The following is a 559,922-nucleotide window of genomic DNA, read 5'->3' on the forward strand; positions in this document are numbered from 1 at the left end:
CAGAGCTCGTAGCCTTTGTGTCCTTGTTTATCACCTTGTGTCTCTTCACCTACACCCTCCCTTCTCCTTAACTGGTTCCGTTTGTTTTTTCTTCCTCTTGTTTGCTTCCAGCTATTATTCAACTGCCTCTGCTTTCCCCACCTGGCTCCTCCTTCCCATTATCCTTCTCAGTCCACCTAACCCTTATATCACCTCTCTGCTATACTGGCTATCTTCCCTCTCCACTTCAGACCTGATGCAGGGTTTCAACTCAACATGTTGACAGTTCCTCTCCCCACAGATGCTGTTGTACCAGCTGAGTTCCTCCATCAGATTTTGCACTAAAATATTCAACCTTTTATTGTGATAGATGTCACTCAAAACAATGAATAAAAGAAAATTAGCACATATACTACATCAAGATGATTGCAAATTATTTTCTATTCTGTACAGATTAATGTAGATGAAGTTGTATGTACATCAGATGACTGCTTAATCTTTTATACTCATGTTAAGGTTATGTATCTTCTCTTATGTAACCTTTTGAGCCGCCTTGGGAATGATTAATATTGGCTGACCTTGACAACTGAGAAGAGTGAAGTTAAAAAGAACCCTGGTATTATCAGTAAGACCAACTTGAGTACCAGTTTGGTGAGATTCACTGCTCAAAACTAAATGGAACATAACAGATGCAGGGATATTCACATGACTTGAGTGTGCTACATTATTATCCGAGCAGAGACACTAGAGAAAAATTTTAAAAATTTATAGGCCATATATTGTATATATCCAACTGTATAGAATTCTTGAAAGATATAAAATAATTAAGATTTACATATATAGGCACCACCCAGGTTACAAATGCCCAACTGATGGGCATTTATTTATAAATAAGCTTCATAAATGGTTGGTGGTGGAGATGGGTCAGACTGTTTATATGTAATCTCCCTATGATAATCTGACACTATGGTCTTTTAAGAATATACTGTAGGTTGCCATTGCACCACGGAGGCCACTTATGAGTGTTGCTTTGGAAATTGACTTCTATTGATACTTGTACAACGGAATCTATTAATATAGCATGGACTAGTACTTTAATCTCATCAAAACCAGCTATTTAGTGTGTAATATTGCAGTTATGTACTGTTATAACAAGGCAACAGAAGACAAATAAAAGTTCTTGTTAATTGGACCTTACTAACACCATTCAATTACAATACTGTGGAGCAACACACACAAAATGCTGGTGGAATGCAGCAGGCCAGGCAGCATCTATAGGAAGAAGTACAGTCGACGTTTCGTGCCGAGATCCTTCATCAGGACTAATGATCTGTCGACTGTACTTCCTATAGATGCTGCCTGGCCTGCTGCATTCCACCAGCATTTTGTGGTGTTGCATGAATTTCCAGCATCTGCAGATTTCTTCATGTTTGCAACAATACTGTGGAGGTATGGTTACTGTATCATATCATTGTGTATTTCTCACTTGTAGATTAAAGCAACTTATGGATATCTTAAAAATGGAACCCATTTGTAAAATGATTGTAGTTTTGTTTCTAGAGCTGAAAAGACTAATATTAAAGATCAAGAATTTGTGGTGGAAGAAAAGGAAGGGTTGGTTTTGGAAAATGACTACCTTAGTCCAGCAGTGACTATCAGTAAATTGGTAAGGCCTTTTATCTCTTCTCTCCCATCTTCCCCTACAGGTTATTCTCTTTTCACAATACCCACATGTGCTGTTATATGCCGTACCTCAGCTTTCACCAGAATATAGTCTTGTGGTTGAGTATATCCATTTCTTTACCATTTCAATCAAGCCAGAGGACCAACATTAGTTGATTAGGATGGATATGCTGAGAGAAGAACCATTTGTACCTAAAGTGAGCAAATTTGCCAGTTGCAACACAGAACTTCATACATGCTGGAAGCAAATTTAGCATGTTCTGGGTTTTTTTGTGATATTCATAAATAACTTGGATGAAATATAGATGGATATTAGTAAATTTGTGGCTGATCAAAGAATCGGTGGATTATGGATAATGAGGAAAGTTGTCAAAGGATATAGCAGGATATAGGGGATTAGGACAGAGAAATAGCAGATGGAGTTTAATTTGGTCAAGTGTGAGATGTTGCACTTCAGAAAATCATACAGTAAATGGTAGAATCCTTAAGAGCATTGATGTACAGAGGGATCTTGGGGTGCAAGTCCATATTTCCCTGAAAATAAAAACACAAGTAGATGGGTTGATAAAGAAGGCATCCAACATACTTGCCTTTGAAAATTTGGGTGTTAAGTATAAAAGTGAGGAAGCTTTATAAATCTTTGGGCAGACCACATATGAAGTATTGTGTATGGTTCTGGTCACTGCATTACAGAGATGTAAAGGCTTGGGAGAGGGTACACAAGAGGTTCATCAAAATGTTGCTGGTTGAGAGAGTATTAGCTATTGGGAAAGATTGGACGAACAATTTTTTTTTTGGAGCATTGGAGGCTGAGGGGCCTTTGGAACCTCATAAAAGTATAAATAATAAGAGGCATAGATAATGGTCAGTTTTCCCAGGGAAGAATTGTTAAATACCAAAAGGCATAGTTTAAGATGGGGGGGGGGGGGGAGTTCAGAGGAAATCTCTGGGGCAAGGATTTTTTATATGTTGGCAGCTGCCTAGAGCTGCCATGAGGAGTAGTGGAGGCAGATATGACAAAAACTTTTAAGAGGCATTAGAAAGGTGCATTACATACACAGAATGGAGGGATGTGGACCACATGCAGGCTGATGAGGTGAATAGGATTGGCACAAACATCTGGGTTCGAAGGAGATACTTCTGTGCTGTGCTACTGTATGATCCCATGATCCTATGATACAACAAATTCACAGGGCTCAGTGAATCCGCAGCTGATTGATGAAATCAAATCTCTAGTCATGAATAGTGGAGGACAATTAAACAGATAATGGGGACGTCCTCATGCTCAATGAAGTGAAGGCCCAGCTTGAGTCGCAAAGATAAGGCTGCAGCATTTGCTGTTTAGTTCAAAAAGCAGTATGAAGTGGAGGATCCATCTCACTACATTCTGAGAAGACTATAGAATCCAGTCATTTGCCAATTTGATTTACTCTGTAGATCCAAGAAATGTGTGAGAACACTGGGTACAAGAAATACATGAGAGCTTACAAACTTATGGCTATCGTATTGAAGCTTGAGATCCTGGACTAACTGAACCATTTGCCAAGAAATGTATTTCAATGAAGTTACAACACTGGAGTCCACCCAACAACAAGAAATGACTATGTCAAACTAAAAAAAGTCTATTTACGTATTCTTGATATTCAGTGACACTACCTTTGCCCATCGCTGGATTAAAAATTTGGTCAAGAGCATAAATATTGTAGCTGGAGGAGCATGTCAGAAACCTGGTGTTAGTTACCTCATCTCTTTACTCCCCAAAGTTTTTATACTATTAACAATTTTAAGATATGTGCATTTCCAACAGTACTAAACGAGGTTTACAGTTTCCAAGCTGACTGGTTTGCTTGATTGCCCACTAATACTGTGAAAGTAGTTTTCTTTGTTTGCTGTCTGTTTGTAGATTTATTAGGTGTATAATTGTCCATTACTCGTATCTTGTGCTTGGGTAATTTGTTCATTATCCAGACTTTCCAAGATGCAACTTAGAAAGCATCTCAATAAGTAATCATGATCAATTATTCTTCAAAATGAGATGCTTTGGTGGAAAATATGTTGGTAAGAGAACCATGAATGAAACAAAATAAACTTATATAACCTTTAAATTGCTACACTTCAACTGGGGATTAGAGGCAAATATTAGATTAATTGATTTTAATATATTAGTATTAAGGACAAACGTGCCTTTGCTCTGTCCACATTTCCAACTGGTCCGTACCCTGCTGAGTCTTTTGACAGTCTTCCTCTAGCCACAACTCTGCCAATTATTGTGTCATCTGCCAATATACTAATCTAAGTGTCACTTTATCATCAGAAGTGAGATTAGCTCAAGAACGTTCATAATTTTCTTTCATGTTACTGTTTTTTTTTGTTTATTCAGGTGAATCAAAGAACAAGTACAGGGCCTGAGGTAATGGAGGAGAGTCTGGTAAGTCCTTGCATAGCCAGCAAACAATTTCATCTAGTGTCTGACCAAATGTAAAGTGAACAAAAATATCAATGGCACTTTGGTGTTTAAATTGGGGAGAATTCACTCGTAAAATTGATTTATGCTTTCCAACCAATCTAAATTAATAATTTTGAAGAATGCATTGAAACAAAGTAAAGGAATTGAGAAAATTTTATTTAGCAACCTAAAATAAATAGAGTCAAAGAATTAATAAGATCTGAAATGAATTTTCATAGATTATTGTTGAGATCAAAATAATATAAGTCATACAAAGGTATTTTGGATAATGCTGAAAAATTAATTTCAATAGATGTGCAAAAGCATGGTGAGGGAAAAAAGGCCATCTGGTCCATCACGGCTCTCCCAAGCTCCAGTTTACTAAATTAAAATGTTGTTTTCTGATTCATTTAATTTATAATTTGCTGATAATGTTTTAAAATATTAACATGCTTTATATGAAATTAATTTACAGGAAGGAAGGAAATGTCCTCCATTCAGAATATTTTGATACGAACAAAGATGTTGGTCATGATTTTCTTTGCTGATTGTTATGATTGATTTCTACACATTATATAAATTTTTATTTTTTATTTTTATTTTATTTTTTGCTAATGTTAAAATCCAATGAAATCCTGTACAGTGTGTAAGCCTTTTCATTTAGAAAGCTTGTGCAAGAACAAATCAAAGCAGGTCACTTATACCTGCTGTCTTTCAGTAAAATGATGGCTGATCTTCTGTTTCATCATTACTTTTCTGTGCTAACTCCGTAATCTCTTGATTCTTGTAGTATCTAAAAATCTTTTGATGTTTTTCTTGAATATGCTCAGCCTCCATGGTCGTCTTGATTTAAAAAAAAGTCTGAATGAAACATTCCTTTTGGGTATGTCACGTACATGCAACCCTGTAAAAGTACCAGCAACAATAGAACACACCTGGAGTCTGGTTTTGCTGTTAACAAAACACTATTTTATTAGTAACTACCTCATATAGTAAATTAAACCAGGTAAATCAGGAGTTAATGGTGTTATGCATATATAGGTGTAAAAATAAAGTCCCCAAACTTCTTCAAGCTTAGGTGGTAAATGATACAGTCTTATGATGGTATGTAAGAAAAGTTCAGTTCAAATGCACAGGTTAATTAATGCGAGATGTTTGTAATCCAAGGGCAAGTGTTGTTAGAAGGCAATATCGTCGATATTCCACAGATTACACGACAGCAATACAAAATAACAATAGCAGTAGGTTTTATCTCCAAAGTTGTTCCACTCCACACACGAAATATCACCAACAGTGATCTTCAACGCATATCCTTTCAGCACACCCAAATTCAGCTACGGGGCATTCCAAAGTGGTGGCCACAGGATACTCAAGCAGAATCCACGAATGGATTATCACCAACAGTAGCTTATTACAAAGGGGACCATCTTCAGCGAAACCACCACCCAGCTAAGGATCGACACACCAGTAGATTCCACAAGGTTACTCCAATCTCACACTTATCCAGTTCCACAGCATACGAAATAACTCCAACAGTGATTTGCCACAGGGGTGCCTTTCTTCAGTGAACTACCACACCCAGACAGAAGAGTAAACACACATATGGTATTCACAAAGGTTTTCCCCTCACCAGAGAACCCACTCCTGTGGATTAACTATGTGACAATCACACTTCCGTAGTCGATGGAAACAAACTCGCCCTCATGGGCTACTTAGAGAGAGAGTCCTTTATCAATACTCAGGATTGTGTGTGTGTCCTTGTATGTTCAAAACAAGCTGCAGTGAAACCATAACATCGATCGTCCATCAAATAAATAAATCTTTCTCTCTCTCTCTCTCTCTCTCTCTCTCTCTCTCTCTCTCTCTCTCTCTCTCACTCACACACACACACGCTACACCATTATCTGGATTTTATACATTTAACGATACTAATGTATTGAAATCATATTAGTCACAGAATTTGGAAGACTAGCACTTGATAACTGAGAGCTCAATAGCTGAGCTTCATTAAAGTTGATTATAGCAATGAATTTGGATCTTGGAGCAGATCTGTAGACAATAGATATGTTGGCACACAGGAAGGGTTGGGAAATTATGGAACATTGTAAGTTTAAAAAAGGTGCTTTATTGAAATAGTGGACTATTTATCAAATAAGAGTATTCAGATATATTCTGTAATTTCAATGTCTTTAGAAAAATAGACAATAGTTAAGGAAATCAAAAAAAGTCAGTAGTAGCATAATTGTTATTTAAAGGAATGACTCAATTTCTATACATTTTCAAAGTACTTAATGGAGTTTTCATTCTGTGTAATGCCAGGGTTAACATTTCTACCTCTGTGCTGTGAGGTATTTTTATTTCAGCAGTTTTCTGCAATCACAGTGTGCCTTGTTAGTAAACTTAAAGGCTAGTGTTTTGGCTTCAGCTAAAGCCATTTGCCCAACTTGGGAATGTTGTATCAGCCAACTGGGTTTGTCTTTATAATGTGTTGTAACATCTTGCCCAGTGGGATACGATGGAAGATTCAAGAGAACTGGGTAGGATCAGATTTCTGGAGGATAGTAATCTGATTTGGGGTCTTTTTGTGAGGAGATAGGGAGAACAGCACAAGGGAAGACACTTGAAAGATCCCACCCAAAGGGGAGAACCTATTGGAAGGAGTGCTTTGTGCAGACGAGTGGTTTCAAGGAGGAAGTGCCAATAGTTCTAAGTTAGCCAGTTTGTTTCTGACATTCTTTGAGGGAAATTTGATCTGTGGTTGGTGATGGGTATTCAGTGCTGTGAATAAAGTGACACACCCACACTACAGAAACAAGCTCCAATATTTAAGTGCCCATTTAGACTGGTTTAGCTGTAATGGGCCCCTTTGTTTTACTTTTCTTTTTCTGTTAACTGCTTGTTAAAGTTGAAAGATTGGTAAATATACCTCTGTAATTTTGTGCCGGTGTGTGAACTGTTATTTCCTGGCAAACAATAATTTTGCATGCAACAGTATTTATACAGCATTCACTACAATTAATGTTACCTCTTCGGAACATCACAAAGTTCCTGTTGGTTGAACCCAAATCATACTGACCCTAGACATTTGTTGCTTATGGAAGGTGGCCTTTTCACAGCTGAGTCACGTGGCTGTTAGCAGAGTTAGCTCATGAGCCAATATTGTTATGAGCACCGGAGAGAGGCTTACGTCTGTTCCTTTGAGGAAAAAATGCTGTTTACCTGAGTGTTGAGTATTTGGAATCTCATAACTAATGAGCACACAGTTAAATGTGTTTTTAAAGATTGTTCCACAGTAGCCAATGGAGTTAACCTGGACATTGGTTTTTCACAGGTAGCAGCAATCTATTGCCATTGGCAATATCCTGGATGTCAAATAGCAAAATCCTCATCTTTGATAACAGAGTATCCCCTGTCCACACTTTGGTAAATCAGACCATCAGACTGTGCTCCATCTTCAATTTCAACAAGTTAAAACGTGTGGATCCCATACAGAAGGTTATGCATTGCTTATCTGAGGAAGTAGACAAGCTTCTGCACAACTGCTTTTAGATGTATACTGGTGTATGTTCAACGACTCAGTGGTTAATGGAAGTGAGTATGTCATAGCTATTACAGACTTCACCAGCAAGTGGGTGAAGGGTAAAGAGATCATTCAGGGTGTTTCCCAACTGGAAACCAAGAGATTCACTTTCTAATGAAATCCAATGACATTCAAATAGGTGATCCTGATCTAATCAGGACATCAAGATGTGATCTTCCTAAAGCTATCAGGGATGTCACAAAATAATACCAATTCAAAATAGACTCTTCAGACTTGCATGCTATTACGGGCTACCAAACAATGTCAGCCAGCATTGCTAACAACAGTGCATCTCTCCACAATGAACACAATGCATTTTATGCATATTTTGAACCACCCCTGCAGCATCCAACACACCTGTACCCACAGACAGCATTGCAGACATCAAATGCATCTTCCTGAGAGTGATGGCACAGAAAAGTTCTGACCCAGATGGAGTAACAGGCATGTCCTCAGGTCATGCATGGATCAGCTGGCAGGAGTATTCGCAGACATTTTTAATCATCCCACTCAAATCCGAGGTTCCTACCTGCTTTGATACCAAAGACTTGATGACTGGAGCCTGGTGCCTCTTACAACCACTACCTTGAAAATGTAATACTACAACTCAATTTATATAATATAAATTATGAAATCCACCTTTGATAACGTAATTGCAAACAAACTCATCTAAAGACTCCTTCACCCAGGATTCAGCATCTCCTGCAACTAAATCCTTGACTTTCTAACCCATGAGCCATAGTAAGCATATGCTGCAATGGCTCTGCCATGATTATCCTTAACATCGGTGTCCTGAAGGACTGCATCCTCAGCCCTTCCTTTACTCCCTATACACTCACAACTATTGTATGTAGTGGGATTGTGCTCTGACTCAAGTTATAAGTTTGCAGATGGCATCATTGTGGTGGGGTGGATCTCAAATAGTAACGAGACAGAATACAGGAAGCAGATAGTCTAGTGGCATGGTATCAAGACAACAATTTTTCTCCCAATGTCAGCAAAACAAAAGAAATGGGCATTGACTTTAGAAAGCAGAGCAAAGTGCACATCCCTCTCTGCTTCAATAGTGTGGAGGTGGGGATGGTTAAGTACTTCAAGTTCCAAGGTGTAAGTATCACCAATCGCTCGTCCTGGTCCAACTTCATAGAAGCTAAAGCCAAGGAAGTGCTCTAGCACCACTCCTTCCACAGAAGACTAAGGAAATTCAATGTGTCCCCATTGACCCTCACCAAGTTTTTGTAAATGTGCTGTAGAAAGCATCCTATTGGAATGCATCACAGCTTGATATGGCTACTGTTTTGCCCAAAACCACAAGAAATTGCAGAGATTTGTGAGTACAGCTCAGTCTTTCACAAAAAAGCAACTTCCCCTTCATTAATTTGGTCTACGCTTGCTGCTGCCTCAAGAATGCAGCCAGCATAATCAAGGACTTCTTGTGCCCCAGTCATTCTCTCCCTACTTCCATCATGGTATAGATACAGAAGCTAGCAAACTACCATATTCAAGGACAGTCTCTATCCCACTGTTATAAGACTTGAATGGACCACTTGAATGATAAAGATGAACACTTAGTCTTGCAATTTCCCTTGTCCTGGCCTTTGCACTTTATTGTCTACCTACAGTGTCCTTCCTCTGTAATTGCAACACTATATTCTGCATTCAGTTATTGTTTTTCCCTTTGCACTTCCATAATGTACTTCTGTTTTGAAATGATCTGTATGGATGGCATGCAAAACAAAACTTTTCACTGTATCTCAGTTCAGGTGACAATAATAATCAAATTACCAGTTAAGGCCTTCTCAGGAACTTTACATATTTGCTTATGACTTGGAGGCCATTTGGTCCATTGATGGAACACTGGCTTATAGAGCAATTCCACATTCCCCCTAATTCTCCCTATGATTTACTCCCTACATTTCTATTAACTACCCCCAAATTCCACCACTTAGCTACATACAGGGGTAGTTTATAGTGGCCAGTTAACCTACCACCTGAAAGCATTGGGATGCAAGAAGAAACCAGAGCACTCAAGGGAGCCCACATAGTCACAGGGAGAACTTCAAACCGCACACAGATGGGACTTGAGGTCAGGCTTGAACTCATTTTACCAGGGTTGTGAGGCAGGAGCTCTGCTGGCTGTCCAATTCTGTCAATGCAAGTTAGTCACAAGGATGGGTCCAAGCCCAGAGGGAGTGATGACAGTGCAGTTTGACTGGCACTAAGTGACTAGTACTGGTCCCTGGAGAATTACTTTGCCTGCACTTAGATAGCATGACTTGATTTTACTGAATTAGCAATTACTGGTGCATATAGCCTTTGCCGGGTCTTTACTTGATGGTCTGGAAGTATTCAGACAGGGAAAGTAATGTGCCAGACAATCCTAAACATATATCTACAGCATTCTATCATCATCATCCAGATCCTCTGACATGTGGTGCAAGAAACAAGCTGTTGGATCATGGTTTCTTTGCGGGCTTTGCTATTGCTTGTATGGTGGGTAGTTGGGGATTAATGCTTTCGCTGGAGCAAGTGGGGGGAGAGAGACGTGTTGATGCTTTTGCTGCTGCTTGTACAAGGGAGGGGAAGGTGGGCTTTGGAGATCCAACGGTTTCTGCCATTCTTTTTTTGGGGTTTTTTTCTGTTTCAAGGATTTCAGGTTGTATACTGTACACATTCTTTGATATTAAACTGAAGTATGAAAAAAAAATCAACGGGTCAGCCATCGTCTGTGCAGGCATCAGGACGATCGACATTTTGGGTTGAAATCATGCTTCGGTCCTTTGTCTCCACATATGCTATTTGACCTGGTAACTTCTAGCAGGTTTTTTTTGCACCAGAGTCCAGCACTTATAATCTCTTACATTTCCTCTGATGAATTACCTCAATAAGTGAGGGACTTGCATATTAACATCTGTAGCCCAGTGTCTTAACTGCAACCAACTTGTGCCAGTTTTGTTCTTTGGGGAAAAATAAAGTTAACATTTTATCGTCTTCTAATCTAGCTAGTTCACAAAGACCATCTCTGACCTACTCCACTAAACATCAAATGCAAACGTCTCAATGACAATAGCGCTTCCTGCAGTGCTGAAAATATGTTTCTACCTTTTCCATAATCTTTGTTTGACAGAGAATAGACCAAGTAAGTCTCATTTCTTCATCTATCTGACTGTATCCTTAATTATATCGTTTCTTCTGTCCTTATAATTTCATGGATTTGCTTGTGTATTCACATAGTAGCAAAAATAAACTTTCCTTTGCTAAATTTTCTTTTTAAAATGCATGCCAAAGTCATAATCATCATTATGAGCTGTGTCATATGACGTAGATGATCATGGTCTCATGTCCATGATGGTTCTTGGCAAATTTTTCCATGGAAGTGGTTTGCCCTTGCCTTCTTCTAGGTAGTGTCTTTACAAGACAGGTGTCCCCAACCATTATTAATACTCTCCAGAAATTGTTTGCCTGGCGTCAGTGGTCACATAACCAGGACTTCGTTATGCACCAAATGCTCATATGACCTTCCACCAGTGGCTTCACATGACCCTGATCAAGGGGCTAAGCAGGTGCTGCACCTTGCCTGAGGGTAACCTGCAGGCTATAGGAGGGAAGACTGCCTTACACCTCCTTTGGTAGAGATGTATCTCCACCCTGTTACCCAAGAGTTCATGCCAAAGTACTGCTCTTTAAAATAGTCTAATAGAAAATTTTCTAATTATTTTTATGCAGCAGATTGTATGGATATAGTTCTATTTCACTATATGGGCTGAAACAATTACATCCAAAAAATATAAATATTGGAAAAGTTTTAAAAGCTATAACATAAATACTTCAATTATCTGATAATCTTTTAAAGGAACTAATAAAAGTAGAATGATCCAAATGCATGGTTGAGTGTCTGTACAAGATACCGCACAGAGAGGAAGGATTACTAAATATGTTGGTCATGTCGTTCAAGAATTCTGAAGCAGAACAATTAGTAAAGTTGTAAAACATTGTGACTATGAAGTTCTATCTTGAGGAACTCTCATACTTTATTTCTAGGATGGTTTAAAGCTTGGGCTGAGCTGTATTGCATAATTAAATTAAAACCCACTAGTTAAGATAAAGTTAATTAGGTGACGTACCAGAGTTTATCATCTTATCATGCCAATTAGAATTTGGTTGTAATAAAGACAAAATTAGAAAGACACATCTGGCACATTCTGCTGTAAATAGAATTAATTATTTTATACATAGAAAATAAAGGCTGACTGGGGGGAGAAAAACCTCTTACACAAAATTAGAATTCATATTACACTACTTAATATTCTTGTGTTTATCCTAGTCCAGTGTAATGATCAAAATAATTTTGTATAAGTGTTAAGTGCAACTGGCCAAAATATCATGTTACAGAGAAAAAAAAATTTTTCAGGTGGATCAAGCAAACAAAAAGACAGATGTAGCTGAAAAACCTGAACATCTTGAACAGGTAAATACAATGCAGTAATAAATAAGCAATCGTATCTGTTGCTTTGTTTCATTCTGTTTATGAAGATTTGGCTTTTCTTTAATTGTGTTAATTATTTAATTTTCTTTAATTATACCCTTTGTGTATTATGAAAAGTCTGCAATTCCCCAAAGTAAAGTAAAATGTAGGCTATATAATTGATTTTAAAAATAGAATCAGAATCAGGTTTATTATCACTGGTATGTGTCATGAAATTTAACAGCAGCAACAGCAGTTCAATGCAATACATAATATAGAAGGGAAAATAAATGAATAAATTACAGTGTATATCTATTGAATAGATTTTAAATCATGGAAAAATAGAAATAATATATATTAAAAAGTGAGGTAGTGTTCACGGGTTCAAAGTCCATTTAGGAATCCCATGACAGAGGGGAAGAAGCTGTTCCTTTATCGTTCAGTGTGCGCCTTCAGGCTTCTGTACAGCATACCTGATGGTAACAATGAGAAAAGGGCATGCCCTGGGTGCTGGGGGTCCTTAAGTTTCTTCACCTCAAAGGTTTGTTCAGGACTATAACCCAGTATATGTGGTGATGGTGAAGAAAGAAGAAACAGAAAACTGCGATTTAATATTTTGGTTTCATGAGCAAGACAGCAGGCAAGAGATAAAAATAGTCTTTAAAATTATGAAGTGTAATAAATCTGAGTTTGCTGATAATACAAATCTTGATTCCTGAATGCGTGGTGTGGAGAATTCAGAAAGATTAAGATATGTGGATGGGCAAAGGAAATGGGTGAGGATGTTGGCTATTGAATATAATGTCATCATCCCCTCTAATAGAAAATATAGAAAGGCAAAGTATTTTTCAAATGCTGCAAGATTGAAAGGTTTTTAGGATGGTGGTGAATTTTGATAGCTCGGGTTGAAGAGTTCGACATTCGCCAAGCTTGGCAGTTAGTTTGCAGGCATTCCATCACTAGTCAATGATTCAATGCACATTTATTATCAAAGAAAGCATAAATTATACACTTTGAAATTTGTCTGCTTATATGCAACTACAAATCAAGAAATGCAAATAGCCCAATTTTAAAAAAAGACGAGAAACCACTGCTCGGAGAAAGAGAAAGGAAAAAACACACATTGTGCAAACAATAGAAGCAAACCAACAGCATCCCGAACCATGCTGAGTCCCAGATCTGCTTCTGGAGATGGCCCAAGCCAAGCCTCAGTTCCCAGTTTGTACACCAGCCCGCAGGAAGGAACAGCAGCGGGCTCAGTTCACACCGTGGGGAAAGGTATGAACATTCACAGGAGAGCAAGCAAAATCTGCCTGACCCTCACCTCCGTATCCGACACTGGGACTTCCAGTCTGTCTGGGCCGACATTTAAATTGTCCAAGCACCGGGTAGTGGCAAGTTCTAGGACCCAAGTTCTGGTGCCCTAATATGCCCACCTCAAGCCAATCTCGATCTCACCAAATCAGCTCGGTGCTTGGAGTAATCCAACCTCGTATCTGGGTTAGGTGGACAAACATTGAAACTCTTCCACATCAACTCCTCTCCAAATTGCCTATTTCCAGCAGCGATACCACCAAGTCCGCCTGCGACCCCCAACTTGAACAGGAATACATTATGCCGCGAAATGTCCCTGCACTCCAGCTCATTCCCCGAACCAGCTTCACCTCCGCCTGCCTCCTCACTGTCTGTGGTGATAGTTCACCGCAATTTGCTTCATGAAAGAAGTCATAAGTAATGTTTTTAGTAGATTCTCTTTCCTTATGATTTACCAGTAAGCTATTGCACATTTTTGATAGTGCTATCTTAAAATGGAAAAATCAGTCAAGGTGACATCCTAGGTGTGCATTATTCCCAGAGAGAAACACCAACAACAACTGCGCACTGAGGATGTGACCTCGAATGGTGATGAAATATCTGCAAACTAACTGCCAAGCTTGAAAGGTGTTATTTAAAAAGACCTGAGTAACCTGCATGAATCAGTGAAAATTACATTTCCAGGTACAGCAAGCAATTAGGAAAGTGTACAGTTTACTAGCCTTTGTTACAAGAGGATTTGAGTAAAGGAGAGCTTGGCTGCATTGATTTGAAGATGACATCTGATCCTAGAGTGCTTAGAATTAGGTTCACTGTCACAACATAAGACTGTCACAACTTACAGCATAGAAACAGGCCCCTTGACCCACTTTGTCCATGTGTTGCCCAGTTAGTCTGATCTGCACATGATTGGCCCATAAATTCTAAACCTCTCTAATCCAGGTCTGAAGCCTATGCTATTCACAAAGTGCCTGAAGAACTCAGCAGGTCAGGTTCTGGATACCTATGGAGGAGAATAAAAGGTTGATGTTTCAAGCCAGGGCACTTCATTAGGTCTCATCCCAAAACCTCAGCTGTTTATTCCCCTCCATAGGTGCTGCCTGACCTGCTGAGTTCGTCCAGCATGTTGTGTGTTGCTCTGAACTCCCAACATTTGCAAAATCTCTTGTGTTTATGATTTGCCTATCCTCTGCAAGTAGGACTAAAATGAAAAGAAAAAAATCATTCAGGTGAGCTGCGGAGACTCTGTCATTGTCTACTGTGAAAATGGACCTCAGTAGATTTCTGGATATTAAAAGACATGGGAAATCACATAAGCAGGAAAATAATGAGGAATGGCATTCTTTCTCTTTCAGTTTGGAGGCATGGAGTCACTCAAATATTCTTTCACTAAATCAAAAAGAAAGGTAACTGTTCATCTTACAGCTTCACTTTTGTACCTTTCAGAAGAATTGCCTTTTTTATTTATTTGTTCATGGGATAGGGAATGCTAGGCATGCAGTATCATCATTGCTCCTGAACTGGTGATGAAGTTAAAAGTTAGTCATATTGGTGGTCTGTATTCTTATATAGGCTTGACTAAACAAGGACAGCAGATTTTCTCCTCTGAAGGATATCAGTGAAACAGGTTGGTTTTTAGCAGCATTGTACTGAGGCCAGCAGTTTTTAAGATATTCAAAATACATTTAATTGCCTGAATTTAAATTCCAGGGCTGCCATAATAGGATTTAAACTCACTCCTCAGATCAGCACAGTGGACATAGTATAACTGCCTCACAGCTCCAGCTACCCATGTTCGATTCTATTCTCCTCTGTGTGTGTGGAATTTGCACATCTCCCTGTGACCACATGTGTTTCTATTTGGTGCTCCCACTTCGTCCCACATCCCAAAGATGTGCTGATTGGTAAAATAGTTGGCCACTGTAAATTACATTTGGTGTAGGTGGATGACAGGAAAATCAAGGGAATGTTAATAACCATGTGTGAGAGAAAGGGTTACTGGAAACTAAGGAATGGGATTGCTCTCTACGAGCCAACAAAGGAGGTCTTTTGGTTCATCAGAACTGTGGTAAGGAAAGTCTGGGAATCAGTGTTCTAGAATTCTAACTGCTGGTCCAATAACCTCAGCACTGCACAATTGTACTTCATCTTTTAACTTCAAATTAAACAGTATTGACTGATCAGAGTCAGACTTACTATCACTGGCATGCGTCATGAAATTTGTTGTTTTATGGCATCTTTACAGTACAAGACATTTAAAAATTGCCATAACAAAAAATAAAATAAGTAGTGCAAAAGAGTAACAGTGAGGTAGTGATCATGAGTTCATGGACCGTTCAGAAATCTGAGGGCAGAGGGAAAGAAGCTACTCCTAAAATGTTGAGTGTACATCTTCAAGCTCCTGTACCTCCTCCCTGTTGATTATTATATAAAGAGGGCATGTCTTGGATGGCGAAGGTCCTTAATGATTGATGCTGCCTTTTGAAGATGCCCTCAATAGTGGAGAGGCTTGTACTGACTGAATCTACAACCCTCTAAAGCTTTTTACAATCTTGTGCATTGGAGCTTCCATACCAAGTGGTGATAAAACAACCCAGAGTGCTCTCCACAGTAGGTCTGTAGAAATTTCATACCAAATCTCCTCAAACTGCTAATGAAGTATAGCCATTGACATGCCTTCTTCACGATTGCATCAATATGCTGGGCCCAGCATAGATCCTCTTGAGATGCTGATTCCCAGGAACTTGAAGCTGCTCATCCTTTCCAATTCTGACCCTCAATAAGGACTGCAGTTTGTTCTCCTGACTTCACTTTTGTGAAGTGTTTGGAGTTTGTTTCCCTGAAGAATGGGTTGAACTGAATAGCTGTTTGCAGGGTGGATGAGAGCAATAGCATAAGGTTTCCTACCTGCTATCACAGGAGTACTAACAATGGCAGGTAGTTTTGTACTAATGCTATAAGTTGTTTTGTACCTTAAAGCTTAAACCAAAAGTTGTGTTACGGTGTTTGCTCACTCCAATAAATCTAACACAAGCCTATGTTATTCTTTTGGGCTTAAATTGCAAAATCTTAGCAGATAATGTAAAAAAAATTGTAACTATTTTATAACTGAAGTTCTTCACATAGCCATATTGCGCAGAAGACAAAACTAGTGAACGATGAGGCTGAGGTAACTATATGAAAATACAATATAACCATGCCAAATGCAGTTAATTAAAATTTTAATAGGTGCATCTTATTAACATGTTTACAAACAAGATGACCAATCATTTCCATGTATACTCTCTGTATTTATAATTGCTTGTTTTAAAAACTCTCCATATTGTGTTGCTAGAAGAAAGAAAATCATTGGTTATCTGAAATACTTAATTTATTTTGTCTTCTGAAAGGAGTAGCTGAATTTCTGAGCTTTCTTCTGATTTTCTCCATTTATGTGTGTTTATATTTCCTTTTTTATATGTTTTAACTTTTCTTCATATGTGGTATAGGTTATATTTATATTCATCCATTCAAAATGAACTACCCTTTTGTTTTATTACAGACAGACTGCAAGAGCCAACAATCTAAATTTACTCTAGGACACTATCAGGTAAGCTTTATAAGATAGTATTTTGCACTAGGAGATATGGTATTGGTTTTGGGCTACTGTTGTCACATGTACTGAGGTACAATGAGAAGCATTTGCTTTGTGTGTCACCCAGGCAGATCGTGCCATTCACAATTACATTGAGGTAGTAAAAAGAAAACAGAATGACTTTTACGCTCGGTTTGACTGACCAAATATGGAGGAACCTGCACAAACTCCTACACCCCCGTAACCCTGTGATACCGGTATCTGAGGTCGAAGTGAGTACATCCATCATGAAGGTGAAACCACAGAAAACATCTGGCCCGGACAGCGTACCTGGCTGAGTACTGAAGACTGGGGTTGATCAACTGGCAGAAGTGTTTACTGACATCTTTAAACACTTGCTTTGGCAGTCTGAGCTACCCACCTGCTTCAAGTAGGCTTCAGTCATACCAGTGCCCAAAAGAACATGGCTAATCTGCCTAAATGACTATTGTCCAGTTGCACTTCTATCCCAGTGATGAAGGGCTTTCAGAGGTTGGTCATGAAGCATATCAACTCCTAACTGAGGAGTGACCTGAATCTGTTCCAATTTGCCTACCGTCACAATTGTTCAACAACAGATGCCATTTCATTGGCTCTTCACTCAGCTCTGGAACATCTGGACAGTGAAGACGCATATATCAAGATGTTTTGAATTCCTTGGTGATGTCATATCAGAGGATCTGTTCTGGATCCAGCATGTAAGTGCCATTACAAAGAAGGCACACAGTGCCTCTACCTTCTTAGAAGTTTGCAAAGGTTCAGCATGGCAAACTCTTGACAAACTTCTGTAGATGTGTAGTGAAGAGTATATTGACTGGTTGCATCACAGCCTGGCATGGAAACACCGATGCCCAAGGACAGAAAAGCCTACAAGATTAATGGTTGCTTATTGGCATTCTTCAGTACTTGAGTGTAAAGGAGAGGGAGAAGGAATTGATTGATACTCTGGATCCAATGCAACTTTTAGAAAACACAATGAGCATAAAACATACATAAATATAAAAGCAGTCCTATAAAAGTACTCTATATATGAATATATATAAATATATACATAATAATACAGTAATAATAAAAGTAACCACATATGGTTCCATTAACATCTTGTATACCGGAGGGGGCATTCGTGAGGTAACATTATGATGGACCTGGTGCTGGAGAGTTAGGGTTTGATTCTGCTGCTGAAGTTTTCTGTTTCTTGTCATAAATGGCCTTGTAGCGGCTGAGGTCCTCAGTAACTGCATGGTAAACTTTGGTGAACCTCTCTGTATTAGGATCTTGTTCCTCTAACTTTGCCATCCCTGCTTCAATGAGACAAAAGGCTTCAACTAACTCCGTTTGTTACAAACTTTTTCAGTTCCGGCGTTCCTAGGTCCCAGTCTTCTTCTTCCTCAAATGCTTTCATCTGCTACTCTAGTTCCATAAGGTCTTCATTGGTCAGTTCTTCCGCATGGGAGTCAAGTAACTCTACGACATCATTTTCACTGGTGCCTAACTGCAGTTCATTACCAATATCAACCACAGCTTGCCTGGCTTTGGTGACGTCATCAACTTTAAATCCCTGTAAAACATGCGCGAATTGGGGGCTCAATTTGTTCCACACTCCTTTCATATTTGACTGCTTCACTTCATCTCAAGAATCAGCAATATTTTTGATGGCATCATAGATGTTATAATCCCTCCAGAACTCGCTTAAGCTCATTACATCATCTTGGGTAGCCCTGACTGCTTGTGAGAAGGTCCGCCGCAAATAATAGGCCTTAAAGGAGGCTATGACTCCCTGATTCATTGGCTGCAGTAGCGATGTGGTGCTGGGGGCTAAAAATACAACCTTTACATTGGGGTAAAGGTCATCTAAAGTGTTTGGATGTCCGGGTGCGTTGTCAAGCACAAGGAGAATCTTGAAAGGAATTTTCTTGGCCAAGCAATAACATTCAACAGCAGGAACAAGATGATTCAAGAACCAATCTTCAAAGATGGCAATTGTAACCAAGCCTTTGAATTTGCCTTCCAAATAACGGGAAGAGATGCCTTAATGATACAGCGAAATGCCCTCGGATTTAGGGAGTGACACACAAGCAAAGGCTTGAGCTTGAAATCCCTTGATGTGTTTCCCCCAAGCAATAATGTTAGCCTATCCTTCAATGCCTTATGCCCTGGTGCACTTTTTCCCTCTTTTGAAAGTAGGTCCTTTCAGGCATATTTTTCCAAATTAAGCCAGGCTCGTCTACGTTACATATTTGTTCTGGCAAATAACCTCCCTCAATAATTTTTTTAAACATTTCAGGAAAATCACTCGCAGCACTTACATCAGCACTCGCTGCTTCACCTTGCACTTTAATATTATGTAAATTTGCCCTCACTTTGAAACGATTGAACCAACCCCTACTCACAACAAATTCTTCATCACAATCACCTTCACTGCTGTATGTGCAGCTTTTAAATCATTGAAAAGGCTTCGAACCTTTCCTTGCAGTAAAGTAAGGCTAATAGGAATATTACGCTGATTTTGATCATCTAACCAAATTATCAATAGCCTTTCCATTTCAATAATCAAACCACTGCATTGCTTAGTAATAATTGTAGCTTTCATTGGGCCAAGGCCTTTCACATGCTCAATTATTCTCACTTTATCTTTTAAGATTGTTCCAATCGTTGAGTGACTGTAGCCTAACGTTTTTCCATTGACCAATGGTGTTTCACCTCTTTCCAATCACTTTATTATTTCCACCTTATTTTCAATCGTGATCTTTTTCCTTTTCTTTGATCCATCACCAGCACTTACATCAGATTTACGCTTCAGAGACATGGTAAACGAGAAAAATTTAAGCCAAATACAAAGTTACACACTCAACACAGTGTAAACGGCAACGTGATCTGACTTAAAATGGCAGATGGCGTTCTCCTTCCTCGAGCTGCTGAAGCCGCGCAATGTTTTCATGAGCGTCACAACGTAGTGCGTGTGTTCGTTATTACAAGCAATTGTATTTAACTTGAATTTTCAATATACACACATGCACATATACATATACACAAGATTAGCTCGCATATAGACTGATTACATATGCATCAAGTTATGCTAGGTGCAGGAGTATCTGAACGTAAGATGACTAGCAGGAAATGATCAGGTGACAAATTGACTCTTAGCAAGTGGAACTCTTTCTAGGTAGCAGCAGGGCTTATGAAACCTTGGGTGAAGGCCTGAATTAATGGGTGGAGGTGTTGATCAGCCTGACATCATGGGGAAGTAACTGTTTTTGAGTGTAGTGGTTCTTGCGTGGGTGCTCCATAGCCTCTTCCCTGATGAGAATGGGATGAACAGTCCATAAGCAGGGTTGGTTCAAAGGTACAATTTAATGTCAGAGAAATGTATACAATATACATCCTGAAATGTTTTTTCTTCACAACCATCCACAAAAAAACAGGAGTGCCCAAGTATGAACGACAGTTAAATGTTAGAACCCCAAAGTTCTCCCTCCAGCTCCCCTTCCTCCCTCACGTAAACGGCAGAGAGCATCAATCCCCCTCCCCGCACTGGCAAAAGTGTGAGCCAAGCCATAGCAAAAACACAGACTTGCGGTTACCCCAAAGACTGCATTGTTCACCCAATAAATCAACATGCTGCAGGCTCTCTCTCCTAATAAGGGAGAGAGATGACTCCATTTTCCAGTGAGCGGGGAGACCTAACAAACAACTCGTTGGTTTATGATGTTAAACGTCTATTACATCGCTTCTTTTGAGCTCTGTGCCTGAAGATGGCAAAGATCCCAGGTCCCTAAGCACACAGCAAATGTTCCGACTCCCCCAATGACACTATGCCTCCTGTGGCAACGCTGACCGTTGATCCACCCGTCTTCAGGACCTCGAGATCCCAGGCTTCTGAATCTGTGCCGAAATCTGAAGCTGAGACTTCAGCATGCCAAATAGCGGCTGATTGTGCAACCCCAAGAGTGGGTCCCATTCCCGCAAAGAACCATAGTCAGTGTGTAACTCCAGGTCAGGGTCTTCAAAAGAACCCTGAAAGGCAAAAATAGAAAAATGGAAATAGGACTGTTTCCAAAGGTTCAAGCATAGGAGTCGCCATTGGGCACCATAAGTCGGTGGGATCTTTCATGATATTGCTGGCCTTGATCCAACACCTTTCTATATATGTATTCTTGATAGCAAGTAGGCTGGTGCCAGTGACACTCTGGGCAGTTTTAACAACCTGTTGTAAATCCCTCTTGTCTGCCACAGTGCAGTTTCCATACCACACAGTGATGTAGTATGTTAGGATGCTCTCAACTGCACATCTGTAGAAGGTTATAAGTATTGATGTGGTTAGTTCAGCTCTCTACAGCCTCCTCGGAAAGTAAAGGTGTTAGTGAGCTTTCTTGACTGTGAAGAATGTGTTCTGGGACCATGAGATGTCTGAGATATGTTCTCCCAGGAATCTAAAACTGCTTGCAGTTTCTACAGTACCAACAATGTGAAGAGGGGTGTCAGTGGGATGGGTTTTCCTGAAGTAGATAACTATTTCCTTTGTCTTGTTGGCGTTTGAGAAAGAGGTCATCTGTCTGGTACCAGACCTTGAGCTTTTCCACTTCCTCTCTGTAGGCCATCTCATCATTGTCATGTCAAAGTTCTATATAACATTATTGTTAAAGTACAAATTTGTCACCATATACAACTAAATCGATACACTTTATTGATCCCAGAGGAAATGACAGTGTCACAGTAGCATTACATGCCCACAGATATACAAATATTAGAAGAGAAGTAAGAAAGAATAAAAACACTGAGAATCTGTAGAATAATAACCTTAAAGAATCAATGAAAGACGGCACCAACTTGGGATGTAAATGACAACAAACTGTGTAAGTACAAAAAGAAAGAAAGAGTAATAATAAATAAATAAACAATAAATACTGAGAACATGAGATGAACAGCTGTCCGTATCCCAACTCTGCCACAAGCAACTGCAGAAACTCTTTTGGAGCAGTTCTGAGCCCCAGCAGGACCCAGGGGGGCTGATCATGCCAATACTCGTCCGTCAAGGAAGCTCTCAGAGCAGCCTTATGTGAGCGGTTTCACCGCTCCTTAAGTGTAATGTAATCTAATGCCAAGATTCTGGGTCATCACGGCCCAGAAGTCTGAAAAGAATTGGGGACCGCAGTCAGAGAAGGTATCAGATGGGGTGCCAAACCAGATGCTGTTGAATGCCCAAGCCATATCTGAGGCTGTTATTGATGCTAGTGGGACAACCTCTGGGCACCTGGTGGTACGGTCCACCATAGTAAGGTGTGTGAAACTGCAGGAGGGAGGGAAGAAGACCAGCAAGGTCCACATTGACGTGATCAAACTCACTCAGGGACCTCAAAAGGTGCCAATGGCGCCTGAACATGATGGTTAATTTTTGTCTGCTGGTACTTCACACAGGCTGCAGTCCAATCACACATGCCAAGCAAACTTCAGTGTAACCAGTTTCTGTGATACTCCGGGGCCAGATGCAAGAGGCCATATATGGAGTCAAAATTCCAGCTCCAGTTTGCACACACGAGGGGGCAAGGGCGACCAGTTGAGACATCACATAGGAGAGAAACCCCAGCTTCCCTGAATTTAATGTCAGCCAACTTCAGGCCCATGATTTTTGTTCAGTAAGCCTGGATCACTGGGTCAGTAAATTGGTCGATTGCCATGCCAACACAGTCAACCTGTGTTGCCATGCCCACACAGTCATGGCCTCGAGGGCTGGCCATGAGAGGCAATCAGTCACAGCATTAATTTTCCCCTTGATATATTGTATATCAGTTGTAAACTATGTAGAGCAGGTGACTTTGCTTCCATGCAAACCAAGGGTCTGATATTTTGGCCATGGCATGCATGAGGGGTTTGTGAAATGATGGCCCTGTAGAAGAAAGCAAAAATGGTGGACAGCTAGATAGAGACCTAGATGCTTCAGGTCAAACATGCTGTACACCCTATCCTCGTTATATGCAGGGGATACATTCCTCACGGTTGACACATAATGTGAATAATTATTTAAATGGAGAAAATAGGGATGCGTTCCAGAGGGCTTCCTAAATATGTTTTATCTGTAATTTATTCACATTTTCATACCAATACAACACAAAAGCAATACCACAAGGCAACATTCCTACTATATTTTATCAATTTAAAGTAATATTCAATATAATAAATCATAAAAAGTTAACGTACTAGGGCATACAGCACTCACCAACAGCGGCAGGTGTGTTTGCTCCGGGAGGTGAGTGGTGGTTGTGTTGTCGGGCAGCTTTACATGGATAAGGTGGATGGTTGTGGGTCGTCAGGATCATCAAGCACAGCAAGGGGTGAAGGAAGACTCACAGAACTCTTAGAACTGTCGGCAGCAGGAGATGACACTGGTTTGAAGAAAGTGGTGAGGGTTGTTTGCCTGGCAGCATTTTTTGTTTTTCAGCATAAATTTGCTTGTAGGGAAGAGGGGTTGACAGCGGGGAAGGACTGAAATGCTGACTCCGTTCTAAACTTGGGTCCAAGTCCATCGCCATTTGTGCCAAATGTTCCGACTTCCACCATTTCCTCACCGTTGGTAAACTCCCGGGGTTTTCAAAATCACCTGTTTGCAGCATCTGTGAGATAGTTGCAGTAAAACAAAAATACGCCCTGAATGTGGATTGCACCTTGGTTGAGTGGTTGAAACAGCGATGTTGTGTTAGGCGGCAGGAAACGCACTGTTAGGTTAGGATGAATACTGTCCAAATGTTTAGGATGGGCTGGCACTTTGTCAAGCAACAAAAGAACTTTAAAGGCAAATTTCTGTTCCTGGCAGTAGTGTCCCAGAGCAGTGTTATTTTCACCTGATGCCGCACTGTTTATAATTTCCAACTTTTTTTCAAGTGCTATGGTGTTTCTCTGCCACTTGACTGATGGCCCAGGACACGACATCGGACGCTTAGGAGGCATAGTTAAATATTTCAAGCACAAAATCACTGCTCCGTAGGTAAAACCAACAAAAGTTTAAGAGCACAAGATCGCACATCCACACCTTGCCAAAACCAATGCGAGACTGGCGGGAGTAAGATTGTGAGGCGCGCACACCTGACTTGTATTGGTGGGAAAGCGGTGCTTCTCATCCCAGCAGTGAAACTGTGAGGCGTGTGCACGTGACTTGTATTGACTGGAAAGAAGTGCTCCTCGCATAACTGAATTTTGGACACACATAAGGAGACATAGGTAGAAATAGGTTCCTCGCATAACTGTGAATCTGCATTGTCTGAAGACGCATATAATGAGGGAAGGGTGTACTTCCTTTCAGGGGAACAGAGCTGCTGGCTGAAGAAGACGAGCAGCTGCCATGTGCTTCCAACCAATTGTTCATAGCACCCACAGCACAGTCTAATGTGCCAGTAGTAATGGCTATGGGTGCAATGGGGAGCAGGTCTACTAGTAGGGTCATGTAGGAAGAGCTCCTTTAGTATCATCAAATGCCTTGGTCATGTTCACTGACCAGTCAAGTACTTGATTAGGGGTATTGCCTTTAAGTGCACTATACAGGAGGGAGCGTAAGTTCAGCAGTGCGCAGAGTGAAGTGGTGATAGAAATTTACCATACCTGAAAACACCTGTAGTTTTTTTTTGTAGCGTGGGGCAGTGGGAAATCCATAATAGAGGCGACTTTTGATGGAAGGGGTTTCACACTTCCTGCAGAGATGCAATAGCTGAGAAAATCAATGATTGACAACTCAGACTGGCATTTAGTAGGGTTAATAATCAACCCATGTTGGTTTAAGTGCTCAAAGTGTACAGAGATGAGATACATTCAGATTTGCCTTTGAGGTAGGCAAAAAGAAAATCTTAAGTCTTTTAATACAGAGTCCATCAGGCATTGGAAAGTCTGTGCTGCATTTTTTCAGTTTAAATGGCTCATGCTGCAACTCAAAAAGGCCAAACCATTTTGGGAATGTCCTCCAAGCACCAAGGTACCTTACGATTGCCCCTAACTTGATCAACTTTGGGAAAAAAAATTAACGTTGTGGCTAAACATGCCAAAAAGTCTTGAATGTGTGGGGCCGGGAGATGTTCTTCCAGTCGGCAGCCATATAGAGTAGTCAGTCGCAGAGAATGAGCGCTCTATTCTATTTTCTATCTCCACACTCTTTCTTCCCCCCTTCTCTCATACCAACCTGTTAGACTTTTTGCTTTTCCACCTGCCTGTGACCACACTTGCTTTGCAATGACTTCAAGGAGTACTAAGCCCGGGAAAAAAGACAACTTGGCAGCTGGCCTGACTGGAGGCCATCTCCACGCTACTAGACCAACATCGTGCAATGTTAGTGGCCGAATTCAAATCTTCTTTCAGCCTGCTGGAAGCGAAAATTGACCAAATACAATCCAAAGTGGAGGACCATGGCCAACGCTTACCTTCTCTCGAGTTCACCATGAACAATCTGAGCCAGCGTGTCAGTGAACTGGAAACTACCTGCTCCTGCTTACGTGAAAACAATATCAAGTTAACGGCTAAAGTTACTGACTTGAAAGGCCAGAGCAGACGGTAGAACCTATGCATCCTGGGCCTGCCAAAATCTATCAAAGGCAGGTGTCCTACTGAATTTTTTTTCCAGTCTGTTTTGTGAGATCTTCGGGAAGGAGACCCCGCAGCAGATTGATAGAGCCCACTGTCCACGAGCAGCCAAACCAGCCCCAGAATAGAGACCACGTCTGGTTATTCTTTGTCTCCACCACTGCAAGATTAAAGATTTCCTGGTCAGAGAGGGAAGCTAGAATACTGCGGCCAACAGATTCAGGTTGTGGAAGACTACTCTCCTGAAGTTTTGAGCCTACAAGCTGAGTACAGAGAAAGTAACAATGGAGCTGTACAGCTAAGGACTCAGGCCTTCCCTACTACATTCTGCGCGGCTCTGCTTCACACTTTCCAGTGGTGATGAGAAGCGGCTCGGTTGACGAAGCACGGAACTACATCAATAGCCTCCCCACTGCATGGAACTCTTCATAAAATACTTTTTATTCCATACCCTCTGCAGGCAACATTAGTAGTGCCTGGATAGCGAGGTCTGGTCTGACTTGGCCTGGTTAGCTGCTGACTACTATGAAGGGTGGAATAATATTCACTCAAACTGCTCTCTCTCTCTCTCTCTCTCTCTCTCTCTCTCGAGTATTTCCTTTTATCTCCAATTCAATGAACTCTACAACCTTACATGGGAAGAGCACTGGATAAAGTCTGCTTATTTTTTATTATTATTTTTTCACTTTTTTCAAATATAAGTTTATATTTGTGTTTTATGGTTCATTTTTCAGAGTCATGTTTAACAAACCTTGAGGAAATTGTTTACCTCTCATTAAGCACAATGTCAGTTTAGGAGTGTTAAACGCTTACCGTTTCCTTTAAATAACAATAACGGAGTTGCAGATGATGCTACGAGTGATAGGAAGTTGTACTGTTGGGTGACTCTTGTTCTTAAGAGCTTGCTGCTATGTTCTTTGGCAGTTGTCTTGTGGGTTGGGGGGTAGGGGAGGATAGTCTAATGCCAACACTGTTTTAAGAACCCTTAAAAGTCCTTGCTATACAGGATTTATTTCTGCTCTGCTTCTCTTTGTTTTACACTTTTGCCCTAGAGCTGATACCCGAAATCTTGATACCACTTCTGCCTATCAATCTGTATCTTTTTTAAAGGAGAATGGTTAGTCCGTTAAATTTTGTGAGCTGGAATGTCAAGGGGCTGAACCACCCTGTTAAAAGAAGGAAGGTGTTCTCGCATCTCAAACAGTATAATATAGCAATTGCATTTCTACGAGAAACATACATTTGCAGTTCTGATAATTCTGGTCTTTATGTCACGATGGGTGGGGCAGCACTTCCACTCCACTTTTCAGGCTAAAGCCAGGGGAGTCTCAATTCTCATTAACCAAAACATTCCCTTTGAACTCCACAACACAATATCAGACTCAAACAGCCTTTTTGTCATTGTCTCAGGGAAATTATATAATACATTGGTAGTGCTGGCTAACATATATGCTCCTAACGCGGACGATGTGGACTTCATTGAACGTTTTTTTTTCTGAGCTGCCTGATCTGAGTTCACACTCTCTCATACTTCAACTGTTGGTTAGATCCAGTGCTGGAGCGATCGTCTCCTATTCCCAGAGTACTAAGCAAATCTGCCTCATTAATTCAGTCCTTCCTTTCCAACTATGGTATCTCCGATGTATGGTGTTTTCTCCATCCAAATAAGAGAGAATATTCTTTCTTCTCACATGTTCATCACACCTTTACTAGAATTGATTATTTTTTAATCAATAATCAACTGATTCCTTCGGTCTGTTCCTGTGTTTATCAGAGCTTAGTGATATCAGACCATGCCCCAGTTGTCTTGTCCATAACTCTTCCTGGCCTTCCACAAATAAAAAAGCATTGGGGTTTCAATTCGACCTTACTGTCAGATAATGACTTTGTAAAATATATGGAGGACCAGATAATCTTTTTCCTTAACACCAATATGTCACCTGAAACCTCAAGCCTGGTTGTTTGGGACGTTATGAAAGCATACCTCGGGTCAAATAATCTCCTACTCTGCGAATATGAAAATAAAGACCCATAAAGAATGACTAGATCTGGCCAATCAAATTAAATAAATGGACCAACAATATGCTCAATTTAAAATTCCGGAGCTGTACAAAAAGCAAATGGAACTCCAAACCAAATTTGATCTTATTTCCACTCACCCAATTGAACGCCAGCTTTTGAAGAACAAGAGCCAGGAATTGAAGCAGGGGGCAGAGATTCAGATTTCAGGATCATTGCGACCTCCTTTGGGACAGGCATGACCTGTACCAAATGGACGTGTTGCACTTGAATCCAAGGGGGACCAATATCCTGGCTACAAAGTTTGCAAAGGCTATTGGAGAGAGTTTAAACTAGAATTGCTGGGGGGGAGGGGGAATGGGAACCAAACTAAAGAGATGGAGGAAGTTGGCTCACAAATAGAGAAAGCTTGTAGACAAGTGCGCGAGGGAAGATAGGCAGGTGATAGAGAAGGGATGCGCTTAGACCGATGGTGTGAGATGTGTCTATTTTAATGCAAGAAGTATTATGAACGAAGCGAATGAGCTCAGAGCATGGATCAGTACTTGGAGCTGTGATGTTGTGGCCATTACAAAGACTTGGATGGTTCGAGGGCAGGAATGGTAACTTAGAGTGCCAAGCTTTAGATGTTTTAGAAAGGACAGGGAGGGAGGCAAAAGAGGTGAAGTGTGGCACTGCTGATCAAAGATACTGTCACAGCTGCAGAAAAGGAGGAAATCATGGAGGGATTGTCTACTGAGTCTCTGTCGGTGGAAGTTAGGAACAGGAAGGGGTGAGTAACTCTACTGGGTGTTTTTTATAGACTTCCCAATAGTAACAGGGACATCAAGGAGCAGAAAGGGAGACAGATTCTGGAAAGGAGTAATAATAACAGGTGGGAGATTTTAATTTCCCAAATATTGATTGGCATCTCCCTAGAGCAAAGGGTTTAGGTGGGGTGGAGTTTGTTAGGTGTGTTCAGGAAGGATTCTTGACACAATATGTAGATAAGCCTACAAGAGGAGAGGCTGTACTAGATCTGGTATTGGGAAATGAACCTGGTCAGGTGTCAGATCTTTCAGTGGGAGAGCAGTTTGGAGATAGTGATCACAATTTTATCTCCTTTACCATAGCATTGGAGAGGGATAGGAACATACAAGTTAGGAAAGTGTTTAATTGGCATAAGGGGAAATTTGAGGCTATCAGGCAGGAATTTGGAAGCATAAATTGGGAACAGATGTTCTCAGGGAAATGTATGCCAGAAATTTGCCAAATGTTCAGGGGATATTTGCGTGGAGTTCTGCATAGGTACATTCCAATGAGACCAGGAGAGGATGGTAGAGTACGGGAACTGTGGTGTACAAAGGCTGTTGTAAGTCTAGTCAAGAAGAAAAGAAAAGCTTACAAAAGGTTCAAAAAACTAGGTAATGATAGAGATCTAGAAGATTATAAGGCTAGCAGGAAGGAGCTTAATAATGAAATTAGGAGAGCCAGAAAGGGCCATGAGAAGGTCTTGATGGGCATGATTAAGGAAAACGCCAAGCCATTCTACAAGTATGTGAAGAGCAAGAGGGCAAGATGTGATAGAGTAGAACCAATCAAATGTGACAGAGGAAAAGTGCGTATGGAACTGGAGGAGATAGCAGAGGTCCTTAAAGAGTACTTTGCTTCAGTATTCACTATGGAAAAGGATCTTGGCAATTGTAGGGATGACTTACAGTGGACTGAAAAGCTTGAGCATATAGATATTAAGAAAGAGGATGTGCTGGAGCTTTTGGAAAGTGTCAAGTTGGATAAGTCACCAAGACTGAACGAGCTGTACCCCAGGCTACTGTGGGAGGGAGAGAGGAGATTGCTGAGCCTCTGGTGATGATCTTTGCATCATCAATGGGGATCAAAGAGGTTCTGGAGGATTGGAGGGTTGCGGATTGTTCACTTGTTCAAGAAATGGAGTAGAGCTAACCCAGGAAATTATAAACCAATGAGACTTACTTCAGTGGTTGGTAAGTTGATGGAGAAGATCCTGAGAGGCAGGATTTATGAACATTTGGAGAGCCATAATATGATTAGGAATAGTCAGCATGGCTGTATGAAAGGCAGGTTGTGCCGTACAAGCCTGATTGAATTTTTTGAGGATGTGACTAAACATATTGATGAAGGTAGAGCAGTAGATGTAGTGTGTATGGATTTCAGCAAGGCATTTGATAAGGTACCCTATGCAAGGCTTATTGAGAAAGTAAGGAGGCATGGTTTCCAAGGGGACATTGCTTTGTGGGTTCAGAATTGGCTTGCCCACAGAAGGCAAAGAGTGGTTGTAGACAGGTCATATTCTGCATAGAGGTCAGTGACCAGTGAAGTGCCTCAGGAATCTGTTCTGGGACCCCTTCGCTTCGTGATCTTTATAAATGACGTGGATGAGGAAATGGAGGGATGGGTTAGTAACTTTGCTGATGATACAAAGGTTGGGGTATGTGGATAGCATGGAGGGCTGTCAGAGGTTACAGTGGGACATTGATAGGGTACAAAACTGGGCTGAAAAATGACAGATGGAGTTCAACCCAGAAAAGGTGTGGTTCATTTTGGTAGATCAAATATGCTGGCAGAATATAGTATTAATAGTGATGCACCATCAATAACTCACTCTGAGACATAAAGGCAAGATATCGGCTTTTATTGACTGGAAGAAGGAACAAGCAGTGAGTGACCATCATACTACATCCTGGAGACTGAGAGGCCGGGCTCAGGCCTTGATCACCTTTATACAGGGGTCTGTGGGAGGAGCCACAGGAGCAGTCAGCAGGGGGCGTGTCCAGACAGGTATATGTAGTTCACAACAAATAGTAAAACTCTTGGCAGTGTGGAGAATCAGAGGGATCTTGGGGTCTGAGGCCATAGGACACTCAAACCTGCTGCGCAGATTGACTCTGTGGTTAAGAAGCCATATGGTGCATTGGCCTTCATTAATCATGGGATTGAGTTTAGGAGCCGAGAAGTAATGTTGCAGCAATATAGGACACTGGTTAGACCCCACTTGGAGTACTGTGCTCAGTTCTGGTCACTTCACTATAGGAAGGATGTGGAAACCATAGAAAGTGTGCAGAGGAGATTTACAAGGATGTTGCCTGGATTGGGGAGCATGCATTATGAGAATAGGTTGAGTGAACTTGACCTTTTCTCCTTGGAGTGACGGAGGATGAGAGGTGACCTGATAGACGTGTATAAAATGATGAGAGGCATCAGTTGTGTGGATAGTCAGAGGCTTTTCCCCAGGGCTGAAATGGCTAACACAAGAATTTTAATGTGCTTGGAAGTAGGTACAGAGGAAATGTCAGGGGTAAGTTTTTCATGCAGAGAGTGGTGAGTACATGGAATGGGCTGCTGGCGACCGTGGTGGAGACAGATACGATAGGGTCTTTTAAGAGATTCCTGGATAAGTACATGGAGCTTAGAAAAATAGAGGGCTGTGCGTAACCCAAGGTAATTTCTAAAGTAAGGACATGTTTGGCACAGCATTGTGGGCCAAAGGACCTGTATTATGCTGTAGATTTTCTATGTTTCTAAAAATAATTGGACTCTGGCAAGGTGCCAGAGGACTGGAAAATTGCAAATGTCACTTCATCTTTAAGAAAGGAGGAAGGCAGCAGAAAGGAAATTATAAACTAGTTCACCTGACTTCAGTGGCAGGGAAGATGTTGGAGTCCACTGTTAAGGATGAGATTATGGACTACTTAGTGACACAGGACAAGATAGGACCGTCAGCATGGTTTCCTTAAGGAAAAGTCTTGCCTGACAAACTTGTTGGTCTGCTTGGAGGAGATTACTCATATGATAGATAAAGGGGATGTTGTATATTTGGACTTCCAGAAGGCCTTTGACATGGCACCAAACTGGCTGCTTACCAAGTTAAGAGCCCATGGAGAGTTACTAACATGGTTAGAGCATTGCTTGATTGGTAGGAGACAGTGAGTGGGAATATAAGGATCCTCTCACAAAGCTATGTTGACTATCCCAAATTAGACTATGCTTCTCCAAGTGCTCATAAATCCCACCTCTAAGAATTCTCTCCAAGGCTTGCCTACCACTGACACAAGACTCATTGATTCTTTCCTGAACAAAAGAATAACATCTGTCCTCCTCCTATCCTCTGGACTAATCCTGAGCCCAGTGAGGATGCAAAGATCATTGTTAAAGGCACAGCTGTTTCTTCCCTTGCTTCCTATAGTTACCTGGGTATATCATATATGATTTATCTATCCTAATGTTTTTCAAAAGTTTCAGTTCATCTGATTTCTTAATGTCCATAGGAGCAGAATTAGGCCATTTGGCCTATTGAGTGTGCTCTGCCATTCAATCATGGCTGATCCTTTCATCCCCTCCTCAACCCCATTCCTCAGCCTTCTCTCTGTAACCTTTGATGCTGTGTCCAATCAATCTCTGCCTTAAATACACCAAACTATCTGGCCTCCACAGCGTTGTTCTTAATCATGCCCATCAAGACTTTCTCATGGCCCCTTCTGGCTCTCCTAATTTCATAAATTCCATAAATTCACCATTCTCTGACTAAATAATTTCACCGCATCTTTGTTTTAAATGGAGCCCCTCTATCCTAAGACTGTGCCCTCTTGTCCTAGGCTCCCCCACCATAGGAAACATCCTTTCCACATCTACTCTATCTAGGCCTTTCAACATTTGGAAAGTTTCAATGAAATCCCCCCTCCCCCATCCTTCTAAATTCCTGCATGGAATGAGCTGCCAGCACAAGTGCTGCATGTTAGCTTGATTTCAACGTTTGAGAGAATTTTGCATGGGTACATGGATGATAGGGGTATGGTCCTGGTTGGAGTAGGCAGTTTAAATGGTTTCAGCATGGATAGATGGCCCAAAGGGTCCGTTTCTGCTGTACTTCTCTATGACTCGATCCCCTGGATGAAGACCAATATACCATTCACCTTCTTAAAGATTCTATCAACTTACGCAGCAACTTTGAAGGATCTATGGATGTGTACCCAAGATCCTTCTGTTCCTCCACACTAAGAATGCTGCCACTTACCCTGTATTCTGCCCTTAAGTTCAACCTTCCAAAGTGAATCACTTCATACTTTTCCATATTGAATCACATCTGTCATTTCTTAGCACAGCTCTGCATTCTATCAATGTCCTGTTCTAACCTGCAACCTTCTACACTATTCAGAACTCCACCAACCTTGTCATCTGCAAATTTACTGAATTACCCTTCCACTTCTTTATCCAAGTCATTTATAAAAATTACAAAGATCAGGGATCCCAGAACAAATCTCTGAGGAACACCACTGGTCACTGACCTCCAAACAGAATATACTCCATCTACTACCGCCTTCTGCCTTATGTGGGCAAACCAATTCTGAATCTACACAACACGAGTGAATCTGCAGATGCTGGAAATAAATAAAAAACACAAAATGCTGGCAGAACTCAGCAGGCCAGACAGCATCTATGGGAGGAGGTAGTGAATTTACACATCCAGGTTTCCCTGGATCCATGTCTTCCGACCTTCTGAATGAATCTACCATGGGGAACCTTGTCAAACACATTCCTAAGATCCTTACACACCAATCCATGGCTCTGCCTTCATCTGTTTCATTACTTTCTCAAAAAATTAAAACTGGCTCGTAAAGCAAGGATCCTTCATTTTGTTGACATTGGAGGAAAGGTTGCCTTGACACTATGCCACTTGACTCTTGGGATTCAATATCCACTATAAAAATGCAGAACTGATTTTTTTTAACTCCTAGAGGTTTCATAACTCTAATACACAGTTCCTGCAACCCCCTTCTTAATTTTTAAGTCAATTTATGCTAGTGACAGGAAATTTAGATTACCATTAGTGTTACAGTAAGGAAAGCTGGTTAGAAAATGTTACTCCAGGTTTTTTTATATTTGTAACACAAATTTTTACTTGCATTGGTTAATCCTCAAACTCCTATTTACAGACACTCCTGTGCCTGTCATCACTTTATGAGCATCTAGTCAATCTATGCATATAAGCTATCTTATGTATTTATATTAGTTTTTTAAATTCTTGTGTTCTTCATTTTGTTGTGGTTTTGTGCTGCATCAGATCCAGAGTAACAATTATTTCATTCTCCTTTACACACTCTGAATATAAGATGGGATCTGGTCTGGGTTATGATCATTTATTTTAAGGAAAGGTTTACTTGAATACACGAGTTCAGTGGAAAGAGATCACTGAAGATGACACTTATTTGAAGGGCTGAGGTTGATGACTTGAGAAACAAGTGGAATTTGAGGATTTAAAAGGAAACCCAAGGTAAGTAATAACAAGGTAGGACAGCCATTATCAGAAAGCACAGTAATGGGTGGAATCAAATCAATTTTTCAATGTTTTCATCTGTAGTTTCAGCAGGCTGCATGTTGTCTAAGTAAGACCTGGGCCAGCATACTTGTATGTGCAAACTGATAATCTAGTGTTTTGAAGCAACTTATATCATGTACCCCACTGTTTGCAGTTGTTTTCACAAACACCTGAAGTTCAAGTTTGTTGTCATTCAACCATACACATGTATAACAGCAAAATGGAATAATGTTCCTCCGGTCCAAGGTACACAACACAGTACATATAACTCATACACATAACACCAAGTTTACTATAAACCAGCAAAGCTCAGGGCAGTGAAATTTATTCACTTTTTTTTTATCAATGTCTTTTTGATGTGAGGAGAGAAGGGAATCTCCTCCCTGGTGACCCCCTCCCCTTTCCTTTTCTCTTGTGGTCCACTCTCTTCTCTAATCAGATTCCTTCAGCCCTTTCCTTTTCCACTTATTACCTCCCAGTTTCTCACTTCCTCTCCCTCCCCTCACCTAACTTCACCCATCACTTTCCGTCTTGTACTCCTTCCTTTTCCCCCACCTTATTGTGGCTGCGTCTCCCTTCCTTTCCGGTCCTAATGAAGGGTCTCAGCCAAAAACATCAATGCTTTATTGCTTTCCCTGGAAGCTGCTTGACCTGCTGTGTTCCTCCAGCATTTTTTGTGTGTTACAACAAATGAATGTAATTCTGAACCTCTTTCGATTAGGCATTGGATGTGGACTTTAATTATTGTGCGGAGCTGTTTGATGAAATTGATGATGATGATGATGACAGTGCTAACCTGTAAGTACTGTAATTTCATGTACAATGTATAAATAAGTAAGCAAGATTTAAAAGTATCATTGACCATATACCAGCCAAGAAGATATCTAGTTACTGGGTTATTACAGGACAATGCTGTTCATTGTAGTTTCTTTGAAAGATGTAGATGAATAGCTATGTACAAATCATTTACATAATAATCACCTTATGTAGATGAATGTAAATAGCTACATCTACATAACTATTTGATTATTAGGGCAAAATGAGGAAAAGAATATATATAAAAAATACATTCTGTAGATGCTGGAATAGTGGATTATAGAGTAACAAATGTAAACCCTCTATTTTAAAAAGCAAGTAAAGGAAAAAGAGGAAACTGCAGACTTGTAATTTAAGGTCATTGGTAAGGCAAATGCTGGAATTTATAATGAAAGATAAAATAACCGAACATCTCGAAGAATAATATGGATTTGTAAAGGGAGACTCATGCCTGAATAATTTGTTGGAATTCTTTGAATATGTGATTAGTAGCATAGAACAATGTGCTACAAAGGGTGAGAAAGGAGCCCTTTCTTCCCGAGGGACAGGTGCTCTGTCTGGCTGCAGCTCATGTGAGGAAGACTCTAACCAGGGTCAACTCACATAAAGCTGTGGGACCTGATAACATAGCTGGTCAGGTGCTGAGGGACTGTGGAGCCCAGTTAACTGAGGCTCTAACAGACATCTTCACTGTCCCCTCAAGGCTTCAAGATGGCCACCATCATCCCAGTGCCCAAGAGGTGACAGTAACTGACTGAACAACTACAGGTTTCCCCTGCTAGTTGAAGGTAGAGCGTTCCTATGAAACGGTTCGTAAGCCGGAATGTCGTAAAGTGAAGAAGCAGTTACCATTTATTTATATGGGAAAAATTTGTGAGTGTTCACAGACCCAAAATAAAACCTTCCAAATCATGTCAAATGACACATAAAACCTAAAATAATAGCAATATATAGTAAAAGCAGGAATTATCTGATAAATACACAGCCTATATAAAGTAGGAATACTTTTCTGCAATCATTGCATCACTGTCCACCACAGTGAATATCTCATGCAAGCGCTCACAGCAGAAAGACTCGGCAGCACTCACGGCAAAAACACCGGACGCCAGCACTCGAGGCAAAAACACTCAACGCAAGTGCTCTCGGCAGCACTCTTTCCATTAACCTTTAAGCTATGAAGCTGCCAAATTACACCAAATAACACATAAAAATACACAACCTATATAAAGTAGAAATAATGTATGTACAGTGTAGTTTCACTTACTGGAATCGGGAAGACAGCAAGCACACTGTGTTAGGCTGAGTTGTCAGAGGTTGGCGTGGTGGGAGACTGGGGTGTCATCTCATCGTCTGTTTCCATCAGGGCAGGCAGGTCATCATCTATGCCTGCCTCAATGACAAAGGTTGAGGTTCGTCATCTGCTGTGGCTGATGTGGAAGGATTGAAAAACAACAGTATGCTTGACTGCTTAGCCTTGCGCATTTTTCTATCAAAGAGTTCTTTGTAAGCACGCAAACCATCCTGCAAATATGCCCTAAACCTACGTTCCCTTTCAAAATTAAAGTCATATTTTTCTGCAATTATTGCAGTGCTGTCAATCGCAGCGAAAATCTCACGCAATTGCTTCATGTTCAGTTCCTGGACGACTTCACTTTCGGGCCATTTGTTACTGTGTTTGGTTTCAATTGTTATCCTTTCCTCTTCATCATCTTTTGGTCATGGGATGCCAAAACTGCTTCAACATCATCTTTGTCAACTTCCACAACCCAGCCTCCTTAGCCAAACACACTATGTCCTTATTTCGTTCTCCACGACTGAAACACTTAATTATGTCTAGTTTTACGCTAAGTGTAGCACCCTTATGCATTCTTTTAGGCTTTTCCGATACCTTAGAACTCATCTTGCTAACAGATGCACAGAATAAATTGACATAAAGCACAGGTGCTCACAGGCATGTGTTTAAGCAATGCTGGCTAGATTGCAGTTCCAGGGGAGGAGCTTGGCTGCTCGGGGTGCACGCTGCTTTTTTTCGTAACAGTGAAAACACCTTCTGTTAGTGAAAACAGGTAACTAATATAAGTCTTTTGTAACAGCAATGTCATAAAACAAACGTTTAAGAAACGGGGGACACCTGTACTGTCCAATGGCACTGACCTCAACAATAAAGTGCTTTGAGTGACTAGTTACAGATGGCATTAAATCATAAGAACATAAGAAATAGGAGCAGGAGTAGGCCATCCTGCCCATCGAGCCTGCCCTGCCATTCAATAAAGTCATGGCTGATCTGTTTGTAAACTCAGCTCATTCCACCTGCCTCTTCCCCATAACCCTTAATTCCCTTACTATGTAAAAATCTATCTGTTTCTTAAATATATTTAGTGAAGAAGCCTCAACTGCTTCCCTGGGCACAGAATTCCACAGATTCACCACTCTCTGGGAAAAACGGTTTCTCCTCATCTCCGTCCTAAATCTTCTCCCTGATTCTTGAGGCAATGTCTCCTAGTTCTAGACTCACCTACCAATGGAAACAACTTTCCTACTTCTATCTTATCTAGCCCTTTCAAAATTTTGTTGTTCTTCTGAACTCCAGAGAGTATAGTCCCAGGTGACTCAATCGCTCCTCATAGGTTAACCCCCTCATCCCTGGAATCAACCTGGTCTGCGAGGCTCGGTCCGACGGAGCTTTCATTGTGTGCTGCGTCTGTGAGGCTGAGTTGGGCGGCGCCATGGAAGTCTATAGCGGGGGTACTCCCTTCTGCCGCCGGCGTGGGATGGCGAGTCTGTCGGGACCCTGGGGACTTATGGAAACTGTGGTGATTTCTTTTGAACTTACAGTCCTTTAACATCTTTGGACTATTTTAACTGTGGCAATGGTCTGTTTTTTTATCAATTATGCTATTGTTTGCACTGTTGTAACTATATGTTGTAATCATGTCATTTTGTGCAGGTCTTGTAGCTTTAGTTTTTGGTCTTGTTTTTATCGGGTGAATTTGGAGCTCCTTTCCGGGGAACGCGCTAAGACGGTAACGCGATATTAATACACAGCAGCTTCTCCTGACTCTGGATTGGGGATTGCCAAACGTTATGTGGATTTTCTGGTGTAGTCTGTTTTGTCATGCTTTTGTGATATCATTGTGGAGGAACGTTGTCTCATTTTTTAACTGCATTGCATTTGTGGTTTTTAAATGATAGTAAACTGAATCCGAATCTGAACCTGCACCTCCTCTGCACCGCCTCCAAAGCCAGTATATCCTTCTTCAAGTATGGACACCAGAACCGCACACAGTACTCCAGGTGCAGCCTTACCTGTACCCTATATAGTTGCAGCATGAGCTCCCTGCTCTTGAATTCAATCCCTCTAGCAATGAAGGCCAACATTCCATCTTCCTGCCACATTGGATCCTTTCCATTTCACTTATTGCTCAACTCAGTCCACTGATGATGCCATAGACTATGCACTCCACCTCAGTCCTGTCTCTCCTGGAAGATGGTACCTCATGTGTCAGGATGCTGTTTTTTGACTTCAGCTTGGCATTTAATATGATCATCCCTCAGAAACTGGTGAGTAAGCAGTCTTTGTTGGATCTCAACACCTCTCTCTGTAACTGGATCCTGGATTTCTTGACAGAAAACCCAGTCAGTCTGTGTTGGCAGAAACATTCTAGCTCCATCATACTGAGCACCATAGCTCTCCAGCGCTGTGTGCTCAGCCTGCTGCTGACACATGACTGCATTGCTAGATCCAGTTCAAACTGAATCATCAAGTTCACTGAAGACACAACAGCAGTTGGCCTCATCAACAACAAGTCAATGATTAGAAAGTAAGTAGAGCAGCTGGTAGAATGGTGCAAACGCAGTTTGAGTCTCAACATGGAGAAAACCAAAGAGGTGTTTGTAGAGTTTAGGAAAGTGCAAGCTGACCACTCCTCACTGTACTTACATGACTCCTTTGTGGAGAGGGTTAGAAGCACATAGTGTCCGCAAGTATACATAACAGACATTCTCATCTGTGTTCTTAGCTCCCTGCTCCTCTCACTATATATCTACGACTGTGTGACTAAGCACACTCCAGTGCCTTATTTAAGTTTGCTGACAACACCACTGCCATTAGCAGAATCAAAGGTGGTGACAAATCAGCATATAGGAGGGAGATTGAAAATCTGACTGACTGGTGCCACAACAACAATGTCTTCCTCAATATCAGCAAGACCAAGGAGTTGATTATTAACTTGAGGAGGAAGCCAGAGATCCATGAGCCAGTCCTCACTGAGGGATTAGAGGAGGAGAGGGTCAGAAACTTTAAATTCCTCAGTGTTATCATTTCAGAGGACCTATCCTGGGCCCAGCAAGTAAATGTAATTTATGAAGAAAGCGCGGCTTTCCTTGAAGTTTCAGCCTCTAATACTTCAGCAAACTTGTATAGATGTGTGATGGAGAGTATATTGTTTGGCTGCATCAAAAGCCGATATGAAAACACCAATGCCCTTGAAACAAAAAGTAATGGATACAGCCCAGTCCATCATGGGTAAAGCCCTCCTCACCATTGTGTACATCTACACACAGCTTTGTCGCAGGAAAGCAGTATCCAATTTCAGGGACCCCCACCACCCACGTCATACTTTTTTTTATCACTGCTACAATCAGAAAGAAGGTACAGGAGCCTCAGGACTCTCACCACCAGGTTCAGAAACAGTTACTACCCCCCAACCATCAGGCTCTTAAACCAATGGAGTGAACTTCACTTGCCCCATCACTGAACTGTTCCCAGTACTGGTGGATTCACTTTTGAGGACTCTTCATCTCATGTTCTCAATTTTATTGCTTTTTTTTTGTATTTACATAGTTTGTTGTTGTTTACCAATTGGTTGTCTGCTCTTTTGGATGCAGTCTTTGATTTATTGATTCTATTATGGTTATTGGTTACTAATTATGCCTGCAAGTAAATGAATCTCACGGTTGTATTGGTGACATATATGTGCTTTGGTAATAAATTTGCTTTGAACTTTGAACCTCTGGTCAAAAAAGCACAGCAACATCTCCACTTCCTGAGAAGCTTGAGGCAAGTGCTGCTTCTACCCCCATTTTAATGAGTTTTTACATGAGCACCATCAAAAGAGTCCTGACTAGCTACATCACTGTCTGGTACAGGAATTGCAAGACATCTGACTGCAAGTCCCTACAAAGGATTGCAAAGACTGCTGAGAAGATCATTGGAGTCTTTCTTCCACCCACTGGAGATAATTATAAGGAATGCTGCATACACAGGGCCCTTAGCATTGTCAACGATCCTTCCCATCCATCCAACAATCTCTTTGACCTCCTACCATCAGACAGGAGGTACCATAGAGTTAGGACAAGAACTGTTAGGATGGGAAACAACTTCTTTCCCCAGGCCATTGGATTTAGGGATGGTGGGTTTGCTGCGTGAGGTTTAAGTCGACTGAGATTCTAATTTCCAGGGTTGGGAAGTATGACCAGAGATCATGACAGGCTGGATATGGGAAGGGTATTTCCCCTGATGGAGGAGTTTGGGACCAGTGGACATGTTTGAGAATGGGATAGGCTGGACTAGTCTGAGATGAAAAGTTCTTCACTTAGAGGCTTGTGAACTTTGGAATTCTCTACACTCAAGAATCTGTTGTTTGAATGATAGTTTTTGAGCATTAAGGTAATCAAGGGATGTGGTGATAGTGCAGGAAACTAGTGCAGTGTTAGTAGATGAGCCAAGGATGAATGAAAGCAGAGCACCTGTCCCACTCCTACTCCTATTTCTTACACTCCTCTGATATTTAAAAAAAAAGAAAATGTCTTAAATTAAGAATTCTTGTATGTTAATTAAATGGTAGCTTCTGAATTGTTCCCTCCAGCCCCTTTGTACCAACATCCTTAGAGAAAGGTCATAAGAACTGACTGAAGTATTTGTATTTTAATGTGTGCTTTTTTTTTGCACAATTTTGTTTGTTCTTAGGGAGACAAGATCAATGCTATGCCTACCATTCTTATGTTTGAGAAGGAGAAATAAGCATGAGAAAGAACAGGTGAGCAAGGCAAACAATTATTTTTGTAAAATTATCTTATTTTCAATTTAAAAAAAGCTAGTCCATCTTTTAACTAACATAAAATATAACAAAATTGACTTGATTTTAGGATATGATTTGTATAGGTCTGAGGAATATTTATGATGAACTATTAAACATTACAATCCCACTGGAAGATACTGAACAGAACTTGGGCTTCAGGGTAGAGTTAGGTAGGGAATAAGGAGTTGATAAATTTATGAAAGCTTCTGACTCCTTTCTCACTGAAAAGGGATCTGTTTTAATCTGGACTAGAATCTACATTGTATAAAATGGGAAATTGTTATTTTGTTTGTTGAGTTAACATGTTGAATATAAAGACAGAGCAAATAGGGAGCGATAAATATGCATTGTACATAAATATACAAGCTTTCCACTGACTGAAGATCATACTTTTGAAAGTTGTTTAATCTCTGCTGTCAACTGGAATTTTAACTGAATTGCTATAATGGCCATATGCAGATTACTCTACATCACTAAGGAAATTCAACGGAGCTCTAGCCAATATTTGTTATGGTCATACATGTGACACATTCAGTACTTCAGATGCACATATTAACTTACATTATCCCCTGTGCATTATTCCTTTTGGACCATTTTGGAGGAAATTTGTACCAACTTGTCCCAGGAGCAACCATAATTTGGTACTCATAGAAACACAGAAAACCTGCAGCACAATACAGGCCCTTCGGCCCACAAAGTTGTGCCGAACATGTCCTACCCTAGAAATTACTAGGCTTACCCATAGCCCTCTATTTTTCTAAGCTCCGTGTACCTATCTAGAAGTCTATTAAAAGACCCTATTGTATCCGCCTCCACCAGTATTGCTGGCAGCCCATTCCATGCCCTCACCACTCTCTGAGTAAAAAAAATTACCCCTGACATCTCCTCTGTACCTTCTCCCAAGTACCTTAAACCTATGTCCTCTTGCGGCAACCATTTCAGCCCTGAGAAAAAGCCTCTGACTATCCACACGATCAATGCCTCTCATCATCTTGTACTCCTCTATCAGGTCACCTCTCATCCTCCATTGCTCCAAGGAGAAAGGGCCAAGTTCACTCAACCTGTTTTCATAAGGCATGCTCCCCAATCCAAGCAACATCCTTGTAAATCTCCTTTGCACCCTTTCTATGGCTTCCACATCCTTCCTGTAGTGAGGCGACCAGAAGTGAGCACAGTACTCCAAGTGGGGTCTGACCAGGGTCCTATATAGCTGCAACATTACCTCTCTGCTCCTAAATTCAATTCCACAATTGATGAAGTCCAATACACCATATGCCTTCTTAACCACTACTTTGAGCATCCTGTGGACTCAGACCCCAAGATCCCTCTGATCCTCTACACCGCCAAGAGTCTTACCATTGATACTATATTCTGCCATCATCTACCACTTCTCAGCCCAGTTTTGCATCCTATCAATGTCCCACTGTAAACTCTGACAGCCCTCCACACTATCCACAACACCTCCAACCTTAGTGTCATCAACAGACTTACTAACCCATCCCTGCACTTCCTCATCCAGGTCATTTATAAAAATCACGAAGAGTAAGGGTCCCAGAACAGATCCCTGAGGCACTCCACTGGTGACTGAGCTCCATGAAGAATATGACCCGTCTACAACCACTCTTTGCCTTCTGTGGGCAAGCCATTTCTGGATCCACAAAGCAATGTCCCCTTGGATCCCATGCCTCCTTACCTTATCAATAAGCCTTGCATGTGATACCTTATCAAATGCCTTGCTGAAATCCATACACACTACATCTACTGCTTTACCTTCATCAATATGTTTAGTCACATCCTCAAAAAATTCAATCAGGCTTGTACGGCACGACCTGCTTTTCACACAGCCATGCTGACTATTCCTAATCATATTAGGGCTCTCCAAATGTTCATAAATCCTGCCTCTCAGGATCTTTTCCATCAACTTACCAACCACTGAAGTAAGTCTCGTTGGTCTATAATTTTTTGGGTTAGCTTTACTCCCTTACTTGAATAAAGGAACAACATTCGCAACCTTCTAATCCTCCGGAACCTCTCCCGTCCCCATTGATGATGCAAAGATCATCGCCAGAGGCTCAGCAATCTCCTCCCTCACCTCCCACAGTAGCCTGGGGTACATCTCATCCGGGCTCAGCGACTTATCCAACTTGATGCTTTCCAAAATCTCCAGCGCATCCTCTTTCTTAATATCGTCATGCTCAAGCTTTTCAGTCTGCTGCGTCGACACTACTATCACCAAGATCCTTTTCCATAATGAATACTGAAGCAAAGTATTCATTAAGTACCTCTGCTATTTCCTCTGGTTCCATATACACTTTCCCACTGTCACACTTAATAGGTCCTATTCCTTCATGTCTTATCCTCCTGCTCTTCACATACTTGAAGAATGCCTTGGGGTTTTCCTTAATCCTACCCACCAAGGCCTTCTCATGGCCCCTTCTGGCTCTCCTAATTTCCTTCTTAAGCTCCTTCCTGTTAGCCTTATAATCTTCTGGATCTCCTAGGATAACTAGGTGTTTAAAGCAATGGACTGCAACTGTGATGAGGTAAGACTCATATATTTTTATCTTTATGGCCCTTACACTTCATGGTTATGAACTTCATGGCCCAGCAGCCTCTTTCTGATGTTCCAGTTGAAGGTCAGCAGCCCTCCAGTCTCCCCCTCCAACCAGCTAAAGCTATGATTATCTCTGGTTCATTTTCCTACTCATCACTTCAGTCAGCTTGTAGATCCTCCAATTCTTTGGTCCTCAACGGAAACCTTCATTTCCAATATATTCATCATTCTTCTCATCTCTCTCTCTCTCTCTCTCACTTACACAATCTTATTCTAGACCTTAATCAGATCTTCAGCTACCGACTGTGACTCTTCCCCAGCATGGTCTTGTGACACATTTTTGGCTTCAGAATAAGAAGGTAATACCTGTTCATTACCCTCATCACTATTAAAATTTTCCATGGTAAGCCCACAGCCTAGCTACTACTATGACTATCTAGCTATCTGCGTGGTGCTCACTACAGTTACTAGATTTTTCATGATGGATAGAATGCTTGTCAATGTGTGCACATTAAGCTCCACTTCTAGGTGAAAATCTATAATTTAATTTACCAGCACTTACTGAAGCAAAGTCATTAGTAAAATGCATAACCATCTTACAATTCACCCCTTTATTTTCTACTGTACGGTTTTAAACTGGGATACAGAAGCTTAGGGACATTTATGGAATCAATGAAGACTTGCTTTTAAGCATGTAACAAATACAGCTTAAATATCAAGTGATGCAGGAAGTGGTCTTTGCTCGTGTTTTGGTGTAGCAGGACAAGCAGCTCTACTACGTTGCAAATTGTAGAACTCTTTCTAGTCAAATTCTGCAAATACATAGAGATTTCAAATGCACGCAAATATTTTTAAAGTTAATCTTGTTTTGGCATGTTGTATCATTTGTTGGTAAGTACAGTGTCTAAAAAGTATTCACCCCACCCCTTGGAAGTTTTCATGTTTTATTCTTTTACAACATTGGTGCATTTAATTTGGCCTTTTTGGCACTGATCATTGGTGCATTTAATTTGGCCTTTTTGGCACTGATCAGCAGAAAACACTCTTTTGTGTCAAAGTGAAGACAAATTTCTACATATTAGTCTAAAGTTATCATAATTGTTACACACAAAATAATTAATTGCATAATTACTCACCCTTTCAAGTCAGTATTTATTAGATGCACCTTTGGCAGCAATTACAACCTTGAGTCTGTGTGGATAGGTCTCTATCAGCCTTGCACACCTGGACACTGCGATTTTTTTTTTCCCCATTCTTCTTTACAAGACTGCTTAAGTTCTCTCAGATTACCTGGGGACTTTTTCAAGTCCAGCCACAAATTCTCAGATGGATTTGAGATCTGGACTCTGACTTGGCCCTCAAGGACATTAACTTTGTTTTTTTTAAGCCATTCCTACATAGCTTTGGCTTTATGCTTGGGGTCATTGTCTTGCTGGAAAACAAACCTTCTCCCAGGTCACAGTTCTCTTGCAGACTGCATCAGCTTTTCCTCCAGGATTTCCCTGTATTTTGCCACATTCAATTTACCCTCTACCTTCACAAGCCTTTGAGGGCCTGCTGCACTGAAGCATGCCCACAACATGATGCAGCCACCACCATGCTTCACAGTATGGATGGTGTGTTTTTTGATGATGTGCTGTGTTTGGCTTCCACCAAACATAGTGTTTAGTCTGATGGCCAAAAAGCTCAATTTTGGTTCAATCAGACCATTGAACCTTCTTGCAACTGACTTCAGAGCCTCCCACATGCCTTCTGCCAAACTCTAGCCAAGATTTCATGTGAGTGTTTTTTAATAGTGACTTTCTCTTTGCCACTTTCCCATAAAGCTACAACTGGTGAAGCACCTGGGCAACAGTTGTTGTATGCACAGTCTCTCGCATCTGAAGCTTGTAACTTAGCCAATGTTGTCATATGACTCTTGGTGGACTCCCTCACTAGACCCCATCCTGCACAGTCACTCAGTTTTGAGAACGGCCTGCTGTAGGCAGATTTACAGCTGTGCCATATTCTTTCCATTTCTTGGGATATTCAGTGACTTGGAAATTTTCTTGTATCCATTTCCTGACTCGTGCTTTTCAATAACCTTTTTGTGGAATTGCTTAGGGTGTTCTTCTGTCTTCATGGTGTAGTTATTGCCAGGATACTGACTCATCAGCAGTTAGACTTTCAAATACGGGTTTATTTTTACTGTACTTAATTGAAACACCTTGACTGCACACGTTATCACAAGTGAACTAATGATGTGACTTAAAACCAAATGGATATACCAGTGATGATTTGGTGTGTCATATTAAAGGTGATGAATACAGTCAAGTATTTTGTGTTTTATATTTGTGATTAATTTAGGTCACTTTGTATAGATCTCTTTTCATATTGACACAAAAGTTTTTCTGTTGATCAGTGTCAACAGGAGTTAGACCCACTGTGATTCAAAGTTGTAAAACAATAAAACATGAAAACCTCCGGGGAGAGGGGTGACTACTTTTTATGGGCACTGTACCATCAAATTTATCACTCCATTCTGATGCTCAAACTGTGTGGTACACAGTCAAGATTAAATAACCATATATTAGTGCCCAGTTAGGACACACAATATCACGGAGCCCAAACATCAAATATTTCATCTCAAATGAATCTGTTGATATCTCATGTATTAAAAACAATGTTAAACATCTTTTAATTTAACTTAAGGATTCATTTTAGATTGAGAGAATTTGGAATTTCCAGCTAATGTGTAGCACAGTATAGTAAAACTAATAATCCAATATAGAACTATTTGAAAATCCCACTGGGTTAGGACAGTACAGTAAAGAGAGGAGGGGAACTGGGCACTTCCTTTCACTTTGTGCTCAGTTTTCTACTCTCTTTACTCTCTGGCTCTTTGATTTCCTCACAAGCTTTCACTCTCCAGAGCCCCCAGTTCCTACACTCCCTTTCCACTATACTCCCTTGAAATTAACTTGGTTTCTTCTCTCATTGCCTTAAAACTTTAGAGACCCTGTTTTCCCATGCTCCTTTTAAACATACTAGGCTCACTGAAAAAAATTATTATTCTATTTTGTAACATATTAAAAAAATGCAGTGAATGTTAATACAATCCATGAATAGTTACCATGGAAGTCCCAAACTAGCTGGATTATGGTGGTGTATGCTTTTAGTGTATGACGTGACAAGTAAGTTATGATGTCTGAGTTTACCTTTAACAAATTCAGAAATTGCTTTTTGTTTTTCAACAGGATCCTGAATTCTTTGAGAGATAACTACTTGCCTGTAGAGATCTGTTAAGATGAAGCTATTGATCTGTTTTATAATGTAGTGTTCCATAAAATATGCTGTAAATTGTTTGCTTGTTGATAAATTTTGCTGCTGTGTTATAAGTTTTAGAATAAATTTAATTAAAAAAACATTTCCATAATACTGTTGTATCATTTCTTGTTTCCTCTCAGTTTGTGTTGATAACTAGCTTGTTTTCATAGGGTTTATGTTCCTACAAAATAGGGAAAACATCATGCTGACATTTGCACCAGATTAACTGACAGATATGCCTATAGCTGACCAATTCTAGAGCATGGTTAACCTTTTGCACAGCGTAGTGTGAGTCACAGGACTTCTGCAGTGCCAATCTGATTCCTTATGAGAGATACAAGACAAAATTTGCAAAAAGTCTAGTTCCATTTCAAATGGGTAGAAGAGTGTTGTGTTAGATGGCTGAAAAACTGAGTTGCAAGGGAAGGAACATTTATCCACCACCCTCTTGAGCAGAGAATACCAGAGATTCATCACCCTCTGTAAGAAGAAAATTCTGTTTACCTGTTTTAAATGACTGACCCCTTGTAGTTATACCCCATTGTTCAACACTGTATCACTTCTGGAAACATCCTAATATTTATACCATCAATCCCCCTTCAAATCTTACATCTTTGAATAAAATCACACATTCTTCTAAACTCCCAAAAAATACAGGCACAACCTATTTAGTCTGTCTTAATAGGATAATATTCTCATTCATGGTGAAAGATAAATCTCCTTTTGTACTGCCTTTAATGTTATATCTTCATTTCGACAAGGGAATTTAAACTACTTACAGTATTCCAGGTGAGGCAACACCCTCCCTATTTTTAAACTCCAACCTCTTTGTAGTGAAAGCCAAAATATGTTTGTCTTAACTACTTGTAGGACCTACCTGCTAGCTTTTTATAAATCATTTACTAGGACACCTAGTCCCTCTCTCACTCTTCATTCATTTGCAAACTCGCTCCATTGAGATAATTTGCCTTTTGATTTCATTTATTGAAGTACATAACCGTACATTTCCCCACATTAAACAACTTCTGCTCACTCATTTAATCTGTATCCCTTTGTAGAATCAATGTATCGTCATATTTTCATTTCAGCCTCAAAGGTAGAAACTTTATCTATTGTTGTCCTCCAGATCATTAATAGAAATAGTGAACAATTGTGAGCCAAGAGTTGCTCCTTGCAGTACTCAACTAGTTATCTCCTTTCAGTCTAAAAATGACCTATTTATTCTAAATCTATGAGACAACCAGTTTCAATTCATTCCAACACATTCCATCTGATACCATGGGTTTTTAATTTGTATACCAATCTCTTATGTGGTATCTTGTCAAACGCCATTTGGAAATAAATACAATCTTCATTATGTGCTGTGTTGTATGACGTAAGTGATCATGGTCTGAAACCATGATTGCTCTTCGCAAATTCTACAGAAGTGGTTTGTCATTGCCTCCTTCTGGGCAGTGTCTTTACAAGACAAGTGACCCAGCCATTATCAATACTCTTCAGAGACTGGTTGTAGGACTTGTGATATGCACCAACTGCACCCATGGCTTCACATGATCCTGATTGGGTTGGGGGGGGTTCTAAGTGGGAGGTATACTTTGCCCAAGGGTGACCTGCAGGCTAGTGGAGGGAAGGAGCTCCTTACATTTTCTTTGGTATAGACGTATCTCCACACCGACACCCATTACACTGCATTTAGATTTCATTCTATCAGGTCTCCATGTCGCACCCTCAAAGGATTACAACAAATTTGTCAAAAGTGATAGACCTTTCATAAAGCCATGTTGACAAGGTTTAATTATACTAATTTTTCTTAAATAATTAGCTGTTTATTTGGTCTAACTCTTGCCAATAATAGCTGTTAAACTATCTGATCTGTGGTGCCCTGGCCTGTCACAGTATGACTGTCAATTTCTCTCTCATTATCCTACACCACTGCTCTGGTTTCCTCCTGTTTTATTAAAGCTTCCATTCCTGGAGTTCCATTTCCTCCAATTTAGTTCAAAGTCCTAAGTACATCTCTAGTTGTGCAATTCACCAAATATGGGACCCAACACTGTTCAAGTGAAGCCCATTCCAAAGTAATCCCAGTTCTCTTTCCCCACTCATTGTGCCAGCTTCCTAAATTCACACTGAGTTTTGATCCACACATTTGCCCCTCTGATCCTATTTATCCTTTGCTAATTTGCACATGGCTCAGCCAATAAGCTGGGAATTATCACGTTTGTCATTATGCTTTTCAGTTTTGCCCAATCTGCTCATAATCCTTCACCAGAACGTCCTTCCTGTTCCTAGTATGTTGATTGGCAGCACACTGCTGTAGTGTTTAGTGCAATCACTTTACAATGCCAGCATCACAGAACAGGGTTTGATTCCTGCTGCTGTCTGGAAGGAGTTTGTACATTTTCTCTGTGCCCGCATGGGATTCCTCCTATGTTCCAAAGACGTGTAGCTAGAGTTAGTAAATTGTGGATATTGGAAGCAAGGTGTCACTTTCAGGCTGCTCCCAACAAAATCATATCCAAATTGATTTAACTCAAATGATGCATTTCTCTGTTATGATGTACATGTGACAAATAAAGCTAATCTTTAAATCTTTAGTTCCTACACGGACTATGACCACTAGATCCTTCCCCCTTGCATTGCAAGTTTTTCTCCAGCCCACAGGGCTGGATAACCTTAGGGATATGGTTAACCCTAAGAAGGTATCTCAGCCTTTGAATAGGCAGATTACTTGACCAATTAATCTGCCAATCATTTATTGGTTTGTGGAGCCTCTGGAGAAAATCCATGTAGTCACGGGGATAATATGCAAACTCCACCAGACAACGGGATTGAACCCAGACTGCTGCATCTCCATGGTAATCATAACACTCTTCAGCACCTTCCCAACAGCCCACACTGTGAGAAGGAGGCAGAAGGGGTTCAGGAGAATAAAGGTAGACTAAATAAAGAGGCAGGTTCATGTAAAATAGATAATGAACGTAGAGAAAACATCAAACGCAGCGTTGCAGGTGAAAGCGGTGGAGTGCGCATGCCCAGGAACCTGTCGCGCGTTGCCAGGCGACGGCGCGATGCGCGGCGGAGAACCCAAGCTGTCGCCGGCTGATCCGCGCCATCCTCGGTAAGTTCAGCTAAGCGTGGTGGCCTTTCTTCACAAGCTGTCTGTTGTATTTTCTGTGCACTCATACCCCTTCGGAGGTTAAGCGTTTTCTATTTCCTTTAAAAACCTTTAAGGACCAAATAAGTTAACTTTTGACCGGGAGGACATCCCTGCATATTGTTCATATTTTATTTTCTCCCTTCTTTGCCATTGATCTATATAGTCCTACAGCTGAATGATCTTTCCTCTCAGTTTCTGCTTCAGTTACAGTTCTCCTTCTTGAGTGAGGAAGTGCTACTCCCTCAGGAGGTGTAACATAAAGCTGCCCTGTCTGCCTTGTTGAGGAGTCATTAAAGATCCACTGGTAACCTTATGAAAAATTAGCAGAGACATTCTTTCTGGTGAATTTGGCAATATTTGTCTCCCTACCAACACCTCTAAGAGAGATCGTTTAGATCGATTAACGCAATAGAAAGGAAGGACGTTAGCCTGGAGGATGAGGAATCGATATGGGTAGAGCTGTATAACACTAAGGGGTAGAAAACGCTGGTGGGAGTTGTGTACAGGCCAACTAACAGTAGTAGTGAGGTTGGGGATGGCATTAAACAGGAAATTAGAAATGCATGCAATAAAGGAACAGTAGTTATAATGGGTGACTTCAATCTACATATAGATTGGGTGAACCAAATTGGTAAGGGTGCTGAGGAAGAGGATTTCTTGGAATGTATGCGGGATGGTTTTCTGAACCAACGTTGAGGAACCAACTAGAGAGCAGGCCATTCTATTTTGGGTATTGAGCAATGAGGAAGAGTTAGTTAGCAATCTTGTCATTCGAGGCCCCTTAGGTAAGAGTGACCATAATATGATGGAATTCTTCATTAAGGTGGAGAGTGACATAATTAATTCAGAAACAAAGGTTCTGAACTTAAAGAAGGGTAACTTTGAAGGTATGAGATGTGAATTAGCTAAGATAGACTGGCAAATGATACTTAAAGGGTTGACGGTGGATATGCAATGGCAAGCATTTAAAGATCGCATGGATGAACTACAATTGTTCATCCCAGTTTGGCAAAAGAATAAACCAGGGAAGGTAGTGCACCCCTGGCTGACAAGGGAAATTAGGGATAGTATCAAGTCTAAAGAAGAAACATATAAATTAGCAAAAAAAAGCAGCACACCTGAGAACTGGGAGAAATTCAGAGACCAGCAGAGGAGGACAAAGGGCTTAATTAGGAAAGGGAAAAAAGATTATGAGAGAAAGCTGGCAGGGAACATAAAAACTGACTGCAAAAGCTTTTATAGATACGTGAAAAGAAAAAGATTGGTCAAGACAAATGTAGGTCCTTTACAGTCAGATATAGGTGACTTGATCATGGGGAACAAAGACATGGCAGACCAGTTGAATAACTACTTTGATTCTGTCTTCACTAAGGAGGACATAAATAATCTTATGGAAATAGTAAGGGACCGAGAGTCTAGTGAGATGGAGGAACTGAGGGAAATACATGTTAGTAGGGAAGTGGTGTTCGGTAAATTGAAGGGATTAAAGGCAGATAAATCCCCAGGGACAGGTGGTCTGCATCCCAGAGTGCTTAAGGAAGTAGCCCAAGAAATAATGGATGCATTAGTGATAACTTTTCAAAACTCCTTCGATTCTGGATTAGTTCCTGAGGATTGGAAGGTGGCTAATGTAACCCCACTTTTTAAAAAAGGAGGGAGAGAGAAACCGGGGAATTATAGACCGGTTAGTCTGACATCGGTGGTGGGGAAAATGCTAGAGTCGGTTATCAAAGATGTGATAACAGCACATTTGGAAGGAGGTGAAATCATCAGACAAAGTCAGCATGGATTTGTGAAAGGAAAGTCATGTCTGACGAATCTTATAGAATTTTTTGAAGATGTAACTAGTAGAGAGGATGGGGAGAGCCAGTGGATGTGGTATATTTAGATTTTCAAAAGGCTTTTGACAAGGTCTCACACAGGGGATTAGTGCGCAAACTTAAAGCACATGGTATTGGGGGTATGGTATTGATGTGGATAGAGAATTGATTGGCAGACAGGAAGCAAAGAGTGGGAGTAAACGGGATCTTTTCAGAATGGCAGGCAGTGACTAGTGGGGTACTGCAAGGCTCAGTGCTGGGACCCCAGTCGTTTACAATATATATTAATGATTTAGATGAGGGAATTAAATGCAGCATCTCCAAGTTTGCAGATGACACGAAGCTGGGCGGCGGTGTTAGCTGTGAGGAGGATGCTAAGAGGATGCAGGGTGACTTAGATAGGTTAGGTGAGTGGGCAAATTCATGCCAGATGCAATTTAATGGGGATAAATGTGAGGTTATCCACTTTGGTTGCAAGAACAGGAAAACAAATTATTATCTGAATGGTGGCCGATTAGGAAAAGGGGAGATGCAACGAGACCTGAGTGTCATTGTACACCAGTCATTGAAGGTGGGCATGCAGGTACAGCAGGCGGTGAAAAAGGCAAATGGTATGTTGGCATTCATAGCAAAAGGATTTGAGTACAGGAGCAGGGAGGTTCTACTGCAGTTGTACAAGGTCTTGATGAGACTGCACCTAGAATATTGTGTGCAATTTTGGTCCCCTAATCTGAGGAAAGACATTCTTGTCATAGAGGGAGTACAGAGAAGGTTCACCAGATTGATTCCTGGGATGGCAGGACTTTCATATGAAGAAAGACTGGATCGACTAGGCTTATACTCACTGGAATTTAGAAGATTGAAGGGAGATCTTATTGAATAGTATAAAATTCTAAAGGGATTGGACAGGCTAGATGCAAGAAGATTGTTTCCGATGTTGGGGAGGTCCAGAACGAGGGGTCACAGTTTAAGGATAAAGGGGAAGCCTTTTAGGACTGAGATGAGGAAAAACTTGTTCACACAGAGAGTGGTGAATCTGTGGAATTTGCCACAGGAAACAGTTGAGGTTGGTTCATTGGCTATATTTAAGAGGAAGTTAGATATGGCCCTTGTGGCTAAAGGGATCAGGGGATATGGAGAGAAAGCAGGTACAGAGTTTTGAGTTGGATGATCAGCCATTATCATACTGAATGGCGGTGCAGGCTCAAAGGGCCGAATGGCCTACTCCTGCACCTATTTTCTATGTTTCTATATCATTATGGCTTTGCCAGAACCCAGGTGTTTGCAAGTTTGGTTACCATTTTTTCTGCATAACATAGGGAAAACACTCCAAAATTGCAGGTACAGTAGCTGAGAAGAGGTAGAATGTTGAGATGGAAGGCACTATATAAAAAAGGAGTCTCTTTTGTACTTGGAGTAATTACTCATAGATTATTCTTTTATTACTCTTGTTCTGGACCTCTCAGCTAATTATTGTTAATTCAACAATCTTTATATTTCAATTCTGCTTTATCAATTTTGAAGCTTTTTTGTTTTCATGCATTTGAGAATGTAGCAGTCTGGTTTTACTGCATGCATTCTCATTTCTACAATGCTGCTTACATATCAGAAGATCCTGACCAATCACCCATTTGAAAATATCCTGTGACATCATAAGGACATTATGACATTACACTGTCACTACAGGCAGATTCTGGCCAATCATGTTTCAGTGCCAAATAAAGTCCAAGATATTTATCAAGTGATTAGTTGAGCTACTGATTGATAGGTATGTGGCAGGTCACAAGAGACAATACCAACACTGTGATTTCATGAAATAGTTTCAAATAGCTCCTTTTATTATGAATGACACAATATAGAAATAAGCCCACACAATGTTTTATTAAGAATTAAATTTAGGTAAGTTTTATGTTTATTCAGTTAGGATTATGTACATCTGTGAATGCATAATTGTTTTTCCATTTTGTCACAGAAACTTATTTAGGTCCCTTTTAAATGATTTACTTGTCAACAAGTGCAGAAGATTGCCAATGGTTACAGCAAGAAATAGATCAGTTGCAGATAGGTGTTGCACTTTGGGAGATCAAATGTAAAATGACTGTACATACTTAATGGTTGTGATGGTATTGGATTTGCTGACTGTAAAGTTCCAAACTCAAATGAAGACCCTAAGCCCTACCTGCTATAAATAGCCAGAAGTACCCTTACTAAAGGGAGGTTATACTGTAAGTACCTAATCTGCAAAAACTGGTTCACTTTCCTGTTTATTCTCCATAGTGAGCTCAGCTTCCAATACCCACTATTTGAGTGATGCATTTCATACTCCCTACCAAGGAGAGAATGCTTCCAGCTAACAAAGTAGTTTAAAACACATTTAAAACTCTCAGAGATTTCTATCTTATAAAAGACTTCCAAATTACAGACCATTTTTAAAACACAAAGGAGTTCCAAAACACAGGGTACAATTTATATAAGCTAAAAAACATGCCAATGACTCAGGTAAATGAGGCATCTGTCACAGAAATCGACGGCAAAATTATGGACCTTAGTTCACCTCGTGTTTCTTTCATGTTTCCTGATGATCCTTACCCCATTCCTAATAAGCCTGAACTGCTCTCTTCATTTATACAGTTTCTATGCCACTTGAGTGATTTCACACGCGCATGATATTTCCTATCCAAAAGCTTTTTGCAGATGTAGTTCTGGGATGGGTAGTGGCAGATGGAGTTCAACCCAGATAAGGGTGAGGTACTTCCTTTTGGTAGGTCAAATACTGTAAAATGGCAGAATATAGTATTAATAGTAAGACTCTTGACAGTGTGGAGGGTCAGAGGGATCTTGGGGTCCAAGTCCATTGGACAGTCAAAGCTAGTGCGCAGGTTGTCTCTGTGGTTAAGAATGCGTATGGTAGATTGGCATTCATCAATTGTGGGATTGAGTTTAGGAGCCAAGAGGTAATGTTGCAGTTGTATAGGACCCTGGTCAGACCCCGCTTGGAGTACTGTGCTCAGTTCTGGTCAGCTTACTATAGGAAGGATCTGGAAACCATAGAAAAGGTGCAGAGGAGATTTACAAGGATGTTGCCTGGATTGGAGAGCATGCCTTATGAGAATAGGTTGAGTGAACTTGGCCTTTTCTCCTTGGAGCGACGGAGGATGAGAGGTGACCTGATGGAGGTGTATAAGATAATGAGAGGCATTGTTTGTGTGGATAGTCAGAGGGTTTTTCTCAGGGCTGAAATGGCTAGCACAAAAGGGCACAGTTTTAAGGTGCTTGGAAGTAAGAACAAAGGAGATGTCAGGGGTAAGTTTTTTTACACAGTGTGATGAGTACGTGCAACGGGCTGCTGGCAACGGTGGTGGAGGTGAATATGATAGGGTCTTTAAGAGGTTCCTGGACAGGTACATGGAGCTTAGAAAAATAGAGGGCTATGGGTAACCCTGGGTAATTTCTAAGGTAAGGATATGTTTGGCACAGCTTTGTGGGCTGAAGGGCCTCTAGTGTGCTGTAGGTTTTCTATGTTTCCACGTTTTATATTTCTGTCAATTATTGTTATTGACAATTTTTGTTATTGATGTGTTTGCCTGCATCTGATCTGGAGCTTCCTTGAACTAAGCAACTTAGCCAGCTTTGTGTTTTGAAATTAAATAACCCATTATTTATACTACACCTCTTCAACAATAAGACAGATGCTCTGAACCAATACCCTGTTTTCTCTAGACAGAGCTAGATTCAAAGCTGCACTTCCAACTTCAAACTGATTACTGCTTTCCATTTACATCACCACTGTCTGTAAGGAGTTTGTATGTTCTCCCCATGATTGCAGGTGGGTTTCCTCTGGGTGCTCTGGTTTCCTCCCACCATCCAAAGACATACCAATTGGTAGGTTAATTGGTCATCATAAATTGTCCCATGATTAGGCTAGAGTTAAATTGGAGGTTGCTTGACAATGCAGCTAAAGGTCCAGAAGGGCCTATTCCATGCTGTATCTCAATAAGTAAATAAAATAAATAAATATTTTAAGAACTGAAGACTGGCTTCCATATACAACCAGAAGCCAAACAAAGAATATTAGTTGGATGTTTAATTTACAAGTGGCAGCTGCTCTGTTTAGAAGGCTAAGCTTGGCAAAAAATAAGAGGTCCCCCGCCCCAGGAAATGAATATCCATCATATGGCAGGACTCTTAACAGTACTGATATACAGACAGCTCCCTGAAAGCTGGCTTCACAGGTTGATAGGGTGATAAAGAAGCCGTTTAGCGTGCTTGCGTTTATTAGTTGTGCCATTGAGTCAATGGAGTCAAGAAGTTGTGTTGCAGCCTTATAAAACTAGTTTGAATACATCTGGAGTATTTCGGTTAATTCTGGTCAGCCCAGTATAAGAAAGATGTTGAGATTTAGCAAAATGTGGCTGGATTCAGGTGCATGTGCTAAAAGGAGAGGAAAGACAAAGTTGGATTTTCTCTGGAGGGTCAGAGGCTGATGTGAGATCTAATAGCAGTTTATAAGATTATAAGAGGCATAGATAGAGAAGAAAGTAATTATTTCCTCAGGGTTAAAATAGCTGGAGGGCATGCATTTAAGGTGAGAGGGGTTAAGTTCAAGGGAGGTGTGCAGTGCAAATTTTTTTACACAGAACGGTGGGTGCTGGAGGAATGCATTGCCAGAGGCAAATACAACAGAGGCATTTGAATTGAATTGACCTTAATTCTTACATCCTTCACATACATAAGGAATAAAAATCTTTATGTTACGTCTCTGTCTAAATGTGCAATCATAGTAACATAATAATTTATAATAAGTAGAACAGTCAATATATCATAGAATATACATTCAAATCAATGTGAGTTAATCAGTCTGATGGCCTGGTGGAAGAAGCTGTCCCGGAGCCTGTTGGTCCTGGCTTTTTTGCTGCAGTATCGTTTCCCGGATGGTAGCAGCTGGAATAGATTGTGGTTGGGGTGACTGAGGTCCCCAATGGCCATTTTTACACACCTGAATGTCCTGAATAGTGGGAAGTTCACAACTACAAATGCGCTAGGCTATTCACACCACTCTCTGCAGAGTCCTGTGATTAAGGGAGGTATAGTTCCCACACCAGGCAGTGATGCAGCCAGTCAGGATACCCTCAATTGTGCCCCTGTAGAAAGTTATTAGGATTTTGGGGCCCATACCAAACTTCCTCGACTGTCTGAGGTGAAAGAGGCGCTGTTGTGTCTTTTTCACTACACAGCTGGTGTGTACAGACCACATGAGGTCCTCAATGATATGAATGTCGAGGAACTTAAAGCTCTCAACCCTGGATCCATTGGCATTTAAAAGGCTCTTCAATAGGCACATAAATGTGTAAAGAATGGTGGGATATGCCCATTGCGTAGACAGAAGGAATTAATTTAATGAGGGTTTAATTACCAGTTTAGTTTAACACAACATCATAGGCCAAGGGTTTGTTCCTGTTTTGTACTGTTCTATGTTCTATGTCTCCACAGACATATGGGAAATATCAGGTCATATTTCCTCATCTTACTTGCGTACCCAATGCATTATAGCGTGCTTCTGGATCAAATTCCTTTTGCCACTTTTTTGCTATTGAAATCACTTTTATTTACTGTTACAGCACAGAAGGAGGTTGTTCAGCTTATACGATCAATGCTACCACCTAGCAGAGCAATCCCATTAGTCCAGCTCTAATTAATCTACCAATACATCTTTGAAAACTGGGAGGAAACCAGCGCAAATTTATGCTGCCACAGGCAAAGTGCACAAATACTTCAGGTTAAAAATCAGGATTGAACCCGCATCACTGGAGCTGTGATCCAGTAGCATTAAAGGATGCATGACTGTGCCACAGACTAGTTCTGTATTATTTGCAAAATTCTTATTTTAGGCTCCTTACATTTAAATGATTTGTATATTTTGCAAAAAAAAGCAAGAGACCTGAAAAACATCATTACCTTTCACTTTCTACTACTGGTGACATTTTGAACTTAGCTTGCTACTTTTCCTTTCTTTCTTCTGATCGGTCTGGCATCTGACCCTGTGAAAAACCTTACTAAAATTCAAAATAAATTTATTATCAAAGAATGTATATGTCACCATGTACAACCCTGAGATTCATTTTCTTGCAGGCATTCACAGTAAATACAAGAAACTTTATAGAATCAATGAAAGATCTCATCCAACAGGATGGGCAAACAATGTGCAAAAGACAACAAACTGTGCAAATACAAAAGGAAAGAAAAAATAAGTAACAATAATAATAGATGAGCAATAAATATCAAGAACATGAGATGAAGAGCTCTTGAAAGGGAGTTTCATAGGTAGTTGGAACAGTTCAGTGATGAGATGAGTGAAGTTATCCCCTCTGATTCAAGAGACTGATGGCTGAGGGGTAATAGCTGTTTCTGAACATGATTGTGTGGGTCCTGTACCTTCTACCTGATGGCAATAGTAAAAAGAGAGTGTGGCCTGGATGGTGGGGGACCTTGATAATGGATGTTGCTTCCCTGTGACAGCACTCCATGTAGATGTGCTCAATGATGGTGAGGGTGTTATCTGTGATGGACGAGACAGTATCCACTACTATCTGGTCTCATCAATCCTTCTTTCTTATACCCTCTTAAAGTTCAAATCAAATTAATTGGATATAACTTTGCCTTAACAAATATGTGCTCTCACTCTCCTTAATCAATCTTAATTCATAATTCACACTGCTCTAAGAATCTGTTTTCATTAATTTGGCTACTGGTGATTTAAGTTGACAGACCTGAAATTACAGTCTTATTCGTTTCTCCTTTGTAAAGAATTGATTTTAAGCACTCTGGCACCCTGACATGATTGAAAACTGATGGTCAGAGCCTCCTCTCTTACTTTTCATAACATAATAACCTATGGTGAAGATTCATTCATACCACCCTCCCTATAACATTTAGAAGTTCCTGAGTCTGCATTATTATCATGCAATGTTTCAGGCTTTACCTTATGTCTGCATCATCTCTTTGAGAAGAGCAATCTGAAGTTTCATCTTTCACTTCCATACATAGTTTATAATTTTGATCCTTTATAAAACCTATTCTTTGATTTCTTCTTCCTCTGCATATATATCTTATTCATTGATTTACTTACCAATGTTCTCTTCATATACTCACTTTGCCTTTCTAATTTCCTTGTAATTTCATTCCTTTACGCTCTCTGCTGTATTGAGCTTTTACTCTTATACATAAACTCTCTAATGTTCAGGTGACTCCAGATTTAGGAATCTCTACCCTTTTTCTTAATGGAAACGTACTTGCTTTGAGCACTCCTTGAGACCCTTTTGCTGCTCTGGTGCCAGTCTATTCTTGCCAGTTATTTCCAGCCCATTTCATTGGGGCAGTACGGTAGTGCAGTGGTACCAGCTTTATGGTACCAGCCACCTGGGTTCAATTCACACCGCTGCCTGTAAGGAGTTTATACACTCTCTCCATGACCACCTGGGTTTCCTCTGGTTGCTCCAGTTTCCTCCCCTAGTCCAAAAACATACCGGTTGGTAGGTTAATTGGTCATTGTAAAAGGATTAAATTAGGGGATTACTAGGTGGCGTGGCTCAAAAGGCCAGAATTATATGTTCCATAATTATAGGAAATATGTTGAAGCTTCAGAGAGGGTGCAGAATTTTACCGGAATGCTGCCTGGATTAGAAAACACGAGTTATAAGGATGTGGTAAACTATGTGTATACCTGTCTGGACACGCCCCTCTGCTAAGTGCTCCTATGGCTCCTCCCACAGACCCCTGTATAAAAGCAATTGGAGGCACTGCTCCTCCCTCAGTCTCCAAGATGTTGTGGTCACGTTTGCAGCTAATAAAAGCCTATCATTTGCCTCCTGTCTCCGAGAGTTATTGATGGTGCATCAGAGGATAGGATGAATGAACTTAGGGCTTTTCTCTTTGGAAAGAAAGAAGATGACAGGTGACTTGATAGAGGTGTACAAGATGATAAGAGGCATAGATAAGAGTATATTAGCATCTCTTTTGGCTAATATGAGGTGACATTAAATTTAAAGCGTTTGGAGGAAAGAATTGGGAGATGTCAGAGGTAGAAATTTTACACAGAAAATGGTAGGTGAGTGGAGCAGACTGCCAGGAGACATTTAAAAAGAGTTAGATAGACACATGGATAAATGAAAAATGCATGGCTATGTGGGAGGGAAGAGTTCAATTAATCAGAGTAGGTTAACAGGTCAGCACAATGTCTTGGGCTGAAAGGCCTGTACTGTGCTGTTCTATGTTCAAATATTTCTTCCTTTCTTTAAGAAATAACTGTATCAAATGTCCATGCACCTATTGGTTCCCATTACTTGACTATTTGCTTTCTTCTACCCTCCGCAATGGTGTATTGTGTTTTCTTTGTGCCTTCCAAATTCTACAAGTATTCCGACTCCTAAGTGAAACGGCCCGGTTTCCTTGGCTGTGTAAGTCTAGGGAAGACAATCTCCAGCCTCGCCAAATGTGTGAGATTGGGGTGTGAGCCCACCCCAAATCCCCTGTTTATGTGGATGCTGTGTAATTTGTTACCGTTACAAAGAAGTGCCACAAAATAACAGACAGTACACCGCATACAATTAAAAGATTTAGCTTTATAATTCTTAGTTTGACTAAAGAAAACAGTAAAGAAAACAACAAAAAAAGAAAAGGGTCTATTTTAATGAAACAGTCTAACGTGCACATGTGTGAGCTCACAGTTTCCCCGCGTCACTGATCCTTAATTGATCTCACCCTGGGCTTTGTCGAATCACGATCCCGCTCCAGGTCAAATCCTATGCCCTCTTTTCTCCGGCATATTCTCTCTTCATCCCTCTCCAACCAAAAAAAACCCCAAGCCCAACCTTAGTGTCCCTCACCAGAGAAACCTCCCCTTCAATTCAACCATCCTAATTGGATGGCAGACATTTCTCCTCAACTCGTATCTTCAACAATAACCCAAACATAAGCTGAAAACAAGCAGTTCTCACAGGACAGTTGATGCACCATCAATAACTCACACTGAGACGTAAGGCGAGATATCGGCTTTTATTGACTTGAAGAAGGAACCAGGAGTGAGTGTCCATCATACCATGCCCTGGAGACTGAGGCGGAGCATCAGGCCTCAGATCGCCTTTTTACAGGGGCCTGTGGGAGGAGCCACAGGAGCAGTCAGCAGGGGGCGTGTCCAGACAGGCACATAGTTCACCGCAACAGTGCAAAATGAAATACATACAGCAGAACAGTAAAAATATGAACCAGGGCATTACATAAGCAACACCTGCAAATAATGGCACTTTCTTAACAAGGAGCTCTGCAAATACAGCCACAATCTGGCAGGCTGCTGCAAATACTGGCACACTGCAGTACCATTGCAAATATTCTGCCACTTCAAGGACCTCCTGCAAGTATTGCTAAATTCCAAGGGAACCCTTGCAGCTATTGGCACTTCTGACATCCATGTAATTACTGAAACTTTCTGGATATAACCGACATTCCACAGGGATCCTGCTAATACTGACTATCTCCAAGGGTGGCGTAGTTATTGTTATAGAGCCTATGACAGTCCAGTTGTTAAAGCATCTTACCACAACTGTTAAGTTATATGTAATTGTGTATTAAATTATTGCACTGGGCAACATGACATTTGAACTACAAAATGAAAATTCTGCAAATGCTCAGCAAATTATACATCATCTACAAACCTTAGGGACTCGTGAATTTATTGACACAATCTAATGGACACCCCCGCCCCACCCACAATTATGAGAACATTCTGAGGACTGCTGGAAAATATTGGCACTCTCCAGGCTAGCTATTATTTTAACTATTAGCACACTCTGAGGGGGCTCCATTCATTCATCCAAAAAAATGGAATATATCTTTGAAATGCAAATACATACATGCCAGCCATCTGAAGTGAAAACAGAATGCTACGGATACTCAGTAGGTCAGATACTCTGTTCTCTGTCAAATGGGAAACAGAACTAGCAACTCAGAGACCAGTGGAGAGAGGAACATTAATCCTGTTTTTCTCTCCACAAATTATGTCTGGTGTATATGACATTCTGTATAGAAGAGATCCAGAATGTTAGTGTACAGTAACAGGGATAACCGGTTTGAATACGGAATGGTACAGTAGTGTAAAGACCAGAATAATCTCAGGTTTTCAGAACCAGAACTCACTCATTTCCACCCGTACCCCCTTCATTTCCCATTTATAACGACAGAAGCTAAGGGTCTAGCTGGACAAGTTCTGCAAACAAAAGTACAATAAGTTAAAATGCTATGTGACCTTTCTCCTAGAGCCATGGACAAGTTGCAACGATTTCTTACCTCTGTGGATGAGACCTTATGCAAATATGTTGTATGTCAACACCCGCCGTGCTGGGAAACTATGAGACGGTTAGAGCGCGGGTTTCCACGCATCAGCTTGCAATCTGAACCCAAACTCCCTCTGGAAAGTGAAGGTAAAGGTGTAAGATGGTGAGGCTGAGAATTCTCACCATAATTGGAGGATTCTCTCCCACCACAGATTTTGGCTATTGTGCAACAATATTTGAGCTTAATTTAGATCAAAAATGTAGTCAGTCACACAAGGTTACCGAGTTAACAAGCAGAGGATATTAACATCTGTGGCAAAAAGTGTTACTGGATTGAATTTGGTTGGAAGGGAATTACTATCAATAAAGGTGCAGTAACAGGAAGATAAATTCTACAAAGGAGACTGAGCAGGACTTGACCTGTCAGTGTTCCAAAGTGTGTATAGCAACGTAGGTCAGGATTGAACATGGGTTGCTGGAGCTAAAGGGCATTGTTTCTACTGGCTGTACCACTGTGTCCCATGGGTTTTCATAACTTCTTTTGGTAGATAGTCATGGTTTATTTTATTGTATGAATTTCTTTAACATTCCTTTATAGGATGTTGCTGGAAAAGCTGAAACTTATTGACTGCCTTCTATAAGCCACCTTCCTAAACTCCTGCAGTGTCCGCTGAATATCCTCCCCATGTGTTGCTGGATTTTACGTAAGAAGCAAAATATTTCTTAGCACAGTTTGTGACTTGGAGAGAAACTTACAGAAGATGTGTTATCATACTCCTCGTGTATCTGTGCTCTGTGGGTTTCACATGTAATTACAAGATCGATGACCATGTGGCTAAGATGAATTAGCTAAAGAGGATGTGTCTTGCTTTTTGTTTTGTAAACAGAGCATATTTGAATGATTTTCATAATGTCACGCTGGAGCCAGTATTGTAACTGTACTAGAACAGCTCGGCTTGAGAAGTAGATGGTCATGGAGATTATGAGTTCAGCATTTCAACTAGTATATGTGAGAGGCCTTTTGCCTTGGCAGTGTTTTATGATCTTAGTTGTTGTATGGGTGGACGTATGAAAAACTTAAGATAAAGTTGGGATTGCTTCCCAGAGACATGACTCACCCCCAGCACTCTAGTCTAAGGGCTTCACCATCCATTGTTTGGACCCTGACAGCCACATCAGGTATAGGCAGAGGGGGTGGCATTTACTTCACGAATAATTCATTGTGTTGCACAGTCATGGCAGTTCTGACACAGCCCTGCAACCCCCCCACCACCATCCCCCTGATCTAAAACATCTGGCAGTCAAGTGTCATCTATTCTATCTGCCAAGGGAGTTCTTCACCGTCATCCTGATAATAGTAGGCGTTCCACCCTGACAGATTTCAAGCTGGCACTGGGGGAGCTGAGCAAGTCTCGAGACAGTGAACCCTAACACCTTCCTGATCGTTGCAGGGGACTTCAACCAAGCCAGCTTGAAGAAGTCACTGACAATGTGTCACCTGAAGAACCATAAGAGCCAAAACACTTGATCACTGTTACACCTTCATCAAGAACACTTACTGTGCCATCCTGCACCTGCACTTTAGCAAGTTCGGTCATTGGCTGTACTTCTGCTCCAGAGACTGAGGACTGCAGCATCAGTGTCGCAACCACAAAATTAAGGGAAGCGGAGGAGCACTTCCAGGAGACTTTTGAATTGGGAGATTGGACTATAGTCATGGATTCATCTTTGAATTTAAGTGAATATGCTGTAGTCATCACCAACTTCAAAAAGACCTACACAGATGAGTATGTGTCTTCAAGAACATACTGAGATTTCTCAAACCAGAAGCCCTGGATGAACCAGGAGATTTGCAGTCTGCAGAAGGCTAGGTCCATGACTTTCAAGACCAGCAATTCAGAATCCTACAGGAAGTTCAGTTACAACTTACAGCAGGCCATCGCAAAGACAAAAAGAGACACAATTGGATGCTCAACAGCTGTGGCAGGGTTCGCATGTGACTTTTTTCCTATAAGGCAAAACCTAACACCATAATTGTTAGTGATGCTTTACTCCCTGATGAGTTCAACGCCTTTTATGCATGCTTTGAAAGGGAAAATGACACTACACCTGCGTAAATCCTCACATCATCCAGTGACTCTGTGATCTCTGTCTCAGAGACCAATTTTAGAATATCCTACAAGAGGGTGAACCACTGCAAAGCATCAGGCCCAACGGTATATCTGGTCCTTCATCCCTCACTGCTGTGTTCTGAAGTTCCCACCTGCTTCAAAATGGAGCTATCATATGGGTGTCCAAGATGACTAGGGTGAGCTGCTTCAACAACTATCACCAGGTAGCACTCACATCTACTGGAATGAAGTGCTTTGGGAGGTTGATCATGGCTAGAATTAACTTCTGCCAGAGCAAGGACCTGGACCCACTATGATTCACCTACTGCTGCAACAGATCAACAGCGGATAAAATCTCATTGGCTCCCTACTGGGCTTTGGAACACTTAGAAAATAATAAAACATATGTCATGCTGCTGTTTATCAATATAGCTCGGTGTTCAATACCATTATCTTTCTCAGGATTTATTACCAAGCTTTTAAACCTGGGCCTCTGTGCCCCCCTCTGCAGCTGGGACCTTCCTCATCAGGAGACCACAGTCAGAATGGACTGGTGATAACATATTCTTTTCGCTGAATGTCAATACGGACACATCTCAAGGGTGTATGCTTAGCCCACTGCTCTACTCTCTCTACGTTCATGACAGCGTGGCTAAGCACAGCTCAAAGTCATCTATAAATTGACCAATGATACCATCGTCATTGATAAGATCTCAGATTGTGATGAGGAGCTGTACAAGAGTGAGATAGATCGGCTAGTTGAATGTTGCCTCAACAACAACCTTCTATTTTGTGTCAGTAAGACCAAGGAATTGATTGTGGATTTCAGAAAGATAAGTCAGGAGAAAACACACTAGTCCTCATTAGGGTGGAAAGGGAGCAGCTTTAGATTCCTCGGTGTCAACATCCCGGCGGATTTGTCCCAGGCTCAATTGAGAAAAAGGCACACCAGTGACTATACTTCATTAGGTGTCTGAGATTTCTATAAATATATAGTGAAGAAAATTCTGATTGGTCACTTCAGTCTGGTTTGGAGGCTCTAACATGCAGGATTGCAAGAGGCTGCAGAGGGTTGGAGATTCAGCCAATCCATCACAGGCATAACCTTAATCAACTTTGAGGACATCTTCAAGAGGAGGCATCCATTATTAAGGACCCTCAACATCTGGGACATGCCCTCTTCTCATTGCTACTACCATCAAGATCAAAGCACAGGAGCCTAAAGAACCACAATCAACAATTCTTTCCCTCTGTCTTCAGGATTCTGACCATCCATAACCCCGTGAACACTATGCTATTGTTCCTTTTTTTCAGTATTTCTTTATTTACTCTGTAATTTATAGTAATTTCATGCCATTGCACTGTACTGCTGTCACAAAACAATCAATTTCACATCACATAAGACATTGATAATAATATTGATTCGAGATAATCTAAATGGCATCTCTAGCTAAGGTTTGTAATCCTTCAAACACTTGTTACAAACTCTTCAGCATTCTCTTTGGGATTCAACTGCTGGCTCTGGTATTGTTGAGAATGTGAGTGTTCTTCAAACCTCCTTCCTCCATTAGCTATTGATAAACCGGCCATGTTCACAAACAGATGTAGCTAGAGTGAAGAATTTGATTTGATCCATTGAGTATGAGATCACTTAGCCCCGTCTCTTCTCTGTTTAGTATATGTGTAATCCTGTATTATAGATTTCACTAGATACTCCTAGCACTTCACCAGGCAAGCTTTTCTTCATTCAACTGAAGTTGATCCTTTGGCCTGTTAAAAAAGAATTCATGGTAATATGTCACATAATTAGTTTGCAAACTGTGGGACATGATTCAGCTGTTAGTGTTAAACTCAAACATCTTAAGGTTATCTGATATTGAGCTGTTTAATCTATTCCAAAACTTCCTCATTTAGCAACACAATGGGTAATATGCTGGAGATCCTCAGCAGGTTAGTCATCTTCATTGAAAGGGAAACAGAGATGATGACATGCTGTCAAAGAAGGCTGTGAACAGTATCATTAGTGTGAGTTTTGTCTCTGCAAGGGCTGTTTGCTGGTTATTTCCAGCAGTAAATTTTTGGGACTCTGAGTAGCATTCTGAACATGCAATCGAGACATTGATCTTTCTCATTAAATCACTGAGCTGTACAGCACAGAAATAGGCCCTTCAGCTCACCATGTGCAGATGTCTCAGATGCTGTAGATCATCTTGTGAGGAGTTAGGAAGATAGTTAGAAATTGTTTCCACTAGCAGGAGAAGTGTTAACCAGAGAATACAGATTTAAGGGATTTGGCAAAGTAATCAGAATAGAGATGAAAAGTTTTTTAAAAGTTATGGAGTTTTGTTCCAGAATATACAATGCAAAGTGGTGGTGGAAGAAGGTTCATTCGTAACTACCAAAAAAGAAGTGGATAAGTACCCGGCAAGGAAAAATACCTGGGCTGTGGAGAAAGTGAAGAAGTAAGATTATTTAGAGGTCTCCTTCACAGACCCACTGCTAATACTCTTTCATCATATCAGCAGTCACAGTAGGCCAATGGCTTCTTTTGATGTATAGTTTTCTATCAGAGAAGGTTGGAACAGAAGTTGGGTTCCGAAAACACTCATGTCAGTGATTGCCTATCTGTAGCTGCTGTTTTAATTTACAGGTGATCTACCACTGCTGCATATACTGGACCTCCCACAGTGGAGTGCAGATCAAGGTATTGATGTATCAATAGTACCCTTAACTTCAAGGAAAACACCTGCAAGCTCACAGTCATATAAGTTATCTCCCCATCCAGATAACCTACAATCTGCCAGTTTGCTGGGGACCAGCAGGGAAAGCAGGTGAGTCTTGAAAAAGCTTTGAATGGAATTTCACCAGCCACCCACTGAAATTGAATTTGAACAGTAATTATATCTGAGATTCAAATAATTTCAAATCTCTTTTTGATATCTTGAAATTTAAACAACTTTGAGAGGGCAGTTAAATTCCAAGTGCCAGCCCTTCTTTTATAAAATGATACATTTTTCCATCTTACCCTTTTGTTCTCCGTTTCAATGAATGTATGTGTCTTACTCTACCAAACTGTGCTAACAGGTGCCGTAATTCCACACTTCCATTCATCCCACTGATGAATGCATATCCAACAACTCCTTCCACTGCAGTGATTAATCTCTATAAACTATATCAACCAGTACCGTTATGATGCATGCTTGTTACATACTTTCCACTCATGTTGATGAATGCCCTAATGCTGTCTCTCAACTTAACTGTGGCTGTGCATGCTTGTATCCACTACATGACTCAGTATGTTTATGAATGTATTAGTCCTGCCTTCTACTCACTGCCATCATGGATGCCTTCATTCCAACTCTCGATGTACTGTGTAATGGATGTCTTTATACTATCCACTCAATGACGTGATTAGTGCCTGTATCTTTCTGCTTGCTTCAATGCAGTGATACTGACCTTTACATCTTCGTGGCACTAACTTTTGTCTTATGTATTTCACACAATCACACATGTGAAATATCACAAACACAAGAGATTCTGCAAAAGCTGTAAATCTTGAGAAACACACACAAAATGCTGGAGTAACTCAGGCAGTGTCTGTGGAGGGCAATAAACAGTCGACATTTCAAGCCAAGATCCGTCAATAGGACTTCTGTCTGGAGTCACACAAGAACACAGTCATATGATCATGTAGGAACACCTCTCCAAATCATGCACCATCCATGAAAATACATATAAATGTTCTTCACTGGATGTGAACTCCCCCAGCAGCACTCTGGGGTGCCTACCTTACGCAGAGTGTAGCAGTTTAAAAAGGTAACTCCATGCAAATAAGGATGGTCTGTGAAAGCTGATTATGCCATCAACATCCATAACCCAAAAATGAATGATAAAACAGAAACATACATTCATGCTGCTTTCCTCACCTAAACTATCTCACATGATTAAATGGTCTTCAAGATTTGTAGCAATCTTGCACATACACATGCAGTCTCATGTTTACATATAATCTTGCATATGTGCAAATATATAATCTTTGTACAGTGACTTCCCTTGTCAAATGACCACTTTTATCCAATGATAGAAATGCATTTATAATGCTATCCATCAAGACTCAGGAAATTGGGAATTATCAGTTTAGGACCTAAGGAGAAGTAATAAATCTGGTTTAGGATTCCTAGAAAAATTAGTATCTATATCCCAGTGCCATCAGTAGGTGAAAACTAACCAGAAGCTTTACAATGAGCATATCTAATTTCACTTTGTATTATTTTTTGCTTTAATAGTTTAGGTTCAGTTAAGTCTCAGTTTTATATGTACTTTGTTTCTATGAAATCAATGTCAGATCTCTGTTGTTGCAGTTTGGATTTTATGCAGTTTACCAGAAGTTGCTCTTGTTCTCCTTTAACAAGGGACAGACTTGTCGATCTCAGAAAGGTCAGTGTGAAGAGATTTATTGTGAGGACTGGAGTATCATAGGAGGAAAATAACATGGGGGTTGACATGTTCACCTGTAAATGAGATTGTCACTGCTAATTTCAGTTGGACATGCTGCTGACTTCTTACATGCCTTCCCAATACCAGCTGGAGATTAAATATGCTGTTAACGTCTTGCTGTTTGTTATATAATATTTTCAACCATCTGCAGTATTATATAACAAATAAATTAGAATCTTCAAAGATCTTTAAGAGCACAATTTCTTATTGCCCTGTCAATTTTTTCTCTTGCATTTCTATATTGTTATGTTTATGTTTGAGGAACCATGATCAGAAGAATTGGTCCTGCATTCTCTGCATATCAACAGTGGTTTCACTGAAAAAAATGTATTTGATTTATTATGAAGCCCCTGATAGGACAGGTATAAGGTCATGAAGATGTGAACCATGTTGCTGTGTTTTCTGTATTGCTTCCTCATTCTGTAGGCAAGATTCATGCTATGTCTCTGTGCAGCCACAGTGGGGCAATGTGTACAAGCTGCTGGTCATCTGTTTTGCGCTTTTAGACCAGGCATGGGCAAACTACGGCCCGGGGGCCATATGCGGCCCGTTAAGCTTTTTAATCCGGCCCGCAGAACTTGATGAAATTATATTAATAAACCTTGTTAACGTTTTTTCTCCACAATTCTGGCGTTTTCCCAATAGATGACGCACTCTATATACATTGACCTTTGTTGAGGTGCAGCGTATTACTCCACATTTGCACTTTACTCTTTGTTCGGCTCGACCTATTTGTGTGAACAGGCGTTCAGCGTCATGAACATCAACAAAGCCAGCCACAGATCCAAGTTAACTGACCAACACCTCAGATCCATCCTGAGAATCGCCACAACAAAACTAAATCCAGACTTTGATGCGCTGGCTAAAAAGGGAGACCAACAACACTGTTCCCACTGAAACTAAAAATAAGTTTCTTCATTGTGTTATGTAAAAAATGCATTTGAAAATATTTTTTTCAATAAGCCTTAAATGTTACATGTCATTTCTGTTAAGTGATGGACATGAGTAGTGCGCAGGTGCACGTATGTTCTCAAAATAAAAAATGCGCTCCAGATCAAATAACGCGCTCCGCATACTGGCGCGCTGTCACTGTTCTGTCCTTGTGCTGGTCGTTGTTGAGTTTTGGCACAGGGGACAATTGAATAAGAAGGAGCAGGACAAGTAGACCTGCATCTCCTACCGTTTTTGAAATAAAGACAGTCAGGAGGAGAGTGATGATGATAATATCTTGAAGGATAACAGAATTTTCAGTGCTTTAAAATAACAACTGTTACTATTAAAAAAAGCTGTATTTTATTCATTTAATTTTCAGTGTTTTAAAAGTCATTTCAATAAATAGCTAAATACCATGGGACTTCAAAGACAGATACTTTGTTGTAATGCAGTTGTTCATTTTCAATTGAAATTAAAGCACATGTTTTCTCCATATCCCATGATATTTTATTTTCTCTTATGAGGTGTATTACCAAAACGCTTCGTCCATTTGCTCCTGGTCCGACCCCCCTGTCAAATTTTAGAACCCTTTGTGGCCCACAAGTCAAAAAGTTTGCCCACCCCTGTTTTAGACTTTTCACTATTTCCTTTAGTAAGATTTTTTTAAAGTTCTTTGCCTTCATCTGAGATCAACAGGTAAAAGCATTATTTGCTTGTTTACTGCAATGTGAAGGATCTGGATTTCTATAGTGCAGTTCATGACCTAAAGCATTTCATAATAAATTAAATTAATTTTTTCCAATGAAATCATTATTGAAATACAGAGAATGTAGCACCAATGTTTCCATAGCATGATCCCACAAACAGAAAACTGCATAATAGCCAGGTGATTTATGGCTGACCTGCATAATAATTCATTATTTCTCCTTAAAGAGTTATTTCAAAGCTTGAAATCTATCTTCAGCTATATATCTCCCATCTACCTCCTGTTAACAGATTGATCAGCATCTTGCCAAAAATTATATTGTCACAAACCCATGTCTGTCTTGATACAATGCAGATCAATGCAGCTGTAGAACCAGATCCATATTTGAAAGAATCACAATTAAAATACCATATGTAGCAAAATGTGATGCATTAATATATACACTAATAAGCAAAGGATGTTTGTGGAATCTGCAGTTAAAATTGTGTTAAAATCAACTTTTTAAAAAGAAAAAGAGAGTTTATCAGAGTTCTTTGTTTGTAGTTCTGCAAATGGAGCTAGTTCCGTGTATTTACCTCTCACTGAACATTTCATGTCTGCCAATACATTTTGTAAAAAATTCTTGACAGAAAGGCATGCAACAGAACCTAAGAGAGTGTGCTTCTTTTTAAAGAAAGCTTCCATTTCTGTCGCATATTTCACAACCTCAGGATGCTCCGAGAATACTTTTTAAGCAAGAGAAATACTTAAGAAAGTGTCTACTATAGCAAAACCAGCAGCCAATTTACACTCAGCAGTTTCCCACAAAATGTGATAAATTGATCTGTCTTATTGATGTGGATTAGTATGTACAGTGTTTATATGAACTGGGAAAGACAGAATAATGCTAATCCATCTGTGTTCTTCCTATCTGATACACCTGGTGCTGGATGCGCAGTATCCATCCAGTTCATTCTCAGCCAGGCTGTCAACTAAACAAGGGAAGAAGATAAATAATTAGTATCAGGCATTTTATTAGAGAAGTTTATGTTGCCTGTGTAAAAGTAAGAGCAGATCCCATTAATAGTGTTCTCTCTGTTTGCAGGTTGAGGTGATGGAGCTGAATCAACAGACTTCATCCTGTGACCAGTACTTGGGGAAGAATATTTTTATCTGGGTTCCAAATCTTCAGAACAAGAGGAAATGGCAGAAGGAACATGCATATTCGTAAGAAGGAAGAGCAAGTTTGTTTTCTTTAGACTGGACAGCAAGCTGGCATAGAGAAGCCACTGTGAAATTGTCAAGTGGTTGCCCATTGTAAGCAGTAATCAGCATAGTGAGGTGGAATAAATCTGAGCTACAATGATTAAATTAAGGCAGGATGTAGAGAACAACCTTGTACTGCCTTGCTTACAGAATATTATTGTGAGACCTAAGTGTGGTATTTTAAGGATTTGTTAAAGAGAGAAATTATTTATTCTGGTGGGGAAATCTAGAAAATGGGAACATTACTTTAAAGTTAGAGACAGGTCCTAAGAAACTGATATAAGATAGGACTTTTAAAAAAAGACATTTGGAATTGTCTCCCCTATACATTTCAGAAGCTGAGATTTTCATTGGCTAATGCATCAAGGCTATGGAATCAAGACAAGGAAATGGGGTTAAGACATGGACTTTCTTTATGCATTTGAAGGGCTGGACAAGTTGAAGGAGTTGAATGGGACCTCTGTGCCTTTGATCTTGAGACTTAAGAATTTTTTCCCAAAAACTTGAAAATGTCCCTATTTTACATGATGAAATCATTTGTAGTCAAATAATATTGTTAATGCCCAGGGGTCACTGAGTGAGAATCCACTGAATTTGGATTTTTTTTTTAAATAAAAACATCTGGATCCTGATCCTTTTATCCAGTGTTGAACAAGCACAATATCATTGCAAGTCAATGGTTAATTGTATATCTTTTTGTATTTAAGAACACATCTAATATTTCAAGCCTGCATTGCTTACTCTTATTTTCTTCACACTTTCTAACTAAATTAAGATTAAACTTCTCTGATAGTCTGCTAATCAATAATAAAGTTGCCATCATGCAAATTTTGAATTCAAGAGCCTTGAGGTAATGTTGCAGGTAGAAGGAGATGAGTTATACAGCTCTCATTACATGCACGTGCAGTTCAACTCTTTGAGTGATTATGTAGAAAGTTTGAAGTTAATAACTCTTCAGCTGAGTCACCTGGGTACCCTCACTCACGTAGACAAAGACAGCACAGTGGTGTAGTTAGTAGACCTGCTGCTTCAGAGCTCCAATAACCCAGTTCAGTCCTGATCTCCGTTCCTACGTTTGCAATGTGTACATTCTCCTTGTGTCCACGTAGATTTTGCATGGGTGCTCCAGTTGCCTCCCACACCTCAAAAGTGTGTTGATTGGTATTTTAATTGGCTACTGTAAATTGTTCCTAGTCTGTAGATAAGTGGCAATATTGGGTATGGAAAATAGGATTCAGGGAAAATTAGTGGAAAACAGGATTACTCTGCAATACACTATATATAACTGGGTGGAAATGGCCTGCTTTTATGTCATAAGGAAATAAATATATATATTCCTTTTGTTCCCTTCATTCATCCCTCTGTGCAAAGTAACTAGGGTTGACTTCCCATTTTTCCTGATGAAGAATAATCAACCCAAAATAGTAACTCTGTTTCTGTCTGCATGCAAGCTGAGTGACTGACTGGTTGTGTTTTGGTTTTCAAGCATCTATAGTTTTTTGTTTCTCATTTTTAATTGTGAAATGTGAGCATATAAGCTGTGATATAACCAAGAAAATCAGCACTCCTTGGAACCATTTTAAACAGATCTAAGGGTACAGATATTTATTTCAGTTTTTTCCTTGCTTCAAATAGCATCGTAACTCCACAGTCTGTGTCTGTCAAAGAAATCAGCTTCCAGGGTCAGCCGTATGATGAGCTTGTTGGACTATCAGTGGAACAGAAACAAAGACAAAAGGTATGAGTATTTCCCAACATAGACTCACTGCTGTTTTCAGTTAAAATTTGCATTTTTGTCATTGCATAACTGCTTCTTACTTTAAAAAAATACATTTATGTAGCTACTTCCAGACACACAATGTTGCCGTGCTTTGTGGTCAATAATGTATCTTTATGCTTGACAAACTGTAAAGAAGCATGCAACTTATTTCCTCACAGCAAAGTTCCACACGTATTGATGTAAAGGCCAGACAATCTCGTTCAGTGAAGTTGATTGAGGGTTTAAATAAGGGAGAACACTGACCCTTTTCTATCCACGTAAGAAGACAAGTGACATCTTGGATATCTGACCAAAAATATTTCACTGTCACCCCACCCTATGAATCTCTGCATCCAACACATCTTCTGCCATCTTCAACAGGATCCTACCACCAAATACATCTTTACCCAATATCCACCCCCCCCCCACACTCTCTGCTTTCTGCAGCAATTGCTCCCTCCATGATTCCTTTGTCTACTGATCCCTCCCCACTGATCTCCCTCTTGGCATTTATATCCTGATGCAGCCTCCTCTGCATTGGTGATACCCAATGTAAATTGGGGGACCGCTGTGTTGAGCACCTCCGCTTCATTCACCAAAAGTGGAATTTCCCAGTGGCCAACCATTTTAATTCCTTTCCCCATTTCCATTCTGACAAGTCAGTCCTTGTCCTCCTCTTTTGCCACAATGAGGCCACTCTCAGGGTAGAGGAGCAACATCTCATATTTCGTCTAGCTAGCCTCAACCTGATGGCATGAGTATCAATTTCTCCTTCTGCTAATTTTTTCCCTCCCACTTCCCTCTGCTCCTATTTCCCACTATGGTCTCTCACCTTTTCTCCTCACCTGCCTATCACCTCCCATTGGTACCACTCTTTCTTCCCTTTTTCCCATGGTCCACTCTCCTCTCCTATCAGATTCCTGAAGGAAAGTCTCAGCCCAAAATGTCAATGTTTATTCATTTCCAAACATGCTACCTGACCTGCTGAGTTCTCCACCATTTTGTATGTGTTGTCACCAAAGTTACCTCCAATTTTTTTTTTGTCCACTGCGCAGACCAATTACAGTTCTAAGCAGAAAATGTTCACATGGCTTGAAAAATGCATGGCACTTTTGTAATATGCATACTATGAATATTTAGACTGAACATTGAAAACTTACACACTTTTGATTTTATCTTTTAATTGAAGGGTATCATTTCCAGCTGCATCCAATTCCAGCTGAGTATCAAAAAAGGCAATGAGCATAGGAGCATTTTGGTTACTGTGTGGTCACACATGCACGTAGCTCAAAGGGAACAGTGGTTGACACTGTCATTGTGGCTTTCCATTAGAACTGCATTGAAATGTTATCATGGTTTATGTAGCCCTTTACAAGAAGGAATCTTATATTTACATCCTGCTGACTCAGCAACAGGAGAATTGCCACTGAGTGTCACACTGGATATTTTTTTTAATCATTGCGTTGATACTAGAAAGAACTTGCATTTTCATTTTGGTTTCTGACAGAACAATCAAATACTTATATACTAGCCCCACCAGAATAGCTCCAAATAGAACTTAATTTTTCCAAAACTACTTGTTATCATTTTCCTTCCATGCATGGTATACCTACCAACCTTCATGTCTCACATTAATCATTATATTTGGCCTATAATGTTATTTATTGAATGTCTGCATTGATTCAGCTTCCACTGTGTCTCATGGTACAACACTGCACAAACCAATAACCTTTCATGTGAAAATAAATCCTCTAATCTTCCTAAAATTGCCTGAATAGCTTTCTTAGCAAGAGTTATAGAACAGACATCATCATTGTTATGCTCCTCAGAATAAGAAGGCGAAAAAGAAGACAGCAAATGAATGGCATCCATACACTTACCTTGCCAGGAATCAGCAGAGACTTAAGGGATGGAAGGATACGCTGCACTCATTGAATAAAGAGCACAGAAATGAATTACCAGAAATTATGGAGGGGTTCCTGACTCAACCGTACAACAGGTAATGAGGGTCAGATAATCCTGGATTATGATTTACACTGAAGGAATGAATTTGGAGTAAATTAAAGTCTTCTTTAGCCAGTGAATGGTGAACCTTTGGAATTCTTTGCCACAAGCATCTGTGGAAGCTAAGTCTTTATGTATCTTTAAGGCAGGGTTTGATAGATACTTGATTGGTCAGGGCATGAAGGGATTCAGAGAGAAGGCAGGAGATTGGGGCTGAGAGGAAAATTGGATCAGCCATGATTAAATGGTGGAGCAGACTCAGTGGGTCAAATGGCCTAATTCTGCTCCTATATCTTGAGGTTTTAAAAGATTACCCACTTTCATTGGTGTTACCCAGTGACAGTGAAATATTACCCAGATTGAAATATTTCCCAGAGCAGATTGAAAAAAGGTAGGTAGAACATAGAAAAATAATATAAACAATATTCATAGATAATGATTTAAAGCAGCAATATTAGATATTTAAAATGTTGTTCAACAGATCAGGAAAAGTGTTCAGCCTGAGAAAGAGAACAGGACATTAAATAAACGTATAAAATGCAAGAAATTTCTACATAAAATATCTGTTATCGACCTAGTAAAAAATAAGAGAGGGTAATCAATTCCAACAATCAAATATTAATTCTATTTTTCCTCTTGATATCCATTAACACCCTTCTCACTGTCCCAGTTCTAGAACCCAGCAACACTAGAGGCAATTTACATCAACCAATTCACCTACCTTTCAGCACATCTTTGGCATGTAGCATAAACTGGAACATCCAGGAAACACTTGCAGTTGAAGGGATAACCTGTATACTCCATAGAGCACCCAAGATCAGGATCAAATCTAGGTCATATGACGTTTAGTCATGAAAGGAAGGGATTACAGGGTAAAGGGTGGCTATTCTGATTGGCAAGTTTCATATGGATTGGTTCAAGGACTGATATTCACAATTGACATTAAACACTGAAATATTAAATCAAAAAATTTAAAGGAGGGGATAATTCATATTGAGAAGTACTACAAAATAATTACAAGATATACTTCTAAACTTGCAATCCAAGCATAAGTATGGCAACAATAGCACTTGTAATCAGAACAAAATGTAATGAGCCAACTAAATTTTTGCATGGACACCTTAGATAAAGTGGAATTTGATTGATTTGAAGATACTTGAGGCTTGACAGTTATTTCTTTTCTTGCTGTTAACCACCTTTGTAACAATAATTTTTTTGTGTCTTTCCTCAATAGTGACCATGTAACAGAACAAATTCTAACACAGCAGTATTGCTCTACCAAGAGCCAATCTTTGTTTAATCACTATGAGGACCAAGGTGCTAGAAAAATTCCAGCTCACGTTATGCTTATCCCTGTCAGTAAGAAAATTACCCTGCACCATTTCAATGAGAAGCAGAAACAAGCTCAGTCAACTTTGCATTCCAGAGGTTCACATAGAATGGATGCACAGGTAAAACAAGGACAAATAATGATTTAGATCTTATTGTTCACAAATGTCAAAGGATTGGATGTTGAGTGAGAAGGGGAGGGTGGAAAGATGAGATCCAGATGTGTACGTTATCTCTCCCTTGAAAGTTGAAAAGATTCTAAGTAAGTTACAGTACTTTGCAAAAGTTTTAAATGCCCTAGATTTTTTATATAAATTTTGTTTTAGATGTTTTTATTTGTCTTCTGCGTCTTCGGCCTGGATAGGGTCCCGATTGTGTGGAAAGCAGCATGTGTGGTCCCAGTACCTAAGAAGGGCTGACCAAAAGTCTTCAATGCCCTGACCGCACACATGAAGACCCTAGAGCGGCTATTCCTGGCTCACCTCCAACCCCCGGTCAGGTCACCCCTAGATCTGCAATTTGCCTACCAAGTGCACATTGGAGTCGACGATGCTGTCATCTATCTGCTGACCAGAGCCTACTCCCATTTGGATAAGCAGGGCAGAGCTGTGAGGATCATGTTTTTTGATTTCTCAAGTGCCTTCAATACCATACAGCCCTCATTGCTGGGGGGGAAGTTCCATTCAATGCAGGTTGGCACATCCATTGTATCCTGAATAATAGTCTACCTGACTGGCAGACTACTGTTTGTGCGGCTTCAGAGCTGTGTGTCAGACATGGCTATATGCAGTACTCGGGCCCCACATTGGACTGTATTGGCTCCCTTCCTGTTTACCCTGTATACTCCGGACTTTAGATACAACACTGACTCATGTCATCTGCAGAAATTCTCAGCTGACTCAGCAATAGTTGGGTGTATAATGGGAGGACAGGAGGACGAATACAGGGATGTATTTGTCAAATGGTGCAAGCTGAATCATCTGCAGCTCAACATTAGTAAGAGGAGGAGATAATGATGGACTTTAGGAAGACCAAGCCTGCACTGATCCCTGTTACTATTGATGGTGAAGACCTATAAGTACCTGGGGGTGCACCTGGATAACAGCCTTGAGTGGAGCACCAACACAGAGGCTGTGTACAAGAATGGCTAGAGTCACCTCTATTTTCTGAGGAGACTGAGGTCCTTTGGAGTATGCAGGCCTCTCCCTCACTTGTTCTACCAGTTGGTTGTCACCAGTACAATCTTCTATGCATGGTGTGCAAGGGCAATGGCATCAAAACAGGTCATGCCAATAGGCTCAATAAACTGATTAGAAATGCTGACTCTGCTATAGGAGTCAACTGGACACACTGGAGACTGTGGTGGAGCAAAGCACCCTATGGAAAATCCTGGCAATTTTGGACAATGTTTTTCACCCTCTGCATGCCACCTTGGCTGAACAGAGGAGCACTTTTAGTAATAGACTAAGACAACTGGGCTGCTCCAAAGAGTGCTATATGAGGTCATTCTTACCCTCAACCATTAGGCTCTATAATAGACAGCCCATAGCTGGGGAAGTGATGACCCACGCCTGTTAGACTGCTATTAATCTCCATTTACCAGAGTTATGTTTAGTTCTGTTTACCACACCCTGCCATCGCGGACACCCTGTGCAATACGACCATCGTTTCTTATCTGGACGGTGTGAATGTGCATCCATTACTGTATAATATTACAGTAATAGTTGTACTACCATCCAAGTGTAAACGTGGAAATCTTGTAGATCTTGTAATCTTTGACTTGTAAATCTTGTACATCTTATTTTTAAGGTAACTTTTTTTTATTCTTTCTTCTACTATTTGTATATCTATGCACTTGTAATGCTGCTGAGACAGTGTAATTTCCTTTGGAGTCAATAAATGTATCTATCTATTAATGTGTCAGTAGAAAAGAGCAAATTTTAGATTTCAAAACATAATTTTCCAAAAATGTTAATGTTACAGAGAATGTTTTTGTATTTCATTAAAGAAAGTAATATATTAAGTAATAGACTATTTTTCAAATAAAAACTTGATTACCTTGTAGGTATATAGCCAAGTGCATAATTAAACAAAGATAACAAACGAATTGCTAATAATCAACTACATTATGAGTTGAATGAACTAAAGCTGCTTAACTGAAACAAAAACAGGTGTACAAGAAATCAATCTGGGTGAAGGACAGCCAAACTAACAAGTGAGGGTGTGGCAGATGTAACAGTTTAACCATAAAATCATTAATTCTTACACCATGGCAAGAGTGAGTATAGCACGGGGGTCGGCAACCCGCGGCTCCGGAGCCACATGTGGCTCTTTTACGTCTGTGCTGCGGCTCCCTGTTGCTTTGGGAAATAATTGGTTGTGGCGACCCTTTTCCTGGCACATCCGAACCGACTCACAATTAGATAGCCTACGGGGGTTTGCGAGCACAGAGCTTTGGAGCCTCTGCGCCATGGGGGGGCAGGTTGAGGGAGGCTTAAAAGTGAGGCTGAAGATTTCGAATAAAGTTTTTTCCTTCGACTGCAGTTACCGACTCCGTGTCGTAATTTTAGCACTGCGTGTAGCACACCGCTACATGGTCAGTATTTAATTAAAATGTATTTTATGTTAGTTTGTTAGTTTTTGAAATGTAAATCTAAATTTGAAGATTATGGTGATCTTGTACAATCTAAATAAGACGTTGTGGCGACCCATTTCCTGACACATCCGAACCGGCTCACAATTAGCCAGCGTTCAGGCTAAGGGGGATAGCCTACGGGGGTTTGTGAGTACGTGTCTTTTGCAGCATCCGCGGGGGGGCGGGTTGAGGGGGGCTTAAAAGCAAGGCTGTTTAGTTCGAATAAAGCTATCTTTGACTGCAGTTTATTGACTGCGTGTAGCACACCGCTACAACGTGTTTTTATCGCTGGCTGTCCAGAGGGGAGGTGCTGAAACGCTTTGTCGCGTGTCTGGAAGAAGTGAAAACTTTCCTGGGCAGCAAAGGGCTCACCTTTCCTGAGCTGGAACAGCCAGAATGGCTGGAAAAGCTACACTTCATGGTAGACATGACAGCGCACCTGAACACGCTGAACACATCTCTTCAACGGGGTAAGGACGTACAGCCCTGCACATGTTGGAGGATGTTTTGGCATTCGAGCGCAAGTTGACGTTGCTTGCCAGAGATTTACAGAAAGGCACAATGTCTCACTTCCCCAATTTGAGAGAGTTCAAACAAGGTCATGACATGATAAATTCGGAGTATTTACATTCTGCAATCATCGCAATGCAAACATCGTTTGGGAAACGCTTCTGTGAGTTCAGAGAGGAAAAAAACACATTATCCTTCCCGGTCACTCCCCTAAGCATCGATCCATCCCTACTGAATACGACTGCATTGTCAGGTGTGAGTCAACCTGAACAAGTATGATAAATATTTTAATTGCCTATTATTTTACGTATATTCATATGTTTTCATTGTTCAGTGAAATAGTCCTTTTATTTTTCAGGTTGACAGCTGGCTGACGTTATTTTTGGTTTGCTGCTGGCGGCAAATTTAAGTTTGGCGTTTTTCATAAATACAAGAAGGACTCAAATAGACATTGAGTATTTTACTTAAAAGTAACCTTCAGCCCAACGTCTTTTTTTCGGAGTTCAAAATGTTTTTGTTGCATGCAGAAATGTAATTTCATTTTCTCTGCAGGAGTTCATCAATTTCATAAATGCAACACATTATAGTTTGTTTATACATAGCATAAAGGCAAAACAAAACGTTGTATGCAGTGTTATTTCATTTTAAATGTCAAACGGGTTTTGCGGCTCCCAGTGTTTTCTTTTCTGTGGGAAACGGGTCCAAGTGGCTCTTTCAGTGGTAAAGGTTGCTGACCCCTGGTATAGCAGCAAGATTGTCATCCTGCATCAGCAAGCCAAACAAATTTCACAGCAGACAGGAGTTTCAAGATGTGCTATTCAAGTTATTCTGAAGAAGCATAAAGAAACAGGCAAGGTTGAGGACTGGAACAGTGGTCAGCCATGTAAACTGAGTGCAGCAGATGAGAGATACATCTAACTGACATCCAGCACTGCTATCAGCTCTGATCTCACAAAAACCACTGGAACTCAAATATACCACTCTACAGTGTGACGAGATCTGAAGGATTATTCAATGTGAACTGTTCCTTTAAAAAGAGAGAGAGTGTGTGTGCTAATTCAGCGAGAGAGAGAGAGAGAAATGAACAGTCTGTGAGTTGCCTTGGAAACGGCAAAGCAAAGCTATATGATAGACAGTTGGTGTTCAGCAGTTGTGGAATATATACAAGGTCAACTGGCTTTGTAATCAGACACACCAAAGACACTGACGAAATTGACACTGGTTGAGCTTTGTGTGCCCATGACAAAGAGTGGGGTTTTTGCTCACAGTGTGGACAAAGGGGAAAGCTATCAGTGTGTTTAACCCTTGTCTGGGTTGATAGCTTACTGTGTGTAAACGGCACTCTCTTTTGTGTGGTCACAGTTGGTGACTTTAATAAGTTTTGGGAGCAAGAGGATGACATGGAAGATTCAATGGCATTGGCACTGGGAAGACAAATCCTCCCCTCTCTCTCCCCCTCTCCCCAATATCCAGAACTGAACTGACTTCATACCTATACCATCGTAAGACTATTATTTCACCACCTAAGCTTGAAGAAGTGTGGGAACTTAATTTACTCACATGCATGTACTCTACAAACCTGTTTGCCTTATCTTGTTTTATATTATTTTATTACGTAGTTACTAATAAAATAGTGTCTATAACAGAAGACTCAGACTCCAGGTGTGTCTATTTTTGCTGGTCCTTTTTAACCTGTTATGGAGTACGTAACAACAGTCTGGAGAATTCTTGTCAGAAGTGGTCTTCATGAAAGAGTTGCTGCCACAGAACCATTACTCTGAAATGGAAGCAAAGCCAAGAGACTCACCTAAACACAAAATCACAGGCAGGTGCTTTGGACTGACCAGCCAAAATTCAATTTTTTTGGCTCCAACAGGAGGCAGTTTATCCATAAAAGAACTGTAGGGCACTATGTGGATGAGTGAAGCATAGTGGGGGTTCCCTGCTGGTTTGGGGCTGCATTTCTGCAAATGAAGTTGGTGATCTGGTCAGAATTAATGGAACCCTCAATGCTGAGACGTACCAGCAGATTCCCTTCCACCACACACAATACCATCGGGGAGACCTCTGATCAATCCTAGCTTTATTCTGTAGAGGACAATGACCCCAAACACACAGCCAAGGTCATAAAGAACTATCTTCAGCGAAAAGGAGAACAAGGAGTTCTGCAACATATAGTGTGGCCTCCGAAGTGCCCTGATCTCATCATCGAGGCTGTCTGGGATTACTCGGAGACACAGAGGCAAGAGAGACAGCCAAAGCCTGCAGAAGAATGGGCAAGTTCTCCAAGATGCTTGGAACAAACTACCAGCTGATTTTCTTATAAAATAGCACAACAGTGTACCTAAGAGAATAGAAGCAGTTTGAAAGGCAAAGAATGGTCAACATAAATATTGATTTTACTTGGTTTTTTACTATTTACTGCTCTTTATAGTGATTTTTTTGATATTTAGAAATGTTTAAATTCATTATTTTTGAAATTATCTTCATTTTACAGGCACAAACAGGAGAAAATTTGCAAATACTGGAAATCCAAGCAACACGTACAAAATGCTGGAGAAACTCAGCAGGCCAGGCAGCATCAATGGAAAACAGTAGTTGACATTTTGGGCCGATACCCTTCCAATGTCGACTGTATTCTTTTCCGTAGATGCTGCCTAGCCTGCTGAGTTTCTCCAGCATTGTGAGTGTGTTGCTTCACTTTTTTTTTGCATGTGCCTAATATTTCTGCACAGTACTGTATGTATCTCCTGTAATTATCCAGTCACTCGTATAGTAATGCCTTGGTCTAGCCCCCATCCACTACGAATGTTACTTGATATAATATCTACAAGGAAGTAGGAGAGTGGATATAGGTCACCAGGTGCTCCTCAATGTAAGTATTAAGATGGGCCATTCCAGACTTTTCCTGTGGAACCCAACAAAGCCTGTCCGTGCACAGGCTGCTACTGTGGTCCCTATTCTCCAGTGGGCTTGGTCACTTACTAACTGCAGCCTGCTAAAAGAGCTTGAGAGTGTCTTTCAGGATCGGAAGTTGCTGGGTGCCTCTTACTAAATTTGATGGCACAAAATTGGTGGAGTTGTACATCGTAACATATGTTGTCAAAAGATACTACAAATATAGTTTAGTTGTAAACTTGGACAGAGAAATGGCAGGTGGAATTTAATGTGGTTAAGTATGAGGTGATATGTTGTGGAGGCCAAACGAGTGGAAAAGTCCACAATAAATTGCAAAATTCTTCAGTGCTAAAGATTACACAAAGCAAGGTACAACAGAATCTGGAATTTTGATATAAAGCAGACAATGCTGAAAGTACACAAATCAGGTTCCAGCATCTGCAATATCTTGATTTTGGTGCACTGTATGGTGTGTTGTCTTGGTATGGTAACCACTTTGACCTTTGCTACATTGCTTAATGTCTCCACTCTTTCTTTTAGCATTTGAAAGTCAGAAGTTTGGACATCAATCACCTGAAGATCCAAACATACTTTGATAACAATCTTTCTGTCATCAAAGAGAACACCGATTCAGATCCAGGTTATTCATTTATTTGGTTATTTTCTCACGGGAATTTGAAAGAAATTGTGCCCCAATATGATTACAAGGAAGTCCTATTGGTCACCGTGCCCTACCTAACTGCTCCACTGCCTGTACCTGTTTCCTTTTCAGTATGAATTCAATTCTATTTTCTCATTACTTCTCAATCCATTTCTCATCACACTTTCAGACTATACTGAATATTCCTGATCACAATTGTAAATAAAGAGAGGAAATATTAATGGTTCTGAAAAGTAACTGAACATTTTCCACATTGGTTCACCAGTTGCTGAACCTTCATAATAACTGGTTATGTGCAATTTTGGGTAACACTGTTAATTAAAGTTAACAAGGGGAAAAAAAAGTGGATACAGGGGAGGTTTAACCAGAATTGAGAGAGCTACTTGTAAGGGACAGAGAATATTTTATTCTAAAAGCTAAGGAAATTAAGGGAAGGTTTAATGGATATGTTTAAAATTTGAATGGGGGTTGGAATAATCTGGAAATAGAGTAACTGTGCCCATAAGCAAGAGAATTAGAACATGAAGACTACAGCACAGGAACAAGCCCTTCAACCCACAATATTATGCTGGACTAAATAAATTAGTAATCAACTGGCTAACTGAATTAATCTCTTCTGCCTGCACAATGTCCATATCCTTTCGTTTCCCTCACATTAATGTGCCTATCAAAACTTCCCTTTAAAGTATTTAATGTATCTGCCTCTACCACCATCCCAGCAGCGCGTTTCAGGCATCCACCACTCTGTGTGTTTAAAAAAAAAACTTGCACCTCACATCTATGAAATCACCCCCTCTGACTTTAAACACATGACTTATGGTATTAGGTATGTCAACCCTTGGAAAAAGATATTGTCTATCAATGCCTCCCACAATCTTACAAACCTTTATCAGATCTCCCTCCAGCCTCTGCCACTCCAGAGAAAACAACCCAAGTTTAGCCAACCTCTCATTATAGTGTATGCCCTCTAATCCAGGCAACATCCTGGGAAATCTCTTCTGCACCATCTCCAAAGTCTCAATGCCCTTCCTATAATGGGGAGACCAGAACTGTATGCAATGCTCCAACTGTATGCAGTCTAACCAGAATTTTATAAGCTGCAACATAACTTCCTGACATTGAACTTAATGCTTCGATTAATAAAGGCAAGCATACCACATGCCTTCTTAACCACCCCATAAACATGGGTAGCCACGTTCAGGGAGCTATGGCCTTGGACCCCAAGATTCTCTGCTTATCTTGCCCTTAACAGTGTACTGTCTCTTTACATTTGGTCTACCGAGGTGCAACACTTCACATTTAGCCGGGCTAAGCTTCATGTGCCATTTCTCTGCCCATATTTGCAGTTGATCCATATCCCATTGTATTCTTTGCCAGTGTTCTGCCCTATCCACAACACCACCAATCTTCATATCATTGAATTTGCAGCCAAATTCACAGATTAGTGGCAATTAACAGAAGAACCAAGGGAAAAGTTGTTTTACATAGCTGGTTGTAAGATCTGGATCGCGTTGTCTGTACTATGTGATAGAAGTTTATTTATTAGTAACCTACACAATTTAAACATGAAAAGTAAGTGTTTGTAAGACAGTGAAACAAGTGGCACTTGAATAATAGCCACCATCCTAAACTGTGATGGAGTATGATTTAGTGACTGCATATTTTGAACCATGCTTACAGGACTCAATAGGCTAACTCTAACATTCAGAAACAGTGTAAACCATTCAAAAGCAATTGAAAGTCAATAAACACGAGATTCTGAAGATGCTGGAAATCCAGCACAGAATGCTGGAGGAACTCAGCAGGTCAGGCAGCATCTTTGAAAATAAATAAAACAGTCGATGTTTCAGGCCAAGGTACTTCACCAAGACTGGAAACAAAAGAGGAAGATGGGAGGTGGGGAAGAAGATCAAGCTAGAAGATGATAGGTGAAGCCAGTTGGGTAGGAGAGGAGGGATGAAGTAAGAAACTGGGAGATGATAGGTGGTAAAAGTAAAGGGAAGGAAATGAAAGAATCTGATGGGAGAGGAGAGTGGACCATGTGAGAAAGAGGAGGAGGGCACAAGGGGACATGATAGGCAGGTGAAGAGAAGAGTTAAGAGGGGACAGAGGGGAAATAAGAAAGGGGGAGGGGGGAAATTACCTACTGTTGGAGAAATGGATGTTTATGCCATCAGGTTGGAGGCTACCTAGACATTATAAGATGTTGCTCCTCCAATCTGAGAATAGCTTCATCATGGCAGAAGAGGAGGTCATGGACCAACATGATGGAATAGGAATGGGGACTGGGATTGAAATGGCTGGACATCAGGAAATCCTGATTTTCTCAGGTGGAGCAAAGGTGCTCAACAAGGCACTCCCTCAATCTACCTAGGGTCTCAGCAATTTAGAGGACACTGGATACACTAGATGACCCTCACCTGGAAGCACTGTTTGGGGCCCTGAATAGAGATTAGGGAGGAGGTGAAAGGGCAGGTGTAGCTTTTATTGCCACTTACTGAGGTAAGTACAAGGAGGGGGATTAGTGAGGATGGATGAATGGACAAGAATCATGGAGGGAGGGAAAGCAGAGAGGTGGGGGTGGTAAAGATGTGTAGGGTGATAGGCTCCCATTGAAGATTGTGGAATTTGTGGCAAATGGTGTGTTGGATGCAGAGGCTCATGGGCATCGTAGGTGAGGACAAGAGGAATTCTATCCCTGTTAAGGCAGTGGGAAGATGGGGTGAGTGCAGAGGTCCAGCGAACAGAGGAGATGTGTGTGAGGACAGTATTGATAGTGGAAGAGAGAAAATCCCATTCTTTGAAAAAGAAGGACTTCTATGATGTACTGGAAAGGAAAGCCTCATTCTAGGTACAGATGTGGAGGCTAAGGAACTGATAAAGGGGAAATAGCATCTTTATAGGAGACAGGGTGGGATGAAGTATGGTCAAGGCAATTGTGGGAATCAGTAAGTTTATAAATGATATTGGTAGACAGTTTGATCCAGAGAGATTGAGAAAGGGGAAGGAGGTGTCAGATATGGACCAAGTGAATTTAAGGGCACGGTGGAAGTTGGAGTCAAAGTTGATGAAATCAATTAAACCAGTTGTTTTAAAGTCTTAGAAATTGAAAAGAACTAAAACAATAATAAAAAAATAATATTTAAATAAACAGTTCCAGCAACCTGGGTTTAATCTCGGAGTCAGGTAGTGTGGTTTCCTCCAGGTGTTGTGCTTATTGCCAAAGGAGTACAGCACAGTAATTATCACTGTCAGTTGCACCTAGTATGAAGGTGAGTATTGGAATCTGGGTTGGCTAATGGGAACGTGGGGAGAATTAAATTGGATCAATGTGATTAGCGTAAATGGGTTCTTGATTTGATGGGGAAAAGAGTGTTGTTCATTTCAATGCTGTAAGAATTTATTTTATGTCAGTTATAATCTCCTGCAAGTATGTTTCAAAGGAATACCTGTGTAAGATAAAGATATAGACTTGACAGGACTTTAAATTTTGTGTTTATCTGCAGATTATAGGCACCCACCTTCTCCTGTCCTCTCAACAAATGGTGTTGATCCTATTGATACACTGGTAAGTCAACTGCTTCTAGTTTCTCGAAATCCAGTCCCTGATCAAGGGCTCCAAACTCCAATCCCATATCCAAGGGATGGGTTCAAAATTCCATTCCAACTATTTAGAGCTTTGATGACAAAGCTCCTTCACAAAACATACTGGGCAATTTCTACTCACCTTATAAGGGCCACAAGAGATGCGTTCACAGGAAGGCATGTTCTCTGGTATTTTCTGGTAATCTGCACAGAAAGTCTATTCATGGTGTTGTCCATACTTCAGCAGGTAAATATATGGTGCTAATTAAAATCCAGATATTGCTCATTCCATTTGGGAATAATAATACCTGTCAGATCGCCAGGAAGTGGTAAGAATGGGCTCCTTCACTTCCACCTCTCTGATCCTCAACACAGAAACCCCTTAGGGTGTGTCCTTTACTCTCTGTATACCCATGACTGTGTTGCCACCCACAGCTTCAATCTGCTAATTAAATTTGCTGACAATATTACATTGATTGGCCTAACTCAACTATACAAGGCACCCTCAGAGAGGAAGTCAAGAGAACAATCTCTCCCTCACTGTCACAAAAACAAAGGAGCCAGTTGTGGACTACAGGAATAATGGAGACAGGCTAACCCCTATTGATATAAATGGATCTGAGTTCCTTGGCATACACATCATGGAGAATCTCACATGGTCTGTACATACTGGCAGTGTGGTGAAAGAAGCACAGTAGAACCTCTTTCACCTCAGACAGTTGAAGCAATTTGGCATAAGTCCCCAAATCCTAGGTCCTTTTCTACAGGGGCACAATTGAGAGCATCCTGACTAGCTGCATCACTGCCTGGTATGGGAACTGTAATTCCTTCAACCGCAGTACTCTGCAGAGATTGGAGCGGACAGCCCAGCACATCTGTGGATGTGAACTTCCCACTATTCAGGACATTTACAGAGACAAGTGCATAAAAAGAGCCAGAAGGATCATTGGGACCCGAGTCACCCCAATCACAAATGGTTCCAGCTGCTACCATCTAGAAAACAGTATTGAAGCCTTAAAGCCAGGACCAACAGGCTCTGGGACAGCTTCTTCCTCCAGGCCATCAGACTAATTAATTCATGTTGATACAATTGTATTTCTATGTTATATTGACTGTCCTGTTATACATACTATTTATTACAGATTACTATTAACTGCACATTGCACATTTAGAGGGAGATGTAACGTAAAGATTTTTACTGCTCATGTATGTGAAGGATGTAAGAAATAAATTCAATTCAATTTAATTAATTCAATAATTAGAAAATAATTTTTAAAAACACTTCATTGATCATGTGATGTCCATATACTATCATATATATATATATATATAGACATGTTAAATTTTCTATATTTTGTAATAGTTGAAAATCAGGTTGTGCAAGCATTTTTAACCATTATGTACAAGTGTTTCATGAGAGAATTAAAAAATCCCCCTTCTCAAGTCAAGTCAAGTCAAGTCAACTTTTATTGTCATTTCGACCATGACTGCTGGTACAGTGCATAGTAAAAATGAGACAACATTTTTCAGGACCATGGTTTACATGACACAGTACAAAAAACTAGATTGAATTACGTAATAAAAAAAACACAGAGAAAGCTATACTAGACTACAGACCTACACTGGACTGCATAAAGTGCACAAAAACAGTGCAGACATTACAATAAATAATAAACAGGACAGTAGGGCAAGGAATCAGTCCAGGCTTCAGGTATTGAGGAGTCTGATAGCTTGAGGGAAGAAACTGTTATATAGTCTGCTCGTGAGAGCCTGAATGCTTCGGAGCCTTTTCCCAGACGACAGAAGGGAGAAGAGATTGTATGAGAGGTGCATGGGGTCCTTCATAATGCTGTTTCCTTTGCGGATGCAGCGTGTAGTGTAAATGTCCGTGATGGCGGGAAGAGACACCCTGATGATCTTCTCAGCTGACCTCACTATCCGCTGCAGGGTCTTGTGATCTGAGATGGTGCAATTTCCGAACCAGGCAGTGATGCAGCTGCTCAGGATGCTCTCAATACAACCCCTGTAGAATGTGATGAGGATGGGGGGTGGGAGATGGACTTTCCTCAGCCTTCGCAAAAAGTAGAGACGCAGCTGGGCTTTCTTTGCTATGGAGCCGGTGTTGAGGGACCAGGTGAGATTCTCCGTCAGGTGAACACCAAGAAATTTGGTGCTCTTTACAATCTCTACCGAGGAGCCATCGATGTTCAGCGGGGAGTGGTCACTCTGTGCCCTCCTGAAGTCAACAACCATCTCTTTTGTTTTCAAAGGCAACACGAGTGAATCTGCCTCGGCCCAAAACGTCATCACTACCTCCTCCCATAGATGCTATTTGGCCTGCTGAGTTCTGCCAGCATTTTGTGTTTTTATCTCTTTTGTTCACATTAAGAGACAGGTTGTTGGCTCTGCACTAGTCTGTTAGCCGCTGCACCTCCTCTCTGTAAGCTGACTCGTCATTCTTGCTGATGAGACCCACCACGGTCGTGTCATCGGCGAACTTGATGATGTGGTTCGAGCTGTGTGTTGCAGCACAGTCATGGGTCAGCAGAGTGAACAGCAGTGGACTGAGCACGCCACCCTGGGGAGCCCCCGTGCTCAGTGTGATGGTCTTGGAGATGCTGCTCCCGATCCAAACTGACTGAGGTCTCCCAGTCAGGAAGCCTAGGATCCAGTTGCAGAGGAAGGTGTTCAGGCCCAATAGGCTCAGCTTTCCAATCAGCTTCTGAGGGATGATTGCGTTGAATGCTGAACTAAAGTCTATGAACAGCATCCAAATGTATGTGTCTTTTTTGTCCAGGTGGGTTAGGGCCAGGTGGAGGGTGATGGCAATGGTGTCATCTGTTGAGCAGTTGGGATGGTACACAAACTGCAGGGGGTCCAGTAAGGGGGATAGCAGGATCTTGATATGCCTCATAACAAGCCTCTCGAAACACTTCATGATGATGGATGTAAGTGCAATGGGATGGTAGTCATTTAGGCAGGACACTGAAGACTTCTTCGACACGGGGATGATGGTGGTGGCCTTGAAGCACATTGGAATGGTGGCGCTGCTCAGGGAGATGTTGAAGATGTCAGTGAGAACATCTGCTAGCTGGTCTGCACATCCTCTGAGCACACTACCAGGAATGTTGTCTGGTCCAGCAGCCTTCTGTGGATTGACCCTGCACAGGGTTCTTCTCACGTCAGCCATGGAGAGACACAGCACCTGGTCGAATAAATAATTACTCTTAGCTCCAGATTATCCTAAAGGAGAAATATTCACCGTGTCCAGATCATTTAAGATCTTACACTCTTCTAAACTCTTGTAATGCAAGCTAGGATGTCCACCTTCCCCTTGTGAGACAACCCATCCATTCCTGTATTAGTTCAGTAATCTTGATGTGCATTGTGGTAAAGACGGTATGATGTCTCCTTTAATCACATTGTTCTTGACCTGAGGGTGCTTAGTTCTGATTCTGGAAACCTGGAATTGAAGCTTCCTCATTTTAAAATATTGATAAAGAAATTTCTTTCCAGCATATACTCCTGTTGCAACATCTCAAGGGAAAAGTAAAACAGAGTTGTTGCTACCAAGTCCTGCTGAATGGTCTCAACAATTGTACTCTTTTCCATAGATGCTGCCTGGCCAGCTGAGTTCCTCCAGCATTTTGTATGTGTTGCTTGGAGTTCCAGCATCTGCAGATTTTCTCTTGTTTATGGATACAAATGACTGGGTATTGGTCTCCACTTTGAAAAGAAAAGTATCTGGGCCTCCAATGAGGATGGCTAAAGGAGCAGAAAACTTCAAGCAGCCCCACATAATGCATTATTTTTCCACATGTTTTAGTTCTATAAAGCTATTTCTGAGATGTGCATATTAACACTAACAATCTTTTTCTTTATCTTTAGGAATACAGCAATGAGCCAGCTGAGGTTGGCACTGAACTAAGGAATTATTCAGTCCAGTACATTAGATTGGGTATTGCATCCTGACTACATTAGTACATCATCAATTTGCAAGTTGTTTATTTCATTTCAGAATACGAAAAGAGATACCCATTCAATTATTATGGTTAACAAGTTCTTAATGGCTGAACCTGGATCACAAGAAACAGGGAGCTCAAGTTTAACCACTTCTGTGTATTCACAGGAGAACAATATCTTGACAATCCCTACAGGTAAAGTGGTGTGTTTCATTACTGTATTGTATTCTAATAAATGTTCTATGGACTTTTTAAAGAAATGTAAGTATCTTGACTGCAAGAAGTAAACTTCTGAAGTACTATAGGAAGTAGGAAATAGTGAGCAGGCCAACTACTCTTTATTGTAGAGTGAAAAGTAAGGTGCAATATTTAGAGTTGATATTAGATCTACAGCATTTTTGTTTCCTTTTCTGATTCACCATCTCTTCTTAGAATTGACCATGAATAAATGTTGTGTAAATGTGTCCCTTAACACTTATTTGTCTCTTTTACCCTGTTCACCTTCATCACTATGTTTTTTTCGAATTTATTTTGTTAAATCTTCTCATGATTGTAATATACTTCCACATCCACATCTTTTTTCACAGCAACTCCAGCTCTCAACCGTCCAGGCAGAATTTCAAAATATATATAGAGTAGGTGCTCCCAATCTTTATTATGCCATGGACCAATACCATTAAACAAAGGGTTTGTGGATCCCAGGTTGGGAACACCTGACAGAGAGTAATTCCAACATAAAGCTATTTAAACATTAATCCTATCGCTTCCTCTGAATATATACTAGCAGACTTGCTGAGCATTTTCATTTTCTGTTTTTTAGTTTTCGATATTTTTAAGGGTAGCATTTTTGACTATTGGAATATTCCAGAGGCTTTTCTCCTTGGTTTACTGCATCAATGCCTGAGTTAATCTTTACTTCTTGGATTCTTCAGAACATTCATAGAGAGGGTTAGTTAAAAAACACATATTCCAAAGAGCCTAGACTTACATTTCATAGAAATAGATACTGTATAGTTCTTACCATTATAATTCAGATGATAATCAAAAAATGTTTCATGTGTAAGGAATAATATCTAAAAGAGCAAATTAATGGCTTGGTTCTTTAAGTGGTAAATTTCAGTGATTTTTCACCTGTGCTCCTGCACAGATAATGTTTAACGCTGTTTTATTTTCACCCTGAAGCCGAGGTACAAAATACAAAGTGGACTAAAATGGGAACTTCAACAACGGAACAGGCAGGCTTCAAGGACCAGCATAGCAGTCCTGCTGACAATCAGAAGGAGCAGCAGGATCTCATCACTGCCACTGAAATTACACCTCCAATTGAGGGACAAGAAGGTTCGGAGGACCAGAGGGCCATTTCTATTGACAAGCAGGATCAACAGCAGGATCTCAGCACTGCCACTGAAGTCAGACCTTCATTTGTGGAAAAGGCAGGTTCTGAGGATCAGAGTACCATTCCCTTTGACAAAATGGATCAACAGCAGGATCTCAGCACTGCCACTGAAGTCAGACCTTCATTTGTGGAAAAGGCAGGTTCTGAGGATCAGAGTACCACTCCCATTGACAAAATGGATCAACAGCAGGATCTCAGCATTGCCACTGAAGTGAAACCTCAAATAATGAAACAAATGGGCTCTGAGATCAAGAATAAATTTCTAATTGCCAAAGAGAATGAACTGCAAGATCTCAGCACTGTCACTGATGTAGGACCTCCGACAGTGGAGCAGGGAAACTTTGAGAACCAAAACAGCTTCCCAACTGTTGAAAGAAATGAATTGCAAGAAACTAAATGGGTAGACACAGAGGATCAGAACACAGTAATAACTGATCTCAGTCCTGCCACAGAAATGCAGATTCCAATAATAGATCAAGGGATTAATGACCAGAATGACCTTCCAGTTACAGAAAGAAATGAACAGCATGATTTGGGAGTTGCCACTGAAAGCACAGTTTTGATCTGAGGACAGAGGAATGATGAGAGATCTGAAGATCCTCAGGATGCTGTTATAGTTGCTGAAAGTGTTGATGGCAGCTCCCATTGAAATATTATCTTCACATATCGTAAACATGGATCAGAGGGAGACTGAAATTTAATATTGTCAATAGAAGGAGAATTATCAACACAAGCTGATTCTTTCTTCACTTTCATACTTAAAAATTTACAGAACAGATAGATTTTGTTTTCAAATGAGACACCATGATTTAGGAACATCAACCTTTACAATGAATTGTGCTGATCAAGCTGGAGGGTGTTGATGTGGTTGTTTTACAATCCATTTTCTGCTTCAGGTACTCCAAGCCCAGAGACAATTCAGTCAAACATCGGTCTGCACAGTTGCACTGTAACTGGAATTCAGCACCAGATCAGCACTCCTACTAGATCAGAGGAATAATGTACTGTGAATGACCATGCTTCCTGAAGCAATCAATTTACTGTCCATTACATTACAAACTTTCCCCTCTACTAGCTGTTGGTTTACTGAAATGTGTTCATTTTTATCCCTTCTTTGGCTGTGTTCACTAAATGCAGTAAAATATTATAAAAAGTAATTTTTGTTATTTTAACATTTTCCTTGCTATTTTCTATTTTGCTTTTCTTTCCTCAGTTACTTCTATATTTTAGTGACGTAAGAAATAGAAACAAAATAATTTGGCCCCTTGTGCCTGGGTGGACATTGATTAAGATTTCAGCTGATGTTCAGCTGACTGTGTACAGTCTTTCCTAACATAGTTCTGTGTTCCTTGATTTTCTTAATGTCTTAAAAAATCTTGATCTCTGCTACATTTAGTGACTGTACCTTTTGGGTGGGGAATTCTAAAGATTCCCTACCCCCGAGTCAAATAATTTCTCTTAGTCCTGAATATCCAACTTATTAGAGTCCATGATTAGTTCTAGACACTCTCCAGCCAGCAAACAAAATCACTATGCATCTATTTTGTCAAGCCCCATAGGGCTTTATACTTTCACACTCAGTTATAATCCTAGAGAATGTTGGAGTACTCTCAAAGGGCTAGGGAGACTCTTCCTGCTCCTATTTCTCACATTTATAATAAACCATGAAACGTGGCTGCACTCCCTTTATCTTATCTTGGTGGAGAGAGAGGACCTGCACACAATTTGCAAATGCAATCTGACCTGGCCCCAATGTAACTGCAGCATGACAACTTTAGTATTCAAATTCTCTTGCAATAAAGCCCACCATACCATTTCATTTCCTACTACTTACTTAAATAATTTTAATTTTAAATTTATTTCATGTTAATTTTAAATAATTTGTGTACAAGAACACCAATGAATACCAACACCTTTCAATGTCCCATCAGTTAAAAATATTTAATTGAATTTATTTATTTAACTCATACTTCCATCCCACAACTTGAGGAAGTAAAAATTTTTGTGTTATGACTCCATTGCAATGTGAATTTATAAGTCTAATGACTTGTAGAAAGAGGCTGTCCTGTAGCCTATTCAGATTCAGATTCAGTGTATTGTCATTTAGAAACCACAAATGCAATGCAGTTAAAAAATGAAACAATGTTCCTCCAGAATGATATCACAAAAGCATATGACAGAACAGACTACACTAGAAAATCCACATAACGTTTGGCAATCCCCAATCCAGAGTCCGGAGAGGCTGCTGGTCCTGGTTTTAATACTGCGTCACTGTTTGTCAGACAGAAACAGCAGAAACAGTTTATGGCTAGGGTGACTGGTGTTCCTGATGATCTTCCAGGCCTTCTTTCTGCACCTGCTGTTGTAAATGTCCTCAATGGAGGGAAGTTCACGTTGACAGATGTGCTGGGCTGTCTGTACCACTCTCTGCAGTGCCCAGCGATTAAGGTTATAGTTCCTGTACCAGGTGGTGATACAGCCAGTCAAGATGCTCTTAATGGTGCCTCTGTAGAAGTCTTGAAGATTTGGGGGCTCTTGCCAAACTTCTTCAGTTGCCTGAGGTGGAAGAGATGCTATTGTGCTTTTTTGCCAGATGGCCAGTGTGTACAGTCTTTCTACATTTTGTTAGTACAATGTCTTTCTATATTTTATTTTGCCAGAGAGGATAATATCATACTTTACAAGAATTTATCTCCCCAAAGGGCTCTGTATCCAGTGATAACCCACTAGCACAATCTCAATGATCTGTCTCTATGTTTCAATTCTGCTCTCTGTCCATTAACCAATGTTAAGACCACTATGGTGTGGTACACTCAATGATATGCTCTTCTTTTAAAATAACTTTGTGGCATATTTTCAACAGCTTTTTGAATGTTCAGATACAAAACATCCATTGTTTGGCCCTTATCTTGTTAATCCTAACCTTAAAAAATGGATTTGTCAAATATGATTTCTCTATCATAAATCCTTGTTGAATATGGCCAATCCCATTATTCAGTGTTTAAGTATGAAAATAGATCCCAGCATTTCCCCACGACTGATTTCAGTGGAATTGGTTTATACTTTCCTGTTCCCTTTTATATTTAGTGGGGATATATTCTAAACTTTTTGAGAACCATTCTAGAATCTATGCAATTTTAGAAGGTGACAACAGTACTTCAATGGGCTTTATAGTGAGATGTTTAAAATATGATGCAGGTTGTTGGGTCCCCGGGGTTAATACCTTTCAGTTCCATTAATTATAATTGCTTACTAATACTATGATTTCCTCTTTCACCATAGACCTGTAGTTCTTTGCTTTTTTTAAGGATTGTCTTTTTTCATAAATGCAGGTACAACATATTTATTTATTCCCATTTCCTTAGTCTCCAATAAAATATAATTGTCTCCTGTCTTGGTCTGTAAGGGATCTTTTCCTTTTTAATCTGTCTTACAGGTTATATTTCATCAGGATGAATCACTTTCAGACTAAGGCTACATTGGTTACCACCAATGATCCTCATGAAATGTGCTTGTAATTGCAGGGATTCCTATGGACTGTACCACACTTGGCTTCAGATCCCCATTATTCTAATGTAAAAGAAATTTTCTGATAACATTCTTGAATTTCCATCATTCACCTGAACCATCCCAACCCCATTACCTCTGGAAGAAGCCTTTCATAATTGGCACACATCTGTATTTTCAAACTCTCAGCTGACTAAACTTTGGACCTCCATTCATTTTATCTTCTGTATCTATCAAACCCCTTAACTCATTCAGACACTCCAGTTCCACAGCAACCAACTTTTCAAGGGCATGTAAACCTTAATCATCACAGCTACTTTTTATCCAAATATAACTGCCCACCACTGATGCGTTCAAATGCCCTAATTTCCTCACTAATGCTACTTTACAACTTATTCCTTTATTCGTGGCCTAATACGCCCTTTTCATTACACTCCATCAAGGCGTTCTGTTTGGTTGAAAACCCCAAATAATCGGAAGATGATGAATCCCCTTGTTTCTTTAAAACTCTTCCCGTGAAACTTCGTGGCTCTCGGTATCCGTGAAGCTAGGCAACGAGGCAAGGCGGGAGTCTAACATGTGACCCAGAGACAGCCAATCGCATGGTTTGTTAGCGGGGTTGGAGGTGAAAGAATCGGATGCTGCGCTGGAGTGAGTGGCGAAGGTGAGTGCATGGTGAGGGCGGGTCGGTGCCGTGTTTTCACTGTGGCGAAGAGTGTGTGGTACCACAGCTTAACAGTCGGGTTGGTGCCTGCGGAGATTTTTGGTCGTGTGTGACCGTTCCAGAATTGCTTGTTGCCCGTTCCCCGCCATCGGGGAAGAGAGTGGGTGAGCCGTTCTTCCGTGGGCCCGGTCAAGCCACAGTCACAGACAGAAAAAGGCCTGATCTGCTGGTATCCCCTTTCAGGGCAACTAGAGCGGGGTATAGATACAGACTTGGGACCTAGCTGCTTAAAACTGAAATAGAGGGTAAACTCACTTGGGATTGTAGTGAATGAATCGGAAAGTCTTCGTCGCAGGGCTCTGGGAACTCGGTCGTTGAGTTGCTTCAATTCATGCAAAAGATCTCCGTAAAGTGAGGGGATCAAGGGAAACACAAGAAACTGCTGGAATCGGGGGTAGCAAAGAAAAACATGGAGGATCTCGGCGGGTCAGGCAGCAGCTTTAAATGGAAATGGACAGTCCATTTTGCGGGTCGCGACCCTCTATTTTTCAGTCCAAAATACTATTTGCCTTAAATAACGCAGAAAATGCTGGAAACACTCATTCAGGTAGCATTTGTGGAAAGGAAGCTGGTGTCTTCTAGATCACCTGCTTACATTGGCTTTTTGTTTACAAAGGTTTCTTCCCCCAAACCATTAGACTCTTCCATTCCCAGTCTAGTCTGACACCAACTTAAACACACACACTCAACTGAACACCACTTCACTCCCTTTGCAATTTTGCTCATTTCTTTCTCAATTCCTGCTAAAACATTGTTTACATTTACATCATTTATTATTATATTGTAATTTGCCCTTTATTGTGCCTGTTGTCTTGTTTATTAATTATTGTACTGTTTTGCACACTTTATGTAGTCCCATGTAGGTCTGAAGTCTAATGTAATTTTGTGTTGTTTCACGTAGTTTAGTTTTGTGGTGTTTCATGTAGCACCATGGTCCTGGAGGAACGTTGTTTCATTTTTACTGTGTACTTTACCAGCAGTTATGGTTGAAATGGCAATAAAAGAGACCTGACGATCTAAATCCCATTGAACATCATTACACAGCTCATCATTTTAAAAAAACTCTACTTTTGTGTTTCAACATTTCCCTAATGACAACCCTACCTAGTTGTGTAACATTTACAAATGAAGAAATGAGGTTTGCTCCTGTTAGTTGGATTGTCTATGTAGATCATGAATAACTGGGACACAAACACCATTTCCCTGCAATACCCAACTAGTCGTTACAACCCAATAAAGTTTGCTTTTACATTTTGTTTTCTGTGATGACCAACTCTCAGGAGTATATTGTATCCAATTCCAGGTGCTGTAATATTGTCAATCAGCCTCCCATGCAGGACCTTAAAAAAAGGTCCTAAAAATATCCTAATACACAACATCTAATAATTTCCAATTATCTATTTTAGAAGTCATATCCTTTAAGAACCTCAGATAAATTTTCTATTCATAAATTCATGCCATCTGTTCAGTAATTCTTTTTCAATAGTTTCTGTTATTATGTTCTTTATTTATGGATTCCAGTTTGTTCTCTGCTACCAATGTTAGGCTCAGGAGTCAGAAGAATAATTTTACCTTTTACCATATTATATTCCATCTGTCTTACTACTGCTCTTTCATTCTTACTATCTACTTGAAACCTCTTTGCATCCTTATCAGCACTCACATTCCTGCTTTGTTTTGTGTCATTAGCAAACTTGTTTGAAGCACTTTATTTTGAGACTGTGAAAGACTTGACATCAGGGTATAGCTTTATAGTATAAGTTTTCTTCATGAGCTACATAATATAAAATCCAAGAGTTAATGAGGTCTTGATATGAAATAATTTTCCCTGCATGCAGTTCAGTCTTCATTTATTAGTAGAATATTTTAACTGCAGATTGATTACAGTGCAGATAGATGCTGTTAGATATAAGTAAGTAGAACTATGAAGAAAACCTTAAAAGTTTCTTTCCCTCTTGGATCAACTTGCATTGTAGTTGAAGAAACTAAATGTAAGAATAACTATAAGGATATTTTGATAAAAATTATTTGCACATGGACTTGAAAAAGCATGGAGTTACCTTACAAAGTTTCTGGCTAAGGCAAAAACTAAATCAGCAATGAAGATTAGCTTGAATAGTGAATGATGGGAACAAAGTTTTTTAAATGTTGGTGCATCTCTTTGTGTAAATGCAGAGACAAAGTGGCTGCATCAACTGGCCTTTTTTCCCAGTTTTTTTTATTCCCCTTCATGTTTTTAAGATACCCTATATAATTTTGGGTTAGTCGTATATTTTTGAAGCACATAGGTAGATCCTACAAACAAACATGGAATAAATCACTGATTAGAAATATTAAATGAGAGATAAATATTGGCCAGTGATCTTTCAAACATCCCCTACCTGTTGCATTGATCTTTCTTTGAGATCTAACAGGCAAAGGGAGTATTTGTTTTAAAGTCTAAGAGAAAGCCTTTCTGGTAATGCCATACTTCTATTTTGCAGTAAAGCTGCTAACCTACCCAAAGACATGGTTCAGTAGATTAATAAGGTGCCTGCTGACTGATGATGTAGGCTTGCTTTGGATTTTCAGAGGTAGACACCAAATTAACTGAAACAAGGCAGCAAGGAGTATGTTTTCCATTATGCCTTAACATAAAGAAGTGTGAATAGCAGAAACTCATGGTCTTACATCAAAACAATTTCTTAAATTCCTAAACAAGAAAATTATAGATGCTGGAAATACACCACATTTGGTGGTTTTCCCACTATGGATTCCTCTCTGTGGAACATGCACAATTTATTTGTGTGGGAGCTAGACCTTATGTTATCAGTTAAATTAGGAGAAGACACCAAAATGTAAGTGTGCTGAAACTCAAAAGCTACACATAATGAAACCTGAAGTATGTATGCAAATATTAACAGGACAGATAGGATCTGTGGAGAATGAAATATGTTAACATTGTAGTGATGTGCTACACACAGCGCTGAAATAACGACACGCAGTCGGTAAGTCATTTCGAGACTAGTTTATTCAAACTTCATGGCACTGGCATTTAAATCCCTAGCACCCGCCAGGCGGAAATTATGTCTGTGCATTACCAAAGTCTTTTGGGAGGTCTGCCTCTGCGCCACAGTGCCTGAACCTCGACCGGCTGTGCCAAGTCCACATGGGCTGGTTTGAGTCGGTCCACTGTGAAAACCTCCTCTCTCTCCCCCCCAATGTCCAGAACGTACGTGGACCCGTTGTTGTTGATCACCTTGAATGGCCCCTCATACGGCCGCTGTAGCTGTGCTCTGTGTCTGCCCCTTCATACAAACACAAACTTACAGTTCTGCAGGTCTTTGGGTACATTGGTCGGGGTCCGTTCGTACTGTGAAGTTGGTACGGGGGCCAGGTTGCCGAGCCTTTCACGTAGCCTGCCCAGGACTGCTGCGGGTTCTTCCTCTTGCCCCCTTGGGGCTGGTATGAACTCTCCTGGGACGGCCAGGGGCGCGCCGTACACCAACTCGGCTGACGAGGCGTGCAGATCCTCTTTGGGCGCTGTACGAATTCCAAGCAGGACCCAGGGAAGCTCGTCCACCCAGTTAGGTCCTCTCAGGCGGGCCATGAGAGCTGACTTCAAGTGATGGTGGAAGCGTTCCACCAGTCCGTTCAACTGTGGGTGTTAGGCAGTTGTGTGGTGCAGCTGCGTTCCCAACAAGCTGGCCACAGCCGACCACAGGCTGGAGGTGAACTGGGCGCCTCTGTTGGAGATGATGTAGGCAGGTACCCCGAAACGTGCTACCCAGGTTGCACGTTAAGTGCTCGGGCTTAGGATCCAGCAGATGTGTCGGTGAGCAGGACTGCCTCTGGCCACCTCGTGAACCGGTCTACCATAGTTAGGAGGTACCGTGCTCCTCGGGACACTGGTAAGGGGCCCGCGATATCCACATGAATGTGGTCGAACCTCCAGTGGGTGTGTTCGAACTGCTGTGGCGGGGCTTTAGTGCGCCGCTGCACCTTGGCTGTCTGGCACTGCGCACAAGTTCTGGCCCATTCACTGACCTGCTTGCGAAGTCCGTGCCACGCAAACTTGCTGGAGACCAGCCAAACAGTTGTCCTGATAGATAGGTGCGCCAAACTGTGTATGGAGTCGAAAATTTGCCACCTCCAGGCTGCCGGGACGATAGGGCGAGGTTGGCTGGTGGTCACGTCGCACAGGAGGGTCCTCTCACCTGGGCCTACGAGAAAGTCCTGCAGCTGCAAACCGGAGACTGCGGTCCTGTAGCTGGGCATCTCGTCGTCTGCTTGCTGCGCCTCCGCCAGTGCTGCATAGTCCACCCCCAGGGACAGGGCCTGGACAGCTGGTCTGGAGAGTGCGTCTGCCACGACGTTGTCCTTTCCCGAGACAAGCTGGATGTCCGTCGTGTCCTCGGAGATGTAGGACAGATGTCGCTGCTGGCGAGCCGACCAGAGGTGGGACACCTTCGTGAACACGAAGGTCAACGGTTTGTGGTCCGTGTCGGATGCGTCCACCGTGAGGGCGGTTGGAACATCCATTCTGGGGTGCACCAGCATCACAGCATCTGCCAAGGCTTCCTTGGCTTTAACGAAAGCGACCGTGGCCTCCTGGTCCCAAGTAATGTCCTTGCCTTTACCCGACATTCAGGGTGTACAAAGGGCACATGATACGGGCTGCTGAGGGGAGGAAACGGTGGTAGAAGTTCACCGTACCAATGAACTTCTGCAGGCCTTTGACTGTGTTGGGCCGGGCAAAGTGGCGGATCGCGTCTACCTTGGCGGACAGAGGTGTTGCCCCGCCTTTGGTATTCCTGTGGCCCAGTAAGTCGATGGTATCGAGACCGAACTGGCATTTGGCCGGGTTTATCATGAGGCCGAAATCACTCAGGCGGGAGTAGAGCTGGCGGAGGTGGGACAGATGCTCCTGACGACCATTGCTGGCTCTAAGGATGTCGTCCAAATAGATGAACGCGAAGTCCAGGTCGCATCCCACTGCATCCATTAGCCGCTGGAACGTCTGTGCGTCATTCAGAGGAACTCCAAACAGGCCGAATGGGGTGATGAGTGCTTTTTTGGGGATGTCTTCAGGGTACATCGGGATTTGATGGTATCCCCGGACGAGGTCTACTTTGGAAAAGGTTCTTGCCCCATGCAGGTTTGCTGCAAGGTCCTGTATGTGCGGCAAGGGGTAGCGGTCTGGAGTGGTCGCCTTGTTCAGTCTGCAGTAGTCCCGGCATGGTCTCCAACCCCCAGCTGCTTTGGGCACCATGTGCAGGGGAGAGGCCCATGGGCTGTCGGACCTCCGTACAATCCCCAATTCCTCCATCCTCTTGAACTCCTCCTTCGCCAGGCGGAGCTTTTCTGGGGGGAGCCTTTGTGCGCGGGCATGGAGGGGTGGTCCCTGGGTCGGAATGTGGTGCTGTACCCCATGTCTGGACATGGCTGCCATGAACTGCGGTGCCAGAATCGATGGAAAGTCCACCAGGATTCTGGTGAATTCGTTGTCCGACAGCGTGATGGAGTCCAGGTGTGGGGCCGGCAACTTGGCTTCACCCAGGGAGAATGTCTGGAAAGTCTTGGCATGTACCAGTCTTTTCCCTTGCAAGTCGACCAGCAGGCTGTGAGCTCACAAGAAGTCCGCCCCCAGGAGTGGTTGGGTCACTGCGGCCAGTGTGAAGTCCCACGTGAACCGGCTGGCGCCGAACTGCAACTGCACTGTGCGGGTGCCGTAGGTCCATATCATGCTGCGGTAGGTCCATATCGTGCTGCCGTTTGCAGCCCTCAAGGTGGGTCCTGGCTTCCTGTTGCGGGTGTCGTACCCCGTCGGGGGCAAGACGCTGATCTCCACTCCGGTGTCGACCAAGAAGTGGCGTCCCGACTGTGTGTCCCGAACATACAAGAGGTTGTCCTAGTGGCCAGCCGCCATAGTCATTAGTGGCAGCTGGCCCTGGCCCTTACAGGGCGGGCGACAACGGTGGGCTTTTGTGCCCCACCGCTGGTGGTAGGAACATCATTGTTCACTGGCCTCCTCACTCCTGCCTCTGTGTTGTGTGCGCCCCCCTGCCGGACCTGGTCTGGTCTGCTGTTGGGCGCGTGGCCTGGTAATCTGACGGACGGATGCCATGCTCTCCCTCTTGGCTTTCCACAGCATGTCTGCCCGGGCCGCCACCTTCCGGGAGTTGCTGAAATCTGCCAGCAGCAGATGTATGTCCTCGGGCAGTCGCTCTAGGAACGCTTGCTCGAACGTGAGGCAAGGCTTGTGTCCGTCAGCCAGGGACAGCATCTCGTTCATCAATGCTGACGGCATTCTGTCTTCCAAACCATCCAGGTGAAGCAGGCGGGCACCTGGCTCACGCCATTAGAGGCCAAAGGTCCCAATGAGCAGCGCCTTAAATGCTTCATATTTGCCTTCTTCCGGGGGGGGGGGGGGGGCGACTGTATGAAATCCGCAACCTAGGCGGCTGTCTCCTGGTCAAGGGTGCTTACCAAGTGGTAGTAATGTGTGGCATCAGAGGATATCTGCGGAATCTGGAACTGGGCTTCTACTTGGCTAAACCACATGCGTGGTCGCAGCGTCCAGAAAGTCGGCAGTTTTAGCGAAACTGAGTGAACAGATGAAGAGTCGGTCATCTTTAGTCCAAATCCCGTTTGGACCGTCGGGGTCACCAATGTAGCGATGTGCTACACACAGCGCTGAAATAACGACACACAGTCGGTAAGTCGTTTCGAGACTAGTTTATTCAAACTTCGCGGTGCTGGCATTTAAATCCCTAGCGCCTGCCCTCTCCGGGCGGAAATGACATCAGAGGTGCATTACCAAAGTCTCCCCCCGCACGCTGGCTATTTGTGAGCCAGTTCGCCTGCGCAGAAAGTGGGTCGCCACAACATTTCAGATCAATGTCTCTTCATTAGAACTGGATAAAGTGAGTAAAAATCATCTGCGTCAAAATCTCTGTGGATAAATATGTGCCTTCAGTAACATACTGGATATAACCAAAGCAAAAGCCATGGATGAACCAGGTGATTCATAATCTGCTGAGTGTTAGATCTGTGCAATTCAAAACTGGTGATCCAGAACTATAAAGAAGTTCAGATCCGACCTATGGAAGCCTGTCTTAGAGCAACAAAACAATTCTGTTTGCAGCCAGAGACAGAATCAGGTGCATGTCAGCGTTAGTGGGGTTTGCAGGCCATGATTTCCTGCAAAACAAAGCCTAACATTGTGAATGGCAGTGATGCTTCAGTCCCAAATAAGCTCAACACCTTTTATGCATGCTTTGAAAGGAAGTATAAGACTACATCTTTGAGAATCCCTGTGGTCTCTGTCTTGAAGGCTGACATCGGAACATCTTTCAGGAGAGTGAACCCTCGCAAAGTGTCAGGCCTTGATGGTGTACCCGATAGGGCTCTGAAAACACGCACCAACCAACTGGTGGGAGTGTTCAAGGACATCTTCAATCCCTCACTGCTGCAATTGGAAGTTCCTACCTGCTTTGAAAGGGTGAGGTAGATGGTTGAGTGGTGCCACTGCAACAAGCTTGCATTCAATGTCATTAAGACCAGGGAATTGATTGTGGACTTAAGGGAGGGTAAGCTGAGGGAACATATACCAGTCCAGCATTTCTGAGAGATTTTCATGGGCTGAACATAATTGATGCAGTTACAAAGAAGGCATGACAGTGGCAATATTTCATTAAAGTTTAGGAGAATTGGTATGTCACCAAAGACACTCGCAAATTTCTACAGATGTATTGTGGAGAGCATTCTAACTGATTTCATCACTGTCTGGGATGGCAGGGTCACTGCACAGGATCGGAAGAGATTTGCCAACTCAGCCAGCTCCATCATGGGTACTAGTCACCCCAGCGTCCAGGATACCTTCAAAAGGTAGCTTTGGCAGTCAAGGTGAAGGATAATCCAAAGAGCTTCTACAGGTATATTAAGAGCAAAAGGATAGTAAGGGATAAAATTGGTCCTCTTGAAGATCAGAGTGGTCGGCTATGTATGGAACCAAAAGAAGTGGGGTAGATCTTAAATGGGTTTGTTGCATCTGTATTTACTAAGGAAACTGGCATGGAGTCAATGGAAATAAAGCAAAAAAGTAGTAAGGACCTGACAGGGTATTCCCTCGGACCTTGAAGGAGACTAGTGTTGAAATTGCAGGGACCCTGGCAGATATATTTAAAATGTTGGTATCTATGGGTGAGGTACCAGAGAATTGGAGGATAGCTCATGTTGTTCCATTGTTTTAAAAAGGCGCTAAGAGTAATCCGGGAAATTATAGGCCAGTAAGTTTGCGTCAGTAGTAGGTAAGTTATTGGAACGAGTACTAAGAGATAGGATCTACAAGTATTTAGATAGACATGGACTTAGTATGGCGAGTCAGCACTGCTTTGTGCGTGGTAGGTCGTGTTTAACAAATCTATTAGAGTTTTTTGAGGAGGTTACAAGGAAGGTGGAAGAAGGGAAGGCAGTGGATGTTGTCTACATGGACTTTAGTAAGACCTTTGACAAGGTCCCGCATGGGAGGTTAGTTAGAAGATTCAGTCGCTAGGTATACATGGAGAGGTAGTAAATTGGATTAGACAATGGCTCAATGGGAGAAGTCAGAGTGGTCGTGGAGGATTGCTACTCTGAGTGGAGGCCTGTGACTAGTGGTGTGCCACAGGGATCAGTGCTGGGTCCATTGTTATTTGTCATCTGTATCAATGATCTGGATGATAATGTGGTAAATTGGATCAGCAAATTTGCTGATGATACAAAGATTGGAGGTGTAGTGGATAGTGAGGAAGGTTTTCAAAGCTTGCAAAGGGATCTGGACCAGCTGAAAAAATGGGCTGAAAAATGGCAGGTGGAGTTTAATACAGACAAGTATGAGGTATTGCACGTTGGAAGGAAAAACCAAGGTAGAACATACAAGGTAAATTGTAGGGCACTGAGGAGTGCAATACAGATACAAAATTCCCTAAAAGTGGCGTCACAAGTAGATAGGGTAGTAAAGAAAGCTTTTGGTACATTGGCCCTTATAAATCAAAGTATTGAGTAGAAGAGTTGGATTGTTATGGTGAGGTTGTATAAGGCATTGGTGATGCCGAATTTGGAGTATTGCATGCAGTTTTGGTCACCGAATTACAGGAAGGATCTTACTAAGGTTGAAAGAGTGCAGAGAAGGTTTACAAGGATGTTGCCGGGACTTGAGAAACTGAGTTACAGAGAAAGGTTGAATAGGTTCGGACTTTATTCCCTGGAATGTAGAAGAATGAGGGGAGACTTGATAGAGGTGTATAAAATTATGATGGGTATAGATAGAGTGAATGCAAGCAGGCTTTTTCTACTGAGGCTGGGGGAGAAAAAAAAGAGAAGATATGGGTTAAGGGTGAAGGGGGAAATGTTTAAAGGGAACATCGGGGGGGGGCTTCTTTACACAGAGAGTGGTGGGTGTGGAATGAGCTGCCAGTTGAAGTGGTAAATGCAGGCTCACTTGGTACATGGATGAGAGGTGTATGGAGGGATATGGGCCAGGTGCAGGTCAGTGGGACTAGGCAGAAAAATGGTTCGGCACAGCCAAGAAGGGCCAAGAGGCCTGTTTCTATGCTGTAATGTTCTGTGGTTCTGAAAGGTGTCATCTGTCATTAAGGAACCCCCTCACCCAGAATGTGCCCTCTTCTCATTACTATCTTTAAGGGGGAGGTGCTGGAGCCTGAAGACACACACTCAGCATTTCAGGAACAATGTCTTCCCTTCTGCCATCAGATTTCTAAATGGACAATGAATCTATGAACACCACTTCAGTATTTTTTTTTTGTCAAAGTAAAGTTTGAAGTAAATTTATTATTGAAGTGTACACATACATCACCATATACAAGCTTGAGATTCATTTTCTTAAATTTATAATAGAATCAATGAAAGACTGCACCAACTTGGGCTTTCAGCGATTGCGCAAAAGACAACAAAATATCCAGATACAGAAAGGAAGAATAATTAATTAATTAATAATCAATCAATCAATCAATCAATCAAGAACATGAGATGAATAGTCCTTGAAAGTGAGTCGATAGGTTGTAGGAACATTTCAGTGAGGGGGCAAGTGAAGTTACCCCTTTTGGTTCAGGAGCCTGATGAATGAGAAGTAATAACTATACCAGAACCTGATGGTGTGAGTCCTGAAACTCCTGTACCAACTTCCTGATAGCAGCGGTGAGAAGAGAGCATGACCTGGGTGCTGGGCGTCCCTGATGACAGATGCTGTTTTCCTGCGACAGTAAGTGTGGTGTGGGCTTTACCATGATGGACTGGGCTGTATCCACAACTATTTGAAGGATTTTCTATTCCACACCAGGCTGTGATTCAGCCAGTCAATATACTTTCTACTACACATCTATAGAAGTTTGTCAAAGTTTTAGAAGTCATGCCGAATCTTCACAAACTCCCAAGGAAGTAGAGGTACTGTCGTGCTTTTCTCGTAATCGCTTTTGCATGCTGGGTCCAGGATAGGTTCTCCAGAGTGATAACACAGAGGAATTTAAAGTTGCTGACCCTCTCTACCTCCGATCCTCTGACGAGGACTGGCTCATGGACCTCTGGTTTCCTCCTAAAGTCAATAATCAGCTCCTTGGTCTTGCTGACATTGAGAAAGAGGTTGTTATGGCACCACTCAATCTCCCTTTTTAATATTGATTCATTGCTATCTTTGATTTGGCCTATGACAGTGGTGCCCTCTCTTCTTGCATTCCTTTTGTAAGTTTTTTATATATATATTATAATATATTTATAATATTATAATATTTAGTTTTTGTTACTATGTATTTCAATGTACTACTGCCACACAACAAATCTCACACCATATGCCGGTGATATTAAGCTTGATTCTGATTCTGAGTACAGTGTGTTTTCAATTCCTCCCTGCACTGATTGAAGTGGTAACTGCCTTTTTCTCTCTCCACAAGCACTGCTTCACCTGTGATTTCCAAAACTTCCTGTTTTTCTTTTTAAAGACATTGTCCTTAGTGGAAAAACATTGACTAAAAGGCTAAAAAAAAGTATCACCAATCAATAATGCTTCAGTACTGACAATATTTATCCAAAATAATAGGTCTTGGTCAGTGGTTGTACATATGGAGATTTGAGAGGAATGCTTCAATTATTGGACTGTCACATCCTTAAAAATCTGAATTGCTTTCTTTAAAATCCAAAATACTGCTGTACCCAAGTTGGGCAGGGCTTGTGAAGAAAAAAGGAAAATTAGTTATAGAACCTCAAAGCACGGAAGCAGGTCCTTCTGCTTACCATGTCCATGTTAACCATCAAGTACCCTTATATAGGGCCTTGTAAAAATATTCGGCCCTTATCCTTTGTTCACATAAATGTGTATTACAACTCAGGATTTTGATCAATTTAACTGAGAAGTTTTATTTGTGAATCAAAATGCTCCTTTTTTTTCCCTCAGTAGAGCCCAAAAAATGGGGAAAATTGTAAAGCATGAAAAACTAAAAATTCAAAAACTGAAACGTCAGCAGTTCAAAAGAATATTCATCCCCCTTTGTTCAGTACTTAGTTGTACTACCTCTTGAAGCTATTACAGCCAGTAGTCTTTTTTGGATAAATACCCATTAGCTTTGCACAACATGACGGAGCAAGATTTGCCCTTTCCTCCTTGCAAAATTGTTTAAACTGTGCCAGGTTAGTTGGGGACGGGTGTTGGACATCAATCTTGAGGTCTTGCCGAAGATGCTCGATTGGATTAAGGACTCTTGACTGGGCCATTCAAGGACATCAATTTTCTTTATTTGAAGCCATGTCATGGTTACTCTGGCAGTATGCTTTGGGCCACTGTCCTGTTGAAGGGTGATCTTCCTCCCAAGTTTAAGCTTTCTGACAGGCTAGCAGGCTTTTATCCAGAATCTCTCTGTATTTAGTAGCATTCATTTTCCAACCAATCCTGACCAGATTTCCAATCCCTGCTGCTGAAAAGCATCCCCACAGCATGATGCTATCTTCACCATACTTTACAGTAGGGAATGGGTTTACCTGGCTGATGCGCAGTATTAGATTTATGCCACTTGAAACGCTTAGTATTGAAGTCAAGAAGTTCCACTTTAGTCTCATTCGGCCACAAGACCTTCTTCCATATCTTTACAGTATCTTGTAAATGACGAGGGAAGGATATGCTTTCTTTAGCCAGGGCTTCTTCCTTGCCACTCTTCCATAAATAGCCATATTGTGCAAGGCCTTAGAGATTGTAGACCCATGAACTTCATCTCCAGTTATAGCCACTGACTTACGTAGCTCACTCTGACTGGTGGTGTCACAATCGTCTCTTACGATTGCCCACGACTAGGTTAAGAGAAGTGGCCTAACCTAGGCAGTGTGGCTATGGTTTCATATTTTTTCCCACTTTTTCATGATGGACTGCACTGAGCCTTGAGATAGGTTCAGTGCCTTTGAGATGGTCTTGTACCCTTCCCCAGGTCTGTGCATCTCTATTAACATTTCCAGGACTTGTTTTGAATGCTCTTTTGTCTCCATTTTGGTTTATCTGTTGAAAATTTACCATACTGTTGGAACTTACAGAGAGGGGGGTATTTATTTTTATGAATTAATTGAAAACAGGTGATTCTCCAATTTTCTACATTAAAAGATTGGGTGAGTAGGTAAGGTAATACAATACCTTACAGAACCTGAGGAAAGTTAGCATAGTAATTACAAAGCAGATGAATATTTTTTCAGCTTCATAATTTTGTATTTTTTTATTTTTAGTAAATTGTTGACAGGTTTTGGAATTTTTCTTTTGATTTGACGTGATGCATAGTATTTTGTAGATTAGCTCAAAAAATCCTAAATTTAGAAAATGAGAGCAAATTGTGAGAATAGTTGTGGGGGCTAAATACTTTCTCAAGACACTATATACCAGGTTTTCTCAACCTTTTTGCCCTGTAAGAACCCTTGAAATAATTTTCAGGTCTTAGGGAATCCCTGCATAAAAATTATTATATCTAGAATTCACGGTACACTAGCTTGATCAGTAAGTTGTAGATATAATAGTTCAAAAATAATTGTCAGTACTGTTTTGAATAGAGAATGAATTTGTAGCCAACCTTTCTTGAAAAAGAAAACAGATAATTAAGCTTGGTTTACCTTTTTTGAAATTACTTTTTCTTTCTCTTTCATAAATTTTAAGAACACATAAGGTAAACATAATAAATTTCTCAATTCTGGGTGAATTTGAAATAAGGACAAATGGATTTCACCTTCAACTGAAATGAGGTGATTTCTGTCCTTGCCGTTGATGCTTGTTAAACAAGAAAAAGCTTGCTTACACATGTAAAAGTTGAAAACAGTAGCAAAATGTTCATTGCTTTCCTTTCATGGAAATTCAGAACTTGCTCAGAGGCAGGTCAGTAAATCTCATCTTGAGTGCATGATCAGAGTGCAGCTCACAAAGTTCTTCCTCTTTTCTCAAAGTAAAGTTCTCAGGCTGAGTAGAAGATTCAGAAAAAGGGTCCCTCACCCAGTCATGCACTTGTGTTAAAAGGGAGGGTAAATACTGTACAATTTTGTTCTGCTGTTCTTCCAGGTGGTTTTCAGTAAGACTCGAGGCTTTCTGATATCCTTCCTCACTCTCAAGCCCAAGCAGCAGTAGAAACCTTTCAAGATGTCTGTCCTCTTGCAACATGATTTTTCCAAAGATTCAGTTTCCTTTTAATTCCAGGAATCTCGTCACTTCAAGTCAAAATATTTTCAACAGGGCCTTGCAGAGACTTGTTCAACTGGTTCATATGATGAAAAATATCTGTTAAGTAGGCCAGTTTTTGTAGCCATTTCTCATCTTCAAAGCACTTAGCAAAATCTGGCCTGCTATTTTCTAGAAAGTAATTCTGCAATTCACCTTTCAGCTCAAACACCCTGTTGGAACTCTTCTTCTGTTAAGCCACTGGATTTCTGTATGTAGCAGGAGATTAGTGTGCTCTTTGTCCAAGTTTTCACACAGTTTTTTAAACATTCTCAGGTGAACTGGTCTTAAAACTACTACATTCATTACTTCCTGAATTTTTTTTTACTGACTGTGACTTTATTTTCAAAAGCTTTAATCTGTTTGTTTTGAGATTCCAATAGTCATTTGAGATACAGTAATCAGCACTTGTACATGCCATATGGCAGTGATTTGTAGTTACCATAGATTCTGGGACTACAGAGTGCACCTGATTAAAAGCCACACGCTCTAATTTTAGAAAGAAAATCAATTTTGTACTTGTACAAGCCGCACAGGATTTTAAGCCGCAGGTGTCCCACGTTGTAATATGAGATATTTACACAGAAAGATATTACACATGAGGATTTTTTAACTTTTAATTAAATCCGTATGGTAACATAAACAAATACATATTGCAAATGCTTTTTTTCATACAGTGCCTGTAACACAGCTACTTTTAAATATACATACGTATCGGTAACACACAAATTACGTTGCGTATACTTTTTTACTGAACAGTGCACGAACAACATTCCAATATCTCCTAACAACTGGTAAAAAATATATATATACTGCAGCCTACCAGGAAAAGTTATTGATCGCCTTCTTCATCTTCCTCCTGCGCACTAAAACCATCAAAGTCCTCTTCTTCAGTGTCCGAATTGAATAAAACCTCAGGATCTCGTCATTCACCAGTCTCTTCATTGTCGCTCTCACTTGAGCGCACGCGGTCATCTTCGTCACGCAGCACTCCAGCCTTTCGAAACCCGCTGGTGATGGTGGATGTTGTGACACGGCTCCACACATTTAGGATCCACTGGCAGACTTGAGTTAAAGATGCTCTTCGCATGCGTCCTGTTTTGGTAAAGGATTTCTCGCCGCTCGTCATCCAAGCCTCCCACTCAACGCGCAGCGCCACTTTAAATGCCCGGTTCACGCTGATGTCCAGTGGCTGCAAATACTTCGTGGTCCCCCCAGGAATCACAGCTGGAATTGAGTTTGTACACTTGATGGCAGCTTTCACTGAACTTTCATTGTCAGCCGCTTAAAAAATCACCATCGGTGGAAGCTTTAGTCCGGATGCTGTGCAGCTCAGAACACAAGTAAAATGCGTTCTCTCATGGCCACTTGTTTTCAGTGTGATGGACGAGTCACCTTTTTTATTAACAGTCCGAGTGAGAGGCAGGTCAAACGTCAAAGGTACTTCATCCATATTTATGATATCATCTGGCCCGATGGAATTCTCCGCTATCTTGAGTGAATGTGCGGAAGTTAGCAAGTTTTTCCTCGTGGTCGGGAGGGAGCTGCTGACACAGAGTCGTGCGTACCCTGACGTATCCTTTTCGTCTCATAAATCTAAAACACCACGATGGCCCACCTCTAAAATCTTCGATTTTCATTTTGGTGGCGATTGCTTCAGCCTTCAGTCTGATCTGCACAGTGGAAACACCGCGGCCGCCTGCTCTCTGTGTGTTAACCCAGTCTTCACGAAAGTTTTCAAGTTCGGGCCATCTGCTATAATTACCTCTGAAAGCTTTTGTCGTCTTTTTGCATTGACTCAGTTCTTCATGCTGGCATCTCCACCGTCTCACCATCGATTCATTTATGCCAAGATTATGTGCAGCAGCTCGATTTCCTTCTTCAACCGCCAGATTGATTGCCTTTAACTTAAAAGCTGCATCATATGCTTTTCTTCGAGTGTTTTCCATGTTGATGAGGGTGAGTACAAATGACTGATTTACAATAATTTAATTGTGAAAGTGCGCTTGATTTATCGTACAATTTCATTGGACCTCTGTGAACTACTCATCAATTTTATTGGTCTACTGTTACGAGGCAAAATGTTTTTGGCGGCATGAAAAAAAAACATGCATTAGCCACACCGTAGTATAGGCCGCAGTGTTGCCGCAGTGTTCAAAGCGTGGGAAAAAAGTAGCAGCTTATAGTCTGGAATTTACAGTAGGTGTTCTGTCAATTCCACTGGAGTCATTGCTGCATTAGTATGTTGTCTGCCACAGACTAGGCACAATGGAATCGGACAACTTGGATCACCAGCCCATGGAAAATACATAGCTTTCATTTTAAAGATATGGAACCAGTTGATTACTTTAGTCCTGCTCACTGCTTTTGTCCCCAGGACCCAGAAGACTGGTGGAATTCTGGGACAACAGGAGGCATTGGGTCTCTGTTCTGGCCCTGTGTCTTTCAGTCACAAAGGATGGTCAGTCATTGGTGAAGGTGCGCACCCAGCCTGGTGGCACTCTGCCTCAGGATCACCCCCCCCCCCCAAGATTGAATGCACTGGCAATGCTCTTTCTCTGATGGGGACACCACCTGCAGGAGGGCACAAGGCTCCCAGCAGATAGCATCAGCTGCACATGCTTTGAGGGAACTGCCTCGCTTTTACTGAGAGCTATTGAGGGTTTGGGGTCTAATCTCATCCAGATAGGGTGCTCTAGCTTCAAGGTGGACTGGTCCCCATCCTATCACAGTGGGTATCAAGAGGGCTTGGGGAAGTGGAGGGGTTCCAGCTGCACCACCACCACCTGATGGGCCAGAAGTTCTCGTAAGACCCAGGCCTCGAGACACCACACAGGAGAGGGTCCCACACAATGTGAGCCGTCTCGCCGAGATGCCCACCGTGCCCTTCTGTGATGTTCTGAATTGTTCCTTGTGCAGGCTGCTCCTGTACACCTTTCACTTCCTTGCCTTTGTCTGCCGACCAGTCTCGCCTTTGCGATCTGTTTTGCCATCTGGCAGTGGGGAGCTTTTCCCTGTACATTGGGGACCTGGGGTGTAATGCAATACCATGCAACAGGTTTTTAAGCAGGTTCACTGACATCCTGTCCATTCTGTGGCCAGGAGGAGTCAACATACCGTTCTTATATGGAGTGTGAGATATTGCAGCCTCTGTTTTGAGTATCTGAAGGGGCTGCTACTCAGGTTTTGTTTGCACATCAGCACAGCACTCCTTACATATGGGCACTCAGTATGGAAGGGAGTGGGTTGTGAGGAGAATCTACTGGTGGGCTTGCTCCTAGGCCTGGCCAAGAAAGCCATTCACAGATCTAGGCGGTGGAAAGTTGAGGGCTCTGCCAGGGCCGACTGCCTGCCCCTCATCTGAGTATACATTGGTGCCTGGCTGTCCTTAGAGAGGGAGCATTTGTTCATAATGGGTACAGTGGGGGATTTCCAGGAGTGGTTCCCCCCCCCCCAGGGAATTGACTTTTTTAAATGGTAGTAATCATATTTTTTTTAATTTATCTACTGTCTTGTGAGTACTTAAAGTTTGTACTTTGTGTATTTGTTGTGTAAATGAACTTTTATGTGTCTTTTCATACACTAGTACAGTGAATGACTCAGAAGATTCTTCATCATTAATCTTATCAGAATTGTCCATAGGCCTGGGCCTAGAATCCTTCTCTTCAAAAATCGCAACACTGGCCCGTCTTTAGAATGAAAATTTCTCTCCAGTTTTCTTTTTCACCAGTAGAATTTGTTCGCTCCCATAAGTCAGTCGGCAGCGCGCAAGGGGAAGTTGGAGAGGTAATTCGGGAAGGAGAGGCTAACGCTACAGCCCTCACCAGTTATGAACGGCCTCCCCTATCTCGCATTAAAAACTGAGAACGAACTCAAGCAAATAAACACGGTGCTACTGCTCACTGCCATACTGGACAGAGAGACATCTAACAAGATTGTTAACGGGTCTGCTCCAATCACTGCCCATCACTGTGAGTGCTAGTATCACACATTGCGCAAAGTTCAAACAGTTTTTTTTCAAATCATGATCTCTTGTGGAGCCCTAGGGTTCCATGAGACCCGGTTGAGAAACTCTGTGGCATACTAACTGTTTTCTCACACAACTCATAGGCTTCCAAGTGTTCATCTAAATGCCTAGATGTTGCGGAACTGCCTGTCTGGTGCACTCCAGCTTTGCATTGATATAAGAAAAAGTTAACAGTGTTGCAAATTGTAAGCAATGCAGAGGTAGGGAAAAGGAGCAGAAAGGGTACAAATGAAAGAGAGGATCTGATGAGGCAGAAGGTGGGGGAGATTACTTGTCAAAAGGGATGATGTCAGGCAACAGGAGATGGAAATAGGATGTAAAGAATTTTTCTTAAATGTCTAGGGGAGGTGCAAATGGAAATACCAGTATCAAAATTTCAGATTTCCAGCCACTGGGATTTTTTGCTTTTTGCATTAACAATGAGCTCAATAGGTCTGAATTGAGATTGTTGAACCAGTAAATATCTAAGTGAATGGGGAGATGCTGTTCCTCAAGCATGCATTTAACTATATTATTTCTGTATTTGTGATACAGGGAAGAGACATGGCTGAGAGACCAGAAGACCTGAACCTGCCAAATGCTGTTATTACCAGAATTATAAAAGAGGCGGTGAGCAGTAATACTTTGTCACTGTTCAGGGAAGGATCTGTAATGCTTTAACTTGGTAAAGCCAATGAACATTATTTCCTTACAATTGAACTACTGCTGTTCTAATGCAGCAAACATCTGATAGGTGTATAATAGTTATTTTTATACTATGTTGGCGCATAATTTTAGTATGTATTTGCTTAAAAACAGGTAAAATGTGGTTTTGTCATGTTTTTTATGTTGTGAAAATGTTAAGGTGCAATTAGACAGTGTAGTAATAAGACAACAAGAAATATTAAAACTCATTTGTGAGATGAAAAAGGACTCTAGTCATTTATGGAGTGTTTATTGGCTTAATCGTCAAACAGCAGAAGTTTGAGTGCTGGCTATTTCTACAAACTGCAAAGCATGATGCAGTCTGGTGCAGCAAAGAGTTTACTGAGAATTTTGCTGCCATTGCATTTGGTTTGAGACAAGTCAGTAACGTTATTTGAACTGATCATGGTCAGCCATTCCTATTTTGGCATCACCCAGTCTGGCTTTTTAAATGTATTTTCTGAGCATTCGTCTGACTCTTTAAATGTATTTTCTGAGCATTCATCATTTGCTGCATTAATGCAGCAAAGCATCTTTCGATACGAAAGTTTGTTTTCAGTTACAATGCAGTAAAGGCAGGGTTTCAGTAAAGAAACAGCTTTAAAATATTTCATTGTGGAGGAAAGCTATGCAAATATTGCAATGTTACCAATTTTTAAAATATCACTTTTTTGTTGCACAGAAAAGCGGCACTGTCATTAAAAACAAAAAACATTAAGGATATGGAAATAATGTTTAAATGTCACTAGAGAAATTGGAAGTGATGGACAAAGACTTCATGATTTCAAATGCACCCAGCACCTAACTTGCCCTGGTGACAACAGTTCATAAATCTGTGAAGTACACAGGGAGTGAATATGAATATATTTGGTTCACTACTTTAATATGTATCATAATTTCAGATTTATGCTCTAGTGGGAGTGATTGTCAGTGTTGTAATGTGAACCAGAGAGGTGCTGCAACTACTGAATACAGAAGTGTTTTATTCAACAAAATGAGACCCTCTCGGAGGAAGAAGCCAGTTTGACTCAATATTACATGACATTTTACATGCTAAACATCAAAGATTGCAGCAGGACAATTCTGTAATTACAATATATCTACAGTACTTCCTTTGAATTACATATAGTTTTCACACTACCTCCTTCGCACCCAAAGTGAATGTTTATGAGCATTGTCTGGTTTTCAATTAACTGGTGTCCACAACTCCAGGAAACTATTGTCCAGGGCTGCATTTTAAATTTAATTTACGATCCATGTTCAGATCTAAAGATTTGTTGCTACAGTTAACATTTGCTATATACTGTAATTCCAGAATACGCCCTAACAGTCAGGTCAGTAGGACTTCAGAGTTTGCATGTATATGTTTGAATTACACAATTTATAAGTTTATGGAAAGTGATTGAACCCATTTGGATTTTTATGTTTACTGACTTTCTGTATAATTAATATTGTTCCTTAGATATTTGTGTGATGTAGGAAGTGGGAAATGTTCAGTTCCTTGAGTCTTGGACAAGATGAAAAAGAAAGTGAATGGTTCTAGTAACAGAAACAATACTTTGAGAATTGTTTGCAGTTAGCAGTGATCATAAGCAGAACAATGTGCAGCCAAGTTGGATAGTCACTGAGAGGAACCATGTTATACTGAATTTCCATATGCTATTAAATAAGAAATTAGTTAATGGAGCAGGATAATATGTAATTAGTGAAAACGTTGCTTGCCTCATATTTAAAATAAAATCAACTTCCTAACAATCAAATAACAGCTGATGAAGATGATTATTACATACCGGTTATCTGGCTTTTTTGATGTCTTTCTAACTATGGTTGTGCTGTCTTTACGACAGTTATTTAGTTTATAATATTTTCGCTTAGTAATTCATTCAATAGTATTTTCTAGTTAGAATTAGGAGTGTTTAAAGTATATTCATTGCATGTAAAATATATCGGCATGCGATGACGTCACATCCGGTTTCGCCGCGTCTTGTGGGAAAACACCGGTTTGAAATTAGCGCGAGGGTGGGGGCTTTCCACGAGGCTCACCTGAGCACAAGCAGTTTTGCAGGCATGAGAAATCACAGTGAGAGCAACGCTGTAAGTTAATAGATAATCGATATATTGAACTAAGATGTTAATGCTGATCCTGTTAGAGGTAACGACGGTAGATAATGTTTATGCTTTCGTTAGTTAAAGAGTCGCGGATAGTTTGCATGGAAGTGTATTTAAAGTAGTGAATGGAGCAGGTAAACTCTCCCTGTATACTGCACCTTAGTGTAATGTAGTTATAGTCACCTTTGCAAGTATTTACACTTGAAATGTGATATTAAGGAAGGAACAAATACTGTATCAATCTTGTATTGTTTTATCAACAGTTTTCACCATATGTTAATGTGAAGAGTGAACAGTAAATGGTTAATCTTACTGCGATCTGGTTCTTATTAACTGTGGTTTATCCGGACGTTAAATTCGGCGTTTCGTTACACCCGAAGGAGAACGTTACAATGGTGTTGAATTGGTTCTATTTCTCTCTGTTCTAGAAACATGTGATTGCATTAATCTGTTTTCTTCCCTTTAGCTTCCAGATGGGGTGAATGTATCAAAAGAAGCCCGCAGTGCAATATCCCGAGCAGCTAGTGTTTTTGTTCTCTATGCAACCTCCTGGTAAGAAACTCCACTTGGAAGCAAAGCCTATTGCCTTGAAGCTCTGTAACTCTACTACAGGCAGTCCCTGGGTTATGTACAAGTTCCTTTCCTGAGTCCTTCTTTAAGTCGGATTTGTACGTAAGTCGGAACAAGTGCATCCGGTATTATTTAGCATCAGTTAGTCAAACGTTTGTCTTAGTATGTAGTATGTATTTTACCTTTCTATGCATATAAAGCACTTAAGAAACGTATGTATTCCAATAATTAAACCACTGCGTTGCTTAGTAATAATTGTAGCTTTCATCAGGGCAGGGCCTTTCACATGCTCCATTATTCTCACTTTATCTGTTATCCTTTAAAATTGTTCCAATCGTTGACCGACTGTAGCCTAACGCTTTTTCAATGACTGATAGCATTTCACCTCTTTCCAAACGCTTATTTCCACTTTATTTTCAATCATGATCGCTTCCCGTCAATGCAACAGAAACACTGCGGGTGGCGGGTCCCGAGCTCCGCCAGCTCCTGAGGTCTGTTGGGTCCTAAGGACTACCGCACTGAGACAGACTAAATGGGACAAGTGGGGGCTGTGCTGGGTTTGGGTATTTGATCCTCCACAATATTCCACGTGGAAATTTAAACTGGAGGTGTTGGTGTTTTTTTTACGAGGTCAAGTTGCAAGCTCGACATCAACCCAGAACGGGAGCGGTCTGTCACTAGATTGAACTCGGAAACCTCCGTTCTCGAGCCTGGCGCTGATCTCACTGTGCCTCCAGCCGACTGGAAAGTTGGGGGTGGGGTCAGGGTGAATCTTACTAAGAAAAATTTAAGCCACATGCAAAGTTAAACACTCAATAGTGTCAATGGCAACAACTTAAAATGGCGGAGGACGTTCTCCTTCCTCAGTTCGTAAGTACGAGTTGTCTGTAAGTCGGACATTCGTAACTCGGGGACCACCAGTATTTAATTTCCTTTAGTTCAAGAATTGCTAAAGTGACAGTCTTATCCTGTTGTGTTCTGAATCTTGTGCTCAAGGAAATGAAAGAAGCCAAGAAAGGGAATTTGCATTATTATCATTTTTGTGATCTCAAGGCATCCAAACCACTATCAACATCAAAAACTCATGGTTGAAAAAAAATTAGAGTATTAAACCTTTTTGACTTGAGTCTTCCTGTTTAGTCTTGCTCAGTGAGTAATTTTGTCATGGTAGAGCTGGACTTACTAGAAATTATATAGAGATTACTTAGACATTTCACATAAACTCCAACAATTAGACAGATTTCATGCCTTTAATTCTATTCATTTCTCATTTTTGAACTGGTGCTGCCAGGCATTCAGATGCATAATCAAAACAGAAAGTGATGGAACTGTTCAACAGGTCCAACAACATTTGTGAGGAGAGAAACAGAATCTGTCTTTCAATTCAGTGACCTTTCATGAAGCCATTATTTAGGTGAAGGATTTGTTACGAACCCCGTAACTGGGTCACTTACCAGCAAAGATAGAGAGGCCCGTTGAAGTCTGATGGTACTATTTTTAAAAGTCTTTATTTATAAAGGGGCACAAAAATAAGATAAATACAGACATTCAGATAAAATACGTCGTCAATACTCAATCGAAAAACGCGGGAATAATAATAATCATCAATTAAGCAATAGCTCTTTCGTTTGTCTACGGGATATTGTATTGTCCGATGGAAAGATAAAAGTCACTGTCCTTTCAAGCTGCAGCTTTTTGAGTTTAAGAGAGACGGTTTTAAACTTGCCCGGGACTTTTATGAGGCCAATCCGTTGCGTCGGGGGAGTTGGTTCCCCGTTGTTAGTTCCAAGTCGTTTTCCGTGGTACCAGCCACCAGCCCCCAGGCAAGGGAACCGTACGCACGTGGCTTCCTTCAAATGGCTTCCCGCTATTACGAGATCGCTAGCGTTTCTTCTGGTGCGTCTGAAAGGGGTTGTTCCCCCAGACCCTCTTTTATACTTCCTCACGGGGTCTCAGATGTCAATCAGGTTGGGATGATGCAATCCCTCTCTCAACCAGCCCACTTTGCCCGAGGGCTTGCACATAGCATAGTCCCCAATCCACAAACGTTGTCTCCAGGAGACAATGGCCAGGTCTCTCTCCCTCATTTCCTGGGTCCTCTGACCCAACCCAATAATGCTCTTGCGATTCTCACAAAGGAGGAGGCTCCCCCGCACCCTTCGGCCCCTCAGAGCTGTGGTGCATTCATAACAGATTAAAGTACAAGCATTTATTGTACGATTTTTTTTAAAACAGTTAAGTTTCTTCAATCCTTACTAAAGAATTTTTTTGCTAAGTCGAGAGCTGTCTCTATATTAGTGTGTAGGGTGTATTAAAATAATGTGTGTCTTCACAGTGCAAATAATTTTGCAATGAAGAGCAAGAGGAAAACGTTGAGTGCCTCTGATGTGCTTGCAGCGATGGAAGAGATGGAGTTTGATCGCTTCATTACCCCACTGAAAGATGCATTGGAAGGTGAGAAGTTGTGATCAGACTACTTAATTTATTAAGTTGCATTAGTTTTTCATACAAAGCCAAAGACAAGACCATTCTATATGTGTAAGTAAATATAGATATGTCACATTTTAAACATACTGTGGTTTAGTTTCCTAACACAAAAAATGTTTGAAGTGAATTGGAAAGTTTATATTGTTTAGTCATTTAGAAATGCCAAATCTGGTGCCCCTACAATCATGTTTGTTTGCCTTTCAATCCAAGTTTGAACACTTCTTTATTTCATAGCCTACATTTTCACTAAAGTTTTGTGTATCTGATGGGTAGCACAGTAGTTAGTGCAATTCTTTACAGCTCCAGCAACCACTGATTGGGGTTTGATTTCCAACCCTGTCCGTAAGAAGGTTGTATGTTCTCCCACAACCACATAGATTCCCCTCTGGGTGCTCTGGTTTCCTCTCATTTTCCAAAAACATGTGGTTAGGATTAGTGAGTTGTGGTTGTGATAAATGTTGGCGCCAAAAGCAACAACCCTCGGACTGTTGTTTGTTGACGTAAAAGGTGCGTTTCACTCTGCTTTGATATGTATATAATAAATAGAGTTAATCTTTTTTTAATGATTAGAGTGTAACAATGTGTTATTTCAGGTACTAAGATCAAAATGGGGTGCCATAGTAGCATAGTGGTTAGGACACGCTATTACAGCTCAAGGCGTTTAGAGTTTGGAGTTCAATTCTGGCATCCTCTGTAAGGAATTACTGTGTTCTCCCCATGTGTTCTCTGGAAAGAATTCTTAAGGATAGGATCTATGAGCATTTGGAGAAGTACAGTCTACTCATGGATAGTCAACATGGTTTTGTGAAGGGAAAATCATGCCTCACAAGCCTGATTGAGTTTTTTGAAGAGGTAACAAAATAATTGATGAGGGTAGGGCAGTGGATGTGGTCTACATGGACTTCAGCAAAGCATTTGACAAGGTCCCTCATGAGAGACTCATACAGAAAGTCATGAGGCATGGGATAAGTGGAACCTTGACTGTTTGGATAAAAAATTGGCTTAAAGGAAGAAAGTAGAGGGAAGTTGTGGAAGGAAAGTTTTCTGCCTGGAGGTCGGTGACTAGTGGAGTGCTGCAGGGATCTGTTCTGGGACCCCTGTTATTTGTGATTTTCATAAATGACCTGAATGTAGAGGCGGAAGGATGGGTGAGTAAGTTTGCACGAAGATTGGAGGAGTTGTGGATGGAACTGTAGGTTATCGAAGGTCACAAGAGGATATAGACAGGCTGCAGAGTTGGGCAGAAAAATGGCAGATGGAGTTCAATCCAGACAAGTGTGAGGTGATGCATTTTGGAAGGACAAACCAGAAGACAGAGTGTGGATGAACAAAGGGACCTTGGGGTTCAAATCCATACATCCTTCAAGGTCGCTGCGCAGGTTGATAGAGTAGTTAAGAAGGCCCATGGGATGCTAGGCTTCATTAACGGGGGTTGAGTTCAAGAGTAGAGAGGTCATGTTACAACTCTACAAATCTCTAGTGAGACTGCACTTAGAGTATTGTGTTCAATTCTGGTCACCTCACTATAGGAAGCATATGGAAGCTATGGAGAGGGTGCAGAGAAGATTTACCAGGATGTTGCCTGGTTTGGAGAACAAGACATATGAAGCAAGGTTAGCAGAGCTGGGACTTTTCTCTTTGGAGCGTAGAAGAATGAGAGGGGACTTGATAGAGGTCTGCAAGATTATGAGAGGCATAGATAGGGTGGATAGTCAGTACCTGTTTCCCAGGGCACCAATAGCAAGCACCAGAGGGCATATGTACAAAATTAAGGGAGGGAAGTTTAGGGGAGATTTCAGGGGTAGGTTTTTTACACAGTGGGTTGTGAGTGCCTGGAATGACTTGCCAGGGATGGTGGTGGAGGCTAAAACATTAGGGGTATTTAAGAGCCTCTTGGACAGGCACATGGATGAAAAAAAATGGAGGGTTATAGGGAAGTGTGGGTTTAGTACTTTTTTTAAGGATTACATGGGTTGGCACAACATGGAGGGCTGAAGGGCCTATACTGTGCTGTAGTGTTCTATGACCACATGGGATTCCTTCAGGTGCTCTGGTTCTATCCCACAGTCCAAAAACATATCAGTTTGTAGGTTAGTTGGTAATTTGAGTAGACTAGTGTTAAATAGGTGAGCTGCTGGGCAACGCAGCTCATTGGGCCAGAAAGGTTTGTTCTGCTAATTGCTCGTCATTTCAGAAATTCAATTGTGATGAGGGGAGGAAATCCCGTCACTGACATGGTGAATTTTTGTGTGTTGTGGTCAGGAATTTAGCCCACATTGGCTCATAAATAGGATCGAGATCTACATGTTTGCGAAAAACCACACTTATAGGAATTCTCTTGCATGTTGCCCTAGTGTCTACCCTTGAAGACTGAGAAGGGCACAAATTCGACTGGACATCTAATGATGTCTTCTCGTATGGTGACGGAATATATACATGTTAATTGCCAAGACTGGAGTACAACTCAACCCAACAAGGTTTTCACACCTATAAAACAAAATGTCTGGATATAGAGTTTATCTAACCTGTTGCTTGTATGGAGTTATAAAACAATGTCTAAACTTTAATGGCATTGGAAGATGTGGAAGCAAAATGGGAAAATTAGAGCAGTGCCTAGAGATTAAACTTGGTAATCTTGAGCCTAAGCACATGCTCAAATATGCATCTTGCATCTGTTACGAACCCTGTAACTGGGTCACTTACCAGCAAAGATAGAGAGGTCTGTTGAAGTCTGATGATACTATTTTTAACAGTATTTATTAGTAAAAATACACAAAAATAATATCAATGCAAATATACAGATAATATACGTCGTCAATACTAAATCTAAAAGTGTGGGTATAATAATAATCAATAAGAAATAAGCTCTATCGTTGTCTAGGGGATAATGTATTGTCCGATGGAAATATAAAGTTCACTCAGTTCATGCAGGCTGCAGCCTTTGGGGACCGCTGGGTTGCAATGGTTAGAGAGAGAGATTTGGGAGAAAAACTTGCCGATTTCTCTTATGATTTCGATCCGTCGGAGTCTCGTTGGTGTGGCCGTTCACTTGTGGCCTCTCCTTTAGCTAAGCGGTTCTTCCGTGATGAGCCCGCCATCCTGGCAAGGGAGGACGCACACAAGCCCTCACCGGCGTTCGCTATAAAACGCTGTCACTGGATTTCCAGCGTTTCTCCTGGTGCGTCTGAAGGGGTTGTTCCCCAGACCCTCTTTTATCCTTACTCACAGGGTCTCAGATGTCAGTCAGGTTGGGATGATGCAATTCCTCAGCCAGCCCACTCTGGTCATCCCCTGAAGGGCTTCAATGAATAATACAGTACTCAATACACAATAGGCATTATCAATGGTTCCGTTTTCGCTGAGGCCAGGACACATTCCAAACCTTGTGGATTCTGCGTGTCTCTCTCTCATTTCCTGGGTCCCAAGCCCGAATTAATAGCGATCTTGCGATTCTCAAAAAGGAGGGGGGCGACTTTGTACCCTTCGGCCCCTCAGAGTTGCGGCACACTCGTAACACATCATTGCAATTTTTTTTTGAGCCAGCACCAGATATAGTTTTCCAAGGCATTAAAACATATAGCTTTTAGTGTGAGAACAAATTTTGGAAGGAAGACTATTTCCAGTAAGTTGTTAGAAAAGTCATTAAGTATCAGTGATAAAAATCAGATGCCTTTTATTGTTACATGGTATGTTTTTAAGAATTTCACAAATGTCCTTTTCCTGATATATATGACTGCATTTTCTTTAAACCTGTTTTCTTTGTCTTACCGGCTTTTACAATTACTAAAAACATTCTGGATAATTTCTGTTGCTGTACGTCAGCTTTGTTTGTAGTTAACTTGCATTTAAAATATAATATGCTTCTGTTCTGTTTCTAATTCATTTTTCATATTTGTACCATGCTCAATTAATTGCTTTCCTTCTTCACTGAGGCTTGACTAATCCAGTTTCTGTGAATTGCTGATGCCTGGGCAAAGTTTACTAATGAAGGGTACAAGAGACTGCAGATGTTGGAATCAGGAGCAACAAACAATCTAATGGAAGAACTCTGCAACCTGAGCATCATATGTGAAGGATTGGGAGAGGATTTGCATCGGGACATGGTTTCAATCCACAATATTGAGTTCTTCCCACATACACAGCTGCTTAAACCCTTAGATCCTCCAACAGATTTTGTTTCCAAAGGTTTCTGGTACTTGAAATCTAAAATGATCCTTTTCCTCTCCCCACAGCTTACAAGCGAGAGCAGAGAGGAAAGAAAGAAGCTTCAGAACAGAAGAAGAAGGACAAGAAGCCTGAGAATGAGGAACATGACAAGAGTAAAGAAGATGAGAATGAGGAAGATACAGAAGAGTTAAAAATGGTGGAAGATGATGAGCAAAAAGAAGTTGAAAATGAGGAAGAGGATGTTGAAAACTGAGGGACTTGCCAATGCCTACACGTGACTGAAATAGCAATGACATATTTGGAAATTGGCAGTGATCAAGAGGATTATTGCAATGCATTTCTACAGCTCTGTTTAAGGGCTTTATACATTTGGTTGGTACCACTGAAGGAGAGTTAGTGGGTCAACTTTCTCTGTTTTTGTACAGTTGGATGAAATTGAAATCTTTTCTATTTAGTTAATCATTTGAGTTTTTTTTTGTAAAACTTAATGTTTGAATAATACATTCTCAAGTATACCTTTTTTTGCACTCTTGTTAATAAAATGGTAATAGGAACCTGGAATTGACTATACTAATTTACAAAGTGGCACCTGTATAGAGTAATTATTGGTTTATATATGGTGGAGCAATTGTCGTTTGTGTGTGTGTAATTACATGGGAGCTTTTGGAAGAGGATTTGTGGTTGCTGATTATTAGCCCAAGCTACATTAATTGGTCAACAAATCCCACGCTGCTTCTGCAACTGGTCACTATACAATTGATGGTAAAGGCTGATATTGTGCAGTACATAGACCATAAGGAGACCCTGTGCCAGAAAGCACACAAAATGCTGGAGGAACTCAGCAAGCCAGATAGCATCTATGGAAAAGAGTAAATAGTCGATATTTTGGGCTGAGACCCTTCATCAAGAGTGGAAAAGGAGGGGAGAAATCAGAGTAATAAAGTGGGAAATGGGAAGAAGTGCAAGGTGGCAGTTGATAGGTGAAATCAGAAGAGAGGGAGGGTTGAAGTAACGAGCTGGGGTTGATTGATGAATGAGATAAAGGGCTGGAGAAGAGAGAATCTGATGGAAGACAGAAGACCATGGAAGAAAGGAAAGGGGGAGGAACACCAGAGGGAGGTGAGCGAGAGAAACAGGAAAGGGGAATGAAGAGGGGCGCAATTACCGGAAGTTATCACCTTTTCAACAAGAATTCAGTGAAATCCTCTCACTGCTCCACCCCTCCACCAGTGACATCTGCTGTCCTCTGGCTTCTAACTTCCAGTAATTGCACCCCCCCCCCCCACCTTTCGTCCATGATCTTCTGACCTATCAGAGTTGCTTTTCTTCAACCCGTGATCTCTTTCACCAATCAACTTCCCAGCCCTTTGCTTTACCTCCTGCCCCCTTGTACTTCCTTCTCCACTTCCCGTTCAGTTCTGATGAAGGGTCTCGTCTGAAACCTTGACTGTTTAAATAATTCTTTCCATGGATACTGCCTGACCTGCTGAGTTCCTCCAGCATTTGGTGCACATTGCTTTGCATTTCCAGCCCAAGATTTTCTCATGCTAGAAAGAACTGCAAGGTTCCTCGAAAGCAGATCAGCAGTGGCAGCTTTGAGATTCAATGATGTAGTGGATGATACTCCAAGTAGCTGAACAACTTACATTGTGAATTGGATCATCTGCCAAGTGCAGTGCGGCTACTAAACAAGGGATAATGTAAAGGCCACAGAATCAATAGTGGACACCCTGCCATAATCTTTTTTAAAAAATGACTGCTGCCTTGAGTACTGTGTAGAGTTTCAGAGTGGAATCCATCATAGCTATAACTCATCTGGGTTAATAGCATTATCAGTTGATATTGGGAAGCCTGGAATCTTGAATTTGTGCACTCATTTAGCCCAGGGTTGTCTTGCAAAGGAGAATGAGACACATTTTACAGAGTCTAAAACTCTGATGCAACAGTACATCAACTGGTATATTGTAGATATTTGGGTGACAGTATGGCACATACCTCAGCTGCAGAGGTTCCAGTTCAGTTTGACCTTCAGTGCTGTCATGTGGCTTTTGTACTCTTTGCCAGTGATTATATATTTCCTCCAGTCACTCTAGTTTCCACTGTTACGAATCCGGTAACTGGAGAACTTACCAGCAAAGAGAGGTCCGTTGAAGTCTGATGTCACTATTTTCAAACGTTTTATTTATAAAGGGACACAAAAGTAGGGTTAATACATACATTCAGATAGTGCACATCGTCAACACTCAATCTAAAGCGTGGGTATAGTAATAATCATTAAGAAGTGAGCTCTGCTGTTGTCTAGGGGTTAATAGATTGTTGGAAATATAAAAGTCGCTCAGAAAGTCTGCAGGCCTCAGCCCTTTGAAAATCGCTGGGTTTCACGTGGGGCGACCGAGAGAGAGAGATTGGGGGAGAAGAGAAAGAACTTGCCGAGTCTTGATGGATCTTCCGTGAAATCGGGGGAGCGTTGGTTCCCTCTCCCCGATGTTAGTTAAAAGCGGTTTTCTGTGATTCCAGCCACAAATTCCAATCCCGGAATCTGCACGTGGCTTCCTTCAGAATGGCTTCCCGCTACTGCGGGAACACTCTCTCGTGTCTTCTTGGTGCGTCTGAGGGGGCCGTCCCCCTGAGACTGTCCTTTATACTTCCTCACGGGATCGCAGGAGTCAATCAGGTTGGGATGATGCAACCTCTCTCTCAACCAGCCCACCTTACCCGAGGGCTTTTCACGTGGTCTCCATGAGACAATAGTCACTGTCGTCTTATTCTGTATCCCGGGTGGGACGTGCAATTTGGCACGTTTCTCTCTCTCTCTCACTTCCTGGGTCTACTGACCCCCCCCCCCCCAACGGGTGCTCTTGCGATTCTCACAAAGGAGGGGGCTGGAATCATACCACCACCCACATTACAAAGCTGTAAATGGTCACTGTAAATTGTACCTAGTTTGGGTAGGGAGTTGATGTGAGGAACAAAGGGTTACAAGGAAAAACAGTTGGTAGTAAGAGCAGCACACACTAAATGCTGGAGGAACTCAGCAGGCCAGGCAACGTCTTTGGAAAACAGTAGTCAATGTTTCGGGCGGAAACCCTTCAGCAGAATGTCGACTGTACTCATTTCCATGGATGCTGCCTGGCCCGCTGAGTTCCTCCAGCATTTTGTGTGTTTCTCGGATTTCCAGCATCCGCCGATTTTCTCGTTTATGAGTGGGGAATAAGATTACTTTGTGCTAAGAGATTTGATGAGCTGAAAAGGGCAAATAGGATAAAACCTCTGACCTAAACAGACAATGCAAGGATCTGACATTATCTTAACATCCACTTCTGGCCCTTTCTATTGACAAAGCTGTGCAGCCTCCCAACCACCACCACTCCAAATCAGTAAATTGGAGTGCCTCCTGTAGGCTTGCAGCTATTCTTTAATCTTTGCTGCCTGATGCCAGACAACAGAGACATTATAGTGTTGAGCTCAGTTTCCCATGGTCAAATCCTACATACAGTGGATTCCCCACAGCTTGCATGGGGCACATCTAGAGAAATAATTGTAGGTGATTTACAGTTGAGACATGCTCAGGAACTTCAACTGAGAAGCTTAACACTACTGGGAATCAGTAGCAATCAAGCACACTAATGGTTCTTGGCTTTTGAAGGGGCCCGGAATCCACATCATGTTTGTACACAGCAGTCCTTGGTGAACAAATCTTCAGCGGGCAGCCTTGTGCGAGTGAAGAGGTAGTGAGATGACACTATGGTTGCAAACTTGTGAAAATCTGTGTGGCATGATGGTTGGTGAGGACTTTTGAATATCTCAACACTAGCCGACAATTTATAATTAAGTGAAGCTGATGCATGGCAGCTGAGCCAAGTGAATGCACAGGCAGCTTGCGAGAGATCTGGAGCATTTCAGTGGTCCAGATGACCAGATCTAGAGTCCTTCATCTGCAGCAGCTTGAGCATTATGTTTCAGTCACAGTGGCGCATCTTTGAGGTAGTGAACATTTGGGGAAAGTTGGTCACAGAGCTGCTTAAACACCACTAGACAAAAAGCTTCTGCATATAACCACCATGTATAGATGAAAGCTACGACAGTCATCTTCTAAGCTGATCTCGATCACTGACTATTTTCCCTTATATATTGTTCACATCTCAACAGAGTGCAACACAAGACGGCAGTAATGCTTAGGTGATTAATTAGATGGCATAGTTGCATTTGCGACCTACAGATGCTCCTGCTGCAAGGACATCAATAAACAGCTAAGGAAGCCAGAAAAGCCAAAGGACATAGTGCCAATGACATAGGGTAAGAGAGGTAAGCATTAAGCATTGCTTAGCAAGCTAGGAAAGGTCAAAAAGCAAAACCTCAAAGGTTGTAACCTTGGCATTATTTCCAGTGCATATGCTACTAAAAACTAAAGAGCAGATATTCTCAAAGAGCATTTTTTTTGCAGCATTTGAGACCTGTGTAAAATGAACAGGCTGAGACCTACTTTCTTAGAAAAGTTTGCAACAGGAGAGGATTTAAACTTTCAGGGAGCTGTACACCAAAAAAAGTATCAAGTGAAATAAATAGAAGCAAGTCAAATAAGCAAATGGGATTAAAGTACTGAACAATTCTAAAACGAGCAAGTTATAAAACCTGAATGCTGGCAAAATAGCAAATAAATTAACAGCACATGAAAGAACATGCATGACAACAGACTGAGCAAAGCGGAGAGCTAAATTTCAGGTTACTCCACATTGGACAGGTAGAGAAGGAAAAGGGGTGGTTTAGAAAAAGAGATCTGTGCAGTGGTGAGGAATAATCCTGCTGTGACAGATTAGGATTCATTTGGCCTGAGCAAGGGCAGAAAATATTAATTATAATCTTACAGGCTAACAAATAGATGTAATGTTGGGCACAGCAAGAATTAAGAAATTTAGATGTGTAACACACTAATTATGAGACAATCTACATTTAGATTTTTTTTAATCAGCCTAATTGTAGAATTCATGGATTGTATGAGATACAATTCCAGATCAAATTGTTGAGGGATCTATTAGGTGAAAGGATATTTTGGATCCTTATTTTACATAGCAACCTGTGTTTAATTCTGCCATTGTCTGTAAGGAGTTTGTATGTTTCCCCTTGACCACATGGATTTCCTCTGGTTTCCTCCCACATTCCAAAGACAGACAAGCTAACTGGGACAAGCTATCAGCCTTCATGGAAGACAAAGCCTGTTACGCATAAAGGTTCAAGAGTCATGCCAGTATGAGGAATTGAAAGTAACCTATTAATAATACTGGAGTAATTGGCAACTTGAAAGCTGATGGATCCCAAGGAATGATTACCTACATTTCACAATTTGAAAAGATGTTCTGGTTATCTTCCTAGGCAGTGCTGGTTCTGTAAGTGTTAACTTCTTCACTGTAGCCCGAAATCTGTAACGAAGGCTGTATTTACAGAGCACCTGGCAAAGAACAGTATTAAGCAGCCTTTCATTGAGTCTGTGTTTCTTGTATTTACTGTGAATGCCTGAAAGAAAATGAATCTCAGGATTGTATATACTTCGATAAAAATTTACATTGAACTTTCAATATGCATTCATTTAGAGCCAGTCATTTTGATTAAACTGCTAGGATATCACTAGAATAGATAAGGAAGTTCCAGTTGATATGGTGCCCTTGGATTTGCAAAAAGATTTTCAATGAAATCCAGGGACTGTACTCAAGCATTCTAGAAAAATTTCATTGAAATGCAAAATTCTTGAAGGATAAGAGTAGTGGGGGGACATTCTCACAGATGCAGATACAATCATAAAGGTAGTGCACTAGCATCTCTACTTAGGAGATTCAGCTGGTCATTGAAGACCGACAAATGTCTACAGACAGAAAGAACTCTGACTTGTTTCACTTCTGGTATGGAAATTCCAAAGTACAAAAACACAAAAGGCTACAAGGTAGTAGACTTGGCTGGTTCCATTACAGGTGCAGCTTCCCCACCAAGGACATTCACAAGAGGTAATGCCTTAGAAATGTGGCATCTGTCACCCATTGTCACACTGCCCCCCTCAATGCTGCCACCAGGAGCTGGAAGACTTGGACCTCAGTGTTCAACAAAAGCTTCTTTCCCACTGCCACCAGTTTCTTAAACAGTCCTGAAAAGATTTAACTTTACTTCAGACTGTTTATTTCCTCCAACTTGCACTGGTGCCATTAGTATATTTGCATTTGAGTGTTATTTATGTTTGACCATGTGACATGCTGCTGCAAAAAGCTTATTTCCATAGTATTTATACCCTGGGTATTTACACCCATGATAACAATAAACTGACGAGTTTAGAATTTAGTCAAAACAAGTTAAATTTCTACACCCAGGGCTAACAACAAATGTAATAGTCTATATACTGGAATAGACTCCAGAGGAATAAAGACAATTGAAATTAGAAACTTTATCTCAAAAGATTTTATTTCACTTTGCTGGGAAACTGATACCTTGCACTTTCTCTTCATTCCTGTTGAAAATAAAACAAAATTTGTAAGCAACCTGGTACAGTATTCACCAAAAATCAATTCAGCACAAGGTAATTAAACTTACAGTAGGACATTCAATATTGCCTTCATTGATGTCGTCAATGACACTGTGAGGATGTTTGCCATCAATGTTGCAACCGATAGACTGAGCAGTTCCAAGGATTTCCTTCACAGTTCCTGAAGTAATTCAAAAACAACCTTCAACATTACTGCAGACACTTACAAGAGAAGAGCAGACGTCAGACACCATTCTGCACTGCAAACTGTACCCACCTGAAAGGTCTCTCGCTAGAGAACGATGCCTCATCTGCCGGGCAATATTAACCACCTCATCAAAGGTGATGCTGCCAGTGTGTTTAACTAGAAAAAAAAGTGTAGTTAAAAATCAGTAAGTAATATGGAGCCTCTTCACAATCTGTTAACAGTCACCAGCAGAAACAAATTTCAAAGCTTAACCAACAGACTGCCTAGATCTCCGGTTAAGAATTTGCAGCTCCATCTTACATCATTTGCTTAAGTTAAAGTCAGTGGTTACTTCTTCACTGTTAACCAGCAAATGTTTATGCAAGGTGCAACACACTGCCCTAATCCCCATGCACAACCCAGCCTGAATGGGCCACGGTAACTATTTCCCACAGCCAAAGAGCCACCGCTTAGCAATACATTCAGACAACTGAGGAAAAGGATGTGAAAACCAAGGCCTCAGTCCTACAGGCATTAGTGAAAGTGATCCCTGCCCCCTTTATACTGCTGAGAGTTAAATTACCTTGAATAGGCAATTCAAAGCAAATTAAGATACCTGAACAGTGAGATCTCATTTGCTTCCTTTGGGTAGACCATGTCATTCACACATTCAACAACATTGAAACTATTCTGAGCTCTCATACAGGAAGAAATAACCAGGCATTGATTAAATGATTCAAGAATGTGTTCAGATTCCTTGAGGAAATGCACCATCCTCACCAATACGTGAATCACTCAAAGCAGAGAAGATGCATTCACAATGGTAGTGAAACAGAGGCCATACATTGGAACTCATATACGTGCGATGTAAGGAGCTCCCATCACAAACTGCCCACCTGCCCAATAAAGAACCACATGTTCTATCTATGGGCTTGAATGAAGCAAACAGCACACTAATACCACCATTTAGAGCATAAGCAGGGAGCTCCATGACCAATGGTCTTGCACAGCACTAACAGTAAGTATCTTGAGGAAATCCACATGGCCAAGCTTTCTCCCCCCCGCAAATTGAAATCAAAACATCCATTTTTTCACTGGAAACTTTTACTTTCACACTGCATCGGAACTTACTATTCTTTTGCTTCTTTCTGTCCCTGGGTGGTTCCTTCAGAGCTTTGATGATCAGGGCGGAAGCCGATGGGACAACCTGAATCTTTAAATGAAACACAGCCATCAATACCAGATACAACAGTGAAAGCGACATACCATTTTTAAAAATCAGCTCCAACAATCCATTCATTTCCCAGAAGTATTTAAAACCCCAGAAAAGCCACTCCGAGAATGAACAAGAGATTTCAGTAACACTGCAAACCTCCAGCTGCTTCCAGAATTGAAGGGAACAGTGGTTAGAAATGCAGAAAACTCATCCCACTTCAGTTGATACCAGCAACAGAAAAGCTTAACTTATTGCTCAGGGCACATTACCCAGGAGGGAAAGCACAAGTGGGTTCCACCAGTAAAACATCTTACTTTTTACTTAGCTACATCACAAAACAGGCCCAATAAGCCACTCTGCCCAGGAACCCACCTATTTCTAACCACAAGAGAAGTTACAATGACCGATTAATCTACTAACCAGTGCATCTTTGAGGAAACCCACCCACAAGCGAAGAACGAACAAACTTCTTACAGCATAGAAATGAACTCCACCCCCTGAGCTGTAAGTGTCGTGCAAACCATCATGCTACCACAGCATTTTATTGAGAAGTATGTTCCTGAAAAGGGTGCTCTCCAAAGAACTTGGACAAGAGACCAGGCTTGACAGCACTCTTAACAGTAACTAAACAGTTAATCTTACCACTGCATGCGGAGCAATCTATCTAGGCAAATGCAGTGACTCCCTGTGGGGATTGTATTGGACAAGTTGGATGAGCTGCAGCTGCTCAGCATTAAGATTAAGGGGTATCAGGCTGCTTCCTGGGCAGAATAGGTCTAAACTACGGCTGGGACTGGTAGCAGATGCTGCATGTGTTGACAGATTCTAGCCTCTATTCCTAACCCCTACTGCTTGGTCATTCTTCTGTGTAATAGCCACCAGTGAGCTTGCCAGGATAGAAAAATCTCCACAAGGAAACAGCATTCAGCCAAAGTGGTAGACAGCAATTTCCATCAGTGGCCATTAAAGAAATGAGGTTGAAGAGTGGAGATGACTGAGAATTAAATATCAGGTAATATGGAAAGATAGGCAGGAAGGTAAGGGAGGTGGGGTAGCAGTTGTAATTAAGGACAAGATCAGAGCAATATTGAGATTAAGATCTTAATATTAAGATCTAAGGAGCAGCAATTGAATCAATGTGCACAGAGAAAGAGAAAAATTCACTGGGATGTGCCTAAACATTTAGGCACATTACAATGCCAATAATCCAATAAATACCTGCTGCATACAATAATGGAATAACAGTTGTCATGAGGGACTTTAACTCGCACATTGATCAAGGCAATCAAATCGGCCAAGGCACACTTCAGAACTTCATAAAATAAACCTGATAGTGTGCTTCCAGACCAAGTTACTGAATCTACAAGGGTAAATGCTATCTTAGATCTGATCCTGTGCAATGAGAGGTAAAATTCTTGTAGTTGGAAAGAATGATCATAGTATGATTGAATTTTCTTATATAATAGAGGGTTCAATAGTTTAATCCAAAACCAGTCTATACTGCCCAAAAGAAACTACAATGGGATGAGGGAGGATTTGACTAGTGTAGACTTGGAACACAGACTATACGGTGTTCTATAATGGACTATAATGGAAAACAAGGACAAGTGGAGGGGGAGCCAACCTTGGATAACTAAAGTAATAAAGGAAGGCATCAAACTAAAACACTATGCACACAAAGTACAGGGAAAAGGCAGGTAGGTAAACGGAGTCCGTAGCCAGATCAGCATGATCTTACTAAATGGAGCACATGTTGCCACTGCCCAAGAATGACTTATACAGATGAGGGTGCATCCCTGAGCACATTTTTCACCAACACCAGCTCCCAGGGGCAGGTTCTGCCCAATGCTTCAATGGTTCACTCTACAGAAATCTCTGCAGTGTTTTATTGCAGTAGGAGCACCAGTGCAGGGCTGCAGTGTGATTTAGATTACCTTCATGGCAGTGCATTCATCCAGTGAATGTACATGAAGTGCAAGGCCACATGGATTTTGACTCAAGACCAAGAGGGCAATGACCAACAAGTTCACTGCACAGAATCATTAATGGAGTACCCATGTACACAAAATACTTAAGTGTCTAGTTGCCACTGGACCATTGGGTTATGATGGCAGTAATCAGGACACATTTAGTACAACAAATAACCATCTTTCTCAGTGGAATATTCTACAAGAACCATCACCCATTTATCAACATGGCACTGTCTGCCCCAGTAATGTGGGACAATTTAAAAAGCATATTTGTAAAATATCTTTTTACAAATTCATATCTTTAAAAGGCATGAACCTAATATGTTCTACCTCCAGCAAAACAGAAAACCCACAAGGCAAGGACAGAAAAAGAATGGCACAATCTACATGGAGCCAACTTGGAGGTCTAAAAACAGCTTTCCCCAATAATATTACACACCTGGTGCTTTCCTCTCTCCACCCATATGGCCTGATTTTGTAGCAGAAAAGACCAACTTGGGTAGACAGCAATAGGAAATACCACATTAGTAACCACACCCTACTCTCACTCTGTTGTTCTGTACCTCTAACATTTGTGATCCAAGAGACTACTGTAGTTTTATCTGCAGTTAATGAACTAAAATTACAGCACTCTTACAAAACTAAATAAGCTTGAGTGCAGACACCTCAGCTCCTTACCTGTGCCTGTCGGTTCTGGATGGTCAGCTGGATTGTGATACGAAGGCCTTTCCAGTCACCTGTAGCCTTGGCAATGTCATCACCCACTTTCTTGGGAGACTATATGGGAGCAGAAGGAGCAAATATTTTTTTTAAATTGAGGGAGTCTTGAACCACATAGAATTGTATAAAAGCCATACTGAAAGGGAAGAGGTGTGGAGACTCACCAGACCCAATGGACCAATCTTAGGAGCCAAAGCAGAAGTTGCACCAACTTCACCACCCGTACATCTGAGGTACACTATGGAGACAAAAGACAGACATGTTTTACAAAACAATATAACCACTGCAATTCATCTGCTATTCAGATTGTCTGTTTTGCTGCATTTTGCAGATGGAGGGGTTTAGGGTAACATGTTTGCTGGGCCATCCAAGGGACTGATTCTAAGCAGCAGTCCATTATACTGCAATGAGATATCAGTTCTCTCATTTAAATGGAACTGTGCCATGCTCCCACAGCCATAAATTAACCAAGGGCCAGAAGGCAGAAGCAGCCCACAAGGGCTGTAATCAATTTTTTATAAGAAAAAGAAAGCCCTTAACCCCAAATGGAGTCATCAGGACACCGTTGTGACAGTGGTTTTTTTAGCAGGCTCTCGTTTTTACGAGGCCGAGTTGCTAGCTCAACCCCCAACCCAGCTTTCCACAGATGTAAAGCGTGCAAGGGAGCCAGCTGGATTTGAACTCAGGACCCTTCGCTCCAAAGTCCAGCGCTGATGCCACTACGCCACCAGCCAGCTAATCCTTGTGAGAACCAACTAAATATTTGCCTTCCTACTTACATTTTGTAAATTGGCATGCAACTTTGCCAGGACAGGTGCTTCTGAGCACCAACTCCTTTCAGTCTGCGCCATTTAAAAAAAATGCTTCAATCCTTTTCCCAATACAGTATTGACAGATTATGGAAGAACTAGATTCTCAGCACCTATCCATACAGCAACCCATTAAGCATAGAATCGCAACCCAAATATGAGCCACACGTTCTTTTTGCCCTGTCTGTTAATCAATGGACAGCACGGGATCATTGCAGTTAAGCAACACGTTACAGCACTGGCTCTAAAATTAATCAGGGTTCAACTCCTGCAGCTGTCTTCAAGGAGTTTCTACATTCTCCCCTTGACTGCATGGGTCCCCCCCTCATACAGGTTCGTGTGAGTAAGCTGCGGCTATGTCGTGTTGATGCCAGCAACAAGGTGACATTTGCAGGCTGCCTCCAGCACAGCTAATGGACGTGCTGGTCACTGATGCAAGCTAATCTCTTTAATCCATGTGGATTCGTGCCCAACACCACATTTATTGTGTGCATCTTCCCCTCTGCCATCAGATTTCTGAATGAGCATTGAACCCATGAACACTACCTCACTACTTCTTTTACTTCTATTTTTGTATTACTTGTTTAATTTAGCTACTTTATATAACTACTGTAATTCACAATTTTTCTATTATGCATTGTCCCTGCTGCAACAAGAACAAGTTTCTTGACACCTGTGGTGATATTAAACCTGATTCTTATCTAATCGTTGGAAGAAGTTCAAATACAAATCAACTAGTTCTGAGTTGCCACAACACATACAATATTTCTTATCACTTATTGCTTATGCCTTTTTATCTACTTTATCTAAAATCCTATTATCTTATAACTAACCTTATATAATTATAATGACTAGTGAGTTCTCCCTTCAGCTGCAAACGGTCGCTGACGGCATACGTCAAATGGAATTAGATACAGAACACCAGGACCTGCCCCAGTGACACTTTCTAAACCAAGATACAGTGCAACTTGAAAGAAAAATTAGCAAGACATTACAACTTGTACCAATGTCCTGATGCAAAGTCTTGACCAGGTATGGTGACCTCCACCACAGACGTTGCTGGTTGCCTGTTACAATGGGTACTGTTCTCACACGACCATTAGGCTGTTTCGGCGCTTGTCATTGCTTCTATTGTTGGGTTTATTGTTAACACAATGTTTACCGATTATCATGATATTCATGTAAGCCAGGAATTTCATTGTATCGTGGCATATAAACTAATCTAAACACCACTCTCATGAGATGGCCCTCCATTATTTCACTGAAAGTGACCCTTGAGAGAAATGATTAAAGACGGTACTTAAGGAGTCCATTTAGAATGTGCTGACACAGAAAGAGCGTGCAAAGCAACTTGCAGGGCAACGTATAAACCAATTTGCAAAATGAGGATGAAACAATAGCTTGCTGATTAAAGAAGCGATACGGGTAACGGGAAGACATGCTTAACGGTTGAACAATAACGGTCAAAATGCGCTGAGGCTGATAAGTGGGCCAAAGGGTAATCACATTTGTAATTTTGTAATGAGATTAAGGAAGAATGTCTGCACCTCACATGGGTGCAACTCACAAAGTCGTAAACAAGTAGGGTATAAAAAAACTGTGCAAAGTGTAATTCGGCACTCAATCTAGCAGGAGCTGGTTGGGTCCGACTCTGCAGACTCGAAAAATAAAGTTTACCGTTCTGCAAATTGCTGAGACTCAGTGTGTTTCTGACAACGTGGGGGATCGTCCGGGATTTGAACCCGGGACCTCTCGTTGTCAGAAACACACTGAGTCTCAGCAATTTGCAGAACGGTAAACTTTATTTTTCGAGTCTGCAGAGTCGGACCCAACCAGCTCCTGCTAGATTGAGTGCCGAATTACACTTTGCACAGTTTTTTTATACCCTACTTGTTTACGACTTTGTGAGTTGCACCCATGTGAGGTGCAGACATTCTTCCTTAATCTCATTACAAAATTACAAATGTGATTACCCTTTGGCCCACTTATCAGCCTCAGCGCATTTTGACCGTTATTGTTCAACCGTTAAGCATGTCTTCCCGTTACCCGTATCGCTTCTTTAATCAGCAAGCTATTGTTTCATCCTCATTTTGCAAATTGGTTTATACGTTGCCCTGCAAGTTGCTTTGCACGCTCTTTCTGTGTCAGCACATTCTAAATGGACTCCTTAAGTACCGTCTTTAATTTAATCATTTCTCTCAACCCTTAAACCTCGCAGTAACGCCAGGATGTGTGAAAAGACATGAACGACACTTCATGTGGGCTAAATTGACCAAACACGAGAAAATCTGCAAATGCTGGAAATCCAAGCCACAGACAAAATGTTGGAGGAACTCAACAGGCCAGACAGCGTCTATCGAAAAAGAGTGAACAGTCAACATATCGGGCCGAGACCCTTCTTCAGAAGCGGCTCTGAATAGAGATTTCTGGCCATCAGGGGAATTCCGGGCACAGAAAACACAGTGAGGGGGACATAACTGCAAAGCAGGCTCTTCTTCCAAATAATAAGGATCCCTTGTGGCGATACCGGGCGGCCGTTCACCCGCTTCCTTCTTCGGGTGGACCACTATCAGACATCGGTCATGCACACGCATCCCGGGTACGGGACAGTCAGTCGTGAGAAGTCTGACCGGGTACGGACCACTAGCAGTCACGGGCAAACCGGCTTCACGACTCCCGCACCCGTCCGGACACGTGCCCAGGAAACACGCCGGCGGCCCAGGGCCCGGCGGGGCCTAAACTCCCCAGGCCTAGCCGCCGCCTCCCTCAAACCAGACTCACCGATCTTAACTTCGTTGGGGTCAAATTTAGGAGGCATCGCGCTGGCTTTGACCTACAGAGGCGCACGGTTTAGGTGTCGGATGAACCCGGGTTCGGGACGACCGAAAATTAGTTGCACCGTCACCGACGCGAAAGCGAAGAGGAAACTGTAATCTCGCGCTTGAATTTATACAGGGGTCAAATCCCGCGATGTTTTCGAATGGCCCCACATCCGCGCCATTTTTGGTGAGGCAGAGAAGGTCGCAGCCGCCGGCCAACTTGCAGGAAGTTGTCGCAAAATATCAGAGTCCACTTCGCAATGATCTTGTCTTGCTCGATAGTGTGAAAGGGGCAAAGGGACGGAGGGTGGTGCGAATATGGGCTGTCGGAATAAATGGCTGAGGCAGGTACATTAACAGCGTTTTAAAAACTTGGGGGGAAAGTGCTAGAGGAATTTAGCAGGTCAGGCAGCATCTATGGAGAGAAATAAATATAGATCATTCATCAGGACAGAAAGACACTTCATTGACTGTCCAGGCTATCATCTAGAGCCTCAAACAGAAAAGTTTGTTATCCATTTCCCTCCATTGACGCTACCTGACCCGCTGAATCCTCCAGTTCGCTCTTTTTTCGTCTGTTGCTCCAGTCTTCCATCTTTCCTTACGTGGTGAAGTTCGAAGTACTGTAAATTTATTATCAAAGTACAAACGTCTCACCGTATACAACCCGAGATTCATTGTTTTGCGGACATCACAATAGGTACAAAGTAATACAATAGAATCAATGAAAAATTACACACAAAGTCAATCGAACAACCAATATGCAAAAGAGAACAAACTTCAAATACAAATAAAATAATAAAGAATATTGTGAACATGAGTTGTTGAGTCCATAGGCTGGAGTAAGTGAAGTAATCCCCTCTGGTTCAAGAGCCTAATGCCTGAGAGGTAATACCAGTTTCTGAACTTGAGGCTCCTGTACCACCTTCTTGATGGCAGCATGGCCTGAATGGTGGCAGCCCCTGATGACAGGGTCAAGAGTATGTTTCATTTTATTGCTAAATAGTTTTGGCTCAACATTTAAAAGGCACACAAGGGTGCTTTCCCTAATTAGCTGAAGCATAGGATGTAAAAACATGTGGGTCATCACAGCTTGGGGATGGTATAGAACAACTGGTTGTATGTGAGCAGAAGGAATTGGGACCTGTGACCGTTTAGGTCATTGAATCGGCAAGGCCTACTGTTCGGGGTCCTGTCAGTGTTTGGCGATAGGCTAGTCCTGAGGTCAATTCCAAAGATCAAAGTTCAATCAGAAGTCGAGGCCTGGAACAAATCCCGGGAAGTCGGCTGGGGAAGTTGGAGGCACAATGTCTGCGAGTCCAAGTCCGCTGGAGGCTGAAGACATCCTGTCCTGAGTTTGCAAGGCTGTGTATGTGTGTGGTTGGTGGGAGGGGGGGAGGAATGGGACTTGTTTTGCTGCTGTTGCTTTGACACTTGATACAATCTGCTTTGATCTGTGTTCAGTGTTGTTCTGCTGAGCATTGTGGGCATATTATGTTGGCTCTGGAATGTATGGCAAGCCCTCACCCCCGTCTCCCCCCTCCCCCACAGCACATCCTTAGGCATGTTGGTTGTGAATGCAAATAACATTTTTCACTGTATGTTTCCATGTACATGTAATAAATATGTCTGAATCTTGAATCTTAAAAGTTGTGATTTCCACTGGAATTCACAAGAGTGCAGAAGTGATTTGAAAGGATACTGTCAGGTCTGGAAGTTTATAGTTATAAATAAAGTATAACCTATGTCTATTTTGTTTGGAAGGGAGAGAGGGGACATACGTTGATGAGGAAAAGAGATTCTGCAGATGTTGGAAATCCAGACACACAACGCTGGAGCAACTCAGCAGGCCAGGCAGCGTCTGTGAAGAGGGATAAACATTTGACGTTTCCAGCCAAGACACTTCATCAATACTTATAGCAGTGAAACCTTGTAACTTGGACCACACTAACAAATATAAACCATATCTGAATTGTGATAAGAGCTCTGAATCTGGTGCTCTGCAGATAAGGACTAAGTTGGGTAGTTCTTTTTTGACGTGATGAGCCAGATGGCCTCCTGCTTTGTAAATGTTCTATGATTCTATGCTCCTGCGATTTTCTGGTTGCAGTTGGCAGATAAGGATCGCGGTGTCTCAGATTGTCTTGCGTAACATAAGAAGGGAAATGCCTTGAAAGACTCAGCAGCTAATAACGCAGCATCTGTGGAGAGTATTTCCAACAATTGTTTTAGATTCCCAGTGTCCACAGCAGGGGCTCCTAACCTTTTTAATGCCATGGACTAATTCCATTAAAGCGAGGGAGGTGTGCAGCCGTCACGCCGCGAGTCTGGGAGGTCCCCGCTGCACCTCCCTCTCCGCCCGCCGGAGGACCAGGCCGCTCTTGTCCGCCGGAGGACCGGGCCGCTTGTCGGCACTGGAGGAGCTGCGGGAGACGGAAGGCGGAGCCGAGGCGTTGCAGTGGCGAGAAGCGCCCAGGGCCCGGAGATGATGCTCTTCTCCGGGAGAAAGAAGCAGAATGAAGAGGCGCGGAAACGCCTGGAGTATCAGATGTGCCTGGTGAGCAAAGCAGCGGGGCCCGAGGGCTCGGGCTCCCCACTTTCCACATCAGACTACCCGCCTGATCCCTCCCTGGGAAGTTTTCTCCGGGGGTTCCCCGGTTCCCTGACGCTTAATCATTAAATCTCTCGAATCTCCTCCCTGACAACAACCTGTGAACATTCTTCCTTTCTCTAGCAAGGGAAGCCTTCCATCAAAACAAAACCAAGCGCCGGCTTTAAAACGCTGTGAATTACGTCTGATCGAGATAGTGGCCGCCGCAGGCGCTTCCTGTCTACTTTCTGAATCGGGCTGCAAATTCAAATCCATCCGTGTCAGCTAAACTCATCTGCCAGTCGCCTTCTGTGGTGCCGTGGTTACAAATTACTCCCTGTAACTTAAGCCTGACTGCTAGAGTAATACAGCGTTTACCGGTTCAGCCATGAACTGGTAATTCTTTCTTGAATATTCAGCTTCTCCGCCTTTGACAGTGCTCAAGCCGTGTGCAGGATTTCTCACTGTTTGCCTGATTGGTGATAATTATAACATTGTCCAATCTTGCAGCGACACTGTACAGAATGTATAGAATAGCTGTTTTCTTCCATCAGGGTGGAGTGATGCTGAGATACATCCTAGGATGCACTGGGATGTATCATCAGTGATATAACCTGGGGTCATCGGGTGTTTTCAGGTTCAGTCTCGCCCAGGCGACCCAGCCAGGGTTGACCAGGTCCTGGCTTGTGTCCCGGCAGCCTCTGTGATGGTTCTGATGGCTCATTGCCACCTCGCCCACCCCTGTAATGCCAAGGAGGGAGTAGATTCTGCCCAGCCAGCAAAACCTCTACGCCCCGCCTTGCATCGTGCCCTCCACCGCAGTCTCTGGCACTGCTCTTCCTGGTGAAGTGATTGAGGCATCACAGTGTATTCCAGGCACCCACCTACCTACCTCTGACATCTCCCCTCAACAAATGCTTCATCAAGGTTTGAGGAACAATCTTCGTGCTGTGTGCTAGCATTCGTGTTGTCTGCAACATGGGCAAAATTTGAATATGCTCTAGATATAACACTTTTCTTCCCCCATCCACAGGCCCGAGAAGCTGGTGCAGATGACATCCTGGACATCTCAAAGTGCGAGCTATCTGAGGTAAGCTGTCACCTTAATCAGCCCTTGTGGATGAAACTGCTGGTTCCATTAGTCAACTAGGCACTGACCCAGTGATTTAGGATTCTGTTCAAGAGACAAGAGGTAACGTTACAGCTATATAGGACCCTGGTCAGACTCCACTTGGAGTACTGTGCTTAGTTCTGATCACCTCACTACAGGAAGGATGTGGAGACTATAGAAAAGGTGCAGAGGAGATTTACAAAGATCTTGTAAATCTTGTAAATCATCGGGGAGCATGTCTTATGAGAATGTGTTGAGTGAACTCGGCCTTTTCTCCTTGGAGCAACAGAGGATGAGAGGTGACCTTACAGAGGGGTACAAGATGACGAGAGGCATTGATCGTATGGATAGTCAGAGGCTTTTTCCCAGCGCTGAAATGGCTAGCATGAGAAGGTGCTTCGAAGTAGATACAGAGGAGATGTTGGGATTAAGTTTTTTATGCAGAGAGTGGTGAGTGCATGGAATAGGCTACTGGTGACAGTGGTGGAGGCGAAATGATAGGGTCTTTTAAGAGACTCCTGGATAGGTACATGGAGTTTAGAAAAATAGAGGGCTATGGGTAACCCTAGGTAATTTCTAAAGTAAGTACATGTTCAGCACAGCTTTGTGGGCCGAAGGGCCTGTATTGTGCTGCAGGCTTCCTATGTTTCTACGACCCTCTGCGTTGGTGGAGTTGCATTAACACACAGTCTACTCAATTCTCTAGGAAAACTTGCCTTTCAGCGGTTTCACCCATTAGTCTTACCACACATAGTGCTCCTGCAAAGAGCAGTTTACTTGATTATGAGGTTACTTGAAGATGAGTTTTGTTGAGACAATTTTCCTGCGCTTTGTTGAGTAGTGACATGGAATCCTTTCCGTTCACCTGGGAGAGCAGAAAGTAACAACTTAAGATCTTAACTGCTTTGAAAGATGGCATCTCTTGCCTCTACTTGCAGTAACACCATACATTGAGTGTCAGCGTGAGTCGCAGAGTGAGAGCTGACCCGTAGCTTCCTGATTCAGAGGTAGGAAGTGGAGTCAGGATTGCTACCATTGAGCACTGAGGCATATTGAGTGAGTAGTCTCCTTCAGAACAGACTTTCAAGTGTAGGTCCACTTGAAAGGAAGCTGAGATGTAGCAGTTGCAGCTGAACAGAGATTTGGCATGTATTGTAATGGATGAGATGAGATGATGAGCCGGATATAGACATTACGAGTTATCTGTAGCAGCCGGGTAACAGTACTCTAGATATAGATCTAACAAAGAATCTGTAGGACTCTTCCTTTCTCTTGAGCTCTTTTTCCATCCCTCCTGCAGACCACTGTAAGTTTGGAGTAAAATATGAAGATGAGGCAGACTTTCATCGTTGGGGTGGCCCGGTAAAGCACAACACTTTACAGTACAGGCGACCAGCGTTCAATTCCCACCGCCACTTGTAGGGAGTCACAACCTGCAAATGCTGGAAATCCGAGCAATACGTCGAAGGGTTTCGGGCCAAAAAGTCGACTGTACTCTTTTCCGCAGATGCTGCCTGGCCTGCTGAGCTCCCCCAGCATTTTGTGTGTGTTGCTGCCTGCAAGGAGTTTGTACGTTCTCCCCATGACCGCCTGGCTTTCCTCTGGGTGTTTCAGTCTCCTCCCACAGTCCAAAGACCTACCGGTTGGTAGGTTAATTGTTCATTGTAAATTGTCCCCTGACTAGGCTGCGATTAAATTGGGGGACGGCTGGGTGACACTGCTCGAAGGGCCAGAAGGGCCTATTTTGCACAGTATTTCAATAAATAAATGAGATGTTGGTAAAGGTAGTTTTCTTGTTCTAATCAGCTGCCTGGAGCTTGAATCTACAGTCAAAGCACAATCTTCAGCTGCAGGCACTGGCTGGCCAACAGCAGAATGAATTGCGGCTGATTTGCATGGTCTGATCAGTGCATGATACATTTTTAATGTTACTTGAATGGGATTTTGCAGTGATACTATTTGTTTTTCAATGTTGTGTTACCAGATTCCAGCCAGCGTCTTTTCCATGTGCAGAGTCCTGCAGAAGAAGGTAAGAGTTTATACATGTACTCACTCTCTTCTACCTGATGTCTGAGAGTGTCCTGCTCCCCTCCCCCCCCCCCCCCCCCCCACCCCTGGTACCTGCTCTCCATGTCTCCTACCGTATGCAAGGTCTCCCTCTCCTCTTCACTTCATGCCTTTTTGTTTTTGCATATTTCCTTCTTCCTTCTACTCCAGCGTCAAAAATGATATACCCATTTCTATAACATATTGGCTATAGCCTTTGTTGAGTGGCCGTTGTTATGAATCCCGTAACTGGGTGACTTACCAGCAAAGATAGAGACGTCCGTTGAAGTCTGATGATACTATTTTAACAGTATTTATTAGTAAAAATACACAAAAATAATATCAATGCAAATATACAGATAATATACGTCGTCAATACTAAACCTAAAAGTGCGGGTATAATAATAATAATCAATAAGAAACAAGCTCTATCGTTGTCTAGGGGATAATGTATTGTCCGATGGAAATATAAAGTTCACTGCAGTTCACACAAGCTGCCGTCTTTTTGGTTGTCACTGTGTTGCAATTGTTGGAGAGAGAGAGAGAGAGAGAAAGAGAATGGGAACATTTACCGCTATGGGTTTTGCCAACCTTCCTTTATGATTTCGATCCATCAGGTGTCTCGTTGTCGTGGCCGTTCTATTGTGACCTCTCCTTTAGCTAAACCGTTCTTCCGTGGTACAGGAGCAGGGAGGTTCTACTGCAGTTGTACAAGGCCTTGGTGAGACCGCACCTAGAATATTGTGTGCGGTTTTGGTCCCCTAATCTGAGGAAAGACATTCTTGCCATAGAGGGAGTACAGAAAAGTTTCACCAGATTGATTCCTGAGATGGCAGGACTTTCATATGAAAAAAGACTGGATCAACTAGGCTTATACTCACTGGAATTTAGAAGATTGAGGGGGCGATCTTATTGAAATGTATAAAATTCTAAAGGGATTGGACAGGCTAGACGCAGGAAGATTGTTTCGGATGTTGGGGAAGTCCAGAACAAGGGGTCACAGTTTAAGGATAAAGAGGAAGCCTTTTAGGACTGAGATGAGGAAAAACTTCTTCACACAGAGAGTGGTGAATCTGTGGAATTCTCTGCCACAGGAAACAGTTGAGGCCGGTTCATTGGCTATATTTAAGAGGAAGTTAGATGTGGCCCTTGTGGCTAAAGGGATCAGGGGGTATGGAGAGAAAACAGGTACAGGGTTCTGAGTTGGATGATCAGCCATGATCATACTGAATGGCGGTGCAGGCTCAAAGGGCCGAATGGCCTACTCCTGCACCTATTTTCTATGTTTCTATGATTCTGTTATGGTTATTATTCTATAGATTTATTAGGTGAGCCCACAAGAAACTGAATCTCAGGGTCGTATGTAGTGATATATATGTACTTTGATAATAAAAGTTAAACTTCTGCCACAACGACTGTTTGGGCTGTTGCAAATGTTTGTGATGGGGACATACAAGCTTTGCTTGTCTTACTCACATTCAGTGAAGACCACTGGGAGTCAATTGAAGTTGTGGGCAGATTATCATCTTGAAACATCTTGTTAGCTGCTGCTCTTTATCTATGTGCCTCGTGGCAGGGGATCACTGCTGCGGTACAATGATTAGAACCATGCTGAGTGTTGCGATTGTAGAAGTATGGAAGATGGATTCAGCAGCGGGTTCTCTGAAAGCTTTAGACCAAATGGACTGAAGCCCATCTTGGGGCCAAAGTGGCAAATAATCTGATTCAGCTCAGGCAGAAAAACAGAATAAACGACTAGATACCTTTACCAGACTGCAGTCTAGGAAATAGGAAGGGGGAGGTGGAGCAAGGACTGATACCCGGACATCAGCGGAAGTCACTGCTGCTGGTTTTCTGGCTTTATGTTGTCGATAGTGTCGATGGGACGGCACAATCGTGTAGTGGTTAGCGTGATGCTGTTGCAGTGTGGACTATAACATCAGGATTCAATCCCACCCCCCCCCCACCCCCGCTGTCTGTAAAGAGTCTGTACATTCTCCTCATGGCCAAGTGGGTTTCCTCCCAGATTCCAAAGATGTACAGTTTGGATTTGTGAGTCGTGGATAAGCTGTGTTCTCACTAGAAACGTGGCAACAGTTGCGGGCTTCCAGCAAAATCCTCGCTGATATTGATTTGATACAAAACAATGCATTTCACTGTTTGCTTCGATGTATGTGTGACAAGTAACGCACATCTTTTATCTTTTTGATGGAAAAATACAGAACCAAAAGAGTGAAGTGTGACGCAGCTGGTATCGGAGGGGATTGGTTGTGTAATCGATCATGAAAAAGGTTGCAGGGTAACAGAGGGACCGTGCTGCATTTGTCACAGGCACATTAGTTACTTAAATAAACACAAAGTACACTGCAGATGCTGTGGTCAAATTAAGATGTACAAAAAAGCTGGATGAACTCAGCAGATCGGGCAGCATCCGTTGAAAGGAGCAAAAGGGCAGTTGGAAGCAAAGGAAAGGTGACATTTGTCTTTGGATTTGCCCTGTAGTTGGGATCAGTTTGACATATCAATGCAGGGCTCAATACTCCTTGATGAGCTCTACCAATGAGCTGTGAAAGTAGTTTTTTTTCCCCGTCATCCTAATTTAATTCAGCTCTTTGGGCTTGATGAGGTGGAGAAAAGCGTATGTCAAGGGGAACATCCAGGTGAGGGAAAGTAATGGATTTGTTGCCGAACTTGGCGTCAGTTGTGAAAGTAAAGGTGATAATTGCAAATATGAACCTGGCAGTTGTATGGCCAAAGGTGTGATTTTAAAAAAGATGCAATTGTGGGTGATTTGCAGCTTATTTTCTCAGTGAGAGAGACAAAAGGAAGAGGAGTTTCAGGAGAAAGAAGTAAGTTAGTATAAAATACGAAAACACTTTTGTAATTGACTTGATAAATGTTACAAGGCTGTGTGGGACGGCAAGCTAAAGGGGGTAATGTTGAATATTAGGAGGAGAGTGTATGTGGAGGGAGAGGTTAAGGAAGAGTTGAGGGGAGTGCAGTCAACTTGAAGAAGAGATGGAGGTTAAAATCAGCAAAGGTGGAAATCTGCCTCTTGCAGAGGAGGAAAAAAGAAAACTTGGTGCCCATGTTGCCGGACAAGTTAAAGATGGCAGATCTTCTTTCCTAAAGGACATTGTAAAAACCTGTGTGGTTCACCAACCAGCCAGTGGTTTTAAAGTCGCCACGTCACAGCTTCCTTACAGCACAGCAGAATACCAGCTGTCCCTTCAACAAACCAATCAAGTGCTGGTCCAATTCCATTCTGGAAATTTTAGTGCTGTTTCTATTACCTCCTATAGGAAGTGAGTGATGGAGGGTAACTTTAAAATGTTCTAAATTAATTTATTAATTCATTGGATTTAAGTATCCTAATCATGAATGTAGAATTTGAGCTGTTTTTGTCGTGGTTTCTCGTGCCCCACAAATGACCAGGAGACGCAGAAGATTCTTCAAGAAGGGTTAAACTTTAATTTGCAAATCAAAGCTGAGACAGTCATTGAGCTAGTCGCTGATTGCCCACCGATCCTTGGACATAACATGTTTTATAGCAATCTCCTGGTTTAGTTGTATTAGCATATCCAATCGGTCTACAGTTGCGTATCACAAGTACATCCGCCACTATTGTTTCTACCTATTGACTTAATCATGTTCTAATCTACATCTCTTAGCTACCTCTCTCATTAACACACCATTGTCTCCTACATCCTTAGGATTTCATTCTCTAGCAAATAGCAAGTTGCAACTTTTATACTCCAATATTTTCTGTAAGTCATCAGTGTGGGCTAGTCATCTATTCTGTTACTATTTCCCATTGGCATTGCGATGAATTATGCCTGGAAAAAAAAAGTGTATTGAAAGTACGGTGACTCTGAGGGGCAGCGTGAAGTGGAGAATTGCTCAGTTCTTGTACCTGTGGTCCCCACAGTAAGTGGCTTTGCTGTGTACTGTGTTATTCAATGTTGTGTCTTGTCAGCTCTTACTTGTGCACATGTTATCCTCCCCACTGCTGATTTTAAGTTACTTTCATCAGTTACTGCTCTAACCCATGACCTGTACCCCTGGCTTTTGCTTGTATCAAGCTCAGCATAGACAGCACGTTTCAGCTCAGCATTTACTCTCTGAGCCCGTGTACTAAGTGCACTGAAACCGTGTAATATCCCTCATTCAGCAATTTGATTTCTCACCAGTTTTTTTACCTTCTGTCCTGAAGCCTCAGGATTTGTGCCATGGATGGTATTCTCCCATCGGTACCTTGCCCGAGTGGCCAGTATTCATGGTTTCAGCCCAAAACGTTGATTGTGCTTTTTTCCATAGATGCTGCCTGGCCTGCTGAGTTCCTGAAGCATTCTGTGTGGGTTGGCCAATATTCATATTTGTGAAGTAATACTGGAGTGTTAACCAGTTCTTTGGTTTAGGGATTACCACAAGCTAGAATGAGATGGGACACAAGATGTTCTATTCCCGGCGAGTTGTACAGCTGACCACACAAATTAAGAGGTTGCTTGTCCCTTCGAGCTTCCTGTATATAGTAAGATCATGCTCAGTCTGATGTGATCTCAACGTAAATAGAGGGGAGATTACTAGTATAAAGGAGTGGGGCAAGAGTTGGTGATAGGTTCATCCAGGTGAGGAGGTTTGATTAGCATGTGGTATAAACTGGGGGGAGACAAGTGTGAAAGTAATTTGAATCCACACCAGGGCTTGTTGATCTTGTTACTCTGTCTCTTGAGAGTCCTAAATTTATCCAAGGTAAACAAACACCCTACAACCTGTTTTTTTTAATAAACACCTGCCTTTGTTAAAATCTCATTTAACTGTACTGGGTTGATCCTCTACCCTTCTGATCAGATGTAATACAGGAATTCTCTACCTCAGAGAGTTGTGGAGACTAGGTAACTGGAGGTAACTAAAGAGGGGGGATATATTTTTTGAAAGATCAGAGGTTTGAAGGTGAAGAGTGACTCACAGAAGAGGCAGGTTTGCCCAAGAGCTGAGGAATGGGGCAGATCAACTGGGACCATGCTGAATGGGATGTTGTGGACCACTCCTGATTTACCATGTCCTTGTGTAAGCAGAAAGAGATGTCCAATTTTCATACTAATGGCTGAATTGCTACTTTGCAAAGACTGTAACTGTCAGTACCTCTGTGGTTTGAGTCATGATTATCAGATCTAGAACCTTCCAGTCGCGCCGGAGAACACTGCATGAGTTAGTGTTTTCCGTAGTAGCTTCTTGATACCATTTCACCTCGTCTGTCAGCAGAATAATTAGCAAGTTTATTTAACAAGAAGGTGCAGCTTGCCTGAAAGCCTTGCTGCTCTCTCTGTTTTTCAGGTTTTAATCATCCACTCTAATCACTTGGCAACGCTACAGCCCAAGTCGTGTAACGTCCAGGATTTGTCATTGCTGAAGGTAAATGCTGAAGGCCACGGCCGCGTAAGATTGCTCCTGGATTATATTCATTCTAACGCCCTTGTGAAGGCTTTAGGCCTCACAAAATGTGAGATGAGAGATCTTTGATTTTCTGTTTATATTTCCCTTCTCTTATTCTTTTTTTGCCTCTTCACATGCCAAGTGCATGGTTTGCTTCCCCCGCTTTCTCTTGTGACTGGGAGAATGTGCGTGCTTTGCTTCCCTCTCCTTCCTGTGTGACTGGGAAAATATGTGGCTGCTAATATTGGCAATATGCGTTTGTGGAACTGGTACATTAAATATGTGTGTGCTATTCCCTCTACAATAATGTGGAAGAGAGAGTCAGCATTTATTTTTCAGTGGGATGGTGGAGGGGTGGGTTTGCTGTAAGGTTAGAGTTTAATGCCCATGATACCCCTGAGGTGGACTGTTGGATAGTTACAATGCTGCTGGCAAAGAGATCCTTGATTTTAACATGACAATGCAGAAGGAATTGGAATATGTTTCAAAGTCAACACAGTGTGGGATTAGGAAGGGAACTTGCAGATAGTTTTGTTCCCATTTATCTGCTGCTCTTTTCCTTCTAGGTGGGAGAAGATGTGGGTTTGAAGCCTTGGCGAGTTGCTGCAGCGCACTTTGTAGCTGGAACGTGCTGCAGCCAGCAAGCCCAATCACCAACAGCACAAAGGTACCAGGCAGGGAATCAGGGAAATACCATTTAAGGAATAAGGGTGCAATACTGTATAGGGCATTCAGGGCGGGTGCCAGTCAAGCAACCTGCCTTCTCCTTGTCCATGCTGAACCTCTTGAGTGCTGTTGGTGTTGTACTCATCCTGACCAGTGGACTGTACTCCATTACACTCTTGACTTGTACCATGCAGAATGTGTGAAGGGTTCTTGGAAGCAAGAGATTCGTTTTGATTTTGATTCCTGCACAGAAGATACAAGAGCTTTTCTTGAGTGGTGAGGTTACACTTCTTAATTTTTCTCCCTGCTGCCAGGCCATCAATTGTCAAGAAACTTGTGTAGTCAGTTACCCAAGTTGAGTTTCAGACTACCTTCCAAATTGCTTCCCCATTATCGCTGTCATGATATTGAGTTTGGGAGATTCGGTTATAGTGTGTTCTTTTTCTAAAAGGATGTTTATTGTTGGGCGTTTGTGTGACATAGGTTGTCAGTTCCATTGACTGCATGGACTATAAGTGATTGATTCTGTCTTTAACCTCTGTATTTTTCTTAATTTCACACCTGCCTTCTCTTGCCATCAAGAGAAACTGCAGCAGAGTCATGGGAACAGGGCATCTCTAATTTCCCTTCCCAAGCTACGTGAAGTTCTGACATTGACATGTATTGCCATTCCTTCAATAACACTAGATTACATTCCTGGAACTCTCAAACAAAATCTTTTGGACTTGCTGGGATCACCTGGCTTCAAAAGGCCAATAATCTTCTCATGGGCAATAAATTCCTCTGTAGAGACTCTTTTACTTCAAGAAAATAACTACGGTTTGTTACTTTCAGTTCAGAAACACTGCTTCCTTTACTTTGTGGCACCTTAAAGGTTGTGGCTATTTTGCTAAATGTTATTGTTGGAGTGAATCAAATTGTGTGTGCTGGGGAACAAGGAGTTATCATTCATTGAACGATAGCACACTATGTTATGTGTACAGTATTCAGTGTTGAGTTGAGGTATCTTTTGGGATTTTTTGCTCTTTCTTGTTCTCAGATTCTCGATCTCCATGACAACCGACTCACCTCACTTCCCGAGGAGATGGGTCAACTCTCATCCCTACAGGTAGAAATCAAGTTCTTTAAAGTTTTTTTCCCCAAGTATGAGACAACTTTTAAGATATTGACAGACAAGATTTAGATTTTTTTTTCAAAACTCGGGAAAGTAATCACTAGAAAATTGCCTGCCTGTTACAATATGAATGCACTCCCATTACAAGTTGCTGGCCAAGTTTTGAACCAATTTTGTTTCTACTCCTCTATCTACTCTATCTGTAATTGCTTCTGTGAAGTTCACCATATAGAATCAGAAACAGGTTAATATCACCAGCAAATGTGAAATTTGCTGTCAATGCAATAAATAGAAATAAAGCAAAAAAAAACAATTACAGTAAGTGTGTGTGTTTATGTATGTAAATACATTAAATACATTTAACATATTAAAATAGTTAAATAAGTAGTGCAAAAATAAAAAAGGTAGTGAGGTAGCGTTCATGGGTTCAATGCCCATTCAGAAATCAGATGGCAGAGGAGAAGAAGCTGTTCCTGAATTGCTGAGTGTGTGCCTTCAGGCTCCTGTACTCCATCCTAATGGCAGCAATGAGAATATGACATGTCCTGGGTGGTGGGGGTTCCTAATGATGGATGCTGCCTTCTTGAGGCATCACTTCTTGAAGATGTCCTGGATACTGAGTTGGCTCTGTGAAAGAATTATGCCGTCTGATGTATAATTTTATCCATTCCCACTTTGAAAGACATTACCAATCTGTTTTCAGTTTAATCAGGCTGAGAGCACCACAGCACTATTGCAACAACTATTATCAGAAAATGTTCCCCTCGTCTCACCTCTGGCTCTTTTGCCAATTACCTTTAATCTGATTTTTGTAGTAAAGTAGAGAAACTTAAAGGAGATTATTGGAATAAAATAATTAATTCTTCCAGCATGTCATGAGTAATTGTTCCCCTTGATTGTAGAGTTGCTGATCGTTTGCTTGGCCTTCTGTGCCCTGCATCCACTAAACGTTTATAATATTTTAGGTGCTCAACTTGGAACAGAACCACTTGAAATCTCTTCCCAACTCGCTCACAACCTTGGCCCAGCTTCAGACACTAAACCTGAAAGGTAACTGAGCCTGTGTTTGAGGTGTACACTCTGGTGAGGCAGTGAGATTCACTCCTGAGTGCCTGAACTGGAAGTCCACTCTCTCCATGGCACTGTTCTCGAAGCACTTTGGTAATCCAGTTGGGTATGGAAGTGAATGGTATTTGGAGTTTGAGTTGAGGGGCCTATGAATTAATGATGTGGAGTTCCCAGAGGTGGGAAAGCACGCAGTTCGGTTGTCCTCATTACAGTGGTTAACAGGATGGTGGGAAGAGTATAGAAGTACAACTGGGTAACAGAATCGGGGCACTTTCATTGCCCTCCCTCTGGCAAGGTACCAGGCTGCAGCGTTCGACGATACCTGGCTTGGTACCTGCCTCTTGCTTGCTAGCAAGGACAACGACAGTGAGATGATGAGGAGGGACAGGCTGAAAGTTTGAGGCTTTGTCACCAATTTGTCTTCGAGCTTCGGTTGTTCTTCTGTGTCTACTTCAGATACAATATGTGTAGCAGCTATGGGAGTATCCGCTTTGGCCCAGCATAGCTGGGAGTGAGTGATGGACACAACCACCCCCACGTCTAACGACAGACAACTGCCAGTTCCTCTGACTGCAGAGTGAAGGCCCTGTGGATGCAGTTGATTCTATAGAGTCATGGAGCACGATAGCACAGAACTGCCCCTCTAGCTTAACTCACCCATACCAACCAAGATGCCCGTCTAAGCTCGGCCCATTTGGCCCAAGTCTTTCAAAGCCTTTTCTATCCACATACTTGTCCAAGTATACCTGTTTCCCTATGGCCACAGACTTGCACTGCCAGAGTTGCAGCCAGGTAGAAGTTGTGCTGAGTTAAGCGGGTAAAGATTTTATTCCACTGGCAGCCAAGGCCCTTGAGAGTTGTCATGTAGTTTCAGAGTCAGTTGATAAAGAGTTGGAATTGAAAGTATACAGATTGGTTAGCAAGGGGTGGGCTAATTGGGAAAGGAGGTATGAGGTGTACCTGTTAAGATGGGATGGGTCAATGGAAAGTGGGAGTTACTGTCCCCTTCACTAGATGGGGTAATTACAAGGTGGATTGATTGAGAACATGTATCTCAGCTTGGGTTGGTGTAGGTGGTTTGAAGGCTGACTCTGGTTTGGGATGGGGGATGCCCAGATTCAAGCAGGGCCAGCCCCATTGTAAACACCCCATTTATTTTAACCTCACTGGCTTCAGGGAACCGGATCCGAAAGTTGCCTGAGACACTGAGTGGATTGAAGAGCCTGCGCACACTCGACATCAGTCAGAATCAAATCCATTTTCTCCCACAAGACTTGGCGTACATCAGGACACTTGAGGTAATCCTAGTGGCCCGTCTTTTGTCTTTTAATTTGCGCAGCGTTTTCTGTACTTGACCAAAATGTAAACACTCGTTTATGGAACAGAAAAGACTGATGCCTTTTCTGAGAAGAGTGCAAACACAGGAGAAACATTAGCTGCTCAGCCGTCACATCAATGCCAAGAATGACATTTAAGCAGTTCCATTTATCGAGTTGTTTCCTCTAACATGCTAAATCTCAGCAGGACACTTACCAGTGCTGACAGGATTCATTCTAACAGAAGGTTAGCACATGTATTGTAACCGATGTGCCATAATTTATTATAAGAAATTATTAGTGGGGTTTGGGATGGTGTGCAGTATTTACAATCAGTGTAACAGCTAGTGTGCAGTTTAGAACGGTGGTGTATTTTTGGACCTGATTCCCGTAGTTACATATTTCTCACATGGGAAGAAAGAATGGTATTGGATGTACATAGTTTTACAGAATCTTGACATATTGTGAAAAGATCTAGACAAGCAAATATTTCTGTTCTGTAATTTCTTTGTAATACAGAAACTGAGGTGGCTAATTTTACCCACAATAGCATTCACAAATAATTATGCATATTTAGCCAGATAAAGCTTTAAAGACATTAGTTGCGAGGCAAATATTGGCCAGGACACCAGAATGCACACTCGGGCCTGTTTTAATACTATGGACATGCTACGTTGGTGCCAAAATGTGTGGCAACACTTTCGGGTTGCCCTCAGCACATCCTTCGGTATGCTGGTTGTTAACACAAATGGTGCCTTTCACTGTATACTCTGTGTACATATGATAAATAAATCTGAATGGGTGTTGCACCTTCTCCAAATCATTTGCTGGGCTACCTCATCCATTTTGTTATAGTTACTGAGGTCAGTTTAGATCCCTCATTTCTTTTATTAAAAAAATACCGTTAGAGACCTTCTTATATTGATAAGCAGTGTGAATGTCATTCACGCCGCGATTCTGTTGAAATATCTGCTTTGGATGTTGAGACACTTGAGTTTCCCACACCTTCTGATTCTCAAGCTATAACTTGTAATCACTGACACAACTGTATCAGCAGCTTCCAGATACGAGATTGCAGCTGAGAAACGTCAGACCAGAGAAATCTAATCGTTGCCAATCCGATTGGCTATGCACATGGTTGCTGCTCCTACATGAGCTTGCTTGATGCAATCTGTAACCGATTCCCAGGCAAGAGTTGCTCTGTTACAAACATCCCTTTCCTCCTGGGCTAGCTTTCAGTTTGTTGTTCATCGATCCAGATAGAAACGATGTGAACCTTTGGATCAGATCCCAGCTCACACCGAGGTATCATTGGCTACGGATTGGACCTGAACCCCCAGTTAAGTTCTCTGCAGAAATATCGTGTGTTACTGTCTGTAACATGGAAGCAGGCTCGCGAATTTGGTGAGCGAGACAGAAGATATGGACTATGAATAAGCATACTTATCATTTATTTACAAACAGTAAAAGATTCTACCGAACATCTAATTCCCAGAGTTACACACAGTACAAGACTAGATATTCAACAAGCAGGTATTTGGCTAAGAGTGCACATGGTCTCCCTTAAGCCTGGAGTACACTTACCCCAGTAGTTCTTCAGCTCTGGTTGCGACCTCAGTGTGAAGTGAGCTCCGGGGATGAACGAAAAGAGGCCAAGCCTCCTGCACGTGCTGTTCTTCCACCCCTGAAGAGCCTGAAAGTGGACACCAGTGCAGTGGCACACAATGGGAAAGACCTGTGCATCCTTCAAATGGGCCAACTGATGACCGGCAAGGCAGAAGCGGCTTTTGACCGACAAGTAAACTAAACCCCTGCATGACATTGTCACAGTTCACTTTCTTCCTTGTACTGTTGAGGATTCTGTTTCCCTCTTTCCCCACCCCACGTTAAATGGTGTTCCTTTCTCTCTTCCCCCACCTCTCACCATCTGGATCGTCCAATAGTCTCTCAGTCTGGATGTGGAAGACATGACCTACCCTCCAGCCAGTGTGTGCAGCAATGGAACAGAAGCCATCAAACAGTTTCTGTGCAAAGGTAAGGTTGTCAGAAACAGTAACTGGCAAATTCTCGTCAGATGAGCATTTTCTTTCCTCCTTCAGTTTACGCTGCCCGGTAGATATCAGTGCAGAATCAGACCATTCGGCCCATTGAGTCTGCTCTGTCATTCGATCGTGGCCAATTTATTATCTCTTTCAACCCCATTCTCCTACCTTCTGCCCGAAGCCTTTGTCACCCCCACTGATCAAGAACCTGTCAACCTCCACTCTAAATATACCCAGTGACTTGACCTACACAGCCATCTGTGGCAATGAATTTCACAGATTCGCCACCCTCTGACTAAAGAAATTCCTCATCTGTTCAAAAGGGAGGTCTTTGTATGCTGAGGCTATGCCCTCTGACGCTAGATTCCCCCACTGTAGAAACATCCTCTCAACATCCACTCTACCTAGGCCTTTCAATATTCAATAGGAGGAGATTGTCCCTCATTCTTCTAAATTCCAGCATGTGCAGGCCCAGAGGTATCAAATGCATCTCATGCAGAGGATCATTCTCGTGAACATCCTCTGGACCTCTCCAATGCCAGCACATCTTAGATAAGGGGCTTTGTATCGTCGGCAAACTTGGCCACAAAGCCATCAATTTCATCATACGGATTGGTGACATTTAACGTGTAAAGAAGAGGTCCCAACACTGACCCCTGTGGAGCACCACTCATAACAGCCAACCAGAAAAGACCCCCTTTATTCCCATTCTGTCTCCTGCCGGTCAGCCAATCTTCTGTCAGGGTTAGTATATTTCCTGAAGTACCATAGGCTCTTATCTTGTTTAGCAGCATTATGTGTGGCATCTGGTCAAAGGCCTTCTGGAAATCCAAGTAAACAACATCCTCAGGCTCTCCTTTGTCTGATCTACCTGTTACTTGCTCAAAGAATTCCAGCAAATTTGTCAGGCAAGATTTCCCCTTAAGGACACCTTACTGACTTTGCCATATTTTATCATGGGATTGGCATGATATTTCGTTCAAGAAGTAGACCAGTAGCCTGACAGCAGAGAGATAGTAACGGGGTACTTGGAAATTCATAATATGATTGGGATTATTCCCAATCTATCTGCTTGGATCTTTGGAAGGATGGTGGAGTTTGATAAAAATGTACATATTCACGTTGACTATGATTGAACCAAAATAAACAGGTTGGTGAATGCAGCATATTTGAATTTTCCAAAGGCATTCAGTAATGAGTCACATAGAAAGTTATTAGCAGAATGGGTTTCTTGAGATTGGGAGCAATTTCTCAAGAGCTGTAAACAAAGAATAGTGGGTTGTTTTTCAGGCTTGCAGATGACTGCTTGGGTCATAGTTAATGTGCAAGTTTTCCAGTAATGGTTGAGGTAAAAATTTGGCAAAGAGGCTGCAGAGAGAAATAGAGTTAAGAATGTAGATGATGAGTTCAGGCCTTGGAAATGGGTGAGAGGTAAACAGAATGGGGAATGGAAAAAGGAGTGGTGGTCAGGAGGGAGTCGAAATTAGCAGAAGTTAGAGAAATCAGTGCTCATGCCATCGGGTTAGAGGCTACCCAGATGGAATATGAAGCGTTGCTCCTCCACCCTGAGAGTGACAGCAGAATCAGACTCAGAATCGGGTTTAATCACCGGCATACGTCATAGAATTTGTAGAGTCTGTAGCAGCAGTACATTGCAATACATAATCATAGTGGGGAAAAAACTGAACTTGTATACAATGCCTATAAGAAGTATTCAAGACCCCCTTGCAAGTTTTCATGTTTTATTGTTATGCCACATTGAATCACAGTGGACTTAATTTGGCTCTTTTGACACTGATCAACAGAAAAAAAACTGTTCTGTGTTAAAGTGAAAAATTTCTACAAATTGGTGTAAATTTATTACAGTTATTAAGTACAAAATAATTGATTGCATAATTACTAACTCCCTTCAAGTTGGTATTTAGTACCTTTGCCAGCAGTTACAGCCTTCATTTTATGTGGATAGGTCTCTATCAGCTTTGCACACCTGAACACTGCAATTTTTCTTCTCAGAACTGCTCAAGCTCTGTTAGATTGCATGGAGGTCATGAGTGACAGCCCTTTTCAAGACCAGCCACCAGTTCTCAGTTGGATTGAGGTCTGGACTCTGACTTGGCCACTCCATTGTTGTTTTAAGCCATTCCTGTGTAGCTTGGGGTCATTGCCTTGCTGAAAATCAAATCTTCTCCCAAGTCGTAGTTCTCTTACAGACTGCATTAGGTTTTCTTTTAGGAGTTCCCCATATTTTGCTGCATTCATTGTACCCTCTACCTTCACAAGCCTTCCAGGGCCTGCTGCAGTGAGCATCCACACAGTGTGATGCAGCCCAACCGTGCTTCACAGTGGGATGGTGTGTTTTTGATGATGTGCGGTGTTGGGCTAATGCCAAACACTGTGTTTAGTCTGATGGCAAAAAAAGCTCAATTTTGCTTTCATCAGACTATAAAACCTTCTTTCGGCTGACTTCAGAGTTTCCCACATGCTTCTGACAAACTGTAGCCGAGATTTCATGCGAGTTTTTTTCAGACAGTGACTTTCTCTTTGCCACTCTCCCATAAAGCTACGACTGATGATGCACCTGGGCAACAGTTGTTGTATGTACAGTCTCTCCCATCTCAGCCACTGAAGCTTGTAACTTTGCCAGTGTTGTCATATGACTCTTGGTGGCCTCCCTCACTAGACCCCATCCTGCACAGTCACTCAGTTTTGAGATGGCCTACTCTAGACAAATTTATAGCTGTGCTGTACTCTTTCCATTTCCTGATGATTTCTAGGGATATTCAATGACTTGGAAATTTTCTTGTATCCATCTCTTGATTTGTACTTTTCAATAACCTTTACACGGAATTGCTTGGAGTGTTCTTCTGTCTTCATGGTGCAGTTTTTGCCAGGTTACTGACTCACCAGCAGTTGGACCTTCCAGATACAGGTGTATTTTACCACAATCAATTGAAACTCCTTGACTGCACACAGGTGATCTTCGTTTAACCAATTATGTGACTTCTAAGACCAAGTGGCTGCACCAGCATGATTTGGTGTGAAATATTAAAGGGGATGTATACTTATGCAATCAATTATTTTGTTTTATATTTGTAATTTATATAATAGTTAAATTAGTTGATCAAAAATAGAAATAAGAAAGTAGTGACGTGGTGTTCATGGCTTTAATGTTCATTCAGAACTTGGATGACAGAGTGGAAAAAGCTTTTCCTGAATCATTGAGTGTGTGCCTTCATGCTTCCGTACCTCCTCCCTGATGGTAGCCATGACAACAAAGCATAACCTGGGTGATGGAGGTCCTTGATGATGGTGCTGCCTTTTTGAGGCATCACTCCTTGGAGGTGCCTTGGATACTACGGAGGCCAGTGCCCATGATGGAGCTGACTAAGTTCTGAACCCTCTGCAGCTTGCTTCGATCCCGTGCAGCCGCCCCCTCCCCATTACAGACAGTGATGCAGCCAGTTAGAGTGCTGTCCACGGTACATTTGTAGACATTTCCAAGTGTTTTGTGGTGATGTAGCAAAAATTCTCAAACTCCTTATGAAATATCGCTGCTGTCGTGCTTTCTTTGTAGCTGCATCGATAGGTTCAGTCCAGGTTAGATCCTCAGAGATGCTGACAGCCAGGAACTTGAATTTGCTTGGAAGAGAAATGGAGAGGTATGTCGGTATGGGAATGGGAAGTCGAATTGAAATGGATAGCCATCGGAAGATCCTGCCTTTTGTGATGAACAGAGTTAGGTGCTCAACAAAGCAGTCCCCAATTCTGCGTCAGGTATCACCAATGTAGAAGAGATCACATCAGGTAGGACTGATATCCCTTGACAGATTCTCAGGCGAAGTGTCACCTCACCTGGAAGGACTGTTTGGGACCCCGAATGATGGGGAGAGAGGAGATGTAGTGGCAGGGTAGCTCTTGTCACATGTGTAGGCATAAGTGTGAGAAGGGGGATCTGTGTAGGGGGCAAGTGGACAAGAGAGTCATGGAGAGAGTGATCCCTATGGAAGGTGGAGAGGGGATGGAGGGAAAGATGTCCATAGTGGTAGGATCTTTTTGAAGTTGCAGAGAATTATGGGCAGGACACTTGTGAGGTGGTAGGTAAGGGCAAGGGGGAGCCCTTTCACTGTGAGGCCGGGGTGAGGGCAGTTATGCAGGAAATGGAGTAGGTGAGCCTGAGGGCAGCGTCAATGATGCTGAAAGGAAAGGCTAGTTTTCTGAAACCAAGAACAGTTTAGATGTTCTAAAATAGAAAGCCTCATCCTAAGGATAGATGTGGCAGAGACAGAGGAACTGAGAAAAGGGAATAGCATTTTTACAAATGACAGGGTGGGAAGAAGTATAGTCAAGATAACTGAGAATCAAACAACACACATAAAATGCTGGTGGAACACAGCAGGCCAGGCAGCATCTATAAGAAGAAGCACTGTCGACGTTCCGGGCTGAGACTCTTCGTCAGGACTAGTGAGAGTCAGTAAGTTTGTAAAAGATGTCAGTGTAAAGTCTGTGTCCAGAGATGGAGTCAGAAAGGGGAGAGGTATCAGAAATGGAACAAGTGAATTTAAGGGCAGGGTGGAAGTTGGAGGCAAACTTGATGAAGTTGATGAGCTCATCATGAGTTCAGGAGGCAGCACCGACGCAGTCATCGATGTTGCGCCAAGAGAATTGGTGAGCATTCCCGGTGTAGCCTTGGAACATGGACTGTACCACGTAACTGACTTTGTCAGTGGTTTAGCTGAAAGACTGAAGTTTGTACTTCCAAGTCTGATGATTTTAAAGCAGGCAGAGTGTGGGAAAGAATGTAGGGAAGTGGCAAGGGAATGTGGACATCTACATGAGTGCTTGAGGATATGGAGTAGTTCATGTCTTCTCATGTAGGCTGTTCAGCCCATTGGATCTGTGCCAGGTTTAGCATTTCCACTGATCCTATTTCCACTTAAATATTCCCACGTGGTAACAGGAAAAACCGAGGGGTGATGGAACAGTGCTGAACGCGCTGCTGAGGTAGATCAGCTGTGATAATGAACGGCCGGGCAGACTCAAAGGTCAGACAGTTCTGAAAGACTTCACTAATCTTTCCACCCTGCTCTATCGATTTGCCCTTTAATTTTAACTGTCTGTGTATTCTGCCCCTCACCCCTGTTGATCAGCCCTAATCTATCATATATTTATACACCTGGTCCCTTAGAAAACCTTCCAATAAATTACACACTACCGATGTCAGATTTACTGGCCTGTAATCTCCCAGTTTATTCTCACAGCCTTTCGTAAATAATGGAACATTAGCTAACCTCCAGTCCTCCGGTACCTCACTTGGCTAAAGGCATTTTAAATACCTCTACTGAAGCAATTTTTGCACTAGCTTCCCTCAAGGTCCAAAGGAAAATCTTTTCAGGCCCTGGGGATTTATCCATCTTAATTTTCCTGAAGACAGCAAGTACCTCCTCCCTGTGTAATCCATGACCTCGATCTAAATGTTATTTGTTCTTTCTTCATAAAATCGCCCATTCAGTCCCAACCCACCCTCTCCCATGAATCCTGCTGGAATGGTTCTTGACAGAAGTCTTAGGGTATACTGTCTTGCTCTTTCCCCTCAGTGTATGACATACTCACATGTGTAAGAAATTAAAAGGATCTATAGAGAGATGTCTAGATTAAACCCCAGGTCTAAACTGGCCAGGATATGTGCTGGGATAAGTTGGTTTTCTCTGCTTCCTTTCTAGAACTCGGGATTGAGTACGTTCCTCCGTCTCAGTACCTGCTTCCAGTGCTTGAGAGTGATGGGCATGTGCTGGACAGTGACAGCGTTGACGGCACGTTCCAACAACAGGTGATGGAGGCAGAGAAGTGGCAGGTAAGGGGTGCAGGAATTGTGGCTTCAGGTTGTAGATTCAGCTCAGTAAGTTCTCTCATTATCATTGTTGCAACCGGACAGAGTACAACCATATATCCTCCGTTAGCTGATACGGTTAGTCCAGATCTATCACGTTCCCGGATGAAGAGTGTGCGTGTGAATACACGGATGTATCCAGCCTGATCTGGCTCTGAACATTACAGGTTAAACTGGATTATTAGAGCAAAGGTGTGATCTGTGAGCAGAGGACTACTGTCCTCAGGAAAGCAGATCACAGGTAGGTGGATAGAGAAGACAATAATTCCAACTGTGACCCTTCTGCTCAGATTTAACTTGATGTGATATTCGAGATTTGCTATATGTTAAACCTTTGCAAAATCTCATCTTGAATGCTTCCCTATTGGTGTTTGCATAGTTCTGGTGGTTACTCTTATAGTTCTATGCTGCATTGTCTCTGATCTTTTCCCCCATCTCAATAATTGAGGTGAACTCTCTATAGTTTGGTTACAGTTTCCTCTACAGTCTGTGCCATGTCTTATTACATGAATCATCTGTTACTACTCAGTAGTGGTTATTGTGCTCGAACATTGTACACCGTAGCTCCTGGGAATCTTTCACCTTCATCCTGTGACATCCAATGTGAGTGGATGAATTAGGAATTGGCCACTCAATCTCTGCAGCATGCAACATCATTTTAAATTGCTACGGCTCATCTGACTGTAACCTCCACATTATTCCTGGCCTTTCTTTCAGAGACACCATTTCTACCAGTCCACGAGGAGGAGAGTTCCAAAGCTTCACAACTCTCTGTGAGGGGTGGAGGAAGAAATCATCCCCATGTCAGCCTTTAGTTTTAAAAGGGTTAACTTACAGACTTAACCATTTAAAAGTAAAGACACGCTCGATGTTCTTGAAGACACACACTCTCAATGTTTTAGGAACAGTTTCTTCCCCTCCACCATCAGATTTCTGAACGGGCGATGAACCCGTGAACACATCCTCAGTATTTTTTCTTCTCCTTTTGCACTAATTTATTTTTATATACATTTTTTATTATAATTTATAGTATATTTTATGTATTGCACTGTGTTGCTGCTCCAAATCAACAAATGTCTTGACATATGTCAGTGATAGTTAGCCTGTCTCTGATTCTGATTTGGAGGAACCAGCCTCTCCACGTCCTCACTATCAAGGAAGCTCGGGAGTCGGTATTCTGCAATCATGCACTCTCTCTCTCTTCTAAACTTCAGTGAATGCAACCTAGCCAGTCCTTGTAAGACAGTACATCCTTTCCAGATATTAATCTAGTAAGCCTTCTCTGAATAGTTCACAACATCCCTAAATAAGGAGACTTAATACTGCTCACGGAACCAGAGGCAGAGCCCTATCGGTGCCCTACATAGCATTTCTGGGCTCTGCAAGTTCTCACCTTTTAGATACTGCATTGCTTTATTTTACATGTCAAAATACACAGTTTCATATTTTTCCATATTTTATATATGTACTCACCAAACCTATCCCCTGTTGTGGTTTCATAATGTCCTCTTCACAGTTGACTTTTCTAACTTTGTGTCATTAGCTAACTTTGCATCTTTATGTTTTGTTCAGATTTTATACAAGTCATTTATGAATTGTAAAAAGCTGAGCTCCCAGCAACACCAAACATATCACACATTGCATTGTGCCAACCAGAAAGACCCATTTATGTTTGCAGTGTTTCCTGTTAGCCAGCCAGTCTCTTGTCCATGCCAGTATGTTAATTCCTGTACAGAAGCTTTTATTTTCTGCAATAACCCATTGATGTAACTTATCAAATACCTTCTGTAAATTGAAGCACAGCTACCAGTTCTGCTTTATCCACATCCCATTACTTTTACAAAGTTCTTCAATAAACTGGTCAAACATTATTTTCACTTCATAAAATCCCATGGACATTGGCCAGTTACCTCAATTTTGTTTTGGAAGTGCCTTACTTGTAACATCTTTGATAATAGGTTCTAACATTTTTGCTATGACAATGAGGTTTCCACCCTCATTCATTCTCCCTTTTTGAATAATTACATTGTTCTTATCCAATATTACAGCACCTTCCCAGATTCTAGTAAATTTGGACAAATAATAGTAGAACATCATTTATTTCGCCTGCCATTCATTTCTTATATAAACCCTAGGACGATATCCACCACGACCACAGCTCCCAACAATTCACTCAGTACCACTTCTCTAGGGATATCCTTATGGAATTCACACAAAACGCTGGAGGAACTCAGCAGGCCAGGCAGCTTCTGTGGAAAAGAGGGAACAGTCGACATGAGGTCCTGATGAAGGGTCTCGGCCCAAAACATCAAGTATTTACTCTTTTCCATAAATGATGCCTGGCCTGCTGAGTTCCTCCAGCGTTTTGTGTGAATTCCATAAGGATATCCCTAGAGAAGTGGTACTGAGCGAATGAATCTTAGGTGTGCTGCTTTGGATTTCCAGAGTCTGCAGATCTTGTCATGTTTATCCTTTTGAAGAGACCAGAATTGCAGCCGACACCTATCCAGTCATTCTTAATTGTTTGTCTAATTTCCCTTTATGCTCACATTTGATGGAGATGAATTCAATGTACTTTTCCAATGCGTTCTATAACCTCTGAGTTGTTTCCTTTGATGCCTTTAGTACCATCAGAAGGTTTGATCAATTAACAATGGGGTTCTTAATCCAATTCACTAAAAATTAGAAAGATTTTGTGCTAATACTGAGCTTGGGAGTACTCCACTTTGTCCTGTGTCCCATCTGATAGACCAATATATGGATGTCCTCAGTCCTTCATCAGAGCTATGGTTTACTGCTGTGTTCTTTAGCTTCAGCCATAACTTAAAACAACCTACCACATATTGATATTTATCGCAGTCTACTTGGGATATCACTTACTCAAACTGCGACCGGTTTATAGAATGTACAGGCTGTAAAAGAATCCATGTTATCTGGTGTTAATACATTTCTTCTGTATATATCTTAATTGTATTTCGAAGTTTTTATTTAAATAGGTGGAAAAAGAGAATGATTCAGCCGATCCTTATGCTTTTCATTGTATGTAGGCAGCAAGATGGGTTATTTGCAACAGAAAGAGAAGACACACAGGACTGTTTTTATCTGAACTGTTGAGGACTTGAGAGAGTCTGGGCGTGTCCATCCCTGCATCAGATCTCTCAGCTGTTTCAGGCCAGAGCTAAACTGTTTGATTGACTGGGTAGATGGATCAAATATTATTCCCTGAGCAGTCTTCTGGTCCTGTGGGCTCAGGTTAGAACTTGAGATCCAATTACCTCCACCTCTGGCTCTCTGAAGCTGGACAGAACGTTTGATCCTGAGGAAGAAAAAGAAGGAAAGATAATTTAATAACAAGAAATCTGAGCCCAGCGATTAATGTTTTAGTGTCCAATGCTTCTGCCACATACATAATTCATTGCTGTTAAATCAATGAGTCTATATATGACTTCCATCAGAACCGTGAGCACTGCTGCATCTTATAAACTAAACCAGAACTAAGGGTCACAAGTATAAGATAGTCATTGAAAGAAAAAGAAACGAGGAGAATCTTTACCAAAAGAACAGTTATATGTGGAACTTGGTACCATTGGAATTGTTGAAGTAAATGTTGTAGTTGCATCCGGGGAGGTGCTAGTAGTTTCATTAAAGACTTTTAAAGGTTCCCACATTGCACACAATGTCAGTAAGATGAAAGAGTAAGACAAGAGAACTGAGGGATCAGAAGTGGAGAGAGAGAGCAATTTCAAGTTCCTGGATGTCAGGATCTCTGAGGATCTAACCTGGTCCCAACATATTGATGCAGCTATAAAGAAGGCAAGACAGCAGCTGTACTTCATTAGGAGTTTGGTTTCATTAGAGATTTGGTTTGTCAACTGAAACACACAAACTTCTATAGGTATACCGTGGAGAGCATTGTTACAGGCTGCATCACTGTCTGGTATGGGGGCGGGGGGGGGAGGCTTCTGCACAGAACAGAAAGCAGCGACAGAATATTGTAAAATTAGTCAGCTCCATCTTGGGTTTTGGCCTCCGTAATATCCAAGACCTTTTTAAGAAGCAGTGCCTCAGAAAGGTGATGTCCATTATTTAGGAACCCCCATCACCCAGGGAATGCCCTCTTGTCATTGTTACCATCAGAAAGGGGCTACAGATGCCTAAAGGCACACACTCAACTATTCAGGAACAGCTTCTTCCCCTCTGCCTAACGATTCCTAAATGGACATTGAATCATGAACACTACCTCACTTTTTAAAAAATATGTATTATTTTTGGTTTTGCAATGTTTTAATCTATTCAATATACATAAATAGATTTACTGTAATTTATTTATTTTTTTCTTTCTATATTATCATGAATTGATTTGTACTGCTGCTGCGAGGTTAACAAATTCCAGGACACATGCCGGTGATAATAAACCTGATTCTGATTCTAAAGCTCTGGTATCCTAAAGAACTGAGCCATTAAGCAGATTCCACTTGCATCCGCGGATTTTTGGACAGTGGGGAAGAGTTGACAGAAGAGGGCTGGAGTGGCTCTATCCTGTCCTTCGTAATTGAAAGCAAATTGGGTAAAATGCATGAGGGAGAAAGAAATCACCAACACGAGAGATTCTGCAATCAAAGTTCAAAGTAAAATTTATTATCAAAGTACGTACATGCCCCACGTACAACCCTGAGATTGTTTTACCTGCGGGCATACTTAGCAAACCAATCTACAGAACAGACACTGTAAACAGGATCTGTAAACATCAGAAACTGTAAACAAACTGCAAATGCAGATATGAATAAATAATAAGCATGAATAACAACATAATAGAGTCCTTAAATGAGTGTAGTTATCCCCTTTTGTTCAAGAGCCTGATGATTGAGGGGTAGTAACTGTTCTTGAACCTGGTGGTGTGAGTCCTGAGGCTCTTGTACCTTCTACCTGATGACAGCAGCGAGAAAATAACATAGTCTGGGTGGTGAGGATCTTTAATGATGGATGCTGCTTTTCTATGGCAATATTTCATGTAGATGTGCTCAAAGGTTGGGAGGGTTTTACCCATGATGTACTGGGCTGAATCCACTACGTTTTGTAGGATTTTCTGCTGAAAGGCATCGGTGTTCCCATACCAAGCTGTTATGCAGACAGTCTGTAAACTTTCCACCACACACCTATAGAAATTTACCAAGGTTTTTGATGACATACTAAATCTCCGTAGACTCCTGAGCAAGTAGAGGTGCTGTCGTGCTTTCTTTGCAGTTACATTTATATGATGAATATAGTGACACCCAGGAATTTAAAGATACTGACCCTCTCCACCTCTGATCGTCCGACGATTATTGGCCCTTGGACCTCTGATTTCCCTCTCCTGAAGTCTTCTATCAGTTCCTTGGTATTATTGACGTGAGTGAGAGGTTGTTGTTATTACACTACTCAGCTATGTTTTCGCCCTCCCCCGTATGCTGATTCATCACCACCTTTGATACAATCCACAACAGTGGTGTCATCAGCAAACTTGCATATGGTGTTGGAGCTGTACTTGGCCACAGTCATAGGTGGAAAGCGAGTGGAGCAGGGTCTAAGTACATATCCCTGTGGTGCTCTTATGCTGATTGAGAATATGGGGGAGATGTTTTTGCCAATCTGAACTAACTGGGGTCTATAAGTGATGAAATCCAGGATCCAATTGCACAAGGGAGTATTGAGGCCCAGGTCTTGGAGTTTACTGATTAGTTTTGAGGGGATGATGGTATTAAATGCTGAGCTGTAATTGACAAGGAGCGTCCTGATGTATGCATCTTGCCTGTCAGGATGTTCCAGGGCTGTGTGAAGAGCCAATGAGATGGCATCTGCTGTAAACCTGTTGCTTTGTTAAGCAAATTGGAGTAGATCCAAGTCACCAGTCAGACAGGAGTTGATGCGCTCGCAAATCCAGTGCAAGACACAAAATGCCAGAGGAACTCAGCAAGTCAGGCAGCATCGATGGAGTGGAATAAACAAATGGCATTTCAAGCCGAGAGCATTCATCAGGACTGAAAAGGAAGGGGGCAGAAGCATGAATAAGATGGGAGGAGGGGTGATAGGTGAAATCAGATGGGGGGAGGGAGGATGCAGTTAGGTGGGAAAGGTAAAGGGCTGAAGGAAAAGGAATCTGATAGGAGAGGACAGCGGACCATGGAAGAGAGGGATGGAGGAGGAGCACCGGGGGGGAACTGATGTGTAGGTGAGGAGAAGAGTAAGGAGGGATCAGAATAAGGAATTGTAAAAGAGAGAGGGGGGGTAGAAATTAGCAGTTTAGACAAATCGATGTTTATACCATCGGGTTGGAGGCTACTCAGACAGAATATGCGGTGTTGCCTCTCCAACCTGAGTGTGGCCTCATCGTGGCAGTAGACAAAGCCATAGACCCACCTGTCGGAATGCGAATGACAAGTCACTGGGAAATCCTGTTTTCTGTGGTGAATGGAGTGAAGATCCCCAACAAATTGCAGTCGGATCTAACCGATGCAGAGGAGGCCATGCCAGTTACAGTAGATGACTCTGACAGGCTCGCAGGTGAAGTGCATGTCACCTAGAAGTGTTTGAGGCCTGAGATGTAGTGAAGCAGGAGGTGTAAGGGTTGGTGTAGTGCTTTTCACATTTCAGCCTGTATTGGAACATGAAAGCAGATACGTGTACAGCTGGGCGAATGATATGTTTCTCTCTGTAGTATCTGTATTTAGAGTGGTTGGAAGTTCCTCTTTCTCTTCTGCATTTTCATATTGTTGTAATTGCACTGGGTATTTCAGAAAAGTATCAATTACTGTTAAAAATACCAGCTGAAGTCTGATGTGAAGAGACTCTTGAGGGATAATGGCATATTGACCAATTCTTTTGGATTGTCAAAAGGATTAGGTCAGAATGCCAGTACCCCTCAGTTAAGTCCCGACCAAAGCCATGCTGATGAACAACTTCATGAACTCCATTCCCCTCCTTCAACATAATTGCAGAGGGGAAGGCCATTTAGCCCATCTGATTCATGCTAGCTCCCAGTAGAGCAATCCCATTGGTTCTAATCCCCTTCCCAACATTTCCCTATATCATTTGCTTATTTGTACCTTTGATATTTGGTGCCATTAACCTGTACTTGGAATAATTCACCTTATAAGTTTAATACCTTTGGGATATGGCAGGAAACCAGTGCAGTAGAGGAAATGGACGTGATCATGGAGAGGGAAATGCAGACAGTGACTGTAAGACATAGGAGCAGAATTGAGCCATTCAGCCCATCAAGTCTGATCTGCCATTCCATCATGGCTGATTTATTATCCTTGTCTTCTCTCCATAACCTTTGACATCCATACTAATAAAGGACCTATCAGCCACACCTTTAAATGTACTCAATGACTTGGCCTCCACAGCCACCTGTGGCAATCAGTTCTGCAGATTCACCACCCTCTGACTAAAGAAATTCCTCTTCTCTGTTCTAAAGGGATGTCCCTTTATTCTGAGGCTCTGCCCTCTGGTCCTATGCTCCCCTACTATAAGAAACATCCCCTCCACATCCACTCTGTCTAGGCCTTTCAGTATTTGATAGTTTTCAATGAGATCCCCGCTCATTCTTCTAAACTCTGATGAGTACAGGCCCAAAGCCATGAAACGCTCCTCATACATTAACCCTTTCATTCTTGGAATCATTCTCCTGAACCTCCTCTGGACCCTCTCCAATGCCAGCACATCTTTCCTAAGATAAGGGGCACAAAACTGTCACAATACTCCAGATGAGGCCTTACCAGTGCCTTATAAAGCTTCGGCATCACATTCTTGCTCTTACATTCTAGTCCCCTTAAAATGAAAGCTAGCATTGCATTTGCTGCCTTTACCACCTGTAAATTATTGATTAGGAAATCCTGCGCAAGGAGTCCCCAGTCCCTTAGAACCTCTGATTTCTGAATTTTCTCCCCGTTTAGAAAATAGTCTACGCCGTTATTCCTTCTGCCAAAGTGTATGACCAGACACTTTCCTACACCCGCTACATTGCTGACACTGAGGCAACAGCATGAACTGTTGCACAACTGCTGTTCTCAGCAGGTAGGCTGTTCCTCCCTCCGTAGATGCTGCCTGACCACTGAGTTCATGACAATATTTTTCAGATTTTTCTTCTTAGTTCTTTAGTGTTTTGATAGCCATCGTTTCTTACTGTTAAATCAGTTGGTGTTGTACTATTCTAAAAGTGTCGGTTTTTTCCACCCAAACGTTCATCCCCTTTTCTTGGTGTCACGTACTTAAACAAGAATGACACCCAGCAGTTGTCCATTGTTGCACTCGCGCCACTTCCCTTCAATTCCCTGCTATCGAAAGCTTTACCAAGCTACAACTTGAAGATACTGAGCGACTGGGATGTCACTGATGTATTCAGACAAATGCTTGACGTGGCCAGTTTATGGCACTACATTTACAAGACTTTTGTTTCTTTACAGAGCAAGTTCATGGACTATGAAAAGAGAAAGGTAAGAAACTGTGCTTTGTCTGTTATTTTAATGGAACTATTTAATAATTGATTTAAATTTTGAGGACCATTTTGTTGACTCCCACACACTCTGTCTCATTATACAGAAAGTTAATTGTCCAACCCCACCTCCTCAATCACCCATTTGTAAAGAATTCCTACAGACAGAATCCTTACCTGTTCTCCATCCTAATGGAGAAAATCCATTCTCACTCTCGGAATGTGTTAAATCTTGTAACCTGAGTTATAATCTCTAAATTAGTACCATGAATAATCATCTGTGATACTGGTTTTTTTGTTAATTTTTTAAATAAGTTTCTACAATGTGACAAAACAAAAAAAAACAGTTTAAAAAAGGTTTATACAATGCAAAACAAACCTATCAAATGTACAGTTCATAACAATTAAGAAAAAGGCACCTATAGTAGAATCAACCCCGCCCTCCCACTACCCAACTCCAAGCCAACCTTACAATATATAAAAAAGTTCATCAGAATTTTTATCACCACATAGCTGTATTTATAAAAAGGTATATTGCCAACTGCCTGAGATATAATATGTTCACACATTAAAAAAAACCGTAAATCTTAACCGAAAGAAGCTGGAAGTAAGGGGTTTAAATGCAGAAGTAAAAAGGGAGGGTTGCACCCTTAATCTAAACGGGAATTATGAAAATATTCAAGAAAAGGTCCCCACAACTTTTGGAACTTTATGTCCAAATTAAGAAGTGAATAATGAATCTTTTCAAGGTCTAAGCAGGACATAATATCTGTGAGCTATTGAGCATGAGTGGGTGGGGCAGCATCTCTCCACCCAAGAAGGACTGCACGTCTGGCCAAAAGAGAGGCAGAAGATGGTGTACGATGCTTAGTCGGAGTCAAATGTACACGTTTGTATGTCAACTTCTCCCGAAATACCAAAAAGAGCAATCAGAAGGTTAGGTTCCAAATAGCAATTAAGTATATGAGATAAAATTTAAAAAACATCTCTCCAGAATTTCTCCAAGCTAGGACAAGCCCAATACATATGAGTAAGAGAGGCCTTGCCCGCTTTACACTTATCGCAACAGGGACTAATATCAGGATAGAACCGCGATAATTTAGTTTTAGACATATGAGCCCTGTGTACCACCTTGAACTGTAAAAGGCAGTGGCAAGCACATAGAGAAGTTTAATTAACTGACTTAAGAATTGAATCCCAAACCTCATCAGACAAAGAATAATTTAAATCATGATTCTGAGCAGTTTCAATTTTGTCAAAGGGGGCTCACCTCAACATCATTAACATATCTCGAATAGTAGAAATTAAACCTTTACCCAATGGATTCATATGAAGAAACGAATCCACAACATTTTTATTGGGTACCTCAGGAAAGTTTGGTATTAAAGGGTTGATAAAATGTCTAATTTGGAGATCTCTAAAGAAATGAGTGTTAGGTAGACCAAACTTTACAGACAATTGTTCAAAAGATGCCAAGCACTTTTCTATGAAAAGATCTTCAAAGCATCTGATGCCCTTTCTCTGGCAGTCCAGAAATGTTAAATCCTGCATAAAAGGCTGAAAAAGATGATTATGTAGAATAGGACTAGAGACAGAAAAACCGTTATATTTTCTGAACTGAGCCCATACTCTCAGAGTGTGTCTGACAACTGGATTAACAATTGATTTAGGCAAATGGCAAGGAAGTGCAGATCCAAGAATTGCAGAGACGGAGAGATTCTTGTTAGAGTTCAGCTCCATCACCACCCATATTGGGCAGTCAGACTGACTATAAAAGTAAGACCAAAAGATAAGACAACGTATGATGACCGTCCAGTAATATAAATGAAAATTGGGCAAGGCCATACCCCCTACCCTTTTTGGTCTTTGAAGGTGAGCATCTGTGATATTGTTAACGGTTGTCTTCTGGAAAGCCCACTTTTACTTGAATCAAATATATGGTAAAACAGTTGCTTTGGAACTTATTGCAGTTGTCAAAATGTGACAATGTACTGAAAGTGATTTTCACCATCCTTGTGTAATTCCTTCTCTGGTGACTTACATAAGTGTTCCCTATAATTTCTCTGAGGACTTCCCAGGATCTCACTACTAATCAGAAACTAAGCAAGCCACAGATTTGACTTAAACACTTGGCAATTTTTCAATGTGGAGGAGATACTTGGATAATATGCTCTGAATAAAGAGCAGGCTAATAGTCTTCCTCAGTCCTGCTGCAGTCCTGAAATGTCATCCATCCCCCTGCACTGATGGTGCTCAAACATCAGGTGTTGCTCTGGATTCCAACATCGGCAGTCTCTGTGTCTCTGCCAACTGACTGTTGTTCTGTTCAAATTTCCGGTTGCTTTTACAACATTTACCCCCTGTCTGGTTGGCAGGAGCAAAAGCAGCAGGAAAAACTGGCGTTCGAGAGGAGGCTGAATGAGGAGCAGCGGGAGAGGACGCAGCTTATCTTGCAGAACAGCAGCCACAAGGAGCAAGTCCTGAAGTCGGTGAAACAGGTAGGCAAGAGCAGGCAGGGAAACAGCAGGAGTGGAAGGGTGGTAACGGGGACTTGGTAATGTGAAGAATCGCTAGTCTTCTGCTTCCATGACCTTGCAGCTACAACGTGCCTCAGTGCCACATAACTCCCTTTCACAGCAAACTCTTGGTTCGCAGGAGGATATGGACCTCACTCTCCAGACTCCTCCAGCGGTATCAGGGTAAAGGTGTTCTCTGACAGAGACAATTCTTTGAAGAGCAAGTTGCTGATTCTCAATTTGTAATCTGTGCCATCTGGGTAACTGAATCTCATCACTGTGTGCATGTGTCAGCTAAAATTAGTGCTGAGTATAGGAACTGTTTGAGCAATCGTTGCTGGCAGATCCGCTTGTGTGAGGTTAGGAATTCACAAATGAACCTGTCGGGAGAATTGGGTATTGATGGTGTAACTGAGTATTTGATTTTTACAGTGGTAGAGACATTTGGGTTGTTCAGCAAAAAAAAACAGCCTTTGACCTACTCTGTCAACGCTGACTATCAGCTCATCCGTGCTGATCAACTTTACCGGAGTTGGTCTGCAGCCTTCTGCTTTGGCAATTGAAGTGCTTGTTGAGAGGCTTCTTAAATATTGTGAGCGAACCTGCCTCCACCATCCCCTAGGCGGAGCATTCTGTACTCCAGCCACCCTCTGGGTGAGAACAACCCCTTTTTCCTCTGAACTAGTTTGCATTAAAACTGTGCCCCTTGGTTATGGATGTCACTGCCATGGGGAAATTTTTGCTTCTGTCTCTCCTATCAATTGTGGATCAGTAATCGCTGTCCTGGGATTCTCTGTGTTCTTCGTCCACACACCGTTGTGCCTGATTCTTCCACAGGAGCAGGGGAAGCTGGAACAGGGTCTCCGAGACCAGCAACGCTACGTGGAGGAGGAGCGGCAGCGACTGCAGGCGGAGCTGAAACGCGGGGAGGACGGAGCGATGAGCCTGATCTGTAACCTGCTGGAGGGCAGCGAGAGGTGAGAGGGTAGGGGGAAGCATAGAGGGGAGGCCAGACGTGCAAGAAAGGAACATTCAGTGATGTCTGGCCAGGATTATGAGGACTGACAGGAGTAGTAGTAGTAGAGCTAATAGGACTCGATGTTTCAATCCCTATGATAAAGTCGGCACTCTGGATGTTGGCAGTAGGCTTGGAGTGGTGACGAGGAGGGTAGCAACTTGTAGGCTAACAAAGGTATCCCTCTCCATGAATAGTTAAGCACGGGCTGATGTGTTAACGAAAGTGCCAGGCTTGAGGTGATGAATAACCACTTAGAAACACTCATTAATTTCCAACATTTTGCTCTCTAACAATTCTAATTTTGCCTTGAAGTGCCTGCCTGACTGTGATTGAGGTTCAGCCTCTAGGGTGACGTGTACCTCTCCAGAAAGGTTACTCACACGTTGCAGCGACACAGACCGCAGTAGCTGTGATTGGTCCACTTGGAAGCATCGCATTTCCTCCTACATATTTCCGGTTGCTTCTTCTCCGCCATGTCTGTAGGCTGTGCGTACACCGATGTGAAATAGATGAACCAAATCGTCAAATCTACCAGCCAACATTCGAAAATGTTTGAAATGCATTTCCTCGTCCATATCTCTCACGAAGAAACTCAACACAGTGGCATAGAAACCCCACCGCCAACTAGCATTTTGGCGCACACCAAAGCATGCTCGCTACAGCGTAGAGAGACGCAGAAGTGAAAATCAGGGTTATGGCATAGGCTGTGGTGTAGCCCGTACACACAAGTATAAATCAGCCTTTAGTGACCCTGGAAGTACTGGATTCTCATAAAATCATATCTGATTCACTAATGTGTATCAAAAAACACACCTGCTCTCCTTTTCTGTCTGTTCTATATGTCATCCCAATGTCATTGAAGTGTAGAATTTTTGCACTGGCGATATTGTGAGAGACAATTTGAGCTCCAAATCTAAGGAAAGATGTGCTGGCCTTGGAGAGGTCCCAGAGAGGTCAGGCGAATGATTCTGGCAATGAAGGGCTTCATGTATCAAGAGGGTTTAATAGTTTTGGGGCTGTACTTGCTGGAGTTTAGAACAGGGTTTCCTAACTATTTTTATGCCATGAACTCCCCCATCATTAACCAAGGGACCCATGGACCCCTTTGTCTAGAAGGAAAAGTGTGAAACCTACCAAATACTGAAATTCCTGGATAGATTGGATGTGAAGAAGCTGGTTGCATTGTTGGCAGAGTCTAAGATATGAGGGCACGGCTTTAGAATGAAAGGATATTCCTGAGATGAGGGGGAATGTCCCCAGCCAGAGGGTGGTGAATCTGGAATTTGTTGCCACAGTAAACTGAGGAGGCCAAGCTCCTGGGTGCATTTGAAACAGAGATTGATCGATTCATGATTGTTAAAAGGTTATTGGGGAAAGGAGGGAGAATGAGAATTGGCTATGGTTGAAAGGTAGGGCAGACTTGATGGACCAAATGGATTAATTCTGCTCCTATATCTTTTGTCCTTATGGACTACCCCTTGAAATAATGAGCAAGTCATTGGCACATCCCAACAACAAGTAATAAACTAAGGTCCCTGGAGTTGGATTTTAACCCATTGGCTTCCAGGTGGGAGCGATCCCTGTGTGCAGTGCTGACAGAATCCAAGTTCTCTTCTCCATGTGTCTGGCTGAACTGGCAATCTCAAAAATGCACTGCTGATTAAAGAGGGCAGTACCACTTCCAGCTGGGCAGACCCCTAAACTCCAGGTGAAATTTATCAGAACTGTTGTCCTTGTATAAGTTTTCATTTATATTCTGAAATTAAAGAATAATTTTGTGGGCAGTGCAGAAAGGGGGTTGGGCATGTGTATGTACCTGGTCTCTCCTTTTGTGTATGTTCCAGTTATAATAAGTAATGTTTTTTTCTTAATTTTTTTTAGAAGAAAACAGAACTCAATGCTGATAGAGTCGCTGGAAAAAGAGAGGTGAGAACCAGGGTGTGAATTCTGAAGCCAAGAGACAGGAATCCCCAAGAAGCTGTAAAGATCTCCAGGGCTGCTATAAGTTTACAAACAGTGGCAGGAAGTTGCAACAAAGAGATGGTGATGAATTAATAATGTCCAAATCGTTGAACTCTGTTCCTTTTTGCATGGCTTATTACCCGAAAAGAAAATTTGGACTTGAGAGACCTGAGGTTATTCTGTTGTGGTTCGGAAGTCTGAAAGGAAACTTTTGAAATATTAAATACCCTGGGCTTTGATAGTAGTTAAAAGCTATTCATATTGTGGAGATGGTGGGGAGGCAGAAACTTAAAATCAGCAGAATGAAAATAGATTTAGAGGAATCGCTCTTTTCCTGTGTTGTTATAGCGTGGAATAGTTAACCATTGTGAACTGTTGGGATAAGGTGCACCTCTCCACTAAAATGTACAGTGAATCAAAAAACTACAAGAGCGGCTGATTGAACCTAGTTTATTGCTCAAACAAAGAAATAATACTCATAGCACAATGTGACCGGCCTCCCACACTGTAATCATTTTTGTGTTCTAAATTTAATGTTCTTGCAATCTTATGACTTTGTAACCGTTATAGATTAAGAACTAGGTCAGTGTATAACTGCATGGATCACTCTCACCTCCAGAACAAAGTCCCAAATGCTCCCAAACTTTTGGCCACTGAATTTCACCATGAAATGTGATTCATCCTAACATCCACACAAGTATTTAAGATAAGAACATCAAGAAAAATGTCTTCATTTAATGCTCGCTCCATGACACTTTGTTAGTAATTGTACCTCTGTGTTCATCCAGCTCCCTGCTTTCCCTGATCCCATTTGTTACTCGTAGCTTGTCCCACGCACCCCTGAGGATGCTAATCTGACTCGGTGATGTCCTTGTGTGCAGTAGCTGTTGGTGTTCTGTGTTGGCCAGTTGGAATTGCCTGCCCCAGTCTGTTTTGCTCTCTCCTCTCCCCAACTTGTTCTATATTGTTAGTTATTTTGTTTCCCGTCAATAAAGCAATAAAATGGCAGATGTTACTGGGAGAACTGAAGGATTTTCCATTCAGCATTGTGCATCCCCACTCCCTGTAGTATTGTAAATGTTGCCTCCTGTCTGCCCCCTGTAGGGTGAGAATGGAACAGCTTATGGCTATAACGCAAGAGGAGAATGAGAGACTGCGAAAGAAAGAGGTGGCAGGTAAGCACTTCAACCTCTTGTGCAGAGATTTCTTCAGTTATTTGGGATTCTAGCAATGTGTGTCAATATATATTAAAATTATTTTGCTGATCTGGCTTTCTCCACTGCACAGAACACAGTAAGGGAGGGGAGCTGCCAGCTCCCAAAAGGGTTGCTTATCCATAAGTCAAGCTTGTAGTTTTGAGTCCCATTCCTGAACTTTGAGGACATAAGCTACAGGGAACCTCCAATGCTGTATAGAGTGTGAAGTTGGCAATTCAGCCTCACAGTGACACACACAATCTCCCAGAACGGGAGGTTTTTTCCCCCAACTTCACTTCACTCCAAAACCCCACTAAGTCAAAATGTACCCATTGTCTAATGTCTCTAAAACATAATTGTGCTATTTACCTCACTTTGATCACTGGGACCTTGCTGATCATAAACTACCTGTTGTAGTTTCTTTGTTGTACCAGTGACTGCTGTTCGAACTGAGACGCGTGCTGTAAATCCTCAGCAGGTCAGGCAATATCAGTGAGGGAAAAACAAAGGTAACACTTTGGATTCACCATCTTTGACTAGAAATTCCTACTTTTGGTTTGAATATTCCATTGGCTATAAAGTCTTTCAAAGTAAAAAGGAAGATCTGCTTTTGTTTACTCATTATCACAAGCTGGGAATGTCACAAAATATTTCAGAAAGGTTTGAAGTTTTTCCTCGTAGTGTAATTATTTAGTTTAATGTCTCATCTGGAGGCCAGCATCTTCAGGACAATACGACACTTCCTCGTTCTTGCACTAAAGTGTTAGCTTGGATTGAATTGTGCAAACCCACCCACTGACTCAGGAGGTGAAGAGAGGTGCATGCAAGTTAAATCTCAAGCATGGCACAGAGTATCCTGAAGTAATAGAAGATTTACATAAATGCTACGTTAAGGACCTGTGTTCCCTAGGATGCTGCAATAGGTGTTTACTAGTCACAGCGAAGTTCCAGGCACAGAGGCTAGAGTTGTTGTAAGTTTCATCATCATCATCATCTTCTTCGTGGCCCTTGAGCTCCCAGTGGAACATAGGCCATGATGACCTCCCATCTCCATTGTCCAAAGTCGATGGTCTGGTTGGAGTTCATCAATGTCTCTGTAATCCATTGTATCCACTGTACAGGGGATTGGCCTACACAGCTTCACCACAGCCCTGTTGGCTGGACTTGCCCTTTTCCACGTTTCACAACGGGGACATGGGGTTGGACTTTGTGAGGCAAACTTCATCTTCAGATAGTTCTAAAATGGGGTCACAATGATATCTCTTTTGGTGAAACTGGAGTCTTTTGGGAAACGCTGCTGTTCTGTGGAGCAGAGAAGCCTGACAGTGACGTACCATGACTGGCTGTGTTAGCTCAGTATGGGACGTCCCAAAAATGAGAGGAAATAAATCAATGCATTACAGTTGCCCTTGTCTTGAATACTCAGCTCAAGGTGTCTGTCTCTTGCCCTCTCTATGTACTTCTGTGTTGTATTTTGGCTGATCTCCTTACAGCAAATATCTATCCTGATCTGTGCACCCATCTGCTATGTGCCCTTCAGCCAGTTACTCTTGTTTCTAGTCCCCCCCTCTACAAGTCCAACACCCCAGATCTTCAACTATCTAAGGACACTGCATTCCATTAATAAGCAACTCTCCAGCCCCAGGGCAACTTGCAGCAGCCGTTTACCCCACACATTTTTGGGATGGGGAAGAAATGGAGCGCCAGTCACAGGGAGAACATGCAAACTCCACACGGGCAGCACCAGAGGAACCCAGGTTCTCTGGAGCTGTGAGATAATGGCTCCCACAGTGGCACAGATTAATAACTGTAGTGTGAAGTGCACTGGAATACTTTAGCAAGGTAGAAATGCCTTCTCTCTCTTCTTCATTTTTTTAGCTGCTATGCAGGAGATGCTGTCGGAAAGCACCCTGAACAAAATTCTGCAGACGGTCTATGAGACGAAGAGACAACAGCTGGTAGATGAAGCCAGCACCAGGTACAAATAACCCAGCGGTAGCATTACGCTGAACCTCTTGGGTTGCTTTTAAGCGACTGCTGAAATGTTTGCAGATTGATTGGGTGATGGAATGGTGGAGCAGACTCGATGGGCCAAATGGCCTAACTCTGCTGCTGTGTCTTATGGGTTAGATTGATGTGGAGCCCTGTCACCCCTGTACTGATGTCGGAGGCCAGTGCTGCCTCACCAAAGATTGCAAACCATCCACAAAGAATGAACCATCGTTAGTGTTGCAGCCCCTGGTGCCAATCTGACCACCACAAGGAGAAACTGTGGGAACCCAGAATAAGGAAGCAATGAGGTGAGATGTTGAGAAAGAAATTAGAACATTTTATTGGAGAGACCTTTGTGAGGTAAGAATGAAAAACAGATATGGACCCAGGAGAGGAAAGTAAAACTGAAGTACATTTGGTACAGATCCACCCCAGTATAATTATCAGTCCTTAGTAAATATCGTGGTTTCATCCCTTATACCCCTATCTCAATTAACTCCAAACTTGACACTGACTTCTTCTGCCACCTCCGATTCTTCGTCCATTTCTTTGGTCAGTTGCCTTCTTTCCAAACCCAAACCACAGTGACCCTCCAGTACTCCTGATCTACCTGGAACCCTCCCCAAGGCACTAACCCTCTCTAGGTATATTCATTGCTGAATGTGGATGTGATTTAAATGCTATCTTTTCTGCTCCCCTTTCACACTCCACTCTACCCCACTCTGACCTTACATCGCTCCATTCACTCAGAGCCAACCCCAATATCAGCAGCAAACACACTGCCAAGGGTGGGCTATGCTGAGATCTGGTGAACTAACCTTTATCTCGCAGAAGCCAGACATCAGTTCTGGGTGGCTTCCTCCCTATGGATCATGATTCCGCCTTCAAACGTCAAGCCACGATCTCCCAGACAGTTATGGACCTCATTTTCTCAAAGTGAGACCTTGCCTCCTCAGCTTTCAGCCTCTTTATATCCCAGCCCCAAACAGCACTTCTATCCCCTGTCTAAAACCCACAAGATTTACTGTCCTGGCAGACTTATTGCTCTGGCCTGCTCTTGTCTCACTGATGGTATCTCTTCCTACCTTGACTCTATCCTTTCTCCTCTGATCCAGTTCCTACCCACCTGTATCTGTGATTCCTCTGATGCCCTCCACCATACAGCCTGTTTCCAAATCCCTGATCTCTCCAGGTTCATCCCTATCCTGGACATCCATCCTCTTTACACCCCCACCCCTTGTAATATGGGACTACGTGCTTTCTGCATCTTCCTTGAACAGAGGCTCAACCAGTTCTCTGTACCGCCACACTCACCAGCCCGACTGAATTTCTGCTTCAACTGCTCACTTAGTCTGGATCACGAAGGCAGCTGTGGGCCCAAGCCTCCCCCACTGCCTCAGTGAGGCCCAGTGCAGGGGTGAGGGAACAACACCTCATCTTCTCTCTGGGCAGGTTGCGGCCTGAAGGATTCAACATTGAATTCTACAACTCTAGTTCATTTGGTTTCTTGGCCTGTATCAGGTGTCCACGTGGGTTTGTTTTCTCTTTCCCTGTTTTTTTTCTTCATTTCCTCTGAATGTGGAGGCTCTGACTGCCAGGCAAGTCGCTCTGCTCTTTGTTCTGCTGTGCCTACATTTTCAAGGGCCTGAATGAGCACTTCCCCAATTCACAGCCACATTCGTTAATCTTGTCCATGTGCCAGTGCACCAGGTTCCTCAGGATTCCAGGGTTGAGGATGCGCCAGCATTCCTTACTTGGTCATCCTGTAATTCCGGGCTAGGGGGCGGAGAGGGTGGAGATGTGGTACCCATAGGGGTAGAGTCAAATATTAGTGCTGGGCACCAGGATGATGGACTAATGAGGTGAAAGGCACAAAGAATGGATTGGGAGATGTGGGAATTGAGAATGGATGAGTCGTGGAGGGGAGTATGTTTTATGGGAGTCAAGATGCATACAAGAGGGAGAGGAAGTAGCGGAAAATGAGGGTAGACTAGGAGGAGGGAAGTAAAGTGGATAAGGATCTGTGAAATACAAATACTGTTGTAGTCCAGGGTAAAATTGTGGAGGTTTTTAGTGAGAGGGATGTTGGTAAATGTGGGTTAGATATAACTGAATGACAACAGTGAGCCTTGTGCAAATGGAGTGGCATTCCCATACTAAAGCAGCAGGCTGAGGAAATGGAGCAAGGTAAACCTACTCTTGGCTTAATCCTTAAGCTGCATGAGTGTGGTAGAAAATCTACAACTCGGGCCGATTAGTTACTTGACATGGCAGTGTCAGACAGTAGCTTGTGAAAGATGGAAGTGTCCAAGTGTGTTCTCGGCTTCTGTTTTGCAGCCTGGCTCAAATGGATGGGAGACTTCAGCAAATCCAGGCCTTTCAGCAGCTGGATCAGCACAAGACCATTGGGCAGATTCTTGGTGAGGTATGTTCAGTCTGCTCTGTGTCTTACTGAGCTGTGGTTGCCACCAGGTTGAATAGGACTGAGGAGGCATATGAAGCTTTGAACGGAAATATTTTTACAAAGAATTGTATTTGTAAATGCCGAAGCATTTTGAAAGGATAACAGCTGCATTAATAAAGGATACATGGCAGGCATTTTATGCACAATTGTGTCCTTTAAGCAGAAATGGTAAATAATCTGTTTTAGATGCACAAGAAACTGCAGGTGCTGAAAACATTGACTTACATGATGTAGTGTTTGTTGTCTTGTGGCAACAGTGCGATGCGAAGGCATAAGGATTGCCATAAGTTACAAAACTAAATTTGTGCAAAAAGGAAATATAAGGAGCTACGGTTCATGGATTCATGGACCATTCAGAAATTTGGTGGTGGAGGAAAATAAGCTGTTCCTGAATCATTAAGTGGGGGTCTTCAATTGCCCGCACCTTTTGTCCTTGGATGCCGCCTTTTTGAGGCCTCTGGTGGTGGGGGGGGGGGGGGGGGGTTGTGTCTGTGATGCAGCTGGTGAGTCTACAAGCCTCTGCAAGCTTGTGATCCCTGCATTGGAGCCTTTATACTAACCTGCAATGCAAGCAGTCTGAAAACTCTCCACCGGACATCTATAGACATTTGGTCTCATTCCGAATCTCCTCAAACTCCTGACAACGCAGAGCCACCGGTGTGTCTCCCTCATGATTGCATCAACGTGTTGGCCACCAAACAGACCCACTGGGATGTTGATACCCAGGGACTTGAAACTGTTCACCCTTCCCATGGCTGACCCCCTCAGTGAGGGACGGGGTGTGTTCTCCTGACTTCCCATTCCTGAAGTCCACAATCAGTTCCTTGGTCCTGCTGACACTGAGGGCAAGCTTATTGTCGCAATACCACTCCACCAGCCGATCTATCTCAGTCCTGTACGCTGCCTCATCTATGAGGAAGGACACGACCCACAACCTTCTGACAAGCTGCATCTTAATAAAGTATTCACAGGCATACTGGAGGGGTTACTGTTGCACTCAGTACCTCCGAGCATGAGAAGAGGGGAAACTGGAACAACACAGTGTTGGGTGTAGGTTGGGAGCAGATATTTATAGACATCCACGAATCCAGTGAATGACATTGCAGTTCTTGTGCCGAAAATTCTCTGCTCTTGTGTGCTTACAGGCTGAAATGCAGAAGATGGCATTTGAAGCACTGCAGGTGAAGAAGGACAGTGAGCACACACGAATCAGAGACCAGGTGAGTGTGGTCCAGTGGGCAGGGTGCCATGTAGAATGCTGTCTTCCTGTCCCAGGTACTGGCTGTGGAAGGGTGGTGGACCCAGCGAGTATTCAGTCTCTGAGCACAGTGCATCGCGCTGTGTGAACCAGCAATCCCAGGCACACTCAGCCAGTGACACGACAGTGGGTACCGAACACACCCACTGATTCTGTAGTTCTTGTAATTCAAAATGTGTATTTCTTTTCTCTTTTTTCATGCTCTTCTTTGTTCTTTTGTGAACTATATATATTTTTTATTTCTCTGACTTTATATATTTTATTCCTCTTCCTGACAATCATGTTTCCTCTCCTTGTTGGAAAAAGCTTGCAGGTGGGAAGTTTAATACAGGTTTGCAGCCTGGGTAACGAGTTTGGGCGGTGGGGTTACTACAGATCTCCCATCCTGAAATAAGAGGTTCCCTGCAGTGCCCGATCTATAGTTCCATCCCATACACTGAGTGGAAAATGTCAGATGTTTAATTTTGCCATCTCCATGCTTCACCTCTTGAACTTGCTGCCTGCAACGTTGCACTGCTCCAACTGGATCATAATGTTCGAAAGGTTCATGCACAGGAGTATTAGCAGGCGAGAGCAGTGTTTGAACATTGTTGGTGTAAGATGTGTGGTCCTGCAGGCTTTGTATCTCAGATCCTGTGACTGATTAATGTTAAGCTATGCCCACGTACCGTACAATCTATGTGGTGCCTTGTGTCACTCTGCCAGTACACACCCTATTAAATACACATCAGAAACTCCATTGTTTTCTTCCAGTGGTCAGGGAGACAAATCCACAACTCAAAAAGTTTACACGCTGACAGTGCAGGACCCCTTCTGTACACCCTTGCTATTATGTCAGATCTGTGAAGTGAGGCTTCAACTTGTAATGCTCTTGACTTCTGTTTGTAAGAAATCTCCTGTGATTCCTGGAAGGGGGTGGGAAAGGGAGGGTAAATGGTAGAAGTGGCAGGGTAAGTACATCTGAATCTGGTTATGGTTAAGGTGGTTTTTCAACCAGTTTCATCAACTGCACAGTTCTGATTTGAGATGATCACTTGTGATTGGTAGGGTCAATGTGTATAGTAGATAAATGCTGTGAATTTTCCTAATTTTTAAACTTAATTTAGCAAGGTCTACTTATTTAAGTTATCTTTAATTTGAAGCAAATGTCCCAACGCAGATCACAGAAAGGCAAGGAGAAGGAAGTGGAATATCAGAGGCGAGTGACCAGAGTCTGAAGAAAGGGGAGGCAGCATGCACGTAGATTCACGGGTAATGGGGGCAGGAATGTCCAGAGTGAGGGGAGCAGAGATTGTGTGTCAGGGAAGGGAGGAGAATGGATTGTGGTTATAATGGGGGAGAGGCGAGGCCAAAGTACACAAGATGAATATTTTAAATTTGTTTGAGAGTTTGCATCCGCAACAGAGTTTCAGAGGAGGTGAAGCTTGTGGAGTGGGGCAGAAATGAGAGCTCAGCAGCAGGACTTTGTTGTATGCTGGCCCAGAGGTACCAGCAGGGTGACTGAGGTGAGCGTCACAGAGGTGAGAATCAATGAAAGCAGAGGCAGAACTGGATAATGTTCCAAAATGTGAGAAGTGTCTGAGTTTGGAATATAAAAACAAGGATGAAATGCTGAAACTTTATAAGGCACTGGTCAGACCACACCTGAAGTATTGTGAGCAGTTTTGGGCCCCGTATCTAAGAAAGAATGTACTGGCATTGGAGAGGGTGCAGAGGAGGCTCACAAGAATTGAAAGGTCTCTACTCACAGGAGTTTAGAAGAGCTGGATATTATTGGAACTTACGACTATTGAAAGGCCTAGAGTGGATGTGGAGAGGATGTTTCCAATAGTGGGAAGGTGTAGGACCAGAGGACACAGAGTGGATGTGGAGAGGATGTTTCCAATAGTGGGAAGGTGTAGGACCAGAGAACACAGATAGAGCGGATGTGGAGAGGATGTTTCCAATAGTGGGAAGGTGTAGGACCAGAGGACACAGATAGAGTGGATGTGGAGAGGATGTTTCCAATAGTGGGAAGGTGTAGGACCAGAGGACACAGATAGAGTGGATGTGGAGAGGATGTTTCCAGTAGTGGGAAGGTGTAGGACCAGAGGACACAGAGTGGATGTGGAGAGGATGTTTCCAATAGTGGGAATGTGTTGGACCAGAGGACACAGATAGAGCGGATGTGGAGAGGATATTTCCAATAGTGGGAAGGTGTAGGACCAGAGGACACAGATAGAGTGGATGTGGAGAGGATGTTTCCAATAGTGGGAAGGTGTAGGACCAGAGGACACAGATAGAGCGGATGTGGAGAGGATGTTTCCAATAGTGGGAAGGTGTAGGACCAGAGGACACAGAGTGGATGTGGAGAGGATGTTTCCAATAGTGGGAATGTGTTGGACCAGAGGACACAGATAGAGCGGATGTGGAGAGGATATTTCCAATAGTGGGAAGGTGTAGGACCAGAGGACACAGATAGAGTGGATGTGGAGAGGATGTTTCCAATAGTGGGAAGGTGTAGGACCAGAGGACACAGATAGAGTGGATGTGGAGAGGATGTTTCCAGTAGTGGGAAGGTGTAGGACCAGAGGACACAGCCTCAGGGTAGGACATCCCTTTAGAACAGACACTCGGAAGAATTTCAGTAGCTGGGGGTGCTGAATCTGAGAATTCTTTGCCACGTTTAAAGCGGAGGTTAATAGCATCAAAGGCTACAGTGGGAATGGCGGGAGAATGGGGTTGAGTTGGAAATATCTGAATTGAGTTGAATTCAGAATATCAGCCATGATGAAATGGCAGAGCAAACTCGTTGGGCCAGATGGTTTACTTGTACTCATATCTTGTGGTCTGAACGTTTTCCATTCACACCAATGCTAACAATGGTTTGGGATTGCTCAGACTGAGGCATCCCACGTCTCTAATCCTGGTTTGACCCTGATTAGTCCCCTTCTCCAGAAGGCTGTAATTGGGGTTGGAGCAGACTAGATGGGCCAAATGGCTTCATCCTGCTCCTGTGTCTTATGGTCTTAACCGTCTGTACCTGACTTGCCCTGTGGAGCACAACTGGAAATCCACGACCACTTTGCTGCATCTCCGCAACACCAGCCACTTCCTTCATCCCATGCAGAAGTTACTTCTTGTCATTGTTGAGCCCTCTAGCGTGCTGCTGGTGGCTTGTGAACCAACCTCTCACCATCCACCTGTGTCTAATCAACCCATTCTATTGTTTGTTTTGAATCATTCAGATCAAATTGATTGAGAATGAGTTAATGCAGCTGACACATCTCGAGTTAGACAGAAGAGAGAGTGACTTGGAGAACCTTCAGGTAGGGTGGAAATCTCACAAACACCACAGTTTGTGGATGATCTGAATCCTGTGTAAAGCAACTCTAGAGCTGCGTTAGTGCATCTTTCATAACGTCTTGAACCTTTGGACAGTGATTCTTCCCACTCTGTCCAGTGACTTCAGCCGACAGCCTATGTACTTTCATAGAAAGGAGTGCACAGTACCTCCCTCCCGTGCCATTCACCCTCACTCCACATTTCACCCATCACCCTCACCTTTTACCCAGATCTTCATCTTGGCTTTTGTTTTCAACTGTTGATGAACCCTTGCTTTTGATTAATGTATTACTAACCCAAGTCTGCACCCACCCTGTGCCTCTGACCTGTGCTGTCACCCAGCCACAAGGGCAATCTCTGCTTCTCTCTCGGCCTCTATCTAAACCTTCTCCTCCACAGGAGTCGCTGATCCAAGTGCTCCAGCCTCTTGGTCTGTTTGCTCCAAAGTGTTCCTCCACCTTCGCATGTCCACTGTCATTACTGATGTACAAAAATCCCGTTCAACGGGTCTGTGAGGTGGGTAAATACAGAAGCTCACCCCTCTCTGCTTGTTGTTGCTTCTGTCACATGCAGGAAAACCTGGTGAGCGAACGGCAGGCGCTGACTGACCTCCTGCAGCAGCTTCTGAAGGAAAAGAAGTTGCGGGAGAAGGAGCTGGGGGACCTGCTGGTACGTGTGTCTGGGAGTGGTAATGGTGGGACTTGTACAACTCTACAGGAGCACTGGTGTGTTTCTGGTTATCACTGGGGATTCAGCACAGGGCACTGCGTTACTGGTTGTGGCCAGCTGCATTACCTGAACTTTATCACTGGTATTTCACCGTCCAGCTCCTCCCGATTCCATCGGCCCATTTCCCCCCTCCAATCACCTGCTGCACCCATCTCATCCCTGTCCCTTTCTTAATACCAACGACCTCCCGTCCTCATACACAGTCCTGACATGGGGTCTTGACCCGAACTGTCGACAACTGGCCCCCCACCCTCAGTCTCAACATGTTCACTGCTAGCATCTCTTGACCTGATGCTTATTAACTTGCCTTACGGCCTAACTTCAGGCGTTGGATCCCATGGAGTGCAGCGGGCTGGGAAATTTGATGAAGGTTATGGGAGCTGATGGAGTGGATTCTGTGGTGGCGGTGGGGATGGATTTCTGCACTTTGTTTCTCTTTCAGGTGGAGATGCAGAAGAAACACGAGACCAGTCAGGAGAATTACTGGCTTATTCAGTACCAGCGCCTGATGGACAAGAAGCCCCTGTCCCTTCGAGCACAGGTGAGAATCTGCTGATTACACGGTTGCAGATGCAGGACAGTGGCAGTTGCTTGTCTTGTCCGCCTGCCCTTTACAACCGGTGACCACATTTAAACCTCACTCTTGTTCATGTTCTAAAAGCCAGTATGGGTGGTGGAAAGAACTTTTCGAGATGGGAAGCAGTTTCTCCTGGTCTTGTACTGGGTTGGCTGTTCTGTTCCATCAACTGAATCAGACCCAAACTGGTGGTTTGTCATTGGGAGCAGGGTCTGGGCCTCAGGTCATGTGAAAACCTGGAGATCAGTCTGCTCCAACACTGACTAGCTTGTTGAGTTGGATGTTGCAGCCCTTCACTTCTCAGTCCCATTTTAAGACAACGAAGGAGGCCATTCAACACATTCTAGCCCTCCCATCAATCTCGTGCTCCAGTTTTTTCCCTCTGCCCATCGGTATCTCGACTCTCCTGCACCCATTGACACAAAGCCGGTTAATCAGCCACACAGCCCGTCTTTGGGACGTGGGAGAGAACAGGAGCACCCGGGGAAACCCATGCAGTCACTGGGAGAGCGTGCAAACTCCACGCCAACAGCAGCAGCAGTGCTCAGGAATTGCTGAAGCAGTGACTGTTGATTTGTAAAGGTGCTGTGTGGGATGGAGCCTGGCTTTTTTCAGGAGGGACGGTGGTTCAGTGGTTAGAGGGGGTCTCGTGGTGACCTGGAGCGCAATGCCTGAGGAGGTGGTTGAGGTGGAGACCCGCACCACACTTAAGAAGTGTTGTGATTCTGGATGAGATCTTGGATCACGAAAGCCTGAAGTGCTGGTAATTTGGATTAGTGTAGAGTGAATTTGGGCATTTCATGGCCAGCATAGATACGATGGGCCAAAGAGCCTGTTCCCGTGCTGGATTATGGCCCGATTCGGGCATGGTTGGAAACAGGTATGCTGAAACAAAGCAGGCAATACTCTGAAGCAGTCTGACACAAACTGTGCAAGTTTGGAGCAAGCGTGAATCTAAGTTGGGAATGCTGGGTCAGGAGATTCAAAGCATGTTGTCCCAGCTACTCTGAGAAGTATTTCTCCATTGACGACCTCAGCTACCCCACAACCACATCCAACACAATCCTCGGCATTTTGTTTGTAGTTTCCCCCAACCACTTTGTAGTCAGATTGATAACCTTTAACGTGTGACCCTGTGCAGGAGGAGGGTGTGGAGAAAGCACTGGTGGACCTGTTGACCGAACTCTCAGCAGATCATTACTTGCCCCTGTTTGCCCACCATCGGATCACCCTGAAGATGCTGCGTTACATGACGGCGGAGGACCTACAGCAGGTACCGTGGCTAGTAATGAACGGGCAACACCCTGTGGTTTGACAGTATGGGGCTGTGGGAGGTGACCAATCCCTCAACTCATTGGGAGATGGTGGTGAGGAGGGATACCCTTCCCCCAGTCCAAAGTAATGAGGTAGGGAAATGATGGTGAGTGGCCATGCTGGGATGATGTGTGAACGAGCTCTTCCATAATCATTGGGAGGTGGTAAATTGGTTGATAACAGATCTGTATCATTGAGACAATGAGTGAGGATTACGGAGTAAAACCCTTGCCATTTATGTATGGTGGTAGCAGATCTGTTCCGTGGGGAGACTGTAAGTCACCTGGTACTAGAATACCTCAAAATTCGTCTAGTGTCACGGGAGCGCCACATGCAGATGGTCCACCCCCTGAGAAAGGAAAGCCTCTGCCCAACAGACAGCCAACCCCATGTGGTGCTGGACTTCACTGTGGCTGTAGAACATTACTGTGAGTGTGTAGGTGGAGTGCTAAGACCAAGGTGTTCTCTGTCTACAGGTTGGAGTCAAAGAGAGCAGGCTACAGCGTGCCATCCTCGGACGTGTGCAGGAGCTCTTGCCTGCAGAAGGTAGCCACACTTCAGTCTCTCCCCCGTTTCCCTCGAGCACAATGTTTTACAAACAGCAGTGGCTGCTCAGTAAACACCCCGAAGGCCCGCGACTAATGCTGCATGTTGCTCAATAGATAAAACCCAACCTTGTGCGAAACAGCTTTTCCGTGGAATTTACAATGCTAACAGCTGACTGTTTACTGGTCTGACTACATTCTAGTGCAGGGCTGGGCAAACTTTTTGACTTGTGGGCCACAAAGGGTTCTAAAATTTGACAGGGGGGCCGGACCAGGAGCAGATAGTAATACACCACATAAGAGAAAATAAAATATCATGGGATATGTAGAAAACATGTGCTTTAATTTCAATTGAAAATGAACAAATGCATTACAACAAAATATCTGTCTTTGAAGTCCCATGGTATTTAGCTATTTATTGAAATGACTTTTAAAACACTGAAAACTAAATGAATAAAATACAGCTTTTTTTAATAGTAACAGTTATTATTTTAAAGCACTGAAAATTCTGTTATCCTTCAAGATATTATCATCATCACTCTCCTCCTGACTCTCTTTATTTCAAAAACGGTAGGAGATGCAGGTCTACTTGTCCTGCTCCTTCTTATTCAATTGTCCCCTGTGCCAAAACTCAACAACGACCAGCACAAAGACAGAACAGTGACAGCGCGCCAGTATGCGGAGTGCGTTATTTGATCTGGAGCGCATTTTTTATTTTGAGAACGTACGTATACCTGCGCACTACTCATGTCCATCACTTAACGGAAATGACATCTAACATGTAAGGCTTATTGAAAAAAAATATTTTCAAATGCATTTTTTACATTACACAACGAAGAAACTTATTTTTAATTTCAGTGGGAACAGTGTTGTTGGTCTCCCTTTTTAGCCAGCGCATCAAAGTCTGGATTTAGTTTTGTTGTAGCGATTCTCAGGATGGATCTGAGGTGTTGGTCAGTTAACTTGGATCTGTGGCTGGCTTTGTTGATGTTCATGACGCTGAACGCCTGTTCACACAAATAGGTCGAGCCGAACAAAGAGTAAAGCGCAAATGTGGAGTAATACGCTGCACCTCAACAAAGGTCAATGTGTAGCGGTGTGCTACATGCAGCGCTAAAATTACGACACGGAGTCGGTAACTGCAGTCGAAGAAAAAAACTTTATTCGAAATCCCCAGCCTCACTTTTAAGCCTCCCTCAATCTGCCCCATGTGGCACAGAGGCTCCAAAGCTCTGTGCTCGCAAATCCCCGCAGGCCGGAACGCTGGCTAATTGTGAGCCGGTTCGGATGTGCCAGGAAATGGGTCGCCACAAACGTATATAGAGTGCTTCATCTACTGGGAAAGCGTCAGAATTGCGGGGGAAAAAACATTAACAAGGTTTATTAATATTTCATCAAGTTCTGCGGGCCGGATTATATGGCCCGCGGGCCGTAGTTTGCCCATCCCTGTTCTAGTGTGTGAACAATTCCTTGGCATTATTTTTAAAGAATTTATTGAGCCAGAGGGTGGTGAATCTGTGGCCAGGTCATTAGGAGCATTCAAAGTTGATGATAGGTTCTTGATCAGTAAGGTCATGAAAGGTTATGGGGGGAAGTGGGGGTTAATAAACCAGCCACGATGGGATTCTAGAGCAGACTCAATGGGCCGAATATGGAGCAGTTTGATGTATGACACAGTTAGATGAATATTTGAGAGTTCGGGGAATTGGAGACTACGTAGGGTTGATAGAATCCTGGGATAGTTTGGTCACGGCCACACTGATCGGTGGGGCAGGGATGAGGGACAGGTGACCTATTCCTCGCTCCTGTTTCCATGTCTTCTGATGATGGACGTGTGGTGTTTCACTAAGGGGTGTAGGCAGGGAATGCCGTCTACGTTGCCGACCTTCGGCAGACAGAATGGGTGCCATTGGTTGCCTTTCATGAAATAAAGATCCTCGCCTGATTACTCGTGTAATTTGATTTTGTAGATTGGAGATCTCCACCTGTCCCAGCAAAGAATATTGCTGATGATTTGGGTGAGAGACAAGCCAGTGCTCCTGTAGAGGATGAAGCAGGACCTTCTAGTCCAGTAGAACCCAGCGCACCAGTCTCTGAACAAGTGTTGACTCAGTCAGAATGTGTCGTCTGCATGGAGCGCGAGGTAAGCTCACCAACAAATCACGAAAAGAAGCCTGGATCCCTGGATCCACTGTGGTAAACGATCATGTATTACTGCATTGGATGTCTATGTGTTAGTCGCTTTCCTTAAAAAGTCCAAGGCATTTTGCTGAGGAAAATTAAAGGCAGACAGCTTTGCTGTTACTCTACCTTGAAATAGTGTGAACCCATCATAAGAGTCAATGAATGGAAAAGGGGTCCTGTTGCCTGTTGCTCAGCCAAGATCTCCGACGAGAACTGGGTTTAAAAACAGAGTCAGGTGCTTGTACCTACTCAGATAATGCCATTGCACAAACAGTGATATAGTCATCACCCTTTTAACTCCTATGCTGCGCAGAATCAAAGCTGTCAGAATTGTGTTTGATATAGTTTAATATTTGTCACAATGAAACCATTGTGTAACTCCAATGTTTGTCTGGTGTCACCAGCGCTAAACACTTCCAAACCAGACGGCAAAAGTGTGATGAATAAATATACTTTGAGCTGCTACCTTTAAAACTCCAAACTTTACACTTGTATATTTAATATGCAGCCTGTATAACCATGATTGAGGGACTTACTCAAGAGAAAGCTGGTTACCAAGAAGAGGTAGTGGAGAATAGAAAGAGGATAAACAGGCAGGATTAGCACTGATGGTGCAAAGGTGGTACTAATCCACATGGTGTTAAGGGTCTAGTAACCTCAGCCATTTATATTTTCATTCAGATTTTGAGAATTCTTTTCCTTTTATTGACTCCATATTGTTAAAAACCATTCTGCATCAAAGTGCAAAGATTGTAGACTTTGTCACTCAGTGCCCGTAACTAAAGATTTAAGGTCCTGTAATAATGTTGTTAAGTGTGGAGTTCTATAATGGATAGAGTAACAATGTATTTCTTTGCAATGTTGTGAGGAAATGTGTCTTGGACTTGCTGGAGCTGCTGTCATTGCATCTATCTGATGCACTTTTAGATGGTAGGGTTTGTTGGCTTAGAAAGCGCAGCTGGAGCCACCCTTCGCTACAACCCATTTCTCCGAGACCGCTCAAGCCCAGGAGCAAGTGTGGACTCCACATTCAGCAGTTCTGTAGAGAAGTGGCCATTTAGTGAAGTGTCCAAACTGAAACTTAAGCAAGAGATGCCCCCATACTTGGGTGGGTGAAGGACTGATAGCCTCTCTCCGTGTTCCAGAGTCAGATGATCTTCCTGATGTGTGGCCACGTTTGCTGCTGCCACATGTGCGGGATGGAGCTGCACACTTGCCCTCTCTGCCGGAAGGAAATCAAACAAAAGATTCGCATGTATCGTACATCTTGAGTGGCATTTTGTTCCTATTCAACGTTTGTGTGCTCACAGGTAGGTTTAGCATAAAGCAGCCTGCAAATCTGGATTAACTAACCTCCCTGCAGTTTCAGGTTTGTGCGGAACTGCAGCAGGGGACCTGCACAGTTGTGGTATCATCTCCCCCAGCACACCTCCAGCTTTCGCCCTATCACCACCCCTGGGGTACAACTTCCACCTCTTCAAAACCCAGCCAAGGATGCAAACATTCTCTCCATATCCTCCACCAGTCCCCTAATACACCCCCTAATCTCCCAGTGCCCTCTCCATAACCAACACCAAGGGCATTCACCCATGTTCTTTTACTTCCCCAAAACCCACGGACCACTCTAGGTTTTTCTCTGATGCAAACTGAAGTGCCATCACTGTTCTTGCGGAGAGGTGAATACACATCCAATTTAAAAAGGGTTGAGGATATTTTGTCCTGTGGGCTATTGTAATATTTATTTGAAAAGGGTGATCAGTTTAGCCTATAATGGTGACTGCATGTCAGGCAGTCTGTATAACCTGCAATAAGTTGGAATGACTTCAATATTAGAAATAAAAGTCCGGTCCATTAGTATCGATTGCACACATTTCCAACTGCCTCATTAGCCAAAATCATGAGAACTTATTTGCAACTGTTAAAACACGATTTGAAAGCAAGTCAACACTTGATTAACCTAAAATCTGTATCCTTGGATTATTCTCCTGATTTTCCCCTTCAATTATATTCCTCTTAATGACTCCTGACCACGTCCCTCCGTGGTTCTCAACAATGAAAATATGAGTAGGGTTGTGGGATCCTGGCTGTAGCGACAGCTGACTGACCTTGTTCTGAGATGAGCTGCTGTCAGGGATTGTTTGCTTTTGATACTTTTATCAGTTATTAACTGTGTGTCATTGTCCCACAGATCTGCCACCACCTCCTGTCGGTGCCTTACACCTCCCCTTTACCCCCACCCCAAAGATGTTTACTTTCAGTAAAACTGTGGCATAAACTCCTCCTAGACTGGCTTGATGTCTTCCTGGATGGACGATCTACACCTGCTCAGGCCTCCATTGTAATGGCAAGGATGTGAGTTGGCCAACGTTGAGCTCGCATGGATTTGTGCTGTAGTAACTTGCTTTCTCAATAAGTGGTTGCATAGACAGAGAAAATGGAATAGAAAACTAAAACACGACTTCTCCTGCTGCCGCACACTGCCGAAAGATGTGCGTGGAGCTACTTGGAATGAAACTGGGAGCTGGTGTAACGGATCTGCTGTGAAGCCACATTGGCTCCGTCACTCTGAACCGCGTCTCCTGTGCTGATTAACCTCATCCAAATGATCCATGAAGCAGTTTGAAATATTACATCTACAAAGGCATTTGCATAGAGTGGGTAAGGTCAGGCAGGTGTAATTTTCCTCCTGACCTGTAATGCAACAACATATAGACTACAGACAGTAAACTTATTTTAAAAAAAACATTTATCCAGCTAAAACATTTAATTGTGCAACAGATTGAAAGCTAGTTTTTCTCTTGTTTATTGATGTGAAGAGCCACAATTGTACCACGTTCTTTCACTGTTGAATGTGCTAGGCAAATTTAATCTCCTGATGCTTGGACTGATAAGCATCAGGTGCAAAACTAGACTTCTCCCCTCATTTCCTATCCCTGAATCACTTGCTGGAGACAGGCTCTCTCAACCGATTATCCTCCTTGTCCACAGCTAGTAATGGATAAGTAAATAACTGCTGAAACAGAATTGCCTGGTGCTGCTGTTCCCCGTCCCATTGGTGGTGTTTTGTTGTTTGTGTAGTCTTATTTGACAGCATATTTTGGTTACTTTTCTCAGAACATCTTTCTTTAGTTTTTACAAACTTCAGAATTAACACCCAATTGTCTCAAGATATATTTATCTGTCCTCACTACTGTTCCACAGTCCTGCCTTTCCCCACCCAAACTCCAGTTGTGCTCTGAGATCTAATTCTTATCTCTCCGTGAAAGGAAAAGTATATGCAAGTCTTCCTTTCCCACTTTCTGTCCTGTTTCAGGCTTTAGAGGGGTTTTACAACCCAGTGCCTCCACTGCTCCTTGTGCCTTCAATGATATCCTGTGTCAAAAGCTATCAAAATGCATGTTACATGATGTAAGGTTTATCTCAAAGGAAGGTGAAGACCAAAACAGTGGGTATATTTAAGGCAGAACTTGATAGTTGGTAAAGGGGTTAAGGGTTATGGGGAGAAGGTTGGAGAATGGGGGGGGGGGGGGAATCAGCTATGATTGAGTGGTGGTGTAGTGAATGGCCTGATCTGCTCCTTTATCCTATGAATGTAAAGCATGTTTTTAAAGTAGATATTTAATTTATTGTCATATGCAGAATATTTGCACTTGTATGGCTGTATGCTATGAATTCCAATCCTACAATTATACATATTGAAAAATTATACTGTTCCAATAAAGGACAAATTCTGCTTGTGTGATTTGCTTTGATTTTGACATAGCCTGGGATCGTCCTCAGAACAGAGGGTACTCTTGCTGATCATTCAGATTTGCTGGAAACGCTTCACACCAATCACAATGGAGTATTTTTATTAACTGCCCCGTTAGAGGACCTCAGCTGTAACTGGGAGAACAACAAGAATGAGGAGTAGGAGCACTGTGTATATTAAAGGCAGAGTCAGAGTTGAGAGGTAATGAGAATTTATTTATTGATTGATACACAGCACGGAGCAGGCCCTTCAACATGCACTGCCCAGCAACCCCTGATTTAACCCCAGCCTAATTACCGGGCAACCTACAATGACAAATTAACCTACTAACCAGTATGTCTGTACCGTGGGAGTAAACTGGAGCACCCAGTGGAAACCCACGTGGTCATGGGGCGAATGAACAAACTCCTTACAGACAGCAGTAGGAATTAAACCCGGGTCACTTGTAACCACAACGCGACGGGTGTAAGTTACAGGACAAGATCGATCTTCTGGATGATGGAGGGAGGGTCTAAGTAGCCTCTTCCTGTTCTACTATGTCTGTTTTCAGAGCTATTTCAGCAAACCCAGCATCCAACACTGATAATAGATTATATCAGCCAGGAAACTGCCTCTGCAGATAAACTAGAGGATTAGGTGGTACCTTCCTGAAGAACAAGACAGGCAGTCACCCTCCATAATTACAACTGAAAAAAACAATGACTGAGAACGAGTTCAATTTAAATATGAGCCAAGTTTTATACACATCACTCTGAATTGAGCCTGCATCTGCCTCCACTTTAACAAATCATTCCCAGATTTCCCAGAGGTAGCACAGCTCCCACAGCAAGTATGCACTGCCTGGATCTTGAAGCAACAACTCTGCCCGTCAAGTCAGATCCAACAACCCAGCAAAGCTCAGGCATCACAAGGCAAGGAAAATCAAATCTCATCCACAATCGTGTCTTCATAACCATCTGCTGGGACTGTATCAGCTGGCAAAGAATGTCATCGTTTACAAATGTCTCAACATTCAATATTGTTCAAAATATTAAAAATCAACAAATTTAAAATCACATCCATTGCATTAAATAATTTTCCATTGTTTGTTATTTTAATTAAAAAGTCTAAGGCTAATTGAAGCTTGCCTCTAAAAGCCATTGGTGCATGGAGTTGTTGAACCTGTTGTGGACCCTATGTCGAGTCCAATGTGTGGTCAGTCAGTCCCAGTAACCCTCCATGAGGAAGTTCAGGGTTTCTGCATTCACACCACTTGTGCACTTAGCTTCCTGGCACTAACCAAGGGAAGTACTCGCATTTCTCAAGATAATCTAAGCCAGTGAGTTCACAATTATACAGTACTTGAAAAAGATACTAATCACGTTGGCAAGTCCCCTATGGCAAGGGGTAATAGAAATCCAGAGTTCAAGTAACAAGAGGCTACGGGAAAGAGAATCAGAACAACAGATGTGCTTCAGCTGACAGAAGCAGCGGACTGTCTTGTTCATCCTAATCCATGAATCAACTATTAATTGGTCTCATTAGTTGCCAAAATCAAGGTTAGAATTCAGCTCTCAGCCTGCTAACCACTGTACCCCTGTTAACTATGGCAGTGTTTTGTATCAATTAAACCAGCAGGAAAAGAGGAAGAACCATTTTAATTTGACTTGTGGCTTCAATATGGTGGTGTCATGCTCCTGCCTGAAGAAGTGACAATGGGCACCAAGGAGCTAGTGAATCCAACACTATCAGTACAGGACTTTTTCTCTAGACTGGATAGCCAAGTGTGTAGCTGCCCTCTTACAGAGCAAACAACTAACTGAACTGATACTACTGGGGGCAAACAGGAGAAGAAGAAGAAAACATAGTTCAAGTCATTTCAGTTGGTGGAGTTGTGGCAGAACTAAAAATCTTTTCTCCTGAGCAGTAAGGCCTCAAAACAAATGATTTTAGACAATGTCTTCCTGTCACAAACATGTTGAAGCATCCTTCTTTATTTAATCATGGCTGTGCTCCTTTTATGGAGCTGCTAACCAGTTACTTTTAAATGGAAAGCAACCCGTTAATGGAAAGAGCAATTTAACATTGACTTCTGGGAATGAAGGCTTCCAAACGGAAACCCCGAGCATGCGAGGAACAGTCATGAAAATGGAAGAGCTGGGCCAAGCAACTAAGGTTAAGGCACAGGGATCATTTTATTGTGAATGAAGGCTGAATTCTACCCAACACACAGGACAAGGATGGTGTTCCTCTCACTGTCACTCAAACAATTCGACATGATGAAAATCAAGGGAAAAATATTCACAAGCTAACTGATGGACACAGTGATAGTTGGATTCAAGCTGCCTAAGAACAATACTGTCACAGCGATAAAGATCGACTGAGATCTGGCAAGGATTAGAAATAAAATCAAAGTCATATACTGTTCAGGAACACTACCAATTTTGATCAGAGTTAGTGCACTTTCATCCACAGGTTCATTCAGTGCTGACTAGGGACACAGCTTCACACCAGGAGGCTGTGACCAGCAGGTTACAAAAAATGAAGACTCTTGGAATGTGAAGTTCCATCAGAATAAGCACTGTAGAAGCAAGGTTTTCCAGAAAGGTGTTGGATTCACCTTGAAGTCCTTTCAAACCACTTCTCCTCAGTAACTCTACTGCAGCATCAAAACACAATCTCATCCCAGCCAGTCAAAGTCATCTTCATCTTCATCATCCCCAAACAGTGGTGCTGGTGGTGGCCGACCCTTCATACTCTGAGAAGGAAAAACAATGCTAAATCACACGGTATTCAGTATTCAAATGCACCAAACAAGCTTCTGGGGAATAAAAAGGGTTTCAATTATAATTTTTCTAACGGGTCCGGTATTTTATACTTGGGAATACGTTGCTCACTGGCCAACACAAACCAAAATAGTAACCCTCACCATCTTCTTAAGAAAGGGTCGAGGGGTTAGTTCCTCACTATGGCCAAGATTCATCTACTGTACTGTACAAGTCTTAGGGACAGATACAGTACCCCAACCCCGGAAGTTTTCATGTTGTATTGTTTTGCAACATTGAATCATTGTGGTTTTAACTTGGCTTTTTCTGACACAGATAACAGAAAAAGACTTTCATGACAAAATGAAAACATCCCTACAAAGTAATCTAAATTAATTACAGATATAAAACACAAAATAATTGATTGGTTAAGTTTTCACCCCCTTCAAGTCAGTGTTTAGTAGATGCACCTTTGGCAGCAATTACTGCCTTGATTCTGTGTGGATAGGTCTCTATCAGCTTTACACATTTGGACACTGCAATTATTCCTCATTCTTCTTTACAAAACTGCACACACTGTCAAATGGTGTGGGGATCATGAGTGAACAGCCCTTTTCAAGTCCAGCCACAAATTCTCAACCGGATTGATGTACATCCTTTTGCACAATACTGTACAAAATCTAAGAGGATGAGCCACAGGCTTCTGTTGTCCCAGGTCTTCAAAGATTAGTGGGTTTCAATCTGTTGATATATTTACCTGGTGCTACTAACCAGCCATGTAACAGAAGCCGCTCTTTGGGCTGTCCTCTCCCCAGCGTGTGGGACAAGACCAGAAGAACCCTTCATTGAGGATGGGCAGGAGGCAGGGGTCAATACCGGCCACATCAGCTAATGCATAAAGGGTTTACTCTTCTAGATACCGTACCCATTCTTACAAAACTAGGTTTTGTGCATCTCTAAACCCACCTGAATGTAAAAGATATGCTGGGCTCTTGTAGAGCCAAACAGTTCCCACTCTTCAGGGATTGAAACACTCACACCACTTCATATCGTGCACATCAACATTATTTAGGGCTCTCGCCTCATTTCACTGTTCCAGTAGTCAGCACCTCACTTACCACTTCCTCCTCATCATCCTCCTCCTCTTCCTCCTTCCTGGCCAAGAGTTTCGCTGTCTTTCCCAATTTGGGAGCGGCCGAGTTAAACAAGCCCTCATCGTCGTCATCACTGAAAAGGCTAAATGGTAAAAGTCACAGAAGGTCAGTGGTTTCTTTTGACAGCCCAAGTCAATGTCTCTGAAGATAGGTTTTTATTTCTGGAGGGATCTAGCACTGGACCAACACCCAACGAGTTACTCCTTATATCAGGGCCGGACAGTGATGTACCCAATTAACAGAAGAGTGCAGAGGGAAGGTGGCAGCATCAGGCAATGTATTATCTTTGATGACTTTCTTGTCCCTGAACCTTTAAAGACAATCGCAAACCAACAAAAAATAATACTGATAATTATTTAACTAATGCAAAATTAAGTCTAGTCTTTAGAACGACTCAGGACAGTACAAGTGGTTTACAGCTAATAAAACTCTTCAAAGTTGTCATGGATCTGATTTGTACCCAGAAAGAGAGAGATCATTTGCTTCAGTGATGCTAAATGAGAGATAAACGTTGTGCACCAAACTAAGGGTAGCTCTCCTGATCTTTTACAAATACAGAGCCGAAAGGTAGAAAGTTATTGAAATAGGGAGTTACAGAATATGAGTTGAGCTGTACTTCCCAATACTAATATTGTGCTTCCGTTTATCATTAGGCTTTGGGAAAATCCACGTGGCCTGGAACTGCAGTGTAACAGTGATCGACACACATTGTTAATTGCTCACTAACAAGATGTGAAGTGCTGTCTCATCGATAGAGCAGGTGACAGGTCAGTGGTACTCTGGCGTTAAGACAAAAGGCAGCAGGCCTCAGAATAAGAATGGTATAACATCCTTTCCCACTGTGCAACAATCCCTTGGTTGGGAGGGCTGCTGTCTGCACATTCCCTCCCCTTCTCAACCCAGAACCAGTTGAGATTTCCTTTAGTATTTGGGAAGCGGCACCTGTAATGGAAAAGAAGGCCATTCTGACAAGGCAGGAGTGTCAGTGAGGAAGGACGTATGCAATCCTTAAGGTCAGAAGGGTCTTTAGGTGAAAGAAGTTACTCAAATGATCACTTCTAAGAATATCCCGACATCTTTTCAAAGCAATTAGTCAGATCCCTTTAATAAAGTTAACTACAGAGGAATGGAATTTAATTAAACTATGGCTGACACAAGAGACTGCAGATGCTGGAACCTGAAGCAACACAATGTTGGAGGAACTCAGCAGGTAGAACAGCAGTAGGAGGAAAGAAATTAAGTTCTCGTTCATTTTATCACCATGTACATACACAACTAACAAAACAATGTTCCCAGGGCCACGGTACACCCACAATACATTTATCACACAGCACATTAAACTAAATATTACCACGAAAAAGTTCATAAACTATAATTCAGAATGCTTGAGAAATGTGCAGCGTAGGATCACAGTAAACAGCTCGCTATCCTAGTGACGAGATCTCGATGGTGGCAGGTATTCATTAGTCTCACAGCCTGGGGGAGAAAGCTGTTACCCAGTCTGGCAGTCCTAATCCTGATATTCCTGTACCTCCTTTCTGATGGCAATAGGCCAAAGAGATAGTGGGATGGATGGTAGGGATCCAAAACAATGTCCTGGGCCCTTCGTACGTAACACTCCCAGTATAGGTCATAAATAGGGGGAGGGAGACACCAGTGATCCTCTTGGTGGTTTTTACTGTCCTCTGCAGGCTCTTGTAATCTGACGCCTTGCACTTCCGTATCACACAACGATGCAGGCAGACAGGGCACTGGGAAAAAGGGAGCAGGGAGCCTTGCATGCGTCAGTCTCCTCAGAAAGTGGAGACACTGCTGAGGTCTTCTTGACTGATGAGGTGTTGAGAGTCCAGGTTAGATCGTCTGTTATGTGTACATCAAGGAACTTCGTGCTCTTCAGTCTTGCCACAACAGAGCCATTGATGTGCAATGGAAAGTGGTCGACCTGCACCTTCCTGAAGTCCACGATCATCTCTTTAGTCTTGTCCACACTGAAACTCAAATAGTTGTTCTCACACCATTGACAACTATCTCTACATGCTCTCTGTATACTGACTCACCATTGTTGATTCTCAAGCCAGCCACTGTAGCATCATCAGCCAACTTGATGATGCGATTTGAGCTGAATCTGGCAGCGCAGTCATGAGTCTGCAGCGAAGTGAGCACACTACCCTGAGGGGTACCAGTGTTCTGTGAGATGAGGCTTAAGAATTTACTGCAAGCTTGGACTGAATGGGGTGTTTCCATCAAGAAGTCCAAGATCCAATTACAGAGAGGTTATGGAGTCCCAACAAGGACAGTTTAGCCACCAGCCTCTGAGGGATGACTGTGTTATACACAGATATGAAGTCGATGAACAACTGGCCTATGAGACAGGTTGGCCCAGATGGAGTGGAGGCCCAAGGCTATAGCATCAGTGGACTGGTTTGAGTTAAGGGGAAATGGGAAGAGTCCAATGTAGCTGGAAGGTGAGATTTTGTATGATCCATTATCCACAAGCACTCCATTAATTGTTGAAGTCTGTGCCACTGGGCCCTTATCATTCAGGCCAGTGACCATCGCTCTTCTGGGCACCAGAATGATGGTTTCTGCCTTGAAACTGGCAGGGACAGTGGATTGTGGCAAAGAGGTGGTAAAGATGTTAAAACCTCTGTTAACTGGGCCACACATTCCCCCAGTTTTTGCCCTTTGCATCGGTTTAGCCTGGCTAGGATCCTCCTCAGCTCGGCTGCGGAGAGGGAGAGGGGGCTTTCCTCTATATCACATCAGTCATTGTGTCAAATCATGCAGAGAAGGCTTTCAGCCCTTCAGGAAGGGAGGCGTCGCTGTCTTTGACACGCAGGGTGGACTTGCAATGTGTTATGGTTTGTATACCTTGCCACATGCAGCACGTATCCCTGGTATCACAAAGGTGTCTGCATTTTCTGGGAGCCCTCTCACTTTGTCCTCCGATGACACGGGAGGGTGTGGCTCTTGCTGACCTTAGAGTCGTCTTATCTCCCGATCTGAAAGCAGCCTTCTGATCCTAAAGCAGTGGATGAACCTTTGCAGCCAGACATGGTTTCTGGTTTGTCCTGGTAATAGTTCGGTTGAAACCGTTCATCAAGAACCTGCTCGTCAGTTCCATACTCCTTAAACACACCATTAAAAATCCATTTTAAATGAACATTGCTGGAATGCTTTGCCAAAGACTGTGGTGGAGGCCAAGTCTGTGGGTATATCTAAGGCAAAAATTGAGAGTTTCCTGATCAGTCAGGGCATCAAAGGATATGAGAAGAAGGCGGGTGTATGGAGTTGAGTGGGATTCAGGATGGATTGGTGAAGCAGACGATGGGCTGAATGGCCTAATTTGCTCCTATGTCTTATGTTCTTATAGCATAAGACAGTTCTATAACTGAATCTGATTCCATTATTATTGGAGACAGTGAATTGTGTAAAAATTAATTTCCAACCCCCCCCCCCCATCCCCCGTAGTTGGCTTCCCAGTTATTCTAAAAGAGTATAGACTCAGTGTAAAAATAAACAAACTTGATAGAGGACAACATAAAACACCAAGCATTTTACACATCCTGTCTTGAATGCTAAGCAAGATGGGAAGCAAACCTGGAACAGTGAACAATCAGAGGCAAAACAGCTCAAACTTTTAAACCAATTTAATAAAAAAAATCTCTTCCTCACTGGCAATCAACACTGGCACATCTTAAGGATGTGTGCTTAGCACTCTGCTCTACTCTCTCTACACCCATGACTGTGTGGCTATGCACTGCTTAAACACCATCTACAGATATGCCGATGACACGACTATGGTTGGCAGTATGTCAGATGGTGATGAGGGGGTGTACTGGAGTGAGATAGATCAGCTGGTTGAGTGGAGTCACAACAACCACTCAAGGGCATCAAGACCAAGGAACTGATTGAGGACTTCATGAAAGGGAAGTCAAGTGAACACACACCAGCCATCATTGAGGGATCAGAGTGGAATGGGTTTGCAGTTTAAAGTTCCTGGGTATCAACTTATCTATCCTGGGCCCAATATACTGATGCACTTACAAAGAAGGCATGGCAGCAGCTATATTTCATTAGGAGTTTGAGGAGACTTGGTATATTGCTAAAGACTCTTGCAGATTACCATCTAATGTGAAGGGGGCCACTGCACAGGACTGGAAAAGGGTGCAGAAAGTTGTAGACTCAGCCAGCTCCATCATGGGCACTCGCCTCCCCAACATTCAGGACATCTTCAAAAGGCAATGCCTCAGAAAGACAGCATCAACATTAAGGTCTCCCATCACTCAGGACATGCCCCCTTCTCATTTCTACCATCGAGTAGTAGGTACAAGAGTCTGAAGGCACATACAATGTTTCTAGAACAGCTTCTTCCCCTCTGCCTTCAGATTTCTGAATGGACCAATAACCCATGTACACTACCTCAATATTTTTCCTTCTTTTTGCACTACTTATTTAATTTAATTTTTAAAATGCATTTCTTATTGCCATTTATAGTTTGAAAAATTATGCATAGTAATTTAATGTTGCCACAAAACAAATTTCATGACATAAGCCAATGCTATTAAAAATGCTGGAGGAACTCAGCAGAGCAGACAGCATCTATGGAAAAGAGTAAACAGCTGACATTTTGGGCCAAGACCCTTCTTCAGGACTGGAGGGTCTGTCCAGTCCTGATGAAGGGCCTCACCCCGAAAAGACAACTGTTTACACTTTTCTATAGATGCTACCTGGCCTGCTGAGTTCCTCCAGTATTTTGTGAGTGTTGCTTTGAATTTCCAGCATATACAGACTTCCTTGTGTTTGCACCAGTGATAGTAAAACTGATTCTGAGAGATCTCTTTACTGTAAATACTGATTACTCTTCAAAGACATGTAATGTGCTGTAACCACTCAACTACACTGCCAATATTTCATTCTCACTTGAACAAGTTGAACAGAATTCCATGTGATCCATTTCCCTTCCTGTGATCATAGCCCATAGACTTGCCTTTTGTCACAGAGACAGTAACGGCAAGTGGACATTCAGCTCTTCAAACCAATGCCAATTCTCTGTAAGAGCAATGCAGCCAGCCCCATTGCTTCTGCTCTTTCTCCACAGTGTAATTTAGTTTGCTTCTTTTTCCAGTGATCAAATGCCTTTCTAAAAAATTTGATTACATAAGCCTGTACTGCCATGTCAGGCAATGCATTCCAAATGCTAAACACTCATGTGTAAAATTTTTTTCATGCTATCTTTGCTTCCCACCCCCCAACTCTTTTCAACTGATATCCACCACCACCAGCTTGTCTATATAAGACAATCGTACACTGTTTCTGAGCAGCTCCCTACTCATGATCGAAAGATAGCCCCAGCTTCTTCTTCCAATGTCTTCAACAACCCTTCCAGAGTGCAACAACCATAACAACCAGTTATGGTTAAATAAATGTTTTTATAAAAGTTCATCATAACCATCTTGTTCTTTTATTTGGTCTGTTCTAGGCAGCAGTTTTAAAAATTGGTTTCTCCATCTGTCCTTCACCGTCAGACTCATGCAGCCCAGTTTCCAATCCAGCACTCCATTTCCAATTGTATTATCCATCCTCACTCTGCCAAGCAAACATTCATCAGCCCACACTTCCGTATTAAATTTCAATTCGAATCCCTCTGTCATTCCAATAACTAATCTACATCCTCAAATATTATCACCACCTACAGCTCCTGAGTTACCAAAAACTTAAGTTGCCCATTACATTCATCAACCCTGTTACATCATCAAAAACCCGACTATTAATTAAACTCAATTTCCTCTTTTTTATGATAGCTTCCATTAATTAGCTTATAAAAATTTGTGGCTATGAATGTCCTGGACTATTTTTCTTAAAAAAACTTCCATATCAACCCACAATTCCTTTTACAGTTCTTTCAGCCTGGTACTCACTTAAACCAACAGACTAACTAACATTGGCCATAAACCCCCTTAAATACTATTTACCTGGAAGAGTTCGCTGAGGAAACAGATTTAGCTTCTGGGCCTGCTTTCACAGTACTGGAGCCATGTTCTGTTACATGCTCCGAGGAAGCCTGGCTTGGTTGAAATGCCGAACCTTTTGGTATTTCAGGGCTCCCTTTGTTCCCATTAAATGCTGGGGGGGTCCCCAAAGGCTGAGCTACTTTCTGAATTTCAGGGATGGTACCATCGTGTGCCTGAGGTTTCTCTTCCTGTCTTTCACCAGCTGTTGACTTGACTGAAAGAGAATCCCTCGCCAGTTCACCGTCCTGCACTTCACCCATCAGATCACATTTCTTCTCTGGTGTCCTTTCACACTCTTTGACCATGGCATCTTGATGAGATATTTTGCTGTCAGGGAGATCTTCCGGGTCAGGTACAGGTGTTATCACTTGCACCCCACCACCTTCACCCATCGATTTCTCCAAGTGCCTTGTGTCTTTCACCAGATCCTCTCCTGTAGAGGGAATCTGTGGAAGAGGTGGAATATTTGCAGCATGGGTTAGAGGTATTTTTGGCTCCTCCAACTCTGAGGCTTTTGAATCCTGGGCTTGATCTTCCTCACACTCGACAGTCCCAGGATGGAGGCTGGATGATAAAGTCACCTCATTTAATTGATCCGTTTCTGCTGCTGTGGGACCTTCTTCATGCATTGTTCCGCTCTCTCTTTCAGAAATCCTAGTCTCTATGTTAACATTTTGGTTCTCAACTGCAGAATCCACCTTTTCTTCAGTTTCGCTCTCAGATTCTTCATCCTCATTGTCACTTCTTGTCTGGGGTTGGTATTGGACCAAGAGCTCGAGGGTAACAGCCTGATGGGGAAGAGTAAGAGAGAAAGGTCTGTAAAACTAACACCATGGTAGCTCAGGTCCCCTTGGAGACCCAAGAGATATTACGTGCTATGGAAAGGATCCAACCAAGTTTTAGAGTCCTGACCAGCTGAATTATTATGTACAATGCTTTAGAGATGAGACTTGAGCACAATAATCTTGGGTTGAATTCCTTGCCAACCCACAATCTAGACTCCTGAAAAATAACCATATGTGTGCAAGAGTGAAGGACTAAAGGGCCCAGAGTTGTTGATTTCAGTCCAATAACCCGCACATTTCTACAGGCTGATGAAGTTAGCAAAAGGTTGAACTGAGTGCCTGAATAGCCAGCTGGCATTGTCACACCACCTAGTTAAGTCATTTGATGATTTGTGGGCCACTCCCAGAACAAGTCATACTTTTCTCTTGGAGAGGTATGGTATTCATTAATTCAGAATGCTGCAGGTCACTTCACTTATGAGGACAGATAAAAGATCTCTTTAAATTGGTGGGTATGTACAGCACCCTTTCTGATTACCAAAGGAATAAGAACAAAGCTGTCAAAAACACCAAACTAAATGCCAAAGATTTGAAAGAGCGGGCAGAAGCACGAATCATATCAGGGTTCATAATGTGGTATGTTGCCAAACCAACACATCACAGCAAATTCCTAATATGCGTAAATGTAAATGCTGAATAAAGCTAATTCTTGGATGAACATCAATGAGAAAAGGAATTTCGATGGCCTCAGATTTTTCAGCTCTAAGTGTAGGGTAAAGGCCAACACACAATTGAATTGAGTTTCCAGTCCCCGTGTTGCAAATTTAAATTTTAAAAATACAGTTGTTCAGAAGATTCCAGGACTTCTGTTCCTCTATAAGTTTATTATTGATTACTCTGCTTGAGGATTAATTCCCTAACATAATATGATAGGGTTGAACTTGCACCATCTCATTAATTGAAAGTTCTGTTTAGATGGAGTATTGTTAGTTGGGTAACACCACTGTCAATTATGTACAGCAATGACCATCATCAATTTTCTATAGGTAACTAACATGCAACCACTTCTACACTCTGTATTTTACTGGAGAAATTAGTTTGCTGTTTTTGGGAGAAATTAGTTTCTTCCATAAATTCTGCTTTCTCCCCTTCTTGCTTTGAGACTTATCAGATAATCTACCTCACCAAATGTGACAGTACCGTCAACTCAATGTATTTGTCCATTCCCTTAACCACGTTACACCTCGACAACCCCCTTCAGAGTGCAGAGCACGTTTCTAGTGTCTCTTTGGTAACTTGATGCCTGACATGGTATATCAACTTGGGGTGTCAACAGTGTACTTGTACAATAACTGACAGTTTATTGTCAGGGTCAATTTGTTTGTCAGTAAAGATTAGAGCAATCCTGTCCCAAGGTATGCTTTGACTAATTTGGAGTTCCACTTCAGGTGGAGAATTTCTTATCTCGGAAGTTGTGAATCCTGGAATTTTTCTGCCCAGTGAGTGGTATAGCTTGATGGACTGAAAATATTAAGTTTTGAAATTGTCTGTGTGGTTGGCATGCAGGTATAAACCCCTGCACTGGATCTTGCATCACTGAAGAATAAACCAAGCTCCAAATCAACCTTTGCCATAGGTGACAACAGTGACTCTCCGCCTGGGTCATATGAGAATTGATGTATCAGCTCTGTGTATGTAATAGTTTCTTCCCCCACGCTATCAGGCTCCTCAATACCCAGAGCCTGGACTAACACCTTACTGCCCTATTGTCTTGTTTATTCTTTATTGTAATGCCTGTACTGTTTTGTGCACTTTATGCAGCCCTGGGTAGATCTGTAGTCTAGTTTTTTTCTGTGTTTTTTTTACATAGTTCAGTCTAGTTGTTGTACTGTGTCATGTAACACCATGGTCCTGAAAAAACGTCATCTCATTTTTACTATGTACTGTACCAGCAGTTATGGTTGAAATGACAATAAAAGTGACTTGACTTGACTTGACTATAACATTTACTTTGTAAAACAAGGGGAAAGATTACATCAAACATACTGAGAGCTGTGCTGAGTCACTGGTGTCAAGCACACAAACCAAGCCTGAGCAGTTGCTACCAGCCATTTGAAGTCCATACCTTGATGGTGTTCATGATGATGCCAAGAACTGATCTTCCACTGTACATTTCTTCAAGGTCAAACTCTCTTCGCACTGACTGAAACACACCATTCATGATTTTCTTCACCTATGAGAAAAATGTGGTCATCGTTTACACAGGCACCGAGCTCAATGTTGCAAGACAACGAAGGAATCGGCAAGATGGTGGTATTTCCCTTAATCCTGCTGAACGTCACCATTAAGCATTCTCAAGCTATAGCTTTAGCAAACTACATAATTATATGCTTTTCTAACAGTCGTAAAAACTAAATAGTAAAGGGATACACACAGCAAACATCCCAGGATCAGCTTTAAAGTAATGAATCCATGGTGACCATTGCACTCAGAATATTAGGTCTCAGCAAGGCAGAAATTTGAATCACTTTGGAGAATCCATGAGATATTCTTCTTTAAACTCTGGATCACCAGGCAACAAACAGAAGAGTGGACCACCACAAGCAGTCCTTTGTCATCAAGTGCTCTAAATCTTTGTGGTAGTATGTCACGCATTTTGATCTTGGATGACTTTCAAGTGGTTGGCAACAAAACAGCATTTGCAATTTGGCTAGAATTGTTTCATAGGAAGGCAACAAACAAAATTAAAATACCATTCAAAAGGTCTAACAAAATTTAGTAAAAACCTGATCTGCACCTCAGATGTGTTTAAAAACATGAAAACATAACACGCTGCTAGTTCACTTTCCATACCTCATCCTGGATGTTGCCTGTATGCGGTGTTTCACTCGCCGCAGGGGTTTGCCGTTGAAGCTCCTGAATGCGCTCTTCGCACTGTTCCTTCATTGCAACAGCTCTGCTCTCCAACAACGAGTACTATCAAATACAGAAACAGCACTCAACAACACGTGTGCAAAAGTAGCTCTGCCACAACAATTCTTACAGCTTCAGGGGAAACTAGTACCAAGCTGTCACTTAGACAGGAAACCAGATCCAAGGACACAAGAGATCCTGCAGATGCTGGAAACCTTGAGCAACACACAAAAACAGTCAACGTTCATAGAAGAAACAATCCACATTTTGGACTGAGACCCTTTATCAGGACTACCAGAATTTTAATCCCTTTTATCAGACAAACGGCTTTTCAGCTGATCGCAATCTTAGACTTATTGCTATAATGTTAGTCAATTGACTTGGCTGTATGACCTCAGTATCAGCTCATTGGAAATCAAGACTGCTGCTTCATTGCCTAAATTGGTTATGTTATTGCAAAGCAATTCTTTGTACGGTTAGGATAACTGATGAGATGTTCTGTCCCTTGCATTGTTTGTTTCCCTATGAGCACACGTCTCACAACACTTAAATAGGAGAGGCAAGAAGAGGAGGGACTATGGAAAATAACGAGAGAGATAGAATCCATTTCTGCTCTGTGTGCTTATTATAGTATGATTACTGCTGGCAAATGTGCTGTATACAGTCTGACAGGATTTGAAAGGATTTAAAGTGGTCACCCAGTCGCATCCATGAATCAAAAGAAAAACTGACATACTGTAACAGTGTCTTAACATAGTCATAGACTAAAGTAATTCATAAGATCATTAAGCAAATTTTTACACCAAGACAGACAATGAGATATTAGGCTAGTTGAAGTCAAAATTGATTAAAATGAAAGCTTTTAAAGTGAGTCCTAAAGAAGAGGAAGAGGTGTGAGCAGGAAATGCCAGGCCACGGGGTCCAGTCAGCATGGCCACAAATTCAAGGGAAGCTACCAATGCAACAATGAAAAATTGGGGAAATGCAATTGATTAGAAATGGAGGAGGACAAAGCTGAAGGAGTTACAGGTGCAAAATCAAGGAGTGATTTAAAATGTTTGGTACGATTTACTGCACTGGGAGCCAGTACAAGACAGTGAGCACTATGGTTTTATATATTGGTACTTGGTAAGGAAGCAGAAATGTTTGAATTCCAGCTTATTCAGAATGGATTGGTATAGTCAAACCTAAAAATGTAAGTAATGTAGGTTTGAGCAGAGGTGAATTGATAGAGGAGGGAAATCAATGTAGTGATGCTCAATTGTAAAATCAACACTACAGGTTACAAAAAAACTCTTCTCTGGCTTTCAGCCGGGCTCAGGTATAAACTTTAATCAATGTTTTGATGGCAAACTCTGCTATCTTTATCAGGGATGATGCCTGGACATGTTCTAGGCCGGTGGTATATATACCCCTGTCATCTACCCCTCTTGATTGGATTTGGAGGTTGGTACTGACTCAGTTCAGGTGAGAGGATGAGTATCATGCATCAGGTGACTCAGTCACAGGCCTTTCACCAACTACTCTCAGGAAGTTTGACATCCAGGACAAAGCATCCCAATTGATTGACACCCATCAACTTCTCTGAAACTGGACACCATCTACCATCACTGCACAGTGGTCACGGTACGTACTATCTACATGAAATGTAGTTATTTGGGGAAACTAGTTCTACAGCACCACCCAAACTGCAAACTCTACCAGAAATGAGAAAAGAAGGAGGTTTGCAGAACCACCTCCTGCAGGTTCCCCTGCAAATCACATACAACTTGGACACATATAGACCGGTATTTTGTCATCTGGGTCTAAAACTAGACATTGCTGCTCGACAGTGCAGTGGATACACACCTACTACAAAAACACAGTAGCAGCTCAGTGATGTGGCCCATCACATCTACTCATGGGCAATTATGAAGGGGCAAAGATACTGGGCTTACTGGCAAAATGCAGAACCTGAAAATGATTATTTAAACAAAAAATTAAGAGCCCAGGTTGAAAATGAGGATTCACAAATCCTTAAAAAGTTCCAAGTTCAAAGGTAGCATATGATTCGCTTTCAGGAAAAAAAAAATGCAATACAACAGAATTTATGAAAGACAAAGACTGTCAAACAACCAATGTGCAAAAGACAACAAACTGTGCAAATAAAAAAAAATACTGAGAATGTAAGTTGGAAAGAGCCCTTGAAAGTGTGTCCGTAGGTTGCAGAATCAGCTCAGAGTTGTGGTGATTGAAGTTACCCATGCCAATTCAGGAACCTGATGGTTGAAGGGTAATAACTGTTCCTGAACCTGGTGGCATGGAATGAAAGGCTTCTGTACGTCCTGTTAAACAGTAGCAGTGGTGTGGGCCTTCAATGGTGTTAGTAACAGACCATATAGCCCAGGAAATCTCTCCCCATTGAACAGGATCACAGATGATCTGTAATCTAGCTCCATACACTTTAACATTAGCTCTAAACAGGCTGATTTATTTTCAGAGAACCTATCAAATGACAGCACAATCTTGAACCCCAAAGCTCCAATGTATCCACCAACCCACAATTCGCCATATTGCACTGATTTAGAAGTCACCAAATCATAATTCTTTCCCTTATCCAAATATCACACTATTGCATTTGCAGTTCAGAGAATGAAGAGCTCAGCAATGAGGTATTCAACTGTTAGAAAGTTGCGGGTTCTAACTCCCATTTGAAGTACTCATCACCGATAATTCATGCAGTATTAGCTCAGTCTTTCAAGTAGTACACTACGACTTTCTTTATGGGTTAAATAGCAGCCATCTCAGGAAGTATATATTAAAAAATCCAATTGTATAACAGTATTTTCCTCTTTACATCCATCTAACATTCATTCCTCAATCACTAAAAACTATTATTCGAAAAACTGTTAGCGGCATCTTGTTTCAACAAGTTGACTATCAGGCTCCTGCATTACTACAGCATGCACACTGCAGAAGGTTCTCTATCATCCAGTAAATACTGGAAGACGCCCCAAGTTTGGAAAAGCTGCAATGCAAATATATAAATATATTTTAACCCCCTGTACCCCACAGACAACTTCACCACTGCAGCCACCTCCCTTTTCTTTCCCCTTCCCTAAATGGGGCTGTACAAAGCTGATGCACAGCTGACCAGACTGAAGTTTCAAAACTGGAAGAAGCTTGCTTGGTGGAAACATCATTACCCGCTCCTTCAGGGCCTGTAGCTCGTCTGCCTGTTCCTGGAGAGACAAGAGCTTCGCTTCCTCTGCAGTACGAGACTCCTTCCACGATGCCACCTGGATATTGGGAGAAAGAGTCACAAATGTGAGAACGCAGCAGCACTTCAGATGTACAATGATACCCATCACTCCTTCTGCCACCAACTTTATCACATTTACAGACAGAAGCTGGTCATCTGACTCAACTTGGTTGTATCATTGCTCATATGCCAGATGTGCTTCCTGAATCCATTAACCGAATCCTTCCATTCTTTATTCCTTACACGTTTATGTAACTTTTCATTAAATTGTGCTATTCATAAATTCATGGTGAAGATCAGGGGTTCCCAAACTGGTGTCCATGGACCATTTGCATTATAGCTTTCCTCAATGGCATAAAAAAGGTTGGAAACCCCTGGTGCCGATTAATAAAAGAAAGTCAGAAGAGTTTCTGAACAAAAAGAATGATGGGAACGCAGACAATGCAATACTTGTGGAAGTTAGTCTTACAGGTGACCTGACACAGAGGAGGACTGGTGATCGTTTCCTCACTGAGGAGTACTTCCAGCATTCTCTTTCAGTAAGGATTGTTCTTCCCCCACCCCTCCTGTTCCCATTCAACTCCCTTTGTCAGATCAGCTCTGATTAAAAAGTAACATCCACCCTCTCACAGAGGGGACTAACGGCACCTCTTTTCCTGGATTCTCCTGGCCTCCAGCCTCTCTCAAACATTCCCTTCACCTATCCACTTCTCCGCAACTTGAAACACTTTTCTCACTTTTCTCATTCTGATGGTAGGTAATGAACTGGAATTAATAAGTTGCTCCCTCCACAAATACTGTTGGGGATGTCCCTGTCCTCCACCCCCCCCCCCCCCCCCCCAGTGACTTGAAATTCCTACCGGCAAGAATGAACATTTTATTGTTACTTCAGGTTTCTATCATTTAGTTCTCTTCCCTTTTAAAAAAAACTTGAGTAAGCACTTGGTGTACAGGAGCTGGAAAGTAAGATTAGTGTCTTCAGCCATAGTGGACATAATGGACCAAGTGTTCTTCTGTACCGTAACACTATGATAAACTGCGTGATCCTACAGGATACTAACACTTGATGATTAAGATTTACAATTTCAGTAAAGAATTAAGAAATAAGTAGACTAGCATGGCACATTATACAAAAAGATAAGATTCCATAAGTTTGCATTTAGGTAGAGATGAGCAAAGGTAAATACTTTCAGTCAGAGATTGAAGGAACTGTACCAAGCACAAGAAAGCAGCCCAGGCATTAAACAAATATTTTACAACTGTCATCAGGGTAGAAGATGCAAGGCATCCCAGAATAGGGCGGCACAGTAATGTAGTGGCTAGCACAATGCTTTACAGTAACAATGACCTGGGTTCAATTCCCTATAAAGAGTTTGCTCCAGTTTCCCCCTACAGTCCAAAGGCGTATCAGTTGGTAGGTTAATTGGTCATTGTAAATTATCCTGTGATTAGGCTAGGATTAAATCAGGGGATTGTTGGGTGGTGTGGCTCAAGGGCCACTGTATCCCAATGAAAACTTGAGAATAACAGCACAAAGCCAGGTTTACAAGCGAAAGGGAGAACCATAAAGAAATAATTATTGAATGACACTCAAAGTAATCTATTCCTCTGGGTCTGATAATTACCCACAACCATTCCTGTGAGGGGGGAGAGTGCAGAGAGGAGGTGAGAAAACAGGTGGTAGAATGTTCAAGCAGAATGAATGGTGGAGAACTGAGAACTCTCCTGCTCCCATTTGTTAGGTTAAAGCAGAATAGTTGTACTGAATGGTGGAGCACTCTCCTGCTCCTATTTCTTAGGTTGTACTAATAGAATCATTACAGAAACATAGATCAGGAATAATGTATCTTTCCATTTGCTTTGGACCTAAAGTTTATGAACATCCTGCAAAAACAAGTTAACAAAAAATTAACGCCCACAGGAAAAAAATACTGAATGGTAAAAGGCTCATTTAAATGGAACTGAAATTGCTCAGGATAAACTACACACTTAAATGGGTTTTGCATATTTGCTAATCAATTTGTCCAATCACTAAAGAGCAGAGCTAATATGTAACAAAAATATATAGCAAGAGACAGGCGATTGAGAGATTCTGAAATAAGGACAGTAAATTCAATGAAATCGTACCTTTGCCTCCAGCTGTGAAATCTTAAGTTGCTGGGAATCCCGCTGTTCACAGACTTCTCGATACTGCTGGTCGTGCTGCTCCTTGGCTGATGCAAGCATCCGGTCACACTTGGCTTGCCACTGGGATTCCAGCTCTGCATGCATCACTGAGATCTGGAGGAAGAGAAAGGAATGCACCTCAGCAAATTCTACTTCAAATCCTAGTGAGGATTATCAAATACGCTTGAATAAAATTCTTCAAAGGAAATAGATCTGCATTGATGTCCCATGACATCTGCATTCTGGTATTAACATATACAACGTAAAAATGAAGATGTTGCAATTTATTTGTCTATGGCATCAAGATAACTGGCCGCATCATTTAGTCCTGCAAAGATCAGGAACGGTACTGAATTAAGCTCTATGTTGTAGTATCAATCTCTTCACCTGCTCTGCTGCAGCCTGGTCAGTTGATGTCCGGGTCTTCCTCAGCAGTGATCGTACATTTTCCAGCTCCTCCTCGTATGATTTCCGGATTTCATCCATCTCTTTCTCAGCTCGCTGCCGATCTGTAATTGCTTTTTTCTTCCTTTCTGCTAAATTCTGACCATAGAAGACTCAGTGACTACAAGGTCTTACAATAGCTACAGAGATCATTTCTTTCCATTTAATCACATCCTTGCAGGACCTTCTCCCTCGACACAAATGCCCCCATCCCCCCAATTACAGTTGCAAGAAAAAGTTTGTGAACCCTTTGCAATTACCTGGTTTTCCACATTACTCATAAAATATAGTCTGATCTTCATCTAAGCCACAATAATAGACAAATACAATATGCCTAAGCTAACAACACACAAACAATTGTACTTCTCGTCAATACTGAGTACACCATTTAAACAATCACAGTCTAGGTTCAAAAAAGTATATGACTCTCTGGGGTAATACATTCAACAAAACTATTTGGAGTCAGGTGTTCTGATCAATGAGATGCGATTGGAGGTGTGGGTTGTAAAGGTGGCCTGCCCTATATATTAAAAAAAACACAAAGTCAGGTTACTGACAGAGCCTGCTCTTCTCAAGAAAGATCTGTTTATATGCACCATGTCGCGATCAAAACAACTTTCAGAGGACCCTAGAATTGTAGAGATGCATGAAGTTGGAAAAGGCTACAAAAGTACTTCTAAAGACCTGACTGTTCATCAGTCCACAGTAAGAGAAATTGTCTACCAATGGAAGAAATTCAATGCTGTTGATACTCTCTCTTGGAGAGGGCATTCTGCAAAGATCACACCAAAAGCACAACATCCAATGCTGAAGAAGGAGATAAAGAACCCAAGGGTAACAGCAAAAGACCTGCGGAAATCTCTAGAACTTGCTAAAGTCTCTGTTCTTGTGCCCACTATAAGAAAAACACTGAACAAGGGTGGTGTTCATGGAAGGACACCACGGAGGAAACCACTGACCTCCAAACAAAAAACTACTGCATGTCTGGATATCCCATAATGCTCTGGGACAGAGCAGACAAAGACTAAGAGATACAGGAACAGAATTAGGCCATTTAGCCCTTTGAGTCTGCTCCACCATTTCATCACGGTTGATTCTGAATTCCACTCAACCCCATACACCTGCTTTCTCACCATATCCTTTGATGCCCTGACTGTACAGCAAACTATCAACATCTGCTTTAAATATACCCACGGACTTGGCCTCCACCGCAGACTGTGGCAGAGCATTCCACAGACTCTGGCTATAAAAATTCCTCCTTAGCTCTGTTCTAAAAGGTCACCCCTCAATTTTGAGGCTGTGCTCTCTAGTTCCGGATACCCCCACCATAGGAAACATCCTATCTAGTCCTTTCAACGTTTGGTAGGTTTCAATGAGATTCAACTCCCCACTCCCCGCTGCCCTGCATTCTTCTAAATTCCAGCGAGTACAGGCTGTCAAACTCTCCTCATATGTTAACCCCCTTCATTCCTGAAATCATCCTCATGAACCTCCTCTGGACTCTCTCCAATGACAACACATCCTTTCTGAGATATGGGGCCCAAAACTGTTGACAATACTCCAAGTGCAGCCTGTTTAGTGTCTTATAAAGCCTCCGCATTATCTCCTTGTATTTATATTCTATTCCCCTTGAAATAAATACCAACATTGTATTTGTCTTCTTTACCACCGACTCGACCTGTAAATTAACCTTCTGGGAGTCTAGCACAAGGATTTCTAAATCCTTCTGCACCTCTTATGTTTGAACCTTCTCCTCATTAACAGTCCACACTATTGTTCCTTTCACTAAAATGCATTATTGTGAATTTCCCAACACACTTCCCAGATCTGCTGCAATTGCATTGCTTCATCAGCACTACCTACCCCTCTACCTACCTTCATATCATTTGCAAACTCTGCCACAAAGCCTTCAATTCCATTATACAAATCAATGACAAACAATGCGAAAAGTACTGGTCCCAAAACTGACCCCTGAGGAACACCACTAGTCACTGGCAGCCAACCAGAAAAGTATCTCTCCTGTAATGCCACAGGATTTTATCTTAAGCAGCCTCATGTGTGGCACCTTATCAAATGCCTTTTGAAAATCCAAGTAAATGACATCCACTGCCTCTCTTTTGTCCACCTTGCTTGTTATTTCCTCGAAGAACTAACATATTTGTCAGGCAAGACTTCCCTTTACAGAAACCATGCTGACTGACTTATTTTATCATTCATCTCCAAGTATCCCAAACCCTCATCCTTAATTATAGACTTCAACACTTTCCCAACCACTGAGATTAGGCTAATTGGACTATAATTTCCTTTCTTTTGCCTTCCTCCAGCGTGGAGACGCGTTTGCAAACTTCCAGTCCTCCGGGACCATGCCAGGATCAAGTGATTCTTGAAAGATCATGACCAATGGATCCGGTATCTCTTCAGCAACCTCTCTCAGGACTCTGGGATGTAGTTCTTCTTTCCAGGTGACTGACCCACCTTACGACCTTTGAGTTTGCCTTGCATTTTTTCCTTTGCAATAACAATGGCACTCACTCCTGCTCCCTGACACTCACAGACCTCCGGCACTCTGCTAGTGTCTCCCACAGTGAAGAAAGATGCAAAGTACCCTCTAAGTTCATCTGCCATTTCTTTGTCCCCCATTACTATCTCACCAATGTCATCTTCCAGTGGTCCAATATCAACTCTCATCTCTCTTTTACTCTTTATATAACTGAAAAAACTTTTAGCATCCTGCTTCATATTATTGGCTTTTTTTGCCCTCATATTTCATCTTTTCCCTTCTTATAGCTTTTTTAGTTGCCTTTTGTTGGATTTTAAAACCTTCCCAATCATTCAACTTCCCACTCACTTTTGCTACCCTACATGCCCTTTCCTTGACTTTTATGCAGTCTTTAACTTCCGTTGTCAGCCATGGATGCCTTCTCCTGCCATTTGAGAACTACTTCTGTGGGACATATCCATCCTGGGCTTTGTTAACTATTTGCAGAAACTTCAGCGATCTCTGCTCTGCCGTCATCCCCACCAGTATCCTCCTCCGAACCATCTGGGCAAACTCCTCTCTCATGCCTCTATAATTCCCTTTATTCCACTGTAATACTGATACGTGTGATTTATGCTTGTCCCTCTCAATTTGCTGTATCAGTTCAATCATATTATGATCTCTGCTTCCCAAAGGTTGAACTTTATGGCAAAAATGCACCATTATATTTGGAGGGAAAATGGCACTACACACCAACACCAAAATCTCCTCCTAACTGTGAAGTACGGTTAAAGGAGCATCATGGTTTGCAGCTGCTTTGTTGCCTCGGGGCCTGAACAGCTTGTAATCATGGGGGGAACAATTAATTCAAAATTAATTAAAAATTCAAAAATTGAATCTCAAGGTCTATTACCTGAAGCTTAATAAAAGTTGGATGATGCAACAAGACAATGATTCGAAACACAAGAGTAAATCAACAGAATGGTTTAAAAAGAAGAAAGCATGTGTTTTGCAATGGCCAAGTTAGAGTCCAGACCTTAACCCAATTGAGATGCTATGACATGACCTGAAGAGGGCTGTACATGCAAGGAATCCTAGAAATATTGAGGAACTGAAACAGTTTTGTATGGAGAAATAGTCTGAAGTTCCTCATTGTTGTTCTACAGGTCTGATCAGCAGCTACAGGGAACATTAGGTCTCTAGGTTATTGCTGATAAAGGAGGTTTTACCTGTTATTAAAGGCAAGGGTTCACATACTTTTTCCAGTTTGGACTGTGACTGATAAAATAATGTGTTCAAGAAAAGTACAATTGTTTGTGTGCTATTAGTTTAGGCAGATTATGTTTGACTATTATTGGGACTTATATGAAAATCAGTCCACATTTATCAGTAATTAAAACCAGCTAATTGCAAAGGGTTCACAAACTACTGCAGCTGGATTTACTTCCTGGTATTGAAATTCTTGCAAAATAAATTTAAAAGGGAGAAAATAATCCTCTTGCCGTTCTTTACGTAGTTCAGTCTAGTTTTTGTACTGTGTCATGTAACACCATGGTCCTGAAAAACGCTGTCTCATTTTTACTATGTACTGTACATAGCAGTTATGGTCAAAATGACAATAAAAGTGACTTGACTTGATTAGAGCATACATCAAACGTAAAATATCACAGCTCATGGAAGAATCAGGTAGTATTTGTTGAGGGAGAAACAGAGGCTGTTTCAGGTAAATGACCTTTTAAAAGAAAGATCATCATCTCTGATGAAAGGTCATTGGATTGAAAGGTCAACTCTGTTTCTCTTCACAAATAATATTTGACCCACTGAGTACTTCCAGCATTTCTTAATCATGTTTGTTTGTCCTTACTGGCTTTGGAAAGTTGAACTAAACATACAGATCATGCAGATTGCTCATGTGCTTTTTTGACTCTTTTCCTATACCCCTGCACAAATACAATTCTACGCAAAAGTCTTAGGCACATATACATAGCTCAGGCACCTAAGACCCTTTGCACAGTCCTATAGTAATTTTATGTGTTGCACTGTACTGTTCCTGCAAAAAAATCATGACATACGTCAGTGATGATCAATGTGATTCCGATATGGGTCTCTTTTGTGGAGTGAGAGTGGGAAGGGGACAGGGAAAGGGAAATTATGGTTAGGAAAAGGGAAGGGGGAGGCGTGGGAACAAAGGCACCAGAGTGGCATTCTGTAATGACCAATAAATCAAAAGTTTGGAATCAAATGACCTTGGCCGGTTTCTCAGGACTGGAGGTGTTTGTACCCATGCCAACACCACACCCCCCAGGCCTGGCACTCCTTTCCTGCCACCAATCCCACACCCCCCTTGCAGTAATCCACTCTCGCCATTCCCAACATGCTTTGCTCCCACAGTTTTTACAAACTCGCTCTCCACTTCACGTTGACAACCACAGTACTTTGCAAAAGTCTTGGGCATCCTAGCTATATGTATGTGCCTAAGACTTTTGCCCAGTACTGTAAGTTAAGGTAATTTTGATCTCAAGATTCAACAAATTTCCATCACCGAATAAAGCACATCATTGACAATAAAGTGCTTCAGTCTGGGAAAGGTACAAAATAAAAATTAGGTCTCTTTCAATATAATTCATTCAGGTGAGATCATCTTGGGAAGAGGAAGAAGCTCATCCTTGGTCTCCTTTTGGAGGAGGCGTTTATCTTCTAATTGAGTCAGAAAGAGGGAAGAACGACTGGGAGTGCCTAGGTGGAAAACCGCACATCATAACCTTATGCAACATTAGCAATCTGCAGACACATATATACATGGAATTTCACAAAAGAAGCATTCTGGTTTAGTAACAACTCCAGCCTACCAAGTTCTATAATTCCAAGCACACCTTTTCCAGATTATCCTTCTCAGCTCGAAGGTCCAGAAGCTCCTCCTCCATGCTGGCAACCTTCACTTCCAGCTGCTTGCGGCTTTGTTTCTCTGCTTTGCACTTGCTCTGAGCGCGCTCCGATGCCTCCTGCAGTTCTGAGGTACACAAGCAGTGGAACAAATGAGGTATTTGTATCTACCAAACCAGACACAAGCTCCTCGCAGATTCTCAGCAACCTCTGCCTGTATTACCATGCAAAGCCTATGAAACACACAAGTAAATCTTTCAGAAATATAATCACGGGGTTGGTTGGACACCACCTCAGAATCCCTTATCAAAGGCTTTGATGAAATGGGAAAGTGACAGCTTGTTCAAACAGTGGTACAGCAAAGTGTACTCTGACATTACAAAGGTAAACAATAACTTGGGCAGATTTGCTTTTAACCATAATTTGTCACAAAGTCTCAAGTAACAATATTAATCATAGAAAAATAGGAAAGCAAATGATTGATGCTTCTCAAACATGACGAAAATAAAACAAAAACGGAGTAATTGCCCAAAACTTTCCAGATACAGGTGGTAAAACACATTCTGTGAAAATGTACAAAAAGGCACAAACCCGCTCTGATAATGACTGCCTGATCTCCAGCTCTTTCTACAGCCAAGGAAATGTCTTCTTTGTATACATCTCCAATTAACCTCTAAAATTCACTACTGAGTTTTGCTTTCTTTCAGCCACTTAAATCCATAGGCTATCATCCATCTGTCTGTCCATCCAACACAGTCACAGAGCCTTTTGGCCTAACAAGCCCCCATCGCCAATAACCAGCTAACCCGTACATCTTCAGAAAGTGGGAGGAAACCAGAACGCCCAGAGGAAACCCACACGGAGAATGTACAAATTCCTTATAGATAGCAGTGGGATTGAACTCAGGTCACAAGTGCTGAAATAAAATATGTAATTTTGAAAACCTGTAATTTTCTCTGCTATAATAAAAATCCAGCTCAGACCTCCCCATGTAATTATGTTTTTTTAAAACTTAAAGCCCCCTTCTTGCAAACCTTCCAAGGCCTTCACTCACCAAGACCTGTATGATAGGCTGATCCAAAGGTTAAGCCACATAGGATCTAAGGGGAGCTGGACTACTAGATCCAAAGCTGGTTTGGTGAAAGGAGGTAGAGAGTCAATAGGGAAGTGGTTTTTCTAAAGTGGATGTCTGTGACTATTGTGTGTACCACAGGGATCAGTACTGGGACCTGTGCAATTTGTGATACATATTTGATATTTGAATGTTAACCTAGCACGTATAATTAGGTTTAAGGATGGCATAAAAATTGGTCTTAAAATAGTAAGTTAGTCAAGGTTAGAGCAGGATATAAATCAGAAGGAAAGTTGGACAAAGCATTGGCAGATGGAACGTAATCCTGACAAGCGCACAGAAGTGTATTTTGGGAAGTTAAATAGGAGGCTGGGCATACATCCATTCAGAATGTAGAAGACTGAGGAGAGATTTGATAGAGGTACACAAAAACATGAAGGGTACACATACAATAAATGTGAGCAGGGTTTTTCCACCGAGGTTGAGTGGGGCTACAACTAGAGGTAATGGATTAAGGTGAAAGGTGAAAAGTTTAAGGGGAACTTGAGGGGTAGTATCTTCACTCAGAGGGCTGTGAGAGTGTGGAATGAGCCGCCAGCACAAGTGGTGCTTGCAAGTTCAACTTTAACGTTTGCTACTTGAGACTTTGTGGCAAATTATGGTTAAAAGTTTGGATAGGTACATGGATAGTTGGGGTATGGAGGGCTATAGTCCTAGTGCAGGTCAGTGGGACTGGGCAATTTAAATGGTTTGACACAGACTAGATGGGCCAATTGATCTGATTCTGGGCTGTACTTTTCTATGATCATCCTTAGTAGGACACCTTGGAAAATGATGACTCAAGATTCCCAGTCCGTTAATCTCTGGCCACACAGGCCAAACAGGGTGGTGAAGAATATACATGGCACTCTTCACAGAGTAAAAGTACAAGAATTGAGATACTATGTTGGAAATATAAAAGGAAACATTAGTTAAAATACGAAAAAGTACTGCATGCATTTCTGGTGGCAATGCTACAAAATGGTATGATTGTACTGGGGAAAATGCTGAAAAAGTTCAGCAGATGCTGCCTCTATCAGAGGGCTTTAGTTATGGGAGAGAGACTGGTTAGGCTGAACTCACTTTCCCTGGAGCAAAGGTGGCAAAGGAATAATTTGATGGTAGTTTACAAGACTGAGAGGAGGTAAAGATAGGGTAAATAATCAATTTCTTCACCCCCTCCCATAGGAATGATATCACAAAACTCAAGGCCATAGATCTAAGATAAAGGAAGGAATTTTAAAGGGAATTTGAAAAGTTGGTATGTTACTACTCAGAGTGGTTGATATCTGGAATGTGCTGTCAGAGGTAGTGGTGGAGTCAGATACTATCATATGTTTAAGAAACATTTATACAATCAGTTAGACAGGCAAAGCTCAGGAGAATATGTTCCTAATGAAGGCAGAGGTCAACATGGATGTGGTGAACATATGTGCCCAGTTCTGTGCTGTACAACTCTACTGAAAAGAATGGGAACAAAATGTAATCCATTTTCCATTAATCAGTAAATTAACCCAATTTCTTGTTTCTAAACTCAGTGTTTATTTTTAAGCAATTGCCAGGATCCTTGCTTTTACTTTTCCCACCTCCTTCAAATACAAGCACAAATGCAGCTCTGTCTCTCTTCCCTCTTACTATGTTCATAATTTAAGGAGATTGCAGCCACGATGTACCTGTTAACTGGGCTTCCACGTTGTTGAGCCGCTGCCCCTGTCCCTCTGCTTTCTGCTGTACTGAGGCCAGCTGACTGCGCAACTCCATCTCCTTTTTCTGGTGGGCCGTGAGCTCCAGCTGTAGCTTTGCAACCTGGCTGGTGGCTGCTGCTAGTTCCTCTGTCACTTTCACCTGTGTCACAAAAGGAAAAGTTATAACAAGACTATTATTTCACCTCAACAGCTTCCCCCCACCAAAAAAAGTGAATTTCATATTTACATTACCTTTTAAGAGATTAAGGCCCAGCTCAATACTTAAGGTTAAATACCAGGTTCTAGACTCCCATACCAACAAGAATAGCTTCCATTCACCTGGCAAAGTCCTTTAAACTTTCTGAGAAATTCAGGTACTGTAGATCATCTGGTACTTTATCCCCAAAATGCAGAAGAATGCATTGCCAAACAATCTACACTGTACTCATAATTTAACCCTTTAGAACACAGAACACAACAACACAGGAACAGGCCCTTCAACTCTCAATGTTGTGCCAAAGCAGCTAAAAAGTAAATTAAAAACTCCCAAAAACATCCCTTCTACCTACACAATGTCCATATTCCTCCATCTTCCTCATATTCATGTGCCAATTGAAATATCTTTTAAAAGCCTCTAATATATTTGCCTCTACCACCATACCAGGCAGCACATTCTAGGCATCCACCACTGAGCAAAAAGCTTAACCCTCACATCCCCTTTAAACCTACACCCTCTCACCTTCAAAGCATGCCCTCTGATATTTCAACCCTGGGAAACAGTACTCCCTGTCTGCTTCAGCAATGCCTCTAATCTTATCTATCAAATTTAGTCCTACAATTACTTTGCTGCATTGGATCCAAGAGAATGTCCACAGAGGCTATTTAAATAAAGTGAGCAGAACAGAGTATCGCATTCTAAATTGCATCGAGTCATAAAAATGTAACATAACCTGCATCTCTCGGCATTCCAGCTTTGCTGAGATACAGAACATTTAACTAACTTTTAATTAAACAGGGTTGCGTTTCCCTACACTGATTTCTATGCTTGGACCCTATTATCTCTCTGCTCTTATCATTCAGATTGTCTCATCATTTTGAAAATACTCCATTCTCTTTCTTGACCACAAAGCGAATGAGTTCACAATCAAACTATGGGACAAAACCATGCAGAAATTCTATTAATTTGTCAATAACCTGTTGCAAAGTTCTATAACTACCTGCAAGACCAGATGTATCAACTAAAATGGTTGTACCAATCAGAGGAATCCCAGAATCAAAGTAATTGTTTCGAAGATGAGTTAGAGCACATACAATTCCTCTTACTTTTAGTACACTGGGGCTGGAAAGTATTGATCTTAGTGATTAGTGAATCTTCAGGTTCACTGTCTCGATTACCATTTTAATTTCAGACAGTAAGTACTTACCATTTTAGACAAGAACCTGTTCCTCAGTGTTAATTTTCTCTCACATCCTCTCAAAGATTTTATCCAAACCTTTAATGTTACTCCCAATATCACTTGCATAAATTGTCCTAACAGATCTTAATTTTAATGATTTTGATATATGGTCCCCCTCTCCTAATAACAGAAATTCTACTATTCTTGCAAGGGCAGATTTTTCAGCTGTTTATCATTTATCATTTCCTCTTTAGAGGTCAGGATTACACATTTAGACCTCATTCTGGGCTATTTAGATCTTGTATTCTACCATTTATTTGAACAACTGCTGTTTTGCCTGTCAAAATTCTCTCCATTCTAGTGTTTAATTTCTTTCTCACAACAAATTTTGTCTTACCTAAACTTATAACCATAGCTTCTGACTCATCCTTCCACAAAACCACTATTTGATTTTCAACTGCTTCAGCCTTAAAACTCATAACTAACCTAATGTAATCTGTTCTCTTGTATTGAGCCAGGAATCTCCCTGACAAGAACTAAAATAATCAATATATTTGAATCCCAAACTACTTTGCTTTTCCCAATAAATGAAAATAAGATTCCCACTTTTGTTCACTTGCTTTTGCAAAAAGCCTCACCAAACCCACAACTTTATTTATTAGGATGTCCAGAGACAACTCCTGAACTCCCAACTAGTTCCCTACATCTCATTTCTATGCAGAGTTTCCACTATCTGCTCTCACTAATGGATGCCCTTACTTGCAATTTCAGTATCCTTAATTACGTTAATCCTACTTTTCGCATTTCACTGTTTTTTTAAGGCAATAATTACCTACCTCCATATCATGCCCAACATTTAAGTACATTTTAATGGCAGCCAATGCGTCACACATTGTAATTTACTTCACCCTTACTACAGTTGTTCCCCAGGTTTTTTTCTTAAATTTTATCTATAGCAGGGGTTTCCAACCTTTTCTGTGCCAATGAGCCTTACTAAGGAGTCTGTGGATCCCAGATTGGAAACACCTTATTTATAGTATTTCTGCTGCTTTGCTATCATCGACGTTTTCTGAGTCCGAAGTATGCTAACTCCACAAGTATAAAAATAGTGGACCATCTTAACTCATTGTTATCTGTGGATTATTTTCACCAGTTTGGTCCACAGCCAAAGACCAGCTCCTCATACTGATACCAAAATCACTTGAAATAGTACACATCTGTATCACACAACACTTCAGCCATATTTCTAGTCCACCTCACTTCAACAAGCAACCTCTCAAGAATGCTTAAGCAACAGTCGTAACATGCCCATCTTTCTGTTTTCCTCATCACCCTGTCTTGTACCAATTCTGCATTACATCTTGCATCTACAACAATTCCCAAATACAGCTCAGCATCGCACACATCAGAGAATAACCGAGTAGTGTAATAAACATACACAGCCCTGTATTTTAACACAACTAGATTTGTGCAGCTGACAAAACACTCCATGTAGAAAATGGCATTAAAGTTCTGAACCTACCCACGTACACAAGAACCCTGGACCAACCACAGCAATTCTTCAATATCCATGTACTGTACATGAGTGCAAATTACCCACAATGCCCTTTACTTCACAGCACACGACTGGCAAAGAATATAGAGAGATACAGATCAGTTGCTGATATGGATAGAGAAATGGCAGATGGGAGTTTAACCCAGATAAATGTGAGGTGTTGCACCTTGGTAGGGCAAATGCAAGGAGACAGTATACTGTTGAGGGCAAAACCCTTAATAACAGTATCGCTGAGCAGAGAGATCTTGGGCTCCAAGTTCATAGCTCCATGAAAGTGGCTCCACAGGTTGATAGGGAGGTTAAGGAGGTTTATGAAATGCTTGCTTTTATTAGTCGAGGGATTGAGTTCCAAAGTCAAGAAGTTATGGTGCAACTTTATAAAACTCAGGTTGGGCCACATCTGGAGTATTGCATACAGTTCTGATAACCCCACCATAGGAAGGACATCGAGGCTTTGGAGAGGGTGCAGAAGAGGTTTACCAGGACGTTACTTAGCTTAGAGGGCATTTGCTATCATGAGAGGTTGGACAAACTTGGGTTGTTTTCTCTGGAGCAGAAGAGGCTGATGGGAGATTTTTTAGAAGTTTATAAGATTATGAGAGGCACAGATAAAGTAGACAGGGAGTATTTTGTTTCCCAGGGTTGAATTGTCTAATACCAGAGGGCATGCATTGAAGGTCAGAGGGGGCAGGTTCGAAGGCAATGTGAGGAGCAAGGTTTTTTTTACTCATGGATTTTTTTTACTGGTGGATGCCTGGAATGTGCTGCCTGGCATGGTGGTAGTGGCAGATACATTCGAGGTGTTTACAAGACCTTTAGATAAGCACATGAGTGTGAGGAAGCTAGAAGGATATGCACATTGTGAGGTAGGAGGGATTAGGTATTAGGGGTTTTTGATTTTTTTTAGCTAGTTCAGCACAAAATTGTGGGCCGAATGGCCTGTTCTTGTGCTGTCCTGTTCTGTTGAGTAATTCTGTGCCAACCCACACATAGCTCTCTACTAGAAACCAGATCAGACTTAACTTGACAGATCATGTCCTTTACTTATAGCCCTACAGCATAATACAGGTTGAACATAGCACATCCAATATCAGAGCAGGTGCTATTCTGCAGGTTATTCACAGAAATACATCAAATTATAAAATATTTGATATGACTAATGATACAGAGTACCATCAGCAAACAATGAACAGACCCTGAAGATTATAAATGAATGAATAAGATAAAGAATTCTGCGACTAGAACCAATATTTAATAAGTAACATTACATCAGATTTTCCTCAGAGAATCTGAAGTTAGACCAAAATATTGCAGGTGGAGAGGTGGACAACAGGTTGTACTCTATTGGCAAAATAACTCTAAATTAAAAACAAAACTTGGATGACAAAGTCACATTTCAAAATAAATTTATTACACATATATGTGACCACATACAACATACATACATATATACATAGTACATATTGTGACTATATGGTCACTAGATTTACTGAATATGCTGCATTTTCTTGCAGGCATACTCAGTCAAATCAATGAAAGACAACACAACAGGTTGGATAACCAATGTGCAAATACAAAAAGAAATAACAACATTAAATAAGCAATAAATATTGAGAACATGAGATGAAGAGTCCTTCAAAGTGACTCCATAGGTTGTGGGAACAATTCAGAGACGGGGTATTGGAGTATAAAAGTTGCATTGTTTGCTGTGTAGTCTGAGTTTGCTACTTGCTATGCATGTATCCAATTCAGTAGAATGAAACCTTGAATGTAGAAGACAATGGTATGTTAATGAGAGGTAGCTAAGAGAACATGATTAAGTCAATGGGTAGAAACAATAGTGGCGGATGTGCTTGTGATACGCAACTGTAGACCGATTGAATATGCTAATGCAACTAAACCAGGAGATTGCTATAAAAAATGCTATGTACAAGGATCGGTGGGCAATCAGCGACTAGCTCAATGACTGTCTCAGCTTTGATTTGCAAATTAAAGTTTAATACTTCTTGAAGAATCTTCTGTGTCTCCTGGTCACTTGTGGGGCACAAGAAACCACGACAAAATTGGCGATCGCGGCAGGACCAGAAAGAGACCTGCGGAAAGGAAACCACAGATTGGGGATGCTTCCTGGTCCTCTAGGGACCCCCACAAGGCTAACAGAATTAAGGGAGCACCAAAACAAAAGGTAAGCGCTTTTTGCGACAATTTGGACTAAGAATTCTGTTGGTTTTGGGGAGGTCTTGGAGTCTCATATGTGTGGAACCACTGCCGAATGGTCTCTCCAGTCCAAAGAATCTGACAGAATTGGGGGTTAACAGGAGGCTCAGAGAATTGATCAAGAACACTGCAGTGAGGGTAAGTACAAATAAGTTAATAAGAAGTTAAATTAAGAAAAATTCCACGTGGTGTTGGTAAATCCCTGTGGATACCGCTTCGTAAGAAATGAAGGTCTGAACGGGCAGGGAAAGGAAAATAGAGAAAATCCTCGTGGATACCGCCTTAAGAGATAAGGGTCTGAATAGATGAGGTGCATAGAGAAAATCCCTGTGGATACCGCTTCGTATGAAACGAAGGTCTGAACAGGCAGGACAGAATAGGAAACAAGGACAGTCCGATATATAGTTTAAAGCGCTGGTAGACGATAGACTAGGCATAGAATTAGAGTAAATAATATTATCCAGTAGACAAACTGTGAATCTCTGAAATACCTTAAAAAGAGAGAACAACATGACAGGTAAAGGAATAGCAGTAAAGACATACCCTGAGACAGATGGGGAATCAGGCGAGAAGGAGAACTAGGGCAGGTGGGAAGAAGGAGAAAGAATGATGCCGTTGTTAGTTAAAGGATCAGGACAAGTGCAGTATATCCCTTGGGGATCCCAGGACCTAGAAGGGTTGAAAAACACTCTGCCCAATCTATATGAAGGAGCAGGGAAATGGAGTAGAACCTTTGAAGAAGAAACGGCGGGACAATTATTGGCTATGGGAGATTTGAAGGCACTATTGATAAGGTTGATGGGAACCTCCAAATTTAACAAACTAATGGAAGTGGCTGGCATAGTAAACTCGAACGACCCAAGAACTGATGGAGACGGGTTTGACAGAGTGAGGCAGAGGGTATGGCAGGCCCTCAGGAAGCTTTATCCACCCAAAGTGGACCCCAAAGCCTTAAAGCGGGATCCACTGGGAGAGACGGAAAACCCAGCAGCCTACGTAGAAAACCAATTGAAAAGGTGGAGACTGGAGACTGAGCAAGAGGTGGAAAATAGCTTATTTATCACCACACAGTTCCGACATAGCATTTTGGATGCAAGGCCTCCGCAAGTAAAATCCAAACTGGAGGAAGTGGTTGGGTTGACGTCAATGACCCCACAAGAATTTAGAGACCACGTAGTCCATGCGGTTGAGAAATACCGGAAAGACAAATGAAGGTCGGCTGAGCAGCAGGAAGAGGTGCAAAGAAAGTTAATACAAATGCAGCTCGAAGAACTCAAAAAGAAGGAAAAAGAGAAAAGCAAAAAAATGCTGCCAGCAACCGCCAATGATGATAGATACTGGAGCCACATACACTTGTGTACAGCCACAGTATGCCCTTCACCTTCCCATGTTAGGAAAGTTTATTAAGATGGTAGGGTTCTCGGAGAAAACACAGTTGACACAGTGCACGGCTCCAATGCAGTTGAGAATGGAAAATAAAGGAATTGTTTTGCCGGTGCTAGTATTTAAAGGAACTCTGATTAATTTGTAGGCAGAGATGCTTTATTGAAACTGGAATTAAAATTAGAATGCACCAGAAATGGGCTGAGTGTGGAAAGAGCAGGGGCTCAATTGATAGTGCGAGAAGACAAGAAGGCTAATGTCTTTTGGATAGGAGACATCACAGATCAGATTCAGGAAACCTGGGAAAAATGGAAAAAGGGCGTGCAGGCTATATTACCCAGGGCTGTAATGCCCAAATCTGAGCTACGTTGTACAGTGATTTTTGACGAGACTCAGAACAGGGAGTTAGAGGAGAGATGGCACCTGGAGGCATGTACCCAACAGCACCTGGAAGGGGAGGCTGTGATAATTGGAAAGCAAGGGGCAGCTTTACAAGTTAAGTGGAACACCTTTTTAGAAAAATGGTACAGGATACCGGAGGCTGCGCCCCACGTAATGTTGTTGGTAAACAAGGGATATCAGTCTTAGGACCCTTAGTTAAGAGTGCTGGAACCGTAACAGTGTGGAGGAAAATCACGCCAGAGGTGTGGATATCAAAAGACAATTGCAGTAAAATAATGGTAAGTGTAGATATGGTAGGGACAGTGAGAGAGGTCGAAATAACTCCCCAACCACACATGCCATTGCTGGGAAAGGAAAGAGGCCAGCAGAAAGATAGGTTAGATGAGTTGCCATCTATTCTGTGGTCACAGCATGACACGGACGTAGGGAAAATAAAAACAGCTAGTCCAGTGGAAATAAGGCTGAAAAAAGGAGCAATTCCACCCAGAAGACCACAATACCCTCTAAGACCAGAAGCAGAAGACGGAATAGCATCGACAGTGCAGGGGTTGCTTGAAATAGGAGCACTTAAAAGAACAAACAGTCCATGCAATACCCGTTGCTGCCGGTCTTAAAAGCAGATAAATCTAAGTGGAGATTGGTGCATGATTTGCGAGCGGTAAATGATGTGGTAGAGGACTGGCCAGTGGTAGTCCCCAACCCACACACGCTTTTGACTAATGTTCCACCAGAAGCAAGTTACTTTTCAGTGATTGATTTGTGTTCGGCTTTCTTCAGCATTCCTCTCGCCGACCAGTGTCAGTATCTGTTTGCATTTACTTACAGAGGTGCTCAGTATACCTATACCAGAATGCCGCAAGGGTTTAAACATACACCACACGTTTTTAATCAGGTGTTGAAGGCAGACCTAGAGGGCATACCATTGGAAAGTACATTGTTACAGTATGTGGATGACCTGTTGATTTGCTCCCACAGTAAGGAACAGTGTGAGCAGGACACTATAACTCTGTTAGAGAAGCTGGCGCACGGAGGACATAAAGTATCCAAAAAGAAACTGCAATTTTGCACTCAGCAAGTGGAATACTTAGGCAGGGTAATATCCAAGGGCGTGAAGGTGATAGCACCATATCAGATTGAGGCAATAACTAAGGCCCCAAAACCCCAGACTGTAGGGCAGATGATGACGTTTTTGGGAATGGCAGGGTACAGCTCAGATTGGATAGAATATGCTGAGATTGTGGCACCTTTGAGAAAGATAATGAAAGAAGCAGGACATACAAATTTGAAGAACGGCTTACAGTAGAATGGAGAGGCGGAGATAGCTTTCAATACTATTAAGCAGGAATTGCAGTCAGCACCAGCATTAGCTTTGCCTGACTACGAGAAGGTTTTTCATTTGTATGTATCCAACTGACAGGAGGGTTATGTCACAGCGGTTCTACCACAAGAGACAGGCACAGGAAAAGCAAAGCAGCCGATAGCATACTACAGTACGAGACTAGATGAGGTGGCTCAGGGGTATCTACCATGTTATCAGGGATTGGCGGCGCTGTACTATGCATATGAAAAGGCATCATCTGTAACCCTGGGCTATCCTGTGACCCTGTACACACATCACAAAGTAGCAGAATTGCTGGAAAGACAGAAATTTCTGCTGATGCCAGCCAGGATAGCAGCATATCAGATGCTATTGACATTTCCAGACATAACTATACAGAGATGCACTACCAGTAATAAAGTCGATTTTGTCCCTTTGGGCTATGAAGGAGAACCCCATGATTGTGTAGGGAAGATGATGGCATTTGCCAAATTGAGAGCAGATTTACGGTCAGAACCACTAGAGGATGCAGATAAAAAGGTTCTGTTCGTAGATGGCTCTTGTTATAGGGATTATGATGGAAATCATGCAGGGTTCTCAGTCGTGCAGCAGGATCAGTCGAGCTATAAGATTATTAGGATGGAGTCCTGTCCCCAAACATGTTCCGCCCAACTAGTGGAAATCAAAGCCCTGACAGCTGCGTGTGAAATGATGGAAGGTGAGAAAGTAGACATCTATACTGATTCGGCATATGCTCATGGAGTATGCCATTTGTTCAGGGCAGTGTGGAAACACAGAGGTTTTTAAAAAAGCAGTGGAGATCCCATACAACATTGTCAGCAAATTCAAGACTTAATAAAAGCCATAATGAATCCCAAAGCATTGGCTATAGTAAAATGCCAGGCACATAAAAAGGGAAACGACGTAATAACAAAGGGAAATCAAGCTGCGGACGAGGCAGCCAGAAAAGTGTCTGGATGTACATCAGCTGTCATTGCCCCCCAGGTAAGCCAAGCTCCAGAACCTGTGGTAGAGGACCTAATTGAAATAAAGGTAAGGCAACTTTGGCAGAACAGACAATGTGGAGACGAAAAGGGGTATGTGTGTAACGTTTGGAGAACAATGCTGCACTTTCATACCAAACAATACTAGCCCAGAAGGGTCTTTCATCAGAGCAATGAATAAATTAAAGAATCTGCGGACGGAGGTCAAACAGAATGCAGGATTTGGACATCAGTTTTTTGATTGATTAGAAAGTAGACTCGGAAGATGGGGAGCATGGCTGACTAAAATGGCAATAACTGTCAGTATTGTATAGTTGAACTGTGCGCTTGTGCTGTGCTGTTTTCTTCCTTGCCTCAAGTCTCTTGTAGTGCTTGCTGCAACCAAACAATTTCTGATGCTCGTGGCAATTACTGAAGCAAACTTAGTGGAGAAAGAAACACCGAAAATGTATTGTTACAGCCTACAACACCTGCAGGATGAACAAGAGCAAAACGACAGTGTGAGAGTAGATTGTAAGGGCTTCTGAGTCTTTTTCCCTGTCTTAGGTACAAAGGGACAGATTTTTGCCTCAGCGGCCCAGGGTAACAGGGAGAGAATACTTTGAGGTCTTGGCGCAGAAAATTATAGTTTAACCCGAGATTTGGGAATAAGTGCTTGAGTTTATTGGGGCTTTTGTGCACGGGCTCTTAGTCTTTCTCTGTGTGAGACCCTATGGATCTCAAAGGGGGGATATATTGGAGTATAAAAGTTGCATTGTTTGCTGTGTAACCAAAACTATGTAGTCTGAGTTTGCTATTTGCTATGCATGTATCCAATTCAGTAGGAGAATGAAATCTTGAATGTAGAAGACAATGGTGTGTTAATGAGAGGGAGCTAAGAGATGTGGATTATGTAGTCTGAGTTTGCTATTTGCTATGCATGTATCCAATTGAATGTAGAAGACAATGGTGTGTTAATAAGAGGAAGCTATAAGATGTGGATTATGTGGTCTGAGTTTGCTATTTGCTATGCATGTATCCAACTGAATGTAGAAGACAATAGTGTGTTAATGAGAAGTAGCTAAGAGATGTAGATTAGAACATGATTAAGTCAATGGGTAGAAACAATAGTGGCGGATGTGCTTGTGATACGCAACTGTAGACCGATTGGATATGCTAATGCAACTAAACCAGGAGATCGCTATAAAAAATGCTATGCACAAGAATCGGTGGGCAATCAGCGACTAGCTCAATGACTGTCTCAGCTTTGATTTGCAAATTAAAGTTTAATACTTCTTGAAGAATCTTCTGCGTCTCCTGGTCGTTTGTGGGGCACAAGAAACCACGACAGGGGCAAGTGAAGTTGAATGAAGTTATCCTCTCTGGTTCAAGAGCCTGACGGTTGAGGGGTTCCTGAACCTGGTGGTGTGAATCCTGAGGCTCCTGTGCCACTTTTCTGATGGCAGCAGCGAGAAGTGAGCATGACCTGGTGCAGGTTTCCTGCAACAACACTCCGTGTAGATGTGCTCGATGGTGGGCAGGGCTTTACTCATCATGGACTGGGCCGTAACCACTTTTTGAAAGATTTTCCGTTCAAGGACATTAGTGTTTCCATTTAAGACTGCACTCTTCACCACACACCTATAGAAGTTTGTCATGCCAAATCTTTGCGAACTCTAAGAGATGTGCCATGCATTCTTTGTAATTGCTCTTATACGCTGGGCCAAAGATAAGTCCCATGACATGATAACACTGAGGAATTTAAATTTGCTGGCCCCCTCCACCTCTGATACTCCGATAAAAACTAGACCTCTCCTGAAGTCAATAGTAAGCTTCTTGGTCTTGCCAACATTGAGTGAGAGGTTGTTCTCGCACCACGCAGCCAGATTTTCAATTTCCCTCCTGTATGCTGGTTCATCACCACCTTTGATTTAGACTATGATAGTGCTGTCATCAGCAAATTGAATGTGGCATTGGAGCTGTGCTTAACTACATAGTCTTAAGTGTAAAATGAGTAGAGCAGGGGTCTGAGCACACAGCTTTGTGGTGCATCTGTGCTTTTGGAGATCGTGGAGGAGATGTTGTTGCCAATCCGAACGAACTGGGGTCTGCAAATGAAGAATTTGAGGATCCAGTTGTAGAAAAATATATATAGGCCAACGTTTTGCAGCTTATTGATTAGTTTGAGGGGATGATAGTATTGAATGCTGAGCTGTAGTAATAAAAGAACATCCTGATGTATGCACCCCTGCTATCCAGGTATTCCAAGGCTGAGTGAAGAGCCAATGAAATGACATCTGATGTGTACCTGTTGTGCCGATAGGCAAATTTGACATGCTTATAAACAATGGTGTATCAACTATTAAATGTTACCTCCTGGATACCTTGTGCTTTGTTCTGAAGCACAAGTAGCAATTCAAACCTGTTGGTAGAATCCTCATGTTACTGCCTGCACAAGTACTACATAAGACCACAAGACCTAAAGACAGAATTAGGCCATTTGGCCCATTGAGTTTGCTCTGCCATTTAATCATGGCTGATCCATTTCCCTCTCAATCCCATTCTTTGACACACTGTCTAATCAAGAATCTATCAAACTCTGCTATAAAAACACCCAATGATTTGGCTTCCACGGCTGTCTGTGACAAGGAATTCCATGGGTTCACCACCCTCTAGCAAAAGAAATTCCTCATCTCCATTCTGTGGACATCCCTCTATCTAAGGCTGTACCCTCTGGTCCTAGACTCCCACACCAAAGGAAACATCCTCTCCACATCCACTATCTAGGCCTCTCAACATTCAATAGGATGCACACAAAGCAGCAAATCCTAAATCTGATCAGAACATAAGGGTCATTGAAAGTTTCCCCTCATTCTGATCTTAACAGAGCATTAAACAAAATAACATTAATGTGGGGTCAAGTCTGTATAGGCTAACATTCTACACTTTCTGAACTCAATAATGCTCATGGTGTATTAATTTCCAATGTACCTGATAAGTAATGGTGGGCAGAGAGGAAAAGCAAGGGAGAAAGGAAAGAATAATTTGCTTGAGCCACGTTGTCTGTCGATGATTCCCATTCTGGTTATTGTGTAGAACACATCATAATGTGAAAGTGTTAAAAGTGGTTATCTGTGTTGATGCTGAGCTGAATGAACAATTGGAAACACTGGACCACTCCATGAAAATATAGTATTCCCAAGTTGTTTGGAATATTAACAATTGACTATCAAACATTCCTCCCCATTTCTCCTAGTCCCCTGGTGGATATACATGAATCACATTCTCTCTGTTTAAAGAATAACCACCTAAAAGCAAAGAGCATCAGTCAGCTCAAGAATCCCCATACGTAATGTTTGCTTGCAAAACACCCATGACAGAGTCCACTGCCCGAATAGAAAAGGCAGCAGTGGGTCACCGCAGCAAAAGAGAGCTTTGACCAGTGACCAATCCAGAAGTCAGAGTTTTGAGAGGAGGGGATTTTACTTAGATCCACTGCCAGAGTAGAAAATGCAGCAGCCGGCCACTGCACTGAAAGAACTAAAAAGTCAGCAAGGTAACGATGGAATACAAAAATAAGCTAGCCAATAATATTAAAGAATATACCAGAAGTTTCTTCAGATACATAAAGTATAAAAGAGAGCCGAGTGGATTTTGGACTGCTGGAAAACGATGCTGGAGAGGTAATAATGGAGGACAAGGAAATGGTGGATGTACTGAATAAGATATGAGCAGTATTGTGGAAGACATGAGCAGTATTGTGGAAGTTCTGTGTGCCAGGGGTCATGAAGTGTGTTGTTATCATAACTACAGAGGCTGTTGGAAAAGTGAGAAGTCTGAAGGTAGATAAGTCACCTGGACCAGATAATGTATAGCACAGAGTTCAAAAAGAGGTAGCTAAAAAGATCGTGGAGGCATTAGTAATGATGTTTCAAGAACCACTAGATTCTGGGATGGTTCTGGAAGGCTGGTAAATTTCAAATGTCACTCCACCCTTCAAGAAAGAAGAGAGGCAGAAGAAAGGAAATTATAGGCCAGTTAGTCTGACCTCAGTGGTTGGGAAGCTGTTGGAGTCTATTGTTAAGGCTGAGGCCTCAGGGTACTTGAAGGTACATGATAAAATAGGCTGTAGTCAACATGGTTTCCTCGAGGGAAAATCTTGCCTGACAAATCTATTGCAATTCTTTGAAGAAATAACAAGCAGGATAGACAAAGGAGAATCGGTTAATGTTCACTTGGATTTTCAGAAAGCATTTGACAGGGTGCCACACGAGGCTGCTTAACAAGCTAAGAGCCCATGGCATTACAGGAAAAATTCCAGCATAGATAAAACAGTGGCTGATTGACAGGAGGCAAAGAGTGGGAATAAAAGGGACCCTTCCTGGCTGGCTGCCGGTGACTAGTGGTGTTCCACAGGGGTCTATGTTGGGACCAACTCTATTTATGTTATCTGCCAATTATTTGGATGATGTTATTGATGGCTTTGTTGTAAAGTTTGCAGACAATATGAAGATAGATGGAGAGGCAGGTAGTTTTGAGGAAGTAGGGAGGCTACAGCAGGAGTTAGATGAGAAGAATGGGCAAAAAAAACAGGAGGAACAGTGTCAGGAAGTGTATGGTCATGCACTTTGCTAGAAGAAATTAAAGGATTGACGATTTTCTAAATGGAGAGAAAATACCAAAAAAAGAGGCACAAGGGGACTTAGCTGTCCTCGTGCAGGTTGAGACTGCGGTGAGGAAGGCAAATGCGATGTTAGCATTCATTTCGAGGACTAGAATATAAAAGCAAGGATGTAATGTTGACAGTTTGTAAAGCACTGGTGAGGCCTCACTTGGAGTATTGTGAGCAATTTTGGGCCCCTTATCTTAGAAAGGATGTGCTGAAACTGGACAGGGTTCAAAGGAGGTTAACAACAATGATTCCAGGATTGAATGGCTTATCATATGAAGAACATTTGATGGCTTCTGCCTATATTCACTGAAATTCAGAAGAATGAGGGTGACCTCATTGAAACATCGAATGGTGAAAGGCCTCGATAGAGTGGATGTGAAGAGGATGTTTCCTATGGTGGGAGAGTCTAAGACAAAGACTCAGAATTGAGAGGTGTCCTTTTAGAATGGAGATGAGGAATTTCTTTAGCCAGAGAGTGGCAAATCTGTGGAACTCTTTGCCACAGGCAGCTGTGGAAGCCAAGTTTTTATGTATACTTAAGGGAAGGTTGATAGATTCTTGATTGGTCAGGGCATGCAGGGATACGGGGAGAAGGCAGGAGATTGAGGCTGAGAGGAAAATTGAATAAGCCATGATAAAATGGTGGGGCAGACGCGACGGGCCAAATGGTCTAATTCTGCTCCTATATCTTATGGTTTAAGTACAAAATTAATATACCATGTGCTTTACAACAGAGAGTACAATCAGATCCTCAGCCATAAAAGATCAGGTACCCTGTTGAGGCAGGACACCAATGCACAATTTTCTTATACATACACAGCAATTTCAAAACTTATACTGAGTCAAGGAAAACATAGGTATTAAAATAAGAAAAAAAATGCACTTGAATGAACCCCTCCTTTTAACAGTGCGTCAACAAGTTCTTGAAACTACCATGACCAGACTGGACATCAAGCCAGTTAGACTCCTTTCCTCATTCCCTGCCTGAAGTTTTCATGTAACCTGTGACATTCACTAATCAGACCAAAACTCCACGCAGGTGTGTTTGGTGGGGGGGTGGGGGTAGCAGTGAAAAAGCAACATAAGTGCCAACATCTACAGCTTGGGAGCATTTCCTTTACTTCTCTGGGTTTCAGGGCACGCATGATCCATAGCAAGGTTTGGGGGGAGGGGGTGGGAGGGGTGATGAGGATTAGCAGACAGCTGAAAAGAAACTTGCAGACAGCAAACTCAGGAGCTGATGGATTTTGCTGATCTTATTCGATGTAAATGCCAAGGAGATCAGACCATTCCAACCAAGAATCAAAATGTCAACCTAAGCAGAAAGGGGATAAACAATTAAATGAAGCACACACACTAAGATGACAATATGGGCCCCCTCACCTGTGCTCTTGCCCACTCCACTGGCAGTGCAAACTAGGAAGAGAAAGTAAACTGACAGTCAAATGCAGCATCTACTAAAGCAAGCATGCACATACACACACAGAACAAAGAAGAACATAGACAGTTGTGACAGTCACTAAAATGGTCCTTTGTCTCCTCAAAGGTGATTTGTGACCTTGCAACATAAACATAAACCACACAATTTTGCTGGGACACACACACACAGCAGAAATTCACTCACTCCACTTAAGCACCTGCTGCAAAGGCAAAGTCCCATGGACAGTTAGACCCCATGTGAAATGTCATGCTTCCTCCAATTGGGTATACCCCTCATCCATAGTCTACAAAGTATAAACACAGGCCTTGCTGAATAAGCAATCAAATACATGACAGCTGGTCCCAGCTGAAGGAGCCACTGCCACTGGACTGAGCAGCACAAGTTCAAAGGTTGAATTTAATGTCAGAGAAACGTATACGTATACAATATACATCCTGAAATGCTTTTTCATTGCAAACATCCACGAAAACAGAGAAGTGCCCCCAAAGAATGAAAGAACCCCAAAGTACCCCCCCAGTTCCCCACTCTCGCGCACAAGTGGCAGCAAGCAACAATTCCCCCTCCCCCACCAGCAAAAAAAAGCACATCGGTAACATCACCAAGCCCAAGCGTGTGCTAAGCAAAAGCAAAGACACAGACCGAAGTTACCCCAAAGGCTTCGCATTTTATCCGATATTCGACAAACCACAGGTTTTCTCTCTCTCCCTGGCAAGGAAGAAGGAGGTGTTCCCCATTTTCACAGTGAGCAGGAGACATAACAACCCACTGGTTTATGATGTTAAAAGTCCATTTCATTGTTTTTTTCAATGAAGGAAGATGTCACTTTCTCACTAACATTATCCAGGAAAACTTGCATTTGAATCACTTTCAAAATTCAAAGCCTTTCCACCATAAAAAAGGCATAACTGAAGAGTGTGACTGATTCATCTGTTTATCTGGGTAGCACCATCCAGAACACTTGATTGACATCATAAACATTTACTCGTCGTGGTGCACACTTACACCACTTACAAAATACATTGCAGGTTTTCACCACCCAAACCTAGAACTCATCTCTGAAGCTATCAGTACAGCTGCCCAGAAAAAAAAACATCTGTAGGATTTCCATCTATTCATATATGAAGAAAAGAGACAAATTAACATTTTGTAATTGTCATCTAAATCCCTGGAACTGCCCACCCAACATTGAACAGGTTCACTAGAAGGACTACAGTGGTTCTCCAACACTCTCTCAAAGGTAATTAGGCAAACTATGTCTAATGTTCAACGACACAAAACTGGTTTGAAAGAAATGCCCTCACCATAAGTAAAATATTGTAGCATAATGGAAGAGTGCAATGTTTTAAATGTGTGAACTTACATATTAGTGTTTCTGACACGTCTCACCAATTTGATGTTGCTACTGTTACAAAAGATAGTTAAACCACACAATAATGATATCATGCTGTAAGATTGTGAGGCACAGTGATAAAGTCCAAAAGTGGCACTAAACGTAAAGCTGGCACTGAAGCAAGTGCTTGTTAATGTGACACATTTTCTGTAATAAAATAAGTTCTATTCATGCAGAAATTGATATTCTTATCGAGATACTAAGACAGCACTGTCCATTTGCTGACAAAAATCATTTATTGTGAATTGTTAGCTCAAATGCAATATTCAGACTGCGTATTTGAAGGTCAAATACAGGAGAAAGGTCACTCTGCTCTACCTAAACATTGTTAACTAGGCTGTATTCTACGATCACTACAACGAACATGTTCTTCCATTTACTGTCATTGTGTAACTTCTTACAGAAACTAAATATAGATGAATTTGTGATGTGAGCCAGGTTCACATCCAATCATATTGATCCTGTCTTAACTTGGAGATAATTTGGTTCAACTCCAATATCCCTTTCAAATCAAACTTCAAAAAACAATTTTGTATTTCCAAAAGTAATTAGAAAACATTTTTAAAAAACACCATGTGAACATAAATTGGAGAACTTAGCTGATATTACATTTAGCAATAAAATCAGAAGAGAAAGAAAGAACAAGTCATGGCAAGTTAAGGAAAAACCCTTGCATGAAACAGCGACTGTACAGCCCTACATAAATTACTGGATCTATCTGTTTATCCTGGTTATGGACTCAGATCTCTTTCATAATATTTAAACTTTTAAATATAGGACCCCAAAAACATTTACTTCCACTTACGCAATATTTGTGTAAATTGTCTTTTTTGAGTGGATATACATCCTTGAGGGGCTCACTGACAGATGCAGTAGGGAGTTATATGCACTTAAAGCTTGAATTACTTAATCTACTTAAAATCGAGGAAAATGGATTCAAATGTAGTGCCACAGAGATTCTTCTCCTGAGGTGAAGCAAGTTTCTTATACAAACCAAGCTCGGTTTACAGCAAGGTCAGGGCTGGATTTCACAGCACTGCACAAATTACTCCTTCCTGTTGGCGAATTTGATTAATAATCCAATATTCCTAAAGTTATTGCATTAATACTCCCACACTAGCTGTTAACTGTTCCCTTCTGGCTCTGTCCCACTCATGTCCCAAGGATCCATCTCAGCTTCACCATAACATTAATACACATGCCGATCTCACCTTCTCCTGCTCCACAAGCAGGATGCGGGCTTGGCTATTCCCAGTTGAGGAAATTAGAGAGTCATTCCTCTGTTCCATCAGCAAATTACTCTGCTCTACGTATCTGCAAGAAAGAGACAAACAATTATGAAAATGAATTATAATGAGAATAAGAACTGAACTTGGACTTGAACTTGGTCCAATGATACAGAATATGTATTCAATACAGATTGAAGACAGATAAATGATATAGAACATTTTATGAACTAAGATGATGCAATGCATAAAAAGAGTAGAAAGCAAAGCTACTTTTACTAGTGGGGAAGTCCACAAGGTGCATTCACTTACATAGTAGGAAGGGGAGGTACACTAATGTGGCAGTTACCATAATGCTTTCACAGCACTACCAACCCAGGTTCAATTCCACTGCTGTCAGTAATGAGCTTCTCTCCAAGACTGCATGGGGTCCCTCTGGGGTGTTCCCAACCTATGTCAGGATGCTCCTGTTTCCTCCCATATTCTGATGGAATGTAACCCAGATAACTGGGGTGTTGCACCTTGGTACAGTACATTCAAAGAGACAGTATATTGTTAAGTACAAAACCCTTAATAACAGTGTTACTAAGCAGAGAGATCTAGGGCTTCAAATTCATAGCTCCACATAAGTAGCTACACAAGTTTATAGGGTAGTTAAGGTGGCTTATGAAATGCTTGTTTTTATCAGCCAACTCATTGAATTCAAAAGTCAAGAGGTTATGTTGCAACTTTATATAACTCTGGTTAGGTCACATCCGGAATACTGCATACAGTTCTGGTTGCTCTGTTATGCAGAGGCTTTGGAGAGGGTACAGAAGAGGATTACCAGGATGCTGCCTGGTTTAAGGGCATAAGATGTTGAACAAACCGGAGGCTGAGGGGAGATCTGATAGAGGTTTATAAGATTGTAAGAGGCATAGATAGTGGACAGGGAATATGTTTCCCAGGATTGAAATGCCTAATACCAGAGGGCATGCATTGAAGGTGAGAGAGGGTAGGTTCAAGGGAGATATGAGGGGCAAGTATTTTTTACTCAGTGTTGTGGATGTCTGGAATGCGCTGCCTGGTACGGTGGTAGAGGCAAATAAATTAAAGTGTTTTAAGAGATGTTTGGATAGGCACATGAATGTCAGGAAGATGAGGGATATGGACATTGTGTAAGTTAGTAAGTTGTGGACATGCCAGGTTGGTGCCAGAGCACGGATACACTTACAAACTGCCTCCAGCACATATTCAGACTGTGTTGGCTATTAGTGCAAAGGTGCAATTCACTCTATGCTTCAATGCTCAGTTCTCCTGTGAGTGCATGGGTTTCCTCCCATATTCCAAAGATGTACAAGTTAGTCGGCAAATTGGTCACATGGGAATGATTGAGCAACACAGATTCATAGGGCCTGCAGAACTCGTTACTGTGCAGCATCGCCGAATAAATAAATAAACTGTTGAAAACCAAGTATTAATCACATTGTAGGAGGGGAATAACCAGAAACAGAATTGTTCTGGCACGAAAAACAGGCTCACTATCCAGTCCCTTTCCCATTTTCTTTACCTGTGGCCCAGCATATTTTTACCCCACAGTTATCTGTACAATTCAAAGGCAGTGATTTCTAGTCATAACCACTCCCTATGCTATAAGAGTTTTACCCTAAGATACTGCTCGTATATTTTGTTTCTTCCTCTGAATCAGTGATCTCTGTTCCTGGAGTCAGAGATTAATGGGAACAGTTTTTTTTAATTTACCTTAATTAAATGCATCTTGACATTGTACACTTTTATCAAATCTGTTCTCTTCTTGTTGTATTCCCAAGACAACATTGTAGCTTTTCTATTCCAACCCAAAAAAATTCTCATCACTGGAACCATGCTATCTTATGCATTTTTTCTAGCAAATTTACATTTTTCCTTAATGTTTTAACCAGAATTGGATGCAATGCTTGAGTTGTGGTTTGACCAACTTTTTAAGAAGACTGAACATCGTTTGATGGCTGTGGGCCTGTACTTGCTTATATTCAGAAGATGGGGAAGTGGCAGAATCTCAGAGTTGGACGTTAAGATGTTTCCAATAGTGGGAGAGTCCAGGACTAGAGGGCAAAACCTCAGAATGAAAGGACATACCTTTAGAACAGAGATGAGGATGAATTTCTTTACCCAGAGGGTGGTGAATCTGTGGAGTTCAATGCTTATAGACAACTGTGGAGACCAAGTCATTGGATATATTTAAAGCAGAGGTTGATGGGTTCTTGATTAGTAATGGCATTAAAGGGTACAGAGAGAAGGCATGAGAATAGGATTGACAGAGACAATAAATCAGCCATGATGGAACGACAGAGCAGACTCAATATGCCAAATGGCCTAATTCTGTTTCTCTATCTCATGGTCTTAATATAGCCCCTCTTTGGAACTCAAACCTCAAGCCCAGCAATAAATATCATCACTAACTGATTTTCCACCATGTGCTGCCAGTTTGTCCCTTGTTCACACTACCCAGTTAAATGCATTTTAGATTCATCCCTGGTACCTTTGGTTCCTCTGGATCAAATCACTGATCTTTCCATTCTGTTCCTCAATACGATTGCTTTTATCGAACACTTCCTGCTTCAGTCTTTCATTTTCCTGCAAAGAATCAGAGTGGATGGAAAAGGAAACAAAAACTGAATACAGTGTAATACTTTCTACTCAATGCTCACAACGACATGTAATTGAGCAGTACACCCAACATCAATGCCTGACTGCATACTTAACAGAAAACAGAGCCTGGTAATCTTAACACTTCTGAGCACAGTTTCACAAACTAACATTTTCTTTAGCCCAATGATAATGACAAAAACTATTCAGTGTGAGCCCAGGATAAGTGGCAAATAAGAGCTCAACTCCCTTGACTTCTTCCTCAAACTAGACTGTAAATGCATCTGCATTACGTTATCAATAGCAGTAAATCCAGCATCCCATGTGAAGACAAAGTCTTAACTTCATAAAAAGAACACTTCCGTTCGATTGCGACATGGTTTTAAGAGATTATAAGAGATTTGGGGGCTTAACACTTATAATGGGGGGGTGGAGTTTCAAGATGGCGACGTAAGCATCTGCCTTTTAGGCGCTCTTCACTTTTTCAACTATAATCACCCTTTAATCAAATCTTTTCGAACCTAATCATATGAGTTGATACTTTTGATTAACTCTTTTTTTCTAAAACAATATTTGATTTAATCTTGTCAAACTTAAAATGGCTACAAGCAAGAAATTGTCTAAGGATCCTTTATCCATCGACGCTATTTCTCATCTTCTGGACGCTAAACTTGCAACTCTGGAAAGCAGGTTAGAAAGTAAATTGGAAAGTAAACTGGCAAGTTTGGAAAATAAGCTTACCACGAAAATATCTGAACTCGAAGGAGTTGTTAGATCGCTTGATACTAAGCTTCAATTGCAGGCATCAGAAATTCAGCGGCATAAAGATAAGATCACGACTCTTGAAAAATTAATTTGCGAAAAAGTACGTACAATTGAAGCGCTGGAGAAGAAGGTACACTCGACTATTAAAATATTAGATCAGTATAAGTTTAAAATTACTGATCTTGAAAATCGATCTCGCAGACAGAATTTGCGAATTATCGGGTTCCCCGAAAAAGTTGAGTCCGGTGATTTAACTGAATTTTTCTCTAAATTATTGTGGGAAATTTTCGATGCTGAAGGTTTGCATACTAAACCTGTTATCGACCGCGCTCACAGAGTTGCGAGGTTTTCGGCTGCGAGTGACAAACCACGAGCTGTGATTGTTTGCCTTCATTATCCTCGGGAGAAAGAGCTTTTAATTCGATTAGCTCGTAAAAAAGGTATGATTTCTCACAACAGCAACACATTTCGAATTGTTGAGGATTATTCATTCGAAGTAATGAGAGCGAGAATCGCTTTTAAGCCAGTGATGGCAGAGATTCATTCGATTGGACTTAAACAAGCTTTAAGATTTCCAGCGAATCTTAGAATTACGTTGAACGACAACAGTCAGCAATTCTTTAATACTCCGGAAGAAGCGAAGAAATTCGTTGAAGAATATCGATCTTCTAGTGCAAGTTGAACTATGTGTTATGCTGAAAATTTTTTGGAGAGAAGATGCCATTTCATTTTAAGTTTTAACCTATGAAGCTGGGTTATAACTTCTCATCCTGATCTACGGGTCTGGTTTCTTTTTTTTTTACTATCACCATCGTTTATAGATGCTCTTTTAACTTTTTATAATATCTCTTTTTTTATTATTCTTTTTTCTGTTTCGGATATACACGTTTATATTTTGTAATAAGGATTTACTTTTTTTAAGATGTCGTTTCTTCTTCCCATCAGACTTTACTTTCTGTAAACATTTATCTGTTTGCCTGCACTTGGAAATGGGATGAATGTTTTGGATTTTTTGGTCTTTTTTTTATTATATATTGTAGTGTCTATTAAATCTTTTTTTTAATCCTATTTTGATAACTTTTTTTTCTATTAAATTTTTTTAATAGATCGTTGAACTTACATTTATATTTTGTAATATGGCTTTTTCAAAATGTCGTTTCTTCTTCCCATAAGTCTTTGCTTTTGAAACGTAATTTTTCTTGTATTTGAACATGGAATTTTTTTTAAAGGTATATTACACTTTCAAATTTTAATGTTTATACCTTTTTGTTTTATTAATGATCGTTTGTTTTATTATATTATTTTTTTTCATTCTGATTGATATACATTTTCTCTTTGAAACCCTATATTTAAATCTGGGTGTTATATAGTTTTTTTAAATCTTTTCATGGAGCTGCCATCTTGAAATGGGGTTAATATTAGTGTTAGTTTATGCGCCTGCCGCTTGGCTTTCTTTCGAGGGGTGGGGGGAGGGGGTAGGGATCTTTTTTCATGCTTTTGCTTTTTATTTTTTTGCTTTTAGTTTATGGGCCGACTTTAAATTATTAATATTGTTGAAGTGTCATGTTCTCCGGTTGCTCCTGTACCATTTTTCCTTCTTCCTGAATTATGGGTTATGTGTTTTTTTCAACCTTTCATGGTATATACAATTAATATTAGCATGATGGATAAGTCTATTAATTTTATTTCTTGGAAATCATCCGATTAAACGTAAAAAAATATTTAAAGTATTCCATAGACTAAATGCTAATATTATCTTTGTACAGGAGACCCATATTAGGAGGAAGGATAATCAATGCTTTTTTAGGTTCTGGAAGGGTCAACAATTTCATTCAAATTATACTGCTAAAATTAGGGGTGTGTCTATTTTTATAGACCCCTCAATCTCGTTTATACATCTTGAAATTATATCTGATCCACAGGGCAGATTTTTGTTGATTACTGGTTCACTTTTTAACCGAAAAGTGGCTTTAGTTAATATTTACGCTCCAAATTTTGACTGCCCTGAATTTTTTAAACATTTATTTACTACCCTTCTTAATCTCAATGAATATATGTTGATAATGGGTGGAGATTTCAATTGTTGTTTGAATCCTTTGATGGATAGATCTAAACCTATTCGAACTCTTCCGAATAGATCAGCTTTACTTATTAACTCTTTTATGGTCGATTCGGGAATTACTGAAATATGGCGGTTTTTGAACCCTAAAGATAAAGAATTTTCGTTTTTTTTTTCACATGTATATCATAGTTATTCTAGAATTGATTATTTTCTTATTGATCATTGTTTATTAGCAGATGTTATTGACTGTAAATATGATTCTATTGCTATTTCGGATCATGCACCTTTGAAGTTATCTATCAAGATTTCGGACTCTTTCATTAATACTAGATCTTGGAGACTCAACACTACTTTGTTTCAAGATCCAGAATTTATTACCTTCATAAAACAGCAAATTGACTTATTTTTTTCAACAAACTATACTGAAGAGATTGACAGAGGAATACTTTGGGACTCTTTTAAGGCTTTTATTCGTGGACAAATTATCTCATATTCTGCTGGTAAAAGAAAACAAAGATATTTAGATATAGCTTTATTGGTGGATAAAATTAAAGAAATTGATAAGATTTATTCCGTTACTCTTACCAAGGAACTTTATAAGAAGAGAGTTGAACTGCAAATGGAACATAGCTTACTGTTATCTTCTTCAATTGAGAATCAATTAATTAGGACCAGGGCTCAATTTTATATCCATAGTGATCGAACTGGTAAATTGTTAGCTAATCAATTAAAAGCTATTTCGACTAAGCGACAAATTATTAAAATTTGTAAACAAGATGGTAATCTGACTACGGATCATAAAGAAATTAATAATACCTTCCAAGATTTTTATAAATCTTTATATCAATCAGAATTTGATAGTGATCTGTCTATGATGGATAATTTTTTTTAACAATTTGAATATTCCCAAATTGACAGATGAAGATCGAAGTTTATTTGATGCTCCTATTTCTATGGCTGAGGTAGGAGAGGCTATTTCATCGATGAATTCAGGGAAAGCTCCTGGCTCTGATGGTTATATTATAGAATTTTTTAAAACTTTTTCTTCTTTGCTTTCCCCTTGGTTATGTGAAATCTTTAATGATGCATTTATTAAGAAGAGACTACCCCAGTCCTTTTATGAAGCTACTATCTCTTTAATTCTTAAAAAAGATAAAGACCCTACTTTATGTGCATCTTATCGCCCTATATCGTTATTAAATATAGACTCTAAGACTCTTACAAAAATTTTAGCTATTAGGTTAGAAAAGGTACTATCACAGATTATTTCAGGAGATCAAACTGGTTTCATTAGGAACCCATACTCCTTTTTTAATGTTAGAAAATTAATTAATATAATTTACACTTCCTCACCCACAACCCCAGAACGTGTTATTTCATTAGATGCTGAAAAAGCTTTTGATAGAGTTGAATGGACATACTTATTTAATGCCTTGAAGAATTTTAATTTTAGTTCTAATTTTATATCATGGATTAAATTAATATATTATAAACCTGTTGCTTCTGTTCTTACGAATAATTATAGATCCTCTTTTTTTCAATTATCTCGTGGTACGAGACAAGGTTGTCCCTTAAGTCCTTTATTATTTAATATTGCATTAGAACCTTTAGCCATTGCTATTCGTGAATCCCCTAATATTTCTGGTATTACCCGTAATGAGAAACTATACAAGTTATCGCTCTATGCTGATGACTTGTTGTTATATATTTCTGATCCTGATAATTCTATTCCCGCTATTCGATCCTTGTTGGCTCAATTTGGTAGTTTTTCTGGTTACAAATTAAATTTGGATAAGAGTGAACTTTTCCCTTTAAATGCACAAACTTTACTGAATGACAGGATACCATTTAAAATTGTTACTGATAATTTTATTTATTTAGGTATAAAAATTACCAAGAAATATAAAGATTTATTCAGATTGAATTTTTTACCTATGCTTCATCAAATTCAACAACTTACTACTAGATGGTCTCCTTTATCCTTATCATTAGTTGGTCGGATCAATGCTGTTAAAATGATGATTTTACCGAAATTTTTATATTTATTTCAAGCCTTACCAATTTTTATTCCTAAGTCTTTTTTTGATAGCATTGATTCAAAAATTTCCTCATTTGTGTGGCAAAATAAAAACACCAGATTAAGTAAAAGACAGTTACAGAAATCTAAAAAAGATGGTGGTTTAGCTTTACCCAATTTTAGATTTTACTATTGGGCGAATAATATTCAGAATTTATTATACTGGAAATTAGATTTAGATTTACCATTGTGCCCACAGTGGGTAAATTTAGAATGTAACGCTACACAAGGATATTCTTTATTTTCTGTTCTTGGCTCTTCTCTCCCTGTTGACTTAGCTAAACTTAATAAACAGATATCTAACCCTATTGTCAAACATACATTACGAATTTGGTTTCAATTTCGTAAATTTTTTACTCTAAAAAACTTTGTTCTTGATAGCCCTATCTTACTTAATTTTTTCTTTAAACCCTCTTTAACAGATCAAGCTTTTAGTATATGGAAAAGGAAAGGTATAATATGTTTTCGCGATCCTTTTTCTGAAGGTAGTTTGATGTCTTTTGATCAACTTTCTAACAAATTTAAATTACCTAAATCTAATTTTTTTTTAAGGTACTTACAAATTAGAAACTTTTTATATAAAGTTTTAACGTCCTTCCCTAATTCAACTTTGATAGATTTTTCAGATATGATTTTTACTTTAAATCCCTGTCAGAAGAGATTAGTGGCTCTTATTTATAATATGATTATGAAGATACAACCAGAGATATCAGGTAGAATTAAACAGGAATGGGAAAAAGAACTTCAATACAATATTTCAACGGAAAAATGGGAAAAAATTTTTACAAATGGTTAATTCGTCTTCTATATGTGCTAAACATGCTTTAATACAATTTAAGGTTGTACATAGAGCTCATATGTCTAAAGATAAGCTTGCTCGGTTTTATTCTCATGTTAATCCTCAATGTGACAGATGTCATTTAGATGTGGCTTCATTGACCCACATGTTTTGGTCATGTCCTACTTTACATAATTATCGGAAGGACATATTTGCTACCATTTCCTCAATTTGGAATATTGATTTACAACCTCATTTTATCACTGCAATTTTTGGTATTCCAAATGAAGATGATAGTCAATTCTCTCCTCCAATTAGACGAATGATTGCCTTTGTAACATTAATGGCCAGGAGATCTATATTACAAAATTGGAAAGAAGTAAATCCTCCTACCACATTTCAATTGTTTTCTCAAACTATTTCTTGCTTAAGTTTAGAAAAAATTAGAAGTACTATTTTTGATTCATCAATTAAATTTGAAGAAACTTGGGGACCGTTCATTCGACACTTTCACATGAATTAATTTGACTTCTTCCAGACCTTTACTCTTATTATTCTTGTTCTGGTATGGAGTTCCGGAGTTTTTTGACACTATCATATACTTGTAAACTATTATTATTGCCCATGTTAGTTTAGGTTTAGTTTTTTTTTATTATTTCCTTAAATATACATTTTTTCTTATATTTTACATTTTTTCTTTTTCTTTTGATGATTATTTTTACTCTTTTCATGTATAATCAATATAGATTAGATTGATATTGTATGATCCTCTTTCGCTGATAGTTTAATAAGATATTGTTATCTTGTTATCAACTCAATTTCAAATCTATTGTATTCATAACATATGTAATATAATATTGTTAAGTTTTTTTTAAAAACTAATAAAAAGATTGAAAAAGAAAGAACACTTATAATGACACCAGAAGCCATTAGCAGCAGTACACTTACACCTCACTACCAGCTCAGCATAACCCCCATCCTACCATTGCCATTATGTCTGGGAACTAACCTAGGTTCAGTGAGTTCTAGAAGTGTGTGTTAGCACTAGGCATATCTAAAAATGAAATGTTAACCCAGCAAAGCTGCGATACATGATGTATGAAACTAATTTCTGAGCTCCAACACCTTGGCCTCAATACATCCTTGTGCAACTGGATCCTTGATCTGCTCACTTGCAGACCCAGTCAGTACGGACTGGCAACATCTCCTTCGATCTCCATCAATACAGGTACACAAGACTGTGTGCTTCGCCCCCCCCGTTCTACACCAATGACTGAAGCCAAGAAACAGCTCCAATGCCATATTGAAGTTTTCTGATGACACTAGTTGGCTGAATCAGAGATGGTAACCAATCGACACATAGGAGGGAGATTGAAAATATGGATGAATGGTACCACAACAATAATCTCTCAATATCAACAAAACCAAAGAGCTGGTCATTGAGAACAGGAGGAAGAAACTGGAAGTCCATGAGCCAAGTCCTCATTACGGGATCGGAGGTGGAAAAGGTCAGTAACTTTAAATTCTTTGGTATTATCATATAAGAGAGACCTAGGACGACTAGCACATATTTGCCAGAAAGTGTCATCACAGATAGACTGATTGCTGGAAGCTGCTTTTGGCAATGCTGACCTTTGTCAGTCAGAGCGTTGAATACAGGAGTCAGGATATTAAAATACAGGCGCACAAGGCATTGGTGAGGCTGGCATTGGAATATTGTGTTCAGTTCTGGTCATCATGTTATAGGAAAGATCCCACTGAGCTCGAAAGAGTGCAGAAAAAAATGCTGCAGGGACTCAAAGGGAGTTAAGAGAAATTAAGCACACAGGTACTTCATTAATTGGAGAATAGGGTAATTTATGTAGTAAAGGGTAATTTATGTAGAGGTGTTCAAAAGCATGAGGGGCCCTGATAGGTTTAATGCACTCAAGTGTTTTTTTGTAGGATTGTAGAAATTAAGAAGCAGAGGGCATAGGTTGAGGGGGAGACAGGAGAGATACATTAGGAAGCTGAAGTACAGCAGAAACAACACTTTGAAGATATTTGTACAGGTACTTGGATGGAAAAGGTTTAGAGAGATCTGTGCCACATACAGGCAAATATATATAATAGCTCAGTCACTATATTGGTATCAGGGCTAAAAGTTATGTACTGTACTCTGTGTTCAAAAGCCCTTCGTCCACTTCCTTTGCATCACCATTTTGGGAAGGGCAGTTAAAAACAAAAGACCTATCACTGACTCTCACATCTTACCACTGAATCAGTAGTAAACATACACAGCAATTGCAGTTACCTGTATAATCCTCTGGATATTATGCATTATCATGCTCGTTTCCATGGTGAATGATGAAATGCCTGGGATTGCAGGGCCAGTCACGTGTTTCTGCAAGTCTTCCATCTGTAACATCAAAGGACAGACCTCAGCATCAACAAATGTACAAATCCACTTTATGCTCCACTCTTATTCTTATCTTTTACCAGCAATTGCATGCTTCACATCATTTGCATTCCTTAAACTGCATCCAAAGGCCAAATACTTGCATTGCATAGCCACAGAGGCAGCAGCAAGCAACCAGACTGACCTTGACATACATCAAATTCAAAGCCAAATCTCTCCATCTAGACATATTTTTTACAATAATTATTAATATCAGCAAATAAAAACAAATTCAAAAGCAACTCAAAGTAGGTTATGAGATGCATGACAATGAACGAAGAGAGTGAGTTTAAGGGAATTCATGATTAAGATGAATTACTGCAGTTTTTTTTTTTGAGGATACACTTTAGAAATTAGCTAATAGAATATCAATGCATGTCATGCACCTTTGGAAGTCTTTTGGTAAGGTCCCATGCAAGAGATCAGAGCACAAAATTAAAAGATGTGCAATGGTAAGATAATATACAAACATGAATTGAGAAGTGCTTTTTAGACTGGAATATGAATAGGAATATATGGGGCAACTTTCAGGTAGCAGGGAAGGGTTGGTCTGATGCTGTAGGAATCAGTATTGGGTCCCGAGTCATTTACAATATTTATCACTGAGATGGTGATAGAACTAAATGTAACATTTTACCATGGAGAGAGTGCACCTAAATTTACAAAACGGATTCTTGAGATAGCAGGATTGGCATACGATGAGAAATTGAGTCAGTTAGTCCTATCATTCACTGGTGTACAAAACAATGAGAGAGGATCTCATAAAAACCTATAAATTCTAATAGAACCGGGCAGGAAAAATGTAGGGAAGATAGTCCTGATGGCTGAAGAATCTAGTGTTACGAAAGTGGAGCAACTCTGATAGGTCGAAGGATGCAAAGTCGCCCCCTTCTTTTTGAGAATCACAAAATCGCTATTATTTCGGGTCTGATACCCAGGAAATGAGAGAAATACACAGCATGTCAGTAATGGGAGAGAGAGACGCCAGATCACAGCAAAGGCAGTTGTTATAGACAACGCAGAATACACAACAAGGTGGAATGTCTCCTAACCAAAGCGGAACAGAACCACTAATTACTGCTATTGTCTCTTAGAGAAGAAATTGTGTATTGAGTACTGTACTAGTCATTGAAACCCCTCAGGCGACAACCAGAGTGGTCTGGTTGAGGGATTGCATCATCCCAACCTGATTGACATCTGAGTGAGGATAAAAGAGGGGTCTGGGGAACACCCCTCAGACACACCAGGAGAAACGTGAGACCGGTGGGGGGTTTGTGTATGTGTCCATCCTTGCCTGGGTGGCAAGTCCTCCAAAGAACGGTCTAGCTAAAGGACGGATACAGATCAAGATCGTACCAAGGAAAGTCGGCAAGTTATTCTTCTATTTCTCTCTCTATCTCCAACAATTGCAACACAGCGGCAAACGAACAACGGCTGCAGCCTGTATGAACTGAAATGAACTTTAGATTTCCATCGGACAATTCATTATCCCCTAGACAACGATAGAGCTTATTTCTTATTATTATTATACCCGCACTTTTAGGTTTAGTATTGACGACGTATATTATCTGTATATTTGCATTGATATTACTTTTGTGTATTTTTACTAATAAATGCTGTTAAAATTAGTATCATCAGATTCCAACGGATGCCTCTATCTTTGTTGGTAAGTAACCCAGTTACGGGGTTCGTAACACTAGAACCAGGAGGTCAAAGATTCAGGGTTATTCAAAATCAGTACAAGGAGAAATTTCTATACTCAAGAGTAAGGTGAACCTATGGAATCCTCTACCAAAGGTAGCAGTAAAGGCCAGGAAATTGCACCTTTTCAAGGTGTTTAATAGTGAATGGGGTCAAGGAATATGAAGAGCTGGTGGGAATAAGGAACTGAAGTGAATGATCCCATTGAATGTGGAGAGGACTAAAGGGCCAAATAATCCAATATTCTATGCTTCCACATTAAATAATTTTTGGCAGACAGTCTACCAACCAGGTGCATGTCCCCTGCCAATAGACTTACTCGAGCAGGCCCATAGTTAATACAGTTGAGATTAGTCAAGTTTACTGTAAACGCTAGTTTGCGCCTACATAGTTCCGTGGATCATCACCACAGTATATGGGGTAAACCCTTCATTTAAGGTTTGGCCAAGCATTCTTTGACACACTGCAGGCTGTACGATCAGCTCACCTTATGTGCAAGCTGGTCAATTTTATCTGAGGCCTTGCTGATAGCCATTCGAATCTCAGTGTTATGCTGACGTGCCTCAGTCATCATGAAAGAAGTGACATCTCCACTGGCTGCAAAGAAAAATAAAATCAAGACAGTGTTAGCATATGCTTAATTGGAAGTGACACCAAGTTGTTTAATATCATGTGCTGAATAGATGCTAGTCAAAGGTTGCATCACTTTTATAAAAGCACATCAGCACTGTAATTCCTCACCCACTAGTGTGTCAAATGGCGAACTGGAGATCACATCACTGGGGTTTTACTAGTGCACCTGCACATGGGAAAACAAACTTGCACTAGTCTATGTGTTTTGTGTATCTCAAGGACTGTAACAAAGCACTGGTGGCTCATGCAACAGCAATAAAGGCACACAACTTCTTCAGGTTCACTCTGAAAAACTGTTTAAGCGATTCAATGCAACAACATAAACGAAGAGCCTACCTACCCTGATACTGTGGTGTTTGAGCTGGGTACATTGGTCCAATTGGCTGAATCTGCGTCTGCGATCCATGGCCTTGTGTGTAACCATAGGGCATTCCTGTGTATGGCTGAGGTACAACATTAACAGAATGTGGAAAAAATCCAAAACAAAAATCTGAGTATCTCACTCTTTCCACCTGTATTCAACACACAGGAATTTGGAAACTGCTCTAGCTTGCAGCAGACCACCTTAATCAGCATAAAGTAATAAGTAACAGTGAGCACATGCTGAACACTCATGAGAAAAGGCTAATCCATTAATGTGGGTAAAAGCAGGGTTTGTCCTGTAGAAAATGTAATACAGGTGCAGCACTGCCTAATGGACTGGTATAAATATTGATAGACCACAAGAGATATCAGCAGCATTAAAGACATTAATACTTACTGGATTGGCTGGTGGACCCTCTCTGTTGCAACCTCCATCTCTACAATCTCCAAGAACCCTCCACTCTTCCAATTCTGGCATTTCAGACATCTCAAGTTTAATCAGTCGATCACTGGAGGATTTGCGCCTTGGTCCCAAGATCTGGAATTCACTCCCTACACCTCTCTACCCCACTGTCCTCCTTTGAGTTGTGCCATAAAATGCATTCCTCCGTCCAATTACTGACCTGTCCCAGCATCTCTCAAGTAGCTTACAAAGTCAAATTCTGATCATCTTAAAGTACATTTTGCTTACAGTGAAGACACTATACATATACAAGTAGTCAGCTAAATCCAGCCTCAGAGTAATAAATTATGTGAAAGCATTGGCTGACAAGCTTTGCTCATTATACTACTTTCCCTCGGTTTACTCATGCATGTTAAATTAATAAACGATACTGCAGCATACCTGGAAGGACTGGCCACTGCCAGACAGTTCCTGCTGCGCAGGCAAAGCAACCGGCATCAGTGCTGAAGATGTCGGAAGCATGGAGACTGGCACTGGTAATAAAAAAATACATTACAAGAAGAAAAACTACAGAAGATTAACTATATGCAAAAACATGAAAACAAACAGTTAAATATGCACGATTCATTTCCTAATGTGTAATACTTCTGTTAACAAGCCACATTAGTAAAAAGGCTCCAGGGCATTCCAGGCATGTATGATGAATAAACTCTTCTCAGGCTTCCATTCCAGCAGGGTACAGGTATCAATTATAACCAATGTTTCGATGACAAATGCTGCCATCTTCAGGGAAGAAAGATCAGTTCCAAACGATACAAATATCAGCTGGAAGCCCAAGAATTTATAAACTACGTTATGGTAATAGGGTAGGAGATTAAATAATAAATCAAGACAGGAAATTCCCTCTACTTCAAATCTAGCCTGAAAAGAACTGGTAGCTAACACCAAAGAAATGGAAGTACTACAAGAGATGCTAAATAAATCAAGGTTAATGTGCAGATACAAATTGAAATGGACCCTGAACAGATATTAACTAATGGGTCAAATTATGATAAATGCAATGAGTGTTTAGCACAAAGCTCACTGTACCCTACCTGGTGCTGGATGCTGTGGAGGTAGACTGTGAACAGGAGCTGCAGTATGCTGAACTGATGACGAGGCAGCAAGAGGAGCTACCTTTGAAGAATGATCCTGCAAGATGGTCAAAGAGATCACAGATGACATGTATGCAAGAAGCTATTTTTACCCAACAATCCACCCCGAGTGCATTTATAAGTAGATATTGCAGAAAGTAATTAATAAAGTGAACCTTAATTGTACCTATATGGGTCTTATTGATTATATATGGAATGAGAATTTAGACAAAGCATGCAATGCAGCTTGTATTCACATACCTCAGAACCATAGCAGTTGACATACATAATCCAAATACTAAGGCAAACAAGTTTTTTTTAAACAAAAGAATATAAATGGGGTGAAATAAGCCTAGACAAAGAGTGCATAAACAACATATCTTTAACAAGATTGAGGACAAGTTTCCATCATTGGTTACTGATAACATGGAATAGAAAAAGTTGATAAAACCATCTAAAAGGCAAAGGATCAGATGCAGAAAAAAAACTAAGATAATGATAAATAGAGGTAAAATGTTAAAAAAACACTAGGATGAGGACATAAAGTACACGGAAACAAGGAGGAGAATTTTATATAAGGCAAGAGTCAGGGTCAGAGTTTAACCTTAGTAAGAAAAGCTAAAGGAGGGTTGAGGGAAAAAATTAAAAATAATAATAATCACTGAACAACTTGTCCACAGGCAGGAAACTTCAGACCCCAAAGCTGACCAAAATGGAGTACAGAAGCCTAATCAGCAGAGCAGAAGTCTAAGTATGGAAATGAGAAAGGAATGGCAAAGTGTTTCAGCTGATAGTCAGGGTATGTGGGTAGAGATGATGGTAGAAAACAGATTTTGCAATGGTAGGATATGCAGTTATAGTTAGATGCAATTAGAAAATTAAACTCAAACAGGATAGCTTAGTCTGTTAAAAAGAGGTGGACAAAACAGTTATGGATAAGCAACGTAAAATCTGATCAACTTATATGCAATTTTTTTTAAACTAAGTGAAATCCCTTTATGTTATTGGCTAAAATAGTACAATTCAGCCCTAACAGCATAATGCATTATCCACTGCATGCTTATACACCCCTGACAATTTTTTAAAAGTATATTCTATCACAAGAGTGCCACAAGTCGTGCACCAGTATATGGAAGATATATTTTGTTCAATTATCCCACAGTTGCTTTGGATAACTGGTCTCTAAATATTTAGCACATAGTGTTGAAGAATATTGTAATCAAGAGCAAACAACAGCTTTCTAATTAAGAGATACGAGGTTAATGCAGGAAGGGGTAAACCTGAAGTAAAAAGTCACCCACGACTACACTTTAAAAATATGAGGGGCTGAATAGTTGATGCTTGTGTCACGAGTTTAAATCATGAGTGAAATCGTCGGCAAAGTACAGTATTTCTACTTGACAGATGTGAAAGAGGAGCTACAGAGATCACAAAATATTTACTCATTTCCTTGAGGTGCTGAACCAAATTTAAAGAAAACAATAATAAAACCACAACAGTTAATTGTATAATACTTCTCATATTTCAAACAGGTGCCTCGCCTCCATCAGATTCTTGTTATTCAAGAAAGCTAGAAAATATTCAGAATATGAACATCCAGTTGTTTTGATGTAAACTTTTGTTTCTACTTGTTTAGATTTGAATTTACTAAATCACTAAGTGGACACACATGGAGCTTATACACCATGTATAGTCATTTTCTTCTAAAACAGAATAAAATTCACACTACATACTAAGTAAAATGTTTCTAACTCTGCCACACAGAGCAGAATAATTTTACTAACTTTTTACCTCAAGTTCAGAGTCACTGGAGTCAGGCTGTGCAGAAAGAGCCCCCGCAAGAAAAGGCATTGGTTGTCCCATTTTTGCCATTCGGGAAATTAGTTTGGCTTTAGTGGTATCAGGATTCTAACAAAAACAGGAAGAACAAAGACAAGAATATATTACTCACTTACAATTGGGAAATAAATCCAAGAATCAAAAGCAACAGGACGGAAAATCATCTTGTTTACAAAATGGGCATAGTCAGGGTCTAATATTTTAACTTCAGAAATCTTCAGCAACAAAAATACTGGCAATATTGGCCAGTTCTGTTGCAGTTTATACATCTTCAATAATGGCTCAAATTTCTCTCCCCAACAGCATAGGCTGAGCTGCCAGGGATTTCCTCTGCATTTCAAAAATTTAATGTTTCTTTTTTACATTGTTATGTGTGCTGAACAAACCAGATGGAAATGCGGTCCAGAGGTGACTCTCCCCCCCCCCAGGAACTATGCTGCTAATGAGAGAGAGAGAGAGAGAGAGAGAGAGATGAAGAACAGAGGTAAGGGCACCTGCTACAGATGAGAGAGAAGGGGGGAGGGGGAGAAGGAGAGAGAGAGAGACGAATGATTTAAGTATTACGGCTTCTTCACTAATGGAAAGGTAAACAATCTTTTGCTACAAGGACATTTCTTTACTCGTTAACATTCTTGCTGAGACAGCAGGGAGTGGCCTAGTTTGATGGACATGGTCATGTTGAGTTGATGGATGGCTGATACCCCGTCAGTAGGGATCAAAGACGGGTCTGGGGAGACACCCTCAGACACACCAGTGGACAGTGAAAGAGTGTTGTGCACCCACAGGAAGCTGGGGGCCTGGAGGATCGGTTCAGGAGAATCGGTCCGGAGTACAGTGGATGAAGGCAGATCGATAGGGACTTGTGTGTGTGTCCACCCTTGCCTGGGTGACGAGTCCACCACTGAAGAACGGTCTAGCCTGGGACGGAAGGGTCATAACCAGTGACCCCATCGGTACAACGGAACAAGACGACGACGGAAGGTTTGCCTGCTGCAGCTGCTCATCTCTTACTCTCTCTCTCTCTCTCTCCAACAATTGCAACACAACAACTACCTCAGCACGAACTGAACTTTATATTCTTCTATGACAATACATTTACCCCTAGACTTTGATAGAGCTTGTTTTTTTACTGTTGATTCTTATTCCTATAATTCTGTTTTTATTATTGCTAACCTGTTTTATATGTATATTTGCATTATTGATACTGTATTGCTTAGTTTACTAATAAACACCTTTAGTTACAGTACCACCAGACTCCACGTATCATTCCATTTCTGTTGGTCTGTTAACCCAGTTACGGGGTACGTAACAACAGGTTCTCTTCCTTTCTAAATGCCCTTATTTACCTATAAAAACCATTAAATTATCAACATAGTTTCACCCCATTAGTGATATTCCCTGTCCTATCTATCCTTCCTCAGTCCTCTCTGCAACTCAAACCAACTCTTCCCTTTCATAGTTCTGACAAAATGGTCTTCAACCCAGAATATTTTTTGTACTTTCCCCCCCACAGAGATCTGTAGAATGTTTCAGGCAAGCTTGCTTTAAATGAAAATGCACATTTTCATGCACAAAAGATCTAGACAATATCTAGGTAGGGACTTCTAAACACCTTGTCTTGCGAGCATCTCCCAAGGAAAGAACTCAATAAAACATTCAATGGGATTGCCCATGAGCTGTATCTGTGGGTCACCAGAGACGTAAATGATTGAACCTGCGACAAACACTGAGCTACTAAAGCAGGTCAGAGACCAGGGCATCCTGTAGAAATGACTCATCTCCTGACACTATATCTATGGAGCAGGGTTAGATGGTTGAGCACCTGATTCCAGTACGTCAACTTTTCTGAAGAAAAACTAAACTTATGACAACTTAAAATAAAACAATTCTCAGAAATCAGCACAACTGTCAAACCTAGCTCCACAGAAAACAAGAGTGAGATAAAACATTCTCCTAGATGAATGCAACTCCAAAAATGCTCTCAATGCTCAACACCAACAAGGTCAAAGCAACAGTTTGACTGTTACCATAGTCACTATTATCCTTCATATTCATGTCCTTCTTTACTAATTTACCATGGCTGCAATCTACACCACCAAAATAATCACTGCATTTACTTGCCTTTCCAATAGCACCTGTCAAACCCACCTTTATCATCTAAAAAACAAGGATCAAAGGTACATAGAATCAACAACACCAGAAACACACATCATTCTGAATTGGAAACAGGTTGCCATACCATCACCACTACAGTGTCCAAAACCAGAAACTCCTGTCCAACAATGTCCTCCTTCAACAGAGGAGCTGCAGCATTCAAGGTGGTGTGGAGCACACCAACTTCTCAAGCATTTTTGCATGAATCAGGTTTAAAATCACTGACAAGATTAATGAAATTTGTTGTTCTGCAGCAGCAGTATATTGCAGTGTACACTAATAACAAAACTATAAATAATAAGAAATGTGTTTTAAAATAATTTAGTTTAAAAAGAGCAAAGAAAAAAAATTGGAGGTAGTGTACATAGGTTCATTGTCCATTCAGAAATCTAAAACTCTGATGGTGAATCTAATGAGAAATATATATTAGACTTGCCAGCAAAAATCACTCCCATAAATGAGTAAAGAAAGCACGCCAAGGTGCCACTTTTTTTAAGTACAAGAAAGGCACTGAAGAATTAAACTAACTAAATTTCTGCACACATCATTACAGATGAACATTAATTAGAAGCAGATATTTTTATTTTATTTAGAGATATAGCGTGGTACAGACACCTCTCAGCCAACGAGCCGTGCCACACAGAAACCAACATATTTAACACTGGCCTAATCACAGGACAACTTACAGAGACCTATTAACCTACTAACTGATACATCTTTGGACTGTGGAAGGAAACCTACAGAGTCACGGGGAGAACATACTCATTACAGACATTACCAGAATTGAACTTTAAACTCCGAACTCTAACTGTAATAATGTCATGCTAACCGCAACACCACCATGGCGCCCCAGTTGTCTAATTACTTCTGTTAAAGGATAGGATGGGATCTTATTTTTAAAAAAAAGCATAAAATAATATTAGCAAAAAGCAGCCAACAGTAGAAATTATTGTTCAATAACTATGTGCAAACCCCCATACTTACTGAAAGCATGTCGCTTAATGAATTGGACTTTGCCCGCACATTTTGCTCCCTGAAAGAACAAATAACTTAAATTTAATTATCCTCACTAGTGACAAATTTAACAACTTTCTAAATGCCCTTTTACTTTTTCTATTTCCTCACAAGTTCATAATTCAACCAATGCGAGAAGTCTTCTCAGAGCTCTTCTTACAAAAACAAACAGATTGATTTCAACTGCAAAAATAAGTGCAATGCCTCAGAAAACCCTACCCACCTCTATCAATTCAATGTAAACAAAAGCCAAGTACATAGTGAGGCACATCAGTTCTCCTCGAGCCCCATCCATCAATCCACTGCTACAAGATTCCCAAACTGCACTAAATACTTGCAATGCATCAACATTTTAAAAACTAAATTTTTCTGGTTCAAACTCAGAACAATTAAAGTTAGATGAAAATCAGAAATCAAGACCAGGTGTTCAGTTGTCAAATTCTGTTCCATGCAGAGAAATCAATCCTGCAGATTATTTGGTAAACCCTTTTTTGTTGAAGTCCAAAGAGCTCTGCAAAACTGTAATGAGACTCAAGATGTTTTCTTTCTTATAAAGAACAATAATCCAGCCTCCACATTGCCTCTTATTCTGAAAATACATTGCGTATAGAACTCGTACTTCGTCAGGAAGGATGTTCCCTCCAAAGGTAAACAGTGGAAGCACGTTGGCTCACCACTGATTGCAAAACTTTGGCCACTTTCTGTTAGGTAACACCAGATAAATCATGTCTCAGTCATTTCTGAATAGCCCAAAATTTAATCTTTGACAGAGCAGTGCACGAGGAGGAAAATTATACCAGCATTTGGGTGGCCAATTCCCTGGTTTAACGTGTGTTTGCTGGCAAGACTGCTCTTCTCCATGTACCTTCCACCTGCTGCAGCAATGAATTACAGACAGCTCTGTCAAGTTTTGCTGGCAGAAGCCTTTACTATGGCTTTAAATGTAGATCCAAAACATCATCCAGCACAACTCATCTCCTAACTTTCCAAAAGGCTTTTCCAAGATGGAATACTTTGTTTGCCTGGATAAATGCAGTTCCAACACTCAGGAATTTCAACACAATCCAGGATAAAATAGTGCACTTTAATTGGCAACTAACGACCACTATAAACATTTGGATGCCTCCATCACGGAGGCACTTTGACCACAATGTTTACCATCAACAGATTAGCTACTCAAACCACTCCAGCAAACCTCCCATTTAGAAGATAAAGGGCAACAGACACAAAAAACGACATCCTCTGGAACCTGAGTCTCAAACCAACTTAAATTAGAAATACTCTACCATTTCTCCATCTCTGCGTTAAAATTTTAGAAATCCCATTAAGTAAATGCTGTATCTGCTTACCTTGACCTTAACAATAGCAAACAATAGACAGTAAGTACTGACCTTGACTTTAATGCCAAATTTCTATAAAATCCTCCTGCATTCTCAAAAGTACTATGTAATTCAGAGACCATTTTTATTCATGTATCTCAGCCAATTCTCAACATACAAAATAATTTACTTTCCTAACTGATTAGAAATTGAAACGTACTGTTACACCTGCAGCCTCCTCCTTTGTGAGAATCGCAAGATCACTATTGGGTTGGGTCAGGAGGAAATGAGAGAGAGACGTGCGGAATGTCTCGTTCCCCCGGCGATATAAAGTTACGGGATATGGCCATTGTCTCTGGAAGGCAAACTTGTGGATTGAAATACTGTGCTACGTGGAAGCCCTCAGGCAAAGTGGGCTGGTTGAGGGAGGGATTGCATCACCCCCAACCTGACTGACATCTGCGACCCTGTGAGTCAGGATAAAAGAGGGTCTGTGGGAACAGCCCCTCAGACGCACCAGAAGAAACGCTGGCAATCCCGTAATAGCGGAAGCCAGTAGGGAGGAGGCCACGTGCGTTCGGTTCCATTCGCCACGGAACCGGTGGCTCTTCTCACGGGAAACTGGCTTTTAGCTAACAACAGGGAAACCAACTCCCGCAACTCAAAGGTTTGGCATCATAAAAGACCTGGGCAAGTTTAATCCATCTCTCTCTTAAACCAAAAACACTGCAGCTTGAACGAACTAACAGTGACTTTTATATTTCCATCAGACAATACATTATCCTCTAGACAACGATAGAGCTATTTCTTATTGATTATTATTATTATACCCACGCTTTTAGATTTAGTATTGGTGACGTATATTATCTGTATGTTTGCATTAATCTTACTTTTGTGCCCCTTTTCCAATAAATACTGTTAAAAATAGTACCATCAGACTTCAACGGACCTCTCTATCTTTGCTGGTAAGTGACCCAGTTACGGGGTTTTGTAACAGTACAAACAAGCTGGATGAACTCAGCAGGTCCGGCAGCATCCGTTGACTGCTTGTTTCAACGGATGCTGCCTGACCTGCTGAGTTCATCCAGCTTGTTTGTATGTGTTGATTTGACCACAGCATCAGCAGTGTACTTTGTGTTTAGAAATTGAAATCTAGCCAGGAGTTCAAGTGCATAGACAGAAGTGTAAATTTTCTATACACTGTAAATCAAAGAATGTAAATTCAATATATTCTCACAAAGTGCTTTTTTTAAAAAAATATATATTAAAATGCAACCGATCTCCCAACCTTCCTCTTCATACCCAGTACCAGCAGAAGCCAGAAAGTGGTGTGTTTGAAACCAAATATTTGTACTGTCCTTCCTCACACTGAGAATTCATCATCAGATCACACGAAGTATGTTAGAATCGAGTCCCACATACAAACGAGGTTACGTATCTTAATGAGAAACTCATCGACCTTGGTCAAATTGTAAATAGGAACCTTGGGAGTGGACACAGGACATGTTAAGCTCACAACATTCTACAAGTTTCCTACCCAGGTTTTGGAGGTATGGACGCTGGTACTGGGATTGAACTTTCCATTGCCAAGTTTTCAACACTGGGAGCTGGTGACGATGCAACTGAATCACGAGAACCAATACTCTGCTTGTCGATTCCTGATTCCTTTGCAAATTTTACCTGCAAGATAGAATAATGCAGTCAAACTCCAACTACACAAACATTAAACGCAGGATCCAACAACTCACGTGTTACGTTCACTGATCAAAATAAATCAGCATTTTGTTGACATATTTGTGCAATGAAAACAGGCATCCCATTTAACACAAAATCTATATAATTCTTAATAAGTCACACTACATCCAAAGTACCAATCTCCAAAACACACTCATCAATATACATTCACCCAAATCCACTACCCTTTTGTTGAAATAATTGCCTTCTTTTGTCCAAATTATCAACAAAAGCACCATTCTCAGCTGCTAAAGGTTTCAGAAGTAGCTCAAACTTAGTCACAGAGAAGTACAGCACAAAAGCAGGTCTTCCATCCCATCTAGTCTGTGCTGAAACCATTTAAACTGCCCACTCCCATCAACCTACACAAGGACCATAGCCCTCCATACCCTACCATACACATACCTAACCAAACTTCTCTTAAACGTTGAAATAGAGCTCACACACACCACTTGAGCTCACAGCTCACTCTACGGTCTCACGACCCTCTGAGTGAAGAAGTTTCCCCTCATGTTCCCCTTAAACTTCTCACCTTTCACCCTTAATCCATGACTTCTAGCTGTAGTCCCACCCAACCTTAGTGGGGAAAATACCTGCTTGCATTTACCCTATCTATACCCCTTATAATTTTGTATACTTCTATCAAATCTCCTCTCAGTCTTCTACGTACCAAAGAATAAATTCAATCTTCCCATATACCTCAGGTTCTCCAGACCCGGTAGCTTGTCAGTTTTGCTCTGTACTCTTTCAACCTTACTTACATCTTTCCTGTACTTGAATTTCACTAAATATGATCCAGCAACTTCAGGGGGTGAATGGAGGAAGTCCCCATTAATCTCTAAATTAGCCTTGTCATGGGAATTTAATCTCAGGGATTAAACATCCATTTATATTAATTACTAGTTCATTCCATTACCTCATTCTTAAGTGCTACTCACCCGTTTAACCTCCACCTCAAAGACAAGTGTGGCATCAGGTGGAATCCTGTTTGGCATGCCTTGTGATCCATATGCCTGACTCGGAGGGATAATCAATAGCCTCTTTGTATTTTTCCTCATTCCCAGCATTCCAATTTCCCAACCCTAAAAATTCCAAAGTTAAAAGTTCCAAAGTTAAGCAAAATACCTCCAATAAACTAATGTAGAAATAAAAATACAACAAAAGTAAAAGTGATCAGAAAACTATTTGGAAGTCATGGCAACCAAAACAATTCATTAGTGTCTTATCGATTTCCAATCTGGAAAATGTGTCTGTGTGTATGATCACACTGTGCTATTGTGTTAAATTATAGGCACTGATACTGAGTAACAGGCAAAGGCTTGCAGAAGCAGATCACAAGAAAAAGTGGAAGGAGAAAGAAGCTGTCAAAATCTGAGGGAGGTTCATTGAGAGCAAAGCATAGGCCAGTAACTATGTTTTCCTTCTGTCTCCATGACAGATAGGATAGCAATGCTACAAACCAAACTAAATCTAAAAACTAATGAACAGCTGAAATAATGTTTATACCAGAAATGTTAACACATGACAAATGGCACCAAAGCCAAACAAGCAGATGGACCCAACAACTTGCACACAAAGTTAAAAAGGAGGTCACTAAATTTGGGGATAAAACTTCAAGATGGGATAGCAGCACTGGACTCAAACTAACTCAGAGATCTGCTAAGTAATTGAAGTCAGACGGGGATATTTGAGCAGGAGAAAATTTTCTAAAGGCCACTAATTTTAAATACATAGCAGCTAACAGTAAACAAGGTCCATAACCAATGATATCATCAAAAAACATCATCTTCTAAACCAAGATGAATTACCATGAGTGAGGCACAAGGGCGATAGCCCCACCATTAATAAAAAGTGAAGTAATGAGGGAAAGACAAATCAAAACACATCCAGTAACACAAAAATCTACATTTGATTCACGTGCTTATTATCAGTGCTTGCAAACTCTAATATTAGAGACAACTGCACTGCATTGATTATTACAATATACAAGCATAAACGTCGCCCAACTCGATTTTCCTTACACAGACCCATGTGTCATGCATTCCCTCGTTTGAGCTACCTTGATCACTTTCCCTGATCCTAGCTTCAATCGCAGTAATTTGTCTTTGTTGACATTCGAATCAAACACCTGAAAAGCAAAATGAAGAATGAAGATGGCTCCTTTCTATTCCATTTCTCAGCCACAACAGAGCAAGACTCTTTTTGATTATTTTCCATTATCAACCATCTCGTGGTCTTCAGCATTCATCTCAATAAGAATTGTACTAGTTTAGGAAACGAACCAGGATTGTTGTGCATGGACACATTTGGAGCCAACAGTGAAAGGTTTCTATTATGTCACCCAGGCCTTTACCATAAATAACTGTTTCACAGTACTACTTCATTTCCCTTAACTATCTGAAGTCAGCAAAAATAATCCAGGGTTTCATGTTTAAAGTTTTGGTGAAGATGCTTATTTTGATTTTGTAAAGGGGGTTTCTTCTTTTTTTCTTTGTTACTGTTGGGAAAGGGTTTCTTTGTTTTGTTAACTAGCAGGAATGCTAATTTACTGATAACGAGAATGATATTCCTTTGTAAACCAAATGGGGATTAATGTTCTTTCTTCTGAGTCTGTAAGCTTTTGTTGACGGGCTTTTGGGCAGATCAGCGCGAGGGGGTCGAGAGAGAGGACGCAATGCTGTAAGCTGGGCGAGGATCGGACCCCAAAGGGGGGGTCCGAGGCCGGGAGGTTCTCCGAGGAGGGGGGATGCAGCTAGATGTGCTTGGTTGACCACTCGGAGGGTCCTGAGCTGCGAGTCGAGGAGTTCGGAGGGGATCGGATGGTGGCCAGAAGACTTCAGAAATTGAGCTCCAATGATTGTGCACAAAGTGGTTTGGACTTTGATAAGTTTGGCGCCTTTCCTTTATTTTTTTCCTCTTCATATATACTGTATCGTTATTAATCACTTAGTTATAGTAACCTTTATAAATTGTACTCATTTAATCGCTTATGGTGTACTGTCTGTTTTTGGACGAGGCGGGGTCATCACACAGCATCCACACCAGCTGATTACCCGGTTTGGCGGGGCCGAAGGCTGCTCCCCCTAGACGAAATGAGCTGAGCGAGCCTGAGGCGACCCAGGGGGTTACATTGTGGGGTGCTCGTCCGGGGTTGATTTCTGTGGAAGCTGTGTGATCACCCTCTTTAAATTGTGTCTGCGGCGAAGAGCTGGTGTGCCTTTGTGGGTGTGCGATTGCTGGTTATCGCTGCGTGTGTGTTGGGTGGGGTGGCTGCTGTTGTTCGAGTTCCGACTAGTGCTGACGAAATGGTGGTGGGACCATGGGTTGCCCGTACTGTTTGGAGAGTGAGGAGTGACAGGTTGGGATGTTTCAGCAGTGGTGGGCTCCGCCCGGTTGTTGGAATAATGTCCAGCCTTAAAGGGGCGGAGGCGTGGGCGGAGCGGACCCCTCAGTTGTTGGGTGAGTGGCAGTGCTTGGCTGAGGGAAAGCGACAGGGACGGGTTGAAAGTTTGAGTAGGCGGGCTGGTGACTTTGTTAGAACTGTCGGGCGCAATTACCTCCAAGTGACCGCTGCCAGTTCTGGGAAAGTGTGGGAAAATGCGTGTGGTTCGACTGGAAGTCAAATGCCGCAGCTGGGGGGCTTATCATATCCGTGGCAGGAGATTGGTGGGAAGTTTAGGGGGGCAGATAAATTGCTTGTGGTGCCAAGGGGATCTGTCAAGGGGATCAGTTGTTCCGTTGATTCGAGAGGTGTTGGGAAACTTAGAGGAGGCCCAGTGGGGGAACGGCTTGGGGTCTCTGGGGGAGCACGGTCCCAGCAATGTGCCAAGGAACTCCAGAAAGGAACAAACTCTATTCCTGAAGGCTTAGAGGGACCACGCGCACAGGTGTTGTTACGGATGGATGGAAGTCAAGTTAAAGCCATCCTTGGCACCGGGGCGCTGGTTAAGTTGCTGTACAGTTTGTTTTATAACCGTTATTGGAAGCGTTTACCCTTGACGACATTGAGGACACTGGAGATTCGGGGTACCAGTGCCGGTGACTATCCAGACAACGGTTGTTGGTCAGTGAAAATGGAGTTCTTAGAGGCAAATGTGGAGGTGACTGAGGTTCATGAATCGTTAATGCTGATGTGTCCGGACCCTGTTGAGACGGGCAGCGTTTCTGTTCTAGAGAGAACCAATATCCTGCTGGTGCGCTTAGGGGCCTGCCCGGAGGAGGCGGGTGAGCGCTGTTTGGAGGCATTGTCGATGCACCCAGAGTTTCGAGCTGCTTGTGCAGACGTGTGTAGCAGCATTGGACCGATACCAAATTCAAACAAGAGCCAGTGGTGGTACGGCCTGGGGGAAGTATCTGAGGGTGAGACCCACTTAGTGGACGCTGCGATATACCACGAGGGAGGGGAGTTGACTGCTGAAGACACCTCGGAGAGAGAGAGGTTGCGGCGACTGGCCCCTAAAGCCGTGGGAGACGTAGGCAGCCTGTGTGTGGATTATAGTGCGCTGAAGAGGCGCACTGTCAGTGACCAGAATATGGCCCTGAGGGCCGGAGAGGCGATGGCCTGTTTGAGTGGTGCGACGTGGTTTAAGGTGCTGGATCTGAGGAATGGATGTTGCCAGATCCCGATGAGTGGGGCCGACAAGGAGAAGACGGCCATTATAAATTCCCTAGGAGTCTTCGGGTCTGAAAAGATGCCACAGGGCATATCTGGAGCCCCTGCAACCTTCCTGCGGGGCAGGTGGAAGACCATAGGGGATGTGGAGGGGTTTGGAGTTTTGGTGTATGTGGATGATCTCTTGGTATTTGGATTTGCCTCAGGAGAATATGAAGTGAGGTCGTTGCAGGAGTGGCTGAGAACTACCGAGTTAAAGTGTTTTCTGGACACGTGCCAGGGCTGGCGAAGGTCGCAGCTCGTGAGTGACTGTCTCTACAGAATCAAGTTTGAAATGAAGACGGAGAGACTGGAGAAAGTGATCGGGAACCATTCGGAAGACTTACAAGTTGGAGAGAATGAAGAAAGTTGTCTGACTGAGGGTAATAGCAAACTGAGAACCCGGAGAGGGGAGTTTGCGGAGGTGAAGAAATTACAGACAAATCTCAGAAGAGAGAAGCGGAAGCTTGAAGGGAACCTGAAGATGACCATCGACAGTTCAAATGAAGTGCAAAACCTGAAAGTTGATCTGGAAGAAGTCATGAAGAAGAAAAAGCTGGAGAGAAGTGCAGTGAATACTGAACAGGAGGCTGAAGAGACTGCGGGAGCAGTGCAGGCCACGTGTTTCCGTTTGGAGAAGATCAAACAGCAGCTACTGATCACAGGAATGAGGAAGAATACAGATTCGATGGATGATGTGCTGGATGTGTGGTACATGCTGCCTTTTGCTGACTTTCCCTCGATTGAGGAAGAGACCTTTGGCCCTTCTCCCATTGAGTCAGGTGTAGCGGGGAGGGTTAGCTGTGTGCAGTGTGGGTCATGAGTGAGAGGTTGAGAGAGGAGTTGGTAGTGGGCCCAAGGTATCTCCAGTTGTGTCCGAGCCTGAAGGGTTTAGGTGAGGGGGTACGGAGGCATCAGAAGGGTTAGGGAACTCCCAGATAGTTGGCCTAAGTAGCGCCTGAGGAACAGGGCGTGAGGTTTACTGTGTGGGGAGGAGATGTCACTGTTTGTGCTTGAGTTACGGTGTGTTGGCAGGAAAGGTGGCGAGTTATTTAATAGTCATGAGGACATGACTTTTATTTGGTGGAGGGAGAGTGTAAAGGGGGTTTCTTCTTTTTTCTTTGTTACTGTTGGGAAAGGGTTTCCTTTTGTTAACTAGCAGGAATGCTAATTTACTGATAACGAGAATGATATTCCTTTGTAAACCAAATGGGGATTAATGTTCTTTCTTCTGAGTCTGTAAGCTTTTGTTGACGGGCTTTTGGGCAGATCGGCGCGAGGGGGTCGAGAGAGAGGACGCAATGCTGTAAGCTGGGCGAGGATCGGACCCCAAAGGGGGGGTCCGAGGCCGGGAGGTTCTCCGAGGAGGGGGGATGCAGCTAGATGTGCTTGGTTGACCACTCGGAGGGTCCTGAGCTGCGAGTCGAGGTGTTCGGAGGGGATCGGATGGTGGCCAGAAGACTTCAGAAATTGAGCTCCAATGGTTGTGCACGAAGTGGTTTGGACTTTGATAAGTTTGGCGCCTTTTCTTTAATTTTCTCTTCATATATACTGTATCGTTATTAATCACTTAGTTATAGTAACCTTTATAAATTGTACTCATTTAATCGCTTATGGTGTACTGTCTGTTTTTGGGCGAGGCGAGGACATCACACAGCATCCACACCAGCTGATTACCCGGTTTGGCGGGGCCGAAGGCTGCTCCCCCTGGACGAAACGAGCTGAGCGAGCCTGAGGCAACCCAGGGGGTTACAATTTTAACAATGGCCTAACTACTCTAAAAGAATAAACCGTAACACTGGAGGGGAGAAACAAGAGACCCCATACCAACACAATTAACCCTACCTGTCCAAATGTGTTGTTCTGGTAAAGCCAACCCGTGTATGACACTTCCAGAGAGTCACCCGTCTCGACAGCCTGTCCATCACCAGGGATCAGATCCTGGATCAGCACGGATTCCAGTGATGAAGTGGAGCTGCATTTGGCCATGCACAACTGCAAAGAGACAAAGTATAGAATAAAATTGGGGCAGGACCTTAAGAATGGTTACAGTAAGAACTTGCCAAAGCAAAATTTTCAGTTATAGCTACTGTGACAAATCATAAACTATCACAACACTACCAGGAGGCTACTTTTACAAACTACACAAGTTAATGAGCAAACTATGTTCTCCGAAAAATTATCAAATCAGTAATGAAAACATACCTGGTCTGTTCAAATTTTAAAATCAGGTTTGAATGGTATCAAAAGACAATGCCTGATTGCTTAACCAATTCAGAATGCCAGAAAATTATATTAACCATCAAAAGGTTTAAAAATATGAGAATATTGTTTTTCCTCAATGTTTAGAATGGTCTTCCAGATTAACTAGATAGCAAGAGTGGATCTAATCATCATTTTGTGTGAACAGTAGGTTAAAGAGAACAGAAGTACTTGCACATCAGTACCTGGCATACCACATTCACATATTCAGAACACAAGTAGCAATAAGCCATATGACCATTCAAGCCTATTCTGCCATTCAGTACAACAGATGTGCTGTGCCTCAAATCCATGATGGCCATCTCCTCAGATTTCCCTGTTACCCAAAAATCCATCAGCCTCAGGTCAGAACATATTCACTGACAGCATCCATAGATCTTTACAGTAGAGAATTCACTAGACTTACAAACCTCTGAAAAGTAGATATTTCTCCTTCATTGAAATTGGTGTCACAGATAGATAGTCATAAAGAAAGCTTTTGGCACACTGACCTTCATAAATCAAAGTACAGAGTATAGGAGCTCAAATGTTATGTCAAAGTTGTATAAGACTTTTGGAGAAGCCTACTTTGGCATACTGTGTGCAGTTTTGGTCACCTAGCTACAGGCGAGATGTAAATAAGGTTGAGAGAGTACAGAGAACAATTAAAAGGATATTGCTGCGGCTGGAGGACCTGAGTTATAAGGAAAGATTGAATAGGTTAGGACTTCATTCCTTGGAACACAGAAGATCGAGAGGAGATTTGGAGAGGAATACAAAAATTATGAGGGTATAGATAGGGTATATGCAAGCAGGCTTTTTCCACTGAGGTTGGGTGGGACTACAACTAGAGGTTATAGGTTAAGGTACGAAAGATGAAAAGTTTAAGGGAACACAATGCTTTTCTTCACTCAAGAGCACTGAGAGTGTGTGGAATGAGCTACCAGCACAAGTGGTGCATGTGAGCTCAATTTCAACATTTAAGCAAAGTTTGGATAGGTACATGGATGGTAGGGGCATGGAGGGTTATAGTCCTGATGTAGGTCGATGGGAGCAGCAGTTTAATGGCTTGGCACAGACTAGATACGCCAAAGGGCCTGTTTTTATTCTGTACTTTTCTATGACTCTAAAATTACCAAGTGTTAATCCTATGATCATGCTTTGTTCTGTAGACTTTAGGGCTGGCAGAATAAACTCTATTTGCTAATTGTTATGAATGTACCACAGCTCTGAGGGGCCGAAGGGTGCGGGGTAGCCCCCTCCTTTGTGAGAATCGCAGGATCGCTATTGACTTGGGTCAGGAGACCCAGGAAATGAGAGAGAGACGTGCGGAATGTCTTGACCCCCCCTGGCGATATAAAGCTACGGGAAACGGCCATTGTCTCTTGGAGACGGACTTGTGTATTACAATACTGTGCTACGTGGAAGCCCTCAGGCAAAGTGGGCTGGTTGAGGGAGGGATTGCATCACCCCAACCTGATTGACATCTGAGACCCTGTGAGTCAGGATAAAAGAGGGTCTGTGGGAACAGCCCCTCAGACGCACCAGAAGAAACGCTAGCGATCCCGTAATCGCGGAAGCCAATGGGAGGAGGCCACGTGCATTTGGTTCCATTTGCCCCGGAACCGGTGGCTTTTACCACGGACGAACGGCTTTTAGCTAACAGTGGGGAAACCAACTCCCAATGACTCTCGAAGGATTGGCATCATGAAAGGACTGGGCAAGTTTAACCCGTCTTTCTCTCAAACCAAAACGCTGCAGCTTGAATGAACTAACAGTGACTTTTATATTTCCATCGGACAATACATTATCCCCTAGACAACGATAGAGCTATTTCTTATTGATTATTATTATACCCGCGCTTTTAGATTTAGTATTGACGACGTATATTATCTGTATGTTTGCATTGATATTATTTTTGTGTATCTTTATCAATAAATACTGTTAAAAATAGTACCATCAGACTTCAACGGACCTCTCTATCTTTGCTGGTAAGTGACCCAGTTATGGGGTTCGTAACATAGTCTAAACTCCATTCACAATGCCTCAACATGATTTCACAAGCTTCTAGCTGCCTTCACGCGGATCTAAGCGGCAAGTCTGAAGTCATTTAAGTTATCATCCACCCACATTTTAGTGGGTACTACAGTAGCTGCAGAACAAGCAAATAATTCACAAACTATGCACTACAAATCCAGGAGCTCCAGAATCGAGCTCTATATTTTCTGCAGGGGTTTAAGAAAAATGACAATGCTTCCTCCTAGACTTACTAACACCACCTCTGGAAGAACATGGCAAAACCATTCACTTTAGATCACAAAACTTCAGTTCCCTCACTCTACATTTCTTGATGTTCTTAAAAAAAACCAGTTGAAGTCTTGTTAAATTTTGCTTTTAACCTATACCTTGAAACTTTATAAGTCATATTCTTCGACAGCCATAATCCCACACACAGCATCTAAAGTTTACCTGTTTGCTGAATTCCACCACAGCCTTCTCAGATTCAAACATGATTGACCAGTTCTGCCTCTGATCATCATAAAACATGCAGTAATTATTGGCTTGAACCTGAAGGGGAAAAATATTAAAATAAGTTTAGATAACCAGAATGGCCTCCAATGCTCATTTGACAATGCACCTCGTTCGTCATCCTGGAATTGAGAAGAAAGGGAGGAGGTGATCACAGTAAAAGGACAAATGTAAACAGGAAAGCAAGTTAAAAATCAAGGATTCCTCTGCTAATAACTATCTAAAGGTCAACAGTATTGAATAGTTGAAGTCTGCAAACTTGTATAGTTTGTTGAAGGGTTAGATTAATCTTATAGAGGGAAGGGCCTGTCTGTGCTGTAATGTTCTGTGTTCTATCCTTCAGCTCAGACTGGCTCAGACAGAGCAAGTTAATGAACAACTAGAACTACCCAAATGCATGACACACTAAACTAAAAATATAGCCACGGGTCACAGGATGGACATATAAATCATATGAATCATATTTGGTACAACTGTTATTAAGTTTAGGAATAGGCCATATAGCCCTCTGACATTGTCTGATCCACACAGACTTTTGATTCCCTTGACTTCAAATCTGTAACTCAGCCTAAACAGCCCAAAATTCTAGTCATAAGGCAGGAGATTCCACAGATTCACAACAGTACGGTAGCGCCAAGGTAGCAAAGTTGTTAGCACAACACTATTACTAGAGTTTGGAGTTCAATTATGATGTTGACTGTAAGGAGTTTGTATATTCTCCCAGTGAACCTCATGGGGTTTCCCCAGAGTGTTCTGGTTTCCTCCCACAGTCCAAATAGTAGGTTAATTGGTCCCTGTGAATTGTCCCGTGATTAGGCTGGTGTCAAATGGGTGGGTTGCTGGGCATGGGCAATATGGCTTATTGGGCACAAGGGCCTATTCCACACTGCATCTCTAAATATACAAACCCCTGAAAGAAATTCCTCCTCTTTCACATCTTAAGCATCAACTCCGTATCCTGGAACAATTACCCACTGGCTTTATATACTCTGTAAAACCTCCTAAGAACCTTAAGGATCACTTCTCACTCTTCAAAACTCTGGAATACAGGCCCAAACTGCTCACCTTTTTCTCATAAAAACAATTTCTTCATCATTGGAAACCACCTACTGATGCTTCTCTGTAATGCCTCTAAGGTAAGTATACTTCTTAGAGACCAAATCTGTATGTATCCTTCAGCAATGGCCTCAAAGCTCTATACAGCAGTGACAAGAAATTTGCTCGCTAGCCCCTTTCCAATCAAGGCCAACATTTTGTTCGCCTATTTCGAACGGTGCACATTATAAAGACAAGTCCACCATTCTAAAGTTGAACCATGGTGATTGAACAAGACAAACCTTCAGCTGACAACGTACTAGGTTTATAACTCAGCACACAAATCAATCTGCGAACAAGAGTACATGGTCCAAGGGTACAACTGCTAATCAAAAGAAACCTAAAGCATACCCACAACAGAACAGCAAGCTGCCTTAACCACTGCCAATATAAAGGAAAGAACCTTGAACACACTACTCCAATTAGCAAACGTGGAGGCTTGACCAGAATTTTAATAATTCTCGTTTTAAAAAACGTAATACAAAAATCAAAGTAATTTCAAAGTTCAAAGCACATTTATTATCAAAGCATGTGTACTTTATACAACCTTGAGACTGATCTCCTTACGGGCAGTCACAAAACAAAGAAATCCAATAGAACCCATAAAACAAAAGACTGTCAAACACCCAATGCACAGAGATAAAAAACAAATCTTGCAAATAATAAAAGTAAGCAAATTTAACAAATTTCACAACACATGCCGGTGATAATAAACCTGATTCTGAAATAGCATTCAGAACGATAATGAGTGTACAGACATGAAGCCAGGTATCGCTGCCAATTCAGGAGCATTTCACAGCCTCAGCTCAGCGCAAACCTTTTCTCCAGCCTCAACAGCCTGATCTTTTCCATCTGGCCCAGCACTTTAATTGTCCAAACCTCGAGTCTTTCCTTGCTCTTAGACCCAGGCCCAAAGATCATCTGAAACCTCCAAATTCTTTATTAGTATGCTTTCATTTGAGATACCCCGTATTAATGTTCATCTAATTCTATCATACAAGCCTCAGCAACTCCCTTTGAACAGACAATGATTTTACTATTAGCAATAAAAATACTTCCATTTGAATAATATTGAAAGGTGACAAAGAACTGACTTCTGATGGTTAAAATCTCAACAAATATCAGTCATGAATGGATACACATATCCAATAACCACAAAACCTTCAAAGAATAGTTACTCACAGTAAAAGTAAACGTTGAAGTGATGCGAGCAACGGCAATCTTCTTCTGTTGACTAGCGTATAGCAGAATCTTGTACTTGTAGGATCAGAGAATAAGGAATTGGTTTAACTTCCAAGAAAAATACACAAACTCACATTTACTTATTAACTGAAGAAATAAACACATCACACTGTACTTTTGCCTTTCTGATCAGGAAAACCCACCTCTCCTGAAGCATGGTTTCCAAGAATTGCTGCCCCCAGCTTGCCTTGCTTCACATACTGACCATTTAGGCTGCAACACAATAAATGTAATCAGTAAGTGAACCAGAACATCACACAGCCTCTTTCGCTTGCTCGTCTATGATATGAGTGAACTAAGTTAAAGTATTGCAGGGTTGCAAAAGCACAATATACGTAAATCAAGTGTGTCTTAATGAAACAGCTCAACATACTGTGCACATGTATTTTTCTAGCATCTCAAATGCGGCAAAGATCCACATTTGGAGCACTTACATCATTCTTGTACTTCGTCATTGGGCAAATCTAGACAGGAACTAGATGTTTTCCATCCACTGATGCCTGCATTCACATCAAGGCTGATGGAAAAGCAGGTCTGGACATGTTTGAAGAAATCAGTCAGAAATTCCACTCAGTGCATGGGTGGAATCGATGCCTGAAGCCTACACCGCATCAAAGATGCAATGCAGGACTGATGATGACCCTGCAGTAGGCCAGCGTTCACTTCAATGTGCAATAATTGAGGCTGATTCAAACATCCTGGTCTTGGTGCACCACGTATTCAACATGGTGAGGAAACCTCACAGGAATTGTCAAACGTTATCCTGCAGCAACCAACCATTAGATATAGATACAAAGAATTGGTTAGAAATAAAAAACATAGAAGATTATGCAGATACTGGAAATCTTGAGGAAAAACACAAATGCTGGAGGGATTCAGCAAGTCAGACAGCATTTACGGAGGGAATGAGCAGTCAGTTTAAGGCTGAGACACTTCATCGGGATCTCATCAGATGAAGGATCTTGGCCCAGAACTGTTGTTCCTTTCCATGCCTTGTGGTGCACTGGGCAGCAACCTTGCCATTTCTTTAGCACTTGTCTGTTTTTTTATGAGGCAGAGTTGCTAGCTCAACGGTCAACCTAGCACGGGTGAAAAGCATGCAAGAAGCCAGCCGAATTCAAACCTGGAACCACTCGCCTCAAAGTCTGGTGCGGATGCCACTACATCATCGGCCGGCTTTGGCCAAAAATGTTAACTGTTTATTTCCCTCCACAGATGCTTCCCGACCTGCTGAGTTCCTCCAACATTTTGTGTGTGCTAGCTAGAAATAAAATATTCTTTAATAGTCAAGGTTGGTGGATAATTACCAATTATAAATTAAACGATACATAAAAGCCTTAGAATAGATTACTTGAGTCAGATTAGTACAAATGCCAAATGACATTTTAATTAAAATTCTACCACACTCTACACAATAGAAACCATTGAAAACTTTGATTCAAGTGCCACTCAACCATCCCAATACTGCTATTACTTCACACTATAATTCAATACCACTGGCCACCATGAACCAGTCATTTCCTCCCCAAAAGGACTTACTATTGGTACGCGTGCACAGCAGTTGCAAACAACACAGCCGGAGGACCACCTGCAGCTGGCGGTTTTTGCGAACTCACTCCTGCTGAGGAAAAAACATTGGATTTAAAATAAACAAGGCCCTTTGGAATTAGACAGCTCTAAACAGTCAATGAAACTGTAATCCTGCAGTGAACAATTACAGCGAAGCATCACATAACTTAGTGCATGACGACAAGCATAATGTCAATTGTCAGGAGTTAGTTGGAGTACCCCAAACTCAGATATTGCAACATTATTCCCGTTCTTACATGATTACCTGAAAGCAAGTGCAACACAATAGAACCTTTCATCTTTACTGAAGCAGGAGACACAGGACTCATTCACAACACTGCCATTCCATCAGACTGATTTGACCAAGATGACTAAAAGAATGATGCAGTGAGCCAAAGCCCCAGTACAGTAAACTATTGATAAAGACAACAGAAGCTGATTGTTTGTGAGAAATGGATTTTACAAAATTTTTATGTGAAAAATATTGTGATACATTTGGGTGGGGACAATTCTGAGAGGATAGCACCATGCAGTATCCCTGGACAAATTTTTTTGAGATTGATTCAACAAAATACAGTTTCTTATGCCATGAGGACGATATACAGGCAAAATAAAACTTTGCCAAAATAATTAAACTGAAGATAATTAATATTTCTAAGTCCCTTAATGATGCCAGAGCCAGAAGAGGTAGTGAGGATAAGCTCTCACTACCTATTAAATGCGCCCAATGATGTGCATTGCAAATAGCCTCTGACAACCAAGTCCAGCTCCTCGTCTTCACACGTGGCTGAAAAGCTTAGCCTGGGAGAAACATTTCTATTGACAGGAGAGGGGACAAAGATGGATTACTGGCACTTTAAAAACCAGTTGCATTAGTAAAATGTTGCTCATTGGCCATGGTTAGCTCATCTAGAAGAAAAATACTGTTCTCAAACCTCCACTGTTTTGTGCTATACCTACTCATGGGGAAATCTTCTGGGGTAGAGCCCAAGGAAAAATCTTCTGGAATCCCTAAGGCAGTCTTATGTTGAGTTCAACACTGATTGGTAAGTTCTATGACACCCCTAGTGCCAAACTGTACTGGTTTCCACTGTTCCTTTGGAATGATCGGCTGCATGGAGAGGAGAAGCCTGCTGCATGGACAATAGCTTGCTCTCCATATCGTGCTGTCCTGGCTTGTGCGTCTCAGCTAGGACACAACATCCATGGTTGACCCCAACCAACAGAGAACCTCATCTTAAATGTTTTCGGCAGGCATTTAGTCAGGAATAACATATCCAGTTTTGGCAAGGGATATAGCAGCCTTGGAAATAGAATAGAATAGAAATGGTTTAGGAAAGATGTAATTTATTTTAAGGTCCCTAGAAAGGTTGAAAGAAAGTAGGCTTCAAGTACAAAAGCATAAGCTTTAATTAAATTACAGTAATTAAAACAATGAAAGTGATCAGATTCATTCTCAATGGCTGTGCTTAGAAAGACTAGTGAATGGGTTTCCCCGAACTACAGAGGAACTAGAAATAACTGGAAACACTTTTTTTTAAAGAAATACATTCATTGTGCAGATAGGAGTGTGGACAGTAAGGAATTATCTTCAGCAAGGGAAATAAGCTCCCAAGATGGAGTCACCATCCATCTCTTGGAGTCACAAACAATCGAAGGTTAAGCCCTGAAGTAATATTCTGAACAACTGAACAAAAACATCACAGTTATATTAATCTAATGTGGTCTTGTCTTTATTATTTTGAGTAGTTCAGCTTAGGGGAGCAAAAAAGCTGTTCAACCAGCAGCATTAATTATTCAACCAGGTTAAGAAAAATCTTCTTTCCTATTGGCCTGGAAAAAAGATTCGACACAGGTGATAATTAACTGAAGCACGGAGGTGAGGTGGTTGAAGGCAGGAGGCCATAACAAAAACTTCTGAACTACATCCAGGAAGAGTTGACACCTTATCCCAAGGGTGATTATGACCTCAGAAGCACTGTCATTTCATGGAAACAGGCTTCAGACAAATTCCCCAGACATCTTCCCAAAAATTATCCCGAGGCATATGGCCTCTGAAGAATACACAACTGCAAGAAGCACAGGGGATAATGAGGAATAAGAGATTATGCATTGTAACTCCACAAAACAGATAATACTTAATTCTCTTTTATTAGACTTGAACACATTCAGTCCTGCAACGTTGTCACTGAATTTCTGTATTACAACAGTAACAACACGAAAAGTATTTTACTGGTTGCGAAGTGTGTTGTGATAAGTTGGAGTGTGAGGAGGTGCTGACATAAATACGAGTTGTTTTTCTGCTGTTCCCCAACAATATATGTCAATAGCAGTAATCATTTGGCATCACAGCAAATAAAGTTTCTGCAAATGATGGCACCATCTGTTTCAATGTGTTGATTAAAATGTTATAATAAAATGATCCAACTTCAGGGAAGTCATAACTCATGGCAAATTACCCAAGCAAGGAGTGTTTGGTTGTGACACTAAATGGCAACGGTCCAAAATGACTGCAACACACAAGGCTCACTCCTCATTTATCTAGATATTCACAAAGAGGGTACAAAAAAGTGATAGAGAAAAGGTTACTGAATAGCACAAGTATCTACATTACATCTATAGGTTTCACATCACTGAAAGTTTTCAGGATTAAAAAAAGGAAATAACTTTGTATGCTTCCCATTTTCTAAAACTTGGTTTGTCCTATATAGATCTTAACAGAAAAACTGATTCAAATAAGCATGAGTCACAGAAGATGCACAGATATACAACTGCCAGCTTGCTCTGTTATGGTTGAACATGAATAGACTACGCACCCTGACTTGTTTAATGCACCTGTTACATAGCTGTCAAAATTATTGTAAATTCTGAAAATGTGTCTTACCATAATCATTTGTATTACAAATAAAATTTAAAATCTTACACTTCTCTAATCCAATTTTGCTACCTGGAGCTTGTGCCCCTTTCTTCGGCTGCTTGGGGGCTGTGTACTGGAAGGAGTCATTTCCTTGACCTGTGGTAGCTTGATCCATGCCAAAAAGAGAGGCCAATTTGGCCCTGCAGGGAGAAAGGGTAAAAATTTAGCAAAGCACCTAAACGGAGGCCACACCACCTGGAAAAAGGAAAAAATTAACTGATGTCTGCATTACAGCTCCCTCATGAGTAGTCTATGCTTTCTGAAGTACAAATCTAGTCAACTTTAAATCAGACAAGTTTCAAAATAGACATGAAATACACATTTCTTGGTAACAGCATGAACATGAACAGACAACTGAAGCAAAAAAAAAGGCCACTTCAGTATATCCACTTGAGGAAAAATGATTGTCAATTTCTCCAAGTAATCAACATGTCCATTCAGCAAATATTATAAACTGTGAGATATTTCAACTCCACTAATCACATTGTATTGATGAGAAATTATAGTATAAATGCAAAAAGCATGATTTGTGAAACAAAATACATCAAAGATTTGAAAACTCTATCCCTACACATGATAGGAACCACTAACCTCAGTGACTGATCTACTTGTTGATTGATTGATTGATTGATAAATACACGGTGTGGAATAGGCCACTCTGGCCCTTTGACTCATGCTGCCCATTAAACTCCTAATTTAAACACAGAATAATTTACAATGGACGACTGGTACGTCTTTGGACTGTGGGAGGAAACCACAGCATCTGGAGGAAACCCACACGATCACACGGAAAATGTACAGACTTCTTAAAGCAGGAATTGAACCCCGGGTCACTTGTACTTTAAAGCGCTGTGCTAACCATTACACAACTGTGGTGATAGTTCAATGATATAAAAATTACAAAATGGAACAGCACATTAAGCCAGAATGTTATATCCCTCTCACTGTCAGCTGTATCTATCTACTCCATTATGTTTATCCACTTTAGGGATCATCCCTCAAATAATATTACCAGTTAGTCACAGGATATAGCTGAAGACGAGTGTGGCACTGACAGATGGTTCAGAAACTATTCTCAACCACAAAGACTGTGAGGCGCTACGCTACAAGACTAACAGGCACAGCTTTCAGCAGTATAATCTACATTTAAGTTTCTACATACATGCAGCACCATGGTAGGGGGAGGAAGTTCAGCACTAACCCTTGGGTTTCATTCCACATGTACTCACTGTCCCAACGTCCCAGCATCTCAGACATGGCCTGACGAATATCAGTGCAGAGCCACAGATCATCGAGACAAAATATCACAAGGTCACGCAAAATGCAACAGCCTCATTGCAAAGCAAACAACACAGAAATGCAAAACTCAATCAAGCTAGGACTCGTACATGGCTGTCTGCAGGCAAGCTAATTGAAAGCACAAGATGACTCCTAATAGAGTTAAGAGTTTGTTCCGCACTAGGTCAGGCACTTTTGAACACATTAGGATTCATACGCTTTCATTCACTCTTTTACTACAAAATACCTTACTCCTTTACTAATTTGACAACCACCAGAACGACAATCAGAATCTCCAACTACCAATGGAAAATAAAGTTTCAAAGTTTCTGAGATTTCATTTTCTTCAAACCAACATTGTGACCCTAATCCCATGTAACCAGCCTGTGGAAGGACACTGACAGATCAAGCAAATCTCAAGGCCTCCTTTAAGTTTAAAAAAAATGATTGACATCATCGTTGCTTCATCACTGGGCCAAAGTCTGGCAACTTCCAACCCAAAGGACAGATGAACTTCCGCAATATGAATCACAGATGGCCAACCACAAGGCATCTGGAGATGAGCAAATATCAATCCTTAGCCATGGAATTAGCAATACCTGTGAAAAGTAGTTTGTTTATTTATTGAGATACAGTGCAGAACATGCCCCTCCAGTCTTTGAGCTGCACCGCCCCACTATCCTCAATTTAGTCCTAGCCTAATCATGAGACGATTTACAATGGCCAATTAACCTACCAACCAGTAGGTCTTTGGACTGTGGGAGGAAATTGCAGCACCCGGAGGAAACCTACACGGTCATGAGGAGAATGTATAAATAACTTGCAGGCAACAGTGGGAATTGAACCTTTGTCACTGGTACTGTAAAGCATTGTGCTAATCACTACACTACCATGTTGCCCTGATTTGATGTGTGCACACCAGTTAATTTATGAGATCTCAATAGTAATAAAATAATTTAACATAATCCTCATGTAGTGAGATTGGAGTTTTCAGACTTGTTCACTTTTTGCCCTCACATTTCTATCTGGACTTGTGCACAGATGAAAGCGTGTCAAAAGCAACCATAATTGCAGGCATGACATACTCCAGGGCAGACCACGGTTACAGAAACCTGACAATCTTCAACCTCCACCTTTTAACACATGCAACAGCATTTTGATTTTCCATTCCACTCTGTCTTTAGCTTCCTGCATTATTCCAACAAAGGCCCACTGAAGCTTGACCATCTAATCTTACAGTAAACTACAGCCTTCAGAACCCAATATCAAATTGCACTATTTCAAATAATTAGCCGTTTAGGTCCTGCATCTCATTTCAGAAAGTCATCAAGCATGGAATCAGGCTCTTCAGTCCATTGTATCCATGCTGACAATTAAACATTTACTAACCCTATTTTTCTTTTTATTCTCTCCATATCCCTGGGAATACATCCAAGTTCTGAAAAATACTACTAAAATTCAGCCAGATACTTGAAGAAACAAAGGACTAAATTAAAACACATTAGTGGAAATTATTAAATATATAAATCAATATTTTCATTTTAATGAGTTTTCCATCCAAAAGACCATAACACCCTAAAACAAAGAAGCAAACTCAAGTTGGAGGAGCAACACCTCAAATACCGTCTGCGTAGTCTCCAGCCCCTTGGCATGAACATTGAATTCTCCAATTTATGGTAATTCCCTCTCCCTTCCTTCCCCCATCCCAGTTTCACTCTGCCTCCTCCTCCAGCTGCCTATCACCTCCCTCATGGTTCTGCCTCCTTCTACTACACGTAGTACTTTCCCCTTACATTCCTTCTTCACCTTTCCTGCTTATCCCCTCCCTCACTCCTTCATCTTTCCTCTAATTGGTTTTTCACCAGGCACCACCAGCCTTCTCCTTCCCATCCTCCCCTCACCTTCTTTATAGGGCCCCTGCCCCCTCCCTCTTCAGTCCTGACAAAGGGTCTCAGCCCAAAACATTGACCCCTCATTTCCACTGATGCTGCCCGACCTGCTGAGTTCATCCAGCGTGTTGTGGGTGTTGCTTTGACCCCAGCATCTGCAGAGTATTTTATGTTTACATAGAAGCAGAGTTAGGCCATTTGAACCATTAAGTCTGCAACACAATTCCATCATGGTCGATTTATTATCCCCCTTAATCCCATTCTCCTGCCTTCTCCCTGTACCCTCTGATGCCCTGACTGATCAAGAATTTATCAACTTCTGCTTTAAATACACCCAATGCCTTGGACTCCACAGTTGCCTATGGCAATGAATGCCACAGACTCACCACCCTCCGGCAAAAGAAATACCTCCTCATCACTGTCTTAAATGGATGTTCCTCTTTTCTGAGGTTGTGCATTCTCGTCCTAGACTCCCCCACTATAAGAAACATCCTCTGCACTTCCACTCAGTCTAGACCTTTCAGTATTTGATAGATTTCAATGAGATCCTTCCTTATTCTTCTAAACTCCAGCAAGTACAGACCCAGAGCCATCAAACACTCTGAAAATGTTAACTCTTTCATTTCCTGGGAAAAAGATTGTGACCATTAACCTTATCAATACCGTTCATGATTTTATGTACATTTCTACAAGGTCAACTCCCTCACCAACCTCCTGTGTTTGAAGGTGGAAAATGGCTAATCCTCTTCTAACACAAAACCATCAGACCTGGTAATATCCTCATGAATCTTCTCTGCCCCCTTTTCAGTTTAATGACAACTTTCCTATACTTGGACAACCAGAACTATAAAATACTTCAAGTATGGTCCCATCAACAGTTTGTGGAGTTACAACATCCCAATTCCTGTACTCAATGCCCCATCTGATCTCGCTCTTCACATACAGCCTATTTCATTTTTTTCTTCTTTTGTGGCAAGATAAATAAACAAATTAATAAGATCTCATTGCTGGTGAGTTCCTTTACAAGAGCATAATGTTAATAAGGACCTTTGTCTCTTAACCGGTCTGTTCTATTGCAATTGGAGGGAACGTAACTGAAATTAGCAATAAGCAGCAAATTAAACTTTCAGTCACGGAAATTAACAAAAGCATACTACAAAGCTGAGAAAATTAATAAAGAAAAACTGTTACTTGTATTTATTCAATTATAAATAAAGTTTATCCATCGATGCCACTGTCTTTCCATTTAATCTTCTTCATATGCTATATACCTCCAAGAGAACCACAACCTTGTCATGGTTTGGAGGCATGTGTGCCTCAATGACCTGTTTGTATTCAAGGTTTTATGCTTTGGCTCTGGGTAGGATCACCGATGCCAAACAGGTCAAAAGATAAAGGCCAGACTAAGAGTGATCCACCGGTCCGCCAACATTTTAAAAAAAGTTATGGAAACATCAATGAAGAATCCTTCAACATCTGAGTGTGATGGTATTCCTGAATCTCCACCCAGAACCTGCATGACTGACAGTGAAAACCGAGAAGAAGCTACTAACATGATGAAGGAAGCCCTGAACACTGACAGAAATGGAGGACCTTCAGTGCTGCCCTAAGCACAAAGAATGTAACAGAAAGTATGTACGTTATACAAGTCTGCTGGGCAATCATCCTATAACCTTATCCAGCTCAATAATAAAGATATATGCAATCCCTGTCAGCATTCACCAGAAACATCAACTCGGATACAAATTCATCTGAGCCTGAAACAAATCAGGTACAACTTCAATGCTTGTTCAAACTTTATTCAGGTTTTCAATTTATCATCAGGACTTACTGCCTTCACCATAGTAAAGCAAAAGTAATCCACCTAATCAGCATGCCTGGATTAAAACTTTCACCCTCACTTTTATATCCCCCTAATAGCATATTATCCTGAAGGATGTATCATTTTCTTCTCTATCAACAGATATCATCTAAGATGCCTCCAGAAAGAGGATTTTTAAATTTTACAGTGGAGGTAAATTCCATGAATTTACTTTCCCCCTTTGGGTGGATCCATGCTGAAAAGCATTGGAGAGGGATAAGAACAGACAAGTTAGGAAAGCATTTAATTGGAGTAAGGGGAAATATGAAGTTATCATGAAAGGAACTTGGAAACATAAATTGGAAACAGGTGTTCTCAGGGAAATGTACAGAAGAAACGTGGTAAACGTTCAGGGGATATTTGCATGGAGTTCTGCACAGGTACGTTCCAATGAGACAGGGTAGATGAGACCCTCTGACAGTGGTGTCTGAAAAGAGGATGCTGTCCAAGTTGCATGCCATCTTGGACAATGACTCCCATCCACTCCATAATGTACTGATTAGGCACAGGAGTACATTCAGCCAGAGACTCATTCCACTGAGATGTAACACTGAACGTCATAGGAAGTCATTCCTACCTGTGGCCATTAAACCTTACAACTCCTCCCTCAGAGTGTCAGACACCCAGAGCCAATTGGCAGGTTCTGGACATTTTTTCCACGGCACGATTAACTTATTATTATTTAATTATTTATGGTTTTATATTGCAATATTTCTTCACTATTCTTGATGGTGCGGCTGTAACGAAACCCAATTTCCCTCGGGATCAATAAAGTATGTCTGTCTGTCTGTAAGGAACTGTGGTGTACAAAGGCTGTTGTAAATCTAGTCAAGAAGAAAAGAAGAGCTTATGAAAGGTTCAAAAAAGTAGGTAATGATAGCGATCTAGAAGATTATAAGGCTAGCAGGAAGGAGGTTAAGAAATTAGGAGAGACAGAATGGACCATGAGAAGGCCTTGGTGGACAAGATTAAGGAAAACCCCAAGGCATTCTACAAGTATGCGAAGAGCAAGAGGATAGGACATGAGAGAATAGGACCCATCAAGTGTGACAGTGGAGAAGTGTGTATGGAACCGGAGGAGATAGCAGAGGTACTTAATAAGTACTTTACTTCAGTATTCACTATGGAAAAGGATCTTGGAGATTGTAAGTAAGACTTAAAGTGGACTGAAAAGCTTGAGCATACAGATATTAAGAAAGAGGATGTGCTGGAGCTTTTGGAAAGCATTAAGGTGGATAAGTCACCGAGACCGGACGAGATGTACCTCAGGCTACTGTGAGAGGCAAGGAAGGAGATTGCTGAGCCTCTGGCGATGATTTTTGCATCATCAATGGGGACGAGAGGGGTTCTGGAGGATTGGAGGGTTGCAGATGTTGTTTCATTATTCAAGAAAAGGAGTAGAGATAGCCCAGGAAATTATAGACCCCTGAGTCTTACTTCAGTGGTTGGTAAGTTGATGGAGAAGATCCTGAGGGGCGAGATTTATGAACATTTGGAGAGGCATAATATGATAAGGAATAGTCAGCATGGCTTTGTCAAAGGCAGGTCATCCCTTATGAGCTTAATTGAATTTTTTGAGGATGTGACTAAACACATTAATAAAGGTAGAGCAGTAGATGTAATGTATATGGATTTCAGCAAGGCATTTGACAAGGTACCCCATGCAAGGTTTATTGAGAAAACAAGGAGGCATGGGATCCAAGGAGACATTGCTTTGTGGATCCAGATCTGGCTTGCCCACAGAAGGCAAAGAGTGGTTGTAGACGGATCATATTCTGCATGGAGGTCGGTGACCAGTGGAGTGCCTCAGGGATCTGTTCTTGGAACCCTACTCTTTGTGATTTTTTTTTAAATGACCTGGATGAGGAAGTAGATGGGTTAGTAAGTTTGCTGATGACACAAAGGTTGGAGGTGTTGTGGATAGTGTGGAGGGCTGTCAGAGGTTACAGCATGATATTGATAGGATGCAAAACTGGGCTGAGAAGTGGCAGATGGAGTTCAATCCAGATAAGTGTGAGGTGATTCATTTTGGTAGGTCAAATTTGATGGCAGAATATAGTATTAATGGTAAGACTCTTGGAAGTGTGGAGGATCAGAGGGATCTTGGGGTCTGAGTCCATAGGACACTCAAAGCAGCTGCACAGGTTGACTCTATGGTTAAGAAAGCATACGGTGTATTAGCCTTCATCAAACGTGAGATTGAGTTTAAGAGCTGAGAGGTAATGTTTCAGCTATATAGGACCCTGGTTAGACCCCACTTGGGAGTACTGTGCTCAGTTCTGGTCACCTCACTACAGGAAGGATGTGAAAACCATAGGAAGGGTGCAGAGTAGATTTACAAGGATGTTGCCTGGATTTGGGAGCACGTCTTGAGAATAGGTTGAGTGAACTTGGCCTTTTTTTCCTCAAAGTGACGGAGGATGAGAGGTGACCTGATAGAAGTGTATAAGATGATGACAGGCATTGATCATGTGGATAGTCAAAAGGCTTTTTCCCTGGGCTGAAATGGCTAGCACGAGAGGGCATAGTTTTGAGGTGCTTGGAAGTAGGTACAGAGGAGATGTCAGGGGCAAGTTTTATATATATATATATATTTTTTTTTTTCTTTTTAAAAAAAAAACGCAGAGAGTGGTAAGTGCATGGAATGGGCTGCCGGCAACAGTGGTGGAGGCGGATATGATAGGGTCTTTTAAGAGATTCCTGTACATGTATATGGAGCTCAGAAAAACAGACGGCTATGGGTAACCCTAGGTAATTTCTATAGTAAGGCCATGTTCGGCACAGCTTTGTGGGCTGAAAGGCCTGCATTGTGCTGTAAGTTTTCTATATTTCTAGGTTTCTTATGTTACACAGGGCATTTGGAATGGCACTTTGGTGGAAGGTAGATATTGCTGCTAATAGAGTACCCTAAACAGACAGGAGGAGGAAAAAATACATGATAAAATTTAGTTATTTAACTCTTCTCCTTTAGAAGCTTCCCTGTTTTTTTTTTATAGCTCTTTTTCTGCATTTTAGTTCCATTTCCTCCTCAATATGTCTACATCGTAAATGTCTTTCAGACAATGGCTGTATAATTTTAAATCACTATCAATTATGTTAGAGCTCAGATTTTAAAGTCACCTTTCCTTGAACAGTTCAATTAAGGTAGGTAATAATGGTGGTATGATACTGTGGTGCAGAAGGGTTTATTAGCAGGGATATTAACTGAGATACTTTGACTCAAATTACCCTCAGAAAGAAATGCACAGATTTCCAAGCCCAAACACTTCGGAGTCATAGTTGCTTTGCCCACCAACTTCCTGCAGTCTGTTACAGGTTGAATAGTTTGTTTTAGTTCTATTTACAAATACTTACTACATTATCTTTTCAAATGGTGAAGAAATACCAATATTACACAATACCTCAATACAGTTGTCATTTATTGTTAAAAAAAAACATGCTTCGATACCTCGGAAAATGTTAAACATCCGCAATGTAACCAATTGGGTGTCATCTGTGAAACTCTGTGACAGACTTCTGTCTAGTTACACTTATACAACATGATTAACATTAAACGATCCTAAGTGCTTCAAAATTCAACACTGACTCACTATGAAATATTAAGGCAAATAAAGAAGGAAGAACCTTTCAAAGTCCAACCCTACATCCCCGCTGTGAGGGGTGGAAACAAGTAAGGCCAGCCAACAAGGCTTTGCTGAAGCTGAGTTGACCAACCCCCTGTACAGTGGATTATAGAGGCAATGATGCACTCCACCCATAGAATTGACTTCAGAGGAAAATGGAGTCCGGAGGTCATCGAAGGCCTATGCTCCACTGGGAGCCAATGGCCCAAGTGAGTAATGGAGGGAGAGTGTTTTATTTCTTTTTTTTTTGGATCTGAGTTGCATCAGCAGAGCATACACTTATTGCCCATTTGCTCTGGAGAAGATGACAGGAAGCAAATTTCCATCCATCCAGTAAAGTACTCCAACAGCTTTATTGGCCAGAGTTCCAAGAGTCAGACATAGTGATGAAGGAAACTTTTATGAGCATCTTTCCACTTGAGATCAGTGTGTGACATGCAGCGAGCTGTATTCCAAAGTCAAGAACAAAGCAACCACTATACACCGGTAGCACACGGAGGTTGATGGGATCCCAATCAAACAGTTTGCTGTGTCCCAGATAGTTTGAAGCTTCCAAAGAGTTGCGAGAGCTGCATTCCATCAGGCTCCTGACCCGTGTACTGCAGGTGGTAAGAAAGGCTTTCAGATGACAGAGTCCTCGCGCATTGCAGGATACCCAGTCTGACCTGCTCTTGTAGTCATGCCATTCGTGTGGCCGGTCCTGCTGAATTTGTGGTCATTGGTGACCCCAAAATATGGACAGTAGTGACAGCAACGGCAAGAGAAAGTGGTTTGAATCCCTCAGATTCATCAATAACATTTTTTTTTAGGCATAGACATCACTTGACCGTGTCTGAATATTGTCCAGGTCCTGCTACATGCACTGCTTGATTTGTTGAGAAAGTCATGAATAGGGTTCTCATGAATGAGAAAGTCATGAACGTGGCACAATTAGCAAACACTTCTCCTTATGACCTTACAAATGGGAAGAAATCATGGATTACAGTAAGAGGAAGTTAAACGGTGTACCTAAAAGAAATGCCATCAATCCTTGGTAAACTATACAATACCAGAGAAGTGAAGAGTATAGGGATACAGAGAAGCATAGAACTTGAAGCAGTCCTTCAAATCATACATCATTATAGCACATACCTCTACTGTATCTGGACCAAAGTCCTTTTAACAAAACTTCCAGCAGAGTAATCTGACAGCTCGCCAACATGTTCTCTCGTACACTGAACTGCTGGCTTTCACGCGCAAATAAAAAAAAACACAAAAAAAAAGTGGACTGTACTTAATTTTGTTCCGGCAAAGGTTTCGGGGGGGAAGTAGGTCTAAGTACGAGTTTACCTAAACAGGAAGCCTGCAACTCCAACCTGTTGGAAACATACAGCCAAGGAACAAGTCACATCAGCCTGAAGTTCCAGAACACAGTCAAACCAAGGACGACACCTCGTCTATCTCCTCTTCCAGCTGGTTGTCCGTTGGGTGAGTCCTACCTTGGCCCGCGGCGGCACGACCGGAAGGGAGAGGCGCCGGTATAGCAGCCAGCGGATTCTCACGACCTCGGCTGGCGATCAAACCAGGAGACCACCGCCGCCGCCGAGTCACTCACCCGCCACTCGGTGACAGAAAATCCATGTCGTCATCGTCGGCCGCGAACAAGGACATGACAACCACCGCCTCCGCCGCTCACTCCAGCACGCCGCCAGCAGCGTCAGCTGACACATCACCTGCTGCCATAAACTCGAAACGACTGTCGCACCAAACTGCCGCAAAATAATTCTTACTCCCCTCCCCCCCCCCTTTGCGCGTGCGTAGTACTGGCGCCGGGGGCATGTGGCCGGGCAGAGAAGTGGCGGGGTAATAAATGTTACGGTGAATTATACAATGAGCGGCGGAACTGGGTTCGGATGAGAGGGGAGGGAGTGCGCTAGAAACTCAATAGGGCGAACGGAACTCAGCAAACATTGCTAAGTTGTTGGGATTTCTGGGTTATAAAAGAACAGATAACTGATAGATGGATCGTGTGGTGAACTATGTGCCTGTCTGGACACGATTCCTGCTGACTGCTCCTGTGGCTCCTCCCACAGGCCCCTGTATAAAGGCGATCTGAGGCCTGACGCTCGGCCTCAGTCTCCAGGACATAGTATGTTGGTCACTCACTCCTGGTTCCTTCTTCCAGTCAATAAAAGCCGATATCTCACCTTACGTCTCAGTGTGAGTTATTGATGGTGCATCAGATCGATACTTTATCGATGCCAAAGGAAACTACAGTGTCGCAGTAGCATTACAGGTGCACAGATATAGATATTAGAAGAGAAGTAGAAGGAATGAAAAATAAGTTACTCCAAACAGTCTAACGGGATGGGGGTCATCGCAACAGTGCGCTTTGGAGCAGTGCAGTTGTCTTAAAGTGCTCCTCTGTTCAGCCAAGGTGGAATACAGAGGGCCATTGTCCAGAATTGCTAGGATTTTCCATAGGGTCCTTCATCCTACCACAGCCTCCAGTGTGTCCAGTTTGTCTCCTATAATAGAGCCAGCCTTTTTTAATCAGTTTATTGAGCTTGCTGGCATCAGCCATGTTGGTTCCATTGCCCCAGCACACCACCGCATAGAAGATTGTACTGGCAACAACAGACTGGTAGAACACGTGAAGGAGAGGTCTGCATACTCCAAAGGTCCTCATGAAGTAGAGGTGACCTGGCCCTTCTTGGACACAGCCTCTGTTTTGGTGCTCCACTCAAGCCTGTCATCCAGGTGCACCCCTAAATACCACATCCACATCCACATCCTCATCATCAATAGTAACAGGGAACAGTGCAGTTCATCACCTAAAGTTCATCACCATCTCCTTTGTCCTACTGATGTTGAGCTGCAGATGAATCAGTTTGCACCATTTAACAAAGCCCTCCAGCAGGGCCCTGTGTTCATCCTCCTGTCCTCCCTTTCTAATTGGACCTTTATAACAAATATTCCCGTTGTCCATCAATTAAGCCATACTGATAATCCACCTTCGTCACAAGCTTCCACAACAAGAATTATATGTGATGTCTGATAAGACTGGCAATTGTTCAAAATGATAGGAGAGAGAAAGCTGGGAACTGCAGTGTGGTTAGTGGAAGCAGAATTGACAGAAATTTAGGTTTCTATTTCAGCAGACCAATTCCTGCTATGGCAATCTTGGTACAGGAGTCAGGATCAATAAGGTCTGCAATCACTAGTGTGCAGGTTAATTGAAATGTACTAAATTCCAACAAGGATCAACAAGCGTGATGCAGCAAGTATGTTTTCCCTGGTTTGTCCCAGCCTTAGAATACAAGATGTAATATTTAGACTGAAATGAAGGCGACTCTCTTCACTTAAAGGTGGTGAACATGGAGTCTCTGTGACAGAAGACATGAGAGAGCAATAACACTGGCAGGGATGACGGCAGAGCAGCAGTGGCTGGAATTTCTGGAAGCAATTCAGAAGGCATAGGATATATACATCCCAAAGAGGAAGAAGTATTCTAAAGGAAAGAGGACGCAACCATGGCTAACAAGAGAAGTCAAAGCCAATATAAAAGCCAAAGAGAGGGCATATAATAGAGCAAAAATTAGTGGGAAGTTAGAGGATTGGGAAGCTTTTAAAAACCAACAGAAAGGAACTGAAAAAGCCATTAAGGAGGTAAACATCGAATACGAAAGTAAGCTAGCCAATAATAATAAAGAGGATACCAAAAGATTCTTTAAATACATGAAGTGCAAAAGGGGTGAGAGTGTATATTGGACCGCTGGAACATAATGCTGGAGAGGTAGTGGACATGGAAATGGTGGGTGAATTGAATAAGCATTTTGCTTTAATCTTCACTGTGGAAGGCACAAACAGTATGGTGGAAGTTCCAGGTTTCAGGGGTCATGAAGTGTGTGAAGTTGCCATTACTAGAGAGAAGGTTCTTGGGAAACTGAAAGGTCTGAAGATAGATGAATCACCTGGACCAGATGGTGTACACACTAGAGTTCTGAAAGAGGTGACTGAAGAGATTGTGCAGGCATTAGTAATGATCTTTCAAAATCTCTAGATCCTGGATTGGTTCCGGAAGACTAGAAAATTACAAATGTCACTCCAAGAAGGGAGAGAGGCAGAAGAAAGGAAACTATAGGAGAGTTAGTTTGACCTCAGTGGTTGGGAAACTGTTGGAATCGAATATTAAGGATGAGGTCCCTGGGTACTTGGAATTACATGATAAAATCAGCCGTAGTCAGAATGGTTTATTCAAGGGAAAATCTTGCCTCTCAAATCTGTTGGATTTCTTTGAAGAAGTAACAAGCAGGATAGACAAAGGAGAATCAGTTGATGTTGTGTATTTGGATTTTCAGAAGGCCTTTGACAAGGTGCCACACATGAGGCTGCTTATCAAGCTAAGAGCCCTTGGTATTATAGGAAGGACCTTAGCATAGATAATGCAGTGACTAATTGGCAGGAGGCAAAGAGTGGGAATAAAGGGAGCCTTTTCTGGTTAGCTGCCAGTGACCAGTGGCGTTCCACAAAGGTCTGTGTTGGGACCAATTTTTATGTTATATGTCAATAATATGTATGATAGAATTAAAGTCTTTTTTGCAAAGTTTGGAGACAATATGAAGATAGATGGAGGGGCAGGTAGGTTTAAGGAAGTAGTCAGATTGGGAGAATGGGCAAAGAAATGGCAGGTGAAATACAGTGTCAGGAAGTGTATGGTTATGCAGTATGGTCAAAGAAATTAAAAGATTGAGTGTTTTCTAAATCAAGAAGAAATACAAAAATCTGAGGCACAAAGGACCTTGAGAGTGCTTGTACAGGATTCCCTGAAGGTTAATCTGCAGGTTGAGTCTGTGGTGAGGAAGGCAAATGCAACGCTAGTATTCATTTCAGGAGGACTAGAATATGAAAGCAAGGATGTAATGTTGAGACTTTATGAAGCACTGGTGAAGCCTCACTTGGAGTATTGTGAGCAGTTTTGGGGCCTTTATCTTCGAAAGAAGGTTCATGAAAATGATTCCATGATTGAATGGCTTGTCATATGAATAGCATTTGATGGCCCCAAGCTAGAATTCAGAAGGTCAGGTTACCTCATTGAAACCTATCATATGATGAAAGGACTTGATACAGTGCATGTGGAGAGGATGTTTCCTATGATGGGGGAGTCTAAGACCAGAGGAAACACTTCAGAATAGAGGGGTATCCTCTTAGAGATGAGGAGGAATTTCTTTAGCCAGAGGGCGGTGAATCTGTGGAATTCTTTGCTATAGGCAGCTGTGGAGGCCAAGTCTTTATGTATTTTTAAGACAGAGGTTGATAGATTCTGAATTGTTTAGGGCATGATGGGATAAGGGTAGAAGGCAGGAGATTGGGGCTGGGAGGAATTTTGGATCAGCCATGATAAAATGGTAGAGCAGATTCGATGGACCAAATGACCTAATTCTGCTCCTTTATCTTAGGGTCTTATGGTCTAAGACTGAAAGCCAAATTGAAAAATACATTTTAAAAAAAGATAGATTTCTAGAAATGAAAGGGCACAGGAAGATGGTACTAAGATAGATAACACATTGAATGGTGGGAGTCAGGGAACACTTGAAAGACCTGCTCCTGCTATTGCTAGGTTTCCTGAATTAAACTAGATAAAATTATTTCAGATGATCTTTTAATTTGGTGATTAATTTGAAACTTTAATGCTGCATTATTCTCCACAGAAAATACACAGATTGTTGGACATCTTTAAGGAGCCTTAAAAAGGTGGCATCCATCTCGACGACCCTCATCGCTCAGGACATGCGCTGTTATCATTAGCACCAGCAGGAAGGAGGTACAGAAGCCTGAAGGCACACACTCAATGTTTCAGGAACAGCTTCTTCCTCTCTGCCATCAGATTTCTGAATGGACATTAAACCCACAAACATTATATCACTACTTTTTCTTTAATTTTTGAACTACTTACTTAACTTATATATAGTTACTGGAATTAAGTTTCTTTTGTCTCTATTATTACGTATTGCATTGTACTGCTGCTGCAAAGACAGCAAATTTCGCAATGGTGATGTTAATTCTAATTCCGAATATCCCCAACATTCTCTTTTTTGCTTTTCTGTATAAAAATGTTTGCATCCAGTTCAAGCTGAAGAAATAAATTCAATTTATTATAAGAAGAAAGATTTGTGAATGGAGGAGGTATTATTAAGTTTACAACTTCTAGTATTAGACATTATTGTTAAAACCCTTGTCCTTCAATCAAAATTTTGGATAAAGCATAAATATTCTGATACTGTCCCAAACAAGCAGGATCTTCTGGTCATTGCCATTTATATGGTCCTTATCTCCCAACTCTCTTAAAATGTCTTTCACCAATCTTTCTTCCATTCTCTGGTCTCATCTTTACTCATTCTCAAGTTTTTGTTTCTTTTGGGGCCCCATTTCCTAAACCACCTGTTTCTATTCCCAACCACCCCTCCCCAATCTTCAGTATTTATCTCTCCCTGCTCTCTGTTTCACCTCAGGTCCCCAGTCCCCAGTTCCCATCTTGCCTCAGCTCCCATCCCCAGCCTTTCTTTTCCCTGGCACTCATTCCTTAGTGCTCTGCTCCTTTCTTGAGACCTTAGAGTCATGGAGTTCCACAGCACAGAGACAGACCCTTTAGCCGACCATGTCCTGGCCAACCAATTTATCCAACTAGTTCTATTTGCCTGCATTCGGTCTACATCCTCATATACCTTGTGTACTTAAAGTTTGTCTAAATGTTTCAAGCAGAGTAATTATATCTAATTTCACCACCTTCTCTGACAGTCGGTCCCAGATATCAGCAATTCTCATTCCCCTCTGCTCCTGTTAAAGCTACTCCTCATTCCTTCACGTTTTCCACTTCAGGAGGTCTCACCGGAGTGTTGGCTCCAGAACAGACTCAATGATAATTGCACATCGGCCGGTGCGGGAGAGATCAAAAATAATTTTATTTCAAGTGGAAGAGTTAGAAAATGTCAAAAGCACACAGCCGGTGAAGTAGCTTGTGTGAACAAAGACACAAGGGTTAATATTTCAGGTTGATGATCCTTCATTGGACTCTGTCAAAACCCAAGTGGTCTGTCACAGTGATGATAGTGCTTCAAACCCTGCATAACAGGTTTTTTTGGGGTTGGAAGAGGGTTTGTTGGGAATATTTCAGACTTCGATAACATTTGCATTAAAAGTGCTTCAGGTTTTTCACCTGACCAGCCTAATTCTAACGTTCAGATTATTTTCCCACTTTGGAGATTGTCTTTTCTCTCACATACACACCTTCCTCGGATAATATTTCATTCTTCTAAATTCCAAGAAATGCAGTTTCCAGTAAACTCATAACTTGCCCAAGCTCAGGATTCTTCCAGTGATACTGTGGAAGTCCATGAACAATGATGCCATGCCCAAAATTATTTACACTTTAACTGAAGACAGTCTTCATTCATCTGAAATAAATATAGCACTGAAATGGATTTGAACTACGATGAAGAGTATCAACTTGAAATGTCGATTATACTCCTTTCTGTAGATGCTGCCTGGCCTGTTGAGATCCTCCAGCATTTTGTGTGTGTTGTTTTCTCCTGCTGTACTGTATATTAGATTTAGAACATAGAACAGTACAGCACAGGAACAGGCCATTTGGCCCGCAATATTATGTCAAACCAGTTAAAAAGCAAATCAGAAACACCCAAATATGAATCCCTCCTACCAACACGATGTCCATATCCTTCCATCTTTCTCATAGCCTATCCAAACATCTTGAAAGCCTATAAAGTACTTCCCTCTACCACCATACCAGGCAGCACATTCCAGGCATTCACCACTCTCTAAGTAAAATGCTTACCCCTCACACCCATCTTGAACCTGCCCTTTCTCACCTTCAATGTATACCCTCTTTAATTAGACTTTTCAACCCTGGAAAACAGATACCATCTGTCTATATATCTCTCATAATCTTATAAACCTCAGTCGGATCTCCCCTCATCTCCATCGCTCCAAAGAAAATAACTTAAGTTTATAGCACATGCCCCCTAAACCAGGGGCAGCATCATTTGCGGGTAGCAGAGTGAGCCGGGAGCAGAGTGAAGGCTTAAGGGCTTTGGCTCAACGGGCTTAGGCTGAAACGGGTGAGGCAAGGTAGGTTTAGGTTTCAATTTTTCCTGTTATTTGAGGAAAGGGGGAAGTATGAGTGTGAGGGCAGCTTGTTGTTCTCGGTGTCGGATGTGGGAGGTCCTGGAGTGCCCTAGCCTCCCGGGCTTCCACATCTGCACAAGGTGCGCCGAGCTGCAGATCCTAAGAGACCGTGTTAGTGGGGTGAACTACGTGTGCCTGTCTGGACACACCCCTCCCACAGGCCTCTGTATAAAGGCGATCTGAAGCCTATGCTCGGCCTCAGTCTCCGGGACGTAGTATGATGGTCACTCACTTCTGGTTCCTTCTTCCAGTCAATAAAAGCCGATATCTCGCCTTACGTCTCAGAGTGAGTTATTGATGGTGCATCAGTTAGGGAACTGGAGCTGCAGCTCGATGACCTTCGTCTGGTCGGGGAGAGTGAGGAGTTGATAGAGAGGAGTTACAGGCAGGTGGTCACACCAGGGCCATGGGAGGCAGACAAGTGGGTCACGGTTAGGAGGGCGAAGGGGAAGAGTCAGGTACTAGAGAGTACCCCAGTGGCTGTACCCCTTGACAATAAATACTCTTGTTTGAGTACTGTTGGGGGGGACAGCCTACCTGGCCAACAATGGCCATGCCTCCAGCACAGAGTCCGACCCTGTAGCTCAGAAAGGTAGGGAAAGGAAGAGGAAGGCAGTAGTAATAGGGACTTGATAGTTAGGGGGTCAGATAGGCGATTCTGTGGACACAATCAGGAAACCCAAATGGTAGTTTGCCTCCCTGGTGCCAGGGTCCGGGATGTTAATGATCGTGTCCAAGATATCCTGAAGTGGTACCAATGACATAGATAGGAAAAGGGAAGAGGTCCTGAAAGGAGAATATAGGGAGTCAGGAAGGAAGTTGAGAAGAAGGACCACAAAGGTAGTAATCTCGGGATTACTGCCTGTGCCACAAGACAGTGAGAGTAGGAATGAAATGAGGTGGAGGATAAATGTGTGGCTGAGGGATTGGAGCAGGGGGCAGGGATTCAAGTTTATGGATCATCGGGACCTCTTTTGGGGCAGGTGTGACCTGTACAAAAATCCTAGGGGACCAATATCCTGGTTGAGAGATTTGCTAAGGGAGACTTTAAACTAGAATGGTTGGGGGATGGGAATCAGTTTGAAGAGACTAGGGGAGAGGAGGTTAGTTCACAAATAGAGAAAGCTAGTAGACAGTGTGTGAGGGAGGATAGACAGGTGATAGAGAAGGGGAGCGCTCAGACTGAAGATGTAGAGGAGAAGGAAGAAAAAGATAATAAAGTTGTTTGCACCATTAGGGATAAACAGAGAGGAAGAGGTGGAGAGTTTCTTAAATGCATCTATTTTAATGCTAGGAGCATTGTAAGAAAGGTGGATGAGAGAGCATGAATTGATACCTGGAAATATGATGTTGTAGCTATTAGTGAAACATAGTTGCAGGAGGGGTGTGATTGGCAACTAAATATTCCTGGATTTCATTGCTTCAGGTGTGACAGAATCGGAGGGGCAAGAGGGGGAGGTGTTGCATTGCTTGTCCGAGAAAATATTACAGCGGAGCTTTGGCAGGATAGATTAGAGGGCTTGTATAGGGAGACTATTTGGGTGGAATTGAGGAATGGGAAAGGTGTAGAAACACTTACAGGGGTGTATTACAGACCACTTAATGGGGAGCGAGAATTGGAGGAGCAAATTTGTAAGGAGATAGCAGATATTTGTAGAAAGCACAAGGTTGTGATTGTGGGAGATTTTAATTTTCCACGCATAGACTAGGAAGTCCATTCTGTAAAAGGGCTGGATGGTTTGGAGTTTGTAAAATGTGTGCAGGATAGTTTTTTTTAATTAGTTTTTTTATACATTTTCTACATCGCTACAGATAAAAAAAACCCAGATCAAAATGAAGAACATTAATACAGTGCAAAAATAAACATACAATAATAATATAATACAAAAAAAGATAATTGAGAAAGCACCCAACTTGAAGACATGTAAAATTAGTATCCTCCCCAATCCCCGCAACAAAAAAAGAACTCCAGAATAACCACAACACAATATAGAGAATATAAATCAGGACAATCAAACCCCCAAAACTGTAAATACACTTAGCAACAGAAGATATTAATGCCTACTACCAAAAAAAAGGAGCTGAAAGCAAGGGACCGAGAAAAAAACCTTAGTTAAGAGGAAGGTTATAAAAGTACTCAATAAAAGACCTTATGGAACTTTATATCCGAATTAAGAACTGAATAATGAATTTTTTCAAGGTCTAAGCAGGACATAATATCGTTAAGCCATTGAGCATGCGTGGGCAGGGCAACATCTCTCCATCTAAGGAGGATTAAACGTCTAGCCAGGAGAGAAGCAAAAGATAATATTCAACACTTAGTCGAACTCAGACGTAAATCTGTCTCACCCAAAAAACCGAACAAAGCAATTAAAGGGTTAGGTTCTAGGTGGTGATTCAGAATATACGATAACATTATGAAGACATCTTTCCAAAATTTCTCCAAGCTAGGACAAAACCAGTACATATGAATGAGAGAGGCCTCGCCCCTTTTGCATTTATCACAAAGAGGACTAATATTAGGGTAAAATCAAGATAGTTTAAATTTAGACATATGGGCTCTATGAACAATCTTAAACTGTAAAAGGCGATGACGAGCACAAAGAGAGGTTGAATTAACCGATTTGAGAATCGAGTCCCAAGTCTCATCAGATAAGGAGGTATTTAAATCATGCTCTCAAGCCATTTAAATTTTATCCACAGGGGCACGTCGTAAGGCTGCTAATTTATCACGAATAAATGATGTTAAACCTTTACCTAGTGGATTAATAGAAAGAAAGAAATCCATAACATTTTTCTCAGGCATTTCAGGGAAGTTAGGAATTAAAGGATTAATAAAGTGTCTAATTTGGAGATATCTAAAAAAATGAGCATTAGGCAGATTGAACTTAGCAGAGAGCTGTTGAAAAGATGCGAAGTGATTATCAATAAAAAGATCTTCAAAATGTCTAATGCCCTTCGTATACCAATCATGGAATGCTGAATCATACGTTGTAGGTAAAAAAAAGGGTGATTATGTAAGATAGGGCTAGAAAAGGAAAAACCATGGAAACCATAACATTTCCTAAACTGAGCCCATATATGCAAAGTGTGTCTAACAAGAGGATTAACAATTAATCTGGACAAACTACTAGGGAGTACCGAACCAAGAAGTGCAGAAATAGATAAATCTTTAGTGGAACTCAACTCCATTGCCACCCAATTAGGGCACTCGGGTTGGCCATGGAGAAAAGACCAAAAGGTAGCACAACGTATATTGGCTGCCCAATAATATAAACAAAAGTTAGGTAAAGCCATGCCACCCTCTTTTTTAGATTTTTGGAGATAAACTTTATTAATTCTGGAGCGCTTATTCTTCCACAGATATGACAAAATAATAGAGTCTAAGGAATCAAAAAAAGATTTAGGAATAAAAATTGGGATTGATTGAAATAAATATAAAAGTTTAGGGAGAACATACATTTTAACAACATTAATACGACCTACCAAAGACATAGATAGAGGTGACCATTGTAACAGACTCTGTTTTATAGTATATGAAAGATTGGCAAAATTTTCACAAAAAAGATCTTTAAACTTCCTTGTGACTGTAATTCCAAGATAAGTAAATTGGTTATGAACTACTTTAAAAGGGAGATCACGGAATGTTAATTCTTGTGCTTCTTTATTAATTGGGAAAAGTTCACTCTTATGTAAATTAAGTTTATAGCCAGAGAATTAGCTAAACTGATCAAGAAGTGAAAACATTGGAGGTAAGGATGTAGACAGATTTGAAAGAAAAAGTAATAAGTCATCAGCATAAAGAGAAACTTTATGCTCAACACCCCCTCTCCAAATCCCGGTCAATTCAGGACAATTTCGAAATGCTATCGCCAAAGGTTCTATAGCCAAATCAAAGAGAAAGGGACTCAAAGGGCATCCCTGACGGGTGCCACGTTTGAGGTTAAATAACTGGGATTTCTGAAAATTAGTCAAAACAGAGGCAGTAGGACACAGATACAGCAATTTGATCCAAGAGATAAAACTTTGACCGAGGTCAAATTTTTCTAAAACTGCAAAAAGGTAGTTCCACTCTATACGATCAAATGCTTTCTCCGCATCGAGGGAAATAACACATTCAGGAATCCCAGTTGGAGGTGAATATAAAATGTTAAATAAACGCCGAATGTTAAAAAAAGGAAGACAGTTTTTAATAAAACCAGTTTGATCCTCAGAAATAATAGAGGGAATAACCGTTTCTAATCTATAAGCCAAAACTTTGGCCAAGATTTTAACATCAACATTAAGCAAAGAAATTGGCCTACACAAGGAACACTCTGTTGGGTCTTTACCCTTTTTTAATAAAAGAATAATAGATGCCTCATTAAAAGAGGGTGGCAATTTACCGTAATTAAACGAATCAGATAATACTGAGAATAACTGAGGAGAAAGAAGTGAAGAGAATGATTTATAAAATTGTACGGGGAACCCATCAGGTCCAGGAGATTTCCCTGAAGACAATGCAGAAATTGCAAAAGATATTTCTTCTGATGATATAGGCGCATTAAGTTTAGCTTTAAAATCAGATGAAAGCAAAGGAATATTCAGATTATTTAAAAAATGATCAGCAGAGATATTCTCATTCAGAGATTCAGAGGAATAAAGTCGAGAATAAAAATTTTTAAATGCATCATTGATTTCTAAGTGATCCGATGTGAAGTCTCCATTCTCCTTCCGGATCTTTGTAATATGTTGTTTGGCTTTGGAACGCCTCAGCTGATTGGCTAGAAATTTACCAGATTTGTCACCATGAGTATAAAAGCGACTCTTACTTTCAAGAAGTTGGTGTTCGACAGGTTGAGTAGACAGAAGATTAAATTTAGTTTGAAGTTCTACACGCTTCTTGTATAATTCAGGATTCTTAGTTTGAGCATGCAGTTGATCCAATTCTTTAATCTGATTAATGAGGTCTAATCAATCTGCACAGGACCTTCTATTAAGATTTGCTGTATAGGAGATTATTTGACCCCTCAAATATGCTTTCATGGCATCCCAGACAATCTGGGATGACATTTCAGATGATGTATTGGTGTTAAAATAAAAGGTTATCCGATCCTTAATAAATTTTAGAAAATCGTCATCCGATAATAAAGTCGAGTCAAAACGCCAGGGTTTATTCCTCTGAGGGAGACCAGGAAAATTTAAAGACAAAGTAATTGGGGCATGGTCAGAAATCAGTATACTCTGATAATCACAAGAATAGACAAATGGAATAAGTTGATTATCGAGTAAAAAGTAGTCAATTCTAGTAAAGGTATGGTGAACATGTGAAAAAAAAGAGTAATCTCTCTCAGTAGGATGAAGGAAACGCCATGTATCAGAGATACCATAATTAGAGAGAAAAGAGTGAATAGCTAAGGCAGATTTAGTAGGTAGTCTAGTAACAGAGGACGATCGATCCAAATTAGGATCTAACCAACAATTGAAATCGCCACCCAGTATAAGAGAGTATGAGTTTAAATCTGGTAGTGAGGAGAAAAAACGTTCAAAGAAATTAACATCATCAAAATTGGGAGCATACAGGTTTGCTAGTACAACTTTACTATTACATAATTTACCAGAAACAATAATAAAACAGCCATTTGTATCAGATATCTTATTATGGAGTTCAAAAGGAATATTTGAGTTAATAAGGATGGAGCCCCAGCTTTGGCGGCAAAGGATGAATGAAAATGCTGACCCGCCCACTTTGACAAAAGCCGAGAATTATCAAAACTACGAATATGAGTTTCTTGAAGGAAAGCAATGTCAGCTTTGAGTTGTTTAATATGTGAGAAGACCTTCCTTCTTTTAACAGGATGATTCAATCCCTTTACATTCCAGCTCACAAGTTTAAGTGTATTAACCATTATCAATTGTTAGTGCATAGAAGGCAGCAGGCATATAAAAAAATCAAGCAGTACAATAACAGTCTGGGAGCAAAAATGTAAACATAGATCCGTAGAATCAAAACAGAGACATGTCCTGAATAACAAAGGAAAACAAAAGAAACAGTGAGTAGTGTTGGAACTGGAGAATCCACCCCACCCTTGCAACCCAAAACTAGACGGCTACCTAAAAAGGCAGCTAGCTCTACCAAAAAAATTAACCCAAGTATGACTTCCAGTTCTGTGTCATTAACAAAAGTTCTGTCTAAATACTATAGCAAATAATAACTAATTTATGCACTAGAAAACAGAATTACAAATATGAACAACTTCAATAGAAGTATAAAACTTAATAGAAAGAAAATCAGAAGAAAACTAAAACTAACCTACCCGTGAAAAATTATAAAAGTTTAAAAGAAAAAAAAGGGAGGGAGAAAAGGGGGAAATTATAAATTCAAAGAGAGTACTTATCAACCATTTACAGAAAAAAAAGCAAAACTTGAACTATGAATCAACCAACAGGGAGGCCTTCAATAAAAACTCCAAACCTCCAAAACAAGTTAAAGTCAATTGTAGATCTCTATAGATAAAGTTATACAAAAATAAAATAGATTACACAAGTACAATCTAAAAGTCCGCAGGGAAACATTAAACTTAGATTATCTATTTAGAAAAAACACACCAAGTCCAGGGAGAGATTGACTACAGCCCTTAGAGTTTCAATAGATAATGTCAGAATTATTCAAGTAAAGTCTGAGTTCGGAAAAAATAGTTTTACTTCGAGAAGTACTTATCAACCATTTTAGAAGGTCAGGCCGGTTCCGAAGAAGACGGGGTGGCTGGAAGACTTCCAACAAATGCCTCAGCCTCCTTCACTGATTTAAACCATTTATAATCTCCAGTAGTAAGCGTAATTCGAAGATCGGCTGGATTTCGGAGAGAGGGTTTGAATCCGCGATCAAAAAGCACTTTCATTACACCTTTAAACTCAGCACGCATCTTCAGAACCTGTGGGGCAAAATCCTGCACAAAATGAATGACCGTATTTTAAAAAGAAAAGTACCTCTGCGGCGTGCCTCCATAATCAAATGGTTTTTCACCTGGTATTGATGAAAGCACAAAATTACCGGCCGTGGACGGGAACCCAGAGTTGCACGAGGAACATACATCCTGTGAGCCCTTTCTAGCTCAGGTGGAGTCAGAAGAAATTCTTTCCCGAAAATCTCACAGAGAAAACCAGAAAAAAAATTCAACGGGAGAGCCCTTTTCGGTGGCCTCTGGCAAGCCAAGAATTCGTAGATTGCAACGTCTGCTCCGGTTTTCAAGATCTACCATTTTGGAAAAAAGTTTACTGTTCTTCTCCTCTAGGTTGGAGCAGAGAGTTTCAAGATATTGAACACGGCGTTTTAAATCTTCAGAAGTTGAGTCAATGCGAGATAAATGTTCAGCGTGTTCATCCACTTTAGCATTGATCTGATCCAATTTGAAATCCAGCTGGTTGAAAGAAGTTCTAAATTCATTTCTAAAATCCATTAAAATATCTTGTCGATGTTGTTCCAAAACAGCGAGAATGTCAGCCGGCAAAGCCGTAAAAGTTTCCTTTTTCCCGGTTTTAGTACTTTTGGTAGCCATTATAAGATAGATGTGTTCGCAGGCAGGTAAAAAAATAATAAAATACCTAACTAAGGTTTAAGAAGGGAGACATATAGTGCAAAGATAGGAAGAATGATGGAGCAAAAGTTCGGAGCAACTAAACAATCGCCATCTTACCGGAAGCATCCAGGATAGTTTTTTTGCAGCAATACATAGAGGTACCAACTAGAGAAGGGGCAGTGTTGGATCTCCTGTTAGGGACTGAGATAGGTCAAGTGACGGAGGTATGTGTTGGGGAGCACTTCGGGTCCAGTGATCACAATACCATTAGTTTCAATATAATTATGGAGAAGGATAGGACTGGACCCAGGATTGAGATTTTTGATTGGAGAAAGGCTAACTTTGAGGAGATGTGAAAGGATTTAGAAGGAGTGGATTGGGACAATTTGTTTTATGGGAAGGATGTAATAGAGAAATGGAGGTCATTTATTTAAAGGTGAAATTTTGAGGGTACAGAATCTTTATATTCCTGTTCGGTTGAAAAGAAAGGTTAAAATTTTTGAAAGAGCCATGATTTTCAAGGGATATTGGAAACTTGGTTCAGAAAAAGAGAGAGATCTACAATAGATATAGGCAGCATGGAGTAAATGAGGTACTCGAGGAATATAAAAAATGTAAAAAGAATCTTAAGAAAGAAATTAGAAAAGCTAAGAGAAGATACAAGGTTGCTTTGGCAAGTAGGTGAAAATAAATCCAAAGGGTTTCTACAGTTATATTAATAACAAAAGGATAGTGAGGGATAAAATTGGTCCCTTGGAGAATCAGAGTGGACAGCTATGTGTGGAGCCAAAAGAGATGGGGGAGATTTTGAACAATTTCTTTTCATCGGTATTCACTAAGGAGAAGGATATTGAATTGTGTAAGATAAGGGAAACAAGTAGGGTAGTTATGGAAACTATGATGATTAAAGAAGAGGAAGTACTAGAGCTTTTAAAGAATATAAAAGTGGATTAATCTTCAGGTCCTGACAGCATATTCCATAGGACCTTGAGGGAAGTTAGTGTAGAAATAGCAGGGGCTCGGACAGAAATACTTCAAATGCCATTAGAAAAGAGGAAGGTGCTGGAGGATTGGCGTATTGCTCATGTGGTTCCATTGTTTAAAAAGGTTTCTAAGAGTAAACCTAGCGATTATTGGCCTGTAAGTTTGACATCAGTGGTGGGTAAATTAATGGAAAGTATTCTTAGAGGTGGTATATATAATTATCTGGATAGACAGGGTCTGATTAGGAGCAGTCAACGTGGATTTGTACGTGGAAGGGCATGTTTGACAAATCTTATTGAATTTTTTGAAGAGGTTACTAGGAAAGTTGACAAGGGTAAAGCAGTGGATGTTGTCTAATTGGACTTCAGTAAGGCCTTTAACAAGGTTCCACACGGAAGGTTCAATCGTTAGGTATTAATATTGAAGTAGTAAAATGGATCCAACAGTGACTGGATGGGAGATGCCAGAGAGTAGTGGTGGATAACTGTTTGTCAGGTTGGAGGCCGGTGACTAGTGGTGTGCCTCAGGGATCTGTACTGGGTCCAATGTTGTTTGTCATATACATTAATGATCTGGATGATGGGGTGGTAAATTGGATTAGTAAGTATGCAGATGATACTAAGATAGGTGGCGTTGTGGATAATGAAGTAGGTTTTCAAAGCTTGCAGAGAGATTTAGGCCAGTTAGAAGAGTGGGCTGAAAGATGGCAGATGGAGTTTAATGCTGATAAGTGTGAGGTGCTACATTTTGGTAGGACTAATCAAAATAGGACATACATGGTAAATGGTAGCGCATTGAGGAATGCAGTAGAACAGAGTGATCTAGGAATAATGGTGCATGGTTCCCTGAAAGTGGAATCTCATGTGGATAGGGTAGTGAAGACAGCTTTTGGTATGCTGGCCTTTATAAATCAGAGCATTGAGTATAGGAGTTGGAGTATTGTGTACAGTTCTGGTCACTGAATTACAGGACAGATGTCAACAAATTAGAGAGAGTACAGAGGAGATTTACTAGAATGTTACCTGGGTTTTAGCACCTAAGTTACAGAGAAAGGTTGAACAAGTTAGGTCTTTATTCTTTGGAGCATAGAAGGTTGAGGGGGGACTTAATAGAAGTATTTAAAATTATGAGGAGGATAGATAGAGTTGACGTGGATCGGCTTTTTCCATTGAGAGTGGGGGAGATTCAAACAAGAGGAAATGAGTTGAGAGTTAAGGGGCAAAAGTTCAGGGGTAACATGAGGGGGAACCTCTTTACTCAGAGAGTGGTAGCTGTGTGGAACGAGCTTCCAGTAGAAGTGGTAGAGGCAGGTTCGATTTTGTCATTTAAAAAAATTGGATAGGTATATGGACAGGAAAGGAATGGAGGGTTATGGGCTGAGTGCAGGTCGGTGGGACTAGGTGAGAGTAAGTGTTCAGCATGGACTAGGAGGGCCGAGATGGCCTGTCTCCATGCTGTAATTGTTATATGGTTATAAGAGCAAGCATTCCACAAGCCTTCTTATCAACCTGTGTAGCCACTTTCAAGGAGCTATGAGCTTGGATCCCAAGATCTCTCTGTTCAGCTACAGTAAAAAGGATTTTGCCATTAACAGTGCACTACTGTCTCCTTGCATTTGCCCTACAAAGGAGCAACACCTCACATTTATCTGGGTTAAGCTCCATCTGCCATTTCTCTGCTCATATCTGCAACTGGTCTAAATTGCACTGTCTTCTTTGCCAGCCTTCTGCACTATCCACAACTCCACCAGTCTTGTTATCATCTACAAACTTATGAACCCACACATCTACATTTTCATCCAGGTCATTTATTACCATTGCAAACAGCAGAGGCCCCAGAACAGATCCCTGTGGAAACTACTAAATATAGACCTCCAGCTTGAATAAGTCCCTTCAATCACTATCGTCTGTCTTCTATGCAGTCAATTCATCGTGGACCCTGTGCATCTTAATCTTCTGGATTAGCTTCCCATGAGAGACCTTGATAGACACCTTACTAAAATCCATGCAGACAACATCCACTGCCTGATCCACATCAATTTCTCTCATTATCTTGATAAAAAAACTCAATCCAGTTGGTAAAACACAACCTGCCTGCACAAAGCCATGCTGGTTCTCCCTAATTAAGCCATGGGTTTCCAAATGCTCACATTTCCCAACTCTAAGAATTTTCTCCAGCAATTTCCCTACAACTGATGTGAGACTTAACGGTCTATAGTTTCCAGGATTTTTCCTTGTTCTCTTCTCAAAATTGAGGTGCAATGTTAGCAACTCGCCAGTCCTTTGGGACCTTGCCTGTGGCTACAGAGGACTTGAAGATACTGGTCAAGGCCCCAGCAATCTCATCTCTTATCTCCTTCAATAACCTGGGGTAAATCCCATCAGGCCCTGGGGGCTTATCCACCATAACACTCATTACAAGGCCCAACACTTCCTCTTCCTTGACCTTTAAACACCCTAATGTATTTATACACTCAGCACTGATCTCTTGGTCCTCCATATTCTTTTCCTTGGTAAATATTGAAGCAAAGTACTCATTAAGTACCTCACATTCTCCACATCCAAGCAAATTTTCCCATTTTATCCTTAGAATTAATCCTTAAAATGCCTTAGGATTCACCATGATTCTACTTGCCAAGGACTTGTCCTGACTTTCTTAATTTCCTTCTTTAGTTCATTTCTGGCTTCTTTATACTCCTCACATGCTTCATTTAATCCCAGCTTCCAAAGCTTAACATATGTTTCCTTTTTCTTCTTGACTAAATGAATCACTTCTCTAGACATCCAAGGTTTTCTTATCTTTCCATCCTGTCCATCCTTCTAACAGGAACATATCTTACCTGTACTCTGTGCAGTCTTTAAACACCCACCACATGCCTGATGTGGACTTGCCAGAAAAAAAAGTGTTCCCAATTAACTCTTCTTAGTTCCTGCCTAATGCCCTCATATTTTGCCCTACTCCAATTTAAAACTTTCCCACAAGGACCATACCTGTCCTAATCTATAGCTATCATGAAAATTAACTGCTGTCCCGCTGAAAGGTCAGTCACCTGGCCAGGCTCATTACCCAATACCAAGTCCAGTATGGCCATCCTCCCATTAGACTGTACGCACATTGATTTAAGAAACCTTCTGGACACACTTAACAAATTCTGCCCCATTGAAACCCCTTGCACTAGGAACAACTACATTAGGGAAGTTGAAATTTCCCATGACAATAACACTATTATTTTTACACATTTCCTTAATCTGATTCCTTATCTGTTCCTCAATATTTGAATTCAGAAAGCAGTATAGTTGCTTTGGACTAGGAGGACCAGTGGAAGGAGGAACAGTTGATGTTTCAAGCCCGTAATCCTTTATCAGAACTGCAAAAGAGCATTGTAAGAACATTGAAATGCAAGGATATTGGTCCCCCTGACATGAATTTGCTGGAACTGTTGGGGAGGGTTTAAGCGAATTTGGCGGGGGTGTGTGTGGACCAGAGTGATAGGGCAGAGAATGAGGCAGTTGATATTCAAGTAGATGTAGCATTTAATGAGAATGTGAGGAAGGAAAGGCAGTTAATGGGACAAAATTGCATTCCACAGGATGGGTTGAAGTGTTTGTTTAAAATCAGAATCAGGTCTATTATCACCGGCATGTGATGTGAAATTTGTTAACTTAGTAGCAGCAGTTCAATGGAATACATAGTATAGAAAAAATTAATGATAAATGAAATAAAATAATAAATAAATAAATAAATAAATTACTGTATACATATATTGATGTCATGCGGGGTTTCAATATGCCATTAATTAGCAAGCTCGAGTTGGTGTTGGACCCCTCGAGAAGAATTTGTAGAATGCCTACAAGGTGACTTTTTAGAGCAGTTTCTGGTTGAGTCCATCAGGGAAAAGGTAATTCTGGATGAGGTGTTGTGTAATGAACCATATCTGACTAGGGAGCTTCAGGTAAAGTACTCTTAGGAAGCAGAGATCATAATATAACAAAATTTTCCCTGTAGTTTGAGAGGGAGAAGCTAAAACCAGATAATCAGTATTACAGTGGAGTAAAGAGAACTACAGAGGCATGAGAGAGGAGGTGGCCAAAGTTGATTGGAAGGGAACACGAGCAGGGATGATAACAGAGCTGCAATGGCTGGAGTTCCTTGGAGCAAATCAGAAGCCGCTGGATAGATTCATCCCAAAGAAGAAGCATTTTAAGGGAGGATGAAGAAATTGTGGATGATAAGGGACATCAAAGACAGCATAAAAGCAAAAGAAAAGGCATACAATATAGCAAAAAATAGTGGGAAACTAAAGGATTGGGAAGCATATAAAAAACAACAAAAGGCACCTGAAAAACAATAAAGAGAGAAAGGATGAAATATGAAGGTAAACTAACCAATAACATAAAAGAGGATACCTATAACCCTGAAAGTGAGTCCTTTTCAAAAACACATCCAACTACGTTATGAATGTTTTGTGTCTGCTTCTACCACCATTAGTGCATTCCTGATCATAATCATTCACGAGAAAATAAATCTCCTAGTTCCCCCTCCAGTTATATGGTAGTCATAATAACTTTATAGCCCCTGGTTGCTGACCTGCTTGCCAGAGGAAATAGTCTTTCTTCCTCATGCCCTTGGTTAAAATTCTTCAAAATATTAATTCTTCTATTTGGTTTCCCCTTCACTTTCCTGATTTAAGGGAATAGATTTTTTGATCTCTCTGCATGATTGCAAAATTTTACCCCTTATATCTTCCCAGTAAACCTAAAATGTAGTGGCCAAAATTGTTCACAAATCTGAGGTTGAGGATCAGCCTCCAAAGTTATCTTTGTTAGATTGCTCCTATTTATGTATAACACAACTCTTAAAACTTTATGAACTTGCCCTGTTATCAGCAAAATTTTGTGAGATGCAACCACCTCAAAGCAACACCAATTACAGCACTGTGCAAAAGTCTTAGGCACATGTAAAAGAAAATCTGTAAAGCAAAGATGCTTTCAAGAATAATTAAATGAAATGTTTCTAAATATCAAAAAGAAAATTATTATAAAGAGCAGTAAACAATAAAAAGCAACATCAAATCAATATTTGATGTGACCACTCTTTGCCTTTAAAACTGCATGAATTCTCTTAGATTACTGTTGTGTCGTTTTATTAAAAAAATTGTCCGGTGGGTTGGGCCAAGCATCTTGGAGAACATCTTTTGCAGACTTCACTGTCTCTCCAGGTAATTCCAGACAACTTCGATGATGAGATCAGGGCTCTGTGGAGGACACACTATCTGTTGCAGAAATCCTTGTTCTCCTTTTCATTGAAGATTGTTCTTTGTGACTTTGGCCGTGTGTTTGGGGTCATTATGCTGCTGCAGAATAAAGTTGGGACTGATCAGATGTCTCCCTGGTGGTATTGAGTGATGGAAAAGAATCTGCGTGTACTTTTCAGCATTGAGGATTCCATTAATTCAATGCAGCCCCAAACTTGCAGGGAACCTCCACCGTGCTTGATTGTAGGCTGCAGACACTCATCCATGTTGCGCTCTCCAGCTCTTCGACAGACAAACCTCCTCCTGTTTGAACCAAGAGTTTCAAATTTTGACTCGTCTGCCCAGAGCACTTGCTGCCATTGTTCAGCATGCCAGTCCTTGTGTTTTTGTGCATAAGTGAGTGTCTTGGCTTTGTTTCCACTTAGGAGGAATATTTTTTCAGCAACAAATCTTCCATGAAGACTTCTGGAAAGTCTTCATTGGACTGTAGAAGGGTATATTTGGGTTTCAATGGTTTCCGTGAATTCAGAGCTGAAAACAGTGCCGGACTTCTGATTTAGAAGGGATGTCAGTTTGATGTATCTCTTGTCTGCTGCACTCAATTTCCATGACTGACAACTGTGTTTCTGGTCCTCAACCTTACCCATTTCTTTGTGCTTCTTCAGAAGAGCTTGGACAGCACATCTTGAAATTCCTGTCTGCTGCAAAATTTCTGTTTGGGAGAGACCTTACTGATGCTCACTGTTGCAAGAATTGACGATTAGAAAGTTAAACTGTTACATTTGCCACACCTTCACCTTTTAGTTTGGTTGTCCTTCACCCAGACTGATCTCTTCTCCACCCATTTTAGTTTTAGCTAATCAGTTTAGTTCTTTTGACTCATTGTCATTGATCATTAGCAATCTGTTTGTTACCTTTGTTTAATCATGCACTGGGCTATATACAGTATCTACAAAGTAATCTAATTTTTGTTTGAGAAGAGATCTATTACTTAATATGTTACTTTCTTTCATGAAATATAATAATTTCTCTGTAACAATTTTTTTTGGAAAATGAATGTTTGGAAATTTAAAATGTGTTCTTTTCTACTGAAATACTAATGTATAAGACAAAAATAAACATCTAAAACAAAATTTATGTAAACAATCTAGGATGCCTAAGAATTTTGCACAGTATTGTAGATTCTATATTTGTGGTTCCTTCCAAAGTACATCATTTCACATTTGTTTACACTAAATTGTATCCATCTGCCTTTTTAAAAAACCAATTTATATGTTCTTATTACTCACTACAAGGGAGAAACAATTGCTGCCAGGAATAAAAACAGAAAATGCTGATAACTTTAGATGGATCGGACAGAATCTCTGGAAAGAAAATCTGTTAGAGTTTTCGGTCAAGGATCATTTAACAGAATATCTTTTGATATAGTAAGGTCAGGAAGCCATCAGATTGAAAGATTAATGAAGACCCACTGGAGAAGGAAAACAATGAATGAACATACTGCATAGAAGCTGTGAAATGCAAGTCACAGATGTTGCTAAGAACTGAAATCAAAAGGACTTTTGATAGCAATACTCAGCTTATCAATGGAGAGAAGAAACAATATTGCAGATGGTTAACAATGAATCAGAACTAGTCAGTTCTGATATAAACAGAGAAAGTGAGTTTTCCAAAATTGTTGACTTGAATGTTAAGTTCTAAAGACTATAACATACCCAGGTGGAGAATGAGGTGTTGCTTCTTAAACTTTTATTGGACCTGCTTGAAACAGTGTAGGAGGCCACAGACAGATAAGTCCAAGTAGGAATGGGATGGAAAATTGAACTGACTGCAACTGGAAGCTCAGAATCACTCCAACATACTGATAGAAGATATGCTCCACAAAGTGGTCTCCCATTTTGTGTTTGATTTCTCCATTGTCGGGGAGGCTAGAGTTGTGAGCACCAAATGCAATACAGTGCATTGGAAAATGTACAAGTGAATAGCCAAAAGGACTGTTTAAGTCCCTGGATTGTGAGAAGGAATGAGGTGAAAGAGCAGGTGTGGCACCTTCTGTGGTGGCATGGGAAAATACTGTGAGTAGCGATCAATGGCAAGGAACAGTGGATTAGGAGTCCTGGTGCAGAGGTGGCCATAAGGACATGTCCGAAACTAGCTTTGTGACAAAGTTTGTGGAAGATATGAAGATAGGTGTAGGAGCAGTATGGAGGAAGCAGAGAGGATGCAGAAGGACTTAGACAGATTGGGAGAATCGATGAAGAGGTGGCAGATGTAATGCAGTGACAGGAAGTTATTGGTCATGCACTTTGGTAGAAGGAATAAAAATATAGATTATTTTCTAATGGGGAGAAAATTCAAATGGATTTTGGAGTCCCCATGTAGGATTTCCTGAAGGTTCATTTGCAGGTTGAATTGGTGGTAAGGAAGGCAAAAGTAATTTTAGCATTTGTTTCAAGAGGACTAGAATATAAAAGCAAGGAAGTACTGCTGATGATGTATAAAGCACTGGTGAGGCTTCACTTGAAGTGTTGTGAGCAGTTTTGACCACTTTTTAAAGAAAGGATGTGCTAAAATTGAAGAGGGTTCAGAGGAGGTTCACGAGAATGATTCCAGGAACAAAAGGGTTATCATATGAGCAGCGATTGAAGGCTCTGGAGTTTAGAAGAATGGGGGAGGGGGCTCTCATTGAAACCTATCAAATGTTGAAAGACCAAGGCAGAGTGGATGTGAAAAGGATGTTTCCTTTGTGGGGGGAGTCTAGGATCAGAGGGCACAGCCTCAAAATAGAGGGATATCCATTTAGAACAGAGATGAGAAATTTCTTTAGTTATAGGGTTTGTTGCCACAGGCAGCTATGGAGGCCAGGTCACTGGTTGATAGGTTCTGATGAGTCAGGGCATGAAAGGTTATGGGGAGAGGGCAGGAGAATGGGGTTAAGAGAGAAATGGATCAGCTACGATGAAATGGCAGAGCAGTCTCAATGAGCCCAATGGTCTAATTCTGCTCCTATATCTTATGGTTTAATTCATCTCACAGAAGCGGAATATCAGCATTCCAGTACGTCTACATAGCATTGGACCACAGCTCCAAATCTGACCATTTTCTGCAAAGTGTCAAGGAACTCATTCCACTTGGAGATCCTCACTCGCCTGCAGTCTTCAAACCTGCCCCATAACCTGCTTCTATTTCATTTCCAAAATACACATGCAGGACTGTTCTAGCATTAAATTAGCCTGTTCTTGGCCCATTAAACTTCATTTCTTCTGAAACTAACTCCATCCATTTTTCCCAATTCTGAACTTTTCCCACCGCCAAATCTCTGATTCCGTCTGCCACTTCCACAAGTTCCAATTTCCTCGTCCTAACTGCTTGACTTTACAAAAGGTGTACTATCAACACCTCCATCCCACACTAGGATAATCTGGTCTCCATTTCTACCTTAAACAGAGACCCAACTAGTCTTGCTCCACCAGCACACCCAATCACCTGGCTGAACTTGTTCTCACATTGAACAACATCTTCCATTAATTTTCTCTAGCTCAAAAGTACGGATGTAATGCCTCACATGTGCAGGTGCCACATCTATTTTTTAAGTTATATATAGAACAGTGCTGGTGTCAGTCCTTCTTTAAAGCCCTCCCACATCTCTTTTTCCAGTACATTGTTGACTGTTTTGAGCTACTTCCTCAAAGGGAACAAAAAATGAATCACATTTGCTGATGATTTCCTCAGCTTCTCATGGCCCATCACTGACTCTGTTCTAAATACCTCTGTCTCACTGAATATGTTAGTCCCAAACATACATTAAAATCTCACAGACTTTCATCACTATTTCAACCCCACTTCCTTCTTGCTTATCTCCTGTAAGGAGTCCATTCTGTTCTCCCATTTCCTCCATCTCTGTTCTATCTGCTTCCTTTTTACTTATTCATAGCTACCCACTACCTATAGCCAAGAGTCCTCAGCCTGCCTCACCTATTTCCACATCTTTCCTTTCAACCCCCCCCCCCCCCACTTTTCCCAGCTAGAGCAAGGATAAAATTCTCTTCATCCTCATTTTCTGCCATCATCCTCTGGATTCAATGGATCATCACTCACCCTTCTCACCACATCCAATGAGATTCCACTAAGGACAGTACAGGAGGTGGGAGGAGGTCCACGTGAACCTCTGTCTCAATGGGAGGAGTTGTTTAGGTTTTGTTTTTTACCCCACTAAGCTTTGCATCTTGCATATTATTCTTCACTGTTTCTTCTGACTGCAGAAAAATTCTACCACCATTTACATCTTTCCCCCTCACCCCCTTTCTGATTTCAACAGGGACCACTTCCTCTATGACTCCCTTGCTCACTCCTTCCCATTCTTTTGCACTTTCCCCTACAGCCATAGAAGATACAACAGTTATTCCTACACCTCTTCCCTCACCAGCATCCAGGGACCTAAACAGGTGAGGCGGAGATTCACATGCAACTCTTCCAACCTCATCCATTGAATGACGTGCTCACAATGTGGCCCCCTTATCAATGAGATCATTCATAGTCTTGGTGACTATTTTGTGGAGCATTGCAATTTTTCTGCAAAGACCACTTGAGTTTCCTCTACTCATGACCTCCTCTACTGTCAAGATGAAGTCACACTCAGGTTGGAGGAACAACACCTTATATACTGGCTAGGTAGCCTCCAACCTGATGGCATGAACATTGACTTCTCTAACTTCCGTTAATGCCCCTCCTCCCCTTCTTACCCCTTCCCTGATATATTTAGTTCCCCCCAACTTTTTTTCTCTCTTTCTGCCTATCACCCTGCCTGTTCTCCATCTCCCTCTGGTGCTCCCCTCCTCCCTTCTTTCTCTCTAGGCCTCCCGTCTCATGATCCTTTCCTTTCCCCAGCTCTGTATCTCTTTTGCCAATCAACTTTCCGGCTCTCAGCTTCACCCCACCCCCTCCGGTCTTCTCCTATCATTTCGCATTTCCCCTCCCCGTCCTACTTTCAAATCTCTTACTATCTTTCCTTTCAGTTAGTCCTGACGAAGGGTCTGGGTCCAAAACGTCAACAGTGCTTCTCCTTATAGATGCTGCCTGGCCTGCTGCGTTCCACCAACATTTTGTGTGTGTTGCTTGAGTTTCCTGTTTCACTTTCTCTGCGAAGACCTGTCTGTCCTCGGCTTTCTCCAGTGCTACAGGAAGACCAAACATAAACTAGAAGAATACCACTTGATATTTCCAATTAGGTAGCCCACATTGAATATTCCAACATCAGGCAACCAACAACCACCCCCTAACTCCTCCACCACCCAAGGTTTCTTTCTCACTCCCACCAGTCTACTTCAGTTCTCTATCCCTTAGTTGATTCTCTCTCTGCATCAACACTTTACCTATTTTCATTACTCTCCTCCTCCTTGTTCCATCACTCACACACCCATCCATCTGGACTCCTCTTCCCTGACCATCTTTCCAATCCCCTACCGTGCCTGCAATCTCTACTTAAACAACCCTGCCCCCCACAGCACCTAATCCCAACCCAGCTCCTTCTGCTACCATTCCCCACATCACCTGGTTCCACCCATCCCTATCAATCCTTGACTTGCCCCTCCCTCTCCTGTATACTAGCTAACTTTCCGCTACTGTTGGCCAGAAAGAATGAAAATCTGTGAACAGGAATGTAAGTGGCTATTTTGTGAGACTGTCCTTGCAGCCCCCATTTTGTGAACTGTTTGATGAACTGATCCTTGCTCTGGGATATCTTATTCAGACCAATAGAATGTGGATACTGGAAATGTCAGCTAATGACCTGCTAAAGCTGAGACCATTCTCAGACAAGTAGCTATACATTATGTAAAGTGGCAGGCTTGCAAGAGGAGGCTGCTTGTCAAGGTCGCCTGGTTTGAACCAGTCAGAGTTGAAAAGAACTAAAGACACAAGGCTGAGGACAAAGACCACAGAACAGTACTAGTTGTAGCCCTGGACAAGAGCCAATACGAAGGTGACCCTGCTAGGACAGATGATGTTGAGCCAATGAGATGGTGATGCAACATGTGAACTGATACAATGTATTCTTAAAAGTAAAGAGCTTCAAGTGCAAGGCAGTAACAACTCTCCAGAGGCCAACCATCTCGGATGTGGAGTACCCCATGGACACTTGGAGTTTGAATTGGAAACATGAGGAACACATGGCCAAAGTAGACTTCTTTTCTGGGTATTACCTTTTCTATTCTTTGACCATTCATGGGGGGGTTCAGGGAAGCTTAGAGGCTGTGCGCACAGGTACTTGGTTGTGTAAATTTGCATGCTTTTTGTTGAGACAGTAAGGGTACTTGTTGGTAAATACAAATTCTCTCGCTGCCTCTCTGATCATTATTACTAAGGGATGATTGAACTGCTGAGTTTCTCCAACAGTTTGTTCTTAGCTTGTTTTCTCGCCTTCCCAGTTCTATCGAAGTGCCTTCGCCTGAAATGTTCACTTAATTTCTCTGTTCGCAATCCAACCTCACCTGCTAGATGTTTCCAACTTTTCCTATTTTATCATTCAGCAACTGCAAAACTTTTATTTTCACATCAATTGCAGATGGGTTCTTGTATTAAGCTTATTTAACTATGAATGTTTTTAATTTCACCTGGTGTTCTAGAAGCAGCAGGGAGCAGCCTACCTTTTTACAAAGGCCATATGATTTATTCAATAGGGAGACAGTGCTTCTCCCTATAGATGCTGCCTGGCCTGTTGTGTTCCACCAGCATTTTGTGTGTGTTGTTGTTTGAATTTCCAGCATCTGCAGATTTCCTCGTGTATGATTTATTCAATTCTATTTACGACAAATAATTTTATGTGAAGGTAGTGACACCAACTCAAGTACAAACATTTCCAGAAACTGCTTTTCAATAAACTGAAGAGGTGTCAGCTGCTCGTCCTGAAGTCACAGAATGAACAGATTGTCTACTCCTGCCTAAGCAAGGACCTGGACCCCCTGCAATTTACCTATCACTACAATAGGTCTACAGCGGATGTAATATCACTGGCTCACCACTCGGCCTTGGATCACCTGGACAAGAGCAACATCTACATCATCCTGCTGATTATTGATTACAGTTCAACACCATCATACCCACAGTACTAATCAACATGCTCTGAAACTTGGGCCTCAGTATCTCTTCTGCAGCTGGATCCTTGACTTGCTCAATGGGTGACCACGGTCTGTGCAGTTCGGAAATAATATCTCCTGTTGCCCTCAACCAGTTGCTTCTAGCTTTCACTCCCCCAGTCTAAAGTGTACCTGCTTGCCTGTTGTGTTTAGTTTCTGTTCTCTCTTATTTAGTGGCTGCTCGTTGGCTTGTAATTTTCTGGTCTATTATTAAAGTTATTGTTTCCTACTAAATCATCTTCGCTGCTCTACTTTTGGGTCAAGCCTACTCTACACTCCCTGACAACTGCTATCAAACTTCTGAATGGACAATAAACCCATGTACACTACCTTCCTATTTTTCTCTTTTTTTGCTGTCTTTTTGTTCTATTTATTTAATTTATTTTTAAAAAATATATTTCTTATTATAATTCACATTTTTCTATTATATTAGTGTTGCAATGTACTGCTGCCATGAACAATAAATTTCACAACATATGCAGCAATATTAAATCTGTTTCTGATTCTGAACACAGAGGTTATTTGCCGATTATATGGAAAACAGCTTTTGAACTTAGATTCCTTTTCCTTCTCTTTCTCAGAGCCCTGGAGCTCTTCATGAATAACATTATTTTTCCTTTGCAAGTATTTATCCAATTTCTTTCGCTAGTTCCTATTGGGTTTACTTACAAGAAAAACATTCCAGGTGATAACAATTTCTCCTGGTTTTCTTTTATCCAGCTGATCTGTGTTTAAAAAATTATTTAGCAATACAGCATGGTAACAGGCCCTTCTGGCCCCATGAGCTTATATTGCCCAATTACACCCATGTTACCAATTAACCTATTAACCCATACCTTTTTGAAATGTAGGACAAACTGCAGCACCTAGAGGAAACCCATGCAGTTATGCAGAGTTCACACAAACTCCTAACAGACAGCCTCAGGAATTAAACCCAGGTCACCAGAGCGGTGATAGCATTATGCTGTTCTGCTACCATGCTATCACGGTATAATCTGTATGTACCTATCAAATAGTCATTTAAATATACCTATTAAATTAATTTCTCCAATGCTGAACTGGCCAGCCTCTCGTGTTTCATCCAGGCCATGCTTTCTTCTCATTGCTATCATCAGGCAGGAGGTACAGAAGCCAGAAGTCCCACACCACCAGGTTCAGGACAAGCTACTTTCCCATGATTAACTATTTCTTGAACCAGTCTGTACTACTCTAATTCTACTTCTTGCACTACTACAGACTTGTGTCTGATTGTGTTCTGTTTTTGCACTAATGTACTATTTTGCAGTTTTTTCCCTTTTCACTGTCATGTGTAATTTAAGTTTTGTGTGGTCTAAATCTGCAGTATATGCCTGTGATGCAGTGTCAAGTACCTCATTGTATTTGTCTACGTGATAATAAACTTGACTTGAATTCCGTCAGTTGATCTCATCTAGCTTTGCTAAATCACATCAAACCCATTCACACATCATTTCTTTAACTCAACCCTTCAAATTTCTCTGCAAACTGCAACCATATTCCTGCTGGCAGAAGCTCTTCAGCAGCTGGCAAATCCATTTTGCTGCCCCCCCAGACACTCATTCATATGTATAGACTGCCCGTTAGTCTGGCATTCGTAACTGAGGAGGTGGTATCATTGAATTCATTCTACTTTTGATGGACCAGATGTACCTGGACAGTCTTTCACAAATTGCTGGTTCTCTGAAGGCTCTAAAAACAACCAAGCTGGAAGTGGAACTAGTTTTGAAAATCAAGCGTTCAGTGCTGGAACAATTGTTTTATGTCTGCATTCAATACACACAGCCATTTTTTTTTGTTGCCTCATGGAGAAAATCCAAATAGGTTAGGACAGACATCTGTGATGGTGAGATCCTCAGAAAGAATACAAGCTGACTTCTGCGATGTTGAAAATGTCAAGAAGAAGACAAGCTGGCTTCTGCGCACATTGCTTCTATTTAGAAAACTCAGAATCTTGTATACTGTACTTTGATGTACTGTATTTAGGAGTTGGCGCTTGGCCCAGTGAGCAAGGCATCAGACTAGTAACCTGAAGGTCACTTGTGTCCTTGAGCAAGGCATTGCTCTGCGACGTCACCGGTGCATGGGTCCTAGTGCCCTTCTAGTGGTGTGGAGAGGGGAAGGCCTGCAGCTTGGGCAACTGCCAATCTCCCATACAACCCTGACCAGGCCTGATCCCAGGCGCAGATCCATGGTCTCTCAAGACTGACAGATGCCACCAATAATAAATTTAGGAGTGAGCATCCACAAATGGAACTTAGTTGAATTATGTTAAAAGTCATAACATAAAGACATTTTTATTTAGCACATTTCATACAAAAGTTCAAAGTGTAAACATAAAAATAAAAAACAAAATTATGTTACTCTTCCCAGGGCTTCCATACAGGTACAGGTATTGATTTTAACCAACGTTTCAATAACAAATTCTGCCATCTTCATCAGGGATATTGTCTGGTCATGTCGAGTCTTGTGGTTTTTATACCCGTCGCCTGTCCGTTTAGATTGGTTTGTCCTCATCCAATCAGGTTTCCACCATCCCACCTAGTTCACCTAATTCCAGTTCTTTGTTAGAGTGAGGCCTTCATCTTTGTTAAAAATGATTTTCCTCCAGCTTTATTTCAATGGCTTCCGTCATCAGGTTGTTCCAAAAGCCACTGGCGCGGCACAGTAGTTTTGTGCTGTTGAAGTCAACCCTACGGTCATTTCGAATGCAATGTTCTACTACCGCCAATTTCTCCAGCTAACAAAACAGATACACTTCCTCTGCTTCTTGCTGCGGGTTTCCACCGTGAGTCCCATCAGGCCAGTATATGTTGCTCCTCACACACAGGGAATCCAGTAAACCCTCCTGACCCGCATAAATTGTGATATGAGCTTCCTTACGGGTTTGTGGATGGTATTAATCCGGTAGTTCTTCAGGATCCTGGCGATCCTTCCAGAAACCATGGAAATATAGGGAAGACAGGCGATAGCGACGGGTTCCTCCTTGTTGTCAGGTTTCCCGGTTTTTCCGTCGGCGCTTTTTCCCCACAGGAAAGCCCAAAAGATTCTGGACAATCCCGCCTACAGGGTTCTACGACGGGATCCCACGGATCCGATTTCTGCTTTACTGAAGAAATCCGGACTGCCAGCAGATATATGCAAGAGACTGCTGCCTCAGACACCAGTGCCACCGAGACGTTCTGGGTTCCCCCTGAAACCTATCGTCAGTGGGATAGATTCTCCGACGTGACCACCTCGCGCCTAACCACCGTGCTGCGCTAATGGCTTTTGAGGCCGCCTGGTGAAGGAAACTATTGAAATAAAACTAGAAGAAAATAACTTTAACAAAGACAAAGGTTTCGCTCGAAGTGAGAACTGGAAATTAATTTTAAACAAGGTGGTACAGCAGAAACCTGATTGGATGAGCACTAACCAATCAGGAGGGACAGATATGTCCGAGCGTCATCCCTGAGGAAGATGGCAGAATTTGTTATGGAAACATCTGTTAAAATCAATACCCGGAAACCTGAGAAGAGTTTATTCATCATATATGCCAGAAAGGTCCTGATTCTTTTTCAAAAATGATATTAGTTAAAAACAGAGTTAAATAAATAGGTTTTGAGCTGGTATTTAATTGTGTCAACTGAGTCTGTGTATCTTTTAATTTTAGGTATTGACTTCCACACTTTAGGAGCATAGTTTAAAAAAAAACCCTGACTGGCCAATTTTCTTTTGAGAGAGATTTTTAAAATTTAAGAGACTGGTAGAAGAAAACCTGAGAGCTCGAGTAGGATTATAAAACAAAAGCTATTTCGTGATGTAGTCCAGTCCCAGACCATTGAGGGCTTTAAAAAACAAGTAAGAGAACTTTATAATCAATTTTAAAAGATATAGGAAGCCAATACAGAGCAGCAAAGACGGGACAGATATGTTCCCTCATCCTGGTTTTAGTTAAGAGTCTAGCAGTGGTATTCCGAATGAGTTGGTTTATCAATAGATTGCTTTGGAAGGCCAGTTAAAAGTACATTGCAGTAATCTAGTCTATTCAATATAAAGGCGTGAATTAGTTTTTCAGCATCATTTTGTGACAGAAACAGATGTACCTTTGCAATATTATTTCTTAAGTGTCGAAATGCTGCTCTAGTCACTTCGTTTATGTGGGTTTTAAAATTCAAATCTGAATCAAGGATGCCACCCAGACTTGTTACTTATGATTTTTACTGAAGGAACCAAGTTCCCAAGTTTATTAAGAAGGTAACATGAGTGAATCTGCAGATGCTGGAAATAAATAAAAACACAAAATGCTGGCAGAACTCAGCAGGCCAGACAGCATCTGTGGGAGGAAGTAGTGACGACGTTTCGGGCCAAAACCCTTCATCAGGAGTCCTTCTTCTTTATTAAGAAGGTTATCTCTTTTGGCTTTGGGACCAACTATAAATATTTTAGTTTTAGTTTTGTTTAGTTTTAGGACATGATTGCTCATCCATTTGTTTATTGCAACCATGCCGGAAATCAGAGAAGATAGGGTGTTATCATCATCAGAGTAGACTGAGATATGCTATTGTGTGCCACCTACATAACTGAGGAAGCATGCTGGTTTGGGGCAAGGAAATGTTAACAAAGGATTTTGCTCCTGAAAGCAATTTAGGTGACACTGTGCGTGTGATTTCAGGTATGTAGTCCATTTTTTTTTAGTTAATAAAGTGAATTTCATCGGGAAAGGATGTAACATTTTCACTTCAGGCTAACACACTCAACAAAGAGTTAAATAGAATTAATAATTCGGGTACAGAATTAGATGGATACTAACCTCATGGCTGCGACAGACTGGAGAATTAGAGCAATGTAAGCCTGTAAACTATTCCATTGGTCATGAGGTACTTCGGGAGATACTGTCAGCCTGATAATACCCGCCTGATTTGACTACGTATATACCTCGTTATGACCTTGAACGTTATCGTCTACCTGCACTTGGTCTGTACCTGTCGTACTCGGTTCTGCATTTTCTTACTTTTTTATCATGTACCGCTTTACTGCATTGTATTTATTCCATCTGTATCTAAGACAAGATTTTCACTCGAAACCATTTATCTCGATGTCCAGGAAGTGGGCAGCAGTTGGATTGGTTCTTGGTCCTCCAAAATGTTACACATGGAATTTAAACCGGAGGAAGGAGATTTATGCAGAAGAGCGGTCTGAAATCGAATTGGGTTTGGTTGTGTGACTGTGGCGGTGTGCTGCGTCCCTCCAATGAAGAGGCAAACATTCGGCGGCAAGCGCCCCGTCCCCGACGCCGCCGATGACGTCACCACGGCCGCCCACGGCGCAGTTGCGCGTCACGCCCCCCGCGCGGACGTGCATGTGGCGCTGGGTGCTGCCGGAGGAGGAGGATTCTGAGGGGAGCGGACGGGGGTAAGGGAATGTTTCCGAGGGCTTGTGCTGAGGGAGAGGGTGATGCTCGGTGAGTGGCCCGCCGATGACCTTGGGATGACTTGGCTGACGGTGCATTGGCTCTGGTGAGGGTGAATCGCCCACCTGGAATTCTGGCTCCATCGAGCCGTGCCTTCGACACGAAACGGACCGTGGGGCCAGTTTTTCCTCTGGGATGTTACAGCGGTGTGAGTGATACCACGCCGGCACTCCTGACAAGCTGACGGAAGCTGTAGCCTCTTGGTAGTGATTATGCAATGTCTTTCTGAGGACCATCTGTAGATTTATTACTCTTTGATGTGAAATAGTAAATGCTGAAAGTACTCGACAGGTCAGGGAAAGTTAGAAATCAGACATTTGCTTTCAATGTGTATCTTTGCGGATGGGAATAATGTGGAATGAAGAACCTATCTGGATCCTCACGAACAGGATACTTTTAAAAACAAAAATGCCTGCATTTTTGTTAGTTTAGTCACTTATAATGGTGGAACTATAACGTCAGTTGGCATGTGGCTTCTGTAGTCTCTTAAGTCTTGCTGAAATCAGCGAAAACAAAAACTAAACTGCAGGAGGAACTCATCAGGTCAGGCGGCGTCTGTGGAGGGAAATGAACAGGCGATGTTTTGGTCTGAGACCCGTCGTCAGGAGTGACCTGTTCAGATGAACGGTCTCAACACAAAACATCTACTGTTCATTTCCCTCCATAGTTACTGCCTGCTGAACTGAGCTCTTCCAGCATTTTGTGTGTTGTTCTTTCAACAGCAATCTGCCAAAGACCAATTTTGCAAAGCGTCGATTAGTTGAAGGATGTTGAGCAGTGAGCATGGGAATTCTGCCTCTGCTGATGATCATGTAGGATCTTTTATAAACGTGTGAGGGCATAGTATTTTGTCTCTTGCATTCAAGACAAAAGCAACACTTTTGTCTGTGTAACACATCCACAGCATTGCTTTCAAATGTGAGTCTGCATAGTCTCCGGAATTGGATAGTGCCACAACGGCCCAATTTTTGGGTGGGTTCGAAGTAAATTTATTATTGTACATGTTTATCGCTATATGCCAGAATCAGGTTTTAATATCACTGGCATATGTTGTGAAACTTGTTTTTGCAGGCATTCTCAATAGAACAGAGAAATACCATAGCATCAATGAAAAACTACACACAAAGGCTGACAAACAACCAAAGTGTAAGACAAACTGTGCAAATAAATAATGCTGAGATAAGAGTTGTAGAGTCCTTGAAAGTGAATCCATAGGTTGTCGAGTCAGTTCATTGTCAAGGTGAGTGAAGGTATCTACGCTGGTTCAAGAGCAATAACTGTTGCTGAACCTGGTGATGTGGTACCCAAGGCTCCTAAACCACCTCCTCGATGGCAGCAGTGAAAAAGGAACATGCCCTTGATGGTGGGGGTCCTTGATGATAATGGCTGTTGCTCCCTTGTGGATGTGCTCAGTGATGGGGAGGGCTTTTCCTGTGATGGCTTGGGCTGTATCCGCCACTCTTTGTATGAGTTTCTGTTCATGGATATTGGTGTTTCCATTCCAGGATACTCTCCACTAGGCAACCTTAGATACCTGTCAAATTTTTAGATGACATGTCAAATCTGCGCAACTTCTAAGGCAGTAGACATGCTGCCATGCTTCCTTTTTTGATGGCACTTATGTATTGGACCCAGGACAGATCCTCTGAAATGATAACCCCCAGGGAATTTAAGGTTACTGATCCCATAATGAAGATTGGCTCATGTACCTCTGGTTTCTTCTTCCTGTAGTATTTTCTCTTTGGTTTTACTGACGTTGAATGGAAGTTTTTATTTGTGACACCATTCAACCTGATTTGCAATCTCCCTCCTATATGCCGATTCATCACCAATCTTTAATCTCTTCTCAAGAAAGAACTTGAAGATATGCCACAATTTTGAAATGTTAGAAAAGATTGGTGGACATAAGAGAGGATGTTTCTCTTGTGGTATGATCTGGACTAGGGCTGTGCTGATTTAGAAAATAAATAAGAGGAGGCAAATTTTTTCCTTCTTGTGAAACTTTGGAACTCTTCCTTAGTGTTTTTTAAGGCTGATTCTTAATGCGCAGAGGATTGAAAAGTCACGGGACAATCAGAAATGTGGAACTGATGTTATATTCAAGCTTAATCATGTGATTGAATCCTGCTCCTAATTTGTATGTTCATTTATTGGTGATTTTCTTTATGCTTGTCATTTATTGCTCAGTTCTGACTCACTCTATTCATTATTTCTTCCACATAAATGCTGTTGCATGACAGAGCGACGGGATATTAGTTTTCAGGAAGTGAACACTGGCTAAGAAAAATAAGGTCATGTTCACGTAGTGTGCTAACATCACTTGGAAAAAAGTGTATTGAATCCTTTCAACCAGCTTTCAAGGACTCTGCAACTCATGTTCTCAGCATAGTTTACTTTTTTTGTTTATACACTTTGCCTTTTACGCATTGGTTATTTGTCAATCTTCAAAAAGTCAAAGGTTCATTTTATTGTCAAAGTATGCCTTTATAATACTACTCTGATATTTGTCTTCTCCAGATAGATATGAAATACAGAAAAACCACGGAAGTTGTTGAAAGAAAAGGCATCAATCCCCCTTCCTCCCCCATATGAAAAGGGAAAAAACTTTATGTATAGTTTTCCATAATTTATTTTATATGTCTTTATTTTCATGTAAATGCCTGCTGGAAAATGAATCTCAAGGTAGTATGTGGTAGCATATACTATACTTTGATAATAGATTTTATTTTGACTTTGAGTCTGCATGTTTTCATGAAAAATGTTACTAATGATAGAAAGCATCGTTTGAAATGGTTCTACGTGTTCAGGTAAATTTTCATCATTTGGCAGTTGATTGTGTCTTGCAGGCTATTGCATCCAGGCAGGTTTCTAAATGAGTAATTTCAAACTTCCACTTACAGTTGTGCAACTTGTCCTCTATGACTGCTGGGTTTCTCCAGTATTGCCCAGTGATAGCTGGGTTAAACTAGAGGTTAAGGGTGAAAGGTGAAGTTATTAAGGGGAGCTTGAGGGAGCTCATCTTCACTCAGAGGGTGGCAAGAGTGTAAAATGGTGGACACAGGATCGATTTCAACACTTCAAGAGAAATTTGGATGAGAGGGATATGGAGGGCTATGGTCTGCATGCAGATCAATGAGATTAAGCAGATAAATAGTTCAGCATGGTCCAGATGGGCCAAAGGGCCTGTTTCTGTGCTGTAGTGCTCTATGACTTCACCATTAACTTCCCCTTGAAAACTTTGTCTGCATATTTTAAGTGTTTGGTTACAGTGACCAAAATACTAGCACTTCTTTGAGATGTGGGAGGAAACTGGAGCTCCCAGCAGAACCCCATGCAATTTCAAGAAGAATGTGCAAGTTTTTTACAGATGGTATCGCTAGAGTGTTGAGCCAGCAGCACTAACTGCTGTACCACTGTGCCAGACTGATCACTAAATGCACGAGATTTTTGAAATCAGATTTGGGTTAGTATCCCAAGGGCTAGAGTACCGGACAAATGGAATTTGCTACAACTTGTTGAGCATATTCTAACTGGAACGAAATCTGCATCAGCAGAAAAGTGGTAGTATTCTGAGACTGGGACTGCATCTATGAACAACTTTTTTGCTTGATAGGAAACATTAGATGCCCATTTCACAATTGCATTTTTCAATTGTGAGCAAGGAAACTGGGAGTTAGACAACCAAGCCTATCCTTAATCAATTCCTGCTTTCCAACTTTAAAGGTGAGGTAGTAATGATGCTGGCTGAATGGAATCAGGTGTGTGTGTGTGTGTCTCCCTCCCCAAAATACTCATTCTTTGAACTTGCCCTGTCTCAACTTAAGTGCATGTCCTCTGGTATTGACATTTGAACCCTGGGGGAAAAAGATGCAGGCTGTTTAGCTATGCTGCAATATACCTACAAACCTCCATTAGATCTCTGCTGTTCCAGAGAAGACAGCCCAAGTAGGTCCAACCTCTCCTTGTAGAACATGCCCTCTAATCCAGGCGGCATCGTGGTAAACCTCTTCTGCACCCTCTCCAAAGCCTCAACATCCTTCTTACAATGGTGCGACCAAAATTGAATGGAATACTGCAGTTGCAGGCTAGCTACAACGTAACTTCCTGACTCTAGCTCAATTCCAATTGATGAAGGCAAGCATGCCATAAGCCTTCTTAACCACCCTATCAACCCATGTAGCCACTTTCAAGGAGCTATGGACTTGGACCCCAAGGTGCATTTGCACATCAACACACTTGGGGGGTCTTGCCATTCAGTGTACTGTCTCTTTTCATTTGATCTCCTAAAGTGTAACACTTCGCATTTGACTAGTCTGAACTCCAGCAGGCGTATGTCCTATGCCAGTCTTCTCTGCCATCCACAACACTACCAATCACCATTCTGTCTGCAAACTTACTAACCCAACCATCTTATGTTTTCATCCAGGTACTTTATATATCTGTTAATTGGAGAAGTGCTTATTTGAGCCAACTCTTAAAGACTGAATAATAATTGAGCAGATAGCTGGGATTCCCTTCATTTATCTGGGACACAATGCCCCTTTAATTGGGGCAGGATACTGTTGCCAGATAGTTTCTAACTAGCATCAGTCGTGTGTACTTGTATGGCTGTTAGACACTGCACAGTGCTTGGGGTGAACGATCCAGTTGCAGTTGTTTGTGTTCAAAAATCAGTGATTTTTGTCACTGATAAATGGTGAGAAATAAGCAGTCAGACAATTTAGAATTGCTTTGCTCAATGCGGTTTCAAGCATTAAGGCTTGGAGATGCTAGAGATGGCTGGGAGTGAAAATGAAATGCTTTCACTATTGCAACAAGTTATGAACTAAAAGAATTTGAAGGTATTGACAGTCATTTTGAATATTACAATGAAAGGAAGATTCAGAGGATGCAATTGTCAAAACCATTGTATGACGGCAGTCCATTATCTACACTAGGTGTCTGAGCTAATTTTGTTCATTTCAGTCAATAAAAAGAACACGGCAGCATACACTGGATTAATTCCTCCATCGATATCAATTGGGAACTGCTACACAATTGTATAGAACTATAGCAGTATTGATAGTGTTCTAATTTGTTATGTTTTCATTTAAATACATAATTTGTTACTCAGTTTAATGGTAGCATGTCATTTTTTTAAAATACATTTTTAACTATTTCTATGAAACTTCAGCTAATAGGGGCAACTATTTGATTGGGCCAAAATGTGCTGGTACTGACGTGTCCCAATTAACTGGAATACACTGTATATCACAAACTGCAGAGGGGCCTGTATACATCCCTGTGGAACACCACTAGTCACAGATGTCCAGCCAGAATGAGCCCCATAAGCTACTACCCTTAGTGTTTTATGTGCAGGACAATTATGAATCCAAAGGGTAATTTCTCTGTGGATTCCATGCATCTTGGTCTTCTGAATGAGCCTCACCATTTAGATCTTGTCAATGCCTTACTAAAATCAATGTGGACAACATCCACAGCTCCACCTTTGTGACATCCCAACTCTTACACTCGATCCTTTGGCCTATGAAGGCAGGCATATCAAATGCTGCCTTCACTATCCTATCCACCTGTATTGCCATTTTCAGGGAGATCTGAGCTTGCACCCCAGAGTACCTTCAATAGGCTTGAGGATCCTGTGATTTAATATACATCTTCTTTTGCCCGTAATGCTGCTGGCGTTATGGGCAGCAATAAAGGTCCTCCATCTCCGGTGGTGTTCACAGCTTCTTTCATCATGTCAGTCACTTCCCCTTGGTTTACTGTCAGTCCCGGATAGTGATTCGGGGGTACACAGATGTAGAAGGATACTTTATTGCTGTTTTGTCCAGTCTTGTTTGACCAGTCAGAGTCGTTAGCCCTGAGCTGAATCCCTGAACCTGGAGGACTGGTGGACCATTCTTAGTTTGGCTCCACCCTTTGACCTAATTGGTGTGGGTGACCCTACCAAGAGCCAAAGCATTGACTCTAGCCAACATAGCTCTCTGAGTCATTGAGGTACAAGAGCCTCCAAACACAATGACAAGGTTGTGGAACTCTTGGGAATTTTTTATTAAGTATTTGATGTCCCAAACTCTATTACTACACACCTGTAGGGATTTAGTTTCATCTGCTTAATTTTTTTTTAGTTGTTCTGGTCCCTCCTATCTTTTCATGATCTATATTATCTTCTACTTAACCCATTTTTGTGTTTTTGGCAAAGTTATTCATCAACCCACCTGTATACTTTACATACAGTCGGCCCTCGTTATCCGCGGGGGATTGGTTCCAGGACCCCCCGCGGATACCAAAAAACATGGATGCTCAAGTCCCTTATTTAACCTGTCTCAGTGCGGTGGACATTAGGACCCGGCGGTGGAGCACTGAATCTGCCGTGTTTCTGTTCACGAAACTAATCATGATCATGATTGAAAATAAAGTGGAAGTAATAAAGCGATTGAAAAGAGGTGAAATGCCGTCGGTCATTGGAAAAGCGTCAGACTACAGTCAGTCAACGATTGGAACAATTTTAATGGAGCATTTCAAAGGCCCTGCCCTGATGAAAGCTACAATTATTACTAAGCAAGGCAGTGGTTTAGTTATTGAAATACTTATGTTTCTTAAGTGTTTTATATGCATAGAAAGGTAAAATATATACTATATACTAAGACAAACTTTTTACTAACTGAGGCTACATAATACCGGATGTACCTGTTCTGACTTAAAGATGGACTCAGGAACGGAACTCGTTCATAACCTGGGGACTGCCTGTACTTTTAAATCATCTCTAGATTACTTATAATATCTAATACAATGCAAATGTTATGTAAATAGTTGTTATACTGTATTGTTTAGGGAAAATGACAAAAAAGTAGTCTGTACGTGCTCAAGCAACGAGTGCTGGAGAGAGAACTTCCGGGTTTTCCTGATCTATGGTTGGTTGAATCTGCGGATAAGGAGGGCTGACTGTACATTAAAACAACAATGGTCGCAGTACCAATCCCTGGGGTAAAATACTAGTTACGAACTTCTAGTCAGAAAAACATCCTGGACCACTGCCCCCTGCTTCAAATCACCATTAGCTTCTGAACTGCAATGTTTGTAGTTTGCCAAGATACCCTGGATCCCATGTGCCTTATCCTCCTGGTCCAGTCTACTATATAGGACTTTGTCAAGATCCACATACCTGCCTTGATCAAATTTCATCAGTCTCTGCTCTTTTAAGTGTCCCTTAGAATTATTTTCACTCATTTGACTCTACTCCTCTCTGGTTTATCCCTGCAGCACCTTCTAAATAAGGGAGCTGTAGTAACTATCTTCCAGTCTTCTTGCACCTTGTCTGTGGCTGAGGAAGATGCAAAAATCTCCGTTAGGGCCCCACTGATCCCCTCCCCAGCTTTTCATTGCTTCTGGGAAAGATCCTGTCAGGCCCTGGCGATTTTGTCTATCTAAATGTACCAATATTTTATCACTTCTTCCTGACACAGAAATATTTTAGATATTAACAAACCCCTCCCTCCCTGAACTCTATCCTTCATACCCCTGGTGATTATTGATGAGACGTATTCATTTAGGATCCCACTGCTATCTCCTGGCATTACACATAGGAAGGGACCTATTCTATCCTGATTTACCAGTTTCTAAACTCTGTTACATTCCCTACAGCCCTCAAAGGACTCGCTCAATACCGTTGGCTATACATGACATTTGTTTCCTCCTTACTTCTGAACAAATCTTTTCTTTCTTGGCCAAGGTCCACTAATGTTACTTTCTTCACTTTGTAGGTCAGGCAGCATGCATGGAAATGAATAAACAATTGACATTTTGGACTGAGAAGGAAGGGGGAAGTTGTCAGAATAAAGTGGGGGGGGGGTGAGGGGAAGGAAGACAAGCCGGAAGGTGAGAGGTGAAGCCAGGTGGGTGGGGGAGGGGGCTGAAGTGGAAACTGGGATGTGGAAAAGGCAAATGACTGGAGAAGGAGGATTCTGATAGAGGAGAGTGGATCATGGGAGAAAGGAAAGGAGGAGGAGCATCAGAGGCAGGTGAGGAGAAGAGTTAAGAGCCCAGAGTGGGGAAATAAAGAAGGAAAACTTTACTGGAATTTGGAAAAATCAATGTTCATGGCATCAAGTTGGAGGGTTCCTAGTCAGAATAGGAGGTGTTGCTGCTCACCTGAGAGTGGCCTCGTGGCAAGAGGCCGTGAACTGACAACCAGAACGGGAATGATGATTGGAATTAAAATGGCTGGCCACCAGGAAATTCTGCTTTCTGCGTATGGAGCAGAGGTGCTCAACAGAGTGGTCTCCCAATCTACATCAGGCCTCACCAATGTAGAGCAGGCCACATCATCAGCATTGGATACAATAGATGACCCCAGCAAATTCACAGGTGAAGTGTTGCCTCACCTGGAAGGACTGTTTGGGGTCCTGAATGGAGGTGAATGGACAGGTGTAGCTCTTCTATTTGCAGGGACAAGTTCCAGGAGGGAGATGAGTGGGGAGGGATGAATGGACAAGGGAATCGTGGAGAGAGTAATCCTTACGGAAAGCGGTGAGTGTGGAGGAGGTAAAGAAGTGTTTGGTGCTAGGGTCCCGTTCAGAATGGTGGAAGTTGTAGAGAACAGTCTGTTGGATGTGAGGTAGGTGAGAATAAGGGGATCCTTCCTCCACCATTGATGGTGTCCCTCACCCACATCTGCTCCATTTCCTGAACATGTGTCTTCATCCAATCTTTCCTCCGAGTTTCAGGCTAGAGATATTTTGTGAGAACGTCTATAAATAGTACCTATAGCCAAGCCTAATTTAGTTTGTACTGGAAAAACTGGATTCATCAGTTGTGTGCTGAGATGTTTACTTTTGTGTTCCTACTGATGGTAGTTTGACTGAGCTGCACACTTGGTTGAATGCCATTTGCGGTGGTTTAGTTGGCTGATACATTTTTGGGGTTGCCTGAGCTTCTGAGTTGTTGCCAGATGTTCCAGTGAACCAGGCTGGCCAATGTTCATCCCATCAATCATGGGGCAAATGTATACAACTGGCCTTTGTTCACAAATGGAACACTCATTGGGGAATATTCAGTCATATTCAGGGAATTTGTCTAATTCAAGCTTGCGACTTTTTCTTAGGTTGTGTTTAATCGTTGGCTTGATCTCTGCATGCAATATATACCGTATCAAGGAGGACTTTTGTGTTCCGTAACTATCAGTAAGGGAATAGCAATGAATGGCTGTTGCAGATGTAACTGCATTGAGCAACTCTTGAAGCTAATAGCTCACCTGTACTTTCCAAACATATTGTCCTGATGGCGAAGTTCTATTATTGGTGTAGGATAAATTACACTCTAGCTAATCTTGTGATTGCAGCATTCAGTGCGTAATTAATGTGATAAGTGTTCATGTTAATAGACTATATGGTCTCCCAAGATACAGTGTAATTAAAACATCTCGACTTTACTGCTGTATATTTTATTCTTTGTTTACTGAATGCTTGCTCACTGAGTTAAATCTAGCTATTGAGCACTGCTTTCAAAGTCAAACAAAAGCATTTCAGTGTGCCAAGAACATGTTATTTTTTAAAGCACGTATTAAGCACCTATCTTGTATGAATATTTTATGAGCAAGTGTGTGTTGTGGCTCTTGTGAAAATTAGAGGAAGAATTGACAATTTGTACTTAACTGGAAAATAAAATGTTAGTTCTAGTAATGGTGTTAGTATTCATTAAAATTTTGATGAGAACTTTCAGATCTACTCTTTTGAATCATATAGTTCAATGCATTTACTTAGTTTCCATGTGCCATTACGTGGAAATGAGTATACGTGTATTGACCTATTAAGGTTTAAGTTGTAATCAGAGATAACACAAATTAAGTTTGTACTCCAGCAAATACTGACTTCATAGAGATGTTTATTAGGTTCCCTGAGGCAGTAGGGAAAATCAGCAGGTTTTAAAATTGTCTCCCAATGATCTTTTGGTCTCAGTATCTGAGGACGATGTGCAGGCTGCCTTCAAGGAAAGCATCCAGTCCAGATGGAGTCCCTGGCCAAGTACTGAAGACCTGTGCTGACCAACTGGCTAGTGTACTCATGGATATCTTCAACTTCTCGCTCCGGCAGTGTGTTGTACCCACCTACTTCAAGCAGCTTCAGTCTTACCGGTGTCCAAGAAGAGCATGGTAACCTGCTTCAATGACTATTTCCCAGTTGCACTTGCATCCACAATGATGAAGTGTTTTGAGAGGCTGGTGTTGAAACATATCAGCTCCTGTCTGACTGACAACTTGAATTTGTTCCAATTTACCTACCGAGGCATCTACTGTAGTCCTATTGCCATTTCATTGCCTCTTCACACAACCCTGGAACATCTGGACAGCAAAGATGCATATAATAGGATGTTCTTTATTGATTACAGCTCAGCATTTAATACCATCATCCACTCAGACCTAATCAGTAAACTCCAAGACCTGGGCCTCAATACCCCTCGTGCAATTGGATACCTGATTTCCTCGCTTGCAGACCCCAGTCAGTTTCGATTGGCAAAAATGGTCTTGACCTAAAACGTCAACTAATCTTTTCTATAGATGATGCCTGGCCTCCAGTGCTTTGTGTGATCCTCCACAATAGCCATCAGCACAGGAACAATGCAGGGATGTGTACTTAGCCCCCTGCTTTACTCGCTTTACAGCTGTGACTGTGTGGCTAAGTACAGCTCCAACACCACACACGTTTGCTAATGACACCACTGTTGTGGGCTGTAACAAAGGTGGTGATGAATCAGCATACAGGAGGGGGATTGAAAAACTGGCTGAGTGGTGTAATAATAACAACCTCTCACTCATTGTCAATAAGACCAAGGAACTAATAGTAGACTTTAGGAGAGGGAAACTAGAGGCTCAAGAGTCAGTAATCACTGGAGGATCAGAGGTGGAGAGGGTCAATAACTTTAAATTCCTAGGTGCCACTGTCTCAGAGGATCTGTCCTGGACGCATAAGTGTAATTGCAAAGAAAGCACATCAGGGCCTCTACTTCCTGAGGATCCTGCAGAGGTTCGGCATGTTATCCAAAAACCTTGGCAAACTTTGATAGAAATGTGCTGGAAAGTGTGCTGACTGGCTGCATTATGGCCTAGTACAGGAACACCATGCCTTTGACTGGAAAATCCTACAAAAGATAGTGGATTTGGCCCAGTACTTCATAGGTAAAGGCCTCCCAACCATTGAGCACATCTACATGAAACATTGCTGAAGAAAAGAAGCATGCATTATCAAAGATCCTTACCATCCAGGCCATGCTCTCTTCCGTTGCTGCCGTCAGATAAAAGGTACAAGTGCCTCGGGACTCGCACCACCAGGTTCAAGAACAGTTACTACCCCTCAACCATCAGGCTCTTGGACAAAAGAGGATAACTATATTTCTGGTGTTCCCACAGCCAATTATCTCACTTTAAGGACTCTTATCTTGTTATTTCGTGCTCTCATTATTTATTGCTATTTATTTATATTTACATCTGCACAGTTTGTTCATTGATCCTGTTTACAGTTACTGTTCTTTTGATTTGTTAAGTATGCCTGAAGAAAAAGAAACTTGGTTGTACATAGTGACATGTATGTACTCCGATAATAAATTTTACTTTGAACATTAATGATTCACCATGTTTTTAATGATCCAATATCGTGGAAGAGAAAGCCACGTAATTCAAGTTTAAAAGCACAAGACGACTTTTGCCATAAGCAAGAGTTGCAAGTGTAAAATTAGAAATGGGCTTAGGAAATTTGTTAAATTTAGAGAAATATCTAGTCATCAATTGTAATAATAAACAAAATGAATAAGTTCAAAGTAAAATTTATTATCAGAGTACATAAATGTCTCCACATACAACTGAGATTTGTTTTCTGCAGGCATACGTAGCAAGTCTATCGAACAGTAACTGTAAACAGGATCAATGACTAACAAACTGTGCAATAATAAATAATGAGCATGAAACAACAAGATAAAGAGTCCTTAAAGTCAGACATTTACATGTGGGAAAACCTGAAGTATAATGAGTGTAATTATCCCCTTTTGTTTGAGAACTTGATGGTTGAGGGGCAGTAACTGTTCCTGAACCTGGTGATGTGAGACCTGAGGCACTCTGCCCGATGGCAGCAATGAGAAAAGAGCATGGCCCGGGCGGTGTGGATCTTTTGATAATGGATGCTCTTTCCTATCACATCGTTTCATGTAGGTGTTACTGTGGTGTAGTTTAAAGCCAGCAACAATGGAGTCCAAAAGGACAAGGATCTATATAGAGTTCATTAAAATACTATGGACAGGTACAGAAGATAAACTGACAAGCTAATGCATCCTGCACTTTGTATTTCGTCCTCATCCTTCATGGTGGTAGATGTTGTGTCAGTCCCATCAGTGAATAATTTGGGCATTATGTCACCACCTATGTACAGATTTTGGAAACAGAACTGCTTAGACTAACCAGAATAATGTCTCAACAGGAAGGGTCCCACTTCAAAAAAAAACTGTAGGACCTATGAATGTACTCTGTGGAATTTTTAAAAGATTAGGTGACATTATTGCAGATTTGGAGGTATCGAGGGTAACCCTTTTGTACCAATTATAGAGACAAGAACTAGTGGGTAAAAATTAGTGTCAGGCCTTTGCAGTGTTTCTGAATGTACTTTTCAATGTGGAAATAATGTTTCATACTGGATCTGAGATTGCTGGATTTGGTTGTTTAAAAGTAATGGGTATTGGCAAAGCTGTATAATGTAACACACACAAATTGCTGGAGGAACTCGGCAGGCCAGGCAGCGTCTGTGGAGAAGTGTAAACAGTTGACATTTTGGGCTGAGACCCTTTCTGGTGTTTGTAGTCTTATGTACTTAGATCTTATTAACCACAATAGCTGAATCGCCAACTGTTTGATTGTGATTGGAAAATATCTACCTCTGATTTTGAGTGCTGAGGTAAACTGGGCAGTTTTTTGTGGCTGCTGTGCCTTTATTATAAAGCAAAAATAACCTGCTGATACTGAATAACAGAAGTGAAAAGAAAGGCCATATTCAGCAGGTCAAAAAAAATGAAAGGTAGAGGTCATAGCAGGGATACTGCCTGAACTGCTGATTGTTCGTATCGTAGAGAAAACAGTCGGAAGCATTAAAGTGTTTGCAGGAAATAATTCCAGAATCATGAGATTCTGGAATGTTTCCAAAGGACTGGAAAATTGCAAATTGTTACTCTTTAAGAATGGAGGGAAGTAAAAGACAGGAAATTATAGACCAGTTTGCCAGACTTCAATGGTTGCTAAGATGCTAGAATCCATTATTAAGAATGAGCTTTTGGGTTAACTTAAGGATACATGATATAATAGGCTGAAGTCAGCATGATTTCCTTGAGGGGAAATTTTGGAGGACCTACATGTTGGAATTCCCTGAGGAAATGACAGGCAGGGTAGACAAAGGAGAGTCAGTGGATGCTGTTTTCTTGAATTTCCAGAAGATCTTTGACATGATGCTGCACTTGAGGCTGCTTAACAAGGTAAGAGCCTATGGTATTTTAGGAACGATAGAAGTTTGATTGGCTGGCAGAAGGCACAGAGTGGGAATAAAGGGGCTATTTTCTGGTCAGCAGCCAGTGACTAGTTGTCTGCTACTTTTCATGCTATATGTTAATGATCTGGATAATGGAATTCATGACTCTATGGCCAAGTTTGCAGAGGATACTAAGATAGTTGGAGAGCCAGGGAGTCTGCAGAAGGACTTGGGCAGATTGGGAGAATGGGTGAAAGAAATGGCAGATGAAATACTTCATTGCAGGTATAAGGTCATACATTTTGGCTGAAGGAGTTAAGACTGTAGACTATTTTCTGAACAGAGAGCAGATTTAGAAACTGGAGGTGCAAAGGGATTTTGAAGTCCTTGAGCAGGATTTCAAGATTTCTTAAAGGTTAACTTGGAGGTTGAGCAGTAGTAAAGAAAGCAAATGCAATGTTAGTGTTCATTCTGAAGACCAGAATATAAGAGCAAGGATATATATATATAATGGAGAGGCTTCCTAAAGCATTAGTTAGACTGCATTTAGAGAATTATGAACAGTATTTAGCCCCATATCTGAGAGAATTTGCTGGCATTGGAGAGGGTCACAAGAATTATCCCAGGAGTGAAAGGGTTAATACTTGAGCATTTGATGGCTTTTGGCCTGTATTCATTAGTTTACAAGAATGAGGGCAAATTTTATTGAAACCTACTGAATATTGAAAGAACCAGATAGTGGATGTAGAGGGGATGTTTCCAATTGTGGGAGATTCTTGGACCAAAGTTCATAACCTCAGAATACAAAATTCAAAAGTTCAAAGTAAATTTATTATCAAAGTACATGTATGTCACTGTATACAAACCTAAGATTCATTTTCTTGTGGGCATACTCAATAAATCCATAATAAAATAATCAATATAGAATCAGTGAAAGACTGAACCAACTTGGGCGTTCAACCAGTTTTCCAAAAACAGCAAGTTACGCAAATACAAAAGAAAGAAATATTAATAAATAAAGGACATTCCTTTAAAACAGACAAGGATGAATTTCTTTGGCCAGAGGGTGGTGAATCAGTGGAATTCATTGCCACGATATAGTCAAGTCATTGGGTATATTTAAAGTGTAGAATCTCAGATGGGAATAAGGTGGTTTACTGGAGCATGATAGATTGGCTAGTTGAGTGGTGTTGCAATAGCATTGTCACACACAACCTTAGCAAAGCCAGAGGACTGATTGTGAATTTCAGTACAGGAAAGTTGGGTGAAAATACCAGTCCTCATCACTGTTCCCACCAAGCTGGACTAGTGTGTGGTCACACAGTAAATTAAATACTCCCATGCATGTAGCCTTTGTTGTCGAGTAGCTGAAATTTCTTATGCCAATGTTGTGAACTATCCTGTAATTATATAAATATAATCCATAAATTTTCTAAATAATAAGTGTACAACAATCTATGAAACCTATTAGTGTTTCAATGTATTTACGTTGTTAGGGTTTCAAATTTCAACACTGTTGCAGATTGTAACAGTAAACATAGATTGGAAGTCAGTTAAGTAGCTCATTGTTAATGAACTGCCAGCCCACTGAACACTAACCCTGTCTAATCAAGACATTTTACTTTTGGCATTGTATCTGTCAGTTGTTTTGACTTCCTGACAAAGTTTACTTAGTTGTGAGTTGTGGTTTGTGTTTGTAATGTGAAAAATTTCTAAATTCTGACTTTTTTTTGGTAAGTAATCAAAAGTGTGTGTTACTTAAAAATTTCTTTTGTAAATATTCGTAGTATGGATATCACCAAAAAAGGCATTTAAAGTGTCACACAGTTTTCAGGCTGTGTTTTAAAAAAAAATCAATCTTGCTCAGAGCAATGACTGGTCTGCGCAGCTGTATTAAAAATAAATAAGAGGGAACATTTCAGGGGTCAGTGGTGGAAAGGGTGAGCAGCTTCAAGTTTCTGGGTGTCAACATCTTTAGGGCATCTATTCTGGGCCCAACATATTTCACCAGAAGCTGTACATTAGGAGTTGAAGGAGATTTAGTGTGTCACTAAGATTCTAGCAAGTCTCTACTAATGTACAGTGGAGAGTGTTCTGACCGGTCACATCTGGTATGGAGGCTCCGTTGCATAGAATTACAAGAGGCTGCAGAGGGTTGTAGACTCAGCCGCTCCATCATGGGCAAGAAGGTGGCGGGCATCCATCACCATCAGAAACATGCTCTCTCCATGTTACCACTGTCAGATATAGGAGGTATAGGAGCTCGAGTTCAGAGCAACTTCTTCCCGTCTGCTATCAGTTTTCTGAACAGTCCGTGGATTTTATGTCATTTCTCCTTTCTTTTGCACTTCCTACTTGTTTTTGTAAAGCATGTTTTTGAGTCCTTGCACTACACTGCTGCCGCAAAACAAAATTCGTGTGATATGTCACCAGCACAGGAAGCTGACACTATTTTAAAAAAATGTTTGCTTTTAGCATGGTCCAGTGACAAATGGCCACACAAGTGCGATTGACGCTAGTTAGAAACTGTTTGGCAGCAACCTCCTGTTTCAATTAAGTGGCACAGTATCCAAATAAACAAAGGGAATTCTGGTCATTTTCTTGATTAGTTTTTGTTCTTTAAGTGTTGTCCAAGTAAAGGGCTGCCCTGATTAACTAATAGCCCAATTAACTAGAGTCCATCGTATTACAGACACCTCATGTACTGCAAGATCTGCTGTAGTATCTCTGGGAAATCTTAAAGAGCACCATGGTCTTTCCAATAACTATCTCTTGTATGTTTTTAAATGAACAATTCTCATGGGGTGCTCTCTTAATAATACATTGAAGAATTAAAAACCAGCCCTGGAAACCATGTTACTGTAGTGGTGTGCTACACGCAGCGCTAAAATAACGACACGGAATCGGTAAACTGCAGTTAAAGAAAGATTTTATTCGAACTTCACAGCCTTGCTTTAAAGCCTCCCTGATCCTGCCCTCCCCGGGCGCAGATGCTGTAGGGGCACGTACTCACAATCCCCCGCAGGCTTTTCCCTTTGTTGGTGAAGCAGACCTGGCGCCCTTTTGGGACTGGCCTTTGTGCCGGCATGCTGGCTATTTTTGAGCCGGTTTGAGTGCGCTAGGAAGTGGGTCGCCACATAACCCCCCCCCCCCGCCCCCCAGAACCAGCGATACACCCCCCAATGTCCACAGTCTGGGCCGGACCCTGTTTGGGAGGTCGGCGTCTGTGCCGCGGTGCCAGAAACTTGACTGGTCGCGCCAAGTCCACATGGGCTGGTTTGAGTCGGTCCACCATGAAAACCTCCTCTCTTCCCCCAACGTCCAGCATGAACGTGGACCCGTTGTTCCTGAGCACCGTAAACGGCCCCTCGTAGGGCCATTGCAGCAGTGGCCGATGCCCGCCCCTTCGTACAAACACAAACTTACCGTTCTGCAGGTCTTGGGGTACGCAGGTTGGGTTCTGCCCATGCTGCGAAGTGGGTATGGGGGCCAGGTCACCGAGCCTCTCGCATAGTCTGCCCAGGACTGCTGCGGGTTCTTCCTCTTGCCCCCTTGGGGCTGGTATGAACTCCCTGGGGATGACCAGGGCTGCACCGTATACCAACTCGGCCGACGAGGCGTGCAGATCGTCTTTGGGCACCGTGCAGATGCCGAGTAGGACCCAGGGAAGCTCGTCCACCCAGTTAGCTCCTCTCAGGCGGGCCATGAGAGCCGACTTTAGGTGACGGTGGAAACGCTCCACCAGGCCGTTCGACTTGGGTGGTAGGCAGTGGTGTGGTGCAGCTGTGTCCCCAAAAGGCTGGCCATAGCTGACCACAGGCTGGACCCACTTCCTAGCGCACTCGAACCGGCTCACAAATAGCCAGCGCGCTGGCAGAAAGGCCAGTCCCAAAAGGGCGCCAGGTCTGCTTCAGGAATGCCTGCTCATACATGAGGCAGGGTTTGGGTCCGCTGGCCAGAGACAACATCTCATTTGGTCTGTCTCCCAAACCATCCAGGTGCAGTAAACGGGCAGCCTGCTCGCGCCATGAGAGTCCGAAAGTCCTTATGAGCAGGGCTTTGAGTTCCATGTACTTGCCGTCCGTTGGGGGAGACTATACGAACTCCTCAACCTGGGCCGCTGTGTCCTGGTCGAGGGAGCTCACCACGTAGTAGTAACGTGTGTCCTCTGAGGTTATCTGCCGAACGTGGAATTGGGCTTCTGCTTGCTGGAACCATAGGTGAGGTCACAGCATCCAGAAGCTTGGCAGTTTCAACGAAACCGCATAAACAGATGCGGCGTCGTTCATCTCCGGTCCAAAAATCGTTTGGACCGTCGGGGTCACCAATTGTAGCGGTGTGCTACACACAGCACTAAAATAACAACATGTAGTCGGTAAACTGCAGTTAAAGAAAGATTTTATTCGAACTTCACAGCCTTGCTTTAAAGCCTCCCTGATCCCGCTCTCCCCGGGCGCGGATGCTGTAGGGGCATGTACTCACAACCCCCCGCAGGCTTTTCCCTTTGTTGATGAAGCCCTTTTGGGACTGCCCTTTGTGCCAGCGCGCTGGCTATTTGTGAGCCGGTTCGAGTGCGCTAGGAAGTGGGTCGCCACATTACCCATGTAATTGCACAGTCAAGTGCTACACTGCCTGAGTTGTCCCTTTGAACCTTTCAACCAGAAGAATATCGGGGAACAAAGATATCACCTGATTTAGTCAATGAAAAGCAGCGGTGGAACGCTCCCTGCTATGGATACAGTTATCTTGTCTGGTTAAAATGGAGAGCAGGAGAAACTGTTTATTTTATAAACTTTCAGGCCACTTGGAATTGCAGTAAAGTGGAATAGTATTTGACAGCTAGCTGATAGTGTCGAAATGAAAAAGTTATAAAAGCTGAAAACCCCAAAACTTGCATCTTAGTGGCAATTTAGATTTAATTCAATTTCCTTTGTGCATTTTCATCAGTGCTTCATTGTGTGAGACAGCATATTCCATTGGCTTTCCAGTTAGTGAGTTTTTCAGTCATCCAGGTGTTAGAATGTAGAACAAAACAAAGAAACTGCATGTTCTGGAAGTCCAACATGAAACAGGAAATACTGTAAGTAGCAGATCTGTCAGTGTTTGTTATAGCAAAACTCTAAATCAATTCAAGTCAACTTTTATTGTCATTTTGACCATAACTGCTAGTACAGTGCATAGTGAAAATGAGACAACATTTTTCAGGATCATGGTGTTACATGACAGTACAAAAAACTAGACCGAACTATGTAATACAAAAAAAAAACAACAGAGAGGAAGCTAACACGAGGAAATCTGCAGATGCTGGAAATTCAAACAACACACACAAAATGCTGGTAGAACACAGCAGGCCAGGCAGCATCTATAGGGAGAAGCACTGTCGACGTTTCGGGCCAAGACCCTTCATCAGGACTAGGACTTCGCCAGAGAAAGCTACACTAGACTACAGACCTACACTGGGCTGCATAAAGTTCAGATCTTTCATAAAAGAAAATGTTAAGTGTAAAGTTGGTGCAGAGAAAGGTAGAGGAACGAGGAATGTGTGTTGCACAAAAATACATCAGTACTGTCAAAGCTCTATAAAACTAGCAATGTTATATCACTTGAGTCAACAGACCACTGAAGGATTTGAGGCAAATTAAGTAAGTTCTGATTTATAGCAATTGAAGGGGAAATGACATTGAACTACAAGGAGAAGACTTTATTGAAATTTGATTAGATTTTCAAATGAGTAATTTTAATGTTGGAACTATGGTGGTTTGTGGGGGAATAAAGCAAACACAAATAAAAGCTATATTCATAAATCCATTTAAGGAATTAACCAGGTAAATGCCCATTCTTTTTATTTTCAAAAATAAGTTTATCAAAAAAAATGAGGTCATTATCCTATCTTGTATCAGGCTTCATTCACTCCCCTGAACTCACTGCTTGTATTGTTTCTACCCATTTCCATTCTCAGGCCCACAGTCATTTCAGTAATTACATCATTTTGCTCTTCCAGCCCCATCTCTTACAATCTAGCTTAAAGAGTACTACAGCACAGAAGTTCACTCATTAGTTCATTCTGGCCTAGTTCCATCTACCTGCACCCAGGCCCTATCTCTCTCGTATCCTGTACCTATCCAAAACTGTTTCTTCAGTTTTAGTCCAGCATTGCCCAAGCACCTTGACAGAAGGAATATAGATCCTCCTTTTTTGACCCCTGATGTAACATCACCTCTGATCAAACTTTTCAAGATCCTTCCTGTTCTGACTCAACATCTATTCACGCCCACTGACTTTATTGGTGAGCATGTAAAATTGATGCAACAACAGCACAGTTGTGAAAAGAAAGCTACCCATTAATTTCCCACTTCGAGGCTCAGTGTAATCGGAAGTTGAACAGAGCTTTTGCAGCTTTGCTAATGAGTTAGTGCTGACTTTTATTTCAGATACAGTAGCAGTTTAAAGTGAAGTCTCAAGGGCCTTTTTAATTGATTAATTTAGGAGAACATTTATTAAAAGAAAGAATGGTTTTCTTGGGTGAGTGAGTGGTGCAAACTGTAGACAGCCATATAAGTGCATTAAATTAATATAGTTTTATTCTGGTAATTTTAAACCTAGCATGTGATAGAGAAAAAAACAATTAATAGGTTATGGTTGGGTTTAAGACGTATGAAACCTGCTCTTTACTGATTCTGTAGTCTTTCAAATGAATGTAATCTTCTATTCTTTCCCAACATCTTGTGGCTTTATCAAAAGCTTCACAAATGATTTACTCTTGGATATTGTAGTAGATAACTTGGATAATCCATTTGATTTTAATACATGAAATGCCTGTCAAAGCCAAATATATATTTTTGCAAACATTTAGGTTAACTTCAGCATCTCTTAAAGACCTTATTTTCTGTCACCACCTTTCTATTTCATCGCTCTGTCTTATTCCATTCACTTTTGTCTTGAATCTTTCTGTCTCTAATATTCCTAGAATTGGCTCAGGTCTGCTCATGTTACTCAGTGGAAAAACCCAAGTGTTAAACAATTGAAGAATGCTTTCACTGTTCTCTATTGCAGAATCCCGCAACCATGGAAGCATAGAAACATAGAAAACCTACAGCACAATACAGGTCCTTTGGCTCACAAAGTTGTACCAAACATGTCCCTACCTTAGAAATTACTAGGCTTACCTATAGCCCTCTATTTTACTAAGCTCCATGTACCTATCTAAAAGCCTCTTAAAAGAACCTATCGTATCCACCTCCACCACCGTTGCTAGCAGCCCATTCCACACACTCATCACTCTCTGAGTGAAAAAAACTTACTCCTGACATCTCCTCTGTACCTACTCCCCAGCACCTTAAACCTGTGTCCTCTTGTGGCAACCATTTCAGCCCTGGGAAAAAGCCTCTAACTATCCACATGATCAATACCTCTCATCATCTTGAACACCTTTATCAGGTCACCTCTCATCCTCCTTTGCTCCAAGGAGAAAAGGCTGAGTTCACTCAACCTATTCTCATAAGGCATGCTCCCCAATCCAGGCAACATCCTTGTAAATCTCCTCTGCGCCCTTTCTGTGGTTTGCACATGCTTCCTGTAGTGAGGTGACCAGAAATGAGTACAGTACTCCAAGTGGGGTCTGACCATGGTCCTATATAGCTGCAACATTACCTATCGGCTCCTAAATTCAATTCCTCGATTGATGAAGGCCAATACACCATATGCCTTCTTTACCACAGAGTCAACCATCACAGCTGCTTTGAGCGTCCTATGGACTCGGACCCAAGATCTCGCTGATCCTCCACACTGCCCAGAGTCTTACCATTAATACTATATTCTGCCATATTTATAACCTCCCTGTTCTTCTTCTTAACTTAATCTGTTTCTGGCACAAAATGGTGGAGTTACTCAGCAAATTAGTCAGTATCCATGGAGGGGAACATACAGTCAACTGAGAACCTTGATCAGAACCTCTGGTCTGTATCTCTTCTGCTAACCCCTATTCTTTTACACACATTTTTCCCCACTGATTTTCTCTTTGAGGATGCCCAACTTTGCACTTAAACTGCACCTGGAGAAGTTCTGTTCTCTTTATGATCTGTGTTCATGAAGTGTCCGGCATTCAGCAGTGGGTTTATTATCGTTGGCATGTCTTGACGTTTGTTGTTTTGCAGCAGCAATACAGTGCAAGACCTTAAAAAATTAATATGTTGCAAAAGGGGAATAACTAGGTAGTGTTCATGGAATGTTCAGAAATCTGATGACAAAGGGGCAAGAAGGTGTTCTTTAATCATTGATTGTGGGTCTTCAGGCTTCTGTAACTCCTCTCTGATGGTGGTAGCAAGACGAGGATACGTCCGGGATGGTGAGGGATATATTTAGAAAAAGTCAGTATCATTCCCTAATTGGCCGTCAGGGTAGAGGAGCAACACTTTATATTCTCTGGGTAGCCTCCAACCGGATGTCATGAATATCAATTTCTTATGGTAATTTTTTTCCTAACCCTCCACTCATCTTCTATTCATCACTCTAGCCTTTTATCTCTTCTCACCTGACTGTCACTTCACCCAGGTCCCTTTCCCACTCTCCTCTCCCATCAGATTTCTCCTTCTCTATCCCTTTACCCTTCCCACCCACCTGGCTTCACCTATCACCTTCCAGCTAGCCCCTCCCCCTCACCTCTTTATTCTAGCGTCTTCCCCGTTCCATTTTAGTCCTGAAGAAGGGTCTCAGCCTGAAATGTCGACTGTTTATTCATTGCCATAGATGCTGCCTGACCTGCTTGCTTCCTCCAGCATTTTGTGTGTGTTGCCATCATCCCCATTGTGCCTGTTTTCCAAAAAGGACCTGTTTGCTTATCTGCTTTCTGCCCAGATATCACAGTGCCTCACTTGTCTGGCTTGCCAGTGGGGTACACCGGACAGAGAGCCTATGTGCTGAGGCTGAAGAATGGTATTTCAGTCCTAATGTGAAAAGTTACTGGAATGTTCCATTGCAGTCTAATTTCTGATGGATGGAAGTTCTAGGTTGAGCCATTAAAAGCATCAACTCGGAAAGCTGCTTTGTGTGATGTGTAACATTTAGCAACGCTGTGGCCATGGTGAAGTGCCTTGAGGTTTCAACATAATTGAAAATAGTCACCTCTGTGTTTCTGCTGCTTTCAAAATCCCATTTGATAAATCAGTTTGTTTGCTTTGCAAGGGTTTGAGAGCCTCTGAATTAATTCGTATGTTTAAACTTTCTGTGTGTCTTGAGGGTAGTGATTCAAACTTAGACCGGTTTTTGTGGACAGTGGTAGTATTGTCATGGCCTTTCATCTAATGATCGTCCTTTATTTAAGGAGTATTGGATGTGGGTGAGTATTTGTATGTGGAGGTGATGGGCGTTTGTTTTTAAGACTCCTACACACCACCGCTGTCATTTTTTTTAGATGTAGACTATTCATATGCTTCTCTGCCCAAGTTAAAACTACCCAACCTACTCATTACACATTTAAAATTAAACTAGGTACTTTTCTGCTATTTGCGATTTGAAATAACCCTCGAGTGCTTCAGCAGCACGCATTACCTTTACAAAATGTTTATTTCTTCATCAGCCACTATTTTTTTGTAATATCCTGTTATCCATCAATCTGTCATTTACATTGGTGATCTATTGGTGCAGTTTGGCTGAATGGAAATTTTACAGGAGGTATCCGCATTTGATATTGAATTCAATAATTTTGAATGGTAAGTGAGAGAAATGATTCTTAAGGAGTCCATTTAGAATGTGCTGACACAGAAAGAACGTGCAAAGCAACTTGCAGGGCAACGTATAAACCAATTTGCAAAATCAGGATGAAACAATAGCTTGCTGATTAAAGAAGCGATACGGGTAACGGGAAGACATGCTTAACGGTTGAACAATAACGGTGTTAATGCGCTGAGGCTGATAAGTGGGCCAAAGGGGTAATCACATTTGTAATTTTGTAATGAGATTAAAGAAGAATGTAGGGTATAAAAAACTGTGCAAAGTGTAATTCGGCACTCAATCTAGCAGGAGCTGGTTGGGTCCGACTCTGCAGACTCGAAAAATAAAGTTTACCGTTCTGCAAATTGCTGAGACTCAGTGTGTTTCTGACAACGTGGGGGCTCGTCCGGGATCCACACTCCGGCCGCGGTGGACACGAGGAAGGACATCGGAGACGGTGCACCCCGCCGAGTTTGGCGGTCCCTGACTCCTTGCTCGTCGCTCCAACGCGGCTTGAGCGAGTGATATCCGGACAGCGCAGAGCGGTAAACGGGGAGAAGGGGACAGTACCTGGTACTGGAAGTCCCCAGGACGCACCGGGTAAGTGCCTACTATTATAGTAGAACGGTGCGGGAATAAGTAAGGACGGAGAAGACCGGGATCGCTACCCGGGGGTCCTCCTGATTAAGTAAGAGCGGAATAAGATGGGAGGGGGTGGCTCTAAAAAGAAAGAGGAGACGGAGAAGACCGGGACCATACCCGGGGGTTCCTCCTGATAGCCCCCTCGGTAGAATGTTTGAGAATTGGGGATGTGGAAGACTAAAAGGGAAACAAAAGAAAAAAATGATACAGTACTGTTTAATTTGGTCGAAACAGCCGATAGAAAAACCTGCGGTCTGGTGGCCGCGGCTTGGGTCTGAGGAGGATTGGGTACGACAAGCCTTAAACATTTACGTTAATTCAAAACCAAATGTAAAACCGGAAGAAATTGCTTATGCTTTTTGTTGGGCTCCCTGGCCAGGAGTAACAACAAAGAGTTTTAAGTTGGGCATTAAAGGGGAGCGGAAGTGGGACCCACTCGATCATTTACCCCCTCCCTATGTCCAGCCTTCTGCGCCCTTTGCGGGAGCAGAGGGAGGACGTGAAGAAAGTAAAAAAAACAGAAGAAATAGACCCGGAGAGGGAAGAGAGGGATGTTAGGGAAAAAGCAAAAGCAAGGATCGAAACAAGGAGTGTGACAAGAGCAGATAAGAAAAAGAAAGACGAATTAAAAAAGGAAGAGGTACAGCTGTGTCCCCTTCGAGAGGTTCCAATGGGAGGAGCACGAGGAGGGACAGGATTTGTAAACGTCCCTCTGACAAGTACCGAAGTACGAGGATTTAAGAAAGATATGAAAACTTTATTAGAAGATCCAATGGGACTGGCAGAACAGTTGGATCAATTCTTAGGACCTAATGTTTACACTTGGGAAGAAATGCATGCGATTATGGGAACGCTATTTTCTGCACAAGAGAGGCAAATGATACGACAAGCTGCAATATCAATTTGGGGAAGGGAACAGCCGAATGAGTTACCGGGGGACCGGAAATTTCCAGTAAACGACCCACAGTGGGACAAACAAGCAGAAGAGAGAAGACGGCAATATCCCATTGCCATGGAAGGGAGGAGGGGATTACAACCTGTAATTGAGACATTAGTATCAGATGGACTCCTGGAAGAATGTATGTCACCCTTTAATACCCCCATCCTACCGGTCCGAAAGCCCGACGGCACGTATCGAATGGTTCAAGATCTGAGAGGCTTAAATGCGGTAGTCCAAACACGATACCCGGTAGTGCCTAACCCCTATACATTAATGAGCAAAATACCTCCTGAACATGAATGGTTCAGTGTGATAGATCTAAAAGATGCCTTTTGGAGTTGCCCGTTGGAGGAAGGTAGCCGAGATATGTTCGCATTTGAATGGGAAAATCCCTTCACTGGGCGGAAGAAGCAACTCCGGTGGACCGTCTTGCCCCAAGGGTTCACGGAGTCCCCAAACCTATTCGAACAGGTACTGGAGCAAGTATTGGCTGGATTCCATTGTACCGAAAAGAATCAACTATTACAGTATGTCGATGACCTACTACTATCGGGACCAGCAGAGGAGGTAGTGCGAGACGATACTATAAGACTCCTGAATTACCTAGGAGAAAAAGGATTGCGGGTGTCCAAGAAGAAACTGCAATTTGTCGAGAAGGAAATAACATATCTCGGACACAGAGTCAGTAAAGGGCACCGCCAAATAACCCCAGAAAGAATAGCGGGAATAACTAAAATACCGCTTCCCAGGACAAAGAAGGAAATAAGACAATTTCTGGGCTTAGTGGGCTATTGCCAGATTTGGATAGAGAATTATACCTCCCTGGTGAAGTTTATGTACGACAAATTGGCAAAGGAAGACCGGGGAATAATCAGCTGGACCGAAGAAGAAGAACAGAAGTTCAGGAAAATAAAAGGGCAACTAATTCGGGCCCCGGTATTAACACTGCCAGCACTGGAAAAGCCCTTTCAGCTGTATGCAACAAACAATGAAGGAACTGCGTTAGGAGTACTAACCCAAGAAAAAGGAGGAAAGCGGCAACCTGTGGCCTTTTTATCAAAAATGTTAGACCCGGTATCCCGGGGATGGCCGACGAGCATACAAGCCGTAGCGGCAGCAGCCGTACTAGTAGAAGAAGCACGGAAATTAACCTTTGGGGGAAGAATGACGGTGTATACCCAGCACTCCGTTAGCACCCTCTTAGCCCAAAAAGCTCAGCGGTGGTTGACGGACTCTCGCATACTGAAATACGAAACCATTCTGATGGTCGGGGATGATGTAAGCTTTGAAAGGAACAATAGTTGTAACCCGGCACAGTTCTTATACGGGGAATCAACAGGGGAGCCCGACAAACATCAGAAGGCGAGTGGAAGACCCCCGACGGACGGCAAGTACTGAATAAGGAAGTAACTCGTCATATACTGCAACAACTACACCAACAAAGCCATTGGGGAGTGCAAGCTATGTGCGACACTATCCTAAGGGACTATGTTTGTAAAGGGATATTCACACTAGCTCAACAGGAGGTGTGGGGCTGTTACACCTGCCAAAAGGTAAACAAGAAAATGATGCGTGCCACCCATAAAGGGGGACAAACACTAGCCGTCCGACCGTTCCATCGGATCCAAATAGACTTTACGGAACTACCACAAGTTCAGAGATGGAAGTACCTGTTAGTAATTGTGGATCACTTCACTCGGTGGGTGGAAGCATTCCCAAGCACTAAAGCGTACGCCCCTACAGTGGCACGGATCCTATTAGAAAATATAGTCCCGAGATATGGAATAATGGGGTCTATTGATTCAGATAGGGGAACACACTTTGCCTCAAAAACACACCAGCTAATCTGTGACGCCTTGGGAATCCAGTGGAAGCTGCACACCCCCTGGCACCCTCAGAGCTCAGGAAGAGTTGAGAGGATGAACAGTACTTTGAAGACGCAATTGACAAAACTAATGATGGAAACCAAGCTACCCTGGACCAAGTGTCTACCCCTGGCCCTACTAAGAATCCGCACGGCTCCTCGAAAAGATATAGGAGTATCCCCTTATGAAATGTTGTTTGGCCTTCCATATTGGAACAAGGTGGAGGGCTATCCTTCCCTGCAAGGGGGAGATGTCTTTGTAAGGGACTATTTACAGGCACTGTCTCGTTCTTTTTGCAGAATTGCGCAGGAAGGGGTTACTCGCACAAACCCCACCTCTGGACTTCGCACTCCACCGAACTCAGCCCGGTGACTGGGTCCTGATTAAGACTTGGAAGCCAGAGAAGTTACAGCCGCAGTAGGAAGGCCCATTCCAGGTGCTACTGACCACCGAAGCCGCAGTAAGGACAAAAGAAAAAGGGTGGACCCACGCCGCGAGAATCAAGGGACCCGTAAAGCCCGAAGAAGGTGCAGAATGGACTTGCGTCCAGGGAGAAGACCCGATGGTGCTAAAGCTCAAAAGACGGACAGAATGAACTTTGGGACTGTAATGTATATACTGCTATTGTTGAGAAGCGCTGAAGGGGGATGTGATAAGTGCAGGACGACGGTAAGGGTGGGCATGACGGTTTTTCCAGGGTCCTTTGTATCACACTCGCATGTAAACGAGAAATGTTATGACTACAACAAAAAGGAGGAGTATGTGGAAAGTTTAATCTAACCAACTGCTGCTTAAAGATAGATGACAACGGAAAGGTGGTTCAAAAAAAATATCAGATAAAATAAGGAAACTAGCCCACGTGCCGGTACAGACCTGGAAGCCGCTGGGGTATTGGGACTGGCTGGACGGATGGTTGAAAGGAGGCTGGTGGCGAACCGCTTTAGGGGTTATAGGAGGGGGATTGATGGTCCTCCTTCTGCTACCATGTCTGATCCCCTGCTTGCGGGAGCTAGTAGCTCGGGTGGCAAGACAAGTCATGCAACCAGGGGCCCCAGCTGATCCTGTTCAGGTACTCCTACAAAGGGAAATAGAGCTAGAGGAAGAAGCCTATGTAAACCCGTGGCAAAAGCCCAACTGATAGCACATTCTAAAAAGAAAAAGGGTGGATTGAGAGAAATGATTCTTAAGGAGTCCATTTAGAATGTGCTGACACAGAAAGAACGTGCAAAGCAACTTGCAGGGCAACGTATAAACCAATTTGCAAAATCAGGATGAAACAATAGCTTGCTGATTAAAGAAGCGATACGGGTAACGGGAAGACATGCTTAACGGTTGAACAATAACGGTGTTAATGCGCTGAGGCTGATAAGTGGGCCAAAGGGGTAATCACATTTGTAATTTTGTAATGAGATTAAAGAAGAATGTAGGGTATAAAAAACTGTGCAAAGTGTAATTCGGCACTCAATCTAGCAGGAGCTGGTTGGGTCCGACTCTGCAGACTCGAAAAATAAAGTTTACCGTTCTGCAAATTGCTGAGACTCAGTGTGTTTCTGACAGTAAGCCTTTAGAGCTGTGCATATTATATTTCCAGTGCTCTTGTTCCTCTCTTCTGGGTAATTTTAGATTTTATTTGTCTCTTCATTCCTAGGGCCTGTCAACTTTGCAGCCTCTCCAGCTGTGACTGTCTATGTCATTCAGTCTTTCTTGGTCTCTATGCTATCACAGATCTTTTAGCTTTCTTTAACTTTCTCCTCTCTCCAGGTTAATAGCTATCTTACCTCTAACTTGTTCACATGAAGAGTAATCAACTGGATATCCACAAGTGCAGAGTATTGAACTGAGATTGAACAGAGATTGAACTGAGTATTTCCATTACCTTATTCCATTAAGCATGTCCCATCCAGAAATGTCCATTATTTTATCTTCTCGTGTTAGTCTGACCAATGTTTGTTTTATGTGCTTTATTTTGTTAGTGTGCTTCATGTGAGATTTGTGTATTTCAGAACTATTTCTGTCTCATTGGTAGATTAACTCTAAATAAGACAATTTAAACTCCTGGAGTCATATTGCAAGGAATCAGCCTCTTCAGCTCACTGTGCCAACCATCAAAAGCCCACTCATGCAAATCCTATGCTGAACTCTATTTTATTCTCCCTATTCAGATTATATTGCTCACTTACATTTTTGAGCAATTTAGAGTGGTCTTTCAATTTGAACTCCTTGGGATATGAATGGAAACCAGTGAAGGTAAATAAATTGATGGAAGATCAGGGATTTGAGGGCTGTGGGGCTGCACTGGAGCCCGATTGAATGGCAGGGCAGACTTTTGAGGGTCAGATGTCATTAGGAGTTATTGTATTCACGTGGCTGATACCTGTGTACCACAGGGAGTGCATGCACAGTCCAGGCAGACAGCACCAAAAGTCAGGATTGAGCATAGTCACTTCACCTGTGTGACAGATGTTCTACCTTACTGTGGGATTGTCCATTAAAGAGATGCATGTAGCTTATGAGATAGTTAACGCAGCTTGCAAAGACAAATGTTGAGCATTTTCACCTGAGGACTGAAATTACTTACAGTTTAAAGAGCAGGTGTGCGTCTACATTTGTCTTTGCGGGGTTGCTTAAACAAGAATCTTGGAGACTGAAACTGAACTCCTGAAATAACATTCTGTTCTATAGTCTCCCAAGGTATGAAATTATCATAAGGACAGAGGGTAAGATTCAGGGGCGTGTTTGAAGCTACCTTGGAAAAAGTGCAACATCCCCACTGCCTCCTAAGAATCCCTAATCCAACGACCACACGCAACTGGAGAAGGAGCATTCACGTTAGCATTAGGGAGCTCAAATCCATGGACTAGTTGTATGCAGATGCCCGGAGTAAAAGTGGTCCGAGCTACCCGCCTGTTTGCCATAATAAGCATCTTCTGCCTAACCTGTGGAAGCTTCTGTGTTTCTCACATGAAACTCATTAGCCAACACAAAACCCACAGAACTGTGGTGGAAGTAAGTCATCATCGATCCCAAGGGACTGTCTCAGAAAGAACTACAGAAAATGTTAGCAGACTTACTGAACTTAATTCACCTTGTGCTTCTGTCTACATTAGAATGCTATTCTGAGAAATGTACATGTTTTTTACATGATATGATATACGCAACTTTGTCGTTGTGTCACTGCACTTCTGCTTGTCAAGAAGCCTGGCACATACACATATTTTATTTGTGATGAATATAGGCTTCCTTTTGTATTGCACTGTATTCTTACTGAGAAGGCAGAGATTTTTCAAATTGAGCACCTATTTTTCATTTAAACTTCCTTTTATACCTGTCTTGAAGATATGTTTATAAAGTGAATTCACAATGTTTGATGAAGGTAATTGTAAATTTTGACTTTTGCTGTTAATGACTTCCATCTTGTATATGTTTTTTAACATAATACGTCACAAAACACTTTACAAGCAGACCATAAGATATAGGAGCAGAATTAGGCCATTTGGCCCATTGAGTCTGCTCCGCCATTTCATCATGGCTGATCCAATTTACCTCTCAGCCCCAATCTCCTGCTTCCTCCCTGTATCCCTTCATGCCCTGACATATCAAGAATATATCTAGTAACTTGGCTTTCACAGCCACCTGTAGCAATGAATTCTACATATTCACCACTCTGTGGTGAAAGAAATTCCTCCTCCTCTCCATTCTAAATGGACATTCCTTGATTCTAAGGCTGTCCTCTCTGGTCTTAAACTCCACCCACCATAGGAAGCATTCTCTCCACATCCAATCTATTGAAGCCTTTTAATATTCAATATGTTTCAATGAGGTCACTCTTCATTCTTCCTAATTCCAGTGAGTAGAGGCCCAGAGTCAACAAACACTCCTTGTGTGATAAGCCTTTCAATCTTGGAATAATTTCATGAACTTCCTTTGAACCTTTTTTTAATAAACACAATTTGATGCAAAGCCATAGAAAATAGGATTGGTGAACAAAATTTTGGTTCAAGACAAGTTTCAAGGAGCATTGTAAATAAATGTGATCTCAAGTCTGTTTTCAGGAAGAAATTCCAGCACTCAGGAAGTAGGTGACTGAATGCAAGGGATGTTATTGTATAAAGGAAAAACTTAAACCAGGATTGCACAGGAGGTTTGGTTTGCAGAATAGCTGCAACTTTAAACAACAAATCTTGCCAAGTCAGGCATGGGAGAGAACATACAGATGATTGAAAATAATGTTAAGCATGCTAAAATTAGGGTATAGCTAGCTTGGGAAGTAATGGCACATGTGTTGGATATTGTTAGAGGTGGATATATAATGGTTTTGGTAATACAGCAATTGTATGGCCTGAACACACAACACCATTGAGAGCATCCTGTTAAGCTGCATCTTCATCTGTATGGTTGCAGCAGGGTATTGCACTGAGAGACCCTACAAAGGACTGTGAGAACAGCTGAGAGGATCATAGGAGTCTTCCCACCATCCATTAGGGACGTTTTTCAGGAGTGGCTGCATATGCAGAGCCTTTAGTATTATCAAGTATCCTACCCGTCCATCCAGCATCCTGTTTGACTTTTGTTATCAGGCTGGACGCTCTGATGCATAAGAACAAGAACAGTCAGTTTGGGAAACAGCTTCTGTCCTGAGGCCATTATACTTCTGATCTCCCTGCTGCATCACATTTAAAGTGTCATCAGTTAATTTGTTCTGTACCCTACAATATTTAATTTCTGCTCTTTACTGTGTTAATTTATCCAAAATTCATTTACAGATTTAATCCTTTCCTAAGTTATTGTGTATTATGTGCTTTACACCCTGGACTGGAGAAACATTATTTCGTTTGACAGTATACACATACATAAGATGACAATAAACTTGACTTGACCATAGCTGATAGGATTCCGAAGTTGCAACTGGTCTAGTTCTGCCTCTGCTCATGACTGCAGACCCGAGATGGATTCAGTAACTTAAAGGACAGAGTGTGGTGAGGACTGAAGGCAGTTGCTTGGTCTTTTTACCAATACTATTTCACCTCATGAGATATTGAACTAGCAGCATGACATCAGAGAAAGTAAAAATAAGAGTGGGATGCATAGCTGGTTATCATCGTGATGAATGTAGAACGTGTGTGTGTGTGTATTTTTAACTGATGTTCCAAAGGCACTGTGTGTTCAAAATAAAAGGGGAATAATGCCAAGATCATTTGGAACTCCAGATCTGAAAGCCAGAAGAAACACCAATTAATTCTCTAGAAATGAAATTGGGAAAGATTTATTTGACAATGAAGGAAGAACTACGTTAATAAAATTCCATTAAGTGTTGCTTGATTGATATAACTTTTGAGGATAGTTTAACGGCAGTCCTCCCTGATATCATTAATATTGATTTAAGTGTCTATCAAAAGTTGATTTTGTATACTTTCCGAAATCTTTGCTCAGATCTGATGTGTGGCTTAGTTTTATCTGAATTTCACATGCTTTTTAAATGGAAAACATACAAGTTGAAATACTGAATGAGTATAACCAAGTAAGATATTCATTACCTCGTATATATTTATTAGTATAGTGAATTGCATTACAGGAACACATACAAAATGCGGGAGGGACTCAGTAGGTCAGGCAGCATCGATGGAAAGGCATACAGTTGATGTTTCAGGCTGAGACCCTTCAGCCTTACAGTAATGAGCTTTTTAGGTTCATTGTATAGAGAATGTCTTGATTTATAAGAGACCTTTGCAATTTTTTGTTAATAGCTGGCTGTTTAATTTTATTTGATAGGTGAAGGAAAGGTACAATTGGGAGTGACTATGGTCTTTAATTCAGGAGCATTTTTGCAGCCATGATCTTTATTTGATCTATGATCTGGCTTGACCTACCCATCCATCTATTGTCAGCAGAAAGAAGACCGTCATACTTTTACGATGCATTAGAACCAGGTTTGTAACTTGAGAACGATGTAGGAATGTGATGTCCCAGGCGGATTTAGTTCAAACCATATTTCTTTAAAAATCAGATAAAATGTCTACTTGGCAACTGAAATTCAGTCATACACAGAGGATTAAAGCATAAACAGAAGAACTTGTCTAATGCTCAAATTTAACTTAATGACAGGTCAGGTAGTGGGGGGGGGGGGGAAGCTAATTTGATGAAATTATTCAAATTCTGTCCATCCAGAGTTGGAAAGCTTGTAATTTGAAAAGCAAAGATAGAATCAAATATAGAATCTTCCATGTACTATTCTGCTCAAAGTAACATTCATGTTAGCCTGTAATTCAATAAAATTGCAAGTGCTGGAAATAAAAAGTAAATGCTTTTCCAGCATTCTGTTCTTATTTCATATAAACCTGATGTGCTTCTGCTGCATCATAAATTGCATTCTAAAAACATTAATGAGTTATTGATGTTGGCTGATTCTGACTGGCTGCTTTCAGTAAACATTAACCAGCACCCTTATTAGCATGTCAACAGATGACTGAATGTAGATATCCTCTAGCATACTGACATTCTGTGGAATACGGGAAAAGGCAACCATGAATAATAACACTGAGGTAAGCACAGTTTAAAATAAACATTGGTTGAGGTTGGTCTGCAGTGAACCTGAGGTTTGAGATGAAGTCTGTGGAAAGTGAGAAAGGTGCAATCAAAAGTGTGGCGTTTTTTTTTGTGATTGCTGTTTGGATCAACATTTGAACGTTGGCCTCAGAGCGGGATGTGTTAACCTTGTTGCTCTTTGGGAAAGATAATTTTTATCGGTGTTGTGAGGTAAATCTGTTTTGAGCCTGTATATCAATAATAATTTTCTGAAATCCAAACCCTTAACTTGTGCAGTTCTCTGATTGTGTATCCATTTCTTCTTTGCCATGCTGGATGATTTTCAGCCTTTCGGTAAATTTGCTAATCCTTACTGCTTATACCTTTTATTTACTCTGTGGGAGATTACTCATATCTTCATAGAATGTAGGACAAAGTGCAATAATGTAGCCTTGTTCGGAACTGATAACTGGCAGGTAATTAACCTGAAGCATTGACTCTGCCTTGCACTCAACACCTCCTGCCTGACGTGTTGAGTATTTCCAACAGTTTTATATTTAATTTACATTATCCGCAGTTCTTCGTTAAATAAATAAATAACTTCTTCTATAGGTTAGAAAATTCTCGGCGGCTTCTAGATGGTCGGCACGGTACTGTGGACCAAAGGGCCTGTAATGTGCTGTAGATTTTTAATGTTCTAAGTGCTTGTCCAGGAGATGTTTTGTCTCAATATCTATAGCGTTAAGCTATTTCTACATCTTGTGCTCAATACTTGAAGTTCAGCTGAGCGTTTATCATTTTCTCAGGCAGTCTCTCAAGATCAAATGTGACTTTCTTTTATTCCCATTTTGTGGGTTCTGAGATGACTGATGATGCTAAAGTGGGAATTGCCAATTCCCCTGGATGCAGCAGGAAGCCGCTGACAGGGTGAGTAGATGGATAGTTTGAAGTGGCTCACTCCTTCCACCTCTCTATACCATCCAATGCATGGACTCAAGGTTCCTCAATACCCTCTCAGCTTTGAGCAGTCGTGGTCGAAATGTTCCCAGGATTTAGCAGGAGCGTTGTTTTTCTTCGGAGATGTTTTCGCTATTTGTTTACCAGATCTTGAGAGGCGTTTGAATGCCACTGAATTCCCAACACAATGAAAGTGGTTGAGATAGAGTAGGTAACAGGGAAGTTGATGGAGAAGCATAACATGTGAATGCTGTGGTTGCTGGTGCAGACGTGTTAGGGTGCTTATACTGCACCGCTGTATAATAAGCTACACAGATTAAGAAGGCTCGTGCTCTCTGGAGTGGGTTTCTGATTTACAATGTAAATGGGATTGGAGCATTTTATAGAGACTCTGTAGCATTCAGCTGTATCATAAGGTTAGTTGCACAGTCAATTACACTGAAGAATTTTAATGATGGGAGTATACAAGTTGTATAAATTTTAAAATGACACGTATTCATTTTGGATAAAAATTGAGGAAGTGCTACTTGCAAAATCAAAATCAGTTTTAATATCACTGGCATATGTTGTGAAATTTGTTGTATAGCAGCAGTAAATTGCAATGCATAATAAAAACTAAGTTGCTGTAAGAAGAAGAATAATGGAGAAGGATAGGACTGGATGTAGGGTAGAGATTTTTGATTGGAGAAAGACTAACTTTGAGGAGATGCAAAAGGATTTAGAAGGAGTGGATTGAGACAATTTGTTTTATGAGAAAGATGTAATAGAGAAATGGAAGTCATTTAATGGTGAAATTTTGAGAGTACAGAATCTTTATGTTCCTGTTAGGTTGAAAGGAAAGTTTGAGAGAGCCATGGTCGTCAAGGGATATTGGAAACATGGTTTGGAAAACGAGTGATATCTACAATAAATATAGGCAGCATGGAGTAAATGAGGTGCTCAAGGAATATAAAGAATGTAAAAAGAATCTTAAGAAAGAAATTAGAAAAGCTGAAAGAAGGTACGAGGTTGCTTTGGCAAGTAAGGTGAAAATAAATCCAAAGGGTTTCTACAGTTATATTAGTAGCAAAAGGATAGTGAGGGATAAAATTGGTCCCTTAGAGAATCAGAGTGGACAGCTATAAAAGAGATGGGGGAGATTCTGAACAATTTCTTTTTTATTACAATTTATTGTATGTACATGCCAGCACGTGTGTGTGTGTATATGTACGTGTGTATGGGTTCAATGTCCATTCACAAATCGGATGGCAGCGGGGAAGAAGCTGTTCCTGAATTGTTGAGTGTGTAGCAACGAGAAGAGGGCGTCCTTAATGATGTCCTTAATGAAAAGTAATGATGGATGCTGCCTTTTTGAGGCATCGCTCCTTGAAGAGTTTGTTTAATAATTATCTTGGACAAAGAGTATTCACATCTGGGGTCCTCCCTGGTTGAGGTGGATGACCATGACAACTGTGCCTTGTCATGCCCATTGCTCTCCATGCAACATTGCAGAACTCCCTTCCTGGTCATTGGATCTCACTGCAGATCTCCTCTGCCCAGTCTGCTGGAGCTGATTTAGCCTGCTAGGACAGGCATCCCTATTTCACTGGGGTACGAGACCTGCTGGCTCCCCTCACCAAGTCTAGCCCACCTGTCGAAATGGTGTACTGGGGTGTGGCCACTGTTGCATGCAAATAGCTACTTGAAGCCACAGGTGAGAGCTAAGTGTCTGGTGGGGACCAATGGTAGCATTCAAGATGATTGTCGATACTTTCAAATTCTTTGTAGTTCCTAACATGTTGAATTAGTGAAATTGTTTCATTTTCACTCTCAACCATTTCTGGCATTTCCAAGTCTGAATGATTAAAACCACAGTGAGCAAAACCGTTCTGAATTGTCTTAATGCTTGTTTCTTGCTAACTGTTGATGACAAAGATCACTGCTTTTTGAACACAAACACATACAACTGATGTGATTTAAATACTGTTTGCTGTAAGCGCAGTGTAGTGTCTAACAACCACAAGATGTGCACAAGACTGATGCTGGTTAGAAACTGTTCAGCAACAGTCTCCTTCCCCGATTAAGTGGCTAAGTGTCCCAAATAAACAAAGGGAATTCTGGTTAATTTTTTCAATTTTTGTTCCTTTAAGAGTTGTCCCAAATAAGCAGCTGCCCCAATTAACTAATGAGCCAATCCACTGGATATTAAATTAACTAAGTAGTACAAAAAGTGGGCAAAGTGTTCATGGGTCAGTTCATTGTCCATTCAGAAATCTGATGGCAGCAGCGAAAAGACGGCATGTCCCGGGTGATGGGATCCTTAATGGTGGATGCTGCCTTTTTGAGGTATCTCCTTGAAGCCTCCTCTTCTCAGGAGGCCAGAGCCCATGATGGAGCTGGCTGAGTTTGCGGCCTTCTGCAGCCTTTTCTGATCCTGTGCAGCGGCTCCTCCATACCAGACGGTAATGCAACCAATTAGAATGCTTTCTACAGTACATCTGAAGAAATTTGCAAGAGTCTTTGGCACCAGTGTTGATGATCATCATGGGGGAAATGTTATTTTTGATCCAGACTGACTATGGTCTCCCACGTGAAGGTTGCTGTTGCAGAAGAAGGTACAGTGGCCCGGGTTTAGTTAGTACTGAGATTATGATGTTGGATGCCGAGCAGTAATTAATAAACTGCACCCTGATGTAGATATTTCAGTTGCCTATGTGGTAAGACCAAGTAGAGAGACAGTCGAATTGCAACTGTTGTAGATCTATAGTGTCAGTAGGCAAGTTGCTGTAGGTCCTGGTCCTTGCTTAGGCAGGTTGATTCTGGCCATGACCAATCTCTCAAGGCACATCATTACAGTAGCTGTGAAGTGTAACCGTTCAATAGTCATTGAGGCAGCTCACCCTGCTCTTCCTGGGCACTGGTATGATTTGTGTCCTTTTGAAGGAGGTGGGAACCTCTGCAGCAATGAGATTGAAGATGTCTTTGAACACTCCCGCCAGATGGTTGGCACAGGTTTTCAGTGCCCGACCAGGTACACCATTGCAAAGGGTCACCCTCTTGAAAGATATTCTGACGTCAGTCTCTGAGTCAAAGATCAGAGTCACCAGGTGCTGCAGGAATTCACATGGTTGTAGTTTTATTCTCCCTTTTAAAGCATACATAAAAGATATTGGGTTAATCTAGGATTAAAGCATCCCAGCCATTCATAATGTCAGATTTTGCCTTGTAGGAAGTCATGGCTAGCAAGTCCTGCTAGAGCTGACGTGTTCCATTCCAACTCTTAACTTCAATCAGAACTGTTTTATTCACTCTTAAAATAGCCATGCATAGGTCATACCTGGGCTTGTATGGTTCCAGATCACCTGCTTTGAATGCCATAGATCTAGCCCTCAACAGGTAGCAAATCTCCTGGTTCATCCATGGCTTTTAATTTGGGTATGTTCTCGAAGGCACACACTCATCCACACGGGTCTTGATGAAGTCTGTGACAACTGTGGCATATTCATTTGGATTTCCAGATGAATCCCCGAATGTTGTCCAATCCAAAGAGCAGTCTTGTTAGCGCTTCTCTGCTTCACTTAGCCATGCCTTTGTGATCCTCATCACAGGTGCTGTGGTCCTTGGTCTCTGCCTATATGGTTTATCTCCATCGCTCCTTTACTGAGTGGATCGGTCTGCAGTAGTTAACCATAATGTGAGATGAGTGCAGTGTTACTTGAAGCCAGAAAATTCTATTAAAGGGTGTGAAAGAAAGTTTTCAGAAAGTGGCAAAAGAGGAAGTTGATCTCTAAGCAAGGAAAAATGAATGTTAATCATGGCTTGGAGGGGAGGGAAAAGCATGGAGGTTCTATGAACCCACTTCAACTTGATACACAAATGCTGCTACAGTTCAGCCTCAAAGCATCTAACCTACTCCTGTTCCCAAAATGGATGTATTTAATGCCATCCCCAGGTAATAGATGAGATTATGCTTTTGGCCTGTCCCACCCTTACAGTGTTAGCAAGGAGAATGAATCAACTTTTAGACTTGTCCAGAGTGAAGTAAGTTAGCAGCATGGTCTATGGTTGAAATGAATAAGAATATTGGGCTTGATTTTCCCAGATTGCTATTTATGTTCTGAAATGGTTCAGTACAGAGCCGAGCAGCAATCTGAGCTGAACTGGCCCGTCCATTGCCTCAGGCCCCAACACCCTGACCTTTTCAATCTGACCTGGCACCTAAATCATCCAAACATTGGATGCTCTGGTGCCTGGTCCCCAGTGCCTGCAGTCTCGGTTCAGTCCGTAGCCGACCTTTCCAATTCAGCCTGGCACTTAAATCACTGTCCAGACATCAGGTACAGTTGCTTTAGTACACTCTGGTACCAGTGAGTTCAGAGCTGATGGTTTTGAGACGACATTAATACACAGTTAATAACTTTATGAAGAAGAAGCTGCCAGTTTATCACTTAAAGATATGGCATGAAATTTGTTGTTTTACAGCAACAATTAGTGTAAAGATTTAAAATACTACAAATAACAAAATAGAATTTTGAAGTAATTTTCATGGATCATTCAGAAAACATTTGGAATTAATGCATCGCGTTCAGCTTGGTAAGTTAGGGTCAGACGTAGATCAATGTTGCAACCTCACTATTTATACCGTATGTGCATAACAGGTAAAGGCATTGAGAATTGTAGTCAGCTTTGGTTCCGACTCAAGGATGGGTCAGCAAGTTGTGAGGAGGACACAGGGATATTAAGTAGGTTAGGTGTTTGGCCAATATTTGGTAGATGGCATATAATGTGGGAAGATGCAGGGTAATTGATTTTGGTAGGAAGAAAAGAAAAAATATTGGTTAAATGAGAGGAAGGGCAGGAGATGGATTGGTGTTTTTGCATATGAAACAAAGTTTGGGTACAACAATTAATCGGCAAGAACAGTAGAGTGTTGCCATATATTCCAAAGGTGTTAAAATATCAAAAAATGTATGTAAGTCTTGCTGCAACTCCATGTGTGCTATGACATCTGGAATACTAAGAACATTTCTTTCCTAATTTTAAGGAGGGGATTATCTTCATTGGATTAAGGTGAGAAGACGTTCACTATCATTTTTTTTAAACAATATCCAACTTTATTTAAGTAGCAAATTTAAAACTCTGTGGAATTAAAAATTCCATTTGAGCCAAAAGAGATTCTGCTATTTCCATTTTCAAACAGTAGTTGTTAAAAAACAAGTGTTTTTAAATTTTAAATGGCCAAATCTGAAAATAATGATATCACACAGGGGTCAGGAATTGCCAGTAACATGAATAGACATTGCAAACATAACTTCATCTGATGGAAGAGATAGAAAATGGTCAAAATTGAGGGGAACAACAACACACACAAAATTCTGGTGGAACACAGCAGGTCAGGCAGCATCTATAGGGAGAAGCGCTGTCAACATTTCGGGCCGAGACCCTTTGTCAGGACTTCATCAAAATTGAGGGGTTTGTGTGGGAGCAAAAAGGAGTTTAATATCAAGTAATTCAACATGCAATTTGTATACAAAACCTCCAAAATAAAACAATGCAAGCACCCACATTTGCTCACTCAAAATTTTAAAAAAGAGTTGCTTTTATAAAAACTCGTAAAAATATTCCTTTCAACTGCACACGTTGCAGGAAATTGTTAAGCCTTTCAGACACTGTTGAAACGTTGCCTATCAGCAACTTTGCTTCTCAAGCCTCTTTGTTTTCTCCATTTTGGGCAGGAGCAGTGCTGGGTTCCTGGTTCGAGTCACTTGCTTTGCCTTTGACGACCTTTGGTTTCTTAGCTTTCCCAGCAGCTTTCTTCGCTGGTGCCTTCTTGGTCGGAGCAGCTGTCACGACATTACACCATTTTCGCAATGATCTCCTCAGTTCTTCAGGCTTTGGAGTGTCATTCGACTTGCGGGGCATCTTGGCTGCTGGTCGAAGGCTCCACGGGGCAAATTGATGTCTGTCTGCCGAACAACGCTCACTCTCACTGACTCGAGGTTCACTATCTTAATTCCCTGGATGAGGGATGAATGTAAAAAGAGAGTGTGGTCTGCACTGTTATTTTGATGGAATGTACTAATTTTCTGAGGGGACTAAAGTAGTTGCAGAGGGAATGTTCCCTTCACCTAAGAATTTACATCTGCTACATCGTATTTCCAGAGTTGTAAGGAATTTCTTCTCTGAGGCAATAAAGTGTTTTGAATTCTCTACCCAAGCGAGCAATGGAAAATTAATTATTAAATATATTTGAGGCCAAGGCAGTATTTTGTCTAGCAGAGTTGAGGGCTATAGGAAACAGGTAGAGTAGTAGAACTGGTGCCCAAGAGGGTGCAGTAATCTGCCTCAGTGACACTGACCGCAACGATAATGAAGTGCTCAGAGCAACTGGTTGAGTTGCATTAAATCCCATCTTCCTGCTACATTGGACCCCTTCCTGATTGCTTGTCACTCAGATCTGTCCACTGATGATGTCATAGCTTCTACACTCCACTCCGTCCTGTCCCACCTGGAAAATGGTGCCTCATAGGCCAGGATATTGTTTCTTGAGGTTTAATATGATCATTCATCAGAAGCTGGTGGATAAACTTCTTGTGGGGTCTCAACACCTCTCTCTGTAACTGCATCCTGGACTTCTTGATCAAACCTTGTCGGCAGAAACATCTCTAGCTCCATCACTAGGGATGCATGCTCTGCTCACTGCTGACACGTGACTGCACTGTTAGATCCAGTTCAAACCAAATCATCAAGTTCATTGATTACACAACTGGTAGGCCTCAAACAACAACAATGATGAAGTGGCATACAAAAACTTAAGTCTTAGTATAGAGAAGACCAAACAGATGTGGACTTCTGGAAATTGCAGACTGACCACTCCACTGTGCATTCACAGACCTCCTTAGAGATAGTTAGGAACATCAAGTTTCTGGGAGTGCACATAATGGTGATCTCATATGGTCCCTCGACACCACCTCAGTGGTCAAAAAAGCACAGCAGCTTCTTCGCCTGCACCCCGGCCCCCTAAATTTTATCCACTTTTTACAGGACATCATGAGAGTCCTGATCAGCTACATCGCTGTCTGGTGTAGGAATTGCAAGGTATCTGACCGCAAGTCCCTACAAAGGATTGTGAAGACTGCTGAGAGGATCATTCGAGTTTCTCTTCCACCCACTAGGAATATTTACCAGAAGTGCTGCATATGCAGGGCCCTTTAGCATTGTCACTGATTCTTCCCATCTGTCCGACAATCTCTTATCAAAGTGTGTATACATTATACAAACTTCAGATTCATCTCCTTACAGGCAGCCACGGAACATACCCAAAAGACCATTAAATACCCAATGTGCAGAAATTTAAAAAAAACAAATCATGCAAACAATAAAAGCAAGAAAATAACCTTGGATCCCATATCTCCTTACTTTCTCAATAACCTTTGCATGGGGTACCTTATCAAATGCCTTGCTGAAATTCATATACACTACATCTACTGCTCTACCTTCATCAATGTGTTTAGTCACATCCTCAAAAAATTCAATCAGGCTCGTAAGGCACGGCCTGCCTTTGACAAAGCTATGCTGACTATTCCTATTCATATTATGCCTCTCCAGCTATTCATAACTGCTCAGAACTGAAGTCCACAGTACAGAGTCTGTCCATAGACTCTCAGTTCAGTGCAGGGCCAAGGAAGAGTTGCAGAGCAGCATGTTCACATGTCCTGTCCTTCGCCTTTGGCCCTGACATCCTGACCTTTTTAATCTAGTCCAGCTCTTAAATCATCGTCCAGACATTGGGTTGTGTTGCTTTAAAACACTCTGGGGCCTGGGCCCTGCGCCTTGACTCAGCCTGTACCTGATTTTGCCAACTCAGTCCAGCGCTGTAATAGATTGTACCTCAGGACTTCCCTCGCTTCCTGAGAAGGGCCCACTGTTTTGCCTCACCTCAGTGCTGCCGCATCAAATTGCCTCCAGTTCCAATAGAAGTTGAAGGCTATTGCTTGTGGTGATCGTTTACCAGAAAACGTATGATTACTAGAGTATTTAGTTGATTTCTTTGTTTCATTGGCCACCAGCAAGTAAGTCGCTTGGCTTCACCAGTGCCATCTTAAACCGGAACCACAGCTTCATGTTTTAAAATGTTACGGTGAAATGCTGAAGCTCAGATCTTAATGCCCTTCAGACCTTTGGTTACAAACATTAAATTAATATAGAATTTTTCACTTTTACATTTTTTTAACCTGAATTGTGTGTGTGTATCTATACTGCTTTACATTGGTGATTGTGACTTAAGTGACATTTATTTCCTGCCTGTGTCTGCATTGAATTTCTGCTCTTATAATCAAATCAATTGCTATTGTAAACAAGTTGCTGTGATCATCACATTGCAGTAAACTTAATTTGTGCTCCACAATCTCATGAAACCTGATTTGGCTGCAAATGTCAAGTGCAGCTCCTAGGCTCAAAAGCCAGACTTTTTGGTCAAGTAGTTGAATCATTAATAATTAACGATGTCAGAGACATAAAATTCATTTGGAATTGGATTAAAAGATTATGTTGTTCTCTCGATTCTCATCTCAATATTGGATTTGGCGCTGAGATGTTCCTATTTGTCAGAAATTCTTAAAATGGGTTGTTTGCTGTTATTATCAAGGTCCAAAGGTTCAAAGCAGATTTATCATCAAAGTACGTATACAGTGCCTTGTAAAAGTATTCACCCCCAACCCTTTGTCCATATAATTGAGTACTACAACCAGGGGTTTTGATCAATTTAACTGAAAATTTCTATTCATGAATCACATGCTTGTTTTATTTTCACAGTAGAACCCAAAAATAAACAGGGAAAATTGTAAAGCATCAAAACTAAAAATTTAGAACTGAGAAATCAATTCAAAAGTATTCGTCCCCTTTTACTCAGTACTTAGTTGAACCACCTCCTGTAGTATTTTTGGATAAGTCGCTATTAGCTTTGCACAACGTGATGGAGCAAGATTTGCCCATTCCTCCTTGCAAAATTGCTCAAGCTGCGCCAGGTTAGTTGGGGAGTGGCGGTGGACAATGGTTTTGAGCTCTTGCCGGAGATGTTCAATTGGGTCAAGACTCTGAACTACTCAAGGACATCAAATTGCTTCTTTGGAAACCACTCCTTGGTTGCTCAGCCAGTGTGTTTTAGGCCATTGTCCTGTTGAAAGGTTTGTCTGCTGATGTATCGTCGTCGTCGGTAGGTCACATTTGGCAGACGATTTCCCTCCATGCCGCTCTGACATATTGGGAAATCATGTATGTGGCAAATTATAGCAGTAGTTTGCCTTTGCCTTCTGCCAGGTGAGTTTTTTTTAAGAGATCACCAGCTCTTAACCCAGCACAGATGGAGAGTGTGCAAGGGAGCCGGCCGGATTCAAACTCAGGACCTCTCGCCTCAAAGTGCAGTGTTGATGCCACTACGCCACCAGCCAGCACCGTTAATGTATAGTTGTTCATAAATTCCATTGTATTTTATTTCCCTATAAATAACTGATAACTTTACTTTGAACTTTGCAGTTAATTTGCAGTATAACTAACCTGTCCCTTTTTTATCCTCCTACTCCACCACATTTTCTTATTGTGCTTTCAACTTCTAATTGTATTTGGGGTGTGCATATTTTCCACTGGAGATATGTAATATTGCGTGCTTCCTTTCTCAGGTATTCAAGGAGACTCTCCGCTACATTTTCTCGAGTTTCGGGATGAACCATTCGATGGATCATGGTGCTGGTCATCACGACATGAACATGCATGTGTCCTCTGGTGGCCATGAGCACAACTCAACACCTGCGCCAGGGCACGGCCACGACCACGGTTCTGGTGGCATGATGGTAAGGCTTCCCTCCAATCTTTTCAACAAGTGGTCAGCATTAAATCTGTCCCTAGACTTAAACAAAAAGTTAGCAAAATTGAGATTGCACAGGGTTTACAGTTATAGTTAGACAGCATGGAAGCAGCCCAATTTCTCCATAGCAATACACACAAAATGCTGAAGGCCAGGCAGACTACAGTCTTTTACCGATCATGGGTTTCAGCCTGAAATGTCGACTGTTTGCTTTTTTCCTTAGATGCTGTCTGGCTTGCTAAGTTCCTCCAGCATTTTGTGTGTGTTGCTTTGGATTTCCAGCATCTGCAGATTTTCACATGTTTGTGGTCCAACTTCTCCATGCGACCATTATTCCTTTCTTTTCACAATATTTTTATTCAGAAGAAAAAAACAAAGATTTACAGAGTCCAACACATAGATACGTCACAACATAAATTATGTACATTCATATATTGTAATAAAATTGATCAAAATGTTATAGCATATCACATAAATGTATACCACTCTAATCAAAAATTTAAAGATAGGTCATACATCATAAAATAATTTTTTTATATTAAAAAAAGTCAATCCCCTACCAACTACCAAAGAAAAAAACTGATGGATGACAATGGATAATTAGAATTTAAATAAACATGTTCATTGAAGACGAGAAGATAAAAATATACATAAAAGTCTGTGCACTGTTAAACTTTATAAATTGAAAAAGTAATTTAGGAAAGGTCCCCAGATATCATAAAAAGATTGTTTCGAATTTAAGACTGAGCAGCGGATCTTTTCTAAATTTAAATACGACATAATATCACGTAGCCATTGAAGATGTGTAGGAGGGAGACTCCTTCCATTTAAGCAAGATTGCTCTCCTTGCTAAAAGAGAGGTAAAAACTAAAACCTGGGGGTTAGGAGTATTTAAAGTTATATCTTCATTTGCAATAATACCAAACGAGGTCAAATTGGACCCTAAAAAGTTGTGAGAAGGTATGGAATACTTCCCGCAAAAACTTATCAATTTTAGGGCAAAACCAAAACATATGAATTAGAGGCATCAGCAGAGTTGCATTTATTACAAAGTGGAGAAACATTCGGATAAAAACTGAACAGCTTCTGTTTAGAAATGTAAGCTCTATGAACCACTTTAAATTGTAGAAGAGAATGACGAGCACAGAAAGATGATTTATTAACCTGTTTAAGAATTTTATTCCATCTATCATCAGAAACCTGACAATTTAGATACCGGTAATAGAACCATTAACAAAAGGTTTTACATTTAAAATATCGTCCAGTAAATTTTTATCAGGACCTGTAGGAAAAGTAGTTAATTTGAAACGTAAGAAATCGCTAATTTGAAGGTATCTGTAAAAATGTGTTTTTGGGAGTGCAAATTTATTTGACAATTGGTCAAATGAAGCAACAGATCCTGAGATAAACAGGTCCCAAAAACACTTAATACCTAGTTCATCCCAATCCTTAAAGACTTCTATCAGTCAAGGAAGGGATAAAAAAATAATTAAGGAGAATGGGAGTTGATAATGAAAAATTCGCTAAACCAAAAAATTTTCCAAATTGAGACCAGATCCTTAAAGTTTGCTTAACAGTTATGTTATCTGTTGTTTTATTTGCTGAAAAAGAAGAGTATGATCCAAGAAGAGAGACAATAGAGGAATTTTTTACAGAATTAACTTCTAAGGAGACCCATGATGGGCAATCTTTACGATAAATATAATAGGACCAAAAAGTAATATTCCTTATAGTGGCAGCCCAATAGTAAAACCTAAAATTGGGTAGGGCTAATCCACCCACCTCTTTATTTCTTTGTAGGTAAACTTTACTTAAATGAGCTTGTTTATTATTCCAAATATAAGATGTTAAAATTGAATTCAAAGAAACAAAGTAGGTCTTAGGAATAAAAATAGGTAAAGCCTGAAAAAGATATAAAAATTTAGGAAGAATCTTCATTTTAATCGAATTAATTTGGCCAATTAGAGATAAAGAAAGAGACCATTTAAAAAGCGTCTTTTTCACATAATTCAGTAAGGGGTTTAAGTTTTCTTTAAATAAATTCTTTAAGTTTTTAGTAATTGTAAGTTGACTTGGAACAACTTGGAACGGAAATTTGGCATTTGATGACTTTAGGTCATTTAAAGGAAATAGTGTGGCGACCCACTTCCCAGCGCACTTGAACCGGCTCACAGAGCGGCGCGCACCGGCATTGAGGCCAGTCCCAAAGAGGGCGCCAAGTCTGTTTCACCAGCAAGGGGAAAAGCCCACGCACGGGATGGGACTGTGAATACGTGCCCCGGGGAGGGCGGGATAAGGAAGGCTATAAAGCAAGGCTGCGAAGTTTGAATAAATCTCTTTTTGCAACTGCAGCTCACCAACTCCGTGTCGTTATTTCAGTGCTGCGTGTAGCACACTGCTACAATAGGTGACCCCGATGGCCCAAACGATACTTGGGCCGAAGGTGAACGACGCCGCATCTGTTCATGCATTTTCGTTCAAACTGCCAAGCTTCTGGATGCTGCGACCTCACCTATGGTTCCAGCAAGCAGAAGCCCAATTCCACATTCGACAGATAACCTCGTTACTACTACGTGGTGAGCTCCCTCGACCAGGAAACAGCGGCCCAGGTTGAGGAGTTCATACAGTCGCCCCAGCGGACGGCAAATACACAGAATTCAAAGCCTTGCTCATAAGAACTTTTGGACTCTCACGGCGCGAGCGAGCTGCCCGCTTACTGCACTTGGATGGTTTGGGGGACAAGCCACCGTCAGCTTTGATGAATGAGATGCTCTCCCTGGCTGGAGGTCACAAGCCCTGCCTCATGTTTGAGCAGGCATTCCTAGAGCAGCTGCCCGAGGACATACGCCTGCTGCTGTCTGACGCGGATTTAGCAACTCCCAGAAGGTGGCGGCCTGGGCGGACATGCTGTGGAAAGCCAAGAAGGAGAGTGGGGTGTCCGTTGCACAGATCACCAGGCCACGCTCCCAGCAGCAAACCAGACCAGGCCCGGCCGCAGAGCCCGCTAACCCCAGAGGCAGGGGTGAGGAGGCCAACGAACAATGGTGTTTCCCGCACCAGTGGTGGGGCACAGAAGCCTGCCGCTGTAGCCCGCCCTGCAAGTTCCCGGGAAACGCCAGGGCCAGCCGCCGCTGATGGCTACAGCGGCTGGCCATCGGGATAGCCTCCTGTATGTGTGGGACAAGTGGTCGGGACGCCGCTTTTTGGTCGACACCGGAGCCGAGATCAGTGTCTCACCTCCGACGAGTTACGACACCTGCAACAGAGCACCGGGTCCCACCCTGAGGGCTGCGAACGGCAGCACAGTAAGGACCTACGGCACCCGTACGGTGCAGCTACAGTTCAGCTCCAGCCAGATCACGTGGGACTTCACACTGGCCGCCGTAGCCCAACCGCTCCTGGGAGTGGATTTTTTGTGAGCTCACAGCCTGCTGGTCTACCTGCCAAGGAAGAGACTGGTCCACGCCGAGACTGTTCAAACGTTCTCCCTGGGTGAAGCCCAGTTGCCGGCCCCGGACTGCTACCCTGTGCTGCACATTCAGGACTTTGCAGCAAACCTGCACGGCGCACGGATCTTCTCCAAGGTAGACCTCGTCCGGGGATACCATCAAATCCCGATGCATCTGGATGACGCCCCCAAAACGGCACTCATCACCCCTTTTGGCCTTTTCGAGTTCCTCCGCATGCCGTTCGGCCTAAAGAATGCCACACAGACGTTTCAGTGGTTAATGGACTCGGTGGGACACAACCTGGACTTCGCTTTCATCTATTTGCATGACATCCTCATAGCCAGCAGCAGTCATCAGGAGCATCTGTCCCACCTCCGTCGACTCTACGCCTGACTGAGTGAATGCGGCCTGACAATCAACCCGGCCAAATGCCAGTTTGGGCTCGACCCCATCGACTTCCTGGGCCACAGGATTACTAAAGACGGGGCAACCCCTCTGCCCACTAAGGTAGACGCGGTCCGCCATTTCCCCCGACCCAACACAATCAAAGGCCTTCAGGAATTCGTGGGTATGGTGAATTTCTACCACTGCTTCCTCCCTTCAGCTCCCCGAATCATGTGCCCCCTGTTCGCCCTGATGTTGTCATGGTTTATCGTGTTTCACAAATGACCTGGAGATGCAGAAGATTCTTCAAGAAGGGTTAAACTTTAATTTGCAAATCAAAGCTGAGACAGTCATTGAGCTAGTCGCTGATTGCACACCGAACCTGGGACACGGCATTTTTTATAGCAAAATCCTGGTCCAGTTGCATTAGCATATGTAATCGATCTATAGTTGCGTATTACACATACTACACGTACATCATGTCCCTACTGTTCCTATCAATTGGCTTAATCATGTTCTAATCTACATCTCTTAGCTACCTCTCATTGTCTTCTACATTTTTAAGACTTCAGTCTCCTACCAAATTGGGTACATGCATAGCAAATAATAAACTCAGAACTGAGCAATGTTCTAATCTACATTTCTTTAGCTCTTTAGCTACCTCTCATTAACATACCATTGTCTTCTACATTTTTAAGACTTCAGTCTCCTACCAAATTGGGTACATGCATAGCAAATAACAAACTCAGAACTGAGCAATGTTCTAATCTACATTTCTTTAGCTCTTTAGCTACCTCTCATTAACACACCATTGTCTTCTACATTCCTAGGATTTCATCTTGGGTACATGCATAGCAAGCTGACTACATAGTTTTGATTACACAGCAAATGATACAAGTTTTATACTCCATAATATTTTATACTCCAATAATGTCAGGTAAGGGTAAGGACATTACCTGGGACGAGGAGTCCACTGCCACTTTCATTAAAACCAAAGAAGCCTTGGCAAATGTCGCGATGCTAGTGCACCCAGAACGGACGTCCCTACCGCCCTCACAGTGGACGCATCTAACACGGCAGTCGGTGGGGTGCTGGAACAACTCATCGAGGGTCGCTGGTAATCCCTGGCATTTTTCAGCAAACACCTATGACCACCCGAGCTCAAATACAGTGCTTTCAACTGGGAACTGTTGGCGCTCTACCTGGCAATCCGGCATTTCAGGTACTTCTTAGAAGGTAGGCCCTTCACCGTGTTCACGAACCAGAAACCTCTTAGCTTTGCATTCACGAAAGCATCCGACCCCTGGTCGTCCCGCCAGCAGCAACATCTGTCCTACATCTCCAAATACACGATGGATGTTCGGCATATCTCGGGAAAGGACAATGTCGTGGCGGACACAACCTCCCGTCCTAACATCCAAGCCCTGTCCCAGGGAGTAGACTATGAAGCACTGGTGGAGGCGCAGCAGGCAGACGAGGAGATCCCTAGTTACAGGACTGTAGTCTCCGGTTTGCAGCTCCAGGACCTCCTCGTAGGCCCAGGTGAGAGGACCCTACTCTGTGACGTCACCACCGGCCAACCCCGTCCCGTCATCCCGGCAACCTAGCGGCGGCGCGTTTTCAACTCCATTCACAACTTAGTGCAACCCTCCATCAGGACAACCTGGTTCATTTGGCATGGACTCCGCAAGCAGGTCAGTGAATGGGCCAAAATGTGCATGCACTGCTGAACAGCCAAGGTGCAGCGGCACACCAAAGCTCTGCCACAGCGGTTCCACCCCACCCACCGGCGTTTCGACCACATTCATGTGGATATCGTGGGCCCCCTGCGGCACCTCCTGACTATCGTGGACCTGTTCACAAGATGGCCAGAGGCAGTCTCACTCACCGACACCACCTCCGAATCTTGTGCCTGGTCACTGATTGCCACCTGGGTATCTTGCTTCAGCGTACCAGCCCACATTACCTCCGATGGAGGCGCCCAGTTCACCTCCAGCCTGTGGTCAGCTATGGCCAGCCTTTTGGGGACACAGCTGCACCACACAACTGCTTACCACCCACAGTCGAACGGACTGGTGGAGCATTTCCACCGTCACCTAAAGTCGGCTCTCATGGCCCGCCTCAAGGGGCCTAACTGGGTGGACGAGCTTCCCTGGGTCCTGCTTGGAATCCACATGGCGCCCAAAGAGGATCTGCACGCCTCGTCGGCCGAGTTGGTGTACGGCGCATCCCTGGTCGTCCCCGGGGAGTTCCTACCAGCCCCAAGGGGGCAAGAGGAAGAACCCGCAGCAGTCCTGGGCAGACTACTTGAGAGGCTCGGTAACCTGGCCCCCATACCCACTTTGCAGCGTGGGCAGAACCCGACCTGCGTACCCAAAGACCTGCAAAATTGCGAGTTTGTTTTTGTACGACAAGGCAGACATTGGGCACCGCTACAGCGGCCCTACGAGGGGCCGTTTACGGTGATCAGAAACAACGGGTCCACATTCGTGCTGGACATTGGGGGGAGAGAGGAGGTTTTCACGGTGGACCGACTCAAACCAGCCCATGTGGACTTGGCGCAGCTGGTCGAGATTCCGGTGCCGCGGCGCAGAGGCAGACCTCCCAAACAGAGTCTGACCCAGATTGGGGGGTGCATCGCCGTTTCTGTGGGGGGGTTATGTGGCAACCCACTTCCCAGCGCACAAAGCGGCGCGCACTGGTATTGAAGCCGATCCCAAAGAGGGCGCCAAGTCTGCTTCACCAGCAAGGGGAAAAGCCTGCACGCAGGATTTGGGACTGTGAATACGCGCCCCCTACAGCATTCCCGCCCGGGGAGGGCGGGATCAGGAAGGCTTTAAAGCGAGGCCGCGAGGTTTGAATAAATCTCTTTTTGCAACTGCAGCTCACCGACTCCATGTCGTTATTTCAGCACTGCGTGTAGCACACCACTACAATAGCTCACTTTTATGTAAGTTCAGCTTATATCCTGAAAAATAAACTAAACTGGGAAATTAAAGAAAGAACTGAAGGTAAAGAAGTTTCAGTGTTTGAGATAAAAAAGTAAAATATCATCAGCGTATAACGAAATCTTATGAGTCATACCTTTCCTTAGTATACCAGAAATATCCTTAGGTTCTCGAAATGCTATTGCTAAGGGTTCTATAGCTAAAGCAAAAAGTAAAGGACTAAGAGGGCAACCTTGTCTAGTTCCCCGCTGTAATCTAATAACCTGAGTGGTAGGAGACGAGTAAATTAATTTAACCCAACGAATAAAATTAGGCCCAAGATTAAACTTTTCTCAAGTCTTAAAAAGATAATTCCACTCAATCCTATCGAAGGCTTTTTCTGCATCTAAGGATAATATACACTGTGATATTTTTTTGGATGGTGAATATATCACATTCAATAACCGATGTATATTAAAATGTGAGTAGCGATTTTTAATAAATCCTTTCTGATCATGTGATATAATAGATGGTAAAATATTTTCAAGTCTTCGAGCTAAGATTTTGGATTAAATTTTTGCATCAATATTTAATAAAGAAATCGGTCTGTGTGAAGAACATTCAGCTAGGTTTTTTTTAAATAAGAGAAATAAAAGCTTCTTAAAAGATTGAGTGAGTTTACCTGATTTAAAGGACTCTGATAAAACAGAGGATAAATAAGGTGTAAGTAACGTAGTGAAGGTTTTATAAAACTCCCCAGGAAAGCCATCAGGTCCTGGGGTCTTACCAGAATGTAAAGCATATATGGCCTCAGCCACTTCTTCATTGGAAATAGGCTGACCTAACTCTGTTAGGCTATCAGCAGACAATGTAGGAATGTTGATATTACTGAAAAAAGCATTCATATAGGTATCATCTGAAGGAGAATCAGATTGATACAACTTAAGGTAAAAGTCTTTAAATACATTGTTAATTTCAGAATGGTTGGGTATCTTAGTACCATTATCTTTAAAAATTTCTGTGATTTGACGATTAACTGTAGAAGATTTTAAGCGATTGGCTAATAATCTACCTGTTCTATCCCCGTGAATGTAAAATTGAGTTTTATCTCTCAATAGCTGTCGTTCAATTGGGTAAGTCGGTAGAAGATTATACTTGGATTGGATTTCAATACACTTATTATATGTACTTGGATCTGGAGATAGGGCATATTCTGGATCAAGATCTTTTAATATCAGTAGGACTGATTTATTAGTGACAGGGGTTTTACTTGAAGAGCGGTCTAATATAGGGTCAAGCCAAAAATTAAAATCTCCACCCATCACTAAGGAATACCGATTCAAATCAGGCAGAAAAGAGAAAAGACGTTCAAAGAACAAGAAGTCATCTGTATTTGGAGCATATACATTTCCAAATACAATTAGTTTATTTTCAAGACTACCCGAAACAATAACAAAGCGGCCATTTGTATCAGAAATTACATTATGTTGAATAAAGGATACATTCTGATCAAACAGGATAGAGATGCCTCTCGACCTAGATTGAGAAGGTGAGTGAAAATGTATACCCTTCCATCCTTTGAAAGAATATGAAATATCATCTTTACGAATATAGGTTTCTTGAAGAAAGATTATACGAGTTTTAAGTTTCCGGATATAAGAGAAAATCTCATTTCGTTTAAATGGGTTATTTAGACCTCCCACATTAAAACTGAGTATATTAATAAAAGAATCCATCAAGTATCCTTTAGTAATGCATAAAAGGTAATCACAGACATGTAGATAGCGAATAAATAAAACAGTAAAAGCATCCCATCAGCTTTCTGGAAGAACCCATTTGCCCCCTCCCTCCCCCCAAAGAGAGAAATCAGCCAAGGGAGGCCGAAGACTAATTCTAACGTTCCCAACCCAAAACTCCGGTGGCTCCAGAAAATATATATGTATAGCTGTGCTGAATAAACTATTGTAAATAAATAAATATATATATATATATATATATACACACACACACACACACACACACACACACACACACACACACACACACACACACACACACACACAAAATATCAAAGTAAGTAAGTTTGCTATTTACCGAAAAAAAAACCCATGGGAAAATATAAGTATTAGTCTCAGTAAAAAGGAAAGACAATAAAATCAAATAACGAAAACAACATATATTTGTGGGTGCAAAAAAAAGTAAAGAAACAAATAGAAAATAATTAGAAAAGGAAGCGGTTTAAATAGCTTGCTACATGACTAAGGCATTCAAGGGAGAAAAAAAAGACAAAATGGTAAAATAATGAAAAAAAAACAAAAAATCAGCAATAAGAAATATAGAATATTGTATACTACTGAAAAACAGTAAAAGACCGAAAGGTATATAAATAATCAAAAGATAGGAAAAATCTGAGTGAATTTAAATTAAAGCAAAACACCTTATAGTTTCATTCCTCAGTAATTACTACATGTACACCACACCCTACATAATTACTTTCAGTCAAATTACTAAAAGGTAAAAATCAACATAACACTGAAAGAATATAACATTGTTTAAAAAGAGCTGCGAAAAAGTAGCATTAGAGGATCCATATAAAGGTGGAAAACAGCAAAAGAGAAAATGGATGCAGTCTGCCTTCAGATTTTGCACAGTTTGAAAGATAGCAAGGCGTCAATTACTGAAACAAATGATTAAGACTTCATCAACCAAGAAACCTTGTTATCAACAAAGTGCCAATTACTTGATTGAACACCTGAAATTAAAACATTTAGCATAAAGAGAAATATTCAAGGTTGAATTTAAGCATGGAGACTATGTACAAATTTTCAGGCTTCGTAAACCAAGAAACCTTATTATCAGAAGTAGTAACCTTGAGTTTACACAGGTCTCTGAGAGAAAGGCGACAGCCAAGCTTAAAAAGATCTTTAAAAGCCTGTCCAGCTCTTAGAACTTCCTAATTTGGGGGGGTAACTCGGTGAAAGTGCTCAAATTTTGTTAGTTCCCATAATATATCAGGGAATAAATCTTTCAGCATTTGAGCACAAAAATCGATAGGTTGGTTACCCTCCAGTTTTTCAGGAAGCCCAGGAATTCTGATATTGCACCTTCGGTTCCTGGTCTCCAAATCTGTAAGTTTCTTCAGTAGCATGTCGTATTTTTTAAGTTGTTCCTTAGAAATTCTCTTGTAATCTTCAATATCCTTCTGCAACACCGGCAGAGATTCTTCATGTAGTTTAATATGAATTTCGTGGTCATTCACAGTCTGCTGTATACTTCCAAGTTTCCGATTAAGCGTTTTCAGTTCAGATTTAACCAGGTCGAAGGAATTCTGTAAAAAGTCAAACTTGGATTCCAAGTCATCCAGTTTATCAAGTCTTTCTGACATTTGTTAAAACATTTCAGTCAAAGTCTCTAAAGTAGCCTCTTTTTTAGAGTGTTTTTTTTTTACTCATGGTGCTCTCACCGAGATAGGTTTAAACAGCAAAGTAAGCGAATAATTTCGGAACACGTAGCTACTGCAACCTACTCCATTATAGCCACAGAAAGTCTCCATTATTCCTTTGAATTAGTCCCATTTTACTGAACCATGCTGGAGCCAGGATCCTGGTGATTTGCGTAATGAGGCCTGTAATTAGGGCAATAAACTAAATACAATCAACAAACAAACAAGAGAAAATCTGCAGATGCTGGAAATCTGGGAAAAGGCCACTGACTATCCACATGATCAATGCCTCTCATCGTCTTATACACCTCTTTCAGATCACCTCTCATCCTCTGTCGCTCTAAAGAGAAAAGGCCAAGTTCACTCAACCTATTCTCATAAGGCATGCTCCCCAAACCAGGCTTCATCTTTGTAAATCTCCTCTACACCCTTTCTATGGTTTCCACATCCTTCCTGTAGTGAGGTGACCAGAACTGAGCACAGTACTCCAAGTTGGGGTCTGACCAGGGTCCTATATAGCTGCAACAATACCTCTTGGCTCCTAAACTCAATCCCACGGTTGATGATGGCCAATGTGCCATATGCTTTCTTAACCACAGAGTCAACCTGTGCAGCAGCTTTGAGTATCCTATGGACTCGGACCCCAAGATCCCTCTGATCCTCCACACTGCCAAGAGTCTTAACATTAATACTATATTTTACCATCATACTTGACCTACCAAAATGAACCACCTCACACCTACCTGGCTTGAACTCCATCTGCCGCTTCTCAGCCCAGTTTTGCATCCTATCAATGTCCTGCTGTAACCTCTGACAGCCCTCCACACTATTTACAACACCTCCAGCCTTTGTGTCATCAGCAAATTTACAAACCCATCCCTTCACTTTCTCATCAAGGTCGTTTATAAAAATCATGAAGAGTAGGGTTCCAAGAACAGATCCCTGAGGCACACCAGAATATGACCCGTCAACAGCCACTCTTTGCCTTGTGTGGGCAAGCCAGTTCTAAATCCACAAAGCAATGTCTCCTTGGATCCCATACCTCCTTACTTTCTCAATAAGCCTTGAATGGGGTACCTTATCAAATGCCTTGCTGAAATCCATATACACTACATCTACTGCTCTACCTTCATCAATGTGTTTAGTCATATCCTCAATAAATTCAATCAAGCTCGTAAGACACGGCCTGCCTTTGACAAAGCCATGCTGACCATTTCTAATCATATTATAGCTCTCCAACTGTTCATAAATCCTGCCTCTCAGGATCTTCCCCATCAACTTACCAACCACTGAAGTAAGACTCACTGGTCTATAATTTCCTGGGCGATCTATACTTCCTTTCTTGAATAACGGAACAACATCCGCAATTCTCCAATCCTCCGGAACCTCTCCTGTCCCCATTGATGATGCAAAAATCATCACCAAAGGGTCAGCAATCTCCCCCTTTGCCTCCCACAGTAGCCTGGGGTACATCTCCTCTGGTCCCAGTGACTTATCCACCTTGATGCTTTCCAAAAGCTCCAGCACATCCTCTTCCTTAATATCTGCAATGCTCAAACTTTTCAGTCCACTGTAAGTCATCCCTGCAATCACCAAGATCTTTTTCCAGAGTGAATACTGAAGCAAAGTACTTATTAAGTACCTCTGCTATCTCCTCTGGTTCCATACACACTTTTCCACTGTCACATTTGATTGGTCCTATTCTCTCACGTCCTATCCTGTCGCTCTTCACATACTTGAGGAATGCCTTGCGGTTTTCCTTAATCCTGTCCGCCAAGGCCTTCTCATGGCCCCTTCTGGCTCTCCTAATGTCATTCTTAGCTTATTCCTGCTAGATCTTATAATGTTTTAAATATCTATCATTACCTAGTTTTTTTGAACCTTTCATAAGCTCTTTTTTTCTTGACTAGCTTTACAACAGCCTTTGTACACCGTGGTTCCTGTACCCTACCATCCTTCCCCTGTCTCATTGGAACATACCTATGCAGAACCCCATGCAAATATCCCCTGAACATTTGCCACATTTCTTTGGTACGTTTCCCTGAGAACATCCGTTTCCACTTATGCTTCCAAGTTCCTGCCTGATAGTGTCATATTTCTCCTTACTCCAATTAAATGTTTCCCTAACTTGTCTGTTCCTATCCCTCTCCAATGTTATGGTAAAGGAGATGGAATTGTGATCACTATCTCCAAAATGCTCTCCCACTTAGAGATCTGACACCTGACCAAGTTTATTTCCCAATACCAGATCAAGTACAGCTTCTCTTCTTGTAGGCATAATTATCTACATATTGTGTCAAGAAACCTTCCTGAACACACCTAACAAACTCCACCCCATCTAAACTCTTTGCTCTTGGGACATGCCAACTGATATTTGGGAAATTAAAATTTCCCACCACAACAACCCTGTTATTATTACCTGTCCAGAATCTGTCTCTCTGTCTGATCCTTGATGTCCCTGTTACTATTGGGTGGCTTATAAAAAAACACCCAGTGGAGTTATTGACCCTTTCCTGTTCCTAACCTCCACCCACAGAGACTCTGTAGACAATCCTTCCATGACTTCCTCCTTTTCTGCAGCCGTGACACTATCTCTGATCAACTGTTCCACGCCCCCACCTCTTTTGCCTCCCTCCCTGTCCTTTCTGAAACACCTAAAGCCTGGCACTCAAGGAAACCATTCCTGCCCCTGAGACATCCAAGTCTCTGTAATGGCCACAACATAGCTTCAAGTATCATCTCACCTGGAAGGACTGTTAAGGGCCCTGAATGGTAGTGAGGGAGGAGGTGTAGGGGCAGTTGATTCCGGTTAATTAAGGCTAGTGATTAATTGGGGGCAGCTGCTTATTTGGGGCAACTCTTGAACAAAAACTAATTGAGAAACCAGCCGAGATTCCCATCATGCATCTTGGACACTATGTCTCTTAATTGGGGCAGGAAACTGATGCTGAACAGATTTTAACTAGCATCAGATGCGTGCATTTGTGTAGCTGTTAAACATTACACCGTGCTTAGAGCAAAGTTTTAAAATAGTCAGTTCAGTGAGCTTGTGTTCAAAAAGCAGAGATTTTTGTCAATGATAGTTGGTGAGAATGAAACAGTAACACAATTCAGAACTATTTCGCTGTCTGCAATTTTAAGCATTCAGGCTTGGAGATGTCTGAACTGGCTGGGAGTGAAAATATTTCAAGTTAGGAACTGCGAAGAATTTGAAGGTATTGACAGTCATCTTGAATATTACAATGAAAATGTAGATATGGAGGATGCAGTTGTCGAAAGCATTGTATGACGGCAGTCTATTCTGCACTGGTTTTGTTCATTTACAGTCACCAAAAGAACACAGCAATAGTTGTGGTTCCTCTTCACAATGAGAAGAGGAAATATGAAGGTTAACTAGGCAGTAATATAAAAGAGGATACCAGATGTTTTTTCAGATGTAGAGAATAAGAGAGGCATGAATCGGTATCGGACTGCTAGGAAATGATGTCAGAGAGGTAGTAATGGGGGACAAGGAAATGGCAGGTGAACTGAATAAAGTGTTTTGTGTCAGCCTTCACTGTGGAAGACACTAGCTATATGCCAGAAATTCAAATGTGTCAAGGGGCAGAAGTGAGTGCAGTCACTATACCTAATAAGGTGTTTGGGAAGCTGAAAGGTCTGAAGGTAGATGAGTCACCTGGACCAGATGGACTGCACCCCAGGGTTCTGAAAAAGTTAGTTTAAGAAGCGATGGAGGCATTGGTAGTGATGGTTTCTGGGATCACTGGATTATGGAATGATTCCAGAGGACTAGAACGTTACAAATGACTCTCTACTCTTTAACAAGGGAGGCAGAAGACAGGAAATTATGGGATATTATCCTAACTTCAGTGTTTGGCAAGATGTGGGAGGCCATTAAGGATGAAGTTTCAGGGCACTTGGAGATGCACAATACGATAGTCTAAAGTCAGCATGGTTTTCTTAAAGGGAAATCTTGCCTGACAAATCTGATGGAATTCTTTGAGGGACTAACGGCCAGGATGGATGAATGGAGAGTCAGTAGATATTGTTTAATTTGATTTTCAGAAGGCCTTGCACATGAGGCTGCTTGACAAGCTACAAGCCTGTGGCATTACAGCGAAGGTGGTAGCTTGTCCTGGTGGACAGGGGGTAGAGTGGGAATAAAGGGGCCCTTTCTAGTTGGCTAGTGATGTTCTGCAAGGATCGGTGTTGCGATCCTATGTTTTGCCTTAAATTCTCTTCACAAGAACATTCTGATAGGTTTCCTGGTTGTTGTTTATCAACCCCACAGACAGCAGCCCTACACCCCTGTTACTGGTTAGTTCCCAGGTCTAATTGTTCCTCTTTAGTCACCTTTCTGACTCAAATGGTCTTTAGTTCAGTTCCAAACACTTTGCTGACAGCCCTCAGATGATTGATTTAGGTCTTTGACCTAAGCATTGAGGTTTAATGCTTTGTGCAATACATTCAATGTGATCTCACAAGCTTAGGGCTGTGTTTGTGATATATACAATGAGATATTTTGGATGCTGTAATGTGAGTCTTAATTCTGCAACTATTTACCCCCAGCAAATGACATTCTACTTTGGATACAAAGGCGTGGAGCTACTCTTCCCTGGGCTGTTGATCAATTCGGGTGGAGGTGAGTGCTGAGCTTGGAGGTGGTCTGGAGTGTGAACAATAATGGCATTTATTGATGTTATGCCTGTAATGTAGAAGTATGTACAAAGTTCCTTATGGGTGATTTGCTACAAACGTTTGAAATGTAGCCGAGCAGGGGTTCCCAATCTGTGGTCCACAGACCCCTCAGTTAATGGTGGAGGTCTATGGAATAAAAAAAGTTGGAAACCCCTGTAGTAGAGTAAAAATGGAGAAGTTTATTAAGTTCTTGAATGTGGAATAGCTACCTATATTTACAAGTTCTGGAACTTGTGATCCAAGCACGTTAAAAGTCTTCGTACCTTATGGGAGGGGTGGTGACAGAGTTGGAAAAGCTTACCTTTTGAGAAGTTCAAACACCAAGATGACATTTTTAATTTAGAGATTTTGATAGAGATAGAAGCCTAAATTGCTGAAGCTTTTCACATTCCAAGGGAAGGGGGGGTCTGAGATGAGAGTGCGTGGGTTTCAGATGGGAGGAGAGAAAGTTAAAGGTGACCTGAGGAGTTAGTTGTTCACACAGAGGGTTTGGTCATTTGGAATGAGCTGCTAGAGGAGATGGCAGAGCTGGTGTTGCTACCATGTTGAGAAAGTATTTGGATGGGAAAGACAGAGGATCTCTGGCTTTAATACAGGTAGATCAGACTTGCATTGATAGGCATGCATGACCCAATGGCTTGTAGGACAGGATTAAGGGTATGTGGCAGAGTACTGTAATACCTGTGGGATCTGCATTGTCCAAAACATGCAGGGATACAGTCACCGACATGGCTTTAAAAATACAGAGGATTCTGATTAGTTCGGCCATCAGTTAGTCGGGGCAGCTCCTTATTTGGGACAACTCTTAACAAAAAGAAATCAAGAAGATCGCTGGGGTCTCCTTCCTTTGGGGCAATATGCCGTTTAATTGGGGAGCAGGACTGTTGGCGCAGAGCTTCTAACGGGCATCTGTCACTTGTATTAGTACTCAGAAAGTTTTGATTTTTGTCACTAATAGTTGGCGAGGAATAAACAGTAAGATAATTCGGACCGTTTTGCTCACTGTGGTTTCGAGCATTTAGACTTGGGAATGCCAGAAATGGCTGGGACTGAAAATGAAAGGATTTCATACTTAGTTAGGAATTGAAAGTATTGACAATCATCTTGGAAGTTACCCTTGGTCCCTATTAGACACTCAGCTGTGGCTCCAAGTAGCTGCTTGCATAGCACAGCGGTGACACCCCAGTACACCGCTTCGACGGGCGGCCTAAACTAGGTGAGGGTAGCCGGTGGGTCCTGTACCCCCCCAATGAGATAGGGACATGCCTGTGCTACCATGCGATGTCAAATCCGGCAGACTGGATGGTTGAGATCTACGGTGAGATCCAAAGTCCAGGAATGCAGTTCTGCAACACTTTGGAGGACAAAGGGCACGATGAGGCCCAGAAGCAGTCATGATCATTCACTGTAGCCAGGGAAGACTGCTTTTGTGGTGTCTGCTTGTTTCACTGTATCTAGACTTCTGAGGTCAAAAGGGTAGAACTGCCCAGGGCCAATGGCTTTTCCATTTTAAAAGCACTTAAGCACAAGTTTCCTGTCGTCGTTGGATACGACAAACAGCTACCAGCAGTATTGGTAGTGTTCTAATTTATTCTTTATTTCATTTAAATACATGTTGTGCTACTTAGTTAAACAGTAATTTGTCTTTTTTATACCTTTTTAACTATTTCCATGAAACTTCTGCTAATTGGAGCAGCCTCTTAATTGGGCCAAAATGTACTGGTCCTGATATGTCCCATTTATCCGGATTGCACTGTATAGAGGCTCAGTTGAGTCTGTTCATGGGATGCTGTGGCCAGCAGATTTAACAATTGAAACCCCTAGTTTCCTTGGCTCCATAAGTCTAGGGAAAACGCTCTCCAGTCCTGCCAAACTTGTGAGACTGAGACAGTGCTCCTGCCTCAAACCCAGGGTTGGGTGGATGGTGTAATTTGTTACTCTGTTATAAAATAGTGCCACGAAATAACAGACAGTACACTGCATACGACTAAAGGAATTAGATTTATGAATCTTAACTAAAGGAAAAACTAAAAGAAAAGGGTCTATTTTAATTAACCATTCAAATATGCACAAGTTTGGAGCTCATCTTCAGCTTCTCTGTCACTTGCACTGGGCCCTCGGTCAGCATGAAAGCACACGCCACCTTCCGAACATTGCTCGCAATCCATCGTGAGCAAATAGGTCTCCCACCAGCTGGTATTCTATGACTGGTTCTCCCCAGTGTCTTCTCTCTTCACCTCCCGCCAAACCAAGACCAACCTTAGTGTCCCTCACCAAGGAAACCTCCCCCTAATTCTACCATCCTAATTGCATGACACACATTCCTCGTCATCCCTTACCTTCAACAATAACCCAAACAGGCTGCTCTTACAGAACTGCTGAAGGAAGTACATACAGCATAACAGTAAAAATATGAACCAGGGCAATACACAATTTTCTTAAAAACTTCTTCCCAGACTGAATTGAAGAACTACCAGGACAGCTTTTACTCAGTCATTTCCATGGTGAAGTTTTTCAGCCAATAAATAACTTAGAAAGAATGGAACAACCCAGCTGGACTCTTAAACAAGGGAAAACCTGCAGGTGCTGGAAATCTGGGCAACACACACAAAATGCTGGAGGAAATCAGCAGGCCAGGCAGCGTCTATGGAAAAAACGTACAGTCGGCATTTCAGGCCGAACTGTCAGGACTGGAGAAAAAAAGCTGAGGATTAGATTTGAAAGGTGGGGGGAGGAGAGAGAGAAACCTCAGGTGATAGGTAAAACTTGGAGGGGGAGAGATGAAGCAAAGAGCTAGGAAGTTGATTGGTGAGACAGAAGGCCATGGAAGAAAGAGGGAGGGGGAGGAGCACCAGAAGGAGGCAAAGGGATAACATGAGAGAGGGACAAGGGGATGGGAAATGGTGAAGGGGGTGGTGGTGGTGGTGGTGGAGGCATTACTGTAAGTTTGAGAAATTGATGTTCATACCATCAGGTTGGAGGCTACCCAAGTGGAATGTAAGGTTTTGTTCTTCCAACCTAAGTGACACCTTTCAAATCTACTCCGCAGCATTTTTTCTCCAGTCAACGTTGACACTTTTTTCCGTAGATGCTGACTGGCCTGCTGAGTTCCTCCAGCATTTTGTGTGCGTTGCCCAGCTGGACTCCTGCTAGGTGTTCAAGATCAATGTGATCTATTGCCAGAACTATCACCAGTAAACGAGAGAGGCTCCATTTCATTATACAGATTGATGATCCAGTTCAACACTTAAGGGTGTATATATACACTGTTGGATGAGACTTTAAGCTGAGGCTCTTTCTAACTTGGAGTTTTCCTCTGTTTTCTCCGGTCTGTGTCCGTTGACCACAATCACTAAATCAGATTATCTGGTTGATGTCCTTCCACTGTTAGTGTGAATTTGCATAACTTGGCAGGAGCATTTCCTGAATTGCAACACTGACTGCTTTCAAAAGTGTAAGTGTGGTCAGGTGTGTGGGATACCTTGACATTGTAAGCCAAGCTGACTTTGTGTTCATCGAAAGGGATGGAATGATAGTGACATTTTATTAATTTCCATAATGAGACCATCCCCAAAAGCAAGGGACCTCTTGACCAAAGTGCTTTTATATTGGAATTTCTAGAAATTATAGAAATGATGATAAACCTATTGATTGTGATCAATGTAAAGTTAAGGTTTGATCCTTAAATTTAACAGCTTTAAGGAACATTATATTGTTTTGGAAAATGCCATTTAATGTTTTCTTCGCTCCCTGCAGTTTCTACCCTGCTGCATATTTAATGTCAAATTTTAAAATAAATGTTCCTGTCCTGCATTCCTTATATTAACCATTGGTCTGTGCTGAGGAGATAAATATTTTGTTTGGCAACTACTTCAAAGTAGTCTGGAAAGAACTCTTCATTCTTGTTTTAATGTTGCATCTAAGAAATTGCAGCTTTGTACAACATGCTCTTTTTCTCTTCGTTCCTGGGGTAGACCCTGCAGCTCTGTGGTTCCTGAAGAGGCCAACGTGGACTGGGAGGAGAGGTGCTCCTTCAGCTGTCATGCTGGACCTTCTTGTTCCGTACAAAGGGACTCTAGGTTCTGAATGCCAGTGCAAGTGCTTCTTCTCTGTTTTCAGCAAGTTGTGGGTTGAGCATGCACAATGCAGGTGTTAAGCTTTTCCAAAGAAGATTTGAGGAAGTTCTTAAATATTTTCTTCTTGCCTCATGGCAGTATTTTGCCTTAATGCAGCTGGGAGCAGAGTGCCAAATAATACATGGCCTGCTCAGTATGTAATTCTGATCTGACTGTTGATCTAGGAGAGGGCACTGACCCTGGTTGGCTTTTACTTGCGGTGGTTTTGAAGTATCTTACGATCATATGTGGCACCACCCCATTGTTTTGAAGTACATTCTGTTGTAACTAATCTCTTGGTGTGTAGAAAAGGACAGGGGTTGCGTCTGCCTGGTAAACCATGAGCTTTGTGTGAACTAAAAAATCATGATCTTCAAGCACGTCCAAGGGCTGTGATAGGGCAGCTAAAGCAAAGCTAAATTGCAGTACTGACTGGTGCCAGCACCCAGAGGCTTCTTCCAAGACGTGGAAAGTGGCCCTTATTTCCAGGGCTTCAATGTGAATACTTTTGTACGGTGGGGTTAGGAAGTCTCGATGAAGAGTCGCAGCCCGCAGTGTCATCTATTTATTCCCCACCAAGAATGCTGCCTGACCTGCTGAGTCCTTTAGCATTTGTGTATGTTGCTCAGTTAGAACTTCAGTTTTGCAGATGTTAAGTACACAGTCCATGAGAGAGCGTCATCCAGTAGTGATGTGGAAGAGCCTTCACCAGAAGGGCTGCAGCAGTCCCAAGAAGGTAGCTCACTATCGCTTGAACGGCAAGTAGCAGTGCACGATAAATGCTGGCCTCAATTGATGACTACAATTGGGCTTGAATCCGGAATCATTTGACTCGTATGGGAGAAGTAATACAGTGGTGCAGCAAGTGTATCTGCTGCTTTACAGCTCCAGTGACCTGGGTTTAATCCTGTGTGCAGTTTAGACATTCTCCCTTCACCTCATTACCCCCAGGTGTTCCCATATGTCAAGGTTGATAGTTAGATTGGCGGCTGTAACTTGCCCCTAGTACCTAGGTGAGTGGAACAATCTGGCAGGATGATGGAACAAAAAGGTACTTGGGTTGGGTTCACATAAATGATGCCTAATGGTTAACATGGACTCTATGGGTCTGATGTATCATTGAGTTGCCAGTTGAACTATGACAATGGTCAAACCCTTCTTCACATTCTGTACAGTTCACACTAATTCAAGTTCTAGATTTGCAATGTGCAGACTGTGAGTGAGGTATAAAAGTTCACTGTAACCTAGAGATGTTATAACCAGTGGGTGTAACTACCTTAGAAGGAATTGTACATCGTAAGTCAGCTATGTTTGGGATCACCCACGGTCATCCGATGTGCTCCAGGTCCTGGAGTTGAGACATCTGATGACTGAGGCACATTCCACAAGTGTCATACTATAGCCAGTGTGATTCCTATCCCTTTAGTGGCGGGCATCTAATAATTCCATTTTAAAATCTCTGGGATCAAGAAGCAATTCCCTGTAAAGGAGACACCAAATGGCACTCTGCAATATTTTAGCTGAAGTGTGCTGGCTTTACCTTTACAACCATCCCAATCCACCTGTCTGTCATTGGTACTGTCCCATGTCTGTGTGTTGAAAAATACTAAATCATATCTTTTGTTATCTTGTTTCTGCAGGGATGATTGGAGCCTGTGTGGTTGTCTTCCTGGTTGCAGTAATTTATGAGGGTCTAAAAATCAGTCGAGAATGTTTGCTTCGGAAATCGCAGGTTAATGTCCGTTATAACTCCATGCCTGTTCCTGGACCAAATGGGACAGTGTTAATGGAAACGCACAAAACTGTTGGGTGAGTGAGGAAACCATCTGTCTGACCTGAACAGGCAGAGAGGTGTGATTTCTAAATGCAAATAGTGTTCTTGGAAAATTATGGCTAATACCTCCTGCAGCCATAGAGATATCCGGGATAGTGGACATGGAGTGTTGATTTTAAGCTGCTGGCATCAGTAAGCAGTGAGAACAGACTTGGACAAGCACAGATGCAGGCTCTAAGTAAGTGAAACCCCTTTTTACCGGGCATCTCTAAAGATGTGGCTTGTTAGCCCCTCGCTAACAGCCACCGGACTCGGTATTGAGAAAACCACCTTTCTCAGGCTTAGGGTAGATATGACTTGTGTCCTGCCAAACCCGTGAGGTTGGGATGTCTCGCCCACCCAAACGCCGGTTTGTGTGAATACTGCGTGCTTTACTGCCCATGCGATCCCCCATCAGCAAGAAATAACAAATCATACACTGCATACAATTATAATGAAGTATATTTATGAATGTTAACTCAACCGAAGAGTTGTTTAAGAAAAAAACCCAAAAAGATCTATTATAATTAAACAGTCAAATGTGCACATGTTGGCGCTCATCTTGAAGTCGTCTTTAACTCGTGCGCTGGACCTTCGGGCTGTGTCAAAGCACACATCGTCTTCAAATGTTGCCCAAAATCCGTCTCAAACAAATGGGCTCTCCCTTGGGAGTATTGGTCCTTCCTTCTTGAAGCCACTCATCTGCACAATGCTTTTTGTGGAACAGGGACGGCCTCCTCAGCCATCTTCTCTTCTGTCTTCTTCTAGCTCCTGCCAAAAAGACCTTGACCTGCACCAGTGTAAAACCTCTCTGCCTAGTATTCTCTAGAATCTTCTCCCAATTTCACCATCCTAATTGGCTCACACCACATTCCTAAGTTGAACAACAAAGCACTTATCTTAGCTCAAACCCAAACATGTTGAAAGCTGAACAGACTGCTCTTAGATAATCGCTAAACTGAAATTACCTACAGCATAGCAGTAAAAATTTTAACCAGGGCATTACATAACATTACAGTATTTTTTTCTGTTAGTACGTAGATCATGCACTGAGAGTGGGTCCAGAGCTGATGGTATGTCCTTTGTGTGCAATGTGGAAACTTTGGGAGACCTCCAGTCTCCCTGATAACTACAGCTCCATAGAGACGAGTGTTAAGGAACTAGAGCTGCAGCTTGATGATCTTCAGCTCATGCAGGAGAATGAGGAGCTATAGGGAGGTAGTCACCCCTAACTTGCAGGAGGCATGTACCTGGGTGACTGTCAGGAGAGAGAAAGGAAATAGGTAGCCAGTGCAGAGTTCTGTGGCCATTCACCTGAAGGATAAGTATACCTTTTTGAATACTGATGTGGGGTTGACCTACCAGGGAGGAGCCACAGTGAGCAGGTCTCTGGCACTGAGCCTGGCTTTGTGGCTCAAAAGGAATGGGGGAGAAGTGGTGGGCTGTAGTGATAGGGGATATGTTGGCTAGGGGAACAGAAAAGAAGTTCTGTGGGTGAAAGTGAAATTCCCGATAGTTTGTTGCCTTCTGGGTGCCAGGGTCAATTCATCTCGGATTGAGTCCACTGCATTCTTAAGTGGGAGGGTGAGCAACCAAAGATCGTGGACCACATCGGCACCAATGACATAGGTAGGAAGAGTGACAAGGTTCTACAAAGTGTGTTCAGAAGTTAGGTGCTAAGTTAAAGGACAGGACCTCCAGGTTGTGATTTCAGGATTGCTACCTGTGCTACATGCTAGTGGTGCCAGAAATAGGAAGATTATACAGTTTAACACATGGTTAATGAGTTGGTGCAGGAGAGAGGGCTTCAGATTTTTGGATCATTGAGCTCTCTTCCATGGAAGTTGGACATGTACAGAATGGATGGTTTACACATGAACCGGAAGAGGTCTAATTCCCTATTGGGAAGGTTTGCTAATGTTGCATGGAGGGATTTAAATTAGAGTTGAAGGGGGATGGGAACCAGAGTGGCAAACAGATAGGAGAGTGGTTGTGGCAAAAAAATTTTAAGCCTACGCACACAGTCGGGTCAAAAGGTTGAGAATGGTGGGACGAATGCTCTCAGCTGTGTATATTTCAACGTAAGGAGTATTGTAGGAAAGGCAGATGAGGTTCAGCACATGGAATTATGACATATGTAGTCATTAGTGAGACTTGGTTGCAGGAGGGGCAGGACTGGCAGCTCAGTGTTCCGGGGTTCCATTGCTTTAGATACGATAGAGCAGGACGGAATCGGAGGGGAGGGGTGGCATTACTAGCCAGGGAAAATGACAGGGTAGACTGGGGAGCTCATCTAGTGAGGCTTCATGGGTAGAAATGAGGAATAAAAAAGATATAACCATGTTAATGGGATTATATTATTGACCACCCAACAGTCTGCAGGATTTGGAGGAGCAAACTTGTAGAGAGATCATAGAATGTTGCAAGAATAATAAGGTCGTGATAGTAGGTAACTTTCCACATGTTGACTGGGACTCCTATACTGCGAAAGAATTTCTCATATGTTCAGGAAAGTTTCCTTCATCAGTACATTGAAGTCCAAGCTAGAGAGAGTACAACACTAGATCACCTATTAGGAATTGAAACAAGTTTGTGCAGGGGAACACTTTGCATCTTGTGATTATAATGCCATTACTTTCAAGATGCTTGTGGAAAAGGATAGATGTGGTCCTCAGGTTGAGATTCTAAATCAGAGAAAGGCCAATTTTGATGGTATTAGAGGGGATCTGGCAAGTGCAGCGGGGACAGGTTGTTTTCTGGCAAAGGTGCACTTGCTAAGTGGGAGGCCTTCAGAGGTGAAATTTTTGAGAGTACAATTTGTTTGTTCCTGTCAGGATAAAGGGCAAGGGCAACAGGTTTATGGAACCTTGGTTTTCAAGAAGTTTTGAGGCCTTTGTTAAGAAAAAGGAAGAGGTGCAGGCAGGAAGGAACAAATTAGCTACAATTGCAAGAAAAAGTTTCAATCTCATTGATTAGAACACCTGACTCCAACTAGCTTTTGTAGAAAGCATTTCCCCAGAGGTTCACATACTTTATTGAACCTGGACTATGATTGTTTAAATGATGTTCCATAAATTCCAGCGTATAAGCCGACCTCCCATTTTCAAGGTTAAAAAAGTGACTTTTTCATGTTACCTTTGTATATGCCGACCCCTTTTGTAGAGGTTTTTGATTTAACCAGAAAAGATCACAAGATCTCACATGCCGGTACTCAGCTTTGCTGGATCCGGAACCGGGAAATTTTGTGAACCAGTACCTGGTAAGAAAATAGGCCTACTCGTTGTAGAGCGTTATAAGCAAATTCTTAATAAATAAATCAGGGAGGGAAGTTTTGGATTAGGTTCCCAATGGTAAAGAATCCTCTGAAATGTAACCCCCATGAAACCATTTAGCGCCCATCGTAATCTCGTTAAAACATAAGTGGCGGATTCAGTACGTGTACTCAGTATTGAGTTTGCGAACCACCATGAACAAAAGATTAAAACAAATGCGATATGATGCTGGCTTCAAGCTGAAGGTTTTTGGTTTTGCCAAAGGAACGAATAATTCTGCAGCTGCTAAGAAGTTTAGTGTAAACGAGAAACAAGTGAGAGTGGAGAATTGCAGAGGACACGCTGAGAGAAATGCCAAAGACGAAATGTGCAAACCGCAGGAAAACATGCCAGTGGCCAGAACTGGAAGAAAAAGTTTTAGAGTGGGTGAATCACCAGCGATCGTCTGGATACATTGTTGCCAGATAATTGATTCGAGTTCAAGCGTTGAAATGGGCCAAAAAACACTGCAAGGTCAGCAAAAATTTCAAAGCTACGCAAAGTTGGTGCACCCGATTTATGAATAGACGTGATCTTGTGTTGAGACAAAAAACAAAGATTGCTCAGAAGTTGCCGAGCGGCCTTGAGAATAAGATTATGGCCTTCCAATCATTTGTAATCAAGCATTGAAAGGCACATTCTTACCAGCTCTCACTGATTGGTAACCTGGACAAGACATCAATGTTCTTTGAGTTTGCTGGCAACCGCACTGTCAATCAGAAGGGGGAGAAAACTGTCCTTGTCAAAACGACTGGACACGAGAAGCTACATTTTACTGTCGTGTTAACGTGTATGGCTGATGGGACCAAACTACCACTGATGGTGAATTTTAAGAGGAAAACATGCCCAAAGTAAGAAAAATTCCCACGGGGTGTTGTTGTTTACGTTCAAGAACGCAGCTGGGTGGACGAAGCGGGTTGCTTGAAGTGGGTTAAAGAGGTGTGGCTTCGACGTCCTGAAGGTTTCAGGAAGGAAAAGTCGCGGCTTGTCTGGAACGTGTTCAAAGCGCACTTGTCAGGTGAGACAAAAGCAGCATTGAAAGCTGAAAATACAGACATTGCAGTCATCCCCGGTGGTTTGACGTCCGCGCTAAACAAACCATTCAAGGAATTCATGAGTTGACAGTGGAACAAATGAATGATGTCTGGAAATCAGTCATTCACTCCAGTGGGAAACATGAGGGCTGCATCTCAAGCTACAGTTTGCAAGTGGGAGGAAATGAGGGCTGAGTGCATTGTGAAGGTCTTCCAGAAGTGCAGCATCAGCAATGCTTTGGATGGCATTGAAGATCATTTGCTTTGGGAAGAAGATGATAGGGAATTGGCAGCCAGTAAAGCTGCAAATGACAATGTTGATGTAGAAATTGACAATCCTTACAATGATATGGTGACTGCCGAAGAATGGGACGCGATTTTCAGAGATAATGAAGAGTGTGAGAGTTTCAAGCTCTGAACATTTGACGACAACAGTGTGTACAAGTAAATTGAGAAACAGAATGTGTTTTGTAGATCTTTTGTGTGGATTTCATAAGAGTTTGTAATTTCATTTGTATTTGTCTCAAAAACAGCCAATAAATATGACCTATCTTCCATGTATTTGTTTTTCCAAAGTTGGCACCCTCTGTATAAGACGACCCCCCCCCCCCCCCCAAATTTTAGGACCAAAATTTAGGGCCACATTCTTGGCTCATACACAGGAATTTACAGTACTCAACTGATTATGTGTTCCTAGATTAGGCAGATTGTGTTTGTCTATTATCATGACTTTGATGAAGATCAGACCACATTTTATGAGTAATGCAGAAAACCAGGTAATTGCAAAAGGGTTCTGTTGGCCAGAAAGAATGACAATCTTCAGATCAGTGAATTCAAATGAATCAAGGACGGTGGAAGTGGTCTTTGTTCTTGCCGTGTGCTTGGGGGATGGAGGCTGCCATTTTGTGGAGACACACTGTTCTCCATTTTGTGAGCTTGACATGCTGGACTTCATTAGTGTTTTAAAGAAGGCACAAAGACTCTTCAGGCATTCTGCTGGACTGGAGGTCATTTCCAAATAAGGAGTTATTTGTGAGGTGTTCTTTGGTTGGCTACAACATGCAGGATTGTGAATGCCTGAGGTGATTCGAGCTCATTGCTGACTGAGAACAAAGAGCCAAGAGTCAGCAACTGTCTCTCGATGGGAGGAGGACAATAGATGGATTCTGGCTTGGACCAGAGCCAATGACCAGGTGTTAAGGGCCAGACACATGACCTGGGGCCAATGACACAGGAATGCGACATTTGAATTGATAAGAAGTGGATATAAAAGTGGATGCTTTGTGGGTGCTGGTGGTGGTAACTTCGAAGAATAACCATCGCAGATACAAGCGAGATGAACCTTGCGTGAAGCACGTGGAGAGTGAATCAGGACCACGAGGAACAAGGAGCGCCTGGCCAGCGTAAATTCCTCCGCCCGGGTAATACCTTTGCTATTCTTTGACTGCCCAGGAGAGTCAGGGATACTTAGCGGGTGTGCGCACAAGGTATTTAGTGTATGAATCCATGTACTTTTTAGTTTGAACAATAAAGGTAATTGTCAGTAAATACAGATCTCTCTGTGCCTCACTCAGAATCGTTGGAAGAGGTAGAAGCGGTAGCTCTCTCTTCCTTTTTTCCAACAGTTCACAAACTTTTTCTTGCAACTGTACTTGAGGAGTATAAGAAATGCAAGTACATATGTCATCATATACATCCCTAAGATTCATTTCCTTGCAGGCGTACTCAATAGATCCATAATAGAATCAATGAAAGACTGACCAACATGGGCATTCAAACAGTGTGCCAATACAAAAATAAAGAAATAAGAATGACAAAATAGGTGAAGAGTCCTTGAAAGTGAGTCCATAGTTTCAGTGATGAGGCAAGTGAAGTTGAGTGAAATTATCCTTTTTGGTTCAAGAGCCTGATGGTTGAGGGATAATAACTGTTCCTGAACCTGATGGTGCGAGTCTTGAGACTCCTGTGCCACCTTTCTGATGGCAGCAGCAAGAAGGGGCATGAACTGGGTGATGGGGATCCTTGATGATGGATGCTGTTTTCCTGTTACAAAGGCCCATGTAGATGCATTAAATGGTGGGGAGGGCTTTACCTGTGATGGACTGGGCCGTATCCACTACTTTTTGTAGGATTTTCCATTCCATACCAGGCTATAATGCATCCAGTCAATATACTCTCCACTGAACATCTTTTGAAGTTTGTCAGAGTTTTAGATGCCATGCCGAATCTTTGGAAGCAGAATTGTTGTCTTGCTTTCTTTGTAATTGCACTTGCATGCTGGGCACCTCCTCTGAAATGATAACATCGAAAAGTTGCTGACCCTCTCCACCTCTGATCTGCTGAGGACTGGCTCATGGACTTCTGATTTCCTCCTCCTGAGGGAAATCAGGCAGCCTAAAAGAAGGCATGAGGTTGCTGTAGCGGACAAGGTGAAAGAGAATCCTAAGGGCCTCTACAGATGCATTAAGAGTAAAAGGATAGCAAGGGACAAAATCGGTCCTCTGTATGATCACAGTGGTATTTTTGTCTGGAGCTCAAAGAGATGGTGGAGATCTTAACAACAACACACACAGAATGCTGGTGGGACACAGCAGGCCAGGCAGCATCTATAGGGAGAAGCGCTGTCGATGTTTCGGGCCGAGACCCTTCGTCAGGACTAGGGTAGGACTTACATAGTGAGAGGTAGGGCATTTAGGAGTGTGGTAGAACAGAGGGATCTGGGAATACAGATCCATAATTCATACAGATAGATAGGGTCATAAAGCTTTTGGCACATTGGCCTTCATAAATCAATGTATTGAGTACAGAAATTGGGATGTTATCTTCAAATTGTGTAACAAGTTGGTGAGGCCTATTGTGCACAGTTTAACTACTGGAAAGATGTACATAAGATTGAAAGAGTGCAGAAAAAATTTACAAAGTGTTTGCCAGGACTTGAGGACTTGCAATAGGGAAAAGTTGAATAGGTTAGGACTTTATCCCTTAGAACATGGTAGATTGAGTTAGAGATTTGATAGAGCTATTCAAAATTGAGGGGGAATAGACAGGGTAAATGCAAGCAGGATTTTTCCCCACTGAGATTGGGTAGCACTACAACGATAGGTTGTGGATTAAGGGTGTAGAGTGCTCTGTCAACACAAATGGATGTACAGTAGGCTCAATTTCAACATTTAAGAGAAATTTGGTTAGGTACATGGATGAGAGGGATATGGAGGGCTATGGTCTGGGTACAGATCGACGGGACTAGGCAAATTAATGGGTTGGCACAGATTAGATGGGCTGAAGGGCATGCTGTGATGTTCTATGATTCTAAGTGGAATACTGCAGTATAACCTGGGTGACTTTCCTGTCTGTTCTATGTACTCATCCTGTTGTAATTGCAAAGTAATTATGGGATGAAGTTGAAAGACTCACAACTTTTTCAGCGTCACTGTTCATGTGGAAGCAGTGACTGATGCCTCTCAATGTTCCCACAAGTTTGTCACCTACCCAGTGTCCCACTCAGAGCCATGTTATTTCACTAACTTTACTTTTTATGCTTGCAGACAGCAGATGCTCAGCATTCCCCACCTCATCCAGACCGGACTGCATATCGTACAAGTTGTCATCAGTTACTTCCTCATGCTGGTCTTCATGACCTACAATGGTTACCTTTGCATCGCTGTGGCATTGGGCGCAGGTGCTGGATATTTTCTCTTTAGCTGGAAGAAAGCTGTGGTGGTGGACATTACAGAACACTGTCATTAATGTCAGCTAGCAGTGGCAATCCTGAAGAATGAATGTCCTCAGTATGATGATCTAATACACAGATACACACAATATATATATCAAATCTATCTTTTCCTCTCTTTTAATGTGTGTTCAGACTCTAGTTTAAAGACTGTTTATTTTGCGCCTTAATTACCATCAGGGAATGGTTGCCACTTACCTTCCTGCAGACTGATACTGATGTATTGGTGCTGAGGCAACAGCAAAGAGTGAAGTCTGAGCACAAATTAAACCCACCAGTCATTGATTTATCTGGAGTCATGTGTAGTTACATTCTCCCATACTTTGTAACATTCTCATCAATTTAGTTGTTGAATTCTAGTTTGACGATCAATGCATTAAGCCCATTGATTTTAATTAGAAATAAGTTACCTAAAATGTAATTTTTTTTGTTGAAGTGAAGATCAACATAAAAACAAAATGGTTTGTGTCTAAGTAAGGCTCTGTGCTTGGTCAATTGTCCCTCTCTACCCACCTCTCCACAAATGGCTCTCTCTACCCCAGCCATGCCTTACCATGCTCTCTAGACCCAATACTTAACAACTATTGTTAGTCTTTTAATAACTAGTGTCTATATATAACTTTCGATCATTTCATCCTTAAAATATTGGTATCAGATTCACTCTTTTTAAATTTTTAAATCTAAACCAAGAAACATACCTGTATTTTTCACATCTCTATCGTCCAGCCTCCATACCAGCCTGTAGTCCAATAAGATACTCTGTACTTCAGATATCCTTGATTCATGAAATAGTTGTACTTGTGCAGTGGACCTGTATTAATTTTAAACTTGCATATTGATTCCAGATTGCTGTGTGGAATCACTTGGTAGTTATGATAGGAATTTTATTCCTTATTGGCACGAAGAGAATTTATATTACTGTCAACTGGAGGACTGGAAGACTCCTTTTAATTTTCTTGGATGCTGCTGAAACTGCACAAGCATTGTACAAATCTTTTTCTGGGACCAATAGGAATGAACATAGTCTTCCTGAATTTATTTTTTAATGTATTTTAATAAGCTTGGGACTACCACAGGCTTGACCAATTAAGTGATTAGTCCACATTATTGGAAGGAGTAGTCAAGTCCTTAAGACTAAAGCAGAAAAGAAAATACTGGAGCTTCTGGGGGATTGTGAGAAGAGAAACTGAGTTAACGTTTCAGGTCGATAATCATTTATTAGCTTATCAAACACCTTTTCTGAGGAAATTGATCCAATGTAAGTAGATAACCTACAATGTTAAATGGTTCTCTCTTCTCTAGTGATGCCTGACCTGCTGAGTATCTTCACCTTTTTATTTTTATTTCATTATCTACAATTCTTTAGTTTTCCTTAAAATTACTTGTCCTGTTTCAGTTCTAAATGACATGGAAACATTTTTGATGCCTTCTTCACATAATTATTTGAATTGGAAAACTGTCTGTAAAGCACCGATTAGGATTTCTGTGGTTCTGCTAACAATAAAATGGTAAAATGGGTAACATCCTTTTTCAAATAACTACTGAAATTTCACACGCTGGGATAATCTGTCATATCTTGAGCAGTTGAGTTTGCAGTCTGTTCCATCATGGAGATGTCAAGGTAAATGAGAATGTTGCTTTCATTCTGCATCTTCCACCGGGTTAGTGGGTTGTTTGCCATTTCCCCTAGCCCACCCTGACCTTTTTAGTCCTACAATGAAGAACACCAGAATATTCTCCTGCAGGGGTTACTTTACTGTTTGGCTTCTTAACAGCGGACAATGTGCTTGCTCATTGAGCCTTCATTTAAGTCATGTCCTTCCCTCAGATAGAACTTAAGGGATGGCACCGCTCAAGAAGAGGTAGAGTGTTAGGGAAATAAAGACAAGTAAAAGACTTCCCCATCTGAGCTGCTAATTATTCCAAGAACTGAACAATCCTATTTCAATGGTTTGGATTATTGCCTTCTTTTGATTGTCCACTGCTCTCTCTTGTTATTGATATATGGATTATAGCTGATGGAATGAGTACCACAGTCAAATACTTTTGTTGCAACACATCCACTTTGTTCTTATGGAGGTAATTAGAGCAGGATGGTATTTTAATATTCCGTTATTTGTTTAAAAACTGAGGCATTATGCATTTTGACTTGAAGCTTGCTGTCAGAAGGATGGGGATACTAAGTGGAAAAAGCCAACACTTGTTTAATCAGATCCATCCATGTACCAATGATGCTGTTTTGAAACAATGTAAGAATGGAATGGAGTCTAGTTCTGCAGAAAAGTAAACTTGATGTATTTGGCTGTGTATAGCTGAAACACTACAAATCCTGACTAGTTTGATGATGACCAAGTCATTTAGGGGTGAACATATTGATTGATATTACATGTAATTCTAGAACAAACTTTCAATAATGTAGCTGTGGTATACTTGCAACATGCTGAAGAAATCAATTTTTAATGTATAGTTATCCACCATGCCAATTTGCTGAAAATAATTCTGCTTTATCTTGCCTCTTTCCATTAGTCTGTTTTTGTAAATCTTCAAATATCAAGTACCTCCAGCTGGCTTAGTGCTTTGCATAGTCAGGGCGGCTCATGGTGACCAACCTGCAGCTAATGACCAGGATGTGCAGGATGCAGATTTGTGTTGCAATTCACAATGTCCTTTGCACTGGTCAGTGGAGAGTAACACACCTGCATCAAGGTGCATGTACGCCTGAATCCTTCTGGAGTGATTTGAAACAAACATGCTTTCTTGAAATAAATCAATTATTAAAATATAAACTTTTCCAAAAGAACAAGTGGAAGGAAATTACTGGGGACTCCTGAAATGAAATTTGGCTCCAGACTGTGTATACTGGTCATGCACTGTTGGCTTCTATGCTGCCTTGTCCTGGATTAGATGCTGATGTGTAATTGATTGTGGCATTTCACATCCATTTTGCCAAAAACCAGCACTGATGGAAAATTTTAAACACAAAGTATTTTATTTCTGGGATGAATGGCCAACCAAATGTATAAATGGTGAAAGATCTGACTAGGAAGTCTGTACTTGTAGTAGTTTTAGATTTATCAACCTTGTTTAAGGTGCTACACATCACCTCTTGCTGCACTTTCCCCAAATATTCCTCCATGTTAATTTGAAGCTCAGTGCCTTCAGTATCTCCTCAAATCATGAGCAAAGATTTCCAGAGTTTATACCTTTCATTGTTTCTCTGTGGTCTGGCTAATTCATAGAAGTGCTGATGACTCCTCTGACACCCCAACACCTTAGTGTTATAATGTTTTTGGTGATTTTTCATAATCAGTACTTTTGAGAGCTGTATAATTTTTTGCTAGAAAAATGTATCATGCTTATTTTCAATAAATGTTTAGTTTTTATTATCTTTAACTATGTCTCAGTTTTCTCATTAACAAAGTACCTTATTCAGTAAACATTTCTGAGGGGAACATTCTGCAAGATCAACAGGTTAGACAAGTAAAAATTCTGACTTGTGAATGGGTTTCCCTGTTGAGACTCTAAATAGAAAAATGAAAAGATACCAATAGTTGTCAGACTTAGATGAACTTACATCTTACATTATAGAAGCATTGGCTCTCTACCCTACTAAATAATTGAAGCCTGCAATGTGTTGGAGATAAGAAACCCCCTTAATGAGGCATGTGGCAATCAGAGAAGATGGGTCTGCACCTGGTGAATCAAGACTTTGAATAAAGAGATCACCAGACCCTGACTAAAGGCAGGTGCAAAATGATTGTGCAGGGAAGTTTATATAGGAAACAACTGATCAGATGGTTTCTTGCCTTTGGTCAAGTGGCCATATCTGAATGTCTGCATTGGACATGTTTTACCTTATCGCCGAAAATACCGTTTGAAATGTCCGGAAAGATTGGGTATCCGGACAGCACAGGTAAAATGAACAGGCATTTTCTTTCCCTGAGGTCAATGACTCGCCAAATGAAGATATTATCTGCAGGAAGTACTTTCCCTGTTGAATGGATACTGGTTAAACTAGAACATCGCTCAGAGGAGTATAAATACCGCCTGTCAGTTTGATGTAAACTTAATATTGCATTCGTCTGGGAGATTCCCACCTGAATTCCGAAGGCTTGAATGGATTTGTGAGGACCAGAGGAGTGTGCATGCTTTGGGAGAGTGACAACCATAGAGCATACTTCCTAGTGGGAGTTTGAAATAAGTACCGGGTAAGGGAGCAGAGGGATTATCAACTGGAGTAAGGCGAGGCACTTTCAACACAAGGCAAGTCCAAGTGCTTTACATGGAGCAATATATAATCAAAAATCAAATTTCGGACAATATTAAAGAGAATAAAATCACAAAAATCGAGTAAAAAGGAATAAAAGTTACGGTGCAGGGGTTTCTAATTAAAAGCTACATCGAAAAGGTTTAAGCCTCGATTTAAAAGAGCTTAACGTTGGGGCAGACTCAATCCAGAACGATGGAAATACCCTCTTTCTTCAAAGAAGGGGGCTTCCCCTTCCTCCACCGTCAACGCTCCCTCAACCGAATCGCATCCATTTCACGTACGTCTGCTCTCACGTCACCCTAGCAGGGATAGGGTGTCCCCGTGTCCTCACCTACCACTCCTCCAGCCTCTGCGTCCAGCGCATAATTCACCGGGATTTCCGCTATCCCGCCCCACCCCACTTTCTGCTTTCCGCAGGTATCGTTTCCTATACAACTCCCTAGTCCATTCGTCCCTCCTCGCTGATCTTCCTCCTGACCCTTATCCTTGCAAGCAGATCAAGTGCTCCACCTCTTCCCTCACTACCATTCAGGGCCCCAAACAGTCCTTCAAGGTGAGGCAACACTTCACCTGGAACTCCGTTGGGGTCATCTACTGCTCCCGGTGTGGCCTCCTGTATCCGAGACCCGACGAAGGTTGGGCGATTGCTTAGGCGAGTCCGCCAGAGGAAGCGGGAACTCACAGTGGCCACCCATTTTAATTCCACGTCCGATATGTCTATCCATGGCCTCCTTTACTGTCGCGATGGAGGAACAATACCTTATATTCCCCCTTTTTCTTTCTTCCACGGCATTTTGTCCTCTCCTATTAAATCCCCCCTTCTCCAGCCCCATAGCTCTTTCACCAATCAACCCCAGCTCTTTACATCACCCCTCCCGGTTTCACCTTGTGTTTCTCTCTCTCTCTTCACCCCCCCCCCCCCAAAACCTTTAACTCGGACTCCTAATCTTTTTTTCCTCAACCCTGCTGAAGGGTCTCGCCCCGGAACGTTACTGTGCTCTTTTCCATAGATGCTGACTGGCCGGCTGGGTTCTCTCTCAGCACTTTGTCTGTCTTGGATTGCCGGCACCTGCAGATTTTGTCTTGTCTGAACTGCTTCACGATGTTTAGTTTTGACCCCGGGAACGATAAGCATCCCTGCCCCGGATGACCTGAGAGCTCGGGAAGGTTCATAATGCAACGAGAGATCGGAGATGCATTTCGGCCTTCAACCGCCCAGTGCTTCATAAATCAGTAGTATTATTTTAAAGTTATTCCTCTAACGGACAGGAAGCTAGTATGGTGATCTGAGTACTGGGGTGATGTGTTCTACTTGGTCTTAGAGAGGACTCTAGCAGCAGCTTCTGAATGAGCTGCAGCTGTCTGAGGGATTTTTTAGAGACCTGTGAAAACGACATTACAGTCGTCAAGCCGACTAAAAATAAATGCACAGATGAGTCTGTTTAGATCTTGCTGAGACATAAGCCCTTAACTCTCGCTACATTTTTAAGCAAAGTAGGCTAACTTGGTAATTATCTTAATGTGGCATTTTAAATTTAAGTCCGAGTCCATCACAACACCTTACTTACCATCAACTGTAGCAAATTAGGGATGAGAATCAGTGCTGTTTTTATTTATGTCAGAGGAGGATTGGCTTGCATGTCTCAACTCTAAATTATAGATTCTAAGAATGAAAAGCATCAAACTTTCATAGACTGAATGAAGGAAGTGGGTGAGGGTGGTCTGTGCTGCGACCCTATCGGCCAGAAAGAAAGGTAACATAAAACTAATGGGCAGGAGTTATTATAGGAAGCTGGCTAGGATGAAACAAAACCTATTTAACAGACACACAAACAGAAGAAATTCTGCAGATGATGCAGGTTGGTGATAGGTGAAACCAGGTGAGGAGGAAGGTAGGTGTGTGGGGATGAAGTGAGAAGCTGGGAGGGGACAATCATGCTGAGAGCTGGAAGCCCTTTATACCCTGGTCTCTGGCAGGGTTCAATTCTGAACATGTACATTTATCTTTATACTTGTTATGCCTTTTATGTTTAATTATGGGTTCTGAACCTAAAATTATGCTTAAATTGACAAACTTTTGAGACTACAGGTCTGAAAGCCAGTTTTATAGATTGGCTTCTCCCACACGAGGTTCTGTCAAGTTAGAAGGAACCACACATTAAATTATTTAGAGATGTTAGTTCAGGTTTACAATTTTCTATTGGATTTAGATCACCAGACAGATTTTTAAACTCTCAAAGCAGTGTCAAAACAATTACGTTTCATTTATTATAAAATCATACTTCACCCGTGTAGCTTTTGTGGTGACGCACAGAGAAATTAACCCTTTCTATTAACAGCTTGTTCTTCCTGCATCCAGAGAATTGTGAAACAGAGATGAGTCTAACAAAACCTGCCAGTCCTCTAATCTCGACCTCTGCGTTAAGTGCTCTTGATTTTTTGGGGAATATTTTTTTGACTCTGGGGAATATCTACACCCTGTCTGCAATATCTACTCTGACCTATCAGTACATGACACATCAACTTGCAGCCCACTCTTGTATCAATCTGTCAAGGATAAAAGCAAATTTGAAGTACAACACCTCATATTTCAGCTGATCAGTCGAGAACCAAATGGTAACACTTAACTCTTCCAGATTTCAGATATCCCATGCTCCCTGCGATCCTTTCACTTTCCTTTTGTTTCTCCCTCCCGGTTCCACTTACTCACTCGTCGCCCACACACAATAGTTTGTACTCTCATCTTCTCCCCCCAACTGGTTCCACCTGACCAACATCCCTCTCATACCTAGTTCCACTTCACTTTCCTTACCAGATTCAGCAGCTACAGCTTTTGTTTCCACGGCCTGTGTCTACCCTCCCTTTCAGCTGGCACCATCTGCCTTTTCTGTCCCTCTCCTCATATGTCGCTACCTCTCACCCACCAGCCACTCACTCCTGACTCTCTCCACCTGTCCATCATATCCCTCACCTGATTTAACCTATCACCTGCCAGCTCTGAACTTATCCCTTCCCTTCACCTCTTCAGGTAATATTTTGACCATCTTCTCCCTGGACCAGGGGTTCTTGACCTTTTTTATGCCGTGAACCTTTAAGGGGAGTCCATGGACCCCACGTTGGAAGCCCCTGCTCTAGACTCTGTCCTGATGTATGGTCTCAACCTGAAATACTAATTGTACCTTTGCCTCTTCAAATGCTGCTTGACCCATTGAGTTCCTCCAATGGTTTCTCCCCCCAGATTCCAGCATTTGTAGTCTTTTTAGAGTATGAAAAAACAATTTGTATTTTCGTTTGGAAATAGAACAAACTTGTAATGTACCACAATATATTGGAGATATTTTGGACTAAATTTTGTGATGAACATTGGATAGATCTTTTGAAGTTGGGAGGAGTGTACATAAAAATTAGTTTTTTCATTGGAGAAATTTGTCTCCTTTTCTGTGTAATTCTAAGGATGGAGACCATGGGCTAGTGTTGGGATGACAAGGTTGTGCATGATGGCAGCAGAAACTGGCCGACCATTCAATATCCATGCAGCTATAAAGAAGGCAAGATGGTAGCTATATTTCATTAGGAGATTGAGCAGATTTGGTTTGCACCTAAAACACTCATCTTCTGCAGATGTACCATGGAGTGCATTCTGACAGGCTACATCACTGTCTGGTATGGGGGCTACTGCAGAAAGTCATTAGTCAGCTCAATCTTGGGTACTAGTCCCCATAGTATCCAAGGCATCTTCAAGTAGCAGTGCCTCAGAAAGGGAGTGTCCATAATTAAGGACCCCCATCACCCAGGATATGCCCACTTCTCGGAGTGTCAGACACCGCAACACTGAGTGTCATAGGAAGTCATTCCTGCCTGTGGCCATCAAACTTTACAACTTCTCCCTTGGAGTGTCAGACACCCTGAGCCAATAGGCTGGTCCTGGACTCATTTCCACTTGGCATAATTTACTTATTATCATTTAATTATTTCTGGTTTTATTTTGCTATATTTCTACTCTATTCTTGGTTGGTGCAACTGTAACGAAACCAAATTTCACTTGGGATCAATAAAGTATGTCTGTCTGTCTCATTGTTACTGCCAGGTAGGGGGTACAGAAGCCTGAAGGCACACACTCAGTGATTCAGGAACAGCTTCTTTCCCTCTGCCCTCCAATTCCTAAATGGACATTGAACCTGTGAACACTACCTCACTTTTTTATTGTTTTGTACTTCTTTAATTTAACTATTTTACATATATATTTAATGGAATTGATTTACTTTCTTTTCTCTATATTATCATGGATTACGTTGTACTGCTGCTGCTAAGTTAACAAATTTCATTTGGGCCAGAGATATTAAACCCAATTCTAATTATGATTGATGACTCCCAATCCAGATCCCCAACGCCCTTAATTCCAAAAAATAGTTACCATCTGCTGTGATCCAGCCTCCATAAACCTCTGCAGTAGAGAATTCAGGTACCTCACCCTCTGCAAGGTGAAATCCCTAAGCACGACTGTTTTAAATCTCATCTCACACTTCTGCCCAGTCTGAAACTCTCCAATGGAATCATCTCAGATCTACCCTGTCACAACCTCTAAGAATCTTGTATGCTTCAATCCTTCGTCCCTCTTTGAAACTCTAAAAGAATGCAGGTCTAACTTCTTTTTAACCAGTTCATCATGAGACAACCCTCTTATCCCAGGAATTAGCCTTGTAGATCTCTACTGTGTGGCTTCTAGAGCTTGTATTTCCTCTCTGGCTTAAGGCACACAGGTGCAGCCAAAACACCATGTACAATTGCAACATTTCTAAAAAGACTGACATGCCATTTGACTTTCTAACTATGCGCTGCACCTGCCAGGTTTTTGTTTCGCACACAGGGTGCCATGGTAACATCATTAGAGTCCGGAGTTCAATTCTGTTGCCGTTCTGTACGTCCTCCCCATGGAATGTCCGGGTGTTCTCTGGTTTCATCCCACAGGCCAAAGCCGTACCGGATAGGTTAACTAGTTATTGTAAACTGTCCTGTGATGAGGTTAGGGTTAATCCGTTGCTGGGGCAGTCCTTAGATGCTGCCCGACCTGCTGCTTGTATGTTTCCAGCATGTTCTGTTTGTGTAAGATATCCAAATTTGCAGATAACACAAAAACAGGTGGGGGTAGGCCCTTTGAGCAGCACCACCCAGCAACCCACCTTTTTAACCCTAGCCCTATCAAGGGGCAATTTACAATGACCAATTAACCTACTAACCGGTACATCTTTGACATGTCGGAAGATTAAAATAATTAAATTACTAGTATTGGTTATTTTGAAATGTGGTTCACTGCCGTTTGGTCTAGCCTACACACTGCTCCAAATCTACCACTAATTGGTTTGGCAAACTTTTTATTCATTTTTAGATCTGGGATTTGCTACCAAAGCTGTAATTTATTGCCCACCCCAAATATCTTTCAGAAATGCCAGAGAGCCAATTTCTTGAACTACTGCACTTTCTGAAGGTTCTTCCAGAGCACTGATGGGGAGGGAGTTTTCAGATGTTGACTGACCCCAGTGCTGTTTCCAAGTCAGGCTGGGGTGCAGCTCAGACACAACCTGCAGGTGGCAGTGTTCCCAATTTTATGCAGCAGCAATGATCCAACTATGCGACAAGAAGGCATTTCAGAGCCAGATACATGGTGTGAATCTGTTGTACCTGATGACATATGAGGTAACACAGATTTCCTCTCCTGAAGGATAACAATTTTTCAGATTCTGAATATTACCAGCATATGTCATGAAATTTGTTAACTTTATGGCAGCAGTACAATGAAATACATAAATACAGTATACAGAAAAAAACTGAGTTACATCCAAGTATTTTTGCCTATTAGTTAATTCACAATAAGTAGTCCAAAGTAACAGCAATTAAAAGTAATGAGGTAGTGTTCATGGGTTCAATGTCGATTTAGAAATCGGATGACAGAGGGGAAGTTGCTGTATCTGAATCGCCAAATTTTTATGGCAATCCAGTACATTTCACAGACATTATGCATATTTGTAATATATTATGCATTATTCATAGACATAAACACAGCCAGTTGGGGGCTTTCTCCCTCCAATTTCCAGATTATCTGAATTTAAATCAAATTTATGGAATGATTGGATTTGATATGAGCTACACATGCACAATGAGTTGTAGCATTTTAATGTTACACAGAACATAATGTTCTGTGATGAAGCATTGGCTTTATCCCCAAAAATACCACGTGACCTGCAGTAGTCTTGGCATTTTTTTGATTTGTAAACATGCAATTTCTCTGTATAAAATTTGGAGAATTTGAAAAAACCCCAGTTGTTTTAAACAAACTTTCTTTAAACTTTAACTTTTAACTTTAAACAAAATTAATCCTGGACATCAAAATGATTGATGGGCCTCTTGGCTGTCATTGACTGTCCTCATGGCTGCCACTTGTTCTCACAAATGGAGTGTCAATCATTTGTACATTTAAATGAATGGACAGGAAAACACAAAAAACAAATCATTTAATGAAATATTTCATGCTGGTCAATTATAAAACTTTAATCTTTTCAACCACTGATTCCTTGGCATCAAAATAAATTCACTTGATTTTTATGGTTGTCAGTTCATTGGTGTGATTATTCCCCCCGAACATGCCATTGGAGAGGTGAGGACCTCCTTGGTCAGCGTCGACCCTGGATATTTTGTCATAGCCGCCTAGATATGTAAGCTTGAGTAGTACGATATGGAGAGCAAGCTGTTGCCCACGTAGCAAGCTCCCCCTCTCCACACATCTGATGAATCCAAAGGAATGGCAGAGACTGATACAGTTCAGTACCAGCAGTGTTGCAGGAGTTGCCAGTCAGCATTGACTCAATGTAGGACTGCCTCAGGGACTCCAGCTCCAGATTTTTCCCCTCGGGGTTTACTCCTGAGGCCTTCCCCATGAGTTGGTATAGCCACAAGGCAGTGGAGGTTTGAGATCAGTTTTCCTTCTCCTAGATGAGGAGCCCCATCTAACCGAAGCAGCTGGGTTTAAGGTGCCAGTAACCCACTTTTGCCCCTCCTCTTCTCAGTAGAAACTGTTCCACCGGGCTAAATAGCTAAACCACATGTGAAGGTCAGGAGCTGGACTTGGTTCTCAAGAGGCCATTTGAGGCGCAGGCCATTGGGAGCATTTAATAGGTAGTGGGAGCTTGTCCCCATTACCACCCAACATAGGCTATTTCTAATCAAATAGCAATCAGGTTCAGCTGAAGGGAACTAAGTTAACCATGGAATTTCTTACGACTAATTTAGAAATTAATAATGCTAATATAACTCGATTGGAAAACCTGTGCCCATTACCACTTCTGAACCTTAATCAGAGGTGAAGATCGGGTGAGGTACCTTGAAATAATCCCGTTGGAATGCAAGATCCAATATGAATGAGCAATCAGAGGGAATTCACACGAGTCACAGCAAGTGAAAGTCAGATCCAAATCAATGTATTTACAGAAGTGGTTACCGAGCTAAGTGAGCTTCATTCCATTTTAATCCCATTCAATGCCACCCTTGCTGAAAGCACAGTAGTGCACCAAGTTTACTCCAACAGTTGCGTGTCTTCAAGTTCACAATCTCAAACAAATCAGGTACAGATTCTGAACTCGTACCCCAACAATAGGGCATCCGTCAGTGGAGGTTCCCAAACAAAGAGAAAGGTTTGTTGACGTGAGAGTTTGGCCGATATCCAATTCGCTCGTTTATCTTCTCTCGCACTTTGGCATCATCTCTTGCTCCATTTGCACTGTCAACGTCACTGGAACTCACCATTTCTCCTTCCTCTCGCTGTTGCTTTTTCTGATTCTGCAGAAAAAAAACATCACATTGAGAACCACCCTACATTCAACAGATTACCCTTCATATCTCTGCCACATCCCACAGCTTTTCCCCACCAGATCCTATTTCCATATTCTGAAGGGACTCCTACCTCACTAAGCAGTCTCCTCTCAGCACTTTTGTTTTTAAAATGTGGCTGATGCAACATCTTTCTCTTTTATTTCTAACCCAAGGGGGCATATTTTTAAAGTGCCTGGAAGTAGGTTCAAGGAGGATGTCAGAGGCAAGTTTTCACAGAGAGTGGTGGGTGCGTGGAATGCACTGCCAGCGACGGTGGTAGAGGCAGATACAATAGGGTCTTCTAAGAGACATGGTACATGAAGCTGAGAAACATAGAGGGCTATGCAGTAGGAAAATTCTAGGCAGTTTCTAGAGTAAGTTACATGGTTGGCACAACATTGTGGGCCCAAGGGTCTGTAATGTGCTGCATGTTTCTATGTTTAGCCTTCCCACCACTCAAGGACTCTGACAGTCCTTGAAGCTGAAATGATTCAGTTGCAGCTTCTGTTTGGTATTGAATTTGATGAGCACACAGTACATCTTAAATCCTTAAAAGGTAGCAACTAGACACTGACAATATGTTTTAAAAGGATAACTAATAAAGAAAGTGATTTATATACAGCAATGAGCTCTGAGAATATTTAAGGATGCACAGCTAGGTAGATCATAGCTTGATGATCAGATCCCCGAAAAGAGACTATCTTTTCCGTTGAGTTTTACAAGGTCGTTACCAGGACTGAAAACATTATACATAGGAAAAACTGAAGGTGTGAAGCTGTGGGGAGAAAATGAGGACAAGAAAAATAAAGACGCATCTCCCTTGAAAGCGTATTTTAAACCACAGCGGCGGGGTGGTTATGGATTTCAAAAAGTCTCGTTCACTGGTCATATATGCAGGAGAGGAGACGTCCCAAGCCTGGGAGCCACGGGTTACATCCACAAGGTGGACTTACTTACATCAGATAAGCAACATTCACAAAAATGCCATAAATTAAACATATATTATAGACAATATAAAGTTGATTTAAAATAGTTGATAGCACTAATGGGTAGATGAGAAAAAATTAATCCAGAGGCTATGGGGTCTGAAACTCAGCCTCTGGAAGGGTGGCAAAGTCTTCCTTCTCTCTCTCTCTCTGTACTGTGGGGCGGTGGACCCAGTTCTGGAGAGTGGCTCCGAGCCCAGTCCATCCAACTATTCAGCACATGCTGATGCCCCATGATCCGGGCCCAGGACCTGGGGCTGTGGTCGGAAACGTCGGAATGAGGTTCCCCCACCAACTTACTTCCAGCTCTTTCTTCATGCTCTCAAACTCTTCGATGTCGTCCAGCTTCAGTTCGAGCCGGGTCGGTTTCCGCCGCAACATCTCACCATCGGCGACCAGCTGCCTCCGCCAAATGAAAGGAAGCAGGCGGCGCGCATGCGAGCCGCGTTGCGCATCGGGATGCGCGGCAACAGGGAACTCCAAATCCCATCAGCCCTTGTGCCGCCCCGTGACCTGTGACCCGGATAGAGTTGTTGCCGGCGAGGCGCGTAAGGAAGGCGCGGTGCTCTGGCGGCCGTGTTGTGTCCCTCGTGGGCTGCGGCGTGTGGAAGAGGGGGCTCCTCCACTGTCTTTCGGTTCCTTGCCTGAATCCTGCGGTGGGTAGAGCCGAGGGTGCAGCGCTGTGGGGAGGTAACCCCCTCCCCCCTTTCCGCTTCGATGTCCGGTGGCAAGGCCCGGTTACACCGGCGGGTAGTGCCAGTGAATGCAGACAAGGAATTGCCGTTTGTTGGCGTGGACTTTGTCTTATTGACGAGAGGGGCAAAGCTGAACTGGGGATATACTGAATATTGGGCCTTTCTCGCTGCAAGAGAAGTGGAATTAGGATTTAGCTGCCGCACCATTCATTATCTTCCACGTCAGTTCCATGCCCTTTCGTATTCTCTTGCCCCTGATTGCATTAGCACACAAAAAAAACCTTGTTTATAGTATCCTTCGTTATACTCAGTGACTGAATATCTAATCAGAAATCTCTGCAGGGGATTCCTCATTCACAGGCTTCTGACGGTTTAAAATATTCAGCATTCTGTGTTTTTTTTAACTTTACGTTTCTTTTGTTTTCTTTCCTGCCCAAGAACAGCCTCCCAGCAACTACTTCGCCCAGTAAGTTGTACATTTACTGGGCGAAGTGTACATTTCAGTGAGATAGTCATTTTTCAGTGAGTGAATTCTAGAGAGTACAGGCCCATCTTACTTACACAGTCAGTCTTGATCTCAGGAGTCATCCTGGTATCTTTTCGCTGTGTTGCATTCCATGAATGATTAAATGGAAAATCTCCCTTTAAATAAAGAGTTATCTCCCTGATTGCTCATACCTGCACTTTAGTTTTCTATAATGGGTGTAAAAAGACCCATAAATCCCTTTCAGCATGAAAGATAAGTATTGTCTTTTAAATCTATGTTCTCAAATTCTTTGTGTTACGTGGATTATTTCATTCACCTGTGTTAAATTGCAAAAGTGGTCACCTTTCACTTGAAAGAATAAGAGAAATTGCTTTCAGTTGAAATGTATAAATTTTCAGCAAGTTCCTCATGGTAACCTGTATTTCAGGCCTATTTCCTTGAGCACTCTTATGTACTGAAAATATCATTGCCTCTTTCCCAACAGCCTTCTAGAGCGGACTGTGCCAGATTTCAGTTATTCTTTCTATGAGCAAGGAGATTACTGATTACAGTCTTGAATTTATACTGATGTAACCATTGTTCTGGATAATGGTGACAGCATATCCTTTTTCTGCTCTGGCTAGAGTTAGGGCATGTTATTTTCACTTATATTTTCTGACCCAATGTTCCACACCATTTAACAATCCTAGCCTAATCACAGCACAATTTGCAGTGACTAATTATCCTACTAACCTGTCTCTCTTTGAACTGTGGGAGGGAACCGGAACACCAAAAAGGGAGTCCATGCAGTCATGGGGAAAGTGTATTAACTCATTACAGGTGGCGCAGGAATTGACGTTCAAACTCCCAACACCCAGAGCTGTAAAAGTGTCACGTCTAAGGAACTAGATCCCTGTATCTAACCTATTATCATTCGGGATGTCTGTATATGTAAGACCATTTCAACAGAAAAATACTCCACAACTTGCTCTTGCTGTATGTATTCTGAATTAGATGTAGTGTTGGAGTGAAGAAAACTGAGCAAGTATTTCATTGTTCAGATTTGCACCAGAAAACTAACCATGCTGTAAAATCAATTGGTTTGTCTTTTACACTTTTCAGCATTGATCAAAATATTTAATTGTATTTGCAGGGTTTCCCTACTTACAATCGGTGAAAAATGTCTGATGATGACGATGTTCCACTGCCGAAGAAGTCCCGGATTTACTATGGAAGCCTTGAAGAGAAGGAGAGAGAAAGGATTCTCAAAGGAGAAGGAGGATATCTGGGGAAAGAGGCTGTGAAAGTTGGTGTAGAAGCCGGGCATATTAACATATCTGGTGGTAAATGGCAGTAGTTGAGTTTATTGCATCCAATCCAGTTTAAAAAATGTGGTTACTTAAACATTTGTGTCCCTGGGTGCCCTCCTCCTTCCTTTTCTCCTATGGTCCACTCAGGTTCCTTCTTTTCCTTGACCTTTCCCACCTACCTTCAAGCTGACCACCTTCCCCTGCCCGTACCTTCTCAGTCCTGAAGAAGGGTCTCGGCCCGAAACACCAACTGTTTATTCATTTCCATAGATGCTGCCTGACCTGCTGAGTTACTCCAACAATTTGAGTATTTGCTTCTGCATCTGCAGACTTTCTTGTGTTAATGATTTGTGTTCAGTAATTGAGATGTACCCTGCACTTGGTTTTAGATGCTTTTGTGCACTTTAGGAAAGAAAATTTTCCTCATGTAGCGAGCCTGTGAGAAAGGATTGGTGGTGAATAGAGCGTGATTGCAGCCAATCGGATATGTGTATTTTAATGCAAGGGTGATGAACTTAGAGTAAGGATTAGTACTTGAAGCTACATCTTTGAGGCCATTACAGAGACTTGGCCATCACAAGGGCAGGAATGGCTGCTGGTTGTTGCAAGGTTTACATATTTCAAAAGGGACGGAGGGGGGGGAATAAAAGAGGTGGGAGAGTGGCATTTCTAATCAGGTATAGTAACACAGCTACAGAAAGAGAAGGCATTTTGGACAGATACTTCTCTGAGCCAGTGTATGCAGATGTCAGAAACAGGAAAGGGGCAATCACTCTACAGGTAGTCCCCAAGTTATGAACATCCAACTTACAAACAACTTGTACTTATGAACCAAGGAAGGCAAACGCCGTCCGTCATTTTAAGTCAGATCATGACACCTTCCACCATTTTAAGTCATTGCAGTTGACACCGTGTTTAGTGTGTAACTTTGTATTTGGCTTAAATTTATCTTTTAAGATTTTCTTAACAAGATTCGTCTTGACCCCCCCCCCACTGTTCTGGTCGGCTGGTGGCGCAGTGAGATCAGCACCAGGCTCAAGAATGGAGGTTCCAGAGTTCGATCCAGTGACTCCTGAGCGCGACGGGTTGATCTTGAGCTCGCAACTCGACCTCGTTTAAAAAAAAGACACTGCCACCTCCGGATTAAATTCCCACGCGGAATATTGAGGAGGATCAAATACCCAAGCTCAGCACAGCCCCCACTTGTCCCATTTAACCTGTCTCAGTGTGATGGACTTTAGGACCCAGGGAATTCAGTGTGGTGGTCCATAGGACCCGGCGGACCTCGGGAGCCGGCAGAGGTTGGGACCCGCCGCCTGCGGTGTTTCTGTTCCTTTGATGGGAAGTGGTCACGATTGAAAATAAAGCGTTTGGAAAGAGGTGAAACGTCATCGGTCATTGGAAAAGCGATAGGCTATAGTCGGTCAACGATTGGAACAATTTTAAAGGATAAAGTGAGAATAATGGAGCATGTGAAAGGCCCTGCCCTGATGAAAGCTACAATTATTACTAAGCAATGCAGTGGTTTAATTATTGGAATACATACATTTCTTAAGCATTTTATATGCATAGAAAGGTAAAATATATATTATATACTAAGATAAACGTGTGACTAATTGACGCTAAATAATACTGGATGTACTTGTTCCGACTTAAAGACAGACTCAGGAATGGAACTTGTTCGTAACTCGGGGACTTCCTGTATTAAAAGTATTTTAGAAATCTCCCCAATAGCAACAGAGGCACCAAGGAGTAGATCGGGAGACAGAGTTTGGAAAGGTGAAAAACTGGTATGATTATTGTCAAGGGTGGCTTCAACTTCCCTAATATTGATGGAGACGTCCATAGTGCAAAAGCTTTAGATGGGGCAGAATTTGTTAGGTGTGTCCAGAAAAGATTCCTGACACTAAGCAGATAGGCTGATGGGAGAAGACACCATATTGGATCTGGTACTGGGCATTGAACCTGGTCAGGTGACAGATCCCTCAGTGGGTGTGCATTTTGGAGACAATGACCACAACTCCCTAGGCCTTACCATAGCCTTGGACTGAGATTGGTGCAGAAGGTATGGAAAAGTATTTAACTGGGGGAGAGAAAATTATTGTGCTATTGCAGGAGCTTGGGAGCATAAATTGGGAACAGATGTACTTAGGGAAATGCATAAAGGAAGTATGGAGATTTTTTAGGGAGCTGTTGCATTGGGTTCTGGATAAGTTTGTCCCATTGAGACAGGGTAAGGGTGGTAGGGTAAAGAAACCATGATTGGCAAGAGAAGGTTTTGGAAGCAAAGATCTGACAGGGCTTGAAAGAGTTATAAGGTAGCCAGGAAGGTGCTTAAGAATGGACTTGAGGGAGCTAGAAGGGGACATGAAAAGGCCTTGGCAAGTAGGATTAAGGAAAACCCCAGATCATTTTACATGATCATGAAGAACAAAAGGATGACGAGAGTGAGGGTAGGCCCCAAAAAGAAAACATGCCAGGAGTCAGAGGAGGTAGGAGAGGTCCTTAATGAATACTTTGCTTCAGTGGTCACCAGTGAGAGGGACCTTGACAAATGTGCGATCTGCGTAAAACAGGCTGATGTACTAGAACATGTTGACATGATGGCTAAGGATGTGCTGGAAATCTTGAAAAACATTAGAATAAGTAAATCAATATATACTCCCAAGTTATACTATGCTGCCCCTCAGGTGATGATCTTTGCATCTCATTGGCTACAGGAGTAGTACCAGATGATTGGAAGGTGGTAAATTTATTCCTTTGTTCAAGAAAGGTAATAGGGTTAACCCTGGGAATTATAGATCAGCAAGTCTTACATTAGTGGTGGGCAAACTGTTAGAGAGGATTCATAGAGAGAGGATTTACGAGCACTTGGAGATCATCTACTAGGAATGGTCATTTTAGCTTTGTGAGGGCAGGTTATGGCTCGTACCCTGATTGCATTCTTTGAGGAAGTGTCAAAACAAATTCATGAAGGTAGAACAGTGTATATGGATTTTAGTAAAACGTTTGGCAGAAAATCAGAAAACATGGAATCCAGGGAAACTTGCCTGTGGGTTCAGAATTGGCTTGCCCACGGAAGGCAGAGGGTGATTGCAGATGGAGAGCATCCTGCCTGGAGATCGGTGACCAGTCGTGTTCTGCATGTACCTGTAATTGGACCCCTGCTCTTTGTAATTTTTATAAATGACGGATGAGGAAGTGGAAGGGTGGGTTAGAAAGTTTGCAGGTGACACAAAGGTTGGGGGTGTTGTGGATCGTGGAGAATGCTGTCGTAGGTTAAAACAGGGCATTGATAGGATGCAGAGCTGGGCTGAGAAGTAGCAGATGGAGTTCAATCCAGAGAAGTGTGAAGTAATACACTCTGAAAGGTTGGACTTGAAGGCAGAATATGAGGTTAGTGGCAGGATTCTAAGCAGTGTGGAGGAACAGAAATATCTTCAGATCCACGTCTAGATCCCTCAAAGTTGCCATGTAAATTGATAGGGTTGTTAAGAATGGTTTTGCTGATGATGGCGAGTTAGTTGAGTGGTGTTGCAGCAACAACCTTGCACTCAATATCCATAAGACCAAAGAGCTGATTGTGGACTTCAGGAAGGATAAGATGGGGAATCACAAACCAATCCTCACTGAGGGATCAGGAGTGGAGAGAGTGAACATTTTCAAGTTCCTGGGTGTCAATATCTCTGAGGACCTAACCTGGGCACAACATATCAATGTAGCTATAAGGAAGGCAAGATGACGGCTATATTTCATTAGGAGTTTGAGGGGAGATTTAGTTTGTCATCTAAAACACTCAAACTTCTACAGATGTACCATGGAGAGCATCGAACTGGCTGCATTACCATTTTGTATGGAGAAGGGTACAGGCTACTACACAAGATCAATAAAATTAATCGGCTTCATCATGGATACTAGCCTCCGTGGTATATAAGACATCTTCAAGGAGCGGTGCCTTAGGAAGGCAGTATCCATCATTAAGGATCCCCACCCCTCAGGGCATGCCCTCTTCACATTGTTACCTTCGAGAAGGAGGTACAGCAGGCTGAAGGCACACAGCCTACCATTCAGGAACAGCTTCTTCCCCTATGCCATCCCATGCCTGGATGGACATCGAAACCATGAACGCTACCTCACTAATTTTATTTGTTTGTTATTTTTGCAGTACTTATTTTTACTTAATTATTAAATAGACATGTATATACTTAATGTAACCCATTTTTTCTTGCTACAGTTATTTATCGTGTATTTCATTATACTGTTGTCATAAAGTTAACAAATATGCAGTGATAATTAAATCTAATTCTGATTTTAATCCTGATTCATTAGTTGAAGGATTGAGTTTAAACGCCACGAAGAAATGTTACAGCTCTATAAAACTGGCTAGACCACACTTGGAATAGTATGTACAGTTCTGCTCGCCTCATTATAGGAAGGATGTGGAAGCTTTAGAGAGGGTGCAGAGGAGATTTACCAGGATGCTGCCTGGATTAGAGAGCATGCCTCATGAGGAAAGGTTGAGTGAGTCAGGACCTTACTCTTTAGAGCAGAAGATCAAAGGTGATTTGATAGAGATAAGAGGCATAGAAAGAGTGGACAGTCGGACTTTTTCCTATGGTGGAAATGGCTAATACGAGAGGGCATGATGGGAGGAAAGTATAGGGGGAATGTTAGAGGTAGGTTTTTTTTACATGTAGAATGGTGGGAACAGGGAACGCACTGCCAGGGGTGGTGGTAGAGACAATTACTTTTGTGACATTTAAGTGACTCTTAAACAGTCGAAGCAAATTTTATTATCGAATTACAGATAAGTCAGCATATACAACCCTGAGATTCATTTTCTTGTCGGCATATTCAACAACTCTATGGAATAGTAACTGTAACGGGGTCAATGAAAGATCAACCAGCATGCAGAAGAAATCAAACAGTGCAAATAGAAATACAAACCCCATTTCCAGAAAAGTTGGGATATTTCCAAAATGCAATAAAAACAAAAATCTGTGACATGTTAATTCACGTGAACCTTTATTTAACTGACCAAGGTACAAAGAAAAGATTTTCAATAGTTTTACTGACCAACTTAATTGTATTTTGTTAATATACACAAAGTTAGAATTTGATGGCTGCAAATCCTTGAAAGTCCTTGAAAGTGAGTTCATTGGTTTTGGGAACATTTCAGTGATGGAAATTAAGCTGAATACAGCCATCCACTTTTTTCTCAAGAGCCTGATGGCTGAGAGGCAGCAACTGTTCCTGAGCCTGGAGATGCGGGTCCTGAGGCCGCCACACCTACTGATGGTAGCAGCGAGAAGAGAGCGTAACCTGGGTGGTGGGGATCTTCGACAATGGATGTTGCCCTCCTATGACAGCACGTGGATGAAAGAAAATTGAAGGGCAATGTAAGACAGAAGGGTTAGATCGACCTTGGATTATGTTAAAAGGTTGGCACAACATCATGGGCTGAAGAGTTCTACTGTGCTGTTCTGTTCTGTTCTGTTTAATGTCCATTCCTAGGTGTGCTGGGATTTTAATTGAGAGATTTTAATGCCTCACCTAATTGGAAGAGAATGGCTGCCCTGGAGTGAAGGAAAACATTGCATTAATTTATTTAGTTTTTGCAGACAGAATACATAATGTTTGGGTAGAGTCGCAAGACAGCACTGTGACAAGCTGATGAATAGAAATTCACCTTTTCTAGTCTGATCCATTACCCTTAGAAATATAGAGACGTATGGTACAGAAATGTGTTCTTTTGGCTGACCCCCATCTGCCTGTCTACTTTGATCACATTTGCCAACAGTGGGACTGTAGCCCTCTTCCTTTTCTATCCAAGTATCCACCAAACATCATTTGAACATTGTAGTTGTATCTGAATGCCTTCTCTTGCAACTCCTTCCAGATTTTCACCTCCCTGTGTGGAAAGATTGTCCCTAATATCTCATTCAAAACTTTACTCGTGTCTTAAGCTGTACTTTGTATAATATTGACAACTATTATGTAAAGTAATAATAATGAAAAATAGCTCTTGTATTTATCAGGGTTTCTTGTCTCTTGTTTTGATGCAAAAATTGTTGAAGTGTAAAGTGCAGTCCCAGATGTAATGTGAGAAACACTGTGGCCTATTTCTGCATAACAAGATCCTACAGTCAACAATATGTGCATTTAAGCACCTCTTTTTCATAGAGAGCCATATGATCTTTAACTCCACTTAAGAACTTGGTTTGTTATCTCATCAAAAGGCCTATTTAGAATTGGGCACCAGTCTTTGGATTGAAATGTTAGCCCATAACCTTGTACCTGGTGATGCAGGATTGCTACTAACAGAATGGGGAATATCTGAGTGTTATGGGGAGAGTGCAGAGATTACGTTCCAGTGAAGTGTAAAAGTCTGTTCGTCTCTTCCCAGGTGAGTTCTACGATGTTGAAGATCACATCAGCGAGAGGCAGGCCGAAGTGCTGGCAGAGTTTGAGCGCAGGAAACGAGCCCGGCAGATTAATGTTTCCACAGATGATGCAGAAGTGAAGGCCTGTCTGCGAGCGCTTGGGGAACCAATCACTCTTTTTGGTGAAGGGCCAGCCGAACGACGAGAAAGGTGAGGTTTAAAATAGGATCTTACAGTGAGGAGTGATCTGATGAGCTTGTCTCTCAGGAGTGAAGTGTTGTAGGATCTGGCCATTGATGGTAAGGCCAGTATTTACTGCTCGTCCTTAATGATCCTTGGGAAGGTGGCAATGAATCATAATGTTGAAGTGCTGCGGTTCTTCAGGTGAAGGCGCTCCTGCTTTAGGACCTCCAGGAAATACCCACTTTAATCTTCCTATGTTAAAGCTTAGCAGTACTGCTGCACCTGCATAGTTTGTTGTCTAACTTCACAGATAGACAGGCTTTGTGAAGAGAGTGTTTGGCTTGCTTGCCTTCATTGCTCAGGATACCGAGTATAGGGGTTGGGATGTCATATTACAATTGTCCAAGATGTTGGTGAAACCTCACTGAGATAATTGTGCAGTTCTGGTTACCCAGCTGTAGAACATCTGCCTGTGGCCATCCCCCTCAAAAGCAGGTGTTCCACTTTGGATAGTGTTGGGGGAGGGGGGGGGATGACCTAGCAGAGGAAAGTCACATCAGTCAGGTCTCTGGCTCTGTGACTCGGAAGAGACAAGCTGTGGTGATAGGGGTTAGGGAAACAGAAAGGAGGTTCTGTGGGTGAGATCAAGATTCCTGAATAAGTGTGAGGTTATCCACTTTGGGAGTAAGAACAGGAAGGCAGATTATTATCTGAACAGTGTAGAGTTAGGTAAGGGAGAAATACAAAGGGATCTAGTCCTTGTTCATCAGTCACTGAAGGTGAATGAGCAAGTGCAGCAGGCAGTGAAGAAGGCTAATGGAATGTTGGCCTTTATTACAAAGGGAATTGAGTACAAGAGCAAGGAAATCCTCTTGCATTTGTACAGAGCCCTGGTGAGACCACACCTGGAGTATTGTGTACAGTTTTGGTCTCCAGGGTTAAGGAAGGACATCCTGGCTGTAGAGGAAGTTCTGCATAGATTCACGAGGTTAATTCCTGGGATGTCGGGACTGTCTTACGCAGAGAGGTTAGAGAGACTGGGCTTGTACACGCTGGAATTAAGGAGATTGAGAGGAGATCTGATTGAAACATATAAGATTATTAAGGGATTGGACAAGATAGAGGCAGGAAATATGTTCCAGATGCTGGGAGAGTCCAGTACCAGAGGGCATGGTTTGTGAATAAGGGGTAGGTCATTTAGCACAGAGTTATGGAAAAACCTTCTCCCAGAGAGTTGTGGGGGTGTGGAATGCACTGCCTTGGAAGGTAGTGGAGGCCAATTCTCTGGATGCTTTCAAGAAGGAGCTGGATAGGGGAATTAAGGGATATAGGGACAAGGCAGGAACCGGGTATTGATAGTAGATGATCAGCCATGATCTCAAAATGGCGGTGCAGTCTTGAAGGGCTGAATGGTCTACTTCTGCGCCTATTGTCTATATGTTGCCTCATGAGTACCAGGGTCTGGGACATCTTCATCTGAGTCCTTAGCGTTCTTAAGTTAGGAGGGTGAGAAGCCAGAGGTCATTGTCATCCTTGTAGGTACCAATGACATAGGTAGGAAGAGTGACGAGGTTCTGCAAAGATAAGATAAAGGACAGGACCTCCAGGGTTGTGATCTCAGGATTGCTACCCGTGCTACATGCTAGTGAGGCCAGAAATAGGAGAATCATACAGTTTAACACATTGCTAAGGAGTTGGTGCAGAAGGGAGAACATATGATTTTTGGATCTTTGGGCTCTTTTTCAGGGAAGGTGGGACTTGTACAGAAGAGATGGTTTGCACCTGAAATGGACGAGGATTAATATCCTCGCAGAAAGGTTTGCTAGTGCTGCTTCAGGGTTTGGCGTGGGGGGTGTTATTTTAAACTAGAATTGCTGGGGGATGGGAACCAGATAGTGGAGAAATTGTGGAGACCTCAGACAAAGTCAGGAATCAAAAGATTGCAACTAATGATCTGAGCTGTGTATATTTCAATGTAAGAAGTATCGTAGGAAAGGCAGATGAGCTCAGGGCCTGGATCAACACATGAAATTATGATATTGTAGCCATTAGTGAGACTTGGTTGCAGAAGAGGCAAGACTGGCAGCTCAAAGCTCTGGTGTTCTGCTTCTTTAGATGTGACAGAGTGGGTGGGATTAAGGGAGAGTGGTGGTGGTACTAGTAAGAGAGAATATCATAGTAATGCTTAGTCAGGGCAGACCGCAGAACTTGTCTAGTGAGCCTTTATGGGTGGAACTGAAGAATAAGAAAGGTATGACCACGTTCATGGGTTATATTAAAAACCACCCAATAGTCTGTGGGATTTAGGGTAAAAATTTGGTGAGATCACAGACTGTTGTGAAAAAGATAAAGGTTGTTATGTTAGGTGATTGTAAACTTTCCACATATTGTCTGGGACTCCCATACTGTAAAAGAACTAGACGGGATAGAGCTTGTCAAATATGTTCAGGAAAGTTTCCTTAATCAGTACATAGAAATCCCAATGAGAGAGTATTTGTTACTTGATCTCCTATTAAGGAATGAGACAGGGCAGGTGACAGAAGTTGGTGTAGGGGAATACTTTGCATCTAGTGATCGTAATGCCATTAGTTTCAAAGTAAATATGGAAGAAGAATGGTCTGGTCCACAGGTTGAGATTCTAAAAATGAGAAAGGCCAATTTTGCTGGGGGGATAAAACTGGCAAGTGTGGATTGGGGCAGGCTGTTTTCTGGCATAGGTGAACTTGGTAAATGGGCGGCCTTCAAAAATGACATTTTAAGAGTACAAAACTTGTATCTGCCTGTCAGAGTAAAAGGCAAGGATAACAGGTTTAGGGAACCTTGGTTTTCAAGAGATATTGATGCCCTGGTTTTAAAAGAAAGAGGTGCATAACAGTTATAGGCAGGTAGGAACAAATGAGGTACTTACGGAGCAAAGAAATGTAAGAAAACACTTAAGGAATCAGGAGGGCTAAAAGAAGGCATGAAGTTGCTATAGCAGTCAAGATGGTCAAGGGATTCTGCAGGTATGTTCAGAGCAAAACCATAGCAAAGGGCAAAATTAGTCCTCTGGAAGATCAGAATGGTAATCTAGGTGTGGAACCAAAAGAGATTGGGGAGATCTTCAGTCGATCTTTTGCATCTGTATTTACTCAGGAGACAGGCATAGAAGTGAGACAAAGTAGCAGTGAGGTCATGGACCTTGTACAGATTACAGAGGAAGGAAGAGGTGTTTGCTATCTTTTGGCAAAGTAGAGTGGATAAATCCCCAGGGCTGACATGTTGTTCCTTGGACCCTTTGGGAGGCAGGTGCAAAAATTGCAGGGGCCCTAGCAAAGATATTTAAATCAATCTTAGCGACAGGTAAGGTACTGAAGGATTGGAGAATAGCTAACGTTGTTTCGCTTTTTGAGAAAGGCTCTTAGAATAAACCGGGAAACTATAGGCTGGTGAGCCTGACATCAGTAGTGGAAAAGTTACTGGAAGGTATTCTCAGGGACCTGATATTTGAGTATTTGGATAGACGGATTGATTAGGCATAGTCAACATAGCTTTGTGTGTGGGTAGGTTGTGACCTTAGTCTTGTAGTGTTTTCCGAGGAATGTTGATGGAAGCAAGGTAATGGATATTGCCTACATGGACCAGTGAATCATTTGACAATGTTCCATGTGGGTGTAAACGCAAATTTGCCGGATCAAATAACGACAGCACAAAAAGATCGTTACTTATCTTTTTCACCTGTTTATTTCTTCGCGCTCAGCCGGCGAGTGAACTTGGTCTCGACATCAGGGGGAGAAGCGTTCCATCCTTTGGTGGTTCAACAAGTTCACTGCCTGATGTCAGAATTGTTAGAAGTTGTAAGACCCACCAATACAAAAGAACAATCAGTTTGATAGACACTCCAGCCACCTTAATTAAAGAAAGGAATGTCCTACCTGGTTTGTTGGAGCCACAACTTAATTACAAAGATAAGAACGTCCATCAAATTTATGCTTTAATTAAGAAAGGAATGTCCTGTCTAATTTCCATCAGGTACCACTTTTTGTCAAAACCAAAAGGTGTGAAAAGCCAGGAGACATCTTATGTGGATTTGGGTGGACTTTAACCCTTATCTTGCTCCAAAGAAAGCAGCTGTGAGACATTATTCAAACCCACTGCAGTCACCCACAAAATACACAGACATAGTCGGTACTTAACCCATTGTTTACAGGAACCTGAGAATCCCCCAGTTCCCTTAAACTTTATCATGGGAGGTTGGTCAAGAAGGTTTAGTTGCTTGGCAGTCAAGATGAGGTAGTAATTTGGATTAGACATTGGCTTTGTGGGAGAAGCCAGAGAGTGGTAGTAGATGGTTGCCTCTCTCTCTGGAGGCCTGTGACTTGTGGTGTGCTGCAGGGATTGGTACTGGGTCTGTTGTTCCTCTTATATATCAATGATCTGGATGATCGTATAGTTAACTGGATCAGCAAATTTGCGGATGATACCAAGTTTGGGGGTGCAGCGGACAACAAGGAAGACTGAAAGCTTGCAGTGGGACCTGGGCCAGCTGGAAAAATGGGCTGAAAAATGGCAGGTGGAATTTAATGCAGACAAGTGTGAGGTGTTGCACTTTGGTAGGACAACTAGGGTTTGGTCTTACACAGTGAGCGGTAGGGCACTGAGGAGTGCAGGAGGACAAAGGGATCTGGGAATACAGGTCCATGATGCATTGAAAGTGGTGGCACAGGTAAATAGGGTTGTAAAGATAGCTTTTGGCACATTTGGCCTCATAAATCAAACTATTAAGTGCAGGAGGTGGGATGTTATGTTGAAGTTGTAGAAGTTGAGGCCTAATTTGGAATATTGTGTGCAGTTTTGGTCACCTACCTACAGAAATAATGTAAATGAGGTTGAATGAGTATAGAGAAGATTTGAATGAGCAGGGTATGGAGGGCTGTGGTCTGGGTGCAGGGTGATGGGCTAGTCAGTTTAAATAGCTTGGCACAAGCTAGATGGGCCAGATGGCCTGTTTCTGTGCTGTGCTCTTCTATTTCTCTAATTCTGTTTCTGGAAGGGATGCAAGAAATATTCATAAGTACGTTACTGGGATTTGGGGCCTGAGTTATGAGGAGAGATGGGACCGGCTAGAGCTCTTCTTCTCTGAACCAGAATCGGGCTTAATATCAGCGGCATATGTTGTGAAATTTTGTTGTTCTGTGAAGCAGTAACAAAGCAATGCATAGTAATAAAAACTATAAATTACAGTAAGAAGTATGTATAAAAATTAAATAGTTAATATAAAAAGAGAAGGGAAAAATACTGAGTTTCATTGACCATTCAGAAATCTGATGGCGGAGGGGAAGAAGCTGTTCCTGAAACGTGTGTGTCTCTTAGGCTTCTGTACCATATGATGGGTGCTGCATTTTTGAGGCATTGCGTTCTGGAAGCATAAGAGACTGAAGGGAAGACCTCAAGGAGTATATAAAATCATCTTTGACATAGATAAAGTAAATTGTCAGACTTTTCCCCCCGAACTGGGGTGTTTAAAACTAGAAGGTATGGGTTTAAGGTGAGAGGAAAAATTTAAAGGCAATCTGAGGAGCAACTTTTTCCACACAGGGTAATGGGTACATGAAATGAGCTGCCAGAAGAAATGGTAGAGACTGGTGCAATAACAATGTTTACGAGGCATTTAAACAGCTACATAGATGGCCAAAGTTTAGAGCAGGGGTCCCCAACCTGGTGACCATGGACCGCTGGGTTAATGATAGGGGTCCATGACATAAAAAAGGTTAGGAAGCTCTGGTTTAGAGGTATATGGGGCAAATGCAGGTACATGGGACTAGCTCATGGTCAGCATGCACGATTTGAGCTGAAGGCCTCATTCTATGCTGTATAATTTATGACTTTATTTAAGAGTCAGCCACATGGGGTCAGTCTGGAGTCAGATGTGAGGATGGCAGATTTCTCTCGGTAATGAATCGGATGGGTTTTAACCATAGTCTGGCAGTTTTCCATGGATATCATCACAAAGACTACTTAATCTCTGACTCACCAGCCCCCCCCCTCCTCCCCCCCCCCATCTTCCACCTAACTTCCAGATTATCACCTGATTTTAAATTTGAACTTGGCTCTGTGGATTAACCGCTGCCTTATCACAATGGATCTTTATTTTTGGAAGGCACCATTGGGCAGATTGGGATGGGATCTTTGTTTTCCATTTGTGTTGAAATGTGTTCAGAAGTTTTCATAGTTATTTTCTGATTTTAACCATCAAATAAAAAACCTGATCCTGAGGCAATAATATTGTGTAATTGGCTGTTCTGGAAAATAGCATCTCTGTATTTCCTTGGAGAAATTATTGTCTGCTGACAAATTGCTAAACTTTTCATATTCTTTACTCAGGTTGAGGAATATCTTATCTGTGGTGGGAGCTGATGCCTTAAAGAAAACAGAGAAGATAGAAGATGCAAAGAAAAGCCGACAGGAGGTGTGATGTGTACACAAGTTTGATGTGTATTCAATTTTGGATTCGGCGAATGCTTGTGATTTAAAAGTGGAGGTTCATTAGTGTCTAGAAATACCTGTAGTGTATTGTTGACAGATGCATGCATACATGCGCACACGTTCCTCCTTAGATTTTACTCTTGTCAGAAATGCAAGTACACTCAGTGGTCACTTTTTTCCTGTACCTGATACAAGTGGTAACTGAGTATGTTCATCGTCTTCTGCTGTAACCCATCCACTTCAAGGTTTGATGTTTTGTGCATTCAGAGATGGTCTTCTGTACACCATTATTTTTACACATGGTTATTTAAGTTGCTGTCAATTTGAACCAGTTTGCCCATTCTCCTCTGACCTTTCATTAGCAAGGCATTTTCATCCACAGAACTGCTGCTCACTGATGGTTTTTGTTTTTCACACACCTTTCGGTAAACTCTAGAGAGTAGAGACTGTTGCGCATGAAAATCCCAGGAGATCAGTTTCTGAGATACCCAAACAACCCCCGTCTGGCACCGACAATTATTCCAGCATTAAAGTCACTTTGATTACATTTCTTCCTCATTCTGATAACAACTGAACCTCTTGACTCTGTCTGCACGCTTTTATGCATTGAGTTTCTGCCACTTGATTGACAGATTAGATATTTGCATTAATGAGCAGGTGTACAGGTATAAAACTAGATACTGAGTGTATTTGTGATATTCAGGGAATCCCAGCTCAAGCCCCAGGCTCTGAAACACTATAGGTTTTGAAGGTTGGCAAAGAGGAAATATGTTCTTCCTGGTCTGGTAGAGTTGTAAATGTTTACCCTTAGCAAAAAAAAAGTATGTGCACAGCCAGCTTTTTGGAGAGAAAAGTGGAAAGCTGTTATATACTTTGTTGATTGATATAGAGTGTTGTCTTCAGGGTTTAATGATCAGGTTTCTGGAATGGGTAACTGTTAAATCCTGTATTGTATCTATCCTTTTCATTTATTTTATAAAATTTTGGCAACTCCAAAATCATTCATCTACCCATCCAATGGCAGAAACTCATGCACAATTAAATTTTGGTGAACTAAAGTAAGCATGTATAAATTACAAATTAAAAGTGTGCATCTGTCTCATTTTCAGTTTTTGAAAAAAAAGAACACATGAATTGTGGCTCTTAAAATGCAGCATATTTGAGAAAATATGTCTTGTTATTTGAGTTGGTAATCACCAGATTGCCATTCCAAATAACATGAGAATGGTTGTGATGAATTAACAATGCAGGTGTAGCATGGCATCTGTCACAAAGAGCTAACACTGGATGAATAACCCTGTAATATCTCCTCACATTGAGTAAATGGTACTGATTTGACTTAGCTTTACTATTCTTCATCTGCAGCACCAGCAGACCTGGTATCACGAGGGTCCCAGTTCCCTGAAGACTGCTCGTCTCTACATTGCACGATTTTCCCTGCCAAGGTAGGCCTTGATGACAGTAAGCTGTCTGGATATGAATATAGAGGATTCCTAATTTGTGTTTTTATTTAGAAACAGGCTTTGAAGAGTTGAGTAGTCCATTGTTGAACCCCTCTATTTGGTCAATTTCAAACCATCTTTGAACCTGAGCCTAAATCGCCTCTCCGTATAGGTAGTAATAAATAGATGTGGATAGAATGTCCTTTTAATCTGTAAGTGAATCATAGTTTTCTAATAGCACAGATAAAAGTGATGATGGTGAAAGGATTGTTGTTCTTTCCATGTTTTCAAGTTGCAGCCAGTACTAGTAAGGGTAAACATAATTATATAATTAATAGGTGCCATTTCTGGATTCTGGGATAAGCCAAATTCATCTCACTGATCTGCCTGTTGCAGAATCTTTTGTCCTTGACGATGTTGGTAAGGGTGACCTCGGTACAGAACATGTGAATGCAAAGGCCCATTTCAAGTTGAGAGTTAGCTCGCCATCATGTTGTGTGGTACTACTGTCATTAACGATGCAGCAAATCTGGCAAGATGTTAATGTCTCATAAACCATCAACAGGGGAAGAACTGTAGTTCACCCATCTGTACCTTCATAACCCATTATAATTCTCATTGTACCACTGCTGCTCAGCCCAGTGACTCACCCAGTTTAATGAGGAACACAGATGATCTTGTGGGTAAGCTCTGGCAGACGACTGTCTGCAGTAAACAGCACACTGTAAGCAAACCCACAGCCAGCACATCAGATGAAAACTCTTGTGACCTGTCACATCTAGTCGTCAATGATGGAGGGCGAATATACTGCCAGCAGGAGAAGGAAGGTGTTGGAATGTCTCCATCGTCAACATTGGGGACAGAAGTTATCAACATAGGTTTGATGTATTTCCAATCACTTTCAGCCAGGAGTGACACCTTGGCTCTCACCTGACATCCGCATCATTGCAGACACTAATTTGATGTGATAGCAAGAAATTTCAACAGAATAGGAAGCATCAAAAGTTATAGGACCAGACAACATCCTGGATGAATTTATTGAGGTGAAATGTTAATTCTTTTTCTTACAGTTCAGATTAAACCTGACCTACTGAGTATACCTGGTACTTTCTCTTTATTTCAGATTTTCAAGCTCTGCAGCTTTTAGATTTTAAATGGTTTATAATTTACTGTGTGTGGTTATATCCCTTTTAACATATGAAAATGTTTATTGCGGTATGAAGCCAATACTGAATACATGAAATGACATTATTAGCATGATACCACTATATTGGCAAAATGTATATGCAACAATCACACCAATAAAGCCATCTATTTGAAGCATTTATTTACAATATAATAAACAGCACTGATATTTTAGTGGGTCTGTTTATACATAACACTGCACTGCATTTGCACCATCTTACTGGGAAAGCTGCCAACTTCCACTTGGCGGTGTTCCCCATGCTGTGGCTGCCCTTGTCCTTTCAGCTGGTAGAGGTGATGGGTTTTGAAGGGGCTGTCGAAGAAGTCTTGATGAGTTGCTGTGTCGTGCATACGGTGAAATACTGTGTAACGGTGAGGCCATGGGGCAGATGCATCAGGTCAGAAGCACATAAAGGAAAGCTGAGCCAAATTGATGGGTTAAGTAGAGGGCGAGCAGGCAAAGGAGAAAAATATCAGTGCTGGAGGTGCAAGTACAAAGCACAAACTGTTGAAAAACTGAAACAAGAAAATGCTGACTTAATTGTTCAGATGGGCAACATATCAAAACTGGCCAGTTCCAGTACAAGCTGGAAAGGCTGGTTACCTATTGGTTAAATTCACTGTGAACACGAGATTGTGCAGATGCTGGAAATCCAGAGAAATACAAAATACTGTAGGAACTTGGCAGGGAAGGCAGCATCTATGGAGAGGAATAGAACGTCGACATTTTGGGCCGAGTCTCTTCATTCAGTGTTGAGTTTTGAAAGCCATAACATGTCTAAGCTGAAGATGCTACTGTCAGTCTGGCAGTGAGCTTTTTTGGAACAGTATGAGGGTTCAAGGATTGAGATGAGAGTGTGATGAATGAAACCAGCCTTCATTTTCTCAAGATCTCCACCCTCTTCCCTTTGCTGTCCCCATCCCTCTACATTTCTATTAATTGATTTTTTTTCCATACAGTGACCCAAAAACAAAATATTAAATATTACCTAACCTGAGTATTCCCAGCGTGTTCTGTTTTAGCTGAGCTATCTTATTGGAATATTGTGCATAATACAGTGTGTGTTTACCATTCGGTCATTCTTAATGAGTGTGTAAAACTACATGAACTGGGTTCCTGACACACTCTATTTTTGGAAAAAAATATTTTTTAGGGCCTTGAAGCGATTGGAAGAGGCAAGAGCCAACAAAGAGGTTCCAGAAGCTTCCCGCACTGCTCGACAACAAGAACTTCACAAGAGTCTAAGGGTATTTTAATCTGTTTGAGGATATGGAGCTTACCTATCCCTGTACTGAGTGGCCATTATATAAATCTTCTGTTGCATGACACAGTTATACTGAGGAACTTGAATATACCAGCCATCTCCAGCCAGCCCCATTGATTCGTACAGAGGCACGTTCTCTGCATTGCTTCCTGAAGTCATCACTTCTTGTTTTGCTGACATTGAGGGAAAGATTGTTGTCTGAAGTCTATGTTATCAACTGCTCTATCTCCTTATGGTACTCTGTCTAAGTACACCACTAAGGTGTACTTATGGTGTACACTCCTTATGGTACACCACTAAGGTGGTGGTATCTGCAAACTTGTAAATGGAGTTGGAGCAGAACATAGCCACTCATTCATGGGTGTATGGGGAAGAAAGGAAGGAACTGAAGCCACAGCTTTGTATTTACAGCTGCCTGATGTGGCATCTAACCAGGTACAATTGTTAGGCTGTGGAGGAACTTTTTGTCTGTATTTTACACTGGAAATATTTGGTCGAATAGGGTGAAACTGAGAGAGTTTCACTCTGCAACCCATTGAGGAGACTGTCTCTAATGATGCAAGATGCCTAGCAACTGAGGTTTCAGTCACTTTTGCACTTACACTCTACATGAGGTACAGAGTATTTGTCAGAATGAACTCCATTGCAAAATACAGTGATTGTAGGCCTTACATTTGCTCTGCCAATCTGGCAGAATTCTGATTCTCAAATGGGTTTTCTTTTTGGAGAATAAGCAAAATGTGGAGATAACAAATCCCATCTTACTCAATTCTGCTCACTGGCAGGACACTGGGGGCTCAAGGAGGAATAATATGGAGGATTAAGGATGAAAGGTTGGATGCTGAAGGTTGTTCAAGTTAATATAATTGTAAAACTGGATTGTTATATCTCTGTATGGAGATGCCCTGAAATGACTTGGAGCAGTATTGTGGAAATTATGTTTTGTAGCTAAATGAGATGAAGAGGGGCACCCTTACTCAATAGAAATGGGGTGTTTCTAATCTGAGGCTGTTCCCTGATATTAGTTAAACAATGGAAATAAACAATATTAAATTCTCCTCACTTCTAAATTAAATCAACTTCATGAAGATCAACCATCTAGGTGATAAAGCTAGATAGTACTTAGTTGGGTTGAGTTGTTCTCTGTACTTGGCAATATACTTGCAAACATTTCATCACAATTGTCAGGATCAGAGAATAACTCAACCCAACCATCTGGGGTACATGTTTTCCGAATTATTTCCAGATTGTACTTAATCTAAGCTTCAATGTAACTTTATTTTTCACTTTTCTTCAAAATGTGAGAGATACCAGTTTTAAGGATGGGTATCCTTATAACTTGTGACACCAACAACTTCTGCCCGTATGCAGTGAAGTTGTTAATATCGCCCACCATTGTTATTAGTTCCATTGCAAAGTAATGTTGTCTAGTAAATGCATGTTAAATAGTGTCCAAGCAAAGAACCCTCAGTATCTGCACTTACCACTGTGCACTCTTAAATTGGTTTATTATTGTCACACATAACCAAAGTACGGTGAAAATTTACATACTGATCATCCAGAACATTTTATTCCAACAGTGCATTGAGGTAGTATAAAGTCAAATAGTGGTATGCAGAATGTCAAGAACTGTAGATGCTGGAAATCCAAAGCAACACACACAAAGTGCTGGAGGAACTCAGCAGGCCAGGCAGCATCTATGGAAACAGTTGACGTTCAGGGCCGAGACCATGCAGAGTATGGTTTTACTGTTACAGAAAAAGTTTAGTACAGGTAGACAATAAAGTGCAAGGCAGAGGTTAAGAGTCCATCTTATTGTACTAAGAGACTGTTGAGTAGTCTTATGACAATGGATAGAAACTATCCTTGGAACTGGTGGTATCTTCTTTCAGGCTTTTGTATCTTGTGCCCAGTGGGAAGGGGGAGAAGAGAGAATGTCCCTGATGGGTAGGATTTTTGATTATGCTGGCTGCTGCTTTCCTGAGGTAGAGAGAAATTTAGACAGAGTTCCACAGAGGGCAGGCTGGTTTTCATAATGTGCTGAGCTGTGTCCAAAGTTCTATGTAATTTCTGTCGGTCACAGGCAGAGTAGTTGCCATGCCAAGCTGTGATGCTCCCAGATGGGATGCTTTCTGTCCTAGGAATAAACGAGGTACTTGAGTCTAAGAAATGCAAGAGGACACTTAAGGAAATCACAACTGCTAAAAGAAGACATGGGTTTGCTGTAGCAAATAAAATGAAGGAGAATCATACAGATATCTACAGATATATTAAGAGCAAAAAGATAGCAAGGGACAAAATTGGCCCTATGGTAGATCAGAGTATTAATCTGTGTGTGGAACAGAAAGGAGACAGACAGAATCTATAGATGTGAGGCAATGCAGCAGTGAGGTCATGGACCTTCATAATACAGAGGAGGAGGTATTGGCTGTCTTGAGGCAGATTAGGGTGGTAAACCCCCCCCCCCCCCCCCCCAGGGCCTGACAAGCTGTTCCCTTGGACCCTGTGGGAGACTAGTGCAGAAATTGAAGAGGCTCTAACAGAGATACTTAAATCATCCTTAGCCACAGGTGAGGTGCTGGAGGATAGCTAGTATTGTTCCGTTGTTTAAGAAAGGCTCTAAGAATAAGCCAGGAAATTATAGCCTATCGAGCCTGACATCAGTAGTGGGAAAGTTATTGGAAGATATGCAAGGAGACTTGATACATAACTATTTGGATAGACAGTGACTGATAGTTAGCATGGCTTTGTGTGTGGTAAGTAATGTCTAACCAGTCTTACAGTTTTTTGATGAAGTTACCAGGAATATCAATGAAGACAAGCAAGTGGATGATTTCCACATGGATTCAGCAAGGCTTTTCACGAGGTCCCACATGGAAGGTTGGTCAAGAAGGTTCAGTCGCTTGGCATTCAAGATGAGATAGAAATTTGGATTAGACATTGGCGTTGTGGGAGAAGACAGAGTGGTAGTAGAGGGTTGCGACTCTGACTGGAGGCCTTTGACTAGTGGCGTTCCACAGGGATTAGGACTGGGTCCTTTATTGTTTGTCATCTCTCAATGATCTGAATGATAATGTGGTAGCGTGTTGCACTTTGGGAGAAACAACCAGGGCAGGAATTACACAGTGAGCAATACGGCACTGAGGAATGCCTTAGAACAGAGGAACCTAGGACTACAAATCCATAATTCCTTGAAAATGGTGTCACAGACAGATGGGTCATCAAGAAAGCTTTTGGCATATAGGCCTTCATCAATCAATGTACTGAGTACATAAGGTGGGTGAAATTTTATAAGATGTTATTGAGACCTATGGAGAGTGACTGAAATTAAGAGCAGGGAGGTTATGCTGCAACTGTATAGGGTACTAGTGTGGCCACACCTGGAGTACTGCATGCAGCTCTAGTCTTACTTGAGGAAGGATATACTGGCTTTGGAGGTGGTGCAGAGGAGGTTCACCAGGTTGATTCCAGAGATGAGGGGGGTTAGACTAAGAGGAGAAAATGAGTCATCTGGGACTGTACTTGCTGGAAATCAGAAGAATGGGAGGAGATCTTGTAGAAACATAAAATTATGAAAGGGATAGATAAGATGGAGGCAGGAAAGTTGTTTACGCTGGTGGGCGAGACTAGAACTAGGGGACATAGCCTCAAGATTTGCGACGGAGATGAGGAGGAACTGCTTTTCCCAGAGAGTGGTGAATCTGTGGAATTCTTTGCCCAATGAAGCAGTGGAGGCTACCTCAGTAAATATATTTAAGACAAGGTTGGATAGATTTTTGCATAGTAGGGGAATTAAAGGTTATGGGGGAAGGCAGGTAGGTGCAGATGATCCATGGACAGATCAGCCATGATCTTACTGAACGGTGGAGCAGGCTCGACGGGCCAGATTGCCCTACTCCTGCTCCTATTTCTTATGTTCTTATGTAAGCCTAATGTGTGTAGTTTTGGTAACCAACCGACAGGAAGAATGTAAATAAGAATGGAAGTGTGCAGAGAAAATTTAAAAGGATGTTGCTGGGACTTCAGGACCAGAGTTGTAGGGAAAGTTTGTATAGGCTTGGACTTTATCCACAGAACGTAGAAGATTGAGGAGAGATTTGATAGAGTTATAGATAGGGTAAATGCAAGCAGGCTTTTTCTGCTGAGGTTGGGTGAGACTACAGGTAGAGGTCATGGGTTAAGGGTGAAAGGTGAAATGTTTTAGGGGAACATGAGGGAACTCTTCACTCTGAGAGTGTGAAATGAACCGCCCAACGTAATTCAGATTCAGTTTATTGTCATTTAGAAACCACAAATGCAATGCAGTTAAAAAATAAGACAATGTTCCCTCACAATGATATCACAAAAGCATATGACAAAACAGACTACACCAGGAAATCCACGTAACATTTGGCAATCCCCAATTCAGAGTCTGGAAAGGCTGCTGCGTATTAATATCGTGGTACTGCCTAGCGCGTTCCCCAGAAAGGAGCTCCAAATCCACCAGACAAAAACAAGAGCAAAAGCTAAAGCTAAAAGACCTGCACAAAACCACATAATTACAACATATAGTTACAACAGTGCAAACAATAGCATAATTGATTTAAAAAAAAAACAGACTATGGGCACAGTAAAAATAGTCCATGATGTTAAAGGACAGTAACTTCAAAAGAAATCACCACAGTTTTCACAAGTCCCCAGGGTCCCGACAGACTCGCCATCCCACGCCGGCGGCAGAAGGGAATACCCCCGCTATGGACTTCCATGGCGCCGCCCAACTCAGCCTCACAGACACAGCACACAATGGAAGCTCCGTCGAAACCAGCCTCGCAGACACAGCACACACTGAAAGTGACCTGAGTCTGTAGAAAGGAGTCCGAGTCTGTGAAACTCCAAGCCAACGACCATCCCCTCTGGCACAGCTTCTCCGAGCACTATCCTCTGCCAAGCATATTAAGACGGCCTCGGCAACGCGACCCCGAGGACTGGGAGCCTGTTCTTCCCAGCAGAGCCCCGGACCTCGCAGCAGCAGCAATGAAGAAGGTCTTCCTGGAATTTCCCGATATTTCTCTGTGCTTCCACGTCCGTTTTCAATCGATTATGATTGCGCACAGTACCCCACTTCACAAATGACAGATAATCAGTTCCGGAGTGGCCACTGCAAGCTGTGTCACGCCGCCATCTTAGATCAATGTGCCAAGTGGTGGATGCAGACTCGATTTCAACATATAAGAGAATTTGGATAGGTGAATGGATGTTACGGGCATGGAGGGCTTTGGTCTGGGTGCAGGTTGAAGGGAATGGGTTGATTAATGGTTTGGCATAGGTTAGATGGGCTGAAGAACCTGTTTTATGCGCTATGGTGTTCTATGACTTGACACTGTGATATGGTGAGGAGCTGTTCAATTGCCTTGCTAATTTAAGGCGAACTTAAGTTGTGTATTCTCAGCCAAAGCAAACTGTGTTGACACTTTGCAGTTTTAAGAAATATAATAATAAAACAAAAGACATCGATTCTCCATTTTCCTCTCTTTTGTTTTTCCTCCCTCCTGATGTACCTGTCTGCCTCTTGCTGACATCTGCTCTCACTTTGTTGCAGGCCCTGAATAACTTCTGCAGTCAGATTGGTGATGACCGTCCCATTTCCTACTGTCAGTTCAGCCCCAACTCCAAGCTCCTAGTTACAGCTTCCTGGTAAGTCTCAGTACTTCGTTGGGATCTCATAAATGTTTCACTGAGTCATAGGCTACTTGGTATTATACTCTGCTGACCAAAGAGGCAGTCAAACGACATGTGACTGATGACTGTGTGAGACCATAAAAAGGGAAAAAGTTGATTTTGAGATAAAATTTTCATGTAACACCTATCAAAAGAAATAGTATGAATTTCTGTGGATATATAAATAGGAAGAAGGTTGTATGGTAAGAGTGGAGACTCTAAAGAACAAGGTTGGTAAATTAATAACAGGAAACAGATGTTAGATTGTTAAATTATTTTTTTAAATTTGTATCACCATGGAGGATACTGCAAATAACCCCAAGATTAACAAATGGCTAATTTCAAATGTCAGGGAGTACCTTGTAATTAAAAAAAAAAATCCCAATCAAAGGGATAAATAAGATATTCAAGAAATCCACAGGTTTAAAGGTGGTTACTGTAGATAGCTGGCACAAATGGTCTGCACCTAATGAACTGGTTGCTGAGATGTTGAACACAATGGGATGAAATTTTTCAAAACTCACTGAATTCTAGGAGGGTAGATTGGAAATCGGACAATGTGACACACTTGTTTAAAAATAGATAGGTAGACAAAAGGTAGGGAGCTACAGGCTAGTTAATTTAGACCACAAGACCATAAGATATACGTTAAAATTAGGCCATTCGGCCCATCGAGTCTGCTCTACCAGACTGATCAGCTCATCATGACTGATCCAACTTTCCTGTCAGCCCCAATCTCCTGCCTTCTCCACATATCCCTTCATGCTTTGACTAATCAAGGGTTTATCAACCTCTGCCTTAAATATATATAAAGACCTGGCTTCCACAGCTGCCTGTGGCAAAGAATTCCACAGATACACCATTCTGGCTAAAGAAGTTCCTCCTCATCTAAGAGGGCGCCCCTCTTCTGAGGCTGTGTCCTTTGGTCTTAGACTCTCCTAACATAGGAAACACCCTCTCCATATCCACTCTATTAAGGCCTTTCACCATTCGATAAGTTTCAATAAAGTCACCCCTCATTCTTCTGAATTCTAGTGACTACCGGCCATGGACCATCAAATGCTCATCATATGACATCAATTTAACATCTAAAGTTAGAAAGAAGCTAGAGTTATGATTCAAAGTGGAAGTAATTAACCATTCAGTAAAGCTGAATTTAAACAAATCCAATCAGTATTTTAGTTAAAATAAATCTTCTTTGACCAATTTGTTAAGAATTCTTTGAAAATGTGCCAAGATGGGTTGGTAGAAGGAAACCTGCATATGTTGGATTTTAGATATCCAAAAAGCATTAAACATGTTGGCACATAAGAGGCTGATGCATAATTTAGAGCTTAAGATATGGGAGGAAGTGTGTTAATATTGAAAACTGGCTGTCACATGGAAAACAACTGCGTGGTTTTCCAGCTGAAGGGATGTAACTAGCGGAGTAACTCGGAGCAGTTCTTGACCTGCAGTTGTTTGCTGTTTACATTAATAATGTGGAGGTGGAAAAGAAATGTAAGGTTTCCAAGTATGCTTAGGTTGGAAAAACAGGTGGAAGAGCATGTTGTGATGTGAATAGTGATTGTGTAACAGGATATACTGTAGATAGATTGAATAATTGGACAAAAACCTAGCTAATGGAGTTTGATGTGAGGAAGTGTGAGATCATGCAGTAATCAAAAGGCAGATAGAGAGACTGAAAATGTGAAGTTCAGAGGGATCATTAGAAAGTTAGCAGGTAGGTCCAACAGGTTATAAAGAGAACTGGCACATGGCCTTTATTACAATAAAGTTTGAGTTTAAAAATAGGGAGATTTTGTTACAGTTGTACAGAGTGTTACCTAGAACCTGGAAAACACAGTTTTAGTCAACTTATCTAACTGGAAGGTATGGTGGTATTGAAGATAGCCTAAAGGAGAATCACCCCAGGTAAAAATTCTGAAATGAAAGGGCTGTCCAATCAAAACAGCCCAGACTGTGTTTAGGTCTATATTTGGTTTCTGAGGGGTACTCGATAGGGTACCTGTTGAGATGTTTTCACTAGTGGGAGAGTCACACACAAGGCAATATAGCTACAGTGTTTTAAAACTGAGGTGCGTAACAATTTCTTTTCTCAGAGAGTAGGGAATTTCTGGAATTCTCTGCCCTGAGAGTGTGGAGGTCGGATCATTAGATACATTTAAGGTGAACGTTGATTTAAAAAAAAATTGTAAGGTTACCCCTCATTTGCAACTGGCACAGAAGAGGAGTTAAGGCTAACATAGCATAGATCAGCCACGATTGTGCTGAATAGCGCAAGAGGCACGAGAGGCCAAGTGATGAAACCAAGTGCAGACTGGGCGTTCGTTTTGAAGGTCACCTATACTCTGCAGTTGCCATCTGAGTTTCCGATCACATATCATTGTAATTCCCTTCTTATTTCCACACCAACTTGTCTGTCGCCAGACAGATTGCTATGAAGAGGGCAAATGTAAACAGAAAGAACAACATCTCATTTTCCATTCGGGTAGCTTACAGTCCAATGGTAATAACATTGAATTTTCTAGGTTCAGGTAACCCACATCCATACTCACATCTGCAGCTAGCTTTATTATTTTCCACCTCACCTCACCTATTTCCTACCTCTTCCCTCCCCACCCCCAAAAAATCTGTTTCCACCTAACACGCACCCCACAGACTACATTAAGCTAGTCACTGAATCGTCCTGTTCACCCTCAGCCCTGGTGCAGGCTTTTAGCCTGGGATGTACTGCACTTTTTGCCTCCATGGATGCTGCTGAGTTTGTCCAGTGTTCATGTTCCAGATTTCAGCATCTGTGGTCTCTCTTGTCTTAGTACCTCTGTTCCTACTTTTTTATTGAGATATGGCATGGAATAAACCCTACCGGCCCTTTGAACCATGCACTCAGCAATTCCCCGATTTAACCCTAGCCTAATCACGGGACAGTTTACAATGACCAGTTAACCTACCAACCAGTACATCTTCGAACAATGGGAGGAAACCCACATGGTCACGGGGAGAATGTACCAACTCCTTAAAGTCAGCGGTGTGAACCCTTGTGCTCACCAACTCCCAAGCTGACTATGGAGCATGCATTTTTACACTAATCCTGCATAAACCTGTTTTACCCTCCTCACATTCCCACCAACATTCCCCAATTTTTATATTCTAGGAGTAATTAACAGTGGTCAGTTGACCGTTATGGGATGTTGAGGGCAACCAGAGTACCTAAGTGAAACCTACATGTTAACAGGGAAACTGTGCTAGTGTTCTTTTTACTTATGTATTATTTGATTAACTCATTCTGATAGTGGTTTGTTCTTGTCTACAGGAGCGGATTATGTAAGCTGTGGGATGTTCCTGACTGTAACCTTATTCGTACACTGAGAGGTAAGCCTCATGTACCACAGTTTGTGTTCCAGAAAGTCCCAAGGCAGTTTATAGATGGGTAAGGCCCTTTGGTTCTTAGACAGATCAAGCAATGCTCTATTACAGCAGCTCTCTGTTTCTAGTTGATTCCAGGGTTTTTTATGACAGCCAATCCTCATGATGATGACTGAATAAAGAATTCACTGTCAGCAACCACAGCTTTCAATTGTATAACAGTTTTTAATTGAACCTGAGATGAGAATTGTCAAACAAAAATTTGTTGCCAAACCGCATGGAGAAATGTTAAAGTGGATGACCAATATCTTACTCAAGTGTTAAGTTATATGGAGAGCCTTAAATGAATGGAGAAGTTAAGGGAGCAGTTTCATATTCTTGGGCCTCAAAGGTTGAAGACACACTCTCAGTGTTGGAGTGATTAAATTCATGAATGTGAGGGTAGTCAGGAGTGCAGCTGCGCACAGTAATTGTTGATGAGATTTTCTGTCTTGGCAGGTCACTGCACGAACGTGGGCGCCATTGTATTTCATCCGCAAGCCACCATTTCACTTGATGAAAAGGACTGTAATATGGCATCGTGTGCGGCCGACGGCTCAGTGAAGCTCTGGAATTTGGAAAGGTTTGTGAAGATTATAGTCAAGGGTGTAACATACATTAAGATTATATTAAGGTGAAAAGTGTTCTGTTGGATTTAAATTGTCTTTCAAATCTACCATCTGAGGTTTATTGATTTACTGCAAATTACTTGTACTTTGTCTGATGAAACACTCAATTTCATGAGCTGTTCTGTTGCTTTAAAATAGCCTTATGCCTATTCAGTATTTTAAAAGTTAAGCCTGTTGTTAACATAATCTATACTAATCAGATCTGCATTTACCATTTTGATCAATTTACACATCACTGAACTTATTTTGAATTTATCCTCTCGCAAGTGAAATTTTAAATAATTCGGTATTGGGCTATTTTACTTCAGTTTGGTTTGCACCGCAGTCTGCTCTTAATGTGCTTTTGTTTAGTGCATTGTTTAATAAAATGTTGACAAATCAAATAAGAGAAATAAGCCTAGCAACACACACAAAATGCTGGAGGAACTCAGCAGGCCAGGCATATCTAGGAAAAGAGTGGAGTCCACGTTTCGGTCCGAAACCCTTCGGCAGGGGTGATTCACAGAAGCTGCCTGGCCTGCTGAATTCCTCCAGTGTTCTGTGTGTGTTGCTTGGATTTCCAACATCTGCAGATTTTCTCTTGTTTGTGAGAGACATTAGCCTACTCAAACCCGCTACACGTTTGAGTAGACTCATGACTGATCTGACCTTTGGCATCAAGTCCACTTTCTTGCCTAACTTAACCATGTATACTTGACTTCTATATTCACCATTAAAATGACAGACTGAAAGTCACTTGAGTGGAGATCTCGAAAAAGTCACAAATGTCTGATAGAAGTTGTTTGCATTCATTCCAGTCTTGTCCTCTTGGTTCGACTTTTCCATAACAGGAATATTAGCATTCCAGCATCTACCTTACCGAACCCACATTTAAATCTTGTTTAAATGTGATCATCTCTTATTCTTGGACTTGTTCTGTTCAATCTTTTTTATAGAACATGCCCTTCATTTCAAGAATCAATCCAGTGAAACTTCAGTGTTTTTTCTCAATCCAAGTATATTGTTCCTTACATAAGGAGACTAAAACTGTGCGCAGTACTTCAAAAGTTTCCCTAAAATTCAATACAATTGCTGTAAAATTTTCTTAATTATTTGTTGTATGTAAATATTAACTTTGTTTTAGTATGGAAGAGCCAGATCTTTTTCAACATCAACATTAAATAATTTTACACCATTTTAATATACTCTCCTATTCTTCCTATCTAATATACCACTTTTCTCATCTTATATTACATTTGCCATGTTTTGGTCAGTTACTTAACATTTCCCTCTGAGTCTTCTTACAGCCTAATTTTCCATCTGTCTTTGTAGTATCAATGCACTTGACCCTTTCATTCACACAGGTGGTGAATTGCTGAATCCCCAGCTCCGATCCTTGAAGCTTCATACTGGCCAATTTGAATATAGTCCCTTTATCACTACTCTTCTTTGTTTAGTAACCAATCCTAATATTATTCTCAACCTAGCAAGTCTGTAAATCTGTACTGAAACCTTTTCTGTGGCACAATGACAAATGCACCACATCCATTCATTTCTCCATTTCAGTTATGCTTGTAGTGTTTTCAGAAAAAGTTTAATAAACTTATTAGGTATTATTTGACTTTTATCAATTTTATTCAATAGTGACTTTGTGTTCTATTATCATTTTCTTATTAGTGGATGTCAGCAATAACAGTACTTGTCATATATCTGTCAGCTGCTGTTAAGCCTGTAATTTCTTGTTTTCACCCCCCTCCCCAACACCCTCCATTTGGTAACAGTCTCTGCATCTTGATGATGTGGAATATTTCTAAATTCCATGTATCAAATTCATGCAGTGTAATGGTTAACATCTACATTTATAATTAGTAACATAAATCTGCACAGATCAAATACGGCTGCAATGTGATTCTGCTTTCTCTCATAACAGATTGAAGTTATTGCAAAGTTTTATTTATTGGTTGATTGAGATACAGCTTGGAATAGGCCCTTCCAGCCCTTTGAGCGGCATCGCCCAGCATTCCCCAGATTTAATCCTGGCCTAATCATGGGACAATTTACAATGACCAAGTAACCTACCAACCAGTTCGGTTTTGGACTGTGGGAGGAAACCCACGCAGTCACGGGGAGGATGTACAAACTCCTTACAGGGAGGGAATTGAACCCAGGTCGCCTGCACTGTAAAGTGTTGTGCTAACCGCTACACTACTCTGCTGCCCTATTTTATTAAACTATTATCTTTCATTAATGCAATTTATTATGTAATGGGATTTGTGATTGTGGAGCTAGTATACCCAATAGAATTTGTATCCACCGAACTTGAGAGCAATACAGTATATCTAAGCCACACTTGGATTTATTCTTTTTATTCTTATTGACAATTAGTGAGCTGTACTTAGTGTTAAGCACTGAAATTCACCAATACCAACCCCCCCAACCCTGTGGCACTACAGCCATCACCTACATCACAGTCTCTCTTGTTCTGTACCCTGTCACGGACCTTTGCTCTCCCCATCCTTTCTGTTTCTTTTTTCTGCTCTGCTGGTGGTGAAATCCGGGTTGGTTCCAACCCTAATTTACATCCATCAATGAAAAAGCAGTAACAGATTGAGCGACACTGTTCAGAGCTGATCACCCGATTAAACTGGATCTGTAGGTGTTCTGGGTTGGAGGGCCAGCTCGCCTATGAAAATCTGGACAGATTTGCAATCTAGTAAGGGGATAATCTCACTGAGAATGGTTTATTTGCATAGTTGTGTTCAATAGGTTTAGCAATTGAGCATCTTAATTTCTTAAGATAATTGGCTAAGAGTCTTGATGAGATGCGAGCATCTGTTAATGTTTCATTTGAAGCTTTTTTCATGTCACATTAATCCAGCATTGACTGTAAAATTCTTTGCTTAGTTTCATGTTGGATTTGGAGAATTTTGAAATGGTAAGGAGTAGTGTTAATGAATGTGAACTTCAGAAAGTTATGTATGAGATGCTGTCATATTTGTGTCAATTCTGTATTAGTAGCACGGTTAATTCAGCTATGTAGCAGTTCCCCTTTGAGTTTGACATTGTGGCTGACATATTTAAATATGTTGATTCCAACTAGTTGAATGAAAGTGTTTGTTGACTGTTTCCAACCTGCACCAAATTGATATGTTTATACAAAACATGCACTACACCAACCCAGTTGTCAGCCTAAACCCACTTGAGCCTCTTACCTGAGCTTGGTGATTGTGGGTTCAAGTTCCCTCCCCACCCCGCAGAGAATCCATTACACAATCTAAGATGACCATCCAGTGCAGTACTGAGGGAATGCTGGTGCTACCCATCGGACAAAACAACCCCTATCTTCCCTCTAGGATGAGTACAAACGATCCCAGGTTATTGTTCTAGTGTGAAAGTTGTCTGTTGATGACCTGAGCACTATTTATCCCTGAATCAGCAACTAAAATTGACTACCATCTCCTTTATTTTAATGTTAGCTAAGGGAACATTGTGCACTCAAATAAACCACCATATTGCCTACAGCAGTGTCTTCAAAATAGTGTTATTGGCTGTAAACCATTTTAGCAGTTGTGAAAAGCTCTACAAAATGCCATGAAGCCCCACTGGGGATGTGACAGTTGCATAGCAATTAGCTCAACACTGTCAATCCCAGCGTCCTCTATGGATTTCCTATATCCTCTCTGGGGACTGCATGGGTTTTCTCCAGGTGCTCCAGTTTCCTCCCTTTCTACAGGGGCACAACTGAGAGCATCCTGAGTGGCTGTATCACTGCCTGGTATGGGAACTGTACGTCCCTTAACTGCAGGATTCTGCAGAGAGTGGTGCAGACAGCCCAGCGCATCTGTAGTTGTGAACTTCCCAAAATTCAGGATGTTTACAAGGACAGGTGTGTAAAAAGGGCCTGAAGGATCATTGGGGACCCAAAACATCCCACCACAATCTATTCCAGCTGCTACCATCCAGGAAGCGGTATTGCAGTATAAAAGCCAGGACCAACAGGTCTGGGACAGCTTCTTCCACCAGGTCATCAGACTGATGAACTCACACTGATTTGAATGTACTCTGTATTACATTGACTGCTCTATTTATTATAAATTACTATGATTGCACATTTAGATGGAGATGTATGTAAAGATTTTTACTCCTCGTGTATGTGAAGTATGTAAGAAATATTCAATTCAATTAAATTCACATTCCAAAGACATATTGGTTAGTAGGTTAATTGTTCATTGTGAATTGTCACGTAATTTTAAATTGTAAATTGCTTCTCATTCACTGCTGTCGAGGGAGGGTCCTTACATTCAACTGATCTCTCTCCCTCGATGGTGCCAGGCAAGGTTTAAACGCAGCAGTTTGTAGATTTGGATTCTAATTCAGGTTTATTATGTGAACTAGTTTTGGTCACTCCTTTCTCTGTTGCTACTTCTGGGTGATTTTTGAATTGGGGTGGCCTGCAGATAATGATCATTGAGCTGAACTGAAATATACCTTTTGATTTTGCGTTTTATATTCAGTGTTTTTGCTCCTTTTTTGTTGTTGTTGCCACTTATGCAAGTTTTTTTTGCATGTGGGGGTAGAGGAAGGTTTTCTTGTTTTTCTTTCAACAAGTTGGTTCCATAATTTGTTTTGTGCTGACTGTAGGAAGACAAATTTCAAGGTTGTCTGCTGCATACATACTTTGATAATAAACGTAATTTGAATTAGTCTTGGGTTAAATCTGTATTGCTGAGCATCACGGCTCAAAGTGTCACATTGAGTCCCTAAATAAAAATAAAATGCATGTCCTTGTTTAATAGCACGTTTCTTTGTGCTTTGATCTTTTGCAGTGATGAGCCAGTAGCCAACATTGAAGGGCACACAATGAGAGTCGCTCGAGTGGCGTGGCATCCATCAGGCAGGTTTCTCGGGACCACATGGTAAGTAGTATCTAATACACAGCATGTGTTAAGTTAGCATTAACTGAACAATTCAAAAGAGACTGAAGATGGCCTGTGTTACATGATGTGTTATGGTTGCTAGAATTTAAATCTACAGAATTTAGTTCTGCCTTTGCTGTTGCATCAGACACCTCATTCTGTAAATCTCTATCTGTTCTCATCATTGCCACATATGTACTGAATGTGTACCCACTCCATCGTGTCTCATGCACTTGCTTATTGGCATTTGTACAAAAAGCAGTAGCTAAATGTCATATTCTTGTGTTAACATGCTAGTGATGTGTTTCTCATTCAGTTAATCATTAGTGGTGTTTCTGCACTCTTGTATTACGTAGCCATTTCCTTACTGTGGATGAGACCTAGATATTTCAGTATTAAGCGATGTTATAGGTAAGATGGTATGTTTTTACTGTTGCTTCTGCTTTTTAGTTATGACCACTCCTGGAGACTCTGGGACCTGGAAGCTCAGGAGGAAATCCTGCACCAGGAAGGCCATAGCAAGGGTGTCTATGACATTGCCTTCCACCGTGATGGTTCTCTGGTGGGAACTGGGTAAGAACAAATTCTACACTTAGTCCAGGCCAATATCCTAATTCTTCAATTAACTGGGAAACCTGATCTATCGTGTTTTTATTGCATGCCTCCTCTGTGTACCGATAACATCATGTTTTCCGGGTTTTCCTCCCATTCATTCACTCAAAGGACAGTAAAAGAATATTTCACTCACCTATCTGAAAGAGTAGGGTAGAGAATGCAATTAGCATTTGGCAAAGTTATAGTACCATAGTAGTATTGGTAGTATTCTAATTTGTTCTGTATTTCATTTAAGTACATAATTTGCTCATTAGTTTGTCTTTTTTTAAATAACTTTTTAAACTATTTCCGTGAAACATCGGCTAATTGGGTCAGCTGCTTAATTAAGCCAAAATATACTGGTCCTGATGTGTCCCAATTAATCTGAATCTATTATATACCCAGTGACTTGGCGTCTTTTAGAATCCCAGGGTATAGTTCATCTGCTCCAGGTGACTTATCTACCTTCAAACCTTTCAGCTTCCTGAGCACCTTCATTGTAATAGCAACTTCATTGTATATAACACTCTTGAATTTCTGGTATAGCCACTCTTGCCTCTTTTACTCTTTATAAATCTGAAAAAAAAATTTGGTCGTCTCTTTTTATATTATTGACTAGTTTACCTTCAAATTTCACCTGTTCCCTCCTTATTGCTTTTTGTGGTTGCTTTCTGTCTTACCACTATCTTACCACTAACTTTTGCTATATTGTTTGCTTTCTTTTTTGCTTTAACACTGTCCATTGTGCTCTCTCTTGCCTCTGTAGTTTCCTGTACTGCAGTATAATACTGATACATCTGATTTTAGCTTCTCCCTCTGAAACTGCAGGGTGAATTCTATCATATTGTGATTACTACCTCCTAAGGTCCTGTTCATTACACAGCCCCAGACCAGAATTGCCTTTTCTCAAGTGGGCTGAAGGCATCTGGTAGTCGTGGTTCACGTTCCTTCTCTTAGGACCCAACAACAGCCTGATATTTCCCAGTCTACCTGAATATTAATATTCTCCATGACCATCGTAACATTGCCCTTTTTATGTTCCTTTTCTATATCCCATTGTAATTTGTATCCCACATCCTGGCTACTGTTCGGAGGCCTATATATAACTCCCTTTCGGCATCTTTATACCCTTACAATTTCTTAACTCTACTCATAAAGTTTCTATGTCTTCTGATCCCATGTTACTTGTTTCCAAGAATTTGATTTTTTTTAAACCAACAGAGCCATCACACCCTCTTCCCACCTACCTGTCCTTTTGATGTGATGTTCATCCTTGGATGTTAAGCTCCCAGTTGTGATCTTTCAGCCACGACTGCATGATATTCACATCATACCTGTCAATTTTTAGCTGTGCTATAAGATCATCTACCTTATTGCATATTACTGTGTGCATTCAAATATAACCATTTCAGTCCTGTATCCACCAAAGTTTTCAAGTGATCTAGTTTAACTTTGCACAAGGGCCTGTCCATCTGCTGTACTGAATGGATTTTTCAAATCCAAAAGAACTCTGTCCCTCAGATTCCCACCCAGTAACTTCCACACCACTGATTTAAGGTTCACCAACCTGTAGTTCCATGTCTTGACCTTGCAGCTCTTCTTAAATAAAGTCATGGCATTAGCCATCATCCAGTCTTCTGGTACCCCTGCTGTGGTTAAAAGAAGCAAAAATCTTTGCTCAGTTTATTCCCTTTCCTCCCACAATATCCTGTGATACACCTAGTAATTTTCTGGGAATATTATCCACCTTTATGCCTTTCAAGACTGCCAACACCTCCTCCTTTGTAATATCAATAGGATTTCACTGTCCTCTTCCCTGAATTCCCTAACTTCTGTGGCTTCTGCTGTAAATACAAACAAGAAGTTTTAAAGTAAGACCCCATCCATCTCTTGTGGCTCCATTATAAATAACTACACTCTTCCTTAAGGGAACTCTCTTCCCAGTTACCTCTTTGATCTTCATCTACTCAGGCAATTTTTAGACATTTCAAAACTCTGCTACCTGTGGCTTAACTCCCACCCTGTCCTATTTACCTATCACCCATGTGTTTTCCTGTCTTAAATTTTTAACTCCTTTCACTGTTCTCAGATTTGCCCTTGCAATCATCTCCAGTCCTATAAACCAGCTGGGTATTTCCTGAAGTCCTAAATAAAATTTACCCATTATCTTCCTTTTCATCTCTTCACCCCCCCCCCCAACAAAAACCTACTCCTCTTTTCCCTTGCCCCAATTTGTATTTTGATGTTCCTTGATAATGACCCCATGAAATGCTGTAGGAAATTTTATTCTAAAACAGGGGTTCCCAACCTGGAGTCCCTAATCCTAATGCCCATGGCAAAAAATTGAACCCTGTTCTAAAGGAACAGTCATTACTTTTAATTGATTATTAAAGGACCAGCCACTGAAATAGAGATTATTCATCTATTAGGGGAGAAGACATTTTGCTTTTCTTGTCAGATTTGGCTGCAATTGTGAATGTTGCCAGAATGACTGACTATTCAGTTTCTCTTTCTGATCAGTGGCCTTGATGCTTTTGGACGTCTGTGGGACCTGCGGACCGGTCGATGCATCATGTTCCTAGAAGGACATTTGAAGGAGATCTACGGAATCAGCTTCTCTCCCAATGGGTAGGACAAGTAAACATGGACTTGAGGGAAGTCAAATAAACTCTTCTCAGGCTGCCAGCTGGCTACAAGTATTGATTTTAACCAATATTTCGATGACAAACTCTGCCTTCTTCATCAGGAATTTTCCCTAGGCACGTATATTTACCACTGGACTAGATGTGCCTAGGCATTATTGTTGTGTGAATGAAATCACTGGAGAGAGTTACTGGTAGATATAAAGCAGAACCTTTATTCGACAAAACAAGGTACAGCAGGCATCTTACGGAGACACTTTCAGTGGAAAGGTCTGCTTGCCCAGTGTGGGGCTTGATATTTATTTGCTAAACACAAAGGACAATTCCATATTTAAAGGTATAGACAATGCTTTCTTTTGAAGCTACATACAAACTTCACACCTTCTGATTTGCATCCATCCCACAGGCGCCAGCAGCGCCTGGACTGGGCTTTTAGGAATCCATTGTCCCAAACTGAATGCACAATACATTTATTTGGTATTTTACGTGCTAAGCATAAAGGACGATTCCATATTTACAAAGTATAGATAATGCTTTCTTTAAAACTACATGCAAACTTCACACCTGGTCTGCATCCATCCCACAGATGCCAGCATCATCTGTGGACTGGGATTCACAGCTTTTAGGAAATGCATTTATACAAACTAAATCCACAATACATTGTCAAGGAACAGAAGACTGGTGGCCAAAGCCATTTGCTAAATGTAAATGACCTAAACCCAAAAATCAGTCTTAACAGGCATCATCCCTGATGAAGGTGGCAGAGTTTGTCATCAAAACATCAGTTAAAGTCGATTTATTGTACCCAGCTGGTGGCCTGAGAAGAGTTTATTTGTCATGTCATTTGGGAAAGTACTAGATCCTTTTTGAGAAAAGTCTTTGACAAGATAAAACCTGAGAGGTTATGAGAGACTTAAACAGAAGGATAGCAAACTGTTTAAAAAGGAAGGGTAGAGGGTTAGAAAAGGCTTTTTCAGAGTTGATGATAATGTTACTTTGGGTTCAAAACAAATATAGCTTTTATTCTCTGTATACTTTGAATTATTTCTATATTGGATTTGGTGCGATGAAGGAAACTTCAGATTATAGAAAACATAGAAACAGAAAACCTACAGCACAATACAGGCCCTTTGGCCCACAAAGCTGTGCCAAACATGTCCTTACCTTAGGACTACCTAGGCTTACCCATAGCCCTCTATTTTTCTAATCTCCATGTACCTATCCAGGAGTCTCTTAAAAGACCCTATCGTTTCCACCTCCACCATTGCCACTGGCATCCCATTCCACGCACACCACTCTCTGCGTAAAAAAAGCTTACCCCTGATGTCTCCTCTGTACCTACTTCCAAGCACCTTAAAATTATGCCCTCTCATGCTAGCCATTTCAGCCTGGGAAAAAGCCTCTGACTATCCACATGATCAATGCTTCTCATCATCTTATACACCTCTATCAGGTCACCTCTCATCCTCCGTCACTCCAAGGAGAAAAGGCTGAGTTCACTCAACCTATTTTCATAAGGCATGCTCCGCAGTCCAGGCAACATCCTGGATTGCACCCTTTCTATGGCTTCCACATCCTTCCTGTAATGAAACAACCAAAATTGAGCACAGTACAGATTTCCCCCGCTATCCGAAGGTAGAGTGTTCCTATGAAACAGATCGTAAGCCAGAATGTCATAAAGTTGAATAAGCAATTACCATTTATTTATATGGGAAAATTTGTGAGTGTTCCCAGACCCAAAAATTAACCTACAAAATTATGCCAAATATCACACAAAACCTAAAATAACAGTAACATATAGTAAAAACAGGAATGATATGATAAATTCACAGCCTTTATAAAGCAGAAATACTTTTCTGCAATCATTGCAGCACTGTCTAGCATAGCGAAAATCTCACTACGTAGTGTATAATCTGACTACAGAGCGGAAGCAGTCTCTCCAGTAACCTTTAAGCTATGAAGCTGCCAAATCATAGCAAGTAACACATAAAAATATACAGTCTATATAAAGTAGAAATAATGTATGTACAGTGTAGTTTCACTTAACCGAAATCAGGAAGACAGCAAGCTCACTGATGATGGTGTGTTAGGCTGAGTAGTCGGAGGTTGGGGTACTTGGCAATTTTTTCCAATAAATTGCAGTTTCTTCTTTTTTTTCAATCTTTTTATTGAATTTCATATAAATATAAAAAAACATAACATAATAATTAATAGGTTATGAATACAATAGACTTAAGATTACATTAATAATAGGATAATGATATCCTATTAAACATCAACAACAAAATAGTACATTAATCAATCAAGTCTATATAATTATATATGAAAAAAAACAAAACTAATCATCAAAAGAAAAAGAAAAAAAATTAGAGATGTGTGAAAGAAAATATATATATGAGACAAACACTAAACTAAAACTAACATGGGCAATAATAACAGTTTATAAGTATATGATAGTGTCAAAGAACTCCGGAACTCCATACCTGAACAAGAATAAACAGAGAGAAGGTCTGGGAAAGGCCAAATTAATTCATATGAAAATGTCGGATGAACGGTCCCCAAGTTTCTTCAAATTTAATTGACGAGTCAAAAATAGTGCTTCTAATTTTTTCCAAACTCAGATAAGAAATAGTTTGAAAAAGCCACTGAGACATGGTAGGAGGGTTTACTTCTTTCCAATTTTGTAATATAGACCTTCTGGCCATTAATGTTACAAAAGCAATCATTCGTCTGATTGAAGGAGAAAACTGATTACCATCCTCATTTGGTATACCAAAGATTGCAGTAATAAAGTTAGGTTGTAAATCGATGTTCCAAATTGAGGAAATGGTAACGAATATGTCCTTCCAATAGTTATGTAAAGTGGGACATGACCAAAACATATGGGTCAGTGAAGCCACTTCTGAATGACATCTATCACATTGAGGGTTAATATGAGAATAAAATCGAGCAAGTTTATCTTTAGACATATAAGCTCTATGTACAATTTTAAATTGTATTAAAGCATGTTTAGCACATTTAGAAGAAGAATTAACCATTGAATTGCAGTTTCATCACAGTTAAACACATGCTTATACAAATAACCACCTTCTGTAATTATTTCTGCTGGGAACTTTTCGGCAGCTTCAGTATCAGCCGAAGCACTCTCTCCAGTAAACTTTTAAGCTATGAAGCTGCCCTCGCCTCAGAAACTGATCAAACCACCCATGACTACCTTTTAAATTCCACTTTCACAACACTTTCATCACCATTGTCCAGGGCTTTCTGTTTCAGCTTATTAAAAAGACTGACTGATTTCTCCTTAAGTATAAGATAACTTAATGGAACACCACGCTTTGTACACCCATCAACCCACTCAAGCAAAGGACTTTCCATTTTATCCATATTGGATGCCAACTAAGACAGACCACTTTGCTATGAGCAGAATCAACAGTAACATCGGCAGCTTTCAAGATTCTTTCTCTCTGCGTATAAATAGAGCGAATGGTTCACCGCGCGGAAAATGTCCTAACTTCGTTCACCATGATTGAAACGCTTGATTACGTCTAGTTTTGCGCTAAGTGTAACACCCTTACGAGCTCTTTTAGGCTCTTCCGATACCTTAGAACTCATCTTGCTAACAGATGCACAAAATAAATCGACATAAAGCACAGATGCTCACAGGCACGTGTTCAAGCAGTGGCGGCTAGAATGCAGTTCCGGGGGAGGAGCTCGGCTGCTCAGGGCGCGCGCTGCATTTCTCGTAACAGTGAAAACACCTTCTGTTAGCGAAAACAGGTAACTAATGTAGGTCTTTTGTAACAGTGAGGAGTCATAAAGCGAACGTTCAGAAAACAGGGGCCACCTGTACTCCAAGTGGGATCTGACCAGGGTCCTATATAGCTACAACATAACCTCTTGGCCCTTAAACTCAATCCTACGATTGATGAAGGCCAATGCACCACGTACCTTTTTAACCACAGAGTCAGCCTGCGTAGCATCTTTGAGTGTCCTGTGGACTCGGACCCAAGATCCCTCTGATCCTCCACGCTGCCAAGGGTCTTACCATTAATACTATATTCTGCCATCATATTTGACCTACCAAAATGAACCACTTCACACTTATCTGGGTTGAAGTCCACTTGCCACTTCTCAGCCCAGTTCTACATCCTATCAATGTCCCACTGTAACCTCTGACAGCTCTCCACGCTGTCCACAACAACCCCAACCTTTGTGTCATCAGCAAATTTACTAACCCATCCCTCCACTTCCTCATCCAGGTCATTTATAAAAATCACGAATAGTAGGGGTCCCAGAACAGATCCCTGAGGCACACTACTGGTCACTGGCCTCCATGCAGAATATGATCCATCTACAAACCACTCTTTGCCTTCAGTGGGCAAGCCAGTTCTGGATCCACAAAGCAATGTCCCCTTGGACCCTATGCCTCTTTACTTTGTCAATAAGCCTTGCAGTGGGGTACCTTATCAAATGCCTTGCTGAAATCCATATACACTACATCTACTGCTCTAACTTCCATCAATGTGTTCACTCACATCCTCAAAAAATTCAATCAGGCTCGTAAGGCATGATCTGCCTTTGACAAAGCTATGCTGACCATTCCTAATCATATTATACCTCTCTAAATGTTCATAAATCCTGCTTCTCAGGATCTTCTCCATTAACTTACCAACCACTGAAGTAAGGCCTATCCCTACTCGCTTTCCTGAATAAGTGAACTACATCTGCCACCCTTCAATCCTCCAGATCATCTCCTGCCCTCATTGATTATGCAAAGATCATTGCCAGAGGCTCGGCAATCGCCTCTCTTGCTTCCCACTGTAGCCTGGGATACATCCCGTCTGGTCCCGGGACTTATCCAACTTGATGCTTTCCAAAAGCTCCAGCACATCCTCTTCCTTAATATCTACATGCTCAAGCTTTTCAGTCATCCCTACAATCACCAAGATCCTGTTCCGTAGTGGATACTGAAGCAAAGTATTCATAAGTACCTCTGTTATCTCCTCCAGTTCCATACACACTTTTCCACTGTCACACTTGATTGGTCCTATTCTGTCACATCTTATCCTCCTGTTCTTCACATATTTGTAGAGTGCCATGGGGTTTTCCTTAATCCTGTCCGCCAAGGCCTTCTCATGGCCCCTTCTGGCTCTCCTAATTTCATTCTTAAGCTCCTTCCTGCTAGCCTTATAATCTTCTAGATCTCTATCATTACCTAGTTTTTTGAACTTTTTGTAAGTTTTTCTTCTTGACTAGATTTACAACAGCCTTCATACACCAGGTAGGGTTCCTGTACCCTACCATCCTTTCCCTGTTTCATTGGAATGTTCCTATGCAGAACCTCATGCAAATACGCCATGAATATTTGCCACATTTCTTCCATACATTTCCCTGAGAACATCTGTTTCCAATTTACACTTCCGAGTTCCTGCCTGATAGCCTCATATTTCCCCTGACTCCAGTTAAACGTTTCCCTAACTTGTGTGTTCCCATCCCTCTCCAATGCTATGGTAAAGGAGATAGAATTGGGATCACTATCTCCAAAATGCTCTTCCATTGAGAGACTGACACCTGACCAGGTTCATTTCCCAATATCAGATCAAGTACAGCCTCTCCTCTTGTAGGCTTATCTACATATTGTGTCAAGAAACCTTCCTGAACACACTTAACAAACTCCACCCCATCTAAACCCCTTGTTCTAGGGAGATGCCAGTAAATATTTAGGAAATTAAAATCTCCCACCATAACAACCCTGTTAATATTACTCCTTTCCAGAATCTGTCTCCCTATCTGCTCTTCGATGTCCCTGTTACTATTGGGTGATCTATAAAAAAACACCAAGTAGAGTTATTGACCCCTTCCTATTCCTAACTTCTAAACACTGAGACTCCGTAGACAACCCCTCCATGACTTCCTCCTTTTCTGCAGCCGTGACATTCTCTCTGATCAATAGTGCCACGCCTCCACCTCTTTTGCCTCCTTCCCCGTCCTTTCTGAAACATCTAGAGCCTGGCACTTACATAGCCATTCCTGCCCCTGCACCATCCAAGTCTCTGTAATGGCCACAACATCATAGCTGCAAGTGCTGATCCATGCTCTAAGCTCATCCACTTTATTCATAATACTTCTTGCATTAAAATAAACACATCTCAAGCCATTGGTCTGAGCGTGTCCCTTCTCTATCACCTGCCTATCCTCCCTTTTCCAAGGCTTCTCAATTTGTGATTCAACCTCCTTTTCTTCCATCACTTCAGTTCGGTTCCCAGCCCCGAGCAATTCTAGTTTAAACTCTCCACAATGGCCTTTGCAAACCTCCCTGCCGGGATATTGGTCTCCTTGGGATTCAAGTGCAACCCATCCTTTTTGTACAGGTCACACCTACCACAGAAGAGGTCCCAATGATCCAGAAATCTGAATCCCTGCCCCCTGCTCCAATCCCTCACCCAAGCATTTATCTTCCACCTCACTATTCCAATACTCACTCTCACGTGGCACAGGCAGTAATCCCGAGATGACTACCTTTGAGGTCCTGCTTCTCAACTTCCTTCCTAACTCCCTGTAGTCTGTTTTTAGGACGACCTCTTTTCTCCTGCCTATATCGTTGGTACCAATATGTACCACAACCTCTGGCTGTTCTCCTTCCCACTTCAAGATATCATGGACGCAATCAGAAACATCTCAGACCCTGGCACCTGGGAGGCAAATTACCATCCCCGTTTCTTTCCTGTGTCCACAGAATTGCCTGTCTCACCCCCTATCTGTGATCGTCCCCTATCACTGCAGCCATCTCTTCCTTTCCCTGCCCTTCTGAGCCACAGGGCCAGACTCAGTGCCAGAGGGACGACCGCTGTTGCTTCCCCCAGGTAGGCTGTCTCCCTCAACAGTATTCAAACAGGAGTATTGTTAAGGGGGACAGCCACTGGGGTACTCTATCCCGGAGTGTCTACCTGCCTCCTTACTCTCCATGACCAGATGAAGGTCATTGAGCTGCACCTCCAGCTCCCTAACGCCATGCTTAAGGAGCTGCTGCTCGATGCACCTGAAGCAGATGTGGCTGTCCAAGAGACTGGGAGTCTCCAGGACTTCCCATGTCTGACACCGAGCACAGAAAATCAGCCTCACACACATACTTTCTGTCTGTATTCTAAACAGATAACCTACTTCCCCTTGACCCTTTATCATCGAAGCCCTGTTGAGCCAATGCCTTTCTGCTCTGTCTCCCTCTACTCTGGACGCCCGCTGTATAAAGCTGCCCTCTTTTTAAACTTTCCACTGTTCTCACTGACTGACCTCCACGCGCTTGCGCAGTCGTGACCCATTCAAACCGCTGAAGAAATAACCGTCACCTTTTCAATTCTGCTCGCTTTTGAACTCCTCCCGCTGTTCTCACTGGCTGACCTCCATGTGCTTGCGCAGTCGTGCCCCATTTAAACCACTGAAGAAATTACCTTAGATTATACCTAATCAAAAGGCGTGGTGTTCATTGGAACACTACAGGATAAGCAGAGAAGTAGCAGGCAGAAATGAATGTCAGCAGGTGTAATGTGATGTATTTTAGTTTTAGAAAACACAGCCCTGAATAGGCTTGATGCTGAGGAAGAGCAGGGGTAAAACTCACAGGAGCAGTACAACATTGTCACAGTTGATAAAATGAAATCTACTGGGTTTTCATTGTGATAGTGAAACCCCCAGATTTCCTTCGCTGTGTAGGTCTAGGGAAGTCACTCTGTGGTCCTGCTAAACCAGTAATGAGATGGCTCTCCCACTGCAAATCTCGGTTTGTGTGGATGCTGTGTAATTTGTTACCCTGTTACAAATCAGTGCCACAAAATAACAGACAGTACACTGCATATGATTAAAGGAATTATATTTATGAATCTCAACTAAGGTGCTAATAAAGAAAGACAAAAAGAAAAGGGCTTATTTTAATTAAGCAGTCAAATGTGCACAACTTGGAGCTCAACACTTCACCAATATTCACTGATCCTCAGTCGATCTCGGCATCTGACTTCATCGAATCACGGTCCCCCACCGGGTCGAATGCTACGACCTGTTCCCTCCAGCGTCTTCTCTCTTCTTTTCATGCCGAACAAAAGCCCCAAGACCAACCTTGGTACCCCTCACCAAAAGAAACCCTCCCCCCAGTTCCAGCATCCTAATTGGATGGCACACATTCCTCATCGTCCCTTATCTTCAACAATAACCCAAATGGCTGAAAGCAGAACAGACTTTTCTTTCAGAACTGCTAAATGAAATACCTGCAGCATAGCAGTAAAAATGTGAACCAGGGCATTACAGTAGTATAAAATAAAACAGGGTGACGTATTCGGAACCTCAGAACTTCCTTCTTTGCAGTACACTGTACATAATGGGTCTTGCATTATGTGAAGAATCACCTCTGACAGCCAAGTCCAGTTCCTGCCTTTGCATGTGGCTTAGCCACTAAGCCCAGCAGAACTGTTTCTCCTGACAGGATAAGGGGAAAAGGCAGGCTATTGGCACCTTGAAACCAGTTGCTTTTAGCAGATGGGGCTTCTCAGCCTGGTTGGCAGCTCATCGGGGAGAAGGAAAACTTTGATCTCAAACCTCTGCAATACCCACGCATGGGGAAGGCTTTGGGAATAAACCCCGAGGGAAAAATCCAGAGCTGGAGTCACTAAGGTAGTCCTATGTTGAGTTCAAATCTGTCTGGCAGCTCCTGCAGCACTGCTGGTGCCAAACTGTATTGGTCTCTGCCGTTCCTTTGAGTTCATCAGATGTGTGGAGATGGGGAGCTTGCCCTCCATATTGTACTGCCCAGGCTTGTGAATCTAGACAGCTAGAACGTGACATCCATGGGCAGCGCTGACAGACTGAGGCCGCATGAAGAATAATGAGTCCTTCATTATGGTGTAATGTTGCCAGTTACAAGGGAATCCAAAAATGTCGCAAAAAATTCTTCTGGACTTCCTAGGTTAAAGGCAGTGTGATTAGTATTGTCTTAAAATTGTAAAAGGGTGACAGAGATTGACAGTGAGCAATTTCAAGTACCTGAGTGCCAACATCTCTGAGGAACTATCCTGGGCCCAACCTGTCAATGCAGTTACAAACAAGGCACAGCAGTGGATATATTTCATTAGGAGTTTGAGGAGCTCTGGTATGTCACCAAAGGCACTTGCAAATTTCTACAGATGTACTATGACAAGCATTGAATTGGCCGCATCACCATCTGGCGGGGGGGTGGTGCGGAGGGGACACTGCATACGGTCAAAATAAGCTGTAGGAAGGTGTAAACTCAGCCAGCTCCATCGTGGGCAGTAGCTTTCCCAGCATCCTGGACATCTTCAAGAGCGATGCCTCAAAAGGGTGGCATCCATCATTAAGGATCCCTGTCACCCAGGGCATGTCCTCTTCCCATTGCTACAGTCAGGGAGGAGGTACAGGAGCCTGAAGGCACTCAATCACCATTTCTTCTCTTCTGTCATCCGATTGAACCCATGAACACTACCTCACTACTTTTTTTGCACTACTTACTTAATTTATCGATATATGCATTTAATTTATTATATTTCAGTTCTTATGTATTGCAGCATACTGCTGCTGCACAACAAAAAGCTTATGGAATTTAAAAGTAGTTTATTAACTTAATTCAGAAAATGGCTGAAGCTGGAGATGGAAGAAAAGTTAGTGATAATGACCAAGTTGAGCTTTCATAAAGATCTGTATTCAAGCCTTAACCATTCAAGAAAGGATGTGCCAGCATTGAAGGCAGTCCAGAAGAGATTCACTAGGTGCTTAACTGGGATGAAAGGATTACTCTCTCATTAGCAGATATAAAAGTTCAACTTTCATTCCTTAGTGTTTAAAAGAATTCGGGAGTGATCTTATTGAAGCACAAAAGATCCAAAGGGAATGTGACAGAGATGTTGAGATGTTTCCACAAATGGGAGAACCCCAAACAGGATTACAAGATAATGGGAAGGGGGTGGGGGGATGTTTTTTAAAATGGATGCATGGGTATTTTTTTTCTTGAAGAGGGTGATAAATTTCTGAAATCTTCTACCCCAGAGGATTGTGAAGGCCAGATCATTAAGGTATTTAAAAAGGAAATAAATATTTGAAAGATTGTGGAATTCCAGGCAGTGGAGCTCTAGCACAGAAGAGAAATTGAGGCCTAGGGAAATCAGCCATGACTGCACTGAATGGAAGGGCAGGTGTGAAGGGCCAGGTGGCCTATTCTATTTTCTTGTGCTGTTGTGTTCACTATGTTTTAAAGACTTTTAATCACCAAGAAAGCCACAGTAGATACATTGACTGACATGATTATGCAGGCAAACAGTAGCAAATAGATTCAATTAGACAAATAGGTCTTTCACCTCTGACCTGGAAAAGATAGAGTAATTTGTAAGGGATGAAACACTGGTGGTCTACAGAATCTACAGAGGGCTTGTGGAGTCTCTGTACATAGGTGATACCATGGACCTGTACAGAAAGATCATTTGTACACTGGCCTTCACATTTAAATGACTAAAATACAAGGTAGATTCAAGATGTTAAAACTTTGCTAGATCCTGACTAATCTGCAGTTGCAGGTTTGTAAGCAGAGCTGGATACTACACTGTGGGAAGGAAAGCAAAATCACACAAAGGAGGGGTGTACACTCTGGAATTTAGAAAGTCAAAAGGTTTTTCGTAAATGACGGATGAGTTAAGGATTAGAAGCATGGTCCAAACAAGTAGTTAGATCTTTCAAGAGTGATGCAATGGAGTACTGCTGCTTGCAAAGGATGAGGGTTTTTACATTGTCTACAAGAAGGTTGGGCTAATGACCAGAATGAAAGTGGGGGGAGATTTGAGATTTGATACAGAATTATGAGGGATAATTATGAGTGGAGGCTTTTTCCACTGAGGTTGGATGAGACGTCAACAGTTGCTGTTCTCCAAGTTCCTGCCAGCATGAGATTACCTGAGGAAGCAGTTCAAGAATGTTCTCAAAGCCACTTTGAAAATAATTAACATTCCCCACCATTTTCTGAAGATCCCTGGTGCTTGTCAGGGTGGAGCCCAAGTTGCTGGAGTTATGAGGCAGCAATTCTACCAACTATGATCCTACCAACTTTGCTCTTTAATATGCTGCAATTGCTAATGCTCTCTTTATATTAAAAGATCTCTGAACTTGATATAATCCTTTGAAAAATTACCAACACATTTGTGGTGCTGCCATGTGGTACCCTGCAATCTACAGGTCACTGTGTACACAAGCAAGTAATACAGCATCTTTTAGATTATAGAATCGTAACTAAAGGAACTCCAGTTAATAAATAATGGTATATCACCGCAATTGGAATAATTATCTTCAGTCAGTTTCTTACTGGTAACGTTGTTGACTTTATTTTTAGATATCACGCAGCAACCGGAAGTGGAGACAACAGTTGCAAAGTTTGGGACCTGCGACAGCGGAAATGTATCTACACCATCCCAGCACATCATAACCTCCTGTCAGCAGTCAGGTTTCAGCGTAAGTATAACAGGCTGCAAGCCTACACTAAAACAATTGTGCATTTGTGCTTCTTAAAACAGAGATCAATAGGTTTAAATAAGCATTTGCAGCTTTAGATTTGATGATTAAAAATAGGAAAAGCCTTTTTTTCCCAGCAAAATTGTTGGTAACCAGATTATCATAACTCTAAGGGAATGACAGATTCTAGCTTGTAGATTCCACTGGAGCTTCCAGAAAAAGCTTGGAATATGTACAACAGAGCTCCATAAATCTGGCACTCTTAGGACTTCGATAGTGTTGGACTTGGGGATTAAAAAAAGATACTGGATGTTACTTTTGTCACCATCCAAATACACTTGTATTTTAGCCTTTTATATTATACTGCAGTATAAATCAATTTCCCAGTGAATGCATTGTGTTAAAACAAATCGGGAAATGTACAAGCACTGTGGACCTTGCTCTGGCTACAGACTTGCCATATCCCTCACTTCTGATGTTCCAGTCCTCAACCCTCACTCCTGACTGTACATTCCCTGTCAGGATTCATGGCTCAGGCTGCATGCCTCAGCTCGCATTCTGGACAGGGTAATCTAGATGCTGGATCACCATACAGTCAGATATAAGATCATTAGAGTGTTGCTGTGCTTGTGGAGGTGTCACAAGACAAGGGAAAGGGGGAATTTTACCATATGGGAAGCAACATCTGGGTGGATGGTGCCAGCTCAAGAAAGTAGCTGTGGAAAAAGATTGGATCATTTGGAGTGATTTTCCTTGGAGCAAAGGAGTGGCATTTTCCAGAGTTCAGATTGAAATTCGCTCGAGTTGAGGGAGTCCAGGCAAATAATTGCGGATTAATGAGGCTAATACCAATCAAATAGTTTTTATAAACAATCCAAGAGCCCACACCAAGTATAACTTGCGGTAAGTTGTCGGAGCTGTACTGTTGAGAGCCACTGGGGAAGACCAAGGTATTATTTCTCATAGTTTATTCTAGTTGAAAGTTTGTGTGTGAGGTGAGGGCCATCACCAACAATTTCCCTCTTGGGTCTGGAGGGAAGAGCAATTTCATTAGAAAGGATGTTTCTCTGAAAGGTGCTTGTCTTGTGTTTGGGTTAGCCTTCTCCAGGGCTCCAGTCCTGCCTGGCACGTTCCCCTCACTGCAGCTGCCAGGTCAAAAATGTTGCCTGGCTCTCTCAGACCACTCATTCAGTCTGCTTTCTGCCTGAGTGAGTGAATTAGTTTTGATTTTTAAAGTAACATGCACTTTCATACTTACTAAGATCACAAATTGACACAATTTGCCCCATCATCTTCCCTCTCCTTCACAGTCCAGCGTTACAGTTGTTCTGGCAACTGTGGTAGCCAGGTGTTGTGGGGCCCTGTGAATGAAGGTTGATAATTCCTTAATGTTTGAGATGTCTGACCTCATTCTGTGTAACATCAGTGTAAACAATAAAGAAGCATATCAAACGATCCTTTGCAGTGGTGCCACACACGAGTAGATAATGTGCCATAACATCCAGTTCTTTGAACTGCCATATGCTGTACTTTGAATTTTTTTTTAGAAGGGCTTCTTTCTTGTTGCTTTTTAATTCTGCCTTCATGCAGCTAACTGCTGATTTATGTCTCCCTGAAGCCACAGATGGACACTATCTCCTCACCGGTGCCTATGACAACACAGCAAAGATATGGAGCCACCCTGGGTGGTCACCGCTCAAAACAATGGCTGGCCATGAGGGCAAAGTGATGGGACTGGACATTTCTCCAAATGGGCAGCTGATTGCTACATGTTCTTATGACAGGACCTTTAAACTCTGGACATCTGAATAGACCAAAAGCAGCAGTACTTTGACAACCAACCACCCTAAAGAGGGAGTGTCAGATACAACCAAATTATTGGGAGCTAGTCACCAGGTTTCACAGTAACATGCCTTGTTGTGAGACGAGAGTTGCCATGATCTGCTGGTCATTGACTTTATCACTACCATTTCTAGGCTTACAGGAATTATTTGGCTTTTGGACAGTTACAAAGCTGATAGCTGATGGCAGTTGATGTGTATGAATGGTCCTATTCCACAGTCCTCTGGAAAAGCAGAATCCTGAATGAGAACAAGTGGTGAATGGCGTCTCAATTTCCAAAATAGAATGTTTTGAGTTCTTCACTGGCTTCCCATTTTCTGCTGAATGGTTTGTAGGAAGTGCTGCTGCCAAGCTTTTGGGTTCAAAGCACGAAGGAAACCTTTGAGTTAAGGGCTATTTCTGGAATTGAACTAAAAGTTATTTGCTTGACAATGGAAAGTTGTGCGTTAACCCTGGAATCTGTTACTAATGTGTTAACCACATGGGTAAATGGCCTCTCCTTTGTAGCAGTGCTTTATAATAAATATTATGATAAATAACTGCCTATGTAACTGTTTCCGTGAGATGTGCAATAAATTGATTCCATCTGGTAAATACTGCCAAATAGAGATGCATTAACTATCAAGCACTTGGATTAGATTCTATAACTGATTTATTATTCTACTTGTAATCCTCCCCAAATGTTCACTTAGCCTTCAGTTTGTTACTCATCCCTGCGTAATCTAATTGACTATATATATAAAACTGCTATCCCTCCCATTTAACATATTTCTGTCCAAATTTATAACTTAACATTATATACTTCTGCAAAGCTACTGACTTTAAATTGTACATTCTATGCCCAAGGTTATGAAGGCAGTTTTTTTTAATGTATTAGCTTTTTTTTAATGTATTTAAGCTTATTAGAAACTCATCCATAGAGTACTCAACCATTTATAAACTGTATAAATATGTGAATATATAAGGTCCCAAAGGATCTTGACTAGGTGAGGGTGGAGAGCACGTTTAGAAATTCTAAACCTAAAGTCACTGTTAAAAATAATAACCTTTCCAGCTCTTAGCTTCATCCCACCCCTTCCGGTCTTCTATCATTTCGCATTTCCCCCTCCCCCCACTACTTTCAAATCTCTTACTATCTTTTCTTTCGGTTTGTCCTGACGAAGGGTCTCAGCCCGAAACATCGTCAGCGCTTCTCCCTATAGATGCTGCCTAGCCTGCTGTGTTCCACCAGCATTTTGTGTGTGTTGTTTGAATTTCCAGCACCTGCAGATTTCCTCGTGTTTGCTGTTAAAAATAAGGGGTTGCTCATTTAAGGATGGGACACTATTTTTTGTTTCTCTCAGACGCTTATCAGTCTTTGTAACTCCTCCTTAAAGAGCATTGGAGGCAGGCACTTGATAATATCAGTCGGGAATAGGGAGTTGAGGATAAATCAGATCAATATCCTAGTGACGGAGAAGCAGGTCTGAGGAGCCACTTGGTTACTCTAATTTCTATGTTCATATATTGGATGAAAAGCCAGTCACCAATAAAATAGTGACAAACTTCTCACTTGGTTTACAATATAAGATGCACCTGCATCTTTCTTCAATAAATTATTCTTTGTTTTATCTAATAATACAGCAAGTAGATCTGTTTGGAACGCAGCAGGCCAGGCAGCATCTATAGGGAGAAGCACTGTCGACGTTTCGGGCCGAGACCCTTCATCAGGACTGACCTGGCCTGCTGCGTTCCACCAGCATTTTGTGTGTGTTGCTTGAATTTCCAGCACCTGCAGGTTTCCTCGTGTTTGCTAGTAGATCTGTTTCATGTTTTGTCACTAATACCATAAAGTAGGTTACAAGCTCAACTGTAATCAAGAGGCTCACCTTACCTTAAGCCCATCACCCATATTGGGGCATTGCCAGTGTCCTCTGTCCTGGGCCAGTCTTTCAAGTTGTTGCCAAATATAGTCCATCTTTGAAGATGTTTCTTCCCTAGGATGAGGTCTTAGGAGCTTATGTTAGTATTTCTGCAGCACTGGGTTTTTACAGGATGAGCTTGCTAGCCCCATGTCCAACCTTCCCTGCCTTTCACAGCCGGGTTTGACACCTTCCATGATGGAGTTACCATTGGTATTAGTAATGCAAGTTAATTTTTAAGCGTCATTTGTAAAGGTAAGAATCATGGGGTTAATATGTTCATGTAATTCAACCCTCCCAAGTGAAAATGAAACTTTATGTCAGGTGGGAAGCAGGGGAATTTAGGAATTCCTGTGAAGTACAATCTGAAAATATATTGGTGTACATGGTAGAAACGTGAACTATAAAGCTAACAAAATTCAAGAGAACAGCAAGTATGCAAGGGTAAAGATTTCAACCTTACTGATTTATGTCTAGGTATTCATAATATTGTATATATCCAGATCTTCTCAAATCTTCCAGCAGGTTGCACCTAACCCCACAAAGCTGTTCCAGGTTTAATTCCTGTTAGAGGTTGAAGAACCAAGTCTGAGTTTTTATGCTTGCTCATACGTGATTCTTGCAGGAATGTGTGTCATTACCCATTGAGGGCAGGATTGAATTGGCCATTGGGTCTAACCCTTGCTGCCCTCATTGTCAATATTGCAAGTGCCGAGGTCTTGGAACTGACTAGTATTTATGGTGTTCATGCCGAGATGGAGATCAGTAGCTTTGCAGTTGGTCCTCCACTAGTGAACTGAGGCAAGTGCACATAGAATCTGCATGGCAGCAACACCCAGACATACATCTTCCTACTCCTAGGACAAGGTGCATGAAAGCACCTTTACCTGTCAGTTCCTCTCAAGTCACACTGTCTTAACTTGAACACTTAAAACCTGAGTTAAAACCTTGGAACTCACTATAACACTGTTTTCAGAGAGGGAGTAGCTTTATACTTATAATTTGAATATTTTCAACAGATTTCCCCCTTAGCCTTAAGAAAATAATTCTAAATTTAATTGATCCTCATATTTAAAGATTTTCTGTGCACAAAACTGGGATCATACAGGTAAACAGCATCTGTTCTCCCAAGTTCTTTACATTGTTGCTAAGTATATTGCCAAGCAGTTTATACAAACCTCTGGCTGAGACCAGATCATCGATTTGTGAAGATTTTGTCTATATTTACTGTAGTCATTTACAATGGCAAGGATTCTGTTTTCTCACTGTCTTAACAAGAGGTTTGAAAATATGCAGGTCCAACTCTTCGTGAGTCCCACTCCCCCTCTGAAAATAGAACATTTGTATAATACTGCCTCTCCTTGTTATTTAGGGTCTCTTTCAAACTGCTTATTGCATTTAATACAACATTTGGAGCATCTTAGTGGGTCAGACATGTCGAAACCTGGGTAAAATGTTGCCACCGTCAATTAATTGGATCAAAAGCTGTCTCATCCAATGCCTTTCAAAGCTAATTCTGGCTGGCTGTCGGTGGCTAGTGGTGTTCCACAACGGTTTGTGTTGGGACCGCTTCTTTTCACACATGCACTTATGCCAATGATTTGGATAACAGAATTGATGACTTTCTGGTCATGTTCAGGGACGATATGAAGGTAGGTCGGGAGGGGGAGGGAGCAGGTACTGTTGAGGAAGCAGGGAGACGTCAGAAGGACTTAGATTGGGAGAATGGGCAATGAAGTTCCAGATGGAATATAGCATAGGGAAGCTGTGGTTATGCACTTCAGTAGAAGAAATGAGATGTAGACGATTTTCTAAACAGTGGGAAACTTAAAAGACTAGTGTTGCAAAAGAAATTGGGAAACTCATGCAGGATTCCCTAAAGGTAAACTTACAGGTTGAGTCGGTAAGGAAGACAAATGCATTGTTAGCATTCATCCCAAAAGAACTACATTATAAAAACAAGGATGTAATGCTGAGGCTTTATAAGACATTGGTCATAACTTACAGAGTCTTGTGAGCAGTTTTGTGCCCCTTATCAAACAAAAGATGTGTTGGCATGGAAGAAGATCAGAGATCAGGAGAATGAGTTCAGGAATGGAAGGGTTAATGGTTGAGGAACGTTTGATTGTGCTGGGCCAGTACTCGCTGGAATTTAGAATGAGGGGAGATCTCATTGAAACTTACGAATATTGAAAGAGTGGATGTTGTGAGGGTGTTTCCAATGGTGGGTGAGACCAGAGGGAGCATCCTCAGAATAGAAGGACATCCATTTAGAACCTAGATGAGGAATTTCTTCAGCCAAATGGTAGTGAATCTGTGAATTCATTGCCACACACAGGTATATGAGGATGATAGTTGGTTGACCAGTCATGGTGTCAAAAATTATGGGGAGGAGGCATGTGAAAGGTATTGAGGGATAATAAATCAGCCATGAAGGGATGGCAGAACAGACTCGATGGGCTGAATGGCCAAATTCTTATGGTCTAAAGATTCCTTCATTTACCATCACAATGAGTCTGTTTTCAGTATCTTTAATTAGTTCTACAGATTCAAAATAAAGGGATATTATTAAAGTCTGCATATCAGCACAAAAAAAATGTGAAACACAAGATCCAGATCAAATAGCATTAAATAGATGGACTCTGTCTACAAGATCTTAATAGTCAGTACACAGTCAGCACGTCTGGTTATGTTGTGTGGCCTTTATGAAGCCCTGCAGCCACTTGGATCTCCTTTAAAATTGATCTTGACTATCCCTATTGTATTACACTCCTGCATAATATAAGTAAGAATTGTGGATTTACAGACATTGATTCTTCCACTTTTCAATTGGAAGATTTGGTTTATTTTAGTGAAAATCACTTCAGGAAATTGCCAGCTGACTTACTCTAGCAGGCCAGTGTTCCATCTCAAAGCTCCCTTAGAAGTTATCTGGAGGTATTGGGATATGTCTGCTGTGTTTCCAAAGCTCAGACAATTAGGACAGAGGCTAGTTCCATCAGAAAGATTGTTGGTGTCTTTTGTTGTCAGAAGAACAAGCTGATCCCAAGAAACACTATCCAAAACAAGAAGAGGCAGGCCAGAGTTGCTGTGGGTAATCATGGTTCTTGTTAGAGATGATGAGGGAATTTGTCAGTGATACAAGATCAGTGCATTGAAACAGGCATCAAACTCTTGCAAGAATGATAAATCTTGATGAGTTCCCATCAGCAAGGGAATGTAGGAACCACCTTGAAATCACTTCCTTTGATCCATTATAATGGGTTGTATCTCATTTTCAGTTGCTACACCTCTGTTGCTCTCTTGTCCAATAAGTATCTATAAATCAGTCTAGAAGTTCCAGTGGGGTTCCACAACATATGAAAGTGTTTCTTGATTTCACTCCTAAGTTTCTTGGTTCTACATTTTCAGATTATGCCCCCAGCAGAGGAAATACTTTATCTGTATTTTCTCTATTAAAACAATTTTAAACACATCAGTTGGATCACCTGTTAACTTCTAAACAGGCAGAAATATAAGATGTGACAGTAATAATCCTTCACCCAGAGTTCATTCTGGTGATTCTACACTATGTTCTCTCTGAGGCCTCATATCATTTTTGAGGTTTGAGGTTCCTCACCTTGGTATCCTAGATAAAAGCCAACATACCATTGCCTTTTTGATTTTTTTTCTTCCTGTTGGTTTTCAATGATTTGCATACTTGCATTCTCAAATTTGCAGCAAGTTTTCCAATTTGTACTTTTAGGGTATAAATGAGATGGTTTGGTATTTTCCTACATAACTCACAACTTTATTCATCTAAATCCCTTTGCAATGTTCTGTTCCTACCTTTACAATCTGCAGACATGAATTTCTTTTGAATCCATCTATAATGAAAGGATTAGTTAGGCCTTAGCTTCCAAAACACTCGTCTACTTCTAATTTGCTTCACGTTTATCATCTGAAAATGTAAAAGTGAGCTTCAAGTAGCATGCAGTAAAATATAGTCCATATAACAGGGTCTCTCTGGATTGATGACTATGTAGATAGATTGGATCAACCTGTATTTGACAGGTCCAAAGTTCTCCTTCCCTCAGAGTTATCTCTAGCATTTATTCAATCTTAAATTTTCATTTACATCGTTGGTAATTCAGTTATCTCTCAGATACCTATGGGGATCTCATAGAAATCTACAAAGTTTTACAGAACTGGACAGAGAAGATGTTCATTATTTCTGGTGAGTGCAGAACTGAGGATCACAGACACATGGAATGTTCATTTAGAGATCAGAAGAAACTTCTTCAACCAGATAGATGGTGGACCTCTAGCATTTTCTGTCACAGAAGGCAGTGGAGTTCATGTCATCTATTCAAGAAGGAATTAAGTGTATGTCTTGCTATTAAAGGGATCAAGGCATGTGGGGAGAAGGTAAGAGCAGAGTGTTTAATTGGATGATCAACTAAACATTCGTGTAAAATGACCTACTCTTGCACCCATTTTCTATATTTGTAGTTTCTGTCTCAGTCAAGGAAACCAATTGTTACTTATGGTGGGCTTTAGCAATGGTTCAGATAATGTTTTTTTACTTTGCTTGGTATCACCAAATCAGATAATTGTACAGATATCACATTACTGTTTGGGGAACTTGCCCTGTTCAAATATGCCACTGCAGACCACGAGTTTGGATAATGGTGGCAGTTCAAAGACTTTAGGCCATTGAAGCCACAAAGTAAATATCTTTTCCTATTTTATGATAATAAACATTAGTAACATTCTGGGCTCTGATGTAAGGGGGCATCTTTTCTGTGCGAAATGTGGATGATGAGATTCAGCTGATGCCATCTAATAGGAATATTGCGATAGCAAAATCAACCAGGCACTGATAGATTGACAGTAATATTTAGATGTACAGAAAAAGGCCCTTCAGCCAACTAATTCTGTGCCAACCATCAAGCACCTATTAACATTAATATTTAATTCTCCTCATAGTCCCATCAGCTCCTTCATGATTCCACCATTCATCCCCCCCCCCCCCCCCAGTAGAGAAGGTTAGAGTGGCTAATCAACTCAGCAACCCACACACCATGGGACACGGGAGGAATCCGTCACACTCGAATGAAACCCAAACACTCACAACAAAAATGTGCACTCTCCAACTAGTAATGAAGAGCCAAGGGAAAGTGTTCCTATCAAGGAAAGCAATGATAACCAGCTTTTCAACAGCCCATGTTGCACAGTCCTGGAGGCTTGATAGTAAAACATCAGTTCTATCATCAAAAATATTTGGCAGCTTTATTTAATATCACACCCATTACAAAATGGAATGCTGTTCATCTAAATTCCATTGCATCCACTTATTAGTAGAATCAACTATCTACCTGTTATACTGAACCTTACCTTGAGAAAATTATTCTCAATACTGGCAAAGGACAGTATTGGGGTTGACAGTATGGAACTTTGGGGTTCTAATGAATTCCCTGTCACTCATCCCTCTGTTCCATGGATGTCAGCGGAGAGTAAGAATTTCTGGTTGTATATTGTATACATTTTCTGATATTAAATTACTGTGACCTTTTTCCCCTCAGCAAGATGTGGTGTAGCAGACAGAAAAGTACCGGGAGTCTGTCCCAGACACACAGCTACTGGAAACAGTCTATCAGACACATACCCACTGTTATTACAGACATTGAAAACTACAACACCACTTGCACTGGCAGCTCATTTCACACTCTCACCACCCTCATGTTCCCCTTAAACATTTCACTTTCACCCTTAACCCATGACCTCTAGTTGTAGTCTCACCCAACCTGAGTGGAAAAAGCCTGCTTGCATTTACCTAATCTATACCTCTTACAATTTTGCATATCTCTATCAAATCTCCCCTCAATCTTCTATATTCTAGGGAATAACACTGCATCTTATTCAATCATTCCTTACAACTCAAGTCCTCCAGTCCTGGTCACATCCTTGTAAATTTTTTCCGTACTCTTGCAATCTTGTTTTCATCTTTCCTGTAGGTAGGTGACCCAAACTGCATATGATATTCCAAAATTAGGCTTCACCAATGTCTTATACAACTTCAACACAACATCCCTACCCCTGCAGTCAATACTTTGATCTGTGAAGGGCAACGTTCCAAAAGCTTTCTTCATGGCCCCACCTACTTGTGACACCACTTTCAATGAATTATGGACCTGTATTCCCAGATCCCTTTGTTCTACCACACTCCTCAGTGCCCTACCACTCACTGTGTAAGACCTACCCTGGCAGGTCCTCCCAAAGTGAAATATCTCATATTTTTCTGCATCAAATTACATCTGCCATTTTTCCAGCTGGTCCAGATCCTGCTACAGGCTTTGATCTTCTCCACTGTCCAGTACACCCCCAAACTTGGTGTCATCTGTAAATATGCCGATCCAGTTAACAGGTTATCATCCAGATCGTTGATATAGATGACAAGCAACAAAGGACCCAGCACTGATCCCTGAGGCACTCCACTAGTCACAGGCCTCCAGTGAGAGAGGCAACCATCTACTACCACTCTCTGGTTTCTCCCACAAAGCCAATGTCTAATCCAATTCAACTCATTTTGATTGCCATGAACTGAACTGAACCTTCTTGACCAACCTCCCATGTGGGACCTTGTGAAATGCCTTGCTGAAGACCATGTAGACAACATCCATTGCCTTGCCTTCATCAACATTCCTGGTAACTTCTTTGAAAATGGTTAGATATTAGTTTCCACGCACAATGCCATGTTGACTATCCCTAATCAGTTCCTGTTTATCCAAATGCTCTCATATCCGGTCTCTTAGAATGTCTTATGATAACTTTCCCATTACTGATGTCAGGCTCACTGGCCTATAATTTCCTGCTTTATTCAAAGAGCCTTTTTTAAACAACATTAGCTATCCACCAATCCTCCAGTATCTCACCTCTCTCTCCTAGGGCCCCTGCAATTTCTGCATATCCCTCCCATAGGATCCACGGGAACACCTTGTCAGAACCTGGGGAAGTGTCCACCCAACTTTGCCTCAATACAGCAAACACCTCCTCTGTAATCTGTATAGGGTCCTTGAGCTCACTGCTTCTTTGCACCACTTCTATAGACTTTGTCAAATAAAGTCTTCCACGTCAAATAAACACGAATACAAAAAATCCCTTTAAGATCTCCCCCATCTCTTTTGGCTCCATGCACAGATAACTACTCTGTTCTTCCAGAAGACTTATTCTGTCCTTTGCAATCCCTTTGCTCTAAATATCCCTTGGGATTCTCCTTCACCTTGTCTGTTAGGGCAACCTTATGCCTTCTTTAAGCTCTCCTGATTTATTTCTTAAGTGTTCTCTTGAATTTCTTATACTCCTCAAGTACCCAATTGTTCCTATTTGCCAATACCTAATATGCACCTTTTTTTCCTTAACTAGGGCCTCAATAACTCTCAAAAACCAATGTTCCCTCAACCTGTTATCCTTGCTTTTTAGTCTGACAGGAATATACAAACTCTGTACTCTTGATTTCACTTTTGATGGCCTCCCATTTACCAAAAGCAGCCTGTCCCAATTCATACTTGCTAGATCCTTCCTGATACCATCAAAATTGCCCTTTTTCCAATTTAGAATCGCAACTGGCACACCAGACCTTTCCTTTCACATGATTACCTTGATCACTAGATGCAAAGAGTTTCCCTACACAAACCTCCGTTACCTGCCCTGTCTCATTCCCTAATAAAAGATCATGTATTGCACACTCTCTCTTTGGGACTTCGATGTATTGAGTACATTTCCTGAACATTTGACAGGCTCTATCCCATCTAGTCTTTTTACATTGTGGGAGTCCCAGTTAATTATATGGAAAGTTAACATCACCTATAGCAATCTAATGTTTCTTGCACCACCCTGCGATCTCTACAAATTTGTTCCTCTAAATCCCTAGGACTATCTGATGATCTATAATATAGCCCTATTAACATGGCCAAACATTTCTTATTCCTTAGTTCCACCCATAAAACCTTACTAAACCAGTCTGTCCTGACAGAACATTGCCAAGATATTTTTCTTGACTAATCAAACCACCCCTCCCCCTCTAATCCTTCTCACCAAATCACATCTAATACGATAAACCTGGAATGCTGAGCATCTGCCTTTCTTACAATATTTCTTGCATTGAAATATACACAATTCAGAACATTAGCCCCACCATGTTCAACCTTTTGATTCTGATTTTGTCTGAGCAAACATTCCACTAGGATATTAGACCCTCTCCAGTTTAGGTGCAAACTTTATCTTCTGTACAGGTCCCACCTTCCCTGGGAGGGAACCCAGTGATCCAAATGTCTGAAGCCAACTCTTTAGCCACACGTTAAACTGTATGATCTTCCTATGTCTGGCCTCACTAGCACGTGAGATCAAAACCTTGGAGGCCCTGTCCTTTAACTTAGCACCTAACTCCCCAAACTCACTTTGCAGAACCTCATCCCTCTTCCTACGGATGTCATTGGTACCTATATCAACCACGGCCTCTGGCTGCTCACCCTTCCGCTTAAGAATGCTGAGGACTTGTTCCGAGATCTCCCTGACCCTGGCACCTGGGAGACAACATACCATCCAGGAATCTCATTCCCATCAACAGAAACTCCTTTCTTTTCCCTTAACCAACAAATCCCCTATCATCACAGCTCACCGCTTATCCCCCCTCCCTTCCCTTCTGAGCCACAGAGCCAGTTTCAGTGCTAGAGACCTGACCGCTGTGGCTTTCCTCTGCTGGGTCATCTCCCCCAACAGTATCCAAAGTTGTTGAGGGAGATGGCTATGGGGTTACTCTGCACTGGCTGCGATCACTCCTTCCACTCTCCTCTGACTGGCAGGGACTGAACTGGAGAATCACCTTACTGTACTGGAATCTGACATCAGAATAGCAGATACACAGGAATCAGTGCAGTGACCACTTGCTGTCAGTCATTGTGCAGGAGCTGGGAATCAAGGGTGGCTCAGTGATACAGACTCAGTGACCCAGCAATCCAGGCACGATCGTGACCTCGGGTACTGTCTGTGTGGAGAGTGTAGGTTTTCACTGTGACTGTGTAGGTTCCAGTTTCTTCCCACATCCCAAAGATAAGCTGATAGGTTAATCAGCTACTGTAAATTATTTCTTAAGAGTAAATTAGTAGCAAAAGAATCAAAATGAAGTGATGGATGTATGTGTGTGAGAGAGTACAAAAAGAGAAAATGTTCTGCATGGCTTTCCCTCTGAACGTCAGAACAGACCCATTGGGCTGAATGGCCTCTTTCTCTGCTATAACGAGGAAGTAAGGTATCAGTGACCTTGCCTGGGAGTCTGTGTGCCAGAACTCTCACTTGCCGGGGAAGTATAACATGGTAGTTGTAACATTGCTAAAATGCTGTTTGTGTCCTTTGGAGTTTTGGCTCAAATCCAGGTGGAGACCGGACCACAAGGTTGCTTTCTGGGCAGGGGTCACAAATTAGGAGTTGATACTGAGGGATTTCTGTTTCCTGAATACTAGAGTGAAATCATTAATTGCTGAAATTGCACCAAACATTTCCCGAAGCCAATTTGTTGCCTGAGGCACATCAAATCCAACAATCGTGAGATAAATTCAGGCTCGTGGGTTCCCCAGAAGCTTGTGCTTCCCACCTTCCTCCCTGGTGCCATCCAGAAAAAAAATCTGGCTCGTTGCTCCAGTACGCCACGCGGGGATACTGCTTTGCTGGAGGTGGAGCTGTTGTGTGAGCTTAATGGTAGTATAACAGTTAGCACAGCGCTTTACAGTACAGGCGACTAGAGTTCAATTCCAGTCAGTGCCTTAAGGAGTTTGTACGGTTCAACCCATGACCGCGTGGGTTTCCTCCGGGTGCTCTGGTTTCCACCCACAGTCCAAAGACCTACCGTTTGGTAGGTTAATTGGTCATTGTAATTTGGCCCGTGATTTGGCTAGGGTTAAATTGGGGTTGATGGGCAGTGAGGCCGGAAGGGCTGTACCTCAATAAAATAATTTGAAAGAAGAACAAAATAAAAATAATAGGCATCTGCAGATGCTGAAAATATGAAATAAAAGCATCAGCGGCGACTGGAGCAGACAACATTTTGGATTTGAAACCCTCTGACGCCGCCTGGCCAGTTTTCTGGCACTCTCCCTGTATTTATAGAGGAAGAGCAAGGTGTTTATCTCAGTGTACTTAGCCAACAGTCAATCCTCCATCAATAACTAAACCCGATTGCATATTTCTATTTGTGAGGTCTTCAAATTAATCGTCCCCTTTTCTACATTACATGCTATTACAGACCCAGATCAAGCAGTTCATTGGCTGGAAAGCCCTTGGAGACGGCCCGAGGGTGTGAAAGGTGCCACGTCAGTGCGAGCGCGTCCTCAGCCCAGGTCCCACAGTATTTTCTTGGTCCAGAACAGGGAGATGACAAGAATGATTGTAATCCCAAACATGACGATCATGATGTACATGACGGTTCTGCAGGGTGGGCTCTGGCAGCACTTCCACATGATGTTCTGCGGGAGCCGGTCCTCCAGCGCCGGCGCCGCCTGTGTGCGCAGCGGGAGCCCGTTCTCCCGCTCCACGTCCAGGCTCAGCGTGTAGACGGTGGGCCGGCGCAGCAGGAAGCTGGCTTTCCCGGGCCCCTTGTAGAACAGGCGCCCGTGGTCCAGGTAGACGTGGACCGGCTGCAGCCTCATGCGGCTGAGGATCTCCACGTTGGTTCGAAGGCCCGTCACCAGCTGCCCGGCGCCCAGCGGCGTCAGGTGGCGGCACAGGGGGCAGGACATGCCCGGGTCCATCTCGGGCACCGATGCCAGGCTCATCCGGGCCAGGCACTCCAGGCAGAAGGTGTGCTTGCACTCCAGGATCTTGGGCGTGCGGAAGGCGTTGTCGTAAGGGTTCCAGCAGACGGCACATTCGCACTCAGAGCCGTTCCCCTCCAGCATTGTGGCACACACACACACCACACACGTGTACAGGTATCACATGAAGCTCGCTTCCTTGTCACTCGCGTTCCTGCAGGGGCTTTCCTTCGGCGCCTCAGGGGGCGGTTGACAGGTGGATATATCTGTCACTTACCCGGGGGCTCTTCACTCTCTCTGTCTCTCTCAACAGGAAAACACGAGTGCGTTTCTCACAACGGGATCAAAACCGGGTTACATGCTGCCCGGTTGAAAGCTGAGAACTGCGCTTGGAGGAGTTCGGAAACTCGAGCTCGGCAAGTCCCTTGTCGTTCCTTTGCCCAGCACTCCAGTCGTTCTGGTCGAGTGAAGTTAGCCAGGTATCCTGCACTGACTTTGCACAGGGTCCTTCAGCGGCTGGGATACCCCGGGAGTGTTTATTTTGCACGGACAGCTGTCTCCCCTGCTCTGCCGTAGGAATCCTTCCGTCTTTCTCCCATTCTCTTCTGGAAACGCAGCCTCTATGAAACAGGGAGGTGATCGCATTGTGTTCTCTGTGAGAAACTGGTGGAACGGGTTCCACTGGTTTCGAGCTTGAGAGGTTTCACTTTTCAGGTAGCTGCCTCCTCTGGGCAGCTTCGCTGTGTGCAGCCTCTGCGCGGGTCACCCCACCAGGGACATCAGTGCTGCTGCCTCGGTTTGGGGTTGAGAGTGAGCCCGGACGCATTCGCCTCTGCTGGAGCAGGTACAGAGTAAAATAAAACCTGCCGGGGGTCATCATTGGAGCAGGTTTGCTCAAAGAGTGATGCTCCTGAAGTGCGGGGGGGATGAGGGGAGTGTGGAGGATGGAAGGAGGGGGGTGGACAGGGAAGCTGATTATCCATATATCTATATCCCTTTATTTCCTCCCGATGTTCTCCTCTCACCATAGTATCTCTCTTATTTTGTGTTATCAGCAAATTTAACAGCTATTATGTAGAGTGGTAAATTAGTAAATTGGATTATTCTTGTCACTTGTTGTAGAGTGAATTGTTCCTACAGGTCAAATCAGTACAGTCGTGCTTTGATACAGTCCAAGCCAAAACAATAACATAATGTAGAATAAAGTGTTACAATACAGAAGAAATGCATTACAATGCATTTAATGCATTAAAATGTCACAAGGTCACAACAAGCTGGACCCTGAAGTCAAGAGTCTACTTTATAATACTAGTGAAGGATTCAATCGTCATACAGCAGTGGGGTAGATATTATCCTTGAGCCCAATGGTACATGCTTTCAGGTGTTTATATCTTCTGTCTGATGAGGGGGGCAGAAGAGTGAATGCCCAAGGTGGGTGGGATCTTTGATTATGGCGGATGCGTTACGGAGTCAATGAGAAGTGTAGGTAGGCTCCATGGAGGGGAGGCTGGTTTCTGGATAGTGCTGAAGTGCATGCACAACTCTCTGCAGCTTCCTGCAGTCGTGGGCAGAGCAGTTTCTGTACCAAGCCACGATGCATCGGATAGGATGTTTTGATGTACATCAATTTGGTGCTTTCATCTGTTTACATAGATTGTGTAATTGTTGTGACCCCAGCACCACACTACTGAAATGGAAGCCTTGGCCAGAGCGTATCTGTGTTTTAATCTAAATCTGCTAACTTTACAGGCATGGATAAGTGTGATTGTAATTAACACTCATTATCCCACTCAGAACCCAGGGCCACACTCTGCTTCACCTGCCTGGTGCTCACATACTGTATGTCACCTAACCAGCCACTTCCCCCAGGCAAACTGAATTCTTCCCCTCACTAGAAGTTTTGATTCCAATAAACTATGGCAATTAATTGTTGAGATTGATGAATAAATTGTCTTTTAATGTCTCTGCTACTTTTCCGGGGTGTTGGAGTTGAGATAGGTCTCTAACAAAGGAGGTGTAAGGTGCTCGTCCTGCAGGTCACTGTTGGGCAAGTGTAGCAGCTGCTTAGCACCCCCAGTCAGGGTCACGAGGAGTCGTGGGAGCAGGTGGTGGATGGTCTTATGAGCAGCTGGTTCATATCACAAGTCCTGGTTATGTGACTATTGACACCAAGCAGACAATCTCTGAAGATTATTGATAATGGCTGGGGTCACCCGTCTTGTAACGACACTGCCCAGAAGAAGGCAATGGCAAACCACTTCTGTAGAAAAATTTGCCAAGAACAATCTTGGTTATGAGACCATGATCATACAACACAAGACATAATGATGAAGCAGCTTTTCCCCTGGTCTCCGCACACCTTGGTTGGGAGTTGATCTCTTTTGCACCTTTGAGGTTTCTATGCGCCTATTTGGTTTATTATGGACTGAAACATTTCTAAGAAGTGTGGCCTTGGCTAATGAGAAAAATTAAACCTCGTATTAGATCATAGGAAAAGGGATGAAGTTGTCAAAGATGCAAATAGGCCTGAGGATCACCAGATTTTCAAAATCCAGCAAAAAATTCAGATGCTATGAAGCAGATTGAGATTCAGATGAGTTTACTGTCATATATAGCAGGGTGCGATGAAATTCATGGCTCTCGTGAGGTTCCCTGAGTAAACAGCACTGGGGATACTAGTACAATGATCAATGCAGCAGCAAGTGCAAAAAATCCAATGGAATGTGCAGAGTATTCTCGAGCAGACCGAGGCTGTGCCAAAACAAAATGTTAAAGTGACAAGAACAGAAGAGGTCACATTAAGGGTCTGAGAACGTGGCGGCATCGTCAGGGAGAGATGTGAAATAGGTTTCAGAAGTCTGATAAAGATAAAGTTTAGATTTGATTTATGTAGATTAGAACATGAAAGCATTCTGTGAAATGCCTCCAGGATGTGCTGGGGGCAGCCCGCAAATGTTGCTGTACTTCCGGTGCTAATGTCACATGCCCACAACTTACTGATCCTAACTCGTACGGCTTTGGAATGCAGGAGGGAACCTACACAGTCATGGGGAGATACCATTGGGGAAGAAACTTCTCCTGAGGCTCTGGTTGTCCAGGCTTTCCAGCTCCTGTAACTTCTCCCAGGGCATGGATGAGGGGTAAGAGAATGGACAGGGTAGCAGGCATCTTTGATGATATTGTTAAGGATCAGGGGAACAGAATACATGGGGAGGCGGGTGAAGAACAAAGAAAAAGAGTGTAAGAGTTTCTATGTAAAAAGCAACAATTAAACTGGAACTGAAGAAATTGAAGTGGGCATAAGGAAATGGCAGGGAAATCAAATAAATGTTTGATGTGTCTATAAGAGGAAAACACACAAATAGCAAACAACAGAAATTGAGCGAGGAATGCAAAAAATGAAATATTAGAGAAGTAACAACATTGGAGGAATTAATGGAACTGAAAGCCATTAACTTCCCAGGTCCTGAATCTTTGGATTCTGTAAACGGTGATAGCAAATGTTGTGCAAAGTTCCAAGGAAATTTATTATCAAAGTATGCTTTCATCACCATATAATACTTTGAGATATGTTTCCTTGGAAGCATTTACAGGAAAAATAAATAATATTATGGAATTTATGAAAAACTATACATAAACAAAGACTGACAAGTAACCATTGTGCAGAAGAATATAAACTGTGCAAATAAATGAGGTAATAGTGAGTCTGTAGGTCATATAATCAGTTCAGAGTTGTGGTAAGTGAAGTTATCCATGCCCAGTCAGGAGCCTGATGGTTCTAGGGTCATAACTGTTCCTGAAGCTGGTGGTGTGGGACCCAAGGGTTATACCTCCTTCCCAATTGTAATAGTGGGAAGAGAGCATTGCCTGGACAGTGGGAGCTTTTGATGATGGATGCTGCTTTACTGTGGGAGCACTCCGTGTAAATGTACTCAATGGTGGGGAGGACTTTATCTGTGATGGACTGGGCTGTATCCATCAGTTTCTGTAGTCTCTCCCTTTCCTGGACGTTGGCATTTCCGTACCAGGCCATGATGCAACCAGTTAGGGTACCCTCCACTGTGCTTCTATAAAAGTTTGTCAGTGTTTTAGGTGACATACCAATTCTATGCAAACTTCTAAGAAAGTAGAGGTGCTTTCTTTGTGAGTTGTCATCTTCCAAAATCCTAGAGATTCTTGAACAGTTGCAACCATAAGACATAGGAGCAGAATTAGGCCATTCAGTCCATTGAGTTGACAGATTGAAGGTTTAATATGGAGCCAACAAGAGGGAGATAAATATAAAAAGCTATTGGCCAGTTAGTCTGAAATTAGTAGTAGGGAAAATGCTGGTACCTGTTATTAAGGAAGTGGTAACTGGTCACTTAAAAAAATAGTAACAGTGTTAGGCAGAATCATGAAAGAGAACTCATGTCTGAGGGACTGATGGTGCTGGGTTCAAAGGGACTGGGAGTTCTGTACATAAATCATTGAAATTCAACAGTATGTTAGCTTTCATTGCAAGAGAAGTTGAGGATAAGAGTAATGATGTTTCGCTTCATTGAAAAGCAGCAATGGTTAGATTACATCTGAAATATTGTGATAGGGAGTTGCAGTGAAGGCGAACCAGATTCATTCCTGGGATGGCTGGCTTGTAAGAAAGAACACATGAAGATATGGAAAGAAGAACAGGAGTAGGCCACTCGACCCTTCAAGCCTGTCTCGCCATTCAATCTGACCATAGTTGACCTGTCTCAGGTCTCAGCTCCTCTTCTGTGTCTATCTACTTCTTTGAATAACCGCAATGACCCAGCTTCCACAACCGTCTCAAGTAGAGAAGTATGGAGATCCAACACCCTCTGTGAGAAGAAGGTCCTACATTTTAAATGACCTTGCTATAAACTTAAAGATTGTAAAGAGCACCAAATTTCTTGGTGTTCACCTGATGGAGAATCTCACCTGGTCCCTCAACACCAGCTCCATAGCAAAGAAATCCCAGCAGCGTCTCTACTTTTTGCGAAGGCTGAGGGAAGTCCATCTCCCACCCCCTATCCTCATCACATTCTACAGGGGTTGTATTGAGAGCATCCTGAGTGGCTGCATCACTGCCTGGTTTGGGAATTGCACCATCTCGGATCGCAAGACCCTGCAGTGGATAGTGAGGTCAGCTGAGAAGATCATCAGGGTCTCTCTTCCCGCCATCACGGACATTTACATTACACGCTGCATCCGCAAAGGAAACAGCATTATGAAGGACCCCATGTACCCCTCATACAATCTCTTCTCCCTCCTGCCGTCTGGGAAAAGGCTCCGAAGCATTCGGACTCTCAAGACCAGACTATGTAACAGTTTCTTACCCCGAGCTATCAGACTCCTCAATACCCGAAGCCTGGACTGACACCTTGCCCTATTGTCCTGTTTATTATTTATTGTAATGCTTGCACTGTTTTTGTGCACTTTATGCAGTCCAGTGTAGGTCTGTAGTCTAGTATAGCTTTCTCTGTGTTTTTTTTATTACGTAGTTCAATCTAGTTTTTTGTACTGTGTCATCTGAACCATGGTCCTGAAAAACGTTGTCTCATTTTTACTATGCACTGTACCAGCAGTTATGTTCGAGTTGACAATAAAAGTTGACTTGACTTGACTTGAACTTGCATTCTTCTTCCCTGATTTGGGATTCTTCCATTAGTGGAATCTACCCTGTTCAACTGTCTAAGAATCTTTTGTGTTTCAACATAGAAAGATAGGAACCATCAGTCTCCTGAACCAGCATGGATAACTTCAATCACCATTACTCTGAACTGATTCAGCAACCAACAAACTCATTTTCAGTGACCCTTTACAATTCATGTTCTCAGTATTATTATTTTATTTGCAGTTTGAATTCTTTTGCACATTAGTTGTCAAACCTTGTTAATGATTAGTTTTTCATAAATTCATTTGTATTTTTTTCACTGTAAAGGTCTGCAAGAAAATGAATCTCAAGGTACTTGTAGATACTTTGATAATATATTTCCTTTGAACTTTCAACAAGTTTACCCCTCATTCTTCTGAACCCCAAATAAAGCAGTTTGGACCAGTACTCGTGAAGGGTGGGAGGTGATCTAACTGAAATGTGCCATGTTCCTATGTGCTTGGCAGGGTAAATGTGGGGACAATGCCTCCTCTGACCGAGGTGCCACATCTTCAAACAATGGTCAAACAAGGCATCAAAGGAGTTCAGTTCGATCTGGTGCACTTGGACAGGTAAACCTTCAACAACAAGTCACACAAGAAATTATTAACTAAACTTAGAGCCTTCAGCATTGGACAAAACTACTGAGGGCTGAGGATTGGATAAAGATAGAAAGAGTTTTTTTTAGTTTTAGAATATATGAGCAGTAGGGTGCCTCAGGGATCAGTGCTGTGAGCTGGACTGTTGGCAACTTTTATCAGTAATTTGGATAAGATCAAGGGTGATTCTGTTTATCCTGCTTATCTGACTGTTGTGGAGTGTTGGCCCTATCAGTCAGGGGATTGAGCTCAAGAGTAATGTTGCAGCTCTATGAAACTCTGGTTAGACCACACTTGAAATGTTGTGTCCAGTTCTGATCGCCTTACTATAGGAAGTGTTAGAGAGAGAGTGCAGAGTAGATTTGGCAGGATGCTACCTGGATTAGGGGAGCATGTCTTACGAGGACAGACTGAGCGAGCTAGAGGTTCTTTCGTCGGAGCAAAGGAAGATGAGAGGTATGTAAGAGGCATTAATATGTGTAACCTGGGCTAGTAACTGCAGTACACTTTGTAACTGTTACACACTGTGTACTTGTGGAAGGAATGTTTTGAATGGTGGTTGGGCTGCTCGGCCCTGGGTGGTCTCTAAGTTCTTGAGATTTGTTGGCATTGTTCTTAGTTAGGAAAGTGCAGACCTGAGTTGTATCTTGCAGATGATGGACAGGCCCTGGGGTGTCAGGAGATTAATCACTCACCACAGGAGTCCTAGCTTCTGACCTGCTCTGTATGTGTCTGGTCAAGGATGACCCCCAGAATGCTGATAGTTGAAATAACGTCATTGGTGATGGTAATGCCATTGGAAACATAGAAAACCTACAGCACAATACAGACCCTTCGGCCCACAAAGCTGTGCCGAACATGTCCTTACCTTAGAACTACCTAGGCTTACCCATAGCCCTCTATTTTTCTAAGCTCCATGTATCCATGCAGGAGTCTCTTAAAAGACCCCAAGTCAAGGCTGAGTACTTAACATTGTCTCTTGTTGGAGATGGTTATTACCTGGACAGTTGTGATGTGAAATCAGCTTTAGCCTTACCTGCCAATGACTGAATATCACCTCATAATGTTTGTAATTATATGAACCGTCACCCAGCACAGTTGAATTCAACTGGAAGCTGGTTCCTCCTACAGAATGTAACTTATAGGATGGTATAGCACAGAATGGCCCTTTGCCCCACGATGTGCTGATATTTTAACCTATTCCATGATCAGTCTAACCCCCCTCTCCTACACAGCCCCTTAGCCCTCCATTTTTCTTTCATCAATGTGCATATCTAAGAGTCTCTTAAATGTCCCTAATGTATCTGTCTCTATCACCACCCCTGGCAGTGCCTTTCAAGCACTTACCAATCTCTGTGTAAAAATACCTGCCTCTGTCAGCCCCCCATACTTTCCTTTAACCACCTTAAAAGGATCCCCTGGTATTAGCCATTGCCACCCTGGGAAAAAGGTGCTGGTTGCCCACTTATGAATCTTATAATCTTATTCACCCCTATCAAGTCACCTTACATCCTGGGATGTCTGGACTGTCTTACGCAGAGAGGTTAGAGAGACTGGGCTTGTACACGCTGGAATTAAGGAGATTGAGAGGGGATCTGATTGAAACATATAAGATTATTAAGGGATTGGACAAGATAGAGGCAGGAAATATGTTCCAGATGCTGGGAGAGTCCAGTACCAGAGGGCATGGTTTGAGAATAAGGGGTAGGTCATTTAGGACTGTTATGTACCCCGTAACTGGGTCACTTACCAGCAAAGATAGAGAGGTCCATTGAAGTCTGATGGTACTATTTTTAACAGTATTTATTGATAAAAATACACAAAAATAATATCAATGCAAACATACAGATAATATACGTCGTCAATACTAAATCTAAAAGCGCGGGTATAATAATAATCAAGAAGAAATAGCTCTATTGTTGTCTAGGGGATGATGTATTGTCCGATGGAAATATAAAAGTCACTCAAGTTCATTCAAGCTGCAGCTTTTTGGTTGGAGAGAAAGACGGAGGTTTATCTTGCCCATTCCTTTTATGATGTCAATCCTTCGAGAGTCGTTGGGGGCTGATTTCCCCTTTGTTGCTAGCTAAAGCCGTGCTTCCGTGGTAAAGGCCCACCGATTCCGAGGCAAATGGAAAAGGACGCACGTGGGCTTTTACACCGGCTTTCGCTATTACGCTGTTACAGGAGTTCTAGCATTTCTTCTGGTGCATCTGAAGGGGCTGTTCTCCAGACCCTCTTTTATCCTGACTCACAGGGTCTCAGATGTCAATCAGGTTGGGATGATGCAATCCCTCCACCAACCGCCCCCCTCAGTTCATGGCCTGGGGGCTTCGATGAATCGTACAGCATTCAATACACAATTCCGTCTCCAAGAGACAATAGCTGTTATCAATGGTTCCACCTTTCAGAGGCCAGGACACATTCCAAACTCTTTGTGGATTCTGCATGTCTTTCTCTCATTTCCTGGGTCTCCTGACCTGACTTAATAGTGATCTTGCGATTCTCACAAAGGAGGGGGCCATGGACATAACAGGACAGAGTTAAAGAAAAACTTCTTCTCCCAGAGAGTTGTGGGGGTCTGGAATGCACTGCCTCGGAAGGTAGTGGAGGCCAATTCTCTGGATGCTTTCAAGAAGGAGCTAGATAGGTATCTTATGGATAGGGGAATCAAGGGATATGGGGACAAGGCAGGAACCAGGTATTGATAGTGGTGATCAGCCATGATCTCGAAATGGCGGTGCAGGCTCAAAGGGCCGAATGGTCTACTTCTATTGTCTATTGTCATCCTCCTTGACTCCAAAGGGGAAAGCTCTTATTCAGTTTGTTGGGTCGGATGGAAACATGAATATGTTAATAATAATATAAAATATGAAAAAGGATCTAGTGCTTCCCTGGCGTATATTACGGATAAACTCTTCTCGGGCCAACATTTCAATAACAAACTGCCATCTTCATCAGGGATGATGCTGGGTCAAGTCTAGTCTGGTGGTATTTATACCACCGTGTTCCATCCCTAAGACTACGGAGGGATCTCAGTGGGTCGAGCAGCATTTCTTGGTGGGAGGTGGGGGAAGGAAGTGTTGACAATCTGGGACAAAACCCAGCATCAGGACAGAGGGCAGACAGGCAAACAGTGTAAAGGAATTACTGTGATGTCTGATTTAAGTTTTGTTGTTTGAAATTCTGTCAGTGTGGCTGTAGCAAAGTTCAGTCCTTCAGCTGATGGATGTTCTGTTGAAGTTGTTTGATTTTAACTGGATATTCTTCTGAATGTGGCAGAACTTTTAGCTCTACCAAAGGCATTTCAGTACCAGAAAGTCTTAAGTTTAAGCGTTTGTGGTTTGGCTGTGGTCTGAGCCAAACCAGCAGTAGAGAAACTGTGACCTGGAGAGGTGACTAGTGCAACAAAACCACTCTCATACAGGATTAATCTGTCCTGGGTCAGAGACAAAAGGGACAAGGGTAATGGAATGTTTAAGGGATAGAGCAAAATAACAATATACAACTGAGAGGAATCATTTAGACCATGTGGTTCTATTAACTATGAATTCCCTTGATGGTGTTCAGAGCTGAATTGGTTTATTATTGACAGATATACTGAGATACAGTGAAATATTATCTGTTTGATCTGTAAAGTTAACAAATGCTATCTCAACATCTGCTTCTGATCTTCCTTCCCTTATATATACCTCCCTGACTGCAATATCAGAATCAGGATTCAGAATTAGGTTTATTATCACTGGCATATGTCTTGAAATTTGTTGTATTTGCAGTACAATGCAATACATAGTAATAGAGAAAAAGTGTGAATTACAGTAATTAAGTATATTTAATTGTTAAATTAAATAAGTAGTGCAACAATAAAAATGTTGTGAGGAAGTGTTCATGAGTTCAATGTCCATTCAGAAATTGGATGGCAGAGTGGAAAAAGCTGCTCCTGAATTGTTGAGTGTGTGTCTTCAAGTACCTCCCTGCTGAAGGCAGCAATGAGAAGAGGGCATGTCCTGGGTGATGGGGGCCTTTGGTGATGGACACCGCCTTTTTGAGACATCGCTCCTTGAAGACGTCCTGGACACTATGGAGGCCGGCACCTGCGACAGAGCTGACGAAGCTCACAACTTCCTCCAGATTTCTTCGATCCCGTACAGTAGCCCCTCCCCCCATAGCAGACGGTGATACAGCCAGTTAGAATGCTCTCCACAGTGCATCTTCAGAAATCTATGAGTGTCTGGTGCCATACCAAATCTCAAACTCCTAACGAAATATTAGAAAAAAAACAAAGAAGACTGTCGTGCCTTCTTTGTAGCTGCATCAATGTGTTGGTTCCTTAATAGATGCTCAGATATTATTGACACCCAGGAACTTGAAATACTTCTGATCTTGACCAACATTATTGTGGTAAATTGGATCAGCAAATTTGACCAACATTAATGGGGTAAACTGGATCATCAAGTTTGCTGATAATACAAAGATCGGAGGTGTAGTGGACAGTGAGGAAGGTTTTCAAAGCTTGCAGGGGGATTTGGACCAGCTGGAAAAATGGGCTGACAAATGACAGATGGAGTTTAATGCAGACAAGTGTAGGTATTGCACTTTGGAAGGACAAACCAAGGTAGAACACACAAGGTAAATGGTAGGACACTCAGGAGTGCAGTAAAACAGAGGGATCTAGGAATACAGATACTTAATTCCCTAAAGGTAGCATCACAGGTAGATAGGGTCATAAAGAGAGCTTTTGGCACATTGGCCTTTATAAATCAAAGTACTGAGTAGAAGAGTTGGAATGTTATGGTGTGGTTGTATAAGGCATTGGTGAAGCTGAATTTGGAGTATTACGTGCAGTTTTGGTCACTGAATTACAGGAAGGATATTAATAAGGTTGAAAGAGTGCAGAGAAGGTTTACAAGGATGTTGCTGGGACTTGAGAAATTGAGTTACAGAGGTTGAATAGGTTAGGACTTTATTCCCTGGAGCATAGAAGAATGAGGGGAGATTTGATAGAGGTGTCTAAAATTATGATGGGTATAGATAGAATGCAAGCAGGCTTTATCCACTGAGGCCAGGGGAGAAAAAAAAACAGAGGTCATGGGTTAAAGGTGAAAAGGGAAAAGTTTAAAGTGAACATTAGGGGGAGCTTCTTCACACAGAGAGCAGTGGGAGTGTGGAATGAGCTGCCAGTTGAAGTGGTGAATGCAGGCTCACTTTTAACATTTAAGAAAAACTTGGACAAGTACATGGATGAGAGGTGTATGGAGGGATATGATCTAGGTGCAGGCCAGTGGGACTAGGCAGAAAAATGGTTCGGCGCAGCCAAGGGCCAAAAGGTCTGTTTCTGTGCTGTAATGTTCTATGGTTCTATTATATTAGGTAGTTAACATTTTCCCTCACCCCGTTTAACCATACTCCATTGAACTAATCCCATTTATATCAGTGATTTGGATGTGGTGATCAAGAAAAATCTCCCCAGGTTTGCTGAAGAATCAAAGCTGAGTAACAGTGTGGGCAGCAGGGGATATGGACAGGGCAAGTGGATGGGCAAAGGAGTAACAGGTGGAATATAGTGCAGAAAAATTGAGATCATACAGATTGACAGAAGTGTGGAATATATTAAATGGTCAGAGAATTAAAGTGTGTGGTCTTGCATTCCAATCTTTGAAAGTAATTACGCAGATACGGCAAATAAATAGGGAGGCAAATGCCTAGTTAATGAGGCAAGAGTAGATTCAGCTTCCTAGAAGTATACAGAGCCCCAATATTCAGAATCTCCCTCTGCCTATGGAAGATGTACTCACAAGGAGAGAATCCAGCAAAGGTTTGTCAGATTGGTCCCTGGGATGGAGACAAAAGACTGCGGGCGCTGTAATCCAGAACGAAAAGAAACAATCTGCTGGCGGAACTCATTGGATCAGGCAGTACTTACAGGGAGGGGGAATAGACAGCCGATGTTTTGGGTCCAGACCCTTCCTTTGGACTTTAAGGCCATGAGGGGAAAGATAAAGATTAGTTTTAATTGTCACATAAAAATCAAAACACGCAGTGAAACACTTTGCTTGCATCATTGACTAACACAGTCCAAGGATGTGCTGGGGGCAGACTGCAAATGTCTGGCACCAACATAGGGTGCCCACTGACCCTAACCTGCATGTCTTTGGAATATGGGAAGAAACCAGAGGACCCAGAAGAACCCCTTATGGTCACCTGAGGAACCATCAAACTTCTAGACAGTGACGGGAATTGAAATGCTGCAAAACCCTAACCTGTACATCTTTGGAATGAAGGAGCAAACCAGAAGAAACCCTCATGGTCACAGGAGGAACAATCAAACTTCTTACAGACAACGACGGGAATTGAACACTGATCACTGTAAGATACCAATCAATACGTTACCACGCCGTATGTAAGATAGCCAGTGTAAAGAGGTGAGGAGAAGGGAATCAGAAAGAGAATATGTATTAAAATTCTGACTGAATTTTCAAAGTCAAAATCTGCTGTTTGTACACTAGCTCAGATTCAGACTGGGATTATATTTATCACATGTACACCGAAACATACAGTGAAATACAGCATTTGTGTCAACAACCAACACGGACACTTTGAGACTTCGAATGGATTTCTAGCGCGTGCAGAATCTCATGTTTATAACTCAGAGTACAATTCATATAAGGTGGCCTCGAACAGAGTATGACGAAAAACTGCACAAATCAGATTAAATATTTTGAATAATAATTTTCTTTGGACAATAAGTCATGTTCAACAATAATTCATATTGAGTAAATGATGCTGGTCCGCAACGACACCAGAAAACAATTCAGCAATAATATATGGTAACAATAACATAGTTAATGATTGTATTGTATTATACAATAATTCATTTTTGAGACTAACAATTACCAATGTTCTTAGTTTGACCAATGTACAAACATTACATTATCTATGTGGCTGTATAATGGGGAAAACATGAAGATATCCATTTTGATGCACAAAGCAGTTATTTTTTAGGTGGTGGTAAACTGGGTGGTACTGATGTTCAAAAAGACCCAGGACTCCTTGTGTACAAGTCACTGAAAGAAAAGAGATTAGGAAGGGAAGTGATACGTTGGCCTTTACTATCGGAATATTTGAGACAAGGTTGAAGATGTCTAAGGTATAACCATATAAGGGCTCTGGTAAGCTCACACCCAGCATACTGTGCATAGTTTTGGTTTCCTTCTCTAGAAAGGACATACTTGCCTAGAGAGGACAGGGAAAATTCATTAGGCTGGTCTCAGAGATGGAAAGTTTAAGACAAATAGACCTGTGTTCCCTGAGGTATAGAAAATATAGGGAATGATAGAAGATCTCACGAAAGTTACAGAGCTTGACAAGCTGGTTGCAAGATGCTTCCCTGGATGGAGAATGCAGAACCAGCAGTTGCAATCTCAGAATATGAAAAAGGCCACTGAGGACTAGAAAAGGTTCACGATGATGTTGCCAGGACTCCAGGGACTAGGTTATTAGAGAGAGGTTGGGTAGGTTTAGGACTTTGTTGCCTGGAGTATAAGAGAATGAAAAGTGATCCTATAGAGGCATATACATCATGAGGGGTATAGATAGGCTGAACGTGGATAGGCTTTGTCTCTAGGTTGGGGAATGAAGAACTAGAGGGCATAGGTTTAATGTGAGAGGGGAGAGATTTATTAGGAACATGAGGGGAAAGCTTTTCTCCCAGAAGGTGGTGGGGATATTGAATGGGATACCAGAGGAACTGGTTGAGACAGGTATAAAACAACATTTAAAATACAACTGGATGTGTACGTAGGTATGAGGGGAAACTTTAAAGGGATACGGTTCATACAAGGGCAATTGGGACTAGTTTACATGTGCATTGAGGCTGGCATAGATGAGTTGGGCCGAAGGGCCTGTTTCTGTGCTAAGAGATTTTTGCACTTAGGGGTGAATCTAGCCTGTAGCACAGTGAAGACTTAACCACTGAGGTAATGCAAATCAGAAATCGCTAGAGTTGGGGCATTACAACAATCAATGGATCTTTGGATGGTGCAAGGGACTGGTGCCGAGGTCGAAGATAAATCAGGACTTGGTTGAATGCTGGAGCGGGTTCGAGGGGCTGATTGGCCTGCACTTGCTCCCATTCTTGTATTCTTACTTCAGACAATAAAATATTAATTTTGCCTGTACTGGACAATAGTTCATTTTGGAGATAGCTTATGTGGGAAGGACATCTGATTGTCAGATGGCAATCCTTTCCTCTACTGAGTATTGGTTTATATTGGGAAGATGTTTGTGTTCAATGGTGGACTGATTGTTCTAAGCAGAAATCAGCATTATGTTGAGCTGTACTGTAAACTGGATGATCTTCACCATGTTATTTGTATTGGGCCCAAAATTACGAGGAATAAATTTGTATCTTTGACACCACTGCGTTTTATGTTAGACATTACTGAAGTTACACCCATTCTGTTGGACACCATATCAACTTAGGTTAGAGAGTCTTGGAACTAAGACAGAACATTAGTTTGAAAACACCTCATTGGGCATTATTTAGTATTGAACTCCACTTTAATTAATTAATTTGTTTATTGAGATCCAGTGTGGAATAGGTCCTTCTGCCCTTCGAGCCCTGCCGCCTAGCAATCTCCAGTATAACCCTAGCCTAATCACAGGACAATTTACAACGTCCGACTAACCTACTTTGTAGACCACATGTCTTTGGACTGTGGGAGGAAACCAGTGCACCCAGAGGAAACCCACGTGGTCACGGGGAGAACATGCAGGCAGTGGTGGGAATTGAACCCAGGTGGCTGGCACTGTTGAGTGTTGTGCTCTCCACTATGCTATAGTGCCGCCCTATTTGACTCTAGTTCGTGTTGGGTATTTCTTTACGTTGAACCTAATTGATGTTGGTACTTACTGTGCTGAGTGTTAGTATATATTGGGCATTAATCCCCATTGGTTCTGTGAGAAAATATCATACTCTTGCAAAGTAAGAGTTATTCTTACACAAGAAGAATAATTTAAATACAGGCGTTCCCCCCCCCCCCCTTTACAAAGGTAGAGCGTTCCTATGAACCCTTACTTAAGCCGAAATGGCGTAAAGCAAAGAGCCATCAATTTATACGGGAAAAATTTTCTTAAAAGCGAAAATCTTCTTTGTAATGCAAAAACAGGTTGCTAATGTAGGTCTTCTGTAAAAGTGAAGTGGCGTAAGGCGAACGTTCATAAAGCATTCGTATCTAGAAAAACGTGTAGAAATCACTGTGGGTGAGGTCAGCCCACAAGGGCAACTCGGAACATTTCAGCTTCCATTTTAAAAGGCAGGTTGAGGGAGCTAAATATAGGCTTGTATTTCATAAAACAGGAAGCTAAGCTGATTAATGTCAGTGTGCAAGTCCTTTACTGTGCACCCAAATTCTAGTTCTGTTCGATTTGATGCCATTTGTCTCTGCTGCCAATGTATTGTAAGTTCAGGTGTTTGGCTGCTAATGGACCACGAACACCCAAATGGAACCGATGAGGACACTCAGAGTTGCTGTGATTACAAAGATAATGCCCAGATAGAACTTGTTTCGAAGGCCATGCCTCGGGCCCTCCCTGTGCTGCCTTTGACCGCCTGGTTCTGAAGGGTGACCCACATCCAGGCTCTGACTCACTGAGCTGACAAAGATTTTCTTCTTCACTGCCTTTTTCTGGGACCCCAGCCCCTTCTTCAAGAAAAGCCGGCCTTTGCCCCGGTTGAAGTGAATGCTTTGGATCCTCTGCATGGTCTCGGGTAAACAGGACAGGACCCTGGAGTCATTACCCAGTTTAGGCAGGCCATCCTTGGGTACGGTGGTCAGCTTGCGACACATGGGGCACTGGATGTTCTCCGCCACCTGTGACTTCATGTTCATTCGGGCCAGGCACTCAAGGCAGAAGGTGTGGCCACAGGCCAGCTGCTTGGGGGTTCTGAAGACATTGTTGTAAACGCTGAAGCAGATGACACACTCCAAGTCACACTGCTTCTCCTCAGCCATGCTGGAGCTAGAAATTCACAAAACAACCACTCAGGAAGGAATTTCTCACCTTTTCCATCCACCCACCATTCATCCCCCAATCTATAATGTTTGCGTTCTTTAGTGTTTTGAAAGAAAATAATTTGTTGGTGTTTAGGGAAAAGATTGGGGAAAGGACACTGACAAGATGCCTCTTACGCTGAAGCTGGTGTTGATAATGGACCGAGTGATCCCTTTCTACAGCAGAACAATTTCATAATCTTTCCTCTGCCTGTTATCTCCTGCACCTCAAACTTGATTCCCTGCTCCCAGATTCCATCCCCCTCCTTGCCCACCTTCTACAGCCATTCCAGACTGTCTGCAACCTGGGGCTTGTCTAGGCTGAATTTCCAGCCCGAGGCCTTCTCCATCACCGAGACTTCCAGTGCCATTAGATCACCATTCCCTGACGTTGCTCAGCTTACTGTCTGATCAAACTCTCCATTGTTCCCCGCATTGTTTACCTGGCTGCCTTCCCAATTCCTACACACTGGCCTCATCGAAAGAGCTATCCCTGCCTCCAAACTGACCTACAATAACTGCATGTTAACCACAGCCACAATATTAAAATTGTTCTCTTCTATTCCACCCACATTCTTGCCCCACCCTACCTCGGGCCAATTTCCCTGTTTGATCTCTGTGCTCCTCCAACAGTGGTCTCTTAAAAAAGTCCCACCACTGTATTCTGCCCTCAGTTCCTTAAGCACTTAGATTTTCCCATTCCTTTGCAGTTGTTTGTGGTTTATTTATGTGACTTAGGTCTTAGAAATAATTTCACAATATTTAAACAATAAAATGGACTAAGAGGCTTTGCAGGAAAACGTTCTGATCAAATCTATTTGAGCCATGCATTAGGACAAGTGGTTAGGTGATCAAAGCAATAAATTTTAAAAGAGACAGGAAGATTTAGCAGGGCATAAGGCAAATTAAGTTAACTGCACTGAAGTAACTAAAATTGGGTGCATGCAAAAGGCCAGAAATGAAGGTGGGCAGATACCTCGGTGCTATTTTATACTTGAATTTGTTGCACACATTTGCCCGAGGCTGTGCAGTGTTTTGGAAACTAAAAGGACTTTTGTTGACATTTACCGGCTGTGGGCAAATGTCACATGAACCATGTGGAGCAATTAACTTAATTAAAAATGAGAGCAATACCTTCAATATGATTTGGCAACCCTCACCCGTTACCTTAGGATCAACCTGCACATTTCTGGGACAGCTCAGAGTACATAGGGCATGGGCAAGAGCTTTACTGTCCCAACGCGCTCACAGGTGCCTTCATCTGAATGCAGACAGTAGGCCAGGCAAATGGTGCACTGATACAATGGGCACAGTGATGTAAAGGATTTTTGATAATCAAATGAAATGGGGAACTACTGGTCAGAACCTCGTGCAGAGGCAGGCAAATCAGCTCCACATTTTGCATGGAAATGCATGCATTCAGGAGAGTCTGGCAACCGTCCAAAGATGTTGTGCTTTTTCCGCTCCCTCTCTGTTTCCATCACAGAGACATAGATTTACAGGGTCACAGAGCACAATTACCAGGCCCTTCGGCCCTCCCTGTGCACACTGTTGTTGTCCTTCTCCGCACATTGGGCGGCAACCTTGCTAGCTTGGTGCGGATGGAAAGCGTGCAAGGACCCGGCCGGATTCGAACCCGGGACCATTCGCCTTGAAGTCCAGAGTGAATGCCGCTACACCACCGGCCAGCCAGGCACAGTGACTACCATTTAACCAACTTCAACATCTTCCATTTACCAGCGCTCAGTCTGTAGCCTCCTACGCTTTGGTGATTCAACTCCTCTTTGAGATAGTTCTTGATTGCCAAGTCTCTGCCTTCACCACTCCCTCAGGCAGTGTGCTCCACACTACACCATCCTCTTCCTTCGATCCCCTCCCTCTTATACTCCTCTACTACAGGGAAGAATGTCCTGTTATGTCCCCTATATATGCCCTCCATAATTTTGTACACCTCAACCAGGAGCTAAGCATCTCTGTCTGAAATATCCTGGTGAATCTCTTCTGCACCTTTTCCAGTGCAGTCACATCCTTCCTATTATGAACTCCAGCCATGGCTAACCAGATCTGGCTGTGCCATATCTGTTTGTTGGAGGCAAGCATCCCACATACGTGTCTCCACCACACTATCAACCTCTTCTGCCACATCCTTGAACGCGGACACTGAGTATCTTCTCTTTCTCAGTACTCCCTGGCAAGGACGCACTGAATATTAGTGATCTGGAGATGATGATGAAAGTAAGGATTCCAAGTTTGCAGATGATGGGAAATAGGGTTGTGATGAGGGCATTGTGATTCTGCAATGGGATACAGATTGAGTGATTGGGTGAAAATCTGGCAAATGAAATTTAATGTGGGGAAGTGTGAAGCCACACACTTTGATGAGAGGAACCTAGCAGCGGATTATTATCTAAATGGAGAGAGGCTGCGAAAACCTATCCAACCTTGTCTTAAATATATTTACTGAAGTAATGCCCACTGCTTCATCGGGCAGAGAATTCCACAGGTTCGTCACTCTGGGAAAAGCAGTTCCTCCTCATCTCCATCCTAAATCTACTCCCCTGAATCTTGAGGCTATGTCCCCTAGTTCTTGTCTCACTTACAAGCGGAAACAACTTTCCTGCCTCTATCTTATCAATCTCTTTCATAATTTTATGTGTTTCTATAAGATCTTCCCTCATCTTTCTGAATTCCAGTGAGTACAGTCCCAGGTGACTCAATCTCTCGTCATATTCTAACCCCCTCATCTCTGGAATCAACCTGGTGAACCTCCTCTGCACCACCTCCAAACCCAGTATATCCTTCCTCAAGTAAGGAGACCAGAACTGCAGTTACTCCAGACGCAGCCCCATCAACACCCTATTCAATTGCAGCATAACCACCCTGCTCTTAAATTCAATCCCTCCAGCAATGAAGGCCAACGTTCCATTTGCCTTCTTGATAGCCTGCTGCACCTGCAAACCAACCTTTTGTGATTCATGCACAAGCACCCCCAAGTCCCTCTGCACAGCAGCATGCTGCAATCTTTTACCATTTAAATAATAATCTGCTCTTTAATTTTTCCTTCCAAAGTGGATGACCTCGCATTTACCAACATTGTACTCCATCTGCCAGACCCTTGCCCACTCACTTATCTATATCTCTCTGCAGACTCTCTGTATCCTCTGCACAATTTACTTTTCCATTCAGTTTAGTGTCATCAGCAAACTTAGATACACTACACTCTTCCAGATCGCTAACGTATACCGTAAATCTGGAGCTAAAAATTACTCAGCAGATCAGGCAGTATCTGTGGAGGCAGAGGGATGGTCAACATTTCAGGTTAGAAACCTGCATGAGGACTGAGAGTGCAGAGGGGAGGTAGGTAGTTACCCAGTACTGAGATCCTCCAGCAGTTTGTCTTTATTCCCAGCTTTGAGCTGCTGGTGTCCCTCTGAAAGTGGATGGTCATCTTGTTCAGCTTGGACGGACTGGGCTGAAGGCCCTGTTTCCATGCTGGTCTTGGTCGGCTGTGGCAGGCTCGTCTTTCTGAACAGCAACACAGTGAAGATCAGGTACTCCTCACAGAGTTACAGCAGGACGGCACTCTCTCTCGGACAGTGTACTTTTGCCAGCAGGAAGGAAAAGCCAAAGGGAATATCCAGCACGATTCTTAATAGCATGGCAGGGTAAATGGTGATTGGCTTGCTGTTCTGCAAAGATATCAAACAAGGGGACATGGTGAGTGCAAAGCTATCACCAAGGGGACAAAGTTTCATACAGTCGTTGAGATGTACAGTAAAGAAATAGTCCATTCAGCCCATTACATCCATACTAACCATTGCCCAGCACTTTGTCCATTGCCCTATATGCCTACGAGATTCAAATCTTGCTAAGTCTGGAGACTTGCTAAATGGTGTCAGTGACCCAGCTTTAACCACTCTCTTAAGTACTGCATTCCAGGTACTCACACCCACCCCAGGTGAGAAAGGAACCCCTGCAGGTAACCTCTAAATCTCTTTCCTAATCCTACACCCAAGTCCGCAACTTAGTCTGCCTCTGTTTTGTGGAAAAATTTTCCCTGCACCCTACCCTATCTATATTTACCAGAGTCACTTAAAGCCAAGATGGGTAAAAAAAATTCCTGCCGCGGGGAATATTGAATTGAGCATGGTGGAGTAAAGGATATGGCCGTGCTTGAGGGGCTCACTCCTCTGGGTGAGACTTCAAGTTTGTTCCCCGAACTCTTAAAATATCGCCCTCCTCTTTAAACATCACGAGTAACCAGTGAGTTCCAGGCTTCACTACTCTCTGTGAGAAGATACTGTGTCCTGGTGGAGAGAAGGCAATTGTTTCAGCATGTCACTGTAGTTGTGATGTAAATCAAATAAAGTCCTGTCCACTAACATCCGATTAACTCAGGCTACATCCACACTAGACTAGATAATTTTGAAAACGCCGGTTTCGCGTAAAAACGATAGGCATCCACACTATGCATTTTTGAAAATATCTCTGTCCACATTGAAACGGAGATTTCAGCAAATCTCCTCCTCCTGTGCATGCGCAGGACACATCTACCGAAAACAAGTGACATGTTTGGTGTCGAATCTTGCCGTAAAAGTGCACGCTTTTGCAGTTACAGACTAGAAAAACTTAAAATGACGGACAGCTGTTGGCTCTTGTGCAGGAGAACTTAAACCCAAAAAAAAACAAACACTGGAGCGTACGGAGGCAACTGACAGGGAATTCACAGACTGTATGATCCGGCTGACGACAAACATTGAAAAACTAACGCGTCTGCATCAGTGTTATCTTGTATTTCCATACAACGTTACATTAGGCTGTTACACATCTATTATCAGAGAAGTACTTGCATAAATAGGTAAACCACCTTCATACAAGCAAGGACAGAAAACAGGGCAAAGTGAGTACAGTATACTTACTTATTCAGTAAGTCATGGGTCAAAGTATTTGGTGAGTACATTTCTAACTCTTCTGGCTTCAGTCTCTTTGCCGTCTGTTCCGAAATAGTTGGGTTGCGTTCAAAAAAACAATAAAATAGCACGCTGCCGTCTGACAGCGTTTTCAAAAGTCTCCGGTTACCCCTTCCACACTGATCTGTCCAAACAGCGTTTTCAAAAATACCCACCCTGGAAAGCATTTCTGAAAAGCTCCAGTTTCCGGGGACGAAAACACCGTTTTAGTGTGGACGCAGGATAAAAACGAAGAGAAAAAGCTTCAGTTACAGATTTATCCGGCATAGTGTGGATGTAGCCTAAAGATAATGAGGATGTTGTTCTTACGTGTTCATACTGTCGCAAAACCAAGAAACTGATCCTGTGTCTAAAGAGCAATCTATTCTTCAGGTGCTGCACGGGGAATTAACACAGAGCATCATCCGCAGGATGTCGGGCCGCTTGCATAACGAGTGAGAGAGAAAGAACAGTAAAGCTTTACAGGACTGAGAATTCCACAGGACACTGAGGCAGTTGTGTACGAGGGGTCATTGTAAGTGCCCCCAGTGTCTACACTGTAATGAGGACGAGCAGCTGAGAGATCATAGGAAGAAGCTTTTTTGCAAGGTAGAGATGTTAAGGATGAGGTGACATGGACATAAGGTGAGAGGGCAAAAGTTTAAGGAAGATGTATGGGGTAAGAGAGTGATGGGTGCCTGGAATGGCTTGCCAGGATAGCGGTGGAAGGAGATGTGACACTGAAATTTATATAGACATGTAAGTATACAGAGAACATAGGGATGTAGAACATGCAGAAAGAATTTAGTTTAATTCAGATGTCAAGGTCTGCAGTTTCTGAGATACTCAAGCCATCCCATCTGGCACCAACAATCATTCCATGGTCAACACTTTGATCACATTTCTTCCTCGTTCTGATGTTTGGTCTAAACAACAACTGGACCTCTTGTCTGTGTATTTTTATGCATTGATCTGCTGCCACATGATTGGTTGATTAGATCCTTACATTAACAAGCTGGTGTACCTAATAGAGTGACCACTGAGAGTATGTTCCAGGTAACAGAGCATCAATCCCTTCAAATTACATGTTAGGTGCCAGCTTAGACTTTGTGCCTGACAGAGACTCAAACATGAGCTCGAGAGCATTTGACCAATGAAAAGCCAACCTGGGCCATCCGGCCTGTGACTTCCAGCCACAGATTTAATCAAAGAAAATGTCACTCCATTGTACATTTGGCACATTCAGTCATGTTGTCCTTTCCTGCCCAAAGAACTTGCCCAATCCATTTCCCCTCCCCAGATGTTTTACTGTGCTGAAAAGTGCCATATAAATCCAATTTGTTATGGTTGATGGTTCCATTCTTTGAGAAGACTAAACAACTGTACTCAACACCTACCACAGAAACTGTTGGGAACACTCAGCCTTCCGCAGATGCTGCCTGACCTGTTGAGTGCTTCCAGCCTTTTCTGTGTTTTTGTCTGCCGGCCGAAGAATCAGAAAGCATATTCACACATTGTGCCTCCACTAACCACTGAAAACTAGGTGACAGTAATCCTATACAAATCTCATTATTCCCCCTACTTTCCCATCAACTCCACCCCCCCCACCAACTTTCTACCCCTCACCTACAAACTTGGGAACAATTTACAGTGACCAGTTAACCCACCGACCTACATGGTGCCACACTCATTTCCATCACATCTACAACGTTTAAAACTATTGAAGAAAACAACACAACAGAGAATAAATTCAACATTTTTCATCAATGGATTTTTTGTTGTTGTTGCTGCTGCTGGAATCTGGGAGATTCTTAGCGGATGCAGGGCTAATCTGGAAAGGTTTTAGGTGAGGTTGAATCACAATCTGCAGGAAATCTGCATGAGAACAAATGTTTCCATTGCAGCTCTGAAAACTGGCCACTTCCAAGCTACATCAAATATGTTTACAGGATAAATATTTTCCTGAGTAAAGCCACTGTTTAACAGGCAAACTTAAGAGATACTCACGTTCTTTGATTGCTACCGAGAGGTCAGCAGACCTTCTGGTCCAAGATGAGCTTCCGTTCTCAACGCTGTTCTGCCTGAATCTGTCCCACAGTTTGAGATGTTGATGCTGGATTATGCATAAACTGCCTCCTATCTAGGGTGAGGAGAGTTGTCTGCTCTTGAAAGCAGTTGCACACTTCCCTCTAACGTCCCAGGCATAATAACACTCCCACAGGCGTGTCTGACACACATCCAAGTGCACAGGCACAAAAGGCCTTTTTGTGCCCTTACATTCTGCTGGTGCTTTATTCCTCTGAAACCTGAGAGCATCATTTAAATGAAAGAGGTATCTTTGGCACAGCTTTTCATTGGACAAGTTTGTCACTTGGGTGGGAGCGAGGGAAATTTTACCCTATCTCATCCTCGGGGAAGTTGCAGGGATTTTGCTCAGTGTTGGTTTTACACCCTGAGGTGTAACATCCAATCCTGCAGTGAGCCAGGTTAAAGTAATCTCTCTGCGAGAGCTCTAACCCCAAATGCTGTTACTATTTTCCTGATAATTGAATCAATTAATCACACTGTTCACAGGGGAGGATCATAATTTCTTCCCCCTTCAACCTTGCCAGAGCCTGCACCTTCCCCTGCTTTGTTTCCTTTCCTCTGAAGTTGTCCATCTTTGTCCACATACAGCACTAAGACAGGCCCAATATCCATTTATACTGTTCCACTTTTTTTTTTACCTTCCCCACTTTCTTATCCCATCCCCCACCTCCCCACACAGATTCATGTACACACTGGGGGCAATCTACAGCAGAAAATTAACCCATCAACCCCCCGCTGTCTTTAGACTTGGGCGGAAATCAGATCATCAATGGAGAATACTGGAGGTCAGGATTGAACCCAGATTTCTGGTGTTATGAGGCACTGCCCTGCTCTCACTTGGTCTGTCCAAATGACTGAGTTGCTGAAGGTATCTAGATCCTAGTCTGTTCACCACACAGACAGAAGAATGCAACTGATCCAGCAGCACCTGATGCCATTGGAAGTGCAGAGTTGGAAACCGACAAGGGAGAGGAGAGGAAAGAGTTACAGAGGGTTGTGCAATACCTGCTTCTTCCTTGTAGAAATGAGTTGACAAAAACTGTTTAAAGCCATCAAATGCAGATCTGTTCAGGGAGATATTAAAATGTGCCAACCAGAAAGATTTTAAACAAATATTACCATCCTGTATGTCACCATAGTTTCCATCTAATTTCAATATTTTCCTCATAATAATGATTTACATCAATGGTGGAGCTGTGGTTTTCCTCAGGGGAGAGCACAGCGGGTAGAGCTGCTGGATCATAGGTTCGATTCCGACCTCTGGCACAGTTTGTGTGGAATCGGTAAAGAGTGTTAAAGAAGGCATATGCCATACTTGCTTTCTTTGCTCAGAGTGCTGAGTACAAGAGTAAACAAGTCACTTTGCAGCTACGTATACAAAACGTTTTAGGCTGCGCTTGGACTACTGTGTGCAATTCTGGTCATTCCCTTACAGGATGGAAGTGTAGACTTTGGAGAGGGTGCAGAAGAGGTTTACTAAGATGCTGCCTGAATTAGAGAGTATGAGATCCAGGGACAGGTTAGCTTGTTTTCTCTGGAGCATCGGAGGCTGAGGGAAGGGCTGATAGAGAGGCGAGAGGCATAGACTGAGTGGATCGTCGGAGTCTTCTAACTGGGATAGAGATATCAAATACTAGAGCACATGCATTGAAGGTGAGAGGGAGAAAAGTTAAAGGAGATGTGCAGGTAATTTTTTCTTTCTTTTTCAATATTTTTATTAATTTCTTACATAAAAGAATACAGGTTACAGTAAGATATATAATATATAAAATACATATATATTGATTACAATATATTGAAATCATAGATGAAGTATAGTAACCCCATATCCATATAGATTAAATTTAAACATAAAATTGAAAATAAATAATTTTATTACACAAAAAAATCTAAACCCTCTACCAGAAAAAAAGCTGTTTGGTTCAAAAAAAGAAAAGGAAAAAAATCCTTTACATATAGTAAAACATATTATTAGCCAACATCTATGCTTAATAGCAAATCAAAGATTTTGAAAGTAATTTAAAAAAAAGGCTTTTTATCGGAATAGAGGGAAATCAATCAAGTAAAGCCAGAAGGGAGCCAGTTTCATGTGGCATTATGTTTGGTGCATTGTGGGCTGAAGGGGCCGTTTTTGTGCTGTACAGTTCTATGCTTGTTGTGACCACGTGGGTTTCCTTGGGGCCCTCCAGTTCCCTCTCACATCCCACAGGCATGTGGGTTGCTAGGTTAATTGGCCACTAACAATGATCCCTTGTGGATGGCAGGAAAATTCGGGTGGAGTTGATAGCAATGTGAGAGGGGTGAATAGAAACATAGAAAATAGGTGCAGGAGTAGGCCATTCGGCCCTTCGAGCCTGCACCGCCATTCAGTATGATCATGGCTGATCATCCAACTCAGAACCCTGTACCTGCTTTCTCTCCATACCTCCTGATCCCTTTAGCCACAAGGGCCATATCTAACTTCCTCTTAAATATAGCCAATTAACCGGCCTCAACAGTTTCCTGTGGCAGACAACTCCACAGATTCACCACTCTCTGTGTGAAGAAGTTTTTCCTCATCTCGGTCCTAAAAGGCTTCCCCTTTATCCTTAAACTGTGACCCCTCATTCTGGACTTCCCCAACATCGGAAACAATCTTCCTGCATCTAGCCTGTCCAAACCCTTTAGAATTTTATACGTTTCAATAAGATCCCCCCTCAATCTTCTAAATTCCAGTGAGTATAAGTCTAGTCGATCCAGTCTTTCTTCATATGAAAGTCCTGCCATTCCAGGAATCAATCTGGTGAACCTTCTCTGTACTCCCTCTATGACAAGAATGTCTTTCCCCAGATGAGGGGACCCAAACTGCACACAATATTCAAGGTGTGGTCTCATCAAGGCCTTGTACAATTGCAGTAGAACCTCCCTGCTCCTGTACTCAAATCCTTTTACTATGAATGTCAACATACCATTTGCCTTTTTCACTGCCTGCTGTACCTGCATGCCCACCTTCAATGACTGGTGTACAATGACACCCAGGTCTCGTTGCATCTCCCCTTTTCCCAATCAGTCACTGTTCAGATAATAATCTGTTTTCCTGTTCTTGCAACCAAAGTGGATAACCTCACATTTATCCAGTTGAGGCAATGGGATTGATGGGGTTTCTCTGGGATCTGGCATAAAAATAGTGGGCTGAATGGCCTCCCTCTATGTGTAAGATTACATCAATAGGTGTGTAGACATAGAAACATAGAAAACCTACAGCACAGTCCAGGCCCTTCAGCCCATAAAGTTGTGCTGAACACATCGCTACTTTAGAAATTACTTGGCTTACCTATAGCCCTCTATTTTACTAAGCTCCATGTACCTATCTAAAAGCCTTGTAAAAGACCCTATCGTATCCGCTTTCACCACCATTGCTAGCAGCCCATTCCACGCACTCACCACTCTCTGTGTAAAAAACTTACCCCTGACATCTCCCCTGTACCTACACCCCAGCACCTTAAACCTGTGTCCTCTTGTGGCAACCATTTCAGCCCTGGGAAAAAGCCTCTGACTATCCACAATATCAATGTCTCTCATCATCTTGTACACCTCTATCAGGTCACCTCTCATTCTCCTTCGATCCAAAGAGAAAAGGCCGTGTTCACTCAACCTATTCTCATAAGGCATGCTCCCTAATCCAGGCAATATCCTCTGCACCCTTTCTATGGCTTCCACATCCTTCCTGTAGTGAGGTGACCAGAACTGAGCACAGTACTCCAGGTGGGGTCTGACCAGGGTCCTATATAGCTGCAACATTACCTCTCGGCTCCTAAATTCAATTTTACAATTGATGAAGGCCAATACACCATATGCCTTCTTAACCACAGAGTCAACCTGCGCAGCTACTATGAGTGTCCTATGGACTCAGACCCCAAGATCCCTCTGATCCTCCACACTGCCAAGAGTCTTACCATTTATACTGTATTCTGCCATCATATTTGATCTACCAAAATGAACCACTTCACACTTATCTGGGTTGAACTCAATTTGCCACTTCTCAGCCCAGTTTTGCATCCTATCAATGTCCTGTTGTAACCTCTGACAGTCCTCCACACTATCCACAACACTTCCAACCATTGTGTCATCAGCAAACTTACTAACCCATCCCTCCACTTCCTCATCCAGGTCACTTATAACAATCACGAAGAGTAAGGGTCCCAGAACAGATCCTGAGGCACTCCACTGGTGACTGATCTCCATGCAGAATATAACCCTTCAACAACCACTCTTTGCTTTCTGTGGGAAAGCCATTTCTGGATTCACAAAGCAATGAACCCTTTGATCCCATGCCTCCTTACTTTCTCAATAAGCCTTGCATGGGGTACCTTTTCAAATGCCTTGCTGAAATCCATATACACTACATCTACTGCTCTTCCTTCATTAATGTGTTTAGTCATATCCTCAAAAAATTCAATCAGGCTCGTAAGGCATGACCTGCCCTTTACGAAGCCATGCTGACTTCTCCTAATCATATTATACCTCTCCAAATGTTCATAAATCCTGCATTTCAGAATCTTCTCCATCAACTTACCAACCACTAAGACTCACTGGTCTATAATTTCCTGGGCTATCTCGACTCCCTTTCTTGAATAAAGGAACAACATCCGCAACCCTCCAATCCCCGGGAACCTTTCCCGTCCCCATTGATGATGCAAAGATCATCACCAGAGGCTCAGCAATCTTCTCCCTTGCCTCCCACAGTAGCCTGGGGTACATTTTGTCTGGTCCCAGCGAATTATCCAACTTGATGCTTTCCAAAAGCTCCAGTAAATCCTCTTTCTTAATATCTACATGCTCAAGCTTTTCAGTTTTCTGCAAGTCATCACTACACTCACTAAGATCCTTTTCCATAGTGAATACTGAAGTAAAGTATTCATTAAGTACCTATTTCCTCCAGTTCCATACACTCCTTCCCACTGTCACATTTGATAGGTCCTATTCTTTTACATCTTATCCTCTTGCTCTTCACATACTTGTAGAATGCCTTGGGGTTTTCCTTAATTCTGCCCACCATGGCCTCTTCTGGCTCTCCTAATTTCCTTCTTAAGCTCCTTCCTAGTAGCCTTATAATCTTCTAGATCTCTAACATTACCTAGCTCTCTGAACCTTTTGTAAGCTTTTCTTTTCTTCCTGACCAGATTTATTACAGCCTTTGTACACCATGGTTCCTGTACCCTACCATAACTTCCCTGTCTCATTGGAACATACCTATACAGAGTTCTCACAAATATTTGCCACAGTTCTTCTGTAAAAGAACCACATCTCCAAGAACCAGAAGCCCTGGTTGAATGCAGAGGTGTGCTCCCTTCTAAAAGCCCCGGGATGCTGCTTTGAAGTCTGGAGACAGAACAGCTCTCAGGGCAGACAGGAGAAACCTCATCTTAGGCATCAAGAGGTTGAAGGCTGCCTATGCACAAATAAATCAGGAACACTGGTCCGATAGCGATCACTGGTGTATGTGGCTGGGCATCAAGGGCATTACTGACCACAGAAGGAAACACTGTCGGCTGTATCAGTGGCACCTCCCTCCCTGATGCTCTGAACAACTTCCATGCAACACAGCGTCAGCAACAAAATCTGCTCCACTCTCAGCTGAGCAGCCAAGGTCTGTATCAGCAGCAGACCTGAAATGTCCTCATAAGGAGGCTGGGCCAGACAAGTACTTGGAGAGCGTGCACGCCAGCTCACTCACGTCTTCACGGACATCTTATTACGGGGGACTTTAACCATTGTAACATGAAAGACGACTAGTTGCCCCACACTGTGAGGACAGTCTTTGGACCAGTTCTACACCAATGTTAAAGGAGCATTCTTCCATTTTCCCTGGGCACCCCTGAACATGCCATGATCAGCTTGTTCCCAGCTATAAACAAAAACTGGAAGAGTTTGAACTAACCAGGACCATCAGACAGTGATGGATTCCTCGGGCTGTTGGAAGGCTGAGAGACTGCTTAGGCTCCATGGATTGGAAATACACTAGCTCTGTAACATCCTATACATCCTTCTATCCTATATAGATTATTGTGACCTATAACAACGACAAGCCATGGTTTACCAAAGAATGGTGGACTCTCAAATCTGCAAAAGCTCATGCCTACAAGGCTGGAAACAGAGAGGAATACAACTCTGCAAAACGGTAGTTTAAAAGTTCTGAAAGTGGCAAAAGCCACTGGCAAGAATCGGCTAGAGAGAGACTTCACCAACAATAGCCAGGCATTCTGGAGTTGCCTGCAAAGTCTTACCAACTTCAGACAGAAGTGCTCCCAAGTCTCCCCTCCCCTGATCAGCTCTAGTAGTTTTATTGCTGGTTTGATACGGACAGTCAGTATCCATCTCTGCTTACGTCCTTTGCTCCTAATATGCTGAGCCCCTTTCACAACCACTCTGTCACCATCCCCCCCTTCACCCCAGTCCCATGCTGCTTCTTCAGCCTCCCCCACCCCACCTACACTTTCTGTGAAGCAAGAAGCAAACTATCTGAAATACAGAACTTTAGGAAAGCTACAGGCCCTGATGTTGTCTCAGCTGGTACGGTGTGGATCAGCTAGCACCTGTCTTCACTCAGATATTTAACACTTCCCTGCAATTATGCAGGGTTCTGGACTGCTTTAAAGTTGCTACAATTGTTCTAGCTCCCAACAAAGGCAAGATCACTGGACTTAATGATTACAGGCCAGTTGCTCTGACTTCAGTCGTTAAGAAAACCTTTGAATGTCTGATGTTGGCCTTCCTTAAGTCCATTTTCTAAGTCCTCTTCTTCACCTTTTACAGTTTGCTTACAGAGAAAATTGCTCAGTTGGGGATGCAGTTAACTCTTGCCTTCATTACATTCTTCACCATTTCGACTCCCCCAACACCAATGTGAGGATCTTGTTTGTGAACCTTAGCTCTGACTTCAACACTATCGTTCTGGAGTTGCTCCACAGCAAGTTAACCCAGCTAGCTGTACGCTACAGAGTCTGTCTGTAGAAAGCAGTATGTAATGCTTGGTTCCTATTTGTTCGATCCAGTGTCCATAACAGCCATTCTCAACCTCTTTGCCCTGGAGGAACCCTTGAAATAACTTTCAGCTCTCAGGGAACCCCTGCGTAAAAATTATTACATCTAGAGCTCACAGTACATTAGTGTGATCAGTAAATTGTAGGCAAAATAATCTAAAAATAATTGTCTTTTAATAATAGAAAGCCTCACTCTAAGTAAGAATGGAATTCAATTGTAAATATCATCGGACTAGGTCTGTCATCGAAACGTCAGTTATAATCGATACCTGTACCTGGCTGGAAGCCCAAGATGAGTTTATTCATCATAAATATCCTTGTTTTCTGGGTGTGTCACGGCCAGGTGCATGACAGATACTTTGTCTGAGCCAGACATATCTGTCGTAGAGTGGTTCAGTCGGTAAACATATCTGATGAGTGTCCAGTATAGCAGGAACAGAATTTTTGACCAGCGCCGTCATTAGCTTTCAAAGCCCTTCATGATGATTGGCGTCGATGCCGCCGGGCATTAATCGTTACGTTCGGAAGGCGTGGAGTTCTTTGGTACAGGGATGATGGCGGCTGATTTTAAAAGTGGGGACAGCAGCCTGGATGAGTGAACCGTTGAATTAGAATCCGAAACATACCCGAAATTCATTGTGTTTCGGTGTCAAGCACAAAACGCGGGACAGACAACACAACGGCAACCAACAATTTACAAGACAATAGTGCAAACGGCCACGGACAACCAACATCTCAGGGCTTATCCCTGCACTAATGTAATTAATCACACTTAAGTAAATATGAACAGACATAATAATTATCTACAGAGCCAGGACAACAGGAAAGACCATTTAACGGGTGTTGTACAGGGATAGTCAGGGACCTGAGTGAGTTTTGTTGAGAAGCTGCATAGCTACAGGAAAGAAGGTTCAGAGATGACATGAACCTGTAGCGTCTCCCCGATTGTAATTCCGCCAACGGGTGACTGCTAGGGTGGGTGGAATCAGCAGTAATTTTATCTGCTCTTCGCTCTGGCGATGAGCAGGTCTTTTAGTGTTGGTAGTTGGTGTAGACAGGACAATCCCTGCTGGGCTTTCCGAGTGTTGAGCGTCACACTTCAATATACTGGTAACTGAAGTCCCCAGGAATTTGAATGACTCAACCACAGGCATAGCCTGACCATTCATTTCCAAGGGTGGGAAGGTAGGGGGTTGTCAGCACAAGTCAACCCTCTTGATAATATTAAGCTCCAAAGTGATACCACAACATGCAACAAGACGGTCTACCTCTCTTTGATAGCAAGTCACATCATTATTAGAGATGAGACCAAAGACAGTTAGTTGTGCCATCCGAGAACGTTCGGATTTTAAAGGGTCAATACACACAAAATGCTGAGGAACTCAGCAGGCCAGGCAGCATCCATGGAAAAAGACGTTCGGGCCGAAACGTCGACTGGCCTGATGAGTTCCTCCAGCATTGTGTGTTTGTTGCTCGGATTTCCAGCACAGATTTTCTCTTGCTTGGGAGTTTAAAGGATTAGCAGAGTCAGTTGTATCAAGTGAGAACAGGAGGGATGAAAGAACAGGGCCCTGGGGAGAGCCTGTGCTTATAGACCAGGGTTTCTCAACCTGACTTCCGCGGGGGTTCCGCAAGAGACAGTGATTGAAAAAAGTAAACATCGCTTTTTGAACTTGGCGCAGCGCGCTTGGCTAGGCGCTCGCCCTGGTGGGCAGTGACCGAGTAGCCGGTTCGCAGTCTCTCCGGTCAGTACGGCAGTGTTTATTCTCAGTTTCTGACGCGAGATGGGGAAGGCCGTAGACAATTAGCGAGCGGGAGGACAGTAGGCTGGGGAGGGGAGTGAAGTGCGTTTTCCGAGTATTGAAAGGACTCGGCCAACTTGGGCTGAATCACCTGTCCCAATTTCCCCAGCCGCGCCGCCGACTGATTTATGGGAGCGAGCAAACTCTACCGGTGTAGTAGAGCGGAAATTGGAGGGAATTTTTCATTCTAAAGAAAGATTTTTTATGTGTCGCGACTCAGCTGCTGGCCTGCCGCTTTGCTGGTGCTGTAATCATTACAAGAGGTGGATTGTGTAGGTTAGAAGTGAATTGTGAAGTACTTGTATATTTTGCGGTTTTCTCGTTTGGTTACTTATTATGCCGTTCTTTGTTTTGTACTCTATTTACCCCTATTCCATTGTGCCTAGTCTGCGGCAAACAATTTACAAATACAGCAATGGCTCCAGCAAAATTGAAAAGACACTTGAACACAAATCACAGCCATATGACACGTAAAAGTGCTGATGATCTTAAATGACTGTTGGAATCTCAAACCGTAAAGCTTACCGTTTAAAAATTAAAATCAATTTACAACCTTATTTAAATTAAATCTACTGTGTCTATCTTTAAAAAAATCAAATCCCATTTTGGCTTAAGCCAGTTATTTAACAGAAATTTTGTTACGTTTGCCTTATGTTCTTAAAATTTACTCTCTCCACTAAAAAGAGAAACCCACTCACACGGACAGATACCTCAACAATTACAGCCGCCAACACGCCTCCCAACGAAGAGCGGTCCTTTCTACTTTGATTAACCGTGCGAAAACCATTCCCGACCCAGTGAGTCTCCCGGAGGAAATAAGACAATTACGCACGACGTTCCTACAGAATGGCTACAAGGTGAAGGACTGAAAAACCAGGAAATCTGACAACGAGGAGGAACCCGTCGCTACCGCCCGTCTTCCCTGTATTTCCACGGTTTCTGGAATGGTCGCCAGGATCCCGAAGAAGTATCGAATTAATAACATCCACAAACTTGTAGGGAAGCTCAATTCACAGCTCATGTGGGTCAAAGATGACCTGAACCAGAGGAACATAATTTTAACAAAGACGGAGGTTTTGCTCTAAAGAACTGGAATTCGATTGTAAACAAGGTATCCACTGATATAGCTGATCCAGTCATATCCACCACTGACAAACACGAGGAAATCTGCAGATGCCCGAAATTCAAGCAACGCACACAAAATGCTGGTGGAAGGCAGCAGGCCGGGCAGCATCTATTGGGAGAAGTACAGTCGCCAGCCATATTCCCTACTGATACAACTAATATCCACACACGTTCACTTCTGATACAACCTAAATAAATTCAGCTAAGTTAGTTTGTAATAATTTTCACTAAACTAAATGCCTTGAAACGGAGCTTGCATGCATCACTTCTGCTTGCAGCTCATTCCACATTGCAAGTGAAGAATTTTCCTTTTATGTTACCCTTAAATATTTCACCTTCCGAACTTAAACTATGACCTCTGGTTCTAGTGGAAAAAGCCCACTTGCATTAACCCTATCTATCCCCCTCATAATCTCTCCTCATTGTTCTATGCTCCAGGAAGTAATGTCCTAACCTATTCAACCTTTCCCTTTAACTCAGATCCACAAGACCTGCATCATCTTTGTAAATTTTCTCTGTCAATCTTATTGAACTTTTCTGTAGGTAGCTGACCAGAACTGCACACAGTACTCCAAATTGGACCTCACCAATGTCTTATACAACTTCAACATAACATCCCAACTCCTGTACTCAATAATTTGCTTTATGAAGGCCAATGTGCCAAACGCTCTTATGACCCTATTTACTTTTGGTGCCACTTTCAAGGAATTATGTATTTGTATTCCCAGTCCCACCTATTGTACCACACTCCTCAGTGCTCTACCATTCACTGCATTAGTCCTACCCTGCCTTGACCTTCCTAAGTGCAACACCTCACACTTGTCTGCATTAAATTCCATCTGCTATTTTTCCAGCCCATTTTTCCAGCTGCTCCAGATCCTATTGCAAGCTTTGATAGTCTTCCTCTTTGTCCAATAGGCCCCCACTCTTGGTGGCATTCAGGATCACTCTTGTTCTTTCAACATGAATTTTGAAGTCAGAAGTTAGAATCTTGGAAGACAACTGCCAGAAAGATCAAGTGACTTCTGTGGCACACCCCATTGCCTCTGGTCCAACAGGACCTAACTGGCAGTCTTGAAACCAAACGGTGATCAGCACCAAATGGCAATGTACGGGCAGACAGAACAAGCCTCTCTTACAAAACCCTTTGGAAAACTTTAATAACCACGATTTGCCCACCTCAGTTTGGTGTCCGTCAAAGGCCTCAAGGTTTTATTACTGAAATATGAACAGAAGATGCAGGTCTGGCAGCATCTGTGGAGAGAGAAAGAGAATTCATGTTCAGGTCAACAACCCTTTCATCAGACCTGGAAAGGTGAGGAAACTAGTGACTTTTAAGTTGGAAGAGGGTTGTGATGGAGAGCATGAAAGGAATATCTGTGATAGGAGGCCAAAATTGTCTAGGCGACACAAATGCTTGTTAATCGTACCTGTTGCACATCTGGAGGAGGTGTGGGTTGAGGGAAATTTATGAGAGCACCAGAGAGACCATTGCTGGAACTGTAAGACGCAGACTGCAGCTTCTGGGAATCTGAAATAAAAGCAAACGTGGAAACACTCAGCAGATCAGCCAGCATCTGAGAAGAGACGGATCACCTCAGATCAGAACCTGCTAATTCTGTTATGATCCCAGCCCCCTCCTTTGTGAGAATCGCAAGAGCACCCATTGAGGGGGGGGGGGGTGGTGGTCAGTAGACCCAGGAAGTGAGAGAGAGAGAGAAACGTGCCAAATTGCACGTCCCACCCAGGATACAGAATAAGACGACAGCGACTATTGTCTCATGGAGACCACGTGAAAAGCCCTCGGGCAAGGTGGGCTGGTTGAGAGAGAGATTGCATCATCCCAACCTGATTGACACCTGCGACCCCGTGAGGAAGTATAAAGGAGAGACTCGGGGGACAGCCCCTGAGACGCACCAAGAAGACACGAGAGAGTGTTCCCGCAGCAGCGGGAAGCCATTCTGAAGGAAGCCACGTGTGTTAGATTCCGGGATTGGAATTTGTGGCTGGAATCACAGAAAACCGCTTTTAACTAACATCCGGGAGAGGAAACCAACGCTCCCCCAATTTCACAGAAAATTCATCAAGACTCAGCAAGTTCTTTCTCTTATCCCCCAATCTCTCTCTCTCTCGGTTGCCCCACGTGAAACCCAGCGATTTTCAAAGGGCTGAGGCCTGCAGACTTTCTGAGTGACTTTTATATTTCCAATGGACAATCTATTAACCCCTAGTCAACAGCAGAGCTCACTTCTTAATGATGATTATTACTATATCCGCGCTTTAGATTGAGTGTTGACGATGTGCACTATCTGAATGTATGTATTAACCCTACTTTTGTGTCCCTTTATAAATAAAACGTTTGAAAATAGTGACATCAGACTCCAACGGGCCTCTCTATCTTTGCAGGTGAGTTATTCAGTTATGGGATACGTAACAACTCATTCACAAACAGGGAAGTTTGGTTATGTGAAATTATTGAATTCAGCGAAGAAGGGTGCAGTTTGCAACGTGTTCAGTGTGCTGCTTCTCCAGCTTCATCAGTACATCAGCCTGTCCGTAACATTCAGGAGCCTTTAAAAAGTACTAAACGTGAAGTAAGCAATTTAAAGCTTTTAAAATAATTGGTGGAAGTATGAAAGTTTTAAAACATTGAAAACATTAGAACAAACTAATGTCATGCTTGATGGTTCTCCCCACCAGTCACAGGCTTCTGACCCACGGTAATAACCACAGCAAAGCCTTGTGGACCCGGCTATACCTCAAGTTCAGCAGACTTCCCTCTGGTGAGATTGGTCTCGTCAGCGCGCTGTGAGTTAGGTGTCTGTCCCTAGCAGGTGCGGAGAAGGCTGAGGGAGTAAATTGGATTCAACGTTGGCTTTGTGGGAGACGCCAGAGAGTGGTGGTAGAGGGTTGCCCCTCTGACAGGAGGCCTGTGACTAGTGGTGTGCCGCTGGGATCGGTGCTGGCTCTGTTGTTGTTTGTCATCTATAGAAGAATCAGAGTCAGGTTTAATATCACTGACATCTATTGTGAAATTTGTTGTTTTGCAGCAGCAGTGCAGGGAGACATTAAAAGTTATAAATTACAATAAGAAACATAAGTGTGCAAAAAGAGAGCAGCAACAGCGAGGTGGGTTCATTGTCCATTCAGAAATCTGATGGCGGAGGGGAAAAAGCTGTTCCTTTAGGCTCCTGTACCTCCTCTTTGATAGTAGTAATAAGAAGAGCCCATCTCCTGGGCGATCGGGGTCCTTAATGATGGATGCCACCTTTTTGGTGGGGCATTTTGAAGATGTAGTTGATGCTGGGGAGGTGAGTGCTTATGATGTAGCTGGCTCAGTTTGCAATGCTCTACAGCTTTTTCTAATCCTGTGCAGTGACCCCACCATACCCAACAGTGATGCAGTCAGTTAGAATACTCCCAAAGGTACATCTATTGAAATTTGCCAGTCTTTTTGTGACATACCCAATCTCCTCGTACTCCTTATGAAATGCAGCAGCTGATGTGCCTTCTTCAGAATTGCATCAAAATGTTAGGACCAGGATAGATCTTCAGAGATGTTGAGACCCAGGAACTTGAAACACCACTTTTTCCACTGCTGATCCTCTCCTTGGTGCGTGTTTCCCTGACATCCCCTTCCTGAAGTCCACAACCAATTCAATGGTTTTACTGACATTGACTGTAAGGTTGGTGATGTGACACCACTTAACCAATCTATTGCTTTCCTATATGCCTTCTTGCCACCATCTGAAATTCTGCCAACAATAGTTGTGTCATTGGCAAATTTATAGATGGTGCTTGAGCCTGCGCCTAGCCACACAGTCGTGGGTGTGGAGTGAGGAGGGCAGTGGGCTAAGCTCACATCCTCGTGTTGATTGTTAGCGAGGAGGAGATGTTACTTCTGATCTGCAGACAGTGGTCTCTAAATTAGGAAGTTAAGGACTCAGTTGCAGAGGGAGGTTCAGAGGGCCAGGTTTTGAAGCTTATTGATCAGTACTGAGGGTACGATGGTGTTGAACGCCGAACTTTAATCAATAAACTGCAGCCTGACGTAGGCATTGCTGTTGTCCAACTGATCCAAGGCCAAGTGGAGAGCCAGTGTGATTGCATCCACTGTAGACCTTTTTGTGGCGACAGGCAAATTGCAACAGGTCCAGGCCCTTGCTTAGGCAAGAGTCGATTCTGGCCATGACCAACCTCTCAAAGCACTTCATCACAGTAGATGTGAGTGCAACTGGACAATAGATGTTGAGGCAGGTCACCTGCTTTTCTTAGGCACTGGTATGACTGACAACCGGTTGAGGCATCAAACTGCAGCAGGCAGAAATTGAAGATATTCCTGAACACTCCCACCAGTTGGTTTTCAGTACTCTACCATCAAGGCCTAATGTCTTGTTATCAATAATCTAGATGATAACCTGGTAAGCTTGATAAGCAAATTTGCAGATGACACCAAGATTGGGAGTGTAGTGAACATTGAGAAAGGCTATCAAAGCTTGCGGTGAGATCAGGTCCAGCTAGAAAAGTGGCAAATGGAACTTAATGCAGACAAATGTGTGGTATTGCACCTTGGGAGGACAAACCAGGATAGGATTTACACACTGAACAGTAGGACACTTATGAATTTTGTACAACAGAGCGATCTGAAAATATAAGTCCATAATTTCTTGAAAGCTGTGTCACAAGTAGATAGGGTTGTAAAGAAGGCTTTTGGCACATTGGCCTTCATAGATCAAAGTACTGACTCCAGGAGTGGGGAGGTTATGTTGAAGTTGTATGATACATTGGTGAGGCCAAATTTGGAGTAATGTGTGCAGTTCTTATCACCTATCTATAGGAAAGATATCAATAAGATTAAAAGATAGGAAAGAAAATTTACAAGGATGTTGCCGTGGCTTTGAGGACCTGAGATATAGAGAAAGGTTGAATAGGTTAGGAGTGCAGGAGAATAGGAGAATGAAGAGAGATTATGAGGGGTATAGACAGGATTAGTGAAATTAGGCTTCTTATTTACTGAGGTTGGGTGATACTAGAACTAGAGGTCATAGGTTAAAGGAGAAATGAGAAATATTTCAGGGGAACTTCTTCACTCAGATGGTGGTGTGAAGTGAGGAACGAGCTGCCAGCAGAAGTGGTGAATGCAGTTTTGATTGCAACATTTGAGAGAAGTTTGGATTGGCATAGTGATGGGACATGTATGGAGGGCTATGGTTCACATGCAGATCAATGGGACTAGGCAGGATATCAGTTTGCACAGGCCTAGTTCTGTGTGACTCTATCATGCTCAAGTTAGAGTGAACGTGAAGGAACATGGAGGCTCAGGAGACTGCAGATCCTGGAACCTGGAATGACAAACAAGCTGCCAGAGAAACAGCCAATTTCAGGCAATCTGCCCCCCTCCTGTCCTGAGCTCCATGTCAACCCAGTTCCTGCTGTACTCACTCCAGTCCTCCATCACCTAATTTCCTTCCTGTCTCCAACCATTTTATTTGCCCATCTCTCACACCTTCTTCACTCCACATCCCTTCCCTCCTCATTTGGTTCCATGCTCCTGCTTCCTTGCCAATCAGATTCCACCTGTTACCTGCGCCATCACCTCCCAGCCTCTGTCACTAATTCCACTCTTCCCTTCCTCCATCTGCCTGTCACCTGGATCCACCTCTCACATGCCAGCTCCTACTTCACTCCTTCCCCTCACCTACCTATACTGGCCACCTCCTCTCTATCTTTCAGTCCAGATGAAGGATCTCAAACCAAAGTGTCATCTGTCCATTTCCATCCACAGACGCCACTCAACCTACCGTGTTCCTCACCTAGCTTGTTCTATACTTGGGAATAAACAATTACCTATATTTTAAACATTAATACCACTCTATAGCATTCAACCTGATACATTATTTTAATCTTATTCTGACATGTGAAATGCTTCTTAAGGTTCCGCAAGGATTTCAGCAGCAAACCCCCTGTTCTGTGGATAAGGTTAGTCTGCTCAGTCTATTATTTGAACTGTTGCTTTTCCAGAATGCACCAGATCCATATATCTGCTTGCTGATAGATCTACAAAGTTACGATAGCCAAAAGGTGTCTCTGCACATATCAATGCTAGAAGCAAAAGCAAGGCCAATAGAACATTTGTTGGAGAGAAGGTATATTGCTTTGGCCAAATCGAGGCACCGGTGACCTGAGTTCAATTCCGTCACCGTCTGTAAAGATTGTACATTCTCCCCGTGACCGTGTAGGTTTCCTCCAGGTGCTCTGGTTTCCTCCCATGTTCCAAAGATGTACAGCAGAGTTGGGCAGAGTGGCCTTGTTGGGCTAGGAGGGCCACCTCCGTGCTAAATAAAAACATACCCAGCAGCCACGTTATTAGTTCCGCCTGCTTGTTAATGCAAATATCTAATCAGTCAATCACGCGGCAGTAACAATGCATAAAGGCTCAGTTGTTGTTCAGCACAAACATCAGAATGGCTACCTGACTTTGACCGCAGGATATTTGTTGGTGCCAAAGGGGGTGGTTTGAGCTTCTCAGAAACTGCTGATCTCCTGGGCTGTTTATGTTATTTAGAGTTTACAGAAAATGGTGCAAAAAGAGAACTAAGGAGCTTCCAGTGAGCGGCAGTTCTGTGGGTGAAAATGCCTCGTTAACGAGAGGGGTCAGCGGAGAATGGCCAGACTGGTTCAAGCGGACAGGAAGGTGATAGTAACTCACTCAAATCTGGAGGCCCTCGGTTGGTCGTGCATGGATGTTGAATCTTAGCTGCCGACATAGGCACAAGCCAGCACACAAGTCGGGGCAGCATGATATGGAGAGCAAGCTGTTGTCCCCCACCCCCCTTGGAGCAGCAGGCTCCCCCTCTCCACACAGCTGGTGAATCCAAAGAAATGGCAGCTTGGCACCAGCAGCATCTGCGGAGTTGCCAGTCAGTGTTGAACTCAATGTGGGACTGCCTTAGAGACTCCAGCTCTGGCTCTTTCCTCGGCCTTCCCCGCGAGCTGGTACAGTCGCAAGGCAGTGGAGGACAGAGATTTCCTTCTCCTAGATGAGCTGCCAACCACGGCTGTTGAGACCCGTCTGCTTTAAGCGACTGGTTTTAAGGTGCCAGTGACCCGCCTTTGCCCTTCTCCTGTCAGTAGAAACAATTCTGTTGGGCTTAGCTTAGCTGCACGTGAAGAGCAGTAGCTGAACTTGGTCGTTTGAGGCTGTTTGAGATGCATCCCATTGGGAGTATTTAACAGCTTGTGGGAGCTCATTCATTCCCCCTGCCCCATCCAACTATAACAACCTTAGGGAACTCAAATAACCAGGTATTACAACAATGATGTGCAGAAGGGCATCTCTGAAACACAACATGTTGAACCTCGAAGTGGATGGACTATGGCAGCAGACAAACACACCGGATTCCACTCCTGTGCTTAATGAAGTGGCTATTGAGTCTATGTGGAGGCTCAGTCATTGCTTTCATTCTGTCACGGTCAGAGAGGTTCCTGGATTCAAGGACACAGGGCTAGTACTGGGAAAGAGCAATGAGGTAGATCAATCATGATTGGCGGGGCAGGCTCACCAGCCAGATGTCCTACTCCTCTTAGCTTGTTTGCCGGCTGGTGGCGTAGTGGGGCATCAGCGCTGGACTTCGGGGCAGAAGGTCCCGAGTTCGAATCCAGCCAGCTCCCGGGCACGCTTTCCATCTGTGCTGGGTTGAGTGTTGAGCTAGTAACTCTACCTCGTAAAAAAAGAAATTGCCTGCTGCAGAAACATCAACAGCTCTCTCTCTCGTGAGTTGAAAGTCAATTTCTTCTTCTCAGTTTGTGCATCCTTGTGATCTGTTGGGAACAAGAGCTGTCAGGGAGGTGAATTTTATTGCCCTCTTTCACAGCGTGTGTGACACTGCTGAGGCCTATGTTGGTGCTGTGCATGGAGAAGCCTGGGACAAAGATATGTCCCCACCCACCTTGCCAGCACCTCATTGATACCTCAGCTGCAAGTCCCTGGTTCACAGCTCAGAAATGATCCTATTGTTATGAGACGCTCCCAACCCGCACCAGCTTCTGGGATTTGGACAATCTAACTCCCTGGAGTACGGGTCACTGGGAAGGGTTCAGGATGGTCCCACTAATTGATAATCATGTTCCAGGCACCAAGAATCGAGTATTTAAGGAACACCTCAATTGTAAGCCCCACTCGTGATTTCGTCCAGCGTTTGTTTTGTACTCGGTTCTCGATTCACTTTGATACTGTGTCTCGATCCTTGCTTCAGACACTCCAGCATTTGAGTCCCAAACATCCTCATCAAGGATTCTCACCACACTTGTAGCCACTCATTTGCCTGGATAAGCGAACAATGTTGTCTCCAAGATGGTCTTGCCCATGCATTGTTATATGGTTAATATAATTCAGAAAGAGGACCCAGCATGAAAAAGGTTCATGGTGCAATCAGGAGCATGAAAAACAACAAAGCTGTTGGTCCTGATGGGATCCCAGCAGAGGAGGGTGGACTAGCACTCCTGCAGCAGATACCCGTCCTGCTCCTGAAGGTCTGGGAAAAGGAACAACTGCCCTCTGACTTCAGGGACACATTAAATGACTCTATTCAAGAAGGGAGACAAGCAGACTGTGGCAATTATAGAAGCATCTCCCTCCTTTTAACAACACATCCTTGCACACATCCTTGTCAACTGACTCCTTCCTCTATTTGTGGAAGTACTCCCTGAATCACAGTGTGGTTTCTGCCCTTCCAGAGGTACCGCAAACAAGATCTTCACAGCATGCCAATTACAGGAAAAATGCCAAGAACAAAGGCAGTCCTTGTACTTGGCTTTCTTAGATTTGACAGAAGCATTTGATACAGTAGATTGCCAAGATCTCTGGTGTATAATATGGCTGTCCTGACAAGTGCTTATGAATACAGAGGCTACTTGAAGATAGCACATGAGCCACAGTACTCAATGATAGAGTCACTGAATCAGAACCGTTCATTGTTAAGACAGGAGTCAAACAGAGCTGTATCATTGTGCCCACCCTATTTGCCATCTTTATTGCTGTCATCCTTAACCTCATTGGCCAAGGCGTGCCACGGGGATTCCCAAAGGTGTATAGAATGGACAACAGGATTTTCAATCTCAACTGGTTCAAGGCCAAGAACAAGGTCAGCACCATTATCATCATGGAGCTTCAGTATGCAGATGACAACTCTGAAGGAGCCCTCCAATGTATCCTGAATGCCTTTGCCAAGGCACATAGAGCACGGAATCTTGTTTTGAATATCAAAATGACACAGGTCCTACATCAGCCACTGCTAAACCAGCCATGTATTCAGCCCACCAGAAAAGATGATATCACCCTTGAAAATGTAAACCACTTTCCCTACCTTGGCAGCATTATCTTCTCAAAGGCAGGCATTGACTCAGAGATCAATCACACTCCTGCAAGATCGAAGAAAAGAGTCTGTGAATCTTTGAAGACCCCAAACTGCAGGTCCAAATAAAACGTTTGGTCTATAGGGCGTCGTCCTTCCTACATAACTGTATGGAGCTGAATCTTGGACCACCTACAGCAGACACCTGAAAGCCCTGGAACAATACTATCAAAGAACCTTATGAAAGGTCTTGAGGATCTGCTGGAAGGAGCGACACACTAGCACCAGCGTAATGGAGGAGGCCAACAAGAGCAGCATCTCCAACAATGATACAGCAACACCATGTCATTTGGATGACGAACTCACATTCTCCACAAACTGATCCTTTACTTCCAGTTGAAGGAAGCCCCTGGTGGGGAAAGGAAATGCTTCAAAGACAACATCAAACCTTGGGGAAAGGACATCAATATCAGCCTGAAGAAATTCAACACTACATCTAAAAACTAGGAAGGCATTGTGTTCAATAGATGCGCCTGGAGGGAATCTGTTCCCGAGAGAGCTGTGCTCCATGACAGCGACCTGTGTTGTGCTGCAGAAAACAAGTGGCTGCTGTAAAAGGAGAGACTGAACCAAGAGATCCTACCAGTAAACACAGACACCAGACTCTTGCCCACACTGCACCAGAATAGGTGGATCCCAGATCAGCCACCTAAGGTCCCACCAATAGACAAACCCTTAGGAGAACATCTTGATTCGAATGACCGCATTAGGTTGGACAAAGTTAGATGAAATTCCTCCTCATCTCTGTCTTAAATGAGTGACTTCTGAATACAGGATTAATCTGCTCAACCTCTCTTCCTGTGTCAGCTCCCCCATTACACAAATTAACATGGTGCATCTGCTCGGGACTGTTTTTAATATGAACACATTCTTCTGCAAAAATCATAATTGTATGGAGTTATCCAACTGTGATCTTGCAAGTGCAATGTGAGGTTGCAATAAAACTTCTTACTTTATGCCCGATACACCTTGTAATCAAGGCTAACGTTCCAGTGCTTATCAATTACTTGCTGAGCCTCCATGATAACTTTGCTTAAGGACCTCTGGGTTCCTTTGTACCAGAATGTTTTGCAGTCACACTCCCTAATTTGTCTTTCTTTCATTCTTCCTTATGAAGTGGATAAGCTCACATTTTCCCGAATTATACTTCAACCTTTTGCCGACTCACTTCACCTGGCTGTGTCCCTTTCCAGGCTCGTTATGTTCTCCTCACAGCTTGCTAACCGACCTTCTTTGTATCAGAAGTGAAGTGTGCTACACTGGTCTTGGTCCTTTCATCCAAAAATAGACTGTAGTTGAGACCTCAGCACTGATCTCTGTGGCACAGTAAATGCCAATCGTATGTAACTGATGGACCATTCAAAAATGACTCACTTACACCAACTCCTGAATTGTCTCTTCGATAGCAATGCCCTATCCCATGCCAATGTATTACTTCCAGACCTGTGACTCACATCTTGTGTGGTGACCTTTCATTTAGCATTTTATCAAACGTCTTCTGGAAATTCACTGTAAAGACTCATCCATGTAGAAAGAATTGGCACAAAAGCTGGAGCTCCTTTAGTACAGTACTTGGGGTTTTATCACCTGCCTGTCTCTTAGCTGGAAACCCGGACGCCCCATCTTGGACATAGAACAGTACAGCCCACAACGTCTGTGCTGAACACAATGCTGAATTAAACCAATCCCTCCATTCTCTGTATATTCTAACAGTCTCATAATCACCACGATCATAGCTGATTCCACCACTACGCTGGCAGTCCTTTGCTGGAACCTACAAATCCATGCAAAAAGACATTGTCTTCTTTAATTGAGACAAGTTTTCCTGCACATCTCCTTTAAAACGTTCCCCTCTCATTGTAAATACATGTCCTCTCATACTCTATATTTTCACCCTGGGAAAAAGACTCTGAGTGTCCAACCTATACTGCGTCTCATAATTTTATAAACTTTGAAACAATCCAAGTCTGTCCAACCTCTCCTACCCTGTAGTCTAGGTGATATCTTGGTAAACCTGTTCTGCACTCTATCCAAAGGCTTTGCATAATTCCTATAATGGGGCAAGCCGAACTGGCCACAATATTCTAAATGTGTCCAAACCGAAGTTTTATCCAACATGTCTTCCTTACTCTTATATTCAATGCCCCAAACAAGTATGTCATATGCATTCTTTACACTCCATCTACTTGTACAGCCACTTTCAGTGAGCTATATAGTTGGACTCCAAGGTCCCTCTGTATATCAGTCCTGATAAGGGTGCTGCCTTTACTTTAGATCTTTCAAAGTGCAACACTTCACATTTGCATAGATTATATCTGCCACTTCTCCGTCTATATGTGTAACTGGTCCGTATTCTGCTATCTCCTTTGACTCCCTGCTATACAGTTTCCAACTGCACTAATGTTTGCATCATCTGCAAACTTACTTGCATCTACATTTTCATCCGTCATTTGTATTTCACAAACAACAGAGGTTCCAGCGCTGATCCATGCAGAACACCACTAGTCACAGACCTCCAACCAAAAAACACCTTTCCTCTACTAACAAGATGAGGCCACCCTCAGGGTGGCGAGCAACATTCTATATTCCTTCTGGGTACCCTCCAATCTTTACTTTACTTCATTGTCACCAAACAATTGATATATCTGAAGGTTAATAAATGCAGAATGGGTGTGAGATATAGAAGATAAATGACTGCTCTTTGAACAGAATTGTAATGTTAGTTATTTTTTCCCAGTTACTTCACTTTATTGTCACCAATTGATACTAGAGCATGCAATCATCAGAGCGATATTTGATTCTGCACTTCACGCTCCCTGAAGTACTAATCAAAATAAATATAATCAAAATTTAAATTATAAATCATAATTAGAAAATAGAAAAGGGAAAGTAAGGTAGTGCAGAAAAGGTTCGGATATTTGGAAGGTACGGCCCAGATCCGGGTCAGGATCCGTTCAGCAGTCTTATCACAGTTGGAAAGAAGCTTTTCCCAAATCTGGCCGTACGAATCTTCAAGCTCCTGAACCTTCTCCTGGAGGGAAGAAGGACAAAAAGTGTGTTGGCTGGGTGGGTCTTGTCCTTGATTATCCTGGCAGCACTGCTCCAACAGTGTGCGGTGTAAAGTGAGTCCAAGGATGGAAGATTGGTTTGTGTGATGTGCTGGGCTATGTTCATGATCTTCTGCAGCTTCTTCCGGTCTTGGACAGGACAACTTCCATACCAGGTTGTGATGTACCCTAGAAGAATGCTTTCTACGGTGCACCTATAAAAATTAGTGAGGGTTTTAGAGGACAGACCAAGTCAGGTCATTTGTGATATTCACCCCGAGGAACTTAAAGCTTTTGACCTGTTTCACCTGCGCACCACTGATGTAGATGGGATCGTGTGGTCCACTACTCTTCTGAAGTCAACAATCTGATGGTATGAATATCAATTTCTCTGTTCAGTGAACAAATTTCTCCACCACTTCCTCTATTCCTCACGCTGACCGTTCACTTCTCATCTGCCTATTACTTCCCCCCAGGTCCCCAACTCTTTCCCTTTCTTCTATTGTCCACTCTCCTCTCTTATCAGATTCCTTCTTCTCCAGCCCTTGACCTTTCCCACCCTCGTGGCTTCACCTATCACCTTCCAGCTAGCCTCTTTCTCCTCCCCCCCCCCGCCTTTTAATTCCAACATCTCCCCCCAACCCCTTCCCTCTCAGTCCTGTTGAAGGGTCTCAGCCCAAAACATGAACTATCTATTCATCTCCATAGATGCTGCCTGGCCTGCGGAGTTCCTCCATCATTTTGTGTGTGTTGCCTTGGATTTCCAGCATCTTCAGACCTTCTCATGTCTGTGCCCTACTGTTATCTGCAGGTAAGTCAAACCTGCATCCCAACGATCAAGTTACCATAGATCCCATGTATCTTAATCTTCTGCATCAAAGTCTAACCCAGTAAGTGAAAACAATTGTGGATGCTTGAAATCTGAAATAAAAGCAGAGAACAACAGGCAGTGTATGTGGAGAATGTTTTAGATTGAAGAGCCTTTGAGCCAATCTAACAGACGGATGACTCACAACTAAAAATGACCGGTTCTGATGCAGACCTGAAGTTGGAGAATTCAGTCTCCGTGCTAGAAGACTGAACCCTGCTCAGACAGCTGACATCGTGTTTGTTATTGTGCAGGAGGCAGTGGGCAGATAGGTCAGAGTGGGAGTGGTAGTTAAGGGTGGTCCCTGTGGACTGAATGTCGATACTCTGCATTGTAGAGGAACCAGACTATGAACTTTGAAAGCAGTCCACTGGATTGAAAGAGCTGAAAGTAAATTATAGCTTCACTAGGAAGAGTTATTTGGATTATTGGATGATGGAAAGGAAGAGTAACAGGAAAGGTGTTGCATCTCCTGCAGTTGTTTGGGAAAGGCAGTAGTGCTGGGGATGGAAGAGTTGTAAAGACAGCCCTCTAGTAGAGCTGAAAGGAAAGCGGAGGGAAGATGTGACTGGTAGGACCTCACTTAAGCATTCTCAGTGTGTTGAATAGGTGACTGGTGGGATGGAAGGTGTGGACTTGGGTCTCTTCAGGAGAAGGGGGTGTGAACAGGGGTGGGGGAACAGGTGAGTTTCAGCCAAGGACTCTTCAATACCTCTACTTCCTCAGAAAGCTAAAGAAATTAGGCAGGTCCTCTTCGGCTCTTACTAATGCACCATAGACAGCTCGGCACGGCAACTGCCCTGCACAAGACGAGAAGAAACTGCAGAGTTGTGGACACAGCTCAGCACATCATAAGAACCAGCCTCCCTTCCTCTCTATGGACTCTGTCTATACTTCTCACTGCTTCAGTAAAGCAGCCAGCAAAACCCAAGACCCCAACCAGCCCAAACATTCTCCCTTCTTTACTCTTCCATCGGGCAGAGCCTGAAAGCACATAAAATCATACTCAGGAACAACTTCTGTCTCACTGTTATCAGACTCTTGAAAGGACATCTTGTATGACAAGATGGACTCTGAGCCTCAATCTACCTTGTCATGACCTTGCACTTTTGTTTAGATGCTCTGCACTTTTTCAGTGACTACTACACTTTATTCTGCATTGTGCTATTTTACCTTATTCCAGATCAAAGCACTGTGTAATGATTTAATCTGTGGGAAAAGTATGCAAGACAAGCTTCTCATGGTATCATGGTACCCATGACAATAATAAACCAATGCCAAGATGAGGGGGAAGCTGTGGTTCAGGGAAGAATGTGGATACCTCAGAATTGCCAAGACGGAGACAGAAGAATGAGAATGGACTTTTAATGGTGAGAAGTGTAGTCAAGCAAGCTGCGGGAATTTGTGGGCCTGTGGTGGACATAGTGCCTCTTGTTCCCTGGGATTTAGAAAGGAAAAGAGCAGGAGGTAGACCATATGAAAATGAGAACAGGGTGGAACTTTGCAAGTGGAGTTCTGTATTCGTGCAAGCTGCCCCAATGCAGTCAGTAATGTATGGAAAAAGAGCTGGCAGGGTGGGACTCAAACACGATAGGTGTGGCAGGAGCCCACGAGTTTTCTTTTACTCTCCTTTAATCTGGAGAAAGTGATTGTTGAAAGAGAAGTTGTTTAATGTTAGCACGTTTTTAAGCTGAGGATGTAGGTGGACAAGTGAGGTCGCTGTTGGGCATCGATCAGGGTCAGAGGGGGGAAGGTAGGAGAAAATACACTGGGGGGTGGAATAAAGCCAGGGGTCAAAGGAAAGTGAAGGGGCATAAAGGTTAGGTTGAATATTGGAATTTCTAAAACTGTTGGGAGTTTTTGATCTTTGAGAGAGTAAAGATGCAACACTAAATGTAGCAAAGAAAAAAGTGAAACTGTGGACATGGCAGTTTTACAATGAGCAAGATGGAGTTGTTGCAGAGAGAGGAACAGAGCAGAGGTGTCCCCCGCTTTTTGATTTTTATTAACAACCTGGATGTGGGGTTAGAGGGGTGGGTTGTCAAGTTTGCAGATGACACAAAGATTGGTGGTGTTGTGGATAGTGTAGAGGATTGTCGAAGATTGCAGAGAGACATTGATAGGATGCAGAAGTGGGCTGAGAAGTGGCAGATGGAGTTCAACCCAGAGAAGTGTGAAGTGCTACACTTTGGAAGGACAAACTCCAAGGCAGAGTACAAAGTAAATGGCAGGATACTTGGTAGTGTGGAGGAGCAGAGGGATCTGGGGGTACATGTCTGTGTGGAATGAGCTTCCTGTAGAAGTAGTAGAGGCCAGTTCAGTTGTGTCATTTAAAGTAAAATTGGATAGGTATATGGACAGGAAAGGAGTGGAGGGTTATGGGCTGAGTGTGGGTAGGTGGGACTAGGTGAGATTAAGAGTTCGGCATGGACTAGGAGGGCCGAGATGGCCTGTTTCCATGCTGTGATTGTTATATGGTTATATGTCCACAGATCCCTGAAAGTTGCCTCACAGGTAGATAGAGTAGTTAAGAAAGCTTATGGGGTGTTAGCTTTCATAATTCGAGGGATAGAGTTTAAGAGACGTGATGTATTAATGCAGCTCTATAAAACTCTAGTTAGGCCACACTTGGAGTACTGTGTCCAGTTCTGGTCACCTCAGTATAGGAAGGATGTGGAAGCATTGGAAAGGGTACAGAGGAGATTTACCAGGATGCTGCCTGGTTTAGAGAGTATGCATTATGATCAGAGATTAAGGGAGCTAGGGCTTTACACTTTGGAGAGAAGGAGGATGAGAGGAGACATGATAGAGGTATACAAGATATTAAGAGGAGTAGATAGAGTGGACAGCCAGCTCCTCTTCTCCAGGGCACCACTGCTCAGTACAGACGATATGGCTTTAAAGTAAGGGGGTGGGAAGTTCAAGGGGGATATTAGAGGAAGGTTTTTCACTCAGAGAGTGGTTGGCGTGTGGAATGCACTGCCTGAGTCAGTGGTGGCGGCAGATACACTAGTGAAATTTAAGAGACTACTAGACAGGTATATGGAGGAATTTAAAGTGGGGGGTTATATGTGAGACAGGGTTTGAGGGTCGGCACAACATTGTGGGCCAAAGGGCCTGTAATGTGCTGTACTATTCTATGTTCTATGTTTACAAATGTTCGCTTTACGCCACTTTGCTTTTACAAAAAACCTACATTGGTAACCTGTTTTCACATTACAAAGAGGATTTTTGCCTTTATGGAAATTTTTCCCTTATAAATTAATGGTTCTTCACTTTTCGCCATTTCGGCTTGAGAAAGGTTTCATGGGAGGGAGGGGGGAACACCTGCATACGTCTGCCAACACGTAGCCCAAAGGATGAAATGTAAACAGTGCCTCAGGATATGCTATATATCCGAGATCCTGAGTGGTCTGAAGTCTGAAGGAAAGTTGAGATGAGTTGGAACGGGAGATATTTACTGACGAAAGAGAGGAGATCACGGAAGTGAAGTTAGCTCCTGTGGATATGAAAGTCTAGAGAAACCAACTAGGCAAAGAGACAGTTGGAAATCCCACAGGAGGGCAGACAAGAAGATCAAGGTAACTGGTCCATGAAGAGAAATGGCCATTACCTAGGGAATGTTATTGCCCCGGAATGCCTGTCTGTGGTATTCTGAAGTATCGCCACCTCGGAGTTGCATAGAGGGATGGAGAGTACACAGGGAATCTCTCCGTCTGGGCAAAGTTAGGATCAATGATTCCAAACTGCAGCTGCTCACATTTCACACACTTGCTTTGTGATGCAGTCTCATTGTTCAGAACTAAATCTAATGTGTTCTATCATCTTGATAGATTAAGAGCAGACTATTCCAGAAAACATAAATTAACAATTCACTGCTCTGGCACAGTTGTGAACAGTTTTTGCCATCAGCTCCTCTCACATCACTGCACTTAACCTAACCACTTTATTGCTCCTGTCAGGAAACCTATTGGTGAATTCCAGCAAAAACAGAGCTCTTTCAATTCCACCCAGGCCATAATTGCCAGCTTCTCACACACCTCTCCTTATAATTCCACACCTCCTATTCTTTGTTTCATTAATTATCTACTAACTGGAACAGTTACCCCGTAATCATACCCTGTTGTATTGGAGCAATGTGGAACCTCATCATTTATTGAGCTACTTGTTGCGAGATATTCTGTGAAAATAGAAGTGTTCCTTTCCTTAGTTGCACCACGAGTGACACAGTGAGTCTCCGTCTCCCAGCTCCAGGGATCCTGGTTCAATTCAGACCTCAGACATCTGGAGTATTTCTGTATGGAGTCTGCTGTCCTTTCTGCAGTTTGCGAGCTGAGCACTTAATCATCCACAATCGTTGGCCCTAGAATGCGTACACAACTTTCACGAAGAGGAAAACGGGATTTTCCCCGTGAGCTTGTATTGACCGGATGGGCTGAATAGCCTTAGAAATATCGAGGGGGTGAGGTGGTTGCATTGCATATGGTGCGAGACAAGTGACGGGGATGGGACAGTGTTCTGAGGAGGGGTGGTGGTCCAGGTTAGGGGCTGTCTCTGGTCGGAGGGGTGAGGCCAGTTCAGGAGCTACCGAGAAGGAACGCGGCACCTCCGACTGCCCAAGGGTGGTGTAAGAAGCCGGGGGGAGGGAGCGCCGCCGTCGCCACTTGGAAATGGCAGCAAACACAGGGCGGAACACCACTGTTCCTGCGCCCGGCTGGGGATGCCGCTGCTCCACCGAGATCAGAGCCGTTGGCGGGACGGAGCCAGGACGAGAAGGTGGGCCCATGGATGGCGAAAGGGAGCCCGAGGGCTGACGGGCCGTCACCGAGTGTCCCATCTGCCACCTGCTCTATGACAACGGCCTCAAGACGCCCCTACGGCTGCCCTGCGCTCACACCTTCTGCACGGAGTGCCTGGCCTGCGTCTGCGTCTTCGGGAAGGAGAACCCCTGCCCTCTGTGCTGAGCCGCTGTCCCCATCCCTCCGAGAGGGGTGCCCCAGCTCAGCACCGACCTGGAGGTGATGCACGCCCTGCCCCCGGCGCTACGGAGCGCTCAGCCGGTCTGGCTGGAGGGTTCCCATCTCTGCTGGCTCAAGGAGGGGGAGAGGGGCACTGGCACCCTGGTCACGCTGCAGCTGTTGCCCCAGCCCACCGCCGATCTCGCCTTCCCGTCCCAGCTGGTGGGGGTTCAGCACGAAGCTTTCTTCTCTCCGTACCGGATCTCCATCAAGGACTGCTGCTGAATCATCCTGGCTATGGTAGCCGGATTCTTCATTATTTTTGGCATCATCTTCTTTCCCATCCACCTCATCAAAGGAGGACTGTGAAGCACCTTTATCTTCTAGTTTGCGGAGTACCACTCCGGAATTGGAATACCACTCCTCCGCCCAACAAACTTTTGTACAATAAGTTCTGAAGCACCCTAAGGAGATTCATTTGCTGGGTGAATCCAGTGCACTGTGTTGGAACCCTATACAATAGAAGACATTGGATCATGTGCTCCATCAGTTAATCACCGAGCTTTAGTCCCAGGATAGATACTAAACATCAGGACAGCTATGGAATTTAAATCCAGTTAGTTATCTACAATTATGTGTGGACCAATGGAATACAGGCTAGTTTTGGTTATGAAGGTTAAAAAAAAAGTTGGTAATTGAAATTAAAAAAAGAAATGAGGCACTGGAGGTGTTCAACAGGCTAGGCAGCATCTGTAGATAGAGTGACAAATAATGTTTCTCCTATCGGGATCCTTTATCGGTATATTGCTAGTAGTTAGTTACAGGTTAATAATTATTAGCTGGTTCTTCAGGGGAGGAAATCTGCTCTTCTTCAAGACTGCTGCAGACCTGGAGTCTTGCACAGTGTGTTCATGTCTGGCGTGGCCTGCACAAGGAAATTATGCTGGTGTTGCCAGTGATACTCACACACCACCGCCCCCCCAAAAAAGAATTATTATCAGGAAAAACAAATTGTTGTGGTGTGGAACCTGACACAGCTTTCCGGCCCCTCCTCCTTGTACATTTTTCACTCTTTGTGGCCAATCTGTGGTGTAAACCGATGATAAGGCAGCCACAGAGACTGCGTAACCAGAACCTCCATCAACCCTAACCACTCAGATTAGTGAAATGAGGAAGGACACGCAATGTTGACTGGATACATTCAGTCACCTGTGAAACAAATCTGGTGTTGTGTCTTGGTAGCTGTATTTAAGGAAGGATGTCATATGTTGGAAGTAAGTTAGAGAAGATTTACTAGGCAGGTATTTTTAATGTAGGAGTGAAGTGTGTTGTTCTATGAACAACATTGGACTTACTAGGCTTGTGAAAAGATCTGATTGAAAGATCCTTAAGGGTCTTGACTACGTAATAGAAAGTGAAGAGGATATAGTGGGTGAAGATGCACCTTTTGGGAGGGGATATGATAGTAAATGTTTAAAATTAATGGGTCACCGCTTAAGATAGAGTTAAGGTCGATTTTTTTCCCCTTGGTTGAGGGCTTTTGCAATCTCCTGCTTAAAGACAAATGGAAGCATAGTCTTTGAATATTTTTAAGGCAGGAGTAGCTAGGTTGTTGATAAGTGAGAGGGTGAAAGGTTCCCGTGGGTGGGTGGGAATGTGGTTTTGAATATACTGTACAGATTACCCATTATCATTTAATGGTTGACAGTTTGAGAGAGTGGGTGCCTACCCTTGCTCCTAATTTGTATATATGTCTGTGTGTACGCTCTCAATCATGTTTCTGACTTTAAACTCTATACCTGTACTATAGAAAATTATTATTTTTATAAATATTAATCAGATAAACATTCTTTAAATATCAGCTGATTATTTATAGCAGTCCTACGATTTATTAAATATTGTAGCGATGTGCTACACACAGCGCTGAAATAACGACACGCAGTCGCTAAGTCGTTTCGAGACTAGTTTATTCAAACTTCGCGGTGCTGGCATTTAATCCCTAGCGCCCACCCTCTCCAGGCGGAAATGACGTCAGAGGTGCAGTACCAAAGTCTGCCCCTGCGCGCTGGCTATTTGTGAGCCGGTTTGCCTGCGCAGAAACGGGGTCGCCGCAATATATTGATTGACACATCCTATAATAGGATCAATGATTTTTGTGCATAACTACACACAATGCAATCAAGAATTATATTCATAAGTATATTTGAAACTTACTGTGGCTTAAATATTGCTATTTTTTCTCTATTTCCTCTTCATTATGTGCCGAATTGTATGACGTGGGTGATCATGGTCTTTGACCATGTTTGTTCTTAGCAAACTTTTCTACAGAAGTGGTTTGCCATCACCTTCTAATGGGCAGTGTCGTTACAAAATGCGTGACCCAAGCCATTATCAGTACTCTTCAGAGATTGTCTGCCTGGTATCAGTGGTTGCATAACCAGGACTCGTGATAAGCACCAGCTGCTCATACCACCATCCAACACCTGCTCCCATGGCTTCATATGACCATATTGGGCAGATGGGGATGGGCTAAGCAGGTACTACACCTTGGCCAAGGGTGACTTGCAGGTTAGTGGAAGGAAGGAGCACTTTACACCTCCTTTGGTGCATTTCCACGTTGCCACTCATTCCATTTCCTTGCAGCATGAAATATCGATGGAAGAATGGAACTTCAGGTTTTCTTAAAAGCAAGGGTGGTAAAATTAGATCAAAAAACTGCAAATGCTGGAAAATCTGAAAGAAATGGAAAATGCTGGGAACACTCAGCAGGTCAGTCAGCATCTGTGGAAGACATAAAGAGGGTTAATGTTTCAGGTCCTTTCCTATTCAATTTGTTGACCAGAGACCTCCATAAATTTGAATCATCGCTCTAACTTTGACTTTGGAATCACCTGGCAACTTGGCCTTCCCTATCAGAGATGTTTCCTTTGTCTTATCAATCCATCCCCCATCTGGTCTGCAACTAATATTGTCTCAGTTTCCATATTCTGCTGACCATTCTTTGACCTGAAACGTTATCTCGGTTTTTCTCTCTCCCTCCAGATGCTGCCTAGCCAGTTAAGCATCTAAAGCATTCAGAAGGATTTTTTCCCTTAGAGAAGTGTATTACAGGAACAGACTAAGTTGGATTACATGTGTAATGAAGTAGGATTAATAGATCTTGATCAATAGTTATGGGTCCACATGAGTGGAGATCATGGCATGGTAGTATTTGAGGTGAGCTCCTTGAATTTAAAACCTGTGATCTCAACTGAAGGGCATTTGTAAAGGTATAAAGGAAGAGTTCAAAACCAAGTGAGAATCTGCAGAGGCTGGAAATCCAAGCAACACACATAAAGTGCTGGAGGAATCTCAGCGGGTCAGGCAGCATCTCTGGGGAAAAAAGTACAGTTGATGCTTGGGGCTGAAATGCTTTGGCAGGACTGGGGAAGAAAAGATGAGGAGTGGGGTTCAGGATGACCTACATTGATGAGCAACCCGGGTGGCTTATCAATGCCGGAATTTCAGGAGTAAGCACGTTCTTTCTTTCTTTCTCAATCTTTTTATTATTAATAATAATATGGACAAAATACAAATGATGTATTAATAAAGAAATTACAAACATACAAATTCCATTACAGATGAAAAAAGACATAAACAATGGTTACAGTATAAATGGGTTTACCAAGACATGAACCATACAGTATATGTATGAACATGGTAAGTCTGGATATTTCATAATATATGATATAAAAAAACAGAAAAAAGAAAAAGAAAAAAATATATATAATGCAAAATTAACTAATCTACTAATCTAATGACTAATAAAGAAGAAAAAAGAGGCAAAAAAAAGGAAAAAAAAAGAAACATTGGAAGAAAAAAAAAGGGCTGTTTATAATATCTCGCAAGAATAAATAATCATCAATGCCGTCACTTCCGGTCCTCTCAACATACATAAGCTAAAAGCTGGAAAGTCAAATGAACTTGGAACGGGGTCATATTACATCATATGAAAATATTGAATAAATGGTCTCCATATCTTTTCAAATTTCATAGAAATATCAAAAACACTTCTAATTTTTTCTAAATTTAAACATAACATAGTTTGAGAGAACCAATTAAATACAGTGGGAGGATTAATTTCCTTCCAATTCAACAATATAGATCTTCTAGCCATCAGAGTTAGAAATGGAATCATTCGACGGGCGGAAGAAGATAAATGCAGTGAGTCCATCATTGGTAAACCAAAAATTGCGGTAATAGGATGAGGTTGTAAACCAATATTCAAAACCGCAGAGATAATATCAAAAATATCTTTCCAATATTTTTTCAAAAGCGGACATGACCAAAACATATGAGTTAAAGACGCGATTTCAAATTGACATCTATCACAAATAGGATTTATACAAGAGTAAAAATGAGCTAATTTATCCTTGGACATATGGGCCCTATGTACGACCTTAAATTATATTAATGAATGTTTGGCACATATCGAAGATGTATTAACTAATTGAAGAATTCTATCCCAATTCTCATTAGGAATAATAAGATTCTCTCTTTCCCAATCCTTTTTGGTCTTCATAATTGTATTATAAAGTTTTGAAATAAGCCCTTTTTGAAAAGGGTCTAATTCAAACAAGCTCTCCAAAATATCTGAAGGCACAAAATTTGGAAACGTAGGGAGTACAGTACTTAAAAAATGTCTAATCTGTAAATATCTAAAAAAAATGAAATCTAGGCAAGTTATATTTGTTGAATAATTGCTCAAAAGACATAAAACAATTGTCCAAAAATAAATCAGAAAATCTTAGCAATCCCTTAGTTTTCCAAACCGAATAAGCTTGATCTATAATGGAAGGTTGGAAAAAGCAATTAGATACAATAGGACTATTTAAAACAAATTGAGTCAACCCGAAAAATTTCCGAAATTGAAACCATATACGTAAAGTATGTTTAACTATCAGGTTGTCAATTCGTTTTGGCACTTTAGAAAGAGCAAAAGAGAGAGAAGTCCCTAAAATAGAACCCAGAGCATAACCTGATACAGATTTAATTTCTAAACTCACCCAATGAGGGCCAAAAGATCCACCCCAGTCTTTCAACCAACATGATAAATATCTAATATTAACTGCCCAATAATAAAATCTGAAATTAGGTAATGCTAAACCACCTTCCTTCTCTGTCTTCTGTAAATATATTTTACCTAACCTGGGATTTTTATTCTGCCATATGTATGAGGAAATTTTTGAATCAACATTAGTAAAAAAAGATTTCGGAATAAAAATTGGTACCGCTTGAAAAATATATAAAAACTTAGGTAAAATAACCATCTTAATAGCATTAATCCCGCCTATTAGAGATAGAGATAATGGTGACAACTTAGTAAACAAGCCTTTAATCTGATCAATTAAGGGTAAAAAATTAAACTTAAATAAATCTTTATAGTTTTTTGTGATTTTGATCCCTAAATAAATAAGAGTCATTAACTAATTTAAAAGGTAAATTTCCATATATTGGGACCTGCCTATTCAAAGGAAACAATTCACTCTTATTAAGATTTAACTTATACCCAGAAAACTCACTAAATTGAGCCAACAATGATAAAACTGCTGGAATAGATTTCTCAGGGTTAGAAATGAATAATAATAAATCATCTGCATACAAAGATAACTTATGAATGTCTGTCCCACAATTAATACCCAAAATATCCTGTGAGTCTCTGATGGCAATTGCCAAAGGTTCTAAGGCAATGTTAAATAGTAATGGACTAAGAGGACATCCTTGTCTAGTGCCCCGAAATAGGCGAAAAAAGGGAGATCTTTGATTATTGGTAAACACTGAGGCTACTGGAGTGTGATAAATCAATTTAATCCAAGAAATGAATGTCGGACTAAAATTAAACTTCTCCAACACATTAAATAAGTAAGGCCACTCAACTCTATCAAATGCTTTCTCCGCATCTAATGAAATCATGCATGCTGAAGTGCCATGTGAAGGAGTATAAACAATATTCAGTAAACTCCTAATGTTGAAAAAAGAATACTGATTTTTAATAAAACCAGTTTGATCTTCTGAAATAATTTTGGGTAATACCTTCTCCAATCTGGATGCCAGTAACTTGGAAAAAATCTTGGAGTCTACATTCAATAAAGATATTGGTCTATAGGATGCACAATCAGTGGGGTCTTTATCTTTCTTCAATATTAGAGAAATGGAAGCTCTATAAAAAGATTGTGGCAAATTCCCCAATCTAATTGCTTCCTCAAAAACCTTACATAACCAAGGAGAAAGAGTAGCGGAAAAACATTTAAAAAATTCTACTGTATACCCATCTGGACCTGGTGCTTTCCCAGAATTCATTGAGGAAATAGCCCCTTTAATTTCTACATCTGTAATAAGAGTATCTAATATTAAAAGATCATTGGATGATAATCTTGGGAAATTTAATTTCCCAAGAAAATCGCACATGGTATTATGATCCTGAGGGAATTCAGATTGATACAGGGAGGTATAAAAGTCTTGAAATGCCTTATTTATTTCATCATGATTAACTGTCAAATTCCCGTTCTGCTGATGAATCTTAGTGATTTGACGTTTAGCCAGAGCATTCTTCAACTGACTAGCTAACAGTTTACCTGATTTATCACTATGTATATAAAAATCAGATCTGGTTTTCATTAATTGATTTTCAATCGGAGATGTAAGTAATAAACTATGTTCCATTTGAAGTTCAACCCTTTGTTTGTAAAGCTCCTTACTAGGAGTAATCGAATATTTCTTATCAATCTCTTTAATTTTATCGACCAATAAAAGAGTTTCCTTCTTAATACGTTTTCTCAAACCAACGGAGTAAGAGATAATCTGTCCACATATATACGCTTTAAAAGTGTCCCAAAGTGTTCCGCAGGAGATATCATCTGTGGAGTTAGTTGAAAAGAAGAAATCGATCTGTTCCTTCATAAATTTTATAAAGTCCGAGTCCTGCAGTAAGGTAGAGTCAAATCGCCATTGTCTGGCATTAGAAACTGTATCCGTAAATTTAATAGAAAGTATTAATGGAGCATGGTCAGAGATAGCTATAATATCGTAATTACAACCGATTACCGATGGAATAAAACAAGAGTCAACAAAAAAATAATCAATTCTCGAATAAGAATGATAAACATGTGAGAAAAAAGAAAACTCTTTGTCGTTAGGATGCCGAAATCTCCAAACATCAAAATCTCCATTATCAGTCAAAAAGGAGTTGATACAAGTGGCCGACTTATTGGGTAAAGTCTGAATAGATAAAGATTTATCCATCAAAGGATTTAAACAACAATTAAAGTCACCACCCATTATTAACTTATATTCATTTAGATTGGGTAAAGAAGTAAATAAGGACTTAAAAAAGTCAGGACAATCCACATTTGGAGCATAAACATTAACCAAAGCAACCTTTTTATTACAAAGTAAACCATAATTAACAAAAATCTACCATTCAGATCCGAAAAGATATCGTGTTGAACAAATGCAATAGAGGAGTCAATAAAAATTGAAACTCCTTTTACTTTGGCGTTCGAATTTGCATGATACTGTTGACCCCGCCAAAACCTAAAAAAGCGAAATTTGTCCTCCTTCCTCACATGAGTTTCTTGTACAAAAATGATATGAGCATTAAGTCTTTGGAATACTTTGAAAATCTTCTTTCGTTTAATCGGATGATTTAAACCATTAGTATTCCAAGACACAAAATTAATGGTCTGAACCATAATTCTAAAATCAACCCTTTGGTATAGAAAGGGTTAACCAACTTGTAAACTCATGCACCCGGAAGAGGAACAAAAATAAAGAGCGGACCTGGAAGTGACGACAATGCAGACATATTTGAAGTTCAAAAACAGCCCAAATGAAAAAACTAAAACAAACTAGTGGAGAAAATAATAAAATTAGAAAACAGACCATCCCCCACCCCCAGAAGAAAAAGATAAGAAAACGCCAAAATATGGCGAGAAAAAGGAAAAAATGAGATTAACTCAACCCCCATGTCAGCAGAAGACCACTCCATATATATAAAGAATATATATATAAAAAAGCCACCCTGACTTTAAAAATTAAAGTCACTATACTAAAAACCATACTTCTAAATATAGTTAGTTGTAAAAAAAAGAATATAGTCACTAAAAGCTTATAAATTGGTCTATAGCCCAGACAAAACAAAAAATATTTAAACTATGATAAGCGATGCATTGTAGGAAGAAGACAAGAGAGAAAAAAAATAACGCCATCATAAACAAAACCAAAGATATTTTTCAAAAAACCACCATTTTAATAAAAAAGAATTCACCTTCGAAGGGTTAAAAATATACCTTCGAAGGAACAAGAATAATAGTCAAGAATGTAGTATAATGGTTAAAGTGTATAAAACAGAGCAATTAATATGACGAAAACACACTTTAACTTAAATATAAAGTATAGGATAAACCTACACCAATAACCAGAGGTTAAATCTGGTTTAAGAAATCGAGAACCATCTTACACGATCAGAATGTAAGCACGTTCTAAGTGAAAGAACTGCAGAGAATCATGGACAAGGCTCAGCATGTTGCAGAATCCAGCCTCCCCCTCAATAAGTTCTATCTGTACTTCTTGCTGCCAGCATGTCAAATACTCCACCTACCCCTATTCTCTTTTTTACTCCTCTCCATCGGGCAGAAGATACAAGAGGCTGAAAGCACATACCACCAGGTTAAGGACAGCTTCTACCCTTCTACTATAAGACTCTTGACCGGACCGCTTGTCCTCACAATCTGCCTTGTTATGATCTTGCACTTTTATTGTTTATCGGGACTGCAATCTTTCGCTTTAACATTTTATTCTGCATTCTGTTATTGTTTTGGCTTGTACTACCTCGATGCATGGTGTAATGAATTGATCTGTGACAGTATGCAAGACAAGCTTCTCGCTGTGTCCTGGTACATGTGACAGCAATGAACTACAGTCAGGTGTCTCCCAGGAGAGACAACAGAACAGAGAACATTGCATCCATTAGAAATAAGTATTTTGGAAGATTCTTTTCTGATCCCCTCAAACATTTAAACCCATCCAGGTGACAATAGCAAGGAAGGTCCAAGACTTACTGTATCTGCCATTACAGTATAAACCGGATGGAAACCTAGGTGAGAGATGCCCACATGTCCTTCTTGCTGTTTTGATCCTGAGTGCCATGGATCAGGAAGGGCTGTAGGCATCAGCAGGCTAGAATCTGATCCATATGTCTTTAACTTTCTGGAGGGTAGCAACTGTAGCACAAGTTAGACAAGACATAACTTGGCTGATGGTCTATAATCCAGGCTGATTCAGTACACTGACACAAGAGATTCTCCAGATGCTGGAAATCATGAGCAACACACATGTTTCAGCCTAGAACATCGGCTAGATACTGGTGACCTGCTAAGTTCCTCCAATTTCTGTGTGATTTAGTACAGTATTGCGGAATTTTAAAGGAAAGACAATTCTGGAAACAATCAGCAGACTAGGCAGCATCTGCAAATTAGATTTAAAACATTAACTGTATTTCACCTCCCACAGATGCTATCTGACCTGTTGAGGGTTTCTAATACTTTCTGTTTTTATCTCAGATTTTCATCATCTGCAATTTCTTGACCACCAGTCCTGCAGAAAGCTACATTCTCAGGTGGAAGTTAAAGCTCACATGGTACTTATTTAAGTAAGGAGCTCTATGATACCCTGATCCATACTTAACCACAACCTAGAAACATATTGGTTATTAACTATGTGCACATTGGTTGCTATATTTGATCTTAAGTCAGTGATGATCTTCCAAGGCCTTTTCTCTTTTTCCTTGTGTCCAATTTAGTGGATCTTGCGATTGCTGAGGAGCCCTGCCTGGGATCCACAGGTGGGGTTTGACAGGGAGGTGGGTGATCAATGAGATTGCTGGTTCTCCATCAACGTCTCCCGTCAATAAAAAAGTCTCAATTGTGAGTTGCCCTGAGCAAAATAAAAATATTAATTCTTCTCTTTTCCGTTTGGAGCACAATGAGCTACACACGGGGTTGAGCTGCAGCAGTGGGGTATCATTGAAAGACCTGTTGCTTAGTGAGGAACATAAACAGTGCTGAAGGAGAGGCCACTTTGTCCTTCCAAACCTGTTTGACAAAGCAAGTTAAACATGGTGATGTGTGCATACCATTATATCAGCAGTACAACATGACCTTGCAAGCTTGGGACTCAAATCCAGACATCATTTATCAGAGCTGCTATACGGTTGCTAAGTAACCATTTTATTATCTGAGCAAAAGTTTTTGCCCAGCTTCAGAAAATTACATGGCATGAAAATAAAACAAGAAAGTTACCGGTGAATTGTTCTGCTCTTTAATTAAGCAATGAAAGTACCTGGTGTTGTATGGTTGAACCTTGCGATTGTTCTGTCATTGTTTGGAATCTATACAAGGAAGGAAGGAACAGCAGTAAGTTACCAGGCTCTTCTAGACTGCCTCAATGTTCAATATGATCATGGCTGATCTATGCTGACCTCAGCCTCCCTCTATTCCTTGATCTATCAAATATTTATCTACCTCCACTTTGATATCCAGCTTTCACCTCCCACTTGAGTCAATATGACATTTACAGGAAGAGACAGAAAAGAAACAGGCCATTCGACTCACAGAGCCTGTGCTGACCATCAACTGCCTACTTACACTAACCCATCAAACCCTTTTTTTATTCTGTCCAATCTCATCAACTCATGCGAAATTCTACCACTCACCTACATGCTTGAGTTCTACTACAATCTGCAGGAAGAAATTTCCACAAACCTCAGTTTTACATAACCGGACCCTTTTCCTTTAGTTATGTCCCCTTGTTCGAGTTTCTCCCTCTCATGAAAATATCCCAACATCTACCTAGTCAAGACACTTCAGAATATTATACATACCGCATGGAATTAAGCCTTTTGACCCATCCTGTTCAAGGTGCCAGTTCAGACTAGTCTGCATTTGGCCTATTATTCTTCTAAACCTTTCCAATCCATATACCTGTCCAGCTGTGGTTATTATATCCACCTCAACCATTTCCTCCAACAACTCAGTCCATATACACTCCACCCTCTGTGTAAGACAGAAGTTGACTCTCAAGTTCCAAGTAAATCTTTCCCATCTTACCTTAAACTATGCCCACTAGTTCTTGACTCACCAACAATAGGAAATAGACTGTTCATTCCCCCTTTCTGTGCCCTCATGATTTTAAACACTTTGTTGGACCTGCCCGATAGAATTTTGTGTTTCATACACTATCTTGTAAACCTCTCTTGTAGTCTTTTTCACTCATTTGCTGTCTCACTCCCTCTCTCAATTCATTAAATCAAACCAATTGTTGTGCATTTAATATTTCAGTAATATATGAGTAATGTTATAAATATATCATTTGCTTAATGATTCTTCATTGGTTACATAATTCATTACTGGTTTAATGTAAAAGTACATGAATGGCATATGTTATTAAGCTACTACATCATAAGTGTGTGCCTCACTAAAGTAATATCGAAGTACACACATTATCCCCGGGCTACCATGTTTTTCTTTTGATCATTTTCTGGAGTTACAAAACATAGCAATAGCAAAGAGTTAGGAGTTAAGAGTTAAAACAAATCCAAGATAGCTACCTACATGTTGAAGGACAGCATTTTTTTAATCTTTGAAAGTGCAGCGAGACAATTGAGTAAAAAAAAGTAGAAAATGAACAAAATTCACGGGTTCATAAACAATGAGTACCGGATGATGATAACGAATTTTAAAAAAGCAGAAATGGCTGGCTACATTGGAGAGATAGATGCATTCGATTGCACAACAGATAACTGGATACTGTTTACTGAACCAATTGAGTAGTATTTGAAACAAATGGAATAGCCTATACAAAGTGAGTGAGTGACTGTAATAGATGGGAAAGCATATAGTTTGCTTAGAGGTTTGACTGCTCCAACCAAATCAGCCAGAATAAACTTTGCTGATATTGTGAAAGTAGTGCAGGAACATTTAGAACCAAAACTATTGTTGATTGCAGAATAATTTAGGTTTCTTAAATGGAATCAAAATGAAGGGGAGCCCATTGCAGCATATGTGGTTGAATTGAAGAAATTGTCTGAGCATTGTCAGTTCAGTGATGGGCTTAATGATACACTGAGAGATTGTTTAGTTTGTAGAATCCTACAAGCATGCTAGAATAGGTCCTAATTGAGTCGCAACTCACATTTAAAAGAGCACTTGAAATTCCTGTATCAATGGAAACAGCAACCAGAGACACAACTGAGATGCATTCAGGAATGAAAGTGAGTGTGAACAAATTTGCAGAGTCTAGACAAGGGTTCCCAACCTAGTGTCCATGTACCCCTTGCTTAATGGTATTAGTCCATGGCATAAAAAAGGTTAGGAACCCCTGGACTAGAGGGAGGCCTGCCTGGCTGAATGAATTGTGTTACCGTTGTGACAAAGGATCACATTCCAGACCAATGCAGGTTTAAAGGTAAATTTGCAGAAAATGTAACAAAATAGGACATATACAAAAAACATGTTGGGCAGACAAAAACAAATGGACTGCACAGTGAAGAGAAAAAGGAAAGAAGTCAAGTTGCAGTTTCAAAACAAGCACTAATCTGCTTGTTGTTGATGAAAAGTCTGATAATGATGAGAGTGACTCAGGCTTGAGTAGCCTTGAGGTTTACAAGGTGAAAATTTAACAATAGGCAAGCAATATGGCTTATACCAGAAGTGAATGGCAAATTAATTAACATGAAATTGGACACTCACTTAGTTGTTTCAGTCATTCCACTAAATGTGTCTGAACAACATTTCAAAGATACTAAACTGAAACCTGCTGATATCCAACCAAAATCTTATACTGGAGAAAAGTTAATTCCTGTGAGAATGACATTAATAACAGTGAAATAAAACAACCAAAAAGCCACTTTGGGCTTCTATGTGGTAAAAGCAGGAGGTCCAGCATTGTGGGGACGTGAGTGCCTGACAACTACAACTTTATTGGAGATCCATCCACCATTTGCATGCCACATCCCCTGCAACAGAGTCAAATGAAAATGAATTAAGAAAGGTACTGGATAATGCCACTGCAGAATTCAAGGATGCCATCGGAACAGTCAAACATATCAAGGGTAAAATAGTGTTACATTAAAACACCAAAGTTTTTCAAAGCCCATCTAGTTCCTTATGCTGTCCGTGACAAAGTAGCCAGTGAGCTAGATAGCGATAGCATGAGGCTGAAGGAATTCTTTCCAAGGTTGGGTGGAGCCCATGGATAATATCTATGATCCAGTAGCCAAAAACAATGGGTCTTTCAGGATCCGTGGTGATTTTAAGATCACCATCAGTCCAGTACTGGAAGTAGATCAACACCCTCTGCCCAGGTTAGAGGACACCTTTGCAAACCTTTCTGGAGGGAAGCACTTTGGCATAGTGGACTTAGCTGAGGCCAACCTATAGATGGAGATGGAAGAAGAGTCCAAAGTGTTTCTCACCATAAAGGGCTTTAACACAATAATAGGCTTATTTTTGGAGTAGTATCTGCACCTGCACTCTTGCAGAAAGCTATGGACCAGGAGCTGCAAGGTTGTGCATGTTACCTGGATGACATAAATGTTACTTGTAAGGATGACCAGAAACATCTCCAAAATCTCTAGACAGTGCTAAAAAGATTAGAAGACTATGGGCTCAGGGAATGACTCAACAAGTGTGAATTGTTTAAGCCAAGCATCACTTACTGTGGTCATACCATTGATGCACAAGATTTACACAATTTTGCTGAAAAAAATTCATCCTGAGGTGGATGCTTCAAGGCCAAAGGACATGTCACAGTTGTTGCCCTTCTTAGGATTTATAAATTACTATAATAGTTTCCTGCCAAACCTGGCTACGTGCTCTATCCCTTGAACTCATTACTACAGATCATGAAGGAACGACAATGGACAAAGCAGTTTAGCAACATGTCAGCATAGAAGACAGCTACTGCGTATTCCCAACTGCTTTGGGTTAGACTAGGTTCTACAGATGAGTGTGGGTAAATGTCCTTTAATACATTGCCTTAATGTCTTGTTGTTCTTGGATAGACCAAAACAACATTTATTGAGAATTCACAAGACAGACCAATTCTTACAATGGCCATGTCAGACTGTCTGTTGTATTAATATGACATTTTTAGAGTCATAGAGAGAAAAAGAATGGAAACAGGCCATTTGACTCATAAAGTCTGTGCTGACCATCGACTGCCTACTTACACTAACAATACATTAAGCTAATTTTTTATACTACCCCCAATCTCACCAACTCACCCCAGATTCTATCACTCACCTACACACTAGGGGCAGTTCACAGTGGCCAATTAATCTACTAACCTGCACGTCATTGGGATGTGAGGGGAAATTGGTGCATCTGGAGGAAACCCACACAGGAAGCACCCGAGTTGAGGATTGAACTGGGTTTCTGGCACTTGAAGCAGTTTCACCATTACACCACCACCAAACATTTCCACTTGCACCCAGACCATTGAAAGAAGGTCATTAATGAAGCAGCTGAAGATATTGGGCCAGCATCGCTGCTTTGCAGAATGAACTCAATGGTGCCCTGAGGCTGGGAGATTCACCGCCAGTAATAATAATAATCATTGACCTTCGTATGTACAGAGCTTGTCCTGACTGGTTAGAAGCAAGATTCCCTCTGGAACACATGCAGACATTTTGTTAGAAACCAATTATCCAAACTTGTTCTGATGATGGAGTTTTACAGATAATTATATATTGACTCTGCTCTATAATTTGATTGGTTTCAAAGTGTCTTGATACTTCTTCCTTTATTTCAGATCCTGGCATGATGCCTTGGTACTAGTTAAATGGTCGTGAGTTCACAACTCACTCGGGATACGGTACTTGAAAACAGAATCCAGCCTTAAGTTTCAGTGCAGCCTCGAGGAATCCTGCAATTGCAGAGGACTCACAGGTGAGGTATCACATTAAAGCCTTTCTTTCCACTCAGCTAGATGACTTCATACTGAAAATCCTACACATAGTCACCTTTTTTTCATTGACCTTGTACATATTCATCTCTCAATTGAGTCTCTAAAAGCAGGGGATCTCTATTACTACAGGGCTTCTTGTTGGCCATTGCCTTATACAAATTGACTGCTGGACTTCCTACCTCAACATTCCTCACTGGTTGTAAAGGGTTGTTGGAGAATTTGTAGAAACTGATGCTTATGCGTGAGCTTTCCTTTTTTTTTGTTATTTTTCATGACTCCTCTAATCTGGCACACTCAGTGATGTCTTTAGTGATGTCTGACTGAACTCCAGATTTCCCAGACTGGAGAAAGAACAGACAGTAGATGCTACAACCTGAAACAACAAACAAGCTGCTGGACTGAATAGATAATTAGATCACCCACTTCCGAGATCTTTGATGTTTTGGCTATATAATCACATCAATGTTCTGAGTATCTGAGGTATGCCTCTCCCAAAGTTTCCCTGTCCAGGGAAAATCCCAACTTCACTATTCTTTCCACAGAATGTTGGTGCTATTCTTTAGTAGCCCTTTGCTTGACAATTGACCTACAGTTTGGTGTTCAGAAATGAGAATTTCCCGGTTGGGACCTAACTATATTTATTAGGAGTAGGTAACATTGCGTCATCTGCCTTGTCAGTCCTCATGATAAGGTAGATGTTGAGATGCTTCCACTAATGCAAGAAAAGAGAATATAGATGTAAGGGATTAGATAACGATTAGCTTTATTTCCCACATGTACATCAAAACATACTGTGAAATGCATAGTTTGTCTTAACAACCAGCACACTCCGAGGTTGTCTAAGGGCAGCCCATAAGTGTTGCCATGGATCGGGGATCAACACAGCATGTCTACAACTTTGGAATGTGGGAGGAAACTGGAGCACTCAGAGGAAACCCACATGGTCATGGGGAGAACATATAAACTCCTCACAGATATTGGTGGGAATTGAACCTGGGTCACTAGTGCTATACTGGCATTATGCTAACTTCTACGCTACCCTGGCACCCCAAGGTCATGAGGTGGTCACTTAAAACTGAGCCGCATATGAGTTTTGTCTAGCCAAGGGTGATTTACCTCTGGAATTCTGTACACTGGAGCTTGTAGAGGCTGGATCACTGGTCCTACTTAAGGAGGTGGTTGATCAACATTTGAAAGATCAGGGAATTGAGAGTGAAGGTAAATTCACAATGAAAAGGGCGACAAAGCCTAGGGCAAACAGCCAAACTCTCATTGAATGGAGGGGAAGGGCTGAGGGTAGGATCCTTCTTCTCTTTTCTTGATTTCCCTCTCGCAGCAGCGGACACTTTCAAAACACCACCTTGTTTTACCTAATTATTTCTCTTCCATGCTTTTTCCGATCACGGTAATTTCTGGTACTTTTATACAATCAAAATGTAGAACCAGTCAAGGGGGTCAGGAGGAACAGTCAACTGTGGAGCTGAACAGCTTCTTCCCATCCACCATCGAATTTCAGAACGGTCCACAGACCCAGACAATACCTCACTATTCTTCTTGCACGAGTTACTTATTTTGGTGTGACATAGTACTTTTTATGGTTTTACAATGTACTGCTGCCACAAAACAACACATAAATTTCATAACATTTGACAATGATAATAAACCGAATTCCAATCTAATGATTCAATGAGTATTCATCAGAAGTGGATTTTGGCATCTCGTTGGATTTACATTAAAATAAGGTGATTGAGAGGAAGAGGGCTGTGCACTGGCATCGTATTACGGTAGGATATTTTCCAAATTAATTACAAACAAAGAAAAAGGTTTGTTGTGTCAACAGAATGAGCACAGTGCATTTGTGCCTGCACCTTGGATGCATGTCACTCTGAGATTTATGCTTATTCATTGCAGGCTTTCTCAGAGAAGGATGGTCACTTTCGTTTCAGTAACAATACTTTATGCCCTAATAAGCTGCAATGTCAACACAATCACTGGTAATCTGAACGAATGAAGGGACGTTGTGTTGGAGGTAGTTCCGTAGCTGCTGGCTAGGGAAGTTGCCAATCCTGGCCAAGTCTGTGGACGTGTTTGGGCTTGCCGGGCAGGGCAAAGGGTGATCCAGTGCCCGTGCATGTAGAAACACAGAAACATAGAAAACCTTCAGCACAATACAGGCCTTTCGGCCCACAAAGCTGTGCCGAACATGTCCTTACCTTAAAAATTACCTAGAGTTACCAATAGCCCTCTATTTTTCTGAGCTCAATGTACCTGTCCAGGAGTCTCTTAAAAGACCCTATTGTATCCACTTCCACCACCATTGCCGGCAGCCCATTCCATGCACTCACCACTCTCTATGTAAAAACATATCCCTGACATCTCCTCTGTACCTACTTCCAAGCACCTTAAAACTGTGCCCTCTTTTTGATCTCATCTGAGCTTAACCCTTTATCATAGCATTTAACCTGTTTGATGACACAATGGAGCACACAAGAATGAAAAAGAAAAATAAAGCTACCCACCAACCAGGCCACCCAATCGTCTTGCAGCTATCTCCAGGCACGAGGTACAGAAGCTTGAGGTCTCATACCACCAGGTTCAAGAACAGCTATTTCCCTTCAACCATTCAGTTTTCGAACCAACCAGCACAGCTGCAATCACTGGAGCCTGGCAACACTATGAACGTTATAATCACTCTGCACAAATATAGATTTATTTTAGTAGCCTTTGCTTGACAATTTACCCACAGTTTGGCGTGTAGAAATGAGAATTTACCAGTTGGGACCTACTTAGTAATTTAGAAGGAATAGGTAACATTGCCGCCTTGCCTGCTCTCAAACATTAAAGCATGATGGAGCAGATGGTTGAGATGTTTCCACTAGTGCAAGAAAAGAGAATGTATAAACGGGGAGAATGTATAAACTCCTTACAGATAGTGGTGGGAATTGAAGCTGGGGCGTGCATGTTGAAACAGTGTTATGCTAACTGCTACACTACCATGCTGCCCAAGGTAGTAAGGTGGTCAAATAAACCTGAGCTGCATGTGAATCTTGTCTAGCTGAGGAGTTGAATCTCTGGAATTCTGTATGCTGGAGCTTGTAGAGGCTGGATCACTGGGCATACTTATAGAGGTGATCGATCAACTTTTGAAGGATCAGAGATTAGAGGGTGAAGGTAAATTTGCACAGAAAAGGGCAACAAAGCCTAGGGCAAACAGCCAAGGTTTCATTGAATGGAGGGTCAGGCTTGGGGGCAGGATCCTCTTTCTCTGTTCCTGAGGCTCTCCACGTTTCCCTTCCACAAGAAGTGGAGACACTGCTGTGCTTTCTTGACCAAACAAGTGGCGTTGAGGAACCAGGTGAGATCGTTCATTATAGAACATAGAATTTTACAGCACATTATAGGCTCTTCGGCCCACAATGTTATGCCAACCATGTAACCTACTCTAGAGACTGCCTAGAATTACCCTGGCACAAAACCCTGTATTTTCTAAGCTCCATGTACGTATCTAAGAAGCTCTTAAAAGACCCTATCGTATCTGCTTCCACCACCATTGCTGGCAGTGCATTCCACACACCCACCACTCTCTGTGTGAAATGCTTATGCCTGACATCCTCGGGTACCTATTTCCAAGTACCTTAAAACTATGCTCCCTTGGTTAGCCATTTCAGCCCTGGGGAAAAAGCCTCTGGCTATCCACATGATCAATGCCCCTCATCATCTTATACACCTCTATCAGCTCACCTCTCATCCTCCATTGTTCCAAGGAGAAAAGGCCAAGTACATTCTACCTATTCTCATAAGGTACTCCCTCCAATCCAGGCAACATCCTTGTAAATCTCCTCTGCACTCTCTCTATAGTATCCACATCCTTCCTGTAGTAAGATGACCAGAACTGAACACCAAGGTCTCATACAGCCGTAACATTACCTAATGGCTCTTGAACTCAGTCCCATGGTTGATGAATGCCAACACACCATTCGCCTTCTTAACACACAGTCAACCTGAGGAGCAGCTTTGAGTGTCCTATTGACATGGACCCCAAGATCTCTCAGATCCTTCTTACTGCCAGGAGTTTTACCATTTATATTACATTTCATCTTTAAATTGTACCTACCAAAATGAAACATTTCACACTTATCTGGGTTGAAGTCCATCTGCCACTTCTCAGTCCAGTTCTGCATCTTACCGTAACCGCTGTAACCTCTGACAACCCTCCAGACTATCCACAGCAACCCCAACCTTTGTGTTGTTGGCAAACTTACTCACCCACCCTTCTACTTCTTCATCCAGGTCATTTATAAAAACACAAAGCTGACAGTTCCAGAACAGATACCTGCTGAACACCACTGGTCACTGAGCTTCATGCAGAATATGAACCATCTACAACCACCCTTTGCCTTCTGTGGACAAGCTAATTCTGGATCCACAAAGCAAGGTCTCCTTTGATCCCATGCTTCCTTCCTTTCTGAAGGTGTTGTACACTCCCAGAAATTTGGTACTCGTACCTCTCTCCATAGAGGATGACTCAAGTTGTGCTTGCATCGTTCTACCAGCCGCTCTACCTTCTCCCTGTACGCCATCTCATTGTTGCTGTTGGTGAAGCTAACCACTATTGTGTCATTAGTGAACTTGATGATTTGGTTTGAGGTGGATCTGGAAGTGCAGTTGTGTGTCTGCAGAGTGAGCATGCAGCCCTGGGCAGCACCAGTGCTCGGCGTAATGAGCTAGAAATGCTTCTGCCAACAAGGACTGACTGTGGCCTTTCTGACAATGTCCAGAATCCAGTTACTGAGAGAGGTATGAGACCCATCGAGGGTAGTTCACCCATCAGCTTCTGAGGGACGATCGTATTAAATGCAGAGCTGACACCAATAAAGAGCATCCTGGCTTATGAGGCACCATTTTCCATGTGGTACAGGATGGAATGGAGTGCACCGTCAGTGGACCGATTCAAGCGATATGCAAATTGAAATGCGGAGTGTGTGGTACAATTTTGTGCCTGTGTACGTGATATATCAGTGCATGGCCACTATGTTTCCACGGTGGTGGGGAGGGTTGTGATGAATGCCGAATTTGTATGTGTGTGCTAGATTTGTTCAAGAGATGATCATCATTACTAGATTGCGAGTAAATCCAACTGGGATGATAAAATATGATACTGTGGCGACCCACTTTCTGCACAGGTGAACCGGCTCACAAATAGCCAGCGCGCGGGGGGAGGGGAGACTTTGGTAAGGCATCTCTGACGTCATTTCCGCCTGCAGAGGGTGGGCGCTAGGGATTAAACGCCAGTGCCGCGAAGTTTGAATAAAGTAGTCTCGAAATGACTTACTGACTGCGTGTCGTTATTTCAGCACTGTGTGTAGCACATCGCTACATTGGTGACCCCGACGGTCCAAACGGGATTTGGACCAAAGATGACTGACTCTTCATCTGTTCACGCAGTTTCGTCAAAACTGCCGACTTTCTGGACACTGTGACCACACGTGTAGTTTAGCCAATCAGAAGCCCAGTTCCAGATTCGGGAGATATCTTCTGATTCCATGCGTTACTACCATGTGGTGAGCGCCCTTGACCAGGAGATGGCCACCCAGGTTGCAGATTTCATACAGTCGCCCCAGGAAGAAGGCAAATATGAAGCATTCAAAGCGCTGCTCATTGGGTCCTTTGGCCTCTCACGGCGTGAGCGGGGTGCGCATCTGTTGCACCTGGACGGTTTGGGAGACAGACTGCCGTCAGCATTGATGAACGAGATGCTGTCCCTGGCTGACAGACACAAGCCCTACCTCATGTTCGAGCAAGCGTTCCTAGAGCAACTGCCTGAGGGCATACATCTGCTGCTGGCCAACGCAGATTTCAGTGGCCCCCGGAAAGTGGTGGCCTGGGCAGATGTGCTGTGGAAAGCCAAGAGGGAGAGCATGGCATCCGTCGGGCAGATTACCAGGCCACGTGCCCAGACCAGGCCCGGCAGGGGGGCGCACACAACACAGAGGCAAGAGTGAGGAGGCCAGTGAACAGTGGTGTTTCTACCACAAGCAGTGGGGCACAAAAGCCCACTGTTGCCGCCCGCCCTGCAAGGGCCAGGGCCAGGGCCAGCTGCCGCTAATGACTATGGCGTCTGGCCACCAGGACAGCCTCTTGTATGTCTGGACAAACAGTCGGGATGCCGCTTCTTGGTCGACACCGGAGCAGAAATCAGCATCTTGCCCCCAACAGGGTACAACACCCGCAACAGGAAGTCAGGACCCACCCTGAGGGCCACAAATGGCAACACAATACGGACCTACAGCACCTGCACAGTGCAGCTGCTGTTCGGCGCCAGCTGGTTCACGTGCTTCAAACTGGCTGCTGTGGCCCAACCACTCCTGGGGGCGGACTTCTTGCAAGCTCACAGCCTGCTGGTTGACTTGCAAGGGAAAAGACTGGTACATGCCAAGACTTTCCAGATGTTCTCCTTGGGTGAAGCCAAGTTGCCGGCCCCACACCTGGACTCATCACGCTGTCGGACAACGAATTCACCAGAATCCTGGTGGACTTTCCATCGATTCAGGCACCGCAGTTCACGGCAGCCATGCCCAGACACGGGGTTCAGCACCACATCCCAACCAAGGGACCACCTCTCCACGCCCGCGCACAAAGGCACCCCTTCGGAAAAGCTCTGCCTGGCGAAGGAGGAGTTCAAAAGGATGGAGAAATTGGGGATCGTACGGAGGTCCAACAGCCCATGGGCCTTCCCCCTTCACATGGTGCCCAAAGCAGCCGGGGGTTGGAGACCATGCGGCGACTACCGCAGACTGAACGAGGCTACAACTCCAGACCACTACCCCATGCTGGACATACAGGACTTTGCAGCAAACCTGCACGGGGCAAGAATATTTTCCAAAGTAGACCTCGTCCAGGGATACCATCAAATCCCGGTGCATCCTGAAGACATTCCCAAAACAGCACTTATCACCCCTTTTGGCCTGAAGAATGCCGCACAGTCGTTCCAGCGGCTAATGGATGCGGTGGGACGCGACCTGGACTTTGCGTTCATCTATTTGGACGACATCCTTATAGCCAGCAGTAGCCGTCAGGAGCATCTGTCCCACCTCCGCCAGCTCTACTCCCGCCTGAGTGATTTCGGCCTCACGATCAACCCGGCCAAATGCCAGTTCGGTCTCGATACCATCGACTTCCTGGGCCACAGGATTACCAAAGGCGGGGCAACACCTCTGCCCGCCAAGGTAGACGCGATCCACCACTTTGCCTGGCCCAACACAGTCAAAAGCCTACAGGAGTTTGTTGGTATGATGAACTTCTACCACCGTTTCCTCCCCTCAGCAGCCCGTATAATGCACCCTTTGTACACCCTGATGTCGGGTAAAGGCAAGGACATTACTTGGGATGAGGAGGCCATGGCCGCTTTTGTTAAAGCCAAGGAAGCCTTGGCAGATGCCGCAATGCTGGTGCACCCCAGAATGGTAGTTCCGACCGCAGTCACGGTGGATGCATCTGACACAGCAGTTGGTGGGGTGCTGGAGCAGCTCATCGAGGGGCGCTGGCAACCCTTGGCGTTCTTCAGCAAGCACCTACAACCACCTGAACTCAAGTACAGTGCTTTCGACTGGGAGCTGTTGGCACTGTATCTGGCAATCCGGCATTTTAGGTACTTCTTAGAAGGCAGGCTGTTCACCACATTCACGGACCACAACCTGTTGACCTTCGCATTCATGAAGGTGTCCCATCCCTGGTCAGCTCGCCAGCAGCGACATCTGTCCTACATCTCCGAGTACACAACAGACATCCAGCATGTCTCGGGAAAGGACAACATCATGGCTGACACACTCTCCAGACCAGCTGTCCAGGCCCTGTCTCTGGGGGTGGACTATGCAGCACTGGCGGAGGCACAGCAGGCAGACGACGAGATGCCTAGCTACAGGACCGCAGTCTCGGGTTTGCAGCTGCTGGACTTTCTCGTAGGCCCAGGTGAGAGGACCCTCCTGTGTGACGTGGCTACCGGCCAACCTTGCTCCATCGTCCCGGCAGCCTGGAGGCGGCAAGTTTTCGACTCCATACATGGTTTGGCGCACCCATCTATCAGGACAACTGTCCAGCTGGTCTCCAGCAAGTTCGTGTGGCACGGACTTCGCAAGCAGGTCAGTGAATGGGCCAGAACGTGTGCGCAGTGCCAAACAGCCAAGGTGCAGCGGCACACTAAAGCCCTGCCGCAGCAGTTCGAACCCACCCACTGGAGGTTCGACTACATTCATATGGATATCGTGGGCTCCCGAGGAGCGCGGTACCTCCTAACTATGGTAGACCGGTTCACGAGGTGGCCAGAGGCAGTCCCGCTCACCGGCACATCTGCTGATTCCTGCGCCCGAGCACTGATCGCAAACTGGGTAGCACGCTTCGGGGTACCAGCCCACATTACCTTCGACAGAGGCGCCGAGTTCACCTCCAGCCTGTGGTCGGTTGTGGCCAGCCTGTTGGGAACGCAGCTACACCACACTACTGCCTACCACCCACAGTCGAACGGACTGGTGGAACGCTTCCACTGTCACTTGAAGTCAGCTCTCATGGCCCGCCTGACAGGACCTATCTGGGTGGACGAGCTTCCCTGGATCCTGCTTGGAATTCACACAGCGCCCAAAGAGGATCTGCACGCCTCGTCGGCCGAGTTGGTGTACAGCGCACCCCTGGCCATCCCGGGAGAGGTCATACCAGCCTCAAGGGGGCAAGAGGAAGAACCCGCAGCAGTCCTGGACAGACTACGCGAAAGGCTTAGCAACCTGGCCCCCGTACTGACTTCACAGCATGGACAGACCCTGACCCATGTACCCAAAGACCTGCAGAACTATAAATTTGTGTTTGTACGAAGGGGCGGACACTGGGCACCGCTACAGCGGCCGTACGAAGGGCCGTTCAAGGTGATCAACAACAACGGGTCCACGTATGTTCTGGACATTGGGGGGAGAGAGGAGATTTTCATGGTGGACCGACTCAAATCAGCCCATGTGGACTTGGCGCAGCCAGTCGAGGTTCAGGCACCATGGCGCAGAGGCAGACCTCCCAAACAGAGGCTGATCCAGACTGTGGGCATTGGGGGGTGTATCGCCGGTTCTTGGGGGGGGAGGGTTACGTTGCGACGCACTTTTTGCGCAGGCAAACCGGCTCATAAATAGCCAGTGCGCAGGGGGAGACTGGTAATGCACCTCTGACGTCATTTCCACCCGGAGAGAGCGGGCACTAGGGATTAAATGCCAGCACTGCGAAGTTTTAACAAACCAGTCTATAAACGACTTACCGTTTTTTCAGCGCTGTGTGTAGCACATTGCTACAATACAACAATTCAATAGCATTAGGAGAAACAGGCAAAACGTAGAATGCTTACTACTTGTTTGAAAGCAGGCTGGTTGAGGGAACAGCTCAACAATTCCAATGCTAATTTCCCAGTGGCAGAAGCATATAAGAACAAAGCAGCAGTGGGCATATGCATTGTTTTCACCCCTACAATCAGCTTCAGGATGACTCCCTCAAGGTCAATGATATAATTGATTTAACCTGGCAAGTCAAATTTCATTTTAATTCCATGGCCTCCTGAAAGTTAAGGAAAGAATGTGTTTTGTTTATTATGTATACACGTTATGTTAATTTCCGAGCAAGGTAATATTCTTCCATGCATTGCTAGCTCTAGTGTACCCTACCTCTCACTTCTTCCTGTTGTTAATGTCATGCTTTGGAGTTGGTCTTTTCAATACAGCTACCTCGTGCAAATCTGTAAATAGTCCATTTCCCCATGGATTCCTAAGTTTATCCAGTGGAAGGCATGTCTGACAAAACAACGGGGACCCAGTTCTGAGCTATGGAAGTGGATCTCAGCTGAATTAGGAGCATCAGCTCTAAAGTAGCAATCAAGAGTCCATTCACAGGACAAGTATTTGCCACCAGACTGGTGATCGGTACCCAGTCGACCTGTCAGATGGAGATCAGATTCATAAATGTTGTGTTTGTGCACAACTACATGTCAGTTAAGTAAAAACATGCATGAGGGTGATGGCTTTTAGAGAACAGTGCATGCACAGACAACAGATCAATTTGTAATGCTGGGGGGGGGGGGCATTGCTGTAAAAGAAATAGATCCATACATTACACTTCCTCCGCTTTTAGATTAACACAACATAAAACTGTATATGCACAAAACATTCGATTTCCCCTTCACAATCCGTGTTCCAAATAAACATGCTTTCACAATAACAGTCTATCACGAACTTCCCAGTTCCAGATTCAGTCTTTTGGGTGGCATTCTGCTTCTTTTAGGATAATGCCTCGAGACCCATGGAGTGGCATCAGGCTTGGGAGGTCTCTGGTTAATGATAATGTTCTTGTCACACCTCTGGACCTGTAGAGTGGTATCAGGTTTGGTAAGTGTCTTGTCTCAGAGAACGTTCTCGGTTTCCAGCGTTGCTTTGCTGTCAGTGACATCATCAATGAAAGGCAAGTCCGGCGATTGTTGGGTGCAGTCAACTCAGGTGTGTTCTTCATTTGAGCATTCCGTATCTGGTCCATATGGCATCTCCAACGTCTACTGTGTACATCAGTGGTCCAGTTCTTGTAGCTTTCCTACCGTGTGTCCACTTGTCTTCTCGTAATTACATGCTAGGGCTTCCTGTCCAATCAAGAAGCTCCTTGCTGCTTCACTTGGCAACTGGCTGAACTGTTTATTCTGCACTTCCCTCCGCAGGTCTGGTTTGAGGAACTCTATGTGGAACTTCAGATTTCTGCTGATGAACAGCAATACAGGTATTTGATTTGTGATTGCATGAACAGAGTTCCAATACACAAAAAGGAAGCCATCCACCTTGTGCTGTAGAGAAATGCCCTCCTTGTCTATCACTTTAATGGACTTCTTGAAGGTCTTGATAAACGTTTCAGCTAACCCATTCATTGCTGAGTGATGAGGAGCTGACTTGATGCCATTTTTCTTCACAAACAGTCGGAATTCTTTTGATGTTTATTGCGCTCCATTGTCAATCACAATTTGTTCTAGTAAGCCATGTCTGGTTAAAGTAGTCCTCAGAGTGGAGACAGACTTTGCTGAGGTGGTTGACTTCGTTGGTATAACCTCTGGCCACTTCAAATGAGCACCCACAGCAATCAGAAACATAAAGTCCATGATGACCCAGCAAAGTCAATATGTACTCTTTGCCATTGTAAAGACAGCCACTCCCACAGGTGTAACACTGCCTGTGGGGGTGCATTTTGAACTTCTTGGCATCCCCAACAGCTTTTGACCAAGTCTTCAATCTGTTTATCTATTCCCGGCCACCACACAGATCTCAAGGCGAGACTCGTCATCCTGACTGTTCCCAGGTGTCCTTCACTCAGGTTTTCTAACAACTCTGCCGCACAGTTTAGCAGGAACCGCAAAACGAGATGCACACTTCAGTGTTCTCTGACATACTGACGGTTGGTCTCGTCTTGCTGAGAACTCTGGGAGCACAGGGTTACCATGAGCAGGCACTCCTTGCGTGGAGATTTCATAGACTTCTGACAATGTTGGGTCATTCCCTGATTCTCTTTGTGTTTCAGAATTTATTACCGGCAACTGCTCCACCGACGTGGTGTGGAACACTTCTGCTGAGTCACAGCATGAAGACTTTTCTTCTTCAGTTGCCAACAGTGGAAGACGTGACGAGCCGTTAGCATTGCTGGGTTGTTTGGTGCCCTTGAACTCTATGTCTTAAGAGTGGGCTCCTAGGAAAAATACCCAACCTTGCAACTGGATAGCAGACATCACTGGGATCCCCTTCCTGGGATTGAAAATGGACACAAGGGGTTGGTGATCTGTCACTAGTGTAAACTTTTGTCTGTAGTGGTAGTGATGGAACTTCTTTATTCCCCATATTAGACTAAGGACCTCTCAGTCGATCTGTGTGCATTTGAGTTCTGTGCTCGTCAGTGATCTTGAAGCAAATGCAATTGGGCGTTCAGATCCATCTTTCATAATGTGTGACAAAACAGCTCCAATCCCATAAGGGGACACATCACACACAAGTCTGATGGGCAGGGATGGGTCATAATGGGCGAGCAGATCATTGGATGGTATTAGTCTGTTTCCTTGAATGCTTTTTCACATCTTTCTGACCATTTCCACTTTGCTCCTGTCTGTAACAGTGCATTCAATAGATGCAGCAATGTAGCAATGTCTGGGAGAAACTGGTGGTTGTAGTTTACAAGGCCCAAGTGTGACCTGAGTTGAGACACATTTTCTGGTTTGAATGCCTGTCGCACTGCTTCAGTCTTCTCTTGTGACTTATGTAAGCCATTCTTCTCAATGTCATATCCACAATATGAGATTCCATTCTTGAAAAACTCACTTTTCTCTCTCTTTGCACACAGACTATACTCACTCAGTCTGGTAAGCACTTTGCCAGGGTTCTGGAGGTGCTCGTCATAACTTTTGCCAGTCACAGTGATGTCATTGCGTTCCGGGGATACCTTAGAACACTTGGTCCATTGCTCTTTGCCAGATTGCCGGAGCTGATGGGATACCAAAGATGACACGATTATACTGGGACAATCCCTTGTGAGTGTAGATTGTGAGGTACTTCCTGCTTGACTCCTGAACCTCCATTTGCAGATAGGCTTGTGACAAGTCAATCTTTGAAAACCTCTCCCTGCCTGCTAAAGATACAAAAATGTCTTTTATTTGTGGAGGGGATACTAAACAGTACATAGCACCGGGTTGATGCTCACTTTGAAATCCCCACATATGACTTCAATAAAAAATAAATTACAAAAAAAAAATCCCCACATATGCGAATGGTTCTGGCCTTTCCTTTCCTGATCTCTGGGACAATGGGTGTGGCCCAGTTGCTCCACTCAAACTTGGAGTGAATTCCAGACATCTCCAAGCTCTGCAGTTCAGTATTCACTTTGGGACATAGTGTGTAAGGCACTGGACACGCTTTATGGAATCTTACTATATGTTTCATACAGTTCAGTTCTGGCTTTCATGCCTCTGAGTTTACTGATACCCTTCTTAAATACCTTCTCATTAGCAGTAAGCAGCTGTAACAGTCTCTGGTTAGTGCTACCATTTGGGCTGCTGTTGCCTGTTGATGCCACACTGAGAGCTTTGATTGCCAGTCTAGTTGAACTTTTCTCAACCATTCATGACTGGAATGTACTGGCCCTCCATAAACTGCTGTGCTTGACCTCCATAAGTCATCTTCACTTTCAATTTGCTTTTTCGGAGATAGTTTTTCATCTGTGTAGGTCTTTAGTATCATTGAGGTCTTCTCTAATGGTATCTTAAAAAGCAGTCTGTTGTCATCAGCCTCTGGAATTATAGACAAAGCTGACCCTGTATCCAGCTCCATTTTCAGTTTTACACCAGACACATCTATTGTGATCCATATTATACTGAGATTTGCTTCAGTGATACAATGCAGTTCTAGGCATGACAGTTCACCTTTGTCAAGCTCTATGGTCTCTGATTTTGATTTACATTTGGTAACTTTATGCAGTTGCTTAGTTTTGTGTTTGAGACTTTTCACTCTGTTGTGCTTTTTATCTGCCTTGCACACTCTCTCTGTGACCTTGTCCGTGACACTTTCTGCACCACTTTTTCTTTGAACCAACAGTCATTTGCATCAAGGAAGGATTTGCTACATCAATAACACCTTTGGCTTTTTGCACTATTCAGGGACATTTTGTGCATTTCACAATCTAACCTCCTCTTCTGTAGTTCTGCTACATCCTTTGCTGCAGTCTTTAATGATTTGCATTGCTCAAAGCCAGTTCTAGGGTTAGGTCTCTTTCAGACTTATTGAGTGCTTTGACTATGCATGCGACATACAAGTCTGTCCCTTTAATGCATCGGAAAGTCCATCTGTATATTCATAGTGTTGGGAAAGTTTACACAGTTCTGCAATGTATTCAGAAATGCTTTCATCTCTTGACTGGCTCCTTTTGTAAAATCTGAATCTCTCAGTTATTATCTGCATCTTAGGGCTCAAGTGAATTTGTAAAGTTGTAACAATTTCATCGAACATCCTGCTTGCTGGCTTTTCAGGTGTTGCTAAGTTGCATAAAAGACTGTATGTCCTTGCACCCATTATACTAAGAAGTGCAGGGGCTTTCTTTTGCTGCTCCATGTTGTTCACGTAACAATACAATTCAACCCCCGGGATTTACGGCTCCCAGCTTTCATTAGCATTATCAAATTCATCAGCTTTCCTGACCGAAGCCATCACCACTTTATTTTCACTTAAAATTCAGCATTTTTTTTTCACTGTTACTCACTGGCACTTAAGCTTTCTCATGCTGTTTAACTCTCGCTGTTTCGTCCCGTAACTCTCAGTGCAGTTCATATTTTCTGACATTCAGGTTCGTACTCATTGCCAATTTGATGTGTTTGTGCACAACTACACATCAATTAAATAAAAGCACACATGCTGTTAATGATTTTAAAAGGTGCATTCACATTGCAGTGAGAGAGAGAGGAGACAGAGAGAGAGTGAGAGAGAAACGTGCATGTGTAGACAGCAGTAGTGCTAAGGGGGGGGGGGGGGGGTCATTGTTCTAAAAGAAATAGATCCATACATTACCATAGGGAAATCTCCCAAAGTTAAATCAGCCACTGGCACTGGGTAATGAACTAAAGCACAAATAGCACTGGAGCCAAACCTCAGGCAGAAGTCAGTTATTTATTGGTGGAGGTGATAGGGCTGCAGATTGATGGGAGAATAATCTATCATCTCTTTGTAGTGTGCATTGCTTAATGAAGTGGGGTCTCAGACCTCACCCTCCTTCATCTTTATCTTCCAGGATTGTTTACTTCTTCATGTTTGCCCCAAGCCTGTCCTCCATTACCACCTCCTGCTCCCTTCCTGCCAATCCAAACTGACCCTGTCAATCTCCCGCAATGGCTTTTCTTATCCTCTGTCCCTGGACTTCCTCCAGAACCTACCCCCGGGCCCTTCTGTCTCTTAGCCATATAGGCCCACAGCTCCCACCTATCCATGCCTCCACTGACCATCCCTTTCTCCTGAGCCTGATCAGTCATAGATTCCTTCAGGAAGATCAACGTTGTCTTCTTTGTCTCAACTACAATCTGCTCTTTGGACATTGACTCCAGGCTGTGTCACAGGACAAACTAGCGACCACCCCAGTTTTGCTGTCCATCTGTCTTTTAAACGTGAACTTCATGCCCAGCCCCTCACTGGAATATTCACGTTCAACTGTGTAGCTTGGTCTGGTAGGACCTGATGAAGGGTCTTGGCCCAAAATGTTGACTCTTTATTTCTCTCCATAGATGCCATCTGACTTGCTGAGTTACTCCAGTATTTTGTGTGTGTTACTAGGTAAAGATGTTGGCTTTCCTTCCTGGCTGACTGTGGTCTTTGAAGAACAATCCAGCAGCTTCATATAACCATATAACAATTACAGCACGGAAACAGGCCATCTCAGCCCTTCTAGTCCGTGCCGAACTCTTATTCTCACCTAGTCCCACCTACCTGCACTCAGCCCATAACCCTCCATTCCTTTCCTGTCCATATACCTATCCAATTTTTTTTTAAATGACAAAATCGAACCTGCCCCTACCACTTCTACTGGAAGCGCGTTCCACACAGCTACCACTCTCTGAGTAAAGAAGTTCCCCCTCATGTTACCCCTAAACTTTTGCCCCTTATCTCTCAACTCATTTCCTCTTGTTTGAATCTCCCCTACTCTCAATAGAAAAAGCCTATCCATGTCAACTCTATCTATCCCTCTCAATTTTAAATACCTCTATCAAATCCCCCCTCAACCTTCTATGCTCCAAAGAATAAAGACCTAACTTGTTCAACCTTTCTCTGTAACTTGGGTGCTGAAACCCAGGTAACATTCTAGTAATTCTCCTCTGTACTCTATTTTGTTGATATCTTTCCTATAATTCGGTGACCAGAACTGTACACAATACTCCAAATTTGGCCTCACCAATGCCTTGTACAATTTTAACATTACTTCCCAACTCCTATACTCAATGCTCTGATTTATAAAGGCCAGCATACCAAAAACTTACTTCACCACCCTATCCACATCTTTTATTCCACCTTCAGGGAACTATGCACCATTATTCCTAGATCACTCTGTTCTACTGCATTCTTCAATGCCCTACCATGATGATAATATTGATGACAATCTTTCATTTAGAATCTTAAATTACATTTAAATTTATCCTCAGTCTCTCTAACATTCCATTCTCAGAGCGCAGACATGAAAATTGAACCCCCTTCCGGATTAAGTTCTCCTAAATATTTTCATCACCTCAAAAGATCCATTTCCATGTTTCATTGTTTTCCAATAAACATCATTTACTTAGTTTGTGGCTGATGCTCACCGCTGTTGATCAGAATCAAGACACGTCACTGTGGCTGGGAGCCAAGAACAATACTTGTACAAGTGCCAGTGTTAGTTAGGTTCTCTGCAAATGAAAATGTTGTTAATGACAACATTGATGTTGATGCCAGTGTTTAGGGTGTATGTCCCGCAGTGTACTGCTGCACCACACTAAAACAAAGCCAAATCCCAAATGGAAATGGGGGAAGCTGTATTTTATCACCTAATACACAAAAAAAAAACAAAGTGAAGTGAAGAGTATAGCAGGAACAAAACAAAATTAAGACATACTGGTACATACAGTGGCACAGCTGGTAGAACTGCCCCTTGGAGCTCTGGTGTCCTGTCCTGCTCTATGTGTGGGTTTTCTCTGAATGCCCAGTTTCCAGATTCTCTAAAAGTATGGTGGCTGAGCTCATGGTTTGTTTCAGGTCAAATCACGCACAGGCCAGTTCTTGTTAGCTCTCTATAGAAACATAAAACATTGAACAGGCAGGCCCATCAGCCTATGATGTTGTGCAGACATTTTTAACCTACTCCAAGATCAATCTAATGCTTTCCTCCAACATAATCCTCCATTTTTCTTTCACTCGTGTGCCTACCTAAGGATCTCTTAAATGTCTCTAATGTATCTGTGTCCGCCATCACCACCTGGCAGCGTGTTCCATGCACCCACCACTCTTTGTGTAAAAATACCTACCCCTGGCATCCTCTGTATGCTTTCCTCCAATCAGTGTAAAATGATGCCCTCATTATTATGTTTTGAAATTTCAAAACATAAAATTAATTGCAAGAAAAAGATGGGGCCCAGAAAAATGTGCCTCAGTTTCATTTTTACTTTAGTGAGATGCACGCATGTGACGTGGTGGCTTGATGACGTATGCCATTCACATACTTCTACATATAACACAATGAATTATTTGAATGAACAAGAATGTTTCATCAAGCAATATATTTACAATATTACTCAAATTCTGCTGAAATATTAAATACACAACACTCCTCTCAGCTTAGCTATAAACTCCAGAATATAGAATGCACCTCAATTTACATTATATACATATACACAGTATATGAAGGACAATGGGTGTCAAGCTTGGGCAGAAGGTATGAAGAGCCTGAAATGCCCATTTGTCAAGGTCCCCTTCTCAGCCTCACCAGTGTAGTTCAAAGGAAAGTGAAGCAATACGTTTGGCACCAACTTGGCCGCAGGAGCTGCCAGAAGGATGCTCAATGTTAACCAGGGCTCCCTCCGGATTTGCAGACTTGGCAGTCTCTTGGCTGTCTAACCCAAGAGGAGACAGCCTCATCTCCCCTGAGGCTGCCCACAAGGCAGTGAGGCTATTTACCTATATATATATATATATATATATATACACACACACACACACACACACACACATACACACAATGATTGATAAGTTCCTGACCTAAGGTAGAAGGAGTCAATTTTAGAAAACATAGCACACTTACTTTTCAACATAGTCCCCTCCTACATTTACACACTTAGTCCAGCGGTGGTGGAGTATATGGATTTTGGACCTCCAGAAATTGTCCACAGATGGGTGATTGATAAGTTTGTGGCCTAAGGTAGAAGGAGATGAGTTATACAGCTCTCGTTACCTGCACATACAGATCAACTCTTCGAGTGATTATGCAGGAAGTTTGAAGTTAATAATCACATACACTTTATTAGGGAAACTTGTACACCTGCTCATTAACGCAAATATTTGATCAGCCAACATGCGGCAGCAATACAATGCATAAAAGCATGCAGACATGGTCAAAAGGTTGAATTGTTGTTCAGACCAAACACCAGAATGGGAAAGTAATGTGATCCAGGTTACTTTGATGGTGAAATGATTGTTGGTGCCAGATATGGTGGTTTGAGTATCTCAGAAACTGCTGATCTCCTGGGATTTTCACACACAGCAATCTGAGTTTACAGAGAATGGTGTGGAAAAGAACAACATCTAGTGAGTGGCATTTCCGTGGGTATAATGAGAGAGGCCAGAGGAGAATGGCCAGAATGGTTCAAGCTGACAGTAACACAAATAGTTGTGCATTACAACATTGTTGTGCAGAAGAGCATCTCTAAATGCCCAATATGTCGAATCTTGAAGTGGATAGGCTACAGCAGCAAAAGACCATGAGCATACATGTTTCAATTATATCACCTCTCATTCTTCTAAATTTCAGTGAGTACAAATGCAATCCACTCAATTCTTTCTTTCAAGTCAGTCCCTCTATAGTCCAGGTTATCCCAGCAAACTTTCTGTAATAGATTCCAATAACAATTTCTCTTTTCTATAATAAGAGCAACAGTACATAGTACTCTGGTTGTCTCATGTTCCATTAGTCATTAGATTTCTCTACTAGTATACCCCAAAGCCCCTTGAAGTAGAAGCCATCTTTCCATTTGCCATCCTGTTTAACAGTAGCATCTGTGTACAAGCTTCCTGGCTTTATGTACAAATCCCTTTGTACTGCAGCTTTCCACAGAGTTTCTCCACTGAAATAGTAATCTATTTTATTATTCTTCCTTCTGCAGTGAACAACTTCAAATTTTCCCATATTATAAACCATCTGTCAACTGTTAGCCACAAACTCTGTAAATCCTGTGTATCCTCCTCACAGTTTATCTTCGATCATGTTGTGTCCACAATACCTCTGCTTCCAGTCTCTAATTCATTAATATATATTGTACACAGTTCCAGTGCCTATGGCACCCTACTGATAACAGGATTTTGACCAGAAAATAACCTCCCCTATCCCTATTTGTACTTCCTGTTTGTCATCCAACCCTCAGTTTACGCTGATATATTACCTCCCGATCTGATCCCACAGACTAAACATTTGTGTGGCATCTTGTTGAATGCCTTTTGAAAAAATCCAAATACATTTCATCTACTTGTACCCCTTACTCCAATCTGTCTGACACTTCTTCAAAGAACTCTAACACATTTGTCAGACTTGATTTCCTCTTCATGACGTCCCGTTGATCAAATTATCACCTTACACATGTTGTTATTTTTTCCATAATAATTGATTGATATCTTGGGAACATGTCACATTGATAGTTTTCTAATCAATTCATTTTTGTATGGGCATCAATGCATTCACCATCTTTGTAGCCATCTTGTTTAGAAATCAAGGAAGCAAACTAAGAGGGACCAATGGATAAGCACCATTTGTTACCTCGGACTACATTTCTGATGACATTGATTATATTTACATCCTCTTCTGTATTTTTGTCCACATCATCCATGGGTAACAAACAGGTTCTGTTATTACAAATGTCCTTAAGTTGATTTTGCCCATGAGCTGGAAAATACACAAAAGTCACTTGATATGGTAAGCATACCTCCACAGCATTGCAATGAATGGCATTAAAAGCACATCAGACTGATAAGAAAGAATTACCATAAGTGGAGAGGGGAAACTAGTTCTGCTGTTCATAGGAACTAATAGTTGTACATACATTGGACTTATGAATTTAATAATATTATACAAGCTGGTTTATATGTCGGGTGTCCTTAATTCAGGAGCAGCCTGTATCACTAATGGGACCATGTAGTATCTTCTATCATAGACTAATGTAAGTTTTCCTTATTCCCTAGAACTACTTCTCAGCTTCATTTTCTAGAGCAGGGGTTCCCAACCTTTTTTTATGCCATGAACCCCACCATTAACCAAGGACTCCATGAATCTCAGGTTAGAAACCCCTGCTGTCGAGAGACGTGCTCACTCTAATCTTTCCTGTCATCAGAGAAAGTCCCATCGTTTTACAGTTCTCTATAGTTTGCCTGCATTGTTTATTTTCTCCTTGTTATTTTTTTCTCTGGTTTCTGTATTAACTTCAATTTTTTTTGGGTCAACAGTTAACTTTTCCAACTTTATTTTCTTATATTGCTGTATAGTCATAATGCTCTACAGCAGAGAAACATACCTTACAGCCTTCCATGTAGCTGCTGCCTGCTGTACCCACCTACCTGTACTAGGTCCATAGGTCTTGATGTCTATTCTGTGTTTTGGTGATTGCAGTACTTGCCAAGCTGCTTCTTAAGTGGCATAAAAGTACCATCCCTTCTTCAGGAGGCATGTTCCAGACTCTAACCACTCTCTGAGTGAAAATGTTTCCCCTCAGATTGCTGCTAAACCCACTATCTCTCACTTTAATCCTTTGCCCTGTTTGTTTTAGACACTCCCATCATGGGAAAAAGCATACAACCTACCCTATCTATCTGCTGCATAATGTTAAATACCTTTATAAAGTCAGCCCTCAGATTCCTCCAAAGACAAAGCCTGTCTGTCCATTCCCTCCTCTTAATTGCAATGCTGTAATCTAGGTATTTGCCTCTTACCTTTCTTTCCTATCTTCCACTTTGCGTAAAATGCTGGAATACTCAGCCAAATAGGCATGATCTCTGGAGAGAGAAACAGGCTTAAAATTTATAGCTGAAGAGTTTAAAAAAAAATCAGAACTGAGGAAAAAAATTAAGACAA

The 559,922-nt window shown here is 42.0% G+C and overlaps 9 protein-coding genes across 24 annotated transcripts; 5 read left to right on the plus strand and 4 right to left on the minus strand.

Moving 5' to 3' along the window:
- The first annotated feature begins 49,816 nt into the window (after positions 1-49,816).
- On the plus strand, positions 49,817-96,200 carry LOC132407590 (uncharacterized). The gene is made up of 12 exons (XM_059994323.1): positions 49,817-49,866; positions 62,034-62,197; positions 66,812-66,992; positions 68,523-68,598; positions 71,382-71,503; positions 73,178-73,280; positions 75,131-75,300; positions 76,540-76,756; positions 83,218-83,317; positions 86,845-86,906; positions 90,942-91,080; positions 92,068-96,200. The coding sequence occupies exons 1-12, from the start codon at positions 49,817-49,819 to the stop codon at positions 92,847-92,849; spliced, it is 2,166 nt and encodes a 721-aa protein (XP_059850306.1). The 3' UTR covers positions 92,850-96,200.
- A 162-nt stretch (positions 96,201-96,362) lies between these two features.
- pole3 (polymerase (DNA directed), epsilon 3 (p17 subunit)) lies at positions 96,363-124,828 on the plus strand. Its single transcript, XM_059994324.1, has 5 exons — positions 96,363-96,452; positions 114,785-114,859; positions 117,510-117,595; positions 119,949-120,067; positions 124,333-124,828. The coding sequence occupies exons 2-5, from the start codon at positions 114,794-114,796 to the stop codon at positions 124,518-124,520; spliced, it is 459 nt and encodes a 152-aa protein (XP_059850307.1). The 5' UTR covers positions 96,363-96,452; positions 114,785-114,793; the 3' UTR covers positions 124,521-124,828.
- A 5,865-nt stretch (positions 124,829-130,693) lies between these two features.
- On the minus strand, positions 130,694-138,612 carry rpl12 (ribosomal protein L12). Its single transcript, XM_059994338.1, has 7 exons — positions 138,456-138,612; positions 135,030-135,103; positions 134,824-134,922; positions 132,091-132,172; positions 131,050-131,136; positions 130,841-130,953; positions 130,694-130,757 (listed from the first exon to the last, which is right to left on the minus strand). Exons 1-7 carry the CDS (start codon positions 138,490-138,492, stop codon positions 130,752-130,754), a joined length of 498 nt encoding a protein of 165 aa, XP_059850321.1. The 5' UTR covers positions 138,493-138,612; the 3' UTR covers positions 130,694-130,751.
- A 124-nt stretch (positions 138,613-138,736) lies between these two features.
- On the plus strand, positions 138,737-195,058 carry lrsam1 (leucine rich repeat and sterile alpha motif containing 1). 6 transcript variants are annotated; one of them, XM_059994333.1, is made up of 26 exons: positions 138,737-138,841; positions 140,258-140,342; positions 142,117-142,173; positions 144,179-144,223; positions 149,578-149,655; positions 151,382-151,450; positions 152,422-152,506; positions 153,701-153,822; positions 155,784-155,874; positions 161,603-161,733; positions 170,214-170,243; positions 172,618-172,740; positions 173,596-173,735; positions 175,658-175,702; positions 176,843-176,913; positions 178,813-178,912; positions 181,264-181,351; positions 182,536-182,610; positions 185,876-185,956; positions 186,546-186,641; positions 187,144-187,242; positions 188,420-188,551; positions 189,069-189,138; positions 191,108-191,280; positions 192,467-192,631; positions 193,510-195,058. In XM_059994333.1, exons 2-25 carry the CDS (start codon positions 140,301-140,303, stop codon positions 192,590-192,592), a joined length of 2,169 nt encoding a protein of 722 aa, XP_059850316.1. In that variant the 5' UTR covers positions 138,737-138,841; positions 140,258-140,300; the 3' UTR covers positions 192,593-192,631; positions 193,510-195,058. The 6 variants fall into 6 exon arrangements, with proteins under 6 accessions (XP_059850316.1, XP_059850318.1, XP_059850317.1 ...); XM_059994332.1 differs by lacking the exons at positions 138,737-138,841; positions 140,258-140,342 and adding an exon at positions 140,391-141,050; XM_059994335.1 differs by lacking the exons at positions 138,737-138,841; positions 140,258-140,342; positions 185,876-185,956 and adding an exon at positions 140,390-141,050.
- A 208-nt stretch (positions 195,059-195,266) lies between these two features.
- fkbp15a (FKBP prolyl isomerase family member 15a) lies at positions 195,267-290,333 on the minus strand. 7 transcript variants are annotated; one of them, XM_059994327.1, is made up of 29 exons: positions 290,202-290,333; positions 279,987-280,096; positions 277,010-277,088; positions 275,614-275,683; positions 275,411-275,485; positions 273,074-273,172; positions 270,209-270,358; positions 265,772-265,840; positions 264,651-264,794; positions 263,516-263,658; positions 260,630-260,678; positions 257,444-257,560; positions 255,614-255,710; positions 254,961-255,052; positions 254,094-254,196; positions 253,608-253,717; positions 251,276-251,380; positions 243,194-243,288; positions 240,661-240,763; positions 222,680-222,851; positions 219,886-220,022; positions 214,477-214,632; positions 214,051-214,203; positions 211,868-211,960; positions 208,623-208,745; positions 207,895-208,002; positions 204,946-205,772; positions 198,935-199,052; positions 195,267-197,809 (listed from the first exon to the last, which is right to left on the minus strand). In XM_059994327.1, the coding sequence occupies exons 1-29, from the start codon at positions 290,255-290,257 to the stop codon at positions 197,732-197,734; spliced, it is 3,831 nt and encodes a 1,276-aa protein (XP_059850310.1). In that variant the 5' UTR covers positions 290,258-290,333; the 3' UTR covers positions 195,267-197,731. The 7 variants fall into 7 exon arrangements, with proteins under 7 accessions (XP_059850310.1, XP_059850309.1, XP_059850308.1 ...); XM_059994326.1 differs by having other exon boundaries at positions 277,010-277,091; XM_059994325.1 differs by having other exon boundaries at positions 277,010-277,091; positions 279,963-280,096.
- A 32,308-nt stretch (positions 290,334-322,641) lies between these two features.
- Positions 322,642-399,455, plus strand: slc31a1 (solute carrier family 31 member 1). 4 transcript variants are annotated; one of them, XM_059994340.1, is made up of 5 exons: positions 322,642-322,689; positions 366,975-367,145; positions 381,931-382,003; positions 387,815-387,983; positions 395,878-399,455. In XM_059994340.1, exons 1-5 carry the CDS (start codon positions 322,657-322,659, stop codon positions 396,077-396,079), a joined length of 648 nt encoding a protein of 215 aa, XP_059850323.1. In that variant the 5' UTR covers positions 322,642-322,656; the 3' UTR covers positions 396,080-399,455. The 4 variants fall into 4 exon arrangements, with proteins under 4 accessions (XP_059850323.1, XP_059850325.1, XP_059850326.1 ...); XM_059994342.1 differs by lacking the exon at positions 322,642-322,689 and adding an exon at positions 323,041-323,127; XM_059994343.1 differs by lacking the exon at positions 322,642-322,689 and adding an exon at positions 323,153-323,176.
- Positions 399,456-406,824: 7,369 nt separating this feature from the next.
- Positions 406,825-409,639, minus strand: cdc26 (cell division cycle 26 homolog). The gene is made up of 2 exons (XM_059994346.1): positions 409,482-409,639; positions 406,825-408,162 (listed from the first exon to the last, which is right to left on the minus strand). The coding sequence occupies exons 1-2, from the start codon at positions 409,560-409,562 to the stop codon at positions 407,989-407,991; spliced, it is 255 nt and encodes an 84-aa protein (XP_059850329.1). The 5' UTR covers positions 409,563-409,639; the 3' UTR covers positions 406,825-407,988.
- A 45-nt stretch (positions 409,640-409,684) lies between these two features.
- Positions 409,685-460,421, plus strand: prpf4 (PRP4 pre-mRNA processing factor 4 homolog (yeast)). 2 transcript variants are annotated; one of them, XM_059994344.1, is made up of 14 exons: positions 409,685-409,837; positions 411,496-411,685; positions 418,059-418,245; positions 424,582-424,666; positions 426,049-426,128; positions 428,465-428,558; positions 434,154-434,248; positions 437,589-437,647; positions 438,140-438,263; positions 443,115-443,204; positions 443,655-443,777; positions 446,319-446,426; positions 457,818-457,936; positions 459,555-460,416. In XM_059994344.1, the coding sequence occupies exons 2-14, from the start codon at positions 411,523-411,525 to the stop codon at positions 459,746-459,748; spliced, it is 1,521 nt and encodes a 506-aa protein (XP_059850327.1). In that variant the 5' UTR covers positions 409,685-409,837; positions 411,496-411,522; the 3' UTR covers positions 459,749-460,416. The 2 variants fall into 2 exon arrangements, with proteins under 2 accessions (XP_059850327.1, XP_059850328.1); XM_059994345.1 differs by having other exon boundaries at positions 409,721-409,871; positions 459,555-460,421.
- Positions 460,422-470,064: 9,643 nt separating this feature from the next.
- Positions 470,065-473,396, minus strand: LOC132407599 (E3 ubiquitin-protein ligase RNF183-like). Its single transcript, XM_059994347.1, has one exon. The coding sequence runs from the start codon at positions 472,608-472,610 to the stop codon at positions 472,044-472,046; it is 567 nt and encodes a 188-aa protein (XP_059850330.1). The 5' UTR covers positions 472,611-473,396; the 3' UTR covers positions 470,065-472,043.
- Between the last annotated feature and the right edge of the window lie 86,526 nt (positions 473,397-559,922).

This window comes from Hypanus sabinus, chromosome 18, assembly GCF_030144855.1.
Source record: "Hypanus sabinus isolate sHypSab1 chromosome 18, sHypSab1.hap1, whole genome shotgun sequence".
NCBI classification, from domain to species: domain Eukaryota; kingdom Metazoa; phylum Chordata; class Chondrichthyes; order Myliobatiformes; family Dasyatidae; genus Hypanus; species Hypanus sabinus.

Coding starts and splice junctions, on each gene's coding strand:
- LOC132407590 (XM_059994323.1), top strand. CDS start 49,817: ATGCGCGGCGGAGAACCCAAGCTGTCGCCGGCTGATCCGCGCCATCCT. Junction 62,198..66,811: donor ACTCCCTCTGGAAAGTGAAG/GTAAAGGTGTAA, acceptor TTTAATTTACAG/GTGATCTACCACTGCTGCAT. Junction 75,301..76,539: donor CTGACTCAACCGTACAACAG/GTAATGAGGGTC, acceptor TTTCCTCAATAG/TGACCATGTAACAGAACAAA.
- pole3 (XM_059994324.1), top strand. CDS start 114,794: ATGGCTGAGAGACCAGAAGACCTGAACCTGCCAAATGCTGTTATTACC. Junction 114,860..117,509: donor CCAGAATTATAAAAGAGGCG/GTGAGCAGTAAT, acceptor TCTTCCCTTTAG/CTTCCAGATGGGGTGAATGT. Junction 117,596..119,948: donor GTTCTCTATGCAACCTCCTG/GTAAGAAACTCC, acceptor GTGTCTTCACAG/TGCAAATAATTTTGCAATGA.
- rpl12 (XM_059994338.1), bottom strand. CDS start 138,492: ATGCCTCCTAAATTTGACCCCAACGAAGTTAAGATCG. Junction 135,104..138,455: donor CCCCAACGAAGTTAAGATCG/GTGAGTCTGGTT, acceptor TTGTCTCCATAG/TGTACCTCAGATGTACGGGT. Junction 131,137..132,090: donor CAGAAAGAAGCAAAAGAATA/GTAAGTTCCGAT, acceptor TTTTTTTTCTAG/TTAAACACACTGGCAGCATC.
- lrsam1 (XM_059994332.1), top strand. CDS start 140,979: ATGATGCTCTTCTCCGGGAGAAAGAAGCAGAATGAAGAGGCGCGGAAA. Junction 141,051..142,116: donor TGGAGTATCAGATGTGCCTG/GTGAGCAAAGCA, acceptor CCCCATCCACAG/GCCCGAGAAGCTGGTGCAGA. Junction 175,703..176,842: donor GAGTCGCTGGAAAAAGAGAG/GTGAGAACCAGG, acceptor TGCCCCCTGTAG/GGTGAGAATGGAACAGCTTA.
- fkbp15a (XM_059994325.1), bottom strand. CDS start 290,257: ATGTCCTTGTTCGCGGCCGACGATGACGACATGGATTTTCTGTCACCG. Junction 264,795..265,771: donor GATCAGGGAAAGTGATCAAG/GTAGCTCAAACG, acceptor TGGAATTTTTAG/GGTTGGGAAATTGGAATGCT. Junction 251,381..253,607: donor TTGACCAGCTTGCACATAAG/GTGAGCTGATCG, acceptor TTGATGTTACAG/ATGGAAGACTTGCAGAAACA.
- slc31a1 (XM_059994340.1), top strand. CDS start 322,657: ATGACCTTGAACGTTATCGTCTACCTGCACTTG. Junction 382,004..387,814: donor GTTGATCAATTCGGGTGGAG/GTGAGTGCTGAG, acceptor TTGTTTCTGCAG/GGATGATTGGAGCCTGTGTG. Junction 387,984..395,877: donor GAAACGCACAAAACTGTTGG/GTGAGTGAGGAA, acceptor TTATGCTTGCAG/ACAGCAGATGCTCAGCATTC.
- cdc26 (XM_059994346.1), bottom strand. CDS start 409,562: ATGTTGCGGCGGAAACCGACCCGGCTCGAACTGAAGCTGGACGACATC. Junction 408,163..409,481: donor GCATGAAGAAAGAGCTGGAA/GTAAGTTGGTGG, acceptor TTTTTTCTGCAG/AATCAGAAAAAGCAACAGCG.
- prpf4 (XM_059994344.1), top strand. CDS start 411,523: ATGTCTGATGATGACGATGTTCCACTGCCGAAGAAGTCCCGGATTTAC. Junction 443,778..446,318: donor GGTTCTCTGGTGGGAACTGG/GTAAGAACAAAT, acceptor CTTTCTGATCAG/TGGCCTTGATGCTTTTGGAC. Junction 457,937..459,554: donor GTCAGCAGTCAGGTTTCAGC/GTAAGTATAACA, acceptor GTCTCCCTGAAG/CCACAGATGGACACTATCTC.
- LOC132407599 (XM_059994347.1), bottom strand. CDS start 472,610: ATGCTGGAGGGGAACGGCTCTGAGTGCGAATGTGCCGTCTGCTGGAAC.